Genomic DNA, 576716 nt, shown 5'->3' on the forward strand with positions numbered 1-576716 from the left:
CAAAAAAAGGCACTGACAGAGTCTCTGGGATCAGCGAGGATGGATTTCCTGTGTACAAGAAGGTTATGTAGACAAACTTTAACCATCATAGTCCTTAATGTTTTAGGGATTATTATCCTGATGTCCAGCTATCCTTGTTGCTCATTATCTAGATCCACACTCAGCACTCTATACATGTGTGGGCCTGCAGTGACGGATGCATATAGCTGACGAACTCGTATGCAACTTTGCCGCCTCTCTTTCACTTTAACTATTGTAACTCGGGAGTGGGGGGAGAAAGGTCGAACAGTTGTGCAAAATCAATTCACCTCATCAGTCTTAATGAGACAAGACATCATTAAAAGCTAGTTTCTGTTAATGAAAAGTGGTTGAAATGCACACTCCCCAATGCTTTTACCATTAGCTCAATAGAAAACGGGTCTTCATTGATTTCAGGCGAATGAAGAACATGACTGCCATCAACAATTCCTGATACTATTAGTGATGTTTTTCTTCTATTCCACATAGTGTTGGAACAGAAGAGCTCGAACCGCCATCCTTGTACTTCATTATTCCATTTGCTTAAAGTAAACTTCAACACCGACTATGTTCAGGATGTGTTTGTTTTGATCCACCGATGTGGTTGAGAAGCTGTCCCATTGTTATACATGTTGTTAACTTGGTGAAGCCAAAGAAAGAATATTGCAGTGATAAGCGTGCTGTCTGCATGAGGATGGCTCCACTATAATCTTTTTCATCAAATAATTAAAATGCATTATTTTCTGGATTTAATGTTCTTTCCCGACTATGAACAATGATGTAATATATACTATCTGATACCATTCTCCCATCTGTCTGGATCTTAATGATTTCCTTAATTACAAGACTGAACAATAGCTCAACGTGACTCCACTTCTCACAGAGGTCAGGACAGCACACCCATGCCATCTCCCACAGTTTGCACTTGAGACTAACCTTTCTGTTATTGGCTACCACTTATTCAGCTTTTGCATTCCATTTTGGCAAATGAAGCTTTCAAATTAAGCAGCATCCCTTCCTCTTTGCTTAATAAACAAACCATTAGTTTTGATCACTTTTTCTTTCAGGTCCACCGATTCTTGGGATGAATAAAATCTGTAAAGATTTGTGCACTTTATGACTTGTTATCTTGTTGGAGTGTCTGAATATGTGTTCAGATGAGACTTCTCAGATTAAAAGTACCTTTGAAAAAAATCTTTAAGTAGATATTGAACATACCAAGCTCTCGTTTGTGTAATGAGAATGTTTTCTTTGGTCTGATGTAATATCTTGATCTTAAATGTTGTTTGCATAAGCTGTAAGTGATAAATCATCATAAATAATGGAAATGAAAAGCCCTAAAACATGCCAAATGCTCAATTTTCTTAAAGTTAAACACAAGCTAAACTAAATGTACTTCTGCATGCCAAGTAAAACTCAGGGCTCCAAACAGAGCTTTTCCCTGCTCGTGCTGTTAACTGGTGCTTATCAATAATTAATGTTATTTACGGTGCTTTGGACTTAAAAGAGATGGTTAAAAATAGCAAACAGCTACTTTACGCCACTGTTTTGTGAAGTCCTCCATCTTATCCCAAAACTAATACAAACTGTGATCTCTTTAAGCATGCATATTCATACTGGACTGTGAAATCTCTATATATAATTCTATGGGTTACTTTATGCTTGATAATTTATGTATTTCTGCTTCTGCTATGTGGAAAAATCCACACCATACTCTGGTGCAAACTAATTAAAAATAGTTGAAAACTGTTGCATAGTTTCCAAAATCTTGCTTAAATCTGGTTTCTGAACATTCACAGTTCATAATGAACTTGGACTTACTTTCCTGTATATTTTTTGCTGTTTTACCTTTCAGTGGTTTAGTAGTTTCATCATCCGCTAATCTTCTTCTTGGTGTTTTAGTTGAGTGTTACGAGCTTAGTGAACTTGTTGATTAAAGTATTTAACCAAAACTGAATTATTTTTGCTAATAAACTTGTATATTGGAGAGAAGTTGTTTTGTTTTTTTTTCATACATGCGCAACATTTTGCTTTTCAAAAATGTCAGCGTTGAACTTATCCCTTCATCTGTTGTTATTGTAAAACCTAGACCTTATCAGGCATGTATTTATAGACAATAACTGAGACTGAACTATTTAGCCGTCTTGATAATCAGGTGGTATCCCGACTTGGGAATTTTGATCTAAATTACTAGTTTTATTACTAATTGCCCTAAGATATTACGTATAGATATTCATAGACAAAACCAGGCCTCTTACTGCTCAACAAACGGGTTCAGTGGAGTCGATGACCAGATGGGTCAGCATTGTTTTGGCAGCACAAGAGTGATCAACACTTCAATTGGCAAGCACAATGTTGTAGCTGATTTGTGTACATCAGCGAGATAAGAAATAGAATAAATTACAGTGGCTTCGCAGCTGAAAAATTCTAAATCATCTCAATATATTTTACTACCTGCTTCAACACATAATCCTTTAAATAGATTTCATCTTTTCTACCTAATGGTCTTACATGAACAAAAAAAAAAAAAAGATTATGTTGCTCCAATTTATCAGCAGAAGGTTGCTCTGTGAGATTTTGGTTTAATCAGCAGATATTGTTTCTCATAATTCATAAAAGTCCACTGACCCAAAATGGGAACAGAAGCGTAAACATTGGAAAAGAGCCTCAGAAAATAATGAATGAATAATATGTAAGATTTGAGCTACATCTATCACTTTGGTGCAATAGTCAAGGATACGATTATGAAAAAGTTTGTATTTAGCATGAGCCTCCTTCACCCAAGTTTTAAGTTCACCTCTTGCAGAGAACTTTTTAAGTATTTCAGCTTAAATATAAGGTGATCCAGCTCAGGTTCTTACTTTGTACTCTTTGTGGAGTGTCTGGCTTACTAACCTGTCTCCATTTCTGAATACAAAAAGACATATCTTCACTTGGCCCATGTCAGACACAAAAGAAATAAACCCGGATCATTTTGAGATTATTTGAGGATTTGGGAACAGAACCTAATGAGACCTTATCATTTCTATCTCGGCCATTTGATCTCTGGTTAGAGAGGATTTTAAAGTACTCTGTGTCAAGCAGTTTGTTGGACTGATTGTTCAAGTTACTGAATTTGACACATGATGTTCACCATCTCTTATTAGTCCCTCTGACAAGCATTTTCAAACCTGTTCTGTGATGTGGTTCATTACGTCTCACTAAGCGGCCTTCTTCTTTTATTCCCCTAACACAGCAGTTTTTCTTTGTCACCCCTGCCCACAGTGACCTCTCAAAGTGAAGGAGGAAATATCCACATGGCTGAACACTTGTCAGGATGACTTTCTTGACCCCAGATGTTGTCCAGATGCAGGTCAATGGCAGGGAGCGGAATGCTGTCCAAGTGACTTACAGCATGCTGTAAAACGCTTCTGCGGAAAGAAAGGAGAGAGGGTTAAACTTTATATTACCCCTTACAGAAGTAGGCAATAAGGCATGAAATTCCTTAAAGATAAGGTTTCTTGTTATTGTGCGTTTGATCTGAAGTTGTAGAGGCTTCCCTTTAGTGAAAGGCGAAACTCAGTTCTGAGGGTTGTCATCGGAGGTTCTGTTCTGGATCAGCGGGAAGCATCGGGCAGCAGATTAGCATTTCCAAATGTTGAGTTATTGCTCCCCATCAATGAAGCCCTATAAATATCCCCAAGTTAACACCTCCAGTGTACGTTAGCTTCCACTGTTTTTGTTGCTACTCCACCATCTTGTGGCTCATTAAGTTTTGAACCGGAGTGAGTCACTTTTATGCGGCCCAAAGTCACTTTCATTTATGTTTGAGATACCTCAAGCAGAATTAAATCATTTTTGTTTGGCTGTTTAATGACTGCTGACTCTACTGGAGAAGCCCAATTAGCTCCAGTGAAGTGACCAAATGACGCATGAACAGACCGAGGAGCTAATGCAGGAAAAATCAGCAGGCGCGCACCGTGTACTTTGCTCTGAAACACGTCATGTTCTTATGTTTTCTTTCCTAATTAGCCGGGGCTATTTCAATGGTCCCACAGTGCCCACTGGCTGGACTAATAGAAATAAAGGTTCCCTAATGGACTGAGGGCAGAGTGTATTATTTTGCCCTTCAAACTGGCCCCCCAAAACACCCTTCAGCCATGCTGTGGCCCATTCTTTAAGCCACAGCCATAAAAGTCAATGAACCATAGGAATATGTTTGCCATATGGCCTTTGATTGTTAGGGGTGGGGAAGCATAAAGGGGCCGTGTGGTTTGTGTGTGTTTTCGAGCGATGTCCTTAGAATTCCCAGTGCAGCCTGTGCGAGAGGTGGTAGTGTGAACATTATCCAGACGTGTCTCCCTCTCTAAATATATATGTGTGTGCGTGTGTGTGTGCGTGTGTGTGTGTGCGTGTGTGTGGGTGTGTGTGTGTGTGTGCGTGTGTGTGTGCGTGTGTGTGTGTGCGTGTGTGTGGGTGTGTGTGTGTGTGTGTGTGTGTGTGTGTGTGTGTGTGTGTGTGTGTGTGTGTGTGATTTACAGCCGAGTACTGCGGGTCCACAGCGTTTCTAGGTATGAAGGGTGAGAGAGCTTTTTTTTTTTGCAGGTATTTCCCTTCCAGACTCAGACATTTTAAGAGCAGGTATATATGAGACGGAGCCCCTTCAACTTGTCTCTTTGATAAAAGATTCAACAGTTTTCATATTAAAATTTTACAATTAAAGAAAGAAAAAAATCTAGTGCATGTAGTTACAATGCGAATGATTTTACTGTGATGATGTTTAAGACTTTATTAAGGCTTTATACATACAATTCTTCTCATATTTATTTCTTTTTAAATTCTGCTTTGTTGATCATTTTACTTTCTGTGTAGTTTGTTTCCCACTGTTTTTTTACAAGATCCAATAAAAAAAATACTGTGCAAAAGTTTCAAACCTCTCCTTGTCAATCTCTTGCCAAAGCAGAAAGAAGGGGCATTTTCTCCGCTTTCACTGGCATCTGGACATCTTTACAATTGAAATTGTCCGTCTACCGCCTTACAATAATTATGTGAATAAGGGGCCGAGTCCACATCATATTTGAAAAATATCCGTTAGGACACCCCTACCTTTTGTAATAAAATATTACTTCATTATTAGTAGGATACTCACCACAGCTCACCAGAACACACGCTCTAAGAGCACAACTTGTAAAAGCTCTAAGAAACAACAAAGTGAATCGCTAGATTCAAGCTACCTTAAATCCCAGTGACATCTCTAAATGTCTGGCTTGTGTCGTGAGGTGATATTATTGTTTAGTTTAACTGGTTCAGTAGAAGTAACTGCAATAGAGATGACAGAACTGTAGTCCTATGAAGTTCCTGGAAAGACGTTCAGTGGAGTTAGAAGTTGATATTTATCAAAAGAAAAAAAAAATCAAAGTAAAATATTCTACAAACTGCAATTAAAATGAGAACCATGAAGGACCAGTCAAATACCAAATACAGTCCATTCCTTTCCTTGCCAATGCGTCTCCATCACATTACAAATACTTCTTGTGTCCCTGCTATAAATTCTACATTTTTTTTTTAAATACAGAGGCCATGCCATAAACCAAACACCTATTCTCAATTCTTCTTCGGTGTTTATGTTAGACTGGAGTCCGAATGTCCTTATCCCCTGCATGCCAGTATCCCAGAATTACCTATGACAAACAGCAGTAGTGCTGGATGGTGTGTCATTTTCTGCTATGCTTACTCTGCATTATGCAAACCAAACCTGTCATTTCCTGTGTCATCATCGTGGAGGTGTTTCAGCTGGGCATCAGTCTTAACCTTCCTGTTGTGAGGTGTACTGATGCACAACACAACGATAACGTGCAAGCCGGAAGCATGGTCCCTGCTAAAGGTAGATTGGAGCAAGAACAGTCAATTCACTCTGTGGTAAATGTATTATTTTTTTTTATTTGAAATTTCTTCCTTAAGTAAAAAAAAACAAAAAAAAAAACTTATTGGATTGAATTTCTTATTTATCGGTGTGTTATTTGGGTGTTGTGCACATATGCACTTATATGTTCTAATTGCGCAGCTTCTTTGCATGCAAATGCTGTGGCACTCTCTGTCTTATCTGCCTTATCTCCCTTCAGCCTCCCTCCTTTTGTCCTGGGATTCCACAGCTTCCCAGTTACATGAGCACTTACGGCTTTAAAGACTCTTTGCTATCAGCCCACGCCTGCTATCTCCTGATGGACCATGGCAGACACTCTACTGAGAGAAGATTACGGAATCCATCTTTGTTCCAGTAATCACCCTGTCTCCATTTCATTTACATAAAGGTTTGTTTCAGGACGTCGCAGGCCTCCAAAAGAAGCTGTCTAATTAAGTTCACTAATTGCAGCTCCAATAGACGTTAGTTGGAATCTCTTCTTTATCTATAAACAGAAAGGATTTCTTTCTCACCACTCAGACCCATTTTAGATCGGTTAAATTATTCAAACGGAATGCAATGTCACAATTAGGAGTCGTTTCTCTGTGGCTTTCAGGATGAAGTGTAAATAAATCATTGCGATAATCATCTGGGGATGTCCTCCAAGAATCCGAGGACGTGTTTTGTCTGAGCTGCTGACACAGTTTTGTCACAGTGTCCAGACGACAACAGAGCTCATTAGTGGCCCCAAACATGCTGATCATTTTGTAGAATTCCTTTTTAATGGGATTCACTGAGCATATTGACTGCATAATCGGGTAGCATTACCAATTCACTCCCTGGGACATCATTCCCCTTTAACTTCTTTACTGACCTGTAAGTTTACATATATTAATGTAGCTAAATTCCCGATAAAACAAACAAACAAAAATCTTGTTTCAAGAAAGCAACTAAATTTCACATTGTCTGAAATCAATATTGCGAACTTATTGTTGTTGTAACAATGCTTCTTGGCAATAAATCTCATGGCAAGTTTGGAGAGCCTGTTTTTGGTTTATTGGTGTGATCATCAGAGTTAAGTGGAATTAAATTGTTGTTCATTATCCTAATTAAGTTTTGAACGTTATGCAGATTAGTAACAAACACTTAAGAAGACATGAAAGACCATGTATTTAAATTAAAAATATACTACTACACCATACTACATTAACCAGGCAACATAATATTCTACACCTCCTAAGTATTTTTTTTTTCTTCTTGCGGAAAATTTAACTATTTGTTGGTTGTGTAATATATTCATTTTTCCTGCTCCTCACACTAAATGTTACAAATGTACAAATGTAAAATATTCAAATTCTAACAGGTCCATTGTACAATGGCTGCTCAGCATACTGTGTTGTGTTTCTCAGGTTGCCTAACATTGCTGATATCTTAACGTTTTCATTCTCCAGATTTATGGTTTATGGCCGTGCATGGATAAATGTAAAGTGTCTGCAAAACCAGGACTTAATGACTGGAGCGTAAACTGCTGTCCAACAATGACGAAAAGCTCTAAAGTAAATATGACCCCCTGCTATTACTTTGGGAGTCTATAAGGCTTCACTGACGCAATTAAAGAAGATTTTACTGTCGTCCATCTGAGCAGCCAAAGCTTAACTGGATGTCTCGGAGGCCATTTTTGTTCCTCCGTCTGCAGACTTAAAATACAGCCCTGTTCCCACTAATTTGGGGTTTCTTGGGGTTGTATTTATACACCTTGATTTTTTTTATTTTCACTTTGTCTCAGTATAACCAAAAGGTAGCACACACTTGCGAAATGGAAGCAGAGGGACTCATGGCTTTTATTTTGCAAATGAAAGTCTGAAAGCTTTGACTCGTAGCTCATTTTAAATCTGACTCTTCTGTGAAGGCTGGAGAGGTTTGGTGGTGACATTAACAACCGAAAAGCATCAAGAAAACACAGCAGACGGGTCTGGGAGAAAGTTGAGGAGAAGTCTATAAGAAGGTGGAATTACTATAATGCTAAGCCTTGAATATATCATGACTAAACTTGAGTTTCTTTGTAAACAATGGTTGCAATTGTCAGCCTGTAGGCAATTACAACCATTTGATAGACAAACCCCTGAAGGATATCCATTGTAAATTGGTCCTACAAAGTATTACTCTATTTTTCTCCAGTTTGTCATGTAAAATCGAAGTAGAATATGTTAAAATTTGTATATGTAAATCGAAATAAGACCAATTTGGAAAAGCTAACGCTTTTGCAGCACCTGAAACATTCTAAATATATTCCTGTCTAAATTGGCTAGCCATTTTGCTAACATTTACTTGAATTGCAAGCAAGATACAGTCGAGTTCTAAACTTAGAGTATTGTCATTATTTAAGATTTAAAGCTACGGTCTATGCTCAATCTTTTGCCTATTTTTGTGCAGCATGGGCCATCATGTGGCTTCATGACTTACTTAAGTTGCAACACATATCAGTGCAGCACATTCTCTGCTGTCTAATGCGTTTTAACTTTAAAATCAGACATCTCTGAAATAAATCACACGGATCCAAAGTTGTCGGTGAGCATTTCTAGCCTCACTTCAGCTTCAGGAGCCTGCAGGTTGGGCCTTCTGGTAGTCAGATGGTTTGTAATATATTCCAGCTGCTGAAGGCGCTCTCACTGAAATTATAGTTAGCTTCTGAACATACTTTGCTCCAAGTCCACCTCAGAGCTCCTTTCTATCTGATCGAGTCCTTAGACTCTTTCCCTTCATGCTTTTTATTGTTGATGAAATGATTAGGCCCTCGGCGTCAGTGCAAATCGGCGTAAGTGAAGTTGATTTATGGCAGAGGCTGCATTTGATTTAGTCCCCCGACTCCATCGGCTGCCAATCTTTGCTTTGCATCCGGAGCATGATGGACACCTGCGGGTTCAGGGGTCAGCTGTGTGGGGACGACCTCGACTCGGCGCTGACCCAGCGAAGGAGTTGATGTAGCGAGTTTTAGAAAGCGTGAGGTCCGTCGGCTCAGTTATGGTCGTCCGTTTCCGCGTGACAAATGGCCGGCTGGGCCATTGAGGCAAGAGGAAAAAGAACACACTACGTCCACTTTGACCCCTTCACACAACGCTCAAGGGGGAGAGCGAGGGCCTGAGTCTGTTTTTGAGGTTATCCTGGGGCCTCTGGCGGCTGGAGATCATGTTCCCAAATATCGTTCAGACATCCTCAGGGACTTCTTGTCCCACTCGGCTGAAGATGCATCTTGGATCGGGCTCGACTTTGATGGAGTAAAGATGGAGGCGAGAGAGAGGGACTGCGTTTGCACATGGGACGCATGTATACTCAGGCTTGCATGGAACCTTGCGAGTGTGTTTATGCTTGCCCTGGAATAGAGGTGGACGTACTTCTGTGAGAGCAGACCGGCTAATCTGAACCTTGTGTTGAGCAGCTGCATGTCTGTGTAGCTATCACGGCTTCCTATCCTCCTTTCCTCTCTGTCTGAGGCTGAAATTATTGAAGCTACAAATTACCCGGGCCCTGGGGTTCTTCCACTGGTGGTGATGGCAAGCAGATGGCAGCAGAGCTCAGCGAGCCAGGCCCTCCTCCCCGACCCGAACCCCTGACATTTGCATTTCATGAGCCTTAATTGCGTCTGTTGTCCTCCTCCCAACCGGCCCTGCGATTTCGTGCCTGTCACAGTGCACCCCGGCACCCTTGAAGAAGCCGTGATAGATTAAGGTGGGCCTTCTGTTTGCATCCCCTCCATTGTGTTTGAGAAATTAGAAAATATTATCTCCTCGTCAACTCCAAGTGGAAAACCTGGAGAGGGGGTTGAGGTGTGAAGGCAGGATGTCATAGTGACATTGGGTGTGACAGGACCAGGCGGGGAGAATTTGGAGAAAAATAGGAAAAGTGATTATTTCAAACGCTTGCTATTGACCCTGTGAAAAAGAAACAATGACATGTGAAAACCCCCAGACGCCCAGAATGCACCAGGCTTCCTGGGCTTTTAAACATTGATCAAGGAGTGATTGTCCTCAGAAATGTTTGAACTGTTTTGTTATTGCTGTAACAAAATTAAAAACTAAAAATGTGTCCATGTGGCCTGATTTTCAGTTTTTTCCATCCCACTATTAATTGCTCTTCTGTTTTCTAACTTTTTGAAATGCAGTTCAAAAAGTGAAAATTTATCTGATTATTTACTCAATGTGCAGAGGGTGTTAGGAAAGTGTTTGTATGAAAGCAATAGATTAAAGACTTGACAACGGGAGCAACGGGCAAATTCTTAACCATTTTTGTCTTGTGTCCACATCGGAAAAGCGTTTTAGGAGTTCCAAAACTTGAGCTGCGACAAACGACTCCAAAACCTACTCAACCAATGAATTCAAACGACAGGGTTTGATGACTCTGCAATTATAATAATGCCCTAATCTAGAACATTATTTGCTTTAATTTTCTATTACTTTTTTTTTTTAAATTATACCGTAAAACAGGGGCAAATGTCTTCGGAATAAGAATTAGGAATTTATCTTCTCACGGGAACTTGTGTGATGCAGCATCTTTGATGGAAATTGCATAATAATATATAGGTTTTTACAAACCATATATTCTAACATATTCTTCATCACCAGCAGACCTCGGGTCTGGTATGAGTCACTGCTCGTAAATAAGAGGGACTTTTGATAAACCTCTGTTCCTAACAGATTAAGAGCGCTCTCCATCATCAATTTTTTTTATTTATTTTTTTATTAAGATTTATTTGTGACGCACTGTGCTTATGCTACTTTGTCTGCATCTTTTAACAATTTCTCAAAATCAGGACACTAATTTATCTTCAGCTTTTGCCACTAATGGGGCGTTGTGCCACAAAAGCCTATGTAATGGGTCTGGAGGAGGACCCTTCATTAGACTGACTAATGCAGGCAGACGAGTGAGAGAAATTGTCCGTCTCTGTTGCATGTGTGCATACTAATGGCTGAGAGTCGCACACCAACAAGGATTTAACGATCATATACAGAGTTAATGAGGTTTAACAGACTTGACTAAGAAAAATATAATTCCACACACCCAAGAGAGCTGTTAAGTGTTTCAGCTCACATCTCAAGCAGTGACGATGTTTTACCACACAGTGGCAGCATTTGTTGAAGAAGGGGGTCGTTTATAACGTTTGGTGTTGTTGCCTAAAGCAGCCACTAGATGGTGACATTCTACTGTAAATGGAACACCACAAAAGGACATTCTAGGTTTTAGGAATCAACTAACTGTTACCAAATTATACGTTGTAATAAATAAAACTGTTTTCTCGACGCTGACCTTCTCAGACATTATGCCTGTGGAGCCACAGAGCAAAAAGCAATGTTCTTATTTCCCTCAGGAATTCAGAGCATGGCGTCGTGGGAGGCTGAGACCTTGGTCTTGCAATCCTCTTTCTGAGAGTTATTGTTTTTATTGCTACAGTTGCGGACATGTATTATGATCTCAGTATAGGAAAAGCAGCTCTGAGCTGATGACTAACTATGGGTAACATTCCTTTTTCTAAGAGTTATTGTTTTATTGCTACAGTTGCGGACATGTATTATGATCTCAGTATAGGAAAAGCAGCTCTGAGCTGATGAGTAACTATGACGTGCAAATTAATGTCTGCTGTGTGATAGGGTTTGTTTAGGAAAAACTGTATTAAATAAAATTCACAAAGTGAAACTTCAACTTCAGAAGTTGAAATTCACACTGATTTATTAGCAGCCTTCACCTTATCTGCATTGTTCAATCTGATGTCCCTCATCTTTATCTTTACAACGTGGCACAGATCCAGTGTGGGGTTTGTCAGGACGTCAGTCAAACCCGTTGATACATTGCACTAAAAGCAGGTACATTACTTTTGCCTTTGGCGGCTGTCTAAAGCTTGCCAGCACAGGGTAGGATGAAGTACTCTGAAATTTCCTGGTAGACAGTTGTGCTGATTCTGACCTTGATAAAACACAGTAGACCAATCCCCAAATCGTGACCAACTCTGAGAACTTCCCACTGAACCTCACGCAACATGGACTTTGTAGTTCTCCACTCCTCCTTGAACTCTAAATGAAATGCAAAGTTTACTTTCATTTAAAAAGAGGACTTTGTATCACATAGCAACAGACTAGTTTGTTTTCTCATTAGCCAAAGTAAGACTTTTCTCTGGTTTAGAAGAAGTTTCAGACAAGTATGTAACAGTCCTGAATGTCCTGAATACCCCTGTGTGTTGTGGCTCGTGAGTTTATTTTGGATATTTTGTCTGTTTCTTCTGAACATTTTTTTCACCGCGCTTTTCCTACTAAACATTTTATTAATATGCTTGGATACCACATTGAACTTCAGCCAGCTTCTTTAGCAATAGTCCTTTGGGGCTTTCCCTCCTTGTGACACATTTTCAGTAGATGTAAGCCATAATCATCAAAATAACAGAAATTAATACTTGATGTTGTGATGCTGACACTGTGTGTTGCGAATCTACAAGTGTCACTTTGAAATGAGATTAGTTCTTCAATTTTTAATAAACTTATTTTGACTTTCTGAGATGCACCAGTATATGTATATGATGCCAGTGAAGGAGACAAAAAAAAAACACCACCACCACAGTTTAGGTTTTAATAAACATTCTTTAATGATTAAAATTGTAGTAGCTTGAGAAGCATCTTTAAGTTTGCACGTAAACATAGCATAGACAACTAAAGGCTTTGGCTTTACAGTGATTATGAGGGCAGTTTTCATCAGAGGTACTCTCTTCTAACTGAACCCGTTGCCACAGTCGAACGGCATGAAGCGCTCCGAAGTAAATGCTTGACCCTAACCTAAGAGAAGTGAAGGACTCGTACCATCTTATGGCGGTTAAAGTCCTCTGGTATCTTATGTCACAAGAAACATCCACAGTGAAACATGAGCTGCATGTTCTGAGTAACTGGCATTTTGCTGTGCCTTGGCCCCAGCGTGGGTGACACCGGTCACGTTCAGTATTTGCCAGCCACAAGCATAAGGACACACAAATGTACTGCAAGCTGAACTTGGCCAGAATGTACGCAGGAGTTTTACATGTTTTCAATTCTGCTGTTGATTAAAGCATATAAACATGCACTTACTATCAGCTTTCTGGCGTCCACAGAGTCTCTACAGGTGAGACATGGCTTTACATGCTGGAAGTCTGTCCCTTCAAACAGTGGAATACACAGTACTAGATAATGTCGCTTTATTCAGTGCGCGTTTTAAGCTACAGTGTCCAAGGGAGCTGTTATGCACAACGTATAAACAGTGTTATACAGTAGAGATCAAAGAAACCGCAGCAGTACAATCTTTCAAGTATGTCAAACTAACAGTTGTTTCATCACTGTAGCTCTCTCTGTCATTTCTTCACTTACAGGGATAATACGTCTTAAGTTGCTCTAACCTCTTGTCGTTTTTTGTTTATGGCATCTGCTTGTAGCATATTAAGTTTGGATATATTATTTCCTTAGGCCCTAAAGTGTTATTTTTCTATAAAAGAACTTCCGAGGCCTTTTGGCTTCTTCAAAACCTCAACATAGGTTGTCAAAAACATCCAAATTAAAGCAAATAAAAATTAAAATACAGCCGATTCTCTGTGTGCAGGTTTGCAAGAGTAATACTGACATTCCAAATGACTTTTGCCTTTATTAGTGGACCACCTCAATCTCAATTATTTACCCTTTACAGTAGCTGATGAAGAAAAAAAGGACACCACAAAAAGACATCCCAACACTGCAAAGTGTTCCTCTGTCTCCTTTCGCCTAGAATCATTTCACACTGATTCCAAACAAAATAACAATGTTATCTAATTGCTATAAGTAATAGGAATGATAAACACATAGCACCATATTTTTGGTTTAAAATAAGAAATTTAAAAAATGTGAAAGAAGGAAAAAAGAAACTAAGTTAATCTAAATTAAACAGCTAAGCTAAATTTTGGGACTACATTTAAAGTTGGCTTGCTCATATTTCTAACCATTCTTTTTAGTTAATATGCTGCAAAATCCTTTTTTATTTCTAACTTACCTAAATCTTTGCCAGTTACCCAAAAATGGCTTGAAAACACAAAATAAAACATCTTATTATAACATCATACTTATAAATAAAGACAGAGGCACTTTTTCAGCTAAAACAAAGCTCATAATGTCCACAGAGCAACACAAAGACTATGTACATATATGTAAAAAGTGTTATAAATAGGTTTTAAACCATAGATACTATATACATCGTTTTAACAGACACTATTGGTGTTTTGAGTTGTTTTTTTTTGTTGTTGTTTTTTTTGCCTTTGGTGTTACTTCCTTGATATTGGCTTCACAACTTAATATTCAGAAGGGAACTTCAAAGGTTACTGGGAACACTGGGATGAGGCGCCACTTCATTCTCGCTTCCTCAAGACGGCATAGATGAGTCCGCTGATGAGCGCCAGAGGGAAGGCCACCCACGCCAGGATGTAGGCATACCCAAACGAGTTCCCATCACTGACCCAGTCAGGACTCATGAGCGTATAGATGATGGCTCCGCTCATCACAAACAAACCTGCAGAAAGAGGGATGAGAAGGAGCGGGGGAATAACGCCACCGCCTGTGAGCGCGCCTTCAGTTATCGGATCATGTTTCCCTGCACTGTTGTGCTCTGTGCCTTCTGTCCAGAGCGGATCCCTGCCTGCCTGGCTGCAGAGGCGGATCGGTCAACCCTCCATATTACATCACAGTCACTCATGCCTTCTGAACCCCCATCTGGCCTTTGCCAGCCTTCCCCGCTTTCCGCCCACTACCCCTTGTCAGACATGGGATGATCTGTTTGTCAGACCCCCACACTGACGGACCTCCCTGACATTTTGACTCACCCCGTTGGCTTTTTTCCCCTGTCTCATTCTTGCTTGGTTGAGTTGGGCACCTGGTTGCCTAGCTCTGTACTGGTATGTTATAAAATGGGGTGGGGGGAAACTGGCATTTTGCAAACAGAGCTGCCAAGAGACAACACAACAAAGTGGTGGTGGAGCTGCTTTGTCCAAAGGGCATGGAGTACAAAAGACAAGTGGTGCATGAAAACCATTAGAAACTGGCTCAGGGTCTTAATTTGATTCTCTGAAAATAGATTATGATAAACGGAGTATTCTCTCTCTGTCTCTCTCTCTCTGCGTCTGTAGGTGGATTTTTTTTATAGTCATGCACTTTCTACTGAAGTGCTGCTATGTTTTCCATTTGTATCAAAGAAGTGAAATATTGCATTTTCTTGACTATAATGAAACTTATGCTCTTTTTTTCCACTACAAGACCCCCAACATTAAGAGTGGATTGCAAAAAAGATAAATATCCCTAATCTTTTCGACATTTTGTGACATTACAACCATAAACGTACATTTATTTTACATGTAATACGTAATTTTGAAGTGGAACGAAAGTGACAAATTGTTTTCATGTTTGTTTACAAATAAAGTTCTAAATGTCATTTTCACAGTCGGTGATGTGCTAAACATAAGCATCATTTTAACACATTAACATGCATCAGATTAAATCATTCTATTGTAGCTCTTATTGCATGTTTAATGATCTTTCCGTAATATAAACTATTTTCATAGTTTTTTCATCCAGAGTACTGATGTTAGTGTTGTTATGAAGGGATTTTTTTTTTAAAGGATTATATAGATCCAAACTTACTAGCCAGGATCTGGAAGATTCCAGTGGGGATAAATCGTCCGCCCTTCGGCAAAGTGAAGAGCTGGCAGAAGAAGAGTAACAGAGAGAGGAAGCTGAAGATGATGGAGAGGATCATGAGAGCTTGGACCGCCTGAATCCACACTACAGGAGAGAAAAGAAGAGTTCACTCAACAACACATCATAGCATTCATTGGCCAGAGCATAACATGTACAAAAATGAGCCGGAAGAACGTATGAGAACAGGAAACAAGCATCAATAGGTGCTTTGACTGGCCTTGTCTCAGCTCAGCTGAAGCATCTTTAAAAACAGATCATAATCACCAAGCCCTTGTCATGTTTACTTCGGGGAATGTTGTAATGGATCCAGCACAATGAAGCTCAGGTATCCTGTTTCTAAAAGCTCTCTGCACCCCTCACAGGAGGCCCTTAAACTCAATCTAACAGATCAATCTTTACTGATAGGCCCTCCACTGCAAGAGGCCATTAACCCATTAGACTCCTGCGTTGATGACGAACACAGCATCTGCTGTTTTTGTACCGTCTACCTTAGCATTTAGATTTAAATTGTCTGCTTGTTTCTATTGCCTGTACCAGCCTTCCAGGAATCCAGTCTGTATTTCTGCCTATGCAGATCCCCAGATGCTCATTTCTTCCTTTACTGCTTGTTCCTGTGTTGTCATTAGGTCCAAGTGTTTAGTGTTTTCAAAAGTGACGCTTTCAAAAGCACTAATAGTTTCCATAATGGCATCTACAGTTCTTTGAATCAAATGTCAGAGAAGGTGTAAGAGTAAATTAGATTTTCATCAGCGAGAGATTGGACCAATTTTCCCCTTGATTGGCTCTGATTGATGATTGGCAGGTCAAATACTGAAAAATCTGATTTTAACTTATTCTTGAAATCAGTAGTTACAAACTCTATTCCTCAAGAACCAGGGTCCTGCAGCTTTTAGATGTCTCTCTTCGACACACCTGGCTCCAATATTTGACCACTAGCAGAATTCTGTAAAGCCTGACTTCATGCTAGTGAGGCAGATTAGCCATTTAATTCAAGCGACAAGAGACACATCCAAAAGTTGCAGAACTAAGAGCCCTCGAGGAATGACGTATGTGACCACTGTTTTAAATGCCCCAAAAGGAAACAGCCTTCTTTTTGTCTACATATTTAACTAAATATCATGTATTTGAAACCTTTAGCTTAATAAAAAAGCTACATAAAATATTAGTGACAGAATCTGATGGTTAATTGGAGATAGTTTATTAATTTCTTGATGGATTGAAAACTCAAAGAAAATGCAGCACATTTTTCTCTTTTATGAAATATATGAGTAAAATTTAAATCCAAACTAACAATGAAAACCAGATATTCTTACTTGGAAAAACGGTACTAAAATTACTGGGTGTTATTGTAAGTATCAAAATCATAACAGCAATAAATATAAGGTCTATTATAGCTGTACTGATCAATACGCTACATTTATTTTTGTAGCAGTAGGAATAATTGTTGCTTTTCAGTTTAAATGTAAGCATTTGGATCATGTTAAGTATACTTCCTTAAATCTCAAGGTCATACTGTGAACATCTCGTACGAGCCCATGCCCTATGTCACAAAGTCTTAAAGTCAAATCTTGCTCCAGAATTTCAAATAAAAATTGTTTTCATAAGTGCTCAAATTGTTTGTTTAAAATATCCAGGTGGTCCAAAGATGTTGTTTTTAATGGAGGAGCACTTACAACAATGGAAAAGCACATGATGCATAATACATTGCTGCTCATCAAGAGCAAGTAGGATGGGAAGTGAAATGTAATTCCTGTAACAATCTGTGGTTTTAACATCTGGAGCTCTGTGAGAGCTGAAACCCTGTAAATCTCCGACACCACAGCACCGAATGGATTTCACCGTAATCGTCCTGTTTTCAGATGTGATGTCTGATTTTGTGATAACGCCGCAAGAGTAACAATAATAAAGCGCCGCTTCTGATAAACACACATCTTTGCCTTCCTTGTGTTTCCTTTCCTGGTAGGAAACGGTGACATCGGCCATTTCCTGGCGAGAGGCAAAACTTAGAGTTCACAGAAAAGCAAGGATCGTTGTGCCAAATCTCACTGTGTTCTAAACAGGAAAGTATTTTTCGCTCTTGCTCACTGTTTGTGTTCAGAGGGCACTGGAGGTCCTTTCTCAACAGCTAATTTTAGATCATGTGAACTATATGAAGTAATTTTTTCTGGCTATGCAGATGTGCAACTCACCCTAAGCATGTGATAACTGCATGCATCACACCCTCATGCCATGCCAACACGTTTGTAACCATGGCAACAACAGGAAGGAACGCCAAAGTTTGAGGAAACCCCGCCGAAAACGCGAAGTTGGCCACCGTGATTACGATTAATGTCTGATTTGAATCTGATGGCTCAGCAGAGCGTCAGAAGGCCTATCTCCCATCTCCGCCGAGCTCACTGCAAAGCAAACCCGGGAACAGCACACACTCACTCCTTCCTGAATAAACACTCTGCGTCACCGCACCAATAAAAGCAAGTCAAACAAACACTGTGCGCCATGAAACTACAAGCCAAAGCACCCAGGCGCTGCTCGGCTGACAAAACACACAAGCTGGCCGAGAGGGTTCATTCTAGACGGATGACATCAGTGGACTGCAGCTGCAACACCGTGGGCAAAACTTACAGTAACTTTGCTAACTTTGTGGTGGCAACAGTTATCTTATGACATATTTTAAAGAAGAATCTATTTATCCTTAATCCCCAGATAGAATCTCTGTGCATAAATATCTCCACACTGCAGCTGTTGTTTCAAATTGCCCATATGATCCCTGCAAACCAACACTGGGCACACTAATCTGACACTAGGCAACCCCGTCGCCCCCCCGACACATCAACATGCTATCTCCTGTGGTCCTGCACACACAAACTCAAGCACACAGACATGGACAACTTTGGATACTCTCTGCAGCCCCACCCAGGTCATTCACAGCTCTCTGCACGCTTGTCACTACTCTCCAACATTAGATCTTATTATGGACATCACACTATACGGTGGGAGCCAATCTCCAAAAGGCACTGCCACATTTTCTGCCCTAGATGGCACCAGAGTCCCAGAGGCGCTGTGACACACCCACATATTTAGTAAAGTAGAATTTTATTTATTTATTTTTTACTTTACCACAGAGCTAGACAATCAAAACTCACAGGTACAGAATCTTAGCAGCAAAAGCTGGAAAAATATGCAGATGTCTGACCTCCAGTTGATGCTCCGTCGCAGACTATACTGTCCGTAGAACAGTTTAGCCAAAGGTCTGAGGTTCCCATTGGCCCTGTTGTCCACACCTGCAGCCAAATACAATGATTGGTTATGTTTCAATACCTGCAACTATCAAGAGTGTCGCCACAGACTTTTGAAAAAAGGATAACCAAAACGGTGCCCACTGATTATCTTATATGGTTTTACGAAAACAAACAGCTAAGATGGTTGGATGATTAAAGCTTCATATTTGGATGGGCGACGGGCATTCAAATGTGGCACGTTACAGAGGACCAAACATTATCGGGTGCTGGTCATATCACCTTCAGGAAGTACCAGAATTAGATTATACATTTTTATGACTATCATCATAATTTAGGAAAATATTTGCCTCTTGAAACATTAAAAACGGGTATGAAATGGTGTGTTTCTATGTATAAATGGGTGTACAGTTTGGCAAATGGCAGAACTTACCTGTAGCCAAAAAAGTAAAACAAGAAAAAAAAAACATAAATATATAAATTGTGTGGGTCAAATCACCTGCTCACCAATATTTCAGCGCCCATGACTTCCCAGTTTCGTCTTTTCTTTCTTCCATCTTATACCAACAACATTGTGTACCCATTTAGTTAGCAGTATAGATTATCGTATAGATTATATTGCATATTTTAATTTTAGTTTTGTTTTCGAGTATCATGCGGAAATAACTCAGAAAAAACCCCATCTCAGTCGTGAGGTTCAATTATTCTACTAACAGTGTGTTAATGTATTTCTTCAGCAAATTCACAAAGGTGTCTTAAAAGACTGAACAATACAAGTTTTACTCACACTGACAGTTGTTGACACAAACAGGAGAACAAGAGCAGAAATGTGCAGGAAGATGATTCCGAGCAGAAGGATCAGCATCTTGTCAGATTATCTGAAGATAAAAGAGCAAAGCATTCAGATCTCTCAAGATGGTAAGATCTTGAGAGATGTTTGGAGACGTTTGAGTCTAAGTATATGGGTGCGTGTTTCAGCATAGGGAGAGACTTTAAGGTTGCATCCTTCCTTTTACTTAAATTTCAACAGAAATTTAATCACTGCGCCAAGGTGGACACACTAGTTCCACTTACATCTCACCTTTAGCTATTTAAAAACATTTTAATATTATTACAGTTAAAGCTGTTCTCAACAATTACATTTTGGCTTTAAATAGAATAAGTCTAAAAGCGACTCGTCATTTTTACTACAGTACTTTCTTTTCCTTCCAAAAGAGCGTAATGATTCCATGGATCAAAATTGGAGTATTTCTGTTAACGAGTGTTAATCTAAGAAGGAGGTAGAATTACAATCATATTTGGATATATATATATATATATATATATATATATATATATATATATATAAGTTTCCAACGCTAAAAAGAAAAAGGTTTCTGGGGGATTTTTACCGATGACAGCCCAGTCATATCTACGTGCGCTTCTGTAAAGAGCACCACGCGCTTCCGCCTGAGTCTGAGCGAGTGCATCCGAAATAAAGCGAGTTTAGAGGAAAGCAAAGTGAACTTACCTACAGGCGAAAGGCTTGTATTCCTAAAAAAAGAAGCAGAAGCAAGAAGTGAAGACGAGTCTACCCTTAATAGAGTCCAACAGCGACTCTCCTCCGTCCTTTAAAGTCCTGCTCAGACTAGATTGCTCCCAGCACTGACGTTCTGTTATAAAGTGTCTCATTATGGAAGAACAACGCCCTGCGCGCGCTGCTGCGTCATCGACTGACCTCCTGGACCGTGGTGAGGAATTCCCTAATATTGACTAGTCGCGCATATTTACGCGTCTGGTTGCCTTGGCTACTGAGCTACCGTAAGTGTGGGGACGAGCTCATCATTGTTTGGCTCGCTTGGCAACTAAAGGGAAGTAGCTGTTTTCGAGGATCACTTCCTAGTTTTACTTATGTATTTATTTATTCTTGCTCGTTGGAAATCATAAAGATGCATGTACCGAAGCTGTGTTTGTTGCTCCTTTGCTTCTAAGAATAAAAAGTTTTATTTCATTTATTTTTATTATCATTATCATTATTGCATATATATATATATATATATATATATATATATATATATATATATATATATATACACTGCTCAAAAAAATAAAGGGAACACTCAAATAACACATCCTAGATCTGAATGAATGAAATATTCTCATTGAATACTTTGTTCTGTACAAAGTTGAATGTGCTGACAACAAAATCACACAAAAATCATCAATGGAAATCAAATTTATTAACCAATGGAGGCCTGGATTTGGAGCCACACACAAAATTAATGTGAAATGTTCCCTTTATTTTTTTGAGCAGTACATATAATTTAATGACTGATTTGAAAGATTTTGTCAGGCATTGCACATCCTTGTTGAGCAAACAAATCTGTGTGTCACATGAATATCAAAACTAAAATGCCCACCCAACAGTGCAACCTGCCAATCTGTACACAACTGGCAGCACTTTATAAAATCACACATCCGCTTTACACCAGCAGCCCCTCGGAGGAGATTAGTTCATGTTCAACCTCAGATACCCCGATGTCAACATCCACTTTCTGTTTTACTTCACTTAGCAGATGCCGGTCTTCTTAACACTCTTGTCAGCTTAGAGCCAGCTTTTCTGCTCTCCTGTCTACAAAGAAGTAAAAATGGCAAAAACAAGCAGAGATATCGGTTATCTGTACAGAGGTGTTTGTTTTGCTGCACCTTTACAGCTTCTTAATTATTCATATCCCAAACCTCAGTGTGGGATTTTATATGATTAACACAAAATAGTGCAAAATTGTGCTTAACTAAATCTGAAAGGTGTCTCACATGTTATAAAAGTTTATTAAAGCTCATTTCACTGCAGTAGCAACTGCATGTATTTTGAGATGTGGTCAGTTAGGACAGGTCTGTGTAAAGAGACAAAATGTTAAAAAGACTTGCAAAGTACTGTTACCATAGCGAATTTTGTGTAATAAAACTTCACCTTAATGTTCCGTCTGCTGCATTATCACGCTTGATCTGAGCCTTGCTACAATTTCCAGTGCAGACACTCCCCTCTCCCGTCCCTTATAAGTCAATGTTTGTGAAAGACTGACAATTGGACATTAGTTTTATTCCATCTGTGAAGTTAAGTGGGAGAGCCGCATAGCAAGCATTCAGACATATCTACAGCAGCGACTGAGATTTCATCTCTGTCGTTGGACAGCAGGACTTGTGTCCGTGTTGGCGCTGCAGACTGTTAGGAGGACTTCCAAAGCAGTAGATAGGACCTCAACCAAGGGCCATAAATCTGGCGAGTGGGCTGGATTAGGTTACAGAAACGCCCAGCCACGTACCAAGACAGAAGAGCACTAAAGCAGATGTAATGACCACAAGAGATGCATTTGTCCCATTAAAAACCTTCTAAAATATTAATGTGCTGTCCTCAACACGTGGCTATGTGTGGCCGGATGGCCAGCAAACTAATAAAAAAAGTCTCCATACACGTGTTGTTCTTCTAAAAGTAGGATATTTAATAAATAGACTTTTGTAACTGAAATACAACAGGAGGGAAATTACATTAATAGCTCATGCAGGTGTTAATATTACACTCAAAATGTTTGTAACTGAACAGATAGAAAAATACATTACTAGCTAATACACATTAAAAAAAATGTACACTGCTCTTCAGTTTATCGACCAAAGAAAAGACAACACACGTCTAAGTGTCTTCCAGACACATATGTACTTACAAAGACTATTGTTTTCCAAGTTACAAATCGCATAAAATGTTTCGGAGTGTTTACTTTCTACCAGTTGACTAAACTCTTGTTGACAAGGTCACCGGAGGGAAATACGTCAAAGATAGTTTGCTGCTAAGAGCGCTGACTCGGTCAAGTTTCTGTAAATATAAAATGACAAAGATTGTTTATAATACAGATGCTACACTCTGGTCAAATTTAAACCCAAAAGATTTTAATCAATCTCAGAGTGAATTTAGTCATACAATTTACCAACTAAACTTATTTACCAATTTCTTACTGTAATTTATTTGCACTGTAAAATAACTTACAGCATTTCATATAATGGCATCATTGGTAATATAACCTTTGTTATTTTATAGTATAATATATTTGGTATTATAATCTAATTAAGCATAATAAAGTGACAACCTGTCACAGAGAATTGATATTAAAACAAAGTGAGAGGTTTCTTTCTGCTTTTATTGTATGAGACGCTTAGTTTATTATTCAGGATGGAGAACTACCTCATATTCACTCATATTCACAACAGATAGATTTTTTTTTTCTTTTTAGGTTTTCTGAGGCAGAGGATTCAGCTGATGCTCATCAGGGTCCAGAATGAAGGCTTATCTGTCATTCTTTGACCACTTGAAAATCTGGCCTCTGTCTTGAGTTTCAGCTCACTGGAGTTGTTGGTGATAGGTGGCCCGCCCGGTCTTTGTGTTGTGCAGTCAGTACGTTAGGCATCACATTCTGACGATCCACTTTCTGCTCAACTGTGACATCAACCCTCCTTGCTGTTGCCTAGCTAGAATTGAGCTACCTCATTCTCATCTTACACTGCATTTTTTCTTTGGCTCCAGTCACTGTTTATAGTTAGGCTAGATGATTTGCAAAATTCGCACAAACAGCATTTCAATATACATGACACATCTCTGAGAAATTCTTCACCTATCTACTCTCCTTGGTCAGATTACTGAAGCCCATCACAGAAAAGCTAGGTAAACTTCACACAGTTGAACGCAGTTTTTCTAATAATGTGATGCTTGAAAGCAATATTTTCACCTTTTGTTATTTAGGATATCAGAGGTGAGGGGTTTTCATACAAATGCCCACCACACACAATTTCACTGTAAAAAAAAATCAAAAATCAAATATTTTTTCTTCAGTTTCACAACTTTGCTCTCCTTTACCACTGAAATACTTTGAGATTTGTAGTTAGAATGTGATCAAATTTGATTATTAAGCATGAGATGAGCGCAGATAATTCTAGAAATCTCTTATTGATATAAAATACAGCATGTCATGAAAATCCTAAAGAGATGAACCGGAAGCAGGCTGGCAAAGATAAGACGAGGTAAATAACCATTAGAGACAGACAGTCTGGGCGACTGACGAGATACAGTCCTGTTTGTGTGCCAATAAATGTTAATCCTCTCACAACACCCTGCCCTGTCATCACAATTTAATCAGACTAGGCGTACTGTACAACATTGAAATGACAAAGCAGCAAACCAGACTCTAATGCTTAAAATACTTTGAATGCAAAACAGATCCTGTTAAGGCTGCAGCCGTTCAGCTCAAAATCTAAACTCGCACAGATGTACAAAATATTCACTTTAGGGAAAAAAAAAATCTCCTTTATCGCAGGTATTTTCTTAAAAATGTATTAAAATGTTGTGAAAATGTTACAGATTTAAAAGTTTGTTTGAGCCTGAAAGTATTACAAAGCGTGGCTCATGGTGGTTGCGATTTCTAACTTTGAAATCTCAATTCTGTCTGAAACAATTGTGAATGGATTCATTTATTCAGCATGTCCTTAATCAAAGTAAGGCTTTAAAGCGTAAAATGGAAGAATCTGAATGACTCGTGTCAGCAGACATGCACGAAATCCTTTAGTCACAAGTTACAGCTTATCCTGCATGATTCTGGTTTAAGAAGAAAGGGGGATTTAGGGAATATGTCTTAAGATGCTGTAAAAATGAGAGCTGCTTAGATTATAGAAGGCAGGTCATGTTTTCCCTCTACTCCAGGTAAATAAATGAGCTAAAAACACAACGTCAAGACAGACTAAAAAACACAGGTTTGCTGTTATTTAACAAAAGATCTGAAGATCTCATCTGGTCTGAACAGAGTAAAAAATTAAAAAAGATGTTATCCACAAGTCGATCATGTGGACCTCTAAAGAAATCCAATCAATGGAAAAAATCTATCAGCAGGAGAAAAAGTGCTGACTTTTGGCGTTGACTCCTGAACTTTAAAAAGTGCTTCGGTTCTTCTCTTCCAACTTATCATGAATTCCTCATAGGAGAAGAACCTACGTGCAAAATTTTGTTAAAGACACTAGTTGTGTCAAAACACGGGCACAGAGGCCCATGTGTTTGACAGTTAGGATGGAAAACCCCGCTGTCCATCACATGTCTTATCAGGTTCTCTGCAGCTTCCTGCGACTCGCAACAGTTACTAGACTTATTCTTCAGCCCATTCCTGCTTACAATCTTATGTGTATATTAATAAACCAACATCACAGCCCTGCGATGGAGCGGCTTAGCGGCCTCCTGAGAAAACTGAGGTCTGGAACAGATTCAAAAGCCACAGGATGACTTGGTTCCCATGAATGTTTATTTTTCAGTTTAAAATGGCCCAGTGACTGAGAGACGGATAAACTAACGATGCAGTTGCTCAAACTCCATAGAGAGATTTAATGAGATTTGCAGAAATTCATTAAAAAAGAAAAAAAGCCTTTTCTAATTACTAATTTCTAATTTCTAATTTCAAACCGCAGCATTTCATTTGCTGCTGTGTTTGGAATCAGTCTAAGAAGACTGCTGCTGTTGGGTGTGTGTGTGTGTGTATATATATATATATATATATATATATATATATATATATATATGTATATATATATATATATATATATGTATATATATATATATATATATATGTAAAAATCAAATATGTTTTTTCACAAGTTCCACCTGTCCTGCCAGGAGAACATGAAGCCCTCTGTGACAGACACACGGGCCTAAGCTCAGATCATGTTTTCATCATGCTGTGGAATGCTGGCATGTATGAAACATAAAATAACATGGTGCGCAGGGAATCTATAACAAGAAGCAGAGTTAAAAATAAACTGCCAATATGTTTGGACTGTGGGGAGAATTTCAGAGTACATTCCTAATATGTAGGGGTGGCGGAGGAGGTCAAATTGGAGGCCTTTTTTTGCGCATCATCCAAAGGGTGAACCATCAATCTATAGCAAATAATTGTTGTTAATTTCACTTTTCGTGTGCACCGTCACTTTCATTTTTCACAATAAAAGTAGAAACCAGAATGGGAAAAATATGAGGCGAAAAACAACACATAACGATTTGACATGTTTAGTTGCGGTGCAGTGAGAGCGGGGGCTCTTTTTGATGTGAACCTGAAAAAACAAGGAGAGGCATTTCTTTTACTATAACGGGCCTCAGGAATTTCAGAAGCATGGCCTCTTGCTATTTACTAGCTCTCAGTACTGTAGTCAAACACTGTAGTGTTAGCAGAGCAGATCAACCCCTGCAGCTCACTGAGATTTTAGTACCACTGCAAAACATTGCAGTTAAATCAAACTCCAAGTTGCACAGATTTCCAGGCGGTTAATCTTTACTATCTCCACTCCCTAAGAAAAGAATTTGAACTGGTGAACTTGTGTAGGAGATATTTTATGTTTCATTGGAAATGTGTAGCTGCTAATGGTGTTTCAGTATGAAATATCTAAAAGAAATATCTTGCTTAAGATTTTTGGCTTTATGCCACATTTATGATTTATTTCAAAATGTCTTCCAGTTGTAATTTTAATTCTAATGAACTGATGTAAGAGGAACACTTAAAGTAGAATTTATTGCTGTGTAATAGCAAAAAGTGGATCGAGCTACAACCTTGACTTGATTTTTAGTCAAGGTTGTAGCTTCAAAGTTTTTTGTAAGTTTTTTATGTGATTTAACAAAGTTGTTCAGAACAGTGAAGTGAAACAAAACATGCATAATTTTCAAAGATTTATTTATTTTTTTTATTTTTATTTTTTCAAATAAAACAATTATTCTCTGCCCTATGAATCAATGTATTGCACAACCACCCGTCATTGCAGTTCCAACAGCAAGTCTTTGGACTTGGTCTTAAAAATGTGCCACTTTATATTCTTTTAACACAAAAACATAATTGAAAAGACATTTAAGTTTGCGATCTGGAAAAGTTTAAAAGGGTATGAATGTATTTTTACCTGAGAGACTTGTACTTGTAGATATGCACGTGTGTTCTCTTTTACTTTTAATTGGGTGATACAAGATACAAGGGATTCTTTGTTAAAACCTAAAGTTGAAATGGTTTTGGTGATTGAAGCAATGTTTACATTCTGCAGTAATACCGGAAGTTTTGAAGGGTTGGGTCATAGACTGACAGCGTTGTTTATTGTGTATGTCAGTCCATAGTTTGCTGTGAAAAGGTGAACGAGAAAATGAAAAGTATCAACCAGGTTTAAATGTGGATCAATTTACTGGGGCAGAAAGGCAGAAACTGAGTGAATGATAAAGGCCATGAGAGAAATATGAGACGTTCTGTAGTTTGGGTGTAGGTTTTTATTATTGGTTCGCTGTGCTTGCCGTTTGAGTGAGGTGATGAGTAATCGACCACACAAATTATTAAAGAGGTACTGCTAAGATGTTGCTAGATTTTACACATATCTCTGCTCTGCGTGATCTGACTGTGTAATCAGCCTTAGCCTAGAATTGTTTGATCATAAATCTTGCTACATTGCATTCAGAGGCTGTAACTTTTGGTCATTATTTCTTTGCAAAATAAACTCAGACAGATTGGAGACTGACACCTGGTACATTATTGATGCATGACACTGCTTATTTAGAGAATTGTGCAGTGTTTGTTTTTATACTACATGGCTTTTTGCAAGAAGGCCAGAAAATTAAGATTTTGGTTTACGTTTTACCCGAACATCTTCTTCCACTTGTTTGCTGTGCCCATATATGGCATCTGAAAAACTGTTCCAGTCTGAAATACTTTAGCATGTAATGTTGTTTTGTATCATGACTCTGATTTGAATTCCTCTATAACTTTATGCCTCACCTGCTGCACTCTTTGGCATTCGTGATGCTTTTTATTGGCTGATATTGCATGAGAAATTAAAATACACACAAGGATGAGGTATCACAGTAAAGAAGTCTAAATGCATGCCACACATCTCAGATTTATTTATTTATTTATTTATTTATTCATTTATTTATTTATTTTAAGAAAAAACTTTCCAACTCTAAAATACTTTACTTTGGTCTGTCACACAAAATTTCAGCTCAGTGCAATTAAATTAACAGTTGCAATATTGTCAGCGTATGCAGTGGTGTCCAAACTCACAGTGTCCTGCATGTTTTAGTTTCTCTATGTCACCATGCCAATGTTCTGCAGAGACCTGCTAACGATCCATCATGTGATTCCGGTGTGTTGAACCATGGCGAGAGCCAAAGAATTTAAGATCCCAGCCCTTGAGGACAGACTTTGGACACCCCTGTTGCTACAAGACAATATTTTTCCCCAATTATTTTATTGTATTTTATTTTTTTTACCTTGACTGTGGACTTTCTTCACAATGAATTGAGTTAAATCTTGTGTTCACAACTTTTGGTATGTGATATTATTAATACTTTGACTAATTTCTTTTGAAAAGTAAAGTGTATTTCATTCAGTAGATTTATGTTCTTTGAAATCGGCGTATCAAACACTGTGAAATACATATTTCACATCCATAATTCATCATATCTTAGACTTATTTCACAAACAGGCTCACTATAAGCTGCTCCCCAAGTCAGACTTTTCTTACAGGAGAATTCTATTGGTATTTTGACATTATTTTTATATGTTTGGTTTAAACAGTTTAAAAAAAATACACACAGATATACTTAAAGTAAGATATTTATATATAGATATATAAATAATCTTTAATTAGTATGAATAACTCTTATTTAGATCCATCCTGGTCGTTTTTATGTGTACCCAACCAGGCGCGGCAGGCTGGGAAAGCTCTTTCGCATTCCCATGCACTTCTCCTGGTCTAGGAAGAGAGAGTGGGCCTTGATGGACAGGTCATGCTCCAGAGTCACTTTTGTCTTTACCAGAATCTGCAAAGCGTTTTCTGCCTCCATCAGTCTCTCTTGAAGTTTTTGGATTGTGTCTTCAATCTCTCTCACCTCGCCTACAAGCCTGAAGAGTCAAAGACAGACAGATAGCTTACCGATTACTTTTTTTTCTTTTAGTGAAAACATAGAACTTCACTTCAGGAGTATAGTAGGGATCTATATTTACAGTGTATATTTAGTTGACATGTACAGATCGCATATTTTTGTGACCAATTTCCAAGATAAGATCTTCTAAAGTTCTGACATCTTGATAGAGACTTTTCTCTACTATAATCAAGCAGATACTTTCTGTATAACTACAAAATGATTGATGTTTTTGATCCTTGATTTCTGTTAATTCTGATTATTTTCTGCTCACAGCCAATAAAACACAATATTTCAGTTTAGAATATTACATGTAGCCAGTAAAAATGTTTCTGTAACTAAAGTAGCTGCTCCAGAGTTTGACCAGAATTAGCCCCGACTCTTTACCAGTGGTGTGGGTTGTCTCTGCAGAGCTCTACGTTGGGCCTACGTGTCCTCTCCTCGAGCCGAGTCTGGGCCACCTTGAGTGGGTTCTCCTTGTCTCTTAGGGCTTTCTTCAGCGATTCAATCAGCATCTCGGTCTGAAAGATCTCCTGCAAAGTCTGCTTAAAAGCACAAATAATTACCAAAATAGAGTAATTACAAAAACAATCTCTAAAACAAGCAGTCAAAGATGAGATTGTCCTTTATGCAAGTTTTACTGTCGGATACAAAAATGAAGAAGATGGCTAATTTTCTAAATGTGTAGAATTTGTTCAAAGGAACTATTCATTGTGGTGCTTATAAGTAAATTTACTATGAACAGTGTACCTAATATCACAGCTGCTGTTAGTGTTGAAATGCGTTGAATGAAATCCAAATATAACTTCTCGCTACTCAGAACAGAGGGACTCGGTGTCAAATATGCCACAAATAACCAGCTGTCCCTTAGCATTATTACTGTATGTTCTGAGAGCTGTTCGAGAGTACAAATGTACATGGTCCATTAAAGAAGAAACATTCCCTGCACTTTTGCAGATAATAAAATAAAGATTTACTGTGGTATAATTTCCTGTTTATATTAGAAAATATAGTGAGAATAAAAATCAATAAAACAACAAAATGATGATGATAATAATAATAACTAAAAAAATAAATACAATTTTGGGGGGAAAAATAGTCTTGATAATCGGTTGAATCTTTTGTGACATAAAGCCATGTAGAAACTGTAAGGACCTTAGCTAGGTGTGCCTGCAGGTTGTTCTTGGCATCGGCCGTTTCAGAAATGCGGTTAGTAAAGGCGACATTGGCGTTGTTGAACTGGTTCCACATTTCATTGGACGTCGTGTTTAGCAAGATTTCTATCTCGTCCCTGAGCTTGTGAGAGTTCGCCCGTTCGCTTTGGGAATGCAGGATGTTGTCGTCCGTGAATTTGGACCACGTGTCTGGCAGAGAAACTCTGGCAAGGAGGAAAAGAGATGCATGCATTTATTTTTGGTTTCTATTATGTGTCTTTGAAGGTGAGATTCAAGCATAATGACAATTGCTATGTACAAATAATAACAAGCTGTCCTCAAATGTGATACATAATGTCTTGAAAGAGTTTGGAGCAGTAGTGAAGGAAAAAGGATCTGGCATTCAACCTTAAGACCTGTTTTAAGCGTGCAGAAAACATTGTGCTCTCTCTTCACTGATGGATTTACATCCTTCTTTATCTGCGGTTTAATGATTATGGCCGACAAAAAAGGCAACACAGTCAATATTTCTCTGTCTGTCTAACGCAACATGGTCACATGTCCCAAAGTCCACCTATATGCATTTTAGTAGCCTTCTTAAGTCAGTTAACCCCACGCTAAAGCAGCATAAAAGGCTGTCTTGGAGAAAGTCAGACAAGAGAGCAGTGATCTTAAATGATTGTTTTACGGCTTATAGCTAATAATTGGAGTAACCTTTTATCTTCAAGCCCATACTCACGAATGGTCTATTCTGTCGATTCCTCTGTAATAGCCGATTCCGTCTGATGTGTTCCTCAAATGGTGGCACCTGTCATCAATCCTCTGAGCGGATACCTTGTCGCTCATGTCTTTTTCCAACTCGTGTTGGGCCGCTCGATTTGACCTTTTGAAGGTAGAGATGAATCATAAAATCAGTTGCTATAATTGTTGTTGAATTTCTAAACAGATTCATGGTTTATTTTTATCTTTTTTTTTTTTTTTTTTTTTATAAAAACTTACGCCAGCTGGGCGATGGCTCTGTCCAGATGGCGCCTCATCCTCTCCTGACATGACTTTATGACCTCTACTTCCTTTCAGTAGTACAGGCAGAGTGTAAATTGTAACATTTACATTTAATAAGGTTGGCTTTAGACCTGAGACAGTCACTGCTGCTGTTTTACCTTTATTAGATCTTTTTCTACGTCGTCGCGTACCAGGTCGATGGACATCCGCTTCTCTCTGTGGTATAAACATTCTTGAGAGACCTATTAACAGAAGCATTGTGACTAAAACAAGCTGGGGAGGTATTATTAACTTGTGTTTTTGATCAAACGTGAACACGTCCAACGTCTGGCTTCTCTCGAGCAGGTGAATAACTGCTTGAAAATGCTGGATAAGCACATGAAGTGTCCTTTTGTGAAAGCATAATGCATGCACGAGTGTTGTCCTGTGTTTCAGGTGTGCTCTAGTTTCAGTTGCCTGGAGAAACCTCAAAGAAAACTTTCTGCCACATGATATTAGCTTTGCAAGATATACATGTCATTGGATCTTGAGTTGGATCAAGTTGACTCACTGCGGGTAATGACCAGCACTCTGCCATGGCAATAAGGTGGCCTAATTAAACACTTTATCCCAAGAAAGGCTCTGCAGCATTTTGCAAAAGGTAGAGTAACTACAACATTTTTGTTTCCTCAAAGAAAACTTGTAGTTCTTTGTAAAATACTAAGGATTACATCGACTGACAACACATTTGCCAATTTACTTATATTAAGCTTGAATCACAGAGTGAAACCTTCATAAAACTTTTGCAGCATGGCACTGAACATAAAAGAATCATTAATACATTTAAATTTGTTGTGAACCGGTGTGAATTATTAAAACCCATTCTAACCTTAAGAGGCCCCTCGGTCTCTGCTAAGGCTCTCTCCAACCTTTTTTTCACTTCGCTGAGTGCCGCTATCTCCGTCACCATATTGTCAATCTCATGGCTGAGCTCAGACCTCCAGAAGACAATATCATTGACCCTTTCCGCAATGTTCTTGCTGGTGTTTTCTTGCGTTCTTCTGGTGAGCTGCTCCTTATCCTGCATCAGCCTGATGGTGTCTTTCCTCAGCCGTTCCGCGCTCTTCCGTGAAGACTCGGACTCCCGGTAATTGCTGTGGTTGGACTTGTACCAGTCGTCCGGGGTGTACCGGTTCGTCAGCATGGTCCTGTTGGAGGGGTAGAAAGTGGTGTTGGCTCGGACCAGATCGAAATGATCCCGCTGTGTGGAGGAGGTCAGTGGGAGAGCACTGCTGCTCTTGTAATAGCTGTTTGTTCTCCACATGTTGGCACTGGGACTTCTCAACAAGGCCGGCTGAGTGTTACGATAGCTGGATGCCATGGTGGAGATGGCAGGGAGGAAGTGGCTGGTTTTTGGCCGAGCATAGGTTGTCGTCAGAGTTGATCCGAGCAGCTCCATAACTTCCTCCTCTCTACTTTGAAATTGCAGAAAAAAACGTATGTGAAAGTGTGAAATGTTAATATTATGAAAGTTTAAACATGTCGTGAAATACGTGAATGAAGAAATTTATTAATAAAATTTAAAAGCTAAACGACAAAGAAGCACACAAGGCAAGTCAATGATAAGGCTGTGGAAACTTTTCAATCAGGATTGGGTTACAGAATACTATCCCAAGCTTCAAGCATCTTTAGTAATAGTTGAATATCATCTGCATAGCTATGATTCAATGTTACTAAATGTAGTAGTGATTCGTTTTAAAGGGAATAATTGTTTATTTTTATGCATTTGGAAGAGGCTTGTTTCAAAACAACAAAAAGCAACTTATAAATGAGGATTTAAAAAAATTCATTTAAAATCAAAGTCACAGGGATCTGAAGTCATTGTTATGTCATTGAATATCTATAACAGAGCTACTATTATTTAATAGTCTTTGTTGGGTGTATCCTTTATAAAATGTTACTAAAATATATCAAAAAGGAAGGAAACAGTTACTCATGAACTAAATTCATTCTAAAAGCTTCTAAATAAGCAGAGATATGGGTATATAGTTTCTTTGGAGTTGTATCCAAATTAAGTTTTGCTTGTGGGTTCATCCACTTTATGTTTAAAAAAAAATACCAGAATAACAATGCTTCCTACTCACATTGACTGTTCAAATTAAAATGAATCTTCAGAGCTGTTAACAAAAAAAATCTAGGTTACCAACAAAATCCAAAAGACTCACCGAGATGATTGCTTGTCCTCTGTTCAACAATGAGCGGCTAGCACCCTGCTGTGTATACCTGAGAATGAGTTCAAGAACACAATAAAGGTGAACTGACATGCATAATAGATGAAGACGTTTGCAAGTCATTGATTCAGCCAGCCAATAACGTTGCACAGTCATGGTGTGCAGGAGCTGAACAAGATTTCTGTTGACACAGAAGCAGTTGCCATGGGTTACTGCAACACTGAGCCAAAGGACTGACTAATGTTTGTTTGTTTGTTTGTTTGTTTGTTTGTTTTATAGTTAAAAGTCTTGCTGTCTGAGTCTTAGTAACTTAGTATCCTCGCATTACTTTTTGTTTGTTAGCCTTGAAACATTTATGTTATGCTCAATTCTAGCTATTAATTTAAATTCAGACATACAACTAATTTAGCAACCAGTTTACATTGTTGAAATGGATTTACATACCCAGAATATTTAATACAACCTTAATCTTTTTTTTTTTTTGACCCTACTGATGATTTTTATTGTGTTTGGGTTCTTCTGTCATAAATCTAAGTTTTATCCGTAAAGCACAGGCGTTTACTTATTCTTTGCTGAGCATCAGGTGTCTTAGAGTCATTCTGAGAATCCAATGCTTTGTATGGATTACAGTCACCTGTTTAATCTTTTATGTCACCGGAAGAGTGCACACAAACCCCAGTAGCGCAGAATAGTAATCTGTGTTGTGTTACCTGTCACTGCCACTGGGGTTCATTTACACTAATTGGTCCTGAGGAGGTATATGGCCGGTCAGACAATAGTGTGGATTTCCACTGAAGAGTCAAGTAAAGATGAAGTCAGGATTTTTTCATCTGGCCCAAATGTTTATTACAGATTTGTGAGCAGAATAATGTATATTTGTACGGCTGATTAAAGGGAGCTACAGTGGCTACTCTCTTTGTCTGACTATCCCGGAGTTGTGCATCAAAATTTATTTTTAGGTGGCAAAACATTTAGCCATCACGTTTTCACCTCTTAAAAGTGTTCCTGCGTTCTTCCCCAGTTCTGAGAATATTCACATTAAAAGTTACATTTTTATGAACTGTGTGACAAATGACTACAGTGAAATCATTTCAATTACATAAAATCATTTTTCATCTTAGACTGTAAATATTACTTGCTGTGTAATTGACATGTATCTTGTTATTCAATGATTCAATTAATATCTAAGCAGGAAAAAAAACAAAAAAAAAAAACATTGAGTTTATTTTTTAGTGGCATGGTAAAATTAAGCGTGATTCAATTATGCAACCTTTTCGCATCCACCGATTTCAATTTGCACAATAAATTATGATGCTCAAAATTATTATAGTATTTTTGTTTTTAACCTGGAGTTTTCGATGGATATGTTTAGGTTGTTCCGAATTGAAAGACATATATTTGGCTCCACTCCTGCATCTCAAAGCATCACTTAACATGGAAAGGTTGCAGAAGGCCACAGCACACATACCTCCGATCCTCTGAACTCAACCACTATAAATACGCTTTAGAGGAGCAGAAAAAAAGCAAACACTCGTATGAAATTCCTCCCCCAGATAGAGCTGCAAGTGACCGCCTGAAAAGTGATTCCTGTTCGATCTTCCACTGGCGAAGGAACGCTAGAGACGCCTATATATACTCCAGCCGTGCGATTCGAGACAGTATGTTGTGAATTACTACATAGGGGAAATGTCTGAGGGAGCAAGCGTGCTGTCCGCTCCACTTAGAGCTCGCTGACATGAGGGGATCGGACGTGTAGAAAACAAGCGTTTAAATGACCGTCTGGACTCAAAGATAAAGTTCACACAATGCTTCTCTTAATGTGGTTTTCTAGACTTGTGTAAAGCGTCTCAAACAGGAAAATGAAAATATCCCAATTGGACGTTTAAGCCGTGTGGTTTTTGCAAGCATTGGTTTAGCATGTGTGGCGCTTTCTCTGTTTGGCTTCAATGAAATGTGTGAATCTTCATATTTGGACAGAAGAGACGGGGAAAAGGATGAGCAGTCATGATGGCTAACTTGACTTTGATGAAGTGCAAACTTAGAGATGTACAAGAGAAGTACAGGACTTTTTTTTTGGAGGGGGGGAGTGGGGGGGACACATTTTTTTGATGGTCACATAAGATTGCACCCATTCTCAAAATACCTTTCCCACATTTAGCTGCATTAGAACCACAAAATTCAAAAGTCCTGGGACATTTTACAAATTACTACACCAGCAAAAAAATTGAAAGGAAAGGATACCTAATTATCAAATTAATCTGGTAAGCAATCTGGAGTCAATGTTTTCCAAAATCGTCCTTCACCACCGTTACCGATTAGGTTTTTAAGTATATATTTTTTACAAGCTATGCATATTGTGAAACCGGTCCCTTTTGTAGCTCATCTTTTTTGCAGAATAGCTTAAACTCAGTTAGATTGGATGGAGAACGCCACAGGTGTGTAATTGGATTTCGATCCTTTGAATGTGCTTTGATTTCATCGTAGCTCTGACCGTGTTTAGCATCATTGTCCTGGAGGTGACTGGAGGTGTGACTCAAATGAGAGTATCAAACTTTAGTCGCCATTTTTGTTATTTCAGCTTGTATTTAGGTAACAAATACACACAACTCAAGCCCATCACAAATCGGTCTCCCCCCCCCCCAACTGACCTTCCATTTTTCTGCTAAGAATAGATGCGAGGAGGAGGTCAGAGGTGTTTTTTAAACATTTCCTCTCAGTGAAAAGAAAAGCCCATGTGTTTTCTCCGGGTGTTTTCACTTTCTTACCCACCCATTCACGCACCTCCCTTCACGCTTCCCGCTCGCTCATGTGTGCTGGCTACACTACGACTTCCTCTGTTTGAGCTATTATTAGCAGTACTCGCTCGCTTCTATGACAACACTGTTCCTGCTGCTGAAGCAAACTTGCGGGTTTTATTTTTGGTCTGATTGAGTAAATGACCCACTGGGGCATCGGGTTCCTCTCATGAATTGTAGATGGAGCTGTCGATGAGGAGGGCGGCCACACCTGGAGAGGAATACAGGAGAGGAAGTGAACCGTTTAATCTGATGACGGAGTGAGAGATCTCATGCTGAGATAGTCTCGCATCCACATGGTAAAATCCAAGGAATATCCTGGGCTCCTCCTGAGCTTTCTCTGAAACTCATCATGTTCCTCTCATTGTTATTTTTACCAAGAAAAATGGGGAACAAACCTGAAATTTGTCTCCTTTTGAAGAGAAATCTCAGCCAGAGCAATGCATTTGTGTACTTGTGTGCCCTTCAAGTGCGTCCTGTAGAATAGTTGAGCTGTACTAATTTACATGCATCATTATTTTTTTACACCTTTTCCTTTTCAGTTGTCAGGCTTGAAGCTCAAGTGAAAATGCCAAGCAGAAGATAGTGGAGAAAGCAACGTTGTAATGTTCCCCGAGATAAGAGTAGTCATAGCAAAGTATCCAGATCAAATTTAAATGCTTGGAGTGAACAAGTACATTGTAATTTTTCATGTAAAGAAGAAGAAGTCATTGACAAAGATGGCCCGGTCTTTGATCACCATGAGAGATTTACAAACAATGATGTTATACTAAAGGTAAATGTAATTTTATTTATATAGCTCATGTCCAGCTATATAAAGAGAGGGAGGCCCAGTCACCGCATCATCATCCATAGATGTTAGTGCCTTCTTGTTTTAGTGGGCAACACTCAAACGCCCATGAGTGGTTGATATTTCTTTCCTCCTTTTTTATAAAGCTTTCAGGCTCTAAAATATAAATACAGAATTGTAAGCTGCATATGTAAAAATAAAAAAATAAAAAATGGTGTTCTGTTCCATAGCAGTAGAAACAAAAGGCTCGCAGGTCTTGAGTCAGTTCGTGTGCTGTTGTAAGACAACTATTATATTTCTATTTGTTCCTCAAAGCTACAGCAGTCGTGGCTCCTTAGACTGCAGTGGGCACTGAGGGCTCCATTACATTACCCACACAAAGCAGAAAGAAATGGATGGCATATTAGCCACTCAGCCGGAGGAAGCAGAGACTGGCAGACTGTCAGGCAGCGACTGACGCATGCCAGACCTCTCTGTATCCCAGGACTGTTGTTGATGCACACACTTCTAAAAGCAAGGAAGCGTTCGGATGTAGATTTCCAATGGTTTTCCCCACCTTCTCTTGTTTTAAGCGGTGGCATTCGGCACGATGCATCTGTCTTTTTGTAGGTGTCAAATTAATCGGCAAAGATGAAAAATAAAATCCTCTTTGAACTTGTCAAATTTGCTGACTCACTTCTGATATTTCTTTATTTTGCAACGTTAAAACTGTGCATTCTTACTTTTGATCACAGTCTAATCTGAAGTGTATAGATAATACGGTGGTTCAGAGGGGAAGGCAACACACGTCTGACTAGACAAGCAATAGGACAGACTGGTGAACTTTAGCCTCCCCCCCACTCAGCGATCAAGGCTCACAGTCACAAACTTCCAGAGTAGGATGTTGGGCCTTGAATGCAGGGCTTTGTCCAGCCTATGGTCATCACATTCCATCAGAGCCACTCTGCGGCGTGCAGCAAAGCGGAGGAGAAGAGTATGACAGGACTGGATATGAGAGAGAGAGAGGGAGGGAGGCCCAGAGAGAAAAGAGAGGAGGGCTGAATTTCTGTCAGAGACATCCTTGGGATTGTGTTTAAATTGTAACGTTTCTGTTCTGTCAGTATCAATAAATCTCTTCCCAAATCGTCCAAGGAAATTTGGGTTTGGTTTTTCTTGCAGCCCTCCACGTCACAGCAAGCTTGTCTTTGTTCAAATTGTTCATCTTTGGCAGTCTTTTTTTTTTAATGCACTTTTGCGTATGAGAAGAAAAAGGCTCTTCAGGTTTTTGATGCTTCTCTACTCGAGTCGCAGTGTGCTCAGAGTGAGCTCTAACTGGACTGGCGGTTGTTAATTCAGCTATTTTTGGCCAAACGTTTATAAAGGGGAGAGAGGTCTGATGTTTCCATGCTGAGTCAGGAGTTGAATTATTCACCCTGGACTCGTGTTGTACTCTCACACTCGGGCCTTCTCCTCCCCAAATTAGGGAAAAATGGAGCTTGTTCTTGCAATCAAGACATGACAAATGGGGAACATGAACGAACGATGGGAACCTCAGATGGTTTCACAGTGACTCAAGATCACGCAGAAGAACACCTTGTGCTTTAATAAGGAACAAAAGAGTCAGCGTTCCTCGTGTTTGTGTCATTTCAGAGCGAGGGTGTGAGATGTTCAGCATGTGGCCGGTGTATGTGCAAACTCTATCCAACATCAGTGTTTAGTTGTTTTTTTTTTTTTCTCCACTCATCAAACTACAGAACATATCTGCCATTTTCTTCCCCCAGTCATAATTTACCTTCACTTGTGAAGTCTTCCTGTAATGCAGCTCCCTTTGAGATCTTTTTATAGCCGGTTATAGTCTGCGTCGTCTCCACAAAGAGGTGCTTGTCAGTGTCAGTGGGAGACTGCGCAGCTGGAAACGCGAGTTTTAAGAGTAATCGTGTGCTGGGTTCAGATCTCATATCTGCCAGTTGATTAACGCCTTTAAAACAGGATGTTATCAGTCAAAGAGGAGGCTTCCTGGAAATAAAACTCCTGACACCTCGGGGGGTTTTTTGTTGTTTTTTTTTATGGAAATAGATTAGGAGAAGCTTTTTGTCTGTGAATTTGTTCTAAAACCTTTCACCATGTATAACATCTGTGAAAAGCAGTTTTAAAAAAATAATAATAATAATACATTCTCACCAAATATGTGGCCTGTTTGACTCCATCACACTCAATTTTGGTGGCTGGTGACTTGTATTAATTTGTACTTTTGAGTGATGTTGAATTTTAGATATATCCATATGTTTTTTGTCATTGTGGTTTTCTGTTCTCTTTTTTTCTCTCTTTCTGCAAGTGTAGAAGCAGACTTGTCAGGCATTTTTCTTGTCTTTTCCTCTCCTTCTTACCTCTTGTTCTTTTTTAACTTTTCCCCCTCATCGCTCTACATTTCTTTAATGCTCCAGTTGTGAAAGTAAATCTGTTGGGTTTCTCCTATGCCCTCAGAGAATAATTCTGAATGCCACACTGATGGACAGGACACATTTTTTAAAAAAAGAAAAAAACAAAAAACAGCAGCCCCATACACTGTAATAATCATTTAAAATTTAACTCTAACCTTTCATAAAAAAAATAAATAAATAAAATCACCAAAGTGATTTCATTTTAAACCATTAACAGTGGTTTAAAATGATTTTAAATACCAATAACAGTGGTTATTGGTATTTAAATACCATTAAGAATGGTTTACAGCCAAATTAGGATAGGTTTGCATTTGAAGTTTTATGTGGAAACCTTAAACTCTTCTCAAATAATTCAGGCAGGGCTCTCAAAAATCTTCCTTAGCTAAAAAAAAAAACAAAACAAAACAAAAAAACAAAGATTCAGACATTTCGCTGAAAGGCGGAAAAAACAATGCCTTTCTTGTTCGGAGGCATTTCCAACCTCTGTTCCCTCCCTCAGATTCTGAAATACCAAAGGCTTCTACTCTACAGCTCCACATAAGCTCACAAATTGTTCTCATTTTCCCAAATTAGGACTCGAGCAGAACATGGCTATAGACAATCTGAACATCATTGGAATTCAATTAAGTTTCTTGGCAGCTCAATACTCATAAATCTGTTGCAGTGGGAATGCTGTGTGTTACTGCCATTTATCCACCTTTTTCAGTAGTGGACTGATGGGTGTCTTGTGGATCACAGACGTGGCCTCCTTTCAATAACAATGTGAAGCTTAAACGGATGGGGCAATTGAATGTAACGGCCAACATGGTTCCTGTTTGTGAAAGTACGCAGAGCGCTGAGCTGTAAAAATGTCTCAGTGGAATTTCAGGCAAGTCCTACTTAAACTTCTCGCAAACTGTACGATAAAATTGGCTTCAATTCTACATATTTTAATGATGGGGCGTCCATGTAAATTATATATTGCACACTGACCGTTCAAAAGGCGACATCGATGGATGGCATCGATGAAGATTTCCAATGTCACAACAGAAGTGAATAAAAGCCTCAGATATAAATACAGCACATCACTGATAACATAAGTTTCATATTACTAATGGAACTAAACCAGCCCTTAGAAGACAATCGCTCAGAAATGTCAAAATAAGATATACTCTATAAAATTATGCTTCACATAAAATAATTTCAGCACTGGGCTTAAAACTACTGCTGGGCCTCTACCACAGGGGACTACTTTTGCCTTTTAAAAGGTTTACTGACTTTTCCAAATAGAAGTCTAGGATTTCCATAGATACTGTCACAATTGTTAGCTTTTTGTGTTGTTATTTTTTTTTTGTTTTGTTTTGTTTTGGGTTTTTTTTTTCCCTCAGCATAAAAACAACAACAAAAAAAAAACTTCTACAAAATAAATTTTGCAATTTTCAAGCTGGTGTATGGCAAATATCAAATGATCAAAAAAGACACATCAACAGATGCACCAAATTAGCTCAGACATCTAAAGGGAATAAATAGCAATATTGTGATACGATCATGAAATTGTGTATTTTAAGAATGAAAACTTTATACTCCATAAATTTTCTGAACAAAAAATAACCTAAAAATGTCTTTTGACTTGTTTTACAGTGAATAATCACATCTTATTGACTGATATAAACAGTAAGAGGCTTTGTTGTAGGTGGGAAATCTATCAGCGTCCTGCTCACTGTTCTCTGATGTTACTCATACAAGCACACTTGTGTGTTTACAGTCACCAAGCCTCATTCAACATTTGACTCCTCACAACCGGACTGAGCTCGGTGCATGTACACACTGTAGTAGTCTTGGTATTAGCAACGGGAATATATCACACCGTCTTGTCCTTAGAAGGCCTGAAAACTGTGGGTTTGTTGCCCAAGCATTTGCTCGAATGAAGGCGGAGCTGCTCGAGCTGTTTACTGACTGCAGTTTATTACTCCCAACTCGCTGACCGTCATTGTGAAGTGGGCACAGAGGAGCCAGCATGGCAGCCCAGTGCCCCCTGTCTGCTGCCGCAAACAAAGAACTACTGTGTCCTGAACCGTCTCATCAGTCCAAACTCCCTCTGAGTCTTTGTCTGGCAGGAAAAACTCACCAAGGCACTCCCACGGTGAAAATGAATATCATACCACCATTTATCTGTGGTGGTTATTGTGTAATTAGCACAGCAAAGTGATGCAAAGCCAGCGCAGTACAGACGGACTTCAGCTTGTGAACACGGGGGTCATCACAGTTCAGTGAAGCAGCTGTGATGCATTGCAGATTCACAAGCGTAGCCCCCAGCACCCCCCCGTCTGCAGATCAGGATCCTGGAAGTGCGAAGCTGTAGGACGTTTAGTGCAGATGCTCGCCACAGGAACTGCTTGGCCAAACAAACAACCGGTGACAGCTCATGATTTTATTTATTTATTTTTTTTTGTTTTTGTTTTTTTTAATAACGCGGTAAATAAAGAGTTGACAACAGGTGGGGTAAAGCAAGATGGGCAAACGGAGAAATATGAGAGTGCACAGAAATAACAGACAAAAAAGAAAAAGGTTTCTGCCACATCATTTTTCTCATTTTTATGTCAGTGTAAAAATAATATAGACTGCATTTAATTAGCTGTATTTTATGTTTTTCACAATATGCTTAATGCGTGGACTTGCCTGGCACTGTGCTACATTGACTCAGATCTTACTTGGTCAACCAGAACTGATCCGCGTCATTTGGGTACTATAAGAAGAAAATGTGTAAGAAGTCAAAGTCTTTATGTTTGATCCACATTATGTGGAAAAAATAACGAGAGCCATCCTCTCTTGGGAAAACCGTTGATACTGGGACTCGGAAGCTGACTTAGTTTGAGTTACCTGGCAGTAATAAGGAGCAGATAGGTCAGTAGCTCACATGAACCGAGACAAAGACTCACATTGTTTCAACAGCGATGAGACGATAGTCACATGATGTTGCTCAGCCTTGATGTACCCAATTATAATTCCTCTGTCCCCTAATTATAATGGAATCTAATGGAATAGAAATCAGTTGTAGCAAAGTTCACATTTAAGGTGATGAGGATTTAATACTTTAATTCTGTATTTGAAGGATAATATTTCCTTTCAGGTTGTTGTTGTTGCAGAAGTAATTTACTTTCAACTCAATGATTTTCCTCTTTGGGACTTGATAAGGAGCATTAAATAAAGCTGCAGTAAGTTTCATATTTTTTCCCCCCTATATTTGTTGACCTTGTCACTGTGTCTTGACAGTATATGAGACAGATCATCTGTGAAAAAAACCAAGATCCTCTTCCTTCTCCCTGTGGTAAATAGAAACAGCCAATCAGAGCCAGGAGGAAGGAGTTAGCATTGTCAATCATCCTCCTTGTTGCACTGCTCATCCACTGGTTTTCCTGTAAAAGTGAGTTGTTTCTCCACCATTAGCGCTCCCAAGGATGATTGACAGCCTTCCAATGTTCCTCCTGGCTCTGGTTGTTTTTGGTTGGGAGAGATGAATTTCTTCACTCGGCTGTAGCAGCTCAGGGAGGAGGGAGTTGGAGGAGGTCGAACTTTCACAGATGATCTGTCTCTTGACATACTGTAATGACATTTTACATATTTTAACAAATATGTATGTATGTATGTATATATATATATATATATATATATATTTTTGTTAAAATATTACATATTTTAATATAAATGTAAAATGTCATTTATATTTATATATATATATATATATATATATATATATATATATATATATATATATATATATATGTTTTTTTTTTTTCATAAACGTTACATAGTGCAGTTTTAAGTTTGTTGTTTTGAGAAAAAAACGTTTTTTCACCATTGTCTCTGAATGTGTTCCACCCTGTTATGAACATTTACATAACAGTTAAACATGTAAATTTGAAAAAAATGACTTTTTCTTAAAAAGAGTGATTCTTGAGAATAGGGACAAAACAGGTCCTATGGATAAAGCATGAAATTTGAATAAAATATACACAAAATATATTTTTTTCAAATATCTAACTAAACTAACCTGGGTCATGTGAGCACAACAATGTATATTTTTCTTTTTTTTGCTGAATATTTTTTTATTTTAAACATTGTAGTCGGTGGATGATGCCTGTAAAAGCCCTTGTCCAGGAGCAGAACTCAACACATTCTTATAGTTTAAAACAATTAAAGAAATACTAAAATTATATATTATGACAATTAAGTATAAGTAGTCATATAAATAATTATAAAAGTATCGATAAATTGAATTAAAAATAATTTTTAGATATTTTCCAACTCCGTTGAAATTTGTCCTTAGTTTTTGTCAACACCGTCAGAAATGAAAAGAATGTAAAAAAATCAGGCATTATTGGGGGGCACCAGAACTTCTGAGGACCCCATGACGTTGTCTTTTCTCTTCCTTTGCTAGGAGGGCTAGTTAGCTCCGGTTAGCTTAAGTTATTCTTTAGTTTTTTCTTCTGTTTTATTCCTAAGTTGTTTGTCACAGCCATGATGTGTCAACTCCATAACTGACAATTTACAAAACTTTGATGAAATTTTGCGAAATAAAAGCTTAATTTTGGTATAATGTAAAGATTTCATGGACCTGACGAGCTACAATATGGCCTCCTTCAGAATAACATCATATAAATTGAGGTAGTTTGGCATTTCGTCAACCCCGTCAGATGTCAACTCCGTCAGAGTTTTTCTGACTCTTTCAGTGAAATTGTTGTCAAATCTCACTTAATTGTGCAACTAATTCATTTTAATATATTTTACATGAATTGCATTACTTCACATGTACCAAGTTTTTCATTTTACTCACTAGTTTGTCACCACCTTCTGTTCTGTGTCAACTCCGTCATGCACTGTCAACTCCATCAGATGGACTTTTTCTTGTTTTTTGTTTTAAATAATATTTATTTTATTTCTTGAGAAGCATTTGTCTGTAAATTGAGTAAAAATATCACTAATGGGGTATTTTAAAAATCATTTTAGATTTATTTTTTGTCAGATGGTGATGACAAAGTTTTGGGTCAGGTCCATTAAAAATGTAATTTTTAAAAAAGAATTCGCAACTGGGAGCCTGTACCTTAGCATCTTCATATTTTCTAAACATTATTTGTCATATTTGCATACATAAGGTTGAGAAATAATTAAAAAAAAATATGGGAAAATTAAAACCCATTTTGTCCCTATTCTCAAGAATCACTGTATATAATATGTTTTATTCTTGAAATTGTAACACATCATGTAGTTACGAATCATTTATGACTATATTGTAAAAAAAAAAAAAGTTGTTTTTTTTTTTTTACTCATTATTACTGACAGCATTGAAAATATTGGTAATTTTAAAAACGTATACCAATATTTGCATTTATTGGTCTTCAATTCAGTCCCTGTAGTGGATTTTCCCATGACAGGTACTCATTATTCCCCTCACAGGAGTCAATGGGGGTACCAAGTGAAATGAAAACAGACAAATGGCAAAGACATCTGTTAATACCTCAGACTACTCTGCAACTCTATTTCATCTTCACAATTTTTTTTTTTCTTAAAATGATTACATTTCACCATAATTTCCATCCTGTTTGGTTCCACAGGGTGGAACTTTTCTGACTAATCTTCCTGTAGCTCTTTATGTGGTAAACATTTATCTAGTTAACCTTCAACAGAATAACAAACATTTAATGACTAAATCTAATATAATGTTTTTTAAAACTAGTGAATAAATATTTTTCACAATCTATCCTAACAGGGTGGAACTTTAAGCTTTACTCATACAGGTTTAACATATTTAAGATAAGAAAAATACAGAGGTGGTGACAGTGATAGTTACTTTGTTTTCCATGGTTGAATTCACTTCAAAACCAATTGATGTCACTTCCATTAAATGGTTTCTATGGAATTTTAGACTTTTTGAAGGCATAAAGGAAACATCCGAGCAGGGTGGAAAGTTAGTACTGGGACATGTATGATATGAAGAAAATATCAAATAAGAAAAATAGTTTCAACAGATTCAATTGCATATTAAAATAATGGTTAGTCCAGTCAATCAACTTTTTCAAGAAAAACATTATATATATATATATATATATATATATATATATATATGAATATATAAATTTAAACATATCAATATATGAAATATATCTATATTTTATAGTTTAAACTTCATTAAGAAGTCTATTACACTGCACTGGGGACACGATGAAATTTAACATGTCGGTCACCAAAAAGGTGTGTAAAGAATAAAATAATATTTAAAAGGCATTTCATTTATTTTTGAATAATGGCAAACATCTAAATGTATAATGAAAATACTTTGTTGTAAATATTTGGCAAATATTTACAACAAAAAATGAGCAAAACACGGGGACATGGACTGTTGCCGCAAAAAAGGAATCACCATTCACACAAGTAGAAACAGCCATTATTAACAAATAAAAACTAAACTGGCTTAAATGTTCATTTAAATTAAAAGAAAATATAGTTGTTGTTTTTTTTACATCAAAAACATTCCTTTTTTTTTTTCAAAAAATACTTTCATATTTGAAGACCAACTTGACATTCACTTTTAAATTTGGATTTCCAAACAATTTCCATATGTTACAGCATTTCAGCTCAACTTGTTTTATTCTTATGACTTTCTCTATTTCGGGATCTCTGCAGTTCATCTCGGGTTAAGCAAAGACATGACAGTGAATGAGTGTCTTAAAAATCTAATTTCCTGACTCCAAAGCCTGACCTTACACATTTCCAAAGTGTGCATATAATCTGAGGGGAAGGAAGTGACAGGGCCTTCTGGGCTCTACGGTATATTTACTGTAAATTTAACAAACTGCCCCTCTGTTGCTTACTCTGCTTCATTTGCGGAAGCACAGGTATTTATACAAATATCAACTTTTCTGGGTTGCATCTGAATCTTACGTTTGAATTTCAGTCAGCGCTTTTACCTTTATTTACCTGCCATGTAAAAGACTATTGCAGACTGGAATTAGGACATTATTGACAAAATATTTTTTGCACTACACATCTTCTAATGCGCATTTCTTACATTACAATTCCTTCTAATTCTCTAATAATCGTTGTGTTTTCCAACAGTTCACGTCAAGTTCAAACCTCAGAGTATGAGAAATATTATTAAAATATGCTTCTTCTTGTCTTCAAAAGATTTCAAAGTGACGTTACAGATAAAACAATGCACTGTGAGGAAAAAAAACAAAAACATTTTTGAAAAAAACTTCTGCTCTTGTTTCAGACTCACTTTTAAACCTAAAGCTGGTTGTCTAGCAATAGAAAGTGTCATGAGGCCAAAAATAATTTACTGAATGCTTTATTTAAGCCTACACACAATGGAGTGGAAACTTTGCACTGCCATATCTGGCTAATGTTTGTGTTTGAAATGAGAGATGGAGACCATGAGTGTGCACGTGATGGAGAGAGAAACAGAGAGGGAGAGAGGGATGGGAAGCTATTTTCTGGACATGCTAAAGAGGAAGGTGCTGGCCCCCTTGGCATAACATCTTATTACAACAGGCACACCCAGTTGCTTCAAATTCCTCAAGCGACTCTCTCCTGTAAATAGCAGGCATCACAGCTGTTCATTTAAATAGAGAGAGAGAGAGGAAAATACTCCCACTGATATGAGAGATTTATTGTTGTGAGATCCCAAATTGCTGCCGAGGCTGGTGCTTTTGTATTTGTTTTTTTTTTTTTTTTTTTTATGCATTTCGGAATGCCGCTGCCCTTTACCGGTGCCAGTTCTGGTAACACCCAAAGCATCTGAAGCACGTCAGGCTGGGTGGGCTTTCCGTTTATATACACATCATACACCGGTTTTAACAAGTACAAATTTGGGATGTATGCATTGCGTTTGAATGCAGTGTGTTGCATAATACTATTATTCATTTGACGTTTTTATTTATTTTGTCCAATTTAAAATGTATTTCATTCGGAAATATTGTGAGAGACTACCTATATGTACCACAGGTAGTACATATTGGTGAAGTAGAAGAAAATCTTATACTTTAAAAAAATAGAGAAGTCTACATTTTTTTGTTTAGTTCCCCTTGGGTCAATACTTTATAGTACTGCTTTCACTATAATTAGCGTTTACGGTTATGTCTCTTCTTCATAATGAATCATGTTAAACCCTCTCAAACAGAGAGATTGTGCAAGGATCACTTGAATTCTGAGCTCCCAGCTCCACCCTTCACTTCTTCTTTATCCCTGTCCTGTGAGCCACCTCATGAGGAAGGAAATGGTCCTTCTCCACCCCGGCGTGAGGAAGGGACGGGTGTCGGTCTGCACCCTTCAGCTGACAGCAGGAAACAAAGAAATGGCAAGCTGATTTTCTTTTTCAGCCCCAGCAGGATGTGTTATGTCAGGACATTTGGGAGATGTGGCATGTCAGGACTCTCTGACCTGTGCACCCGCTGATCACTCATGCTTTTGTTGCTGCGAGGGAGGGGGTATTTTTTTTTCCCCCTTTTCTTTTCTATACCTAGTATTTCAATAACTTGTTTATTTGCAATATTTTGTACCAGCAAAAAGTTTACATTCACTCATCACTCTCATGCAGTTATGTTCAATCTTAACTTCTAATGATTCATTTCTCTTTTTCGGGGGTGAATTAATTTAATAAATTTCAAAAGTGGGCACTGGGTGCTTCTTTCCATGGTAAAATAAAAAAATAAAAAAAATCTTGAGTTTAATGTGCTTTTGAGAGGTGCAGAAAAACTGAACATCTTTCATAGTCGCACGCAAGCTTCTGGAACAATTCTGGCTAGATATTTTACCGTTCTTATTACCAGAAATGTCAGAGCTCCTGATAGCTGGTTGGTTTCTAGACACGGCCCGAGCTTTTAAGCATACTCCATAAATTGTTAATGAGTTGAAGCTGGAGCCATTCCAGAAGCCTAATGCTTGACTGGTTCATCCTTTCCAAAAGAAAAAAAAACCATGAGTTTTGATTTGTGTTTGGGATCATTGTTCTGTTGGAACACCCAAATCTATCCAGCTTTCCACCATCTGCTCCAAACTGTCACCCACAGGTGTAAGTAAATTGGTCAGGACGTTTAGGAATAACACATCAATCAACACGGTTCAAGTCTGTTATGCACCGGAACCTGTAGGAACACCAGGATCTGCAGTGAGAAGTTCATTCACGCCATGTGGCGGAGCATCCTGTAATAAAATTTAAGGTAGTCCAACACAATTCACACGCAAGACTCCTTTTCTGGATGCTTTCTTAAGGTGAGCCAGACTGAAGAGGATGGTATCTTGATAAGAATTAAACTCAGTTCAGTTTCTCCAGATCATGGGGCTGCATTGAAGAATGTATAATCAGCACTTTTTGCTCTTAAAAGTATGAATAGATGAAGCTGTCCAGTGAACTATGCCACCTGAACAAACGTTCAGCAAGGCTGGAAATATCCTGGCACTCGCTTCCTTCTGGTTTGAGGGTTCCCAGGGTTTAATAAGCCTCTCTAAAAGAAGCAGGCCTCTACTAACTGTCCGTAATGTGCAACTGTTTCCTGTTCTCCTGAACATGTCTTCCTCAGATCTGAACTCTGTTTGACAAACGAGAAAAGCAAACGCTCACCAGACTTCTGAATAAACATTTATGATCTCCTGACGTCAGACATAGTTTAAGTCTCTTATGCATTGAAGTATTTCAAAAAACATGCCTGTGTCAATAAGAATCTATGAATTCCTAAACTTCTTTCTCGTCTGTAATCGACTGAAAATAATACACAAACACGTTAGAACCACACTTACACAAAATCAGTACCTTTCTTTGACGTTTTCTGCTTTGGTAAATAAAATGGCCTCACTTAGGCTAGCTTCAAACATAGGATTTGCCCACATTTTGAAATTGAATCCCTTTGGAGGCAGATAATGAACCTGGCTATATATACTAAAACTATCCAAACACAAATCTCATGTAGGTAATAATATCCAGGAATAGGTGTTGACCCACACTGTCTCAGTGGACATCCACAGAAACCCATAGTCTGTCCTCGTTTGCTGGGAGTCTGCTCTGGTTTAATCTCTATACTAACTGTACAGGGTTCCACTTTTTACTTTGATTGTGTGTTTTGTTTCTGACTTATTAGAGGGCGAAACAACAGATTACAAGGAATACACATCTGCTTGGTCTAAATAAAGAAGAGAAGATTATTGGGAAATTCAGGAACGGTCGTTACAGTTTGGACAAAGATGCCTTTAAATAGCTGTGAATTGTAGGACTCAGGATTCGAGTCTTTCTAAACTTCACGCAGACTGTAAATCAACCCTACTGCTTCCCAAACATCCAAATTTAGGTTAAAATGAACACATCCAAACACCATGCAGAAAGACCCCAGGCCAGGAGTTGCTTGGAAATATAGGTCTGTGTGATTAATCTGTGTGTTTTATTGTGTAAATTAGCTAATGATGTGAATATTTCATATTCTAAGTTATTGGATATGATTGTATGCAAAACTAATCTTAAAGTGAATGTTTTTCTCCCAGTTATTCAAATAAATAACAAGCATTTTGCTCAAAAAGAAGAGAAAACTTATTATCAGAAGCAATCCAAACAAAGTTAAGACTTGTTGAATAATCTAGTCGTCAAAAATATTTAAAATTAGAATAACTTGGAAAAAGTCAGTCAGCAGGTAAACGTTGATGTTCCAACGCTTTGCTTCACATTAACTTCAAATATGAATCAACAAATAAAAACTTATTAGAAAGAAAAAGCTGCATAAGACATATTCAATGTCAACTCTTGTATCAAAATAAAATGATACTCATTCCATTGGAAAAGATGTGAAATATATATATATATATATATATATATATAAATATATATATATATATATATATATATATATATATATATATATATATATATATATATTTAAAAAAAAAAACACACCACTGCCTTCTGCTGGACATTAGCAGTAAATGCAGACACGCTGCAAAAACACAAAGTTAGACAAATCTGACTGTAGCTTCTTTTACTGTCTCAAGTTACGGCCTTCTCCTCTGTTTAATGTGAAGAGAATATATTGAAATAACACAATTACAATTTTTAACATATTAATATATTAAAAGATTCATTATATCTATCCACTGTGTACTTTTCTGGATTGCTGAGGGACTTGTGCCTGTCCGCAGTAACAGTGAGAGCCTGGTTACACCCTGGATGAGAATACTGTCTAACACAGGGTAGCAAAGAGACACGTCCCCTGAGTGCAAGCTCCACAAATACTCTGGGGCTGCTTGTCATTTCACATTATTGCCTTTTTAGATGCATCCTGTAAGTAAAGAAACATTTGCATCCCCCCATCCCTTCTGTAATATTCTCTTTTTACCAGTTTTACATTAAATTGATGAACATGAGATGAATGTCAAAAGCTTGAGATTAATTCTTTAAAAATAATAATGAAAGTTAATGTGCCTTTTTGTCTTAAGTTGTTCATCTATACCATTTTCAAACCTTACAGTGTCTTAGTGAGCGTTTGAGGGGGGGGGGGTTTGGCGCCCATGGTTACTCAGGAGATTTGATTGTCAGTGTAAAACAAGATGTGACTATGAAACGAGCCCCCTGGAATTCAAATCATCCAACAACTAAAAGTTTGTTTATACCTTCTCACTAAACTTATATAACAAGTGATGACTTTGACATTGTTGTGGCTGGACTGCGATGGTTTGAAATGTCTGCATAAAATAGAAATCTTGAGTAAAACTGGCAAAAATGAGATTATTTACTCTCGTAGGAGTTGTATTGCAGTTCACAAGAAATGACGCTAGGTGGCGGTAGTATCACATCTACGTACGAGCCGCTCAGTAAGGAGTTTTTTTGTCTTGTTTTTCTTAGGTCTGCCCATAAACCGCACTAAATCTGGATTTGTACATCTCAGGTCTGATATCTGATTACTACAGTGATAAAAGGTGTTTAAATAGTTTACTTCAAAATATTCCGTCAATCTTTAATGAGCGAAAACCTCAATATTTTTCAAGGGGAAAAAAAAAAACCTTTTATTGGAAAAGCAAATACAGAAGGATGCAGCTCATTGCAGCAATTAAAGTGATTCAGTTGCATGAACTCAAATAATCAGGAAAAATTAAAAGTTAATTAAATTAATTAAAGGTGCTTGTCAGAAATAACATTGACTGATGGAGTTTATTTCTGTTGTCCCACAGTTGAAGGGTTTTAAATTAAATCTGGTTAAATGTATTTGACATTTTAATAAGATTCCTTTAATATTGACCAACTTCATATGTACCTTCTTGGATCATTTCTATGCCTTGAGGTATGGTGGCCAACTTTCTATCGTTTTTAATTATGATTTTAAGCATTATAAACTATGAGCTCCTAACTTTACACTAAACCTAAGTTTACTGCGCAGAACTACCATGACTATCATGTTATTTTCTGTGAGATTACTCAAAAAAGGTTGTTTGCACGATGTATATGTTGTGTTTTTTTCTTTGTTATCAAGGGAGGTGAAATTCTTTACATTGTGTTACTGTGGGACACATTTGGCTGATAAATGTTGTCCTCAGAGTGGACACACAAGAACAAGGCTTTTCTCTGCTGGCCAGGTACGATGCGTCATCAAGATGGACGACTGCTGCCCCTCCCGTTCCCGACGTAACGTCTTCTCCCTGTCGTAGCAAGATGAATTGCGACGTTCAGAATTGAAGTGACAAACTTGATAAGATGTGACGCCCTTAAACGGCATCTTTAAGGTTTAGTCGCTGGGTGCGTTGCAATGTGATCGGTTTCGTATGAGTTTGTCTGGTGTCCTTCAGCTTAGGATCGTGATGAAACGTCGAGCTCAGCAGTGATTACCACCAGCTGTGAGAAATGTCTTGAGTTTTCTCGACTGTAAATGTGAAACTGTATCAGGCAGCAGGTTCTCCGCAGGTTTGTTGAAAGTAATAGTCGCAAGTTGAAAAGATTCATTTTCAGCTGAAGAATTCCTATGATGGATTTTACCAGTGTTTCTGATAATTGTTGAATATCTGCGTTGCATGGAGTCCGGTACCGGTACCTATAACCATCTGTTTCCATCCAGGACTGTTGGACTGTATTCCCCAGTTCCTCTGCATTTCTTATTTTTGTCGCAGAAACAGTGTTTGATGTCATTTCCACGTGTCCTGTTGGATTTCTCTGGGATGTTCGCTGGTCATTGCGTGAACAACCAAAATGCTGCTTATTTGTGTGTCACTTTCTTATTGAAACATCAATTTCAAGGTCAACAAAATGAATGACCTCGCTGGTTAAACTGCAACATGGCTTTGATGTTGAACATGACCCTTTCAGCTACACAGAATAACCAGAGTGCCGTCATTTCTGTTATTCTCTGGCATCTACTTATAAATCATTTGCCATTTTGAACCGTATACTGCATTGTGCATCGTGGGCAGTTGCTAGCACTGTTTTGCGGCACCAAGGAGGCCCATAACCAGGCCCTTTCTGTATGGAGTTTGTGAATTTGTAGGTTCACTGCTTCCTCAGCAGTGCATAAAGCTGCACGTCAGATTAACTGGTCGTTTAAAATTGCTCTTTGGAATCAGTGTGTGCCTGGTTTTGTTCATCTGTGGTGGACTGGCAACTTGTCCGAACTGTACCCCGCCTAATGCCCAATGGCTACGAGAGATAGGCCCAAGTACCAGTACAACCCTGCAAGGACAAGCCGTAATAGCAAATGGAATAATAAATGTGTTTGTTTTCGTCATTTTATGCACATTTACTGTTGTGTATTTGTGTCATAAAATATTTTTCAAGCAAGTAGAAGTTATCTACCTTAAGTCAGAGAGTGAACTCTCATAACCTCGGCCACAGAAACCTACAATCAAAATCTGAAGTGTCATTTTAAGTATTTATGTCCTTTAATCTTGGTAGTTTTTTTTTTTAATGATTTTTGTGTTTTATTGGAAAGCTCTCCAGCCTTTAATAAGCAGTGCTAGCGTGTAAGGAGGTTCAAGTAGCTCCCCGGACCTGTGTGGCTTATAATATTACATCCCTTTTATATCAGCGTTGTTTGTGTAAAATAGTCCACTTGGACAAGGCTTCTTTCTTTTTCTTTTTTTTTCACTGAGGATTGAGCTGGAGCTCCTTCAGCAGCTCCCTCAGCAGACATTTTTTCAGGCTATTTCAAGGTTAGATTTCAATCAGCTTGCTGCCCATTTTGGAGGCAGAATGCAAATAAACTTGTGAAGGAGAAGGAAAATAAGGCAGCCTGTGGCGAGACTCAAAGTCATGAAATAAAAAAAAAAAACGACTTGGCCTTTGTTGAAGATTACCAGCTTTCTCTTTTATTGAAAAATATAGCTGTTATTTCAAAGAAAGGAAAGTTAGGGAGGTGAATATATTAATATGAAGTAAAATCAGAATTGGGAAGAGGAATAAAAACAGTACATACTTGGCATAACAAAGCTACAGAATAGAGGGGGAAAAAAACAACGCCTTCTAAAGATGAGCTTTGAGCCATTTTGCTGAATTTCTTTTGCTGTCCTTATCTTTTTTCTTAAGCCTCAAAAACACTGTCAGGGAGTGGAGAACTTAAGCAGACCTAGGGCAGGCAGTGTTTGCACATTTTTAACATAATTTTTTCTGGCTTACTTTGGAGTTTCCTCTCAAGAGAGCGACACAACAAATACACAAAAACAAGAAGCATTTTCAGTGCAATTTAGTAAAATTTCATGATTCTGCAATTATTCATAACACCAACAGTTCAAACCTTGCAAGTATAATCTCAACCGCAAACTTTCCATTTAGCCTTAAAGCCGCCAACATTCCTCTGGCTCCCTCGTTACTACCCTAACAGTCGGTCACACTGCTGATTTCAAAGATCGTTCTCTGGAATTATTAATGGCACTAATTACAAATCTTGACAGCAACAACAATGGAGGAGTGTTTCTGCTGCTATTTAAATATAAAAAGTAGGATTCTTAACGATAAAAATCGGGGGGATGGGGAGAAGTACTTTCCTTCATTTCACAAAAGCACAGATTTCACATTTAATCATAAGAAAGAGATTGCAAATAGTCCAAAATTGATACTAATCTGCAAAATCAAAAATAATTAGAAATTTTTGTTCCACTGTTAAGAGGAGAGGCTGTTCAAGCAACACCGGCTTTTCCCATTTTTCTTCAGTGTGCTGATTGTTTGCGAGGCGGTGCTGTGACGGTGTTGATCTCTAATCTGGAAACATAGCATGCTAGTTACCACGGCGACAGACCCAGGTAAGACGTGAACAAGCTTCGTGATACTGAATGTGCCAAAACTGGATCTGAAGTCACCTTCCTAGCACAAACATCATCTGTTTGTCTAAAACTACCTTTATAAACTACACCGGTGAGGATAAGGCAGCAGCTTGAAGAGAACAAGACAAATCAAGCAATTATTTTGGAAGAAAATGGTTCTCTCTGCATCGTGACACCTCTGTGGGAACTTAACACGGGAGAGGGAGGACTGCACATTTTGTGGAGGAGACGTTCTAAGTGACACGTCTCCGACAAAACCAAACGCATCCCTTACAGATTTGATTTACGGAGCCAATTATGAGCCAATCCGGTGGGGAACAAAACTTTTAGTGTCTTTATCAAATTCAAACACCTTGCGGAAGTTGAGCTTTGAGCGCACTTGGAAATTTCCTGCAGATAGCTTTAACGTCGGAGGCTTCTGGAAGCACGCTTGTTCCAACTCTTGAAACAACTTGAGGCGGAATGGCACAGCGTCCCGATCCTCTGTGCGCACACCTGCATCCGTTCCACATCAGAACATTCAAAGCTCCTGTTTGTCAAAGGTGGCAATTAGTTTTCTAACGCAGAATTAGATTAAAAAAAAAAAAAAAAAGGGTCACATTTCTCCCATGTGTATTAAAAAGGAAAGTATGACTTGGTAATTTATGGTTGTAGTGTACAGCAGACCCTGACACAGACATAAAAAGCTCAAGATAAAAAAAAAATGTCCACCTGTCTGTTGCTGGAGCAATTCCAGCTTTTAAAGAGGGCAGACAAATCGGACCGGCTCATGTAATTTGTAGGTTAAACTTCTACCGTATGATTTGACTTCGAGAGAGAAAGTCAGCGTCTTCTATTTGGGTGTGGGGGTCAGTTCAGCAGATATGTTTCCCTCTCAGTGCTTGGAGACCTAGCCAAAGGCTTTCAGCTAACCACCTGTGCTTCAACACTGCACTTACTTTTTTGTCCCCTTTCTGCTTCCACAAACAAGCCACAGGCTGTAGAAATTGCGGCCGCTGACCTCCTAATATTTCAGCTCCTCTCAAAAGCCCCCTCTATCCCACCATTAACATGCCAGGACATGGAATGTAAAACAAGTTCACCTTGACGGACGACTTAAAACTTTTTCCACATATAGCCAAACATTCATCCTGCATCAAAGTAAAAAGTGGAACCCTGTACAGTTAGTATAGAGATTAAACCAGAGCAGACTCCCAGCAAACGAGGACAGATCATAGAGAAAAAGCGTGACAAGGTGCAATAGCCTGGTTCCAAAAATGTGTACAACCTGAAAACTAACACTGTGCTGAAGAAGTTTTTGATTTAGTTTTGACATCCGGTCTTCTTTGGTAGATCACACACCTTGACTGGAAAATATTTGCCAACTCAATGTTGTACAATTTGTCCAAATCCACCAGACTGGGGTGATATCGCTTGACCACAGGTGGTGCCTTCCTGGAGATTGAATTCTGATCTCAAAACCATTTCAAAACGTTATTTTTCTTCTTGTAAAGCCACCATTTTGTTTTTGATGTATGCTTAGACTGTGATGCTGAAAAATGTAATCCCTCCTAATCTCTAGCTTTCTAGCAGGCTTTGGGCCAATACTGGCCATTCATAAATTCATCTACACGGATTAAAAAAATAAATAAAAAATCAGTTCCAAATATGGAAAATATATCTGAGCGAACAATTAGTTTTGTTTAAGTAGAACATTACATGTTTTCCCAGAAAGTTGACTTTTTTTTATATAAAAAAATTAATACTATAACAGTTAAAATGTTTGAACTAAAGCCGTGACTAAATGCAGACATTGAATCAAAAGGTGCTCAAATAGAAATCAAATAAATCCATGCATATTGGGAAATCGGGCAATTTATGACAGGATAAATACATGAATTTTAACCATAAGTTGGTTGGAAATTATAAAGCAAAGCATGTCAATCCATTGGCTATTTCAATTTTTAATGTTTTTTTTGTTTTTGTTTTTTTTTTACAGAGGAAAAATGCCACATTGTATGTGGAAAAAGTTTTGAGATCATCTATCAATATTACAAAAACTTGGCATTGTAAAAAGGGGCGTAGGCTTTTGAGAGCCAATGCACCATCGTCCTTTAACGATGACAAATTATACATTCACGCATCTTCAAAAAAAAAAAAATCCACCACTCCTGCATATTCAAAAGAAAAGAGAATACATACACAAAAACCTCTAAAATTTACAGAAGCCCCAAGTTGCACAGCGATTCTGAGTGTCAGTTTCGTGAGAGTGCACAGAAATTGATGAGGTGTCTTCCTTGTGCTGATAGAGTCCAACTGATGTGCAAGAAGGCATTTTGCTTTCAGAAGTGATGCAGCACACAAAATCCGGTGTCTTGAGTTTAGTACTTGGCATCATTGAGATTGATCACAGTATAGTACCATAAAATAGTCCCCCAACCAAATACATCAAAAACCTTTAAGACTCCGAAGTTCACATTTGCTTCTCAAATCAATCCCTTACAAAAACCATTTAAAAAATATTTTACAGCTGACAGATCAATTTAGGAAGGAGGCAAATATAATAGACCCACCTCAGATGTAAGAAGCTATGTTTAACTGACATCCTTATAGTGTCTGTACACAAAATGATTTAAGAAAAGCAAACTCAGACATGAGCAAAAGTAATAACTCTATCTCTGTAGTGTCTACACCTTCAAACCGCTGGGATTACAAACCTATCAGTTTCATCTCTTATTCTTTACCTCCACATTCACTGGAGCTGACAACACATCCACACAGTCCGCTCTCTAATCTTGCCGCCACCTTTCACTTCCTTTTAAAAATGGGCAATTTTCCCTGCTGATTTATCTTTGCCTTTATCATTTAAAACTTGTGAAAAATAATGTACTCTGAGTTGACATCTGGTAAAAAAATAGCATCAACCAATCCAAACATTAAAAACAAAAAAAATAGCTGTCAGTCTCCTTGCTATGAAGTGAAAAAAGACTTAATGGGTTTTATTTATAGTGTTGATAAAACTGATCTAACATTAGACTGATCTACAGTGAGTAAAAACCTTCTCGACTCTGACTGTAATCCCCTCCTATGGTGGTCTCTTAAGTTCCGGTTTCTTCTGCTTGGCACAGACTTCTTGCTCAATCTAGACTCTAATCTCGTCATCCTCCTGATCCATGAAGTCGAAATCATCATCCCTGTGTGGCGAACTGTACTTCACACTGTTTGTGTTGCCGTCATGGAGGTTGTACTGAGGCTTTTCCGAACCAGAGCTGGACACAGAGCAGCTATCCGTGTGGTGGTTGTTCCTTTCTGATTCGCTGATCTCCGGATCGTAGGGATCCGCCGTGACCTTTTGCTCGAGCTGGAAATTACTGCGAGGTGGTCTCGAAGGTGCCCACTCCTCTGCGTCGTCATCGTCGATGTGAGGAATGTGGGATGGCGATGCATGCTCCTCACTACCTTTGCCTTCCTCAAAGCCAAGGTCGTCCTCATCCCAGTTTTTCTTCTCCATCACGCTGAGGATATCCCCAAGCATTGAAGGGCCCAAGTCGATGTGGAAGGACATTACGGATTCTGCTTTTTTCATCCCACCTCCTTTCGGCATGGACGGAGGCAGGTCTTTAAGTTCACCGAAGTTTCGTTCGTCAAGCTCGGCGTCCATTGTGGCCATAGCCGCCCCTCCGTTCATCGGCTTACTTTCCACCAGCGTCTTCATAGGACTGGAGGAGACACTTTTTGGCAGTTGGTTGCCCATGTTTGAACTCTCAGCGTTCAGGTAAGGCAGAGATGTGGCAGCAGAAGGCAGTGTGGGAGTCTCATACTTGTCTACTCTGTTAACAGATTGGGACCTCTTGCTGCTTCTGAAGGTGCGGGACAGCAGCCCTGGTTTGGGACCTGGTGAGCTCTCCTTTGTGTTGGACTCCCTTGGCGGTTCCCCTGATCGGGAGCTGAGAAATGAAGTGTCTCCAAAGGCGTCCCCGCCTCGACCCACGTGCATGGTGTGACGGAAGTCCCCCAAAGGAGCGCTGATCATTTCAACTGTCAGGTCAGCCCTTGACCTCCTCTTCGACTGGTTGGAGTTCCCCGTTAGCTGCTTGAGAATAGGCATGATGGCAGTCTTTCAGTTGTGATCCAAATCAGTAACTAGGCTTTCGATTCTTTTTAAAGTTCCTTGGGATTTGTGGGAGGTTATCAAAGCAAGTGTAATTCCAGGTGTTTAGAGTTTGAAGCCATCCTGTTCCTTCAGTTCAGCTCAGTTGAAGGAATCTGTAGAATAAAACAAAACAAATGTCAATGTAAGTGTTCCTAGAAAGACCAAGTAAAAACCTGGCAGGCAACGTGGAAATTTTAACAGACACGTCAGCTCTAATAAAAAAATAAAAAAATAAATCTATGAAGTTTAATATAGTCATGCATGTAGTGATAAGCTTTTTAGAGACTAATTTTTAAAGATAAAGCCCCTTTAAGAAGCAAATGAAAATGTTAAACTCCCCATTAATAACTTCTCCAGACAACTTTGTTAACCTATCACGTAACTCATTTGTTTCCTGATGGCTAAACCGAATGGAAACGTTTGCTGCTGTGTCCCGAAAATGAATCCTCACTCGAACTGGAAAACATTTTAAATGCAAAAATCTTCAAGGGCGTTATGTAATGGTGAAGGAGGCTGTCTAACTACAAGCACGTTTACCCAACACCAATCCACTTGAGAGGGAAAAGGGACACCATTGTAGTGGATTTCCATTCAAATTCGTTCTGTTCCTTTGATACATTTTTGTGCCCTATTTCTCAACTGTCTCCTTCTGTTTTTCCATCCACTGCAGTGTCTGCTGTGCTTTAGTTCCCATTTAGGCCCCTGACTGTTACATAACCAGAAGGAGACATTATACTGGGAGCCAGAACAACTCAAGCTTGAAATAATAAAGGAACAGGAGGGAAAAGAAGAGGAGACGGGGTCTGCAGTACTTCTTCGGCGAAGTTCAACTTAAACCACAGACTATTTAGAACAGATCCTCTTCCCTCCATACCAGAAAAAAAGAAAATGCGTCAACTTTGTCGTTGGCTGAAAGGTGCTATATACATAAAGTTGCCTTGACCTAAAGTCAGGGTCTTGGGCAGAAAATATGTTACAGATGCCAAAGTTTGGCAACTTTTGTCAGCATTTTTGGCTGCCTTGTCTTCGCTTTATTTTATTTTTTTTCACGTGGTTTTAAATTTGTTGTCAACATCACTACAGGCAATAGATGTTAGCTGAAGTTAGGCGTAAGCTTGAGCACATTTCAGAAAAAAAATTACAAATTATGACATCCTTCAACTTCAGTTGTTTCTGATTAGCTTAATTTTAATCTCAAAAGAAATGAAATGTGTCTAGTAGCTATGACAACAAAGGTGTTAAATATATTCTCTTGATTTTTTTTTTTACTATCACTGATATGATTTAAACAGAGCGGAACTCAAATTCAACTTTGGCTCGGGCGTTGGGAAAATCGGGTCTCGGCAACCCACTTAATGTGTGAGTCACAAGTCCACAAACTCCATGGATCTCTGTAACAAGGGTGTCAATTGTTCAAACCAGACAGCATGAACCATCATTTACAGTGTTTTCAAACTGAGGCTGAAGCCCACACTCTGAGCTTGCTTTTGAATTGCTCCCATGAATGAATAGCTGCTTTACTGAACAATATTCCTAAAGAACATCATTTGCATTTCTGACAAGAACCCATTCAACTGGAAATGCAACTAACACCAGATGGAACAGAGCCGAGTTTGATAAATGACAGAAGTGAGTCCCTCTATGGTTTTTTTTTTTTTTTTTTTTGCTCCTCTGAGAAAAGACCTGTGGTTTTTATCAACGACTTCATTCAGTATGTCTGTAGTTCTAGCACTAATGGGGAAGACGCACTGCCCTCACAGAGGCTGAACAAAGAGCAAATGAAAATCTTTTCTCTCCACTTTGATTGTGAAAGTTATTCGAGTTCAAGCTTGCGCCACCCCATAAGAGAACTGAAATGAGCTTATTGTTAGGAAAGCTGTTTAGATAACTGGATGCAAAGCTTGTAAGCTTATACTTTAAAGCTGAAAGCACGCCAAACACTCTGAACCGTGGCCCTGCAGTTACATTAAGAAGGTATGATACGTCGGTGTTAAACCTTTGAAAGGTTCATGCGTTCTATGCTAGCTAATTAGTAGATGTTCAACTAGTGGCTTCTGAATGCTTATCAGACCGCCGAGGACAACTCATCCAGCATTATGTTCCTCGCCACTGCGCAGAGATTTGTATTTCTCTATGGCAACATCGGAGCAGTGTGGAGGCCACCAATCGGACTTCCTGTCTCTAAGCCGGCCGGAGACGGCAAGAGAAAAAGATTTCATCCCCTGCATGGAGAGATCAGCTCATTTTGATGGATTAACCCTTCCTGGTGGCCTTATGCAGGGCGATGAGACGATCTCCACAGAAGAGGAATGCTTTTGAAGTGATGCGTAACAAGGAGATATTCAATCTCCACATAAAAAAAAAATAAAAATAAAAAAATGTCAGCGGGTTCTCAAATATCAAAAAGACCCAAAGCGAACATCTTGGGGTCATAACAGGAAATGGCCAGCTTTATTGCCTTTGGGAGATTCTTGATGTTTGTGCTTTAAACCTCCCCGCCCCCCTTGGTTATGTGACCCCGCTATTGTAGCCCGGACAAAAAGACGAAGTATAGCCTACAGTCATGTTCAATCTTAGCCTTTCAGTAAACTATAAAAGAAAAAGGGTAATTTAAGGTAATGGCAGGTCATGGCTTATTTTTTATTTCAAAATAACATTTAAACAAGCTTTAAACAGCCCTTTTGTATGAATGGGGACTTGGGGCTATTAATTTGTTTTAGAAAATGAGTCACCACTACAATTAGGGCTGCACAATATGGAAAAAATGCAATTGTGATATTTCTGTTAAATATTGCAAGGCCAATGCTGTTTGTGATGAACAAATTTTTTCCTCACTCGTCTTCTGTGTTTTCAACTGTTATTCGTCCTTTTTGAGAGGCTAAGAAAGTCGGCCTCCAAAATCTACATTGAGCTGAGGCATCAAGTGCAGAGCACTTATGAATGCAACTTAAATGTAACTGCCAACGTAGTGTTTCATCCAGCATAAGTTATGTGTGCAACTTGCATGTGCAATGTAAGCTGCACACGTTGATACTGCGATCGCAATCGTGATTTGATGTGCAACAATCAAATCTGTTGTACAAAGACACTGGCTGCTTAAACTTGGGAGCGATTTGTATGAGAGAGTTTGACGGGATGATGAAGTTTTAAATGGTGTCTTGCAATAGTGTTCGCGTCCCTCTCAGATTTCAGCACTTTGTTGAATGCAATCCATTTTAATATGGTGGACTGAAACAAAGAAGTGCGTAGTGGTGAAGTGGAAGGAATTCAAAGAATGCATTAATCAAACATTGGCTCCATCGGCTCTATGTTTAAAGGTCTGTGTCTGACGAGAAGGTGAAAATTCACAGCAGTCCAAAGTATTTTGTTATTCTTAGGTGCTACCTGGACACTTTATCTATGTATCCATCAACCTCGATTTAATTCCACCCAGCTTCCCTTCGTCTTCCTTCTTCCCTGGCAGTTTTGATTACAACCAACCTGTAATTGTAGTCTCTTTATCACTACACAGTTTATTCACTGCTGTCAGAGAGCTTCAATATCTCGGCATCTAAAGAAATGGGCGTTAAGGATAGGCTGAGTCAATCCTACAGGCCTAATCTATTGTGGACTTGCACAGTCACAAACTTTTAGTTTTTCTTCCAACTTCTGCCCGTTGTCAGCATGAGTGCATATTTTCTCAAAGATATTGAAAATGAAAATGTTCCGAGCTTCACTCGCTTTCCATTGCATGTGGGCCCGCAAATCCAAACAGAAAGAAAAACAAACGTCTCAGAAATAGCTCACCTAAACCAGAGATTCCAGTTTGACTTCTACAGGCTTTTATTCCTCGCGACTGTAAGTGAAGCGTTGCTGCTGCAGATTCACAAAGCGGACCGTACTGTATTAGTCTGACATGTTTATGTAAAGGGAAAATATTTCAGAAGACGCGATAAAAACCGTACACTTTATCTGCAAACGACTGCCCCAGTTAACGTGCCGCTTGGTGACAAAGCCTTTATATAACAGTGCACTCACTGCTCCGTGTGACTCAGGCTCCAACTGAGACAAGTGGTGACAGGGCCATAAATGATTAAGAGCATCTTATGTTGCCAGCAGCCTCTGATGTGGGTAGAATGACATCACAACAACCAACACGCTCGACAGCGTTCAGGCTCGCACTTGTAATCCCACTGATCACAGACACAACACTGAGCCATCCCCACACCACTTTCTCTCCTTTAGCTGCTCAGCCCAATCACAGCAACGTCGAGTCACATGAAACCAGGAGGCATAAACTGACTGCATCTTACATTTTTAACAGAGAGCGAAAAGTAATATTTTATTTAGGAGGAGGAAGCTCTCAGGAAAAAGCTACAGGGAGTCGGGAAAACAAAAAAAAATAAAAAGTTACATAACAGCACTGAGACTTGCCATTTTCTGGCTGGTGCTGATCAATTTGGCTCTTTTGCTGTAATGTACGTTTGCAGTCTGTGACTCGTTACAGTTATTTAGTATAACTAAGAACAGATGTCTGAGATAACTACTGTCTTTCAGGAGGAAGTTACTTTTCTCCTGTCTGGTTGTCTACATTGGCCCAAACTTAAAAACAGTAACTGTTTTAACATCAAGAAGAACATTTCGACAGAGCCAGAATTTGCTACCCTTTTTTATTAAAAATAATAAAATCCCAGAAATGTTTCAAAGCATGGAAAGTGAGATATGCTTTTTTTTTAAATTAACATATTTTAAAAATTATAAACATCAAAACTCCAACTGATTCAACTTCCTGGTCTCTCATCCCTCCGTCTCATTGTTTGGTGCAATGATATGCAAATGGTCAGACCTGCTGACCAAAGCTAGAAATGACACTCCTAATCGATTAATCAGGAGCAGTGCATAACAATGTGAACTTTGTAACTCCAACAAAGAGCATCAGTAAATTTCTTTTGCAGCAGCTTTGTTGGGCCCCTGACCTTTAACCCAAATATTGGATTCCCACGTGGGGGTTGGGGCAGGTCCTGGAAGCATCACAAGTACTGGGACACTTAACAAAGTTTAATCCCACATAAATAATTGCAGAGAAGACAAAAAACATCTGTTAAGATATACAAAATTGCAATCTACATGCAGGGGAGCGCTTAAACCAGAGCTTCATGTTCTTGGGCACATTTTTGCAGTTAAATCACCACCTTTCCACCTTCAATCACGCTTTCTAAGAATACAAAAAATATTTTCTGTTACACCAGAAAATAGTGAAACAATATTTCATTTTTGTAACTGAAGTTCAAATGACTCATTTGACTTGCTTGATATGCTGGAAAATATTCTGCTGATTTGTTACTGAAAATGTCTATGGCAAGCTATTCTTGTTCCTTGCCTACAACTCAGGTGAGGAAACCAGTTCTGCCTGATTAGCTCCATTTCTTCACTGGAAGGCAAACCCTGTATGACAAATGGCAGAGCTATCTCGAGCCGAAACAGGTGACAATGTTCAGAAAATGGCAGCACTTGTCACGTAACAAACACTCAGGTATAACCCTTTACTATGCTCTTTTATTTCATCCTTCCCTAGAATCAAAGTTACGTCTTAGAACTAAACGAAACTGGAAATAGAGTTGAAACAAATAGAGAACCTAGGTTCCAAATTACAAAAGGTCCGCTGGCAGGAGAACAAAGGGTGCATCATCAAATTTCTAAAATCAGATGCTGTGTACTTTTTCCAATTTCCTACTGCAGCAGTAGGAAATTGTTAAACAGTGTTAAACTACTCTGTGTAGTTTAACATTTAAATTTATTTGTCCAAACATAATATCCATGCAAAACTATTGGTAAGCATATAGTCACTCTCTTTCCCAGATAATCACTGCAGACACTCTGCCTCTCTGCTGGCTAGCAGCTGAACCTATAAACAATTACTGATGTTCACAGAGCAAGCAGCCGGAACTAGCACAAAACTTACTCAACTTTATTAGAGATTGACAGAAAAATCAGCTTTGATTAAGGGACCTTAGTCAAAAACTGTTAGCTTCAAAGGTCCGGATGAGTCGTTTGCAAACTCAAAAATCCAATCCAACAATCCATGAATGCTAGAAGGTTAATAGCAACTTGGCAACAGCACTTTATAGGACACTTTAAATATAAAATCAGAGTATAGACAGCGATGTACAGTGTCATTCAAAAGGAATGTAATTTCTACAACAAATCCAGCAATTCCTGTGGTTTATTCAGACTACAACCAAATGAAAGAGCAAGACTTTCCACACAGGAAGGCACAGAAGAGCAAAGTTAAGTTATTTTAATCTTTATCACCAGATAAAAATAATTCCTGTTCCAAATGATGCTTATAATTCCAATTTGCAGTCCTGCTAGAACAGATCAGAGATCAGTTGGCTGGGAACTTTAAGTGATTAGAAATACAACAAAGATGCTTTTTTTTTTTTTTTTTAGGAAAATGTCAAAAAATAAATACATTAATTAAGCAAACGATGTCAAGCTGTCTTTAGAAAGAAAAATCTTAAAAGAGAACAACATGTACTTTAAGTAATATCTCAGTCATTTAAAATGGACAAATGAAAATCACAATCAGCACAAACATGCAACTTTTATTGCTTAAGAAATCCCAGAAATAATTCTACTTTTAAGCAAACTTAAGAAGGGCAGGCGAGGTTTAACTAAACCTCACCGGATAAGGAAAACATTAAATTACTGTAATGCACACTATTCTAGACAAAAGTGTTTGAAGCAGGTGATAAAATCTGCTCAAGACATCAATTCTAGCAAATATCACAACAATCAGAGGTCGAAAGGCCAGTAGAATAACACCTACGGCAGCGAGCTAGTTCGTCCTCCATCTGACATTTAAATGGTTTCAGTTAAACAGCGGCGGATTCCAACATTTCATAGTAGAGACTTTAACTGCTTTAAAACATTACAGGCAAGGTTGCGAGTGTTTGATTGGTGTGTTAGTGTGCAGTGGATTAGCGCACCATTGCCACCCAGACAAAGAAACAGAACCACAAACGGATTAGCAGTGTTATTTTTAACAGGGCCTGGGCTCTTAACACGTGGAGTAAATGGCCCACCTCTCCTAATTTTAACACAAACAAAAACCCAAACAATCCTAACTGCAATCCTTCAATCCATTTTGGTGTTTGCCAGTGATATTGTTGTTTTAGTCTTTCAAAATTTTATATTCAGGGCTAAAGGACAACCCTCTGAACACTTCCTCTGTGTTGCCAGCCAAGCTGACCTTTTATGAAGCCGTTACTCCTGCGTGGCTGGACAGAGCACTGGGTGGGCTACCACACCGTGCTGGAGACGCAGAGGATTTTCGGCTCCAAAAAACAAACGGATAAAGTTTCTATCGCTGTTTTCCCACAACACATCTAAGAAAGTATCTATGGGTAAAAAAAAATCCCAAATAAGGATTAGAGGGCTGAGAGGCTTTTTTACTTGTGGGCCAGTATTTGGGATTTTTCTGGCACAGATGGAAGCACTGAAAGTACGCAACAGGGCAGCAAAGAGAGGCAAGATTCACTAAATAAAGCCAGCACACTGACAGACGTTCTTTCACTGGGTCCCACATGAAATATATCCAACCCTCATTACAGCTACAGTGGATGGATTGTGCTAAACTCTGTGTGTGCACAGGAGTGTACTTGTGTAATCATCAAAATCCTTCCACTCAGTCGAGGACAATCCGACCAGTTTCACGCTTGGTACCAGGAGCCAGGATAAGAGCCAAGTGGTTAAATAAATCGTCCAATAGCTGTTGGACAATGCAACAAAGCTGAATTTCTGCAGAGGATTGTAGTTTGAAAGAGACAAATTACATAACGCATTGTCGAAGCAAGAATGCCAGAGTCACAGTTGGCTTGTGCTGTAGTACAGTTTGTAGATTTGAATTTAGCTACAACAATGGCTACTGTTTCCCCGGAGACAAAAGTCACCAAGAAAGGGACTTTACAAAAGATAAAATATGACCCAAAAGATAAGTGATGAGAAGAATGGAAAAGAAGAGCACACACAGCAAGTCTGGCGAAGATCTGCAGGAGGCCTTTCAGTGCGACTGGATGATAAGTGACTGGGTCAACCTCTCAACGGCTTCTAGCCTTTTTTTATCAGCAGCCTTCCCACTGAAGTTAAAACACACAACCACAGCTATAAAAGGCCTCAAGCAGAAAGGCTCGACCAAAATCCTGTGTTAATAAACCTCCCTGGTGTTAACTTTAATGACACAGACGGAAACCAACAAACAGTCACTGACAATAAAGAGGCTCTGGTAAAAGGGAGTCAAATTCCCCCTTTACCAATTCATAGCCCTGTATGGTACCTAACCCTACCCTTGTTTCCTTTCTCCCCACTTCCATTTTGTCCCATTAAACAATCCATTACGCACCCATCCACTAAAACCACTGCGTCTCAGTTTATAAACTTCTGAATAGTCAGCCAGTTTATGACTAATACACAAAAATGCTAAAATTCTCTTCACAGTCAACATAATATTATTTTACAACGAACAGAGAGAAAATTCACGTCACATCATTTAGGGAAAAAGTTATATTGATTATGCTTTGAATTACACATGGGAATCTGAAAGTGTATCTTGTTTACAACTTCGGGTTTCATTTCAATGTCAATCCTTGGGGTTAGAAACAATGACATCAACACCTCAGCCAACCAATCAGGGACAATAGAAAGACTCTGAGATGGTTTGCACCTCTGTTTTGTTCCCCACACGTTGCAATTTAATCCCTTCCTACTTGGATTGTGATCCTGCGAATAAAACGTTTCACATTAATGTACTCATACTGTTGTAAAGCAATTTAAATTTCCGTAAAATGAAGAATGTTAAACTATTTGTTGTTTTTTTACTAAGTGACCTCTGGCAGATACTGTTCAGTGACGTCAGATATAATTATCTTACAGTGAACTATCAGCAAATTAAGGGAAATTACTCTTAGGAATGGTTTGTCCACGAGGGTACAGAATGCCTCTAACGAGGCAGTTATGAAGTGAGTCATGGTCAGAACAAAACTTCTGGATTCAGATTGTGCTGTGTATTTGAACTCTGGTGACAAGATATTTGGTCAGTTTGATGGACTTGTATTGTTTTTTGTTTGTCAGCACATTAGATAGATTTCAGTGACCATGAGGCCTCTGGTCAGGGTCGTCATCATGATAGCCTTGCAAGAGAGGGGATTTTGCAAGTTAATTAATATCACCATGGCAATACTCAACAATAATGCCACAATTGCTGAATAGCACCTAATCTTGTGCAGCCCTAACCAGCACTCCAACAGAGAACATTAAAGTTTACAAAGATGGCCACATCTGACAAGTCCCCAGCCTAAAGATGAAGGTCTAAACACCTCCTCTAATTCTGAAAAGCAAATTGTCAGTATAATTGCAATGTTACATCCTTTATTTACATCGCGCGTAGTCCTGTGGACTCGCATGCTGTGAGCAAGCATGTATTTAAGTTGTTCTGAATGCCAATCTTAATGAATGTTCTTCTAAGCAACCAAAGGGAAATCTCATCTCAGATGCTCGGCTCAGTGGGAAGCGGCTGATCGGTGTAATAATTTAATGAGCTACAAATGAACACTGCAGTTAGGTTCATTAAAAGCCAAAATAATCTCTACAAGTGGTGATTTAACCATTTCAGTGAGGAAAAATAAAAAAATAAAAAAACAATAAAACACATCCCTGTATGAACCTCTGACTTTTTAAACCTAATAAAAAAAAGGGCTAATTTATTAAACACTCAAAAAAGGACTTTAGAGAAAAATGCTGTGCTTTCAAACAGCTCCAGGAATCTTTCATTTATTTAAGTCTTAAAAGTTTGTTTTCTATTTCTGCCCAGTAAAGGATTTCCCCCTCTAGCTTAAGAGTGTTCTGGCCTGTTTCATAACTGGCTTTAATTATTTATAATTCAAACGTTTTTTAATTAGTGGCAGGGCTGGGCTACATGAAGGCCAATTTAACCGAGAGCACTTGAAGTCCTGCAGAAAGAGGTTTGGTTTGACCAAAATATTATCTTGATTGACCATATGTCGCTTCAAACCCATTTACACATAAGTGAGCACTATTAGTGCCCTTGCAGATGTGCAAGACAATAATGCCATGCAGAGTCATGCATCCCCAAAGGACCATGAAAGCTGGCGTCTTAGCAGTGCTCAGATAACAAACCAGATGGCTCTTTGAACTTATTTCCTGAAGCCGTGGCGTCTTTAATTTCTATGAATAAAAATGAAAAATTCTCCCGCAGAGCTGACATTAGTTTGCTTTTCTTTTATTTCTAATCATATGTGGTAAACCACCAGACATTTTAAAATACTTCAATGTTCATAACACAACCAATAGCACAGATTATCAAGAGTCAGATTAGCCACAGCACTTGAATGAACCGAGACTTTTATTTTATTTTATTTTTTCGAATCTGAACTACATGGGTTCCTGCTCTGTGGTTTCGCCACCTCACGCCTTCGGTTTTAACGGTAGATGTGTCTGCCCACAGGCCCACACCTTCATAACCAAGTAGGGCTGGCCTCTCATAACTTTGGGACATCCGGAGGGATCTCACTTCAGATTTACAAAGTGTGCACATTCAAAAGAAACTTAGTTTACTAAAGGCTTAAACACACACCTCAGATGAGGGACACAGAAAAACTGCACCTTGCACAGTGAGGAACATCTCCCAAGACCATATCAACCAGGAAGCATCAACCAATCAAAAGAGGTCATTTGCACAAACATTCAGTTCTGGGCATGTTAGAGACCAATTAATTTAACATGCATATTTTCAAACTCTGGGAGGAAGTCAGAGTACTCCGAGTAAAAAACAAGCCTGAAAGTGGCAATTCTCCAAACTCCATGCAGAAAAACATGAGGAGCTTTTTTAATGGATGGCACCAGTGCAATAAACGCCACCATGCCGCTCTTAGAAAATATGTTTTTTTTTTTTTTTAACTAAACACAGTCTGCTGATGTGCTTTGCACATTCAAGGATTTTCACAAACCCATCTTATTTCCCAGGATAAAAGGCAGTTTCGCTCAGAATTATGACACAATAAACATTCATCACTAAACCTTTTGATAATTAATTGTGGATTATTTTAATTAAAAGAGAATAAAGTGATTAACCTTCATGAGCTTGCATTTAGTCTCCTAGAGGAGAGACGCCAATGTGGCTTCATATAAACACATTTATGAAATGACTTGAAATGGCAGAAAAGCATCTTCCTTAGGAATGATGCATGTTTTGAAAAAGATGCTACATTTTGTCTGGACTAAGTTCATTTGGTGGCAGAGTAAAATCTAGCAGGCCATTTAACGTGGCGAGGAGATGAAAAACAAGGGGTAGTTTTTGCTAAAAACTTTGGTAAAATAAATAAATAAATTACCCTAATTTTGCCACATTTTATAGTTCAGCAAGAATCTTGCCAATAATTCAAATATTTTTGGAGACAGACAGATAGCTAGATCCAACCATATCTGTATTTATGAGTTTCAGCACTTCATCCCTGACCTCTGCGCTATTTTCAAAGAAGGAAGTGCATAAACAATGTGCAGATCATTGTGGTCTGTATGTGTGTACATGTGACACAGCAAGTCACTCCTTTGGGAAACCCAGCTGCTAAAGGGAGGAAACGATGTAACATTAAAAAAATTTTGATCTTGACATCATGTTATAATGTTATTTCCTCATTAAAAAGCATACCTGGAATGTCGCCTTGAACATTCCAGGTTCAACATCCATGCGTGTTTGAGAAATCCTTGAATCTCCCTTGGCAAAGTTATTCAGGGATGCCTAAACACTTGCTCCCACAAAGCGCCAAATATTTTCACAAAGCTCCTCCTCAGAGCTGCAGTCTCCATACTGCTTCCACCTGACTAGCGGCAGCAGCAATTAGCAAACACCTGACGGAACTGTGCGACTGTCTGTATGATTAGCGGAGCAAGGGACCAATTTTAAGGTGTTAAACTTTAAAGTCAAATTGCTTTTAAGCCACGTTTGATTGAAACTATAACAGTTACTCAATTGAGCTATAAAATGGCACCATGTGCCTGGAAAATACACAACCTCCCCCTCACCCCCCCACCGTTTAAGAGTCACACAAAAATAAAGCTTTTAAGAAAAAATAAATAAATCACCTCGCGTTTTACTTGCAGTGTAATTAAACCCTTCTTTAAAACTTCAGTATTTGTTGGCCGTAAGAGAAAATTTCCAAATCCTAAGCTTTCCCCTGAATCCCAACTTGATTACGTTCAGCAGCTCTCTGATGTCTCATTAGTTACAGCTTATAATAAAACCATTTTTTTTTCTTGTATTAAAGATATTTGAGATACCACTTTGATCCAACTTTTATTTTCCAGAAAGCTGTGAGCATTCGTTGTAATTAATCTAGCAGACTAAATTCACTGGCTGAGATGAGTGTTTAAAGTCCATCAACAATCACTTGCACTGCCATGAACATGTTCAAAGGTTGGCACAGATAAGTGGAGATACACGCCCTTGTAGTTCCAGTAAAAAAAAAAAAAAAAAAAAAAACTCTTAACAAAAATCACAACTATGTCACAAGGAACAAGAACGAAGAAAAGAAAAAAAAGAACAAACCCTTCTGACACACCCAACACGCACATGTGAACAGGATAATGCACATGCACACACATTCATGAAGGATGAGGGTAAAAGGTGACGCCCCTTGATTCACAGTCATTAAAGCAGAACAACAAAGGCGATCTTTATCTGTTAAGGTATTGTGATTTCACCGCAGTCCATTCACAGAGCAGCGCTGATGACCTGAATATATCCTCCAGAGGCTCAGGAAGGAAGATGTGTGAGCCTTTACTCATATAGACTCAATGTTTCTCACAGGATTATGAAACTGTAATATAATAGTACCTCTTAAAACTGATACTATTGTACCTCCAGAACAAACTTCTGGTATGATTTTGTCACTGAGCTGGCTCAAAGATTATCACAGTTACACAAACAGTCCTCCTTTGTCTTTGAGAAAATAACCACTGAGGTTTTTTTTTTTGTTCACATGATGTCCATAAACAACGTAGGTCCATTGGGGGAAAAGGCGGGGACTGGTTACTGGGATCAAGATGTACCAACAGGTATTGTTTTTAAAACGGCTAAAAACTTTGGTCATGCTGTTCCTACAGCTTAAAGTCCTTTTAATGAGATGCTAAATAAGTGTCAGAGCAAGAGACTAACCCATCATGAAGAAAACGTATAATCCCAATTTATTTTGGTCAATGTTGAAAATGCACTTATTTTGCCTCCATGTTTTTTTTTTAAATAGCATATCATTTATACTTGAAGGATTGAGTTGCTTTAAATAAGAAATACCCCAGAGACATTTTTTCTTTAGGCATTTACTTCAAATTTAATAAAATGACGGAACTTCAAATTATTCGTGGAAAATCAGCCTATTGGTTGAGATTTTCCATGGAGCATATAAAACATTTCAAAGATAATAAAGCAGCCAAACCAAAGAGTAGCATTAATTTTCTCTGAAGCTCATTGGCTGTAACCCCAAGATCAGAGGAAGATGCTATGTGTTACTTTCTGAGGTTGTGGCAGAAACTGTGTGTATTAATGCATATCAAAGTTGGTGTTTGATCTATGAAAGCAGGCAGTTCTAAGCGTTAGATGGGGTCTCACGTATTTGGGGATTTTAGCTATACGCAGACAGTCATGGTCCCTCACCTCTGAGAATACTGAGGTTCTTAAGTATAGTGTAATGTAACAATATTTTTGAAAATAAAATTCAGCTCCTACATATTCAGTTATTTAAGATTATTTGCTTCTGGACAACCATGTTTCAACAAAACAGCAAAGTCTGAAAAATCACGTTTTTGATCCACATCGGTCTTAGAATTCAAAGTGTTCCCAAGTAAATTTAGTGTAAATCCTGTCAAAATAAGATTTATTCTGTTTGTTGCTTTTTTGACTTAAAGTTCTCAGACTTTGAGGCTCTTCTAATCCACCTGTAAACATGCTGCACAGTCAAGTCATCCAGCCAGGAGGAGATGTCTATATGACTGAGTGGATTAAGGAACTTACTACAGGTGTATAATGGTGGCATAAAACGAGATCAGCATTATTAAAGATTATTGCTGATGTCAGTACTTTGACTTTTAGGCTTTCTTTCTGACCTCTGCAGCAACAAATCCAGCACTTATCTTTTCTAACTGATTTTTTAAAGATGATAAATTGCTCAGCTTTTTAAGCATCTGATAAGATGCTTTACATAGAAATCTCACAATTTAGAAAAAGAAAAAAGTCTCCTTTGAGAGTTTTTAGTATGTTTTGTAGCTACGGCAATGTCTCGCAAAAAAAAAAAATGTAGTGCTATAAAGGCTAGATCTGAGAATAAAAATGCAATTGAAGATGTTTTCTTTCAACTTCTCAAAACACTTTTGAGACTTTGAAAAAAAAAAAAAATCTATCCTTGAGTTAGAGCAAAAATAATGTAAAAGTCTCTTGGAAACTCCAGATATTATGGGATGTAGCAGTGGGAGGTTTGTTAAATTGTTTCTCCTCAAAAGGACTTGGTGAGTAACACTTAACTGCAAAATGTTAAAGAATGAGCCCCAACCCACTGACATTTTTCCTTCCCTCCATGCCATTACCACATGACTGAATGCTTCTTACAAAGTCAAAATACCAGAATAAAATAGGTGTTTAAAAGTACGTTTCTGTGATTTTGCAATACTAAGAAGGGCTTTCAGCAAATGAAATGCAGAGAGGTGTGTCTCCAGACGATTGGCACTGTTGTCATCAGTACAGATTTCAAAGCAGCTTGTGCTGGAACAGCCTTTTACATCAGACTAGGCGACCATCCGAACCGGTTCAACCGCATGCCAAAACACTGGAAGCGATGGTGACTGAAGAAAGTGACGCAAACTTCGCATATAATTGTACAATTCAATCAGGTACTTCTATGTACACACCACTGTGAAGGAGGAGCTGGTACAAACAGCCTTGTTGTTTAGCATTATAGCATTCCTGTTTAACAGGTTACTGTCTTCTGTCTTCTACACAGCAGAGATGCAAATGATAGCAACCAAAACAGGCAAAGATTAGAGGATTGGATGTCAAGTTAGGTTCTTACGGAAAGGAAAAATGAACTTGACCCTTGAGAACAGATTTAAAGTAATTATGTGTAATGACAGTATGAAGAAACTCCAAGAAATGGCTCAGGTTGCTCTTTAGCGTGTCCAGGCAAAGCGAGTTTAGGCAGCAACAACCAACATAATAACGCGAGCGAGACACTACAAGGCAATGACTTGTGAGGGTTACCAAGAGAAACATATGTGTTTAGGGAACTTCCAGATTAATCAATGGCAGTTGCTTCCTCTTTTATAGTCACTGACTGGGGGACTTCTGGATTCAGAATTATTTTTTCCCTAAGTCACTCACACATGAAGACATTGTCTATTCAGAGATAATTCAGACATCCTAAGAAGCTTTTGTTTTAGTTGGTGATCTGAATCCTGTAACAGATGGAAAATGAGAGCTCACAACTTTTCTAAATCATACTATAATCTATGCCTGGGCAGAACCGCTGTCACAAAGGGTTTTAGAAAGTTTTGAAACATCTTTTTCACAGTTTCAAGTCCTACTGGGACTCTTTCCGGGAACCAAGTTGGTTTTTCTGAGGCAATTATTACTCTTCTGTATATGCCAGAGTACAGATTGACTAGCTGGGTAGAAATTTACCTCAGAAAAAGGCTGAGAGGAAACACAGGTGGCTGACGATGATGTAAAACGGGAGAGCACATTTGGAAAAACACAGAGCACAACCACCCTATTTCCCACATTGTTAGCCCACCAAAATCACATCAGATAAAGCACTCTGTTTGATGTATGGGTTCACCACTGCTATCAAACAATAACCTTGAAACAACATTGTTAGGATATACGTCTCCCTGGTGTACCGTAAGAAGTTTGATAGTGGTGGCATTTAAAGAGTTCGTAGTTAAAATTAGTTTGAAAACGGTCCCTAGGATGCCGTTTTAAAAGTGGCAGGTAGCAACAAACGCTTGTGTGTGTTTGCCTGCCGCTGGGAGGCAGTTAGACTGCAGACCGGTTACAAGTCTGTGTCTCCTCTGACCTACGCCTAAAATGCAGTGAGAAGTATTCTGCTGCATTTTATAAGATAGATACAATATTAGTACGACACTTGAAACTAAAATAGATTCTTTTCATTTTACCTGTCCAACTGAAAAGCTCATGTTGAAACAACCTGGCTTATTTCCAAATTAGACTGAAACGAATGGAATGAATTGTATCTAGCAAATTAAAGAGGTAAAGGAGAATGGGACTAAAACTTTGAAATGATTTAATAGTTACAAAAAAAAAACATACAATGAAAATTAGTACTTTAAATTTCTAGTGCAATTAGATTTCTTTAGGTCAAGAAATGGTACGAGGAAAAAGATACACATGCTGTTCCATTATTTAGCCCCTTATCAATAAGAAGTAGTATTTCTTTTCATTTACCAGGAAAAGCAAACACCTGAAATAAGTTGATTTTTTTTTTATTCTGTCATCAGTTCAGGTTTATACTGCTTTTTCTTTCACACTTTTGATCATTGAGGGCCGAGGCCTGTTTGCAGCTGTCTGTCGGAAACCATCATTTCAGGCTTTTAAAAATGTTTATTTGCTGACGAACAAATAAAATCAACCACAACCCTGTGGATCCTTAACAGATAGTCTACAAAAGAGACACTGCTGTGTGTGTAAAGTTCATGCTCCTTTCGGTCACTTCTCAATGATTCTCTGATTATTTCCTTTATTGGTCACACACTGTCCACAAGAAGCCATTTAAGTGTGCGTTTAAACAAATTCACGGCGTGCAACTTCGCAGAGCGCATGAGAAACTGCCCGAAGTTACGGTTTCCATGAATCTTCGCATGAGCCCAGTTACTGTCTGTCTCCAACCCCCACTGCAGCACACCTTCTCCTAATATAAAACTGCAGTGACCTCAGTGCAGCACAGTCAGAGTTGGGAAGGTGGCCAACTTGCTCACAGCACCAACATCCTCCCCAAGCAAACTCAAACAGCCTTGGCAGCAAAAAGAAGCTACAGTCAGAGATGACACAGCTCCGTAGTTCCCCCCCCCCATCCCCATCAACCCTCAGTTCTCTCCTATGACACAACAGATTTTATTGGAGAGACATCTGCCTGCCAGCTGAAAAGAGGCCATAATGTAAGGTAGCTGAAAAAGGCCTGGAGTGTGTGCAGTAACGCAGAGACGAGAAGGACGATCCCGGGTTTCTGGTTTTTATGACACAGAGTTGTTATTTCTGGATAATAAATGATTCATCAAACAAAGTGAACACTACTGACTGACCCTGAGGGCCGTTGTTAAGGCGTGGTTAAACATTTGTATGTAAGAGGAAGTCAGAGGAGTTGTGCATGGCCCATTAGTTTATATGTCCAGTTGCCCATGGAGACAATTTAACCATGACTAGAGAGGGGTAGCGACTGGTGAAAAGACAGCAATAATGACACGGAGCGGTGTTAAGTTGTTCTGGACTTTACGGTTAGTCTACACTGCTTTTAACAACAACAACAAGATAGAAGGGGGTACTTTGAGTTTATGTGTACTGTAGTGTTGTCTATAAAACACATTTTGCAGCTCATCAGACAAAACGACCAAAGAGAAAACACAAAGAAACTGGCTAATGGTCCAGGGGTTTTCAAAAAAGGTAGACTCCCAGAGACTTTACAGTGCTTTGCTGTCTTACAAACCGGCCGACGAGTAATAACGTTACGTAACTTTCAGTCAGGGGAAACTGATGCTCAGGGAATCCATCTGTCCCAACTATGATTAAATCATGTCCTGTCCTGGAGCTGGAAATAGTTTTTGGGACAAAAATTCCACGGTCTGTGGCCCAGTTCCAACTATTTGTTAAATAAGATAGTTATTAGTCATATAGAACATATTTATCTACATGCCTGTGGACTTGTCCTTCAAGTAAGGGTTCCGAATGTGAAATACACCACATGTATTATTTAATGTACTTATTCATTCAATCTGCTTGTTGTGTGTCTGGGCTTGGATCAAAATCTGACAATTACTTAACTTCCAGTTTACATTATATTACAATGTATATTATAATGCATACATTATTTCTTTTTGGCAGGTATAAAAATCTCCTGATTTTATAATTTTGAGCAAAAATACATTTGATGTTTATCGCATCAACATTGTCCATACTAAGGTTCAGGCGTTTAGTATGGACAACATTTGACCTTTTTGCTCTCCATAGTTTGGAGAGCTGTAGCAACCCATTTTCAGAGACTTAGTTAGTGGGACTATCTGCCAAGATAGCTAGCCTTGAGCCTGCTGCTTAACAAGTATGGCAAAGACTTCTAATTAGTGCCTTCCTTCAACCAGCTGACCAGCGGTGTGCAGCAGCAGGCTGGGGGTGAGTGGTTAACTTATTTGACAAATTAACTCATGTTTTTTTGTTTGCTTTTTTTAGCCTAGGAAAAGTCCATATTTCACCAGAAGATTTAAATATTTTTAGTCTTGACATCCAAATTTACCAATAATGTATAGATGGAATGTCTTTCTGTTTCAAGGGAAAATACACTGACCTCATGGGCTGAATAAATGGACCATTTACTCTAACCACAAAAAGGCTGCTTCACAGTTAATGCCTTCAGAAATCTGAAATTTTGATGACTTTGGATCAGAAAGCTTCAGAGTATCTTAGTACAATGCTCTAATTGTTTCGAAAGACAACTTAAAAAAAATTGACAACATATTTTGCTTAGTCTACAAAGGTTTGCCGATATCTCAGTCCATCACATGCCTATTTCAACATCCTTATCCCAATTCGAATTGCAATAGAAAAACATGTCCAAATTGGGATTGTCCAGTGTCCAGACTTTTATTCTTATTTGAAGCAAAACGGCTTCGAGTAAAATATGAGCTTTAGATGTTTCACAATTTTGAAACAACTTCCCTTTAAAAAAAAAAAAACTAAAACTCATAATGTCACCAAATACAGAAAATAACCAATTGCTAGCATAAACAAATATTTTACTAACCTGAGCAAAAAATGTTTGACCTACACCATTTCAGCAGTATTAAAAAGTTAATGCTCTTCTAGATTAAATAGCTTATTTCGACATCAAAACCTCCTGAGGGTGTAGCTAGTGCACCACTGGTGTGTTTGGCAATCTGTCCTGTGTGAATTAAAGTTCTCTCAGGTACCTTTGGTCAGGAGGAGCCCAAAAGTTGCTGAAAAGTTTACTTGTACCTTAGAAAAGTTTATTGTCCATTTCCAAGCGAGGCAGTATGCCAAAGCTAATCAGAAAAGCTATGCGACATTTTAGAAGAGATAACCTCTAAGAAACGAAAACTAAAGTTGTTTGGGTGAAGTATGTACACTATTCTGTCCACACATAGAATGAAATACTTGTTAAGTTTCACGCAAAATCAATGAATAACAAATGCCCACAAAAGGGAAATTAAATGTGAGGACGTTTTTTTCAATAGATACCAAAATTTTAACGGCCAGATTGGTGATGAAGGACAGAGAGGACGCCAGAGGGCTCATTGTTTGGTCCTCCATATGGGACAAACATGATCCCGATGAGACTGCCAGGCGCTGATTGTCCACAGGGAACATTTGAGATTCAAATGAGATGCAGATCTCACACCGCTGGGTTTTAGTTCAACCTACGTTCCTAACTTCACGGAAAAGCTTTGCAAAGAGGGCACGAAACCAACAGTGGGCCAACAAACCAAGTCATTACAAAGCAGCACTCTCCCCAAACAAAGCAAAATTAGAAAGGTTAGTGCGCAGTCAGCTTCTAAAACATGGGCTACACATTATGGAAAGTTACCTTTCTCCTTCAGCTTCCAGGCGTACAAAAAGTTCAAGGCAGTATTCCTTTCAACTTTCCGTAAACACGAAGTAAAAACTGCGAGCAGTAAGTTGTCAGAAGTCTCGTTTAGTTTCCTCAGAGGAGAAAAGACAGCAGAGTTGTGTCAGGGTTATGGTCCCCTCTGTGTGTGTCTGTGTGTGTTGGTGTGTGTGTGAGCGTGTATTTGCTCCAACGTCCGTTTACTCCGCATCTGCGAGGCACACAAAGCGGCCTCCTCTCCCCTCAAAGAGCACCACCCCCCCGCTAAGATTTAAAGGCACAGCGTCCTATTTAGCCACAGTACGTAACAATAGACTCAACTTCAACTTGGTGGGTGATGGGACTCCTAATGGGCCTGTCTACTTATCTCAGGGAGAGAATAATACTTCTCTCATTTATATCATGTTAGCATCTTAGGAATGCCACAACACAAACACATATAACCAAATAACTACTACACGCTGTACAAAAGAGCCTGGATCTGGATGGACTAATGTCATATGGCTCTTTGGTGTGTCATACATTGAAAATGTTTCTTCTGCAGCTTAGATATGAGAACAATAACAACTGGTAGTACAGGTTAATACACAAATCTGGTTATCAAGAATGTTTGGCAAAAATAGTCATCATTTTAAAAAAAATCAAGTCCCATTTGTAGTCTTCTGAAAGGAGAGACAGCAAACATATGGAAGAAGATACTCTGCTTTTTTGCCTGAATGCTTTGTGTTACAGAAAACCACGTCACAATAAAATGTGGTGGTGGCAGTATCATGCTGTGGAGAGACGTTTCTCCAGCAGGATCAGAGAAACCAGTCAGATGATATCGCCCTGCTTAAATGCAGGGCGATACCATTAAACCCTTAAAAGGTTTAAGGGTATAAATATGGTTTTAAGCACACTATGCTTCATTAGGTGCATTTTTTTTTGTTATTGTAGCTGTATTAAAAGATGGCTGCCACACTAATTGTGGGAGACATAATGTCATGAACTAGCCAATTATTTCTGATTGTTCACAGATTGTGTTATAGAAATGCCTATTATTGTTTTTGTTTCTTATTCATTTGTTGTTTTTACTTTAAGCAATTATGTACCATCGAGTGTGAAAAAAAATATTAAAACCCTTTTTTTAAAACAGCATGCGTTTAAGTGGTTAAAACAACCATCTGGTCGTCAGGTGTGAACCTCTAACCCGGACATTACTGTTCGCCATCTGTCTCTCAGATTTTTCCCATATGTTAATATTATTATAGATCTTATAAATGATGAGCCAATTAGTGGGACAAAGTTTAATGAGATTCTCTGCATCTTGGAGAACAGTGGTGCATTTCCGCTGGAACAGAACGTTGTCCCTTTCTGTGAAGCAGTCTTTGTTTTTTTTCCTTTATTGCTTCCTTGTGTGGTTTTTGTATCCAGTGCTTTGCTTATTTCCTGGGATTCCACAATAAAAACATACACAAAGTATATTTTTTGTCTACTGGAAACCACTCATATGAGGTCACACTGTAACTAGACAAGAAATTGCTCCATGTAACAGCTTTTGTAATTTATATCACCATTCTTAGCTGCCTCAAATCCCTGAATGACCTTTTTTTGGTGTAAACTGCTTTCAAATTGCAGTGAAAGTGGGCGAGAGGGTTCATTCCAAAAACCTGGAGATAATGCTAGCATAATGCGCATTTATTGCATAAACAATTTAAACTGCTGGCAAACAGTACATTAGAAAGGACAGTGGGAGGGATCTCCTTTCACACAAACTACTATCCTTTCACCGACTACCGGTATATCCACTTCAAATCCCTAACCCACCCTGAGTGAAACTGACAAATGAGGCAATTTAATTCATGGCTTCAAAGTCCTTTGAACTACACCTTCTGTCTGAATGCCTTAATATTCCAACTGTGGGCTCTCAAAGCTCATCATGGCTATTTAGGGCCCTGGACTCCCTTTTAAAGAGGGACCACCAGCTCAGTCATCCATTGCCTAAAAGGGGGTAGGAACAGAGAATAAGGAGACAAATATTTTTTTCTGCAAGCTGAACACCTCTTGAGTACAATTCCACAGTCAGAGAGAAATTTCCCATGTGTTTTCAAAAAAGGGGATTAGCGCTCTGGAAGCTCCCGTTCCAATTCCCTGTCCCATCCTATCCCATCTAATCTCCTCTTTTCTCATGCCTGTGTGTTTAGTGGGTTAGCCCTGGATCAAGTGACTGAGTGTGATCCAATTAGCATCTAGCAGCATCTGACGCTCTGCATGTGTCTTTGATTTAGATGTACTGTACGTGTTTGAGCGCTTCCGAAATGTAGAGTATCCAAGACATTCCTCATGCTTTACAGACAGACAAGAAAATTCCTCATGTTTTAAATTGTTGCATCTAACAATTTCAAATCTTTTATCTTTTTTTTTTTTTTTTTTTGGCTAGAGATTGTATTGAACTAATGAGTCGTGCTTATCTAGGAGCACAGAACAACTTGAGAGGGACATTTGTAAGCAGATAACGGGATTTTGCATCATCTGCACCTGATCCGTTTTAACGGTTCCTTGAGTAACCGTCAACAGTCAGGTTGTATTTGATCAGCTCATTAACTATAGACAGATCAAATGCATTCATAGAAACTGGTCACACAAGTAGTGTGGGGCTTTGAGCACTCTCAGATTTCTACATTTTTCTTTTTGTTTTTGAAATTGAACATTAAAGTGAATGTATCTGCAAAACTACAACAGTTAAACTTCAGGTTTTACCACCATTTGAATACAAAAAGCAAATAGTAAGTGGAAATATTGTTTAGCTTTTTGAATGCATTGTACTCCCCCATTGAACTCGTTCACATTCTGATGAACCACAATTTTCAGTATACTTTATGGGAACTATTAAGCTAGAAGGAGCATTTTTACTCCAACTGGAATTCATGCTATTTCAACTACAATATGCGTGTTTGTGTGCGAGTGAAGATTTGGGTGGAGTTAATCATTTTGCACATCATGACTTTGAAATTTCTGCGTGTATTGATTTGAAACAGCCGGATTTATGCTAAGATGCAGGTACAGACAGAAATCAGGTTAAGTAAGTCTAATTACAAATATACGACAATCATTTCAATAAGAAATGTTGGAAATCATCTTAAATTTTACAGCTACGCAAAGCTTTTTGTTGCTACCTCGTAATATCCCAATAAACTTTGTGGCTTAACATCACAAAAGATAAAAGCGGAATAGGGTGAACACTTTTACAAGGCATTGTATTAACATGATTCTGTTTGGTGACGAGTACATTTAGCAACCTGAATCACAATGTGATGTCTAACAAGCAGCAAAGACAACAGACTGTTTGGTGGATTTCTTGCTGCATTAGGTTTTGATTTAGCTCAGCACACTACATACGCAATTGCAATGTTTGAAATGAGATTAAATATATTCACCACAGTAACCGTGTTTACATCCGTGTTGGCAGTCGCAAAAAAAATAAGATACAAATAAGATACATAAAAAATTGTTACTTTAGTTATATCCTGCCTTACTATTTTGACAATAGTAAGGCATGATATGACTACTGCTGTCACTAAGTTTCTTTTCTTTTTTTTTCTTTTTTTTACCATGTGGAGAAAGAAAATCACATTTTGAGGAATGTGGGCTGCTGAGCCAACAGAGTCTGCTGTAGTGTATACTTTGCAGCAAAAGTTGAAACATGAACAACTTGAAAAATAAATGACTTTTCAGCCAGGACTGCATCATGTCATAGCATTCTAATGTGATTTGTTTGATGACCCAAAATAACTTTTTTTTTTTAAAGCAATTTTTGTAGCACTACTTTCAGTATTTACAGGAATTTGGCAGAGAGATGGGGAAGACATGCAGTAAAAAATGCCAAAGTAAGGAATCAGACCCTGGATTGCTGCGTCGAGAATTATTAGCACAGAAATAAGAAAATCTATGTTCAAAAATGAACACTTATAGGGCAACTAATGAAACGTTTAGGATTCAAATTGTGAAAAAGCTTGTTATTTTTTTTTGCATTTTTTGTAGATCTGTGGAGCTGAAAAAGAAAAGAAAAAAAAAGACGGGATAACATTGAAAAATAATTTATTTCAGAAATGTACTGTGATAATATATTCATTCAGATTCTGCATGATAAGCTTTTGTTGCGTACAATGAAATCACCCCACATTAAAACTTAAAATAAAACCTAAAAGGAAAAAAGTAGATGACAGTCTCTTCTCTTTTTTTTTTTGAACTATGATAACTAGCAACACATCACCGAGTCTTCACTATAGCGTTGTAAGTCGGCCTCGCAGGTGGCCAGACGTCGGCCCGCCCTTCTGCGGCAAAGCTCCAGGCAGGTTTAAAGCTGCAGGACGATCCGTTTATACACAGACTTACAGTGAATGATCTGTAAAGCTTGACGTACACATAGTGTAATCATTCACACACACACCCATGCACACGCGCACACACACACACGCACGCACGCACGCACGCACGCACGCACACACACACACACACACACGCACACACACACACACGCACACACACGCGCTTTAGAGCAAAGTCACACCTGGATATTACAGAATGGCTGATTACACAAAAAAGGGAGAGAAGTGAGGCAATTCAATGACATCATCTGTTGAACAGGCTCAGTGCTGCCCAGCGATAGTGATCAGTGGCAGGAAAGAAAACAGTTTAAGCAACAAGGTGAGGAGATAAAAATATTTCTCCCCCCCTTTTTTTTTTTCCTTTTAACAAAATCACACCTAAGCACTTCCAGCAGATGTGTCCACACAGTTTCAAAACTTCAACTCGGAGGCTGAATATCAAAGCGTTTCAGTAGATTGAGACTGATGTGTTTATACGAGAGCAGGCCAAGGGGGCCAAATGTGAAAAAATGGGTTGTGTATGCGGAGAAGATTCGAAGCCCCCCCCCGGCCTTGCCCATCTGTTGGGAGTAAAAGGAGGCTCTCGTAGCCCACGGAGGAGGGCGCCGAGTGTGGTGTGGTCAACAACTGGTGCCAGATGTCATAAATAAGCCATCAGGACAGTTTTGTTCCACCAGGACACTCTCACAAAAAGACTTGAACCTTTTTCAGTTAAACAGACATACACTCATTTCATAGATCTGGAAGGGTCTCTCAGGCACAGCAGAGCCACCTTTGGCCCAATGTAACAAAATGCTGTTTGACTTTTCTGTGTGTGTGTGTGTGTGTGTGTGTGTGTGCTCTCAGACCAAAGAGTTGGTTCCACAGTAATGCAGATTTGTGTCCTGAATGTCCACTGAAAATGTTCCAGGACAACACGTGAAACGTTGTGTCAGTTTGGTGCTTAGTTCCATTTTTTATCCTTCATATTTTTTCACACGGAGACAAATTGAGTTTTCTCTCTTCATTACGAGTTTCCATCAATGAAGCTGATTTTGTCCACAGACTCAATTTTGTCTTCTCGGTATCTCCACTATATATATGCAGTATATATATTTATATATATATAATTAATATATATATATATATAGTAAATGTTTTTTTGTGTTTTCAAAGACTGATGACTTTGTACAGAGGTTACTGATGAATGTGTTTCAAAAGAGCAAAAAAAAAGAAAGAAAAACAAAACAAAAGAAGTCATGCAAGTTGTTCAGTGATTAAAATAACTGCGGACACGTCTTATGAATTGGTGAAAGCAAAAACTAAGTCTACAATGGCACACTTCCACACGCTAAACAAGAACAAGTGCTTTGGAAAGTCTGCTTATCCAAAAAACAAAAGTAGTAACATGAGAGCAAATGAAAACACTATAAGAGGCGAGAGACGGCTGAGATCGATTTATCAGGCTGATTTTGCATTTTCCGATGCCGTGCTGTTCAACACGTATTTGATGCTTCCAGAAAGTTTGGTCCTTTTCAGCACTTTTCACACAAAGGAGGAGAAGCCAGCAATAGGAGCCCGTGACCCAGGGGCCAGGCTGCTGGGGGGCCTGTAGAGGGTGTTGTGCTGGCTGGAGGTGTTAGAGCTCTGCGGGGAGGGGGTGGGAGTCCGACTTCCTTTGGGCCTAAACAGGTTGCCTTGACCCTGGGGTTGACCCTGGGCCTGTTGAGGCTGAGGGCTGGGTGAACTGAGCTGCGGTGGCAGTGGGGGTAGCGGGGGCAGCGGTGGCGGGGCGTGGTGCTCCGGGTCTCCCGACTCGGACTCGGTGAAGCTGTAGGCCTGCGCTCGGGATATTCCCTTCTGCTGGCGGCGCCAGGAGTTGTAGTAGGTCGGGTCGCTTATGTAGTGGTTGACAAAAGAGTGGGTTTTCTGTCGGTTTGGGTCGACCTCGTACTCACTGTCGCTGCCCTGGAAGACAAATCAGAGACGGTGTCCTGAGTTAACATAATTTTATTCTTCACTGTGGACAATTATGTTGACGCTGTATAAGTAGCTTTCAATAAATCAGAATATCGTCAAAATCATTTTTTTTTCATTTAGTTCAAATAGCAAAACTTGTATTTTATGCTAATTCTTCACATATAGAGTGATATATTTTAAGAATTTCTTTCTGGTAACTTTGATCATTATGGCTTAAAGTTAGGGCAAATTAAATTTCCGTTTCACTGAAAACTATATTTTAGACAGAGTTGTCACCGTACTGTAAAGAATGTCCTATTGACCATGCAGTGCATGCACCGCACGGTCAGCAACTCTGGCAGATGACATTTCTCCCCAAATCATCAATGACTGGAAAATTCACACTGAACCTCAAGGATCTGTATGTGTGTGGTGGCTCTTGAAGAACTGGCTCTGGCTACGATAAACAATTCAGGAATACCCTCAAACTTCCTAAAAAGGCTTTGCTTTACAATCCTCTATAGGTCGTCCCGGTTGCTGGTTCACCTTTCCCGACCACATTATTTTCTTCATTTAAACTTGACGTTGATTTTTTTGGCAACTTTTTGCGACTTCTGCTCCTTGTGGAATAACTGCCTGTACGAAAACTGTAAAGTAATCAGTTGTCCATGTGATTTATATAGGCCATGACATACAACACTGGTCTAATGCGATGTTATAGTTGTAAATATATATCAAAAAATGTTTTGTTCATTAACTTTAGGCCATAATCATCAACCTAAGAGAAATATACCACTCCGTTTACAATAAATCTGTAAAATATAACTTTCCCTTTTTGATCTGAATAACTGAAAAAAAAACCTAAAAAAACCGAGTCTCTTAATTTATTGGGACTTACTTGCACATTACAACAATTTTCCTGTGTGATTCCAAGTCATCCCTTTCTAAACATCAAACACACATGCAGATGTGCTCAGGGAACAACACGACACAAGTACACATGGACAAAATGGTCAACAATAACCAAAAGCATGACTGCAAAAAACAGAAGCGTGCACAGTTAATAGACCATCAGTACAAAATGGAGAAGGTCAGTTTGTCTAAGGGACTAACCAATCAGTTGAGGTTTTAGGACAGAAGCTCTGTGTAGCCACACCTCACCAGAAAGAAACCATGTTTTGCTGTTAAAATGATGTAGAGTGCCACATTAAACCCACAATAAAAATGAGAGTCTGGGGTTAAGGATCGGATGGAGGCCACTTAGGAGCCATTCACCTACACGGCTACAAACATTAAAAGCAGGCAGGTATGGGAACCTCACCAAATGCAGTGGAAGTGTATGTAGGCCACCTGTCCCATATGAAAACACCAGCGCCTCCTATGGGTGAACAAAACAATGGGTTTTACAGTACATCACCGTAACAGAATGGTTATAATGGCCAAGTCATGATGATGATGATATCAAAGCAGAATACAGTATTGTACAAAAGTTACTTTTGTATCCACATGTCTTATTCATCAAAACGGTTCGAGTTGCTAAAACTTTGGTTGCTAAACGATCTGTGCATCCACCGACTTTAGCACCAAAACCTGATGCAATCTTGAATTGCCAGAAGATGTGAAATTAGTGAAAGAGACCAACAACAAATATCCTGAGTCACATGTTTAAATCATTTAAACTATCGGTCCAAATATTTTTAAGATAATGTCAGTTTGAGATCTTCTAAAAGTGCCAGCTATTGTTTGTAAATCTAGTTAGAAGTGATTTGCATAACTCCTGTTTAGGACTATATTTTTTTAAATGCAATGCCAGAGTTATTCAGTTACTAATGCCTTTTTTTTTTTTTTTTTTTTGCTAAGTATGTAAGTGGCTTTTGAAGCTGAGTTTATAAGCACCATTGGGTCTTTTTAATATCACTAACTTGTATTTATATCATACTTAAAGTAGTTAGCGATGGACAAAATACAGACAACTTTCTACTAGCATTTTCAGCTTTATTCACAAATACAATTCAAAGTGAATTCTATAGATACTGGTTTGCATAACTCCAGCCTATTTATGCGTTTATCTGCAAATTATATATCATAAATATTGAACACTGATTGATTTTTAAAACATTTTTATAAATTAAACTGGTAACTGGGACATCTATTTGCATGTAAAGTCAGACTCGGATTACATTTTGATAAAAAAAAAATACCCTAAATCAGAAATGGAGGATTAAAGATCCACTGGATGAATTGTTTTAAATCACTTAACACAATGGCTCCAAGGTGGAAAACAGGCTCTTAACCAGCTCCAACACTTACTCTGATTTAGCTGTCAACCTGTTTTTAGTGGAAATGACTAAACCCTGTAGGAAATGACTAAAAAACGTATTAGCACTAAAACCCTTTGTTACGGTATAGTAGACTGACTGAAAAAGGATATATATCACATCTTTGTGTGATTTCTTTCCTGATTCTAAAGTACATATTGCTGTAGAACTTATTTTCAGCCTTTGCATTTCTTTGATTTCAATACCCATAATTCCTCCAGTATTCTAATGACAAACATGTATAAAACGGTGGGACTTGCCAAAATGTTCTCAAATACCTCTTAGGAAAGCGTTTTCAAAATATTAACTACCAAGAAAAAAACTTGTGCTTTTTTTCCAACAAGTCCCATTATTAAAATAAAGAAAAACTATTTGAAGTGTTTTGGGTTTTTTTTTTTGCCAGTTTGTGTGTTTTGTTAAGACACTGCCCTGTGTCCTTCACTGAAATATACTAAGAATGTGAAGTTTACAAGGACTGAAATGAAAATGAGAGAAAAAAGCAACATATTTCTCATTTAATTTCTGGCAAACGATTTCTCCAGACCAATTTAATCAACTATTTGGAAATGTGGCTTCTTTGGAAGCAAAACCTACGGAAATGAGGGGTGGCCCAAGGTCTTTTCACAGCAACATGCACGCACACACACACACACACACACGCATCAACCATTGGAGCTATTTAGTGTGAATTCTGTGAAAAGCAAACAAAAGGTGAAGACGGATAGTGCATTCAAAAACACTGCCTGATTTTAGGTTTTATTTGTGAGGCTAAAATTTTATTTTGTTATTTTTTGGCTGTAGTCTGCCTTCGTTTCACATAGCAAACACTCCAACGTGCTCAAAGTTGGACTGGAAAAACTACTGAATTCATGTCAAAAACCATTTAATTTCAACAAAAACTGTCATGACTGCCAAATACTTACTGAGGGTTGCTTGCGGTCATCTAAGTACCACAAATGTACTCCACCAGTTGTGCCAGGCGGCATGTAATTAGTCATCTGGCCATAAAGAACGCATAGAAAGTTGACTATGCCAAATTTTTGAACAATTTCCCCAGAGAACCAGCTTCAGGCATGCATTAGATACATTTCAAAAGCAAACCAACAAAGGGTTGTTCTGCTAAGGATGATGCCCTGCAGGGATAAAGTTGATAGCTGTAACCACTTCTGGGGTCCGTTGCTCTCTCAGACTTGCCTTCATGATCTTGTTCCATTCTGTCATGCAGACACAACATGTCTGGCATGCACTTGAAGCTCCGTACCTCTTCCTGAATATTGCAGAACACATATGTGATGCACATGGCCTTGGTCTCAGATATCCCCCAGCATGCTTTGTTCCTCACAGTATGACAGATGATTGTTTTTTTTTTTTTTTTTCTTTTTCCCCCAAGATGTGGGAAAAAGTTTAAAGCTTCAACAGAAATTCTGAATGGTTATTTAAAAGAAAAAAAAAGAGCCTGCTTTAGATTTTGTGTCTCCAAACAAAGGAAAGCATTCATGCTTGTAGTTAATCAAAAGCAGACACTGTGCCACTTTGCTCTGACCATCTTCGACTTTACTTACTTTTTAAGTGTTTTGCATCACAACAAAAAATTTGTTTGATAAAACATGATGGTTTTTGTTTGGGTGTCTTTTGATAATATCATTAAAGCTCAAAGGACACCAGATTTGAAAAAGTGTTTCACTTCAGTTGAGACAACAAAGTAATAAAGTTCTAAAAGTGGACCTGGCGGACCTGCAGTTGTGAATGCTGTTACTATTAAAATGCCCTACGTACAACATAATTGTTGGTTTATCGCATTTATTAATAACTCACTTATCAACTGAGGAACATAAAGAAATGATACTTAGCGATTTGCCTCTGGAGCGTTGCGGCTGGAGACGAGGCTCTTTATCCCAGCTCATTACAAGCCAATTACTGCGGCTGAATGCTGTGCAAGAAGTAGACTATAGGCATGGAATGCAGCATTGCACCTCAGCCTCAGGGGACCAACCATCATATTTAAGCAATGAAATGCCTCAAATAGACACATAGCAGGCCGCTGAAGTTAATTTAAGGTTTGTTTTTTTTTTTGTTTTTTTTTTCTCATCATTTTGATGCTAAATTAGGCAGGGAAAGAGATTAAGAAATCTACATAATTAACTTGTGAAACCGCTTGACAGCAGTTTATTTATGATAAGCATGATAAAGATGCTGTAGGTCCTTGTTTATCAAGGCTAAAATTAGGAACCTAAAGAAAAAAACTGTAGACAAGAATTTTATTGTTTTTTTTTTTTTTTTGCTGGAGAAGATGTGTGTCCTCAGTTTCTCAGTACTGCTTAAAAAGAAATCCCTATCTCAAAGACTTCTTTGACCTTTGATCTTTGACCTCAGCCTGCTGAGGAATTACAACACTTTGCATCAGTGTTTAAACTGAGCAACGACTTGCTGGTAGAAATGGTGTCCCCCTCTAGCAGACACTGGGTGAGAGGCGGGGTACACCTAGTACAGGTCGCCATTCAACACAGGGCAACACAGAGACAAAAAAGGACAAACAACCATGCACACATATACTCAAACTCAATACAGAAAGACCCTGGGCTGGTATTTGAGTCCAGGACTTTCTTGCTGCAAGGCGGCAAAAGAGCTGCCAACTGTACCACTGAGCAACCCCAAGATGACATCTGGCGATCAAAATAAATGCAAAAAAAATCTGAAAAGTACGGAATGCAGTAAGTTCAACAAACCTTTTCACTGCAACGACAGCGGCTAGTCCTGTGTGGTGTCTTTTAAACATCCAGAAGCATCTACATTTTGCCAAAGTTGCCCAAGCTTCTTTGGAGTTGATGAAGTGTTTCTTTAAAGAGCAATTTTAAGCCGTGACACTGATTCTCTTTGGGGATTAGTGTTGGGAGTTAGACTGGGAAATTCTACCACATGGAAATGATCTCAACCATTTTATTCTTGCTCTGGCTGAAGGTTTTGGGTGATTGTCTGAAAGGTGAATCTCTGCTCCAGTCTCAAATCTTTTGCAGGTTATGACAAGATTTCTTCAAGGGTTGTTCTGTCTTTAGCTCCAGCCATCTTCAATCAAATATACCCATAATCCCCCCCCACCCCCATCTCTGGTGCAGAAAACAATCACTCCAGCATGACGCCACCTCCACTGTGCTTCATGGTGGGGATGAAGCGTTTTGGGTGGTGAATAGTGTTAAACGGAACACTTTCGTCCACATTTTTCTTGCGTCGATTTTATTTAGGAATAAAAAAGTAAATGGATATAATGTAAATTCACACTTTTTAGATTAAAAAAATGTGGAAAGACCGTACCTTATGTGGTGTTGGCTTATCACATTAAACCACAATAAAATATGTTTTGTGGGTTTAAAGTGGAAAAAAAGTAAAAGAGTTCAACCCGTGTGAATGTTTCATACCCATTGGTCTAACAAGTTTAAACTGATTAATCACCGATTAAGGTAGAACTCTAAAGGTCTACCCATGATTTATTCCATAAATAGATGTTGTTCATCATCACAGAGTGAACAAAAAAAAAAAAACATACAATAATAATCTCGTGGCTTTCAGGGCCACCATCCCCCTCAAAATTGAAAATGTCTGTCTCTGCATTAAGGAGCCAGTTCTTTGTTCTTTGGTTATAGATTATTAATAAATAGGACAGAAAGGAGGGGAGGGGATAAGCCATCCATAGCCATCTCCTTGATGAAGTGAGCACAGCAGGGACCAAGACCCACAGACAAAGAGAATAACAATATGGACATTGCTGGAAAAGCCCCCAAAACTAGCAATATTTATTTACATCTTCATTTCAAAACAGTTTGTTTTTTAACTACAGAGGAAACAAAGAGAGGTCCACTGTTTGAAAACTAAATTATTTGACTAAATTTATCCTGTTGATAAGCAATAATGAGCCATTTTTGTCTGTCTGGAAGAGGCCACGAGATTATAAAATATTATTGAAATTCAAAAAGGTCATGATGCGGCACTGAAACATGAGTTTCAAAACCACAGCATCACAGATTCTCCACTGAAGTAGGAATGAGAAGTTTTTTTTTTTTTTTTTTTTTCCCCCCCCCACATTTTCATCTTTTGATTAACACCAGAACCTACCTGGAGAGATTATTGCTTAAAAGCACAATCTTGGTTTCATTTGGGTAGACTCCCAGCAGCACTTAGCAAATACATTTATGCTTGTGCTAGAACAGAAAATGTCATTTTCCTGGCATCATCCCTCAACAACTGGCTGGCGTATAGATAATGTCTAATGGCTGAAGCCGTTGTCCAAGCTCATTCATCACACTTTTAGTTGTTAAAAACTAATTATTGCTCTCGTCATGTTTATTTATTATCTGGAAGCCAGTTCCTAATTTAGAGAGATTCAACCCTCACCCGCCTTACTTAATCTTTTCCTTATATCATATTTTTAGCACAGGGAAAAAGGATACTGTGGAGTACAAATGACGTGTTTCTAGACTTTCTGACATAAAAAAAAAATGTCTGCATCAATAAAATATACTTCATTTAACAGTGATTTTTCTCATGTTACCAACATGGCATTTTTTCCACCAACGGAACTGTACTAAAAGATGATTTTATATCAAGACTTGGTTTCACACAACCTTCAGAACCTTGTTTAATTAAATTCCCATGCCCATTTCCAATGAATGCATTCAGTAATTTCTTAATTTGCTTGTTGGTTTATTTGTAGTTTATTTCATTTTGCAAACTACAAATCCCACTACAAGTTGTCCCACTTCGCCACAGGGACAACCTTGGAAAATTATTTTAAAACTGATTTTAACATAATTTTATTTACTCTATGAAATAAATATTTTGGCTTATGTTTCTAATCAAATATGTTTATACATTTTCCAGATTCTTTAATCAATTATTCATTTGTTTGCTTGTTTGTATTTTATCAAGTTAATTTGTGTGTTTTTGCATCTTTATGCATAATTAATTGTGTTTTTAAATCTGACATGTTCAACGTGTTTTTTTTTGTTTGTTTTTTTTACATCTCCCGGACCTATCTTTTAATCCTTGTTAATTTTGTTTTATCTACTTAACTTTACTTAATTTGCATAAGACATAATACCTTGAACTACATTTGGTTGCACATTCCTCAATAAAGCAATGACAAACTTGGCGCCATAATGGATCTAGTCCAAACTATTCATCAGAACAATTAATATCACTGGGATTTGAGACTTCATAGAGCATTAGTGGTGCCCCAGACAGTCTGACTTGCTTTATTAAGTGTAATAGAAGCATGCAGGTTTATTCAGGCTTCTCCATTAAAATTTGATTCATCTGTAATTAAAGCAATGATGGGCAAATATGTCATCCACAAACCCTCTATAAAAACCAGCTGCTTCAAATCCCCTAAAAAAACACTTGTATTGGTTACCTCCTACGGCACAAAACTATTAATAACACAAAGCATAATTTAGGAGGAGTCGTGCTTTTGCTTCGTTTTTGGGCCACAACATTATCCAGGAAACTGTCAAAGCCAAATGGCTGCGAGGATTATTCCCTGCTGAGTCTCCAACCAATAAAGCTGCAGTGTCCGGTGAGACAGAGAGTCATGGTTTGGAGGCAGAGGAGGACAGATGGAGGCAGAAAGGGAAAGAGAGGGTATGAGAGAGAGCAGACACTTACATTTCTCTCCTGTGGAATGCTGCTCAGCAGAGAGCCTAATCTACACTCCATCTCTGACTCACAGATGAGATCATCTGTCTTCGACTGGTTTCAGCTTTAAATGACACACACACACACACACACACACACAAAAAAAAAACACTTCGCCACAGGGACAACCTTGGAAAATGAGAAAGGCTGTACTATAAAAAAAAAAAAGTCAATAGGCCTGTACCTGCAGGCTGGCAGAACAGTAATGGTAGCATTGTTGCCCTGCCAAGTACATGCTGGCTTCCTCCAAATCTCCTTGTGACGAGCAGCACAATAGTCAACTTATGCCTGTTAAGGAAGGCCCTGGGGATTAAAGAGCAGACGCAGCATGGTGTCTCACAGATAGCTCAGCGTTATCTGCTCAATATAACTTCAAAGAGCATTCCTAGACGTCCAAAGCTCTAGCGGCTGCTGATATAGACCCCTGAGAGGGGTACAGCAGCGGAGCCCCCGGGGGTGACAGGAAGGCCTCTGGATGTTTTGGCCTGTCAAAAACAAACATCAGTTTATTCGGCGAGGAGCAAGCCACCATATGGGTCTTGTCATCTTGGGCTGAAGGGAATGCATTTGACGAAAATCAAGTGCAAATCCCGGGTACGTCAGGTGGGTGATGAAATATCTGAAAGACCCGTTTGAGGGAATGTCACAGTGCTGTGAAAGGTCCTGTCTGTAGCAATTCATTGCAAAAGAGATTTTCATTTGATCTGGAAATAGGACTTGGGTCCCGATAAGGGCCGAGCGAGGAGAGACGTCTGGCTGCGGGATTCACATCAGAGACGAGCGAGAGGCGTTCGACGATAATTCGAGTCAAGAATTCTTTCAAAGAAGGTGGAAATGAGTCAGGTTGCTTGTGTCCTTTGCTGAGGCTTGTTACGGGTTTCCAATTTCGTGTTATTTTCTGTTTATTTTTCCATGTTAAAAGCTCAAACCTTAATCTATTTCACTTTGAATTTATGTGACAAAACAACACAAAGCAATATATGATTGAGAGAGCACATTCATGCATGGCTTAAGCATTTTTTGCAAATTAAAAACCTGAAAAAAAGTGATGCGTCTTTGTATTTCGGGCCCCTTTACTCTTGATACCCGTGAATAAAATTCTGTTTAACAAAACGCCTTCAGCAGTCATCTAATTACCCCCTGAGGGACAAGCCAGGTCTCAAGGGGTTTGCTAAAGAACAATAGTGAACAAACCTTAGAGAACAGACTGCTTCATTAGGATCAAGAGACACAGAGGTCAAGGACACCAAGATACGGCAGTCCACCTAAACTGAGTGGCTGGGTAAGGAGGGGAATAATCAGAAAAGCCACCTTGAGGACAGTGGTCATACTGTAAGAGCTGCAGAAATCCATAGCTCAGGTAGAAGAATCTGTCTACATGACGGCTTATTCATGCAGCTCATAAATCTCACCTCGATAGCAAAAAATAAAGTGATTTTTGAGGAAAAAAAAAATCTGTGTGCATTTTTCTTGAGTTATCTAGAAGAAAAAAGAAGTTCTGGTCAATTAAGATCAAAACAGAGGGCTTTGGTCAATGCTATACGAAAACCAAACATAACACACCATCCTGAATAAAAACCTGGACAGTGACACCAGAAAGTGGCAGTATTATGCTGATGGGGGATTGTCTTCAGCAGGAAGGGGAGGATGGTTATAGCCTCTAACAGGGATACACTCTTAGAGGCTGCAAAAGACTTGAAGCTGAGAACAAGAGTTCACCTAACAGCAGGATGACATGTAGTCAGAGCAACAAATGAATTGTTTAGGTCAAAGCAAATTTGTACAATACAGTGGCCCAGTCAAAGTCTACAATGGAATCAAAATGAGAGACAGCTGGAACACTTGAAAATGAATGTTCACAGACGCGCCCCGTCCAATGCGACAGATTTTGAGTGGTTTTGGAAAGAGAAATCGACAATTTAGTTACTGGTGGAGCCGTTACCCATAAAGATTCTTCAGTTGTTAATTGCAACAAACTGCTTTCATAAATATTCAAGGGAATTAGTTACAAATGTATATTAATAATCAATCCAAACTCCATAAACTACAATGAAGATTATAGATGTAATCTGACAAAAATGAAAAAAAAGTTATGTGTTATGAATATTTTTACTTTTTTTTTTTTCCAGATGCTGTAAATATACAGAAAAGCAAAGATGCATAAACATTTCAGGGGGAAAAAAGAAAGAAAAAAAAGTCTTGGTTTAATGAAGGCAAAAAGTAGAAAGTAGCTTGACTGACATTCTGATCAATAGAGAAACAGAGAGAAAAGCAGAGCTTATTGATTTTAATCTCTTACTGGGGAAAAAGGCACTTTGGGTCATGATGAAGCAGAGGCTACAATTCAGACAATCCACCATTAATTGGTAGTGATCCTTCTACCTTGTGGACTTTAAATAAATCGAAAACGGTGGGCGTTTTCCAGTGAGATCACACTGAGCTGACAAAATGAAAAGGAAAGTTGGACGGTTTGTGTGGCTGGAGCTGAAACCTTAAGTACAACTGGAGCGTTTTTTTGGGTTTTTTTTACCCCGATGGCTTATGTAACAGGAGCGGTGCTTGAAAACAGCCCGGATCACAGGTGGACATTTGCTGAGTGACATTGTGTCCACAAAACTAAAAACTGCTGAGCAGCCAGTGAGCAAAGTCATTAATCTCGCATCTCTGTCTGCATTCGGCACAGCTATGACTTATAACTTAGATGAGTGACACAAACACAATAGGGACAGACAGAATATGCAGCACTGCTGACAATGTGAGGCTGAATTCAGGAGGAATTCAGAGAGATGACAGTGTGCACACACACCTATACACACACACACACACGCACACACACGCACACGCGCGCACGCACACGCACGCAGGCAGGCACACAAATGAGACAAATGCTGCTTTATGTAGACAGGATGGAGATCAGAGAAGATGTGGGATAAAGAAAGCAGTGCCACTGCACCTGTGAGTCAGAGATTTCAGAGGGTTTTTCAGTCAGGCTGGTGCTCTCCGCAGGGATCAGGTCATTGTACTTGGTGCTCACATCCTCGTCCGAGTAGTGGAGACTGCCTGGACTGGGCCTGGGCGGAGACCTGAACAAGAGACAAAGAAAATGATTGGGTCAGCTTCTAATGTGGGCTCTACTGAATGTCAATATCTGACGAATTACGAATGACTGCTTACGTTTGGCCACATTTTCCTACTTTTTTTTGTGTCTCAAGCAAGGCAAGTTGAATGTTTCCTAATTTGCTTTGTTTTAGTACATTTTGTCATTTTGTTTGGGTATGCAAGAAGCTGTGCGTGGCATTTCAAACTGTAACTTTTGTTCTGTTTGCAAATCTTTAACTTGGCCTCTATAGTGCTTGTTCTAGTTTCTTGTAAATTGAATCATTTACAGACCCATTGCCCAAGACACTCTTGAAAATGAGAGCTTTAATCTCAATGAATTTTTCATTTCCTAGTTTAAAAAAAAAAAAAAAAAAGGTTGCAAACAAACTAACAGACAGATGTATGGGAACGACAGGGATACTGTACATTCTGATTGTTGTCGACATCTTGATCAATGGCTGAACCCAAAAGGTTAAGGAGCCACGTAAAGCAGCAGGGTGAGTGAACTGTGTAGTTATGGTTTTATGAAAGAGTCCACATTGGTCAATAATTAAACAAAATTTCTTTTTAAATTAATTTTAAAAAACCCAAATAAACTCTAGATTACAAGCAAGCGCAGATCCCTTAAAGTCCCCACCTCCATTCTCATTACTTTCCAGTAGTGTCATTCCCCTCTTTTCTGTTCCCAAGTGTGCCCATCTGTGTGCAAATGCGTACGAGTTGTGCTTGATGAGCGTCATGAGACGGTCATGAGATTCCCGCTTCCAGCCGGACTCTTCTGGAATGAATAAATCCCTGATTCAGCCCCCTCTCTGTGGGCTGTGGAATGTCAAACCACTCGGCTCTTGTGACTAAATTATAAACAGATCTCTTGCTGGGGTCATCGAATGAAGAGCAGTCATAGGCTCTCCCCCAGCAAATGCTATCGCAGCCGACACAAACGACGTCTCGGATTAAAGTGTCAGTGGCACGCTGTGCTGATCAAATGTGTCGCTCGGATCTGAGCTACGTGTGATTGAGCAAAGAGGAGATGTTGAACTAGGCCTGGAAGGACGAGTGGGGGGGAGGATGGGGGTGTGTGGGGAAGATCAGTAGAGAAATATTTAGAGAAATTGCAAAGTCTTGTCAGGGTTTTCTCTTTTTTAAGTAAACTGAAAAGGAAATCTCTTGGTATCAAATCTTCTCCTTACTTTCCCCCTGTCACTGCTGCTGCTAAACAAACAGCCATCTGTTTCTGCTGATTGGTGCTGGTTTGGCTGAGACCGCTGGGACATTCTGACTGCTGTTGACTTTCCAGGCCGCGGGTTCGACCGCCAGTTGCTGCCCCTGGAGCCACGGCAGCGCACACATCCATTTGATGCATCCAGGATGAATTTGCATAAGCGTTTTCCAAATTAATGCATGTGGAAAGTATCTCGAAAATGTGCTGTGGGTAAATTCCAGCAGTCGTTTGACGGTGGTGGCACAAAAACCAGAAAACCAGGACACATACACATACATCCACATGTTCATTACTTTGAATGTCATTCATTTAGCGCCCTCTGTGGTGGCTGGATGTCATGGCACCTCAACTCAGCAGATAGTTCAAACTTTAAAAGGATCTGGACATAATCCTGAGAAAATGCTGTCTTATGTAGACAAGTAAAGACATAGCGGTGCAGGTTTTATAAAAAATAAAATAAAATAAAAAATGACAAAGCTGCAAACTGTATAAAAAGTACCAAATACTGCAGAAGTCTACCAGCTAGTAGCCTGACAGCTAGTTTATAACCAACCAAAAACTAGTTATTTCTTAGTGGAATTTAAAAAAATATGTCAATTAGCATTGCCTGTTATAGAGTGGCCACAGCTGCTAAAACACAATTAGGCTGTGAGGCACAGAAATTTTTAATTTTTGAATTTATTCCATCTGAATGGGGCAACGTGCAACAATGAATGTACAAAACTGCTTTAAATACACTGGATTTAGCTAATCTCTGCAGCACATCAAGAAAAGCTACTAAGAAATATTTTTAATACGCAAACCTTAAGCAACTTCCACTTCCTAGCAAGACTTTAGAGAGCCAAACAAAAAAAAAAAATAAAAAATGGAGCTAGAGTGAAGAAATGCAATTGCGAGCCTCCTGGGACTTTATGATAAACTGCCTGTATAAAAGCACAGAGAGATCGCAGCCCCCTTTCACCTACTCCCATCAAGACTTATACATTGTCGAGTAAAGTGTAAATTATTTATCATGCCTCTTACTCTGATAGAAAAGAGGTCGGCGTAATCCTCTGGCTGCAAACTTCACTTAGCGTTATGTCAGGTAAGGATTGGAAACCCTCAGTATCTGTGTCTCCTCAAGGTAAAAGAACTCATTAACGTCTAAAATGTTCATCAGCTTTGTCAGTCAAGAGTGTTTAATGCCATATTAATCTGGACAGAATTACTTCGCTAAGAGATCCTTATACCTCAACCCAGACTGCCGTCAGGGTTGGCTTCAAACCACTCAATGCCAAATGAAAATAAGTTTTTAATCCATCTGTCTTGTCGATACATACTTTAAACTCTGAAACACATTTTGTGGTTTTATAAAAAAAAAAAACAATACAAAAATTTATTGCACTTTGAGCGTGAAGTACATTTTTGATTAATTCTCTCATTTAGGTCAGCTAGACTTCATTTTCATGTGTGTAACAATGTTTCACTTTTTATTTGAAAGGCTTGTTTGGTTCTAACTGAGCGATTGAGAGGATCATCTGAAGGTGCAATGAAAATGAACTGCGGTGAGGAGTCGTTTGATTTCGCTGCTCCACCGCTAGGAATCAGTGATCGGCCAGGCGGAAGTTAACTGTGAGAGCTGACATGATTTTTTTTTTTTTCTTTTGAGATTTTGTTATATAAGAAAATTGATGAATACTGACCTCTGCAGACAAGGAACAGCCCAGATAAGCTGCAGTTTTGGTGATGCTCTGACCTGGTTGTTATTGGTTCATTTTTCCTGATTCGAACATATCGTCGCCATTGATGGCAAAATGCCCCGTTACTGACAGACAGTTACTACAGTCACAATTAATTTTGCTATAAACCCCAGGGATGGGTAATTAACAAAAAGCTTTACACGGACCCGACAGAAAGCTCTGCATCAAATCTACAATCATGGAGTTCCTGTGCTTAACTCTGACTTCCACGAAGGCATGGAAATAAATCAACATCAGAGTCAGCTGCGGCTGCTGTTTGCTGTCTGACACGGCTCCTGAATTAGACTGGGTACAGTGAGATTAAGAATGTGTGATTTTCTATCTGAGTCGGAGTCTGTTGGTTTCATCCTGTCTTTGGTACTCTGAGACCAGAGATCTCGATGCGGTATTAATCTGTAAGAGGAGGCTCAGGTGTGGGGATTTGGGTTTCTCCGCTATGGGCTGAGTTCAAAGAGAGCTGATTCTCTGAGTACATCTGTGCATTCTTCTACTGCCAGCCTCCTACCCCCACTCTCCTCTCCCTCCCTTCATGTCAGGGAAGCAGTAGTAAAAAGCTGCCTGGAAGCTTCTCAAAGAACCTCAGTCTGCTTTGATCCATCCTTAAGGTCACACATACAAAGCCACAGACCTAAATATGTTTCTCATATTCATCTACACACACACACACACACACACACACACACACACACACAAAAAAAAAAAAAAAAAAACTTTGACTTTATGTATTGAACCTGAATCCTTTAACTCTTCCTCTAAATTATTTCCACATGAAATAACTGTTACTGTTTACAGGCTGTTGCGAGCCTTTTAACAGTTTCAACAATATGAAAGCAGTGGTTTCTGAACTCACACCTGGTGTGAAATGTAAACATGTTTTGATAATTAAATAGTGAGAAAGTAGTCGGGTTTTGCACCTCGGGTGTCAGTAAACGCACATTTTAGAAAGGAACAAAGAGACACGGCAGGAGAAACAAGAATACAATACTTTTATATTTCATAATATTTCAGATTGAAGCCTGAACTTTGGAACTCTTTTCTATTTTAGCCATTCTATTATAGATTTATGGCTGTATTTTGGATTATTCTTCTGAGGCATGACTGAATTTTGGCCAAGGATTGGCCAGAGCGCCAAATGTTCTGATATTTGATCCGAGATGCTTTGTTATGTAAAGAGGTTATAATCGACCCAATGAATACCCAGATCCCGTAGCTTCAAATCAAGCTTAAATCACCAGTCCTCCACCAACATAACTGTTTACATGTGAAGTTTGTGTTTATTTGCTCTATAATAGTGCTGTCCATTAATTACATGCATTTCATCTACCCCCAAAAAATAATTTGTTCCAGAAGTCTCTTAGTTTACCGAGGTACAACTTTACAAATCAAAGTAACACTTTCCCGTTTTTCTGAACACAGACCTGCGTTGAGGCTTCAAACCACTTACAATTTTTGTTATTTAAAGCAAAAAAAGTGGACTGGTTATTGTTTTGTGCTACACAGTGATCACTCTTTAAACATCTAAAGAATGTTTAAAGAAAACAGCAACATTTCTATAACCCTTACTAATTCGCTGTTTAACAGTGGAATTTTGATCACTTCCTTGTCTCCTACCTAAACCGTAGGTAGGTAATTAAAAGGAGTTTATTTTTCCTTTCAAGCCAATATTCTGCATAAGACTTGTTTCAAAATTCTGCAGCAAGAAGCATTGCTCTCTTCCTTTTCACAAACCTTGCCCACTTTACACCACATAGCCGGATTCCGAGGGAAAATATGGACGGTCACACAAACCACCCCATGCACACTATTTATTTATTTATTTATTTTTAGCATTTTCCTATTGGTGACAAAAAGGTCTGTTTTATGTTTAAAGGAATAAATCATAAACTTTGCTGTTCAAAAATGATGCATTTTTGAACAATAATCTCCTCCCACACATGTTGGCACCCCGATAAAGAACTGCAAAGAATGCAAAAACCTTTGTTCAAAACAACTTGAATAGCTTTAATCGCAGAGTGTTTAAAAATGACCTACTTTTAAAAATAAATCACCAGTGACACAATAATTTGCAAGACTGGTTTTTAAAATGAACAAGTGTGTTTACTTTTTTTTTTATATCACTTTTGAGCTCCATGTGGTCTAAATATCAAGAAATGGAGGTTTGTTTCTCTTAGTCACCCTACCTTACAGTGAATGAGAATTTCGACATTACCTTCCCACTATGCACGGAAAGGAGGATGGTAAGCCAGGTGCAACAAATATCTAAAGGTCATTGTTTCAGAACTGCAGCACATACAGACATCTTGAGTCAGCAACAAACACTGCAGATCTTGTCTGGCATGCAACAAAGGGCGATCATGTGAAAAAGCAACCAATGAACACAGTTAAGAAGAGGGGAGGATTTATGATGTTACGGGTCTGCTTCTTTTCCAAAAGACCCTGCAAAACTTGATGGAGTGCATGGCACCATTGCTTTTTTTTTTATTATTTTTTTTATTTTTCTTGGAAATACCAGGAGATTTAGTATGAAAAACCTCTGCCTTTGTCAGAAATCTTTACATGGACCATCATTGGGTCTTTCAGAAGGATAATGACCCAAAACATATGACCAAATCAACACAGAAAATGATCATACAAAATAAAATGTATCTGCTTTTTTATCATCAGTATCTCAGTCCTGAACATAAATCTTACAGAAAACCTGTAAAGAGAAAGGGTTAATGATCCCTCCCTCTATAACCTCCGACATTGTGAAATATGGAGGTCAGGACAGAGCACCTATAAATGTGGAATGAGCGATTTTATGGAAGAAAAAAAAAACTAGTTTTTTTTAAAGAAGTGTTATCACTGCAAGAGGAGAAGAACCTCACCTGGTGTAGACGCCATTCTTCCGACAGAAAGAATTTTTCACTGAAAGCCGTCGGTTGTTGAGCTCCAGAGCGGGGAAGCGGCCTTCATCCAGACTGACCATGTCGCCGTGAGTCAGAGCGTTGCAATTGGAGTTGTTACCTGGACACACGTACAGAGACACTGTGTGACCACAGGCAAGGGGGGAAACAGGGAGGTTAATGTCTGGAAGGCGACATGGAACTGATGAGTGCTTGGTAAAACACAGAGGGTTAAAAGAAAAATCAGCAACAAATGTGTTTGCATTGGAAGTTGCTGAAAAGTACCAAAAACGTCTTGAAATTTCTCAATCTTGAAGAGATTTTTTCAGATTATTTCTGAGTGTTCTGATAAATTCACTGCAGTTTGTTTTGCTTTTTGTTTTTTGTTTTTTGCTTGAAACTACAGAGAAAGTTCACCCTCCAGATATAAAGCTGGTGCCATACCTGCAATGGATCATAAGCAATTAATTTTGTGGGAGTGGTCTAGTCAAAGTCCACAGCAATATTTACAGTTTGGCATCAAAGTGAGAAAACATAAACAAAGATTCAACTTTGCAGGCACTATTTTGTTTACACCATCACTTCAGATAAAAAAAAAAAAAACAAGATCAAGAACAAATTTAGAGTTATGATCTCTTTCACTTTTATTCCATAAGTAGCAGCTCATTATCAATACAACAACAACAAAAAAAATATTGATTCTCATTAATTTGACTGCTGGAGGGAACTGAGTGGACTATCAATTTCTTTCCCCCAAAGAAAGAAGAAGAAAGAAACCGCATTGCTCTCTCTTTCTCCCAGTTTCCAGCTTTACTGTGCTGGTTTAACCACTTTCCGCCTGTAACCTTGTAGCAAACAGACAGCTACAAGAGAGGGATCGATTTTCACATCCAACTCTCAGCTAGAAGGCAGACAAAACTGCCTCCCAAAACATCTCTAGGATCTCCTTTAAATATGAGTCGTTTAAGGTAAGCTTGTAGCCCGGTTAGGATGGGAGATGAGGTTTTGAAAAATAAAATTCGCAGCTTTTTGTGTAAACATAATGAAATAAAAAAATATATAGTAAACACATACCTATTTTCTTAGACTGTTTCCCAGAACTGCACAACTTCCAATGCGATAAACTACGAGTTTCCACATTTTAGTGGTCAATAAATGTTTTATGCGAATGCTGCTTCCCATTTGTTAGGTTAAAAAAAACATTTTCTCAATGTCCCGGCAAAGCCAGGACCCTCATGTCTGGCGGAGGCTACTTAAGGTCAAGTGGTGGCTATGCAAACACGGTGAAAAAGAAAAGTGCACTTGGTAGGTCCAACATAAGCCCAGCCAGATTCTAGACAGAGGCTTTGAGAGTGTCTTTGTGCTGGAGTGAAAATGAGCTTCTTGTGTTTTTTTTTTGTTTTGTTTTTTCCTGTCAGATAGAAAGATGGGCAGTGACCCGCAGGGACCCCTCCCCTCCCCCGCCTGGCAGCCAAATAGGCCCCTGAAAAACTGCTGAGCTTAGGGGAAATACCAACTGATGTCAGAGCTGCTCTGAATGGACAAATAACCCGCTCCCCACCCCCTACCACCGCCACCATTCCAGTTTTCCTCCACCTCTATTTTTTATTTTTTTCCCCCAGAACCACAACTATTAGACTATGTTCAGATAAGTTTAAAATAAAAATACAGCCAAGGGGGAAAAAAAAAGAAAAAAAAAATAGAAAGCACACCTTTTAAAGTTTTAAACATCAGAGCAAGCAAACATAATCCAATCTTTATTAGTATTGATTAAATTTAGCCTGAAAAGTTACAAAAAAAAAACAAAAAAACAATGTTATTAATATTATTAATTAGCAGAACAAACTCTCAATAGTCATTTTCTGCCTGACTTTATCAGTCTTTCGTATTGTTATTATGGAACTTTGAGAGGGAGAAAAAGATCTTATCAACATTGCATACAGGTTTATAGCAACTTGCTACACCTCGCACAGTCTCTTTTTTGGCAATTTCTCTTAGAATAACTTGATCTTTCTTGTGAAAATGTAACAAAATGGAAGGAAAACAGCTTAAGTCTATGACATTTGTACATTTCAAATCAAGTGGCTGCGGAAATTGGTGGCGGTCAAACTTGCTTTTTTTATCTTATGAATAATATTTCAAAAGATTTTAAATGTCATGTGATGTTAAATTTCTCAAACTGGGAATTATTTCTAAAGATGTTTCATAGTTGTAGGTCAGTGAATCACTTTAACAAGGAGTACAACTTTCCGAGGGAAGAAAAAAAAAAAAAAAAAAAAAAAGTAAGAAAATCAGGTCCTATGAAGCAAAATGTTTTTATCACAGATGATTGGTAAATTTATATGCGCTCACCCGATTCGGACTTCTTTGCATATTTTTTGCTCTGTCCTCTAATGATGAGGATGAAAACCAGCAGCAGGATGAAGATGAGCCCCACCAGCGCCACGACGACGAGGAACCACCATTCCTCGTAAAACGGGGCCACTTTCTGACCTGAAAGAAGAGTGGAAAATTGGAATTCACGCTTGTTAGGAACGTACGCGGCGTGTTCCTGTGAAGTCTGGAAGACCTCAGGGAATTTTAATTAAGTTTGAAATGTAATTTAATTCACTTCATTCAGTTCTATTAACTAACTAACAAAAAAAAAAAAAAAAAAACTCACCAGATATAGAGGGAGAAGGTAGGCTTGGAGAGCCGTAGCCATAATCGTTCACTCCGATTATCCGAAAGTCGTAGCTGACGCCTTGTTTAAGTATATCTATGTTGAACGTGTGTGATGTTGCATCCTTCGGGATATCCTTGATTATAATATCCCACAAACCCTCATCTACAAGAGAAATAAAAGTTTACTTTAACACACACACACACACACACACACGCACACACACACACACACACACACAAAAAAACAGACATAAACATTTATTTAATCAGCAAAGCTTTTAAAGCCTGTAACAGCATCACTGACAACATGTTGTTAGTTTATTTTTGATATAGAGCACCTGGCTTGCTCACAGCTCTCAGGGTTAATTGATAATTCCTTCAAATATTACACAATCCATCAATTTTACAGCCCCCGTAAAAATTTACAGCGACCAAATCGGCAACACAAGCAGTGGCACGGCCGTCTTTTCTTGCCAGAGATCGTTCATTACGCCGTCGCCGCTTGTAAATATCAACGTAAACTGTGACTCTTCGAACGAGACACGCAAATAAAGCTGGCGGACTTTGCAGATATCCAGCGCTGGGATCAGTAAGGCCTTCGGATTGCTTTGAGTGCGGCCCGGATATCCGCCACTCGAGGTGTCACACTTAGCCATTCCTTCAACTCTCTAACGCTGTTTCGTCCACGTTCTTTCTTGTGAGACACCAAACATCCATCAAATGGCACGGATGTGTCAGTCACAGTTGAAACAGGATGCCGATTCTCCCAGATGCACCGACCGAATCAATAACGCATTAAAATATCAAGGGCGTCGACACGGAGGCAGCAAATATTGACTTTTCACATGACTTTCTGGATGCTCGGTATCACAGGTGCTAATATAAAGTTGGATTCACTAATTTGCGAGTGTGTTTTTTTTTTTTTTTTTAAGATTAATATATTCCCATCCCATTCTGACCCTTGCCTATGGTTTAGAGATATGGATGATGACTGAAAAAAACAGGCTTTCATATACAAGAAGTTAGAATAATCACCCTAATACATTATACATAACATCCACAGAAATAGTATGAAAGAGAATTTATACACGAAAGCCTTAGCTTGTGATAGTTTGACTTCATAGTTACTTTAAGTTACAGAGAAATGAATGCTTTTGAGAGGCACATTACTGTCATTTTTCTTGTACGACTCACGTTTTCAAACCACTGCTGACATTTAATCCCGATAGAAAAAAAAAAAATCTAAAATTAAATGCAGCTGCAAAACATAAAGCAACAGACTCTCTGTGTTATTAATAGGTTGGAAGAAGCAAAAGCTTCCTCTGCTTTCCAAAAGCGCATTTTGCATGTGGATAAAAGCTGAAAATGTCCGTTTTAGCCGTTTTGAGATTCAGCCCGGATCTGGTCTGAAAAGCCCCACCTGAAGGTCTGGCCTCGATGACGTAGCGTGTTATAGGAGCACGTCCTGGGTCACCGCCTGTCCAGTGAATGGTCAGGCCTGAGCCATAACGTGTTATAAAAGGCTCTCCGGGTGGCCCTGGGGCTCCTAAAGAGGAACGACAAAATTAAAAAGGAAAAACACGTGTTTTTTATTTTTAAAAGAAGTCATCCGGAGTAGCTAAAAAAAAAAAAGCCATTAGCTATCTAAAAAAAAAAAAAAACAAACAAAAAAATTAAATTCAACCCAGAGCTGGGTCATCTCAAAAGAAAATTTTGTAAATCTTAAATGCCTTCAAATTGTGATTCTTTTTTTTCAGAGTTCCCTCCACAAAGGCTGCTCAATGTATCAATCCAACTGTTGTTACTATAGACTCTCATATCTGCATAACTCATGCAGATGAAGAACTGTAGCTCAGAGTGCCAGAACTCACACTGATAAGCAGCAGGATATGCATGAACAGCCACACGGACATCATCTGATTGTAAAACAAATCGTTACAAAGTAAACAACCATCTCATAAATAAGAGAAAGAGATGTAATGGCAATAAACTGCAGACAGTTTTCCAAACAAATGCATTTAGGAGCATTTAGGAGGATTTGTCATTTTATGAATGTCTAACCTAATGGATTACTTTCACCCATGATTGTGCACGATAAAAACTGCTCATGTGACTCAAAACCAAAATTAGGCAGTCATGGTGGATTCACCATAGACATCTGTGTAAAAAGCCAGATGATGCAAAGGTGCTGTGTTAAAAAAAAAACAACAACTTACAGTTAGGCACTAACTTAAGCTGTTTAAGTCGTTTTATGCAACTAAAGTATTTATGGCTCACAGCTACTCCACGCAGTCTCACTTCAAGAGAACCAAACTACCTTTTTATTCCAAAAACAAAGTCCGTGACAACTACCTTCGTCTGGCCCAGTGGTGATGTTGGCCTCCACCTCCGGCCCATAGATAAACGTCTTGGCCCGGATGCGGAAGTTGTATGTGATGCCCTCGGCCAAGTCTCTGAGTTTCAACCAGAGGGGGCCAGTGCCCTTCACGTCCACCGTAACTGTCTTACTGACGCCTGGAGGGGAGGGGGAGTGAAGACAGTCGGCACAGGCCACTGAGGAGTCTGGACAAACAGACCACATTTAGAGCAGGTCTTCCACAGGCGAGGCAAATGGGGGAGAACACTCAGCACAGCCAAATGAACACACACATGTATAATCACGAAGTTTTCAGTTGCAATTTATGCATAAAGTCTTGCGCATTATTTGGAATAATAAACAGCTGCAGTAATGCGCGATGGCTAGAGTGGGACAAGTACAAAACGCTCCGTCCGCAGTCAGTGACCCCAGGACGTTCCGTACAAAAATCCACAATGCAAGTCAAAGGTGATTCAGTTCAAATCAGTAAGAGTAACAGATTACCATCCACAGGCGTTAGAGGCTCATAAACCAGACGGTAGCCTTCAATGATGCCATTAGGGAATGTGGGGTCACCCCAGGACACATTGACCGAGGTGGTGGTCAGCTTACTGAAGTGAATGAAACTCGGCGCGCTCGGAGCTGGAAGGTGAACAGAACAAATATGAAAAAAACGTCACTATGCTAGGGTTTTGAAGGTCTTTAGTAGACAAAACTTTGGATGTAATCAACCACAATGTGTCACAGGGATGTCTGTAAAAAGAAAGATCAATTATGGTGTTGTGATTCTTCTACGAAAGCTTTCATTAGCTTGGTTTGCTCAAGAGAAACCTGAATGCTTGTCAATACATGCTAAAGTATCTCTTCCATGACTGATTTTCTTTAGGTAATTTAGCCCCCCCCCTTTTTTTTTTTATGACAGTGTTGTCAAAAATATATTCCATTGCAATCCTGGTTAAAATTACATTTACACAATAGCGGAGTGAATATGTAAACAAATGACATATTGCAAACACATTTCTGAGGTTCCATAAAAACAGTGATTATTGAGTAAATCTTTCAAATGTAAATGTTGGAGCCATTGAAGATGGATTGTTTTTCATTCTTGGTCTTTCCTTTAGTATAAAGACTGTGATGGAAGAAAAGAAAAGGAGAAGAAACGTGAGTCACGATCAAAGTCTGCCTCTGCTCGGTTGAGTTTTGAGACTCTCTCAGAGGAGAGAGGAACCAGAAAGTTTTGATCACATGGGGTGATGAGGAGAAGCCTGATCTGCCTGTGTGTTCTGCTTTCTTTGTCAATTGTTTGTCAAATTTTGAAATTGATACATTTCACCAAAGCTGAATTCTATATGGCTCAGAGCAAAGTATAAAAAAAAAAAAAAAAAGATGAAAATTGATGATATAAATGAAGACACAGTAGGCGTGCATATTTTAAGAGCTCCGTTTCAATGCGGAAAAATACTGACAAGAACTTCTGTGATCTTAATTCCATAATGGAAAACACTTTATTTGGTCGAATACGCCGAATTGCAGTGATAACGTAGCAAATCAGTAAAACCGACCTGCAGCTTTAAACAATTCAACAGCTGGATTTTCTCTCTACTGTTCGAGAGGAACTGCTGTAAAACTGTTGGCGCCGCAGCTGTGCGACTTCAAGTTAATGGTTTTCAAGAGAGCCACCGTCCTTGTACACAAACTGAACAGCACTGATTGGGGTCAGGTCCACAGTTTTGTTAAAAAATAATAGCAAGTTAGAAGGCTCTGGCTCACACAAAAAAAACATCCGACCCAGGTCACAGTAGCCCTCCAGACCCCATTAAGGTGGGCTGAGCTCGTGGCAGCCTACAGCACTTCCAGCCTATATAAGCCTTGATTGTTTCCGCTGTGTCATAGTACGTTTGATTGGAATTTTATGTAACAGACCAGCAACAAAGGACTGCATAATATTTAACTAGATGAAAAAAATATATGTATAAAATGTTATTTGTGCAATCAAAAATCAAAAGAACATAATGTGCAATTGAACTCAGATAGATCATATTAGACAGCATTCAAGGGGTAATCAAACTTTTGCAAGTCTCCGTATTTGTCCTAAATTTGTCAAGCAGGAGCTAACGCTCTTAGAAGATGCACTTTCTAAAAGGTTGGGATTGTTGCCTCTCCAATGCAACAATTGGAGAGGCAATTCCAGCTTTTTTCCAGAAAAGCTGGAAAAGCTGGAAAAGCTGGAAAGGTCCTTCCCGCCTTTCCAGCTTTTCTCCTGCACAAGCACAAAGCAGAACTTTAAACAACTTCTTTTGCTTTTTGGCATTTACTCTTCAGTCTGACGCATGGTAGCAGGGTTAAATCAAAACAGCTCCCTTGAAGGTGGGGAGATTAGGATTGTTTTGATGCGTTTTTGATTGGGGTACAAGCAGAAAGTCCCCTGAGTCTGAATAAGATGAAAATGCAAAAAAAAAAAAAAAAAAAACTGAAAGAAAAGGGATGGTGAGGTTGTGGAGACACAGTACCTGTAAAGCTACTTTCATACAACCTCCAAACCTGAGATCCCTTTTACAGAATGGGTCAGCTGATTTGAAACTTATGCTCAGCATGTGGCTCTGCTAACACTGTTTGACACGCTGACAGCGGTGATTAGCATCATTGTCATTTCACATTCTTTCCTCACGGCTGATTCTGCTTTGAGGGAACTCTGAGGGCTCTTCAAACCAACAACAGCACAGAACAAGGACTATTGAATAAACACATCCATACAAGCGTTCTAATTTATCTATTATAGTAATGTCATCCTATCAACATTTGTCTCCGGCTCCTTTCACGGTATTTCCAAAAGAGATATATTTGCTCTGTCCTGAACGTACTTATCCTTGGGCTCATTAACACTGATTGAAGAACTTAAGTACCTACTGAAAGACATAGACGCTAGACTTACCGGCTTGCTGAGTACGTCCCCTCGTCGGAGGACTGCGGGGTCCGTCACCGGCAGCGTTGAAGGTGGCCACACTGATCATGTATGTGGTGTAGCCAGTCAGGTTCTTTAGTTTCACCCCCCTCTCTGGCATGAAGAGCGTCCGCAATCGCTCCGTCTCGTTCTTACGCTGGAACTCCCAAAAGTAAATCTAGAAGGAATATTGCAGATGTACTTAGATGTCATATACTGTATATACAGCTGTTTCTGTCAGAAAAAAAAAAAAAAACTATTAATGAAAGAAAAGTATAATGAAGTCCAAACATTCTATAGGTCTCCACAAGCAATTCCAAAAATGTTCTGTTAATAAGAACAGCTTATTTAATGAACTATTTAAAAAGGAAAAGTGACCATCAAACCACATTTAATGTTCTACATTTTGCATTCCTGTCATATTTTCAAGTCTCGCTACCTGATTAGAAGCAGCCAATACATCTCCATAGAAACCTAGTTTCCTTTTCAATAGCTTATTACATAGACAGTGCTTCCTTAGACTGAATTTTGAAGGACCTTCCTGATTCTAAAAACGGCAAACTTTCAGTCGCAACTTCCACAACGAAGGGTGTGATTGTCACAACCATTTCGTTAGAAATAGTGAAATTAATGATCACAAAAAAAGATAGGAATTTTGAGTTTCTGACCAGTTGGTCAAGCATAGCATTTTGGTGATTGTGGCAACCAGCAAATGTCTTAATGGATCTATAATACATAAAAGTGAAAAATTTTGAGCTTTTTCTTTAATACACCGTTATGTAAAACATAGTGGACCACTAAAACATTTAGCACTTCACAGGATGGGAGTCTGACCTTGTAGCCCTGGATGTCACCATTCTGTGCATTCAGTGGTGGAGGGTCCCATGTAATGTCCAACTGAGTAGCTGTGGCTGACTGAATGGCAACATTCTGCGGTGGGGCTGTGGGGACTGTCACAAAAAAAAAAAAAAAAAAAAAAAAAAGAGAGTGACAGTTTTACTGACATACAGATATACAAACAGGAATCAAGAACAAAGTCTCTTGAATGTATTATAACAGCATTTATTGAGGTCTGTGCTTGTAAAATGACAACATGTGTGAAAGGTTGTTCAGACTATCTCCATCTTTTGGCATTTTCTTGAAACGTACACTTATTTCTCATGTAAAATGTGTTGCAGCTTCAAGTACATGCGTTCCAATACTCAACTGTACCCTAAATATACTACTGACACGTCAAAAGGGTTTGTACAATATCACAAACTCACAAAAGTAAACAAAGAAGCACACATACCTGCCTCTCCGACAAATACCTCCTGGGGTGGGCTCCTTGGCCCCTCGCCCACAGCGTTGTACACACTCATGCGTATCTCATAGCGCTTGTGTTTACTCAGCTCTGCAGCAGAGGGAAACAATTTCACATGTAAGGTTAGTAGGTAACAGACATTAGTTTGAGCTGCATGGGCAGCCATTTCTCCTTTTAACAGGAGAAATGATTGCACATTCACTGCAACTGGAAAAACAATTAGCTAAACTCAGTGAATGTCTTTCATTTATTTAAAATGGATCTGTAACATAGCAAAAGGTGGAGCGAGTGAAGAGGTGTGAATATCTGAGTACAGATTCACTTTCTGCCTGATAAAAGGCTTTTGTATTAAGGCAATGCAGCTATCGAATGTGTTCATTTAATTAAACGTTTGAGTTTTTTTTAAACTGGTGGTTACTGGAAGCATAATAAAATTCAATAAAACAAGATTTTGAATTGTATTTATTTGCAAATTTCATCTGTATGTGTGTGTGCGTGACGTTTGTGTGATACAAAAACTTACTGTCCAGCTCATACTGAGTGAGAGTGGGATCACTTAGATTCTGGATGGTGTAGGGGGCTGAGAAAAAAACAAAAAACAGAGGTAATTAAAAAAATAAAAAAATAAATAATAATAAAAACAACAAACATTGGGCTTATCAAGAGGAACCGGCATCAGTTCAAAGTCCAGCACTTTCCCTGTTGATTGGAGCAGTACTGTTTTCATACAACCCACCCTGAACGGTCCCAGAGATCATGGCTGTAAATTAGCCTGGGAATGACTCAACAAGAGTCAAATTACAGGCCATGCTGCACAGAGTGGTGGAAACAGAGTGGCTCCTGAGTAAACCTAATAATAGCCTGTGGCTGATAACCACTGATCACAAGATGAAATGTTTTGCTGTGAAGTGTCAAGACCGTTGGGGATATGTTGGCAACCGAATGGGCCTGTGTGACAGTTTTCCTCTAATGGAAATAATGGTGCTGCTGACATAGGAATAATCAGCCAAGACAGAGTTTTATAATTACGTGTTACCGGAGTAAAGTGTGGAAAGCGCACCTTTCTTTGAATTAATCTGTATTCAGAATTTCTCTCTGCTGCTGGTTCATAATCCTTCTTTATAAAATACATTACAGAGGGTCTTTGTAATGCAAAAGAAAATATCATACAATACAAATCTTAATTCTAGGGTTTTAATGTATCATGGTATAATAACATTAACTTCTTTTATTTTTAGGTCAATTCTTTTTTTTTTTTAATTAAACCAGGTTTTACCACATCATCAATAAATGTTTGAAATAAAGGAAGTAAAATCGAATGGCTGTGTGTAAAACACAGTACATGTTTGCTTAAAAATTTTATAATATTAAACAAATGCAATTGATAAGCTTTTACAGAAGCTTTGACACTTTGCTGATTTGGAATATAAAGGTGTAGAATGAAGGTTGAGACAGCCCATAAAAGGAGCACAATGGTTTGCTTAACAAGAAGATATTCTCTCTTTCACCAATATGCCAGCAAAGCTCAGGTTTGCAAAGTTAAAGCTGAATGAACCACAAGAACTCTGGAACAATGTCCTTTTGTTAATGAGACCAAAGTAAAGATGTTTCGCACATAACGCACACGACCATGTTTGATGGAAACCAAACACAAACAACCACAAACACCTCGTATTAACTGGCGAGTGTGTTTGCGGAGGTGTTATTCTTTTATTCTTGTTTTGCGGAAAAGAATCAACGTGCTGCAATACCTTGGACAAAGTTATGTTTGAAATGCTGGGGTTGGACTTCAAGAGAGTGGTAGAGCAGCAAATCTTTGCAAAGCAGGAATTAAAAGCTCCTAAATACACGGGCGTACTGTGCGTGTTCTGTGATCTGCACGCACACAGCCTGTGGACGGTCGAGTTTTCCTAGTCAAGCCTTTCGATTTCCTACATTTCTTGTGACAAATTCCTTGATTTCCCATAATCCTCATAGATGTTAGAAAATTTGATGAGCTAGTTGGGCACCTAGTCTCGTTTCTTCTCTACGAAGGCAGTGACTGCACACCTGTTAGTGTGGCAGAGTGGTAGTCTAGCTACTGCTAGTAGCCACTAGCCACTAGTGGCTACTAGCTAGCAGTAGCAGTTTGCTGCTACTGCTAGCTAGACAGTCTAGCTACTAGTTACTGCTAGACTGCCACTCTGTTTCCCGACACCGTTTCCTGATAAATTAGCCTTCACTGTTTCCCGAAACCAATTACACAGTCATAAAAATGTACCTTTGCGCAGACATGTCAGAAGCACATTGGTATTGAGTAGAGTACAGGTGGAGTAAAGTACAGCCGATTATGTGGGGACCTTTAGAAACTGGGTGCATCTTTTTTCCCATGACTATGATATGGTGCACACATTAGTCAATCTCTGCTATTGCATGCTGTGTTAATAAATATTTCTCCTCACCGTTCAGCTCAGCCCATGAGGACAGACTGTTGGCTGTGTGAATGTAATTGCGGAGACGGTCATAAAGCAGTTCACGATAGCAAATCCGAAATCCCAGTAAGATTCCATTGATCTTCTCCTCAGCAGGTGGCTAAGGGGAGAAAAATTAGAAGTTGGGGGAAATAAAAACAACAACAACAACAAAAAACGGCATAAACATCTGATTTTACTATGAGTTGTTTCTAAGTAGACGTTACTAAGAGGCTTTTAGAAAAAAAAAAAAAAAAGAAAGATAGAAAAATCTTTGCCTCTAAGACAGAGCACTTTTCCACATGTTAAGTGATGTAGAGAAACCCCCTTTGGCTGAGCATGAGTCAACAGGCCCAGAGGGAAAGGAAGAGAGAAAAACAAGCAACTTTCTATCCTCATAAACTCTACAAGTGTTCATAAAAGTAAAACTGTCTATACGTGCCTCCTGTTTTCCTCTTTATGAGCTGTTAATTCAGGTATGAGTGCAGCGGGAGGGGTGTTTTTATATTACAGAGTGCAGCGTCTTACTGACAAAGTCTGTATTCTGTAAGTACAGGGCTTGGACTCTCCTGGTCTCTTATTAGAGGAAACTTTCTCAGACTTTAATTGATTCTGCAGTCAGTAAAACAAGGGGGGGGAGAAAAAAAAAATCCACTCTGCCGTCTGCTCTTACCTGCCAGCGGATCAGCACCGACGTAGTTGTGTGCGGCGTGACAGAGAGGATTGTCGGTGCTTCGTCTGGCACTGAGGCAATAAAAGCGAGATAGATTAGCTAAATTGACTTGAAAATGCGCACTATTCAGTCAGCTAAATCTGTCCACGGGCTGAGCCATTCAGGGAGCGTAAACACACACGGGAGCCAACACAGGAGAAGCATTGACCGCTGAGTTACAAATAGTAGTGAGAAAAGATCAGGAGCGATACATTTCTTCAGCTGGCTGCAGCACAACACGGCTGGCTTTTGTTTAGCGGAGATTTAACGACAGCTCCCGTGTCTTGAGGAATCGCAGACGGCGCACGCACGAATCAATCTCTGCTACTGCTGCCAGGGTCCACATCACGACAAAAGGACTAATTCATGCAAACATTGAGCAGCTAAAATTGAAGGAGGACTCGCTCGATATTTTCCGACTCGTGTTCTACTTGTCAAAGCTTTATACTTTTAACATTACCAGAATAAATTAAATATAATATAGAACCTTACCATCCTGCAGAGTTGTGATAGCTTCACTCTCCTCACTGTACTCACTGTCCCCAATGTCATTAGTAGCTTTTACTCTGAACTGGTAGGAAGTAAAAGGTTTTAGCCTGAAAAAAGAGAAGCAACATGAAATTCCTCAATATTAGTAAAAAAAAAAAATAATACAACACATGTTGCTGAGAAATAACTGTGTGAGAAACTAACCACACGGCCTAAAATGAAGCCAAAATTGAACAAAAACAACTTCTTTTTTTTTTTTTGTCAATTTCCAGTTTAATTTAAACCATTTTCACAGTGCAGCAGACTTTGATTGAAACTGAAAGAGCTCTGAAGTAACATGAGCACATCGATAGGCGATAAAGTGACATTTCACTTTTGCAATATTTTCCGTGAAAACACGGCCGACCGACAACCAAAATTCAGGGAAAGACTTTACTCGGAAGCTTTCACCGGACTACCTGGACACTTTGTAGGACGTGGCCTCGTGGTTGACGGAGGCGGAGTGCACCGTCCAGTTGTTCTCAGGCAGCTCTTTCTGCTGCACCGTGTAGTAGCGCACTGGGGACAGCCCGTCACTTCCTGGCTCCCAGGAGAGCAGCACGTGACGGGCCTGGACGTCCTTCTGAGGGACAACCGGGCGGCTGGTGGGCTGTGGACGAGCTGGAACAACCGGAGGCAGAAGTAAGGAGAAAGAAACTTGAGTCGGAAAAAAAAAAAATGTTAATCAAGGAAGGGATCCCAGATGGACGACAGAAACGGGATGAATAATCAATAATTTAAATGGGATTCTCTGTTCCAGCTTCTTTATCTGTGGTGCTGAGCCACATTTAATGGTCAGCTTGACTGATCCGTCTTTCACCGGTTTATTTCCAGACCATTTCCGCTCAGTTTTCTTACACAGGAGGCTAAATGTAATTTGACCTTTGTCAACCTTTAACGTCACATCTCCTATGTAGAAAATAAATTAGCCTTCACGCTGGTGGATGCATGGATGATTTCCGTTTAAAATGGCTTTGGAATAAATTCTTCATACAGATGCAGAGATCTTAAACAGGTTTATCTATGGTATTGTTGTTGTTAGGCTATTGATTATACAAATACAATTGTTTCAATTTGGAGTACAACATATTACAATAAAAAAAAGCATGTAATACACACATCTTTCTACTGAAAAGTGTGTGAAATCAGCACAGAGTGCTCTACAATTTCCTGGTAGATGGCTATGCTGACACTGGTCTTGATAAATCACCAACACCAGGAGATACTATGGCTTCTCAAATCATCTAATCATCTATGTAAACTCGATGCTGGACATCAAGTAACTGACTTGTACCTCTCCACTCGTCGTGCATGATCCGTGACCTGGAGTTACTATTGAAATGTCAAATTTATGTTTAGCTAACTGAACAACAGTCCAGTTAGCTCAGGAGTAGCAATATTAGAATTTCACTCAAATACATTAATTTAATGGCATGTTGATTGGAAAACGGTAGACAGGAAATACTAGGTGACTGGTTGATAAATGTGCCAAAGAAACGCTCTCCCTTACACTAAAAACAGGATGGATGCGAGTAGCAAATTTCAGATTTCCTAAATCGTTTTCCAAGTGTAACGGTTCTGACAGAAATTGCAGCGTAAACAATTATCCACATGCCTTGAAGAAAAGAGATAAATGCAGCATCAGAGTGCATCTAATACATACCTGGAGCGCACAGACACTCTTTTTAGTAAACACATCTGCTCAGCGGACTGCTGACTGGAAAATTAATGGCTAGAAGTGGAGGGACGGCTTAGAGCGCCTTCCAACAAGTCGAGACACACACCCACGTCTGGTCGGCATGCACAACCGCTTGAACGTGTCGCATTTAGCACAAATCCTGCTCTTGCTGCTTTAAAATTGGTCTCAATCACTGCAAATTCATCTAACGTGAACCCAGCCTGCAGTTCACGCTCACCTCTTTTCTCTGTGGTCACGACCAGGGCCTCGGCTGCGTCGCCCCAACCTTTCCTGGTTTGGGCTGTGATGCGGAAAACGTAGACAGATTCCGGTTTAAGGCTGGTCACGGTGTACTGACGAGTGCTGGGGTTCAGGACGTCTACTGTGGCTGCGTTGCTGTTAGTGGAGTTCAGGTGGTAAGTGATCTGGTAGGCTGGAGAGGAAAAACGGACAAGTGAAGCTGAAAGTTTCTTCATTTTTCTCCGTCTTCCCTCGCAATGACAACAAGCTAAGTTTTTGTCCCAGATGATGTGATTCCATTTGCATCTGCCCTTGCCTGCTGCTTTGCTTTGTAAGACCCACTGTGGATTTGAAACTGAATTACACACCAGATGTACAACAAATCACAGTTGCACAAGAAAATCCCCAACAAGTTTAGGAGGGAGCTAAACTCCCCTTCCTGCAATGTTGAAACATGGCAAAATTTAATTTCCCCTGTTGGACATTGCCATGTCAGTTTAGTCAACAATAGCATTAGAACAATATGTTGGGAGTCATTCAGAGCTACATCTGTGCTCCTCATTGCTTTCAGGTATATAACCTAAAGCGAGTGCAGTTCTAGATTCAGTTATGGTTTTTATCATCCATCTACATTTAGAAATAAATAAATAAATAAAAAATCTTTCCAAAATAGGAAAGAATTTTGAGTGTTACTAACCAAGAATGATGCCGTTGGGCTGTGCAGGTGACTGCCAAATTAGCCGGACAGAAGTGGTCCGTACCTCAGGAAAGAGGATACCAACAGGAGGCCCTGGTACTGCAGGAAAACAACAGAAAAAAAAAAGCCCAAAAAACATTCGGTTTCAGTTCAAAACTAATGTAAACGTACATATATTTTTTATGCCTCCTAAAGGTATAATTGTTTATAATTCTCTACAGTGCTATCCAAGCATTCTTTGCAGACTTTGGCTGCTCTTCAACCAACAATTAACTGCAAACTTTGCACAAAAAAGTAGAGAAATTTTGGCTGTGCTTAATACTTCCTTGTTGAAACAATTCTTATTAGAAAAAAACAATATCATACCATTGGAAAGCTTGATTATATCCCTTAAATTGTGCCAAATTTGCAAGAAAATGCATTTACTGACTGAGAGGCAGAGTTTAGTTGGTTGCTCCAACATGCTAAACAGTTTAAGGTGGAGGGACTGTGATAATGTGGGGCTCTGGCTCTCTCACACTTGAACAGTCAATTTATCAACAATAAATTACACATATTGTAGTCAGCAGTCAATTTGTTTTCATTTTTTTTCTGTTTTTGCCCTGGAATATCATATCAAACACCAAAGATAATACAGACTGACAGAACAGGGTATTTTCACCAGTAGGCTGATTCCTAAAGATCTTTTAACAGAAAACTTGTCAGCGATGCCCCCTTTCTGTTACATAACGATCCATGTCCCTGTGCAAGGAAATGTGGGGCTGGCGCCGCTCTCCAGTGGTGATTGGGTGAAAATAATGATCCTTGCACACACTTATACCTAAGGGCAATTTAGAGTGAGCTGCTAATCCTTGTTTTTGGACTATGGGGGAGGGATTCAAAACTCAGAGCCCAAACTCACAACCCAATTTTGAATAACTGGCATGTACAATGCGAGTGAATCTGTACCATCATCCAAAGTCCTCTCCAGGATTGGCGGAGAGCTCGGTCGTCCATCTCCAATCCGAGTGAAAGCCAGAACCTGGATCTCGTACAGCACGTATTTCCCCAAACCGGTCAGCTGGACACTGTGGGAGGCATTCCCTTCCACCATCCAGAAACGGACAGCGCCGTCAGAATCCTTCTCCTTATACATCACCTGATCCAGGGAAGGAAAGCAGGAGCACAAGTTCAGAGGGAAGGGAGTTTGCATATTAGTGAAGACAAACTGACACTGTGCTGCTTTTTCATCCCTGCACAGAAAAGATGACATTCCTGCAAGCTAATTAGAGGTCTCTGGTCTTTCGGCAAATAAATGATTGGAGAGGTGCTGTTAAGCATTAAAGCAGAAAAATACCTTATAGCCGAGAATGAGACCGTTCCTGTCGGGCTCAGGAACTTCAATCCAACGCACCAGGATGCTGCTGGAGGTGGTGGCGAAGGCGGATACGTCGGTGGGTCCACATGAAGGCACTGGAAAATAAAGAATGTAGGAGGTCAGAAACACAAGGGCTAATCAGCGTATTTACATTTCTGCAGTTTTATGAAAGAAAAGACATTTAAGTGTTTACATTTCCTTTCCAAAACCTCTTCAGCTAAGTTGCCACTCATCTGCAGAAGACATAACAGCTAATATAAAAATATTTCTTAACAGGTTTGGGGGAAAAAAATGTGCTTTCTATATTTAAAGTCATATGTTTCCCATTATCCACATTCCCTCCGTTCTACTCTACCCAGCATCTGCTACATTACAAGAAAGCAGCAGTGAGGAGTGGAAAGGCATTGTCTGAGCCTAAACTGAGGTGTGGTATATAAAAAGGAGAGTCTGAGTGTGTCTGCTAATGAATTAAACATATGGCACAGTGTGAACCGTTGCTCCATACCTCTAATTTGACTACTAATGAAGATACTCTGAACAGATGCTGAAAATGCAGTTATGCAAAAGTTATAAAGGGGACTTTTTTTTCCCCCTCTAGCAAAGTTGGACCAAACAGGATATCTGTCTTTCTGCACACTGAGGGAATCTTCACACACCTTTTTCTTCCTTTAAAAGACGGCGAGCTCACTCACTCACCAGATTCCCTGGTCCTGCCCCTGACCGGCTGGCTCCATGGTCCAAACCCGATGCCGTTGACGCCCTGGACCCTAACCTCGTACTCCGTCCACTCCTCCAGGTCTTCAATGGTGAATTCCCTCTCCAGACGGTCAGTGATGATGTGGGTCAGACCACGGCCCTGTGAGCCGACGCGGTAGTACTGGACCCTGTAGCCCACTTGCTCTGCGTTCCCATTGTATTCCCACTCAGGGAGAGGCTGCGTTGCATAAATATGAAAAATAAAAGTGACAGCGTTTTCTAGACAGAATTTATCATTTGCACATAGAAGCACCTTCAACAGAACCATTATGAAGACCAAGGATCCCAACGGTACTGACCAGTAAGGTCGGGGACACAAATGTGAAGAGGTTTAAGTTAGGTCGTAAAGAAATATTCCAAGCTATAAACTTTTAAATTTAATATTTATGCAATGAACACTACAACATTATGCTGATATATATATTTTTTAATTTTCACTTTAAGTTATGCTTCTATAAGAAAAGATAAAATGATTTAAGACTTGTTTTAATACATGTTCCCCAGTGGTACTACGTAGAATGTGTTGTCCGTGTCACTTACCATCCACCGCAACCAGAGGCTGGTCTCGCTGGCTGTGCGAAGCGTGACATTGGCGGGGGCCATGTCCGGAGGAGCTGGAAGAGTCTGAATCTTCCTGGACGGCTGGCTTGGAGGACTGCTGCCCACTATGTTTACTTGGCGCATCCGGAATCTAGCGTTTGGAAAGATTGCCGGATCATGGTGGTGCAACTTCCCGAAAAATGCCTGACCAACCATTTCTATGCAGCTCGCATGTTTTAACATGAGATGTCATGCTTCCAAACACAGATCAAAGCCCTGAATTTAAACGCAATATAAATACGGCGAGAGGAAGCTTATCTGCGTTAACGCCTGAATGTGCAACAGAATAATGTGTTGCGTCCACGATGAAATGTAAACTGGCAGTAGTTATTAGGACGAGAAAAGTTGCAGTTCCTATTGATCTTCGGGGACTGGCTCATTCAATTTGGTGAACCGAATGTGATCAGGGAAAACAAACAGACCGGATAAAAATAAACATTATGAGCACAGTGAAAAATAGCCAAACCGATCTTGCGTTCCGTTTAAAGACAAAGAAATTAAGATGAGCTCCAGAGATGAAAGGAAATTAGCTGAGTTCAAGGAGAACACGTACGCTTTAATTAGCGATTTTGTCACAATTTTGCACAATCTTAATTGGAAGGGAGCGTGACGAAGAGATGCTTCATTCCAAACAACTGTTTTGCCTCTATAATAATGCAAACTGCTCAGATAGCAGTAACAACTGAAATAAAGAACAGCAGGGCAGGTAGCAGGGTTCCTACTGGATTATTATGGAAACATGTATATTTTTTTTAATACTCTAAACTACCATCCATTCATCCTCGCACCCAAACATCGCTTTCCATATATAAAACCTGCTATAGATATGTCATAAATCTATCGTGAACTTTTTTTTTTTTTTTTTTTAGTTTATACCTTAAAACGGGTAAGACGGACAGATCGCTCTGAAAATTTGAGACAGCTATGTCGTTTTTTGTTTTTTTTTGGTAAGAATTGTTTTTCAACCCTGTTATAAAGGCAAATACTCACAGAGCACATAGCCTAGCAAGTAGAAACATTCAATACCCATCAGGATTTAAAACAGCAGGGAAAAGAGGAGAGATTCAGCAGATTAGTGGAAAGAAAAAAAAAACATGGAGAAAACTTGTAATGGATAGCAGTGCAGCATCTGTAAAGCATCTGGAGTCTGTCTGATGGTCTGGCCACACACTGTCTCTAATGACAGAGGGGCTTCAGTGTATATTGAATTGGGGCCTGATGATTGTGACAGGGTATAACTTCAGCCAAACAGTTAGAGTTACATTTTTCTTTACAGCACAGATGGACAATTACCCAACAAATGCAGCCACCGGCTTCATGGAGGATGATATGAAGTCTGAGTAATTTTGCGTAATTCCACAACCGGATCTCAACCAAACCGGTGTTTTTGGCTTTGGCGCAGAGTGATGACACATTTTAGACGAAGACAATAGAGCAAATTGAAACTCTCCTTGTGCAGGGGGTGGAAAAATAATGAAATTCATTTTTAGGTGATTTTGATGCCCTCCACATTTTAACAAATCTGTTTCATAGAGCATCCTCCAGAAAGTGGCTGTGTGCAACAGCCTGTTAATTTATTTGAACTTGCCCCAGAACACAGAATAAATTGGACTCGTGTTATCATTTTAAAAGTCCTGTAATTCTACAATTTATTCTATTTTCTATATTCTATTTAAACACTTTGTTTAATTAATGTGCAATAAAGAAAAGCTGCACTTCCACCTCATTCCTTTTCGGCATCAAAAAGAGCTTATGGCATACATTTCCCAAATGTTTGACCATTCTCCTTATCGAAAACGCTACACTTTATTTAAATGTGTTGGTTTCCTGGCACTGACACAGCTTCTAAACACAGTCCATACGTTTTAATAGGGTTGAGGTCGAAGCCATTCCAGAAGCTCAACGTAGACTACCTTATCCATTTCAGCCCCCGAGTTGGACACCTAGAACACACTGTGCCCCAGTTTGAACAATCCAGTAGAAGAAATTGGAGGAATCCATCTTTCTCCATTATTTGATGCGGTGCAACCACCTGCAGTGGAAAAAGTCCAACAGCATGTTGACCGTTGGGTACTGTGTGGGCGTTTTCTGATCTCAGTAAAAGTTGGAAGGTGTCGACTTTTGAGCAGTATAGCTTACAGTTAGCAGCGTCTCAGTTCTTTCAGAGTGAACAGTGACAGTGGTGTTATATACATTTCCGGTTTGGAGCAGGCTTGAACTTTGGTTGCTCTTGGACTGTTCCTCAAAACTGACCGATTTCTGTTTGTCTGGGAGTCACAGTTTGGGCCCAGACTGGTGTCAGCCTGGATTGTGGTCCCAGATATGACTATGTGTGTATGTGTTTATTTTGTTTTTCTGTCCCCTGGCTCATGCCCACTGACCGATAAAAAACTGGCACCAGGTCAAGATTCTAGGACAGCAAAGGAAGTCAAGGTGAAATGTCGCATATTACCTGTAAAGAGTGTATGGGTTGAGACCAGGCACCTCCAAAGAGCGAGCCTCAGGTTCATTTGACACCTGATGAACTGTCACCCAGTCCTCATTTTCTCCTACCATCCCAACCTGCAAGGACGACAGCAGAGGAGGGGTGAGTGATGTCTGAAAGTCTCTGACAGTCCACCAGATCTCCAGTGCCTCGCTAAAGTATTCATAGCACTCACACATTTCCACAAAACTTTGTCATACTACTCAGTCACTGGTTTGTTGAATCATTTTCGATTGTATATGTAGCTGCTCATCTTTTTGGTTATATCTTCACCAGCTGCACACATGTGGATGTTGAAATTGTGGCCTGTTCTTTACAAAATTGCTCAAGCTAAGTCGGAACGGAAAGGGAGCATCTAAGAATGTACGTTTTCAAATTTAGATGAATTTAGGTTCGGACTTTGATTGGTCCATCACTAAGTCATTAACTAAACCATTCCATTGTAGCTCTGGCTGTGCGTTTATATGTCCTATTGGAAGGTAAACCTCAAGCCCAGGCACAATTATTTTGCAGCCCCCAAAAAAAGATTTCTTATATGATTGCCCTACGTTTACATCCAGCCATCTTCCTGCAAACAGTTTCACCACACATAGCATTTTGCATGTAGGTCAAAGTGCTGAGTATTGGTCTGATATGATGAGAAAACCTGCTATATGTTTGCTCTGTCCTTTACGTGGCTTGTACCCAAACTATACACATTTTCTCACGACCCGAATTGTGTGAAGAAAAACCAGGATCGTCAGGATTGATTTGTCCATTTTCAGGTAACAGGACATTTTGTCATAACTCTGCATTAAAGTTACACTTAGAGCTCTGACGCCTTTTATATAACAGCCGTATTGACAGGTCAATGCCAACTTAATTTGTATAGCACATTTAAAACCATTCTAAGCCAGACACAACAACATGTATTAGCAAGATACCAAAGAAAGAAACACAAAACAAAATCTGTTAAAAAAAAAAAAAAATCATAGAAAAGAGCAACAAAAAAAAAAACATATTGCAAGTCCAGTAAAAAAATAGTCAAGAGCTATTAAAAAATTAAATAAAAAAGAAAATCTCTACAACTATTTAGGAGAATGATTCAAAATCAGCTTGTATAAAATCAGCTTTTATACAAGCTGATTTTGAAAGTCCAATAAAGAGTGAATCTTTATTGGACTTTTAAAGAGCTTTCCTGACTGAGCACTGTATATTTGTAGGCTGTTACAAGGAATAGGGGAAGCAACTGTAAATACTCTATTAACTAACTGATACTGCTAAGGAAGTTGTTTGCCCTAGATTTTATTTAGAAAAGTCACACGAGAGCAGTTCAGATTTCCACCAACTTCAAAATTATTAGTAACTATGTAATTGGTCTATCAAATAAATCTCAATAAGATATGCTGAAGACGGTGGCTGTTGCATGAAAATATATAATTAAAAAAAATTGATGCAGAAGGTGAAAATATTTTACCAAGCTCTGCATATATTGGGGAAAAGATAATCATGCATGATGTTTGTCTTTTGGAGGGTTTATTCTTGATTTGCAGCTTTAAGCTTGGCTCACCTGGGCTTCTACCAGCCAACGGGAAATGGATGTTTTTCCGTCATAGCCGGGTTTGAACTGCAGGTTGACTGAGCGCGGACCGATGTTGGTTATTGCAATATTGGTGGGAGGGCCGGGAAGCTCTATGAGAAAGCAAAGACAACAGAAAACAGAGAGAGAGAAAACAAAAAACCCTTTTAATACCTCGTCCTTTGCTGCCTTTCATATAAGGTGGTTCTTATTAGCAAAATTCATCAACCACACTGCCCTCTTGTGGCGGTACAAATACTGAACACAAGTGAATTTTGTCAGCCATTATTCTTACTTTTATTTATTTTACACACCCCCAAATCCAGCAAAGACATTAAAGTCAAATTAGATTCGTAACAGCGTTTTACACACAGCATACGGACAGAGACAAAGCTATAAAAGCCAATTACACAGGAGATGCGTGGAGACTTGATTCAATCTGATACCATGATTGTTTACACTTGAGTTGAATAAACAATACAAATGGATTATCGACGGGTAATCCGGGAACGGAAAACAAATCTGAAAAGATAACTTTTGTGCGCGTCCATGTCTAAAGTTTTCAGTTCTGTCTCTCTCTAGGCAGGTTCGTGTGAAACTCAAACTCTTTCCTCATGCCTCATGTTTTTTTGTTTTTTTTCCTCTAGACAAATAAAAAATTTACCATTCCATATTGAAATTCCAAAGCAGAATATAGCTTCCATGAATCCTAGAGGAAGACATTAACGTCAAACAGTGGCATACAGGAATACCCTCATATTAAAAATAAAAGATATAATCACTCCCCTTGGCATACTTAACATCCCCCCCCCCACAAGATTGCTCAAATGCGAGTATATTTACTCCCGATGAAACGCAGATTATATGTCTTGTGGTAAAATCACCACCTTGAAAATTATTTGCATGACGAATTATTGAGGTTGCTTTTAGCTCAATCGTTATGGTACAGTTGCAGGCACATCGGCGTTTTCTTTATGCACATACAATGGGGGTAATTGCCATTCTGGGGACTATAACTGCTGCACCGAAGTCTGCTCTCAATATAACAGCCTGTCATTTCCCAGATTTCACAGATGTACGGCGTCTGAATGCAGCTCCAGTAATTGCCGCTGGCATTGTACTCCTGTTTCAAGAGTTTGCAAATATGAAGCCATTAAAGACGGTAATTGCCCCTAATCCTCCCATGAGAGCCAATATTTTGTGTATGTGAGCCAGATGTGTGCGTGTGTGTGTGTATTTATATATATATATATATATATATATATATATATATATATATATATATATATATATATATATATATAAATTATTCCATATTCTTTGGTTCTGTCCCAAATGGGGTGACAGAAATGAGAATTTATTGTGTCTGCTAGCAGGCGAAAATGGAGCTCTTTCACCTGGTTCGGTGTGAAGCAGTAAATCTGAAACAAAAGGAAGTGTTGGGGAAACTTTCCAAGCTGTTCGTTGATTACAATGAGCAAGCCTGCAATTCTGTCCTGTGGATTAGTTGAGCTTGGTTGAAATTTGTGATTGGGATTTGGACGGGCAAGAACAAACTGCTCAAGAGCGGAGAAATGGGCAGAAAGGCAGTGTGACGTTACTCAGTTTTATTTTGCAGCGTGGTATTTTTCCCCACCTACAGCTCGCATTTATGAGTGCCAAATAAGTCATGTCCTCGTTTTTATAACAGGTCATTGTCAGTATGGGTACGCCTCGGAGCCTATAAATGCAACCATTCAATCTCCTCTAAAGGACTCTCTCCAAATATCGAAAATTAAAGACTGATGGAAACTGGTTCACTGGAGTCTGTTTTACAAACCAGCAATGAGAGGACACTTTAAAGACAAGTCAGTGAAATGTGCCATAAAGTTCCTGCAAAAAACAACAAGAAAAAACATCTTTTTTTTTTTTACTATTAGAATAACGCGATCCAATAATAAAGCGAGTAGTTAAAGTAAATAAATGTGTGCTGTGGGAAATAGATAAACCGAAACACAGAGTGAGTTGGGTTGTAGGTTTACAAAGCCCAACTTTACTGTAAGAGCTTATATATAAACCACATGTAAGCCAATGAGAAAATGTCCCTGATTAACCGAGCAAGTGCGTTCACCTTCATAAAATTATAAGGTTTCACAGTTCGCTGGTTAACCCCGTTTGCCTGGGTGGAAGACGTTCAGCACTGACCTTAGAGAATCAACGGTCGCTTCCCATCAATCTGGAGATGGCCAAAAAGCCATTTCCAAACTATTCTATCATACTATGGCGACAAAGATCATTTTTTAAGCATTTAGTAGGAGTAAGCATTGATGAAATGTGTTTTTTTTTAGAATAAATTTATTACAGCGTTTACATCTTTGGTCACTGACCTGGTGGGACCCCAGAGGAGATGGTAGAGGAGGACAGCTGGCCTTGGCCCTTGGAGGTCATTCCTGCCACTTCGATAGTGTACGTAGTGAGAGCGGTAAGGCCCGTGACCCTGTACTCCAGGGTGACATTTGGCAGGTAGTGGGTGACTCTCGTGTTCGTCCGGTTGAACTCCTCCCACGAAATGCGGTATCCTGACACAGCAGCAGCAGAGACGGGTTAAGCGGAGCACGAGTCCTCGCTGTGAAAATTCTGCAGTGGTTTTACAACAATGGCAACCCTCAGCTCGCTGCTGTGGGGAAAGCTAACAGAAATATTAAATTAACTTCATCAAAAATTGAATATAGCAAATTTAATCAGCAAGTGATTATACCTCCCCGTACTCACACATCCTCCCGCACAGACTCACGCACACACGCTCAACCTCTCAAAGTTAATGTAATTTGCTCCTTGGCCAGCAGCTCTTTTCATGTGATTGCATAAAGCATTAAAGCAGCATTTCTTGCCAAATCAGTAATCTCACATGGCATGTCGGTGTTTGTCTCCTGGGACTGTGCGGCACATTAAAGTGTCCTGGAAGAAAATGCTCAAATATGTATATTCTTAAGGTATGTACATAATACTATGCGTATATGTTTTATTATTTGTCCTTAAATAAAAGTGCTCCTATCCTGTTTAATTGTCCTACATTTTATCATATTACACCTATAAACTTTAACATATTTTATTAGGATTTTATGTGGAAGATCAATAAAATGTAGTGCATTCCTGTGAAATACAAAAGAAATAATCTTACAAATAAAAGTTGGACAACTTTAGGATGTGTTTGTTTCAGTTACTCCTCCATCCCTGGCTCTATGTTTAGGGCTGTTGTGTATCTGGAAGCAGAACCTTTGCCCCAGTGTCAAGTTCTTCTCAGTCTCTAATTGGTTTTGTCTAAGGGATGCCTTGATTTTAGCTCCATCCATCTTCCCGTTATCTCTCACTATCTTACCGGTCGGATTTTTTCACCTGGCCCGAGGACATCTGCAGCTCTTCCAGTGTGACCACTGGCATCTTTGGTGGTTCTCTAATTAATGCTGTCATTTCCCAGTTTAGATGGAAAGCATGTGTTGGTAAAACTGCAGGTGGTGGAACAATCTTTCCTATTTTCAAATGATGGATTGAACAGTGCTCCATGAGGGTGTTTAATGCTATATAATAACACTGTACTAAATCTTTCCAATGGAAAAAACAAAAAACAAAAAACTTCTAAGGCTTTCACAGAACAGCTGCACCACACCACATTAGATATAGATGAACTCTATGTTGTAGTTGGTACAAATTCTGTACAATTGATTTTATTTAGGTGCATTGGAGTTCGTGGGACTGAATATAAATACGCCATCCACTTTTTGTGTTTTTATTTGCTGAAAAAGAAATCGAAAAGCATCTTCATTTCTCCTATTATTATACACTATTTGTGCTGATTTGTCATATAAAATCTTTAAAAAAATACACTGAGGTTTGTGGTTGTAACATGATAAAAAGTTTCAAAATGCAACTTTTGATGTACATCTGTTGCGTATATGGTGCAAAGTCAGAAATTATTTATCAAAATAGTACTTCACCCAATTTAACCACGGAAGAAAAACAGACGGTTTATTACTTATGTTTGTTGACCAGCAGCATCACTGAATTTCTAAGGATTTTGTGCAATCAAATACTGTAGCAACACATCAGCACTTACATATACATATACCTTTATTTCTTCAGTAAAGATATATACAGATGTATTCTGTATATTACTGCATCTTCCATTATGTTTTATACATAAGGCTGCTATATTGCATTTTTGAAGTCTGGGTCGGTGAACACCTGATATGCCAAGTCAGAATTCTGACTTCAGAAGATGTTTTGGTGGACTCACAAAACTTGGAACTATTTAATTCCAACTATTCCCAGTGAAAATGGTGAAAACCAGTAGACACCACTGTTGCCGTGTGGTCTCATACACCCTGAGAACAGACTGTAAATCTGTAAACACACACATACATAAAACTGGCAATGCAACTATTCCAACAATGTAAGAAGTGCTCACCATTCTTCCACGACTTTGTTTGTGACTTCCTGAAAACACATAACTCATGAGGACTTTCTTTAGTGGTTGCGATGCCTCATAAATTATTCTATCATGCACAACAAAAGGGCTTAATTTTATTTTATTTATTTTTTTTTTCCTCTCAGTGATTGATGCAACCGTCATGTTTACTGCAGCTAACATGTTTGTGGTAGAGTTATTATGACCGAGACGAGGAGACGAGAACACTTTCTGTTTTGCAGAATATGTTTTGAAATATATTTCCGACAATTGTCTCGGAAGAGTAAAAGTATATTTTCAGGCTGGCCAAGGCAGTTGTAGGCGTACAGCTCAAATAGAATAAACAACAAATATTACTGTTGCTCCCATGTGCTTAGCACAATAAATGAGGTCAATCTACCACAGTTCCATCTCAGGGTTGGCTCTTGTTATTGGCCTCATTCCACAAAGCTTTGACAGATATAAAAACAGTATTTTCTTTTTTCCTTTTCTGCTTCATTTCTCGTAAAAAAAAAAAAAAAAAATTGGGAAGTTTACCTGTTAGAACTCCATTCTTCTCATTGGGCTCACTCCAGCTGACTTTGAGAGAGGTATCCAGGATCTCTGTAAAGCTCAGGTGGCCTACAGCACCGGGGGCTTGATTTGAAAAATAAAAATAATGAGCATTGCCAATGGGCAAATAGTTCTGCAAATAATTTACTCCGGCATTTACTTTTGAACACTTCAACATTTGGATTGTAAATCCAGCTCTGCAAAATCAAACTAAGCAACAGCAAGCAGATGGGCTTTTAAAGCTTAGTTATTAAGAGAGTCATATCCCAATTAAGGAGATTCTAGGTGGATGCAGAATACGCTTTTTTCTTTTTTTTTTCTTTTATCAGCATCTCTACAACATGATTCTGCATGAATAATAGATCTTGCCCAAAGGATGTTGTTGCTGTAAGATGCCCGATTTCTTTTGCCAGGATGGCAGAGTGAGACGAAAAGTTACTTACTGTCCTCATGAGTCTTCAGAGCCTTAGGTGGGCTGCGGGGGCCGTCTCCAGGTGTAGTGAAGCACAACGCCGAGGTGAAATACTCGGTGAACTTCTTCAGACCTGTCACGTATCCCACGTGGACGCTGTCCTGGAAGTTTGCTCGTACTGTTACCATAGAAACCTCTTCTTCTTTGCCAGGTTCCCAGGCCAGCAACTAGAAAAAACAAGAGGAGAGACAATGGGAAAGAAAATTACTCTGACAGCCAAAGACTCTAGGGATCATTTGGCATCTTGGTTTAGTCTATTTTTAGAGTAGTGCCCCGGTGATGTTTTGAATGAAGGAGAACGTAGGAACAGCAGTAAAGCTCTATGAGATTTTGCTCAAGAGAGATGGGATATCGTGTCACCATAAATGATAGCTGCACACACTACAGGGACAAATGGGAACTGGATTGACCAATTAGCTATTTCAGTAATCAGTCCCAGTGGTTAATCTTTTGGGCTAATTTACAGTTTTTAGGCCAAGCAAATGTTTATTAAAGAAGTAAGTCAGGGGGGCTTAATGCTCCCAAAACTGTCTTCCCCTGTGCCTGTTTAATCACTCATCCCCTACATATTCAGTTAACCCTTTAAAATCTGATCTAAGAAACAAACTGCAATTTTTTTTCTGTAAAATAAACAAACATTCTGAAAATTGACCTACTTTTTCCAATTCCGTAACAATAAGTTACAATTACTAGTGTTAGACGTTTAAGAACAGACAATGGCTTAAGTTTGTCCAATACATTTATTTTATTTTATTCGTGGTTTTCTTTTAAAAAGCAACTTCACCAAACTCCATACATCTTCACCCACATCAAAAACCGACAAGAAACGGAGAAAATTAAGCGTTAGTTGAATCTGCAATAAAAGAGAAACTTTCTATCGGCACCGGACACTTCAAGATATACACAAAAAGCAGACGGGAAACGAGCAGTAAGTCACAGAGAAATGCTGCTAGAGAAAGAGAACACAACCTTCAACTGGACAAATGGGAAAGAGCAGTCCATTGTTCTCATTGGTGCAGAATATTGTTTGCCTTCTGGCTTTTTTCCTCCTCTTCCTACATGTAATAGAGCATGTTCTGCCCTGACAGCTCTGTCAGTGGACGTGATGGCCCGTTGTGAGGACACTGTCGGCGCCCCACTGACCTTGTAGCCCTGGTTGATGCCGTTGATAAACTGAGGGTTCGGAGCGGTCCAGGTAAAACGGATAGCTGTTGAGTTGACCGCCTCGACCTGCACATTTCCTGGAGCGATGGTTGGGACTGGGATGGATGATGGAGAGAAAGCAGAAGAATTGGGGGGGGAAAAAAGAAAAGGAGAAAGAGGCAGAATCGGAAAGGTATTAGGAAAAAAAAGGGTGTTAGCGTTCCTTTCGACAAATAGTTTAAAGTCTGCGCGCATCGGTTTTGCTGCCAGTATTGATCGCTGCTGCACGGGTCAAGGCAGATACTGCCATCACTCTCCCACTGACACACCTAATACCAGAGCTCTTTGTGGGTGTACTTGTGACTGCTTTAGATGCTTAGGGATTTTTAGGTGTACAGAACACCTGTAGTTAGAAAATAGGCAGCCAGATTCAGCCATATGTACACAAAACCTATTAAAGCTACTACACATGAGAAATTCCAAATTTGTTTTATGTAAAGTTGCATCTCAACAAATTGGAATATCCTTGAAAAGTTAGTCCAGTAGTTCAATAGAATAGAATATTACACAGGACAACAGAAAAGCTTTTCAAGCAAACAAATCTTATGTTTTGGTTATGTTAACGGGTTGCACGATCTTAGGTAAGGCTGCTTAAGTCACAACAGTACAACGACCTCCAAGAAGGTAAGCCACAAAAGGTCAATAGCAAAAAAAAAAAAATAGTAACTGAGTGTTGTATTGAAGCATATCAGTGGAAATTTGAGTGGAAAGAACATGTGTTGTGGGAAAACATCCAACCTCAGCACCTGCCCACACTACTAACAGTACCAGCATAACCGAGGTATCCCTTTGCTTGATTGTTCACTGAGTAGTCCATTTTCTTGAGGTGCAGCCAAAGAGAGGTTTGTGGTAAAACCTATTTACCGAGACATCTAATTTGTGATGAGTCCCTTACCTCCTTGAAGAGTCCACTCTGTGACTTTATGGCTGAAGATACCCAAACCTGCCCCGTTGTAGGCAGCCACCTCGATCTCATAGTTTGTCCAGATGATGAGGTCTTCCAGGAGTAGAGTGGTCACATCCGGGCTGGAGATATTCTTGAGCTGATAGTCCACAGGTAGCCCAGTGAGCCGGTAACTGAAACACAAATTTACAGAGTTCGAACGTAAAGATTCGGAGGTACGTCTGAATGAATAAGAAAATTAAAAAAAGAAAAAAAAAAGTTATTTTCTACGGTAATTCAGTTCAGTAACTGAATTTAATTACACCTATTTACTTAAATGTTTATATTTTCCGAGAAACTACATTTTCCGTTTCTTTGGGTTTTAGCCGTAAGGCATATTTCATTGGGATTAACAGAATCAAACACTTAAAATATAGCAATCTTTGTTGAATGAATATATAAAAGAGCTTTACTTTTTAAATTAAATTCCTGTAATAATTATAATTTGCATAATATTCTAATTTACAGATGTGGCAAAAACGTGGGGCTGTTTTTCCCACGTTTCTTGCTCCACAGACATTACAGTATTCAGCTGCAGTACACCTGTCTTCCTTCTAGAGGGGGACAAAGCACCAGCAAAGCGGCACCTTAAATCCCACAGGCAGCTTTGACTTTGTCTGGAAATCACCTGCGGTTTCATTTGGATGTAATGACTAAAAAAGTCTGACAGAGACCCGAGCTAATTATATGTTTAGAGGATTTACAGTCACTTTGGCTCATTGCATACTCTGTCTATTAGAGTCACAATGCTTGCTCAAGTCAGCCCAGTAATTAAAGGTTGGTTGTGCGTCAGATAAAATATTTTTCAAGTTGCTTTGTTAACAGAGACAAGTGGGTTTCATGGGGAAAGAGTAATCTACTACTGTGACGCGATGTACTATATATAGATTTGAACAGAGTCTGTTTATCAGACTTTGTTAAAGAAGAGTCCCAAGAATGTGGGAAAACAGGCAAAGAAGACAAAGGCATGTATAAGGGTGGTGGTGGGCAGGGGGTGGGGTTTACCGGACGATGTAGCCCCTGAGGATGCCGTTCTGGTGGCTTTCGGGCGGAGGCTGCCACTGGATCATGATGGACTGGTTGGTCCTGCCGCTGGCAATGACATTCTGAGGAGGGGCACTGGGGGGCTCCTCTGGGAGAGACACGCTGAAGATCACATACACACATAAAGAAGAGAAGATGACAGAGAGAAGATTGCCATCAGATCCTTCAAAATCAAGCTGTCAATTATGTAAATTCATTTGCTTAAAGGTGTCTACTGATGCTTCCTAGTATTTGTAATGCCACCAACAAACGCAGAGCCCCCTCCCTCCCCCCCTCACAAAGACTCTGCTGTGCCTGGGATGGAAATAACAGAAAGGAATGAGACAATTAACAGCGGCCAACTGGACGCATGGAGGGCTTTGTGCTGTGCCAACTGTAACGGACGGGAACAGAGCCCTTTCCCCGCCACCTACGGGTTTCCTCTGGGTAGAGAGTTGGCAGTGTGGTGAAGCATGACCGGCAGCGGTAGAGGAATAGCCGGTTATGTGAAGAAACAGAGATGACGATGCTGATGTCGCCTCAGACCCGGATCGTTTCGTAACTGCATGAATGTAACAGTAAGGTTTATTTGGAAGCGCCTCGGTATGAGCAAAACATCGTATCTTAACACAGCAGCCACAAGGCAAAGGGGCTTCAAGATGACGTAGACACGGCGGCCTCCGCAGTTATTGACTCCACTGGTGTAGATTTTTGAAAAGGAAAATCAGCTTTTTCTGTGGCGGCGATATCGCTCAAAGGAAACATCCCTCCATCTGACAGCATGTAAATATCAACGTGTCCAATGTCACAGCGGCAAAAGCACAGCTTGGAAGCAAAATTTGGTGGGATTTATCTTAAGTGGCAACCATGTAAATTTCGTATGCCAGTGTTATTCTTTATGACTATTTTTTTTGTGGTCAAGATGCTGAACCAGATAAATACCAGAAGGAACACTGCAAAGAAGAAAAAGAAAGAATAGATGAAGAAGCTGAGGTAATAAGCAATATGGTCGTCACAATGTTCCACCCGTCCATCTGTGCTTCCCTCCTTCCCTCCATCCGTCCGTCTGTCTGTCCATCCTAACTATCAAAGGTAGCTTGTTTTTGTGTCTCTTTCATTTTCTTGGTGTTTGTTCAAAAGAAGCAAAGTCTTTGGTATGTGTTTGTTTCTGCTAAAACCATGACCCCCAAAAAGGGGAAGCACATACCAAATACCGATTCAGAAGTGCTGTTATGCTTTCACTTGGCACAGCTACCAGGATTGCAGAGACGCTTGAAGACGGGTAATACTTTTGAATTTCTTAACAATAAAGTATCCTTTAAAATGCGTTTAAAAGTACAGCATCGTGATGAGGTCCCCCCCTACCCTATAGAAAAATTGTACTTTATGATTTGTCCAGTGTTTGTTCTAGTAAAAAGGAGAATGCTGATGAACAGATAAAGGTCTGTCCTTCACTCACCGGTCAGTCTCCTTACTGAACTGCCCCTTCCCGACATCATTAACGGCACAGAGGCGGAACTGATAGGAGCGGGCCGGGATCAAGCCATTCACTGTCACCGCTGTGGACTCTGGTTCAATATTGGCCAGCAGGATGGCCCAGGGAGCGTCTAGAGCAGAGAAAATGGAAAAACACAATCCACATGACAGCGCGCAAACACACACATTCATTTCCACTGTGCCAATCAGCTAAAACATTTTCAGTAATTTAAAAAGGAAAAAAAACAAACAATTATGACTAATTGTGTTATATTGGCAGTTTTGAGCTCTACTAAATCTACTTTAAACGACATGGAGCAGCCTCCACACTTGTGTGCATCTTTGCTTAGACGTGCAAAATTAAAATAAATTAATCATTTACTGCAGTAGAATCATATCAACCCTAACGCAAACATTCCCCGTTCGATTGAATATAAGTTGATAAAATAAGCTAAACAGGTGGGTCACATCTGATAAACTTGTTTTATCATCCTCCACTGAAATGCATCTAACTTATATCAAGCTCACAGTGATATCAAATCTTTCTGCTACAGGAATGTCACTCTTTGCCATAGTTCTCCCACAGAGGCCTTCCTAGCCATCCTTCTCACTGTGCCGTTTGGATAAAATTGGGTCTCATTTATTACAATTCCAGTTGTTTTAGACTTTTTAATTACAGCTGTGTAAACTAAAGTGTAGTACCCAGCAGCCATTTTCTTTGAACTGTTTCCTGATTTATGTAGCTCAGCACCAATCTGTGTCATTTGATCGGCATGTTCCACTGTTTTTTCTCCTCATTTTGAAGAGAATTTGGCCATTGTGTTAAGTCATTTTTACACGCTAAAGAAATGGGAAGTTGCAAGATTTTTTTTTTTTTTTGTATTAACTTAAATAACTTGTGAAACAATAAGTGCAGCAATGGTATTCATTCAGTAGTACTCATTGTAATTAATATTTTTTTTCTGTAAGTGGGATGTTTTTCCCACTGCATAACTGCACTCAAATTAGAGGTTGATTTAAAAGAAAAAAGGACAGAGTGAGATTCTACCACTGCTTCCAGTATTAACAGGAGGACAGTGTTAGAAACGTCCAGAATAATCCTAATTAGTTATCCTTCAAATTTTATTTGAGCCACTCATAAAATCCTTCGCAGGATTTATTTTACATTTAAACGTCAAAGCAAAAAAAAAAAAAAAAAAACACCGCGGGAGTCTGTCTCTCCGTGCACGGAAATCCACACGAAACACCCAGACCCAAAAGTGAAACATTTTCTATCTTTTCAAGTCTGCATCAATGATCCCACGTGTCAAGTTCCCTCTTCCCCCAAACCCAAGTCAGAATAAATAATTTAGAGGTAAACTGACACGAGGAGAAGTGAACTTTGAGGAGAGTACAGAAGTGGACCGGTAGAGGCTTACTGTTTTCAGAAACCTCCAGGATATAGCGTATGAGAGGACTGTTCCCATCAAAAGGCTTGGCCCAGGCCAGGTCTATGGCTCTTTTTTCAGACTTGCTCAGCACTGCAGAGGGGTTCTCGGGGGTGTGTGGGAGCTGCCTGCACAGGGGGGAGAGAGATCAGAGGACAACTTTGATAAATAAAAGAAATCTGTCTATCAGAGCAGTTTGCTTCGCTGCCTACATCTCCTGTAGACGCCCGAAGAGAGAGTCAAATCTTTCGCAACAGAGACGTCAGTTCAGAAAGGTGATGAAATGTGACTTGACAAGACGGCAAAGACGATTCCTTGTCAAGATGGACACGCAGGCAAACAAAGCGAGATGGATATTACCGGAGGTCGGGACGGGAAACGGATCGAATGGCATTAGGAGACGGATAGGAGGAAAATGCACAGACAAAGACATGAAAAAATGAAGCTAAAGCCGAGGATCATTAATTCATTCAGGCATAAATTCAGATAAGCGCAGACGGATTCATATATAAACCTTAAAGCGACGGACGGATAGTAACTCAGAGTAAAAGCGGTAAGCCAACAAGGGAGACAGTAGAGCGATGAAGACAGAAACAGTCACATTCATATTCAGTTTAACCTTACTGCAGTGACTCACCGGTGAAATGATGGGGAATAATAAGACTTTACAAAAAGAAAAAAAAAAATAGTACAGTACAGTATAGGGGAAGGGAAAAAAAAAAAAGAAGAAGAAGTGGGGGGGGGGGGGGTGTCCACCAGGGGCTGCAGAGTGTCAGGTGAGAATGAGGACAAGGGAGGTGAGGAAGAGAAGGCGTCATTTAAGTGGAAATGAGTCAGAGGTGTCGATAAGAACAGGCAGGACAGTGGGGTGTCGGGGACATGTTCCTTTCTGCTACTTCACATCAAAGAATTTTGACGACAAGAGTGTAAGGAGGAAAAGATAAGGAGAGATGGGGAAGAGGGAGGGGCTCACCTGACACCGAGGTAAGCGCTGCGGGAGTCGTTGCCTCCGACCGAGGTGACTCTGCACGTGTACGTGCCGATGTCGCCCGACCAGGTCTGGGAGATGTGCAGGGTGCCGTCGGCGTCCAGGCGCATTCGGGGGATGGCTTGCACGTTGATCGGAGAGTTGTCTTTTTCCCAAACGTGCCTGCAGAACAGACTCTGGAACGTTACACTGCTGTGCAGTCAAACAGCACGAACCGAAAAATGTGACATCGTTGAGATTTCTGAGCCTCTGTCATCATTTTTTTTTTTTTTTTTTGCTTGTTTGCTTTTGCTCTGTTGTTACGAGAGATGAATTGATCAGACTTCTACTGCCTGATACGGTTTCCAATTTTCCCTCTGACTATACAGACAGAAGTCCATCTATGTTCGCTCTATTTCAACTCAACCTCCACGTCCAACAAACATACAGATGTATAGGTAAATAACAAAAAATATGTTGCATTTCTTTGATGGAGGCAGAAGTGTGGAGTCAAACAGAAGATAAAAGAATACTATGGTCTTCATGCTGTCCAGCACAGCAAGGATGACCTTATTCTTTATCTGATGTTTACAAACAATAACAATACATTCCAAGAATATGTTTGGCATTATCTGGGTTGAACAAAAGAAAAACAGTTTGATTAGTTAAACCTAAGCAAGAAAAAAACTTTTTTGTAACATTACTACCTAATACCGGTGTTTGAGAAAAACTAATTGGAAAAAAAGGAAAAAAAAAAAAAATCCTAATCATTCCTCACCAATGCCAAAATAAATTTAATTTTATCTAGGTAATCACTGAACATCTTAGCCAAAAAACCTTTTCTGAATTTATCAAAAGTTAAATGACACATTGCACGAATTGTGAATAAAAGAAATATTTCGACAATGACAGCCAAATTGAGTTCATTTCTTTTTCCTTCAAACTAATAAAGTGTCAAAGTTGGAGTGGGTGCATTAAGCACTTTTAGACAATTTCAGGTTTATTGCACAGCCAGAAGTAGATGGCAACAGCTTAATATACTTTTTGTTTATCTTTATTTCCAAGAGTGGCACAAATAAGCTCAAGCAAACCTATCTTATTGCTGTGACTAAAATAGATGAAGCGTTTGATGTGCTTTCCAAGCTTCCGGCACAGTTTTCATATTGAGCCCAGTGTTTCCTGCCTTCGAACTTCTGCAACTATAATTCACCTTTTATTCCAGTAGAAAGTACAAAGTCTGCAAAAGAAGAGCCTATTTGTTCTCCCTTTTTTTTTCTATTTTTTTTTTTTTTTACTTTGGCTGTTTTTAACTAGATATAAAATATTTTTTAAGACTTTGAACATATTAATGCAAATTCCAAACTTTTTAAAGAATATGTACAGTGCACTAAATTTAAGGATTCATGGCCTTTGGAAGATAAATAAAACCACAACATCATAAGTCCTCTATCAGAGGTTACAGGGGGCTCTTTTTTTCAATTAATCCTTTTAATTTAATTACTGCTTTGACTTGAGGTGTTTTGCGGTGGTTTATTACTTAGATTTGCTTTTAAATATAGTGAAATTTGTGTTTTTATCATGCTGCTCAAGCTTGGGCAAGTAGCTATTTTTAAGTAATGTCCAACTTCTGGAGATCAGCGCACATCTGAGCTCCACTTGAATGGCATGTTTTCTTATTTGATCAATTTTTAAGTGGGGCAAAGAGACATGTGCCTCTGTACCGCCTTATATTCATATCCGTATGGAAGAGGAAGTCGTGGAAAAACTGCTTCAGATGAATTTTTTTTTGACAAGAACTGTTATGGGAGCAAAAACGCATGGCAACAGTTTTGCTAAAAACAAATTATCTCTTCACAGAGGTTTCTTTTTCACCAAGTGAGTAAATTCAAAATTGAATTTTGAAGGTTGTATTTTTCTGAGCTTTATCAGTGCTAGATTGCGCCACCCCAATAAAAAGATAATTAATTTGAACATTTTTCGCACATCTTTAGCAAAACTAAATAAATCTGAGTCTTAAGAAGTTGTTCAGCAACATCAACATTTTTCACTGCCTCAGAAAGATGTTATTTAAACTTTGATTTGCAGTCTCATTTAAACAGTCTAAAGTCAGTTGTTGCAAAGCTGATCTCATGTCTTTCTATGAACTAGGAAACCAAGTAGTTACTGTCTTGATTTAAGGTTGTAGTTAAAATGTCTGGGCAGGGTGACTGTTTGAAGAAATTGCACATTTAGGCTGATGTGGTTTAAATATGTGACTTTTAAATATCAAAACAAAATCTCAACTTTGTTTTATGCCCATTTTGGTCTAGTTATGTATGAGACAGTACAATTTTGTAGCCACCTACATGAATGCAAAACCTCGACATCTACATCCCCCATCAGTCATAGAGTACACAGATGACTTTGTCTTCTTCTATTGAGCTGCAATCCAAGCCGACAGTATTATTAGTGAGCCGTTTCATCCTCTTCCCACCGTCTCCTCAAACTTACCACCAGAATTGACCTGAACACTCACTGCAACGCCTAACGGCTGTATATCAAACAGCAGATCCACATTCATCATAACTACACAGCACAGAAGGAGCGTCAGATGTAGCTTTCTCATTTGAGTATAAAAGAGAAAGGAGTCTATTGATCAGGAGTGAAGTTGGGTACAAGGCAGGAGTTCAGTAATCATTCTGCTGAAAGACTCGTGTGTTTCACTGGATCGACAGCAGTGGAGGTATGTGGTAAACACTTTTGCCATACACAACTTTCTGTGGGTTTCTAAATGTGTAAAATTGTATGTCACACCCTTCACAGTGAAACAGTTTTAACAAGATACACTCAAAATAAAAAAATAAAATAAAATAACGCGTTCAGTTTACTTAGTACAGTTATGTCAACAAATTCCACAAAACTGAGTATATAAAAGGAACTTGACAGTATTTAGTAAACCGAATCAAAAATACTTTGTAATATTATTTTGTGGGACAAAAACAGCTAATACCAATAAAACACAGCATCACAGATAAACTGGTAAAAGATTGTAGCACACCATACTGTTGCATCAAAAAACTAGTTTTTGTGACTTTAACAAGTCAGAAAAACATAAGTTAAACTTACTAAAGTGTGTTATGTTTGATATCTCCATTTACTTTGTTCTACAATTCCATGAGCTCATTTTTTGAGTGTAGTTTTAACAACAAATATTGTTATTGTTCAGAAAATATAAGATTTTTTCTGCTCTAATACTACTTAACTTACATTCATTTTTCAGAAAAGTGAAAGTCCTTTTTTTTTTTTTTTTTGGTCATTGGTGGTGAATATATTATAAAACAGACATTCAACACAAATGTAAAAATCGGATGTTTACTTTGTGGCAGTTGGTTACCAGAAAACGTGCTCATCTCTTAGCAACAGATTACAACAAATATTGTTAGTGTTCAAAAAACATAAGATTTTTTTCTGCTCTATTGAAATACTACAGAACTTTCATTACTTAACAAGAATTGTGCAGTTGGTGAATTTTTCAGGAAAGAGTAAAGATGTTTTGTTTTTTTGTCATTGGTAGTAAATATATTATAAAACAGACATTGAATACAAAATTAAAAATCAGATTTATACTTCGTGGCAGTTCGTTACCGGAAAAAAAGAGCTAATTTCTTAACACCGATTTAATTATTGTTTATAAAACATATGCTCTTTTGGAATACTGCTTATCTGCTTAGACACAAGACATTTACAGCTGGTTAGATTTTGCAAAAATAAAAATCAGACGTTTACTTTGTGGCAGTTGGTTACCGGAAAACGCGCTCGTCTCTTAGCAACAGATTAACAGCAAATATTATTGTTGAAAAAACTTGAGATTTCTTCTGCTCTTTTGTATTCTACTTATCTTATATTACTCAAAGTGAAAATGTTTTTTTTTTTTTTTTTTTTGTCATTGGTAGTGAATATACAGTATCATAAAACATACATTCAACACGAAAGTAAAAATCAGATTTATACTTCGTGGCAGTTCGTTACTAGAAAAAAAACACTCATCTCTTAACACCAAACTACCAACACGTAATGTTAGTGTTCATAAAACGTAAGCTATTTTGAAATGCTGCCAATCTGCTTAGACACAAGAAATTTTACATTTGGTAAATTTTGCAATGCTAAATGTCAGACATTTACTCTGCGGCACTTGGTTACCAGAAAAACACGCTGTCGAGAAAAGTCGAGCTCAGCCCACTTCCCCATGCTGGAGATTTTAGTTTAATAATAACAATAAATAAAGTTATCTTTAAAACTGATTACACAGGTGACATCAAGACCCAACAGTATAGTCAGACGGTAATAAAATTAATCTGGTTGTGTGTGTTGTTATTGTGTCCTGCAAACTTTGCTTTAATTCTACTTTTTTCTATTTAATCATAAAAAATCATAATCAGGCAGAAAGAGAGTCATGGAACAGGAAAAGCAGGTTTCCTGGAAAAAGAGGAAGTTTCCAGCCTGCAGTGATTAAAATAGTTCAGACTGCTCATTTTGAGCATTAAAGGTTTAAAGAATAAAATCTAGACATTTTGAGTAATTGGATAAAACCCAGAGTAAAATACTTAAATTAATAATGATAACTTATGATTAAACCAATAATTAATATTGGTTTAAGCAGTGGTTGATGTTGGTTTGATTATAAGAATATTTGCACTTACTCTTAAACTTATGGAAGTACTTACAGGTGAAACAAGTAACTTTAACATGGTGTCAAATAATTAGAATAATGGATTATTCTTGGTTTATTTTCAGAAATGTCTGTAATAACACATCATGATTATAATAAGGGTAACTAATAAGTAATGGTTATTATAAAATGATAAATGAATGCTAAATCAGAGAAACTAAAAGGTTATAAATGTGATTTTGACATTGAACTTGAAATGGTGTAAAATGTGTAACTGTAACTAAAGGTCACTGATGTTGTTTTGGAGGTAGATGGTAGGTGAAGGGTCAAGGAGAGCAGAGGTAACCAAGACATAAGGTCATTAGAACAGACATCATGTCTCCAAGATGGTGATGGATATGAGATCATCTGTCCAAGCAGTCAGTATGGGAAGTAACAGGAAGTGAAACTGTGTAAGATGCACATAGGAAACAGGTGCAGATGGAAGAAGAAGAACTGAGAGTGCAACTCGGAAAGAAAGAGGGTTAACTAAAGGTTTTTGTTAACCAAGGAAAATGTTGACGTGAGGAAAGTTGTGTGGGCCGTGGGTCAGTGACACGTAGGAGATGGAAAAAGCAAAGATAAGGGAAATGAACGGATGCAGAAGGAATAAAAAGTAACAATGCAGAAAGATCGAGGTTCTTTGTTCCGCAGCGTTCGAGTCGAGCAGATGGAGAAGCAGAGTCAGATGAGGCCTGAGTAAAGACACCCCGGGATGACTGCTCGCTGCCAGTGAAAGGGACAAGATCCGTTTACCCACAACCCGGGACTCTGATTCGACTGTGGCCTCACGCTCAACCCAAAGGATTACATCGATGCTGCAGTGGACATGGGGAATATACCAAGATCCTTTTTGGATAACGAACTGAGTTCAGAGAGGATTCTCACCAGTTCAACTTTGGATTTATTCTGAAAGGACTCTGCCAAGACAAAGACAGGACTCCATCCATGGACGTTAAAGTTTCTTCTGCCAAGATCGTCTCTGCATCTGGGTTCGAGTATTACTGCCTCCCCCCAAAGCCTCTATTTAGATTAGGACACAGCGTAGGGATAGAAGTAGGAGTAATTTCAGATGATTCTTAAAAGTTTTAATTTCTTATATTCTTTATTAAAATGCTGTATGTCTTTTTCCCCTGCTAAAGCTTGCTAATAAAATACTAAAGTCTAATTTGAAGTTGTGGACAGTTAAATTAATTGAGTCATCTAGATTTAATTTCTCTGGTCAATGTAAAATTAATGTTTATGGTCCTAGTAACTTATGGTGGCTTCTTACGTTCTTTAGTTCAGATAAATAATGTCCCTGGGACTTATTCCTAGTCACTAAAATTATCCAAGTCGGTTACCAAGTGCACGTTAATTATTAGGAGATGAGCTACCGTGAACAGGTGTGGTTTATGAGTTCGGACATCGGCGGGGCTACTCCGATGTCTGGGCTATGAACTGAAGCGGGGCATAACGTCTGGATGAAGGTAGTTAGAACTTGGACGAGTCATCTCCGCTCCCAGCTTAAATAAAAGTTCTCTAAATTCTTATCTGCGGTAATACCCGAGAATTGGAGTCTTTTCGGACCCGTGAGACGGAGAGCTGGTCAGTAGTCAGTCTGCTGGAGTGGGGAGGAGTTAAGGGCGTGGCTGATTATTGAGAATTAACAATCGCTTCTCACCAGTTCAACATCGCTTAGCAACAGATTCACAACAAATATTGTTATCATTCAAAAAACATAAGATTTTTTTTCTGCTCTTTTGAAATACTACAGAACTTTCTCTACCTATTACTTAACAAAATTTGTGCAGTTGATGAATTTTTCAGACAAGTCAAAATGTTCTTTTTTTCTTTGGTCATTGATGGTAAATATTTTGTAAAACAGACATTGAACACAAAATTAAAAATCAGATTTATACTTCATGGCAGTTCGTTACCTGAAAAAAGGCTAATAATAACAAGCAATATTATTGTTTATAAAGCCTAAGTTATTTTGTAATACCGTTTACGGCAAATGGAAGCAGCAGTTATTTTGAGGTGTATAGTAATAGGTGTCTTCCATGCATTGCGTTGAGCATCGACATACCTTGCAAAGCAAGGCATTTCAATGCCCTCCTTTGTTTTGCTGTGACAGGCCCCAATTAGGTGATGTCTGCTGGATTTTATTTACAGGTATAAAAGTAAAAGGGGTTTAAATACATTTCAGATATATCTTTGAAAAAAAAAAATCTAACTTGTGTGTGATTTTACTTATACTTTAGCATAAAAATCACAATAAAATACCTTGTTAGTGATTATTTTAATATCAGAAAATGTGAAAAATTTGGATGGATATGAATTCTTTTGCGACACACTGCTGAGGCTATTTATATTTCCAGAGAGAAAATTTATGCCATCAGTTCAAGCAACATTCTGGAAAATTGAAGCCATACTGTCTCCGATACAATGCGTCCATGTCTCCACATGTTTGCGAACAGATGCTTACCTGATAATTACACTAGGGTCATGTGTGACTCCACAGGTCATAATGGCTTTGGTCCCTTTGATGACACTCTGATCCTGTGGGGGTGTGGTAATCCGAGTGCGAGCTGCGGAGACAAATCAAAGACGTGAGGGAATAGAGGAAAGATGGCGGAACGTGCTTCCTCAAATGAGCAGGGTGAAGAGAAAAAAGAAAAATCCCCAAGAACTTCAAAATGAATTTCAGAAAGCTCATTTCAGTTAAACTGACAAGTTCCAAATGAAGAAACTAAAATGCGTGTTTCACAAACCATGTTTTATTCATACTTCTTAATAAAATGATTCAGCTTTTGCACCTGTTGCTTTTTTTTTTTTTTTTTTCCCCTCACTGGGGTTTAAAGATTTCCTCTAAAATATTCTGCATTAAATGCGTGTTTGGTAATCATTCCCTAAACACTTACCCCAGACAATGAGGTCAGCGGATGCCTCATCGATGCCCCTCGAATTACTTGCCATACAAGTATAGGTCCCGGCATCGGAAATGTGTGAAGGGGAGATGAGCAAACTGCCCGACTCGAGAAGAGTAAACCTGGGCAGCTGCACAGAACCGCTGGCCAACACACGCTCACCTAAGGTTATTGAAAGGCAGGAAAAAAGAAGAGTGAGGAGGTAGAAGATAAATAAATAGAGAAAAGCAACAGACAGAACAATAAATAAAATATATATATTAAAAAAATGGATTCTGGGAGATAAGGGATACAGGATCAGGTTGCTATTGGGATGCAATACATTTTCCTGGCCAAACTCTGCTGAACTGAACCAATTTAATCTTAAAGTAAGTCACTGAAAAATATGTCACCATATGCAATTGATAAAAGAGTCATGCAAAAATAAATTTTAAAAAATGCAGTATTTCCACTTGTACTTCCTGTACTGACAACAAAAGAGTAGCTTTTATCTTGAACTTTATCTAAATGATTTCCAGAAGTGAGTAGTAGCTACTTATTATTTACTCTTACTTGAATACGTTTTTAAAAAAGGAGTACTTTTTACCTCTACTTGAGTTGGAATTATTTTGAAGTTACTGGAATAAATGAACATTGCAATACATATGCACAGAACAGAGAGGAGCTTTTTGGGTGCGTTCACACTGCAGCCTGAAGTGACACAATTACGATTTTTTGGCAATTACGATTTTTTGCCGGGGCCGTTCAGACTGCCAGTAATTGCGACCTGTATGCATTCTGCAGTGTGAACAGGCAAACGACCTAAAAGTGTCCCGCATGTGCAGTAGAGGGCACAATAGCATCGCGTTCTCAGTGTTCTGGAAACTGCCATAAAAAGAAGAAGTGCTCAGTGTTTGCGGAAGTAAACATGGAGGCTAACGGTGGAGCTTAGCTTACATATTTGAAGTTGTTGTCCAATCGGAGCAACATATTAACAACTTAATTCTCATATAGTCTGTCATGTTTGTTGTTTTTCATCCCGCTTTGCGCGTATCAGGACGCAGAATAGTGAGATTTCTTGAGAATCGGTGACGTTCAGTTCGGATGAATGCGGCCTGGACGTTAGGTCGCATTTGAATCGGATACGTGTCGGATATGGGTCACGTTCGAAAAAGAATCCGACCTGTGCTGTTCACACTGCCATGAAAAGATCGGATACAGGTCGCATTACGTCAAAAAAATCGGAATTGGGTCACTTCAGGCTGCAGTGTGAACGCATCCTTTGTCACTTTGACAATTCTGAAACACAGGGTAGCTTATAGATGTAAGAGTGACATAACATCCATCGTAAACTCTATACTGTGTATAAACTGTATATGTGTGTGCAACATTTGTGTGTAACGGAGACCTTTCTGCCAGGTTATGGCAGGCCTCGGAGCTCCTGAGGTCTCACAGTGCAGGATAATTGACATCCCGTCAATCACTGTACTGTCAGAGGGTCCGGCTGTGATGTTCGGTGCGATGCCTGAGGGTAGACAAAACACATGCACACTTCAGTCGTGTTACTTCCAAGCACCAACCTGCTGCAACAGAATGCTTAATTTGTGCTTTGTCTCACTAATTCGAAAAGGAGCAACACTACCGTGTGCCAACTGTTTGCGTACAGCAAGATAGAAAATATATGGAAAGGAGAGGGAGAAATAACCTGAGCATAAATGGAAAGGGAAGGCATTTCCAAGGCAACTAAAATCCTTGTGTGTGATGTGCAATAAATCAAAGCCCCTTATGGAATGACAGGAAACTGTATCACTCCCTACAGAAAGGATGCACTGGGAGTTTGTCACAGGAGTGGAGTAAATATCCAAGCAGAGACGACGCGGAGACATGGATGTATTGAGAAAGAGGAGAGCGACGAGATGAAATCTGAGCCGAGGTAGGCGAAGGAGAGGTACCAGCACCGCGAGAAAAGAAATAAGGATGAAAGGAGTGATTTAGTGACTTGGAATATTATGCATTCTGATAACAAGACGCATCATGGAGTGAAAGCAGCGGGAAAGGAGATGCAGCGAAGAAAATTAGATGTCAGAAACTTGCAGAAAAGATGCACAGCGAGAGTACAATTACGATTGATTTTCAAATTCCTGCAGTGACACAAGCTCAGACAAAAAAAAAAAAAAAAAAAAAGATGTGGAAGTTATTTCCGAATTAGGAGAGAGGCAGCAAACATGGTTCTCAATGATAGCTTTCTGTACTGTAAGCTTAAAATGTCTGAACAATTGTCAGTCCATCCATCATCCCTCATCCTCTGCTTTTCTGAGATCAGGTTGCAACGTACATTTTCAAACTGCGTCCTTCTCCTTCTGCATTTCAACCTTCAGCATGTTGATGTGATACATCAACATGGTGATGATGCATCACATAACTTCCAGACATATCTATATTCAGCATTTAATTGTTTTTTTGTTGTTGTTGTGATGATTTCATTACAAATTAAATAATTTTCGGCGTTTGTCAATGTGCTTTAAAAGTGTTTAGCATGTTAATGATTTTGCAACATAGAGCAAATGAGCCACAAATGGATGGATGGATGGATGGATGGATGGGTGGGTGGGTGGATGGATGGATGGATGCCATATATTTGTAGAACGTAGCAGAAATGCATATAAAGGATTAATTTAGCCTCACTTTTCTCCTTATTTTAAGACTTGATCATATTTCTATTTTTTGTAACACAATTACACCTCATCATCATCCCTGAATCTGACGAAGGGCTTAAGGGAGCTAGATGGAGATTTAAACTAAAAAAAAGAAATTAAAAATTCTGAGTTTTATAAAACTAGCTTATTATGTCTTTAAGAGCAGTAATTATTCCTGGAAGCAATTTGATGAAGAGCTCCAAGGCCACTCACTGGTAACAGCCAGGTAGGTGTTGGTCTGAACCTCTCCTGCCGAGTTCCTGGCAAAGCACTGAAACATGCCGGTGTCGTCCGGCAGCAGACCGTTGACCTGCAGGCTCCCCCCCACCAGGACTCTGTACCTCGGCGTCTTCACTGGATCGATGGGAAGGGCATCCTTGTACCAGACGATTTCTGGCTGGGGAACTCCTGCAGAGAGTCGACAAGGATTTGGATTACAGACAGCGGGTTACAACCGCCCTTTCAGTATGACTTCATTTAAATTCAGAAACTGTTAAACAGGTCCACCCTGAAAGGATTTGTCAGGTAGAATAAAGCCGTACTCACCCCTTGCTTGACAGGGAATGTCCACCACCTTCTCCATCTCAGCTGTGATGTGTTTCTCTGGTTCTTTGATAAACTGTGGCGGCTCTGAAAGATCAAAAGCAAAAAAAAAAAAAAAGATGTAAAAAAAAAAAAAAAGGAAAAATGAACACACTAAAAAAAAAAAAAAAAAACTAAAAAAATCATCACTACCACAGCCCAGAAAATATGTTACGGATTTATAATTTGATGTGATCATAAAAGAATGAGAAACAGAGAGAGTGAGATGCAATACTACATCAAAGCCGTCCAGCTGTAGGATCATAAAGCTTAAACAGAAGAAAAAACAAATCAACCCCAAATTCAGGCTTCTCCTTAAAAAAGAGCTGCGGAAGCAAGACAAGTGTCAAAGTCAGCAGTATTAAGGTAAAAGTTCACTCCACCTCATAGCTTTAAAACATCAAAGTGTTTCAGTGGGATGGAATCAAAGTGACTCAAGCAATGCTATTAAACCGTTTCTTGAGGGCAACCATTAGCTTCCCTCCTATTTAAATCAATAATGTTTTTCCTGTTACTGCCTCATGAGCTCACAGTCAAGCTGTTCTCCTTGTAACCAAGTGAGACAAGAGAGATTCGCATCACATTTCGGCCACATCCTTTCTTTAAGCCAACGTGCAACGATTATTTCTGTAGCGCCGTTACATGCACGCGGGGTACTTGCAAATATATTCAACACACTTTCAACTTTATTCACATTTTGTCACATCGCAACCATTAAACCAAAATGCTTTTGTTGGGATTTTATGTGGCAGACCAACACAACACAGTGCCTGAGCAAGACTGGCAGCAACACACAAATCAAAACTACAGATATCAAAACCTAATTCAATAAAATATTTAGAGAATATATATATATATATATATATATATATATATATATATATATATATATATATATATATATATATATTCTGATATATTTTACAGTCCACCCAGTGAAATATGAGTATAAGCCAATCTCAGCATGATTCCAGTAGTAAACACTTCAGATGGTAGAGAGCATTAATGAAGAAATTGCAAATTTGCAAGGAAACACTGCAAAATGTCTGTCTGCTTGTTCAGACAATCATATAAGAAAAACATATAAGATAACCCATACAAGTGAAACTGCAAAACATGCAAAAACAAATAAAAAAAGACATAAAATATAAGTTTTAGCCTCCATGCTAAAATAAATGCAAAGCACCAATGGCACAATCTTTTTTGACACTTTTCCTTTTCCCCTTGTTTTAGTCTATCATAAAATTCCAATATAGGCTGATGTTTGCGATTCTCATGTAATAAAACTTCAAACATGTCATAAGCCAATGGAAAACCTGTTTGCAACTCTGTAATTTACACCAAGGAGTATTAGGTTCAGAAACTTGTAATCAAAGGTGTTAATTTTTTCATACGCTTCAAACAATCCTGATCAGGGTGACACAAGTTCCTCTCAGGAAAAACACTGAAAACTTATTTTGCAAAGGCAAACTTGTAATCTTTTTGATTTCGCACTCACAGGTACAATTAGTCACATCATAAATATCTGTATTCGGTGTGCGATGTTTTAATTTTTTTTTATTAACAGTTTCGTCATAAGAAAGAAAGGTGTGAATCAGTGTGGAACCCAGGTGTTAAACAGAAGTAATTAGAAGACACAGAGGCCTGCAAACACGAATGCGTACAGAACTACGACGGCACTTCAGCACACATTACATGGTAACAAGTCAAAGTAAATTGACTGCATGAGTTTCCTTACCAAACACATGAAGGTAGGCACCGGCGCTGACAGACGGCACGCTGCTGCTGCGGAGAACGGTTTCACATTCGTAGAATCCAGCGTCACTCACCGTTGGACTGAGGATGGTGAGCCTGCGGTTGAAGTCACTCAAACCGCTGCTCACCAACACGCCGTTTTTACGCCAGGAGATACTCAGCTTTATAAGAGGCCTACACATGGGAAAAAAAAAAAAAAAAAGACATTAGATCTAATTTCTCTTCGGTACGTGGTAAGCAATATTCAAACCTAGCTTGAGGAGACAAAAGCTAAAGAGATGACCCATGCACGACTCGTGGGGAATGTACAAAATTGAAACAGCAAATGCTCTTTGCATGCCTCAAATGTTGTACTATTCATAACGGAGGCTGTACAATGTGTTAACAGCAAGGGTGACAAGGCAGTGGGGATTTTGTTAAAAACAATAAGATGTCTTTTGTTTTATTTTTTTGTAAAACACTGAATAAACAATGACAAGTTAAAGGTTTGTGGCGAGCGGCGATAGTTGTTGGAAGTTCCTGCAGATTTCCCCCATTTTGGAGGAACAAATCCTTAAAAATGTAGATGAGAGTTTTTACCTGGCATTGGCCACGCACTCCATCGTGACCTCTGATGTGCCCGTGACCACACTGGTGTTCCTGGGCGGGATGATGATAGTGGGGGCGATGGGGTCGGCCGGACCTCCAATGTCTAGATGGACAAACAAAAATTGCATACGAATACATTGATGCTTTCCAAGTAGCTGATTGATTGAAAGAACTGAAAGGAGGAGGAGCAGTGTCGTGAGGCGACTGGAGGATTTTGTATTTAACATCCTATAAATCTCGCCTCCACTCAGCACTCTCTGCGGGTGCCCATTGATGTGAAATATTGAAACTGACCGGCGAACACACCGAGCGTGAGCTATGACTGAGAGACGGGTCGAACAGGATGAGACAGTGCACTGAGTGTGCATAACAAGGTATCTTTTGGAAGACCAAAAACAAAGAAAAATACTGCCAACATAAAACAGAAGGGCTCAATGGATCCTTGCCTATGCGTTCACTTCACCTGAGTTTTTAAAGCCATCTGAAAACACATTTATTCTTTTGTTTGGGTATGTTTGGGGCATTAGACACTGCTGATGGCGTTGTAAAGCCTTGCATGCGTGTGCATGGGTGTGTGTGTGTGTGTGTGTGTGTGTGCCGCTTGAAATATGTCATGTCTGTGATAAACTCATAGCGATCTGTCAGTCCTGTCATGCCCTGGGACTGAGCTCATGGCGGCACATGTCAGACGTAGCTACGGGGGATGTCATGACTCAGGTAATACCAACCTGGGTTTATTTGCAGGCTTTGATGTACGTAAACACGGGTACCTCAGAGCAGGCCAATGACTGACAGCTATTCACCTGAGAGAGACTTAATCCGACAAGGCTTTTGGCTCTTTAAAATGTTTATGTAACAGAAAGCAGGAGCTAAAACGTGTTAATTTTCTTACTTTGGAAGTTTTGAGATATGTGTGAGAGTGCAGTGGGGGAGGAAGAGCTTTAAGACAAATTGCAAGTTGCTAGAATTTCTTTAATCGTTCATATTAGTTAAATAGCAAAATGTTGCACAGCACAGTTTGAGACCTTTTCTTGCGTTCTTTAAATTCAAAAGTGTAAATTATGTTTGGAACAATTTGTGAAAAACCCAAATGATAATCTCATGATAAACTTTGATTAGATAAGATCAAAGTTCATCTTAAAGCATCTGTAATTCCAGCAAAAGGCGGCTGGATGCCAATGGCTGTCACTTTTTTCAGGTTATATTAATTAAGTAAAAAACAAAGAAAAAGCACATGTTTTTTGTCCTTTTACTTCACATTACAGTATCCCAACTTAGTGTCGGGACTGTATGTGATTAAATCCCAGAGAAAGATAGCCGTAGTTTTGATAAGCTTTGAGAAGTAACAAAACCAGGATTTCCGAATTCACTATTCCTTTGTCTTTAGTCATAATTAATTTCAGAAATGTAAGTATACAATTCTCAGTTCAATTCTTAAATTAGAAAGCTTCACTTTCTCACTCTGATTTAAGCTGTCAGACAACCCTCACCAGGGCTTCAGCTTTTCAGGATCACATTTTGTTCTCAGTCATCATTAGTAAAGGTCAGGTGTTCCAAAGCTTTACAAATAATCTTCAAACCTAATCAGCAGGCTTGGGCATGTGCACAGCATCTGTCAAATTCTTTGAAAATTACTGCAACTGAGGCAGACAAAGCAGGTAAAATAAATGATGTCTCGAAAAAAATCTGCATTTTAATGTTTTCTTCGTTAGTTTGTGATGTAATTGGAAATGGCAGCTAGCAGAAAAAGCTGAGGTCAAATTCAAGTTAAAACAAAACAAACATTTCAAGGTAAGATCCTATCGGTACTTCTTCATGCAAGTCACATTCCATCAGTATAATTTGTGAGATTGTTCTATTGATCAGTTTCACCAGTACAACTAAAGAAAAAATAAAAACATCCAAAGAATCTTGTTGCGTCTTGAAGAAACCGTCTGGTGTAATGACAGATCACAAGAAGATTGCTGCTACTACTAAACATCTCTTTTAGAAGAAGTTGTTGCCAAGTTTGACACGTACCAATGGTAGAAATATGAGGGGGTTTTTTTTATCATGCTTTAAGTCAAGTCAAGTTTAAATGTAAAGCACATTTTAGCGACAAGTTAGTTCAAAGTGCCTTGCATCGTAACAGCATCATATATTTATACTTATTTCCATCTCTGAAGTTTTTGTAAACAAACACGCTTTTAGAGTTCTGAGCAGAAACTCGTGGTTGATCTGAGTGCAAGTTGGGCTTTATCAGTTTAGAATTGAGTATGAAGCATCTGGGATGAGAGTCAGCTCACGCAGGTCTGAGGCAATGGCTTTCAACTGGGAAAAAGGGCTACTACTCTCAGCAGGCCAGGGGTCACCCCAGAGAAGGCCAATTGCTGAGATGGTTAAAGCTTCTGACTGGATGCCTCCTGCCACCCATCCTTTGTCTTCGAGTTATGTGAGATCTGGTCAGGGAGGTAACAGGTCAAAGCAAAGCATAATCTCTCTCCAGCAGCATTTTAGGTAAGGTAAGGTAATTTTATTTATATAGCACATTTTCAGCAACAAGGCAATTCAAACTGCTTGACATGAGTTAAAAGGAAATACAAACAAAATAACAAACCAAAGGAAAGACAAAAGAGGAAAGAAAACTGATCTAATGTTCTAAAGTATGTAAACTAAGTGCTCCTGTTCAGGGTTGTTAAGTATCTAATTCCATTTCTAAATAGTGAGTACTCTACAGTTTCTGAGAAAATAAGCTAAAGAGTGACCGATCTAATTCCTTTTCTGGGTAAAAGTGAGTACTCCACAATTCTAAGTTTGTTCTAAATCCTTTGCTTTGCAACTAAGCAGTGACTGTTCCTGTTAAGTATTTGCAGATTCCAAGTTTGTAGTTATTCTAATTCTGATTCCATTTCTGGGCTGTATAATGTTGATCTAAATAGTGCATACTCCACATTTTCTGATGGTACTAATAAACTAAAATAATCCTTTTCTGGGTTAAATAGGGAGTACTCCACCGTTTCTAACAAAAAAGATGAAAGGACACATTAGGGCAGATGGCAACATTCAGACAAAACAATGGGCAAAACAAAGACACGAATGAAGGCGGTGACATCAAAGATCCATGGAACCAGGTGGCCAAGGTTCCTGGTAAAGTCCGATAAAGGTATTGTTATTGAGGAGTGTCCTTGGGAGCGCTCAGCTCCACAGCTCCATGGTTACAGGAGGGCTGAGGAGGGAAGAGCGTTGTGTTTACATATCTTCAAGGAGATTAGAAATATGCATCCCTTCCAAGGCCACACAGGAAAAACCAATTCAGAAACAGAATGTCTTAGGTCAGGAAGATTATAAATTTCAATCTTCCCTAAAGTCTCTCCGATACATCTCAGTTCCCAATCATCCAAATTAGTTTGGTCGTTCCACTGAGCCGAAACTAGCAACTTCTCCAAGATCGATTCCATCCTTTTAGTGAGTTTTAGAGTCCTTGTCTCTGTCCACACCAACAGTCCGAGTGTTCCCTAGTTCGGCCAAGTCCGTCACAAATTTGTCGATAAGCCAGGAATCCACAAGCTCCAAACAGCAGAAATCCTGTTATCATGAATAAATCCAGGGTGAATCCCGCCGGGTGTGTCCCCACAGGACAAGAGGGCTCTCCTGTGTCCAGACTTCTCGTCGAAAATTTGATCGATTGCATTGAGAGATCGGTTGACCAGATCCATAATTTGTAGATTTGGATGATGTGCAAAGAAAGGCTCCAAAAATATAGAAAAAGACAGGACAAAATCAGAGCAAGCAGAGCAGGCATGGGCAGGGAAGGAGCAGAGGAAAGAAGCATCTGCCTTCATCGAGAGCGAGAGAGAAAATCTCTTACCACTCATAGTGGGGGCATTCCAGAATGTTCCACACCAGAAGGTTTTTATAGGCCCTCCAGCAATTTCTCACTGTTACTCCAGAGGTCCTGATCCAATGCCTTAACTACATATGTTTCGTAGTTTTGATGAGGGGGAGCATCAGCTCTGTTTTGAGCTTCATGTAGTTTCTTCACCTATCTCTAAGGCTATACTTCAGTCACTAATTTCAATGTTTTAGTTAAGATCTGTATCTCAGAACTGCAGGTGATGGTTGGAAAACAATCGGGGAAGACATCATTGCATTTGATTAAACTCTTCTTTTTGACTTTGACGGATTGGACCGGGCACCCTTATTTATCCAGACAAACCTCTCTTCTGTTTAGTCATCTCACAATCTTTTTTGCCATCACTTGAACAAGACAAGTTTTCTGAGTCCCTTTGCTTGAGGCAGAGCCACAACCCCTAATTCACAGTCAACCTGGAAGGCTGTTTGTAAAGTGTTGTAGATAATTACTTGTAGGTGCCTCTGATCCCTGGCTGCACTTCCATGTTCATTTTGGTCTGTTAGTTTTCAAGTCTCTTAATAGTTTTATCTGTCTGAATTGCTGCATCGATTCATTTACTCAAATCAGACCAAATGAGACGATCACTGGGATCAAATAATTCGTCTCCTATTTGATCTACTGGTTTCTACTTGTTCTTTTAGGTTCTTCTCACTTGTCATTTATCCTCTGGGCTGCTCTTTTCATGTTCAGTGTTGGTGTAAAACATGTTGGTCACTACTGGTTTCTATTAGACTGGCAGTGGAAAATCACAATGTGTCCAGACTCGTCTGTATTATGCAACAAGCTGCTGAGGTCCTTTCTTCATTTCATATCTCTGTCACACCAACTCTGCTTGAATTGTATGGCTAAACAAGGAACAAGGAGGGAGAGTGGAGGAATCTTGGGGGTGGGGGGTTTTCATGTTTTGATGGATACTTCCCTTGAATTGGTTTCAGCATTCCCGTTATACTCAAACCAAAAAAAAAAAAAAAATCTACAAATCAAATAATCAAATTCATCTCACTATGTCAGTCTCTGTCAGAACCTCAGTTGATTGCAAGGCAATAGTAAAATGTATATTGCTGATTGAATGAATGATTTGAAAGATGCTAAAGCTACAGGGAAGCAGGAGAAATTCAAAAACCACAAAGTTTTTTTTTTATTTTTATTTTGTGCAAAACGTGTACGAAGTCTTTGAAAATATGAATCTGGACACTTCAGATGCTGACAGAAACAGATCCAAGTGTTGTAAAATGCAAGAACTCACAAGCTCCTCCAGCCCCCTGTACATGTGAATGCGTACATATGTGGAGCATATGGTAAATGCTCGAACCAATGCATGTCACGTTTCCATCAGACCTGAAAAGCTGAGCCCACCACCACCCGCTTGCTTTGCCATATAATTCGAGTTGTGCGTGGTTTTGCGTGTGTGTGTTCTAGCTCTTGTATAATCAACTCTGCCACTATTCTCAACGTGAGCCACGGGCTATTTCTGCTCCCTCGTGTTGTCAGCTATATTATCTTACCCTTACCCTCCTCGTTCACTTTCATAATGAACTCCAGTCTACCATGTCATACGATGCCGTCTGTTAGATTCTCTCTTTCATTTCTCTCTGCTCAGCTCAGGCCGGCTGACTGGGTTCGATTTGTGAGTCTTGTTTTTTTTTTTTTTTTTTTTTTTTTTTTTTGTTTTTTTTTGTTGTGGAAGCTGAAAATGTTGCTGAATTTTAACTACTTGGCACTTAGGGAAATAATCTCTTCTGCTTTGTGTGTTTAGTATTTGTGCAATATTGCAACAGTATTTTTTTACTGTGCATGTAGGCAAAACTTGACTACAAATACCGAGCTTTATGATCAGGTATGAAATATTTTGTTGTTTTTTTTTAGTAAGGTCTTATTTTTGACTAATTAAACCATTTCTAACTGGGCTGCATGGTGAACACAGTGGTAAAAACTGTTGGCTTGCATCAAGAAGATCCTGGGTTCAAATCCTGACCTGAATTCGTTCTGATTGGACTTGTCATGTTTCAGAGAAAATAGCAACAAAGTAAACATAAGTTTTATGTAAAAGTGTGTATACAAAAGATTTCAATTTGACTATATTTGATATATTTCTCAAGGGGCAAAATGACTCTTATTAACTGAGAGCCTTGGTGAGCTCCTCTCCAAGTATTCCACTATAGGGACTGCTTTAAATACTCCAAACTACTTCACTTCGTCTAAATCATTCCTATTTGGAGCACAGTATGATGAAATTAAAGTATGTATATAAATGTTACTTACTCTCAACTGTTAGAGTGATAGGTTGGCTGGTCTTGTTTTCTCCGTTTATGTCGTTAACCGCTTGCACATAGTAGCGCCCGGCATCTGGTGCCACCGAAGACAGGATAACCAGTGTGTTGTCCAAAGTAATTGCGCTGAAACGGGGACAAAACAATGTGGATTCAGTACAAACAAAGTCAAATCTAAGACACACATTGTTAAAGTTAAAGCTCAGCCAAGATCTGAGTTCCAGCAAAAGTTGTTTCAAAAGAATATGCAGCTGGCATCATCAGAGGCTGCATTGTCCAATTAAGGCTAAATATGTTTGAAGTTTATTGGGTCCACAGTTGATCCCGTTGCTGAAAGGAACATCAAACATTTTACCATTTAATTACACTGTTCAAGCAGTGTTAAGTCGATTGATTTGCGATGTGTAAACAATGTGTAAGTGCTGAACGAGCATAGGAGAAATATCGACATCCTCTCCTTACTCAAATATGATGTCCTTGCATAATAAGCTGCAGCAATTAATTGGATGTTTGTACCTCGCCGCTTTCTGCGACCTGAACCCTGGCAGCTAGCCACTTTTGGAGACATTAACATCTTCCTGTACCGGGTGCTGAGAGTCTAAATAAATAAACACAGATTCATTTTTAACCAGCGTGTCTTATGGATCCTAACAACTAGTTTGTTTGACTTTTTCATGCGCTGGCTTTGACTCTGTGACTGTACCATCCAGTAACAATGAAATCCTTCTTCCTGTTTCGTGATGTTCTACAGTCACGCAAAGTTTGCCGTCAACACTCTTTTCTTCTGGACTTGTTTTGCACAGTATCAGCTCGTCTCCTTACTTCTTCTCTTCCTCTCCTCTCTTATCTACTGTTCATTTTTGCATTTCTCTTTGCTTCTGCTTATATTTTTACTAATCACTGACTTAACACATACCGAATAATTACAAAATTCTGAAACCCAAAGACTTTGAGAATAAGGAGGCATGAATATGATAATTAGGGGGTCCAAATGCAGTGAAAGGCAGTGGCATTTGGTCCTTTATATTTTGTTGAAAAAAAGAATATGCCACGTATGATCAAAAAGAGGATGCACGTCTTTTCATAGCTGTTTTAAAACTGCTACCAAGGTAAATTAATCACTGAAAGTACAATGTGAAGCTCTACACACTAGAGCTATGAAGAAAAAGCTAATGATAATGGCCTTCTGGAGCTTAAAGACCTCAAACTACTTTAAAAATAACAGAATGTGAAAAAGGATCCCTGTTTCCCTTTCCTGTTCCCTGGTGAGCGAGTGCTGGATGAACTTAACCTTTCCTCTCTGTTTCATATTTTGTTCTGGGCTTAACCACTGATAATAATTCAATGTAATTTAAGTTAAAACTTGAACTTATTTTCAGCAAAATATTTATAGTCTAAAGAAAGACGGTTTATTTATGTGTCTCCAATAAACAATATAATACTGAGAAAAGGTTACATTTGTTTGATCAGGGGTGTAGTTTTTCAAGTTTTCTAAAAATGTATTTCCTCAAACATGGCTTTGAGCTTTAGTTAATTTAAGCTTAAAGTAGAGGGAGATGAATTTATTGAAAAAGAAAAAAAAAAAAAAAAAAAAACTTGATATGTTCTCTTGCGCATATGTAGTCTGTCCTGGAGCTGCTATCAGTACTACACCTAAAACAAACTGTGATAACTATAAATAAGAACAACAAAATACTAGGTGCAATGCTTTTAGTGGTTTTCTAGCTCATTATAAGAATTTATTTAAAAAGTAAAGTCAAAAGTAACTGACTGATGAGGTACAGTTTACCCTTCAACATGTGTACAGTTAAATATCAAGGCTGTGTTTATGGAGTAAACACAGCAGAATATGTATGATCAATGAAGCATGCGCAGAAACACTGCACCCTTTAACACCACAGACTACCTGAGCTGTCAGCGTTTACAGTCTGAGATCCATCTTCAGACCGACCGATTCCCAAATATGTCAGAAGCGACCCCGGCGACTGAGCTCATTTGGGATCCGCTTCACATGCCGAGACTCTAAATACTCTTTCTAAAGGGGCAAGCAAACTTCAATGGCTGCAGCTCATGATATGCGGTAAATATTTCATGCCAGTTCGCTGGAGCGGTGACATCCTGGACACACGTGTATGAATTATGGATCCCTTCAGGGATGAAGGAAACACAGGAAGTCTCCAAAGCAGTGACTGAATTTCGGGTGACATCTCAGGGATGTTCTAAAATAGCTATGCAGTCCAGGCATAACTCCTTATGCTGCACCCAAAAAAACAAAAAACAAAACAAAAACACACACACACAAATATATATACACGCATATATATATATAAATATATATATACTTGTTGGTAGTCATAGCTTAGATGATGAATCTTTTCTCTGTATCTATTAAATTTGCATTTTTTTTAAACAAAGCTCAAGTTTTTAAATAAAGTTGTAACTGAATGCTGAATCCTAGTGACAAGCTGATGCAATGTAATTGCATGTTTAGAAATCCAACTTTTCATTATATTTCCTCAACTGAATCCAAGTGGTGTGTGAAATTAACTACACACAATGGGGTTATAATTTTGAACATGTAGAACGTAGAAGAGAAGAGGAAAGACAACTGTTTGGGAAAAAACTCCTTTGTCAGAAGTGTGACATGAACAGCAATGTGATCACAGCACTGTCCAATTAAATACTGTCTTGTTAGTCTAACTCGACAACTTTGTGGCCTGGAAGGCCAAACATTTTCTTGCAGATGCTGATGGTGTTGGGCTCCAGTCAGCGTCAGTGAGGGTCCTAATTTGAGTGACGGATCTAGCAGACGTTCCACTGGATTCTTCAACTCAACCTCAACGCAGCACAGGTCAGATTTCTATGGGGCTACTAACTGGAGACTTTTGTCCCAACCCTTACAGCTCAACAATCTTGGCACTTCGAAAGACAGAGAGCAGTTTTCCCTTCGTCACCGAGGGTGTCAAGTGTGAATGCCTGACAGAATATTGAAATTAAAGTCAGGCTCATTAGTACCTTTGCCACTTCATAGGGCTATGCTCTGTTTAACTTTAAAGTTTTAAATACACTTCAGATTGTCTTTGTTTTGTTTCTTGCTTATGTTTCTTATTTTGCTAATCCATTGTCGTAATTTGAAGCTCCACCTGCAACCTGCTCCAACAACACAAAAATGTAAATGCGTGTCGGTCTTTACTGGACATTGAGATTTTGACGAAATGTTTTTATGGACAACTGAAAGCTGGACTGAATTAAGTCATAAAGATTAAATACTTATTTTTCACATCTTTACTGATCATGAAAACAAAAAATGGGGTTTCTCATCCCTTCTCATGAGCTGTTTGCATCTTGAGTTGCTGTTGATTGTTTTTGGCAATTAACCAATTAATTTAAAGTCACAATCAGACATTTCTCTAAAACACTGTTTCAAAAAACTGAACAAAGAAATGAAAAAAAAAAAAACAATTTTGAGTTGAAGTAAAATTATTTTTCACTTACATCCATTCTGTGTATCAGACTGCTTGCTGTCTGATACACAGTAACATTCACATTCTGACCTCTGATGCTCCTGTTCTTTGTTTCATAACCCCCCCCCCCAAAGAGCATATAAAATCTAAATAGCTTTTCAAAGTGCTAGCCAAGTTTAGTTTTTACCCATATTATACACAGTAAATTCAGATTTTATCACTTGTTCGAAGCAAGAGGCAATTTTTTCTCCTTGCCGGTTGATTTTAATATGCTCCCCTGCAGAGCATCTCTCCCTCAGCCTGTAATCAGTGCTGGTGCAGTGGGGGTCAAACACAACTTTGTTACGCAGCTTGTTCAGCAGATGTATCTGCTCCCAGAGCTTGCCGGGCCTCGGGGATCAAAGACCACATGATGCTGGAAGAAAATAAAAGTAAGCCAATTATGCTGAATGGCTTTACGAGTGTCTCAAGGAAGCAGGAAGAGGAAGATAAGAGTTCAGTTTCAGAAAAGTAATGAAATTGTTTTTTTTTCCCCTCCACAAGCTTCCTGCGGTTGATGTTGTTCTTCTTTATCTCTCATTCACTGTCTGAATGCATTCCAGTCATCCTTATTCAACTCCCCGTCTCCCAGTGGTGTTGTGAGCAGCTGTCTGAGGCGCGTCTGTAACGTTAGCTTACCACGCATCCGGCACGGTGCAGGGATTTATCAAGCCGCAGAGCAGGGAAATTTGGACAAATCAGTTATGTGCGAACATGCCTCGGTCTCCGTCTATTTTTTTTTTCTATTTCTTGTTTTTTATGTTTGATTTCACAATACTCTTGTTTTCACTCTAACGCAATTTCCTTTTCCATTACTATGCTCCAAAAAGAACTGTGATGCACTTGAGAAGACGCCAAGCTGGACTGCAGCTCAGAAACAACTCTGCCGCTTTAATACAGCAACAAGCACAGTTAAGTCTCGAACGCAATTAATGTCTTGTGGATGAAATTATTTATGTCGAGCATCCAGGGTGATTTTGATTGACTTCTAGCTTTATCTTTCATTGGCACTTTCATCAATAATGATGTGGAGGATGTGCTTTTGATTGAGATGGAGAGACAGGGGCTTAAATGTTTTATTTCTTACAAGCCGCTTCCCGTCTCTAATTTCAATTATTACAAATAAATTGAATCTCCTCGAAATTAAATTAACAATGATCCAGACCGCTCTCTTTAATTAAAAAAAAAACCGAATCAACCATGGACTCTTTTTATCTTCCAATCTGTTTCAACCAGAATTTGTCAGCTGTGTGCCTACCATGTTCTGTTAATCCAGTCTAGAGAGGACCCAGCTCTAGCACACACACACGCGCACACACATGCACGCACGCACTCACACCAAACTGGGGTGTTTTGGCATCTGTCACGGTGTGAGGAGGCCTGACCCCGCTCCCCTTCCCTGGATCACCATGACTCCCCATTGGTTGAGGGTCTCCCCCGAAAGTGAGAGAGCGAGAGAGAGAGAGAGAAAAGGTCAACAGAATCAAGCGGCTCACATCGCTGGCTAAGTTATGAGTCAAACTACGGGTAGTGGACAGATGATAGCGAAAGAAAGGTGTAGCAAGAGCAACAGGCCGCATGCCCCACTGTTCTATAGACAGCTGCTGAACAAAAAAGCCCAGCTCCGGCTCCTGGAGATGTAAAAGAGAGAGGGGAAAACAAGTGGTTCTAATGAAAACAGCCACTCAGTTTTTTTGTGTTTTTTTTTTTTTTTAACCTGAGGCACAAACTACAGATTTGTCTAACGATTTTGTCTTTGCCTCAGTGCTGTTTTGTGTTCGTAGGGTTCCTACACATTTGTCACAACAGAATTACATACGTTTCCACACTCCAGGGCAGATAACTCCAGAAGCGTGTGGAGGGATGAGATGATGTCTTTTTTTTTTTTTTATGTTCATCCAAAGACAAACATGGACAAAATATTTTCTTGTCCAGACTGTGAAGCAGAAACTCACTGACTGAGCTAATTAGAAGTAAAACAAATACTTTGAGCTCTAATATTTCTTGTCATTTACAGCCCACACATGTGCATGAATTCACTTTTGTAGCCTTGATTCATCAAACTTTGGTATTATTCTCTGTAAGATTGTGTGTGCGTTTTTTTTTGTTTTTCTGTAGCACCTGCTGTTTGATATTACTAAAAACAATTACCTTTAATTATATACAGCTGGTTAGCCAATTACCAACAAAACAGCAGAAGGTCAAAATAGAAAATCAACAGATTAATCTATGATGGCAATTAATCTTGTAAATTATTGTTTTAACGCTGCTGTGCCACAGATGAAAATTAAACACGTGGAAATTTGTTTGCCGAGATCCAGTAAATTCAAAATGTTCAGTCTGACTAATCGACTATTAAATATAAGAAGAAATAAAACACCAAAAATATTAAAGGTGACACACATTGGGTTGTTTTTATTTTGTAACCTTGAAGACAATTAAATTGTTAACAATTGTACTTGCAGGGCTTTGCAAAACTATTAATGCCCTGTGATTTTTTATTTTTATTTTGTTGTAGTACAACTGCATTATGCATTGTTAGATTGCACACTGAAATGCCAAAAAGATTTTTTAATTATTATTTTTTTTTTTTTACAGAAAATTCTGAAATGTATGGCATGAATTTGTGATCAGTTGTGTTTATACTTCTAATGAAAGTGAAGCCAGCTACCTTTTGAACTTACCTAATTACCGAAGAGAGTGCTGAAGTATGCAATTATAAATCACATGCATGTATATAAATGATAAATTTAGACGCCGGGGGTTTGGTTTGAAAATATTAGTGGGCAAGCAGCCAGTTTGGACAACCAGTTTGACTGGGAATGAAGCTGTGGAGAAGTTTAAAGCAGAGTTTGGTTGTAAAACACAGTTCGAGTGCTTTCCCACTCTGCAAACCATAATTTTCAGTTAAATGGGCTCACTACAGCTGATGCTTAATTTCGGTGACCACAACTGAGATACTAAACTTCACGTAGAATTATAGGAAAATTATTCAAATTTAAATTCATAAAATACTTATTAATCCCTCTTTAATCTCCGGAGTTTCATTCAAATTTAAGATAAGGCGATTAAATTCACACCATGACACAAAAAGCAGTCCAGCAGCTGCAGCTCTGTGTACGCAGCTTCTTGTCCATCTCTGATACGCCTGACGACTGAATCATCTGTGTATTTCTGCAGACGACAGGACTCTGACTTGTGCTGGTCGTCTGAAGTGTGCAGAGTGAAGATAAATGTTGAAAGAGAGTTCCCTGTGGTTCTTTTGTGGTTAGACACACAGTCTTTCAGTCTCACAAACTCTGCTCCATTTGTCAGGTAGTCGCTGTTCCAGGTGATGGTTAAGGCCTCCAATTGTGTCTACTGGAAGTTTTTTTTTTTTTTGTTGACAAAGTAAATCAGGCTGACTTGTGTGAAATTCACTGGATAAATCAAAGATCATGATCCTCACAGTGCTGCCTGCTTTGTTCAGATGACAGTAGGTTTGTTGAAGCAAGTGTCTTCAACTCCAACTGCACGGTGAAAAGCACTCGGGTGGGCCAACGGCAGACTCTTCAGGACCTTCTTAATGTGAGATGTCAGGGCAGCAAGTGTATGGTCGTCGACGATTGATGGGTGAATTTTATTTCATTTTATTTTATTTTTTTACTTGAACAAGGCAGAATGTGTTCCACAGCTACGAAACCTTCTCTTGGGTTAAGCTAAGGTTGAAAAGGTAATGCGTCATCCCCACAGAGCTTTTCTGCAAAGGCTTTTAGGAGTCCAAGACTGAGATGGAACATAACACATCTGAGGTGTGACAGAGAAGCTGTGAGTCAAATGAGTGTGGGGTGTCTGGTTTGGCTGGGGGCAAGAGAGAAGCGAGCCGAGTTTGTTCCTGCACTGAACCTACTGAAGAATGAATCTGTTCATTGACTCTGATTGTATCTGCTAGTATAATACTCTGATGGAAGAGACTGTTTGAACTTTACAATGACAAAAAATGAAAATGTAAAGTGATCTCACTGGTCATTAAACAGTGTCAAGGGTCTTTCCACTAGTGGAGTGAATCTGTTGACACATTTTGTATCTATGGCATCTTTGAATGTAGTTTTCAGATGGAAAGTTTGAAGCATAAGGTGCCCACTTTCCAACATGTAATTCTTTTTGAGGTGCGCCGATTCAATAATACAAAAAAAATAAATAAATAAATACATATTTAGTCATCTATGCTCATTTTTTTTTGTCCTTCAGATGCTGTAGCAGAAATAAACTGTTTTGAGTCCTGATTTGTAGAATGATAAAAGACTCAAATGCAGAGCAGACTGAGTCGTCGAGTAGATGTTGCATATTAATATTAATTAAAGCTGGTAAATAAAGTACTTTTAAAAACCAAGGAGATCGCAGGAGATTGACACAGGGCAAAAAACTGAGCATAACAGGAGGAACCAGCAAGAGTGAGTAAGATAGAGGAGATTGAAAAAAAAAATTATATATATATATATATATATATATATATATATATATATATATATATATATATATATATATATATATATATATATATTTGGTAGTCCCTGTGACTAATAGGAAATCCATAGCCCACTGACAGGAACCAAGTATCACAAGCAAAGGCCATTAATTGATCAGCAGCTACAGCAGATTACTTGGAAGAACTGTGATCTGTTCATGCCAGAGAAATCCACCAGCCAACTCCTCCAGGTCAGCCGCCTCTTGATTCTTCTACAAGCCTGTTGCAATGCAGTGCAGATAAATCCATGCCAAAGTGCCAATACAAAGTTTCAGCAAGAAAAACAAGAGGCAGTAGACTTAGTGAAGTGTTGTCAGAGGTAAAACAGTCAGACGAAAGGTTCTGCTTCTGCATCCAGTGACAAGCTCACCCTCTTGCCAGCAGCCCCAACATTTCCTGGCAAATGCGTGCACTGACGGATGTTCTGATTATACACCACATTAAGTCTCCAGAATAACACAACAAATCACACCAGCTTAATAGGAAAGACTTTGCCAAATGCATTTCTGTTCAATAAGGGAGGAATAATGACATTTAGTACTAAATAATTATTTTCACGCTTTGTGCCATGTTTTCCCATCACAATACAACAAAGACATGATTGTCTAAGAGGAACGGATTCACGCAGTCTTAATAATCAGCAGAGATATGAGACAAACACGGACACATTTTTAAATATGGAACAGGAAGAAATGGATTGAAGGTTGTGCAAGAATGGCGGCATAGCAGTGGAATCTGCATGTTTTGGGTGTACTGTCAGAGACAGAATGAAAAATCGTTCCTTTCGCCAAGACCAGCAGCTGCAAGGGCCACGTGGCAGAGAGAGAGCAGTCATGGTGCCATAGCAAGACATTGCCAGGGGAAGTCTGGCAGCTTGGAAGCAAAATGTGGAGTATTCATTAAGTTGCTGTAGGTTTTCTTTACACATCTAGGTCCCAGTTAGTGTGTTGTGCTCACATATAATTATATTATGGCCACAGCATTCACCCATACAGTGTGTTTGACTTAGTGCTTTTTCTTAACTACAACAATACACTTATACTACTGCAATGCAGGAGTGAACCCCCAACTGAAATACATAATTTACTCGATTTCTGTTGTCTATAAGTCATTGTAACACATGAAAATGCTTTGGATCTAAACCATTGCCTTTAGCAGTTTGCAGTAGTACTGTATGCAAAATGCATCTTTTCCTTCCACTGTAAAAATGTGCAACAAAAATACTAATCATTACTAAAATTCCAGTAAAATACAGTGAAATTTGTTGTTGTAATGTGATAACATGAAAGTTCAGTGGATAGCTATTCTTTTGCAAGGCGCTGCATTTTTAGTAATATCTGGTCAGAAGTAGGAGTAGCCAAGAATCGAGAGTAGCAATACATTGGTACTCTAGTATTAGTAAAAGGTCATACAAAACAAAATTACTCAGGTAAAAATGTATTTTGGTAAAAAGTCTAATAAAGTAGCATCTTTTAAATAATAATAAGAGCAGAAGAAAATTATTTCCAAATCTAATTTTATTCACATAAACGCTACTGAAACCTTTTCTTGAACTAGATTGTATATATTAGAACAGTGCAAAGTTCTTCCTTTGAAATATCTACCATTTACTAGCATCACTCATCCACCAAAATGCTCATCAGGCTCAAAAGGTAGAAAAGGACAAAGAAACAATGAAGCTTGTGTATAAAAAAAATGTTTACTGTGTGTATTTATCTGGGGAAGATGGGGTACTGAAGTACTTACTTTAAAATAATATTACTCAAGAAGTAAAAAAGCAGAGTAGAATGAATCTCCTCATAGAACTGCATTTTTTTATATAATCAAGTAAGCATAACAGAGTAAATGTATCTATTTCAGTACCCAATGGTAAACAGTGATCCTACGACTGAACACGTTTTTTAAATATATATAAAGATCTTTGCAACACAAGAACATTCTGGTGGAACTGCAAGCTTCCTCCACTTTGGTCTTGGCAAAAAAAAAATCACTTATGAATTTCCTATTTTATGATATGGTTCAGGATGCAGCTAAGGATTTCAGCAGTTGCAGTCTACATGTTAAAAATACACTGAAAAAATAGGAAAAATATCATAGTTTGGACAGATAAAGTTACAGAAAGTCTCCACCATCAGAATACAATTTATTAGAAGTTCGATTGGCTGGAGGTGACTGTCACATACACTTTGGATCCAGCTACGTTTTACACTCTCCTCTTGCTCTGGTGTGATTAGAGACAAGCAGAGAGATGGACCCCCGAAGAGCCTGCAAATTAAAGTTATGACACCTGAAGAGGGGTACCGGGAAAAGGGAAAATAAGGGGAAATCAAAAAGTAGAAAGGTAGGATACAGACTGTGTTACAGTGAAAATGGCATCTGTGGCTGACCCCAACTTTTCTTCCCCCCAGTCTTCTCCTTCCCATCTCCGTTCGTGCTATTCCTCACTGCAACTTGGTCCAATTACAGAACCCTTTCTTACAGCAATATTGTATTACAAAGCTGTGTGTATGACAACTGTCTATACATCTCGATCCGATCCTGAAGAGCACTGTTTTTTGGAGAGTGCCTTCATCAAGGTAAAATTTGTGTTTTGCTGCTAATCTCTGTAGCGCTTCCTCGATCTCCCTCCACCCCACCCCCCACTGGCAAAGCTTTGATGCCTCTATGGAGTAAACGCTACTGGCATGAATCAAATTCAATTAAATGATTTTCAATAAGAAAGGCTGCCAGTTATCAACAGTGCTCATTTGCACACTGTGACCTTGGTAAAGTGTGTGTGTGTGTGTGTGTGTGTGTGCGTGTGTGTGTGTGTGCGTGTGCGTGTGTGTGTGTGGTATTAGCATTTTCTGAGCTGCAGGGTAGGAAGTGAGGATGAAGAGCAGCTAAGAACGCACAGTGGGTGTTACGGCTTCAGATGAAAGGGAGGAAGGGCCCAAATGCATGACAAGGGAGGAAAGAGGGGGGGATGGCTTTATTTAAGCTGATGCACAACTGCAAAAATTAGGCAGGCTAACAAATACACAGGAGGAGGGTGACGCAGGAATTCCAGGAATAACAGAAAGATTTGGAAACTAAATGAGCCACTAACAGCGAATGTTGAATAGTCTTGCATAGGCAGCGTCGGCAGGGAATACAGACAACTGACAGCTGAAAGGGCAAAAATGCTGGACTCCAGACAGCACATGTGGGGGACTAATTGGTAACTGAAACCAGAGGGAGAAAAAAAAAAAAAACTGTCAAAAGGGCACAAAGACATAAGGTGACAACGCAAGAGAAATAAGGAAAACAGTCTTCGAAATAAAACTGTGCAGCATAGAACACCTCAGATCTGACCTTTTTCCCACAAAGGTCACTTTCTTAACATACCTTGAAAAGTTTCATCTTAAGCCACAAACAACAAAAATAATCTCTTACCCTACAACAACAAAGTCTAAGAATCTTTGAAATATTATTGTTTTTATGACGTCAATGCGTTACAGTCCGAAAAACAGTCTGGTGTGAATGTCTGATGGTACTTGTCAGAAAGCGTCTCATGCACTAATGATCATATGTGGCTAATGCATACATTTAACAGGTTTTAAAATAGTTAATGGTTAATCACCTTGACATAATGGCTAGTGTGTTAAACCTATGATTAGGAAACGTCTTTTTATTCATTGGAATAGTTGCGAATTTAATCACACTGAGTGTGAAAACACCTCCAGTCAAGGAATATTTTTATCTATGAGAGCAAATTTTTTTTTTTTTTAGTTTTACATTCATTTTTTACTTGTCTAAAGATTGTGGTTTGAAAATGATAATCCTTGTTCTTTACTAGTTACCTAGCACAACATGGCCTGAATTACTTGCGTCAAACTGGCTGATAAGGCCCCTGTGACAGCTCCTCCCTCTGAAACCGCTTGCTGCTACGAGCGGAGAAGAGTTTTCTTCTGATGCCTTCAAGAGACACGAACAAGGAGCTTCTGACCAGCCGACAAAAACCAGAACTGATCACCCACTGGGTTCAGTTTTGCAAAATGCTATTGACTACATGGGTTCCCACATTAGGCTAAGTTGGTATAACGTTCCTCCAAGGTTTATGCTTCATCGTTCCTTTGAGTCATGCCGTTCTGAATCCAAAGAGGGAATCCAGGGCTTTGGAAAAAAAACACTGAATTTAACAGTCTTCCAGTCTTCATGTGACCTTCTGGCAGAAATGCCTGCTATTCTGGTGAGTTTCCCCAGTCAGCCAAACTAATGAAATGGGAAAGTGCAGTTGCATGATTACAAGTCCAACCCACTTTCAGTCTAACTAATCCTAAAAAGAAGCAAGGCATGGCATTGGAAAATAACAGCGTTATGTTCCAACACCAGCTGTAGTTTACTTTCTTGTATTTTGAGTGATAAAATGAAGAAAAAAAAAAAAAATCTAGCATTTCCACATAGATCACATGAGCTAAGTTCTTACAAATAGTCTGATTTCGTCTTATTTTACATAATGGCATCTAACAAATTATTGAAGTGTGAAAATATCAGACTTCAACATTCTCTAAGAGATACATGAAAGTCTCTATGGAATGTAGAAAATGACTAAATAAACCCTGTACTTTCTTAGGCGTCTCATTAAAACAGTTGAAAACAAAGAACCCGTAACATGGAAATTCTTTGTGGTTTGACGTTAAAACAAATGGGCCGTGACTTTTTGCAGCAAAAACAGAAGCTATCCAAAAAACTGAAACATGCAGCCGTACTTGTATGCTTTTAGACAAGGGTCTAAAATTGATGAGCATTCGTTCAAATTGGGCAAATATAAATGTAAAACGGATGGTGACAAAAAAACTGCAATATGAAACTTGTTTTTAATAAAGAATAATATCCTTCAAGATATATAAAATAGCATCTAAATGGGCCCAGAACCCATTTTCTTTTTTCTTTTTTTTTAATAATCAGATGAACTAAAGAAACCAGCCTCGTCAAGATGTACTGCAGCCAGATATTGCTTAGAATCTCTGGGCACTTGTCTCACAGTGTGATTCAGGGTCAGGGTATGATTACTGATGAAGAGGAGCTGATAAGAAAGATTCACTCTAACTAAGGGCAAGGTCACCTCCCACTGCGGAGAAATGCAGATGTGATGAGACAGGGATTAGAGACTTTCTCCTGCCCACACATGCAGGTACACACAGGAAACTGGGTTCCACATAGGAGCCGTGGTAAAACACATCCATTTACAGTGCCTACCAAAAGTACTCCATCCCTCTTAGTGTGTCAAAGCTTTCTCTCATCACATCAAAAACACTTCGGAGTGGTTAACTGGTACTTTACGTGACAGAACCTGCACAAAGTAGAGCATGCAAAAAGTGTGCTTTTATTTTTTACTCCTACAAATCTGTAAACCAAGTTGTGCGTTTCAGCCCCCTGAGGTCAAGTCATTTCATTTGTTTGTATCCGAAATGTCACTATTTTGCTCATGATCCAAATTTTATGACCATAGATGATGGTAGACATGTGGACCGACTGGTGAAATGAGGGCCTTGCCTTTCAGCTCACCTCCTAGATTAAGTGGATGTCTGAGTTTTGGTAGGTTTGGAGGTGCGCTATACTCAAAGAAACGCTTGTAAAGAACTGTAGCTGATGATGTCATCTCTAAATTTTAGACCAAACTGAAAAAAAAAAGACCAGAAATATCTTTTGCACATCACCAATGATGATGCGCTTGATCACGTGATTATAAATGAGCAACACTCCAGTGACTTTAAGACTAAGATACTCTCTTGATAAGAAAAAAAAAAGAAAAAAAAAAAAGACCAAACTTACATGCGACTGCTAGGCGGAATCTTCCGTCCATCTCTGAACCAGGTAACTTGCGGCTGGGGGAAACTCCGAATCCGTGGTGCTGGAATAACGGCGCCCTCCCCCTGGGAGACGGACTGAGTGCGCTCACCCTCTTCGAAACTGCCCATAACTAGAAGGAGACAAAAAAACCACAAAAACAAAGTCAAGCAGGGCCAGGGGGCATGACAGGTAACACAGGAGTGTTGAAAAGCCACACATATAGGGTCACTGAAACAAATGTCGCTCTCTTTCCTTTGGTGACCTCAGGGCTGCTGCCATTTGCTTTGAGCTCTAAAATGTTACTTTGACAGACAGAGTAGAGCTGTTACTATGGTTTCCACATCAAATCATGAAAGGTTTTTTTTCAGAGGCAACATGTAATGAGTCACAAAGGGACATTAAGGGGAAGCTAAATTGACTTTATGTTGGATCTTATTTTTCTCCCTTTTCCATAGCTTTATTTCTCACATTTGTTTCATATTTTGACTTCTTATGAAAAAAATAAAAAAATAAAAAAAATACTGCAACAATATTCCTGGTGCTTCAAAGACTGGTGTTAAAGGAGATCTTTGTTTTTTTGTTTTTTTCCTTTCCCCTGATCTGATGCAGTCAATAAGACAAAATGACACAAGGGAAGAATCACATCTTTGCTTCTTTAATTTGAGAGGGGGTAATAAAGAAAACTCATCTGAAATGAATGAATCAGTACATCAAAATGTCAATTAAGTCTAGGAAACAGTTTGGATGTATTTATGTCTGAAATGTGCCGAGATCAAGGTGAGAGACTTCAAACCAGCGATGTTGGAGTGCTTGTGTATTGATGAAAATGTTATTCTACCTTCTCCCGCTCTTTTTCAAAGAGAATAACAAAAAGAGGTAATCTGGCTTTGCACCGTAGCCGTGGTGCTTAGCTTAAATGAAAATCTGGGGAGTCTGCAAATCCCCCTGACTTTGATCTGCAGTTTTTGTGATGGGATGTCCTCCTCCCCTTCCTTCCCCAATCTGTAATACCTTTCTGTGTTTCCGTTTCTCTAGGGTGTGTCTTTGCATTCACAGTAGTGCCGCCTCAATGAAGCAGACACCAAAAGGAAATTTCTCTATCTTTTCTTCCACTCTCATCCTTTTCTATCCTATCCATTTTTTCTCTAGGTGTCCCAAATTCTTTTTTTATTTTTTATTTTTTTGTACTTCGCACCTCCGTCGGAACTCTTCATAGTTTGAGCAACAGATACAAGGACAAAAGAGAATTATGGAAATGAGAGAGATGCAGGAATGTAGAGGAACTGAATGACAGTGGGGTGCAAGCCAAGAAATAAATAGAAAGCCGTGGTGGCCAGAAAACAAAGTCAACAGAGGAAGGAAGTGGCAGCACATAGAGCCGGTGAAGGAGGACCCGAAATGCAGCAAATGTGAAAGGAGAAGCAGGAGGAGGGAGTTGCTGACACTAATGTTCTATTTGTCCAGCACTGAAGATGTGGACCAACGGGGTTTGCTCTACCACGTTTCTCCCTCCCACTTCTTTCTCTGTCACACCTGGCTGACCGCATTGTCAGGTAAACACGTTGCGGGAAATACAATCAAAATGTCCGTGCAACCTGAAGAAGCCAGCAACCAACCCCCCCCCCCAAAAAAAAAACGGAGGCAGGAGAATGCGTGTAGTTTTTGCATAAGAGGTTGTGGTTGGTCACAACGCGACAGTCCTCCAGACGCCTCTACTGTGCATCTCTAATAGCTTGTTAACGAGAGGAGGAATCTGAGCAGCCTGGAAGCGGCTAGGGAAAAATTTACAGGAATTCAGTGCAGGGGAGCGGCACTTTCCACTAAGAAACAACAGATGTTGTTGACAAAAGAGGGAGTCTGAAATAAGCTGCGGTCATATTGAAATGAAGCAAAGTTAAAAAGAACCATAGCAACTAAAATCAATCTAATGAGAATGCTGAGTGGAACAGCTGTCTGGGTTGATAGCACGTTGAATGAGATGCAGGTAGATCTTTCACCCCACCAGCATCTGTCCCTCCCTAGTCAGTCCTTGATACAAAGGCAGCCAAAGAGAATGTGGGCATATTGTGTACTCTGCATGCAATTAAGCACATGCACCCTCCGTCTTGCTCCAGATCCATGCGCTCCTCCATTTGTTCCATTAGTCTGTGCGCGCACTTACAGGCCACTTGTACTTCTGTACGTCTCTGCAGAAGGGCTCCCACCCGATTCCTCACGATGCAGCGGTAGAAGCCAGCATGAGAGCGATCCAGGGAGGGGATTAGGTACCTGCAACCCAACAAAAAGACAAACAAACTCTGAAATTGAAAATCACAAATTCAACCGAATAGACAAACAACATCTAACAAGTTTGGGAAAAAGTCTTGGACCCTAAAATGGAGCAGTTAAGCAAATGCAAATATTAATCACAGAAAATTAAAAATCTTTGAAAAAATTAAGGGCACAAAGCACAATGAAACGTAAAGCATTGATTTAAAAAAAGAGGGCTTTTTGTTTACTAAGTGTTTCCTGAAGACTGAAGTATTTAGGAGCATAGGGGTAGAGAAGTCTGAATATTAATTCATGCCACACTTTTCAGATTATCTATTTTTTTTAAAATGAACCACGTATCATTTTCTTTTAACTTCACACGTAAGTGCCTATTAGGATTCCAATCTACATCAGTTGTGGTTAGTTGACAATGTGAAATTGTGCTAGGGTAAGAATAGGTTTGGATACTAATATACACTAGGCCACAAAATGATGATTTGTAGTATGGGACCAATATTGTATGGTGTCGATGCAACATCTGTGAATTTGTATGTCTTTTTTTTATATATATCTTGCCACTTGTCACTATACTATATGCTCTATACATCAAGCCATCAATAAGCCCGTAGTCTTTCAGCCAAACAGTGTATAACCAAGGCTCTGGACATCTTTTATGACAAAATACTATATCCTCTTTTATTCTAGGGTTGTATCCATCATGACAAAATGAAACTGATCTGGTCTTAAGCAGGTTCTAAGATAATGTCCAAGTTACAACTAGACCAAAATGTACAAAACATGTTTTAAACTGCTAGTATTTATTTTAAGAAAATATATGCTGTTAGAATAAAATAAAGCTGTGTCTAAATATACCCTTTCATTTGATTTATAAGGAAACAAAGTAAATGCAATGCACTGATTAACTGTATATCAGCAGCTTTCAGATGTTAGTTGGTTTTTTTTCAGTTTGTGCATGTTGATCCTCATTAATAATAATAATACCAAGAAGGAAAATTGTTTTCCACCTTACTGGGTAGGATTATGAGGCCATTTCCAAACTGGCTTGAATTTATCATTCCATTGGAAGAATAGGACTCTTTAAAATTCAGCCAGCAATATTAATGACAGGACAAAGAAGAAGACAGAACAAACATGACTTATTCTGAAGAGTCATCAGGGGAAAATACTCTGCTTTCCAAAAAGAATATAGCAGAACATGTGAGGTTTACAAAGCTGCTTTGAAATAATCTACAAGACTTTTGGGAACATTGCCCTGTAGCAGGGGTGCAACTACATATTATTCAGGTGGATGCGAAAACATAAATCGGCGCTCCCCCCCCCAAAGGAAGGTACGTAAGGGTGAAGGAGCGTAGAAAACATACGGTCGCTCATGAGCAACCATATGTTTACGCGCCCCCCCCCAGATGAAGACATGTGAAAGGTAAAACTTGCTACATGTACATTTACATGTGCGCAAGATGAAGGAGCGTAAGGGCGCTGTGAGGTGTATGCGAAGGCATCATCGGGGCGCCGCCCCCTCCAGACGGGGTTTTGACGCCCCCTCTGGTGCAGCGCCCCTATGCGTTGCATGCACTGCATACCCACTTTTTGCGCCACTGCCCTTAAGACTATGAAATCAATGTAAAAAATATTAGGCAATAGTGTAATGAGTCAATCAAGTTTATTTGTATAGCACATTTCAGCAACAAGGCAGCTTGAAGTGCTTTCCATCATAAAAACACAAGAAAAGTCATAAAAAAAACCCACCATTCAGTCAGCAATTGAGAAACCAATAAGAACCATTAAACATTGATTATCAACCATTCATCATCAACAGACATTAAATAATTACACATGTTCGGAGACAGCCAAATACATTTAACATATTGCTACAAACACCTCACATCAACTATGGGGTGTCGGGAATTGAACTTGTTTTGCAGTCTTGGAGGGAAATGCTGCACCATATGTATAACAGCTGTAACATGGCCTAAACAATGATTCTAAATACAGCTGCAAACTTGTAACAGCATGACTGGAAAAAAAAAGACAAAATAATCAGAGCGCAGTGGATTGTCAAATCCTGACCACAGTCTGAGAAAATAGCTGTGCAGAACTAAATGTCCACAAACCTCAATGAACTGAAGCAATGTTGGGAAGATAAGTGGGCAAAAATTCCTCAGGAGTGATTTTAGAGAGTGATGAAGTCATACAATTACTGAGAGCTGCTGCTGCTTAATGTGGTGGTACAACAATTTAATTAGGGGGTGTATTTCACCTTTTATCCATTTTTTGTTTCATAAATAATGGCAGTGTCAAATTAGTTCTGTGTTTATGTACCATCAAGAATAGATTCAAATTATTTTAGAATCTGGAAGGGAAATCAGTTTTTTTATTATTATGATTATTATTTCCAGATGTTTTAAGTTTCCTTTCTCTTGTTTTTATCCATGTATGTCTAACAACGACATGTAACATGTGATAGAGAGACATCAATTTCCATAAGGGAACATCTCAAATAAATTGTTAAAGTCTTTCTTTCTTCCCTTCTTTGTTTCACAAAAATCCTGGAACTGACTTGGATGTTGCTGCACCATCAACAGGATAACCAATGCCAAAAAAGTCATTATGTCAACGTAAGGACAACTTGCGAACAGACTGTCCTGAAGAGCTATTAGTTTTTACGATGAAAACATTAAAAAGACAAAGTGTTATTAGAGGTAAACCAAACAGCTGTAACTATTAATTGCATTAAGTTGTCTTTTTATTCACAGATTGCTCATGTCCAAACAACACAATTTAAGCCTGTATCCTTAGTGCTGCTCGACCTCCTACGAAGCCCTCTTTAGGAGATCATGTACACAGACGGGGCACAGCAGCTTCTATCATTTTAACAACCTCCCAATAACTACTAAATGATGCTGCAACGGGAGATCCACAGGGCGGCCAACTATTTCAACAGCTGAGAGTCTCTGGTGGAATCTAAGAGATGGCAGCAAACCAGGCAGAAGCTGTGAATTAGCTCTCACTGAGTTGTACATGCTTAATTTGAAAGTCACTCGAGCACGGAAAGTCTTGTCAAGGAATATCCTTATTGCACGAGGTGAAACATTTTCCTTTAGGAGTCTCCTGACTGCCTTTGCTGTTGCATTCACTCAGTTTTTATCTTGAAGAGTTCTTTTGCAAACAGCATCTGGAAGGTCAGGGCATAATCTTCACTAGTGGGAGGAATCAATGTCTGCCGTAACAACATGTAATTGGTAACGTTAATGACGATGATATTTTGGTCTTGATGATGTAAATGAACCAGATGTGTGTGTGTGTGTGTGTGTGTGTGTGTGTGTGTGTGTGTGTGTGTAGGGGTGTGTGTGCGTGCGTGTGCGTGTGTGTACTAGAGGTCTGGTGTAAATTAGGTTTTGGTTAAGGTTGGGAATATGGACTAATAATGGTTTGGGTTAGGGGAAATGTTTGGGTTAAGCATAAATGCAGTTACTAAAATGAACTGAAGTCAATACAAAGTCCTAATATGGGTAGAAACACAGATTTGTATATGTCTGTGGGTGGATTTAGGTGGGAAGGGGGCGCGGGGTGTTTTGATGTTCCGACGATGTTCCCTGAGGTGGCGGCTCTTCGTGTGCTTTGGCACGTCGATGCATGTTTCCAAGAAAAGTGTGAATGCATCGTCTCTGAAAAGTTTTAGACAAATAAACATTGCATTCACATTTACGCAGTCCACATATCGACTGTGAAGTAATGTTTGATTGTTGCACCACTGTAGTCTTTAGCTGTACACATCTGTAACAGGTTCTAAGCCATCTTAAATATAACCCAAACTATGGAAAGCCAGATTCAATTGTTTTCCAGCTAAACAAAAGTTTGTGTTTTCATGTCGAGGCAGGAAATGAAACATGATGAGCTCCCTGAATCAAAGTGATATTAATACTTCATGATCTACGATCCCCATCTTGCCCACCCTTGACCTGGTTTTTACAAAGTAGTGAAATGGCACTTTGGTAAATGCTAACTTCTGTCTCCATCGGTGCGGTTCTGTCAGCATAGAGAACAAGGAGATGTATATACTTATCTGAAGTCTGACCTTCAGGGATGGTGGCAAAGGTAAGGGCGTGAATGAAAAGAGCTGCATAGGGATTGACCAGAGCAACATTTCTTAGAACTTGAAAGTTTCCCATTGATGAAGGTAAATAGTCCCATATCTTATGACAGAAAAATACAAAGTAAAAACATAAAATAAATTGAACTGTTATCCTGGTTATTTGAGTTAAAAAAAAAAAAGATAATTTCTTGACATTTTGTCTCCAAAGTGGCAATACATTTTTGTAATCTTTAAAGAAATATTGATTAGAAGTCTTGAGACTTCCTGAAGATGTTTCAGAGTTATTATGTTATAGCTGGCACTTTTATAACAGATAAGGTATTGATCATCACTGAGCTTTCTTTTAAGTTTGGAGCTTTTTTTTTTTTATCTCAATCATTTATAGATCAGATTTTGGCTTAATAAACAAGCAAAAATAAATAAATAAAATTGTTCCCCTGAAAATGATGAGGTAATGAAAAGGAATGAAAATGTTTTCAATGTTCGAAAATAAACTTTATAAACCCTTCAAAACATCTGCAGACAAACAATAGAGGCCACTTTTTAAAAGTCTGACCTTCAGGGACGGATTAAAACCAATCAAATTATTGTATAATGTATACAAAAACATTACAATAAACAGGGGTCAAACTTATTGAAGTACACACTTGGTCATATGTGCAGAGGAGCTGAGCAGCATGGGGAACTGCAGGAGCTGCAGATGAAAACTTGCACCACAGCCGTCCCAAAGCTATTGAAACAGATTCCTCATTGGATTTTTTTCCCAATGAGAAAGTTGGCATACATTTTGATAAGTATATAAATTTGAGCATAAGAGGAAATATTTAATTCAAGATTGTGCAAGCAGTTTCTCAACAGTAAATAAACTTCTAAAAGGGAGGGCTAAGCATAAAGTGTAACAGCGCCTTTTCATTTTTGTTTTATGTTTTTACACCCCTACCTAAGAATGAGACATCGGGATTGGATTTGACAAGAAGCTGAATAAATGCACAAAAGTGAATGGGAGAGACGATGCAAATTGTTCAGTCTGAACACATCAGCTTGTCCTGGAAATGGTTTTCTCTAAGTTTAAAAACAGATCAGCTCCTCTCAGCTGAGGTTTCACAGATCCTCTGCGTGTCACACGATTCTCTTGATCCGGAGGCTGTGTAAGCCAGATTTTATTTCTTCATCCTAAAGCAAATCTATGTATAATGATAGATGCCAAAGTTTTCTTCGTTGCTCCTAATGAGCTTGTATTTCAGTTTGTAAAAAAAAAAAAATGTTTCCTTAAAAAACACTGTATAAACACATATCTGGAGTTAATGCTAGTTTACTAAATAAATAAATAAGCAAAAATTAAAAACTGTTACAAGAGCTAGAGATGGACTTTAAGCTTATCATAGCTGATAAATATTTTCTGTTGAGTTTGGCATCTAATCTGCCAATCAAGATTTTGATCAATTAATTTTTTATTTGTTTTCTAAGTACTTCGTCAGAAAAATGAGGAAAAAAAACATGCCTCCAGGTTGTTTGGGATATTTTGGACTTCAACAGCAAAGAAACTTACAAGACATCAAAAGTACATAAAAATACTGCGTCCAGAACCGTTGGCAGAGTTTACAACCCCCAACCCAAAAAAATCATCACTATTGACAGTGGACTGTCAATAGTAAAAGTTCATTGCCCGAGTTCCCAATCAAGAGTCAGAGTAGTAGTCTACAAGTCTCCAATTCAAATTATTAGCTGATTTATGGTGGATCTATATGTGTGATCACAGTGTTCTTTCAAAAAAAAAAGAAAGAAAGAAAGAAAAAAACTGAATTAAATGGTTCCACAAGTTTTGCACATGTTTCCATAGTTGAAAAAAGAATAATCAGAATAAATAGAATAATTTTTACTGTGTTTTTGTGAAATTAACTACATACTCCAGCAATAATTTATTTCCACTATTGTTAGGTAGTTAAATGTTGCACATAAATGTTCATTCAGTATATTACCAATAAACTATTGGTAAAACAAACAAAGCACTGTTGGTGAAAAATGAAAACCTGACAGTTCCCCCCCCCCCACCCCCTTTAGAAGTTATTTGTTTATCTGATTTCCTGATGTGGAATGCTGGGCAGACAGAGATAGTTTTCATTATTTACTCAGTTCACGTACATCTTTTGGCATCAATCTGGACTCATCATTCATGTGTCAAAAAACTAAATCCCCCATTCAAAGCAGCCACCTGTTGGTTAGCTTTTCCACTCACATGTGAAAGTGGCTCACGACGTGCCAACAGCCCAGTTTCAGACCTTGGAAATGCAGATCCAAAGCTCCACTTGAAAACATAATTATGCTAATAAGGCTGACCTCGGTTATGTTAATTGTTTCTACCAAATGTAGAGGGTGATTAGTCAACCTGGATGTGTTCATTCACAGAGTAAAAGTTTGGCAAGAGTAGAAATTATATATAAATTATAAACAGTCTCTGATATTATTTATGTCTCCAAATGTCTGATTTGAGAATCAGTGTTTTATAAACACATGTATTTCTTTACAAAGTTAACAGCATCTGAAAGGCGTCCAAAGGTCTGCGTCAAAATACTAACTTTTTGTTATTCATCTCTTTACCATGAACTCTAGTTACCCATGAGATTCAGTTGCTTTACGTTTTTGAAGCACATCTGAATTTTTCTCTTTTTGATTTAGGTCTGCACTTTGACTTGACGATTCTAACGTAGGACTATTAAATTTGTTGTGACTCTGTCTGTATGTTGTTGTTGTTGTGCTGGAAGGTGAAACCTCTGCTCCGTTTCTTTCGTAACTGAACTCCACCAATCCATCTTCCCATCAAGTCTGACCAATTTCTCTTTACCTGCTGAGGAGAAAATTCTCACAGTATGTTGCCGCCACCGCCTTGGTGATGCTGTGTTCAGGGCAATGTACGGAAATCCTTCTTGCACATGTGAAATCCTTCTCACACATGTTTGCTGCGCTGCCCACCATGAGTTGGTGGAAACTAAACATGATTCCTGAGTGTTAGGCACAAAGCAAGAAGTCTTCTTTTGTTTTATGAAGACATATGCTCTTCTTTGCCGGATCAAGAATCAGCGGTTTATTTACATGACGACAATATTCATATTTTGAACAGGGATGGCAGGTGGATTGAATGAAAAAAAATGAAAGAAGCCATCTATATGTTAAGCTTGAAAAACCAACACTAAACAGAGGAAATGGACTCAAATTTTATCTTCTTAACGCCCACTCTTCAGCCCTGACCTGTCTCCCTGGGCTGTTTTTAAGCAATCCACACCAAGATATATGCCTGTTACTTCCAAACATGTTTAGAACTGAAATAGCCTTTTGGATGAGAGGTGAAACAGTTTCAAGAAACCAGAGAAGAAGTCCAGTTTCCCTCTGCTGAATCACTTAGGATTTTCATGACCTGGATGACTGAGAATGGACGCCACATTCTCCGTAATTTTTTATCTGACCTGTTTGCTGTGTTTCTTTGTTTTCCTGACGGTGTTTGTTTACCGTCTCAATAGGTTAAGATTTTCAAAGAACAGCTGTAGTTATACTGAAGTTAGACCCAGATTCAATGACATGAAGGTACTTTCTATTTAATGTCTAAGTCACTTCTGATGGATTGGACAGGAGGGACTTATGAAGTCACACTATACATTTAGGATTTTAATTTATAAAGAAGAAAAACCTACATTATTCTTAACTGTCCAGCACTTCATGTTGGAAATCACACAAAATCCCAATTAAATACGTTGAAGATTTTGGTTCTACTGCAAGGAAAGATTAGAAAGTTCAATGGTTCTGAATACCAGTAAAACCTGAGGTTTGATCTGCGCAAATAAATTGACCAAAGAATTTAGTAAACGGATAAAAAACAGGTAAGTGTAACACATTTAATTGAATCCATTAAAAACAACAACAACAACAACAACAAAACTACTTCATCCGTGCTTTAAAAGTGGAAGCTATCAAACCAACACAGGGGTGTGGTGACAAATGGCTGGGGGTGTTGAAAAGCTGTTAATATCTCTAACAAAAAAACCCAAAATGAACAGAATCAAAACTCATTACCAGTAACGTCAGTCGGATTCAAGGGTCTAAATGAATCTGTTAGGGCTCAATCAGCTAATCAGAATTTTCTATTAATGATGCGTGACTCCGTTCATATGTTCCATCAGCTAAATTAATACAATTATGTCTATGTGTTCTGGCGAGAAGGAAGAGAGGCAAGTTGAGTGGCTGATGGAGCGCCGTGCGAATGAAACTACAGGACCACATAAAGGTCTTAGTCGGAAAGATTAAGAGGTAAACAGGTGACAGGTGGTGTTGTTGATCCAAGTTTAACCTTACGGTGGCCTACAGAGAATTTACCAACGCGGCAGAACCTTCAGGGTGACTTTAGATAGCGTTCTCACTCATTCTTTGCCTCCCTCTTTCACTCCGTCCCTTATATAATGAATACAATTAACCTTTGCGGAGTTGTGCGCGTTGGCAGCAGGTCAGAGGAGCCGGCGGGGAGGCTCGCTGTGTTGGACAGGGATTGATTGATGTTCCTGTGGTCAGCGCACTCCGTCAGATCCCCTTTAATTAGCCCCACTCAGGAGAAATGATTAGACGGAGGAGTGGCAGGGAGACGGATAGAGGGACATAAGAAAAGAGGGAGGAATGAGCTCAGAGAGGGATGGAGAGGGAGGACGGAATAATGAAAATAGAGAAAGATAGAGATGGCTGGTGATAGGTGGCAAGGCTATGATCTGTCATTAAAGTCTGCTGCCAGTTCTCAAGGTTAGTTCCGATATTTTTTTTTTCAGAGGTAGCTTAAATTTAACATTTTATAAACTTCAATTTTCAAGCATTAGAAGCCACACTGCAATTACAGCAAATGATCAGTAAAAAAAAAAAAAAAAAAAAAGCATCAGGCAATGAGGATGACATATTTGTCCCCACTGGAAATGCAATTGCTGTCACTTGAGATTTTTCCTTTTATCCAGATGTTTCAAAACCTCTCAGCTAAACAGAGCAATTAATTTGAAACCCGATCTAAAAATGTGTAATCATTCTGCAATTGCATCATGGAAAAAAAAAAAAAAAAAATCAGAAACATAGGACAACCTCTGGTCGCTAACTTGTAATTAACTTTTTTTTAATATGTTTTATTTTAATTCTGGAGTTTGGTGCTTTCAGAAAGGCCACTGCCCTCATAAAACAGTTTGATGCTTCTTTACTTCCCCTTAATGAGCTCTCTTACGGCGACGTCACTTTCAACAGCTTGTGTCGCGTAAACAAAAGCAGGTGCAGTGGGAAATTAGCAGTTTTGACAGCCTAATTATTTACTTTATGGATGATGGAAGATGGAAGGCTGCTGGTTTTCTAACAGAATGATTATATGTCTTATGTTGTCTCACGGAGCACTTAAAATATCCACACTGTAGATCAACTAGTTCAACTGAATTGTTGGCACATTGGCAGAAAATCAAACCTACGGGTTTCCAGTAACTCACTGAGGCACAAGCATGTCTGTAAGAACAGATCGATGCCGCGCGCATCGTACATTTAAAAGACGTCTTTCCAAAGCGCATCCAGTCGTGTTCAAAATCTCCTGTAAATTATACAAGTCTTTATTCTGTTCGTTCTTCATAACAACTTACATGCACTAAACATGACAGGTAGAAGAGGTGTTCTGCCTTAGGATACTAGAAATCAATAGTGGTAATTTGTCTAAAAGGCTTTAAGGAGAGCAGCGATTACATTTTCCTTCTGTTATCCTTCTAGGAGGGTAACACACAAAGAGACAACAGTCTGCTGAAGAAAACTTTCATCAACTATTTCTATAGAGTTTTCTTAAATATTCTGTAACGACAAAAGTGGGAAGAAACCCCTGAGAGCAGCTCATAATTAAAATCCGAGTTGAAAATGAAAGTCAATATATACTTCTCGGCCACTATATTAGGCGCATTCTGCTTTCTCTCCTGTGTTAACCCCTTAACTGTCACCCTCACAAAATGCTTACATGTAAGTCGAAGGGTCCATGAGGACACCGGCGTCATCATGAGGTTAATGTCACAGTGACTCGTCTAAGTCGATATGACTTTCATTATGTTGAACTTGACTTTAATTATGAAGTCATACAACTACTGCACTCTGCCAGTGTCGGGTTCCCTTTGGAAGAAGTCCAGAATTTTTCATAGCATAGATTTAAAAGGGTGATAAAAACACCTGGAGCATTATTCTTTTGGAAGTGACTATCAGAAAAAGAAATGGGGAGGGTGACCAGTGGCGCATTTCCATTCAGTTGGAATGGAAATGTACCAAGAAAATAGGTAATTGCTTTATCTGTTAACAAGCAATTTTAATATGTTAAAAATTAATTTAAAAAAAAATTATTTGCTTCTATTAATGCTTGACATATTGTGCAACTTTGCTTCAATTGAGACAGGGAAGATTGTCACTGTTGCTTGAGAGATGGGTGGAGTCTGGAGTTCCAGGATAATCCTGCAAACCTTTATTGTTTTTTAGGAGTTTACAAAAAATGAAGACTGATTTTTATACCAAAATTTTTATCCAAAACCTAAACATTTGTGGTAAGACTCGAACATATCTGTTCACATGGATTTTCCAATCTTCATTGTCTGTACTCTTGAACTTATTTGTGTCTGTTTGTCAAATGAAATCCCCCCAAAATACATTGATGTCTGAACATTTTTAGGGGTATTTGTACATTCATTTCTTAAAAGGCTTTATTGGCTTTTATTTGAGAGTGGTCAGACAGGAAGGTCGGTCATGAGAGAGGAGGAAGACATGCGGCAAAGGTCATCAGGTCAGGACCTGATATATTCTTAAGGAACTAAACCAAATGTTATATATTGATATTTTCTGTTGATATTTCTAATGGTGTGTATTTGTTGTGCTGTGATTTATAATAATAAAAAATAATAATAATGATGCATTGTACTTATTAGCTGCTTTCAAGACACCCAAGGACACTTTACAAGAAAAAAAAAAAAACAATACAAGAATACACTACAAATGAAAAGAGATGTAAAAGAAAAATAAACTAACGGAAAAAATAATAAACACTTTTTATCACCTATGATCTAACTGCAATAGGAGGTTTTTATACCCAAAGGGTATAATGTAAACATGCGAGAAATGTATCTTTATGTTCATAATCAATCTAATATGCAGCAGTTACAACCTTCGCAAAAATAATTAGCTTTTATCTGTGATTCAGAAAGAAACTAACGTTCATAAGAACAGGTTGTTTCACATCTAATTAAATCTAATTCTTTTTAATTGCCGAGAGAGGAGAACAGATTTTTTTTATTTTTCAAAAGGCCATGAACTACAAAAAAAAGTCTCCCAGAACACGAGATCAACAAGCCCACATCAGAACAGAACCCTCAGCACACTAGATGGTGGGCATGGTGTGCACATATTAATCTTCTAGTTATACCTCATATTTAAGCATAAACTGAAAAGTCACGTCAGTTATATGTCATTTCTAAGAGTTTTAAAAGTTGTAAATAATTGTGCCATGTGTGGCTATAGGGTGGTGGAGTTGGTAGCCCTACAGCCCTGCAGCAAAGTTTTACCCATTGTCAGACTTATCCCTTTATCTGTTATTTGCCTCATCAGGCATGTATTTATAAACAATAATTGTTGCTAAACTGCTTGACTAGTTTTACTAATAATTGCCCTAAGAACATATTACTGTTATTCATAATCAAAACCTGACTCCTACCAGCATAACACCTGCCTAAAGCAAAGTGATGCACTGGTAATTGTAGATGCACATAATAAAACCAACAGCCTGTTCATTCTTGGACTTTTGACTCATTCTTCTAAGGTGCAGAAAACAGAGTGATGAAGTGCAAGAGTAAAAAAGAGGAAAGAAAGTTAAAAAGAAAATCTATTGTGTCTGGAGGCTGTAAAGAAGAAAGTAAGGAGACAGAAAATGGGCTTTTTTTTTTTTTTTTTTTAGTTATGGCCAGGAATCCATTAGAGGCATCCAGGGAGAAATGCTGTGTCCAAGCTGTGCCCTGATGTGATGACTTGATGTACTGCGACTGGATGCTGCTCCTGCGCTTCTGTAAAAACTAGACGGATGGTAATAGAGCTACCGTGATGACAAGTTGAAAAACCCTATAAATTCCCAATCAATTGGTCAGATAATGCTTTTTTGTCCTAATATGTTTTTCTGTTGAAATATTTTTATTTTTTTGTTTCACATGAAGCAGGACATCTAAAAGAAAGAAAAAAGTGAACTGTTGTTGGAGTACAAACTAAAGTTTTGTAAATGTGGAGATATTTCAGTTACATGAGCCAAAGCTACCGATCCCAGGAAGATGCTAAAACAAAATATTATTTTTTTATTAGGCAAAGATTTTTGATTTCATTTGATTTATTTATTAGAGCGTCATGCACCATACTGAGGTGCCCAGCCTACACAGACTTACAAGATACACCTTACATACATCTAAAGGATATCAAGAAGGCCACTGAACAAGATTCCCAAACCTTTATAAATCATTTGCAAAAAAAAAAAAAAATTCCACAGCAAAAAAGATGAACTATTGACACTACAAAAGTCTCTGTCTTTGTCACCAAGCTTGTTCATTGAATGTTGCTAACTCAAAAATAGCTTTCATTAAATACCCAACGTAACATATGTGTTGCGGACATCCAAAACAGAGCAGTGCTTTTTTTTTTTTTCTCACAATACAAAAAAACAAAAAAAAAAAAACAAAACTGTGAAATATAGAATGAAATTCATCAGTAGCCACATTGAGTTCAGTATACTCACATAAGCGTTTTTCTTCTGGGAAATACCTTTTTAGCAACATTCTAGTCCAGATGCAATCACATTTTTAAGAGTTTGTAATAAAATTTTAGGTAACACTTTATTTGAAGGGGGCTGAATAAGACTGTCATGACACTGTCATAAACATGACATAACACCTGTCATGAACATGAATAAGTCTTCATGAATATTTATGACTGTTGTCATAAAGTGTCATTCGGTAAATTATGACACTTATGATACAAAGTTGACATTATTGAAAATGTCTTTGTTATGACAACTTGACATTAACCAAGAAATCATTACTGTTTAAATTTTACCTTTAATAACATAACGTTACCTAATTTTTAAAGTGCAATCAGTAATACTTTTAACAAATTTATATCAGTAAAGATTTCTTGGTTAATGTCAAGTTGTCATAACAAAGACATTTTCAATAATGTCAACTTTGTATCAAAAGTGTCATAATTTACCGAATGACGCTTTATGACAAAAGTCATAAATATTCACGAAGGCTTATTCATGTTCATGACAGGTGTTGTCATGTTTATGAAAGTGTCATGTGAGTCTTATTCACCCCCCTTCAAATAAAGTGTTACCAAATGTTATTTAATGGCAGATAAGTAGGGGTTTATTGCTAGTGAAAATGCAGAGTTCCTGAAAATCTATTGTGACTGTCACTTCATCAGATAAAGTAGAAAGGCAAAAAACTAAATAAATAAATAAAAAATACTATGCACACACATGCTGACATCTGCTTCTATTTTCCTCCTGCTCTTCCCTTCATCTTTATCCAGTTAGCAAGCTGGGTCTGTCATTTCGTCCCTTAAGACGTGGAATAATATTGTTTTGAACTTGTGTTAATATGTTCAGTGCTACCATGAAATTATACCTGTTTAGGATGCTTGATGGTAGTTCACATATAAGTGGATTAAACCGAGGCAGAGAGAATGAACAAAGACGGAGGATGAAAGGGAAGTCAAAAGTGCGAAGAGAGGATTGAAGTAGGTCTTTTCAGCAAATGCACGACTTTAAACTAATCTATATATTTGCCTGGAGCACCTACCCGTTCCTTGATTTGGAAATTGTACAAATGTCTCCAATGAATATTTCAGGAGATATCGCCACATTTAATTTCCAGAAACAAGTTATTACCAGAGACACAAAAGTGACACTCGATTACTTTAGCTGTCAAAGTGTTAATCTCATTTTCTGCATTTTTATTTATTTTTTTCATTCATTTCCCTTGATGGTTAAAAGCTCTTCTTTTGTTGCAGTTGTACTGTGTGTGTGTGTGTGGGGGGGATATTCTCTCCTCAAAAACTGACAAGGGAAAAAATCAAAAGTCCATCAGCATGAATTTAGTCTGCTATGGTTTCAAACCTCTTCAAACCGTTTGTGTTTGTTCCATCTCATTCAGTGAGCATCTGTTGATTAAAAGACTGCATGTTATTTTTTTTTTTTCGTTTTCTACAATGAAGTAGAAACAAAGGAAAAAAAAAAAAAAAGCTTCCTTCTCATGCAAGGAGAGTCCTCACAGTTCAACAATCCAGCCAAGAACCAATTGATAAACAAAATCACCTCTTGAGGTTTTATTAATAATTAACTCTCTTAATTAAGGTTGTAGGCTAACTGGCAGAATAAAGACGAGCAAAGTACCAGGACCTATAGTCCCCAGACAGAAAGCTGCAGTGATCTGTAGTTGCACACTTATCGATCAACCAAAGACTCGTGCACAGGCTATTTCTCAAGCGATCATCCCCCTCTGATGTTAATCCCATAATTGTGACAAAGTTGAACAGTTAAATTGGTGCGTAATCTATAAAACTGCTTAAAGTGGGTGGGGTGGAGGAGGTGGCAGAATGCTGGACAAACATTGTGTGCAGGTACTCTTGAGTGACAGCAGTCAATGCTAATCCAGATCTCTCCTGAGAGCAGCGCTCCTTACACTGGAACCACTCGCTTTCCTCCTCCAGAACACTTTCTGTCTCACCCGCCTGCCTACGTGTTGAATAATAATGCCCACGCAGGCCTTGCAGTATCGATCGCTCGCCAGAGGACACAAGGTCAAGTCGCACGGTGTCAATATTTAAAGCAGCACTCAGCACCGGGGACCTTATCCATAACCTCATTAATATGGGGGTCTGTGCTGCTCAAATACTCTCTTGGCACAAACAAAAAGGCAGACTTGAGGAATGAGGAAGAGTATGAAGACGCGGCTGCCCTCAGGCACAGCTGTACACAACGTAATATATCACGAAGTCAATTTATTTAATAAACCAGGACATCGATACACACTGCCGTTTTCGATATTAGCATATTTTCTTTGTCTTTTAAAACAGAGAGACACTACCATTACCTGTGACAGTATCACATAATGGTTACATTGTTTCTGAATTCAGAGAAAAATCTGAGAGGTTAGCCACACATTTATATTCAGACCCCTTTCCTCTGACGCCCATAAATAAAAACCAATACAACTAAGTGCTTCCAGTTACCCATATTGGATATTAAAAGTTGCTTCTTAAAATGGTAGGGGGTTTTGTGCTAAAGGAATGTGGACCAAGGTTAGCTTATAAAGCAATGACCTCTGCTTTAAACATCCCACAGAGCACCATTCAATCCATCACCTGAAATCTGAAAGAGCAATCTACACAGACAAGGCTATCGAAATAATCTGAAAGCCATATCATACGCAGTGCAGGGTAAAAAAAACAAACAAAAAAAAGAAAAAAACATTGCATACCATTTCAAATACATTATTATTATAGTGAGAAATGGTTGTGGGACCATAAGAAAGAGAAGCTGGTCAGAGTTTGTGGAAAGACGAATGGAGGTAAGCCTAGCGGGATTTAGCAAAAAAAACTATCAACTAGGGCAGAGGTTCACCTCGTGGTTTTAATGTATCAAATAGTGATAAAGCTCAAAGGGTATGAGCACTTTTGCTCTCTAATCAAGCTTTGCTTCGTGCCTGTCGAGCGCTTGCTTAAAAACATATTCCACCACTCGGTCGTCCACCCAGAATCCCAGTTGAAGGGGCGCTGAAGCTCCAGCGGATTGTGTTGTTTTTCCAAGTACAGTCCATTCAAGTCAATCGTTCAGGCATACTGTACGTGTGTCACTTCTGCCCTTCCTACCCAGCTGCCGCCTCCGTCCACTCTGGTCTTATCTATCTCCAGAGAAAGGTGCTCCATCGACAAGGCGGATGTTGCTTGTATGTCCAGCCTCTGTTTTATTTATTTATTTTTTTTTCCCCCACATTCATTTGCTCCCTCACATATGAGCGCGGCAGCTCAGCTAAGATCAGCCGTGTGTCGGCAAGCTCTCCTTCGGCCCTCCAGTGCTCCATTTACACTGCAGCGGAAGCTCACGGTGCAGACACACTGTTGCCCAAGATAAGAGCAATGTTTGCCACATGATTAGGATCTTCCAGTTACCATTAAAGGCGGTTTATCTGCTACCCTAACCCCCATTCACGCCTCCTGCTTGTTTGCAGCCTCTCCAGAGACAGTGATGGAGGTCACCGAGCCCGGAGGGGAAGGAGTGAGGCAAAGGCAATAAAAATAGAAAAGCTAAATCGAAAGTCATTATTTATTTGGCAAATGCCTGATAAAACAGTAAAGCTCGCTTTGATAATGTACATGCGCGGTATTGTAATGGTTAGTGGAAATGTAGAAAACTAACTACAAAACTTTTTAAGGTGACACAAGGGTTTAACACATGGTGATGCAATTTCACAGTTTTTTTTTATCACATTAATTTTAGATAAGCTTAATCTTAAAACATGATAGATGTATAGCATCTAAAGGGAGCGTTAATCAGCAGGATCTAAATACAATACATAAAGTTTCAACGTAAAGGGCATGGGTTAGCTGATTGCAGTGTGAAGCTGTGAGACAAATGCACCAATGGGAGTCAGACTAAACTTTCAGTACATTTCAAAATTCAAGGCCCGTGAGGCTGTTGAGTCAGACATGCCTGTGACTTTAAACGAATGGTGAACTATTAAAAGAATGTAACAAGTTTCAGAGCTTAGCAGCACACATCTGCACAAACTCATCAAATGACATTTTGATGAGTTTCTTTATCAGATGTGAGGCAGATAAAAGACAGGTTACCGGTGGGTTTGGACAATGTCACTTGGCCACTGTTAAAGAGGGCTGGGGGGGGGGGCTTATATTTAAGGCTCTTCTTAATTTAATAACAAAAATAAATTTTTGAGAAAAAAAAAAAAAGTATTTTAAAATTACTTCATGAAAAGGTACCTAGATTTTTTTTCTCCTTTTTAAAAATAATGATAAAAAAAAAACTAATCAATGGAAGGATTTATTGTCAGAAAAGTGTTTTGGATGTTTCCATTGGAATTTAAGCTTCTTTGATTATGAACTCCAGTTTTTTTTTGTTTTTTTTTTTGAGATCCCTAATCGTTAGCTCCCTCCAGATTTCAAACAAATCCTCAATCCAAAAAGCCAATTAATACTGTACCCAGGTAGAAAACACATGGTGATAAAATTAAATCATTGTAAATCCAAAGTGAGATGGGATAAGAATGCTTTTAGTATCAACTACGACTTTAGTATTAACTATTTGCATCTCTGTGTAATCACAGAGATTCAAATATGCCACATTTGAACTGCTTGAGAAGTCATAAAATACATAAATTGACTAATTTCATAAAGAGAGCACAGTAAATAAAGTATTACATTCATATTCATAATTTATACATATATATTCTCACAATCACCACAAAAATACTGATTAAAATTTGTAGTCATTGCATTTTAAAAGCGTGTACTGTACTGCTTCCACTTCTTTTTTTATATCTTGTAATGGAATCAACAAAACAACATGTTCTCTTATATTTTGCTTTAATGCATTAAATCAGATAATCTTTTTTTCCCCTTTGGATTCCAAACACATTATCTTATAAAGGACAAACAGCACTTTATTTATCTTCAATGGTTGATGTGTTCTACATTTAATTTGTGGATTAAAACAAAGCTTACACAAACAAGTCTAAAGTGTTGTTTTTTTTTTCTTTAAAGGAAAAGAGGAATCAAGTTAAATTAGAGCAGGAAGAGTGGAAATGAAGGAAAACCAGAAATCAGTATTTGCCAATAGAAGCCTGATTATCTCGAGTAAAAGCTCCCATCTCTATTCTCAATGGATGAAACGGTAAAAATGGTTGGGTAGATAATTCAATTTATGGCAACGTAGACGATGACGATTCCAATCATTTCGAATTGATTTTGTACTCACCTGTATTCCAGTGAGAATCGCGTCAGCTCTGTGGTGTTGTGGATCCATTTAAACTCCAGCGGCCAGCTTCCCTCCGCCATGCAGGTCAGCACCAACCGGTTGCGCTCCAGGTGCAGCTGGCTGCGCACCGGTTCCGTCTTGAAATAGGGAGGCACATCATCTGTGGGAAAATTAGGGGAACAAGAAAATTATGATTACAGGGTAGTTTGTAAAAAGACATTGTGCTTCTAAATAAGGTTGATAAGAATAACACCTGAATGAAGGACACACACTCCTAAATTTGACATTTATTTATTTATTTTTCCTTTGAGGAACAAATTTGCACATGATGATCCAATGTGGGAGATATCCTCAACCAAGAACATTTATTTTTTTTTTTTTTTTCATGATTCTCACGCAAAGCAAGCATATAAGCATTTTCAAAACCTTTTAAATGATCAATTTTACAGTTGATTATTTAACTTATTCAACTATACTCCACAAACAAAGCCTGGGACCTCGTCACGCACACTTTGCAGAAAGAGCCACAGAGATTCACAGCTCAGGTGGGACAATCTGTTGAAACGGCAACTATTAGTGACACGCTCCACAAAATTGGCAAACATAGGAAAGTGAAAAAGAGGAAAGCTATTTTGAAATAAGAAATTCCATGTGACGTTTCCAGTTAGCAATGTAGAGGACATAAAGCAAATGTGCCGAACGTGTTCAGGGGCTGGAATGTAACTTTTTGGCTTTCATGCAGGTGGTGGGAATCTAACACTGCACGTTGTTTTGAGCGCAGTGTCTCCGCCGTGGAACAAGGCGGCAGCAGGACAAGGAACCGTGGATGCTTTTCTTTGGCGGCGTTAGGGAAGATGTGAGATTGACCTGATAAATGGAGACACATCTAAAACACACAGGACGGGGATACTTAAGGTCCAGATTTGGGAACCACTGCTTTAGATCAAAGCATGTTCCTGTGTCAGAATGACCCAGTCAATTTCCAGATCTAAATCCAGCTGAGGCTTGACTTCACAACTGATGTTCACAAAAACTCTCTATCCAGTCTGAGCTTGATTTATTTTACCAAGTAGATGTGTAAAATGTCAAAGTCTCTACATATGGGAAGTGGTTAAGACGTACCCTAGTCGACCTTACATTGCAAGTATTGACTTGAGGTGTTGAATGCAAATTCAAACCACACTTTTTTAGATCTTTGCTTAAGAGTTGTAGAGTTCTGTTTGAGTTTATTGCTGGTCCATCACATAAAACCCCAATAAAATTCATTGCATCTTGCATTAGAAAAGCCTTTCACACTTCAGACGAAAACTCCTTCCTCACCACGTCCCATTTGCGGGTACTTAATCCCCCACGATGCACTGCTGCTCGTGCTGCTTGATTTTTGACTCGCTCACAGAGAGACCGCGACGCCCGGCTAACAGCGGAGAGCGAGCGAGCGAGGCGTGAAGTCATGAAGCGCCGGTTCCTGCGTCTTGGTGCTCCGTGTGTTTCTGTGTCAGTAACTCACTGGCACAGCGCACCACTCACCCTCTGAGCTGCGCCGAAGCAAACACCAGAGGAGAGGCGCCGAGGAGGAGGTGTGAAATCCTTTGATCATCCTTTTGACTCTGCTCCGTTTCGCTCCGTCTTTCCCCTCTTGTTGCGATTCCCCCAACATGCTCTGTTGAGTGTGAAGGCACGGGTGGAGGCAGGCCGGTGGAACTTCTCTGGAGGGCGCGAACGCGGCGACGCCGATTTTTATATCTCAATCAAAGGCGCCTCGGAGGGAAGCTGTCAGCCTCCCTCTTGGTTCCAATAGCTCATCCTTTATAAACGGTGTAAAAATGGAGAGCTTACTTGATCATCATTGTAAATATAGAACACATTAATTGGATGGTTGGATAGTATAATTATCAAATTGACTGATAATCAGGCATTGAAATTAAACTGTCAAAATGATCTATGGTGCTGATATTTGGTTCCTCTATCCCGCCTCGGCAAAATTCACTGGAGGTAGAAGGATAAGAGTGAAGGAAAGAGGATGAATATAAGAGATGAAAGTTAAACAAAGTGAGGGACAAAAGATGATTTATAAGCCTCTCTACCAGTTATAGATTTAGATGTACTACTTGTGGAAGTAATGGCTTAATTCCACCGCTTTCTAAAAGGAAATTAAACGCACAGCCGTCTGTAGGGTACAGTTTTCTTTGAAGGTTGTAAGATATTTTGTATGGCCGTAGTTTGTATCACAGCTCATCCTCCGCTAATGTGGACTGATAAGAGCATGAACTTTATTTTAATGGGTTCCTATAAGATGAAACAGCAGGATATAAGGACCAGTTCACTCTGGATATTTTAATGCGTTTAAGTGTTTCGACGTGCTGTTTTCAGTTTCTGAAATGTAGATCAGAAAACAATGACAATTCTCCATCACGACTTGTATCCCTCTTGTATTTGTTCATCAATTAAAATTCAGAACCTGCTGCTGTGATATGGCTCTGCAAGTTTAAAAATATTTCAGCTGTGTTGCAATTGAAATATTGCTGGTTGTAAATTATTCTCTTCACACAAGTGCATTTCCTCAGGCCCTGACAAGTGAAGGCATCAAAACACTTTTATAGAAGTCTGGATGGCTAAATAAATAGGGCCCCAATTCAAACCATGTTTGGCAACATAAAAGGGGCAATTTATCTCAACATCACATTTAGAACCATGTAGAAAGTGGCAGGACTCTCTGGTGTGGCACATTCATGACGCAAAATGGAGTAAACTAGAACATTGTTCAAGTACTTCCATTCATGTTTTGACGAAGGTTGAAAACCTAAATATATTTCTACAAGTTAAACAGTTGCAGTAACTGTAATTCAATCATTGGCGGACTCTATATTATGTAGATTTTTGCTGTAATTATGATGTCAGACTTTAGCGGATGACTTTAACGCTTTTTTATTCACATTTCTTACATCTTCCTCTGCATATTGCCAGGAGGTGGATACATTTATGGGCTTACCTGGATGTGACAAAGAGGGATAAAACCCAAGAACGTCCATGAGGAAATGTCATGCCCGCTGTTAAGCATGGTGAAGAGTCTATGATACTTTTGTCTGATATTGCTCCAAATGTCCTGGAACAATAGCAATGAGACCTCTCCAAAAAATACCTTTCAAATAAGAATCTGATGGTCTAAGAAACTATTTTACTTCAGACACAAAACAGAACTTCAACTTTATTTTCTTTGGTGGATGAAGAGGCAGAAAAACTTTTTGCACGCGACTGCAGTATATACTCTGTAAACTTAACCTAATTAACAGGATGCTGTTTATGCAAAAAAAGTTATGAACCATCCAGATTTATTTATATGTCATTCTAGAGGAGCTGCAAAGACCGTAATTTTTTTTTTTTTTCTTTGATTGTGAACTCATCTGCTCCTATCAAAATGTAATCGTGGGTCATAAATCAAAGACACACAACAAATATCAAAACGAGAGAAGAAGCATATTTATCTCCATGAATTAATATTGAATATTCATAAACTCCAGCAACCTACTGAAGCATATTCGTTAGACGCTCCTTGGTTTGACTCCTGACTTTTTGCAACCCCGGTGTGATGACAATAAATATTTATAGAAACTACAAGCAGACGGATCAGATTCGATAAAATACCACAACATATTGACCCATCAGATTCAGCTCGCATTGCTACCTTGTGTTCTTTTAGTTCAAAATTGGGCCCTTTGCCATTCTGAAAGTGCTCTGTTCTGTGAAATTCTGATCCCCTGAGCTAGTCAAACACGAAGAAAGCCTCCACACAGCGGAAGTCAAAACGGAAAAAAAAGCCCACCAGTGGAGCGAGGTCTCAGTCAGAGCAAAAGCAAGAGAATGGACAACTGAAGTGCGGCAAAAATGAGCACAAACATAAAATGAAAACAAGAAAAAGAAGCAAATGATGGAAGACAATTAATGCATTGCTTACACGCCCTAGTTAATATGCAAGGTGTTTGTAATGTAACATAATTAGACCATAATCAATCATTTTTAGTTGTTGTATAATTCAATAAAAAAGAGCATTTTATTAAAGGAAAATCTTGTTTCTGTGTGAAAAGTGAATTCATGTGACCATCCAAAATAGACAGCAGGCTTGGAAAAGCTCTATTGAAAAATTATAAAACTTAATAAAATGTTATAGGGTGACGAGTTTGTTTCTGACAAGTTTAAAACAAACTTGTCAGATAATGGCACTTATATTCTAGAATTAGGTATTCGATATAAATATCTTACCAAATGCGTTTATCCACATTCACAATAAGACTTGACATAACTTCATGTAAATATATAGACATATAGAAATACACACAGTCTTTCCTTATATGTATAAGAACAGAATATGATGAATACTACATTCATCATATTAAAGATATTTAATGTTCAAATGTTTTGCAAATATTCACTCCTTTGGAATTTGATGCCTGAAACACGTTCAGGACAGGGGCGACTAAAGACTGGGAAATTTAGGAATGGTCAAAAAACACTTGTTTGGAACATTTCACAGATTACCAGGTCAGTTGGAAACAAGCGAGTGTCCGGGTGGGATATAGAGGGAGCATCCACAAAGAGCTCAGTAATTCACAAGCAAGAACATGGCGAGGTTCACTAGACTGTGAAAAACTGGACAAACAGTCCAACATTTTAAAAGCAATGTTTCCCAACATTACAACTGTAAAAAAAAGTAAATAAATAAATAAAAAAAACAAAAAAAAACAAAAGGGGATTTCTTCATCTACAGTCCGTAATATGATCAAAAGATTCAGAAAACCTGGAGAAATCTCTGCAAGTAAGCGACAAGGCTGAAAACCAATCTTACCACATGGGCTCAGGAACATTTCAGGAAACCGAACACAGTTCATCACTATGTGCAAACGTGCAAGTTAAAAATCCACCGTCAAAAGCGAAAGCCGCATGTCAACAACACCCAGAAACAACGCTGGATTCTCTTGGCCCGATCTCATCTGAGACAGACTGACGAGTCCACATTTCAAATTGTTTTCTTTGGAAATCATAGACATCTCGTCCTTTTGGGGCAAAGAGGGAAAAGACTGTCCAGATTGCCATCAGTGAAAAGTTGAAAAGCTGAACCGAAATTTTAACATTACTGCAGTATACTCCAAGAAAAAAAAAAAAAAAACGTGTAAGGTGTAAAAGAAGGTTAAATTTGTTCATAAAATGACACAAAACAAGCCTGTCAGAAAATGGCACTTAAATTCTAGAATTAGGTATTCGAAATAAATATTTTCCCCAAATGCGTTTATCCACATTCACAATAAGACTTGACATCAAGTATGTCATTATACATTTCCCAATTTGAAAAAGCAAAGCATATTCTAATGCACTTATTTCAAAGTAATCTCCCACTTCTTCCCTGTGTGCTGCCTTCTCAACACATACGCATTAGCTTATGGCAGGGATGGCTCATTTGCATGCCGCTCAGCCTGGAGGATTCTCCCAGCGGTCGTGGCCCAGGTCGACTCATAGCTGGGACATGTTAGTTTGTGCGCCCCATGCACAGGTTAGTGTGTCACCATCACAACCACTTCTGCAGAACACGGTCTATTAAATCAGCTCACTCATTAATGAGAACGCTCTCAGGTACAAATGCATGACCCTGGGTGAGAATTTATAACTTGGAGAGGCACTTTATAAAATAACAAGCTACACACATATACTCGCATACTATATACTATATATATATATATATATATATATATAAATGGAATGTTATAATTAAATACAGTAAATTAAGGCTTGAAAACATAGGTCTGTGTATAATTAATCTGTATAATGTGTTTAGATACCGAACACTGGGGAAGGTTAAATCTAAAATGTCAACTTAAATTCCTTTTAATATCCTGCAGCCGGATGAATCCATAACTTACATTAAATAAATAAACAGATCCGCTATTTAAAGTTAAATCCTTCACAAATAGAGGAATTATGTTTGCTTTATTAACATCCATTTTGGGTGACCTGAACTTGCTCACCAGGAGCCAACGTTTCCTTTTCTCAGACCAAATTCAGAGGTGGTCTGCGCCGTGCCACACTGCGCGAGTAGGTGTACCAAAGATCCTCCAAACATGTCCGAGAAGTTGACCAGCTTTACCGCTGATGGGTTTTCCCCAGGCGGCGCACACTGAGTGCAAAATGCGGTTCGGAAATTTTCACAGAAGAAGTATTTTCCAGTTCCCCGAGGACCGCGGTGCCGCGGTGGCGCCCGTGTGTATCCATCGCCCTCCTCGCTCAGTCCTCCTGGGACCGGCGCCATCGGACGTGGCAAACATATTTCAGGTACAGCCTGGGGGCCCCACAATACATACAGACAAACTGCTGGCAGTCCCAACGAGCTATGCATCGAATACTAATGTGCTCCCTGAATGCATGCCTGGATGTGAGTGGAAAAGTGTATGTATGTGATTTATTTATTTATTTATTTTTTGCGCAATGTGTGTTCCTCTTTGATGGCAGGTGTCAAAATGTGTTTGTGATGCTGATGAGGATGGAAGTTTGCTGGTGGTCTGACTGTGCTGCTAATGGTCCCGCTGGGTGTGAAAATCTGTTCCACTGTCTGTCTTTATTTAGCACACTGGTCTGGCCCTCTCGCCGAGTGTGTGTGTGTGTGTGTGTGTGTGTGTGTGTGCGTGTGTGTTTGAGTGTGAACACTGGATGGGAATGGCTCCAAAGTGTGGCTGAATATGTATGTCAGCACAGAGCTGTAAATTTTCTGTGTGTATCTGCTGCATACTTGAGAGAAGGGTTTGGCAGACGAGCGTGTGGTGAGTGCTGTCTGATATTTTACGGTTCCCTAAGAGACAATCAAATGCAGGCCAGCTGCCGTTCCCCCCCCAACATGCAGATAAACTGTACATATGACTGAAATTATTGTACACTCATCAGTTGACTGCCATTCTGCTTTCATGAACAAATGTTAGCACTTTCTGGTAAACTGATGCTTCAGTAATGACTTCTCCTCCTTGTCTCTGGCTCTGCAGCAGACAGAAAACCGTCCTACGACAAAACTGGTCCGTTTTCTTCAAGATGTTGGTCTTTATCAGTCCAAAGCCACAACATGCTGTGGTCAGAATAATTTGACTCAGCAGCAGACGATCTACATGCAAAAAAAAAAAAAAAAAAAAAAAAAAAAGATTGACAAGTGTACTTTACATTAACCACAATCTTTTGGCAATCTATTTTGTGAAACAAACATTGATCTAAGGGATTAGGTTGACAAATTCAAAATGAGTTTTTGCTAATAAACTCATTGGGGAAAAATTGAAGAATGTAGAAGGAATAGTGTGACTTGGACATAAACTGGTATGCATGAAAACTTACACTGTTACCTACAACTGTTGGCTTTACTGCTGAAAGTAGGAATTCTTAAAAAAAGAAAAAACTGAAGAGAAATTGTACTAGCTCAATGCCGATTTACAGATATTCAAAGAGGTTATTTCAAATTCAACACAATATTACAGTTTGAATGACTAATGAGGGAACACATTTATAAAACCCCTTCATGCCAAGACTCTTCAGTATGTAGATCACCCTTTTGCTGTAGGGATCTGTGGAAAATATGGTTCATAGCCAAATACCAGCTGTTAGCATAATTCCTGTGGAATCTCAGCTCAATCCTGGTGGGCTGAAGGACATCAGAGGAAGCAAGAAATGAGTGCATTAAAGACTGCATGTGTTAAATAAGACATATCTAGGTAGAAACGAAAAAGCCGCAAGTGTTAGGTGATGTGCTGCTGGAACTGTCTTGATCGAGTTAATCACAGGCGTGGGAGGCGGGATACCATCGAGAAAAGAGCAAATTATTTTCAACGTCACATGCAAGTGAATACGATGGCGGGTCTTGGATTAATGGTCAAGCCATAGCAGCAAGAAAGAGCGCAAGGTCTGCCCATTCCCGATTCACTAAACATGCTTGAAAGTAATGTAAAATTTCCTAGGAGCACAATTAACAGCTATGTTTATGTCTTAATGGTGCTTTTGCATCACTTTCTAATCCTACCTTGAGAAACAGCCCGTGACACCTGCATCAAAGTCTGCCACAATGTAAATCAGTTTAATCCTCATGAAATTATTTTATAGCACTGTCAAGCTAAAAAAAATCAAAATTTTATTAACTTCAATAACATATCAACAGCGCCTCTGTATCAGCCAAGTCGAGACATCCCAAAGTACCAGAATGTTGTTTTGCCATTAAAAAACAAAAAACCAACAACAAAAAAACAGTTATATATATATATATATATATATATATATATATATATATATATATATATATATATTCTGTTGTATTTTCGTATGTATTGCTTTATTACTCCTTATTAATTGTATTTTGTAACCTGCTGCAGTTTCAAAACTTGGTTTTGAACCTTAGAAGCAGTTTGATTGATCAATAGTCGTATTACCTCAGAGACAGAGTCGATTGAATTACTGGATTTCACTGGCCTACAGCAGACATGAAATTCACTACAATAACTTCCTATGAATAATAAAATGCTTATTTGCCATGTTTGCACAAAAATGTAAATGTTCTCTCTGTTTTACTGTTTTTCTTACACAATTTATGGGGGAAAAGAACCTGCGTATTGGATAAAAAAAAAATAAAAAATCAATAAATCTAAAATATGAGAAGTCTTTTAGTGGAGTGGTTAGGAGGATAGATGCTGTGATTTTACAAGTTTATTAATAGTAATAGGCTGGCTCTGTCACTTACCTTCCAAAGCTAAACTATTCCAATGTCAGCACAAAAAAGCATGTTTAATTTCAGGGTTTTTTGGGTTTTTTTATTCAGCTCAATTTTAAAAGTATTAAAAGTAATTTCGTGGTTCTATGCAGAATAAACTGGCCAACGATTTTAGAATGTACTGTACAAATGACACCCATCTGACTCAGCTAGCAGGGTTCAAACCAACAGGACCTACAACCAGGGAAAAGGTAAACAAAGAAAAAAACGTATCACCGCAGAGGAAATATGGTAAATATTAGCTGTAAAAATGAAAGTGTATACCTGTTACCGCAGCTAATATAAGCTTTCCAGTCTCGGTTACAAAGACCTGTCTCCTCTGTTGGTGAATTTTTATACAAGTGTGTGTGTGTGTGTGTGTGTGCGCGCGCGCGAGTGTGTGTTGTTGTGATTGCATGCAAAGTCAGGACCAAGCTGGTTTAATTTCCCACAAGATCCAGAAATAAAAATCTCCTTAGCGATGGAGTGTGCGGCACAGTACACTGAGCATATTATGTTATTATGATTATGAAGGCAAATCAATTCCTGTAATGTGGGACACAAAGCTGAGAGGCAGCTCATGTGTCAGGATCATATGACTAAAAGTGCTGCATGACACAAACAAAGATAATATTACGTAGCTTTGCTCTGTTTAGGTGCTTTAATTTAAAAATCTATGTGCTGGAAGTAAGTGGTGCCTTGTTATAACACTTAGACTCCTTAAACGTACATAGCTGGTAGGAAGTGCTGTTAGAAAACTACATAAATGAGACCGGAATGAACGGTAACTAGTTTCATGAAACAAGAAAAACTCCATGTTAATTTTATTCGTATACTGGGTATACCAGTTCAATTTCTTGTTTATTGAAATAGCCACAGACAGCACAGTAACTCCTATTAACAGGGAGAAGACCACTTGATGAAATTAAAACCAAGGAACAGGAAAAGGAAAAAAAGGAAGTGGGAACAACAACCTCAAAGGAATGAAGAGTCAACTAGGAACTTGATACTTCTCCACTCCTCCATTATTTCTGAATTTGAAAAAAAAAATTAAAATAAAATAAAATACTTTGTCTAATATTTAAAAAAAAAAAATCACAAACCTTTATAAAAGGAGGGGATATGATTATTGATTATTACAATTCAAGAAATCAATGTCAAAATGTTGCATTTAAAATTGGAGAAAGATGCAGCAAAAGTTCTGTTTTAAATAATAAGACCCTTTTTAGTTTATGACATGAAGGATGAAGGTGTGTGTGCGTTAGGCTTCATGACTGTAAATATTAGAGAGATACAGCTATTTTGTGAATTACAAGAGGATGCCGTACTAGTGAAAATAAATAAATAAAAACAATTGCCAGATTTGGCGAGTATGAAAATGTTCAGGAATTTTTGGCTCTTAAAGAGCCATGCTCATTCAAGACAATAGTACACGAAGCAGAATGAGTCACATTTGACGGTCAGACCTAATTATGAAACTCTATGTTAAAAATGGGGGTTATCTGCATTTCTTCTCTAGAAATCTGAAAAGTTCCTGCCTTCTCAATAATGTATAGACATGCCACAGCTGGGAACTGACAGACAAACCACAAGAACGTAGGAAAGACTGTATAGAAAGTAAAGCAGCCCACTCTAAGCAGCACACACGCGTACACCTATAGACTAGCGACAATCACACTGATGCAAACTATCAACACCCAGGTGTTGAGAAGTGTTTGCCAAACTCTCTCCAGACCCACGAGGTAGATATCTTTTCAGCTCGATGTGCAAATGAACTAAGCAAAAGAGTTGCTCATGTGATGATGACATGTCACACAAAAAAACGACACATTTCACACTCGTCTCTTCACACTTGTCTCAAGGATCATCGCTGCATCTCAGTCAATCATGTAACGGGATTTATTTTCATCCCACCATCCTCTTACACTGGATGTGCAGCATTCATAGTAATTTAATTGTTCTAAAACGTGCAAACGAGAAGGCAAGAAGCGAATGCAAGTGCCGTTGCCATGGAGTCACCGTCGCATACAAACAATTTTCTGTTGCTCATTTGTGTCTCCTATCCTGTGTAATGTGTGACACGTAGAGACTTTTTTCATACTTAAGATTGAGTTTTGCTAGAATAAACAGCCCAACGGACGTTTGCCACTGAGGCAGACATCTGTCATACTAGAGAGAGATTGATTTGTGTGTGGGTTTTTTTGTGTGTATGTGATAGTGCCATGTGTATTTTATAGCTTTGGTGTAGCAACGATGTGATAATTAATTAAACACGTTAAAATAAAATAGTCTGGGTTTTACAAGAAATCTTTGGACGTGTTCCTCAGATAAATATGAAGCGTTCTCTCAAAATCTTACCACCAATGTGCGACAAGACGGAAATTTCTCAGACTAAACGGGATGCTTGTGAGCAAAGAGTCACAGACTGAATCTCTGCCTCCCAACGTGGATCTGGACACAGAGCCGGAAAACAAAGTGGTTCGAGAAACTACTTACTGTAAAAGAAGAGAAATTTGGGGATAATTGTGCAAATTGCCACTTAGTGAGGATGATTAGAACAACTGATGGCTGAGGTAGTTTGAAGGGGAAGCCATTATCCAGCATCTCACCACTTGTTCACCGCAGAGTGCAGGAGGAAAGCAATTCCACTTCACACTCATGTTAGTGGGCTTTAATTTACAAGGATGGGCTTTTTAATTTGCCTTTCTTAATGCTACATTATGTCTTTCTGTAGTTTTATTTTTGTGTGTGTTTTCTTGGAAATGTAATTACGCGAGGCCTTGGAAAAAAAACACCAACACCTCTTGAGACTTTTGTAGATTGCTGAAAAATACAGCCATAAAGTTTGATAAAGTTCATTGAGACTTTATGCGGCGAGCCAATACAAATTAGAACAGAATTACTGCAATGTGAAGTGAAAGGGATTTTTATTTCTTAGAAATACGAAAATAAAACACTAAAATGGTAGCCCTTTGAGTCCATATGTTCTAGAACATCTTTTCTGCAAATCTGTAAGCGTATTTGCACAGTTTTTACACCTCTTACATGTAGACAGTGGTGTTTTTACATCCACACATTTACACACAACTATGCACGCAATTGTAATTTTTTAAAGTTATCCTCAACTGAATAATTTCTTTGAATTTCATTGAATGAACTATTCAGTATTTTTTTAAACTATACTGGAAATGCAACCTTACAGTATCATCTTTTCTTAGGATTTTCTGTTTTTATATTTTTACCTTTATGTCATTTTGCATCCCTCTATTTGCCTGGCACTTTGCGTCTCATACACTTGAATTTCCCCACTCAAGGCACAATGCATGTTATTTCTGCTCCATTCTATGAACCTCAGTTTTTATGTCTTTCATTTGTCTTTATTTTACATTTCTGTGATCTGGTGGAACAGAAAGCAGATGTTTGTTGCTGTGATGTGACAAAATAAAAATAAAAATAAAAAAATAATAATAATAAAAACATTTGAGTGGTCCCTTGCATACATTTTCACCTTTTGCATTATGTTTCATTATGTACTTTTCTATATTAGTGCTTTTCTTATATTTCCAACAACAAGCAACTGGTTACCATTTCCCAGGATACTGGGCTCTTGTTAATCATGCCATCTTTATAATTCCTGTCTCTGTTGGAAATATTGTCTTTTCCTCTTATACTGTGAGCTGTGTACATATAAATTTTGAGGTCTTCTTCTATCACCTTGCAAAATGTGCACTAATGGTATGACCCCCCTTTTCAATAAACATGATAATTGTCTGTCCCCTGTCTTTACTCACCTAATGAAGGGCGTATCTAATTTAAGCCAAAGGAACAAAGGTCTCTGATTTTTATTGCTCAGCAAGCCAATTACCTCCCTCTTATCTTACTTTACACATTTTTGTTTGACCCGCTGCAACGTTTTCACAGAGCAATCGCCGCTGGTCCATGCCCTCTACTTGCTTCCACTGGCTAACTATGCATGTTTAAGGAGACAGCTGGCACCAGAAGGGAACCTATGATTAGATAATAACTAAACATAAATGCTTTCCGTTATTGAACTCAAACAAACAAACAAACAAAAAACAACAACTTTTCCTACCTCATTATAGGAGAAGTCCGAAAGTCTACTATAATCTCTCATGCTGCTACAGGGGCCTACATTTGGTCTCTCTTTGTGTTTGTTGCTTTTGTCACAGAATGAGACCTCACTTTGGCTATTCAATAAATCTGTAATCTTTCATTAATGACTCTCTGGTTTTCCGCATTATTTATGAGAAGGCCACAGCTTATTGTGTCCACACAGTCAGGTCACTGCAAACTACTGGCGGGTTGGGGAGGTTGGATAATGCATAAAAGGGGAGGATAAAAAGATGAAAGTGGGTTGGAGGAGCATGGTGATTATAAGACCGGAGGGGAAAAAAAAAAAAAAACATTCGCTACACTTCATAATAAAGTCCGAGGATTAGGTTATGGGGGAAAACAAGGGTCTTATTTACATCACTGCACACAGAAACTCTAAGCCATCGGCTTCGGGTGGGTATTAGGATGGGATATTTTCTTGCAATGGACCCTGCAGGCTCTGGACAGACAGTTTACTGTCATATTTTTTTTCCCTGAACTCTGCAAGGCAATCTGCTTTTTGAGAAAGTAGTGGAGAAAAAATGTTGTACTCAGAATATGGGGTTCTTTCACTCTAGGACCGCCAAAATTGGCAAGGCAGAATAAAATTGGACTTAGTGCAGATATAGAACCACAAAGAAAATTGTTCTCTACTCCGTTATGAATGCATTATCTGTTCAGCGTGTGTGTGTGTGGTGGAGGGCGACAATGTGAAGAAGCTGGAAACATTTAAGATAACCATCAATATTCCTATTCATTCAGGAAATTCATCCGAGATCAAGCAAGATCATATTATTCATGAGAAAAGACTCTTTTAGGGCGCTTCCCCAGATAAAACTTCTTTTCTCTAAAGAATATCAAAGAATATGGCAGAACAACTTATATTTGCAAAGTTGCATCTGAATAATTCAGTTATATTCTTGAACAATGTCCTTCAGATAGATGAGACAAAATACATATGTTTGGTCATAACACACAGTGTTATATGTGGTAACAACAAACACAGCATATAAGAACAACTAAGCATGGGGGTGGAGGGAAAATAGAATTCTGGATGTTTTGCAGCCACAGAAAATAGGGAGCCGAGAGTCAAGAAGGTAACATCTGCATAACTTTGTGTTTTCAAGTCGAATGTGACGCCACATCTAGCAGCTAAACTCTGTCATTAATAAAATTATCCCAAGACAAATCTGAAAATTGGTAACAGAATGGCTGAAAAAGAAAAGTATCACAGTGCTGCAAGGAAATGTGGGCTAATATTTCCTCCACCACGATTTGAGAGTATGATTAAAAAAAGGAACTAATCAATGATCCTGCTGTTTTGTTGTTTTTTTTTAAAGCAAATCTTTTTCAATTCAATGGTTGTTCAATAAATAATGACAGAGTGAAATTGTGTTTTGTACTATTGAGGATCAATTTTGATAATTTACAATACGAGACAAATCTGACACTTGTTCTGTATGTAAAACCCTAGAAATAAAGGAGGATGTACTTTCATTTTACTTGCACAGTATAAAAACCAAAGTTTAAATAAACATACAGTACATTACCTAGTTAACTTTTTTTCATCCCTTCTGTATTTCAATCTGATGAAGAACAAACAAAATAAAGAAGAAAAAAGAAGAAAAACTGTCAGCCTGAAATGTAATCATCTGACAGGGCTTGATTCTTGCTAAAACAGAAAATACAACTTCAGAAGTTCAAACCAACCTAGTTTTCCTTACACACTTTAATCTTGGTTTTCTCTTGCAAAGTGCTCGTGCACACTTAGCCACCCATCAGAAAAGTACACCGAGATCTGTCAAATGTTCAGTAGCAGGCTGGGGAAAAATCCACAAAGCATTCTGTACGTGTAGGAGGATCTGTGTAAGGTTGTTTTTTTTTTTTTTTAAGCACGCTCAAGACTCTTGGGATGACGCCAGTGAAGACAGATATGTCTTTCTGTGTGTAACTTATCATCAGCAGATAGGATAAAAGAACAAGATGTGGCTAAGATGGATAGATGCGTCTACAGCTGCTTGCTGCCGAGATTTAGGAGGCTCTGAAGAGGTTATCGAAAATAGTTTTCTTTTTTCTACATCCTTTAAGGAGCCGAGTATTGGCTGCGTTTCAGCCAGAAAGAGAGAGACAGAAAAAAAAAAGTTTTGAAGTTAAAAAACATAGCATTTCTCTTTGGGGTTGTGTTATTTTTCCTCTTTTTGTTCCCTTTTAAATTCAGTTGAGGTTAAGCTGAACGATTTTATTTTTTTTTTTTATTTTTTTTTTTTTCCACAACAGAGCTGCTGAGAGCATACACATAAAAGTGTTTAATGCTCAGGTGAAAAAACCATCCAAAATTGCAGTTTTTCTGGAATATTTGAAAGGAAATCTCTGTCAAATTAACTGAAAAGATTTCAGTAACTCAATAGAAGAAGTGAAACTCGCAATCTTATACGACTGCTTGAAGATCTAAGATTGCTTGACAAATGTCTTGCAGACATTCATCGTCACCGTCCACAAACAGAGAAAACCACACAAGCTTGTGAAAAAGCCACCTTGTTTGGCAATGGATTGTTGTGTCCAAGCATACTGATGTAAAGTTGAGTGGGAAAAAAAATTGAGGTACGAAAAGATGCACAAGCAACAGGTAGAACCACAGCCTATGTATGATCAGCTTCTGTTAAATCAACATCTACTTCTACACATCAAATAAGCATGTGCTGCTGCTGGATGCAGCCCGGGCATTGCAATACTCCAATTTAATTCACACAGAATAAAATCCCATACGGTAAACAAAATTGACTTTGGATCAATTGTTATATCTACTGCCTCAGTATCATTAATCAGTTTTTTTTTTTTTCTAAATATGGTGAACGATGTAGCAATTTTGAAGAAAACAAAGTTAGACGATCTGTTTTTCCAAATGTAGGTTTTTAACTCGCGTCTTCATGCAAAGTTTTAGTTATTAAAATGAATACATGCCAAAGTGACTGCAAACAGGTGCATACACATAATAGTTATTGATATTTGGACAGAATGTGTGTATTGCACAGTAAGTAGAATGGGATCTTGCATCTCAGTGAGATTACTTGTGTAGGAGAGGCTAAATTAAATAGTAACACATAATAATAACTGCTGGATAAAAAAATATATAAGGAAACTATCCTCCTTCTGTATTTTTAAACATGGCCCATGAATCACCCAGCACATCATTTCTAGCTTCTGGTGGTAAATAAAAAATACCAAATTTTACTATTTGTGGTCATTTTTTAAGCAACTATATCAGAAAAGACATATGAAATATTGGGCACATCAGTGCAATGAAGCCCAAATTTGGATTTCATAAAATCGAGTTCCAGGAAACTTAAAATAACGAGGTCAATGATCAATGCTAATCTACATTGCATTGACAACATGAACGATGTGCGGAGCTGTGACCGGAAGAAGGATTGGTGGCAGCCATCAACTCTCTCTGCCTCTTTTTCCTCCAACTTTCTCCTCAGTCTGTTTCTCTGGTGACTTCTGTGCCATTACTGTGAATCTCAGGTGATTGACAGCTTCCTCAAATGGAAGGGTATTGAGAGAGCTGTGAGTGACATACTTTCTCCCCACCTCCACAACCAAGCCAACCATTGTGTGATGGGCGTCTGTCTCCAAAAGTGGATACTCAAAACACATGCTCTACTAAGTCTTTTCTTTTTTTTTTTTTCCTCAAAAAAATAAAAGAGGGAACAGAGTTCATATTCTCTAAAGGGTGTAGAGCTGGGGAGGTTAACAAGACAGAATTAGGCTGTTCTGCTGCTTTGCATTTGAACTGTGCAATGTATGTATGTAAAAGTGTTTTGGGGGAAATCCCCCAAAACATAGGCCCCGGTCACACAGAGTCAGTCAAACAGTAAAGTTTTGTATATGACCAGTGTCCAAACAACAGGATGCAGCACCACAGAAAACGCTTTAGGTATGCCACAAACGACACACACATACACACACACACATGCACACACACAAAAAAAAAAAAACACAGACCACCACCAAAGGGCACCATGGTTGTTATTTGTGAGAGTGAGGAGCATGCAGGTCGCAGCGAGAGATGGATCCATGACGTCATCATTTCAAAAAAGACACAGCTCGCATGTACACTCTGAACCATGAAACCAGCGTTGGGAATTTTTCCACTGTCTGACCTGTTTTTCAAAAAGGGGTCTTTTCTGGTCTCCGAAAATGCCAGATATATGTGGACGCACGTATGTTTACCGATATGCAGATCAATAGTTAACATAGGGTTAATGTGTCTTCCCTGTGGTCACATAAGAGAGACCGGCACAATAACGCACAGCTTTCCTACAGAACCGATAAAAAGCTGTGGACAATTACGAAGTTGAAGAAAATATCACATGGTCATTTGAAGTGCTTACAAGAAATCTGAGTAAGGTGACAGGCAAGTCAATTTGTTTGAGTCAATACTTTGCTTAACCACCTTTTGCTGCAATAACGCCTGCAAGCCGTTGGGAGTATGTCTCTGCAGGCAGAAGCTTAGATTTCTTAACATTTTTTTTTTTTTTTCTGTACAAGTCTGCTGAGTCCCCGACATGACTAGTAGCAAATTGTTAACAATTTGCTCTGGTTTTCTTTCGACAATTTATTTTTTTTAGTCTCTTTCATAAAAGTTGCAGAGTGCATCACCAATAGCTCTCTTCTTGACAGGTCGCAATGCCCTCAACTTTCAAATTTTCATTTGTAAAAAAGAAATAAAAAATCAATTATTTTTTTCTTCCACTTTTCAGACTTATGCACATGTTGGCCTGTCAAATAAAACCCTAATGGAATCCATTGAAGGTCGGCTTTTACCAAAACCGTTCAGTGTGTTTGAACGGTTTTGTAAAGCACTGCAAAAAAATAAATAAATAAATAAATCTTTCCAGTATATATTAAAGAGCACTTTTAGAACATGTGCCATGGTAAAATTATTCACTTACTGTGGAAGCTATGACTTACTGATTGTGCAAAAGCTCCTGCCTACAAACAGTTGGGAAATTCTGGTCTGAGGCATTTTGGGTGACACAGCAGCCTTGTGATGAATGGGCAGATGTACGACAAGCTGCATTCTGACAAGGGCCTCAAATGTCCCCTGCCTAATGACACTGTGAACAGAGCCGCGGCTGGACCATCCATCAAAGGTCCCACACCCAGCCCTGTTTATGATGAGATCACACCACCTTTGAGAAATGCAGAGCCTCACCTGTCCCTTTAGTCATCCTAAGCCCGTTCTCCACTTCCTATTATCAGTGACCTGTTGCCCCCTTCCCACCATTTGTTTCCCTTTGTATTAGCAGCCCTTAGCGCCATCCTTTGAGTAATTTTTCTTTAATGGATTTTCGTCTTTCACATAGGAAATTAAATTGTTGAATTCGATACATGAACTCTGGTACGATCACCATTAATTCTAGGTAAAAAAATAAAAATAAAAATAAAAATTAGCACATTTACTTCCCTCCCCCCTTTGACCACAGTTTCTGTTATAACACAGTACTAATAAGTCATAAAAAATACTTTGCCAAAATGGATTTGCAGTACACGTGGTCAGAAAATTACAGGGGTTGTAAACAAACCAGGAGATCAGGTCCCACTTTAATTAGAGGATAAAATCTAATGGGAGCACCTATTTGCCAGTAATCATCCAGTAAAGCACAGGAAAAAATGGGAAGGCTAGTTGAGTAGCAAACTGTATTATATGTTAGCAGCCAAACAGCTGACTGGTGAAATGCTAGAGCATGAAAGTCCACCTTGTGCAGCTCAAATACTGAACAGTCAGGGTGATTTCATGGGGAATGTTTGAACCGAGTCAAACTAGAAATTGAAATTGCTAGCAAATGTTCTCTAAAAATATTTGCATTAAGGTTGCATTCTTATTCTTCCTAGTGCAGCTTGAGAACGCTAAAATCTTTAAGCATGCATTAGAGTTTGGGGAAAAACGCACAGGTCTTGAGAAACAAAGAGCCTCTTTGGTAGTTTCACAAATAAAATGAGCAAAAGAAGACAAGCCCGCCAAGCTTCTAATAACACTGAATTCGAAAACAACACAAAACTCTTTGAAGAATCTTGAATTAATATAATTTACAACATTTAATTTCCCTCTGAGACCAATAATGCATTTTTGAATTTGAATTTAAAGCAGAAAATGGCTTTGGGCAGGTATGCAAGTTTAATCTTTGTGTCTGAGCTCGATTTGTTCACAAATATATGTCGGCAAATAATAACCAATTATCGATGACTGCGTTTAAGATTAGCCAGTTAAATCAGATTCCACCAAATCTGCACTGAAACGTCATGATGTTCTTAAGGGACGACCTTGCGCTGGGGCTGCATGGGGAGTTAGAGCCTCTGAATTGTTCATTCATGAGGCACCAGCAGGACAAAGTTTTCTGTTTGACAACTGTTAAACACCACAGGCACTAATTGTTAACTTAGGCTGAGCTGTATGGAGCCAGATTTTCTGATCTGTTCACAGGTCCACTCCACAGCCATGCACTGCACAACTTCAGCGGAGAGGTAGAGCAGGAAATTGATGTGGCATTTGAGGCACAGTGGCACTGCAAAACAACAGTCTGCTGCTTGGGGCGAGCGCAACAGTTCGCCCCAGTGGGCCACTAACTTCTCGGCCCAGCAGAGAAACCCCCAGTAGTCCGATCTACCAGTCCGCCCTTACACAGAGTAAGGCGCACAAAACCCTACTTGAAAAATTTTATTTGGGCACAGCAGACCACCTTGGGCCACAATGGCATAGTTAAAAAGGAGAAGCAGTGAAACCCAGTTACATCATTTTCATGGTCAAGCAAAAAATGAGTGGTCAAACATGCAGGTAGAGGCATGATAAAAGCTTGGGAGAAAATTCCCCCTATGTATAGCATCTTATTATTTTTTGAGAGGAGCGCAAGTGTCGTTTCTAACATCAAACAAAACTAAATCAAATTTCTGGCCTAACTTTTTTTTTATTTATTTATTTTTTTATGCATTCCAAAACATTTTGCGTTTTAACAGGGGTGTGTAGACTTTTGTGTAGTAGGTGTTGTATCTGCATTCGGTGAATCTCCCATTTTCTGGTTCTACGTCAATCAACACTTAGCTGCTGGTCACGGCCTGTTGTCTGAAAAGCAACAGTAAGTAGATGGGAAGAGCAGGAGAGGAACAGAAATGTTTGCCTAATTGTCCTGCCTTGCTCCGTCGCTGAAGGTCAGAGCCATCCCTCACTGTCACCAGCAGCACCGCCGCGACAGGTAAGGCACTTTGTGATTGGCATCCTATCAGCTGACTTTTTGCATGCGGTGATTAACCACGTTCGCAAAAAGCATATGCAAATGCAAACACACCGCTGCGCCCCGGCACAGTGTTACAGCAAGCCTGACAGCACTTGCAACTCTTGAGCACCCCTGCCCGTCTTCTCGCACAAGTATACACACAAGCTGCTGCACCGCTTCTGCTTCATATATCAGGTCTGCGCTCGCTGTCACCGTCTCCCCCACAGTGCCCTGAAAAGATACACTGCTTTTTCTTCTTCTTCTTCTTCTTCTTCTTCTTCTTCTTCTTCTTCTTCTTCTTCTCTCGCCTCATACAGAAGATGTTCAGGTGCAAACCGGCATGTGTTCGCCGTCGCATCAAAATAGTGCAGCCTTGTCTGCCTGCCAGGGAGAATAATGCCTCCTTTTAACAGAATACATGAAAATGTCTCTTTGTGTAGTCAACTTACAATTGCTCTGTGTTAGCCTCTTCTTTCTAATGCACTACCAGCAACCACATTACAGTGAGAATGTGGACGGTGTTCATCATACAGAGATGCAAAAATGGATACAGAGTGGGTGCTTGAGGACAAAGTGCCAGTAGACAATCTGAGTCCTTGAGCCTAACAACAGCATTGGTAGCGTCAACATTTTGTACAGACTGCCATAACCTATTGAGTAACAGTCAAAGCACTTTATTGCTTTTTCAGTGGAGATGCTGCGCTCGCGTGGAAATCTTAAGTCAGTCTGATTTTGATAATCCACATTATTGGTTTAATAAAAATTGGTTCAAGAACAGGTTCAGATAGGGAACATAAGATTTAGTCACTTTGTGGGGGTAAAACCACAATGCTGCAGAAAAGAAAAGAAAAAAAAATGAAGCAACTGAAAACTTGGGGGGAAAAAAAAGCTTACACATTAATATGATACATGTTCTTTTAAATCTTCTTTTTTTAAGTTGAACTTTTAATTAAAGCCTGCCCGACTTCGGCACCTTAAGCAACTTCTCTGATACACTGTAGTGCGTAACTGAAGTGTAAAGAACATAATATATATTTTTAATTTGTTTCTAAAAAAAAAAAAAAAAAAAAAAAAAAGAACAGGGTGGCTTGCATTTAAAAGTAGACTCAGTCAATACTTTGTGGAACATTTTGCAGCAGTTGATTAAAAGTTTTAGAGATTTTTATTTTTTTGATCAATTGATTTTTGCAAAAAAAAAAAGAAAAAAGAAAGAAAAAAAACAGGTTAGATTTAGATTAGATTGAGACAGTCTATGAGAAATAGTTAACTTTTTTCTACAACGCTTAATTGAATATAGGTCTGGAATTTGACTAGGCCATTCTAACATATGAAAATGCAGTGATCTGAGCAATTACTTGCAAGCTCTACAAGTTTAAACTCTGAAATGTTTATTGCCATTGTATCCACAATATGCAGTCTCTTAACAGTTTTTCTTGAAGGGCTGCCCTGTATTTAGCTCTCCCTATTTCAATAAAACAACTCGGATCAGTTATCTCTGGTAAAAACCAAACAATAACAACAAAACAAAACAATCCCACAGCATGATGCTGCCATCACTATGTCTCATAATTACGTTGTCAGAACCCCATTACTATATGGGTTGTGCAGATTAAGTTTTCATCTTTTATATGTTGGCTAATTATATATATATTTACGTACATACATATAACTTTACAGAGTAATTAAGAGACTACATCTGCCAATTATTAATAAAATAATCAGAATTTTAAGCATTTCTCCTTGTATTTTTGATCCTCAAAGGCTCACACTGATACCTAGTCACTGAAAAGCAGACCCCCAAAACCAGACAGGTGTCCTTCAGCACAATTAGTTCAGCATGTCTATTCTTTCCAGCTGCACCAGGCTTCTCTCATGATGCAGATCAGAGCCAAAGACAGTCCTATGATCCATTGTCCGGACAAGAGGAGTGCTCTCATTGTGTAAAGCAGCAGAGAGGCCTTTGCCAAGATGGCCAAGTGGGATGAAAAGAAGGGCTCGGGTTCTTTCAAAGCAAATCACCAAAAGGATCTTCCTCCTGCCATTTATCACACAGATGGGGGCAAACGATGAAGGCTCCTCGTCTTCCTTCGCTTTGTGCCCTCCCTCCACCAATTTCCCTACTTTGCTTGTGTTTGCATTAATCACTTTGGTCCTTTTGTGCTCAAATTTCCAGGCCGTCCTTTTCTCTACTCATTTAATTAATTTCCGTAATGATAAAGATGTGTTGTGCAGGAGGAGTAAAAAACATAATTAAACGTTTACCTCACAGTTTGGTACTTCTTAAGTCTTTGTCTATGGGGAGGCAGAGAAAGAGATTTGCACTTCTAGACAGTGATATGTTTGCCAATTATCCTTTTGTAAAATACTTTGGGCTTATTGGACAAAGAGAATCTGTAAACATCTTTTTTCAAGTTTTGCCAAAGACAATTAAATTTACTAGACCAATATAAAACACGAATATGCTTGAATATGGATCAAAACCATGTGGGAGTCAGTTGCTTGTATCGCGACGGATTTGCAGTTGTGTCCTGCTTGCTGATTGGCTCTTTAACCAACCAGGGAAAGCTTCACAGAACAGCTATAAGTTATGTCACTTAGCACACAGGTGCACATCACACAGTACATCGGTGACGTAGGTAATTGATCACATATGAGTGTGAGTGTGAGCACAGAAAACAACAAAAAGGTCAAAGGATACAGTAAGCATTACCGAAACACAAATAAAGAAGCTAAATCCTCGTAGCGTCGATTTTTAGACTGAGGCTCAGTCTAAAACAACCAAAGGGACGTGACTGCTAATTGAATGTTTCTATGTACAATGCAGCGCAACCCCATTTTAATTAATGAAAAATGTTTTCAGGGTAACCTTGGTGTGTGGCATTTAATAATAATACAGCTTATGATAAGGAGGAGAGACTGGTACGGATCTGAGGCCTCTGGTCTCACACTGCTCAAGGTCATTAGTGCTAATGCCACAGTTTTTGCCATCTGCTGAGATTGTTTACACTTGCCTAGATAATTAGCTCCTAATTAGAAGTGGATGGTGGGGAGTATAGGCTGCTCGGTGTGTGCATAAATAAGTCCGTGCATGTTTGTGTGTTTAAGAAATGGCATGTGTGTTCTTCCTTTCAGTTGTTGAAAGGGCAGGTGAATTAAAGAAATTACAAGTTTGATGTTAATACACGGAGAGGGAGTGAATTTGTATTATTGCATTTTCTCATGTTATTAAAGCATAAAAAAAGACACGGGGAAGTACTAATATAACAGAAGATAACATTTCTAAAACCTGCCATGCCAATAACTGAACTACACAGTTAATGACATTTACTGTTGTTTGTTACACGTGACACAGTGGGATGCACGATTATGAAGAAAGTCTTTTTTTCTTAATTATGAAAAAGGGCTTTAGAAGGCAAGTGGTAGCACATGACTTAAAAAGCAAATAAGAATTATAATAATAAGAGAACATAACATTTCATAGTTCTTCTGCTTGGCAAGAGTATTTCTAAAACATAGAGTGACTTGGGAAAACATGTCAGCAGAAAATCATGTCTTTGTAAACCTGGGCCCTACTTTTATATCTAATGGAATGCAAATTATTAGCAGTCAGATAAAGTACAGACCAGACTGATATATATATGTATATATATATACACTTTTTTTTTTTTGTTTACCACAATGCATTAACACAGACTAAATGCAGGATTTCATGACACATTTCCAGAGTCATCAGTCCGGATGAACAGGTATTAGACAAATGGATAACTGAACAGCAGACAGATGGATCAAGAGAAAAGTTGTTGAATGGACAGAAGAACAGATGCATGAAAAGATGGATAGAAAAGGAATAATAGTTCAAAATGACATAATGGAAAAATACTTGGTGGATGGACAGACTAATTAGTAGACAAAAAGAAGATGTGCATGTAGATGGACGACATAACTGAATAAAAAGATGGAAACACGGATAGATGGTAGGCAAATAAGTTGAGGGGTGATTTTATGCAACCTGTCAAGATCCGTGTTTTTGTGTGTTTATATTTGAGTTTTCTGTGTTCAGTCCCGTTTCCCTGTGAGTCTCTGTCCTGTCCTCCCCGTTGATTGCTCCCCAGGTGTGTCTCATTCCCTTAATTACCCCGTGTGTATTTTTACCCACCTGTTGTCTGTGTTCCTGGTCGGGTCCTTGTCTAAGTTTGTCTACTGCCGTCGTATCGTAGTTTGTCACTCGCCAGTTGTACTGTAAAGTCCTGGTTTGTGCTTGCTCCCGTCGAGTCTGATTAATCAGTTGCTACCGGTACTTAGCTGTGTGCTAGTCTCTGCCGTGCTGCCTGTATGGACTGTGGAGCTTTATTTTCACCATTAAATTCATCATCATCACCATAACCTGGGCCTCAGCGTTCTCTCCTCACCACCATCAACTACACCGTTCATGACAGTAGGACCCGACCAGATCGGTGAGGAACGCCAACATGGACCCAGCAACCACTGCCACAGCTCCACCCGTTTACCCGTTCCTCAGATCTCCGGACATCTATAACATCCAGTTCGAGGAGGACTTCAGTACCCTGTCTAACATGTTTCACGCCGACCCGTTCATGCTGGACCTTGTTCAAGAACTTTATGAAGAATTTCTGCACAAGCAAGTATTCACCACACCCGTCAGAGTTCTGTCACCCCCACCGTTCAAGCCTCCTCCGCCAGTTCCAGCATCCGCTCCAGCCACCTCCGTCTGCCCGTCTCCAGCCGCCACCTCCGTCTGCCCGTCTCCAGCCGCCACCTCCGTCTGCCCGTCTCCAGCCGCCACCTCCGTCTGCCCGTCTCCAGCTGCGTTCCAGCTCCCCGAGTCTGCTGCCGGAGCGCAGCCTTCCCCCGAGCCAGAGCTCCCCGAGTCTGCTGCCGGAGCGCAGCCTTCCCCCGAGCCAGAGCTCCCCGAGCCTGCTGCCGGAGCGCAGCCTTCCCCCGAGCCAGAGCTCCCCGAGCCTGCTGCCGGAGCGCAGCCATCCCCCGAGCCTGCTCCGCCCGAGTTTCCTGAGTCTGCTCCGCCCGAGTTTCCTGAGTCTGCTCCGCCCGAGTTTCCTGAGTCTGCTCCGCCCGAGTTTCCTGAGTCTGCTCCGCCCGAGTTTCCTGCCGGCCTTCCTGCCGGCCCGGCGGACCCGCCTCCACGTCTCGGCTTTCTGCGCCGGAGACGCCGCCCGCCGGACCCGCCTCCACGTCTCGGCTTTCTGCGCCGGAGACGCCGCCCGCCGGACCCGCCTCCACGTCTCGGCTTTCTGCGCCGGAGACGCCGCCCGCCGGACCCGCCTCCACGTCTCGGCTTTCTGCGCCGGAGACGCTGCCCGCCGGACCCGCCTCCACGTCTCGGCTTTCTGCGCCGGAGACGCCGCCCGCCGGATCCGCCTCCACGTCTCGGCCTTCTGCGCCGGAGACGCCGCCCGGCGGATCCGCCTCCACGTCTCGGCCTTCTGCGCCGGAGACGCCGCCCGCCGGACCCGCCTCCACGTCTCTGGTTCCTGCGCCGGCGACGCCCGCCGGACCCGCCTCCGGGATTCCGGTTTCTGCGCCGGCGACGCCCGCCGGATTCGCTCCTCCGCCCACCTGTTGGGTTGTTTTTTGTGTTGGACAGTTTCTGGACTCTGGCCCCTTCCGTCGCCCCTCCGCCCACCCCGTTGGGTTGTTTTTTGTTGGACTGTTTTTTCTATGGACTCTTGCCCTCCTTCCGTCGCCCCTCCACCCACCCTGTTGGGTTGTTTTGTGTTTTTGGACTTTTCTGTTTTTGTGGGCGTCTGGTATCCGCCCTTGAGGGGGGGGTACTGTCAAGATCCGTGTTTTTGTGTGTTTATATTTGAGTTTTCTGTGTTCAGTCCCGTTTCCCTGTGAGTCTCTGTCCTGTCCTCCCCGTTGATTGCTCCCCAGGTGTGTCTCATTCCCTTAATTACCCCGTGTGTATTTTTACCCACCTGTTGTCTGTGTTCCTGGTCGGGTCCTTGTCTAAGTTTGTCTACTGCCGTCGTATCGTAGTTTGTCACTCGCCAGTTGTACTGTAAAGTCCTGGTTTGTGCTTGCTCCCGTCGAGTCTGATTAATCAGTTGCTACCGGTACTTAGCTGTGTGCTAGTCTCTGCCGTGCTGCCTGTATGGACTGTGGAGCTTTATTTTCACCATTAAATTCATCATCATCACCATAACCTGGGCCTCAGCGTTCTCTCCTCACCACCATCAACTACACCGTTCATGACACAACCCTCAACAACAGAATGGTAAACGGAGTCTATTTCCCTTAGTCATCATGTTTTCAAAACATCTCTAAAACACAGAAAACAGAAAATGCTCTGACCAAATGTCACACTTTTCCAACCTCTGTGGGAATCTTGAAGTCATTCACACTTACATCCTACTTTTTTTAGAGCCTGCATTACTTGCATGTTTCTATCCAACATCGCAGCAAATCTGACAGTAGTAAATTAACACTGTGCTGAGTCTCTTTGGTTCTTATCAGAGTTTGGTGTTATTATAACTCTTCCTACTATGCACTGTATTCAACCTGTTGCTGAAACAGCTTTGAAAGAGTCAAACTTTTACACCGCTTACCGCGGTAAAATTTTACTGTGCAGGTTTTAAATAAATAAATAATTAATAAATTAATAATAATAATAATAATAATAATAATATAAAAAAAACAGATTCTAATCAGACACTTTTTTTAAAGGTTTGCCTTAGCAAACCTTTAAAAAATGTCCCACAGCTGGAATTTAAGTTCACTTTTTAAACATACAAGTGTGACATTTACAGTTTGTAGCATCCCTTCGTACATAGCAGAAAGTCTCTAGATAAAAAATTACAGGGGACAGAAAGGAGGAGGGGAATAGCAACAGCTAAAGTAAGATGAACTTCGGTGAAGTGCAATTACCACCACTCAGCCCACAGCAGGTCTCTTCACTCCAGGAGAGGCATTTTTCTGCCGGGGTAGGTGGCCTTGTTTTGGTGACCTGCTTGTTTGAAGTTACTGCAGTGCATTCTTAAGCCTTTCCCCTTGTTGCTTTGTACAGCACCTTTCAAAAGTATTCATGCCTATGGAATATTTCAAAACCACAAACTTGAATGCACTTTTCAGAGAAACTTTATGAGATGGGGCAACACATCACAATGACGAAGTGAAAGAAAAATAGACATCTTTTGTGAAAACCAAGAACACCACCGACCCCGGTACACCAAAAAATACGACGCGAATAACTCCAGCTTTTAAGAATGTCGTTTTTCCAAGTCCATCATTTAAACGAGTTAAAAACACAGCTGCTATGAGAAAACCTCAGCATCTTGAAGTCCGCTGGACACAGATGACCGGTCACAAATTAAGAGATGAAGTTAGAAGCAGGGTCAGTCTATAAAACAAGGTCATTTTAGTGCAATTCTAGCAAGACATTAATGTCCACTTGAAGTGACAGGCTGGACAAGTGCACCCATGGTCACACTGGATGAGCTGCTGAGACACACAGCTCAGGTGGGACATCATGTTGAAAGGATGACACCCACATGCGTTGCAAATGTAACAGTAATTGAAGAATTGCAAGAAGAAACATGATGTAAGAAGACTAAAAATAATCACTCTGTTTTCACGAAAAGGCTAATGTGCGTACTGTAAATCAGTGTAAGGACTAAAAATGCTAACCACGCTTTTTAGATTTTTATTGGCAATGGGTTTAAAGAATGCATCATTTCCATCTTCTTTATAGTATCTAAACAGGTAGGTAGATTTAAAAATAAAAGCATAGATGAACTAAAGCTGTAAAAAAAAAAAATGTAAATGTGAAAGTATTTAATTTAAGTTCAATGTGGCCTTAGAACCACAACTCAAATGCTACTATTTTATCACGAGGCAGCTGCAAGTACAAGCGAGCGAATCGCTTGTTTAATTTGGGCTGGGGGTTGAAAGAGTGAATTATTTAGCGCACCCTTAACCCTACGTAGAAGAATAAATAGTACAATAAAAAGTGGTACATGTATGTATCAATGCTTTTATTTCCAGGCTTTTTAATTAAAAGGCCAGAGAGAACAGAAATGGTGCCTCTTCAGCATTTTCATTTAAATAAATTCGCCAGTTTGCCGTTTCTTTGTTCTGCTTTTGTATCAGAAGGAAACACAGATTGTAATCGCTTGATGAGATTACATCTTGCACCCATGTGTTTGTAACAGAGCATGCCGCTCCCCATTTAATCTCCACAAGCCTTTATTCCAAAACAGATGTTAGGGAGCGAGATGGCCCTAATCCTGCGATGAATTGTAATCCACAATTTCTCTGAATGAGATCACAGAAAGTGTTGAGATGCTGGGCTCAGCAGCTGTCGACGCAAATACAAATAAAAGGGAGGCGCGTCATTTTGGAGGTTGGAAGTTCAAGCAATCTGCTTGAAAACTAATTTAGAATGACGTACAATGCCCACTGTTCATTTTCTTTCACAAACTAAACACAGATCTGAGAGATTTCTAAGGAAGCAAGGAAATGTCGGTGCTGTTATGCTTCTAAGCAGCTTCATGTCTTTGTGAATTCAAACAATGTCCTACTTCTACACAGCGCCGGCTAGCTTGCATGACTTTATTTCACAACATAATGACCAAAGAGGTATTAGGAGACCTACAGCTGGTGTTTCAGTATTTACTAGAATAGCTAAAGCTCAGTCTGGGGCTTTTCATAAAAGAAGAATGGTAGCAGGGACAAATAACTCTCCACAACCGACGCATTTCACGATAGAATCACTGCTGAAAATGACTGTTGGAAAAAAAGGAGAATATATATATATATATAATGTGTGTGTGTGTGTGTTATGGCCCCTGGCCTCTTGAGGCTGTGCAGGCTCCCTTTTTTTATGCAGGATCAGCTGTGAGAGCACACCTTCCTGATTGGCTGCCTGAAGGCTGCAGGAGAACAGCTACACCATTGGACCAGCAGAGGATTGTCAAGCCAATCGGACATTGATGAGTCCCACCTGCGCCATATAAAAGGCTCCTGAATCCATTCCTCCGGTGGGGCAGCTAGTTTGAAGAGGTTTTGTGAAGCTGTCCCCCTTGTTTGGTATTTGCAACTACTTTAGGCAGTTTTTCCAACTAGTTTGGTCTTGTTTGTTTCTGCTTGTTCAGTTCAGCAATTTTGACTTTGCTCTAGTTTAACTACACAAGCTAGAAGCTCGTGCTTGGGAGGCTTGGTGCTCCCCTTAGCATACCCTTTGTGTGTTCTATTTTTTCCCCTTTTGGGTTATTTTGAGTTTACTTTGAATTGACTTGTTTGGACATTTTGTAACTTTAATTTGAACTTGACATTCTTGAGTTTGTTAATCCCTTTTGTTTTGCATTAATTGGGTTAAACTGTATTGTTTTGTGAAACTTTCTTTTGTAATAATTTTACACTCCATTTGTTACTCTGGACACATTTTATGTTGCTGCCCTTGGACCCCTAGACCTTGGGGGGGCGTAACATAAGTGGGGGCTCGTCCGGGATTTGAACCCAGGATCTCTCGCACCCCAAGTGAGAATCATAGTCCTAGACAACGTTACGGCCTTGGGCCTTGTAGGCTGGGCTTCACGTGTCTTGTTGTCTGTCTTTGTGTTCCTCCCCTTTACATGTGCTGCTGATTTGCTAATTTGGAGCATAGAGTACTTGAACCTGGCTGTCTCTGTCTTCTGTGTGGCCTTCAGCGTCCACTCTGCCACTCGACGCTTGTGGTGTTTTGTTGCCAGCCCTCAGCTCCCCTCCTTTTTGCACTTTTGAGTTTGTCTTTGTTTTGGCACTTCCGCACTTCCATATGCACTCGTACAACACATCCAAGCATTTGCATTACACCACTGATACTGATATCCACAATCCATTGTTGTTTTTGTTAATATTAAATTTTCTACACTTTAACCCCTGCATGGTCTCCCGTTTTTGTTATGACCTTGAGCCAGTCGTAGCTATATATATATATATATATATATATATATATATATATATATATATATATATAGCTACAAATTATTTTTTGCTATATATAGCAAATAATCTTTACTCATGTACATCAAGTTTCTCCCATCATGACTGCTCTGGTTGGGGTTGGAGTGCTGTTTACTCGGGACCAGATGCAAGACGGATTTATTTCAATAAATCCGCCAAAACGCCACACTGTGTGGCAGTGGTGAGCCACAGAGAGGGCATTGATTCCCCTACTAAACACTCATCTCGGGTAATGGATTTTACTGTCCACAAAGCTTGAATCTGTGGCAGATGGAAAATAATAATTTAGCCTTTTGTATCAGATGGGAAGCTTAAATTTTGAGAACAATGAAACGGGGAGAGAAAAAAAAATCTTGTGTCCACTTTCCATTTAGAAAATTAGAGATTTTTTTTTTTTGTGTGTGTGTGCGCAATTTCAGAGGGTGTATAATTCTCATCAAATTTTTAGATGAAAGTTTGTTCATGAAGTCTTGCCTGGGGCCCTGTAGAGGCACACGGCAGAACTGTTGAGTTCAAACATATTGGCTGCATCATCTCCTCTGTACTGGGACTGTGAAAAAGATTGATAATTTTTGTTTTTGTCAGATCAAAGAGATCACTGTCCACGGCCTCCTCTCCCATCACTTCTTGCTTTACTCCTTGATACTTTTTCTTAAGAACTCATTTTCACACCATTGACAATTGAGTTTCAACTGAGTGAAAACAGAAGGGTGGAGGGGAAAAAAAGCTGACGCCTCTGTTGGTCAAATTTGAGTAAAGAAAAACAAAACAAACAAAAAAACTCAAAACAAAACAAAAACTGGTACCTAAAAATGACAACAGTTACATAGATTAAGAGAAGTTCAGATTAGACATTTGATCAATACAGTTTTTTTTTTTGGCAATCGATATACATTTACCTCTACTTACTAGAATGCTTTATCATTTACTTCTCTGTAGAGACAAAGGTTGCACGTAGAAACACTTTAGTTGAGTCACACGTTCTGATTGAGGTTTATGAGCCAGCATTCTGATGTGGAACGTTTTAATGTGTAGTTCCTAGAACAAGAAAGATGGGGTAAATATATAAATTACTTGTCTCATCCAGTTAGGCAGCTCCAGCTTCGGGGTCTTTGATCATGTGGGAGGACAGACCAGAACAAAGTCAATGAGCGGGGATGAGGAGGTACATTTTCTGATGGCTTAGGTGAGGCTTTTGGGGGGAAAGTAGCATTAACACCAATTTAATGGACTGTGGAAAAGTACCGGCTGACTGCGTGCGGATATGAAGGGTCTGAATTTGTGAGTGGGTTTTCTTTGAGACATTTGAGCCTTAAGGTTTAGAGGTTCAATGGGGACCCATTGTACGTTGACTTAAGCTTCAGAATAACTGCGCTGTGCAGGCAGCGAGATCGGCTCTTACTGTCAGCAAACTTATTACAGCCACACAACAGTGGCGGGATTACGTCTGTGCCATAATTGTGTGTAGTTTAGTAAAAGTGGGTGAGGAATATCAATGAGTAGATTTACAAAAGCGGATGTGACAGAAAATCCTGTGGTGCTTGCATGCCCTGCCAAAGTCTAACGTGTCCATGCATGCGAGCTTGTCTACTTAGATGCATGGAGTAATCCAATAGATGTGCAGCCTCATTGGGAAGAAGGGCTTGGCAGGCTAAGCCAGTCAACCTCTGACCTTTTGTGTGACTGGCTGCAGAAGAACAGCGATAGATATCAAGACCTGGAACCATAGTTTTCCTGTCCTTTTTCCTGTCACATTTTGAAGTAAAATAATCTTCGAAATAAATTCCTCATTCCCATGCTGGTTTTGCATGTATTTTTAAGCATTCAGTTGAATTTATGATGCCGTGATAAAAGCGTGGACACAAATGGCTAAAACAGACATGTAGTGGGACAGTGGGAAAAACACCCTGAACATACAGCTGGACCTAAACTGTAATAGTTTAGATGAAACCGTACTCGTGGGCTAAAATTGCCCAATCAAATTCCAAGTGAGAAAGACTTCACACTCTCCACTCTCTGACCTTGAGGTATATTTTGCAAAGAAAAACCAGCTAAAAGTAAGAAAGGAAAAAAAGTCTGTCGTAATACAAACATAACCAAAAAGCCGTGCTGCTCTAATTGCAGCAAACGGTGGTTCTTTGAACTCTGGGTGACTCAGGGTGCCGACTACAAACTTTGGCAAACTTTCCCAATTTTAGTTTTTAAATCTTGAAAACCATTTGAACAAGATCAAAGAGTCACGTTTCAATGTTTTTTGGTTTTGCCACCTTTGTTAGAGGGAATTCTTGTATGAATGCCAAACACTGAATTGGAGTGACTGCCATGAACTACTATTGATGCAAGGTCAAATCAGCTGCCACGACACAGGGCATGTGGCTTGGATTGCGACACACACAATGGAAGAGTTTGGATTCCTTCTCCAGTATTAATGTTAGTACTAATTCCTAAAGCAAACACTTTAGTTTTTTAGAATCTAGTATTTTTTATTTTTTTAATCAGGAAATATCTCACATTCTTTCAAAATCAGCAGAAAGTTTTGTGCTTTTTGTAGTTTATGATTCAGTACATAAATATATATGTAAATTCTCTCTTTTTATTTCACTGTAGCGAGTGTGCAAACTATGTGGTGTATTTTTCCTAAATGTCTATGCAGGACTGGGCAGAACAGTAAGATAAAAAAAAAGAAAAAAAAAAGAAACCTGCATTTCTTTAATGGCATTTTTGCTGCTTTACCTCCTGACTCAGACTATTTCCTGGCAGTAGGTAGCCACATAAAAGCTCTCCCCTTCTGAGCTTCCAGGTAAAATAGACTCTACTGCCTGCTTGCCATTCCATTTCTCTCCCTCTTTTCATGTCTTTTATCTACAGATGTCTTGTCTCCAGCACGGCCCCTTGCTTTGACTTTCCTTAGAGCTCCTATTTTAAGACCAGAGCTGTTCTGTTCGATCACAGTGTCCGTCTGTAGGTCTTCCGAATGGCAAGGGGAAACAAAAAAAAAAAAAAAAAAACTGTCTCTGTGTACAATATCCCACTGAGTGAACATGCAGGTCGTCGTCTGCCTGTGAATGTGTGTCTGACTGTTCCCCTTTGTGCTATTTGACTATTTACACAAAACGCATATCCCCAGTTAAAGAGGCAGACCAAAACCAAAGTGTTTCCAGATGGAGACACAAAACCGCTGTCAAAAACAATAGACACACACACACACACCTACACTCACATACACACTAGAGGGTGGAATCCTGTCCTGCTGGGGCATACCATTCCTCAAATATGCTGTGTTTATCTTCAGTGACAACTTTCTAGGTCAGGTCTTTGTTTCAGTGTTTATCTGAAGCCCAGGCTCCAAAACCAGCAGTCACACACCGCCCTTTTATAGGCCGCAGCCATCATGGAGTAGCATGAAAAACAGAAAGTGTGGGAGACTGGATACAAAGACTTTATTGTTTCTGTTATTATTTTATTCTTCTTCATAGAGTTATTGTTCATAACTCATTTGAGCCCAACAAGTAATGGGGTAACAAGTATGGAGCAGCGATTAAATGCTTCTCCAGACATTTATCAGCCTTTAAACAAGTGTTATATCTGGCACATGAGGAAGCACAAACAGTGTTATTTAAAATTATTGAGCTTCTTCAAGTTGTAGACTTGCTTTGAGCTATGTTTAGAGTTGTTATCTTGAATCACCTTTTGGTGTTTTAAACACACAGTGGGTATAAAAATACTTCAAACAGCTGATAAAATGCCCGTTTGTGGGGTTTTTTGCGCTGCAAAACTAATTAGACAAAGGTGAGTCATTTTTGTCTCTTTTACACCTTTGTTAGCGAAAAAAAAAGAAATTCTAGGATGATCCTGAAAGCCAAGATCTGAAGTTGATTCAAAGTTCATGGGGCGATCTGAGGAGAACTGTGAAATGGAGATGCTCACAAAATCTGAAATATTTAGATACTCTCTTTTTTGGCAAAAAAGAAAAACATGGCAAAAGTTACTGATCAAGATATGTTGAGGGAGCATGCTGTGTAGTACTGGAGCGGATGCCCCACAGGAGAATGCTATTTGCCCTTGATGCAGCTGTCGGGAGGGTTTAATTCAAGACCTCTGGGTGTTTGCTACAGGTCTTTTTTTTTCTCTCCTCTCTCTGCTTAATTCCTGTCTTAAAAACTTTGAAAAGAGCAACTTGGGCTCAGAAATCTTAAAAATACGATGTATATGCCTAGTAGTTGAAACCCCTGTGAAAATTATTACAAGTCATTACAACCCCATCATTCTTGTCCCTCCTAGATGATTACAGCTTGTTTTTCAACTGAGTTGTAAAAATTTTTTAGGTAACATTAAATGTATTTATATTTATCCATTTTTTTATGTCACAAAAAAACCTCATATTTACTGGGGTGAGCAGAAAGCTTATAGAATTTGCTGTGAAGTATTCCATCTAAATCACTAATCCAAACATAATCGATCCAGCACTGCACTTACAGAAAAAAGAGCCCCGTATTTTTCCTGTGCGTATACTCTGGCTCATTGCAAGTGAGATGTTCTTCTTCAAGTTCTTCTGTCCCTATGACCTGTTTTGAAAAATTCATCAGACCATTTCCAGAGCACAGTTTCTGCCCTTGATTCCTGTGGTTAGGAAATCGAGATAAGTTCTCGCAGAAGTGGCTTTTGAACAGGTACGGCTCAGCGACAGAACAGCGAGTCACATGTTATGTGTCTGCCAAATGATGCTGAAGGTTTTGTGTGGTGAAAGAGGATCTTAATGTTTTTATGGATTCTGAAGGGCAGCTTGTTCTTATCCATCTATCTACCTATCTATCTATCTGAGCGTAACATTCTTTGTTAACAAGGAACCATCGCACTAACAAGGTAACTGACAATGTCAAGTCATGGAACGGTGATAGTCAATACCTAAAAACTGTAAGTTTTCAGTTAAGTCTTGCTTTATGTTCTTTTCCGCTGTCAAAAACAGTCGGCACTTATGGCAGTGCCGATAGTTTTTTGGTGCAACAATCATTTGGTGAGTGGAGTTCTGTAGTGTCAGGAGAGTTTATGTAACTGTACGTTTTTAGTGTGTTATAGTTTTTATTTCATATTTGATGATGATGATGATGATGATGAAAGAAATTTCAGTTCTCCGAGTGCCCCTAAGTGTCCACATAATTATCAGCTCAATTAATCTGGTTGAAGGTCAGGCTGTCAATTTCACTTTTGATTTCAGTTTCAAGACTCCAACATGCCGTGGTGATTGAATCTTCACTAACACAGACAGCACGGCACAGCGCAGCTTGACGCTACTCGGTGTTATTATTGCATTACGATTCTGCAGAAGCGGTAAAGAATTTGGTTGATCAAACTGCATAAACCTCAATGTCAAATGAGAAGTAGGTGACAGAGGATGCAAGATCTATGTTTTCTGACATGGTTTTTTGTCAAAAGCACTATAGACTTTTTCAGCTGTTAGAGGTACAGCGATGGGTCGGACCACACACGCCTGCCTTCGTTTCTCTTCATTATTAAACAGAAAACTTAGCATTTCAAAATTGTTTCTCAAACAACACAACTCTGAGTCACAGAGCAAATAAAACTTGTTTTACAGGCAGGTCCTATAACAGAACAACAAATGTTTTGCCTTACAACAATATTAAGATTTTTATTTATTTTTTTTCACCTTTCAACGATAAGAAGCTAGAAAACGTAACTGGAGTTTTTCTAGCTGTATGGAGCCCAGAGTAAAACCTCGCTGCCCCTCCCCCACATGTTGCTGTGCGTCAGGTGACTGCTTTCAATAAATCCGGGTGCTTTTAAATATTTCTTTCTTTTATGAAAAACACAGAGGTAGGCCGTAAACTCACCAAGCAGAATCCAACACTTTTGTTGAGGTAGCACAATTTTAAATCTGCAAACAGCATGTCAGTCCAGCAGCCAGCTGCAGGCTGTCAACTTGAATAAATAGAGTGACTAATTAAGCAGCTAATATCAGCTTGATACTTTCAGTATTACTCAATAGAAAGCAAATTAGTTATGTGAAAAACTCCTCCAAATTTAATCTGTGTTTATTCCACAGATCCTGTCTAGTTGTAAAGAATGGACCAAAACATATTTAATAAATGTTGAGACAACAATATTACAACTGTGTGAATGGATATGTTATTTCGGCAGCAGCAGGAAAATTAGTTGTTCTGCTTTGAATGAGCAAAATTAAGATCACACTAAACACTTTTGTTCTACATTTGTGTTATTATAATAAAACAGTGAGCTCTTTCTAGAGCGGTACGTCAAAACTTCATTTCGACACATGCCTGTTTGGTTTACATTGGACGCAGCTTCCATCTGTAAACATTTTACGACAACAAAACTAATTCCGTTTTGTTTGCATATTTCATTTCCTTTGTTTCCTCACAAACACATGCTCTCTCTTAAAGAGATCATCACACTTTCATCAGCAAACTCCAAAAGCTTCGCGACGGCTTGAAAACGTCAGCGCTGTTGCACTTCGGATGTGCATCATTCCGCTCCCTCGATCAGGCAGCTTGTTTGATTCACTGCAAACGCTAAAACCCGTCTGTGAGCCGTCTACAGTCTATAGATCAGAATGTGACAAAGTTGCCATTTTCTGTGGCCCAAGGTGACAATTGTTAGTAATGTGAAACCGCAAGTGGTTTGAATAACTGAAGCTCCGACATACAAGTACAAAGAAAAGGGCTGCTACACACAGGACGTCGACACCTGGCAAGATTATTGAGGTTTTTCTTTTGATTATTATTATTTTTTTTAATTTAAATATTAATCCTTTAAAACAAAAAAGAAATTAAATCTTTACTTATGAGCTTAACTGAGGCTAAAGTGAGTTCTCACCTTTAGATAAGCATAAACTGCTGCCGCTATTGAAAATTGTAAAAAGAGAGAAACCCTTTGTTTGGTAAAACAACAATATCCCTGTACATCGCTTTTGTGTGAATTTCTGTGCCTCAGAGGCATTTACATGCAAAATATAACCCTGCTCTCTGCAAAAAAAAAAAAAAATATATATATATATATATATATATATATATATATATATATATATATATATATATATATAAAAACAAAGAAAGGATTTGAGTAGAAGCTGTAATGTAATGCAAGTTTAAATCCTTTTCCCTCTTGGGAGTATGCAAAATTGATAGAGGCACTTTGTGCGAGAAATGGATGGAAATGAAACGTTAGGAGGATTTAAGAAAAACAAAAAGAATTGACCTCTTCTCTGAGTCCTTTTTAAAGAGGGTCAGTAACCTTGCAGCTCCTTCATCCCACGCTACTGGAGCCTTGGCAAGCCCAGAAAGGCAAGCTGGCACCACAGTTGTAACCAGTAACCAACCAAACACCAGTGCTCAACCAGCCATTTAGCCGAATGGTGATGCATGCCAAGAGTACGCTCGCTGCTGTATGTGAGGCCACTCCATCTTTCTGGAGCACTTGGGAAATATCCAGAGGGTTCAGAGACAAATCAAAACATAAGGATGAGAAGATAAAAGCAGAGAAAAACCGCCTGGAGGAGAATTTCTTCTTTTCAGTGATGTATGTAATCAACAACAGGATTTTGGTTCTGGAGTCTGAACCAAACTGGAGTTGAAAAGGTTGAGTCAAGAGGAAGGAGAAAATGTATCCAAGGCTTTGGGGAAAAAAATGACTACCCATGGTTTAATGGCTTTAAAGCTCACCTTGATCAGCAATAACTCTTGGCAACTGTCTTTGTGTGACCTAATCACTCTCTCAAATCATTATATCGAGACTTTGGCCCAACCTTCTTGATACAGCAGTGCTCCAGGTCATTGAGGTTTTTCAACAACCCTCCAAAATCATTAAATCGAGCCCAAATCTGGACTTTGAGATTAGTCAGATAGATGGACTACTTGACAGTAGAATAATTTGGCTACAGACAGGTTTATAGTTTGCTCAATGACAGAAAAAGTTCAAATCAGATCAACCCCTCCACTACAGTAGTTGATCATTTGAATGAAGTGATACCCTGAATAATTTTTATTAAACACGATGTGTTGCAAAACATCACTTCTTTGGTCTTACAAGAACATCACTCAGGACGTTTTGTTGCACGTTCACGTACAACTAATTTGTAATTTCAATTGATTTTTGAATGAGCCATACTTCTTTCTTTTTTTATTGTCTGAACTTTAACATTGAACTGTTAACTAAAACCCTGTGGAATTAGAGATGGGAGGCATCAGGCCAATAACATTTTCTCTGACAATGGAGTGAAGTTGCAGGTACGTCCACAGACCGGCAAAGCTGGCAAACAGTCCTAGCTCAAAGCTCAGAAAGAGCCCAGCAGATGTCACGATCAGACAACCATCAGCCCGTCAGTTCCCGAAAGCACAAAACCCCCCAAAACATCTTGTAAAAGGTTAGGTGGCAGTGCAACCCCTCCGGGACAACCCACGGGGTAGAGAGCTTATGCGGGTTCAGACGGCCGCAGAACTGCTAGGAGGTGAAATGTTCTCCACCTATGACTGACTAACCTGTATACTCAAGTTCTGCTTGTATGGTAGCAGAAGTGCATACTGTAGGGTCCCTGCTTTGATAGAGGCGGTAACCATCCATAAAAATTAATCCAAGTGCATTTGATTTGGAGCAAAGGCAAAGAAGCAAGGGTACTCCTATTTTTTCCCATGAGTGCACAGCTAAAATTTCAAAAATATACACAACCAAACACCCGACTCATTGAGGCATGTCATCACTATTTAATGCAAATGGTCTCCCAGCATCAAACGAATTCCATTTATTCATGCGATGTTTCACACTTCTTGGTAAATGACAAATGCACAGGAGATCACAAAATGCGTTGCCTAAATAGGATGAGGATTTAACTCCAAGCTATGTCATCTCCAATCATCTTTTATTTCCCCACATTTAATATTATCACACCATCTGCAAGACGAAGCCAAGTCTCCTCTGGGCAGGTATCTATTTACATTTCATAAATCTGTGTGTCTCTAATCTTTCCCCCCAATTCTACGAGGCCGAGATGAGAGTTAACTTTCCATGAATCGTTTCCCCATGCATGAGGATGCCAAAGCTGAGGGGTTTCCTGAGCACTTCTTTCTGTAAATGGCCTCTGAGCTTAAACCTTGCCCAAAACACTTAGGACCTTTATTACAGGCACTTAACCACAGGGCCCATCAGTGTTTGCAATGCGCTCTAAGTCACAGATAATGGGCCAATGTGCAGGCGCACACACACACACACACACACACACACACACAAAGGTTGTGATATCGTTACGGTATCATCATCTCAGTCAGAAGCGTAAACTACCAGAATGTTCGACACAGAGTGGGGATTACTCTCCGGATCAAAGGGTTTTCCTGTCTACACACAGGAGTGCGAGTGTGCCGTTTCATTGTGAGAAGGACCATGATGTGTTTATTGGCAATGTCTTTGCAAAGTCCTTGAAGACTGCTTAATAAGACCCGTAATGCTAGCGTAGTGTAATAGTCAGAATCCGAGGAGGGACTGTTTGTGTGTTCTGTTTTGCATGCATGTGTTTGAAGGTTCATTTAATTTCTTATTGTCTTTTCCAGCCATTACACAGGACTATCAGGTTTCTCGTTTGATCTCTTTGGCTTCTTTGATATGTGATATGACACAGAGATGACATATTTTCCCAGGCTTGCAGGAACAAAGTGAGTCGGAACACAAGATGATTTTTTCTTTATGAGGTGGATTGCTACCTTCCACCCTAACACATACTGACAGTATGTGTTGAGTTTTGTATTAAATTGTCTTATTTGGGATTTGCTCATGAGGATGGCAAGATTTAATGATGCGTTGCATAAATATGTTAAGTGAGGCAAGATTAACTTTTTGTTTTTAAATGAAGAGGATTAAGAAATTGCAGGAACAGTATGTTACTTCATACTGTCAGTAACACATACTGGCAGTATGTGTTAGGGTGATAAGTCATTTAAAAAAACAAAAACAAAAAAACAAATATATTCATGCGTGATTTTAATTGTGTTTCTTATTCAATGGAAACACCACTATGTGAAACTATGCTTTCCAACATTAGCAGAATTTCAGCAAAGGTTTGTGCATATTTGCAAATGGAAACCCAGATACCGATGCACTTCACAGGAAATGTTAGAACAGAACTTCAATCAGTGAGCAGAAGGAGAAGTTGTGAACCGTGACATTGATTTGCTGCACTTTAGAAGAGAAGAAAGCTGTTCTCTCCGTGTTGGCCAAGCTTCCAAATATTGCATTAACATTAACGGCCATCTTGTTCAGCTCAACGCTTCTCTTTCCGCAGTGGAACACTGCTGTTTACAGCGCAGGCAGCGTCTGGTAAGCTTTAGGGTCAAACTGGCGTCACAGATAAACATTAGCAATTGAGTAACATTTAAGACTTCAACAGAGTCCACGCCTGCAGAAAACAATCGTTTCTCAATAGCCGAGAGCCCAGAGTATCTGTATGAAGCAAACGCAGTGGAACAAGGAAATATTCTCTTGACCTCAATATTTCAGGTCCAGACCCAATTTTCTAAAGTTTTCCTCGAACTGTGTGATAAGTCTCCTTGTGCTCCTATGTATATGCCCAGACTGCATTCTCTGTCTGGGTTACTGTCTCTAATAAACAAAGCTTACAGAGCATCTGCTTCACTTTCAAACGCTCCCAGCTCCATAAGATTGTCAAAGTTCTCAAAGGTCTAGAGAATGGAAGTATTAAGAATAGTCTTAAGAGGATAACAAACTAGGGGCGTTTGGTTGGTTTCATCGCATTCCCATAGCAACACAAGTGTCATGTATGATGAGCAGCAACACCCAGGCGCTACTGATTACCTGTCAAAAAAGACAGAGCCACTGTATGTATTTTTTTAGCTGCTGAATTCATGCTATCATTTTCCCTTGAAAGCATGTTTTGTCTGGTCAAGTGTAAAATACGAGCTTTGAGAGGCTGATCACATCAAATTTACTTTATCTCATCTTAATCACATCTAACTGTGAAGATGATATTAATATCTATATGAATCAAATAAATAAGACACTCCTCTATATTACATGCCATAATAAATACAAGTAATGTGTTAATAGAAAACGTCACCGTATCCATGCTTTCATAAAAACAGATGGTTCTTCCTTAGGAATTGCAGTCAGAAATATGATTTTATTTTATTATTTTTGTCAAACTGTGTGTAATCTTCCCCTTATGAGTCACCCACTGCAGCGTTCATCAAAATTAGCTAGATAGACACACAGGCAGAACCTGAAAGCAATGCAAGACATAAGAGGCGCAGCACACACACATTTACTGTTGCATTTACCGTCAATTTGCCCCGTAGCTCTCACTGAGTAAGGCGAGTCAATGGGCAGAAGGAGGACGTTAGCGGAGCAGAGGACGAAGGGCTGCTTCGCAGTTTCTCTGCCAGGCAGCTGACTGGCACTCGTGACTCGTTCTTTTTTCTTTTTCTAATGGACTGAGCTGAAATGCGCCAGAATTTGATTATTTCCTCCCAGTCTCCCCCTCATTCACTGGCTCAATTTTCTCTTTTCATCAGCAACTTGCTATTTGTTCCTCATGAGCCATTATTCCATCTCTTTTCACTTATATCGGTCCATCTTAATTCCTCTCTCTCCTTTTTTTTTATCCTCTTCAACTTTATATGCCCTTTCTTTTCTCCATGCTTCCTGTTCCATCTTCCCATATTCTACTAGCTTATCCTCCACTTTCTGATAAAAAAGTAATAAGGCTTGTAATGGCTTCGATTTCCTTCCCACCCCTTTCCTGGCAAATGTGGTGCATTTCATCCCTGAAGATAGCCTTTGTTGTTTCTAAAACAAAGAGTAAGTGTGCATGTGCATTTGCCAGGTGTGTGTGTGCGTGAGTAAAAAGAGTTTCCCTCTAGTGTGCGTCTCTGTGAGATTGTATATTTATTGCTCGCCTCTCCCTTGTGACTCAATCCACCACTTATTCCAGAGGTTTAATTGAATAGTGGAAGTGGTTGCTCCTTCCCTTAGTGGTATATAGCACCCATAGCCTCCCCTGGGCCAATCTAGGGCCTTGCCCAAGTTATAAAATTTTCACAAAATACCCATGTATGCATTCACCACTAAAAATGGTCTGAATAAAAGTCCTCCTAGTGCCTTTTTGTGTTTGAGAGAATAAACAAAAAAAGAGTGAGACACGAATGAGGAAGAAAAATCACTAAAGAGGTCAGTGTCCTCATCTCCTCCTCTCCTTTGAGCACCATAGATTCATTTTTAATCTCTCCATCATCTCCTACTGTTTTGTAAAGCCACTCAGTATGAGCCCACTTTGGTCCACTTTGGTTCTGTCCCACAGGATGAATAGGACCTCATGCTACATCTGGAACAGGTTCCAGCCACAAAATCTAAAGTTATGAAAACGAACCTCAAACCTCAAAGTATTTTCTTTGAGAAACACGGATCTGGTTAGAGGTTAACAGACCCTCATCATGAGGATTATGAGAATGAAGAAGGATGCAGGAATACAAATTCCCCTCCGTCGTCCCCTCAGGAATGTCGACTTGTTCCGTGCACGTGATTGTGTTTGCATGTCATTCGGGGCTTATTACTGTGATTAATCATGCACATTGTCATAAGTCATTGCTGGCAGATTATGCGTGAATAATACAATTCCTTTCTTGGAATGATGAACGACCAGCGAGAATCCATGGGCTCGAGTGAAAGGGATGAGAAATTGGACCAGACAGATTCAAGACACCGGGAGTGTTGCTGATAAAGCTGCTTTTACATTTACATTGAAATACTGTGTAAGCACAAAAGAGATCTGTGATGGGGAGAAAAAAAAAGAAAAAAAAAATCTATCTATTTGCAAGAATGTCATGATTGCAAGGAGAAACTTTTACATAATTCCGTGTCTCATTAAATGACATTCATCTATGACACTTTTGAGGAATGCAACATGACTTCACAATGAAGGGGAACTTTGAAGAAGAAAGCCGTAAGACACATCAGTAGGAAATTGATTGAGTGGTTAATTTATGCAAATATTTGGATTCTGCTTTCAGTTATACCCTCAGTTATGTCCAACAGATTTCCACACTTTTATTCTGACAACCATTGCCCTGTGGGTTCTTTCAACCCTGAAATCAGAACCCTTGATACGATTAATGAAACACTTTTGCACAATATTTCATTGATGAGTTCCATTCTCATTATCTGATACACAAAGCTCTGTAAACTATTATCACAGAAGCCCTTTTAGCCATGCTTTTTAAACACCACCTGACGATAATAAAAGACCCAGCAGTGTTTGAACTGCATTTACAAATTCGTCTAAAGATGGTATGAAGCTATTTCCGGTGAACTGAGACACGACTCTGTGCTGGATTTAAAAAAAAAAAAAAAAAAAAACAGTAGAATGACAGTCAGCCTGAGTTACTCGTGTATTAACCAGACTTTCTTTTCACGTAAAAAATAAATAAATAAATAAAAGTCTGGTTAATACAAATAACACAACCACCACGATGTTTTTATTGTTATGCTAAGCAAAACTAGCAATTAGGCTACGTAAAAAAATGCAATACGTACAACAGTTGAACTGCTCATGTAGACACATGATCCAGCTGCCAATCCCTCAACAAAACTAAGCTCTCCTCTGGAACAAAACGGCACTTTGGAGAGTGGGCGCTTTTAGCCATTAAAACTAAAAATTATAACTGAGGTTGTGCGCTGGTACCGACTGTTAAGTCTGACAAAACGCTGAGCAGTTTTACCAAGTGAACTAAACATTCAACATGAGAAACATGAAGTATATCATTTGAAAATCCTGTTATGCAAAACGTGGATTAAAAGCAGCGTACCGAGTCTGCCAAATCAAAACAAAGTAATTGATTGGGATGCTTTAGGGGGAAAAAAGCCAATAAATGACTAACTGAATCTGACTGTGCTGTACAACACACAATCAGACATAAAAGTATGCTTAATAGTGTGATGCTGTATTATATAGATATACAGTAAACGGTCTTGACCCTTGCACTTTTTATTTTTGCTCAATCAATTGTTTTGTTTTTGTTTGTTTTGTTTTTTTTCCTGCCTGAGCAGACTTTCTGGCGAGGCACCCCTCGAAAATGCTCTGCCTTGATTTACCCCTTTATCTCCCTCCCTCTCTATTCTGTCAACTATACTCTCGAAATGAGCTGAGAATGAGGGGGTGGAGAGGGAAAGAGGCTGCAAGTTAGAAAGAGAGAGATGGAAAGAGAGGAGATATTAATAGTGACAGGCCAGAGATATTGAGAGCCCACCGATGATCCCACAGCGTCTCGCCAAAGGTGTGGGGGTGAGGTAATGGCTTGATGCTGACATCTAGAGATGGAAGTGGAGAGGTAGATGAAGGGCTAATGCCTATAGATTGTGACCTCTGGGGAGCGAGATTTTCTTGAGGCCTCTAAAAGCTTGAATTTTTGGCGGAGATGCAAGTACCGTCTTGGTCAAGGCTAAACTAGCAGGGTTTGTCTGGATAAGTGGACCTGACAGCCCCCTACGATGGAGTCTCCCTGCAGACTCACTACTCTATTGGCATGCTGTTTAGTTTTGTCCATAGACTGTCTGCTGGGATTTGTCTTTCTCCATTTGTTTTCTACCAGTGTTCCCACATTTAAAAATGTCACCATCATGGCACAGGAAACCGGTTTTCTTTGAATAAATAATCCTGTTTATTGTTAGAGAACAAGTATTTAGACTTAATCCATTCCAAAAAAGGAAGGATTATTAGCCACTAATAATACTGCCACATTCTACTATTAGCATAAGGTGAACATTACAGCATGTCATACCCTAAAATACCATGTCTTAGGCTTCGTCAGCTGAAAAAGTGTGTGTAGTTGAGGAGAAATGTACACATTAGATAAATACAAATGTTCTGCTGGCGACTGATTGAACCGCATTTATTAGAACATCCACATGATCCTTGCAGGCACAGCACAAGTAAAAAATGATAGACGAATAAATATGGTGAAGAATAAAAACAACAGAAACTTCTTTTTACTTTCCTTGGTAAATTGTTCCCGTATCTTTTACCTTCCTTAAAGCAGAGTGTACCGCTGACAGATACACAGAGTCAGACGTGAACAAAAACAGAGACAATATAAAGCCTAAATATGTTCGATGAGAGTCAAGTGACAAGTTGGCCTCAGGGAATGGACCACAGCGACTGTCCAGAGGTGCCAAAAATGAAAGATGCACCTCCAGTAAGGGCCAAAACATGTGTACAGACAGAGTTAAGGAATGTCTTGACTTTAAATTTGAAATCATTTCTGGATTGAGCCCCCCTTGTTTTTTTTGTGTGTTTTTTTTGCTTTGTGCTATTATGCATTTCTCTTCTATCTTTAAGGGTTATAAACAAGAAAAGCATAGGAAACCAAACTTCTATATTAAGTACAAAAAGTTAAGAAGGGAATCACTGAGTATGTGTGGTGTGTGGGTGAGGATAAAATCTTTATTGATTTATTCCGAGGAACAGGCGATTAAATAAAGAAAAAAAAAAGAAAAGAAAGAAAGCTGAAGGTTCAATACTGCATATATCTCGTTAAGAATTCCGTAAAAGATGCTGAAGCAGTCCAAACCGGCATATTTGTCAAGCTAGTTATTTCCTTTGTGACATAAACAGAATTTTGACTTTCAACAGTCAATCTTAAGTTGTCTTCACGTCCCTTTTCTCATACAAAATGCATTAAGATAAGCACCTTGTTCTTCGAAATCTGCAGTGGAACCACTACTGACTCGTGCACCTTCTGCAAAATTCATTACTGCTTGACTTGCAGGGGGGGGGGGGGGGGGAGACTGCTAAAGTAGGTCGCACAATGGGGTGTAGAAAGTCTGCAATTGGTCTTAAATACGTAGAATTATACCGAACGCATTCAAAGGTTCTTGGAAACCACCTGAAAGTTGCTCATGCTTAAGAAAATTCAAAATTCATTTCCAAGAGCAAAGAGATGAAATTCCACTGTGACAATCAGACCAAATAGCCCAGTGAGGTAACAAGCTTAAAATAAGCTGTCATTTTTTTTTTTTTTATCCAACCAACTACATTATAACTCAGCTCCAATATCTGGACATACTGAAAAAAAGAAAGGTTTTCACTTGCATTACTCTGAAAGAGACTGTGAATATGTATTCAGATGTACGATTGTGTCATGTATGTGGTTTGTATAGGATCCAAGCGCAGTGACTGACTCTGGTTCAAAAAGCAGGAGTTTTAATAATAAACAAGGAGAACTTGCTAGAAGAATTGGACCTGGAGCAGGGGCAGCATAATGGAAGGAACTAGTAAAAAACAATGAAAACCAGTGAACTTATATAATGGGGGAGGGTGGGAAATGGCATTTGATTCAGGCATGCTTAACCGAGCGAAATTGCAACAGGTGTTGGAGGAAAATGAACAGAGAGACTGATGGAAAAATAAACAGAAAGGAACCTGAACTAGTTTCCTGTGTGTTTGTTATTTTCACAAACTGTAACATTTGCCAATTCTTCTTTGCAAAAGAGTCAAAGCTTAGTTAGAATGAATGGGGGGGGAAAATGAGTTTTAAAGTTTAACCACAGATTCTTAATAGGATTTAGCTCTGGACTTTGACTGGGCCATTCTGACACTTGAAGCACATGTGCTTCCAATACAGAGTTTTATTTCACAACAAGACTGACAGACCTTCAAAGGTTTTAGAAACAGCTAAAATAGATGTTGGAAAAATACATTAAAAGTTGACAATTCAACCTTCTTGTTGTTGACACAAAGTCTTACAATATTACCAGACTCTCTCTGCCAGAGGGGGAGCGGCAATGCATGCAGTCACTTGATCTCAAGGCATGGCTGCTGAAAGCGCAAATGGATCGGTGAATGAATGCATGTATCGGCAGATGCAAGAAAATAAAATTAAAAAAAATCAACCCAAAATATTGGCCAGCCAATGTATCGGTCCACCTCAAGTATATATTTATTTCCATTTAATATATATATTTTTTTAATTGCTTCAGGTGCTTTTTAAATTTTTTAAATAGACTTTTAACCTTTCATGTATTTTTCTCAATAATGTATGTGCTTTGCAAATTAATGGTAACATCTGAAAATAAGAGCTTTTTATTTCTGTGCTAAATTGTCTTATTTGAATATCTGTTCATTTTAGCTTTCACAAAGCAGCTGGATTATTACTGGGATTAAAGTAAAAACTAATCACTCTTTAGGGGATTTCTACTGGTAATTTATTATGCTAGATTTGCAATATCTAGTGCAGTGGGTATTAAAGTAAGGAACGCAAATGAACGTCAATGTTTTCCTGTTTGTATTTGTAGGATATTTTTACTGCCATCCCATTCCTCGACTTTCGTAAGTAAGAGAAAAAGAACTGTGAATAACCGAAAAACTGAATTAATGATAAAAGATTAATGTTTTTATGAATTAAGTTACCTTTCTGTTAAATTAGAGGACTGTTATAATGAAAATGACAAAACTTATTAGTCATCATCATCATCATGCTGTCTATGCAGTTTTTTTTATATAAACTTGCCATCACACCGATATTCCTCATTATCTCTTTTTTTTTTTATTCCACAACTACAACAACAGAAGAGAACCATGTGAAGACACCTCCTCTGGCCACATCCCCCCTCCTCCTCTGACTGACCCCCCTACCTTCAAGCTGATCAATACGGCTGCCACATGGAGAGCCATGGAAGTTCAGATCAATCTAACCACTGCTGGGAACAACTGTGGCAGGAGAGCCAGAGGCACAGCATGACGCAGACGTAAGAAATGGGGAGCGCATAGAGGGTTTCGAGTGGGTATTACAGAGGATTTCAAGTGATATTTGAAAAATATAGTTCCAACTAATACTACATGATACCACATGTGGATAGCAGCAGAGTGAGCATATAAATAGCCCTAAAGTGACTCCTGCTCAGGTGCTGGCTGTGATCATGATGTCAGCAGAGATGTTCATGGAGTAAAAATAAAAATGGTACAAAATGAAACTTAAAAACAATCAGTCCTCTCATTCCATGCTCTGCCTCTGAGGTGATATTGAATTGTTTACAACATCTGAGAATTTCCTGTAAAATTGTACAAGACAGCTTGTACAGTTTTACAGATAAGATGGATGAAAAAACTTTTTTTTTTTTCTTACATTGTTTAAAAATGCAAAAATCTTTCAGGGCACAAAAACACAAAATAAAGTTGAAACTGAACAAACTGAACAAAAAAAAAGAAAGAAAGAAATTAAGAATAAAATAAAAATCAAGACTAAACTTAATGTTGCACATCAACTTGTTTGGCTTGACATCCTGTATGTCAACTTTCCCCAAAACAGAAAAAGCACACTGTGTCTCGAGCATTGACAGGAGTGACTGGGAACTCTGAGCAACAATATCACACCAATGTCAAGATACTGTGATATGTTTATTTTAATTAAATACATTCCGTTGGCAACTAGAGCAATAAAACACAATTATGGGAGAGAAGTACACTGCAAAGATTTGGTAAATCTTATGGATTGTTAGTTGATTTTTTTTTTTTTTTTTTTTTACAATTTCCATGATTTCTCTCTCTTTAAAAGTCACTTTTGCAGTGCATTCTGAATGTAAATACCCAGTAAATTCCTCTGAACTTGCTTTCATTCATTTTCCCCATTACGACAACTTAGTTACCTGAGCTCAAACTATTTTTGCTTTAAAGTTTAATCTTTGAAGTTTTTGTTCTAATTGCCAACATTTCTCTAAAACCTGAACCACCTTTTTAATAAAATAATAATAATAAAAAGATGGTATTAACGCGGACAAACGTTGACGTTGGTTGCCAGAAAAGTTCTGACTACTGCATTCTTACACTATCCACTTTTAATGCAGAATGAATCCAATCTGGCCTGCAGTTCAGGACCACTGGTTCACTGGGTATTTGAGTGCTCAGGATAACTGGGACAATTTAGCTGCATAGAAAATAATCTAGCCTCTTTTTTTTTGAATATGAAAAAAAAAAAAAACAGTTTGTTCACCAATTTCTTCAATTCTACCTCTGATCTCGAGTAACTGCTTTACAAGACACACTACAGAAAGGAAAAACAGCAAATATTAGAACTTTGTTATCCATCTAAAACTTTCTAAGATACGCAGCCAGAGGGGAAAAAAAAAAACACAAAGATCCTTCCTCTCTTATTCCACTGCCAATGTTAAATTTAGCTTCTCTTTAATTTCTTCTGCCTTTAGTTTTACCCCTTTTATCAGCCTTATGACTCAAAGCACACACAGTCAAGGGTAACAGAATCAAACATAAAATCAACATCAGAAACGAGATAAAAACGAACACCCTGAAACAGAAAGAAGAGAGTGAACCATGCCTGCCTCTGAAGGAAAGCCTCCGGAGAGTGAAGCCTGTAGCTGTAAAAGGCAGACAGAACGGATCTATCAAGGATATTAAACAAAAAAAAAATAATCAAAAAGGACATGCAAGTATCCTTTTATATGTTTTTTTTTTTTTTTTTTTTTCCGGAGAACAGACTGGAGAATTGGCTTTGGACAATCCTATCGGAGTCCAAAAAAGAAACAGGAAAATTGCAGTTATTGGTATCATAAAGTAAAACCACAGGAGGCAAATACACACACAAAAAAAGAGAGCGAGAGATGAAAACCTGCTCTGTTCTTGAAGAATAACAATAAGAAGATAATTTTGCATAGAAGAAAAATAGTTTTTGCGTGTCAGAATTTGATGGTGGAAGTTCTTGGTCAACTTTCATCCAGGAAACTGAACTTTATTGGCGGTTTGTTCAACTGAAGTCAATAAGCTCTGCTTGGTGTCCGGATTGTACACACCATTTCCACGCAACACTCCTGCAGATTCTCTAAAAATGCCAATGATCATAAAAATGTGATCATTCTCCAGATATACCGGATGAATAAAAAGAGGGTGGTTCAAATCACGATGACTCCCCCTGGGAAGGCAGCCTAACTCTGAATTTAAAGTTTTAACAAGAATTTGTCAAAATAAATACTGCAAAGTGAAGACGATATGGTTTAAATACAGGTGGGAGTTTGTTTGCCAGCTTTTGCTTAAGACATCTAAAAATAAATCCCAAAAGTTTATCTTATTTTTTTTTTTTTTTCTTTGGTAGCCATTTAGCCAGCTAACCCAGCTTGGTGCCATTTTGTAACACGGAAAAAGTCTAATGGTTGGAGTCAGTGGCTAGCTTTCTTTTTAGGAAAAAGGTTTTCAGTAGCTGTTCACCTAACTATAACCAAAACTAAATGAATCATTATTTTAATCTCACTATATAAACTTTATTTGAGCTTCATTTCTACTTTTGCATTTTCAAGCCCCCACCTTTTACCCTCTCCTACTCCACCTTTCTTGCATTCTCTCTTTCTCTCTCTCTCCAGTTTTCAGGACATGCAGATGATACGGGGATTGACCGGAAAACATGATTCTACATTGCTGAGGTCTGGCAAGGAGAGATAGCCTAAATGCAGCGTCACCGCTGTTAGCTGGAAGCAGACCGCTGGATGAAGGATGACCTGAGCCCGAGTCAGGATATAAAAAGAAATATGGCAAGATGAAAAAAAAAAATAAACTTTTTTTTTTCCTTTAGGACAAAGCCAGTTTCAGACTATAGAGTTACAGAGTGTAGAATTTGCTTAATTGAACAAGACTAACATTTAAATGCACTTTGTTTCATCCCTTTTCCTCAGGGCTTCTGTTAAATCCAACATGAAGTTTGCTGCTTTGGCTGAATGAGATGCATCCCTCACAGAAAATCCATGCTGACCCACTTCCTCAGTATGTCAGTCATCTGGTAGAAGGCAACACACTCACACACACTGTACTCTCCCACCACCCTGAAGGCCTACAAGCACAGCTAAAAATAGATACACACTTGAGCTTGGTTCCAGGAGACTTTGCACTTCTCAGATAACAATACGCTGGTTATATTGTATGAGGGCCCATATCGATCTGAAAAAAAATATATATATATAAAAAAATAAATAAAAATAATGGTTCTTCTCTTCGTACTTCATGCTTCTGACGATTTTTGAAGAAAGGTAAAAAAAAAAAAAAATCCAATATATATGTGGTGTTTAATCTCCAAAGCCAAACAAAACAAAGAAAGGCAAATTGTGCAGCATGGTTGTGTTTCATATGTTGAAGTCCAGCAATAAATAATAATAATAATAATAATAATAATACAAACTTTCTAGTAACAAAAATGAAAGAATATGGAGAATTTATGTAAATTGCATCCATCATCTTGGGTCATGCCAATAATCTGCCAAACCAGAATAGAAATTCAATCCTTTAAAGACTTCTTTCAACTCACTGTTGATGTGGGAAAAGAGCAGATGGACTCAAACCTCTGTCTGGATGACCAAGCCTCTCTCACCCATCTGCTAAGGTTAAAAGTGGCCACCCTGGAGGTACGGTCAAAGTAAAATCCCCTCGGCAGAAAGAAACAATAGCGGTGTTACTTCTGGCAAAGCCTTGGTCGGTTCAAGCTTTTTTTTCTGAATCTTTCCAACTTACGCTTATGCTCCGTCCTGAAAGACCTGAGATACGTAAATCACATCTGAACAAACAATGAAAAGTTCCTGAGATTCCCCGGCAAGATGTCCTCTTTAGATCACTTTGATGAAAACCACAAGAATCCAACAACAAAACCACAACACATGAATCATTACGGCAGGCAGTCCAGGTTGGGTTCAACCTCCACAGGAAAACAACCACAGAAGGAGGACACAGCTCCTGTATCGTTTCCAAATGCAATATTAACATCCCATACTCCTCCAGAAACCCCCAACTAATACCAAAGGAAAATGGCTATAAGCATTCACTAGATGTAGTATCATTTTATAATGTTTAACAATGCATATATATGTAAAAGAAAATCAAGAGGCCAAGACAAAGCAGGTTTGTCACCTACATGTCAAAATGTTCTCTTATTTTTTAGTTTCATATCTTCCATTAGATCCAAGATGACAAGATAAAAAAAAAAAAAACAAATGTAACAGTTATGGGCTAGGCAGCTAACTGCGATATCAGAAACCGGTTCTTTGAGGAGCCTGAGGTGTGAATAAAAACACAAGGAAACTGTTTTAGTTAGTGTTTCGTGCCAATGTATTGAATTTTTTTTTTTTTTGGAACAGGGAAAAACATAAGGGGAGAAAAAAACAAACAAACAAAACAATTACAAATGCACAGTGAGAGACAATTCAAAATAAATGCAAAGATCATAGAGTTCTTTTCCTTTAGCTCGCCATCCTTTGGTTCAGAAGAGGATCTGATCCATCATATAAAAAAACCCCGACCTAAAAGGCCAGAAAACCCATTAAGTATGTTATCAATGTACAAACATACAAATACAATATTAAATGCAATCATTAAATATCTAATAATTAAACATTTCATTTCAATTAGGTTAAATTAACCATAATTTAAATAAAGAATAATAATTTCAAACTAATCAATTAAGGTTAAACTTGAAAAGTTGAAATCAAAGTTAACTTCCAAAATATCAAAGAAAATAAATTAACTCAAATACTCAAGCAGTGTGAGGAAAAGAAATTAAATAAATATACTGCGCAATATCAATTTAAAATGTAAATGTAGCTACATCCTATTTTATACGTTTCATTTCAAAAGTGCCAAAACACGCACAATACCAGCAGTTTAGTTACCTTAAAGTAGGGAGTGGGGCGCACCCAACAGCGATCAGCTGTGACAGCCCAGGTACAACGGCAACTGTTCTAACAAAACAATGCTCCAATGAGCAATCAAGCAGAACTGGATGCTAAACAGATACTGCTATGCCATGAACAAAACTCACCAAGAGTGCAAATCAATAGTTTCAGAGATTTGGGTTGAATTTCCAGGGTGAAATCAGCAGGATGCCAGCAGCCAGCCACAATCACAGTGAACAGGTGATGTTGTTTAACCTGGCTGGAGGCGGGGCTTTAAATAAGTTGAGGAGTTTGGGGAAAACAGGAAGTGGGCCCGCAAAAATAAAAGTCTTAATTGACTAACTGCGGGTTACACAAACAAGAAAAAAAAAACTATTTATCATCGAATGCAAAGGTCACAGAGAGTAAAACGTGAACAAAATGAAAATAAGACCCACAGATTCCCAACTGAGATATTCTCAGTTTTATGAGAACATCCTGGAAAAGTTCCATTTGCATGGAAAACCTGGCTCAGATTGGGGCCAGGAATGGGAACACGGCATTTTGCTCTGATGACTCGGTGATCTCATGTCTTGTAAAAATGACTCCAGCCGCCAAAGGGAACACGATCATATGCATTCTTCAGATTTACGAAAGTGATTTCAATCGGATGCTCAAAGTTTCCACAGCTGCGTCAGGAGAGTAGAGCTTATGACTCGAAGATCCCAAAATGACTTAGTTTCTTCTCTTTTGTTGGATTCCAAACCCAAGTCATCGTAAGGGCAACATATTGGCAATTTGAGATGCCAGTAAAAAAAATATGCCAAAGTTATTTGTCATTTTTAAATAACCCAAAGCAACAGTCTGGTGTGCAGTCACCACTCTGAGTTGCAGGTTTTTTGTTTTTTTTTTGTTTTTTATTCCCATTCTTTCCAGAACTATCAACACTTCTAATATATATATATATATATATATATATATATATATATATATATATATATATATTCAAGATTGACTCTCTGCCTTAGCAAACTTCTACAAGATTAATTCAGTGAGGGTTAAGTCTGCCCACTGATGTAAAAAAAAAAAAAAAAAAAACTGACAAGACTATGCCTATGGGGTTCATTGAGTTGTAGTGCCTTGTTGCTTTGTTGTGTTTCTGTTTTGTAGGTGGGGATGGTAGGTGAAAAAGTCACAACTCACTGGGCTTAGGCACAACAGAACACAATCTTACCATTCCCCTGATGTGTCTGGAGCACTAGTTGAGTTTTTGAGTTTGAACAGCACCACTTTGGAGAGTCTCAGCCATTTTCCCAGACAGACGGGGACACACTACTAACAGGCGTGTTTTGCTTTCTATGGATTTTACCAAACTGCCACTCGTCTGCGATTGCGTCAGTGTCTGTGTGCGATAGTAGCAGGAAGTTGTTTGGAGCCAAAGAGTGGACACGGGGACTTGGAAAAGGCATTGTTGCACATTGCCAACTGGCCCAGTCACTCTAGAGTCATTACCAGATGGATTCACATGTGCACACACACACACACACACACACACACAGGCACACAGGCACTCGGGAGGATCCTTAAACACAGCCGAAATGACAAAGTAAAAACATTAGTGCCATACCTGAAAGCCATCCACTACGGAAGCATGCAATCACTTCCACAGTGGGCTCAGAGTTCACTCGGACAGATCGGATCAGGCATGAATCTTGCGCCCTGTCTGTAATTTACCCAACACACATGCACACACACCATCATGAAGCTGGGGCTTTCTAGCCGGGTGTGATGCCATGTGGTTTTGGTGTCACCTGACAAGCATATCAAAGTCCAACACACAGTCGTTGCAATTTGAGGCAAGTGATGTAATGGAGTGCTAATCCATCTGGAGGGCTGGCAGGAATAGTGGAGCTGTTTCTTTAGGGCACGCTGCCTGCTGTTAAATCCCTCTCTACCTCTACTGCCTGCCTGCTGCAGCGGCACCCTGACCCCTGGCCCAGTTGTTCCGGCACTATTGATGAATGAGGGGGCAGCAAAGTGTGAGTCATGTAGGAAAGAGGATTTTGTTGGTGTGTGTATTTGCACGTGTGTGTAGGTGGCTGAGACAGCTAATGCAATGCATGTTTGCGCAAACGGTCGACTTCATCAGGCTACGGGACCCGGTTGAAAACCTTTGCTGCCTTATCGAAATGCACAATTTGCTTCGGTCTTGCAAAATCTTTTTCACTCTGAAATTTCATTCATTTTCTTTATTCTACTGAGATCACAAAACTCTTGGAAAGAACATTAAAAAAAATGAAGGAAGAAAAACCCATTATCTAAAAAATGTAACAAAAACAAAGTTGTTTTTCTTGGAGTCATTCCACCCATACTTACAGGTGAACATTAAAAGCAAAAAAGTAACAAAACTACTTTGTGTAAGACTTTCCATGTTAAACGAATAAATCTAAAGGTAAAGGCTACATGATGTTGTGAATCTGTCGTCTATTTCAACTTGTGTAAACTCAACCTAGAAATGGCTATTATCACCGTTAAGCTTGAACAATTCTTTCCATAACCCTAAATATACTGTGAACAAATATGAACAGTTTACATTTCTTGGCGCTGGCATTTTGTTCTTTGAACTTTTCCCGTCATCACCACCAGTGTTCTGTGGGCAAATGAAACTTCATTGGTGCCGTTAAAAAGATCCCTCATACCGTATGTATATTTGCCATCAACAGCAAGCAGATGTCATAAATGCATTTGCAATTTAGCTTTTCAGGTGAGAATGTTACCGACTACAGTTCTGTGGGTGGTTGGCTTTGCGTGTCTGCCACAAACTAACCTTTCAAGCGCTCTTGAAAGTGGACTGAGACCCTCTTTGCTTTGTTTGAGCCAAACAAAAGAGAACAGGCATGTAAGCCTTGGCTTAGACATCCAGCAGCTCCTGTTGGATCCGATAGCGCCATTTGTGCCAGATACCTGGATTTCAAGCTCGCTTTGAACTGTTGACCCTGCCATTCATGCAGAAAATCCGCACTTGATATTGCTCCATCACTCTGATTAAGTTCAATGAGCAAGATGGTTGATTTTTTTTTTTTTTTTTTGTATATTTTCTGTATATGTTGAACTTGGTCGATGTGTCAAATGTCTGTCTGACCTTCGAGTGTTCGCAGTCGAACGCCATGGAGTTGTGTCTGGCTGCTCTAAGCAGCTTGATTACTGTACTAAACAACCAGTGACACGAGCATCTGCTTCCTATGGACCCACTGGACAACCGTCATATGTTGTCTGCCAGTGAGTGAATGTGGCTTGGGGCTTGCAAAATGCCAGAAGCTGCTGTTCTCATACCAATTTCCTCTCCCACTCAGACACATCTGCACAGAAATATGTAGTCCACGTCGGCGCTGACATCAGCCGCATTAATACTTTGGTTCAGTCTTTGCTCTAGTCAGCACACCACTGCGGGCTAAGAAACATTTGTCTTCAAAACGAACAACCACTGTGCTGAACTTAATCAAAGACATCTCAGACAATAAAAGAACAATAAAACAGCGGCCCTTTCAGCTTTCAACCGGAGTACATATTGCAGCTACCCAGAGGGTTACAGCAGTCAGCCTCATAAGTCAGACATTTTGTAAAAGTAATATCCTTGGTTTGAGGAATCCCTCACTGGCATCAGGTGATGCTCATAGTTCATTTAACTGTGAAATGATTTCCGTCTATCACTTGTGTTTTAAATTAAAAAGAAAAAAAAAAGGTCCTCACTGGTTTAATGCCAACAGATGAGGGGGTTAAGTGAGAGTATGAGGTGGCTGAGCAGCCGATTCACTGGCTGTCACTAATTAAATGTTGTGACCTCTCACTCTCGTGTGCGTGCACTTTAAAATCGACAGAGTCAAATGAAAAATCACCGCACCTGTAATGTCTGCAAATGAATCAGTATGCGACTAATTTGAATATGCTTCCTTGAAAATAGAAAATGTTGCTTCCCGCCCCCGCCCTCTCTCAGATCTACAAATTTAATTATGATCTATGAGCAAGTAATAGAGGTGCAATAACATCCTCACTAGAAAAAAATAAAATAAAAAAGAAGTTAAAAATCCAAAGTGTATGGTTTGATTTTGGACATACTTTGAATAATGTACAAAATATGTACAGAAGCTGGCAAATGTAGAACTGATGGCAGACGGCACACGTGGGAGTAGGATCAGTCAAGCATTATAGGCAGGGTTCCAGTACAGTTCAAAACTACTGGAAAGTAAGTACTACATAAATGGAGCTATCCTCAGGTGCTGCGTGTGTAAACTTGGGTTTGCATGTCCTAAATCTGAACCTAGACACACTGACACATTAGCTACTAAAAAGGAAGGAAGAAAGAGTGTATTTTTGCTTTAACATACTTTGCTCCACATTTAAATAAGACGGCATGCATACAGTTAAGGGAAACCCTAGGCTTTTTTTTTTTTATTTATACATATTACATGAATAGCATCTCAGAGACCAGAGCCGTTTGTGCTGTCTAGAAAAGATGACTGCAGAAAGCTGGCGGATATTTTTTGAAAAGTTAAAAAGAAGGGTTCTAGTAACGCAGAATTAATACTTTCTTACAGTCTTCAATGGTTTCAAAATGTTGTACTTTTAATAAATATCGTTCCTTTTTTTTTTTTACACTCGAAATTCAGATCATACACCTAGCTTGTCAAGACAGACCCGCTGTCGTTCATCAATAAGCTAATGTGCAACGCTGACACATTTTAATGTCTGCTCCAAGAAACCAGACATTAAAATGGTTATGCACGATTCAGAATCAATACTCCCGGGCAAATATTGTGAATGTGACTGACTAACCTTCACAGATCTTGATAATTTTTGAGGGGACAAATGCAGAGTGGCATAGAAAGAGCTTTGATTAAAAAAATAAAAAAAATAAAAAAAACAGTTTATGAAAATTAAAAGCTTTCTTCTTTTTTTCTCTTGCTCTTTTTTTTTTGATGCCCAGAGACAGAATGGAGACTTAAAAAAAAAAAAAAAAAAAAAAAAAAAATCAATGCACTCAGCATTAGGAACAACAAATGGATTCCTACAGAGAGACCTGGAGGTGTCCGAACTGAAAAAGTGTCTGTACATCAGGAGTTCTCTTTGTCATCGTCTGTTTGCTTCTCCGTCGCATTCGGAACAGGCACACAGAGGCTCGCTGAGGCGCAAGGACACAGAAAGAAGTACGAACATGCACACACGCGCAACCACATCTCCACACCCATATGTGGCTGCTGCCAGTAAGACTTTTGCTTTGTCAGTAAACAGTTGACCGTCCTTGTCAGTGAAATGTTTATGTAGCTGGCCATGGTCCTGGTGAAGCTGGCAGCAGGAGGCTGTCTCTATGGATAAGACCACAGATGAAAGCAGAGCGTGATGATAAACAGTGACACAAAGCCACCGAAGAATAATTACACAGAATAACGGAGAGCGAGTTGGGTGTTTAACATCGCCCACAGCGAGATTAGCAGAGTGTGTGTGTTTTTATGTCTCGCCGATAAAACTGATCCGCATCAGGGCTCAGACTGCTGCTCAAGCAGAGGGCAGATGGACTTGAATTTGTGCTGCAAGGTCACATCTCCTTATGGAAACCGTTTGGATGTCGGTGCTGAAAATACCAATAAACTTGCCACACAAAAAAAAACAAAAAACACTTTTGTCAAGTTTTACTAAATTCTCATTGGTCTCTATATCTCTGTAATAATCTCTTCCTCAGATTTCATCTGAATTCCATTATAAATCTTCAATTTGTTGTATCATATCCACTATACTTCCAAAGGTTGGGGCTGAATGTAGGGTATAATCCAAGAGCCATAAAAAAATAAGTAATCATAGTTTTGGTTATCCATAGAAGTTGAAGTTTCACAGTGCTTCAAATGAATTGTTGTAAATTCACACACTTAATTTAAGAGCAACCTGACAACAATGTTTACCACGTCTTTTCCTTTTAACTGCTTAAGTCCTGCTACGGTCCTGAATGTGCTGTTTTCTTTGTTTTTTTTTAACCTGAAACATTTTGTCTCATCACACAACAGGTAACAGAAACTTTGGCAGAGTAAGGAGATTTCTAGGTGTAAAATTTAGCAAAGGAGATGCTTACTCCACACGGTTTTTTTTTTTGTTGGTTTTTTTTTACCTGAGATTTCAAAAACATTACAAAGCTGAAGAAAAGGAGATTATTTACAAAAACCCTCCGCTTAAGGAAAACTGACGGGGAAACTCGCCTGTTTTTTTTTTTTTTTTTTTAGACATACTGCCTCTCATGTTCCAGTTTTAGCTCTGGCTCAAGTTAAATTAAACACTGATGTTTGCTGTAAACTTGGCATCAACTTATAAAACACACTCAGACCTGATTTTTTTTTTTTGCCATTTAGCTGCTCATATTTTCTGTCTTTTACTGTGATGTTTATATTTGCTAAAGCCAGTTGGCATTCTTCCTGTTTGCCAATGTTTGTACAAATTTTACTTTTCCTATTTATTTTAATTAGCAATCCATGACTTTCAGTTTCAGCCTGAATAAATATAACATTGCACAGAGGCTCAATAATCCCCACAATGGAAAAGACAAGATAACATGTTATTAACAGAGGGGCATCTTGAGATTTGGTACACGTTTGCCAAGCACACCCACCTGCAGCTATTGAACGAGGAGTACTTGGGACTGAAATATGAAATTCTGAATATTTTAAAATGATGACCAGCTCTTCAATCTCTCTGATGATTAATACCGATATGCTTGGACTCCATTAAAGAATCTTGAAAAATTCTGAATTTCTTTTTTTTTTTTTTTACCCCTACTCTATATACTAGACTCACCCATCTCCCCTGGGGGAGAAGCTGGTCTGAGTTTCTGTTCCAGGTTGTGGCTGTTTCAAATCCATTACATCAGATAAAAGAGGAAGCAGAAATCTGATGATGTCTCAGATCCCTGTGGGGTTGTCAGGGAGGGAGGCAGATGAAAAATATGGGATTACTGCACTCTCTCCATATTAAGTCTCCACAGAAGGAGGTCCATTGTGGCCGTATGTCCCTTCATCAACTCTTATTCTGGTCTGATTGAAATGCGGTGGGAGGAGAGATGACTTGTGGTGGCAAAGATCTTCAAAACAGCTCTGCCTGCTCATTGAGGTCTCAGTCTCAACAGCAAGGCAACATAGAAATGACACAAGATATACATTTTTCAAAACACTTCACCCAAAACATTTTTTTTTTTGTTTTTTTTTTTTACTTTTTTAATTCTATCACTCTGCTAGCCTCTCCATTCAGAGAGGTTTTCCTCTTACATATATCTGAGCAAGCTACAACTCTCTCTACATATCCACCCAGTTCAAACTGTGTCTTTTTCTGCCTTCCTGTGGTTTAACCAACTCCTTTGGCCTTGGTCTTCTCCCTCCCCCCTACCCCCCAAGCTCCTCTCCTACCCCCTGAGACAAAATGTACCTCTAAAATGTTCAATAAGAACATTTCTTTAGAGTTCAACTAGAAGTGGACGAACTCTGAGGTTCCCCCAAAAAAAAAAAAAACTGTAGTAGCTACTCAAACTTTTCTTGTCATTAAAATTGATTTGAAAACAATAACCAGCTTTGTGCATTTCTAATTCATGTTTTAAGAAACTAAAACACTAAAACACAGATATGGCAGCAGTTTCACTTTCTGGAAATCAAACGTTTTCTTCCTTGAGGAGAGTTCAGGACTATCAGTGAAAAGTAAAACTAATATTTCACAACAAGAATGAATTAATGCAAACAAGATATTGCCAGTAAAATTGTTTTATAAGGGATGCCTCAACTATTTGAAGTTTGACACCTTTCTACATTTTCACCCATGAAAGTCTATTATTGCTTTTAAACTTGAAATGTACTTTAGAGCAAGAATGTTATTTCTTCTCACAATTTCTGTGCCCATACTTTGGTTTGTAGATTGCTGAAATGGCAACCTCCGCCCCCTAACATCATGCACTGGCTGCTTTTATGCAAATTACTGAATTCGTTTTGCGTGTGAACAAGTCAAAGACAGCTGACTCAGCAAAGGCAAAATGTGGTATGCAATATATTTTACATTTAGATATATGTCCCCTTTCTAAAGCTTGGGGTAAATAAAACAAAGCTCACTTCCCAGGATGCTAATTTAGTCTGAGTAAAATATCTTTATGTCGGAGTGGCAGTTTTTTTTTTTTTTAAAGTGCTGCTAAACCATCAGAGGTCGAGGCAGAGCTGCAGTGGTCAGAGAGCAAATAACAGGGCTGAAGAGAGCTTGATAGAGGGTTGAACGAACATCAAATTGGAAAAGAAAAGTGGGTTGGAAGAGATGAAACCAAAATGAGAGGCAAAGGTCAAAACCGGCTGCTTTCTATGTACCGTTACTCTTACAGTATTGCAAAAGAACTCACAACCCCTCGTCATTGCCACATTTTGTCACACTATAGACAAGATCTTAACACTGTGAAGTGTTAGGATCAGCGACAACTTTCCAGATAAGAAAAAAAATACCAACTGAAGTAAATACATTACCTGTTCGCGTGACAACCAGGGAACAGCAGCACCAAGGAGAGATAAAAAAAAAAAAAGAGAACAAAACACAATTAGATTAGATCATTCAGGAATGACTGGAACTTTATGACTTTGACAAACAAGACAATTTAATTAACCATTTTTTGAGAAATAGTTTTAACTGTCTTGGGAATAGAGAGTGATTTTTGGAGTATTTAGCGTCATTTGAAACAACGTGATGAAAACAAATTGTGCTTTCAAAGCCATGACTTCAATCAAAATATTTTGTCACTTGAGCAGTACTTGAGCACCAGTAGAATAAAGCTCTAAAACTAGAACATTTCTGGATAAATTTAAATGGGGCCTGCCAAAGTGTGCCCAGCATTCTGATGCTACAAATTAGCATGAATGCTAAAGTAAGCTGCAATGTACTTAATAGCAGGTGGAGAGTCACAAGCACGCTGAGTAACATGGACTTATGCCATTCTGTACAAGTTAAAATGAACCAAATTGCTAGCATTAGCCTAAATGCTGTCAATAGCATGCAAAGCTTTGAAACAAATGAGTAGCTAGCTGTACATCATTATAATCATGTTGACTTATCTCACCAGCCAGGGTTGAGCTGAGGTCTTATTAAACTCAGAGGAGAACAGTGTGGAAAAGTTTTAAATTGAAAACATTCGTATTCCAAGAGCCAGCCACAGCATTCTGGGGCTAACAAGGTATACAACAACCCATCACGGCAAAAGCTTCCAGACACTGATTAATAATCTCTGCAACCAAACAACAATATTTCAGAACTGTTTCTCAAAAGTGCCTTTCCCGATTCTCTATGAACACAGTGCAATCTTACACACCGACGGCAATTTTCTTCTATCTTTATCTCGTCACGATTCCTTTTCTCCTCTTCTCTCAATGCAGACCCAATGCCCCGTCTGTCTAGGTGTGTCGGAGGGTACCAAAGAACATCTAAATGGCCACTGATCTCGTCAGCTCCAGAAAGTTCCTCTAACTCCTCCAGAGTGTCACTACCCATCACATTTGTCTTGAGGCTCTGCATTGTGGAAAATGGTTGAACATTGACTTTCCCAGGTCGAATAGTCTCCTTTAGAGATCACTGAGATGTCCTCAAGATAGCCAGCCCATGTCTGCTGGCGAGACAGCACGCTCAAATAACTCTACCTGATAGCTTTCTTTCTCTTCCTACTGTTTTTGGAAGAACTGACTTAATAGAGAAATGTGTTCCTTGAATCTCAGGATAACATAACTAACGTAGAAAGTAAAACAAAAAACAAAAAAACATGCACATGTAAGGCTTAAAGATTGAGCAATGCTAGTTTTAATACATGAAGCTAGTGACTAAGCTTTTCAAATCATGAATTATGGTTAACCAAAGAATTAGAAAGCCAGACTTCAGTTTTGCCAGCCACACCAAGGCCTGATTACTGCCAGAACTTTAGAAACAAGTGAGGTCTGTAAGAGAAACTGTCTGAAAGAATGACGTAGGTTCAAGACTACATTCTTTTTTGAGTGTCTGTGTGACAGGTGCTGCAAAAACAGAAAAACTCTGTTAGTGGACAAAAGCTTTTTCACTGTGTTGAAACTGTATACCTGCATTCATCTGCTGCATTAGGTTTGACAGAAGGACTACAAAAAAAAAAAAAAAAAAAAAAAAGCTGTTTAAAATGGGAGAGTACTGTGTGCCAACATACAACGTGATTCTCTCCATTCTTTGCTGTAACGGGCACCAAAATACACAAACAACACTCTTTTTCAAATCATCATTATATTCCAGTTAAACTGTGTGCAGGTGATGAGCTATTCTGTAATCTCTCTGGCAAGCAGCCAGTTTCTGTGTGTGTGTGTGTTGTTTCTGGTTATGTCCATTGTTGTGTATTTTCGGTGCATGTGTGTATCTGTCTGTCTTGAGCAGCCATGGGTGACGAATGTAACGGCTCTCGACTGATTGTGAGCTAATCTACCGCGATGGACAGACAGAAAAATGCGAAAACAGAGAGAAAAGAACAAACAGAGGACAAGAAAGAAGACTGACAAAAAAACAAGGGAAAAAGAATAACTTGACGTCACTCATATGTGTTGTCTTTTTTCTCTTCTATTCTCTGAAAGTGGAGCAGCTTGATAGGAAAGAAGTCTGGTTCATGTCTATTCCGCTTGTCGGATTCCACTATTTCACTGCTTAGCCATCCATCTCTGTCTAATTTCCCTTCAGCTTTTCTGATTTCTTTTCTGTGTCGCTCCCTCAATCGCTCCTCTGAAGGGCAGCTCAACACGAGAGACTGTGGACGAATCAAACTGTGCTGCACATAAGAGGAAAGGAAAGTGGGGAACATACAAAGGAGCTGAAAGGAGCGTCAAGTGTTAGAGACAGTCCATCTTGATAAGTCATAATGCAAAGCAAATGAATCCTGCTATAATGAGGACTTGGCCTCGTCTGGCAATTTAGCTGAACAGACTTGCACGTGTTGCTAACTGAAACTGTAACACAAAACCAGACAATCATAAACACTGAAACGCTGAAATAATATGCGTGCCTTTAGATGAACCACAGGTAATCTATGAATGCCGATATGCAGAACTGAGAAGAGGGCGAGTGTAATTGACCGGTTCTAGCCTCTCAAAGAGGTTAATTGAGACGTTCCCTTTGATGAAGATGGGGGAGTTTCAATTAATGTTGTGAAGGTTGCTGGGAGAGACAAATCCACAGGACCACAGACTCCATTAAAGGTGTAATTAAGAGCAGCATTCAGGTGCAACACTTGGGTTGGCCTCTAATAGAGATCATTAAGCTGAACAGCTGCATTTGCAAGGTGAAACGCATAGCAAATAAACGCTCTGACATCTATAACTTTGTGAAATTGTTGCGATTTCCGGATAAGTACGATTGACAAAAACCCCAATACAAGTCCGTAAAAGCATCTAAAATTTCAATCTAATATTTGGGATGAATCAGAGGAGAGTCTGATGTGAGAGGATCAACTTTTTGATCCGAATGCATACAGTGCGGTGTAATAGGCACTGCATGACTTTAGATTTTTTTTTTTTAAAGTCGAGGTCAACATGAGAAAAGTCGTGCCTATGTTGCTGTGACGTCATAGAAATGCATGAGAAAGTGCTTCATAGCAAGGCTTCATTCAATTTTGGATGTATGCTAATGTCTGTTTGTCCTTCCAGAGTTCTGATGAACCTCCACCCAAATCTCTAGCTCTTTGCAGACTCTACCAGATTATTGTCCCGCAGTGCTGTTTCCACCATACAGTTCTGGACAGCCATCTCTTGGTAAGGTTTGCAGTTTTACTGGACTCTTTTCCTTTGGTTTATTTGGGTGATGTGTGACTGTGATTTAATCTTGCAAAAATGCACTACTCTGTGCCAAATCAAATACATTGTACAACTTGTTTTCTGTTGTGGAAGTGCTGACCAATTCTTCCTCAAATTATCGCAGCAAAACACATACAATAATATAGATTTTACACAACAAATTTTTTTTTTCAGTAAACTGCAACATGTGTCAAAGTTGCTTCAAGCGAGAGACCAAGTGCATTCAAACTCCTGAAACTGGTAGAAATATGAATAAAAAAAATGAAAGCCTTGAATAAAAAGTTGAAAAGTGAACAAATCATCAACTCGCCTTCATGCTCACCTCAATGTGTATCAGTTTCTGCAAAGTGTAGTGAACAAGATGTGAAAAATTACCTGCAGACCCAAATCATATGCACATTGAAACAGTTTTACTAGAACAACTTTATTCCCAAGAAAAGAGTAATTTTTTTTAACAAACTCAAGTTGAAAATGTAATCACCATTTCATGGAGAGAAAAGGTGGTGGTGGTGCTATTCCCATCATTAGTGCAATGACAAATTGTTGGAAACTCTGAAATAAATGCAAGAATTTTGATATAATGAGGTAAATGTATGTGCAGTTCAGACATTAGAGATGGAATAGTTTACACGTCAGACTGTATTTTATGGGTTCATCTGTTATATAGCTTAAAGGGGAATATCAGAATGTTTTAAGGCATATTGAGTGAATCTGATGCCACTCAGAGATTCCTGACACGAAATAGAAGTGGTTTTATGGTGAGTGAATGGAAAACATGAGAAGAGGTTCAATCCCAACTGCTACAATCCTCTTTTTTAAGTAAATGGTGTGTATCACTGAGTGTGGCGTTACATGGCAACTGGCAGCTTTATCCAGTAAGATCTAAAGTTCATATTTTTTAAAGAAAAAGAAAAAATCGGACTATTTTCTGGTTAGCACAAAATGAGTCCCTTAAAATGTTTCAGTTCTTACCTCTCAAGAAACAGCAATCACAACAAAATGGTTTAACCTTGTGTATTTACTGTCAAGCACTGATTTTGTACTGATGGAGGACAACTATTCTGAAAAAAACAATGGTCATTGTTTCTTGAAGAAGAGTTTATAAAAGCTGCCTTTATGTTGAAGTTCAACAATAACAAGGTATTCATCCTGCTGTCATGTGTGTCGCTAAATATGTGTAAATTGAAAATAGGCACGTGCGAGTTTGAAGGTACATTGTACATAAAAAAAAGGCCACGATTTTAAAACAAAAGTTGTCTGCCATACAGTTCCTGTGACTAAATCCTCTTTATGAAACAACTTATATGGCAAAATTCGTAGGTAGACATAAAGTAAAGTAGGGGTTATATTTGTTGGCAGTACCTAAGGTTTGGCACGTAAACCTTAGTTCATGTGGAACACAAACATAGTTCAAAACATCATACTGTTTCCTATTTGCAAAAGTCTCTTGAAAATGAGAATATCATTTCTCCATGAGATTTATCCTGAATGAATAAAGGTCAAATAATAAAAAAAATAAAAATATGACATGCTAGAGACGGCTTAAAATGTCAACTCTCATCATTTTTGTCTTCTTGTGAAATAGTTGACATCCAGGTTAAACACCAGAGGTGTGTGAGGCAGACTGCTTTCTTGCCTTCTGCTTTTAATTAAATGATAAATCATTGATCACAACAGAAAAGCTGCTTACAGCTAATGCATAGTTACAATAAACAAACTAATCGTTGAAAGTCTTATACCTAAATAAGAGCCGGTGCTCATAACATTTTCAGGCATGGAAGGAAAAACCAAATCCATTTATCTGTTGTATGTCATGTAAAGGAGTAAAAAACAAAAAACAAAAAAACAAAAAACAAACGTGTTAATCTCGTTTCAGTTTTATAGACATAGATGTATGACTTGATGGATATATAGATGGATGCCTAAACAGACAGATCAATCGGTAACGTTGGGTTGTTTAGACAAAAATAAAGTTTTCCTTGTATTTGTGCTCTGATTGAACATGTTCATTACATCATTAAGTCAGAAAATCAACATGTTCTGTTGCTTCAGTTGAATAAAACAGTAAGATATTTATCGAGATTACAAGTCTTGCAAATGATTGCATGTGTTTTACACTACGCATTAAACATGTCAGTTGAATTTGTTATTGACTTGTCAATATACTGTTGAAGTGGGGGGAAAAATGTATCCAGGACAGGGATACCATCACACATTGTTCTATATTCCCAGGCCTTCATTGATCTTTTGCCACTAATATTGTACTTGGTAGCAGAAGCTACAGTAACATAAGCCAGGGGCACGCTCCACCCAGGCTCTGCTCACAATCAGTAATGAGTGCAACAGCATAGTTTTCAAATACTGGCCTGGGGTGAGTATAGTGCAATAAATATGCAATCCTTTATTGATAGACAAAGCTAATGACCATGTCTGTGTAACAGCTAACCCAGTGACAGCTTTGACATCATGGAACTCAACAAATTGACTCAGGCAGTGGAGACTTTATTAAACAGTTTCAGAACTAGATACCAAAGGTGTTTTCTAGCAATAGGTCAACTGTAATTTGACACAAATAAATACGTTTTGCAGGTCCACATTTCTCCTGATATAAGCATTGGGCAATTGGTGTTGATTTTTCTTTTCTTTTTTTTGTTCTTTTTTTAAAATAATGCATCGACAGGAAGCTGTGTACTTAAGATGTTGCCCTAAATACATTCACAGGTGTACTTCTATGATAAATCTTGTAAATTATCCGAGCAGATGGTTGCAAAGTCATAACATCATCGTTTGGGCATACATTAACTGTTTAAAGGAAAATGTAATGCAAGCTTCTGAATTTCGGTGAATCAATTTCAATGAAGCAAAGCGGAAAAAAAAAAAGTCAGTATTACCTTGTCTAAAACAGGAAAAGTTCTGTCTGATTTAGGGTGGAACAGTCAGAAAAAATTTTATGTGACTGTATACAGTGTATTTGACTGTATTTAAATTACAAAACATTGTACGTTATACAACCCAGCCAGTAGATGACACAGTAAATGTTACTATTGTTATTTTTTTTTATACCGTTACTTAATATTTAGTCAATCCAGACTTTAAAGTGAACATCTGATGAATAACAATATTACATCAAGTCATTTTTATAAATTGTTCCCACATAAATGAAGCAGATGGACGTTCAGTCCACTCAGCGTTCTGCCAACAAAAAATCCACACATATTCCTAAACACAGCTACATCTTTAACACTGTCAATTCTTTGCTCAAATGAGCTTGAAATGTCCAGGGATTGTATTATTGTGATTTTAACTAAAGGGCTGAAATCCTCTGTAAACAACTATATTTACTCATAAAGGAAAAATATAGGATTGTTTTATTCTCTGGTGAGTTATGTCTGTGCAGTCTTTAAAAATAAAAATGATAACAAATTACAGACAGCTTGCTGCAACACGTCCAGAATTACAAACAGCACATTTTTTCTTTGAGCAGTTTTCTCTATGTGAAGCTAGAAAAGCATGAGCAAATTTACACCACTGTTTGTGAAAACTGTAAAATTACATAGATCAAAAGATGCCAAGATAAATTAGCATTCTTTAAAACCTTACCTTTCCTATTTTTAGTCAATGCATTAAAAACTATTTCCCAATAAGCTGATTTTTCCTTTGCTCTTTGACCCCAAAAGTTATTGGTGAAAATAATCTTAAGAAAAATCAATATTCTGTCCTTCGGGTGCTCTTATTTGTAATATTCCTCTCCGCACGACGATTTGTACTGTCGAGTGTTTGAGCCCAGCCAAGTTCCAGCAAACCAGTGACCCTTTTAGAGTAAAGCTCTTACTGTGGGGCTGGGAATTTCATGAGCTGTGTATCCGTAAAAAGACAGTTTGTTAACCATGAGTTGTTCTCATTTCTAAAAAGTTGCTATTGCAAATCTACACTGGATGTTGGAGCAGTCAATAAGGCTGGCAGTCTTAGGAGTCGTTTGTCTCTTAACATTTAAAGTATAATCATATTTTCACCAATAATAAAGACAGCCAGCTAAAGAAAGATGTGTGAAAAAAAAACAAAACAAAGTTTTATTGCCTGTGCAAATTTTAAGTCATTTTATTTCACAGCAATGCAATTGGAATTGTCCTTATGTTGCCATGTCCACTCTTCAAACTGCAATGTATTGCAAAGAATTGCATATGTTTGTGCAATGCTTTTTTTCTGAATCATTCTGCCGTGCTGTACATGACAAATTTAAATATCCAAACATTTTTATTTTTTGTCTTTTTCCTAACATGTTGTCTAGGACAGCACTGTGTTTTGTTGCATATCATTGCACTGTGTTGTCAGTAGGCAGGTGCATAAAGGCTTGAAGGATTACGCTCATCCACAGAGGACATTCCAGAAGTGGACGCAGGGCTTTGGACTAATGCTGTTATACCACTATTGTTTGTGTCAGTTGTTAAGTGCTGCAAGCTTGGAAAGGTAATAGCGACATCACCCCTCACTGTCTGGTGTCCATAGAAATGCAACGTGGCATGCTGTTTGAAGTTAGCAAGCTTTGTGTTGTGTAATTGTAATAACATAGCAACGAGGCAAGGGTAAACACTCACACAAGATGCAAATCATCCGAGTATAGATTCCGAGAGTAGAAAGTTACATTAAAACACATACACATGCAAACCCAAAGACGCATAGAAACACACACACAGCTCCAACCAGCAGTAACTCATTAATTGGATGAAAAAGCAGGCGATATTGATTTTCCAATGACACAGACTCGGGCTTTCAAGATCACAGCACAGCCAGAGCTATGAGAAGATGTGTGTGCACTCTGTGCGTTAGCATGTGTGTTTGTGTCCAGCGCTTTTCATGTGGGTTATTTGGGACAACCACCTTTTAATGTCCATGTTTAGGCTCCTGGAAAGCAGCTCCCCTTGATGAGGTCATGTCCATAAAATGTACCACCATCCTCCCCCCACCCCCAGCCTCTTACTCTGCAAGTACAGTAAGGCTTCAGGAATGAGAGCCCATCCCGTTTCCTTCCAGATCTTTCCATTTTGGGATCTGAAGTGGCTTGAAAGAGGGGTGGTGAGGGGGGCGGGTGTCTGGCCAGCGAGGTATGTTAATGACACTGCATGATGTCCATTTTAAGGTCCTTGGTATCATTGTAATGTCAAAGTAAAAACATACAATAATAGTACCAAGCACAAAAAAAACAGTGGACAACCAAAAATTAACTCTGGGATACATTTGTGGACCAGTTTTAAGCAGAGCCAGGTTATAAAACAATATTAAAAACTTTGAACATCTCATAAAGAACTGTTAAATCCATATTTCTGGTAGGCTTCTAACAAACTCTGTTTTTTTTTTGTTTTTTTTGTCTTGGTAAGCATCACCCGTGTCAGGCGTCACCATCTACTGCAGTGAGACTCCACCCGACATGCAAAATATTGCATTGCCATTCATATTGTGAGAGTGATTCTTGAAATTCAATTGTTGTCATTCACATGATTAAAGTAGGATATTAATACACAAACTGATATTGTGCTGATGGGATTTATTTGTGATGTACTGTGCTGCCCTACTGCAAGCCTACCACAACATGGCCGTCCGCCGTAACTAAAAAGCAATGCAAGGAGAGGAAGGGGTAAAATATAAATGTTACATATTTATAAATAATAATAATAATAAACTTTTATAAATAATAATATATTTATTATGTATTATGAATCAAGTATCGGCATTTACTATAAATGACTACTTTGTGTTGGTCTACCACATAAAAATCAAAATGGAGACTATTAAGGTTGTTGTAATAACCAGCATATGAGAAATGTGAAAGGGTGTGCATACTTTTGCAACGCAATTTAGGTGTGGGATTTCTTATTTATTTTCTTTTTAGTTTTTTTATAGAGGGAGGTTAGATTTCAGGATTCAGGTTTATTGAAATGGATGGTTTAAATTTAAAGTTGCATGGTTCAGGTCAAAAGAATGTTTTTATGTAGAAAACCTCAAGATGTAGAAATGCAAGCTTTTTTAGTCCATCTCAAAGGGGTTTTCAATTTAACTGCCCTCACTAAACCACCTCTGTGGTCGGTGTGAATAAACCCTCGGAAGCATAAATGTGTGTTGAGTGCCGTGCATTTTGTATAATTTTTGCCAGTGTAAAAATGAGCTTCCACAGAAGTTGTGATGAATTTAAACTGGGAGGGTAAATTAAGGCAATAGAAGGCAGTGAGAGAAAGAAAGCCTTCTTGTGCTAAGCTGTGAGACACAAAGCCCTTAATTACGCTGTAAAGATATCACAGGAATAGCAGTCCGCCTGCCTGTAATGGGATCCAGATGAGGGAATTATACCATTTCCTGACAAAATGGCTTCAATATGTGGGACAGCACTACCGTACCGACTGCTAATAGAGCATAGATGAGTTGGAGGGAAATGAAAAAAAACTTGAGAGAAGCAGACTTAGTGTGGGATGGCGTGTTCATACATCCATAAAGCATAGTGACAGGACAATATAAAGATTTTTCAAACTCTTTGCTCCAGATTTTATTTTATTTTTTTCAAAATTTCATATTTAATTGATCTGCGTTGTTGAATTCTGAATATAACACGACAATCTACTAATAGTCTTATGATTAATGCATTAAAGGGCTGCAAAGACCACTTATTGTAAATAATAAGATAAAAACTGCTTCTTATACATACTGAGCATTAATTGGGCAAACATGTTTTTTGGGGGCAATTCTGAATAAAATTCAGGTTTAAAAGCCATCATCGTGTCAACTATAGCTCAAATAAACTCTCAAAATTCACATACATTTTTAGGCCTGTTTTTTACAGGCTGAATTTATTTTAGACACTGCCCTTAGACTATTTTATATTTCATTACATTATAACCACAAACTTATATACACTTTGAATACAGTAAATCAAATCATATTCGAGCAGGTGATTCAATCTGTAACGATGCACGAACAGACACTGCAATGATGACTGCCTTCTGGTTTTTAAAAACAGTATTTGTGTCCTACTGTATGTTTCACTACACGTTATCTTTTTGCCATTTATTGTTTATCATATGTGACTTTATTGATTATTTGAATGACCATTTTAGTTTGAAGACCAGCTCTCTTTGTAATGCATCAAATGTCTTCTTTTTTTAATACCTGCGATATTTGCATGTTATTCATGATTATCACTAGATGCTCATCCAGGAGGAATGAAAACTGTACTGCTGGGTTTTTTTAGAAAGGTTTATAGTCTGTTTAAACAGTAGACTGAAGTTGGATGCATTGTTTGGCAACTACGACTAATTTCGAATGTGTACTTCACTTGGAGCCTGTATGATTTGATTGAATTGACAAAGTAATCATTGCAACATGTGTTGTTAATTGTCACAATAGAAACAATCCGAATTGAAACGAGCTTTAATTGAACTGAAATTAAATAGACAGAAGCCTACAAGCATTTCCTCAGAAAGTGGGGACAGGAAGCAGTGCATCACCAATATGTTTCCTGAGTAAAACATGCACTGACAACAAAGCATGTAAAGCATTTTCAGTCAGCGGACCGGTCTGATGTAAAATTTCTCCACTTTCCTATGAAACAGTTGCACTGATTGGAAACCATTAACATTCCATTCATACACAGGATGGCTATTGGTGCACCACCTTCAACAATATTCATATTAATCAACTTCTCTAGCTCAAATATTTATAATATAGAGTTTGCATAGAACAGAAAAAAAAAAACTATTAGAAAAGTTGGCTAAAAAAATCCTCATACCTACAACTAAAAGATAATAAAACGGCAGTGAAAATAGATCTAAAGCCAGAATTTACGTTCCCAGGCAAGTTGACAGAGCCCATAAACTGTAGCATGACTTTATAAACGTGGACATGAGGTTTAGGTTTGAGTCGTAAAAACAGTCTCAGAGAAAACAACACAACACCAGCGTGTGCCTTTGCAATAAAGTGCTGCTCAGGAAGCTCTAACGGCAAGGTTAAAAAACATGACAAAAGCAAATGTAACAACAGAACTGGGAGTAAAACCGGAACAGTGGGAGCGAAAAAGAATGAACGTGGGAGGTGGAGGAGAGTCCAATTCTCTGGGGGTGAGAGTGGGGCGCTGTAACGGTATTAAGTAAGTGATAAATATTCAGCAGAAGGCATGCAGGCACTCAGGAGACACCTTGACAGCCCAAACAAATACTTAGTGAGCACATTCTAGCAATGGTAGCAACATGTACCAGAATCCACAGCAGTCCCCAGTCAATTTACTGACAGCAGACAACAGGGGTGGAATGGGGGAAGGGAAGACACAGGTGAAAAATATGAGTGTGTAGGTCGGCTGGGAAAAGGGGGTAGAGACGGCAAGTGAAACACTGGAAAGGAATTGTTTGCTCAGACTGACAATTTTCAACATTTTCTTCTGCACTTACTTTGCCCATAACACATTTTCCCCCCTTCATCTTTTTCTTCCCTCAAATCTCGGCCAATTTTGTTTCAATTCATCTCTCTATATCACCACGGTAGCCCAGAAAAGTTCCAGACAGGAGAGCTAAACCTTCCTGTAACCTCCTCCTCAGGGGCCATCCATCAGACGCTGGCCCCGGATGGATTGAGGAGACGGAGGAGGAGTGGGGGGCAGAGAAAAAGCTGCAGAGGGAGGGATGGAGGTGGATGGCAAAGAGTTTTGTGGGTCAGTTGGGGAGGTCAGAACAGTAGGACCAGTTGGAACAGGGCATGTCGGCACCCAAGGAAATCATGTAATATGCTGGAGTCAGGTGAAAAATGGCCATGTTGATCCATAGAGACAGATAACCTGCCTTACAACTCTGACCAAAAAGCAAAATGGATTCTTTTCTGTTTTTAGGAAACTAAAATAGAAAAAAATCCTGAAAACTGTTAAAATTTGCAAAATTTTAATATGCAACATTTCACTCACACACATTCAGGATACCATTCACATTTCAGTGATTCTTCAAAGCGTCTAACCAATCACATTCAAAAGGTGTACAAAATATCTAGATAACCATGACAGAAAATGTATTAAAATGATCAAAAGTAAAATTAAAATCAACACATACAAATACCAATCACATTAATTTGCACATATAAACAATGTCAAAATATTGATATTTCGTTATTGTTTACATCAACCGTAGGACAAAGGTTGTCCAGTTCAATACCACACAATTGCAATGAAGAAATGTAATGAGCAGGATTTTTTTTTTCTTTGGTTTCATCAAACCAAATGTCCTTTTAAATTTACACCCTTGTTCTTTTAAATCAAACAATTGCATGCAACATAATTAGCAGGCTGTACTGGTGTTTAAACTTGTATTTTACAAACCTAGTCATAAAAAGAGTCGGTCATTTTATTGTTTCTGGTTTCAAAGATCTGAACAGAGATGTTGAAACAAAAATAAAACCCACATAAAATGTTGGATCTTGTTGATTCTGTTGTGTACGGGCTACACAATAGGAAAATCCCACATGTGGAGTTCAAGACATTAAAAAAGTGACTGCTATGGTTTCACAGAGAGGGAAAAATGTTGTAGGGCATAAGGTGGTGGGTAGTAGAGAGCACACACCATGTCCAATATTTAGAGTTCACTTCATGTCACAAGAAAAAGAAAGAACAAGTCAGCAATTCCCATATAGATCTGTCTACCGCCGAGGCCATTTATTTCTTGCTTTCAATGCGCAGACCTTTACTTTGGTCCTGAAATGGCACATTAACATTTGGAACACATCCACACATCATCCATTAACAGATCCCTTTGCCCACTGTCCCTCCTTCAAACCCTCCCAGCACACTTTTCCCTTTCCCAAATCATTAATAGTATGTAAATCCCATCATCAGCATGGCTCGTCGCGTCTTTCAACAGATGTTGACAGACTCTATATTTTATAGGTCAGCAGCTGAGCGGCCGAGCTGGTTGAAAAGGGGTGAACTCAAAGGATTCCAGGAAGAAAAGAGTGACAGAAAGAGCTGAGACGACATGCGGTGAAGCAGGGTAGTGGTCCCCTTTTTATTGACAGTCCTTTCAAATTTTATGTTAGCAACACTGACGGCAAGCAACACATTCCTCACACTGTTCACAGGCTGCTTTTTAGAAGTCCTATGAGACTGACTTTGCTGGCTATGTAGGTAGAGAAAGAGAAAAGGAACTTGCACTTCAGACTGCCTTGATTCTGAGATGAGATGAAGAGGCAGAAAGTACCTGAAACTCAAGACTTTATAAGGTACATGTTGCTCCTACAGGCTGGCTCCCCTTTGAATTGTGGATCGTCTCAATTCTTCATGGTAGACATTCAAGAAGGTGTAGGAAATCTTCCTGCGGTAGGATCCCGTGCAAAGGGGCTCCAAGTGTGTCAAGAAACAACCACCCACACCGTTGCACCTCCAGCAGCAGCCTTACTTTTGGTCAATGGACCGATGCTGTCATGTTTATACCACATTCTGATCCCAACACCAGAATCCTGCAGCCTACAATTTAACACTGTCCAATTTTGGGGAGCTTGAACAACTACAATATCTGAAAACACAGAAATATATCATCTTGGACACCATTGCGCACCAGATGCTAAATCCAAAAAATGACTACACAAAGAAACAAATGTTGATCAAATGAACAGGACACCATGAAACTTGAACTTGTGAAATTGGAACCTGTTCATATTCGCTGATATAGTGTTGCATTAGAAATGAAAATCTAGTTAGCTGTCAGCCATTCACCACTGCTATGACTCATATTCTTCCAAAGAGCTGATGGCGATTTGGTGTATTTTTTACAACAGGTAAGGGAACAAATGTGAATAACTTAATGAAATCTTAACTAGCCCTTTTAGTAAAGTATCCTGTGGTTAGATTCACAATGAAACCAAGAGCACAAATCAATTGTTTAAAACCTTTTGAGAAAAAAATAAATACATCTGTCCCATGCTATTGGGGTAAAAGTCTTCTATTTTACACACGTCACATTGAAACAGCCTTTTAACTTGAGTTCCTCTGAATGTGGGCCTAGATCCCTTTTGCTTTCAGTGAGTAGACCTTGCAGCAGTCGGTACATACTGTACTAGTTTTAGGCCTGCTGAGAAGGGTGAATAACTAAAAATGCATTCAATAAATGTCTGAACAAGCAAGAGTCACCCATGAACCTATTTACCCTTGAAAAAAGGAACGTCAAAGAAAAAAAAAAAAAAAAAAGTTTATTGAGCCACCCAAGTCTCACATGCTTTACATGTCACTTAGCCTTGCTGTCAGAGTGAGTATGTGAATAAAAATATGACTCATAATTGGAAATTTGCAGGGAAAATCAGTAACTATTCATGACTGTATTTTATACATGCATTCATACCTGTCTTTCTGTTCCCTCTGCTTCACATGTATCACGAAATCCATAAAAGAAGCTCATTGAATTTTAGCAAGCCCTTGGAATAATGGCTTAATTCCATTTAGGTAAATACAGCTGGGTTAAGGGGAAGTGTGTTTTTCAGTAACTAATGGGAAGAAAATATATATCAGGAGTTGACATAGATCTTAAACAAAACGATCTGATGATTTTGACAGGTTCATTCTGACCATCTGAATTCTCAGTCACAGAGAATAGAATGTGGAAGAGTTCTGCCAGGCAATATGATATCATGGCATGTTATAATCTTATTTTTTTATTGCAGTGTGCGTAAACAATGCCCCGTTGACATGGAGAGACATGAAGCAAGCTAGACAGAAAAGGAGGTGTCTCCATTAGGTATAAAATCAATCACTTTCAGGAAGCAATTCAGCATGGCACAGGTAGAGAGGAAATTAGAGGAAAAAAGCTTGCAATCCACATTTAAGCACACGCGCACACACATACACACACATACATCACCACTAATGGACACACACACACACACGAATCAAAGTGAGCTCCCATACACATGCTTCAACTGGTGTTGGTGAGACTCGCAGGAAATTGAACTGCCAGGAAGTAACCCTGACCACCGGGGGGAGATTATTGTGTTGTTGAGGTTCAATACCAATCTGCCACACTCTTTAAATAGCACCAAGTAACTGTTTGATGTATCTACATAATAGCCAACAGTCTGAGATGAGTGACTCAACTCAGTACTGAACTTTTTCATGACGTTCAAAACTTTTTGTGACGTACATTTAGATGCTGAAATGCACCGAGTCACTGTTTACGTAATTAACAACTTAACTATGTCCGTACGGATGTCTGTCTGTGTGTGTGTGTGTGCGTAGAAGTGTGAAATGAATATGTACGAGAAAAAAATACCAGTTTGTTGTAAACGTCTCTCTTAACTGTTTATTCATTTATATAAACAAAGAACCATATAATCTATGTTAAACTACAAACATCTAAATTGGTATGTTTACAACCAATTTAGACAAATTAACTCAGAGCAATCTGATGGAACACAGAGCAGCATAGTCCCTCTGTTTAGCGTCTGCCTCAGGTGTTAACATCAACTACCTAATTGTACCTTTTGTCTAAGAACAAGATCACCCACTGCTTTTACAGTCACCATACTGTAGACGTTGACCTGTATCTTTTATTTATTTTTATTTTTTTCCAACACGATGTAGCTTGGGACTTGTAATACTCCAGAGCCTCACTGTTATATTTTCAGCACGGAGCTTTTTTGCATCAAGTTGTACTGATGGCTTAAACATGCTGTGAGTCAGCCATCTGCAATGAGTCTCAACCTCTCACCTTGAGGGCTCTAAATGCTGACCAATCAGTGCACAGACTGACATCCTGCTGACTGAGCTGATTATGATATAGATTCTGAACTGCAAAGTCAAATCACAAATACGCACTCGCACACACGCAGAGAAAAGTATAGGGTTTATCCCTCTGTCCTGTATGGCAGGTCAGAAAAAAATATCTCTGTAGGTTACAGTAAATTCCTTTGTGTTACAGCAATGAATCTTTGCTTAATCTTAAAGAACTCGGTGATATGAGAGGCACAAACTTCTACTATTAGAAGGGTGTCAGGCGGACACTGAATGTGCTCTTTTATTCCACAATGTTAACTCAGTTAATATGTGTGAAACCACTTTCTTTCTTTTTTTTTTTTTTAAATAGAGATTTAAGATGACATTGCCCTCCCAAACCGTACCAGTGCTGTGCTGCTATCTGGACACATAGCTGTGGGGTGACTTATCTTAACCTTTAGAAATGTGTTTGGTGATGATAGATTGTCAGAGGTCAAATGCAATCTTAAAAGGAATATTTGAAAGCAGAAATGTGGTTAAATAAGGGAATCAAAGAGTGAAGACTGGTGCCTGGTGAGCTTTTTCACAGAGCTTTCCTGGGGTGGAGGCAGCAGGTGGGAAAGTAATAGGTGTGTGGGAAGAACAGAATGGTGCTGAAGCGGGCTGATGTTTCTGGGGGATTTTTCAAGCAAGTGTGACTCAAAGAAGGGGTTAGTGTATTTTGATCCTTCTGTAAAGTAGGCACGCAGTGTGTGTGTGTGTGTGTGTTTTAAATACTTTTTTTCATGCTTTGCTTTCTCGTTTGCTGTTAGGTCACTTATAAATCTTGAGATCCTTTCAAAAGATGCCGACCACTACTAAGGAAAATGGTTCGTTTCGCTCATTGTAAGATCTGGGTCTACCATCTATTTCATAGATTATGCAAGAGCAAAACGATCTGTGTAATTGTAAAAACAGTATGTTAACCTCACATGTACAAAAACAGAAAATCAGATTCCACACGTCATCTTTATCAAACCGAAATGAAGCCCAAAAAGTTTGTGTGAAAAGTTACCTACACCACAAGTTTCAATAGGGAAATTAGCAGCCATGTGCTGCTTTCATACACAAGTATGAAAAAGAAAACATGTGTCTTTTTGATTTAAAGTTTTTCAAAAAGTATTAATAATATGCTGACAGATAAAACCCTAAAATGGAAGGAGGGCAAACTTTTCTTTTCTCATAAATGCTTTAAATCCAAACTGACACGCCGCTCGTTTCAAATTGGCAAGATTTACGCAATTTATTGTTGGGTATTTATGTTTTTAAAATTGCAGAACAAATACAATTTTAAAAACCATTTCACATTTTTTACGTTTTCTTTTTTCATATTAATTATCTGCTTAATTTCATACCTTTCAAGATTGAGCAGAGACTATGGCAGGACTATTGGCATAAGTATTAAAAAGCAATCAGTTTAACCTTTTTCTGCTCTCGGGCACTAACAAGTTCTGTTTCACTCTTTACAATGATCATGAGGAATAAGATAGAAAGTAAAGCATCAAAGTGTTTTTTTTTTTTGTTTTTTTTTTTTGTATCTGACTTCTAATTAAACTCCTGTGAGCATTTTTGTCCGCCTCCTTATGCAGCTGCGAAAGACGTATTAAACCAAAGATGAGAGAAGCACAGAATTAGAATAACAAAATCATTACAGCAGGGTGGATCTTAAAGGAAGAGCTGGGGGCCTATTAATAATTAATCAACCATCCCTTATCTTTTAATCAAGTCGATAAACCTTAGGTAGAAAATGAATTTAAAAAAAAAATAGAGAAAGGGGTGGGCTTTGGTGTAATGAGAATGGTCTTTGTGGTCTGCTAAAAGGAGTGTTTGAATCTCTGGAGGCTGAGGGGAGATTATTCTTCCATGGTTTTGATGATAGATGGCATCCTCTAAACGCTCTTGTTCTACGGCACTGTGGAGGGTCCAGGAAAGATAGCGATAAAGAAGATTAATTTAAGATCTAATTTTCTTGCTGTAATTATTATGTATCTCTACACATTTAGTGCAGATAAACTTAGGGTCCTGCTCGCACCTGAGGTAGTGCAGCCTCTCTGGGGCAATTTGAAATCCATCATCTTATACAACAGTAAATATTCGCAAAGTACATCTTAAGCCAGCTCTGCTGTTGCCTCCGCCTCCTTTTGGTCTCGGTTTGTCTTGGAATCTTGTAAATGTCTGTCATTTGCTTATTTTCTGCTTTTTCACCTAAAGCACTTCTGAAACTTTGAGTTTCTTTTTGAAAGCCTTCTTTAAAAATAAAAGCAGTGAGAGTTCTAAATGTTTTTGGATGTATTTAGAATGTGATCTAACTTTTTTTTTATATATGTACCTAAAGATAAAAAAGTTTTAGTTTTAGTGTTGAAAATATGTGCAAGCCACTACTTTAACACAGATGTAAAACAGTTACAGATAGCCCAAGTTTTAAATGTCCAAAAACCTGTCCAGTATGATGCCAGATGCAATGCTGATTTTTCTTTAAAATCAGCCTCTTTCTTGTTCTGGAACCATGAACAAGTAAAAACAAACAATTGGGATGTCATCTCATGACATCATTTTAGTTCAGAAAGGCTACAACTCGACAACCAGTTTCTTCATATGTTACCTGAAGTGCTAAGTAAATAAACGCTATGCTGGTTTTCCCTAATTCACTTTTTTCCCTAATTGCCATTCTTCTGTCAGGTGACAAACAACTTAGCTTCTGAAGAGCAGAGTGAGCAAGAGGCTTTTTAGGAACATGTACCACTAAGATCAGCTCTGGTTTAAATGAATAGGCTGGTCAGCACTGAACTCAGTTATTTTACACTCACTACTAATATTCTTTGAAAACAAATCCTTCTTCACCCCATCTTTAATTCTGGCCCAATCAATATGCATAAGAAATATTCAGGTCTAAATTTTTTTTTATTTTTTTTATTTATATGTAATTTTTTTAATTTTTTTTTCAGATTGAGATTTTGGACATTACAGCTTGATGGCTTTAATAAAAAACAAAAAAAAAAAAAAAAAAAACAAAACAAAAAGAAACGACAATGATATTACCTCTCATGAATAGAACACGATGAATAAAATGTAAAGTGAAACTCTCATTCAAAGCTTTAGGTAAGAGAGGGAATTGAAGTAACATTTCCATTAGGTTTCTGCTATTTTTGGATGTCAGCATAGTAAATACACACCTGCTGGTGTCTGGCACTTCCGAACAAATCTATGTGGAAGCAATGCAGTTAGTGCAGTTAATATTTATGTGTCTCATTCAGTGTTTTTACAGTTGCGTGATTTTTTTTGTAACCGTTTTATTTATTTATTTATTTTTTTACCAAATGCATTTTCTTGACTGAACAGATTGCCCCTTTTCAAATGTCTATTTGTCAAACTAAAAATGTTTTAAAGCGTCATACAAATGCAAATATTAGACAAAGAAAATGTGAGCAAACACAAAATCCAGGATTCAAATGAAGATTTTATTGGTTAAAAGGAAGAAAATCCAAACCAACCTGGCCCTTTGTCAAAAAGTAATTTTCCACTAAACCCAAGACATTTCTGTGTCACCTTTGATGGCAGCAACAGTCTCTCCACTGTGGGGGAGTTTTGACACAGCATTCTTTGCAGAATTGTTTTATCTTGCCAAAATGAGAGGGTGTTTAAACTTGGAGTGTCTATTTAGAGCCACACCACAGCATCTCAGTAAGATTTATGCTTGGACTTTGACCAGCCCACTCCAAAAACCTTTTTTTTTTTTCTTTTTTTTCCTTTTGAGGCATTCAGGGGTTGACTTGCTGGTGTGGTTCCAATCATTCTGTGCTTGATCTTCAGGTCTAAAATTGGTGGACATACTTCAGAGTTTCCCCTGGGGTTTTGTAGCTAAACCAAAACTAATGTTTCCATTAGTAATGGCAAGTTGTCTCGAAGCAGCCCCAGAACTATGCTACAACCACCGTGTCGGACTGTCGGTACGATGATTTTTGTTGTTGTTTCTTTCTTTGTCATTTTAGTTTTATGCCAGATGTCAATCAAAAAGATTTTTTTGGGGGGGGGAAATGTGATATGGTTCTTTCTGTTTTTGTTTTGATGACCCATGCTTTTAAACTCACATTAAAATCAGTTTTGCCCAGCGTCTTTCCTCTTGTAGAACCATGAACAAAATTGCTCAGTGGGGCAAACGGGGGCCTACGGTATTTTAGATGTTGCTCTGGGCTCCTTTATGTCTTCCCGAATGAGTCATTGATGTACTGGGCCCACCAATTCCCATGAAGGGTTACCAAGGATTCCACGTTTTATCGATTTGTGGCTCTGAAAATACTTTTTCCGCAGTAGTGTATTTGTAGTGGGGATATGGTTTTCTCTGGAAGAGAAACATTGTTAAGGCAATTTGAGAAGTTTGGATATATACTTATCCCCCTTTTTTTCCAGCTATCTTTTGGGGCATTACACTGGTGAGGTTTGTTTGATCCCCATGAAGCCACAGTTTATTTAACAACTCTGTTTGGTCCAGCTTTTCTCTACAGTTTAGCTTGTTTTCATCCTTACGGAGGTAAACAGGACTGAGTGTATGTATGTTATCTTGTTGAGGTGTAACATTGTAAGGTAAAAAAAAAAAAAAAAGGCTCTACTGGAAATGAAAGTTCCAACGTGTGATCTGCAGCTCACCATTGCATTCCAGGTTTGTTTTTGACCTTGGACTGTTGCTAACAACATGTCACCTAAAAAGTCAGAGTGTAGTTCATACACTATGCCCTGGTATAGTGATGTTCATGTTGATACAATTTCAGGGTTCACAAAATAGTTTCTGCTGTTTTTCTTGTAACAAGAAAAATATTCACAAAGTACTATAAAGTACTACAAAGTCAATGTTTACAAAAGTCCTCCCCCGGCCCCCATGAAATGCAGCCAGTATGCAAACTCATTTAAAAAATGTGGACTAACATTAAACCTCAAAGAGAAAAGGTATCTATGCCGTCTTTTCTGTGGAAGGACATTCTCAAAGTCATGTTCTTTAGGGGGATGAAAATACACTAATCCTTTTGTTCAATATGCTTCAGGATGTGTTTCCTAAATCCCCCAGGAACATCAACCTGGTAGAGCATCATTCTTTTCTTCCCACACACCCCCTGCTATTATTCCCCCACCTGCTCCCACCACCCCAGGAACAAGAAATCCATTCGCTTTTTATGTGTCACCACCCCGCCTTCCGTGCCCACGTGGAAATCAGAGCGTGCACTGTGTTAAAGGCAAAATAGAGTTTGTAAAAATGCTCCCCGTAGCAGCTTTAGAGTAAATAGACGTATAATTAACATAAAAGTACTTGTAGAGAGGGTAAAAAAGCACAGATTATGCAGTTTTGCACAAGGGAAAGCAAGTGGCTCTCTTTCATGATAAGACATGCTGGTACAAGGATGACTTAAAAGTATTTGGAAAAAAAAAAAAAGAAAAAGGAACAGCAAAAGCCTTGTGATGTGAGCACATTGCGGAAACCAAAAGCTTCTCATGTTGAACCAAAAAGGAAACGCAGCATTTTTTGTGCCTCTATATCTCTCAATGGCTGATGCCTAAAACTGTACGTCAAGCTTTCCTAGAAAACTATATACAAGTCAGAATGTGCAGCATTGGAAAGCATTTAGCAAAACTGGATAGTTTGCAGTTAAAATGCTGCCTTCTATCTAAACACCAATCCCAGATGCGATTGTACCACCCGCAGCACCATCAGCCTTGTTAGCATGTAATAACTGCAAAACATAAACAAGTTATTGTCTTCCTATGAGAGTTGTTGTTATACATTGGATAAAGTCTAATGTAATGTATTAAATGCTTGGCTGGAAGGTTTAAAGCTAGAATTATCTCACTGATGTAATGTTTGCAAGAAAAGAAGAAACAAAAATATATAAAACTAACCCAATGGAATGCCAGATGTTTCAAAAAGCAAGATCTCACAAAAAGGCAGGGGGAAAAAAAAATCATCTTATTTTTTTCTGTTTATACACCGACTTCCCAGTCCATCCTGAACACCCTGCTTTCCCAACGGAAATAATCTTTGTTGCAAAAAACCTACACAAAACACATATCCACAGAAGCTTCAATGTTTTCAGTTGGGGCCTTTGGACTTTCTGTCAGATGCACACTCTGGGTATTTTGTGCATGCTCTCTTATCTTTTGCACTAAAAAGAATAGTAGGAGGAAACAAACAGGAGAAGGAGAAGGAGAAGGTGAAGGTACGGTGTGCATCAGCTCATGAGTCACTCAGAAAGACTAAAACAGGACAAGAATGCTGACTTCTCTCAGTTTGTTCTTTCTACAAGTGAAGACATTGTTGACGACTGTTTTCTTTCAATAAACTGAAACTAAATCATTAACTCAATTCAAAAAGTGATACTCGTATAGATTCATTATACTGAGATTAGTAAATCTTAACATGTAATATAGATTACCTTTAGGGAAAACTCAAACTTTAGTTTTTCAGAAACCAATAGGACCATTAGAACCAATATACAGAAGGACTTTAAATACAAATGTTACATTATGATGTATATCCAGCATTTCTTCAAATGTTATTGCCAGTCCTCCCCTGGTGAAAACCAGGTTTTCCAAGTAAATGTCTTAACTGACATTTTAAAACAGTACAGGACTTGGAGGTTTTTGTTGGTTGCCAAGTAAAAAATACAGAGAAACTGATTGTTATTAGAGGGGACTGCTAATAACAATAACTGTATTAAAGCATATAAATGAATAAAAATAAAAAAAATCCCCCTACCTGTCAAACTGAGAAATTAAGGATTTCTTGAAGTCGCCCCAGTGCTATGTGTCATTTGAGGCAAAGAAAGTGTTAGTGTCTTAGTTAGTTTACCACCACAGTGTTTAGCATGTTGCCAAACAGGATTTATGCTTATTGTGTCCCCTTCTTGGCTCCATTTTGCAATTTGCTACAAATCCTAACTTTTGGCTGCAACTCAGATTAATGCCGACCTTGCCTGGCCATCTGGTTTCGGTTGACGGTCTGTCTTGGTGGGTTTGCAGAAGTGCCACACTTTTTTCCATGGTCAGAGAGATGGATTGAACAGTTTTCAAAGCTTGCTTTGTAACAAAACCCTGCTTTCAACTTTTACACAGCATTTCCCCTGACATATCAGCTGTGTTCAGGGCTTTCTGGACAGCTTGTTTACTCACTTTCCATTCGGTGCTACAAGACCAAAACTGCATTTTACACAGTAACTGATTTAAGGCACAAAGACTAGAAAGAAAGAGGAGTCATATATTGAAACAACCAATACTTTGTAAAGTTAAAACTAGGTCTAGTTCTTTGAAAGTATTACTTTTTTTTTTTTAAAGCAGTTTGTATTATACAACAGGAGGTATTAATATATGATGCAATTCCTATTTTCTTTTCCACAAATGTCCGACTCCACATGCAACAGCAATTTCATAAACACCTGATGATGTTCCACCCTCTGCTTATGCAGACATATAGGAAGTTCTCAAAGGGTCTGAAATGTTCCAATAGCACTGTAAATGTACAAAAAAAGGATGCAACACATTGAGAGTCATCCCATTACACAATTTAACAGTGTGCATCCTACGCAGCAGACTGGAAAATTAGAGTGCTCTATATTGAGCACCTCAGCCCTAAAGTGGTAAATCGGATGCTGCCACATGCTACTGGGTTTTCTCCACATATCACAGTGCGTGTCATTGAAAGTGAAGGCAGGCCACTGGCAAGAGGCAAAGAATTACAGCACTTTGCCTTTAATAGACTCTGCTGGTGACTATGCTAACAGCTACACCTCTGAGCCGCCCGGCTCCTAAGAGAGCGACTATGACAGGCATGAAATGTCACCACTGGGACAAACAAAGCTACACAGACAGTTAAAGTCAGTTAAGAAGGTGAGAGTGACATAAAGTACACAGTACCTTTGAAAGCGTGGCATTGTGAGGCTGTGATGGCGCTGGGGTTAAGAACTGAAGCATAAGAAGTTCAAGTTGCCTTCAGGCTAAATGTTTTCTAGAGTCATGGGACCAATCTGCCTTACCAATTTTATATAGACAAATGGAAACATTGGTTGATCTTGCTCAAATCATATTTGCAATGTTTTGCCTCTCTTTTGATTTGAACACAATTATTGGATTTACATGAAACAAATTACATCAGCAGAACAATGTGGCCTGATTACTTTTGTTCATTTGGCTTTCTTTCACAAAAAAACATGTTTTCTTTAAAATAAATATTTTTGCTCTATTCTTGCAGAAAAGCAAAAAAATCCATTAATGAATGTCCAACAACCAGTCACAGCCTTTCATATAGACCTATTTATACATCTACCAATATTGGGCATAAACAACTGGACAACTTCAGAGGTTTTACCACCGGCTCAAGACTTTGGTTTACAATTAAAAAAAAAAAAAAAAAATGTCCACTGAAAGGTTATCCGTCAGCTGTGGTTGGAAATTCTGTGTTATGCTGAACACCTCTATTTTACTTCCTTGGATTCAGCTTCAATTGTGATACAAGTAAGAATATTACAGTCATTAATAGTAAGCTTTTTCGAGTCGATATAAAACATAAAAGCAAAATTATCTTCACTTAAAAACATTTTTTAAATCTACCTGAATCAAAGAAAATGAAATGCAGTTATTAAATTTCTTAGTGTTGAATTTCAAACATTTATATTCATATAAATGTGTGGCCGTATCAAGCTTAAGTAAAAATATAATGTTTTATACTCTATTCTGATGCGACTCCCTTTGTATATTATGCTGAGCTTTATAACTATTTAAACTTTAAGGAGATTATTGGTAAAAACTATTTCTTAGATATTAAAATTATACCAACAATTGTGCAAGTCGCTTTTAAATGATAAATTCATGGCATTTGAATGCCTTTATTTTTTATCGTGTCTAGTTTTTCATCTTTCATTCTACTAGAATCTTCAGTCTTTTGTCACTACTTTAGATCATGACCTCTGCTTGCTTTTTTCTGCAGGCCTAAGGGATAAATTGGTGAATTTAGATAAAGTCAATGTAAAAAAAAAAAAAAACAAAAAAAAACTGTTGAGGGTACCTTCTTGATGTCTCCTCCAACGAAAAACGGACGTGACCGTGACTGAAGGGTCTTTAAATGCCTTTCCTGTTTTCTGTTGTGCTGAATGGAGAAGAACAGTAAAATGAAAAGACTACCAAAGCCGAAGGAATAAGGCAGGGGGGGTGGGAAAAAAAAAAAATGATGGCAATGGACAGTATGCTGCTGCTACAGTAGGCTATGTTTTAATAAAAAGTTAAAGAGGTGAGTTAATTATACATGAATATATGGAAAGACATCAGCCAGCACATCCATAAAATTGTCAGCTGTGTATTAACGATTCTCTTTGTCAAAGAACTTTGTCCCAACAGACACCACCCTCCGCTGAAATTGTGCGCACACGTCTTCAAACACGCTTTGTGCAAGACGCTGTCCTTCCCTTTCATTTATCATTCTCCAAATAAGCTCCACAAAGAGGACAGAGCGAAGAAGCAGGCAATGAGAACGGCAGTGGGAGCCGTCTTTGGCACACACACACACTCCACCACTGATATCAATTGTATGAATTCAAATATTTATATGCCTTCTTCTGAGACTAAGGAGTGCACCGTATGTGAGCGAACTATAAATTCCAGGGATACATGCGAGTCTGATCATTAAGCAGGTGATTAATATGTATTCTGCATTGCATGCCATCTCATTTCATGACCTTTCATATATCGTGTTCTGAAAGGAAAGGTGCAAGAAACTAATTGTCCTTTTTTTTTTTTTGTCTTTAAATCTCTTGCGGCTCTCTGCGATGCAGCTTCTCACGTTTTCAAGTTGTTGTGTCTTCTCAACGCTGAACCCACTGTGGTCTCCGTGAGGACACACGGAGTGGACAAGGGAACAGAGGGCATGCTCGGAGCCCCAGGGGATTATGTATGTGTGGAAACAGCAGCCTGGTCTGGGAGGCCGACATCGCCACAGAGGTAATTAGACACTTAGATGTCATGTTCAACAAGCTCCCTCTCTCGCCCGTGCTGGTATTTTGAACTCTTCTCTCCCCACTATAGTAACCCCCCTTATTTCCCTCAGACTGCACATTTTGGACAACGGGGACATTTTTTTTAAAGAAGTTAAATTAGAGGTTCATTTTGCTTTAAGACCTGAACATAAAATTAGCTTATAATTGTAACCTCTTCGACTCGGCCTCAGCGCGCACAAAACTCAAATAAAACTGAATTGGCAAGGGTTGAAGAAAAAAAAAAAAAAAAAATTTCTCAAATTATTAGTATTTTTCCTGGGCTGTGTTTTTAGACTTGCAATTATCCTGGGTGGCATCAAATTAGCATATGCGTCTGTGCAATCTGTTACTGAGGAAATAATTTAAAATACTTTCCCAAAGCAGCCAAAATGAATAGGCTGAATCGGGTGGAAGTATACCTGGAGCTTTTTCGCTTTTTGCTACACTGCAATCACAAACTTGTATTGTGATTCAATGTATTTCATTGGGATTTTGTGTTGTATACCAACACAAAATAGTTCATAAGTGTGGAGTGGAAGCAATTTTCTTTCCCAGAAAATTGTGAAATGTTTGGTGAACATTTGTATTCAGCTCCCCAAAGTCAAAACTTTAACAGAACGACCTTATGTTAAAATTTCAGCAGCAAATTTTTCAAGGGTTGTGTCCACTATTCTTTGCAAAATAGCTCAAGCCTCTGGAGTTAAATTTTACGTCTTGCCACAGATTCTAAACTCGAATAAGTCTGGACTTGAATGTGGCACTCTAGTATAAGACCATTCTGCCATTCTGTTGTATCTGAGGTCACTGTGGTTCTGGAAGGTAAACCTACCATGTATATATTTTACAAAAGGTCACATTTGGGAAAAAAAAAAAAAAAAAAAAAAAAAAAAAACTGTCTTTGTGCTGAGTTACTGTGCTAATGTTACCTGCTTCACTTCATACCATGGCACATAGCCACAAAGGGAAGAAAAGTCCTCAGTTGGAACTAATAATGATACAAGTATGTGTCTGATCTGCCGCGTTTAATCCTTCCGTTGTTGTGACTTGATGGCTGTTCAGGCTCCACTTCTTCTGCTGCAGGGTTTGCTTGGGGGTCAAAGATGTATGGATGTACCACTGTGGATCTTCTTGTAGCCATTTTCACATGCCTAAGGTGCTAATGAGTTGGGAGGGCTTATTTGCATAATCGTGACGTACCCTTAAAGCAGCGCATTCCTAAATGAGCTCAAAATGGGCAGAACTAATGGGATGAAATCTCAATGTCTGAGAATAATGTATGTTATACATCTCCTACTCACTGTATCATTAAAGGGGAAGCATTATGTAAAATCAACTTTTTGAGCTTTTCATCATGTTATTGTGTTATTCCCTCATCAGAAACATACCTGGAGTGTTGCTTTGATTTTTTTTCATGCATGTTTGAGAAATCCTTTAATCTCCCATTTCAGCCATTCGAGTTGCATAAACGGTTGGTCACACTCGGCTCTTTCAGACAAGCGGCGGCAGCAATTAGCAAACACCTGGTAGAATTGTACATCTGCTGAGCTCATCACAAGCGCTACTACTCAATGTTATGCTGGTAATACCATTGTTAAAGGCTTAATAGAGAAATGTTGTGATGACGTGCTATAGGCAGTGTGGGAAAGAACAGGAGTTTCTTAAAGAGACAAGGCGTTAAATTGTGAAGTCAAATTTATTTTAAGTCTAGTTTGACAATACAGCATTTTTATGATTTTTTTATGCTGCCTTCAACTGAAGGCAACATAGTTACTTCATTGTACTATAAATTATCACTGTGTGCAAGGAAAATGCATAGTATTGCTCTCTTAAGAAGAGAAATTCTCTCTTCCATCAGTTCAGGACATTTCATTCATCATGTTTAATTGTCTGATCAGACATATTTGAAATTGAAACAAAAAAAACAAAAAAAAAAGAGAGAGAGAGATCACACTTCACTGTAGCGAATCTGAATGCGCAGAAACCACCAGCCTCCCTGCACAGTCCTTTGCTCATCCCGTGAGTCATTTTCCCAGCCTCAAGGAAAGGTGTAATGCATGCCGGGTAAAAGATAATGTAATTTGGAGTAGATAATAAATAATGAATAGTCAGGGCACAACTAAAGTATATGGGAGGAAATATTATCTGGTGTTTTAACTGTAGGCTGGGTAAGTGATAAAGTGGAATCTATCTCCAGTTAATACTGCTGTCTAGCCTGTGGGCAGGAGGCATTAAAACAAGCCAAAGAGTGAACAGTATAAAACCCCTCAAGCCAAAGGAGGAATAAAACACATGAACCTGCTGCCTTTTTCCTTCAGTTTAAATGTGACTTCAGGGAGTTTAAAAGTCGCCAGCAGAAGAAAAAAAAAAAAAAAAAAAAAGCACGAACAGACAAAACACACCCAGAGTTTTTTTTTTTTTTCCCCCCGCTTCCCCCTTTCTCTCTTGACCCAGATGGCTGAATGTGACATCTTCAAGGAAAGAAAATAATGTCATCTGATAGTCTGGAGTTCCAGACTCCTGTTCTGTCTGATGCGTACCCATCTCTCCCCTATGTCAATCCTCAGTGCAGGCTTATACATCAAAACCTCAGAGTAGTCAGTTAACCACCCAGTCTTTCATCTTGCAGACTGGAAAGATGAGAACCTGCTATAACAATAGCTGAAGGGTTCGGGTCAGGTCAGCAATGACGGACTGCAGGGTTTAGGGTTTGTGACAAGGTTAGACCCTGCTGTCCAACCACAGTGCACCACCAACGTTCTTTGCACTCCTGAACTGTAATCCCTGTGTTCCCTGCTACTTAGGCTGATGGATACAGGAGGGGACTGAGTGGAGCAGCATAGATATCAGCTTCTTTTTGACAGTCATCCCTGTGGGCTGTCACTCAACACAGATCCTCCCATCCTCTACTTCTTGTCTGGCTCCTTTTGCCCTCCTAATCTGCAGTTCTTACTACCTTCATCCTGTGAAGTCTTCTGCCTTCCAGCTTTTGTTTGGGAGATTAGCTCAGCTCTCTGCCCACCAGGAGTTTAGGTTTCTGTTTGAACACTGAGGGGAACACATTACTTGGGAGGCTGGAAATCTGGAAGGAAAATCATTATGCTTCCTGCACTGTTGTGTTTTCTTTAATTGCTCCAAACTGTCATTTTTACGGACTCCTAGTCTAGACGTCTACAGATAAACATTTAATGAATCTATTAAATCCTGTTATTTCCTACAATCTACACTGATTGAGGAAAATACCCTGATTCCCCAGACTTATTGCAGTTTGTTCTGTTGCAGCATGCACATCTAAAAGGTCTACATATTAGTGTATATCAGAGGAAAGACAAGTCTTGACTTGAAACGACCTCAGACAGAGACGGGACAGGGCACACAGATTAGAAAGACAAAATAATACCTGCAGCACTAAATGTTATTAGTAAAATATATTAATATATTTGGCATTTCTCTTAAATGCCTTACTACAGAAAGGCACCTACGCATGTATTTAGAACATGTTGGATGATACCTTTCAGTTAAATCCAATACCTCTAAAAGTCACATTATAAATATAAAGTTCTCTATTTATACTCTAAATAAAGAGAATAAAGCATGATGTGCTTTATTCTCTTTACTTAGAGAATAAAGCACATCATGAGGAATTAAGGAATAAAATGCTTTTCCTCATCAGAGACAGAGGAACTGGCCCAACTGGATAGGAAGCTAAAGTATGGGACAATACTTACAAATGCTAAAAAAAGAGACTTGAGACTGGTGAAATAAACAAAGCACATGTCTATTTATCATCACAATATTAAACGACGATGCCTGCAATATTATGCTGTGGGGGAGAAGCAGGGACTGGAAGACGAGGTCCAAGGATTATGTTCAAACCAAAGGACACAAAGTGAACATGGCACAGAAGTGGCTCAGGTCCAACTCTGCACAAGTCATGGTGGCACAGACAGATTCTGAATTTCAACCTCATTCAACGCAACTGTAGACCAGAGAGTGGTGCTAGTTCGGATTTCTCTACAACTTCAGAGCATTTGCAAAAAGAGTGGCAGAAACAAGTCAAAATTGTTGATGTGCAAAAGTTGCAAACTGCAGTTGCATTTCATGTCAAAATGCTTCTGTTTTTGTAAGGCAGCTTTTTGTTCAAATTGAATGTCACATGCTTTTGGCTGATTTCAACTGTTTTTTGTTTTTGCTGGTTTGAACTGTTTTGTCTGGCTGGGTTTGATCTGGCTGAAGGTCAGGGTCTTGGCTTTGGCTGTAGTTAAGTCCCAGCTTCAGGACTGCTAGGACATGGTTCAGAAGGGCAAGAGGTTTGTTTTCTGTTTCTATTATACTGATTTTAAACCAGTTCCATGTGTTTGCTGATGCCAGTTCGGAAGAGCACCTCACCAGCATTTTATTTACTTCTACCAAATCCATTTACACTTCATTTTAGTTCCTAATTCAATGGGAATTGATAACAGAATCGATATTGATAAATTCTTATCTATTTCCATCCCTATCTGCCACATAGCAAAACTTGAAGACAGTTGCGAGGTCTGTGTACTTCAGCCAGTGCAACCATATGCCAAGATGTTTTGCTAACTAAAGTTCAACCTCAACCCCTGGCCCTAATTACCTCTGGAAAAATAAAAAACAGGACCAGTCCAGATATATTTTTGTCATGGGTAATTTTTTTTTGTATTTCAAGGGCTGGAACCAAACTCTACAGGGCATAGATCCAAACCACAGAGGGATGCTTAACATGGGGAAGAATTTAACTGGGGCATTTATCTGAAGTCAGCGCTGCATAAAGTGAATACCTAAAATAAGCCACGGGCTCAGAAAAAAAAATGTCTTTCTGACCTCACTGCGATTCATCTTCATTCATTACACATACGAGAGAAAATAAACTCAAAGGAAAAGAGTTGTGCATTACTCTAATGGCCCAGAAAACAATTACTGAGAAGTTAATAACTTTCCATAGCAGCTTGGAAAATTTAAAGAAGACGCCAGGGTGCAAAGAGAGCGATATTGCAACAACAAAGTCATTGGAAGCCTAGTGTTTATTACGGTGAGCCCTAACAGAAATAAATCTAAAGCTCAACCAGCCTTGTTCTCTGGAATACAGCCAGTATTTACACCCAAAAACAAAAAGGTTTATTAAGCTTGGAACATTCCATATGAACAATTAAAAAAATTAAACAAAAACTGAATATAAGCTGTAAATGCAGTAATTTAAAAAATAAGCTACTAAAAATTAATAATAATAAAAAAATGCATTTCATTTGTACAATCAAAGTAAGTCCAGTTTCAATACAAGTCAATCATATTGTTAGCTTCATGGTCCAATTGTACACGTATAAATACAATTTAATGTACAATATAATGCAGATATCAAATGCAAATCATTAAAAGGCAGTTTACATAAATAAGCCTGAGTGACTGCATTAAAACAGTCGTGTCGCAGCAATCCTTTATCTTTGGAATGCATGTAATGGCTGTGGAGAGGGAACACTCTATGTTAACAGCAACAAACCATCTACAAAGCCAGGCTAAAAGTAGATCGGCATCTGCAACAACCAGCAGGTCTTTTAGAGCAAACAGAAATAAAACAAAAAGAAATGATCAACCAAAACAAAACAAAAAAAAAAGACACCTACCAGTACTTTCTATGGAAAAGATAAACTCATAATAAGAATTAGTCTCAGTGGTAGCTCTGACAATAACTCAATGCAAAAAAATCAAAACAAAAACAGAAACACCAAACTAGTCAGTTTCTGCAAGAACAGCAAAGACCTACAAAGAGTCAATCGTAGCCATAGCGCCATCGATGACTACACAAAAAAAGAGACCGGGCAGGTCTATCATCAAAGGTGAAAATACCCCCGAAAAAACAATGAGTACACAGAGTTAATGAAAGAAAAAATTAATTCAATGACTTCATCAAGGAAATTGAGATGGTTAGGATACACATAGGAGTACATCATATGGTAAAGAAAAACAAAGCGTGCACAAAATCAAAAGCAGTTAGAGCTCTTTCAATGGCTTCTTCCAGGGGAGAAATACCTAAACAGTAAAGAACTGGGCCGGGGGTACTTTCTATTGGGAAGAAAAGCACAGAATATACAGAATCAATAGGAGAACTCGCTCTGTCAATGGCTTTCTCCAGAGGATATACACTAAACATAGAAGGACCAGGGCAGGTGTACTTTGTATGGGAAATCAAGTCAATGAGTAACCAAGATCAATAGCAGTAATAGTTCCTGTGGCTCTGTCCAGGACAGAAAACAGCTGTACAGAGAAACGGCATCAGGAGCACAAAAAATAATAACAGTTATCAATTGTTAAACCAAATAAACCTGTAGCATATTGTAAGCTATAACTATAAAAATAAAAAATATTAGTATATTTATTGCCAGTTAGAATCTACAGGACTAATTGTCGATGGACGAAATTAATGTCAAGAAATCAGTTTTTACTGATCACACCTCCTCACACTCCCCTACAAGACTGCCATCTATCATCATCAGCATTTAGGAAAGAGCCACTAAAAAACTGTCATCTGCCAACTTCTGTCTGCTGAAAACAATAAATCCAGATTTATTAACATTTTGTTCCCCTACATTGTCAGCTTGTTTACGTCTGTATATTCTTCCTTGTTGTCACCATTTGTACGGCTTTTTTTTTATTTTTTTTTTATCCCCGGCATACACTAGGTTATTTACACACAACCGTGTTCCCTTGCTGATGCCTTTTTGAAAACCACTTAATTAGAAAAGGCTGTAAGACTCAAATGTGCACCTCTGCCACCACAATGAAGCACCACAAAACACCCATACATACAAGTCTGTTTTTTTTTCCTACATTCCTTTTCAGTCACCTTTTATCTTATGTGCTCTATCTGGCTAATTACACAGAGATTAGAGGTGGTGGCGCGTCCCAGTAAACAACACAACAGGTGTAAGGACATTAATATTCATCTAGGTTTTATTTATGGAGTGCAGCACAGGTAAGAAAAAAAAAAGAAAAAAAAAGCAGGGACAAGCTTCTGAATGCAGGAAATTAGAGACAAGAAAAGTGTGTGTAAAAAGGCAGCAGCAACTACATGGGAACTGGGACAGCACACTTTTAATTAAGGGAAACATCTGAAAGAACACACAAAGTTCACTGATTTAGCATACTCGGGGAGAATACACATCCTCATTAGCAACAGGTTTAAAAAAAAATCCATGTGGGAAGGTAGGCGATGTGGGCAGCCACATATCTTTGGTAGTCATCATCAGCAAGATACGGACCCTGATTTTTAGAGGGCACTGTCTGCTTTCTTTTAGAAAAAAAAAAAAAAAAAAAGGTTTCTGCAATTTTCACACCAAGTTACAAAGAAGGAACAGCAGGATAAAACCACAGTTTCGTCTGAGCTGTTTTGCCTCTGATTTAAGTTACACACTGCTGGAAACTTCCAAACTTTAACAGATTGGGACCCCTCTGAACTTTCTAAGTTCACATAAAGGAACTTCTGGAGCATGATTAAAACCACATGCCACGTTTTTCCTTCTGTTTTTTTTTTTTTTTTTTGTCTTTGTGTGGATGTGACCTATACTGTACAGCTGTTAAATCTTTTGGTCACATACACACACAGAGCACATAGACTCAGGTTTTTTTTTTTTTAGATGTGCACACTGACCCACTGGTGGCAGCTTATCCATTTAAGCAGATGAGACGGTGCTTTGTGGCTCCCAAAGGCAAAAAAGTAAAATGATTTGAAGCACCACTTCTCTTTAGTTGACTATATTTCAATTGGACTGATGTTTTCTTTTGTTTTGTCTACTAACGTTTTGACCCAGATTCTGAAACGTGGCCCGCTCATTCTGAATTAGATTTCACATGTCACTGCGTGTTTACGCAAGGCTGGCTGACCGACATTTGGATCAGTCAAGCTTTGGTAGAATCGGGCACTGTAGATCTCAGGACGTTTGGACAATAGCTTCGCTAAGAAGAGGCTCAATCAGCCTCTTCATGCCCCATTAGAAGAAGTATTTAGAAGTTTTACACAAGTAAATCTATTAAAACTAGTGATATGTTTATGTTCTGCTCCAATAGAAAAGCAATGCCACCTCATGGTTTCTGTGTTGAACTGTATCTCTTTGCCTGACAAAACCCATAAACAGAGTTATTACTGCCATTAACTATGTGTCCTTTTCGTTCTTTCTTTCTCATGAAAAGTATTCCAGGCAACTGATTGTCTGTTCAACTGCTTCTACACTTGGAAAAGCCTTTCACAGAGCTAATGCCAGTAGGTTTTTTTGTACTCTTTAAACAAAGTGGTTTCAGTCTATGTGTGTTAGCTGTGTCTCTTAGCTTAACTAACCATTTGATGGACCTTAGGCTGCCAAGGAGTCTGTATTAACTTTATTTTCCCTTTCAATTAAAGATTTCTCCAAACTCTGTGTTTGCTGTGTTTCTTTGTTGGTTGAATCGCTGCAATCAACTCTCTGTATTCCTTTTTTTTTCTTTTTTCTTTCCAATAGTAAGAACTCCTGCAGCAGTGGGTCTTTTTTATTTTCCCTTTTTTGGATTGTTTCCTTCTGTGTTTGATTCTGCTCTTATTGTGCTGAAGTTTTCTTCATGTTTATAGAAGTGGATCGTTTCCAATGTCACCACATGCTTCCTTAGAATGGGTATGTTTACACTACTTTTGAAAGCTACTGCATGTTATACCTCAACATTGAATTTCTAAAAGTAACTTTTGCCCATTTTGTTTCCATGACCAAAAGTGGACAAGACAGGGTACAGAATTCCTCTAAAATGCAAAAAATGTAAGAAAAATCTAAATTAAATCCTTAGAATGTAGTTTCTGTGTTTAGCTCCTAATGAGAAACATTGAGTTGATGCAATCTCTCTTTTATGAAGAACTCCTAATAAAATCTTAGAATACAGTCAGATTTGTATGTTAAAGATCTGGCACCTTTAATCTTCCTCAGAATGACTACTTTATGCTTGAAAATCTCCGCAAACCAACAACTTCCACTGTAACGTACTTGCTACGACAGACAGAAGATGTAGTGCATAAACCAGCTGAAAACGTGAGTTGATATTGATATGCTATTTATAATTTCTATTTGCATAAATTACATTAGCCAAAATGGGAAAGAGCAGGGGGAAAATAAGAGCCAGAGGCAAGCAAGTTGATTCGAATTGCCAAGTAGGACTTATTGCATTTGTTTTGCTCTCTCTCATTTCTCATTAAACCTGGCATCACAGAGTTCAGCTAATGAAGGTGGGGACATTGTGTGCAGCCTCATGTGTTGTCTGTCGGAGTATTCTGTCTACTGACAAATCCTTGTCAGCTGAACACATAGGGCTGACAGGCTCTTGTCAGTGGCAGTAAAAAGGGAGCTCCTGCTAGGTGACCAAACACTTGCAAATCAAGTGTCTATGTAGTCAAGACTTAGACAAGGACTAATAACAGCAGGGACAGTGAACTACTGCTGCCTGCATGCTGCTAATTGGCTTAACATGCAAAGTTGACATGGCTGATTGGGCAGCTAAAGGTGTACACCCCAGGACATTGCGGCTTAGTCACACAGTGCATACTTAAAAGTCAAAAACTATTACTTTTCACACAGATGAAAAAGAGCTTAAAAGCTTTGCATCGGCAGACAAAGCTTTTCTCATTACCTTGTGTGGACCATGTCATCCCATTTTTGAAGAGAGTTCACAATAAACACACTAGGTTTTAGAGATCTGATCTAACCAAGGTGCTTTGCTTCCTTAAGCTTCAACCAAAGCCAACACAATAGCAATGTCATTGTATTTGCTCTGTTAAACTCCAGTGGATTTATATGAAGCAGATATTTAATTTCTGGGTGTGCTTTGTCCCCTAAAGCATTTCTGGAATAAGTACTTTGGTTCTATATGTAAAGTGTAAACAAGCATCGTCTTGGCTAAAGAAACTAAGGCCATGTAATTGCCATGTTAATCAAATGAACATTTTAAAATGCCCTGCCAAACTGGTCTGCAGAATACACCTCTGTCTCCTTTGGGAAACACATCTTTGCTCAACTGATTCACATCAACTAAAATCGGATCATATCAATTGTGTGCCACGCCTTGGAGGGTCCATTATTTGTTAAGCCTTCTGACTGCAATGTCTATGTCTGAGATGATGACATGGCTGATGGATGCACATACTGCTCCAATGTACAGGAAAAATGCATTTGTAATTTTGATAAGAAGCTTAAGAAAATCATATGTTTACTATTCATGGAAGCCTTGGCTCAGGCCACAGTTCAGAAATTCACTATTATGGCCAATTTAGTGCGTATTTTCTGTGCAATGCCTTTTTTGAACCATGTGACAAATTTCTACAACATTGTAGACTTAAAAAATGCCACAACCTTAAGTCCAATGTAGTAACTTGAGTCATAACATTTTTAAACAGAATGTTTTGCTTGCTTATGTTTTCTGATAAAAATAAAAATACTAGTACTTTACTGTGAAGATTCTTGCACTTATTTGTAGAGATGACATTCTCATATTTTCCTGTAATAGCTGCCAAAGAAAACCGTGGGTTTTTTTTTTTGCAAACGTTTATGTTTGTTCACTGAGGCTTTACACCTCACATAACTTTTACAACTCCTGTTTGGCTGCAACGTGGTGGACCGCAATGGCTGGCTGTTTCACCTCTACCTTACAAACATAACTAATATCCACTTATTTCATTCCACATGAACAATACAATTTTGCTTAGGTTTCCATATGGAATTGAACAGATATAGGTCAATGTATTGAATACTGTTATTTAAACTTAATACCTAATTATTACAAAAAAAAGACAGCCACCTACTTTTAGAGTACCAAAACAAAGGCCACTGGATATCTTAAGCAGAAAACCAATTCACTTATCAACTTTCCTCATCAGCCACAGAATTACAGGAAGCATTTGCCAAATGGATCCAATTCGCTATTGTTCTCACTTTGCCAAACCTCACAGCTTTGAATGCTACTCTCTGCCTGAAACAAAATGGATAGAGGGAAGCAAAAAAAAAGGGAAAGAAAAGCAACATCCCCTTTTTGTTTTATGGGTAGGAGTGCTGATTACTGCAATAAAAGGAAACATTTATTGGGATTCAAACTCCCGATCCATTCATGTCAGCTGAGCGACTGAAGGAGACGAGTTAGATAGAAGGTGGCATGTGGTGTAGCTCTCTTCCTTTGTACTGGATAATTTTATTTAAGTCTCTCATTTTGTGAGACTTGCAAACACACAGTCGCAGATGGCCATTATTGCCAGGTTCAATATAGCAATCATTGCTGAAAAATGGCAAACTTTCATTTCATTGTGTACCTCTGAATGGTAATGCCATTGGGGCCACTTTGAAAATGTGAGATTTAATCAAGGAATGGCGAGGCAAGTAGAAGTCTCATCCTAATCAGAGTTGAGAGAGTTATTATAGTCGTGCTGTTTTTGCTCTACAGTTCAACCCAGTGTGTCTCTCTCTCCATAATTTCACATCAAAGCCAACCTCTTCCTGTGTACATTTTTTGCGAGGAAAGACTGGAGTGCTGGTAAAGAGCCCACCTTGGGGTCACCAATCATGTAGAGGACTAGCACATAACTCTGTCATTTCCTGACACCACCACCTTCAAATGGGAGAGGAATGGCAGCCATAAATCGAGCCAGAGGCTGTCCAATCAATGCTACGGCAAGCTGACTGACGTGCCATTTGTCATAAGACGAACGCCTACTTTCCTATACCTACTACAGATAAGACTATTTCAGATGTTTTACTCATTTTATAGGTTTTGCTTTTGTCAATGAAGCCATAGGTTCGTTCAATAGCACTTTGCATTTGCTGAATGTCACAGGATAATTAATGTCACTCAACAATTTCAACACTACTGCTTAAGATGGTTCACTAAATTATTTTTATTTAAATGCTTACAGAACAGAACATGTGAAGCATTGTTCTACTCCAGGATGCTGCCAGGGTTAACTGAAGGACAACTACAGTGTCCTCTTAATGTCTTTTTACAATATTCCTAATACAAATCTATAACAAGCCCTAAAATATTTTATTTTTTTCCCTCATTTCGGTAGTGTGATATATTACTGCACAACAGATAGAAGCATAAAACTGACATTTACTCAGCTACAGAAGCATTTTTTTGTACAGATTTTGCAATAAGTTTTCAGTTATCGTTCTGAAAGATCTAATAACAAAGTATCTTTTCTTTTTCCAGTATTTTGTTTCAACTACAATGACATTTTACAAAATTATGAATTCTTAAAAGTTTTCAAAGGGATACAGAAACGTACAGTCAAAGCACAGCAGATTTTTCACCATACTTTACACCTGGTGCAAGGTCCGTGTCACATAAATCCTTGTTTGTGAGATTATTATACTGCAATAAAAGTTACATTTTAAATATTATATGTTATATAACATTAATGTATGTAGTGAGTCAATGCTGCGCTCAATAACTTCAAACTTCTCGTATGGGAAGGATAAATCACCATAATATTAAGGAAACAGTACCTGCACAATTTTTGCACCAAAGGCAAAACTGTCTGCTCTAAGAGGTTTATCATCGACAGAGTAGTCACAAATATATCCCATGATATGCAAGGACAGAATATAGATACAGATAAAACTGCATAGTCTTATCTGCATAGTTAGAACTATTTCAATGACCCATCTGATATTAATTTCAGTGGACTGCCAGAAACTCACAAAAAGAAGAAAAAAAAATGTATGAAAAATGTAAAAGTGTATGATCGGTAACAGCCCCCTACAAAGCTGCAAAGATTAAGTAGATACAGAAAACAGATGAATGGGTGGATTTTAATACTGAATATCATGCTATGCATAGTGTTGAAGCCCTTATGAAAAAAAGCTTGAACATTTTTTAGTGGTCAGTGAAGGTACTCCATAATTGCTTCCACTTTTCATGGGTTACAGAAGTTAAATGCCCTTCACATTTATCCACATAATCTATTAATGCATCTTAATAATTGATACGACGCCTCTGTGGCCGTGCTCTTGGCCCACAATCAATTAGTAATTTAAATGAGAGGGCAGAGGAGCCAGATGGGATGGTTCACCGAGAAGTTTATAGAACCAGGTGTTCCAGACAATAAATAATAAAAGCTATGCATTTATAGTTCAGACTGATGCAAATGCTGTATCCGCTGTAGCACCAGCAACTGATAGAAAACCTGGGAAAATAAGTCGTTTTCTGGAAATTGCACAATTCTGAAGCTTCACATCACTCCCTCAAACACCCACACTCAGAGGACTCACTCATCCCTCTGTGTTGTAAACCCTTTTAAACATCGATGGTATCCATAAATGACTGATCAATGCACACACGGCACACAAATCTTTGTAACATTGGAGGATTCTTGGGTGAATTTTTTCAGCAAAATAATAATAAAAAAAACAATGGCCAGGGATAGACACCAATAGTCTCATAGTATTAAAACACAAATTTATTTCCCTAATTAAGTGTAAAGTGTAGGAGGATTCTCTCAGCCAACAGAATGTAAGTAAGCCTGAAAATGGTAAGGGAATTGTAACAATTCATTAATTACTCTAAGCTCCAAAGAGCTAGAAAAAAAGGCCCAAGTTCTTTGTAATTGCAAAATAAAGACATTTCAACGACATAAATTTATTTTTTATTTATTTTGTTTAAAAAGCTCTATTTTACTTGATGCCAGTAAATAGCCCCACCCTGCCAATGGTGCACCACCTGCTTGAAGTAGTATCCTATTTTGTAGTGTTAGTGTTAAAAATACAGCAGAATGTTTTACCTTTCCCACTTTGTAGCTTCAAGTTAAGCAGAAGCGAAACAGGGCTAGCAGCGTTCATAGGGGTAATGGGATTTAGCCTTTTGAATCATATATTTAGTTGGACTTTAATTCCTTCAACACGACTAGCAAGAACTATCGGCTGATTCTTTTTGTGGAGGTTAGTGTGACCAAAACAGGCATTAATTACTCAAACACAAATTCTTGCATCATTCTCACTCGCTCATTATTTACCGCGTATCACCAGCTGCCGCCATGTGTAACCGAAAGGTTAATGAAGAGCAAAGCGACATGAGGGCCTCCCAAACCTCCTGCCATTGCTCTGTTACATTGTGCGTTTGTATATGTGGTTGTGCAAGTGCATCTCATCAGACACGTATGCCTGCCATTTCTTAATTATTGATAATGAAGCCCATGGAGACTGCAGTGAAAGATGAAGGGGAAAATGGCAACTGTTGCAGTCAGACATAATAACAATACAAGTCATGATGGCACTGTAATGAGAGCAATTACGCGAGTATACCCTCGACAACCACAACAAAACAAGTCATTCTGCCATTTTCAGAAGTTGGGGCTGTATGATCATCACTCTCTTCATCGAAAACATCTTTCTTTCTTTTTTTAACCGCTTTACCCAAACCCCTTCATTATGACCAAAGTTTCCACATCTAAAACCTATATTCATCCATGTTTTCGTCTACAAAACCCAACTTCCATTGTCGACATAGCAGAAGCCATAAATAATGCTGACAGTCTATGTGGGTTTGATGATTACAACACTCACAAACTCAACACCCTCTGTGCCACATCAACTAGTTCCTGTGACCTTCCCATCCTTGAGAGAGACAGTTTTACATCCCGGCTCTCATTAAATCTCCTGAGGTTTAGGGCCATGGTAAAGCAAACAAATGGCTCGTAATCACAGCGGTAATAAGAACAGAGGTGGTCATTAGAAATGCTGTTTTCCCCATATGGGATTCCTTAAAGAGAGCAGAGGACCCTCTTCTTATTGTGCAAGAGTGACTTACTGTTTCTGGCAGCACAGTGACAGATTGTCCTTGTCTGTATTGGGAGAGATGGGGACTTCTCCTCACTGGCTGACCACCTACTTGACTTGCCCACAAGAAAGCATGAAGAAGTATGAGATTTACTGGGATAACCTTGAGACTTTAGAAAACCCCACAATTTCACTCTGTTATATAAACAAGTAACAAATAATCTTCTCAGCCAATTTGTGAAGTACACTTAGCTACCGCTTTGCCTCCAGGACAGGGTTAATTTTTTAATGGCATAGATTTAGGAAGGTATCAATTTGGTCCATATTGATATAAAATCATTACAAAGTTGCTTCAAATTTGTCAGCTGCATCCATGATGGGATTCTCAACTATCCACCAAAAGCACTTAGTTGTACTAAAATCTGGTAATTACGGAGGCCATGGGAGTTCAGTTAACTCAATGTCAAGTTCAAGAAACCAGTTTAAGATTAACTGAATTTTGTAACTTAGTGCATTATCCGGCTGATAGTAGTCATCAGAAGATGTTTGTAAATCCAAGAGATGGTCGTGTAAGAAAAATTACTAGAATAGACCAGTTCAGTTATTAATTGAAATTGGTCATTTTTTCCATTTGTAAGGGTTTCTGCATATATTTATTTGCAAATTAAATATTCTTTGAAAGTTTGATATTCAAATTACTTTGTCAACTTTCACCCAAATTTAACGACACATGACAATGTCAAGATGTCTGCTTTGAGCTTATTTGAGGTACACAGCAAACCGCCATGACAAACAGTCCCACATGTACTTACCAGGATCTGAGAAGCAATTTCCTAAATAGAGCAATAAGTCAATTAGTCACTCTAATTTTGACTTTTACACATGAGGAATAACTGGAATAATCCAAAATAAAAAAAGTTACGGTGGTATCCTCATGACACAACCAAGATGTAACCCAATCCATCTGTCACTAAACCTAAAACTTTTATCTGCCCAAATGAGCAATATTGTTCTTAGCTTGGATCACTATAGAGTGGTAAGAGATGTACAATGATTGTTGTATAACTGTGCTTCTTTGTTCAAGAAAACTGAATTAAAGGTATGAAATTACATAACTGAATGTGTAAATGATAAATTCTGTGTGCGAAACCAACTCATAATGAGTAAAAGATTCTTAGTTAAGTGCACAAACCTCTTTGGATTTTTGGTCTCGGTCCCAAATTCATATTTTTTGAAAACGTTTTCAAAATAAGGCTTCCCAGGCTTTCAGATAACAGAATGTTACATCAGTTTCACTTAGCATAAAGCATATATTTAAACAGAACGGGGAGAAAAACTCGTTCCTTATCCATATGTTTATTAATCCGAGTGTTTTCAATTTTTATGATGCATGACACGTTCAGTTTATTTACTTTCCAATTTATAGGTTTTTGCAAGAAGCTCACTTAGCATAAATAGCCATAAAGGCCTAAGTGACTACGCAGAGTGACTTGGAAAAATCTGCTCAAGTGACAACACAATAAATGCATGCATACCAATAATAGTCATAAAAGGCTCTTACCTTTATTTGTAATCATTCACAGTGGGCAGCACCAAGGGAACATGAAAGAGAGAAAAACGAAGAGATTAAGAATATGACGATGTTGAAAATTCAGAATTAAATGTATTTCTGCCTAACAATTAGTCCCCCAATTTAAAGTACCATAAAAAAAGGAAATAAGCATCAAAAGACAAAGACAAATTTTGTTTTCAGTCACGTTGAGGTATGGAGATTCAGTTGTAAATCTTGCAATACAAATTCTTAGCACTACAGCTAATGATTATTTTAGTAATGAACTATTTAATCGCTTATTCTGACAATTAATCAGATAACAATAACTCTGCAGATTTTTCATTTAACTACTGAAGTTTTCCAAAGGGGTAATTACTTTTTCTTGTAGGGGCAGGTCAACTTGAATTGCTCAATTTCCTTTTAATAAATGAAATTCTCCTTTGAAAGCCTTAATTTGAATTCACTCAGGTTACCTTTGTCTTGTGCTAACTGATGAAACTAGGAATTTTGCTTTAAACCAGAAGATTCAGAATGATTCAAAATAGTCACTGATCAGTTGCTGACCTGAAGTTAAAAAAAATATATCAGTATATTAGATTTTTCTAATATCCAGCAGGATAATAATTAAAAGCACAACACAAAGTCCACCCTAGAGCAGCTAAAAAAACACAAACGACAAGAAGGTGGTTTTGGAATGGCCTTGTTGAATCCCAAACTCAAGTTAAGATGCTTTTGTTTGAATTAAATTCTTCTAGTTTAAGCAAAAATATTGATAAAGTTAACACTGTGGGCAGCAGTAAAGCTTGATGAGATCTTCCAATGTACAGTTGCAGTAACTAAACAATGAGCAGAGGCAATGATAGGAGCAGTACCAGAAGAAGCAGTAGCAATTGGAGGTGTGCCGATCGATCGGCCACCGATCATAATCGACTGATTTCCGTGAAAAAGTGTATGATCGGTGATCGCCGATCACGGTCTCTTGCCGATCATCACCTGCATCTTATTTCGCAGCCTGTCTGTGCAGCTGGTCTCCTCTTTCCTTCACTTTGCGCAAACGCGCAGCAACAAATCCTAAGCGATGTGGAACTATAACGCACTGAATGAATGGGGAAGTTTGCGTGTTGCGGCGGAAAATTTAAGCACGTGGGGTGAAGCACGTCAAAATGCATCAACACAACGAATCTAATATGGAGCGATCAGATAGCAAGTAAAGCAGCACACAGCTACAAACACTCACCCGGATTATTTACCTTGACGGTTAGAAAGCTATGCAAGTAACTCGCAAAATTATTTAAGTTTTTGAGCTGCGGTGTAAGACGCTGGTTCTGCTCTCGCTGTTGAACCGCTGCTACAGGTAGTAATATTTCACAGACGGAGCTTCGCTTCTGCTCCACCTGGTAGTGACTCTCACACCGAACCTCTGCTTAAAGCTGCAGCATCTAACTTAAAAAATACGTTTTACCTACGTATTAAAACTTTCGCTGTCCTAACATGAGACAGATAATCTCTGAAAAAATAATCCATCTCCTCCCTGATCTGCATAATTACTCCGCTCAGTCAGAAACAGCCAATCAGAGCTAGCAGTAATCAGCTAGCCGCCATGCCATCAGGAAGTTTTCATTCAGTAACTCAGGATGGTTTATTGTAATGGATCCTGTTTTTGCCTTTGAATGTTAAGTTTTATACTTGAATTTTTTGGCAATGTTGAGAGATTTTATTTTGACTTTTTGCATTATTTAGCCTCTTCAGAGCCTTCATATGTTTTCAGTCTGTTAAAGATAGTATTATCAATAGCAGTACAATTTGCACAATGCCTGTTTTGTTTTCTTCTTGGAAAAAGTTATTAAAAAGTTTTTGTATAAATTAAGGTGAATTCATGGTTCCTTTTTCCACATAATGTAACCTGTAGTGCTCATGATTAAAAAAAAATAATTATGTGATCGGTATCGGTGATCGGCCCTCATGGGTGATCGGAATTGGAATCGGCAGGGAAAAACCTGATCGGCACATCTCTAGTAGCAATGATTAATGAACAAAAACATAGGAGCAACTCATGCAGCAGATGTCTTTGCAAAATGGGCGATGCAGCAGCTGTTCTGGAAATAAAGAGAGCAGGTTTATGACAGCTAAAAATAATGTGCTGTATGATAATTTGATGCCTCATATATTCGGCATAAAGCTTCAGTGACAGACGTGAACGAGTTATGTGGTCTTCCGTGTCTTCCAATAGGAAAAATAAATTCAAAAAAGAGACAAGGAATGATGCCATGCATGTCACATGTCTGTTCAGTTCAGTTTTCAGGAGACTTGAACAAGCTTTGATGAGCGAACTCCAGTTAAGACCCCATTAAAGACATATTAGTTAAAAGAAATCAGGAGGACAAACTTTAAAGGAGAGGAACAAAGGGATGAGAAAAATGCAACCTGAAGAAGAGAGAGAAGCCAGGAAGGTTGAGAGGGTGGAGACAACTCTGAAATGATGAGCTGAAGTTGATACTAAAAAAAAAAAAAAAAAAACAGAAAAGATGTTCTTTCATCTTGTAAGCTTTCACAAAAACTCGTGCAACAGCAAGGACTAAGCCCAGGCTGTACTTCGTAGCAGCAGCCATCGATTGTGAAATGAGTGCATGAACAACTGGATGCTAAAAAGTGAGGAAAGGAGGACACTGGAGTGAGATAGGGCTGAGGACTATGAGAAGAATCTAATATATCAATATTTTTTTTTTAGCTATATCACAATACACAGTATCACTAATATTTGTAAATAACATACAATGTTATTTAAAATATATCATATGAAAAATAGCACTGGCAAAACAGCACATATATATTTAAATTGAATACAAAATCAGAATTAATTAAAATATGTCATTGTAACCAACAATTGCACACAGATTTTTACTAATGAAATTATTACCACCGTCTTTTTCTGTGGTCAACGCCAGACTTTTAATAAATAACTTGTTCGACAGACCCGAACAAGTTAGGTATCGTTGCTTCTCTGAATTATTTGCATATGCTGAGAATTTTGAACACGCCATAAAAAAGTGCTAAAATGATCAACTGTGTCAAGTTCAGGCAATGTCTGCAAAACCCCCGCACAAGAACAGTTTTATCACAGGTATTAGAGCATCTCAGAGCCATTTAAACAATCATTGCTCTTTCTGTGCCAGATTTTAAACATAAACCACACAAAGAGGCACAAAAAAGGAACTAATGCTAAGTTGTAATCAGAGTGGCTGAAATTCAAATTGCGACGCTAATACAACTGAATAGGTCTCATCAATGCAAAAGGTTCACACGTTTTCCAAGAGATTCTGTGCCAAAAACACAAGCCTGTGGACGAATTCTCGGTGAAATAAGCGACAGGTTTTACGACACGTTTCGCAAATGACCTCATTTTGTTAGACATTCTCCTTATAAAACTCAAACCACAGCCAGCTTATTTATACTGTGCTGCTTCTCTTTGGAGCTAAGCTACTTCATCTTATTGAAGTCTTATTCAATCACTCACCTGAACTTCCGCTGTCGCCATACTTTTTTGTCTCCGCACAGTGTCACGTGCAGAAAATGTTCAGGTTGGGGTGGGAACTAGCGGTGCATTCATAGGGTGTCGGATAAACAACACTTGCAAAGAATTATATGCCGAAAGATTATTGGAACGACAGTTTCTCCTCGATGGTTGCCACAGACTCTCTAGAGCCACGCTAACCATTGCAAATGCAAAAACTTGTGATACATCTAGTATACTCGATAAATCGCCCAGAAATGAATGTCTTCTCTAAATACAGCGTTTTTATATTTCCTCAGATGGAAATATAAAAGCTGATCAGATAAGGTACAGCCACTGAGCAAGTGAAAATGTTAGTTTTATGGGGATTTATGTCCCAAACTAATCCCAGTGTTAAACTAATACTAGTGCCAATTTTGTTCCAATTTTTTTTTTTTTTTCACCATTGCAAGCCCTCACTCTGGCTCCAAAAAAAATCTGCCACTATTTCAGCATTAACTCTCAACAAGTCAAGAGGAAATAATGCACCTGCATTGGCAATTATGCTCAGAAAAATGGGGTTGGCATTCTCATTAAGAATACTCTAATAATGACTTTGTCCCAGATAAAAATCTGGCATTTATTAGCAAGCATTTGCCAATACCCAGCAACAGCCTGAATTATCTCAGTTGAACCAGTATTATATTTATTACAGAGTCCCATTTTGTAGCTTTAATGACTACACAGTTAATGAAAACCATGCCGAAAATACATAAGACCAGAGCAAAACATAATTTTAACCTGGCCGTATTAGAGTACTAAAAAATATTTTGAACATTTACTCTTACTCTATTTTGCACTAATTAATGCATAGCTAAGGATAAAGGTCAACAACCAGAGACTCTGCTGAGAAGTTAAACAAGCTTGAATGCTGGATTTCAGCTCACTGTCGTCTGTGTCTTGACAACACTATTGGACATTGTTCAGTCTATGGTCAGGCCAATTATCTGGCCAATCGAATGAGTAACTTTTATGGTCAATAAACTAGGTATTGGTGCTTTTGGCACAATAGGCAGGTCTCTAGTACTGCAAGCTTTTGGGGAAAAAAAATACTCAATGGCTAGCCTAAGCTTTGTAAATTTAGTCCCTGTTTTGATATGACTCATTGATATCATTGTTGCTTGTATCATATTTATAATCTCTTTTTAATCATTGTTCAAGACTGTAACCTAATCTACCTCTCCTTTTATTCTACATGTTTTTTTTCCTGCTTGCAGAACTGCTGATGAACACCATTCTGCATGCAGCTGGTCATGACAGCAAGGGGCATTCACACACACTCCCTCTTGTTGAAATAGTGTTACTACGTGTTATGTAATTGTAAAAAAAAAAAAACAATTCAAATATGTGCACCTATAATAATAACGCACCTTATTTTGGAAACAAAAAGAATTTAAGTCTAACTTTTTCTTTTCCCTTAAGCTAATGCCAAACAGCACAAAAGAAGAAGCACACCTTTACTAATACATCATGTTTTTATGGTCAGTTTAAGTGATTACATTATTGCATTATTACCAGCCATGCAGAAAATAAGGAAACAATCCAACCCCAACACATTAAATTACCAGCTATAAACTGCATGCATCTTTCTGCAAAGGATTTATCTCCTTTGCCAAGCTGAAGAGTGTCAGTATTCATCCTCACAGTGTCATCATATCATGTGGTTGCTTCTGGAGCTCCAGTCAATCAGAGAGTAATTGGAACAGCTCAGGCTTTAAGAAAGGCCTATACTCAGTGTCTCTGTCAATTCTGCAGCCACTGAAGCACTTGGCCAATTTCCCTCATGGTTGCAATCTGGCTTTATTGATCCCATTTTTATTATAGCGCTTTATGTCCACCATGTCCCACAAACTCTTAACAGAAGAGGACTTTACTTTCATGAACACAAAGAGAGGGTTTGTGTTTTCTCTGTTTTCCGGGGGAGATGACACAAAAGCCGCTTTTGGCATTTGGAAACTGGAAAAAAAAAAAAAAAAAAAAAAGAGCACCACTGTTCTCATTCAACCCAACTCGCTATTGCTTCATTTTGAAGTCAATGTCTCTGCTTGACATCAGAAGTAGTGGCTTTAGAAGTTCCCTTAGTTGACTATTTTGTGGAAGAAAATATATTCAAGGGAAGAAATGTTTAAAAAAAATATGTTAAGGCAAAAATACAAGACCAGTTGGTGGGTTTATTTTCACAAATAAAATGGCTCAAAATAACCAGTGAACAATTTAATGAATAACGTACAATCCCACTCAACAACAAATGCATGTGGGCTACAGGTGGATTTTGCCCTGGCAGCAGCACACAAGACTGTCAGTATTTAACCTGTTTATGTAAAAGACACTGCAACTATGACAACATATGTTAATGCTAATTTTACTCTCTCTCTCTCTCTCTCTCTCTCTCTCTCTCTCTCTCTCTCTCTCTCTCTCTCTCTCACACAAAGGCCTGGTCATGTCAAATCATCCTGGCTCTGCCAAACAGGAATAAAATGTTCATCTGCTGTGCTAAGATTCGCTTTCTGATGCAGGGTAGGTGGATCATTTAGACCAGGTGTGCTCAAGTTCAGTCCTTGAGACGTACTGTCTTGCAATTTTTAGATGCAATCCTTCTCCAAAACAGCAGTAAAAAATCTGGTAATGAGTCATTCATTTGGTTCAAACATAGAAGGTGCCAGTGCATGGGAGCCTCGCCTCTATCAGACTGCCCCAGGGCAGCTGTGGCTACAATTCAGTAGCTTGCCACCACCAACAAATTAAAAAAAAAAAAAATAAAAATTCTGTTTTCCATTGTTTCTGTCACTGACAAGAAAGACTCCTTCAAATAAAGCTCAGCTTTGGGAACCCAGTTTTGATCTCCTACTTCAATCTCTCTCACAGCATTTCTACAAAGTTGTTGTGCATAATATTATAGGTAAAAGTAGATACTGCCCGTCCAGTGGAAAAAAAAAAAAAAAAAAAGAAAATACAAAAAGAAAAAAAAACATAATTGGGTGGGAATGTAGAAGTCTTTTAAGACAAACTTTCAGGAGATTCTCAGTAAAAGAGACAAGTTTAGAGGGGAATGACAACTGCTGAAGTGCAACTTTTAAAAGTGTTGTATATGGCTGATTCACCATTTGCACAAAAGTTAGCAATCTCCTTAAAAGCACAGTAAGTTGTTGCGGTGGTCTTTATGTTATTGCCAGCTATAATTGTAGAATAGGAAGAGTTATTCTACAGCATCAAATACAAGAAGCCTTCACAGATGTATTGCTACCTTAGCAAATTACATGGTGACTATTGTTACAAAAAACCCTTATTAACAAAGTAAACCTCAGAAAAAATTGCATATGGCTGTGGAGAATCAAATAGCTGTCCTGGGAGTCAGATTTTAACTTCTGTCTGTGCTCAATTTTACTACCTGAAAGAAAGAAGAACAGCATAACTCTACCTCTTCCAGCACAACATTAAATTATAATATCATTGTAGAACATAATTCCCTTTATGTGAAATTGATTTTTATGGTTGATTAAAGAGACTAGATTATGCTCATTTAACAGCTCTTACTACTTATCAAAGTAGACTTTTTTTTTTTGTAAATAAATAAGGTTTATTTATAAAGCGCTTTCCACAGACATAAAATGTTTCAGTGCTAAAAAAAATATTTTATTATATATTAAAAATATTTTTTTTTTAGCACTGAAACATTTTCACCTCTAGTAAAAAAAAAAAATAGTTTTTTTTTTATTAGAGGTGTGCCAAACTGGATTAAGGACAAGCTATTCATATTCAAAGTATGAACAACCTGCCAGTTTTTTTAGTTACGTCTGCAGCAGTTTATGCTAACCTGATGTGGACTTTTTTTTATATATATATCTGTTTCCATAAATTGAAGACAAAGTGAAAAGAAACAACAACAAAGCAGACATTCTATATGATTTCTGTCTTTAGTGTTCTACAAAACAAAGAAATTGACAAACTGCTCCAAATGTGTTTGAGGTAAGAAACAAAAAAGGACAAAAAAAAATAATAATTAAATAAAGTTATATAGACATTCTATTTAGAGCTTTCAAGAACTACTGTATTATAGACACCAAGCATGGACGACAGTGCTCTGGTAAGATGAGACCAACGTTTTGCCCCACGTGCAAAGGAATGCCAGCACAACAGAAAGCAGTGTCCATTGATGGGTTTCAACAAATTTGACTGAGATATTTTCCAAACGAGGACAGAAACATTTATTCTTTATGGTGATCTGAAATGCTGCCAAAGACTTGCAGCAAATTGTAATTGTATTCCTTATTTATTTTGGATAGCTTTGCTTCAAGAAAATATTGTGCGATTTAGAAAAATGTAGAAAACTCGAGGGGTGTGAACGACACTGTATCTATATCCAAGAACACACACACACACACACTCTAGAGCACTGTCACATGCTGCAGAGAAATTTAAGGATTTTCAAACCAGCATCCCCGTCCTGCGTGTCATGCGGTGGATATTGCGCTGTTTGTTTTTGTTCGCTTGTCTTTCTGCGTTAGTAGAGGGAGGAGAGCAGCTCAGCATAAATTCAGCTAAAAGGTGGTGTGCATTTCATGAAGAATTTGCATCTGCATTCATCAGTTCATTTGTAATTATAGAGCGTTTGTCAGCAGGCAAACACACACCTGCACAGACTCCCGCAGTTAACACCAAATGACAGGGCGTTCTGCCACCTCTCTCTATTTTCACCACAAGACTTCTAAAGACTGCGTGCCCCCCCCCACCCGCCCTCCCTGCAACCGAAGCTGAAACGCCAACATAATTCAATAATAAGATCAGTCAACTATAAAAAGACAAGGTGATGCGCTGGAAGACAAGACAAGGAAGGAGAGGAGAGCGTTATACAGGAGAAGGTAAAGAAGGAAACAGGAAAAAAGAGAGAACAAAGCTCTAGAATCGATGTGGCTTCCAAGTATGCAGCCGCAAAGTAATTTCAGTAAAACGATTACACTTCACACAGCCCCAAATGAATCTGACATAATCGATAAAACTGAAATATTGTCCCTTGTTTTATACCAGAACAATACTGTGTTTTTAGCCTTGCCTACTCGTCCTGCAACTTTCAGCACTATCAAACCCACGATCACTTAAGTTGGTTGTGTTGATTTTTTTTTATATACATTTTATTGTGACCTCATTCAAAACTTATTCTTGCTTCACACACAAGAGTTTCAGTGAAAATTTGCCATACAAGACACCCCCCATGTTCTGCTGACAAAATGTCAAACATTTACAGGCCAAATGGAGTCGTAGCGACAGAGATGAAAGTCTGCATCTCTATGGAGTCTTTTTTGATTTTCACAGACACTTTTTATGGACTCTGCGATTTGAAATGAGCCCTCTGTGTGACTGACTGGCTGACTATTCACAGTTCCATACCAAAGTGGGAGTTTAGTTAGAAGGCAAGTGCTAACAATTATCACCAAGATCAATGCAAAATGCAAAACAACCAAATGCCAAGAAGTTGCCAGCAGAGCCAGTTTACATATTAAATAATTTGAGAAATCTCCCATTCTCCATTCTTCTGTTCATCTCTGATATCAAACACTTATGTTTATTCCCAATTAATGGGTGTTGAGACAACTGTAACTTCCCACATCCATGTTTTTGAAAGGTCTTATAGTCATCTATACAGGATTTTTAATTCTGAATACCAAGAGAACACCCACACAAGCACAGGGAAAATATGCAAACTTCCTAAAGAATGAGATCAGTGCAGATTTAAACTGCACATCATATGGCTTTTAAAGAATGGCAGTGAGTCCAGAGTGCAAAGATGTTTTTTTTTTTTTTCCCCAAATTGTATCACCTTCACAATGAGCATACCATTTAAACAGAACACCACTGAAACATACCACAGACATTAAAACAGGTATTGATCCTTTTGGAAGGGCAGGCAGGTGACAAATCCAACTAGAAAATGAAACCAGCATCTCCATTGTTGCAGGTTTGTTAGAAGAGGAAAGCCATAACCTCTAAGTTGCAAAATAATAAAAAAAAAAATACGTATTTTAGTTTGTTTATTTGATTAGGACAGTGCACATTAATCAAAGAGATTACTGAAGGAGGCAACAGCTAGCAGAGATTTACGTAAAATAATGCAAAACTCAATAAATTTACATGCAAATTTAAAAATTTGTACAACCTAATTAACCTGTTTAGACAGCTATTCACAAAAAAAAAGTTGATTTGGGGATTAATTGCCCTTTAAAGATAGAGGCCAATTTCAAGACTTCACCTGCAAAGTCAGAGATGCAAAGCCAGTTTTCTTTTAAATTATTTTATGCAGCATATTTGTAAGAACCGAAGGTAACGGTAGAACTTGATTGCGCAATAAAATGGCACTTTGTTTGGGACAAATTCATAATACCCCACCCCAAATGAAACCATTTAATAAATCTTGCCCTAAAACTTGTTTATTTGTTCATTAGCTCCTTGGTAAAAAAAAAAAAGCACACCGGTGATTTAACGGGACTAGTTAAGAACTGAATGTAGAATAGCTCCGCTTAGGAACTGGGACCTCTTTGGTGGAAAAGCTCTCTATGTGAACAGTCTGCCTCATTGGAGTGATAAAACCTTGGGTGTGTGTTAAGTGATATCCATTCACTGAGTTCCTATTATCTAAGATCAGGTTGTGGTGATAACAGGTCCAAGAGGGGAAACCCAAGTTCATTTCGAGGGAGGGTTCCTAAGATGTTTGATATACAATCCATTCAGTAAATTCTGAATGTACTACAGGGATGTACATGTACATGGCAAAACCCTAAAGAAAGGCGACCAATAACCATCCTAATCAGATGAATTATTTCCATGCAGAGGACAAGTTGCTCTTCCTCAAGCTCCTCCCGATAACATAGCTCTTCGTCTTGTCTCTAAGGCTGTGTAAATGTAATCCATATAAAGTTTCTGGATATAAAGCCTACTTTTCTACGAACATTTCTTCTGCAATCCGGTACGTTCTACCTTGATCTCTCATCAATAGCAATATGGGTAGAAGTTACAAGCCCATTCCTGTCTTCTATACTTTTGGATGCACTTGACATTGAAAAAACAAAAATTGATGATAAAGGATGGCTGTCTAATGGCTATGATATTGTCATTTATTCCGCTCAAGCGTACATGGTTCACACTGCGTCAGAGTCACAGATTCCAAAGTTGGTTCAAGGTTGGCACAAGTATAATAAAGTTTCCATCCATGGTAGAAGTAGCACAAAAACATAAACTGCTTTTCAGATTATAAAGGATTAAAGATCGTGGCCAGAGCGGGTGAGGCCTGAAAAGTTAAATAATCCATGCAACTAACACTCATGCTGCAGTGATAAACAATCCACAGCCAAAGGCCAGTGCTGGAGTACTTTAATTAAGCAGAACGTAAGCACAAAAAAAAACAAAAAAACTTGAGATACCAAGAAAGGAGAAAATACAGATGAAAAGAAAGAACCTGAAATTGGAGATGAGCATAGCTTGTCATCCCGATTAACAGCACAAACCGAACAACTACAAGTCTAATTCCTCCGGTCTCTGTGTGAGCGTGTAAGAAGTTGTCAGCCTCACTATTTCTGCACAGCGCCGAGGAAATGAAACAGAATCCGTCCTAATTGACTGAGCATACAGTTAGCAAATTAAAACAATTACATCTGCAGGCCAGTTGCTCGCTGGACTGTGAACTGCAAAACAACAGTATGGAGGGCGATTTCGGGAAGACAGAACAGCCTCATTAATACAAACCGAGGGAGGGGGGGGGGACAGTGTAATCAAGTTGTAGCTTATTCAGCTGAAAATATCTAAGATTTTTGCCAAAGATATGCAAGTACAGCTGGGAAGTCTACAAGCAACAAGAGACCTAGATTAGCTGTGATCTGGAGTGCGTGTGTGCGTGCATGTGTCTATGCATGTGCTCTCAGTGTTTGTGTGTTAATTTCTGTTTCTGTTTCTTTTGTGCCTGCGTGTTTCTGTATCTGCTCTCCTGAGCACAAATATACGCCGAATCAATTCAAATTAGGTCATCTCTTCACTCAGTCTAATGTTCCATAAAAGATGTAAGAGGCCTCATCTGTATAGCTGTCTGTTTCTGACATTACTTATCTCTAGGTGTCTGCGGCAGCCTCTCAGGCAGTACCGGGCCATTTCTAAGGTAAACCTAATGGACTGTTACATAAGCCACCTAAAGCCCGTCCTGTCGTTCGTGGCACAGAGTGTGTGAGAGAAGTAGTTGTGAGTGGGGAGTTTTAAAAGGATAAAAGCCTGAGGAAATTACAAGCCTTGAAAGGGTCCTAATCTGCAATTCTCCCACCAGTGACAAAAAAAAAAAAAAAAACATGCTATGAGATATCAGTAAATGAATTGCATTTAACCAACTTAGTGTCAGGAAGGTAAGGCGGAAAGGTGGCTGCTAAAATGTGCTTTGCTTTGGAGTTGACAAAGCAAAGTGGTCCTGAACATTTTTTTATGTTAATATTCCAAAGTTTACCATACCTATCCAGACTTTACCACAGGATCCCAGTTGACCACACGGAACAAGTCGAATCCGTAACATTGAAATACGTGATGTAATTTGATGATGTTATTGATGACAGAGTTGACCAAATCTAACGTCTACTGCTTTTTTCGCATATGTTTTTTGATGTGAAGCACTTTGAGCTGCCTTGCTGAGACGTGCTTTACAATAAAACGTGGCGAGACTTAAAAACCTACAGATTAGATAATGTAAACACACACAAAAGGGCACTGACAACCAACGGCAGTCAAAAAACAGAGCTGAGCACACACAAAGGTTTCAAGGTACATTGGATATAAATGATTAGCTTAGCAGCAGCCGCCCAATTCTTCAAAGAAGAGTTAAAGTTTCACGTTAAGCCTGCTATCACTCAAAACCACTCAGCCTCTCTGCTAGTTTTTTTTTTTATATAACTTTCAAAGTAAGGACAACCTGAGTTGAACTTTTTTTCCCCACCTATCCACTCCTATCTCCTCCAGCCACACTGCAGAATCCCAGTGACTACACCAGTGCTAGAATTTGAATAAGATTGGCATAGTGGCTGTGGAAAAATCTCCAGTGGGAGGGATCCAGTCAACAGTGACAGGCACCTTTCCTCCAGGTGTTCACCACATCAAACACAGATGTGGACATCCATGTCATAAAAGCAGACGCAGCACAGCCGTTTGGCTGCACACGGAAGAGAGAAAATTGAGCTAGATTTGATAACCACTCGCACCATTTACATACTCGCACTACTACAAGCAAGGTAGTAGCCTAATAAGAGCTCTCGCTTTAAAGTAGGTCACTTACATCACGCTAATCAACGCTGAAGTGCCCAAATAATTAAGGTTTTGTCATTCAGCGCCAGTATGTGAAGTGTTTTATCCGTGTCATTGCACATTGGTGCCATAAAAGCCACATCTCAGTTTTGCACTTCGGTTCCAAAAATAAACGAGTCGGCAAGCAAGCAGAGAAGAGGGTCACTGTTAACATAAATTGACCAACATAGACCATAAGAATCAATTTCAGGTTAATCATGGACTAAGTCACGGCACTGAAGTGCTTCACGAAAAAAAGTTAGAGGTTATATTAATCAATTAATATCATAGTCAATTGTTTAATACAATCATCTTCTATTGTGCTTGTCGACACAATAAAGCACAAAGCTGTGAAATTTCGAAACATTGTTTTTCAAAAGTGAGATGACCCATTTTTCACAATGCAGAACGTCTACAGCCCAGAAACACCTCAATACAATCTGTTTTATCATCAGTCAACGACGTGATATAAAATTGCTTCCTGCAGTCCTCAAACAAAAGTAAAAGCTTAGAGTTGTAAAGAACTTGCTCAAAATAAACATGAAAATGCATTCAATTCTTATGTGAAAACAGGACTCTAGTTATTTGAACGCTTGTTTACTCTCTGTATGTTTACTGCAAGTAAACATATGGACCATTTATTTAGAAACTGTATGAGATGTAGACAGTTCGCTTTTTTTTTTCAAGGCTGTTTAAAAGGCCTTCAGGTGACATTAAAATTTATATATATATTTTATTTAAACATACAGTGCTCTTGATACTGTGAATTACTATGGAACTGTTGTATGTTGTCTATTTAGTTTCAATCAGTGATCTTTAAGGAAATGATCTTTTCATGACAGTTAAATGTCTGAAAAATAACTAAATCTTATGTCTGCATGTTCTGTAACCACTGGATTGGCGGTTTGAGTCGGTGCTCTGTCTGTCTCAGACACTTCACCCGCCTTGCCTACTGGTGGCGCTTAAATGGGCAAATTACTGAATTTGGTGAAAAGCACTTTTGGGATCACGTAGGCTAGATAAACATTACAAAAGCACAGGCCATGTACCGTTTACCATAAAATGTTCTGAACACGTAACTATCCGCTCGTGATGACGTCACTACGAGGCGACTTCTGTGTGCTTTTAAGTTTGCTCAAAAAGACTAGAAAAGCGATCAACTCACTAAGCCGCACAGAAACATCCTCGGAGGAGTTTGAGCCACTTATTTAAAACGCATTCCATCTGAACGCAATAAAACACAATGAGTCAACACCAGCAGATGACGAGGTTTCCCAAATCATCGCCTAAATGTGGGAACTTCACTCTGGACCTAAAGCTACTTTGATTCTGTGCCTCTCTATTTACCGAGACCTGAGTTTTCAAATGAATTGCAAAATGTACTTTGCTCAAAGAACGACAGCCCAGCAGGGAAGACATTTGTCTCTAGTTCTTGAGTTCCTCACTACAAGAGATGCGATGGTTGCAGTCAGTGGTTTTTGTTGATACTCTGGTATTATTCCTATTGCTTGTGTGTGTGTGTTTTTTTTTTTTTTGCCATAATTTCTCCTTCCACTGAACTCTCTATTGTTATGGTTTGATACAGCTCTCTCTATATATATATACAGAGCACATCCAGTGTTCATCTTATCCTATCATGATCACACTTAACTTGTACAGCATGTCTGACAATTACTTTTTATTGTTTTTCCTGTGTTGGTTCAGACAAGTACAGAGTTTGACCAATTAAATCAAAATCAAGTATCTTAAGTAAATGCAGTCTCGTCCCAGCTGCCAAACTGAGCATCTGTTGGCTGTCCGCTGTGATGGATTTCACATTCATTACGTTTGGAGGTTCTTACAGTGGATCAGGAGCAGCAAAATTAAAATGTTACGTTTCTGTGTTAGTCTTTGTTTTCACATAGGAGCTGGTACCGTTTGTACGGGTTACATGTTGGGGGGGAAAAAAAAACAAAAAAAAAACTGCACATTGAAAAATGTAGTATGTATGTCCATATGTCTTCGAGTGTGATCTATAATCAAGTGATTGTGGAGATGGTGGAAAGGCGTGTTTAATTAAATTTCACACACTTTGAAAAGTGTCAGATTGAGAAGTGTCGTCCTCCCCCCGTCCCACTCTTTTACACAGAAAACCATAACACTGATGAAACGGGGGAAGCAGAAATGTGATTCGAGTGTGTAGGAACAGACCCTCCTCAGAAGCGGGTGGCTTGATTTTAATTGCCAGTCTGTTACACCACCGAGGTAGCATGAGGTCAGCAGTTAAAAAAAAAAAAAAAAAAAAAAGAGGCGTTCATATACAGCACAAAACAGCTAAAAAAAAAAGCTTTCTGCTGTTGTGCAGATGGTCAGTTTTGAGCAGTGTCTTTTGCACAAGGATGAGTAATGGCAGGAGGGACAGAGAGAGGAGAGGGAGATTGATGTCTGGATGGAGAGCAGAGAGAGGGGGAGAGCAGAGAGCGGTCACCGTTTCTGACACGGTGGAGCTTCTGTACGCACAAGGGTGCTCAGATGAAACCATCCACAGCCACCAGAGTCCGGCTTAGAGACTCGCACGTTCAAACGCACACGGATGAAGCTCCATAGACAGTACAAGCCAGTGATGGCCAGGGCTGTAGCATGTGTGACAGGCTGTGATATCATTCTGTCACACTGCAATGCACCAGGATGTGATAGTGAGGAGCAACAATGAGGCACTTCTGCTCAAATCCTATTCCCATGGAGGGATATAAGTTATACTCCTGCGTACTTGGGGAGAACTTGGGTCATTTTTTATTTCTGCTACTAGGAAGTAGGCATGAGTGGGTCTAAGATTTCACAATATAACCTACTAAAAAACGTTCACATTTTCATATTTACTCACACACAAAAAGTTAAAACTGTATCTTGATTGCAATAACCGTAAACTGATTGGTTAAAATATTTTTTTTTTCCACTGTCTGAACACAGTGTACATTTACTGTTGTAGTTATATTTATCCTTTACCTCTGTCTGTTGGAAAAAAAAAATCATTGGACAAAGATTTGGACATCCTGGGAGCCCTTTGGGAAATCTCCAAGTTATGGCAGGGATTTACATTGTTTTGGGATTAAACATAGACACTGAAGTTTTATGAATTATATTGTATCTTTGTTTAAAACCCTGTACAGCAGTGACCCTGTTTTATTTTCTTTTAAAATGTAAAATGTCAAAAAAAATTCAGATTTAGTATTTTCCTAAAAATCTATTCAATATAAACCTTTTTTGTTTTTTCTCCCCCAACCAATAGTCCTTTAAGCGCACTTGTGAAACGAACACACAGAGAAATGTGAATATTGGATTTAGACAGGCTGCTTTTGGCTGTGAAGTTTTCAAAAAAAAAAAAAAAAAGAAAAATTTAACTGCAGCATGCTCGTTTGAGTGCTTTCCCCTAAAGGCAGGCAAGATTTTAAAGTACTGTACATCTCGTAATTTCCATGAACCCAAAAAATAGGCAAAATTGATTTTTCCTTTAAATCAGGTGAAAAAGCAAACCGTTTGAATTTTTTATTTTTTCTTTTGCTAAGAATTACAGCATTATCCTCTCAATTCGTATCTTCTTAAATGATTGACACGCGACTCCAGAGCATCTCAAAGACAGAGCTACAGCTAATAATTGTGCCACGGTGGCGATACGCAATATAAGCAACTGCTGAGATGAGCGTGATCTCTCAGTTGGTTCGAGTTTGTTTTGTTGTGTATGGCTAGGAGACGCTGCAGTTCTTATTACGCATACAACTACGCACACCGGAGACTCCCAAGGCCCGACAGTGCAGGTATTGAACTGTAAGTAAATCATCCGGATTCCCCTGCGAACGTGTTGGTGTGAGATAGTGTCTCTGTGTTTGTCTATTCCTTCATGTGTGCCTTCTGCGCCTCTGTGGCGTCTCCGGAGTAGTCCGTGTTTGCGCGGGGATGTGTGTTCGCGGGAGCTGCTGGAGAGACGGAGAGGGAGAAAAAAAAAATAAAAAATTGGATGTGCGTGTGTGTATGTGTGTGTGTGCACAAGCGTGCCGCCTCATACATGTTTGATTGGAGGATTTGGTCTTCTCTTCATAAACAAGGCTCCTTCAGTCTGAGCAGGGCAACCGTTTGTGGATGCATAGGTAAGCCAGCTTAATCGCCTGTTCAGCATTCAGAGTGCAAACTCTCTGGCCGCTGCCTCTCCACTCCTTTCCTTTTTTTTTTTTTTTTTCTATTCACTTCAGTTAAATTCTGTTTTATTCAAATCAATTCATTTCAGCTGAATCGTTTTATTCGACTCTTCTTCCCCCACTCTCCTCCTCTCCTTTCTTGTTTTTTTTTTATTGTTCTATTGTCATCTTTCATCCTCTTCTTTCCACTCGTCTCCTCTGTTCCGACGTCCACTCTCTAACTCACATCCACTCAATCCTTCTCAATCCGAGTCTTCTCTTTCTCTGCTCCTATTTCCTCTCCCACCTCCTCCTCTCTTTTTTCCCGCCCCGCTCTAATGTAATAGTCGTCCGTCTTATCTCCCCCTCTGTAGTGATCCCTTTCGTCTGCTGCCACACATGTAATATTCATGGAAGGCCATTAAAGAAACACACAGATACACATTTGCAAGTATGCAAAGACAGACCTCGCTCAGACGAGCATGAAATAAAGCAATTCAGAATACAAAACAATAATCCACAGGAAAAAAAAGCATAATTAATCTGCATGTCTTTTCGTGCTGCTTGCCAAGTGACTCCCTGCAGACTCGACTGTCCTGATCACCAACAGCATTTTTTGTTTTGTTTTTCTTAGCTGAGGCTACCAAAAGACAAGGACGCAAAGACACACAGCGTTAGTCAACGTTGCACTCTTGTCCTTTTGGAGAAAAGGGAATATAAATACAAAGAAGAGTAAAAAGAAAAAAAAAGTATAAAGGAAAAAAATATATTCTGAAGAAACCTCTATTTTTCTGCTAATGTTGACTGCATCAATATTAGTGTATTGCTCACATTGCACAGACCTGTTTTAAAGTATGCTCACACAAGTGGCTACAACTATCCTCGAAGGGTGTAACCTGGCCTTGCAATATTAAAATGTGACAATATTTCTGATTGAGCTGATGTCATCCTCATTTAGCGGTTTTGCGGGACCACCTGCAGGGAGTTAGGAATTGAATAAAGACCCCACTAACAGTATTTGTACTAAATGGGACAGCCGACCAGAATTGATGGCCTTTTTCTTCGACTGGGCCCGATTGGTGGATCTGCCAGACAAAAACTTAAAATCCAAACTTTTTTTCTTTTTCTTTTTGTACCAATCGGTAACATATTGCCATGACAACAGCAGTATTCAGCTTAAAAGTTGCTACTGAGGGAGGAACACTCAGCTATTTACAGCATACGGGACGTATTAATTCCCCTTTAGACTTTTGATGCGACTTCACCTCAAACCCCCATACAGCTAAGGTGATACCTTATGCTTGTTAACAGATAATCAATAACTACCAAGCATCATATTGGAAAGTAACCATCTCGTTGTCAAATTCACAGGTAATTTACCAAACTGGCATACAAACTAATTTATTTCTTTTGCATATGACATATTCAAATTAACAGTTTCTTTATGTTGAGCATACGGGTACACCTAAAAAAAAAAAATCTATATTGCGTAAGTGCAATATTTCTTACCTGTCATCTCAGAAAGTGAAACTCCATTATATAAAATTACCGCTTAGTGTATAATATATTATAAGCCTTTGTTTCTTGAAGTTTTGATGATTATGACTTACATGTAATTAAAATCCAAAATGAGCACCTCATAAAGTCAGAATAATAGGAGTAAGGTTATTATTGGAATATTAACTCAAAACACCTGTAAAGGTTTCCCGAGCCTTTAAATGGTCTCTCACTCTGGGTCAGAATACTGCTGACTGGACATATATTTAGAAGATACACTGTTGACAAGGAAGGCAATCCACAAAAGGCCATTACTGAAGAAGCTGCATGTTCACAGTGTTTTGCATCCAAGCATTTTAACAGAAAACTGAAGAAGTAGTGTAGTAGGAAAAGGAACTGGTATATCAGCAACAGGGAGAACAGCTGCCTTGAGAGGATCATCAAGCAGCGGACTGAGGCCTGGAGTCGGTGCATCAAGAGCCACCACACACAGACGAATGCTAGACATGGGCCACAAATGTTGCATTTGCATAAGAGCAAGCAGCTTAATGACAGACAATGATGCCATTGCTGTAACCACAACAGCTATGCAAGGATGTGCTAAAGGCAAAAAAAAACAAAAAAACAAAAAGCATTTAGTAAGCGAGAGAAGACATCAGAAAGAAGTAATTAGGGAAAAACGGTTTAAGGAACATGAAGAAACAGAAGTGAGGAAGAAGGCAAATCCCAGTGGAAGAGATGGACAGTAAGAAGAAGAGGAAGACGTGAAGAGTGAACGAAGGCCGATTAGGGAAATGAATCTCCAGACATGGACACACCAAAGTGAATTGAGAGAGGGAAAAAAGTGGTATGAAGAGTTCAAAGTAAGCTGGTTTAGTACAACTTGAAAGTTTACCGCTATCACTTGCTGATGCTTTACGCTTACTAAAGTAATTGCTTAAGTCTGGAAACTAAAAGAGGACACTGAGGCAACCGTATCACTTTATTTTGAGATAAAACTCAAAGTGAATAAGTACACAGTCTCCACAACAGAACTAAGAGAGAAGAGAAACAGGACTATGTTCTGCTCACTGTGTGATATTCAAAAAGGGCATAAAATGTCTGAGATGTATGTGATGTTTTTTTTTGGGGTTTTTTTGCCACAAAAATAAAACTTTTTAATGAGCAACAAAGTCCAAAGTAGTGAGTTTCATCTCAAAATAAAGCAATAACATGATGTCTAGGTTTTACCAACCTTGGAGAAGTCTGGCATTTGACAACCAAGAATTTACAGTAGTTTCTTATAATATATTCACTCAGATGTAAAGTGGTTGCTGAGAAGATGGCACCGTCAGTTCTATTATAAGGAAATAGTGGATACTTGAATCCTATATAAACCTACCTAAGGGAGGTCATTCTGTTTTCTTTTCTTTTTTATTTGTTTGGATGAATACCCTGTACTTTATCAAGTCAAAAGGATCCCAAAGCGCTTCACAGTACATTCAGTGATTCAGCCATTCATGCACACACTCGCGCTCTGACTGTGTCCAGTTACCACATTGTGTCCACTGCTGTCCTGGGGAAGCAGAAGCAGGCACCAGGGCCTCCGCAATACGCAATGGGTAAAGTTGTCATTGTAGATGTCAAACTTTGAGTAGAAAGCAGTTAGTTTTGCACTCCAAAGTAGGTTGATAAATGCCAACACCTGGAGGTGGCACAATTTAGTTTGTTCTATAGGTACTGGATGACTTATTTATGTGATCAAACCGAAAGTAGGTTGGGAGGAACTGGCAACAGTCACAGCTGGCTTGGAGTTTAAACGGTGGGTATGAAATAGGCTGTGAATGGGCAGGAATGCAGACTGTCGACTGGGAAAGAAATGGCAGTGAATTAGTTTACGATGAGGGCGACATATAGAAAGAGATGACTGTAATCAGTCAAAGCATGCATGCTGAAGACATGACAAAAAGAGCTTCCGTCCTGATACAGATTCAAGATCGTGTCGACCTTAAAGACAATGAACATGTTCATTGTCTCATGTCTCTCATCTCATAGCAATTATCAACAATTCATATCATAAGAAAACATTTTTTCCCCCCTGTTAACATAACCTAGAAACAAAAGACAAAAGAAGCAAAAGACAGTGACATGAAAAGGCGCCTAGCCTTTCTAGTTGGCAGTTAACAAGAAGGTGAAGTGTGAATGATGTGAAGGGCCAACGTTTCTCCGGAGAGCAGCGAGATAGACAAGAGGTCTCATCCCAGAGGCTGGTTTTATGCCAACTTGATGTTGTTTGAGCTTGGAAAGCTGAAGCTAAAATTCTCTGACAGGAAGACAATAGGGGACTCTAAATACAGGGAACGCACCGCATCAGGACGCCCTATCGTCTGAGCCTGTGGGAGTCCCCATCTTGCCTTTCACAGGTCTGCTAACTCATAATGCCATTGTTAGCATATGCCTGTGTGCTAAGTGAGTTGTCTTTTGTCTCATCAAATATTCACGATTACAAACAGGCTGAAACCCTTGCCCTGGTTGGGATTCATGTTTAATTGATGTCTCTCTCTTCTCTCTCTCTTTCTTTGTCTCATCCTGTTCTTCTCTTTTAAGTTTTGCTGCACTTCAGCTGATTAAATACTTTTTTAGTATTATTATTATTATTTTGATGTAAAAGAAAACAACTCATTGCATAAATGCATTTACATATGTTTCACTGGTATGGGCACTGCAGTAATTTTGACCTAATTTAGGCTGTGTTGATTTACCCTCTAAGCAATTTGTGTCGTTATAAGAAAAAAAAAACAAAAAAAAAAAAACAACTAATTTACGTTAATACTGCAATTTTCTATCATCCAAATTCCTACATATTGGTATAACAGCGTTTCAGTATAAAATTGAAGTTTTAAAGTAAACACAAACTAGCAACACATCAATACAAAGCATATCACAAAGAAAAACACCATATCCTCACCATATCGTTTTTAGACTAACATATGGACATGCTCCACCATGAGATTCTTACAGTGTAAGTGCGAGTAAAAGCACCACAGTTGTGTGGTGTAGTTCAAACTTTAAAACATAATTTCTGTTGTCTAGAAATGAATGGAATCCTACAAACATGTTACTGTCTCCAATATAGTTGATCCATAATCTTAAATCATGACCATCTATAATCAGAGTGGCTTGGGATGCGATTAATTTATGACAGTATGATAACCAGAGGTGAAAATATCACAGCTTTGTGGAGCTACAGAATGTCTACAAAGATGAAAATGTTTCATGTAAGCAAGGGAAAAGTGATCAATCCCTCCCTTGGCTGGCAGTATGCACCAGCAGAGAGGGGAGGAATAGTAGTATTTTGCTCTATATACATATGAGTCCTGCTGTTACGGGGAGGCGGATTCCTCTTTAAGTCAGTGAGAGCGGATTTTTTTGTACTGCGGATGAATTATGCGGGAGCCTTAATCTGGGAAGTCTCAAAAGAAACCAAACGACATTGTCTCTGACGTCCCAGTTAGAGCCAGTGTTATCTTCTTAACAATAAGAAAGAGACTGGGCAAAGATGGCCTTCGTAAGAGACTTCCCATGCTAAAACGAATCTTTAATTGGATCGGGCGTACAACTAACAGCATTTCTGAGCATCTAAATGGGACAAAATTCTTTCACAGCAATGTAAAGACTTACTTCCATTATCCCAAATGTTTGTTGGCAGTTGTTGAGGGTGGAACCACTTATTAGATTTTGAGGGTAATTTGTCTTTCAAACAAGACCAGATTTTTCCTAATAAACAAAAGTACCATTTGAAATTTATTTATTTATTTTTTTTTGTATTCAGTCAACTCCTCTTTGTTTGATAATTCATTTTGTTTGGTTATGTGTGACATCAAGGTATCATAAAGAAGGAAAAACAGAATGCATTTTTACCGGGGAAAATCCTTATTCACAGCCAAGTACATCCTGTTTTTGGTAACGGTTGTTCATGAGGAACTTAGCATTACATGTTTCTGAGTAATAACAAGAGGAGAAATGTTGAAATCTAAAAGACCCATTGTTGCCCTCCCTTACCTGAGAAATGTTCTCGTAGTGCACCCTGTTCACTTTTAATACATTTGACGAATGGCAACAATTTTTTGAATGATCGAAAAACTTTTCGAAATTTTTAGCAACAGCAAGTTGTGGACTAAACTATATACCTTTTCCAAAGATGAGTTCCATCCAAAGGATGAAGACTTATTTATCTTTTCTCTTGGAATAAATATCCATTTCAGCACTGGCAGAAATGGATATTTCTGTGTGTCGCACGGTCCCTGCACCCTGCGACACACAGCTGGGTGTCGCACGGTGCAGGGACATGGTTTGTTCTGGCTGAAAACATATTATGGAGTCTGCAACATGCCGGAACTGAATACTATGTGTTTGAGATTGCTAAAAAAAAATATATATTTGTGCCTCCTGCTGCTTTTAATGTTATGATGCATTCTGTGCACAAACTGTTGTGCTGTTATTTATTATTTTGTTGATTTACTGTTAGTAATAGAAGAACAGGTTGATACGGTCGTTTCCGTAGGCTATGCTACGTCTCAGGAGAACATTTTTATATATATATATATATAATTTTTTTGGTTCATTAAGAATTCATGGTTAGATAACCACAGATCATAGGTTTGTTTCTTTACATTCTCTTCCAGTCTGCCTCCCACTTGGATAAAAGCCCCTGGAGAAGACATATGAAGGCCAATCAACCAGTTGCAAACACATAACACTCTCACACACACATTCGAGGTTGGTGCCGAGGTCACTGAAGTCCTTTCATGTGTCTTGTTTTAAAAGAACAAAGTCCAAAATTCGCACAGCGTCTCTGAACTGTTTCATCATTTTGTTTATGCCACTGTCTCATGATAAGGTGAAACAAAGAACAACATATTGCATTAAGATTGAAGCACAGGTGGTTTCGATGTCAATTCTCAGCATGAATGTGCCTATTGTTAGACTGGCAATAAAAGTAAAACACGAACAGTAAAGAAAATGTGTCAGATAAGCCAATTAAATAGGCACAAAGTATAATTTACTGACTAGTAGAAGTCATGAGCTCCTGCTTCTCCTGCAGCTCAGCAGAGGATAAACCCCTACTCTCTGTACATCTGAGATTTTATTTTAATTTTTTTTTGCATGCAAGCAAAAATAAAACACAAATCATATCATATATCATGACATTTGATGTTTTACTATAACATTTTTGCTTCACAGTGCTGGTCCCAAATTAAAAAAAAAAAGACTGAAAAGGTCAATCCATCACAGATTTCAGCTTGGAATTTTTTGTCTGCCTGTTCTATATTAGACGTTACTGGAGAGAGAGAGAGAGAGAGAGAGAAAGCGAAAAACATTTAAAGAGCCTTTCTTTGTCACTTGCTAAACTACTATGTTATGGGATGACATCACATCCCAATTAAACACATTTAGATTTGTGACAGTCGTATAAGAAAGTGTTAAAAAATCCAAACAGCATTTACTTTGTATGGAACTTCACCTTCCTTACTTACTACTTTATTTTCCAGCTCACATACCTCCTCACACAGTGAAACCCTCACGCACATATTGCCTTTGTGGTACACAGCCTGTAATCAGATTTACGCATTAACAGGATTAGACCAGAGCAGAGGTTTACCCTGTGGAGAGATAGGGAATAAAAACTGTCTATTATTTCACAGAGAAGAATATGGCAAACACAGATGTGAGATAGCAGAAGTGACACACTCTCTATCATATCAGATCACAACAAATGATATCAAGCAATCATAGATCAAAATAATGCAACTTCGTTTCCTTTCTGCCATGAAAGAGGAAGAGCTCAACTCGCTGGCAATATTCTCAAACAGCTTCACAACATGTTTGCTCTGCAGCTGTTTCCCTATCTCATCAGACACAGGTCCCGCTGCCCGAGGGGGCTGAAACAAAGGATCTCTGGACATTCATTCAGGCTTTGCGTTGGACAGACAACCGCCAGATGAAGGACCCCAAAGGAAAAAAAGTAATGTACGAGAAAGGAAAGGGGAGGCTGTAAAAATGTTCCTGGAGGGTGAAAGGAGGTTATAAAGTAGTGTGGAACGGTGCCGAGTCAGATGCTAGCACATCAAAAGCAGCCACGGGGGGTGAAACAAGCAAGAAATGACTTTGGTAAAACAAAAGGACACTTATCCAGACCTCCATGCAATGTCAGAAACTGACACATGAGCGGTTCCGTCTCTTTTCTCTGCTCTTCATTTTACACAGAGATAGTAACCTCCATAAATAGAAATGCCCAGTGGTCTACAACAAATCCCCTGACTACCTTCACCAGGCTTCAGATGGAAATCAACTTACCCTGTCCGAATCAACGAGAACAAAACAGCATCCCGATCTGCACAGACAGATCTTCAAGAACACTATTTTTAAGTTCCTCTGTAGAAAACAACGAAGAAAGCACCCATCCGTCCAAAGACAGAGAACGACACAACGTCCAATTTTTTTCCTCTCATCCGAGACAGTAACGAGCAAGTCTCAAAGCATTAAGAATGTGAGGTGGAAGTGCAGCCACTGGGGAATAAGGAATAGTTAAAGAAAGAGTAAGTGTACAGTATTTAATCATCAGGGAGAGGCCCACGGTGGCGGCGGCGCCGGTACATTTGGCAGCTCAGGTCGTTCATTTAGAGTGACGTTCATTAGTCTGCCCTATAATCTACCAGCTACAGGGGTGGATAGGATGAAGAGTAAGGCAGGGAACATGCTTTATGAATCACAAGCTTGGACACTATCATAAGTCGGCCTCCTCCGCTGTTGGCCGGCAGACCAGGAATCTTATCAGGGCCTGTAAAGCTGCTAAATAATGAGGCTGCCAAATCTACAACACGGCTGTTGGCTTCATCACCGAAAAACAACTGATAGAGCAGAAAGAAACTTACAAAATACACATGATGCAAGACGGAAGAAGTTAAAGCGCCAGAGTTTTAATGTGCAAGAATGAGTTTTGTTAAAGTTCTGGGAGTATAAACCATTGATGACTGATTTCACAAGCCCGATTTCAAAGCATCAAATTGCATATTCAAATTTCTTTTAAGTTGTGTTTGATATATCAAGCACTTTTAGAACCAAAGGTAACATAATTAGTCGATTGTGCTATAAAATACATAATGTCATCCCAATAATAAGAGTAACTTAAGTAAAACTGAAATATTTCAAAGGCACAAAATGATATTCCCTGCATATTTTCTCTAAAGAAGTAGACATGGTCTTGTTGGACAGTCAACTTATTTCTTATGTTGTTTGTTAAATGTCTATTTAACAAACTATTACAGCTTGTGTATTGGGGAATGGGCCAAATCAACCTTTTGATTATATGCAGTGTTGTTTTTTTTCCCTCCCTCTCCTCTGCTCAGTGTTGTTTCCAGCACCTTAATTTTCTCCTTTGAACGTTCTATTATCAAAGAAAGAACCAAAAGTAGAAGCAGAGCAATGCAGCTCCTACTATCTTGGCGCAGTGACACACTTTTCTATTATAATTTTTGTCTTTAATTAGGGTTAATTAGGCTCTCAGTGGGTTTGTCCATTCTTCTTTTCTTCATGTGAGGTGATTGAGGACCCGCTCACAGGAAAACGGCACACTGCTGGGAGAAATGGCAAAAAAAAAAAAAAAAAAAAAAAAAAAAGAGGAGAGAAGGTGAATAATTGTATTCTTGGCTACGGCGAGTGCTAAATTTAACAGTTTTCTCCCCTCCCCCTCTGTTTCATTGACATATAGACACACTCTCTCTCAAAACTACACATTAAAGGAAAACAGTTATACACAAATTACCACAGAGCTTTTCTGTCAATAACAAACCACTCAAGGGAGACACAGATGGCTTTAACACCCAACGCTTTTTTCAGTTAATTGGGGCATCATTAGAGTATGTCGAGCTGTTACTGTGACATTTGTAAATACCTGTAAATTTTTAAAGGGGGGGCTATTATGTATTTCCGTGGCACGACGACGTAACAATGTTACCTCCATTTGTTATAGAAATGCTGTATATGTTAAAAAATCATTTAAAACATATTTGACTTCGCTGTTACATGCCTTGAAATTGACCTCTGTCTTGTTAAAAAGCTCCCACGCCATCATGGCTGCGCAACTTTGAAACATAAACATCTCTCCAAAAATCCACCTTTATAAAAGCACGAATTTTCACGATGCCGTTTTGTTTTGTCACAGAAAGTAAAATAGCTCCAACTTCTTATCTATATAGCTGCCATGGCTTTTGTGAAAAACTTGAAGCCGAAAAAGCAAAATAACTTTTTCTGACCCCTTAAATTCTCATAAAGAAAGTCAGATTCCTGCTGTGTCATATTTCACCAAGCATTAAAAGGCCTGCTTTAACTAATTTAGTCTATAAGTAAATGGTAATATTGCTAAATATTCTATGTGTCATGTCGTACTGTTTTAATGTTGGGGTTTAATCGACGACAACAATGAAAAAGACCGAGCAAGTCATTTTCCCTACAAAGAAGAAATATTTTCCTCACATCTAATTGCAGGAAATTAATTAGTGGAAAACTAGTGGCAGACAAAAGCTGCTCATTAACAGCATCATTAATAAAAGATGACACTTTTTGCTTTCAATTAAAACCCTCAAGAGGGAAATGAATGAAAGGGGCCACAAAAAAAGAGGAAACCACAAAGTGAAGACTACATCTTTAATTTCTATGTGCAAATATTTCCTTTCTTTGTAAGTTCTGTAAATGACAAGTTAATCAAGAAAAAATCTAAACGCATTCAAGGTAAAATAGTTTCCTTTCACCTGTCGGACCGTCTTACCTTCTCTTAAAAATATCAACTTGAGGTGCATTTCCTTTAAAAAAAAAAAGTAATCCTATTGAAAACATAGCTGGACAAATTATTAAAACTTTTACAGGATTTCACAAAACAAAAAAAGCTGCTATTTCTGCATAGTGTGCATTCAGGTTGACAACATTGAACAGAGCAGGAACAACTGACTCTAGACACTGAAGTTAAAGGTAATCAATTGGATTTAGTAATATATGGAACAGACAAGCGCCTGATAGATTCAAATGTAGAATCTAGTCACATATGGCTCAGATGTTTTTAAGGCAGCAGTACAAAAAACAAGTGCACAGCACTGAAGGAATACTTTGACACACCCCAAAGTGTTCTTAGGGTATGATTAACTAACAAGATCATAGATACTTATCCAGATATTAAAATGTTTTGTTTCAATAAAAACAGGTTTTATCCTGATTACAAAAAGTCGGAGAAAAGTTGGAAAGACAAAATAATAAAAACACCGCAATTTAGATGATAAATGTTCTGCATTTTTCTAATCAGACACCTTTATGTGTCAGTGTGAGACTTCATTATGCTATTTAAGAAGACTACAAAGGGAGATGTGGATTTGCAGAGAAGACTGATTGTAAATTGATTTTCACTATCCACAGACAAGGGCTGCACAGTGGCGCAGTTGGTAGAGCTGTTGCCTTTCAGCAAGAAAGTTCTGGGTTCGATTCCTGGCCCCGGTCTTTTGCATGTTCTCCCTGTGCATGCGTGGGTTCTCTCCAGATACTCCGGTTTCCTCCTACAGTCCAAAAACATGACTGTTAGGTTAATTGGCCTCTCCAAATTGCCCCCTAGGTGTGAGTGTGTGTGTGCATGGTTGTTTGTCTCTGTGTTGCCCTGCGACAGACTGGCGACCTGTCCAGGGTGTACCCCGCCTCTCGCCCGGAACGTTAGCTGGAGATAGGCACCAGCAACCCTCCTGACCCCACTGAGGGACAAGGGTGTAAATAAAATGGATGGATGGATATCCACAGACAAAACAAGAACACTTCTAATAGTACATAAAATGAGCTCAGTGTCGGTTATATTTTAGTTGTTTTACCGGACATAAATGTGCTTTTTGTCTTCCTTTTTTCCCAGAATTGAACACACATTCTTCAGGCACAAAAAGGTCTAGCAAAAATGAACGTGATTTTGTTGAACCCAAAAAATGCATCATAGTAAAAGACAGAAGGAAATTCATTTCCTCTGATGTTTTTGTTTGGATACATATTATCATTATTGGGGCTTCACCATATTTGCTGCAGTATGTTAGAGAAATATGACATTGTGGATATTGTCAAGTGTAATAAGGCATTTTAATCTTATAACTGATGTTCTGCATAAATGTAGTCCATTTAGTGAAAAAAACCATGACTGTGAATTATGGAAACAAATAAAATAGCATCTGATCACATCACAAAAAAAAAAAAAAATGCACCAAATACATTAGACTTTTTGCAGAGATGTGAATGTGTGTATGCTTTTTTTTCTGAATAATTACGTCGAGGAATGTTGTATGACAAAATAACAAAAATATTCTGAATAAGAAGGAAACCAGTACATTCATGTTCAAGAAATTACAAAGTGGTAGCTACAAAGTAATAAAAACACCGCCTAAAAGCAGACATGCAAGACTGTGTCATTAATTTTCCTCGAGTTTTATTTAACAATGAGTACATTGGGACTAAATACAGTTCTTAACAGACTTTAAGAGTACTTAAGGCAACAAGGAGAATGAGTGAAAGCAAAGGCATCTGGATAATTATAGAAGAAAGAGATTGAACTTCTGTTATTTGTTACCTTTTAACATACCAAGACACTAGCAAAGTCCCCCGTTTCTGTCAAGTTTATACTCCGTGTGAATCTGTGGTGTTACCACTACACTCAAGCAAAATTTGACAAGAAGTTTTACATCTTGTTAGACCTTAGAAAGGGACATGGAGTGTTTTTGAGGATGCATGCGTCCTCACCACACAAAGAAGAACCCGAGTCGTCTGCCTTCAGCTACCAGTAGTGGCAAAAGCAATGTGAGTCCATGTTCAGCAAGATAGTTGCAAACTTCACGGTAGTTTGGTTAGTCCTGTTACAAAGATATTGGACGGCCCAAAAAACAAACAGGACAGACGTAAGATAAAAAAAAAGAGAACAAGACTATGACCATTCTTGCCAACTTCTCAGCAAGCAACGTAGCTACTGGCTTTTCTAAAAGTTGCAAGAAGTTGCTGGAATGCATCATCACTTCTATGAATATTTGATTTTCTGTGATCCGGGCAGTAGAAGAAACAAATAACTTGGGACGGCCGCGTCAAAGTCTGTAGCCTTTGTGTACGGGGCGCCCCCTCTAACCGCTGCGCCACGCAACACCCGTCAAAATGTCAATTTAATAAAAGAAATATTTGGCCTGAACCTACACTACATAAATCACTTTTGCGTAATATCAAATTTAACCAAAAGAAAGCTCTTGGAGGAACACGCATTGGAGAATATGAACCGCTGACTGAGGCTGTGCGGATCAGATGCAAGTGTTTATTATAGTTCCACAAAGTTTGAGTGGGAAAAAAAAAAAAAACAGCCAAAGGAAAAAAATTATATTTACGTTATATTTATATCTATTTTTATTCCAGATGGAGATCACCAGCAGTTTGTGCATGCATGATTCAAGTGCAATGTGGGTCTCCCTCTCCACACCTCTCTGCCTTGACTGCAGGCTGGATTTGCTGCACGATGAGCCTGCTGTCAGACTGACCACCTGCAAGCGCTTCGGAGGAGGGAGGGGCTCATGGCGGCACTCGCTGCTCAGTGCAAAGTAGTACGATTCGTGCTTTCATGTGTTTTCACCAAAGTCTCAAATAAAAAAAAAAGTCACTAAATTTAAATTATATTTTAAAAAGAATAGTAACTGAGGTCCAAAAAGGTGCTAAATATAGCGACAAAGTTGGTAAATTGTCAGCATTGTCATCTGATTCTGAATTTGTTTTTTTTTTCTTCTCCTAAATAAACTGCAAAAAAATTGCAAAATGCAAATGCAATATTCTCTGAAGTTAAAATATCTATGATGATTATTTGATCTTTGTGTCACAATAAGTACTTTTCTGAATTGCTAGTATATAAACAAAACTGATTAAATTAAAGACTGTATGCTAGGTCAAGTTGAGGAGGTCAAAGTGCTAACATTTAATCATTAGCATTATTGCTAACCTTTGCTAGTTATATCACTGTATGATATCCATTTGTGAAATTACCTTTGGAAATAACTTTACAATTTATTTTCTGTGCATTAAACCAATAAAAAGCAGAACTAATAAATGTCTCAATTAGATTTGAAAACATGTGCAGTGTTTGACCATGAAAAGCAGACTGAAGAAGTACCACAACATCATTACAATATTCACATAATAGTCCAAAAAAATATGTTTTACTTGAAGCATAAGAAATTAGGGAGGGTGAATTATGCAAGTATTACTGGAAACCTTAAGAAAGTTGTCAGAAACCATCAGCAGCAAACATTATTTGTTGTTCAAAAGAGATGTGCACCCCTGCACGCTGGAGTGTGAAGTGTATTTTGCGTATTTGTTCTCCTTGGCGAGGGATGCCTGTGCATGTATCCCTCTCTTTGCTCATTCTCCACCAGCTCCATGTTGAGTCTATCAGGGATAAAACTTGTTGACCTTGTGACTTCCTGAGAACAATGAGTGAATGCCTGCTGTATGCTAAACAATCCTGAACTGTGTTCCTCTTTGTGTCGGTGTTTGTAGGTGTGGGTGTATATAAACCTGGGAGTGCATAATCAGCATGGGCTGGGAGCGTGCAGGAGAAGGTCAGGAGGAAAGAAAAAGTGTGTGTGTGTATGGCTCTGCATCAAACATTACAGGAGAAACACAGATAAGACACATAAGGTAACAGTTGACATCACTGCTAGAAGTGGACGGCCTGGCAAATATTCAAAAATGTTCCAAATGTTAAAGTTAATCAAAGTACACTTTGGAAAATATAGAATAAGCATTGCTTGTTAGGAAACCCTGCTAAGATATCGCCTTTTTTCTCTCTCTCTAAAAAAAAAGAAAACTGGAAGATTTAGCTAGATCTAAATCTATTACAGCAATTCAGAAGCTGTCTCTTAGACAGATTACACGAATGTAAAGATGTGTAGATGTGTGGCTTTAATACTCAACACATAACTTGGAGAAATTTGAAAACAGTATTAATTCAAATACTTCATACCAACTGTTTTCCACAGTGGTGAAGTTAGGATTTATGACTCTCAGAATGCAGGTTTAATGGTGGTTCCTGGAGTCTGTTAGTCTGATAAAAAAATAAAATAAAATAAAATAAACTCCTTGTTCTTCGCTTTGCTTCGTACAGACGGTTAATGACCTATTTTCCTCAATTGTTGCATTCAACTTCTACTCTCCAATTTTGCATTATTTGCCGTTATGTCATTTTTTTTTTTTAGCTTTATGTTTTAGTTCTCTTTCATCTAGAACATCTAGGTCTGGTTAGCTGTGACACCTTCCTGGTGTAACACATCTGCTGCCAATAACTGTGCTCTCCTATAGATTATACACTTTACCCTGTCTTTTTCTTTGACCCTCTCTCTCTCTCTTTCTCTCCAAGACAAAGCAATCGATTAAGCTTTTTCTTCGACTAACTGTATGTGCTCACTTTCATCTTTTAAGCATAAAAACTAACTCGGAGCTTATCTCTTCAGCTGTTAAATACCACATAAAGTCACTAAAGAAGCGACTGCCAGTAATTATCTTCTTTAACATATAAAGCACTCCTGAATCCATGTCTCTCTGTGTGTAAGCTGTGTCTTCTCAAACCTCCATTCGGTCATGGCAGATGACTGCTTAGACCAGGGGTCCCCAAACTTTTTCCTGCGAGGGCCACATAGCTGTTCCTTTCTGTGGTCGGGGGCCGGTCTTAGTTTTTGCAGTAAAAAAAACAAAAAAATTCTTGTCGACGGGGGGGGGGGGGGGAGACGACGACACATTCGCGCTTTTGGATAGATTTTTACCCAGAATGCAAATGGAAAAAACCGTGAGTGAAACGGTGACTGACGAGTATATATTCCATTGAGGGAGTAAGTTTCACATTTGCTCAAAAGCCCCCTGGTGGTTGAAGAAAAATCCACATATAAACCGGAAAATACAATATATGAAAAAAAACACTGAACGCTCTCTGGTATGAGCTGGCGGGCCAGATCCGGCATTGTTCAGGGGGCCGGACCAAATGACGTGGCGGGCCGGATCCGGCCCGCGGGCCGTAGTTTGGGGACCCCTGGCTTAGACAGAGCCAGGTTGTACTAGAGGTGTCTTCCTGTCAACAGGGAATTCTCCTTTCCGTTGTCACTACATCCATGCTCATTAAATAGGATTACGACAAGTAAGTGACTTCATGCAAGCTAAAGGATTTCTTTAGATAGAAGAAGCAGTGGACAATAGCTCGCATTGTGCTGTTGACCTTGCTGCAATCCCTCCTATTAAGCATGCATGTAGTGACATCAGAAAGGAGAATTTCATTGCAAACTGCAGCAAAAACTGGCTCAATCTGAGATGCCAGCTTCCTAGGCCAACTTGGGGTTTGAGAGTTCAAGGCAGACACACAAAAAAAAGAAACAGAAGCACCGATAGGAGTAGTAGTAGCTCCATTAGTGGGCTCATTTAGGAGAGAGACGCATATTAAATAATCTGCCAGCCTCTCTGAAGGGTTATTGGATGAAAGAGGGCAAATACAGTCAGTTACAGCAAAAGCTTAGTAGGAGAGAGATGGGGTTAATCGCTGAAAGACAGGGCCAAGTGCATCATCTATAGAAGCAGGACGTTGTTGGCAGCAGTAGCTTAGCCAAAGCTCCCACCCCACGCACGTGTCGCAGCTAAAGAGAACCCAGGATCAGATGTAGCTTTTACAGAGAGTAACAAACAGAGAAAACAAAAGTTAAAATAATAGCAAATAATGCCAAACTGTAGAGAAGGAGGAGAATGTAGAAGAGGAATGAAAAGTGGTCGGTTTGTCCTCCAGCTGCTAATGCCTATAGCAGCACAACTACAGCGGTGAACCTAGAAGTGCTCTGTTAGGAACAAGTGGAACAATGTTGAAACTTGATTATTAAGGGCTTTGCATAAAATAATTAATTCTACGGGACTGTAGTAGAAAGAAAAGACAATATAAAGACTGTAATGCCCTATTCAAAGATCAGACCTCACATATTACTGAACCTCAAGAGAGCTCTGCAGAAATGAATGTCTGCAAACTTCAATTAAGCAATGTACTGTGTAAAGAACAGCTGAGCAGTCTTCCTTCGTAAAATCTGAAACTAATAAACCAATGTAGAAAGCGGTAACTTGTGCTAAGCATGACACTGGAAGCTATTGAATCGTGAGGTACCCTGTTTTTGGATTATATCAATTGTATCTCTATGTGCTCATTATAAATTGCTTTTGCTTTAGTTCAGTATGAACGTATGTCTTGCCGTCATCCTGCCCCTCTGATCATCCAAAGATTTAAAAAAAGCAGTTGTCTTGGTTATGATTGCTTGGGTAATTCTCTTTTCCCTAACGCTTTGCAATATATTTAGAAAGGCTCTAAATACAGCAATAAAAAGCATACAACCTGGAAAGTGGTTATGCATCCCCAGTGGTTATATTTCAGTTTTCCTTTTTTTTTTTTTTTTGAAGCAGAAACAAAGATGACTGAGGTAGAGGCAATTAGAGGTGGGTAGTCGGCTTTACATGTCTGTCAGAGAGATCAGGAGAAATCCAAAATTCTATTTCTTTTTTACATGACAATATTGTTTCAGCACACACCAGACACAGACACAACTGCTGTTCAAGCCATTACAGTAACTGAGACGTGCCTGTGAGAAACTGCATAAGTCACGTTCTAGCAGAGCTTCTGTTCGTCTATGTCAAGTCTCCCGATTTATCAGTTCTATTAAGAAAACAAAACAATAATGAATGAGTTTTAATGTTTTGAACATATTTTGTAGATAAAAGTCAATGAGATAATCCATATTGGAAATTAATCCACCCTGATCATTTTAATTAGTTTGTTTTTTGAAGCCTCAATTCATAATTTTGGTTGTTGTAGTTTGTCGTCTTTGTCAACAGAAGGTAATAGGAAGAGATTATCTTCGTCATTGCAGACCGTGCAGTAAATATCAGTTTCACCATATTGAGAGAATAATGAAAAAAAAAATTGTGACATGCAAATCAGTAACTTCCGCACATGTTCAATGAAAAAAGTACCACACATCCAAAAGCAAATAAAATCACAAATAAAGCTGTTCCAACGTGTAAATAGCCCTCAAATCAAGCTTTTTTGTGTGTGCTGATAAGCTGTCTAAATGTAAATGTGTAAATTTGTAAAGTTCTGCAATATTTAGCCAAAAACCATCTCAGAGGTTTCTTTGGTTAAATATCCTAAGTGCCAGGATCCTAAGGTTGGATGGTGACTAGTGCAGCTGAATTCTCCAGATGTTTACAGCGGAACAGCTTTATGTAACACAGTACCTCAACTGGGTATAAAAGAATCTCAGTCAGACACACACACCCTTGTTAGCGAGTCAAGTGTTAGAATAGTGAGTGTGACGAGCCCTGATTGACGGAATAGCATTTTTTTTTTTAAGCTTTGCACACGTGTGATTTATTTGCAATGTGAACACGCTGCCAGTAGAAGACTGACTCCATTGCTTAGGAAATGGGAGGGACTCACTGCAGGACTCAGTTCTTGTACCCTCAATGTCTCTTGGCTCTGCCACTTTGGTGGAATTTTTCAAAACGTTATTATGGGTGGGGTTACGCTTTCACAGGATTTTACTTTAAGTATTTTCACCCACTTTCACTTTGCGGTGGTGGTCAGAGGGCCCGGTGGCGTGGGTGCATGGCGGCCTCGCCTCTCTCAGTCTGCCCTGGGGGAGATGCGGCTACCATGCGGTTGCTTACCACCATCAGTGTGTGAATTTGTGCATGAATGACTGAACGTAGTGTGAAGCACTTTGGGGTCCTCTGGATTTGATAAGTCACCACACAAGCACCATTTAATGGAAGCTATTCGAGAGAAATCTAACGAGAAATCTCAGCGATTTGTTCAGAACGCGAGAAACTTTCAGCAGACAAAGGAAAGACTTTACAGAGTACACCCAACCTTCACTCTTTCTAGAATGTTGAGTCTTGAGTGCATTGCTATAAGCTTCACTGTGAGTAAGGTTTGCAAAATGAAGATTGAGCACTTCAGGAAGAGCACAAATACATGGAACCAAGCTACAACTGAGCCAAGGTAAAGTGGAGCTTCCCATACAGAGCTCTGTGCGATGTGATTGCTCAGAAGTTTGTGGCTGTGTTTTATGTAGAAATTTGACTTCAACTTTCCACTACTCAGTTTTTTGTATACGCATGAGCCGTGAATACTTTCCAGGAACATTCATGAATGACATAATGAGGAATTATGTGTATATTTTTTATCTTCACCAATTAAACTACAAAACACTGTTAAGTGGCTAAAAATTCCTGGATGGAAATTGCAACATTGCTGACGACTGGGGAGGACGTTTGCAAGAAAGTGTGGGACTCTCAATGTGACCTTTTTAGGAAAGCAAAACTGGGCATGCAGGGAGGGAGTGGGCTCTCCGGCAAGTTGGATCTTGAAATATACTGAAGCGGGAGAGGTGTCACCCAGGTGGTCATGTGAGGTGTGTGCGAATACAAACATCCCGTGATCATGTGACGACTGTTTGGATTCGGAGGAAGTCCAAGAAAACCTATCCCACTGAGACAGCTGTGGGGCCTCGCTGATTGATGATAAACTGCTTTAACTGCATCTGTGTTTCACGTTAGGCTTTTTTTTTTGGTTTGTCGTTGTCTCGTTTAATTAATTAATTCTGAAGTTATTTTTCAATATTCCCTTACAATTTATTATGGTTTGTTCATTAATTTGATTTGATCCTCCATTTGTCATTCAAGATAATTATAATTATTAGCAATTATTGCCCTTCCACAGTCTGCAACAAAAAAAATGTTTTAACCTGTGGCACTCTTTGCCACTCTTTCCTGTTTTAATTTTATTGCCTTCTGCTAGTATCTGGAGTCAACCTTCTGGTTTTAAAGGCAATTTCATTGTTATTGGTAATACAAACTCTTGGGTAATGTCATTGTGGTAATCACTAAAATTGGAAATGCTTCATCCCCAAAACAGAACCGTCCAACTCACTGTTAGAGGAACTTATATTTACATAATAAAGATCAGCCAGCATTAGAGAACACCTAAAAGTAGCTGTCAGAAGAAATAGGCAGAAATAAATTCAAGTTTTTAATAGGCTTTTTACTGAAGTTGGGCCCTATTGGGCCTTTGACAGACTGCAGATTTAAATAACCTCTGAATTACCTTCATGGCTTAGAAAGCCAACAACATCCATCTTTATTTAAGGTCTAAGGGAACATCAGAGGAGAACAGTGGTTTTCTGGGTCATCATTATTGTAACAGTTGATCCATGGCAATGTACATCTGTGCACAGAGTGTGTTCCCCACACACAACCCATGTAAAACGCTCGCACAATGAACTGTTGTGTGCAGAAAGATGAATGCTATGTATCATAATTAGGATGAGCAGGTTAAACAATAAACCGCTGAAATATCCTGTACGCCACAGTGCGCCATTCTTTCAGCTAAATAACGCAGCCAAAGGCCTCCATTGGTAAATGAGCCAGCAGACTCTTTCATTGTCAGCCTCTGTCTTCTTTTCTCATTCTGCCTTCCCTTTCTTTGAACGACAGTGGGTGCAAAGTAATTACTCCCAATGACTTTCTGCTCATGTTAATGCCACCCTTATTTTGTAGTCCAGCAGGGCTTTGCACCCCCTCCCTAAATTAACATATCAAAAAAAGGGGGAGTTCCAAATTCCTCCAGGGTCCCCCTGTAATAAAATGTGTTCCTTTGTGAAGGAGAATTAGGAAGCAAAGAATTGTTCTGGGTTGTCTCCGGCACAACTCTAAATCATCGTGTTGAGCCAAGAAGTTTAAGTTGGAGTGCAAGCACAAAGGAAAAAAAATAAATAAAAAAATTCTCACATCATGGATGACTCGCTAACAAAAATGATCTACAAGCTCGGTTGATAGGATGATGATAACTTAAGACATTTACACTCTGACAATCTTTCTGGTGTCTGTGAACATACGTAGGTTATATTCTCCCATTTATCAATTCGATCTCCTCTTTTTCTGGTCTTTTGACTCAACTCTTTTCACTCTGGTTAATAAATTCACACCTGTCGTTTGTGTCACCCCTCCTTGGTGTATGTAACCGTTTGGATATTTCAGTCATCGTTGTTAAATTCTGATGTCCATTGTCTGTCGGTGTGCACTTCATCCCGTGTGTTTCTGCCCCTTGGTTTCCCGTTTCTGGATTTTGAATTTTTTAGACTGTGACTTTGCTATTTATCAAATATTTACTTCTGCATCCACTTCTACCTCTGATCTGTCTGCCTTTGGCCCTATACACATCAATGTGCTAAGTTAAGCTGCAAGTTGTTTAAAGCTGCAGTATGTAAGGTTTATTAAACAAACAAAAAAAAAGCTTTTTATGCATAGATAATGTCTCATACCACATTGTCAAACTTATGGTGACATTTTTAAAAATATGTAAGAAATTTTTTTTTTTAAATAAAAGTTACATACTGCAGCTGTAAGGTAACTCACACCCAGTTTGCATGTCTACAGATTGATTTTTTCTTCATTTCATTAGACCTTGTCAGAATGAACTCAGTTTATCTGAAAATATTTTTCTGGTCTTTCCAAAGATTCTTTCTCTGATTTAGCTCTTCATTTTGAATAGGCTATTTTAATAGCTATACTTTGAAAAGGCATTCAGACACCGCATGTCTGCCTGTTCCCTGCTACATATTTGTACTTTTGGATTTTTTTTTTAATCCAACACTGATTTAAATTTCTCTCCATGTCTTCCGCTTCCTCGTTATGACCCATTTAGTGTGGTCTGTTGCATAAAGCGCATGCACTGAAGTTCACACAAACTCCTGCAGATTGTTGGCACGTTTCTGAAGTCACTGTGTTCCAAATAGGCAGCCTGTTTCAACTTCTTTTGTGTCTGCCTAGATTTTGCCACCATGTTCAACTGTTAGCTGCCTTCCCAGGGTGCTAAGGGATCTTAAATCACAGCCCCTGACAATTTACTGCCTGCTGTGGGGTATTGATAAACCAGTAGCCACAACAATGAGGGTGCCAAAATCATTAGTGTGGCAGAAACACCTAGGGGAACAAGCAGATTAAAGGGAAAAGTGTTGTAGAGCACAAAACCCGGCTTAGAATTTTGTTTTTCTGCCGACATGCAAAGGTTGCAGACAGATGGACACCATTTCTCATGGCTTTTATCAGTCAAGTCTAAGATTAAACAAATATATGCAGAGCCGAGCATCTGAGAAACGGCAACCGTTCCAACGGCGAGGTGTGGAGGTGGGTGAGAAAAATCAGGGATCACAAGTGTTGGGAAAAGAAAGGACAAGGATGTCTTTCTGCTGGAGCCGCACGGGCACATAAAGAACCTCGACGCAAGTGCATCCCCAACGTCTGCAAACAAGAGGCTTGAGAATTGATCATAATGCACTAATGATGCAGCAGCTGTCTCAGACTTCTCTCTTCTCACTCTCCGATGCTCTTTGCAGGGCGGCACGCCGACACATGCCCTCACGCTGCTTTGATCTCTCTCCGCAGACCTTCCTTCCCTGCTTCAGCTTTACCATCGCTTTCTCATTTATTTTGACACAATCCACTCTGTGTTTCCTTCCTGTTCGCTTGCCTCATCCAGGTAAAGATGTGCTTTGGTTTTTTTTGTTGTTTTTTTTTTTTTTTTCCTCTGGAAGAGGCGAGAACCTTGACTTTATGTTAAGTCTTTGGGGGGCTTAGCTTTTGTTTTTCTTCCCCTCCTTCAACAACTGCCACTGCAACATTATCTACCACTAAGAATCATCCCTCCTCTATCTCCCTGAACTTCCGCCTGGAAACTTTTCTAAGCTTGTTGCTCGCAGCGAAGGTGCAGCAGACTCCTCCAAGGTCCAATTGTTTCCCACCAAAGTGTTCCACCTTCTTCCCAGGGTCCAATTTATCTGGAGCTGCCTGCAGCCTCAGAGCTGTTGTCAACTTGAACCTTGTGATAAAAAAAACTCAAGAAGGCAGCTTAAGACAAGCCATGAATGGCATTTTTTTTGTACCAAGGTGTTCTCACTTTGATTCTCTCTGGTAGATACAGAGTGTCACATTTCGGAGTAAAAGTCAGTGGGAAAAAAAAAATAAAAATCCCGCTGTGCCGAGTCACATCAAGGGCGACTGGCAGTGACAAAATGTGATGCCTCTCTTATGATCTTCATAACAGAAGTTTGTGTCTGCGTCTCTTTTGTGTGTGTGTGTGTGTGTGTGCGTGTGTGTGCGTGCGTGCGTGTGTGTGTGTGTGCGCGTGCGTGTGCATGTGTGTGTCTGGATTGCTTCCTGATTCAGGAGATTTACTGAACCCACAGCATCGATGTAGGGAAAAAAAAAAGAAAAAATGTCAACAAATTTCATCATGCTGTAATTAGTGAAGGCAATTTAAGGCAGAATTTGGATTAAATTAATGGTGGCACTAAAATTATCACTGATATAACAGACTATCATGACAAATTATTGATTAAATATGAATAATGGGTTTAATTAGAGGCATGTCGTAAAAGTCAGAGCTAATCAGTTTCTGCGTGAAAAGTTCACAGTGAATGCATTTTCCCTTTCTAAAAAATATGTAGCAGAGCTTTACTTGCTTTTGATCATCTTTTTTTTTTTTTTCCCCATTTCAGCTCGTTGTGGAGTTTTTGAAGTGCGGTTGGGTTCAGTGCCTATTTTTTTCAAAACAGGTCTTTAAAATCTATCAATCACAGAAACAGTGTTTCCAGGTATTTAAAAAAAAAAAAAAAAATCAGTGACCAGGAGAGTTCTGCGAATCAAGTCCAATAAATGTTTTGCTAAGAGTAGATCTGTAACAGACCAACACAGAACAGCATTTAACTGTAAAGTAGAAGAAAACCAGTCCATGGCTTCCAAATATTTACAAATAAATACAGGAAAAGTGTGGTCTGCTCTTGAATGAATCAATGTTTTGTAAAATCAACATTTGCCCACAGTTACAGACACACATTGGTGGCCTGACTCTCCACCGTGTTTGAAAATCTACAGAGATTTTTGGACAGTCTTCTTTGCAAAATAACTCAAGCCCAGTTAGACCTGGTGAGGTTTTACCACATATTATCGGTGTGTTAAAGGTCAGAACTTTGACTGGGACATTTAAGCACACATAAGCAAAACTTTTTTTTAATTGTTGCTCTAGCTTTATTTTTGGGGGCATTCTGCTGCTTTAAGTAGAACTTCTGTCCCAGCCTCAAATCCAATCCAGCCTCTGACGAGTTTCCTTCCAGGACTGCACTGTACTTGACTCCATCCATCCATTTTATTTATTTATTTTTTCCAATTTTCCAGGCTGACATCTGGTCCCGGCAGACGAAAAGCATTCCCACAGTATGATGTTGCTACTACCATATTTCATTACAGAGAAGGTGTGTTCGTACAGCATTTTAAATCAAAGTTGTTGTTTGTTTATATGCTTTATGGACTATTTCACATCATTTTGACTTATTCTTTTGTTATTTTAGCTCTGCATATAAAACGGGTAGTAAGACAAATACTTTGTTCTCAATTTGTTTTCCAAGTCACCTTCAAGTGACCCCAATATTTGGATGTAAATAAAGTGACTTCCAACAGGTTGTTATTCATTTATATTTTTCTGGAAAAAATATATATGTATATATATATACAATATCTACATTTTTAAATTTGTAGATATTATAAAACAAGACAAAATTAAGCTTGAGACCACACCTTCAAAAAAGGCAGTCAAGAAATGTCCTCTTCTCACTCGCATGATTTTATTGCCATATGGTCAATGTCCCAGCAGCATTGCTTTGTTATGATCTAAGAACATCTAAGATCTAAGAACATTGCTGCAGCAATCAACACGCATCAATCTGTGTTCGTTTTTCCTTAATTAAAGAGTCCAGTGTCGATATCACAATACGGGGGAGGGATTAACTATGAAACTCAACTTAATCAAAATCATCTCGACACAAACACTTGACATTATTTGCCCTGGATAGACAACACAGAGCCACAGCAGATCAGTCACTTTATGAAACAAGGGAATTGGCTCAAAGCAGCAGTTTATTAAATAGGACTTGACAAAGACATTCCCTTCAATCAAACAGCCACCCAGAGGGACGCAGCTATGGATGTAACGACAGATTATTTCAGCATTTTGCAGAAGTACTTGAAATAATAAGAAGCTACATGCAACTGCGAGACACATGCATCCTTTCCAATGAGCAGTGAATGTGAGCAAAATTCATACACTCACTCAAGCTCCTCCATCAGAACAAAAGCGATAAGACTGTGGTCCTGAAAAATGTCTAACTGTGTCCTCCAGGACAATTTAACGACGCTGCCAAGGTTTCTCATATTTGTCGCCCCGGCTTTGAATGTCAGAGAATTAAATACTAGAAAGAAAAAAAAAAAAAAAAAAGAAGAAAAAAGTGGAGCATTCAAATGGCCTACAGCAGAGCTTAGTTGAATAACAAGTTAATGTGAAATCCCACACACAAGGACTAATTACGACCCTCCACTTCATTTGTGTGGACTTACAGTACGCAGTAAAGCATTCTAAGACACGTTTCAACCAATGAGAAGATTTATGGTTGTTGGAGGTAAGTGGAGTTTTCCCTTGGCAGTCTTGGAGAAGGCGGGGGAAAAAAAAAAAAAAAAAGTGGCAATCACCTCTGCCATAATCAGACATATCAGGCGCTGCAGCAGGCTGGGCCTGGGCTCACAACTCCCAGTCAATTTGATATATTAAACAATTATTCAATATGCCACCAAACAAAACTCAGTGACACAAAGAGCTGTGTAAATCTCTGGCTGCTTCTCTTAAATTATGTATGACCCCATGAATTATTTATTAGGAGGAAGTAGAAGAGGAAGGAGACAGCGGCAAATAACAAAAAAAGGAGGGGAAAAAGAAAAGAGGAGCAGGAATAAAATAATGGACCATAAGTGGGACAAAGAGAGTGCTAGAAATATAACGTCTAAAAGACCAAGTTGAGTCTGTTTGGTGGGAGCTCATGAGCCTGGCAAATCAGAACAAGACTGTCAATTTTAACTGAGTTGGCTGTCACTCACGGATGAACGGAGGCTTTTTGTACAGATAACATGGCTTTCGTGTTTGACAAATGAACTGTCGTTACAGTTTTGGTAGGTGATTGTGTGACCAGAAAAGAACCAGAGGCCTCAAGGGTTGAGGTTCAAGATGACGGCGTATTCTGCCACCAAAAAAAAACAAAAAAAAAAAAAAAAAACTGCATGTGGGAACAAATCCAGATGCATGAAAAAGATGGATGCACACACACACACATTATTACCGTGTGTACGATTCCTTGAACGAAGAGGAAAAAAAAGTAAAATGAGTGGCAGACGCTCCTGAATGTGTGTTTTATTTACAAAACTGCTCCGCACACACACACACACACACACACACACACACACACACACACATGCTTTAAAGTCCTACGTGGAATTCCTGACTCTGCAATTTAAGCAGCAAAAAAACAGGAAGTCACTCATCTCGACCACAGACCAGCAGCGGTGCTGTGAGCACGATACTTTTCACCAGATGTGCTTCCAAACTGTGTGCCTCCATTTGAATTTGCTCATCTAATACGACTTGCAGTTTGACCGAAAGTTCTTCCCCAACTGCAGACGTTAAATTCTGACTCTGTTGTCATAGTAACGTCTGTCACGCAGATTGTTGTGGCTAAATGTTCAGTTTTTCAGCTGCACTAGGCGGGAAGTTTGTAGCCCTTCGGCGAGGTCCCAACCCAATCAGCCTGCAGGAATGTGTGGCGAGTGTGGTCAACAGCTGCATAGGTACAAACAAGGACTGACGCCTCACCATGTTGTGCTATGAAAGTGACCACAGCTTCCTGGACTTTCCCAGCATACACCTAAAGTTGCTGATAAACTAGCTGCCATTTTAGGCCACCTCTGCATTTGTGAAACATGTTTTTTTTTTTTTTTGCTCTCTTCTTACTTTGCAACATCCCATAATAGCAATGACAAAGTATCGCAGAGGCTATTTTGTCAGCAATAATGCCAATATTACTTTGAGCATGCTTTCATTCTTATTAACATCCTGCAATCTCTGTACATAAGCCTAAAAATATTTCTGTAAAAAACAAAGAGAAAAAAAAAAAAAAAACTGTGGGAATTTGATCTGAACACTTAGGAATATTTCATGGGCAGTGGGGAGTTGTCAGATTATCAAACAGATTATCAAGTCGATTAGTTTAATTCCAGTTTTAATTACCTGCTTCAGAAGATGGACTATGTATCAGATTACACAGGCAAAAACAGTTCAGTAACCAATCAATTTCCAAGAACACATGGTCATCCATGTTCCAAAATGCCAGTTAGGAGTAGAGATAAACACCACAAGTCTATGGAGTTTCAATCTGTCAAAGCATGGCCTTTAATTCCAAAGTGCGCCTCTGAACCGAGCCCAATCACAGGCTATAATTATGACAAGACAGGTGCTCTGGGCAGCGTGGGTTAGTCGAATTGTCATCGGCCCCCCTGTCTCACTACCAAGTGTTTTACATATAGATTGAATTACCTGGAACAGTCCTGCCCTATGTAAATGACCATTATGCTAATACTATGCAAGGCACACATCATTTCATGCAGCTAAAGTGCAGCAGGTGTGTGTATGTGTGCTTTTAGCACCTCTCACCCCGAAAGGTCCATTTTTCCCAACAAATAATACGTTGTGAGGACCCACTGCTCTTTATGGGGCCCGAAGTCCGGGCTCCATAAGAACGAATGCTGTTTTGGGGTTTAGGGTCAGGGTTAGGCTGTGGAAACGAATACAAATGAAAGCAAGTCAGCGCAAAGTCCTTGTGACAGTAGAGATACAGACTTTGTGCACATGTGCGTTGTCGAATGTAAAAATGTTTCCCTTATTTTTATACAGAAGACATTAAGCTCATCCGATGAGCTTGTGATGCTAATGTAGGCAGCAATTCTCAGCAGCGAACGCTATTTGAACAGCAGTTCACAGAGGCGTCATATCCTGACACTGTTAACAAAGGTTGATGGAGTTAAAGCATCATCTAGACTTTTAAAGACACTTAAAAACCTTTTTTTTTTTGTTATTTTTATCTTGCACACAAGAGAGCTCCAATAAGCTCTGACAAACGTTACGCGGGGAAATTTTTTTTGTTTTAAAACCTCGCAGCCAGAAACATGCCCGTATCTAATTGCAAGACAGTAAAGAGGGACTTTATATCTGATAGGGCTGCTTAGATTTACAGATGAGACAGAGTCCAGACATGTAGAGTAACCACAGTTTGGCTTTCAACACAAACCTTCAGGGAGATGAGATCACAACGGCAAGACAACGGGACGCCCTCCTGGGACAAAACAGGTGCAAAATTCAAGGACAGAGGACAGCTGCATGACTGTAGCTAATGAAGAATGCAGTTTATGTGAAGGATGAAGATGGGGAAAAAATGTTTGGGCAGCATGAATAGAATATGATATGTTCAAGTGGTACACGGAAAATAGTATAAAAGGTGGGAAAATATGTCAAAAGGTCAAAAAGGTTTAAGTGTGTGAAAGAAAAAAAAATGGTGCATCTCTGACGTGTATTTAAAATCATGATCATTCTGCAGAAAAAGAAATACTTGGAGGATAAAATATATATATATATATATATATATAACTGCTGAAGTGGAAGGAGAAGAAGAACAGTGATCATTACCTGAATGCCAGGAAAAGGCTAATGAAGGGAGAGCACTGGGGAGCTGAGCTGGCTTTTACAGAGCCTTTCGGGGAACAAGAGCTGACTATTCTAGCTATTCTGATCTGATTGGAGACGCTAAAGCCCTGGCGCAAGTCACTGGGAGGTTGTTTAACCAAGAGGGCTGAGAGGCCTGGAGACCACAAAAAAAGATTTTTGAGCCACAGGGTATCGGGTTACGAGGGAGCGGGGTCATCATCCCTTGTCTCCTTCACGCTCTGAAGTCTTTTGGTTCCCGATAATTTAAAACACATTTGGGTGATTCTCACGAACATGGTACAACTTACAACAAAAATAAAAATGCATTGTATGCACACAAAAACACACCTTCTTTATAAAATAGAATCTAATTTTATCTTTCAATGTAAAATTATAACCTCTATGCATATTTTTAAAGGTATTTTTAGACATTTTAGTCTGACTTTGAAGAAATAAATTCATTACCGTAACACAATTTTGATGAAGAAATATGAAACCACAAAAACATTTTTCCACTTTTTTTGGACACCATGGACTTCAGTGTCCACAAAGGAGAAGGTACCAACAAAGAATAGTCATTAATAACAAAATTTATTATTTTAATGTAAACAATTATTTCATTACCGTAACATGAATACAATTTTAAAATCTATTTTTGTTCTAATTTTGTGTTAAATCATTAAATTGAAAAAACAACACAACCATAATATAAAAGAGTCTGACCATTTCATTGAGGAATTAAAAAGTTCATGTAATTCTTTTATCTAATCTAAATAAATTATCATAAAATGAGCATAGCGGTAATGAAAAAACGTATGTCAGTAATGAATAAGAATGTTTCGGTAATGAACACTTTATAATTACACTAACATTTAACTACACATAAATAATAAAATGGCATGTAACAAAACATACATCTGCAAATTAAACATTTTACCAACGTTGAGCCATGGAAACAAACCCACAACTGACTTTTTTTCATCTCTGCTTATTGCTTGGAATGTAAGGTTGGGCAATTGGACGAATTCATCAATCCTCAGGAATAGTAGGGCTGTAGTGATTCAATAATCTCACGATACAATACAATACACGATATTCTGCTCACGATACCATATATATTGCGATATTCAGCAAACAATACAATTCAATACACTTTTGCAATTTTCTGAAAGATTTTAGAGGGACAGAGTGATTTTGGTGACATTTTGTGACTTAGAGTTGGATTGAATTAATTTAACTGAAAACTGATTAAAAGCACCAACTACACAACACCTGGCTCTAGTTGGACATGGACACAGACTTAAAGTCAACAGCTGGACAAAATGAATCAAAGAAGTGTTGAGAAGACATGTTTCTTTTAATTGAAACAGTACAAACTGTAGCTTACATGCATTTGTGAAGTAAATAAAGTGCACCAAGTACCCTGCTCTGAATAGTTTGATACCTTTTTAACCTTGACACTTAACATCTGAAGGAATCACTCTAAGCCTGATGACCTAATCACTCTCCTGGCGAAGCAAGCAGTGAGTGAACAAGATGACAGTTGGATGTTACAATACTTGCATTACTATATCGATTTTTTTCTAGGAAAGAAAATATTGATATATATCGCAAAAATCGATATTACACAGACCTGGATAATAGGCTATGTCCTTCACTGGGTGTTTTTTTAATTTTTATTCATTTATTTTTATGTAAGGGTGATTTATTTATTGAGGTGGCTCGGGCATCCTCACCAGATGCCCAAGCCACCTCAACTGGCTCCTCTCAATGTGGAGGAGCAGTGGCTCTACTCTGAGTCCCTCCCAGATGACCGAGCTTCTCACCTTGTCTCTACAGGAGAGCTCAGAGAAAAAACATTTTAGCCTCTTGTAGCTGTGATCTTGTTCTTTTGGTGATGACCCAAATCTCATGCCCATAAATGAGGGAAGGGTTGTAGATTGGCCAGTAAATTGAGAGCTTTGTCTTTTGACTCAGCTCTCTCTTCACCAGGGCAGACCAGTGCAACTGAGAAAATGTTGCATATTGCTGAACCATAATGGAAAGCCATTACTGCTTACAATGAAAAGCAGTATATGCTTCACTGTGGACGCTGCACCAATCCACCTGTCAATTTCTCACTCCATTTTCCCATCCATGACTACAGATATACTGGGAACTAAACCTGTAGATCATGACCTGATGAAGCCAACAGGACCACATCATCTGCAAAAAGCAGAGATGCGATCCTAAGGCCACCAAAACGGACCCTCTCCACATCTTGGCTGCGTTTAGAAATTCTGTCCATGAAAGTAATGAACAGAATCGATGACAAAGGGCAGCCTTGGCGGAGTCCAACTCTCACCGGAAACCAGCCCGACTTACTGTCAGTCCCTACAGGGCTCCCTGAAGGACACGGTCGAACACCTTTTCCAAGTTCACAATACGCATGTAGATTGATTGGGCGAACTTCCACGGACCCTCCAGGACCTGCTGAGGGTGTAGAGCTGGTCTAGTGTTCCACGACCAAGACAAAACCCACACTGCTCTTCCTGAAGCTTAGATTCGACTAATCCAGATAATCCAGAACCACAGAATAGACATTACCAGGGAGGCCTAAGAACCCTCTGTAGTTGGAGCATACTCTGTAGGTGGACCACCCCCCCGGGCTGCCAGTCCAGGAGAACTGCCCCCAGTATACATCTTCTTTCACTCATTCACCTTCCAAGTAAAATTTTGATAGCGGAATATCCTTAACTGAATCGAAAAACCATCAAATTGGATCATGAGTTGAAATGGGTCCCTCCGAATCTAAGCATTTTTGGAAATTTTAATTGATATCCAGCACTACTTCCTTTTGCCCTTCACATTAGGTAATTAATATTTGTTGCCATAAAATAGTATAACCATTTTTCATAAGTAGGAAGTAAATAAAAAACTGCTGTAATTGTGTAAAAAAAACAATAAGAAGGAGCATTAAAGTTTAAATGCACTATGTATTTATCTATGTTTTCATTTCAAAAAGACACTGTTCATCACCGTAATCTTGTTTTTCATTACCGCAACAGGTCTAAAATTACGCGGTAATGAAAGTTGTGCATTACGGTAATGAGTGAAATTCGCATGAGATAGCTTAAAATGGTAGCATGCCATGGTGAGTCAGCTAAAATTTTTTCACCTACAATACAAATTCCCTGATATCTTCTCTACAGAAAAATATCTAATCATTTACTTTTTAAGCACATGAGGTAATGCACATTACGGTAATGATCGGCTGTGGTGTGCGAATAGGCGTATGCAAGGAGAAACATAACAATTATCATAATCAAAATATGTCAAACAATCTTATTTTTTAGCCATATTTTGTCTTCTCTTCTTTGTGGTACATTATGGGTCAAAATAACTCAATTTTAAAAAATTCTATAAATTTAACAGGACTTCGAACAAGGTGCTACGGTAATGAGTTTTGCACCTCTGGACACTCACTTTTATTAAAATATATTTTATTATTTAATAGGAAATCATTAGATATCACAATATTGAGCTAGTTTACATTATTTTACACAAGTTGGTAGTATTTTTTTATAAACCAGCTTGAATAATTACAATGATAAATTGAGGTGAAAGCATTTTCTTTTACTGTGGACGCATTACGGTAATGAATTTCTGACTCTAAAATTAGTTAAAAAACATTTAAAAAAATATTTTGGTAACTAACAATTAACTGTGCCAAATATTAGAAATGATGATTGTTCAAATAAAAGTGAATTATTTTTAATTTTCATGAGTATGACTTTAAAATCTTCTTAGACATTCAAATGACTGGGTTCGTGAGAATCACCCATTTGTTGGTCTTGCTCTAACCAGTTGACTCGTCTTTTAATGCTTCCCCGTGCACACTGCTTAAACCGCAGTCACTCTGAGGTTTGGGTCAATCTCTGCCCATTCCCCCATATTTCTCTCATCCTTTTTCTTAGACGACTTTCTGTAATCCAAGAAAACAGAAAATCGGTGCTGAACAAGAACAGCTTAGTAAGTGAATCTATCTCGCTTTATATGCAATATATATATGGACATTCATACATTAAGAGAAGAAGCTACTGTTTTTCCTCATTCTACATCAAGCGGGGGCACAATCATAGCAAAATCAGCTTTAATCCCCTTCCTGTGTTCATGTTTAATTTAACAGATTATTAAGCCTTGTTGGTGGACAACTGAAGCTTTCTTAATTCTGTTTCCTATTTTTTTTCTTTTTGCATCTTGCCAAGCAGATTTATTAAGGATGCCAAAAAAAAAAATAACATTGCCCGCTGTTAGTAAAGCATCATGCCAGTTACTTGTATTTGCTTGCCAAAAAATGACCAAACAAAGCAGATGTTGACTTTTGTGAGTTTTTATTTTTTTTTTGTCTGTTTGTATGTTTTTATTCTACTACAATTACTGATACAGATTTTCTGGTGGTTCTGCTACATACATATACACGATCTATTTGTCGGAAATACACATTTATTGCATTTTGCATAAATTAATATTCAGCACCCTAAACAGAGAACTGAGACAGCCATGTTCAAAGCTGTCTGTACTGATTAGCATGCCACAGTTCTTCTTATGTATCCTTGGTGTCTAATTACTGTAATGTCTCTAATTGAACACTTGGTAATTAAAACCGCATCTTCTGTCATGGTGACCGTGAGTCCAGGTGACCAGCATGTGCTTTCTTTTTCTTTTTTCTTTTTTTTTTTTTTACTTCTTAACTATTTTATATATAGTCACTGGTATCAGCTAAAAACCAATAATATTAAATTCAAGCTCACATGTTATGTGGATCTTTTTTTTCCCCCCACATTGTTTAAAGCAGAGTACATGACTGGTCTTCGATTTATTTTCAAATATGGTAATGTTACTGTGAGCACATCTGCAGCACAGTGAGCATCTGTCTGCACATGGCTGAAAGTTAAAGACAACATTTCTATTAGGAAAGTGTGTTGCACAACATCTGGGGAATCTAGCTCCATGTGCTGCAGGTAATGGGAAATTACAAATAAAATTGTCGGAAATCATGTTAATCAGAGACATGTTTTAAATGCAAAAACATAAACCCATTCGAAAATCATCCCGGATTCTTAAGTCAAAGCCCGAGTTAGGTCTGGTCTCTAAAAGCACTGGTCTAGGGCAAGGTTAAGCAGAATGTACAGAGACTGTCAAATGCAATTATAATTCGATTAAACAAGAGAGCCGTAGGACATAAGTAAATATCTTACTTGCTTATTTCGATATGATTGGACTGATCAGAAAATTTGAGATGTAAAGACGGGGCCAAAACTAACACCCCTAATGTGGAACTTATGCACATAGTGAAAAAAACACCACCAAACAAAAAAAAAAACTGTTTTCTGCTTTGAATCTGTGGACACACGTTCTCAATTTACTTTATGTTGACATACTTATATTGCTTTTCTACAGACAAGATGCAATATACAAACAAATAGGCAAATATACTGCCAAAGAAAACAAAACCTGATTCACACATTGAAAGTCAGAAATTATTATTTTTAGAGAAACTGGTTGTTCAGCTTGATTGGCTCTGATGGATCACAGCTGAAACCTGCAAAATGCTTTTTTTTCCCCCCTCAGATCAAAAAGACTTCAATCTTTATTTAAATGGGAACAATTTTCAGCATTTTGGTGAGACGTGCATGCAGCTCATTTGGGCTATAAGACGGCAAAAGAGTGTAAAACTTTTGTCTGTGCTCTGTTCGATCGTTTTGTGATTTCACATTCATGTTTTCATAGGTGATGGTGTTAATCTTGGAAATGTTAGACTTAAGGTAATTGTTTCAAAGATATACGCACAGAGCCTTCCATTTTCACAAACTCTTTGGAAACCATTTTACAATTTCTTCTCTTTCACATATATGGTTAAATGTCGCCTAAGCTCCTCTTTTAAATAATCAATCGCTCTGAGCAGAACAGTTAGACAAAGCGTTTTTTTTTTTTCATGTTTTTACTCGTATCTTCCTATATTCTAATTCTTACTGAAAAATTGGAATTGGTTTGAACTCCCAGATCCGTACTTTCTGAAACCCAGAGATGGAAAAATCAGCCATTAAATTCAGATCGATAATTTGTAATCAGAAATTCTACGGTGTCTGTATTGAGCTCATGCTTTTGACTCGTTGCTGCAACGATACACCGACAGGAATCTACACACGTGAAATCTGGATCGTCCTAAACACAGCGCGAGCATTTTAAACCAATAAAACAAATGGGAGTGAGACGTTCTCAAGTAATCGCTCAATGTCAAAATGAACTGTGCAGGACCCCCAGCTGGAGGTCAAAGAGCTGCGCAGATTGGCCGAGCTCAGCTGGTAATTGATGGACTTGAGGCCACAAAAGCTGCCTTTTTGCCCCCACTCGTTGCTGTAGTAAGAAAAACAGTAAAAGTTCTGGATTAAACCACTGAAAGCTGACCGCATGAAACCTACCCAGCAAGTATAGGCTGTGATGAGTAATCACTGAAAGATTAAAAAGAAAAGAAAAAAAAGACATAAAACGTGTTGTTTTTTTTTGGGGTTTTTTTTTTTTTTTTTTTTAAGAAGATTCCCCTTCAAATTGTAATGATGCAACAATTGAAGGGGAACATGCAACAGTTTAAGTGGTTCGGTATTTCTAAAGCATGATGCTCTTTAAAAAAATAAAAATAAATAAAAATAAAAAAAAAACAGTGAACCTTCGCTGCAGAATGGTGTTGTAGTCGTATTTGCGTTCCAAAAAGCTTCTTTTTACCAACTGCATTATGTAGAAATTAGCCAAATGGATCAAAAATGTGTTTCCAAACCCTCTCCATGGATGAGAGTCTTTTCTTTGAAGTGGATAACGAAGTCTTTAAACTGCTGTGCAAACACTCAAACAGTCCCCAAGACATTCTTTTTCCCTTTTTTGTTGTTGATTGACTTTTCATTTGTCCCAGATATTTCATTTCACTTCTCTGAGTCTTTAAATGATTAAAGACTGTTATTTTTTTTTCTTCTTTTGCTCTGTATTCTTTGCTTCCTCATTTTAAATTGCATTTTAAAAAAGAGCGTAAGCAAAGAGAAAGCACGTGACAGCGCACAAGGAAAACAATGTTCCAGTTTTTGTTTTTTTGGGGTTTTTTTGTCTGATAATACAATTTAATTTAACTTCACTCATTATATGAGCACAGGGTACTACAAGTGGCTTTCTTCCAGCAAGAGTGAGTTCCATTAGGATATTAATAGATTACTTGTCCAGAGTTTATATGATTTTTTGTTTTGCTGGAAATGTTGAAGAATAACAATTACTTCCACGTCTTAAAAGGGTATACGGAGGCTGTGCCCCGCATTTGCCAAAATAGACCATAATATGTAAGCCAATAGAGACAACTAACAATAAGTTGTTTACTTTTGCAGTTTTTCATTAGTATTATCAGACCTTTAGAAAATAATCCAGAGCAGCCTGAGCTCATCACCGCTAGCATGCTATCACCCATTGCTAACAATTGACACTTTTTTTTTTTTTTTTAGTTTTAAAGTGATTAGGCTCTTTATTTTATTTGCTTTATCTTCTAAAACTTTGTCTGGTACCACAGCTTAAACAGACTTCTCAGAAAAAAAAAAAAAAAACAAAAAAAAAAGACAATAATCACAATTTTTTTTTGTTTGATATTCTGATTTAATTAAATTTCACTCATTAGAAGACCATCAGGGTGATGAATATATGTGACTTGCTCAACACAAGAGTAATTTACATGAGGATATTAATAGATTCATCATTCAGGCTTAAGCACATCAATTATGGAAGGCCTGTAACCTGAGAAAATCTAAAAAAAAGTGAGCACCATTGAAATGTTGATGAGAAATGTAATTACCGCAAATGCGGCAGCGGCAAAACAAACACATTAACAATGTGCCATAAACACTGAAGAATGAAATCAAACTTTGTATAAATAAATATGCTTATTTATGGGCATAAACTTTCATAAGTACTTAGGCGTAATTAGTAGATGCTTTCTAGTGTTCACATTAATCATGCCGTGCACATCAGGGAATTCATATTTTATAAGTGACATGTTGTGTTTGCACAAGTGCCTCGGTGACTGCAATTGATGTTTCAGGGTTTTATTGTTGTCACACTAGAGTAACTACCACAGAAAGCCACGAGAGGCTTCAATTGAGGGAAAGAAAGATGTCTTAATATCTCCAAAACTCAATTGTGCCGCTCTTGCTCTCACGGAAACTCAGAAGGATTTTCTGTCCAATGGAAATGCAGTTTGTGAGTTTAATGAAACAATTAAGGCAGCCAGCCAGAGAGTCAGTTGATTACTATCTCCACTCGAGACAACCAAGACTTGAGATCGCCGCTTTTCCCGTCAGGTGAGAATTTGTGCTTCAAAGACTCATGTTTTTCCATTTATTAAAGATTTCAGCTGCGTTCTCATCAAACTAAGAGGGCAAGCATTTGAAAAACAACACAACATTGCCTGAGGAGAAGTTGTTTTAAGAGTGTTGTGCCATTTGGAAAGGGAAACAAGAATACCAAAAGGAAAGATCTGTGTCGGCGCATTCGACCACCCCTGCTTAACGTTATGAGCTCCAGCTCAGCAGTGCAGCCAAGCTTTTCAGGTTTTCCTCCAGCCCCTGAGAACAAGAGTGTGGCCTTGGAGCTAAGATGGGAGTGTGTGGGGGGGTAAACTCTGTCAAGGGTATCAGGTGACTGAAGTGTGAGGGAATGAAGGCGGGAAGAGAAGAACAAGGAGGGAAGCCACAGAGGAATGGATGATTGGGTTTTGCTGGAATATGGGTTGTGGGTATGAGGGAATGACACGCATCCCGCAGATGATGACTATGAGTCTGGAATTTTGAGCCTGTGAAAGAACTCAGGCAGGCTGCAAGTCAAATGAGAGGGCCTCTGAGAATGCGATTATAGGATTGCGTGAGGGGCAGCACATCAGACACACAGGAGTCACAATAATGCCCCAGCTGTTGCGACAGGAATAGGCTGCGGATGACAAGCGCAGGCTGCTCGATATGGCCCTGAAAACATGCCAGGGACGCATCGAGGTGAATCTCTACGGTGTCTCTAACTGAATGCCATCACATACACGCAGTCCGTCCGTCCCGTTTCAATACCCAGATGGAACTAAACACCACATGAGGCCCGATGTTGACTCCCATGAAGTAGGCCAGCAGGGTCCCAAGAGATCCAGTGTTCAAGCTGATTTACGCGTCCTGGACACCTTTTCCTCTGAATGCCGTCTTTTGAAGTGCGGTCACTGGTATTTAAATAGAGAGCTCTTACAGCTCGCTTGTCACTTTGTTAGCCAAGTGACCTACCTAGGAAAAGGGCAGCATGGGAACAGTGAATCCTCAACAAATTGGGGCTACAGTGAAACCGCTCAAATGTGTGATCAAAATATGTGTCCAAGGGAGAAAATTACACCGGCGGGAGAGGTTGGGGGGGGAGTTGGGTGGCGTTGAAGACCAAAAATTGTCAGCATATCAGAAGAGTATAACACAAATATAGCTCACTGACAATAAGTGACTTTGGTCTTGTGTAAATTCCTGTTGATGGAAGCTAATTTGGTTCCCTGAAGCGAATAAATTCATACTGTACCTCGTGTGTGCCTCCAAATTTTAAACAGAGTGAGGGAAAAAATAACTTAGCAGATAAAGGAGGGTTGCTGAAGTGAAGTTTTAACAACAAATATTTAACTTCTGACATTTCAGTGTATTTGTACAGCAAATCTGGGTACCTAACAAACTTGCAGTGGACTCAAAGTGAGGGACTAAGTCAAGACTCTGACAGAAATTGTCCATCTTTGCACATCACAGAGACACATAATAGGACTTTTCTGCAAATCCTTATTCCCTATTCCTTCTGCTGCAGAGCTCTAGAAGACAGCATTTTTTTAAAATCTGTTTTTAGACCATGATGGCATGTAAGTACAGTTATGCGACTTATCAGTGCCAGCACACATAAACCTGACACTCCAATCCAAAGTGGTTCAGAAAATCCTTCTTTCCTGTCGGGTGCTGTATGCATGACTGTCGTCATACAGCTTTCATTGCCAAGCACTAACCCTACACACTAACAAAAACACTGGGAGAGATCCTACATAACTCTTTATGAATCATCAATCTCTGTGGCTTCTTTCTTATGCGACAGTTTTTCCTTGCATCTGTCAATTCACACTCTTTGTATTTTATTGTCATCTGTCTTCATCCAGTGTTCCCACAAGAATAGGGCTTACTTAACATCAGAATGCATTTTTTTAAGTATCTACATATACATGCCCACAGTAAACATTTTAGAACATCTAGCTTGCCTGAGAGATTTTAGTAAATCTATGACATATCCTCTCTCTTTTTGCAAAGTAGGTACATGTGTAAAGGTAGAAGCCTGTGAAAGGGTTTCTACACCTGGAAAACATAGTTTTCACACCAACTCCACTTTAAAAAAAATAATTTCCAATTTTCTTTGATTAAATTCCCCATATTTAACAATTTTGACTGAACAGCCAGTCTCGATTAAGGCAAGTGGAAGTTAATGTGAGGTAGTGAAAGACTACCTCACATTAAGTAGATGTCTATATTGACAATAAGTTAACATTAAATTGTATACTAACTATATCTTTAAAAAGTGGGAAAACACATTTTATAAATTTTGGGGTTAATATTCGGTGGGAAGCTTCCAATATTCACGTCCCATATAATGTGGATCATGAACACTTTTAAAGGAAATAAACTGCAGAGTTTTGTGATGGTGTCCTTAAAACTTATTGGAAAAACATTTCATCTATGATGAATAAGTTTGTGATATTACATTCAGGGAGACATCAGTAACCAGAAACACATTAGAATCACTTTGAGCAGAACAATTAAAGCATTAATTAATTAGAAAAAAATAATCAGAGAAAAGAAGAGTTATGCATCTATGGAAGCCCGTTTTCGCCACTCTTAAAGAAGTAAAAAAATCTCATTATAATGAGATACTATCTCCATATAGTCAGATAGTATCTCAATACAATGACACAGTATACGATACTTTATCTTTTTTTTTTTTCTTAAACATTGGTGGAAACAGGCTTCCATAGTTATGAGCAAGGTGCCCTACAAAACAAAATCAGTTCTTTCATGGAAAGACTATTCTAGAGAACAACTCTGAGAGTTTGTGGAAGCAACATAGGAATCAATTCATAAAATGTAAAGATGAATCAACCAGGATGTATGTAAAATTCAGAATATAAAGAAATGTAACAAAAATGATCTCCTTTAATATTTTTGTAAAGTGAGGAACTTGATTACAAGACAAAGAACAGGTGGCTATTTGGAATCAGAGTTCATCTGAGAGGAGAGACAAGGCAGGCAGCCTGAGGAAAGCAGGTAAGTGAACATGAAGGAAGCAATGGGAGAAATAAACAGTAACCTGGGGAAAAGCACAGAGTTAAAGGAAAGGCAAGGATAAAAACATGAACAAGGAAAAGATCAAACGTGGAAACACAGGCCCAAACCCAAACACTCAAACATCCCAAGATGATGACACATTTTGCAAAATTGGATCATCTCAACTGACCTAAAACATAAAAAAGGGTTAGCCTGACTTATAAGGTCATCATTTATCTTTTCATACACCGCATCTAAAGTTCTGGTTTTAACTGCATTTAAAAAAAAAAAAAAAAAAAAACGCAGCAGGAAGAGTTCAGTAAAGCTCGGGAGGTTTTGACATCACTTTCTCTGCCCAAAGCAGGCCAGCAGAAAGGGCCACACCCCAGTCCAGAGCCAGACAGGCAGTCTGCCCCAACGTTGTGGTGGAGCTGTTTGGCTATATAAGGAGATGAAAATTGCAGAGTTCAGCCTTCAACCCCTTGTAAGGCCATAAGGGGCAGAGGCCTCAAAACCAGTCGAAACCTTATAACAGCTTGTAAAAAGCCACTTCCTCACAGTTGAGATTATTATAGTCCAGAACAATGCAACAATGCAAGAAGAATGAAAACCGAGGAATGAGGGAGGGATGTTTCTGCCGCTTTTAGCCGCTGACACATTTCTCCTATAATTTACAGCGCATATTAGACATGTTTTCTCTTTGAAAACGTGAATTCCAATTTAATACCTTAAAAGTTATATCTACAAAGGTTGTTTTTTTTTTGTTTTTTTTGTGAAGGGGCTTCAGCAATGCTGTGTATTATTAAGCCAATCAGTGTGGATCAGCAGAGTCAGCATATACATTCAATTCCTTAAATCACTTTACAATGATGAATGGGCCTCATTTAGCCACACAGCTGGTCTTATTGCTGAGTGCTGTCCCAGTGTTTTTGTTTGTTTCGGTCTCTGCAGTTGGGGTTAAAGTTGTGGGGAAAACTGGAGCTAAATAGTAAAATAAAAAAAATAAAAAAATTTAAAAAAAAACCTAAGTTGTCAAAAGTTTCAGGTCAAAGATTGGAAGATGACTCAGAGATAGTAGTTAGTCATGGTGAAAAGGAGATGTTAAAAAAAATAAAAATAAGTAAACAAACATTTAACCAAATCGGGATTTGGCAACAAAAGACACAAGAACAGGAAGACTCTGAAGAATCCACCACCAAATAGAACTTAACTGCCCTCAAAGCAGTTTCAATCAAAAGGTCGCCTTCATTAGACAAAGAAATCTGGTGAATGAAAACAGCTCTACAGCAGTTAAGAATAGGCTTCCTATGCAAATAACAGCCAATCAACCTCACTGAACCCCTGGCTCGTCTTGCAGATTTTAAAGCGGGGTTTCGGATACTTATCAACCGGCATTTTGTTCTAACCGTGCTGCAGTCAGCTGTTTGTCTGCGCTGTTTATCTGTCGGTAATGAGGGGCTCCGCAGCTGCAATCACACTGCCTCTTATTGTGTTTGTGCAGAGCACGAGATCTTTGTTGGCTGGATCAGTTTGAATCACATCGGGGATTTTCATAAAAGCCTTTGACATCTGGACCAGTGGCAGTGGGGCTTTGTCTGTGCCTCCAATTTGAGTAATGGGCTCTCATGTCGCTCTACAAAAGCATGCTGGCACGGTGAGATGGAGGATCTGTTGTCAGCACCAAACCTACAAGCTCATTCAGTTTAATATGCAACTGGAAACAAATGGCTCAACATATTCATAAACTATTGGACTTCGGCTGGGGAGAGGGAACATTAATTTGGTACCGCTATGCATGCTGCAATTGTGCTCACATGAATCACAATATTGTTTGGAGTCTCATATTGATTCTGACTCCTTGGAGACTAATTTGAGTGATAAAAAGCCAGTAAATTGAGTGAGATTTTTTCGAATTTCTTTCTGACTTGTTTTATATAACATGTCTCGGCTTTGAGTCTCCGGAACGTCGCTGGCGGCATTGCAGCAGTTAGAAATATTGGCCAAGACTGTATGCACAAGCAAGACATTTGATTTTAGCTTTTTACGTTCTCGCAGAGTACAGATGTTAGGCATAAATATTATAAACGTTAAAGAAAATACAAGGATTAAAAGGAACAGTATGTATAAGTATATACATAATATTTGTACATACTGAAAATAAAAGAAAAGCGATAAGAGAGGAAAATAAATTTCCTTTTTGTTTAACACCACAGTAGCTGACTACTCAGGCTACAAGGTGGTTGCGTTCAAAGAGGTAAGATTGGAGAATAAATCTTTTATGTTTTTGCAAACAGTGCTGCCAACCAGAAGGTAAAAGCACAAGCAGTTTGTGTTCAGGATGTGTGGGGTCTGCAGGGAAGTTAGCTGCTTTTTTCCTGATCCTATACCCGGACGGGTCGGGAAGGTCAACCCTGATCATCCTCTCTGTAAAACTCGGTTGTTCATTGCAGTTGGGACTTGTCCCGTCCTGCTTTGTGGATGAGCTAAACCACGCAGTGACAAATAAGAACAGGACAGGTTGGCAGTGCAGTGCAGATGTCAAGGAGACCGCCTTGCAGCCATCCAACTTCTGAAACTTTTTTTCTACATTTTGATACCGTACAATAGTAAATTTCTGTTGTTTTGTTTGGAATGTTACAAAGTAGTCCATAATTGTAATGTGGAAAGAAGAAATGTTTTTTTAAACATTTTCCTAAAAAAGAATAAATAAAAATCTGAAAAAATGTGTCATGCATTTTTTCCCCCACTCTTTGTATTCTGACCCCTGAAATTAAAATAATATGCAATCAATTGCCTTCAGAACTCACCTGTTTAGCAGCTGTGTATAATTTAATGTCAGTTGTTCTTTGAGAGCCTCAGAGGTTTGGTAAAATGAATGAAAAAAGCAGAACCGTGTGGGCTAGACCAAGCAGGGTAAAGAAAACCTTTTATTTCTTGCATTAAGAAAAAAGGGACACCTACAAAATCCCACCCATATTTCTCTCAAATCCATCTGCAGGCACGTCTCCACTCGTTATTCCAGCACACATGCTAACCGTCCCTCCTTGCAAATCAGACCATTTACAAACCCATCACTTCATGTGTACTTATCTACTTCACACCATTCCATTTAGGCCTTTAACTTGGATCCAAAGTCCAGTTTTCAGTGAGTACATTAAAGTTTGAAATTTTGAGCTGCAACAAAAAGTTATACAATTAAGGGAATATTCATGCTTTGCTTAAGTTTTTTTTTTTTTTTTTTAGCTTGACACTTGCTCTGAACCGATCCCACAGTAAAGGCGAAACAGCAGCACATTCTTCAGAGACGCACTATGCCCTAGGTTTTTACTTTTATGTCGAGGAAACCACTCTGGAGCAAGATAATGAGCCACAACCCATCTCAAAGCTATGTGGGAACTGCATGCAGAGCAACAAAGGCCAAGATGTGCCAATGTAATGGACTGTCCTGCTCACTCCTCTGCTCTTTCACCCTTGATTAACTAAAAACTGGTTATCTGGTACATAAAACCACAACTGAGAAGCTTTTAAAATATTGATCAAACCATTGTTGGTTAATGTCCATCGCATGCGTTTTTTATTTTATTTTTTTGCAGATCTCTTATTTTTTCTTAGAAGTGTAACAGATATTTTTCGACTGAAAGACTTGCTGACTTTAAGATGTTTTTAGAAAAACTAAAAGTTACATTCTTTATGCAAATTGTTTTCTTTGTCTGTTTCAGTGTAATATTTTTCCAATAAAAAGGCGTTTCATTGTTTTAACTATTTTGTATAAGACTGAATTTATTGTATTGCAACTGCAGCTTAATTTAACAAATACTTTCAATTGACACATATTGAAAGTATGAGTCAATACCCATACTTATAATATATTTATTTTAGTCAGCATGTAGGACATATTGAAGCAATTAGTCATTACAAATTGTAACCAAACCCACTTTGTCTCCTTGGTAGCAAACGTCATAAACAGAAATGTTTGGGAGATTTTCTATTGGATTTATGCCTGTACTTTGACTGGACCATCAGTATAGCTTTGTTGAATTTGTAATCAACTCTGACTAGCTTCCTTGAATGGTGGTATGGTGTGGGTTCAGCTTTGACCAGGTTACTTTCTGCCACATATTTGCAGTCTGTGCCAGAGTGCAAACAGGATTTTTTTTTTCTTCCAACAGATTTATTCTAGTCACTTTTTCCAAAAAGCCGAGGATTGTAATGTACACGAGAAATCTACACAAACCTCTGAGGCCTTTACAGATCAGTTGTATTTAGGCTATGTTAAAGATCCCAACAATTTATTTAGGGGTATGAGAGTGAAGGAACCTGAACACAGATGTATGCCACATTTTACAGTTCTATTATTATTATCTATTATTATTTTCATTCGACTTCACAACTATGCCCTGCTTCATGTCAGTATGTAACATAACATTTGTAACTTGAAAATATGTAACATGTTCAATAGGTATGAATACTTTTACAAGACACTGTAGTCGTATCTTTTCCACCTCTAATAGAAACAAAAAACACATAATAAACACTCATAAAGGACAGGTTTTACTGCAAAGTTTGTTTGGCCTTTAAATGTAGCTTTTAAGAGGGATTACTACTGATGCGTGTGGAGGGATCCAGAGGAAAAAAGGACTCCTCTTTCCTCCTGCGACTCAATAAAACCAACTTGATGAAGATCTATGATCAATAGAGCCACTTAGCATGTGATTGAGTAAGACACACTTGGTCTCGCTCCATTTCTCCCTCGACCTCTCGCTTTTTTGTTCTTCAACTGACCGTCCCTCCCACGCCACAGAAAGACACCACCGCCCACACAGCTGAACGCAGAATGATAAACATTTCACACCTTCTACATGGTACAGAGTATCTGTGTAGTAAGGTCTGTGGTTGAGCTCCCATCATTGTAGCTGCTGATCTATGAAGCAGCCCCTACTATATTAGATGTGCGACAGAGTTACAAATTTAAAGTTAGTGCCTAACGCTGCCCGGTTTGACACTCGGGGGGGATGCATACCTCCTCTGCACAATTTGTTACTCTAAATACAAACTGAAATGAAGCCTCAATACTGTTATGATTATGAAGACAATTATTTAAAACAAGTTCAAAGACAGACAATTAGGTGTGTAGCTAATTTGAAATGAAGCTATAGGATTAAAAGAAAATCGTCATCTTCCCCAGGATTTTTGTTAATAATCTCAGTTTGAAAACGCATTTATTCAAGCACGTGCGTAATCAAAAATCAGGTGGTTCAATGTAGTAGCACTGAAGGCCAAAAACAAGGAATGCTAATTTAAATTAATAAATTAATTGCTGTCAGTAGGCCTGCCATGAGAAATGTTGCTGGCCGAATAATAGTCCCAGAAATGATTGTGATGAACAATAATATTGTCATTTAGAGACCAATGTTAACTGCTAGTTAGCTGCTAGTTAACACTGGTCATAAAAATGGCATAACAATGCAAATACACCCTCTACAAGATAAATAAACTAATTTCTAAAAAAAAAAAAAAAAACACATTTAATACTGGAATTGGAAAACATTTTAAACATCCAAAATACATAAACAAGGCATAAATAAATTATTCATCAATGGGCTCAAACAGGCAATAAAACCAGCTAAGAATTTTGCGAGTAAAAAAAAAAAAAAAAAAAAAAGTAAAAGTGTAAACGTACCGTGTACTGGGTGTCAAATATTTTTCAAAATGCTGGCTTTTCAATTGGACTAAAGGGCAGCATGTCTTCTGTGATTAAGCAAACAGTCTTAGTGCAAAGTATTTTGCAGTAGCCTTTTGTGTTTTGTTGACAAAACACCTCAGTGATTGTGGACTGTCAGTAGTTCAGAAACAGTCCATGTGGTGTATATAATATATATAATGAGTAAGGCCAAAAAAGACTCTCTCACTTCCAAGCCCTTCAAGCTTTAAGCTTTTGTCAAATGTCTCAATTGGAACCATTTGGACTGCTTTTGTCTTGAATTTCTTCTATGTTTCACGCGTTACGATATCTATCAGTCATTTCCTCAAACAACAGAACAGACACAGCTATTCTAACCAAAAATAACAGCGCTACAAGAGAAAAACTTGCACCGTGTGATGATAACAAGAACTACCATACAGTTTTCCAACTGGGTAACAGGATGCTCTATGAAAGTCAGAGCGCCCCACTTATCCTTAAACAAATACACACTGCAATTTAAGATACTTCTTTGCTTTGAGAAGAAGAACTTCATGAGCCCAAAGCACCAGTGGAGGAGATCAACAGCTTGGTACTAAGATAATCTCCAGAGAGCGGTGCCTTTCATATCTCACAGTTTCTACTTCTAAGTGCTGTTCCCAAGTGAAGTTAAAATGTAGCCTCGTGTACTTAAAATGCTGAATTGAATTTAATGCAGCATTCCAAGCAAGCATCTCTACGCCAGACTATATGCTTGAAACAGTCTAAAAATCCACCAGCACATTTTTGTATCTTTGCCAGGTGTAGCGCTGTTACCTTTTACACAACAGACAGACAATCTGTCAGACGAATCGACACTTTTTTCAATCTTTAAAATGCTCTACTGAGCAACAGTGGCGGCTTTTTACAGTCATCCACAAGACTTTTCAGCATTTCATGTAAAGTTAACACTACTTCCAATGTGTCCCAAAAAGCAAATATTTGTCAGGGCGAATAATTGAATTTTAGTCAACTGTGACGTCCAGTTGAGGGGAGGCCGAAATGATAGGGGGGCAGTGCTGAGCTCCTTCGGAACAACATGCAACAAGTGCGTCATGCACAAATTTAATTTAAAAACAAACATCTAATCTGACCTTTTATTATTGTTATTATTATTATTATTATTATTTTTATTTTATTTTATTTTTTTTGCTGTTATAATGTTGAAAAGAATGGGATTGATTAAGGTACAATGAAAAGGTTCTAAAACAACAGCTTAAAATCAAAATTTAAACATAAACATCTATTTTGGGTTCATATATCTGTACATCTGACTCCAGAGAAGTCAGCGCCTCACCAGTCTTAAACCTCACAGTGCTCAATGTTATGTTATATCAAAAGCCTTCGCAGCCCGATGATGGAACTGACAGCTGTTATGAAGTCTACTTTCTGATGTTGAAAAATCAAGATTCTCAATTTCCTTTTGTGTTGACTTCAAAGAGAGTTTAGGGGTTATTGCTATGCCATTCATCTCACATTTTACAATCTCCCAGGTTATAACATTTTCCTTTTGAGGAACAACTAAAAGAAGCTTTATAGTTTCATTATTTGCATAGCAGACCTATTTTTTTCTGTTAATGCCCATTTTGCAATGTACCGCTGCCTTTTATGTTTTGAGGTCTCGTTCCTAAAAGGTTCATTCTTGTCAGACAGGATAAAAAAAATTGCACCACAGCTTCTCATTTTGTGTTGTGATATGTGTAGCTGCCTAAAAGGAACGCAAAGGGACAATGTGATTTATTCCAGTGTCAATAACTAATGTAAGTTATTGCATTTCAGATAGCAGTGTAGTGGGTGTTTCTTTTCTTTTCCTCCTTTCAGAAGATGGGTGAGGAGGACTCAGTGTTTAAACCTTTGTTGAAGAACATCTCTGCACAATATAGTGTCAAACATTTTCTAATAATTTCAAAACAATTCATGTTTGATCCAACAGTTTTGCAGATTTTATTAAAATGGTTCTTAAAATTTAACCGAACCTCCAAAATTATTCCTAAATCATTTTCTTGTGATGCTTGTTCAATATTATTCCTGTTAATACGGATATGCAAGTACCATTATTGAATAGTAAACGCACTTAGCTTTCTTTGTATTAAAGGTTAAGTTGCAGTTGTTTGGCCATGCTGACATTTTTAGTAAGCTGTTGTTCAATTTTCCACTGACTACAACACTGCTTTTAGCTGACACGTGAATGCGAGTGTCATCAGTATATACGTGCAGAAAAGCTTAAGATCAAATTTCAGGACGATTATTAATGTCAAGGCTAAAAAGGATGAGACTTACAATAGTTTCTGGAGAGATCGGCTGTTTAGATTTTGAGAAAATAAGAACTACTCTGACTGATGACGACAGTCTTTTGAATGTGACTGACTCCAAGACAGTAATCGTTCTGAAAATCAAAGCATGAAAGTTTTGAGATTAGTAAATTATGCCCTTTTTTTTAGGTTAGTCCTTTGTCAAGTGATTGTTTAATCTGTTCAAACAACAAACATATGGTGGCCTTCATTGCCACATGAATTTCCCATTCGTAACTATAAGTACAGGAGTGATATTTGGATTTGGTCACATTTCTGTAACATCTAAGATGTAAGCACATTATAAAAGAAACAGAATTACCAAAAACAAAAAAACAACAAAAAAAAAAAACTAACCAACAAGCTACACCTGCATTTCTACCCTTCAGAGTTATGTAAAATGTGCAAAGAATTCTTCGGAACATATATATGCAAGATTTGCAGCTATCACTAACAAGCAAACCACAACCTTTTTTTTTTTTTTTTTAACCAGTCAGCTCTTTTCACAGCTCTGCTGACAGCACTGCCCTGATTCATCTCTATTCTCTTTAAGTCAAGTCCTTTCTACAAGTTATCAAGTTACAAAAAAAAAAAAAAAAAAACAGAGCCGAAGCACCTCTGACCTCTTGCAATGCATACTTAGACCTCGGGGTGCAGGACTCTGTGTAAACTCTTTTTCCAAGTGAAGGTCTCACGCATGCTGGACTCTAACGCAGAGAGCAGCAGCTGAGTTCATTTTTAGCTCATCCTCATCTGCATCCTAATTCTGCTTTTAATGCGGAAAAGCGAGTGAGCAGAGCTGGAGAAGATTTATTTATTCCCATATTACTTGGTTAAACAGATCATGGCACTGGCAGCTGCCACCTCAGCGGAGCAGTGATCTGGGTGAGGAGGAAAGAAGTCTAATAAACTCTGCACAGTGAGCTCCCCAAGTTGTAAAATGAGAACAAAGGAGAACTCTCAGCAGGGTGTTTGGTTGGAGAGTGATATGAAGAAAGAGGAGGGGAAAAAATGGAGAGAAGAGAGAGGCCTGTAGACTTGGAGAGACCCTCAGGGTTGACTGTGGGCCCATCTTTAATTGGCAGGCCAGTGTGCGCCTGGATGACCACCAAGTGGGACTAGCAGAGATGACCAGAGGGCAGAGTATGCATACCACCACATGGCACTCACTTCCTCCCAAACCACCATCCCTTCCTTTCCCGAGTCTTCCCTCAATCCCACAGGCAATTCCATCTGTTTCTGTTGTTCCTCGGCTCTCAATAAGACGGGCCGACTAGGGCGGCTGCGGTGCCAAGCAAATTCAGACAGGACAGGTGCCAAGCCCTGCAAATATAGAATACTTGGAAGAGGATCCGATTGACCCAGTGGGGTAATATCCAACTTCAATTAAGCCTCAGGTTACATTTGCCATCATTATGAGCTTGATGGGTCAACAAATGAAGTCTTAATATGTGGAAAACTTCAAGGCTAGCTTGTATCACTACGGGTTACACTGCATCACACATTTATGGCTTTACAATTAAAACCTAAACAACACAAGCAGTATTCTCTTATCAGAAGTTAGAGGCTCTTGAATGGATCATACTGGCCTCATTCAAACGAAGCAGCAAAAAAAAAAAAAAAAGAAAAAAAAAAGGACACTGCAGTACTTTCCAACTTCCCTCCCCATCTGGAGGAACGGGTGTGTGTATTTCCCGGCTGCAAACAACGTTCACTGTCCAAGGGCATGGTGACCGTCTATTATTGAGTGTTTATTCAACTCCAGAGGAGCAGACAAAACAGGGTGTCAGAAGAATTGTTTTGAAAAGTCTGTTTGGATTCTAAAGACAAACAATGCCGGATGGCTACGTGACCTACAAAAGTGAAGATCCTTCACATTTGTGTCTCAGATGATTAATACAGTCATGTAAGAGCTAACAATTATTATAAAGGAACCAAGACAGGTGTTTAGTGACCTCAGTATGATGTCCCTACATACCTTTGTTTGCTTGTTTTTAAGGAAATTTTTATATTGATTTTGAAATATCTAATTTATATCATTTCTGCCCATTGGGAGGAATGATTGTTACTCATGTGGCTTTGTTTACAAGGTATAGTTCACTGGCAAAAAAAAGTACAATGCGAAAGCAAACTGCACCAAATGACATAAATAAAGTTCACCGGGGTACTGTGATGGCACAGGGATTAAGCGCAATCCACATATGGAGGAGGCCTTGTCGCAGGTTCGATTGCCGGCCTGGCAACCTTTGCAGCATGTCTTTTTCCTTCTCTCATTACCCACTTTCCTGTCAATTCACTATCAAATGAAGGTCACTAACCTTTAAACCTTTAAAAAATAAAAAAATAAAATAAAGTTCACTTTTGGTTTGTACCAAGAAAGTGGACCACAGGACATTCTCTGTGCGAATAAAAAACATAATTGTAATCTTGCACTGCATGTATTAAATAGTATCCTCTTAGAAGCTGAATAAATAAAACATACTGGTAGAAAAGAAGTACATGCATCTTATTTTCTTCACTTGGTATCTCTAAGTAACACTACAAAAATGCATTTTGGCTAATTGACCCTTTATTTAACATGATACAGTATGGTCAATAGTTCCTCAACCGTGGGCGAACAGTTGAGAAATAAAATCAACAATTAGCTGATCTTACCTCCAGAGTACCAAAGGATTAATTTGTCTCAATTAATGCCACGCTCAGACAGAACCATCAAATCGTCAATTCCAAGGTGAACTGGGAAACAAAAGGATTTGCAAAGGTTTTCTTTAAAGAATGGTAGTGAGAAAAAAAGCTTAAATTGTATTGAAGGGGGAAAAACAATGAAATACCACAGCAGATTTTCATCTTTAGTCATCCTATACACATCAGATCTTTCATTTAAATTGGCAGGATCCAAGTAAGCAACAAGGTATCTGTAATAAGTTCTTCTATGATTCAATTGTCGCGAGAGCAGCAATGAATTGCCCATATTTATGTCTGACATTAACTTGTAATTTTTAAAAACATACCATTTTGCTTTAGTTGTGAAAACCGACTTAGTCCGTGGTTAAAACGGCAGTCTCATGGCCAAATGACAGCAGATGGACCTTGTCCCAGACAAGCAAATCAATACAGAAGCACATTTGTCTTAAAGGGCTAGCAAGCAGCTAGGCATCATGACAATCTTGCCATTGGAGGATGATCTTTATAAATGTTGATACAGCTTGAAACTGAGCATGATTTTTCATTTCTCCTTCTTGTCAATGCATATAACTTTCATGATCATGTTTAATATGCATTGCTTTGTGAACAACATCATGGGGGTTTTCCGTTTTGGGGGGTCCACCCCAGCTGAATGGAGAACAAGGACTGAACTGCACACAGTGAACAAAGGAGACTGGTAAAAACTTTTGACTCTCAGAATGCACAGTATTCACCCCATTTTCTGACAGCTCCCAGGAAGCAGGGAGTTCCTCACAGCTGACATCCCTGCTACGTCAGAGAGCTCCAAAACCGGATAGGAAGCATTGTTCTCTTTGCCTGCTGCTCTAACCAGGGTGCATTGGGGAGGGCATGATGAAAGTCTTGATCTTGCTGGCCAAGTGAGACTGCATCTTCAAAGGAAATCTTGATTCCAAAGCAAAGTACAGCTTTCTATCTCCAAAAACGACAGAGTCTCCACAAAGTAGTTTACCTTCCACTGCCCTGAGCGAAGATGGAATTGAAACCACGACTCTACGTGCTGAGTGAGTGCACATGTACTTGGCAACACACCCCACTGCAACCACTAGACCAAGAGCGGCCGCTGCGGAACTCATTGGTTCATCTGACTGGCTCCATCGTTAATCAGACAGGGTCACATTAGGAGGTTGTGTCTGTGCAGAGAAGATTTGTTTGAGATCCGTCTTATACCTTTTTGGAGCCATGAGATATGCTGGCAAACTTTTAGGCCAAGAAATATACTAACTGACTTGTGCAGTGATACGCCTTTAAGCATAGGGTTAGGGTTATATGGATAATTGTCCTTTTATTGACAAACCAGCAAATGTTGCTTCGATGTGCTGTTAAAGACAAGGCCTTCACACTTTTCCATTTCATAGAAAAAAAAAACAGTCTGTTTTGAAATACTTCCAGTTGAAAACATAAACAATAAAACAATATCAACCCATGACTCCCACTAAACAGCAATAGATGAATGTACACTTATATGGCATTAATATACCATGTTACGGCAGCTCTGGGGATAATTGCTGCTTCTCTTGTTTATATAACAAAATTATATGCCATTAAATTTTGCGTATGCCATTAACTTTAGCCTACTGTTCCATAGGAACGTCTCACTATCACTACTACCATGCACTGAGATGAGTGTACGTGAACCATGGTCATTTTATTTTAAAAATGGGACACGTTAAGTCATACATCTATCCGACCTTGGAGTCAAAATTAAAAAAAAAAAAATCTGGAGAACATGTCCATTCAGTTTAGTCATGCATTTTTTTTTGTCTCTCCTTGGTAGAAAGAACGTTATTACTGTAACGCATTTATTAAGATATAGGTAGAATGGTTATTGCCGTTAGTAATGCATGTTTCCCTCTTTACCGGCTAATTTCAGAGAGTGAAAGAATGCTTCTAATTTAAACATTCCACCATAGTGCCTTGGGTGATTCTGTCTATGTCTAGCCTGAGGGCAATACATGAGCTCATGCATTTTTCACACCTGGAAGACAGATGAGGACCACATGGGCAGAGTGCGAGCAATTTCTCCAAACAGCGCAGGTAGCGCAGTGTGCTGGATTCATACCTTTACTGCCAGAAGAGAATTAAAGTTCCTTCGACTGTAAAAAAAAAACAAACAAAAAAAATCATAAAAGAAAGCAGGAGAGCTCTTGTGGAGGGTTTGGGGGGGAGAAGAAGCACCGAGAGGATATAACAAGATATTAGATGAGAAAGGGGGATGCAAGGGGATGACGGAGATGGAAGGAAAAGCATGCCTGTAGCGGAAAAAAAAGGAACCAAACCAGCTCATTACTGACCCAAGCAACGGGAGAAGAAGATGGAGAGAAATAAAAAACTTGCAGAGATTATTTAAGAAAGGAAAGAAGAGATGGACACAGCGGATGAAGAGAAATGTCTTTTGGATTTGGTATTCTTGTATGGTAGCATGTCATTGTTAGGGCAATTTCGTCAACACTGTGACAGCAGCATATTTTGCATTGCATTGTCATACATACTGTTCCCAGGTCAGGTCAGCGTGCCCTGTTAGAGGATACTGTAGGATTCTCTAATGAGTGGCAGACCTTCCGAATCCAAAACAGGCTCCTCACTTATATAGGGAAACAGATGAAAGAAGAATCTTACCGTCATCCAACGACGGTAAGATTCTTACCGTCGTTGGTAAGACGATGTGGCGATGTTTTGACGAGACAAAACATCGCCACAAACAAATGTTACATTTCTGTCTCTCTCTTTGACAAAAAGTACATTTCTTTTTTTTTTTTCTCTTTCTTTCAAAAACCTGGTTTCTCAGTCTTTTTTTACCCTCTCATATTTCCCATCTTTGCTAGAACATAACAAGCTCACTGACTCCCACTCCATCTGCACCAGTGCTGTCCTGTTTTTTTTATGGGGTGACAAATTAGCCCGACAGAGAGCCGCAGAGTCACTGCTGCGTAGTAAACAAGACGCTCGCCTGAGTGGAAAAATACACTGTAAGGAGCTGCCACCGCTCTCTGTGCTACTTCCTGTATGCCCTCCGCTCTCAAACTCCCCTTCTGGCCAGAGGAGCGCACCCATTGCTTCCACATGGCTCGAGCCCAGCAGGAACAGCTATGGTGCAATGAGCCACAGCTTAACACCATCTCAAATACTGACAGTGTGATTGCCGCTTAGGATATGAAGCAGAATGGTGACTAGTGGAGCCAAAATGACAAGTCAACAGGCCCGAGAGTGGGCGATTGCTGCATAATGAAACAAATATTTTCTGTCAGTTTTGAAGTTTAACAGGAAATAGAGTTTAACTTGCTCTCAGAAAAAAAAAAAAAAAAAAAAAACAGGCATAGTAGAACATCATTTGAAGTGGATTCTTCTTTAAGGCTGAATTTGTAGCGGTCCTCGCATTTTTTATTGAATCGGTTACTGATACACACTTTCGCAGGAGCAGTGTGCATACAATTTATTTCACTGCCGCACATGTTTAGACGTTTAAGGGGTCACCGATACAATTTATGCCTTCAAAATCAGAAAACTAATCGTGAGCTTCAGTAGACCGTAGCTGAAGCAGGTGTGTCATGCATTTTCTTGGGATATTTTATGAGACTAACCGACAATAATGCCTCGGTATACCTTGGTGAAGGGGAACTGGCATGTCCAAGTCACACCATCTTACTTAGACAATAATTACTTAGTATTTTCCTCATTAAAATATTGAGTGTATTTCCCTGTTGCCTGAACGCTTATCATAATGCAATTTTCTTTAAGGTTTGAGAACATACTCAGAATTTCCCACACAATGTCACACGAGAAGCTTTTGCCTTGTGCGTCCTAGTTGGAGAAACAAATTACAGCTCAGTTAAAAAAAACAAACAAAAAAAACAACAACAAATGATAAGTAAACAAAAAGCCATTTATTGGTGTCCTAATGAAAAACAGCCTTCAGGGAAGCAGTAATATGTTACAGTTAAATATGAGTCACACCAATCCTTCTTTTGGTAAAATCCTAATTAGTCTGGGTTAAAGATGGTGTGTATAATATATATATATATATATATATATATATATATATATATATATATATATATATATATAACATTGCTTTTACACTGTTACACTGGAATTGGATCAAACATAAAAATAAATTCAGTGGTTCATCCCACATGGCGTGGCTACAGGAAGGATTAATTAAACCCAGGAGCTATTAGTTATGTGTGACCCAGCCAAGAATAATCGGAGCCTATTCAACAGAGATCCAACCGCAGAGGCTAAATGATGGTCTTCATTAATCATTACAGCATCAGCTACAACACCAGGCTATGGCTTTAGTCTTTATTAATGGTAGACCTCTTAGACTCCCTCTGTTTCCGGTCAGGTTGCAGTGCTGCAGGAGGCATAGATCAAAACCTAGAATGCCATTGAGAGCAACAAAGTGATCCCCAGGAATAAGATGAAAAATACTAATTAAAACCATGGAACTAATGTATCCAACAAGAGTAATTAAGTTTTGAAACAGCTTCATAATGAAATAAAAAAAAAAGTAGTAATTTATACAGGCATTGAGATTTTATTTGTTAATTTCCAGGCCACGATTCAGAGCGTAGAATACATCCCTGTCAGCAAATTGGGATCTTTTATACATTGTTTTGTCCTTTAATCACGTTTCGCTTGGGAACTGGAAAGTATTCCCGTGATTAAAAATTGTGTTTGGTTATGAGTTAATTAATTTAGGGATAACAGAAATGGCTGACATTTAAAGCATTCTTAAAAGTCGCTTTTGCTTCTGAAAAGTGAAAGGAATCAGTTTTTTGTAAAACACACGGGATGGTTATTTTCCCCCAGGCGCCATATTCGTCTTCTTACGGTGAAGATTACAGCATATTTCTTTGTTCAAGTTGAAACATTTCAAACCAGCCCCGATAGGTCTTTGCCTCGGAGGGCGATTGTGCACCTGCTCACCTTCATTCATGCCTGCAAGTCAACTTTCTGTTCCATCAAACCACTCCTAAATGGTGCTTTGTGTTGTATAATTCAACAAAAGGGCAGCATTTATCACATTTTGCAATAGAGTCAACTCGGGCAGGTTTCTATGAGCGGAGAACAATTGGAAGGTGGAAAATAGAAAAGCCAGACTGGCCTAAAGCAGAGTGATTACAGAGTGATTTCAGTGTAGAGCAGAAATTGCTTGTGTAGAGCAGAAATTGCATGTGTGCATGCGTGTGTGTGCGTGTGTTTAGAAGCAGCACATACAAAAATACAACAAAAAAAAACTTAATTTCTTACCTAAAAGTTTTAGATTCATTTTCCTTAAAGTTTGGGAACAAGCAGGGTTCTTGACATGTATATCGTTTTCTTCTTTCCTGATCTGCTAATAAAAATACCTCAAAATTTATTCAGATTTTTTTGGCTGTGAAAAAAGCTAAATCTATGCTAAAGATGAAAATAGGACCTTTAACAACCATTAGAATGTTAGAGTTGCTGTTCCTATTTTGCCCACGACACCGAAGCAAAGTTCCAATCCTACGTCTAAATCCTAATTAGTATCTTCAGTTTGGAAATACTGGATGTGAATCTGTCCAACTCTGAACTGGTGAACATTCCATGCCAAGAAAAGGCTGCGACGTTGGCGCTAACGTTAACCTCACTCTCAAAATTGCCAACAAGTAGTTTGCAAAGCAGACGTCCGTGTTTGCGTTCACACTTTACTGTTACAACTAAAAGATGTACATTTCAATTACAAACATACGTAAGTGAACTGAAGGCTTTATTATCTTCTTTAAAGAAGTCTAACACTGATTTAAACTGAGGTGTAAGGCCTGCAATCTGTGGTGAGGCATCACAGATCAATGGGGCCACTTCCTCAAGGAAACACACAGAGTGACATGTGAGGAAGATGGGGATCAGTCTAAAGGGCCTTAGGGTGACGAAAAAGAAAATAAATTCTCAACCAGTCTCAACTATGAGAGTTCTCCCTTTAACCATTCCTTTGATAACATCAGCAGAAAAAAAAACAAAAAAACTCCTCACCTTTCGCTACTAGAGACATTGACTTCCATATATTTTCTTTCTCTCAGTTTGGTTTCTAAAACGAATTTCATTTTCTACTCTGTTTTTCTATCATCCGTCTCATCTACTCATTCATTGTTTTCTCCTTATTTCGGGTCGTTTTATGGCATCGCTATGTCTCTTCGCACCAAAAAGCAAATTCAGTCCCACAATACGTCCTAATTTCAGTCATTTTATCCAAGATCTGATTCTTTTGGTCATCATCCAGATCTAATCACTGCAGGGGGGTCAGAATGCCAATGACTGACTGATACCAAGATTAATACCTTGCTTTTGATCTCAACACTTTCTTCACCAATAATGATCGGAGCAGCACCCACCTTACTGCAAATGAGCCCCCAAGACATCTAACCTTCTCCTTCTCAATCCTACAATCATCTGTGCACGAAACACTAATGCACTTCGACTTCTTCTCTGGTAGAGACTCTCTGGTATACAATTGAATGGAGTAGCATACCTTTTTTTTTTCCATTTAAGAAACACGCACCTCTAGCGTCAGAAGCTGACACCCGTCCAAGGCCACTTTACACTCTCCTTCAAAACGCGTCATTATGCCCATGAATTGAGGGCACCAACAGAATCGCATCGTCTGGAAAAGGAACTGTGCCACTGTTTCATGGCCAGGATGAAAACCAAGTTTTTTCCTTTCTGTTTAGGAAAATAGCTTAAATAGTGGGTGTTTCCTTCTTCCATTGTTATTAGGCATATCATCAAAAGACAGCTTTTTTTTTTTTAATAGAAAAAGAAAAAAAAAAAACTCCCATACAAATCAAAATTAGTCTAACCACATTATTAAGCCAGGCACATTCTCACTTTGTTCATTTTAGTTTCTGCCCAGCCAAGTAAATGTTGAGTGTAAAACATTTAGGTCGATAATTCCTGCCATATAGAAGCAAATGTCAGGGGAGTAAAAAGGAAGACGTCAATTGCTTCCTTGGTTTGGTTCTAGTCAATCCACAATAATATATATATATTTTTTTTTATTATTATGTTCCGTAAATATTGTCAGACTTTAAGCGACTTTTTTTCTTGAAGTTCTTAAGAGTTCAGAATGCGGATTTATCCAACGATTGTGGTTTGGAAGAAGTTCTAAAAATAAACGTGGTGTTTACAGGTAAAATTCTGCTCAAATATTGGAAGTAGGGCACATTCTTTTGCAATCCCATCGCTCTAATCCCAGTGTTTTTCACTGTACCCTACAGCCACTAAAACTTCTACTTGCAGTTTTGATCTACGGCTGTAAAACAGGTGTACCAGCAGAGAACAACAGAAACCCCTGTACTTTACAAAAAATAAAAAAATAAATAAATAAAAACACATTTTCTTAATCTTGCTGGGAAAAAAAAAAAAAAACTCATGTAGCTACCAGCTAATCTGTGCATGGATTTCATCCAGTGAATACCGAAGCTGCGAGGGAGATGTAATTTTATGCAAGGTACGCTCCTTCTCCTCGTCTTGTCTCGTCGTTCATCCCTGACTAAATAAAAAGACACACAGGGCTCCTTCACAGCAGGTGCTTTCCCCTCTCACCTCCCCAGCACCCACCCACACACTCTAGCCTCATCACTCCACCCACATCACAGCGAGCACACAGGAGGCCTGTGCTCCCCCTCAGTGTTAAGACGCAACACTTTGTTACAGCTCTATTAGCTAACTAATCTGAAAGAACTTTACTCTATTAGCCCCTTAAGACTCCTGCCAAGGCCCTTTTCATCCTTTATGGATTCAGTAGCTGTGCAGACTCCCACTCCTTCTGCCTCCTTTCCTCCTCCTCCTCCTGCTTGTGCCTGTCTGAATCCCTCAATCCCTCCATCTTGCATGCTTGCTTGCACCTCCTCGTTCACTGAAGCCTGGCGGCACTTGCAGGGCGCCAGCAGAGACGAGCGAACGCACACGTAAACAGGAGGAATTGCACACAGCTCACACGAGTCTCCGCTCAGCCGAGGTCCACTGCGGGCCAAATGAGCAACAGAACAGGCCATGTATGAAGAACTGAATGGCAAGGAAACACACAGTAGGGACCTTGGGGTTGCAGGGAAAGGCTCCTCTGACAGATACTCAAACGTACAGGTGTGAACTAATAGCCCCGCTGACACATACTGTTTGCTTGCCTTGCAAGGTTTCCACTCAATTTTTTTTTTTTTTTTTCAATTCTTCCTCCTAACGCTTAACCCTCCACAACCTGGAGACAACACACTCTGAGGTGCGTAGGTCTGAAAGGTCTCTGCGTGATACTGGCTGGAAGTTGTAATAAAGATAGACCGTGTCATGACATGATCTTTTGAAAAATAACTATCATGCATTCCAAAGGTCATACTTCTTTTGGACAAGTCAATCAACACACTGTTTCACATGCAGCCATGTCAGAGTTACATCTCTGGCAGGAAGGTGTTTGGAATCGGGCATAAAAAATGTAAAGAAATACAATTTGGTGGGAGCCTTTAAAGGTCATGCACCATCATTTTTACAACTTCTTTCTCAGGCTTTTCCATCACTATATGTAATTCCCATGTCCAAAATTGAGACCTATATAAAAAAAAACAGTGTGAAAGACAAAAAAGAGAGCACAAGGTAGCCAAGAACATCAGCAAGTAAATGCTACTATTGGAACGGTGTTACTTTTGGAATTCTGAACTTGGACATTGATGCGTAATACAACTTCCATCCAGAGAAAAAGTAGGGATTGCCAAGTCCCCAGTTCCCATTTCAGTTCAGAAAGTCAACCTATGTATCATTTACATAATTTATCCAATGACCAGGATTCTGGTTCTGATGCGCAGTGGTACTCTGAATCCCAGGAATGTCAGCATTCCCGTTCCTTCTACCAAATATGTCACCAGGACACTTTGTGTTGGGGGACATGCAAAGATTGTGTGTCTCTTTTCTTCACATCTTCAGCCTGTGTTTCACCTGTGAGGGTTTTGTTATGCAGCTGTCAAACTACTCCTGACACAAACTGCCAGGTCACATAACCTCTGTTAGTTTGTTTTCTTACAAAATCTGTTGTTTGGTCCTAAGAAGACACACACACACACACACATCTTCAGCCAAATGTTCTCTCCTTCGTTTGGCTCAGACACAGACATTGTTGCAGTTAATTATCTTTAAGCATGCTTAGAAAAACAGTGGTAGGAGGCTTTTTCTTTTAATAAAGGAATCAACAGACATTTTTTTTTCTTATTCACAAATGTTATGTACACAAAGAAAAACCACAGTGACCTTGATGGTCTGACTGTTGACTCACCATTGTAGCTATTCATCATAACTGTGTTGTGTCCTTGTCTGTCAGCTAAGGGTTGTCGTTTCCCTTGAAGCCAGGTTTCCAATTGTTACATGGAGCCTTGGGCAACCTGTGTTTCCAACAGAGATTCCTTTAGGTGGGTTAGGTAAGTCACTTCTGCTTCTCTACTACAACTACTTCTATATCCGTTTAGTTTCTACAGAGTTCACTCATCTGCCTAGATCATCTTTGAAGAAAGGAAGTTTTCACTCCATACTTTTGTTTTTTGTTGACTCTTTTGTTAGAAATTCAGTTGTCATGAGAGAGAAGTTTTTTTGTTTGTTTTTTTTTATTCCAAGATGTTAGAGATGTTTCAAATGTTAGAAATGTACATTTGAAACTAACTTATTTCCTCTTAAAAATAATGGAAAGGCTGGATGTGATTTATTTTTTGTACTGTTTGAAAAGCTCAATGCATAGTCACTTGATGAAGAAGTAACAAAAAGGAGAGAGCTAGAAGAAGTGCAAATATTACCAGTTTCCACTAAAAACAATAAAAACAGGCAACTTGAGGCCAAAAGAAAATAAAACCTTTTTTCTTTTTTTTTTCTTGACTGTACACCACAGAGGAGGTAATGGACAACTGACAGCCGGCCTCACTTAGAGCTATCCCTGAAGTCCTGAGTGAACAACCGGGCTGGCTGACACTGCTGAGGTCCGACAGATTCTCTTTCATAGCAGCCAAAGACAAACACGGCATGTCTGTCTGCTCTATCAGTCCAGCTGAACACTGACAGTATTAGTCAGGCACCTCCTGCTCAGCGCCTCCTCCCATAACTTACTGTGTGGGGTAGTTTCTGATCATGGCTGTCAATCACATCCTACAGCCTCTTGTCTCACTGATAACAGAGGAAAAGTGTCAGTCAGTCAGTCTAAGAGAGCATGGAGGGATCCCATCGGAGTTCTGTCAGTATAAGATTAAAAAGGCTCATTTGTGGCTGTTAGTTGAAACGTTATATTAATGGACTAGATTTTCCTGTTAGCTGAGGGTGTGTTGTGGTCTTATAAGCACCTGTGACTGGAGGATCACGGGCACAGACAGTGACAGATGTGATAGAGATAGACCGGATAGATCTGAAAGTGAATTTTGGTTAAAAAGAATAAAACCAGTGGGTTTCAGAGTGGGTTGGACAATAAATCAATAACAATTCATATTGCGACATGTGATCAATATCAATAGATAATACATCTGAAAGACTTTTCAATAATGTTATTGACCGCCGATCTAGAACCAAAAGATAATTCGGGGGAGATGAAGGCACATGAAAATGCCTTAGCCGCTCAACTTCTCATGGCCAGCTAATCAAGCTAGGTGGTGTGAGCTAACTCACTAACTCTTTGGTTACCTAGCAACAATCTGATGAGCAACTTGAATGGTTTAAGGTTTCTGCACCGTGCCTCATAACTGTTTAAAGATGAAGAAAAAAAAATGTCGTGGAGTGAAAGGAGAAAACAAGAATAACAGCTCCAGAGGAAATTGTGGATAAAAGTTTGGCAGTATTTAAGATATTTAAAACAGAAAACTAAGAGTTTCCTCCAGTGTATTATAAGCCTGGCGAGCCACCAGGCTTTACTTGCCACCCCACCAGGCGAAGCATCTTTTGTTTATTTTATTTTTTTTATACACTAGTAACAATGACAGTAAAGATGGATGAAGCCAGATTTATAGTTAACACATTGATGACACCAAGACCGTTGGGGTTAGCAGGTTTTCTGGGGTTAATAATTGACTGACATGAAACACTCACATCATTAAATGTTTTTCAATGTTTTTCAATTATGTTAAAAGTTCTGCTAACTTGGAACCAAGAGGGGTTTCAGGAGAAATCAGGGAAGCTAAATCAATTACTTATTTATGCTTTTTTTTATTTATGTATTTTTTAGCTTTTTACCTTTATCAGTTATTTAACATCCCAAATTTGTAAATGTTTGCAGATTATTGGAAAAGATTTATTTATTTATTTATTTTAAATCAAACCTCAAACAGAACTAGAAACTAAAGCCATGTAAAAACCTGATCAGGTGTTTATAGTCTATTATAAATTAAATGCAGTATTTATTTTTTTCCAATAAATTAGCCATTAGAGCTTAATAGAAATTGCAACCCCCATTACCTTGTTGTATGGCTTGGACAAAAAACATAAAAAATAAAAAAAGAAGCAAATAAAAGGAACAAGTTTACTTTCCACTATTAAACCTGCAAAATAGAATAACTTCTAGCTCTGAATCCGTTTTACGCCGTTATTCTCTAAAGCTGTAGAAGCTGTTTTAACACAATCAAACCTAGCAATCTGGTGTCAACTACAGAAGCAATTATTCCAGACACTGGGGTAATTTCTTTGCAGCTGAGATAAAACTGCCAAAACATGTCTTCTTTGAGTGGTTATAGCAAGAGTTTTATATGTTGTGGGTGTGAGCATAAAGAGACAACCAGACGGTCAAGAACGTCAGTTAACAGAATGTCATACTATTTGGAAGTGAAACCGTCATGGAGGGAGCATTTAAGAGTTCCATTAGTAAAACAGGAAAAGTCGCAACAGATATTTTGTTAAGAATGAACCACATGTTGATCGATTTAGGATTTCCAGTTATACATAGAAAGGCAGAAGCCTTCCAGACCGAGGTGTCGGCATGACAATTCGGCCATGAGCAGAGCTTTGAGAAAGTATCTGTGTCTTTCAATCATCGCAAACTAGAATATATACAAACGCCATTTTCAGTCTCTGCGTGTGCGTAACTGGTGGAGGTATGCTCTAAAACAATTTTCACACTTGTTTGTAAAAAGGTTTGTTAACCGTGAATCATTTTACTTTCACATCACAACTACCTTTCCAAATCGTACAATAGAATATATTAAAGGTTTTTGTTGTAACATAAAAAGAAATTGTGAAAAAAGACAAGAGGCATGACAGCTTTTTGCGAGCGTCTTTAAATGGAAAAAAATTTAAATATGAAAGGACCTATGCAATAAATTAGAATATTATTCAAGAGCTAATTTCTTTCACTAACTCAATTCACTAAGTGAAACACATTATATAGATTACACGAAGGCCATTCCTTAAATATGATTATTTTCATAAAGTTAATGAATATATGACATTTAGATCAATGACAGAAACATTTTCTATGCAAAAGTGTGGGTTCTGTTTAAAGGTTATGAAAGATACTTTTAATCTGAGAAATAAGCTTCATCAGAATGCATCCTCTAGTTTATTAAGCATGACTGCATATCTTTAATATTATCTGTAATATTTACTTTTCCTTTGACGGAACTTTTAGCTGCAGTGAATGAAATAATCACTAAATGTCAGGTGCACAAGATAGTTGCAGCTTTTATCAGCTGTCATTAGCCACACATTACTCCTGTGAATTCCTCAGTGTACTAAACCCAATTAGGAGAATGACCTTTTTTCACAGAATGAAAATATGTTTTACCTTACACTGCAATTTTATGAAGACACTGGGTAAATACTTAAAAAGTTGTACTTAATATAAATGTTATTGAATTTGTAAAAAGCTCCAGAGCTAGCTAGAAAAACAACAAAAAAGCAACATATCGCAGTTAAAAAAATAAAAGGGATCATTATTTTTTTTAAAGGCATAGCAGCTGTTAAAACACATATTCCGACTTCTGCAACCAGCTGAAAGTAATAGGTTTTCATGTGTTTCAAATTTTAAGGGTGCAACTTTTTACATGGTCTGCCGAGACCGCTAAATCTTTATTCATCCGTTTTCTGTATCCATCAGTGATGCTTGCTCAGTTCCACAGGGAGGTCATGTGTGTGTGGGCCCTCAGGTCTGCACTGCTGTGCGTGGTCCCCTTTTTTGTTTTTTACCTTAACTTCTTTTTTTTTTTTTATGTTTGTCTCATGAATATGAATGTGCATGTGTGTGTGAGTAAGAACCACATGGGGGTGAGAAACAGACAACCTTCTGCATGGTTGTTAATGTGGATCTGCAAGTTTCCAAAGGGAAGACTGAGCCAGAAATCCCCTGTCACAAAGCATTTTTAGCTAAATAATTTCTGTTACTTCTCATAAATATCTGGCCTGACGACCGTGTCATTTATAGGATGTTATTGCCATTCAAAAGTATCCATACACTTTTTTTCTAATTTTGTCATTTTGTTACAGATTACTATTTTCTTGTCATTCATAATTATTTTGGTGATATTATATTGCATTTACTCAATGTTGTGTATGACTGTGGTTTTGCTACATTTTTACACATTTTCTATTTTTTTTATTATTAATTTCTATGTGTATTTTTGTTCCTTTGTTTTGCTTGTTGGTAAACAAAGATACATACATATATATATATATATATATATATAATTTTTTTTTTTTTTTTTTTTACAATAAGACCAATAATGTTCTACGTAATTCTATTGTATTCTATATGGATAGAGACCTTATCTCTATGTGTCAATCCCTAAAAAAATTGGTGTGGGTGTGAGGGTCTCATTTTTACCAAGGGTTCTTATTTGCATCATAAACTGATTTTTTGTGTCAATTGAGTCAACATAAATTGCACAAATGGTTCAATATACAAAACTGAACAAAAAAACTGAAAACATACAAAGAATCACAATTTAAAATGGCTATATCTTTTGGAACAATTTTTGTATTAATGCGTGGAGAATTGAACTTTGAGAAGCAAAAAGTTTCTACAGAAGACTAAGTACACTTGAACACACTTCTCTGAGATTCTGTTTTCAGCAACCCATGCTGAGATTGCAGGCAGGGAGGCAACCTGCAAACCAACGCAAAAACCGGTGGGAGTCAGCCAATTAGGTTTACTTCAAACAAATATAAGCAATCAAGCTCAGACTTTCCAGAAACTGAATATTCAGTCGGAGCCCAGTGACTTAGCTATAAAAGTGTGAACGCCGTTTTGTCTTTGCTTGTCGTCTTTCTCAGGTGCCAAAGAACCTTTGCTACGGATTAGGCGCAGTTAGCATCTGGTGTTTCCACTCTGTCTCAGTTTTTCCATTTGTCATTCTGCTGTAAAAGCCCCTAACCGTCTCCCCCACAAGACAAAAAAACACAAACAACAGACCACTCTTTCTCTCTTTTGTTTAAATATAGCCCCCACACTGAGCATAAATATTTGAAAGCCCCGAACGTGGAATTCGCAAATGACCACAAGAACACCGCAAGATTATTTGAAGTCATTGGAGAGAACATCTTTTCACAAGCTTCGAAATCGGCAAGTTTTAAATCATTCACAAACTGGATTTTCCTCCTTTACGGTCAGTGAGAACAACAACAGAGTATGATTGCATTTAATGGTTAGAAGCCCATTTGAGTAGACTCCAGCTGGGGGAGTTTGGCAGTCTGCTTGGCTGTGATACACGGCCGCTCTACAGTCCTGTCAATTTATGAGAGTCTTTAAGACCAGAAGGTAAGGTAAATTTACAGATGATAGTGGCATTAGCCACACTTCTGGTCCACCCTACTTTGATCACCAGCAAGAAGTGTCTTCTGAAAATGACAACGGCTGAGCACTGTGAAAAATGCCACATATATTTATTTATTTTTTCTCTCTCTCTCTCTAAATGGTCCTGGCAGCTGTGCCTCCAAATCTTTTGCCTACTTTAACTGTCACGCAATAGCTGCAGTGATGTACTGCAATGCCTGCCCTACATTCACGTGTTGTCTATTGTTGAGCACTAACAAGTAGGGCCCTCCTCCTTAATATGCCACTCAGACGAATGTAAAAATATGTCCGGCCCTCTTCATAAGCACCTTGCTTTACTTCACACGGTGCTCCTGCAAACGCGATAAACCAGGAGAGAAAATGAAGAGAATGGAAAACTAAAGAAATAGAGTAAGAGGGAGAAGAAAAAAAAACTGTGCCTCTTGAACACAGCAATTAATCTATTAGTCGCAGTGAATCAATACTCTTCGCCCAGCTTGGCAGGCTGACAGCTCTCAGGTGTAATTAAAATTGTAGCTATTGACAAATCAAGATGGATGGAGCACTTCTTGGCCGCTCTGCTCGGCTTTGTGGGAGTGATTCACGTGCGAGTGGGCACATATTTGTGTCTAGGTGTGCTACCTAAAGCAGAAGTGTCCTTGAGTTGAAGTCAAGCACAAGTGATGCCACGGGTCATAGCCCAGCATCCGGACCGCCATCTCACGGCGTCACCTTCCATTATCTCCGGGTTATTCCCATTAAATCAACTGCTAAGAGTGTTAAGTGATTTGGTCATGTGTGAAGTGCATCCATGCAAATGATAATCAAGATGTTAATGCAACTAATCTACATGTGGGGATCTGTTTGAATGTTATAGGTGTGAGGAAGGTTGCGAAAATCCTACCGAGGAAGGAAATGAGAGACGGAAGTGTCGGACCAAATCCTTTGATTAGCCTGCAGTTAATTGGCAATGCTGATATATCGCCTTTCCTTTGTTTCTCCTGCATGACTCCGTATGTCTTTTCTCTGACATTTGTGAAGCGCATCATCTGACAAGATCATCTCGCAGAGGTTGGTGTTTACATGAAGCTTGACAGGAGTCAGAAGGAGCTCTTCAGAAGCACTATCATGCATGTTCGTGATCAATCCACGGATATCAGTTAAGAACATTCCTCTTAGAAATGTAAGACGCCTTTCTTCTGGCGAAGGAATGATGCCTTAAATCTCCTGAGAGTTGGCTTCAAAGACAGAGGGAAACGTGGAAGGATGGAACAATATTTTCTCAATTTAGGAACCATTTTCAAAACAGGGTCAGAGTCCTATTAAACAGAAGATAAAATATGAATTTTATATAACACAAGACATAAGTCAACGTTTGCCCCTGATGTTCCACGGAAGTTCAACTTTTATCCTTTAAATCATTCTGTAGTCACTAATTATCACTTGGGAAAACAAGTCATACAGTATTATTATTTCCAAAACTATTTCAAAGTTTTCCGGCTTTTAAGATGAGGTCTTCATCACCAGTTATGGTAAATGTTTCTAGAAATTAGACGCGCCTCTCTCTCTGTCATGTCACGACCTTTTCTGGTCGTGACATGACAAGAAAAGGTGAAAGGCTATGAAAACTGTACATGTCACTATATCTATCTCAATAATTGCTGCGTGACATTTCCAAGTCGGACTGGCTACTTGCAGTGAGGAATGGGACATTTGACATGCTCATCCTACGAACGCAAACCTTCCCCGTAGATTTCCTTCCTTCGAATGGCAAATCTCCCCTTCACGTGGTCTGACACCTTAAACTTTGGACAGCTGGTTCATTTTTCTCATTAACTGTTGGCATTAAAGTGAGTAAACAAGGAGGTTAGCAGATTAAAAAATATGGCTGGCGCTTTGAAAAGAAATTCAGCTGAGATTACTTTAGATGCAGCTGTCTTATGTGGGGGGATTAGGGAACCTCCTGAATCAAAATGTGAAAGCGCTAGAAGGCATGAACATATTCCGATCTCGGCAAACGACTGGGTCTGAGACATCGCGCCTGAAAATAGAAAACAATTTCAAACCCAAATGAATAAACATAGCAATTTCTTCCATAATGTCTGAGTAATAGCTCATAGCATCAAGGGTATCCACCGAATGCATATGGATGCTGGAAGCAGGAAAAGTCTCACAGTTTTCTTCATTCTGTTATTGTTATGCAGAGCAAAAAAGAATTTAAAAAAAATGTGTTCTCTCATCAAACCAAAGCATCACACAAATCAAAGTTAAAGCAATTACAATCTTATTCCACCCTTTCAAATGGCAACAGCTGTTTCCTTTGGTCAGAATTGCAGCATAATTGCACATGGTAGCATATGGTTATGGCTGATTAATCCTACTGGGGGTGAAGGCCCCATTATTCCTAGATGGGATGGGTAAATAGGCAGCAGAACCAAGTGTTGGATAGAAGTGTAATGGGATGGCAAGAAAGGGAATGGGCCTTTGATGAGATGTCTGTTAAAGATCGTCAGAATCGATCAGGCTCTCTACCATCCCTTTATAAGCCATTAAAACCGATCTGGTTGTCATCCAGGTTCTCCAAGATGGAATCATGACAATCTATTGCCAAACTGCGCAGAAAATACTGCAAGTTTATCATGAATTTCTCTTCAGGCACAAAGCTAATGGTTCTGGAAATGTAGAAATTCACGTTCCTTTGCGATTTGAGTTGACATTTTCTGCTCACGTCACTCCAGACCAACTTAAAGCTCCAGTAAAGCCCACTGTGTCGTAATATGTTGGAGGTGTGAGTGTTGAGACTGCTTACTGCTCTGTTGGCTTAAACTGACCAGCATTTCTCTACACAGCTACAATTATACAGCACTCTGTCACACTAAAAACCTCCCAAAAGGGACAATTATAGAGTTCAGAGGTGGTTCTCAAAGCCACCAGTCATTCTCGGCACAAAATGCCTGGCAATCTAAGGCTTACTCTCATTTCCATCTCGCCAAATGAGGGATCATGACGGTAAACAACCCTTGAGTGATGCTTCCCATTTGCGTGCTTTAGTATGCTTAATATTCCACCTAAAGGGCTGAAGTATGCACTTGCATTCCGAGTAATGGAGAGGTCGGTGTGGAGACACAACTGCACAGTAGATTTGGAGTAACGATGTTACAAACTGGCCACTGGATACCAGTGGTCAATTTGTTCCTCAGGTTGAAATTCATCTAAAAAAAAACAAAAAAAACACTGACAGATACCTTATAGTTGTAGCAAAATGTATCGCCCTTCATGTGTGTTGTCAGTCAGCTGTCTATCATGGGAGAAAATTGCACTAACTGAATTTTTCCCCGGCTTTAAATATACAAATTCAGCTCTTACGGACTCTTTCTGAAACAAAACACAACACTTGATACTAGTGTGAGACCTTTGAGCCATCTTTCATTCCTTTTTAGGTCACCCAGACACACATTTGGCTACAACCTACAAAATGACTATATCCGTTATTAAAATAAATAGACTTCTTATTCTTGAAGGCGACAAACTGGGTGACTTTATAGGTAATATCAATTTAAAGGCTTTGTCTTAGTTTAAAGACAGGTCAATACTGAGCAGAAAGGTTAATACCGACAACAATAAATATTGTTTTTGCATTTGAACTACAATTAGCAACGTATTTTCGTCATGTATTTGCTGAGGTCTTCTATGATTTTCTGCGTCTGCGGGGAAAAATATATATTTTAAACTGTGCTCATTATTGTACAGTTGAAGAACTTTGTAAGTCAAAACTTCAAAATCTAAACTCAATTGATAATCTGGGAGTTGTGTGGCTCAGTTATGGGAAGTTGGTGAACCAAGTCCAAGAGCTATAATGTCCAATAATTGTTCAATTAAAAACACCAGTGCCAAATAAATAAATAAAACATTTATGGCAAGACATGCAATTACATGTGCTTTAACAGTTATCAATTCTGCCTGAGTTTCATCTATATTTTCCCAAAAAATTGAAGTATTTTAGTCTGCATATGTGCACAGTCAGTTTGGCACAGTGTAGAGGGAGAGAGTTGGATACAAATGCACACCACGCTTACAAAAATAAAAAAATAATAATACTTAAAAATTATGGACTGTAGAATGTCTAATGCCTAATGAAAATGCTGACAATTAAACACTGCAGTAGACAAGCTGGCTTCAATATATTACCTGCCAAATGCAACCAATTATCATGGTTGTGTCCTTAGTTGACTCAGTGCTGCTGATATTCTCTGTAAAAAAGGATTCAGAAAGGCTCCATATGTATTACATTAAGATCTGGTAGCATGAAGGACATTGGTTTGGCTTACCTCAGCAGCATATATAGCCACAGTAATGTGACAGTAAAAGTGAAATGTTCCATTAGAAATACTCAGCTCACCTTTCATAAAAAAAAAAAAAAAAAATATATATATATATATATATATATATATATATATATATATATATATATATATATATATATCAGACCTAGTTAGCATAATGCAAATGGCATCGCCTTTCTACTGATGAAAGGCTAACAATAAAAATGTGGGATTCTCCTAACAAAACTGAGAATAAATGTACACAGAGAACGAAGCTTCGTCTTCAGAAGAGCATTCTTCAAAAGGAAAAAGATCCCTTTCTGACCCAAAAGAAAACTGTAATGGATGTACACAGATGCAAGCCGCAAATGGCACCGTAATTGCAGAGCAGGTGATCCAGCTTGTCCAAGTAAATGAAGCAATGCGCCCACAAATGATCAAACAGGCTGTTTAAGCGCGTGACGGGGAAAAGGAAAAGAATCAGCAATCCGATCTATTTGGGTCAGGGTCCTAATTAGGATGTATGGCAGAGCAGCGAAATCTGCTTTCACCACAAAAGTCCAAAGAGAACCAAGGGGGACGACATGTTTATTTTTATTGTTGTTTTCTTGTTTTTGAATGCACTGACATGAAGTCCAGATTGTTTTGAGTCCAGCAGGTCATTCGCTAACTCTGACCCTGGTCGATTTTAGAGCACAGTGACAATTCCCAGGAAGCCGTACTGACCTCTTTTCTCAGCCTCAGAGACCACATTAATATCCATGCAAAGACAAACAGGACAGCTCTGGCAAACACTAACCAGACCTCTTTGTGTCATGTTCCAGGCAGCCGAGCATAAAAATGAGTGGAGTTTAAAAGGGACTGTTCATGGCCAAGTTTGCCTAAGTACTTAAGTTCTTACTCTGGTCAAACCCCCCGGGCTGCGGAACTTTTAGGGGAGAAAAATTAACGATAAAATGGAGCAGTTTTAAATCTGCTTCCTTTCAGATCAGACTGCCCGTTTTGAAGTTATGGAAGCTTGTGGCACTTCTGCGAGCTGGACTGGTTGAAAATGTTCAAATCAAAGTTTACAAAATGTACCATGGGCTGAATGAAAAAAGAAAGAAAAAAAAAAAAAAACTGGCTGGCAAGGCAATAAGTGTGGAAGCAAATGAAGTCATCGAGCAGATACAGATGGAATGGTGATGACTATGTCTCATCATTGTTACCTTGCTGTAACCTTCTCGTGGCACCAATTGTATTTTATGACTAAGTTAAAGTGACCTCATCTTAATTTGTTGCAGTAAAGTATTTGAGACATACAAAAGTTACAAATTATACAAAAAAAAAGCCTTAATACCCCCAAAAAGCAGCTACTTTACATGAGGTAAATCTTGCTTTTTAACACACTTTTTTGCAGTTCATATCACGAACATAATATGTTATTTTTATTCTAGCTTGTTTGGGTCCTAAGTCATACCCATAATCAGCTTGTCAATGCACTAAACAGAAATCCCACCGGCAGACTGTTTTGGGCAGGGTGATGGAGCAGCTGCTGAGATTGAGATCAGCTTGGCATTGATTGGTGGTTGGTGGGGGTTATGCAGAACATGCTGCTTCAGGTCCCAGTGAAACATGCAATACAATACAATTAGTTCACCCACAGAGGCATGTATTTAAAAGGATGTCAGATGTGACAGGATTTCTTTTGTCACCATGCTCAAAACCAAAATACACAAAATAAAATGTAAACGTGGGAAAACGATGCTGTTACTAAATAACTAGTAATACGAACAGCTAAAACGGACCAAATTATCGCAGTAAAATTAGAATGCTGTAATCCGAATTGGAGTACTGAAGCCGTCCTGCCTTTTTCTGCAAGTTTAGCTCTAGGTTTAGTTGTTCTAGTTAGGAGACTGGACTAGTCTCCTAAATACCAAGGCTCCGCAGGTATTTAAAAAGTCGGTTTCAAAAATCACTGAATTGTAGAGCACATCTTCTCCTGCCTGCTTTTGTGAAATGCTACTCAGCTGTGTGTCGTCTACAGTGAAGGAGATGTTGTGTTGTAATTTCATTGGAGAGCTCATTTCTAAAATGTTTCACGCCTGCCATGCGAGTCCATCCAGGTGTTTTGTGGCAAACATGAGAAGGTCCTTTCAGACTGCTTTAGGTTTTCTCCAGTTTTTGGCCATTTTTGCTCACTGTTCTGGGATCCTTTGTGACCTCCTGGATGAGTTGTTGATTCACTCCTGGAGTAACTTTGGTAGGTCGGCTTTTTCTGGGAAGGTTTCTTTCAAGGGTATCAAAATCTCATAGTACCCTAGTCTATGTCTATGTGATTTGCTGCTTACATTTGCAGACAGCCATATTCAGAGATCAAACTCAACAAGCGGCTAGATGAGACGTTATTATATTTCACCTTAAACACAAAGTGGACTATCATCTGAATTAGGCAATGCAAAATGGCATAACAAATTACATAAGCTCCTATTTGGGAGTGTGTTTTGGCATAGATTAAACGTTAATTAGGTTTAAGACAGAGACGCTTTACACAAATTCACACACTTCTATTCGTGCATCTGTTCTCATCTTAGACATTTACACAGCTGACGTAACATCTTCACACAGGAAAAAAAAAACGGAGAAAAACAGAGGAAATCAGAGGCAAGATGAGCTTAACACCCTTTTGCCACATGCATTCGAATAATTGATAAGAACCAGGTTTATGCACATACACAATGAGGCACATATTTAAATGACCCTTTTTGCAGCCACATGAATAGCAGCGGGGCATACATGTAGTACTAAAAGAGCAGGTTGATTATGAACCGTTTCTTTCATATCGGAGAATGTGAAAGAGGATTTGAAGAGTGTTAACAGCAATCAGTAGTTGGAAGTTTACTCATGTGGTCTTCAGATTCTTTCATCCTGGGGCTTTGCCTCTGGCCTGTGCCAAACTAAGCAGGGAACACACACCAGTCAAGTGATTAGAGAACAAACGTAGGGAATGTGTCAGATCAAAAGCATGTATATTTTTAACACCAAGATGAGGATGTCGCTGAGAATCTGTCAATATGTTGACACCTTCCACCTCCTGCTCTTCCTTCACTCTGTCACATAATCGCACTTTGGTAAGTGGCATTTCCTACTCTGGCACATCTGTAGTTAAAATCAATCTTTCACATAAGTGTTCACCTTTTTTTCTGTTGGATTTCTTGTAATTAATCTTCATTTCAACGGCAAAAGTACACCACATTTTCTCCATACACGGGGCACATTGTGTGCGTCCCATCAATTCCCGTGTGTCAGCTGGCACCGATAACACGCACCGAACACATCCTGTTGAAGTGCAACAAAACAGAACAGATCACCAGACTTCAGCTGAGAATAGTTTTATCACAAGTTTACGTGCTTCTGAACAGAGCAGGTTTTAAAAGGTAATTCCATCCACTAACCAGATGCAGACAGAGTTGTTTTTTTTTGTTTTTTTTTTTCATTTTCAAAGTAAATATTAGGTGTATTTCTTGACGCATTTTTGACAACACTGGCGTGCCAAGAAATAGGCTGTTCATTTTTAGGATGCCTTCACAGAGGATAAACAACCACTCTTTTCAACATCCTACAAAATCTATCAGCTCTAGCTTGAACGTATCCAACCCTGCTTCAAATTCTAAACAACAAAGCCGAGCCACTTCACAAGTCCCAGGTCATTGATTCACCGGTAAGAGCTAAATATGCTGCCACAATAACAAAAAGCAACACGATGCACTCTACAAAGACCTTCTAGTTCATTTTATGTCTCAGCAGGACGTGCTTCCAGTTTGAAGGCATTTCTTAGTCAAAACCCCATTCCATAAGTGTCTTTGCATTTCTGTCACGTGTTATGAAAACAGATAAATTGATCAGAAATTTGTGAGCGATTTTTTTTTTTTGAGTTGGCCATACAGATTTTAGACAGTTCTAATCTCTTTATGACGTTTGCTACGGTCATTTTGTGTGCATTCAATAAATATTTGCAGCACTGTAAAAATCCCTGCACTGTTATCTCTGATTTTAGTTTGAATATTTATGTGTTTGAGAAAAATTTGAATAATTTATTGATAAAAGCAGTTCTCACAAATTCAAAACAGAAATTGACATATGTTCAACAGTAAGAAACCGTTTTCAGACTTCAAATTATACAAAAAAAATCATGTTTTTTTTTTGTTTTTTTTTCTCTTTTGAACAGCAATCGTGTTTTAACGTAGGAAGAGGTCAGAAATCAGAACTTGGTGGGATAACCCTGAATTCACCCTACATTTCAAACAGAGAAGTGTCCTCGAGCACAAATTGAACAGACATAGGAATGCAATGGCTATTATGCATGCAGAGACTTTTGAGTTCAGCAAGGAAAATGCAGTATAATATTTTTTATGTAAAAATAATTGTAAAAATATTTTTTACGTGCTTGCTGAAACTGTCACTATGTCGTGACAATTGGATAGAAGAAAATAATCAAGCTCCTCCGCCTTCTCCCAGTGCTCCCAGTTCTAAATAGAAACAACCAGCCAGAGCAGGAGGTGGGTCTTAGTGCTGTCAATCACCCTTTACGTGGCACTTCATGTGGTCTTAACACACTACAACAACATGGTGACAGGTTTAGCCGATTTTTAAAATATGTAACATATTCTTTTTAGAAAAGTTACACACCGCAACTTTAATTTTGCAGGTAGCAAATGTGTGATTCAAGTTGACTGTGTGAAAAAACCCCAAAGCTTTACTCATGAAGAAAGAAATAATGATTACAGCTACCAAGATGCCTATAGCATCTTATACTGTTGACTAGCATTAAAGCACTTTTTGTAGATCTGCACTTACAATATTTTCAAAATTGAACATATGTTGAACAGGCAGAAGGCTGAGGGGAGCATCCAGAGCATCAGGCTGAGAAACAGTTTCCTCCCTTCCCTTCACCCGTCAGACTGCTGAACTCAAGCTGCACCTAATTCAGTTTCATCTCATACATTATTTAGACACACACACATATATATATATACATATATATATATATATCACAAATTTCTTAATCTTGGACCTTAGTCTGAATTTCATACCACGATAAGCAAAGGCGGTATGACAATAAAACGTCCTTGAATCCTTCAACATTTTCAAATACAGCATGATCCACAATGGAGAAACACAAAAATATGAAAAACAGCAGCTCTGCTCTGTCTGCTCAGCCTTCCTGTTATCCTCTTTGAGTTTCACACATCCTCTTCCAGCCTGAATGATTTGTAGCACAAATAGTTTCTTCACAGACAACATTACATCTGCATGGTTCAGTTGAGTTTTTTAACAACCTTACTGATAGACAGAATAGTTAACTTTAAGTCTTCTTAACTCAATGAAAGCTTTTACGCCACCGAGTGTTGTTGTCAGCATGACTTTGTGGCCCTTGCATATTGAACCCTCACTAATTGGAAAAAATAAAAAATAAAAAAATCAGATTTTTTTTTTTTCTTTTCCTCAACCAGCCAGTCAGTGGTCAGGGCCAGTTAAGCAGAAAATTGACAGCCAATATTATTGAGCCTTTCTGGTTTTGTATGCAATTTCAAAGCATGGACTGCAATTTCAATTTAGCTCAGAGCATGCATAAAAAAGGTACGAACAGCGACAAGGTCTCAAACTGGAAGTACTCATAGCTACCTTCACTCAATCTTATTGGGAACTGAGGACAATATAAAATCAGAACCACTTCAAAGAGCTGTTGAATTGCTTTCCAGTGACAAAAAAAATAATAAAGATATTTCTTTGGATTTACTGCTATACAGGCTTTGGGTGGAAAGATTTCTCCCACTGAATGCAGAACAGTGAAACTGTGGACAACCCTCTGAGAAATCTATCACTGGACTTTGACCATGAGTTTTCCTGCCAGCCCTGAATACTAAAAACGATACGATGTGACCTTTTGCCAAAGCGCTGGCTGTAAGGATCTAGGACAGACCCAAACCACCCCCCACACTCTCTCTTTCTCTTATTTCTAAAAATCATTCCGGTAGCAGACAGCTGCTACAAGGAAACGAGATCCCAAGTCTGTCAATTAGAATGAGTGACAAATCAGGAGATTTGTAGTCTAGAGACATCCACTCACTCCTCTGACTTCACAAATCATTCATCGTCTAACATCAATGGAATCTTTTTTAGAGGCTTCTCTTATTTTTACTTTGCCCATTTCCACTCGTATAACAAATCAATAATTTGTGTTTAGCATTCCACAGCAAGCAAACAAAGTAGTTCAGATGTAACCTAAGTGAATTTAGAGACTGGCTTTAACAACTTCTGTATACAGCCAATCAATCAATACTCAACATCAGTGGTTGAGACCATGATATCACAATGATTTATAATTTATTTATTGTCATCATGTACTGAATGTTGCAGTTTAGAGTGGGTGAGATGAGTAAGTTGGTGGTCTTTCTAAGGACCACCCGGACATATAGCTGGAAGTGATAAAGAGGAGCAATGCAAGAGTTTATGCTTTAAATAAAGGTGAAAAGTGGCTGCCAACAGTCGGAAGTGTGATCTAAATAGGGAAGGACCTGTCAGAGTAGTACTGGTTGAAAAGATGAGGAGAGTTTATGTTCTCCTGCTTAGATTGTCTGAGACCGCCATCTAGCCAACACGATTTCTTGATGCGTAGCTACTGTAGATAAACATTTGTGATATTTTTTATGCAATATCAACTTCAAGTTCTCCATCAGGTCTAACCTGCCAATCCCATGAATCACTATGTACACATGCAAAAAAAAAAAAAAAAAAAAAATGAGGCAAGTTTTTTCAATAGATGGAATAGTTTTGAATACAACACAATGAAGGAATTACATTATTATTATTATTTTTTTTTTTATTAAACTCAAAAACTCAAGTGTGCCAAAGTACAGATCTGTAGGTTGTTGTGTTTATACGGGGAAACTGGTAGGAGTTTTTAGTTTGGATTACATTCTTGAATAGGAAGAAGATAAAAAACTTTATCGGTATCTGGCCAGCCGATGACCGATCACAGATAATTAAGAAAATTTTGTTTTTTTCTCCAGTTAATTGGTTTGTTTTTCGTTTTATCCAACCAATTTAGTGACAGAAATTGGAAAATGGCTTGACCTACAATTATTACCGATATGTATGACATTTGATAATACTGAACAACTGTCCTGATACAAAAAATAAATTAATATTAATAAAATTACATTTCAGGTCAGGCTATGACTCCAGCTTTATGATATAACTAAGATTAAGATTTCTAGGAGTGAGAAACAAACACTGTAGCATTGAGCCACCATACAGTGAGGAAGTGACACCAGAACCTCCTCCACAATGAAGGGACTCAATATTTTTGCACCCAGCATAAAAATGTGCTTTTTTGCTGCTTTAAGTTCATCCTGAAAATCAAATATAGCTGAAATATACAATTGAAACCAATATGACTGTGGAATAGAACGCTTTAATGTGTTAACTCCATCTGTAGAGATTTAAATTCATTGTTATTTTTCTAAAAACATGGTCAGACATCAGAATAAGCTAAAGTTCTTTGAGCCGTTCTCTTTAATTGACTATACTCTGTTTGATGAATCACATCATGAAAGGACAAAATGTCACAAAGATTGCTCCTCTTGGAAATCTGTTTCTCTGAAAGTGCCACACAGGAAATGGCCTCAAATATCTTTGATTGTGTGCCTTACGTTTTTTGTGATAAAAATGCATTCAGTTTTGCATTCTTCTAGTCAAGCGCTTCACCCAGACCACATGTATTCCATTCCTGCAAAGCATTTTCAAACCAATCTCCAAAGAGATTCAAATTTGAGATGTCATTCTTGACTCTTGACTTCTAGTTTTTTTTAATCAGTTTTTTTTTTTTAATGCAAAAGCTAAAAACAGACCATTTATTTGAACATTTGGCCAACCTCCCAAGATGAAAGGGACTTATTCTGAGTGTCACACATCTGACAGAAATGAAGTTCGAACAAAAGTTAAGGTTGAGCTACAACATCTCCATCTAGATCGGTGAGCTTCGAGTGATATAAATGTCAAAGAACAATCGCATGCTATGCTACGTGTTCATGTGTGCCAAAAGCACACAACAGAATCCTCACTGTGATGATTCACTGGAAAAGAGAGGAGGCCAAAACGTAAACGCTGTGTGAAAAACTAAGTACACCATGCGGCTTCCAGCAATTTGTGGACTGGTGATAAATGCTGATAACCACCTCCATTAAAAGCCAAAGTTTTGGCTTTTTTCTGCACTGGCCACAATGTCAAAGGGACAACTACCAGCAATAATCTTAGAAAACTATTTGTTGCTGCACAGACTCAGACGGGTTCTGAGGTACTTATACCTATTTTGGCTAATGCCAGTTTCTCTTTAGGAATTATGACCAACATAATAAAACAATTTAAACCATTTCTGTTTGCCTTCCAGCAATGAGTGACTTAATTATTTACATTAGGAGCAGCGGTGCTGTTACATGCACTACGTGAGTTTAAGAGCAGCTGTGAAGCAAGGTTATCCTGACAATGTAAAGAAAAGACAACTTGATTATGTAACTTAGCATCTGTTTTAGTATGGAAGCCTCTGCTTAGATTTCTGCCAAGGTATCAACATGTAATGGAAAATACAATTGCCGGTGCTTTGTGACTTTCTTTTGAAACACCATGCTGATACTCAAGATAGCAAAGTCGGAGTCATCTTCATTTAATAACTGAATTTAAACAAAAGATGTTGTCCCCAGCACGACTTGACAGTGCTACTTAGCAGTCGGAGCCGATCAAGCTGAAAATATGCCACTACCTGGCGCCGAAATACGTCTCTTATTCTCATGATTTTTAACTATTTTAAAGCTATTTAAAATACACCAGTTCTGCAGGAAAAGAGAAAGATTATTCGAAAATAAGAAAAAATTATTTAGTCAACCATTTCTCTGATTAGAACACAAGCAATTCAGGGTCAAACGTGAGCTCGTTTGGGAAAAACTGGGACATGCAAGCGGTTAAGAAATTTTGTAAAGAACTGCTCAGAATTACTGTAGCTAAATCATTGTAGCTGGTAAAGGTGCATTTACAAGCATGTAATGATGTGTTTTTTTTTTTTGTTTCAGGTGTTTTTAGCCCGTAATTGTGTGTTATAAATCAATATCGTTTGGATTTTTATGTTCTTGTACACTTGTAGAATTAAATAGCTGCATAACCTGCTAAAGACCACTGCATTGTCTTTTTATATTATGTACTAGAACTGAGAGAGGGTGTACTTTATTTTTAATATGACTGTGTTTTCCCCAACTTGACAGTTTAATATGGACCTCCTCTGCTGCTGCTCTAAGCTCTAAAATAGATTTGTTAGTAAAAAACAAAACCAGCCGGCAAGCCCAGCATTGTCTTGGCTTCAGCTCATCAAAAGAACAGACATTAAACAGATCTATAGTTATCACTTTAAACAACACATCTGGAGTAAATTTAGACGACGCACAATTTAAGGAAAGCTAAAGGTCGCACTTGTGTCAAAATTCAGACAGAGAGTTTAGGTAAGTGTCTTTGTTTGAAGCACAAAATGCTTTACGGATGTTGATTTGAACATCAAAACCGCTGACAGTTTCAACTGTACATTTTCCAGCCACGAGACAGGTTCTGAAACATATTTATCAGAGCAAAGACTTTTTTCCTCTTCCCTGCTGCGCACAATTATGATGAGTGACAAGATCCAACATCCAACGTTAAGGCACAGAGGTTCATCTCTCTCTGCTCAACAAGCCCTAAAGGAAGTCTTCATAGCCCTTTGGTCTGATGAAGGCCATTCTCCCGTTGTAAAAAAAAAGAAAAGCTGTTTCAGTGGACCGGTCATTAAAATGTGGCGGGCAGCAGCCGACACGTCTGTCCAGAGGCATGCTACTCGCCTCATCATGTTCTTTAATCATAGCGGAAAGAGAGCAGCCCACACCGGGGTCACTTTCAACGAGCCACACTCTGAACGGTCTGAAGAGAGTCCAATTAAATCCAACATTTTCTGACCCAGGAGCGACTATGTAATGGGATCTGAGGGCCACGGCTCGATGGTCCAAGCAGAAGGAAAGTGAGAGTGATTGGCAGCACTTCATCCCTGACGCGATCGGTCACGTGTGTCTTTCCACGCCCCTGCCCAGCCAAAAAAGAAAAGAAAAGAAAAAAAAAAAAAGCATACAGTAAAAGCCTTCTACAAAGGCTGAAGTTGTGCATAGCATGTTCTTGCTCAGGCTACTTGGTTAAACAAGCATTCATAGGGAACGAGGGCAGGCAGAAGATATCCATCCAGGAGAGAGGCAGCAAGTAGAGATATAGTTACAGAGTGAGAAAAAAACAATAATGTCAGGACTCTTAATCCCTGGGACACCACTAGTTATCAATCTCCTGTAAATGTCAGGCACCGGGATATGGCCTCATGAATGATGGATATCTTCTGTGTCATTTTTTCCTCATCTTTTTCTACACTGTATTATTGAGTGAACCGCAGCCAGAGCCCAAAGTCTATCTTGAAAGGTAATACTCTCGCTTTGCAGTCGAAGCAGCACTTGAATTCCAACTAACCAAGAAGAGGACACTTGGAAGCACAGAAAACCAAAAAATAAAAAAAAATAATAATAATAATTTTAATCTCAATGGTGACATGTCAGTGTCACCCAAAAATGTAAAAAAAAAATTAGGGTTCACAACATCTGCAAAAAAAAAAAAATGCAACACAGATGTGAAACGACGATATGAAAGAGGTTTCATCTCACACCTCACACTCTTCTCTTCAATCATCATGACCTGACCAATCTTCCTCAATTTTACCTTACTGGTCATAGATCAAGGTTGGGCATGAAAAGTAGAGAAAGACCTTCAAGGTGACAAAACATTGGTTTGTAGTCGTATGCATGGCACATGCAATATTTTCCCCTATCAAAACGTTGCCATTAAAGCAGTCCTTTGCAATTGTGATACTGCATACATTGAATGTGGGTTTTATGTTCATTTACTGATGCATTTATTGATCAGTTTATTGATTTATTGATGTATTTATTAACATTGGCTCGTATATGTACTACTCATTTGGTTAAAATTACTGATCTAATGGGAATTTTATCCACTCTGACGTTTACAGAGAAAGATTAGAAAATGAAAAAAATATTGAATTGCACTTATGTGATTGGAAATTTTTGATGGGCAGACCTGTTTACGATAACAGGAGTGCAACAGTCGCTACTCATTACGTCCAGGGTATGCAGAATACCATATTTGAATGAGCGACATGTTGAACCACACCATGTACCACTCATGCCACCTTTAAACAGGAAACTGAGGCCACGATCCAAACTACAACAGACTGGAAAAACTTTTCCTGGTCCGGCGGAAAAGTTTTTCCACCGTACCAGGTGGAAAAACACCTGCAACATTTAATATTGACTAAATGTTGCAGCCAATCACTAAGCATTGTTTAAGCACCTCAATTTACCGGACTATTATTGCTGACCATATGTTGATTCCTTTGTGGCCAGTGGACCGATCTACTGATGGCTATACTTCCAGCAGTAAAATGCACCATGTCATAAACTTAAAGTTTATATTCTGTTATTAAAGTGTACTCCGAAGTCAGCAGATTGTAATCAAACACAGCAGTTTTGGGACGTGGTGGAACGGAAGATTTCCGACACAGATGTGTGGCTGACCAATTATCAGCGACTGCGCGATCCCATCATTTCCATATGGATCAAGATGTCCGACAAAAGTTCCAGGCACTCAAGATACTCATCCATCCCTGATTTAGAATCTACATGACTATAGAAATTGGCAAGGTGGGACAATTGATAGAACTTTTGTCTTGGAGCAAGAACATCCTGGTTTTGAATTTCACCATAGGGTCCCTCTGCGTGGAATTCTGCACATGTAAGTTCTCTCTGGGTACTCGGGGCTTCCTCATGCAATCCAAAAACATTACGGTTATTTCAGTTGGCTTCTCTAAATTTTCATAATGTATGGGTGTGTCTCTGTGTTGTCCTGTGGTGGACCAGCAACCTGTCCAAGGTGTACCTCTCCTCTTGCCCAATGACCCCGAGATAGACACCACCTACAGGCCATGCCATGGTATCCAGGTAAAGAAAGTGGCGTAGCCACAAGAGAGCAACCACAGAACAAATTAATGTGTTTAAGATATTCTCTATATTAAACTTCTAACCTTACAACCCATATATCAACAAAAACAAGTTTTTTCTCGTCATACGCAAAAAAAAAAGCTGTGGATAAAATAAATACATAAATCCTAGAAACTAATACCTTGCAGGGATGTGACAGCTGCTTTAGAGAAAATGTTGGCAGAGGACTCTCGTCTTGCCCTGTATTCCTGTATTCCCAGTCTCTCCACTGGAATATTACAAGGATTTTAGGCGGGATTTTGATCCAACTCTGTCATTGTACAAAAAGTATTGTTAATATCAAGAACTTGAGAAAATCATTTACAATTTACACTTAGCAGCTGAATCTTTCTCTGACTTTTCTTTCTTATTTCAAGCGTTTAAGCCCAAATCGCTGTTCATCAGTTGACAGAGCCCGTTCGTAAAGTTTAGAATCCAGCGCACAGGAGTGATTAATTACTTAGCACTCATTAATCCGCCTGGTCTTTTAACAAGACGTATTATTAAAACTATTTAAAACTGAGAAAAGTTGATGATTCTTGGAAAAGTGTGTAGAATAAACCTCTCAGAAGGTATGATTTGACCTCAATGAAGTTTGGATATATTTGAAGTCCAGGTTATGAATGACACGGGGGAAAAAAGGCAGATTTTTATTTTAAAGAGAAGGAGTGCGTGTATGTGGCAAGGGAATTACAGCGCGAGTACAACAACCACAGAACAATGACAGCGTCGGAGCAACTGCGTCTCCACAACGGAAAAGCTTCCACATAGACATCCAGCAGAGCAGCAGGGCTGCACCACACCGGGCCTGATCGGCGCCGCTTCTTACCTTGAGCTGGCGTGGAGTGGATGAGAAAAGGAAGAAATAAAATCCATGTGGCGCGCCACATCGATCCGCTCCAGCGCTCCGCCAACATTGTTCCGAGCCGGCCGGAGCGACCAACAAGTGCCAGGCGGACTGGACTCTGATCCCCCCACCCCCGGTGCTGGAAACCCCGGCGCGGCTCTCCTGCTGCAGCTCTGTGGGTCTCTCTCTGTCTCGCTGTCCGTCGGAGCGCACCAAGCAGAGCGCACAAAACGCGGACACTAGCTGCTGTTCAAATTCGGTCAGACAGTCTGTTTTTTTTTGTTTTTTTTTTTCCTTCTTCTTCTTTTGGACAGTTCGAGTTCGCTCCACTTCCACAGACTAGGTGTGAGACTCGGGATGACGTTTCCTACTGAGCATCCTCTGAGGGTCCAAGTTTGAATCTCTCTCTCTCTCTCCCTCTCTCTCTGCACCTGTAATGACTGATGGATCGCACACTTTCCCCCTCTCTTTACATCTTCCAGCTCCCTCCTTCCCTTTTCCTGTGCACGCCAAACTTCGCCGGCTCACAGTAACTCCAGAGCAAAGAGCAGACTTTTTCTTTTTCCCTTCCAGTGCCTCTCTCGTCTTCTCTGAGAAGCTGCGGAGAGGAAGCCAAGGGACACACTCCTGCAAAGTTCCTCTTCACGGCTCGCTGTCAAGGTCGCCAGTTCAGTTTGACAACGCTGACGAGAAGTTCCGCAGCTCTAGGAGTGGAGGACGAGGGCGGCTGCTGCTGGAGGTGGAAGAGGGAAGCGGGGGGGCACTTCCGCGCAGTCACAGTAATGTGGTCTGTGCCCGGCTGCCGGTTCGTCTCTCTCTGTGTGTGTGTGTGTGTGTGTGTGTGTGTGTGTGTGTGTGTCGGAGACCGAGGAGGACGAGTCCTGGGTTCTTCATGAGGTAACAGTTGGATCCAACGAATTGGCATCGCAGCGCATGATGCCACCATGCGGTCAAGCGCAAAAGCACACCCCACCGGACAACTCAAACATGTGCAAGGACATTTTGAGGCTTTCCGCAGACACAGACAAGGTGGAACAAAGAAAAAAAAAAAAATGTTTAAAGAATTTGTTTCCCGTTGGTGTTGCTATGATCACAGCTGGTGGATTTAGAATGCAAATGGTATAGTGTAGCAAACCCGACAGTCATGACTTACTCCACGATGATTCTGTGTGTAGCTGGATCATTAATTGGAAGGGAAATGTTTAAAAACAGTAATTCACTCATTGGTTATCAGAAAAAAACAACAACAAGAAACAGCTGCTTTTCAGTCTGACTGGATGCAGAGCATCATCAATCTTTAGGCCACATATTTTCCATTGAATTTTGGTTTGCACTTTGACTAGGCCATTCTAACATACATATAAGTATGATTCATATTTTATATCTGACCACATGAATGTTCTTTAATTTAAATTAAGATGCCCATTCGTAAGAGCCAGTGGCCCACATGTATTAGGTGCTGGCTTGGTTTACTTAAATCAAATGAATGGTTCATTACCTACTAACAGGATATTCATCCATTCATTTTGTTATGTTGGAGCAGGGAGACATAAAGCACTGGATACTGTTGAGGGTAGCCAAGTTGGGGCAGTACCTTAAAGGGCACCAAGCGCTATTGGAACTTTAATGTAGAAAACATGATTAAATATTGGTGGTTGGTGTCTTTGTTCTATATAAAACCTGTACATATCAGCATTTTTCACAACTTTTAGCATGACACCACGGAAGTTTGACATTTTTTCAAACTTTTTTTTAAGTTATACATTGTGGTTGGTTCTCTAAATTAATGTAATTTGGTGAAGTTCAAAACTGTGACAAAATTATATTTAAAAAAATATGCAAATTATATGGAAGTTATTGTTTTACCATTTTATCGGCACAGTAAAGATTGATTTTACTGTCTCATGACAAGTTCAATGCCATCAATCAAAAGAAAAAGAAAAAAAATCGACTTGCTCAGTGTCGATTACATATATCGTTTTATAATTTCAACATTTCTACGATCACAATTTCTGAATTTTCGCTTTGCCTGTTTAAAATAAATGTGGGGGGAGGGAGAGGTGAGGTGGTGATGAACCGAGTCTCACCTTTTATGGTGAACAAAAACAGTAAGAGTTGCTCTGTTCTTCAGCAGCAGCAAAAAAGAAAAAAGAAAAAAGAAAAGAAAAAAAAAAAAGACATGGTCAAATAATTTAATCCACCAAATGTTTTCCAAGAAATATTTAAGTGAGTGGGGTGGGAACAGTAGGAGAGTCTAGGGGGATTGAACTGAACTGGCGCAGACGTGGGTTGGGGGAGAGGGGGTAAGGTTAGGGTTCATTTTTGTTAGGATTTGATTCAAAGCTTCTTCTATTCCGACAACTTGACAAACAGATTTTTTTGTGTGAAACATACAGGAAACCAACAGATGTGGGAGAATGCTAAAAGCTTGATCTGAAGCCTCTAATCCTTTCCAGTCATTTAAAACAGGAGTGCTATGTTCCCATTTTTTTCCCCTGGCACTTATTTCTTGGCAGGAGAAGCGAATAAAGAAAATTAACTGTCAGAAAATCTAAGAAAAGACTCTTATTCTGTTCAAATGTTGCAAATTCACATGAGTTAAAAGTAAAATCGTAAAACTTTTGGCTTTTTGGCCAACAATATGAACTAAACTATAAACAACAATGGGCCTGAGATTATGTTTTTTTTTTTTTTTTTTTTTTAGCTTTTTTAAACAATCTTTAATGTATTTTCAATCTAGTATTAACTATATCCACCTGATTACTTTATTTAGATGAACTGTAACTTAAAGAACTTGTTAGTCACTCCCAAACACTGCAAGTCAGCAGAAAACAACTAATTTAAATAGTTCTTTACCTAAATATGCTGGGGGAGCCGATTGTGGCTCATTGGTAGGAATGTTTTCAGTATTCATATCCCATCACCTCTGATGAACGGCTGGAGGTCCATTAGAAACATAAACAACAGAACACAGGTGGCAAAGACACTGGGTACATTTACTGTAATATTTTTTCGATACAGAGCACAAGAAAAAAAAAATACACCAGCCGAGGTGCATATTGTTGGTATTATTTACTTTTTTTGTCTATTATTTTTTTTGTCCCAGCAGCACCTTCTGAAGCTGTTGCCCTAGGCAACCGCCTCTGTTGCCTATGCTACGAGCCAACTCCTCCCGTATGTCCATCAACTCTGACTAGCTTTCCTGTCCCTGCTAAAGAAAAGGATTGCTGCAGCATGATGTTGCCACCACCATTTCTCACAGTAGGCATTGCTGTGTCAGATTTATGTATAGTACATGTTTTCCACACAACACTTTGTGTGAAGGTGACATGGTAACTTCTCTAACCAGAGCACACTCTTTCATATGTATATAATGCTGTTTGCAGATTGTAAATATAACATTCTTTCGACAATAGTTTTCTTAACGGCACACTATATTTTAATCCAGACCACTTGTTGTCTTTTCAACAGATTGTCCAACCAGGCTGTGAACCTCTGCAGCTCCTCTTGAACTAACATGGGCCTCTTGGCTGCTTCATGTGAAAGGTTTTTTTTTTTTTTTTTTTTTTTTAGGGAGGCTCATCGTGCCACGCTTCTTCCATTTCTTAATTCTGGATTGAACACAGTGGTCTGTGAGAAGTTCAAAAGCGCAAGATTTTGCTTCCAATCCCGCTGTAAGCGTCGCCACAGTTGTATCTGACCTGTCTGCTGTGCCTATTGTGTCTATTTGGTCTATTCATGTTCTCAGTCTTAAAAAATAAAACATAAAAAACACAATCACAGCCCGTACTGACCTGAATACACTGATGCAATAAAAGAACTGTCTGTGAGTGCTGCAATAACAATCAGCTGTACAAACGGATTCAGAAACACTCCATGCCAACATTGTTAAAATGAAATATTGATAATCACTTTAATCTGCATTTTTCTTGAGTTAGATTCACTATTTTAAAATGGCTTTGTTGACATACTGACTAGACAGACTATATTTCCGATACAAAGATTTAGCTTATTAGGTGCAACGTGGTGCAGGCCCTGGGTTGGAGCACAATGGCACAGTTGTTAGCACTGTTGCCTTTGCAGCACTTGCAGTTATTGCATGACTTGTGCCATGGGTAAGGCCCTCCTTCTGTCAACCCAGTCCAATCAAAATGCAAGAAAACTAAATTTTGGGGTGGGATAAAATGCAGTGTTAACAACAAACTGCTCAAAGACAGTTTGTTGACTCTTATGTCAATTATAGATTACGTAACTGCCGAGTTTGACGTCTTCGCATTAGCCCTTATGACCCAGTTCCACCCCACTCTCCGGAACCTCAAGGGCTCTGGTTCCATTTGGGAGGGTCAGTTTGACCAATTTTGAAGTAAGAAATTTATTGATTGTCGCCACACGGATAGCCAATTCTTCACGCTGGTCAGTTGCTAGTTTTTGCTAAGAGAGCTCATGTTTTTAAGTCCCCAGTGGATTCCTACGGAAGCTTTTTGTCTGTTGTGACACAAAGTAAATCCCGTCACATGCAAAATTTGCGTGTTTTTGATATGATGATCCCTGCCCACTTTCAAGGCGTCACTCTGCTCAATGCAAACACAACAATGGCCAGGGTACAACACGGCCAGGCCGGATCCTGCAGTGCAAGTAGACCTGCTGAAGAACAAGCCAACGTCATGGGTGTGAAGCTGACAAAACTTGCAGCCACTATGTGATCCTAGCATATTAACCTTCACAAAGGAATGTTTCAAAACCTTTACCGATTTAAGTCACAAAGTAAGAAGGCAAATTGGTGTCAAAATGGGTACTACTGGCAAGTGATTGTATGTAGCATATCTCTATCTCAAAGCTATGACCAAACAGCTCGAACTCTTCATTAAGGCTAACAAAGCAGCCCCGACGCTTTCAGCATGCAGTATTTTAAAGTTTGGCTGCAGTTTGATGCCTGCTGTACCTGTGATGTTGGATGCCTTTGTGGTAATTTTCTAGCCAAGCTTGTAATGCCCCTTTCCTTTTTAGTGGAAGCTATGAAATGCAATGTAATTCCCCAGAATATATGAGGCACATGACATGAATAGAAAAAGTCACAAATGGGCTGCGCTGTAAGTACTACCACGGGCTGGAATCAGAAGGGCTGCGTGTTATCTTTTCTTCTTTCAGGAATATAGGTTGGAGGAGAGGGTGAGAAAAATATATGAGTGGAGGACAGAAGGTGGAAATGAGAAGATAGAGAGTGACTGAGCAAATGCTGTTTCCAGGATAACAGTGGGAGCAAAGTGGAGACAAAGGAAAAGTAGAAGAAAGCATGGCTAAGGAAGGCATGGCAAGACTTTTTTGGCAAAAGAAAGCATGTTTTTGATGTTCCTACAAACCTAGAAGCCCATCGCAGCTACCATGGGCAGTTAGAAAATAATGCACCACGTTAATGCCATCTGTTTCTCCACAGCAGGATTTTTTAAAACTACTTCCATCCATCCCCCTCCTTTTTTTTTTTTTGTTTTTTTTTTTTTGTTAAAGAAAGTAATACCTTGCACAAAAGTTAATAATGGGAGGGTTAACATCAGGAGAACCATGATGGAGTGTCTCGTCTACCACCCTCAGGGCTGCCCAGGGACCCGATTATGATTTTTCAAAGTAACCTTTCTGCTGTGACCGAAGTCAGCAAGAAAGAAATCTTAGAAGAAACCTTGGTCAGATTATTTTAAGCCACAGCCCTGTGCAAATGAAGCAGAGCTGTTCGGGTTGCCTTCCCTGCTCTCATGCAGATGCAGACACCACCAGCCAGGTGTTAGCTCCTGGTGCTGTAGAGCATTAACCGACTGCGATCACAGGTGCTAAAACAGATTACTGCACGCTGTAGTTGTTTATTGTTTTTCTTTTTTTTTTCCTTTTTCTTTACAAGTTCCCAAAAGTAATATCAGTGATGATGGTTTAAAATCATTGGGTTATAATTAATTTCAGTAATCCTGGCTTTGATCCGTGGCATCCATATTTAACACCTCATTAAAGCAAAAACAATTGGCTACTTATTTTTGTGCACCAAAGAAGTTAGCAGGGAGAAGTTTGAATTTCAGCAGAATATACATACTGGTAGTTTCTTTTCATGCTAATTGTAAACTTACTACAAAATATGATGACATTTTTGACTGGTTAGGTTTCCTTCATTGTTGTAGCAATGCGTCTTGACAATTTACTTTCTACGACACCTGTATTTGCATTTTTTTAACACTCATTTTGTATTTTAACCTTCACAGAATTAAATGTAAAAGGTGGATTTCAAATGTTTCACCATTCATTGTGAGAGTCAATTGTCATTTATTGCTGGAAAAAATATATTGCCAACATCCAATTGTGGAAATCCTACATTGGATGTATGCTGAAATTAGAATTCCCATCATCTGGAAGTTGAAAGACGTAGGACAGCTAACTGTGCTCCTATCAATGACTTTTTATTCTCTCAGTCTAATTTGCAGGTGTAGTTTAGTCTAGTATGCCTTCCCAATTTAAAGTTTTCAACTATATTTTATTCAGTTATACTTTGGACATCCAAATACCTCAACACATTGGTAGAAAATCTTTAATGAATTTTACGAAGCACTTAACTGCAACGGCATAATTTGTCATAAACCAAGTAAAATAAAAAGCCTTCCAAATGGAAAGACAAAAATATCCTCATACTTAGCAGAGGCACAAACAAACAATATAAGATCTTGTTTTACTGAATCTTCAACTGTGCAGGACTTACACTGCAAAAACATGAGTCAAAGCTAACATTCCCCAATGCTTTGATGCCTTAAGAAAAGAAACATACAGCAAGGAAGAAAAGAGGAAGGAGAGTGGGTGTCTTTGATCAATCAGATGCAGTTGTATTTTAAACATGAAATGTGCTCAGGCCAAAACCCCGAACAGGAGCTCAGACTTTTGCCCGAATTTGGTAAGGATTTTGCTCCAGTTAGAATGAAATAGCAAGCACACATACAAGTCTAAAAACATAGCACTCCCTCCCCCCACCCCCCCGAAAAATAAATAAAACATAAGACTATGTCCATCGAGAAAAAAAACAGAGGTCAGAGTTGTGTAAAGAAGACAGGCCAGAGGGAGTACTTCAAAGAGACCTTTAGAGAAGTGTGTTAAGTCCACCTTCTTGGCTCCATCTATGGCTTGGGGTCACCAAGCGCAGTACTCAAAAATACAATCCTGCAACTTATAGCTGCATACCATCTCCAACACAGATGGATCCAATGAACGGTTCTCGCTACCAGGTTCCTGGAGATCTGAATCACATGATCACGTTTCCTCACATTTATCCTGATTCTTAGATGTTTGAGTAGAAGAAATTTTAAAGTTTGGCAAATCTCAAAGGTTTGTCAAATATCAAGTAAACAGAACTTAAGGAAACAGTCTGGGTGTAAAGAGATGTGCTTCTAGAAACGGTGTAGGTTCAGAGATAACATTATGTAAGACAACCCTCCTGTGCTGACCATAATATGCTATGAACACAGTTGCTGAGCAAAACATATCTTGAGGTTATACTTCACTCTTTTCAGGAAACTTTAAACCACATGCTCACCTAAAAACGATACTGTTTTCCCCTCTGTTCAGTAGTCGGAATGTGTGGATTTTAAAGTAAAGAGAGTTGGGGTGGACATTCTGGTTGCAAGTGGACAACCTAACGCAAATTATTTATTTGTTCTCATATGTTTTGCACCCCACAGTATGCTTGGTATTCATGTTTGTGTAGAAATCTGGAGGGTGGGGCCAGTATTTTTTTTTTTTTCATGGGGCTGGGGGAACAAGACAAAAGAATGAAGCAGAAAGCAACTGAACTGAATTTGTGAAACATAAAGACTGTGACATTTGAGGAAGAAAAGTGATCGACAGTGTAATTTGTTGAAGATCTTTAATCATACGCATCTTCACAGATGGAGACGAGTAAAAGAAAAATCGAGTCGTAGTCATTAGTCAGAGAGACGGTGAGAAATCATGGGAAAAGCAGAGAGATGGGAGTGGAACTGTTTTTTTTTTTTTTTTTTTTTTTCCAGAGACAGATGGCCAAAATGGAAAATAAATATGCTAAAGAGAGCCATGACAACCTTTGCAGAAAAAGAAAGGTGGGTGTAGATTTTACGGATAAAGAAAAAGAGGAAACTGTGTCAGACAGCATGACAGAACATAGAAGTGAAGAAATGCACAAAATAAACAAAAATAACAAAGAAACATCATCCAGATATGCTTCTTTTGTCACTTTAAATTCTGATATCCAGCTGGCTCAGCTCAACATCGTCCCACATCTTTTAAAATTCCCAAGATGTTTTTAGTTGAGTTGTTTTTTGTTTGTTTTTCTTTTAATCAATTTACATTCAGCACCTAAGAGGAAACTGCTGCTGGTGGCATTTGTCATGGATTCACACAAACTGATTTCTCTCTTTTTTTTGTCTTCCTTCTTTCTCTCTTTTTTAAATCTTGTACTGGTTTTAATTACACAAATTTCCTGTAAGGTTATTGCTCATAATTTCTGATCAGACACTGTCACCTGTGTTTTTTTTTTGTTTTTTTTTAAGAATTCTGCAACCTCTTAAAAATAAACACTGTGGTGAAAACTAAAGAAGTAGAGTGAAGAATTTTTATTTTTTTCTATCGAAACGTTTGGAGACACAATACTTCATCATATGTTTATAGAGAGTACTTGGAGAAAAATAATGAACCACTTTTTACATTGAGATTGAGTCCAAAGTAAAAATGCTTGATGAAAATGCTCATCATGATCACAAACACTTTGAACTGACTGTAAAATATGGTGGTGGAGGAACGTTAGCTTGTTTTGCAGGAGTGGCTATGGATACATTACAGTTACTGTTTGGACTATGAACTCCTCCAAGTATTGTAATCAAGAGTCAAATATGATATTGTCACAAAAAAAAAAAAAAAAAAAGGTTGGTTGAAATTGGTCAAGCAACAACGTAATGTTTTAAAGAACACTGAGCTGAAATGTGTTCACAACAATGTGCTATACTAACACAGTCATACAGAAAGATGACGTTTCACATCATTGCTGCTAAATGTGCTTCACTAACCTACTGAAGCGTTGGTGAGCCCAGTTTCTCACTCTTTTCATTTTGTCTTAATTTAAAAAAAAAAAAAAAAAAAAGTGAGGAACTGAATGAAACCTTTTGAGTTTTATCATGTCTTATGTCAAAAGTTAATGAACGATTGAGAACTGTCTTAGTATAATGACTGGCTTTACATAATGAGTCATGCAACACAAGCTGGTTTAAAGAATAACCTCTTTAAAACAGTTTTGAAATGTTCTTTAGGTCAATCATTTTCTCCCTTTTATTAATATTGAAAAGCCTAATTAGTCACATTTGCCACAAAGTAAAATTGGCAAGGATTATGCATATATTAGAATTTAGCACCATTCTGAAGCGCTCATGATAATAAGGTCAGTGGTCCATGTGCTAACCAAAATTGGAGGGGTTTTTTTTATTTTATTTATTTACTTCATACATTTCTCCCTACAACTTATGTTTTAAGTTATAAATATAACTAAAACATACAAGTGAACCCTGGTTATGGATCCATACTGCTGCTTATTTAACCAAGCGAGGTTTGATTCAAATACATTTAAAGGATGACCCAGCATGAGCATGCACACATTACAAAGGTCTGCACAGAAATAGTCAAATAAAACCGGCACTGCATCTGAGAGATTACCAGATCCATAGAGGCACACCGGATATACAGCTTGTGCATGTTTTCTTAAAAATGACAATACGTCTTCACTTGTATAGGCCGTCATTTTACGGTTTACGTAAAATATCTTGGTGATGCATCTCTACTGTCGCTCTGCATCATCCAGATAACCGGCCCGGGAAGCGGCTCTTTGTTGAAAAGATGTCAAATTCTATCCGAATGCTTAATGCTGCGCCCATAAAAGATAAACCTTTATATGATATGAAACTATGAACTGGCTGTATATGAAAACGCCCGAGGCCATACAAAGAAGCAGACTATTTGCAACATAACAAGTATAAGTAACATCAGCACTAAATTCAGCCTCCTATGAGCTTATTTCCTTGCAACTCTCCAGATCAAACATCAATCAATACAAAGTTGTAATTGGTGCAACCAGGAGACCCTGGGCACCTACATTAGATGAGACATTGATGTTCCTCCACCCACTGATATGTGTTCAGGTCAGAGCTTGTGTCTCCGAGCCTGAAGCTCTGAGAAAAGGCATTCAGTGCTTAGCTCGGAGCAAACAGTAGCCGTTCGCCGTGCTCATCTTTCTGATGGACTCTGAACCAACAAACCCCCACAGTGCTTCCTCCTCCATGCTTGCATTGTTTAGCGGTACTGTCCTTTATTTATTAATTTACCTGTGAAGTTTTCAGTAAAGACTCCCTTAATTCAAGCTTCCGTCGTTTGTGCAAATACCTCTGGTCGAAGCTACCTTTTAGGCATTTCGTATTTTGTGAAATGCATGTCAATTTTTGAAAAAAAAGTAACTTCACACAAGAACTTCGTGGTGCATTTGAAAATTGAGTGCACTTCTTTGAGAAGCAGCGCAGCAGGGTCAAAAAGCCGTATGCAATCCAACTTGTGTTGACCTTTCTGTTTACTCTCTACAGTGGAGGGGAGAACATCAAGACATAAACGAGCAAGGGCACATGACAGACTCTGTATTGGACCTCTTTTGTACCTGCCATAGTGTACAGCGTCCTTGCATCAAATATGTTTTTCTTTCTAATCCATTCCATAACACATTCAGTCTTGAACTCTATTAATGCCCTAAACTGAGACATGTCATTCCATTTAATTTCTCATCTGAAAAGCACTGTTTTCACTGTAAACATAAGTAAATGTCAATTAACCTGCATACTGTATTCCAATAAGAACTTTGATTACTGAAAATTGAACAAAACATCTTGCTCTAAGGCAGTGACATTAGCCTGACCACTGCCTTCCCACGCAATTCGGCTGAGGGTCCAGACTCTTTTGTTCGACGCAAAACATAGAAAAAGAGATGGATTATACCAGGCAAGTGAAGTATGCTTTTGTGGTGAAAAACAAAATCTTAACTCATTTAACCACAGATTGCAATAGAATGGAGTGGGTTCACCCACAAGTCTTAGCTTAAAGTTTAGCTTACACTTGTTAAAAACAAGGGTGCAACAGCACACCAGAGTGTCGGGGTTTTGCGACCTTCTGGTTGAGTCATCCACATGGCCTTCAAATGGTTTTTGTAGGCTGCCTACACTCTGAAAGTTTTACCTGTCCCTTTTTTTCACCGTTTATTGACAATAGCTCTCACTACAGTTAACTGGAGTCGTGGAGTCTTACAAATGGCTTTGCAGCCATCTCCAGACTTATGCGTTTCTTTGGATCTGGTCATTTAGAACTCTTTACAACAACTTTCTGTCAGACATTTATATAAAAGTTATTTACATATTGTACAGTTGTTGCACTGACTATAAATTAGCCCTGGGGGTGACCGATAAAACGTTACCCTAAAAAAAATGTGGTTTAGGATTATAAAAGGGACGCAAGGCTGGTTGGAATTATGCTTTCCCGTAGTAAATGAAATTACTGGAATGTATTTCAAGGTATTTTCCCAGGTTGTTGACAGAGATAAACAAAATTGTTTCACGATCTGACACATTTAAAGGAGTCTTTAAGGGAGTATTATTTTAAACCACATTAAGTATTAAACTCAATATTTTCTTCCTCAGATAATGCATTTCTAAATAGGCTAATGGAATTCATACAGAATGTGTGACAACCCAAGTAATCCATATGTACTAATGATTTTTAATGAGATCAGTCCATTTCCATGACAGCACCCAGGAAGGAGGAGTTAATTACAAATGCAATTCAAGCAATGTTGCAGAGGTATAAAAGTATGAGTCAGAGGATATGGTTTTGCAAAGAAATAGTTTTATGCATTATTTGGTTTTTATGGAAAATTTGGGCAACTCTCTGGAGCTCTTGCACAAGTCTTTGCATTGTTTATATATATAAGTGACGTGCGGTGAGGTTCATTGCTGGTGAGGCACTGGCTTATGACTTAGACACCACACATGTTATTGGACCTACGGAAATTTCGCGCAAGCATACAACGCTGGAGGGCAAAAAGACTAATCGTTCACATGTCATCCATAGCCGCGTTAACTCAGTGAAACTTAGAAATGTAGGTATTGATTTCGTATATGATCCACAGCACGTTAAACTACGCAGATTCGTTGCCATAGCAACTGACAACAATGCCACTTCATGTTTTAGGATTTAACACCAAAAAACATTCAAGAATTTTGCACACAGAACAGAACATTCAGTATTTTGTTGTAGTATGTTTTAGGCTTAATGTTTAATTAATAAATAATTGTTGTGGTAGATTACCCACCGCTTCTACTTTACTGACTTATTTAGACATACAAACTGTAGCCCAACAACGCACATTTTATTAAAAAAAAGATCTTATTGCTGTCTTACCTTCATCTATCAATGAAATCCATGCACCGCTAATTCTGCACAAAAATATCCGTTCATCCAAAGCCAAGTCTGTCCTTGGGATAGACTTGGCTTTTCTACTCCGTTTGAGAATCATCAAACTGTCTCGAAGCAAAACCTTCAGCTCCGGTGTTGGTCTTCCTTTAGTTATTATCTCCTGCTTCAAATGAAAATCCACTTTAGAAAACCGTTTAAGTGTAGAAATGTAGTATTTCATGTTGACGTCGGAAGAGAGGAGAAAACAAATATATCGCTGTACTTTATTTACTGTAGCTCACTGTGTCTTACTCTGCAGTTGTGCAGTCACAATATCTGGGATCATGAGCGCCCCCTGCCATGAGGCAAGAGAACTGCCTGCCTCCCCTGGAATCTGTTCTCTGCCGTTTCTGATCGCTCCTCCGCACAAAACACGATACACACACAGTTGGTGACAAACAAAAAAAACACTGTACATTATATACATAAGCGAAATTATGGAAAATCAGTCCATATATTAAATGTTTTTTAGCCATTTTATTACCGGCGTACAGACAGGAGGAGCATGCTCTCAGAATGGCAGCCAGTGCAGTTAGCGAGAGGTTGCGCAATCCCAGGTGAGGCTCAGCTTCCTGCTGCCTCACCGGCTTCGCTTCTGAGCATTTGAATGGAAAATGCGAAAATCCAGCGATTTTGAAGAAAAAAATAATCAGAATTGGTTAAGCTAAGTAAAAAATAGGTACTTTATAGTACAAACAACAGGGTGTATATATATATATATATATATATATATATATATATATATATATATATATATAAAATTTTGACAGATTTTAGCTAGTTCCTTGATTTTCTTTGTGTTTTTGAAGCTTCTTTTCTTCATGTGATCAGTTCTTGATCAGTGCTATGCTAATTCCTTACTCATCTCATTTCTTCATATGCGTGATTCTTGGGCTGTTACCAAAATGTGATGTGAATTTTATGTCAATAGTCTCACAAGAAGTACATTTACAGCAAAAAAAAAAAAACATGCTCTCAATACTTTTCACCTATAACTGGATCATAGTCCAACCACCCCATGTCGATTCACGACACAGCCTATGAAAAACGCATTTAGATTTTATCAAAAGAGACAACTAATTATCTCCAGTCTCTGTGATCTGATACCAATTACTAGTGGCACAGGAAGTACGTGTGATAGATGAGCAATCATTTCTTTCAGAGCTCCATGTCAGACTTTCCTTTAGCTTTATTTCTGCTCCTTTACTCACTGTGAAGTGATAGTTTGTTCTAGTTAGAGAGCTCACTGTGCATTCTCATTTCATTTCCATTTCAGAGAAACATCAGAGGCTTAGAGAGCTACTTCCTAATGTATCCAAACTTTCTTGTTTGAGAATGATTACAGAAACGAATGAGCAAGAAACCTTGTGGCTCAAAGGCAATCTTGTGACAGTGGGAGGTCTAATATTTTCCTCACAATCATTGCACCTGTCAACCATTATCACATCTAAATGTCAACTTTGACAAATAAAAGGTGAAATTTTTTTAAAGGTGTCAACTTGAATGTCTCATTTTATGACACATTAAACATGCGTTCCCTCCTCTACCTACAGTTTTATTACTTACTGATGTCGGTAACAACATCAACATTTGTGAAATTAAAAGGCAGTCTCAGAGGAAACAAACAAAAAGAAAAAAAACTCTTTGTGGGTTGCGTCCCATTTGAAGTTAAAAGCTGCACTTAAATCTAAATTTACGCTTTACTGCTGCAGTCTGTGACAATGTGTGCGTGCGTGTGTATTCCCATTTGCAACACTGTTGACGAAATCTTAAGCCATTTATCTAATGTTTCTAAAGTTTGAATCTGACAGTCAACTTGATTTTAGACAACTTAATTGATCAGCTCCAATGTTTTGCCCATGAGATCCAAATATATACTTTTTTGTTTCGCAAAAGAGACAACGGTGGGAACATTTTAAAATATATTCAAATAAAAATGTCTTAAGTCATTCACTGCAAATATCACCACCATACATTTTGTCAACCAGATAATCAAATTTGTGCAAAGTGCATCTACCCACCCTGATACGTTGTGATATAAGGCAAGTTTTTGCATCTGCAACTTGCCAAGGCACATCTTATTCTAACATTTAAAGTATACTGACGAGCAATGGCAAGTGACATACAGTTTCATCTGTTTTCCCAAGTCTAGGTGGACTTGGAAGTCCTGGTCCACCCATTTTCCACATGTCCAGGATGGAAGAAAACCCAGACATGACTCAAGAGAGCACAAGAGAGCACCACTCACTCTGTCTTCATGGAGGCTACTGTCCATGAAGAACTGTGAACTGTGTTTAAAGGGCCAGTCCTCAGTCTGCATCAGGGTGTCTTCCAAGCAGAATTAGCTTGGCGAAACCTCCAAAAGTAGGAGTCCAGGATGCATACTAATCAGATATCTGAACTGCCTCCCCTGACTTCTTTTCGATGCAAAATAGCTGCAGATCTACGTCAGGCTTTCCACGGATTTAGGTAGTTCATTACCTTATCTCTGAGGCTGAAATCCCAATAAGTATGCAAAGGTTTATGGTTGTAATATTTAGAAATGGGAAAATGTACTTTGAACCATATAACTTGACCATATGCGAGAGCCAGATTGTAGATGGATTTGTAAATGGAAATATTTGCCTTTGAACCAGTCCTCTTTTAAAAAACAAAACAAAAAAAAACAAAAACAACAGACCCACCACAGACAAAGCCTCAATCAATCTTTTTATCTCCTTTTCCATCTTGCCATCACTCCTCTTGAACAAAAATCTGTCCAATCGAACTCTTTAAAGTTCAGACTCAACCTTCACCTCAAAGAGGGCATTTTATATTTGTTCTCATTGAGAATCATAGACTCTCATTCCAACTCCTTTACAGTCATCTGCAAAGTTTACTATTAAGTCCTGAAGCACAGGGCTTTAAAATACCAACAGGACAAATTCTCCAGGATAAACGTTAAAAGAACAAAAATACCTTTAGTTGTGAGATTTAGGAAATAATGGGCAACAGGTACCTGGTTTCCACTTAAGAAAACCTGAGAGAAAACATGTGAGAAAAAAACAGAGCACCGGCTGTTTGATTAAATGTGAAGTAGGAGCACCATACCATAAAAATTTGGAGGCATTTCATACCATAATTATACAGGGCACAGGCACAATTTTTAAAGCTGTGCAATGTTTACCGATTCAATGAACAGATTGCAAACCACTGTGGATTTATAAACCTAAGAAAATGATTCCAAAAACTCTAGAAACGCTGCATACTGACGCGAAAATGTGTCGGGGAATGCACTGACTGCAAAAAACAGGGACTGATGCACTAACTGCTCTCTAATATACAGACTTTAGACGTCACCTGACCGGGCTTTGTTTGATCTGTTTTGTCTTACCTTATGTAAATGGCATATTGTTCTTTGTTTCTTTCAGTATATCACATTCTGTACAACAGTTTCTACCTGACTGCTCTTGGACGGTAGCTTTGCATTTTAGGCATGCCTGTAATGACCATACTAAAATTCACTTAAATCCCCTTTTATCCCTCAATCAGATGCTTGATTTGAATGTCAGTAACTCATATTTATTAGATCTTTATGCATACATTCATTAGATTGCTGCCATTTGATTGGTTTATTTAGTGTTTTGTTTGATAGATAAAAAAAAAAGTGGACAGAACCAAGTGCTGGAGAATTCATAACTGATGAAGGGAAAATGTTTGTCTCATCAAATTCTGTGTCTAACAACTCTCATCTTGGATTTCAGGACACAGACCATTTACTTGCTTTTAGAACCTATTTAAAACCACTAGATGTGTTTATGCTTGTCCTGATGGTTCAAGGCTTTTTTTTTTGTTAGCTAATGGGATACTCAATGATCTCCTTACTGATTTGGTGATGTGTTGCACTTTCGTTGCTTATCCAGTCTCATGTTTCAGACATTTTGAGGATTTCTGATCAGACATTGTGGAAGATAAATACGGATCGAAATGTCTGAGTCCTCATCCTTGTGCAAAAAATGGCTGCTAAGTTATATTTATAAAAATACTTACTTTTTTCTGTGATGCATTTTCACCTACATACGTCATGAAATATTCATGATGAAAATGTATAAATAAAGAAACGGCCTCTTTACCCTTTCACTACGACAGATTATACATTCATTGGGGATTATGGTCCATTCTAAACCCTCACATTTGAAAATTCAACAACCCCATACTGAAATGTCTTCCTATCAATGTTACATAAGGATGATTCACAAATAAATAAGGACTCTGAGGCGTAACGAGCCAGAAACAAAAGCAGGATTCCTTGATCTCTCCAGGACTGCCTAAACCTAATTGCCATGTATACACCCGGCTCTTTTTTTTTTTTATTCGCACAAAGCCCCTCATTAAGAACTGGTTGGACAGCAGGCCTGGTGCCAAGGTGAACGCTGGTCAGCAGAGCTGGCCTGGCATACACATGCAGGTGCAGTTCTGCCTGTTTTAATTGACAACAGGAGAAGAAAGCCTCCGTGCCATGCATGACAGAACTGCACACTTTCCCTCCCTCTTACTTTGTCTCTTTTCCTGCTCTCCATTCTGATCTTAACCAGGTCGTGAGTCCATCTGACAACACATCAGCTTTGTTTCTCAATTTAAGCTAACTGTGCTCTCTTATTTTCTTACTCAACTCTCTCGCTTTGATGAGACAGGCCCATAAAATCAGTGGTATGTCTGTTCTGTACTTAAATTCTTCTAAGAGGTAGAGCAAGCATTGTGCAAGCTATGCATGGATTCAGTTGTGTTAAAATCACGTTCTTTATAATCAAGTAATCCTGGAGGGCAATAGAAAATGAATGTCGGCTAAAATGTCAATGTTGGTCTCATCTGACCAGAGTGTCATGTCTTTTCTGTGTGCATCGCATGACAAGCCACAAACTGAACTTCCTATACCGTTCGCTTACTATTAGCGCTCTTCTTCCAGCTCTTACACAAAGAGAAGAGGTATGAGGTGTCCTACTAATAGCTTTGTCAAGATTTTCACCCACAGGAGTGATGGAGCTCTGAAGTGATACATTATTCTCTGGTTAGCACCTTGTCCAAGTTTAGGTAGACGATCATGTCTTAGTTTGATTGCTTTGTCGTACAAGTTTAATTTTTGGATGATGGGTGAATGTTGTTTCATGAGACTTTCAAAGCTTGAGATGTTTTTAGCTTTCACTGAGCAGTTGTATTCATTCATCTATCAGGTGGTCTCTGTTTACTTGTTTTCTTTCACTACTTTGTGTTGGTCTATCTCATAGAAGTCCAGAATAAAACGCACTGAAATTTGTGGTTGTACTGCTGCAAAACATAGAAGAGCTTAAGCTGTATGAATAACAAAACAAAGTAAATTGAACTTACCTTTTGCATTCATTCCTTTAGCTTGGTATGGCGACCAGTAGAGTGTAACCCTTTTCTCGTCCAATGACCACTGGAGACACGAACCTCCTTAAAGCTCTGCAAGGACAAACAAATATAGGAAATGGATGGATGAGTGAACCTAAATCTGTATGCTGTTCAGTATCTGAAGAGTTAGTGAATTCTCACCAACACAGAACCTTTTGTATGGTGTGCACAGGCTGTGAACTGAAATGTTGCCCACAGGACAGAGTAAAGACAAATCGCACTTTATAACTGTAGAATTCTTCTTTTACATTTGTTTTGAAGGACCTATTCAGGTGATGAAGCTAGAGGTTAAAAGTGTTCCATCTGAACCATCAGGATGAAATTAAAAAGATGTAATAGGAAGAAGCATTTTATGAAACACAACTCCCTGACCCTTCAAAAGAACCCATCTCAGCACATTGAATCTTTTCTTTGGTCTCAGTGGCAGACAAATTTGATTAGAATCTTTAGAAAGGCTTTCCGTTCGTCTCACATTTGGTCCTATTAATTAAAAACGGTATTTTGACACTTCTCAATAGTACAAAATGAGGAAAGCATTTAGATAAAATGTGCTGCAAAGTGTTTTTTTTTCCCCCTCTCTTCTTTGTTAGCATCAAAGATCCAACATGATGACCCGCCCCAATCCCCTATCCTTTCAGTCTTTTCAATAATTCATGAATTTTGCTGAAATCATTTCAGGGAAACAGCTTCTCAATTAAAGAAGGAGTGCCAAGCAGTTATTGACAGCAAAGTGCACCTTCTGGAAACAAGTGTCAACAAAACGTCTCTGTTTCATCTTGAAACAGACATTAATTAGAGACTCAGTCTGCAATTTTGCAGATGTCATGTGGTAAAAAAAAAGAGAGAGAAAGGGGAGGAGATGCTGAGAACCCCATTAAAAGATAAAGAAATGCACATCATGTGAGAAATTGAAAGTTGTGTGACAGAAAGGTGCAGTATATTCTAAGGCAGTCTAGGATTCAAGTCAAAATTGTCTTTCAGTTTCAGTTCTTTTGTTTTGGTTTTTTACCAATAATATATCACAACACATACATATTCAAGTAACATAAGAAGACAAACAGACTTAATTTATATCTATAAACATATATTTACTGGCCAGTTTATCAACTGAATCTCTTCAAATGCATTTTTACACAATTAGCAAAGCAAGCAATCCAACTGCATCAGCTCACTGAATCCAGCTCTCTGCTTGACAGCAACAAAACAATTGAATTGGTGACTAAAAAACGAATAGAAAATCAACAATTAAAAACGTACTTGTTATAACCAAGGCTTTCCAAATACCATATCTGAATTATCAGTATGACAAACCTTAAGGTAGACAGGCTACAGTAGTAAAACATACAGGGTAGCACCCTTAACATGACATTCTGTTGTTCTCAGTGGTAATTTTGCAGGATTACTTTGCCATACACATTGTTGCTGTAAATGTCCCCTTCTGGTCTTCAGTGACATTGTATTCTGATCTGATGCCCAAGTAAGTAAAATTTCACAAGTTTTATGAATATGAAATGAGTTCACTGTATTTCTAGACCTCCACAATGATCTCAATCCAATAAACCACTTCGGGACGTGACAGATTAGGACATCTGAATCATAGATGCACAGCTGACAAACAGTTTGTGACAATGCCCTGATCACGATGGAGGGTTAGGTCAGTGACTCATGAGATCTTAATGCCCCTATTTGTGGAATCACTATATACGACCACAATTTATCAGACTGATACTACGGTAATATTAATCCATTATCCGAACCAGAGAAGCCTTTTGGACTAGAGGTGAAACATCTTCAAAAAAACACAAGAAGTCTAGAGGCTTTCTAATCCAACACTTAACATTTTCTGGAAAATGTTTTATGCAAGTTGTTAAATCTATGACATTAAGAATTAAGGCACTTGCAAAGGCTGAATGGAATTCAACTTTGCACTAGAAGGGCATACAAAGTGGGTGGTTATGTGGTTATGCAGTCGTTTAACAAAAACCTAAAAGTAAAGTCAGAAATTGCTAGGAACAGTATAAGTCGTAAAATATTTAGGTCTTAAATGTTTATATATGTTTTTTTTGTTTGTTTTTTTTCAGAAAAAAGAACAAAACAAAACAAAACTGCAAAAGTTTTACCTCCAAATAAATCATTTTGAAAATCTGAGTTTAATATTCTAGCCATTTCATTTAAAGAAATGGTGACTATATAAATAACTGGTCCTTTGAGTTGACTTTCTCAATTAAAATTACTGTACTTAACATTTGCACAAAAAAACTGAAAAACAAACCTCATTAACCTCATTAATAAGCTGTTTCTTTAGAGTTCTATCTTATATAATAGTTAACATCAAGTACTGTAAATTAGATATTTATATTTTTCAGCCATTAGACTGACAAAGAACAGTTTGCATGGCAGAGGTACAAGTACAAAGTTGAAAAAAAAAAACCTGTCCATTAATGGTTTACTTAAGATAACAGAACTAAAGTAGAAAGCTGCTGGATATTCCCAGTGCATTACTTTTGCATGGAATAATTAGAATATGATATGAAATATACACAGAAAATCTGTTCTGAAAATGGTACTTTAAAATGCCACTAAAATGAAAACAATCTTGGAGCAAAACCCATGACAAGTCACCGCTGTTTATGAACATTTTAATTCCCCTTAAATCATATTTCTTCATCTAGCCCATTGTGCATTCGTTGCTTAAGCCGAAGTAAATTGTTCAGATTAATTTTCTTCTGTCAATAAAGCTTCAATTAACTTTAATAATAAAACTGTTTTCATGTGGATCAAAAATCCTTGAACAAGTTTGATCATTTTTGCATCGTGTGTGGGTGTGAGGCCTTTTTTTTTTTTTTTTCCCTTCCCAGATTGTCAGGTGTATGCGTGTGGGAGGATGACAGCATTCAGAGTAAATACCAAATGTTTTTGTTTTTAATAACAGTGACGGATCTCCTTCACCCGCAGTTCACTCATATTTTATTTCCAGTTATTTGGCATCGGCAGACACAAGCTGCACATACCCGAGCAGTTTCACTGTCAGCTATTTTTCACCTTTATTCGAGACAAAATTGTCTGCAGAAAGCTCAGTTATGATATACCATGTAACACATTTTATAAATCACCACTGACGGGGAAAAACCTCTCCTCTCCGTATTGATCATGCTTCACATCTGGCCATGGCTTCACCGAAAAGTATTCATACTTTTAACAGGATTAACATTTTGAAGAAAAACTTTTTTTTTTTTTTCCATCTTCTGAAAATTTTAATTTTTGGAGATGCAAGGTTTTTGTGTGACAGCAAAAATAAAAAAAATCTATGAAATGCAATGAGATGAATAATATTCAGAGTAACCAATCTCTTTAATAAGCAACTAAAATCTACTCTGATAGTAAACCTTCGAATTACTAATCCATCTGCTCCACCTCAGCTGCCTCTTTAAAACACTAAAAATACCCAGATTTGGTTTGGATTGAGATCAGGCTCAAGTTTTCTGAAAAAGATAACTTTACAGGCACAAATATTGGTCTGGTTATTCCTGCAAATAGATGTCTTGAAATACTCAGCTTAATTTAGAAGTGCTATTTTAAACAGTAAGGTGTGCTACGGGTTACACAAACGTCTCACTCATACTGTGTAATTATTTGCTCTACCTTGTCGAGAACTCAGTGAGACAAAAGTGTTTGATCATTCAATTCTGGGCAAGCAATAGCCTTTGGTGTGTACACTTACCTCTCACAGACTTTCAATCAGTCTGAGAGAGCAATGGTGGCTCAATCTGCAACCTTGGCATGCTCAAATCTCACACGTTTGCTCAACCTCAGACAGGCTCTCTTAACATTAACTGTGAATGATCTTCCAATTTGTGATATTCAGGAACAAACGAAAACCACTGAATGGCCCTTTATTCCAAAACGTGGGAACAAAGTCACTACTGTGGGCAGTTCTTTTGCTGTGAACCAACACACTCCTTTGCATCTTGACTGACTAAGACAGATGGTATAAACTATCACAAGGCAACATCTCAGTTGTCCACAGAGCTTTCATGTGAGTGTCCAGTACACGACGATCATGCGTTTTTTTTTGTTGTTTTTTTGTTTTTTAAAGAAGAGGGTAGAGACTCAAATGAATACAATGACTACTTCGAGTTAAAGAACATTTAGTGTAATCTGGATCCACTGGCCTGATACCAAAAACAGTAAAGCCAAAAAAGTGTCTCAGTCAAGTCCAAGTCTGTTTTCTTGGCTGATGTCTGGAGATGTTACTTCAATATTTTTAATAACGGTTTTAATAACTTAGAAAGATCACCACCAGGAGGTGGCAGAGCAACCTGCTCATGTCACTCCACACATGAATTTAGTTCCGAATTTTTAAGTCGTCAAAAATAAATATGAATTAAATAACCTTACTTGTGTGAGGCAACTGTGGAACTTGCATTTTGGGGGGAACCAATGTCAAGCCGTTATTTAATTTTTGTTAAGTCTTTCCCCTACAGATCAAAAAAACTATTAGCATTAATAACTGCATAGAGCCTTGCTCCAGAATTTCTGAGCTAAGCCTTTAAGACTTTTATTGATTTAGGCTGAAGATTAGATTTTTTTGCACAATGTAATCATGATTACAGCCCTTAGAGAACACCATCCAGTCACTGTGCATCGATTTCACCTGGCGTGTGTTTCAAATTCAGAATACCGGAAATGTTGAAGTAGCTTTGATTGCCTTATTAGCCGTGTTTCTTTGACTTTCCAGCACAGCTTCAATGCTCGCATTTTGTGGTTCCCTGTTTCACACGATCACACTAATCCAACTGACACTCACAGTTCAGCTTGAGGCAGTGAAGTTGTGGCATCAAACAAAAATGACAGCAGATTGTCTTAATTGTAAATATGATGAAAGAAATGTTCCTGTCAGACCCTTTAATGTACACCTCAGTGTTCAGCAGTAATTTTTAGATAGCTCACTTTAACAACATTAAGGGCTCTTAAGAGATGTGACAAACCTAAAGTTAGAGGATGCTGTGCATATGCGATGCGTGAGTGCCAATAACATCTTAGCACGGGGGGTTGCTTTGCCATCTGCAGCTTGCTCATAAGTCATGTTTGGAAAAAAAGCTTGAGTAAAGCCAAGTTGAAATTTCTCAAAATAACATATAAAAAAAGCAGACTGTGCATTTCAAAGGTCAGAGGAACATATGGATTTTTCATCTGCTTTCTCCATCGATAGCTCTAATTACACATCGCAGAGAAAATCAACAACCAATTTGAGTCGGTTTGTAAGGTTTTGTTCTAGTGGCAGAGAATGTTGAGATGGGCTCATAAAATCGCCAGGAAGTGAATTAATTAACATCCCCGAAGGAGGTTTGAACTGAAGTTTAAGTGAAAAATACACACCTACACGGAGGTTGTCATCTGGACACTGGCAGATGTTGATTTAAACACATATTTCTTGTAACTTTTTTGTATAATTAAAGCAAAAAATAAAAAAATACTTTCACAAAGATTTTCCCTAACTAAATTATCTTGTCGCTCTTTCTTGTTGGTTGGCGCTTTATAAGTAGTTATACACCAGTGCAAATTTCTTCTGATGAAAATAAGAATTTAAGATACAGAAAGCTTTCTGAAACATAGCAGATCTAAATGTAGCTGTGCCTCTGATGCTGGTTGAAAGTTGAGTCTCCGAGTCACCTCATTTCCTTTCAAGGATATTGCAGGACGTAAAGGAGTACTGAAATGCATCTGAATATATTTAGTGTCTATGCACATATTTCTGATTTTGGTTATTTAGGCTTATTGAACAATATTTTGAATACAACTTATTCTTAAAGAGTCTGGTTTTGAAATCAATGAGCTCCATAAAACTAGACAGCACATTAAAAAAAAGCTAGAAGGGGAAGGAAGGCGGGGCAGCGGGGGGAATTGCTTAGTTTCACCAAATTGATGGTCTAACTAATGGGCTTCAAGTCTTTTTCAGTACAACATAATGTTTTTGTAAAATCATTTTCCTCTTCAGGATTGAAATGGATATGGTTGCTAACAAATAACTTCCAGATATTGATATTTCTGTTTATAGTAAATTTTTGTATCAAACATATCCAACTTCATAGTCTTTCTATATTAGACATACATCTTCCTCCAAATTTTCAGACCATCCTTTAAGCATATCAAATTGGGTTATTAATGCTCCACATGAACTGGACCAGCTGACCACCATCTTTGCTCCTCTGTATTTACTCCTGGATTGACTAAAACTCCCATTTTCAGAGACCGGACAAAAGTCCAGATCTGAACCAAAAGTAGTGTCCGGACTCTGCTGGTGTGAAAAAAAGCGACAGAATTGCAAAATTATTTAATTATTCATGAAACTAGTCTGCTGTTTTTCCAACAATCTAAGAGTCACTGCAGTGCAAAGATCTTCAGCAGGACAAGATGTGCATTCACTGAAGAATATTTAACTTCATGTGCTGAGCTTGTTCCGAAACAAATGATGAAGCTCTGTGAGAATACTGTAAATTGTTACAACAGACTTTGGATCCTCATTTAACACCTATGTTGCAGCAGAAAAGTCTGTCCATTAACTCTGGAGAACAAATAATTGACTGCTATTAAAACAAATAAACATTATTGGATAGAGCTACAATATACTCACAATTATTATAGATGTGCATTCAATTCAGTGTTTTGTTTTAGATTCAAATGTGAAAAAGGAATGCTCCATAACTTGTATGTTACTACACCACACATATTTTTTTATTTTTTATAAAGTGGCGTCTTTCTTGATTGTTAGCACATTTAAATAAAACCATTTTTTATTTATTCTTTTTTTTTTTTTTTTTTACTTTTGGCCTAAAATCGAAATCAGTTTTGGGCCTTTAAACATGACAGTTGAGACTCCCTGGGCTAAAAGGAAAAGGAGAGAATTGTAGCAGAGAAACCGAGAATGAGCACGCTAGGTAATGAGATAAGAGGTCTGTGTCCCTCTCTGTGTCAACTTTAATATCTGTCATACCTCTTCACCTGCTCCCAGTTCCCCAATCAGATCACCTGCTTCAACTTTTTCTCTCAGGCATTTCCTTTTTATACATATCTAGCTCTCCATCATTCAGTTGTCAGATGGTGCATGTTAGTTTTAGACATTCCTGCCTTCTGGATCTCATATTTAACCTTGTTTTCTTTCTTTTTTCCTGATTGATTCTGCTTTTGAGGCGTACACCAAAAGACCTGCAGCTGTAATTACAGTAAAACGCGGTTCTACCAGGGTTTACCTCTGGGCTAGAATACAGGTTGTGCTTTTTAGATGTTTCTTTGGAGATTAAGAAAAAACAAACAAACAAACAAACAAACAAACATCTTGTTTTCTTCTGCTTCACAGTTATCTGTGTTGGCCAAACACACAAAGACCTCAAGAAAATACATGGTTTTACTGTGACAAAATGTAAAAAGTTTACACAGTATGAATACTTTTTCATGGCAGTATAAGACATTAGTGTGACAAATTTCTAGTTTTTAGAATTTTTTTTTTTTTTTTCAAGCTGTCAAGTTTTAAAAAGTTGTATTATGCTTGGGAAAATCATACTGTGAGCTAATGAGAAAGAGTCTGGGAGAAGGCCTGGGGGCAACTTTGAAATAGACAGTTACCTCAATGGCATAACCAGTGAAACCAAGAAAGAAGAGAATTGTCATATCTTCAAAAATTGCTCAGCAGTAAATGAAAATTTGATTGGGGCTAAGCATCAGACTTGAGGGACCTGAAGTATAGCTGAGCCATTTTGAAAATTGGGATAGATGATAGACACATTTGAGAGATGACTCCAGAAGTCTTTTTTTTTTTTTTTTTTTCCCCACTGCGATTATTATTCCTGGAAGAAAATAAAGAACCACACAAAGAGAGAGCCTCACACTGATACAAAACATAAGGAAGATGTTACATGTTATGATCAACTTTTGGAGTTGTTGTGTTATTTTGTAGCCCCTTTCTGCAATCGTGGCAAGTGTTTTTTTTAGGTCATGAAACAGCAAAGCACCCCCAGAAATTATTGCCACAATAATGTTTGCATGCGAGTATATATATTTTTGTCTTAAATTGTTTAATTTTACATAGAAATCAGTTTGAATTGAAAATTTAAAATACTTTTGTTGGTCCAGAGGGACGTTAAATGTTGCAACTTATATTTTTAAAATATATTGGTTTAGTTATTTCATATATAAAAAATAAATTCACGCAAACATCAAGCACTGCCCACCCCCCATAAACACTCATGGTATATAGTAAGATTCAGCTAAAAAAAATAATAATAATATTGCATATTTAATACAGCAGGATTGTTTTTTTGTTTGTTTGTTTTTTTTTACTTGATTTGTGTAAAAAAAAAAAGAACAGTATATCAATATTTTTTTGTGATAAAGTTGGACCTATGTGCACACAAAAGAAGGAAAGCATTCTGATTATGATTATTTAGTAAAGAAGTGCTGCAGGAATGAACATCCTGGTAACGCATAATAAAGTGAGGCAAACGGACGTGGCTGATAAGAGAAAAATCTGACTGAAAATGAAAGAAATCTAGAGATGCTGTTTAATAGCTGATGAGGAAATGATTACTGATACAGGAACCAGGAGAGTCATCAGCAAAATGTATTATGACTGTGCAAGGGCATGATTTGAGGAGCTGAAGAAAAAATATCACAAAGAATGACACAAAAGCTGATACACAGGAGTCCATTTAAGATACGAAAGCACCTACTAAATCAAAGGCAAAAGACAAACACCGCAATAAGATTATAAACCAATACATGAAGAATCAAACAGAACTAAAAAAAATCTTAAAGTACACAGCACAGTAAGTGACAAAAACAGACAAATATTCACATTCCAAGATAATCAAAATAGAGCCATGTTTTTCTTTTGTGTACATTATTCAAGAGACTAGCCAGAAGTGACATGTCAACTGAGAAAATATAGCAAATTCTGATGCAGATATGAGGGATTTTCACATGGACTTAAGTATAAATTAAGAAAGAGTGCCAGACAAAAATAGTTCATCTTTATCTTTTTTAATTCAGTGATTGACTCGGGTGATCCCAAGCAATTATAAATGCTGCAGCAGACAGCAAAACTTAAACTAGCATGAATTGATTTTTTTTCCCCCTGTTTGAACGTTTACATGTAATTTGTTTATGTGGATGCTCAAAAATCACAGATGCCTAATCTCATGTTTTCAAATCAACAACGATTAACGTTTCTATCGCCAAATGACCCCCCCCACCCCCCCAAAAAAAATGGCATAATAAAAATCTTGAAAAAGTTTCAGAACAATTACATTGCAAGACTGAAAAGACAAAAAAAAAATAAAAATAAATAATAAAATAAAATAAAACAAAAACTTTAGGTGTATCTGTAATGTAACGGGATGCAGCGATCATGTGACTTAGTGGTTATATATGTATGCATTTACAAACTATGCTTATAACATTATATGATATTAATTGAAAGCAGAATTGATGAAAGCTCTGAGTTGTTAGGCCCGATGAGCTCAAAACCAAGGATAGTGTTTCTTACTAAAATAATTTATTATCTTCTGGCAGCAGAGTAATGTAATTTTTTTTTCTACTTCCCTTTTTAAGGGATTTAAATGTTGGCAATGACAGACTACATCGCAGGGCCAATCACAGTAGGAGTAATGTTTAGGGCTGGGATCATTAAAACTGTCTGCCTGGCAATCACTGTTGCCCGATAATGGAGGGTGATGCAGTGGTTTTTACAAGTCTGTGCAAGATATTGTTTGGCGAGAAAAATCATCATTCAGCTTCACGATATTACTGGAAAGAATTACCCAAGCCAAATGGTTGTTAGAAATGTATTGTTTGGCATAGGTATTTGTTTAAAAAAAAAATCTACCCTGCCAAGTGGGTCCTGCATTTCTTCATGAACCCGTCTGTCATGTTTCTCATTGCAAATTAACCACAAAATAACATTCAGTCTTCGCAAACTGATCTCAGACTGTCTGAATTTATAATTGGGACACTAATTGACACAAATTTGATTTACATGAACGCAAAGAGGGAAAGAACAGGCAGTACTTGCTTGGAAGTATGGTTTTAGAGGATACAGAAAAGCACATCATATTTTAGAGGAAAAAAAAACCCCAAATATGGCTTGAAAGTTCAACCAAATTGCTTTTTCTCAGCTTTGCATGAATTCATCTTCTTGCAGTTGCATGCAAATAAATGTGAACCACTGCTGCCTATTCACGCTTTTTCCATGAGGAAAAACAAAAACGCCACAAAATTTTGATGGAGTTCTCCAACAGGAAAGGCAATATGTCCTGGAGGGTCTACAAGAGGAGACCCACAGGAAGAAACGCTGGAGGGACTATGTTTCTTGGCTGACCTGGAAACGCCTGGGGATTCCCCCAGAGGAGCTGACCCAAACGGCTGGGGAGATGGAAATCTGGGTCTCCCTGCTTAGGCGGCTGCACCTCACAACTTGACAAGTTATAAGCAGAGGAAAATGAATGGATGGATGGATGGAGAGGCAACAAGTCCAAAAGCAAATTGAAACATTTCCAGCCCCATTTTTCCATTTTATCATTTATCTTATAATCCCAAAGGTCATGAATTGAATTTTTAATAACGCCATGGGGGTAAAAATCCCGTAACAGAGTCTACATGTGGCTCCATTAATCTCAGAATAAATCCAAGTATTCTGGGAAGGTTGGTAGTTTTTTTTTTTAAGAGAATTTTAGCAAGTAAAAGAAGCCCCATGAAGACCAATTGTTAAATATTTTCCTCTAATAATAAATTAGGTGCAGCATTTAAGAATTACATTTTTAAATATGACTTTAACCTCAATTACTAGAAGCGATCACTTCAGATCCAAAGTCTCCTTTAAAACAATTTATTGAGTCAGTTTTCATTTTCCTCCTCCAATGCCGTTTCCCTTCTGCTCTTTGTCCACTGCCTGTCCGGTTTCACTCTACTTTTCCCCTTTTTCTCAGTCGTCTGTGTGTCTCTCTCATCTCCACTGTCTGGTCCCTGCGATGCGGTCATAGTTGGCACCCACTTGGTAGGCTTTTCTCCACCTCCGCCGAATGAGAGAGGATGCATTATACATGAAATACAGGCTGGCAGACAGCACAGCACATGGCACCCATTTCACTGTGATGAGCCGGGGAGACTCCTATTAATTCTACCAAAGCAAGCCCAGTGCAGACAGAGCAAAGAGGAGAAATGAGACGCTGCTCAGGAGCCTTGGGGAGAGGGGGGAAGGGTCGGGGTTGTAAAGCCTTCAAGGAATCGGGGGAGAGGTCAGGCAGGCGGAAGACGTGTTGGTTAAAATATTCAGGTAGATAAAACGTCTCCTGAGATTAAGTACATTGCTTTTGTGGCACCTGTATTTGTGTGTGCATTTTCACTTTGTCCTCGACGCATTTAAAAATCTTGCCCTCATCTTTATATTTCCTTGCATCCCCACTCCAGTGTTATGCTCGGTCGTGCTTCACGTGCACGCGACCGCATTTGTATAAGTTTCCATTTTTGAAGAAATGAAAGGCAGTTGGATTTCAGAGTCCAAGCAAATGCCGCATAATGAGAGCCTAAAGTGCTCAACTGAGCTTCAAGTCACGTCTTGCCTTGCATCACTGACACACATTTACACACAAACACACACACACACACCGACGCAGGACATTTTCACAAGTCACACATTGAGATGCAAATGCGAATACACAAACACCGAATTTACAGCTCGAGATCATATATTAAGCATTCAGGCCCTGAAGGTCATCGTGCTAAAAGACATATCTGCAGGTTTATTTTGGCCCTGAAAGCTTATTTATCCCCCCAAATGGGTTCAATTGACTATGATGACAGGACTGTGGTGTTTAGTACACAGAAATGTCTTGGCTATCTGTGTGTGATGCGAGACAGACACGTAATATGTATAATATCTTGCTAACAGAATGGAATGTCTCATCCCTTTGTGATTTTGATACATGAAAGAGGCCTAAACAAACTCCAACAGACCGACTCTCATTTTGTCTTCGGTTTACCTCTGATGGAATGCTTGACTGGGCCCAAAAACTATTGATCTAAAGCATTTCCTGATATCTTTTCAATCGCCACAGTCACAGAGTCTCCATGCTGCCCACGCACAGTAAAACTAACAGCCATCGATTCTCTTCCTCCTATCACCGAGACATTTCATTTACTGGAACGAAGCAACTTGTTGGTTTGTCGTTTCATTTCCTAGGCAGAATGACAAGAAGAAACACCCGGAGGTGATGCTATGACTGGAGAGACGAAGTGGGAAAAATGTGTTTAACTTTAAGGGAAACTATGTCAAAGCCCCTAATGAATTTCTTAACAGGTGCTGAAACTTTTTTTTTTTCTATGTATGCAACTTTCGAACTGTTGTCATTCATTTCACTCTAGAAAACACCTATACATTTTGAATAGAATTTTTCTTTTTTTTTTTGAGTGTGAAATGATGCCAAGCACCTGCAGCTTGTCACTTATTTGTAAACAAAAAAAATTGGGTGAGCAGAGTATATAGATACAACCCTATCAACTGAAAAAAAATCCACAAAATTTTCAATAGGAATGAAGGAGGGGCTTTAGAAAAATATTTAGTGTTTGCTTGCTTTTTACAGCTAAAACCAGTTTTGTTGTATATTTCGGGCCATTGTGCTGCTGAACACTTGACTGTGTCCCAAGATTCAGCTATGTAGTCAGTGACTTAAGATTCAATTGAAAAACTTGATCGTTCTATTCATTTTCCTGTATGCACTACGATCACCGACAGCTAAATAAACACTTAAAATGATGCTTCCACCATTATTCAGTTGCAGAGCTCTTTTGAAAACCTCAACGTTCTGGACAAGCAGCTCGGTATTGGTCTGATCAGTGATCACTGCTAAATGGCCCAATTACGAACTCTGACACAAGCTGTGCACTTGTCAAAAACGCTGAAAGAATCAAAAATAACGTTAAGAATGAGGTCCTCGACTGAAACTCGAACATACCACAAAATGTGATCAATTGGCATATCGGCATCTGCTGTTTATTTGTAGGCAGAACAGAAGCAAAAGACGCTGCAGTACTGGCTTTATAAAAAAAAAGATACATTTAGAAATGCTCAGGCACATTAAGCAACAAGGAGCATTTTCATTGACAGACTAAAAGGTCAATAAGGGGACATGGAGAGGATCCAAAGTGCCTCCCACTCTTTTGCCATGGCGATCACAGACGAAGACAAACTGTGGTGCCAGCTATCAGTGCACACCCACCACAGAGATCAGTTGCAACAGATCAATGTGAACTACTCCTACTCGCTCCATGAAAAGTCCATAAAGGTGACGAGCTGCTGGTGGTTGCCAGCTCTTTAGAAATCAAATGATGAAATTAATAAAACAAAAAGACACAGAGGACACAGTAGGAATATTGTTTTCATAATCTGCTCACACTCTCTCCTCTCTGGCTCAGAAAAGTCAGTAAAAGCCATTTTGTAGATGTTTGAAGCCATTTTCTGCTCTTGCAAAAAACAGGGTAAAAGTTGTACTCTTGTGTTGCTTTAATTTGTCTTTTATAACTAGCTGTTTCACAATTTGGCATAAAACCTGAAGCGCTTTGCATCCAATCAACTAGAAACCTCTAGGCATACGCAGTTAAAAAAAGCATTGTTGTAATTGATATAATATATATATATATATATCGATTGCATTCTAATTTACTCAAAAACCTGTAGGTTTATCAGCATCTATTAAACTTTTGTGTTCTAAGTTCTGCTTGTACAGCATTGCATCAAACAAATAAAAACAACAAGAAAATTGCATAAAAATTTAATCTTTACAAGAGAGCTTCTGAAGTGGAGTCAGAATAATTGATTAGAGAAAACTAAACTGTCCCAATCTTAGATGAAAAATATTTAATTTGAATTCATTTACATCTGGTCTGTTGGTTTTGTTCACACTGTCGGCTTGGTAGCTGATGGGAAACGTAAGCATGTTTTGGTAACCTACAACTGTCTTGTGTCATGCTGCTGATGATGTGTGTAAGTATCCATGTTCAGTATACTCCATATGCATACCTCAATGTGCATCTTTTCGTCTGTTATTTTTCTTCATTTTCTGTGAACGCAGTTCACTCTTGGTTTAGAGGTAAGAACGACACTGTGAAAGAATCCGAGGCGCAAATGACGAAACATTAACAGTGAGAAAAATCCATCAGGCTTGTGAAAATGATTGTTTAAGCACCAATAAACTACCCCTGACAGGTAATTTGGCAGCACGGCACAGCAAAACGTACGTGTAAATCAGGCCGTTTGAAAGGTAAACTGCAGCCTCTGGTAGTGATTATATACACACACGTGCATGGGCACAAACGCGCTCATTCTTCAAAGGCTTTACATTTAAATATCTAATTATGCAAACAAATGAAAGTTGCCTATTTTCAGACATCGCACATCGACGAAAATAAAATGTGCACATGCAGAGATAAAATTCATCTACACTTCTTGTGAGAGCTCACATATCTAAACACTATGCCTGATCTGTGTGTCAAATTCACTAAAAGAACTATAAAAAAAAAAAAAAGCATTTGCCCTTTTACAGATCTGCCATTTGTCACACTTAAATGTCTTCGGTTAAACAACATCTAACAAACCAGAACATAAGGGAACACAGAAAGTGGTTTTGAAATGTTTTAATCAAGGGAAGATAAACCTATCCAAACTGACTTCGCCCTGTTTGAAAATGTAATTGCCTTTACACCTAATTACTGATGGTCACTGAGCTACAGCCAGAGGTCACAAATCTTTGCAGTAACTGGCAATTAATCTGACTCCTCATTGTGGAGCAGCTTTGACAAACTCTTCTTTCAAAAATTGTTTTTCATACCGTTTATGGTCATACCGTAGCATCTCAACCAGATTAAAATGCTAGCCTTGGGCTAGGCTAAGCTTGGTTTTTTTTAAAGAGTGGGAGTTCCCAGTGTGCTTTAGATAATTACTCGATTGCATAACCCAGGTGCCTTAGAACTAAGTTTATAAACTGATGACTAGACATTTTCCTTTAGGATTTCAGAACAAAGTTCATTTTTCCATCAATAATGACAAGTGGTCCATTTCCTTAGCCGTAGATTACCCATCACTATCACCATCATGTTTTAATCCAGAAGCATGGGTATTCAATCATTTTAGAAAGTTCCACTTCTTCGTCCTGTCATGTTTAGTTTTCTGGGCCATATGATTTGTTTTAGAATTTTGTTTACAATAAATGCAGGGAGGTTCACATTTTGTGTGGGGAAAGGATGGATATACTGCTCAGAAAACGAAAATACGATTGGTGGCAATGATGTTTAGAAACGACTTTGAGGAGTTGTCCTTCTGTCTCTTTAGGAGAAAGTTGCTTTAAGGGAGAAGTGGTTCAGTCCGGCTTGGAGATGTGCTCGGCGAAATCCAGAGGGTATCCATAGTACAGGTATAGTCTGTAGAATACAGGGCAGGCAGAAGATTTGAGGTGCATGGAGCTGTGTCTGACAACCGTGGAGACAAATGTAGGAATGAGAGATGGGCTCAAAGAAGGACGAGTGCTAGACTGGGAGCAATGGGTAAGGGAATCAACTGGAAGAGCTTGGTCATGCAAGTGTTAACTCTGTTCCGTTCTGTAGGAGGACAAAACATTAGTAAAACAGCAAGCTTTCATAAAAATGTCAAAAGAAGGTCAAAAGGTTGGCTTGACTGCCACAAGTACTAGTTGACCATCAGGCAACAAATGATCGTTGGGGAGCTCCGTCAGTACTCAGATGTAAATTAGTTGATGGCAGTCAGGTGTAAATGCAGCACTGAGGTACAAAACTATGACGCTGCTGACTTTCTCCTTGTCAATCCACAGAATATTTACCCCAAATTCTTGGGGATTATCAAGATCATCTTTGACTAATGGCTAATTATTTAAGTGGTTATTCACACTAATTGTAATTGTTTATAAAGGGTTGTCCCTTTATAAATGTTTTCATTCAAGATTTTATTTATGCTGTCATTTTTTCCCCCCACTAATAACTTACACAATAATTTGTCACCCACATTTTATGATAATTTAGGTAATTCAGCTAACCTTTTCACATTTTTGCATATAGTCCTGCCATTAGAAAAAGGTTAAACTGAGACAAAATGTACCACCTCTAAAAAAAAAAATAAAAAAAAAGTGGGAATATTCTGGAAATACTCCCACTTCCAGAAGCTTTCTCACACCACAAACAGCATTATACAGTCTGAACTCCCTGTTTTACTTATTGAATAAGTGCTGATCAGGTCTCAGTATGTGGCTATCAGGTGGAATATTGCAAAATAGTAAGAAAATGGAACGCAAAAAATCTTTGATTTTCAGGCTGAAGAAGAAAAACACTATATTAACAGAGATTTTTGTTTTAGTTTCCCATTTATTATTTGTTGGTTTTCAATAACAATTCCTTGTACCAACCTCTTCACGGGTACCAATTTAATTGCACCCTGGAGATCGGTGCTTTGTAGTGTCTCTGCAGCTGTGTGTGCAGAAACTCGTCTGTTCAATTTTACATTAAAGAGAATCATAAACCATTTATCAGGTTTTAAATACACTTTGTAAATAGAAAATATGTGCTCTGCCTGCTTTCGCACATACTTGCACATACAAATTCATGCTGTAGATAAACACATATATATCCTCCAGGCATTCTCGTTCCCTCCCCATCACATTAATCACCGCCGCTGGTATTATGACAGCTGGGCACCAAGGGGTCTATGATAGAGGCTCACCTTCTCTGTAGCAAGACTAAAAGTAACTCTTCAGTCAATTTCGCTGGAAAACTGCCCTGTGCTTAATGGGAAATATAAACAATTTTAAGACATTTCTATCATTGGAGTAAATATTTTCACATATTGCATATTTATCCTGTAGGAAAAACATTTTTTTGTGTGTGTGTGTGTGAAATGTATAATAAATGTGCTTCTCACGTCTTGGAAGTGATTGAAATATTCACAACATGAAAGTAAGATTTTGTAACATATTTTTAAATCAAAATTTCCAGGCTTTATAAATGTCTTCAGAATATACAGTGACAGAGAACAAAACGTTCACAGAAAATAATGTGTATATCTTGATAGGCAGCATCTGCAAACTTTTTTGCGAATATAAGCTACAGTGGTTTGCAAAAGTAAGAATTTTCCTTGGCCTTTTTTTACATTTCAACTTTACAAGGACAAACTTAATAGATTTCTGTGTATTTTAGACTTGGATTTACAGAATCTGAATAGCAACTTTAAAGAGAACATAGATTCGTGATTGTGTGCTTAGGTTGTTGATGTGCAGTGTTAGTTTTCAAATTCAGTTCTGGTTTCATCTGACCATCGCAACTTCTTCCAAGTCTTCGCTGTGTCTCCTGAATACCAAACGGCAAACATGCCTTTTTATTGATTTCACTCAACAATGACTTTTTTTTCCCACAATTCTTTCAGTGAATTCTTCCACCAGCGGAATGAACAAGATACCAGGAAATAATTCTTAAATTTAATCTTTAGGTTCACAGAAGCCAACTAACATAAGAAACCTCACAAATTCAAGGTCAATTAAGAACTATAAAAGAAAACAAACAGGAAAAAGACAGAACGACTATTAAGTTCTTTTTTTTTCCTGCCACCATCATCACAGAGTGACTTCCCAGCAACTACAATGCAGAAGCCTCAGGAGGCTGCGGCAACGAACTCACAGGCTCTGCCGGCAACCCGCTACACTGGAGCAGAACCCCAAACCCTGAGGGTAAACCACCCCCCGACAAAGGCCCAACAGAGCCAGGGCACCTGGGCACATACCCAAGCACTCACAGAGAGTTACCAATGCACAGGTGGGCAGATGCACAGATTTAGTTGGGGCCCCAAGATGATCCAGGAGGCAGAGTCCAAAACCTGACTGATAAACAGGCACACAGACACAATGACATGTTCCCACCCTCATGCTCACTCACAGGCATTCACAACCATTCACCCACCGTAAACACACAAAAAAATGGACATCATACAACAACTTGCTCACCCTATGCACAATTTATGCTCCCAGGTCCAGGTAAAGTGCCTCCAGCAGGGCAACCCTTTCACAAAGGAAATGGTTTCCTTCATTTTGATGTGGAGAAGAGCAGACCGCCCCAACCTCTGCAGTAGCAGAGCAGCTCATCACCTCATACAAGGGCCGGGCACCACCTGAATGACCTGCGCTATAGTTGCCGGCCCCGACCCCATCCGGAGACTGGGTCCGAAAGAGTCCACATAGTCTAAATGAGGCAGCCAACCAGAGCAGTCCCAAGGCGAAACACCCCTAACCCCCAAGGAGCCCTGATCTCAACTCTGCAAATCCCTTCCCACCTCCCGCCAGCTCTGACATGAGTTCCCCCACAGAGCCATCTCCAAAGAGCACACAAACAAATCTGCGCTTACAATATAAAACACAACAGCATAAACCACACTGTTCAATAAACAAGCATCGTGCTAATTAGCTGCTAATGTACTAATGCTGTATTCCAGTTACCTCAGACATCAGGCTCGAGCTAACTGCATTCTAGCTCAGAAGTCAGAATTTCAACATGGTGAGGCCCATTGGCCATTGTTTGAAGTACTTCTTGCAAACATCATTTTAAGCTTCAATTTCGATAAGCTTAAACTGAGCACTTAATTTGTTAAGTTTATTGTTGCAGTCGCTACATGCAACATTGATTTTAGATGTGTTGGTGAAGAAGGGTGGGCTGTCAAGGAGTCACCTGTGCTGCTTTGTAAAGTGGCCATCTTGTCAGTTTATTGTCATCCCAGGGTTATCGTGTGGGAAGAGTGGTTTTCTGTTAATTAGTAGGTTGTAATGTGATTTTAGCTTTCCTCAGCACACTGAACCCTGAGTTACCTAATGAGGTGCATGTTGGTGAATGAATGTGAATAAAACTAGTATTCCTGAAGTGCTCTGAGTGATTGGTATGAAATTATTCTGTACTGATTTAGTCTGTTTTACCATTTCACATGAGCATTACATGCACACATATTATCCAAAGGGAATTAGGAGTAATGATGAAAAAAAAAACGATGTGTCTTTATGTATGCTTTTGCTGCATTTTCCATAACCTCTTTAAAATTGGAAAATGTGAATCACCATATTCAGTGTCTGGTACTTATCTACCTCACTTACTGTAACTGTAGATTTGAAATGTGAAAATAGTATACAGTGTTGTCTTGAACATTTTCAGGTATTTTCACCAAGATCACGCTTTTCTGAATTATAAAACACAGAGGTCATTATGATGAATGAGCTCATCATAATAAAAAACATGACAGTTATTTGACTATTTGGTGTCATTTAGTGTGAAAACGTTTCATTTTAATGAAATTGAAAAGAGTTTGCGCTTTTGAGAAATTGATTATCACACCCACCTTTTAGTTCTTGTGCACTGCTTCCAGCTCCAATATAGACGATAATAATTAACAAAAAAACCTGGTTTGTTTTACAAATACAGAAGCTTTACCAAAAGGTTGCAGCAACCCTGTAGTAACTTTTCACACGTGTATAGTCACAGTTATTCTGGCCAAGAAGCTTTCATTCTGAGGTGGTTTTCTTCCGTAAGATCCTTGTGAGTGTATGACACTCATCATCACAACAAAAAGTGGTGGTTTCTCTTTATCTTGTTTTGTCTCCACTCAGAAGATCTGAATCTTAATATTACTCCCTCCGATTTGCAGCGCTCTGCCATGTTTCCATTATGAGCCTTCGGGAACTTTAATTACACACTTTGGGAGGGAAGCCGCCAGTCTTGCCAAGTGTTTGAAGATGCTTTTCGTCTCATACGACACATTTTTAATGATCAACAACCCAATACCACCCTCCAGCATTGTTGTGCTGTTGATCAGCACAACAATAAAATGTCTCAATTAAATACAAAAACAATAACCTAATCATAGGAACTACGGAATTATGTTTAGGATTCACATGTACCTTATTCTGAGTTGAATGTGAGAGTATAAATTGGTTTTGTCAATAGTTTTAGAAATGAAGCGTAGGCTGTATCTAGGTTTGGAGACGTCTACAGCAAAGCTTTGGTATTCAGTAAAAGGAGGTGAAATTTGGAATCCAGATTCATTAAACGTCATGCAAATTAGGACAACCGAAAGATAAGAAACTGCTTAGGATTAGCTTTTGTGGAAAGAAAAAAAAAAAAAAAAAAGCCACAATAGATGAACAGACAAATTACAATGTTTTGGACTTGGTGGATTAAATTCGATTTATAAAAAAATTAACTAAATTATAAACTGAACAGAAAGAGAAAGAAATTTGTGTTAGCATCTTGCTTCTATACGCCACACAATCTTAAAAGCGTGCTTTGTATTATTTTACAGAGTAGATGCTCTACAGTCTGGATCCCTTCAGATGACCTTCACTTTCCTCAGTAATTACAGCAACACTGGAGCTTTAACTGACTTTTTTTTTTTTTTTGCCCCGAGGAGACCATTAAAACACTTTTCTATGCTCTGTGCTAGTCAAACACTACGTAGGTGCATTCCTAAATTAGGCGCAAATGCCAGTGAAATAGAAAACAACCCAAGTGTTTCAAAGCATACGCTGAGATGTATGAGCTACTGGTAGCATGACTGCAGGCCACAGAAGTCATTGAGATAATTAGCCGGGGAGTTGTGATCTCAGTTGAGGCAACTCACTGCTACTGCCTGGTAACCAAGTGTCTCGTGGAATTAGAGGTGGGCAGAATTTTTTGGAGCCAAACTTTAAGGTTTAGTTTTCAATTCATAATGTTTTTGAAAGATGTTTATCTGTACACAAGTGAAGAAGAAAATAAGTAATAAACAAGAGAATGCATTTGACATGCTAAGAATACTTGAGATCGTTTTTGTAACTTTACCGGCATGGACTTCACTCTCGGGACATTTTTTATTTTTATTTTTTTCCTGATAGTTGCTTCAAATAATATGTTAATGGATTATTCAGTGACAAATTAAAAGTTTTATCTGGGACCAAGACATAATTTACTTGATAGATTCCTTGAGGCAATTCAAAACATGCCACTTTAAAGTGTTTCTTGATGACTGTTGGAAGTGCTTAGTCTTAATGCATTCAATGAATAGGCTGATAAATCCAGGATTCTTTGACACACTAAACACCAATCACAGCCAGGAAAGGGGAAATTATCCAATTCCAGTTCCTGACTCATTGTTTAGTTCTCTATTAAAACTTTTACCATTGGTATCATACAACATGGTTTTAACCCCTAACTGCCAGTACTTACTAAGACTATATAAAAAATATGAATCAGTTGAGGTTTTCGTTGTACTTTAGACTCTAAATTATGCAGATATTGTTATTTTGAGAAAAACATATTCAATTTTAGGCATTTATTTTACATATTTGAGAAATCAGGCAATGTAACTGACTGCTTCCAATAACACCCAGAGGTGCATGCAGAATAAACACATAAATGGTAATACTGAGTATACCTACACCATCCTGGCTGCGAGGTGGTTTTAGACAACCACTCGACAAAGGTCTTCAAAGGGTTACATTGAATTGGACACGATTTTGTCACTTGCAGAAATATTTTCTGTCAATGCCAATCCATCCAGCATGCATTTTTTTGTTCCCTTTGAGCATATTTAGAGTTTATAATGACTTCAAAACAACTAAAAAAAAAAAAACATGCTCCATCCACTTAGGTACAGAGAGTGTTCCATTTACTATCATATGCCACCTGCTAAGAGCACGTACCATGCCACAATTTTCAGTGACTGCTTGTAAACACCCACTCAGCCCATTCCCCCAGACTGCAAGAACAGGCGATGTATTTAAAGCTTATTTCCCTGTTTGAGTGACATCGACTGTGTTTTACATCACCTAACATCTCATCCACGTCTCTGCACACCTCCACACAATCTCATTCCTGTGTTAACAGCTCCACCAAGCAGATTTGTGACTTCAGTCAGTATCAGTGTGTGGCTGTCTTCAAACAGATACGCATCTCAGTGACAGGTGAATGGAAAGTAAAGGCGGAAAAATACAGTGTTATAACGGCAGAAAATTTGTTGATATCCGTCTAAACTTCTGATAGGATTTGTTTTGACCTGGAGTGGCAAGAGAATAAATTGAAACACATTTGAATGCGTATCTTTAGGTACTATAGGTTAATGCCTGACATTTAATTTTAACTTCAACTTATTTCAATACTCTGAAAACCTGAAATTAAACATGCTGTTGAAAATTTGGGGAAATAATGTCATTAGTTATGAGGCTTGTTTCTGACGTCATAGTACTCATCGTAAATTGGTTTAGGTGTACTTTAAACCAAGGACAACAGGCAAGAATGAATAATGTTCATTCGTTATAAGTTTATGCTGGTTTGTGCAGCAAACATTCTTGTATGTGTCTACAATTTTAAAGGATTAATAAAAGTTTAGGGTGAGTCATTAAATGATAAACAGGTTTATCAAACCAAGCAAATATGGTGTCAGTGGTTTGTAGGGCAAAAATTCTTTGTGTTGCCATAATTTTAAAGATATTAAAGATTAAAAGTCAGAGTGGTAAAAAATAATGCTAACAAATAGTACTCAAAACAAGAATCTCTCCTAAATTTCTTGGATTATTAGTAAAATGGGTTTCACTATTTTGTTTAGTTCTTCCTTTTTTTAGCAACTAAACATCCTAAATGTCAAGGGTTAGCCTTTTTATTTGCACATATTCTGTCTTCTTTGTTGTTCCTTCAAATTAAAGTTTTAAAAGTGGCTTAAAAGTAAAAGCCTCGATATTTAATAGAGTAAGGCCCACTTGACCACTGAAACTTAACCAGTTAAAGAATAATGTTGACCTTTCAAAATACAATTTTAAAGGTCAAAATGTATTTTGAGGTTCCCCAAGGGAAATTAAACAGTGTTGTTCCTCACATTACACGTTTCTTCAGAGTTGTTAGACGTGTATGGCTGTGAGTGGAAAGGATCTCATGTAGCTATCAGTATTACAGTGGTTCTGGAAAACCCTCTGACTGAAAACACTCTGCTTAACTGTTGTTTCTCCAGTTTAGTCTGTTGTCCAGATCAACACCAAAGCATTTATCTTCTTCCACGACCTTCACATCTTCTGTAATAATGAACAGTGTTTGACCTTTTCCCGTTTCTTTTGAAATTGTATAATCATCTCCTTCGATAGATAAGAAGATAATTTCAAAGACTAACTTATGACTGTGATAAATACAAATCAAATACACTAGGACAAGATCATAAACATGTTGATAATTTCAGTGAATTACAAATATTAATTTCATGCCTTCATATGTATCTGGAATCTGACTCTTCTATTTATGCCGTTCTTATGTCAAGTCCTTTTTGCCTGTATTTAGTAAGAAATAATATGAATGTGCCAAGTCATTTTACCAACGTCTTTTTTTATTTGTTCTGTGAGAGCTCTCTTACGCCACTGCCAGATCTGATCCAGTGTCTCAGGACATGGTTTCTACTACCCACTTGTCTGCTGGACTGTGAGAAAGAGTAAGAGGTGAGAAAGCGCAGTGTATAGAGAGTATATGTGCGTGTGCCACTCTGTGTGTGCGCTGTACAGATGTAAGATGGAGCTAGGGAGGTAAACGAGTGCCCGAGGGAGACCACCTGGGAAGAAGAGGAGGTGGTATGAAGACAGGTGGGGGGAAAGTAAGATTAATGGTGCCTGGGAAAATGAGTGCCCCTGCTGGTCCGAACTTTAAAACCAGCGGGAGTTAGTTACTGGCTGCTGGTCCGGCAGAGATGTGTTTCTGACATCTTAGCATTAAAAAACACTCACAGAGCTTGGTTAGATCTCGGGGAGAGAAGAGATACTTTCTTCACCCGCAGATAAATACAGTACAAGATCAGAGTCAGCAAAATTGTTTCAGGTGAGAGACTGAATCCTGAGGCATATATCTTCCACTGTCTGCTGCACTTCAACGGATTGCCAGATTTGAAAACATCTTTTTTTTCCCCCCCTCATTGCCAACTGTAAAACTCACTAAATGTTTGACCATAAAGCATCCATTTATCCAGCACAATGTTCTGTCATGCTTGCAAGAGCTAAATCAACAGTTGCTCATCAAACCTAAATTGCAATAAGTGGACGTGGTCAACCTGCTACAAACTTCAGAAGCTAAGAGTTTTGTTGCGTTTGTAGTGTGCATTTACACGAAACCACCGAATGTTTTCTCTGACAACGGCACAGATTGAAAACGGGTTCCAGAGTGCGATGTTTCTGAAACGTACCGTTTTCTGTTGTCGTGTAAACAGAGAATTAGAATTGTATAAGCAATTGTTGCTTATTATAGTATTTGGTTCTCATGGTAACCAAATACTATAAGATCCTGACCTTTGGATCTTTTTCAAAGGTCCAAAGGTCAGGAAATGAACCCCAACAGCCGCATAGGGGACAACCATATGCAGCAGTGCATTTACACCACACACTGCCCAATAATAAGACACTGCTGAAGTCATAGCTAATTACTAAATACTTTTACTTGAGACAGAAAAATAAATATTCTCATTATGCCAAAAATGTATATATTGTGTAGAATTTTGACTTTGATGCATAAACTTTCATAAAAACACAATGCTGTTTCTTTGTGGCACTTCCCTCCATGGAGTTGCCACATAACATCTACAGAAAGTTTGTCTTTTTACCATTTAGATGTTTGAATGAAAAGCCAATATTAGCTGATTATTTAGACTTTCCATCTACTCACATTGCCAGCCTGTAGTCAACCAACATCCAGCTGCTTATAAGACACGTTGCTCATAGTTGCCAACTTCAGTTTGATATATAGTGATATATAGTGCTGCTTTGGTTTCCACACTAATACTTTCCGTGATTTTCCAGGACCACATTTATTCCCAAAGCTGCATCTTTGTCATGTAAGGAAAAGAAAAGTGAAGCAACCTTCTTCCATCAGCTTACCAGCAATCAACACAAACAGGTGGAAGAAGGGAAAAGCAGCAATACTTTAAAAGCTTCTAGTAACTAAAAAAAAAAAAAAAAAAAAAACTCCAGTCAGTCTGGAACTTTTTGGCAACTTTATTTAATGAATTTGTCACCATGGAAACATTATGACATAAAATTTCTGCCACATTAAATCTATTTAAAACCTGGTAATCACTGGTTCACACCCTCCCCCTATGATTGCCTCACTGTGTTTAAAATTCTGTGGCTGAATCATAACAAGATGAAACAACTTTTATGTGTGATGACTAAAATTTTGAAACTTTTTCTAATCTTTATTTTTTTGATACGTAGTTTTAAAAAATTCAGACAAAAACAAGCGATAGTTAACGAACAAACGCCTCTGATGTAGGGCGTCACTGCTAAAAATACAGAAGTACGTTTTAACATGCAAGACATATTCCTGATGTTTATTACTTTAGGCTTCACTAACATTTCTGCAACAAAGCTTAATGGCCAAGGGTAGACAAATACTTTTTTCAGATAACTTTAACACATTGCACAGTAAGCGGTACAACAAAAGGAGGGTTACCATGGTGGCATGAACAGATAGAGTATGATAAAAAGATTACATTTTGCAGATATGTAAACAGCTTCTTCGGTGTACATATGGTCTTTTTTTAGTTTTATTTTAAAATCTCAGATTATAAAATACAGAATCAAACTGTGTAGCTTTGATTTTTTTTTTTCTCAGCTGCTATGTTTGACCTGAAAGTTTAGTCCTATGAAGGTACAGCTAAACAGCCATTGTTGTACTGTTCTGCAAACAAAATGTCTACCACCAGTAAACTTATTATAAAGTTAATTAAAGTACGGTATTCTGTGACCAACTGACTAACGGAAAAAACATACTGACTGATTTGTTGAGTCAACTACAAAAATAAGTTGCCCTACAATAGCGTTTGTCTATGATTATATTTGTCCACAGCAACATCAGAGAGAACAACACTATCCAAGGGAACATATAGAATAATAATACCAAACAAAGAAGAATGTGTGCTAATGGTGTCAAAGTGTAAACATAACGTGTAGATGATACAGAGCAAGTTGAACATCCCACCCTGACCCTGAAAAATATGCAAACAGAGAGATGTGATGGTATCGCAATTGCACTCCCACATGTCCAATTCACTCGCAGCAGTGTGTCCACAGTAAATTCTCTCTCATTCTGCGGGGACAGCACACCAGTCAGACAGACAGAGGAATGGGAATGATAATGAGAGCCGACAGTCAGCCAATAGAAAAACGGTTTGACAAAACAAGCGGATAAATGCTTATTGTATTACTAAAAAAGGGAATTTAATGAAGTCGCAGACGTAGCATACCATCAGGGTCTTCTCTTTTGAAAAGACTATTTAAATGTTGAACTTCCTTCGAACAGGATTGAGCATCGTCCACAGAATAAGTTTAGCCATATATAATTTTCCTTCATTTTTAGGCTAAAGCATGGTTTATCGATTATCCAGTGATTCAACAAGAAAGGATGAACGACGGAGTGCAGACAACGGCCAATCTCTGAAGAAAAACATGGATTATATTTTAAAGAGAGAAGTTGCACAAAAGACAAATCCACACTGTCACAATTACTGCCCAAACAATGAAATTATGAAGTCTTATTGCTCGCCAAAATTACTTCAATTAAGTGGTTAGTTCTTTTTCATTTTGTTTTTCTAAAAAAACAAAAGAGTAATTTTCAAAAACTAAACAGCAGTCTCAAAAGTTGCCATGTTTGTATACAGAATCAAGGTGAAGATTAGAGGACAATTGGAGTTGCAGAGCCTCAAAGGCTAATTTTATTACGGGGGGAAGTAACTGAGAACATTCACGCAGAGCTCCCTGTCTGAGCCTAAGAATCTGCTCTTGTGTGGTGGTGTGGTAGAGGAGTAATGAGTGCCAGGCAGAAACACAGGGCACTTAATGGGATTACACAAGGAGACGTTAATCTAGGGAGAGCAGGTGGGGAATTAGACATGATCTGAGGGCTGCAGCGAGAAGGATGCAATAAGGGGCTCAGGGGGAGAGAGAGAGAGAGAGAGAGAGAGAGAGAATCACAGAATGTCATAGGGATAAAACACTGCTGAAGCAGAATCATTTTTATCATCATTTATGCTTGACTTAAGTCATCTTGTTATTTTTTATAAAATATCTAATTAATTAGTATTTAATAATAATAATAATAATACTTCTCAGTAATTATCCCCACTTTAATTGACAGAACACCACGTGTACAGGTTAAGCAGTTTTGCTGTTGCAAGATATATAAGATACATTACCGAAGCACAAATAATGTCTTGCTGAAGTGAAAGCCCATTAGTCCGACTCGCACAGCTAAAAGAGCGAACGTACCCTTTGATAATCAGCCAGACCCAAAGGACAGCAAGTGCTTCATTTGAATGAAACAACAATTAAATTACTTGCTGCAGTTTGTGCGGGGCTTATTAAATCCTTTACTGCGAATAGACAATTTCCATTTCATGATGCAGCTCGCAAAGTCGCAAATTGATATAGAAATCATTCATTGTCTCCAAAAGCTTTGACCTTGCGTGTTAAGTGCGTGACACACAAACTAGTTGGGAGTCCCAGCTGTATTAAGGGCAACTATATTTCAGGATCTCTGTTCAGGTATAATGACATTTAGTGCGGAATACAACTTTGTGTGGTGCTCATCAAAACATAGTGGACTAACTTAACATTTTATGCAGGAAAGTATTTCAATGAACTATGGCTTTTGCTTTATCTCAGACTTCAGTTTCAGTAGCCATTTATTACAATTAACATGCTTTGGATATTCTATGCTAATTAATGTTTACACACGTTGGAATGGTTTGGTTATACTGAATTTAAACTGCTGATATATTCCAAAGACAAATGTTATTCCTGCATCAATTATTAGTGTCCTGAGGCCATGCTTGGTCTATAATGAATGACAGACTTGATTAAAGAATGAACAGGGCAAGCTTTTGTTGTGTTGTTGTATGCCAAATTAATATTTTACAATGGGAAACAAAAAGTGTCTAAAAATCTATTCCATCCACCATGCAGTGGGAGAAGAAGTATTTGGTAGACTGTTTCCCTAAAGAACCTGACACCAAAAACCATATGTGCCATTAATGTATTTATTATATTTTAACATATTCATTTTTACACAGGTATTCTGACCAATAATGGTCAGACCCTCTCTTCATCCAATAAGCATAATAGCTATGAAATTATACAAAGATGCTGAACACATTAAAAGTTAAATCTACATGAAGATGTCAATGTAGGTCAAATCAATGTTTCTCAAACCCTTTAAAAGGCCGCAAAAGTATTCAAAGAACAACTATATGACTGTAGTAATCGAGAGTGAATGAAAAAGTGCCATTTTGAGCTGAGCTACAGTTCAAAGTAACAAAAGGAAAACGGGAAATAAACCAAAGCAAAGAGACGGTTTACACATGGCCATGTTATGCGGGCAATGAGGAGGCCGATATAAAGTTCCACAGCTAACTCACAAAGAGAACACATTTAATTTGTCAGCATGTGACTAAGAGCTGTGTGCTCTGAGCCTGATTACAGAACAAACAGCAGGTGGGTAGACAAGTGTTTAAGGATTACCGTTTGCAACACTAATAGGCACAGAGCAAGATATTTATTAGTGATAATTAAGGATAAGGATTTTCAATTACAGCCAACTGCTGGTCTTTAACAGATACAAATTTGAGACAAAGGATAAATCAGTGCATTTTGTATTTGTTCTCTTTTTTTTAATCATCAAATGAGCAGTCGTAAGAAGTTAGGTTTCTGGTCAGAGAAAGAGAAGGAAAAAAAAAAATAAACCAAGCGGTTTCAACTTTACCGGCTCCCAAACCACTAAAAATTGCAACAAGCACATAAACGGTTGGAAATTGCCAACAGCTCTGCTATTAAACAAGCTTCCAGTCCAGTCACAGAGCAGCCTGTGAATTATGGGCTGTTCCTCAGCCTTTGGGGCGCCGCTCAACTCTCAGGTTGGTGTGCTGGAGAAGAAAATGCTGCCCTACATATTTTTGTGTGCATGCACCTGTGTGGGTGTGTAGCCTTTTATTTTATAGTGTATCAAATACAAGACTGTTTTTCCAAAAAGAATACGAAACTACACTGAGAGGACTGATGGCTCCTTATGGGTCCCAAACCTGGGCCCCGTAAAAAGAGGTGCCGTTTTTGGGTTAGAGATTAGTATTAGGACTATGAATTGAGTTTTAAGTTTTGGTTTGGGAAAATGTCTGGGTTAGGCATAAATGCAATTACTAAAATAAATGGAAGTCAACAGAAAGTCATCAGTTTGCAGAGAAGTACAAAGGTAAAGGTAATTGCACTGCATTTATATAACACATTTTCAGCAACAAGGCAATACAAAGTGCAAGGACGTGAGTGTGTTTTTGTGCATACCCTGGTGACTGGGAGACATTTCTCCTCTAAGAAACAAATGTGTTTCTATAGTAAAAAGCAAGCTATAGAACACATTTGAGTCCTTTCTTGAAATTTTCTCATCCTGAACTCAACATTTTTAAAGCTATATGCCACAAACAGAAATAGACATCTGAAATATATCACTTCTGATTTCATCTAAAATACATAACATACATGTTTCACTTGAATTACCAACATAAACAAACAACTTTTTGACCATCCAAATTACTAAGATCCATCTATCGAGCACAAACAAGAAGAAAAATTTATATCTATATACAAGTAATTATGCAAGTTTAAAGACAGCACTTTTTAAAGACTTAATGTCATATTTGCTGAATGTATATAATTATAGCTCAAATCTGCCTCACAATTGTAAAACTAATTGGTTTGTGTTAACTTCTAAGCAGAGGTTAAAACATGAAGAAATACAGACGGGGCAAAGCAAGCGCAAGGAAAAGGCTGGTCAGAATGTCATATGTGTAAATTAAACCCCAGTTTAAAAAGAAACAAGATAGACCCAGGATATATGGGAATGTAAGCAGATGTAAACAGCTTTCAAAAGAACATCAACAGTTCAAGTTTGCAGGATTTGTTAAGACCACACAATCCGCATATCTGGCTACAAAAAATAAGGTCATTGGCCGTAATAATCAAGCCACCTGCTTCAAGACTTTATTGAATTCTAACACTTTGGCTGTGCCGTTGTTTATTTTATTTTATTTTTTTTTCAAAACTTGTTCTAGATTATTACTTAGGCTAGAATGGGATAAATTTGCATGGGAGTCCTGTGAAAATAATTTATCAAAGTAAATAACTTACATAAAGGTCAGATAAAAGTAGCAGAATCAGTCATTATATCACATCAACTACGGTTGCTTTTGATTTCATGAAGAGACACACTGCTAACTTTATTTCTGTAAAGCTGAGTTGGTTTAAAAGGTGTTTGAACAAATGTCACTGAGTATAATGATAAAACAACTACTTTTTTTTAATTAGTACTGCTAATATAGCTATTACTACAACTGGTACTACTACTACTTCTGGCTCCACTGCGATGATTTATATTTTAAGAACACTTTTTGATTATTTCCAACAAATTTTAATGAAACTGCTGAAATATCAATGACTGCTATGAATTTGAACACACCTCGATACAAAACTGCATCTTACATCTTTAGCATCATGGTACTACAAAAGGTTTCTCTCTGAGCTTCATAAAAACCTTGATTGGATGGAGTTAGATTTACTAGCTGTGTCTGTTGGTAGTGAGTTTGTTGCTCTACCGGCTCACATAGAATAGGTTTGCATACGAAAGATGATGAACAGACAGATAGTTCATCCACACAACTGGTAAGTTTTCTTGAGAATGTGTTGATTCTCAAAGGGTTTACTTTCAGATGAAGAGGAACCTGGACCCTCACAAGTGTTGTAAGTGATAAAGACAAATACTGTTCTCATCATGTGCAGCTCCTGAGTGCACATCAAAGCTCTGCTCCAGGGGTTTAACTGCTTTAAAGTCGAGTTCTCCAAACTTTAGAACAATAAAAGGCCATGGACACCTGGATTGAGAGGAAATTAGCACTATGTGTGAGGACAAAGCCTCTTATTTGGCTGTTTCTGAGGAATCTCTGTGGCACAACTGCGGCCCACTGTCAAAGGCTTTCAGAGCAAACAGATCAGTAGCATCCAGGCAGCTGAAGCTGGGATTAGCCCGTGATTCTTTGGAGGCAGTGAAATGAAGCAAACACACACTAATCTCCTTTTCCCTGTTTCTCACTAGACCTCTGCTCCATAGGGAAAGAGAAGGAAAGAGAGTGAGAAATAGAGACTGAGATAGGGAGAAGACCTAAATGAGCCGGAACAGAAGAGAAAGGGCTATATTAGCTAAATGTGTTAAGTATGGTTGCAGGTGCAGCGGCATCAGCACAATTAATGCATCCAGGCACTTGGATGTTCTTGCATTTCATGTCGAAAGCAAAACGGGAGGAATGGCGGAGGATAAGAAACAAGTGGGGTAATTCAATTTTTTGATCAAAGTAGGTTAAAAAGTGATTCTGAAGAGTTAGAAAGTTTAGTGACAACACGACGTAATGCCATGGCAGATCAATTTCTATGAAGTTTTATAAAAAGTAAGATACATCCAACCATCCATTGTTCAAATCTACTCTACTTGCAGTGTCAACGAAGGGTTGATGTCTATCTCCAATGGTCACTGGGTGAGTGCCTGAGTACATCTTGGATTGTTCATCAGTCCATTACAGGAATGCACAGGGCAAACAATGATTCACACAAACTCAGACAAGCAATTTAGAGCAGTTAACAAGCCAAATAATCATGTGAGAAAATCCATACATGCATAGAGAGAATATGCAATTTTGATGTAGAAAGACCCCAAGCCAGGATTTAAACCAGAACCTTCTTGTTCCAAAGCAACAGTGCTACAATTAAGGAATATCTATTTGATGTTGAAATTTAAATATGTGGCACACAAACACTAAATTCTGTGCAAAATGCAGCAACTGGAAATGTTGGGTTAACTGCGGAAAAAGGCATGTTGCCATTAAATATGATAAAAAACCGCAATGTATGTTCTTTAATGCCAGGCTCTCACTGCATTAATCAAACATGATTCTGGAATAAGTGCAGGACCAAGAGGCAGTAGGTTACAGGTTTTGAGAAGATCAATTAAACCCCACAATGTTTTCATTTGTGCCATTCACATTTCTCCAAGTCAATAAATTGGTCTTGAAATATGAAATCCCAATATATATTTGAAAGGTTTGCTATACATCCAAACATTCTCCATATGAGAATTCTCCATTTGCTCATGGTTAATTCTGGGTGTAAGAAGAATCTGGTCAGACTTTTCCCACCAAAAATGTGTTCACAGTCTGGAGTTTGTTGTTTTACTCTCATTCAGAATTAGAACCAGATTCAGAATGAGGTTTGTAGGCCAGGTCACGAAAACAAAGACTGTGACACTCACTATGCAGACAAGCTGAATATAAAGATAGAAATTTGGTAGGAAATAAACAATTGTTCTTTTAGATATATGTGTCTATATGCATGTATTCACGTTTTGAAATTCTTCCGATTACAGTCTAGTTCAACAAGTTAAGTTTCTTTTGCCCCAAGTGGTTTGTGCATTTAAATTGTCAAGAGTTCCTATCCATAATCATTAGCTTTTAATACATTGTAGACCCACCTTTTGCAGCCATGACGGGTTCAATAGTTCGACTAGTATGTTCACTTCTATGCATTCAATATTCTGTTAAGACCCCATGCCTCCATCCAGTGTGGCATAGATGCGATCAGCCAGTGCCACTGATGAGGTGTAATAGAAGCCCAGTTTGCTGTGATAGCAGCCTTCAGGTCAGCTACATTGTTGGATCTGTTAATTCTCAATCTGCTCTTGACAATAACAATATGTTGTCAAAGGGTTCTGCTCAGTGAGTTTCCCCAACAAGCTCAGTAACACCATAGTCTCTGAACCTGTTTTTGATACCTATGAGACTGTGACGAGATGGTAAGTCCTGCTGGGAAAATGAAGTCAGCATCTCCACAATGCTTATCAGCAGAAGGAAGCATGAACTGCATCTAAAGATTCCTGGCAGATTGCTGCATTGACTGGGGATTTCAGAAAACCCAAGTCATCACTGCATGCGGGAACGTCCCACTGGACTTCAACCAACATGGGTTTAATGTCGTCTTCCTCCAGAATGTGGAACCTTGATTTCTAAATGAAGTGCAAACTTTACTTTCATCTGCAACAAAGACTTTGGATCACTGACCAACAGCTCTTAACTCAGGTAATATGTGTAGCGCATGTGTCAGACTCATCTATGCACAGTGACTATTATTGCACTGACTCCAGACTCAACCCACTAATTGTAAGCTCTCCCAAATTGACAAGCCTCTCAAAGCTGTGGTTATCCTTGTTGCTGAAGCACATTTTCCTACCACGCTTTTTCTTCTACTCAACTGTTTACAAATGTGCTTGGATGCACCACTTTGAACAACCAGCTTATTTAGCAACGACTGTTTGTGCCTTACGCCCTTGTGGTGTCGATGACTGTCATCTGGACATCTCTGAGGTGGTCAGCAGGCTTCATCTTGATGGTGTAGTCTACTGACTCAAACTAAGCAAGTATTTAAAGGCTCATCTTTGCAGGGTTGTTTTTCTAGTTGATTCAGTTTTTAAAATAGTATCCATAGGTCATCAGAGCTGTCAGCTGTGACATGTAAATCATGCTGATTGCTGTTAAGAACTGAAGAGTTTTACCTCCTACTGTGAACTTTCCGACTTGTGCAATATTATCATGTATATATAGTACTGTAATTGTTGATTTTACATTGTTTACATTGTGATTTCATTATTTGTCATAAATTGAAAATGAAGTTGTTCTAGTTTATTCCACGAGGCTTTAATGTTTGCTGTAAGCCATAGTCATCAAAATTCTAGGAGAAAAATGCTTTAAATATTTCACTCCATATATAGTGAACCTACACAATGAGTTTCACCTTCTGAAATGAACCACAAAAACTCTTTCACAATATTCTAAATTCAAAGAACAAAAAAAAAGCACAATATGAACTCTATACAGAATAAATAGCATTATTTAAAATCTCATGTTATGTTAAGTGAGCATTTTATCATCAGTCTAAAAGAATGCAAATAATAAACAGGCCCACAATAAACCAATATTAAAAATGATATTAAGAAAGCATGCATGGAAATAAATTCCACCCTTTCACTCCGGGAGCTTTGGAGTTTAAACATTCTCCCATGCATAGACAGACTTCCTCTCATAGCCATGTGCACCGTTTTCCCTTCAGGGCATAAGCTGTTATAATTTTATCCACAGTGCTTCCAAATCTTTTTTGTCCCCCCCCCAATCACCATCTTCCAGTATCCTGCCTTTCCTCTGTCTCATGTCACATTGTGAGCTTGTCACTGCTTTATAGCTACTTTATTGCTTTCACACTGGGCTCAGCATAATTTCCCCTACTGGAAAATGGGGGACCACAGCAGTTGGTTCAACAAGAGTAAATAACAGGAAATGAGCCTTATTTAAAGCAGACACAAAACAAGGTCTGACAAATACTTGATCCACATGTCTGTGCAGGAATAAAGAGCCAGTGTTTTATTTTAGTGTTGAAATCCTTCATCATTACATGGAGACAGTGAATTTAAACTGACTGCACCACCGGCATGCTCTTTTCTCTTCCACGCCGACTTAAACAAATGTGTATTGACTTATGATACAGGTTTTCTTTTATGAGTCAGGTGCATCTCTCTCAAATTTAATGTGACCCTGTGTCTGATTTATGGAGGAGATGAAAGATATAGAGGTGTAACATACAAAATGACTTCATGATGGCTTGTTTCGCTGACAAGGCGAATGGCACTCCCCTCATACTGTTTGTTTGAACAATTGATTTACTGATCTCTTCCCTTCTCAGGCACCCTGTCATTTGTTCCATTTGCTTTTCTATGCATTTGGGAGATCTTTGTTTTTACTCCGTTTTTGCACTGCATTGTCATTTCAGTTTTTCATTTCACCCTTATCTTAAGGTGATAATTCAGTGACTTACAAGGAACAGAAGAAAAAACAAAAAACAAAAAAAAAATATATATATATATAGGACTAGGAATAACAACAAAAGGCTTTCAAAAACATACTTAATGAAATAGTAAAGTATTCTAAGAGTCAATAACTTGGGGTCAATTGAAATTAGGAAGATCTTGAAACTCTAGCTAGATTTGCTTAACTTAATTAAAGGCTAAAAAAGAAACATTAAACGTGAAGGCAGGTTCTTCACCACTAAAAAAAAAAAACCGTATCATCTTCGATACACCTATATTTGAACATGATTGCATAAATAAAATATCCACATTGATCCATCTCAATTGGAATGTCATTGTATAACTAATTCATTTTAAAATAGTTTAATGGTGAGTATGACTGATGTTTACTGAAAAACTAAAATTCTGTCTTAAAAAACTGAAAATTACATTAGGCCAATATATATACACATATAGTTTCTTATTAAATAGATTTATTTTATTTATCATTTCCATCAGATACTAACTGAAACCCTCCAAGACCAGGCAGACACAAAAGACCATTTCTAAAATAGATGGTTGTTTCCACCAATTTAAAACAAACTGGTGGAAAGCTTAGCGGAAAGAAAATGCCTGGTCAAAAACAGCTGCACGGGTAATCGGGGTATCTGCACTCTTGAGAAAATTGTGAATCTAAGGACATGGACTGTTAACATTCCTTGTGCGAAGCATCAGCAGCATTCCATTTAGACATCAGAGGCATTCTATTCGCAATAAGAAAAGACTTGCACTGCTGCTCAGTATTTCATATACCTCTTTTCAGATGAAAGAAAGTTGGAAATCAAGGCTCCAGAATCTGAAGAAATGGCAGTGGCACCGAATCCAAGTTGCTTGAGGTCTGTGAAGTTTCCACGCTCAGTGAGGATTTGGAGAGCCATGTGAGCAGCGAGTGTTGGCCTCTGGTGCTTATCAAGTCAAAAGACAGAACAGCAATCTATCAAAACATTTTTGAGCACTTCATACTTCCATGACGAGCTTTCTGAAAATGTTGATTTCTGTGCCACCAGTATTTGGCACAGGCCTATAATGCTAAAAATACCAGTATCTGCTTTAATGATCACGGTTTTATGTACTTTAATAGCCAGTGGACTTGTTTAACCAGAGCCTCTTAGAATTTATGGAGTATTGTCAAAAGGAGTACAGAAACAAGACCAAACAATACAGATAAACTGAGAGCCGCTATTAGAGCAACCTGAGCTTCCTTCAAATCTCAGCAGAGTCCAGGCTGATCACTTCCATGCCATGCAGAATTAATGCAGTAATTCATGTAAAATGAGCCCTGACCAGTTGAGTTCATGTACTTCACAATCCATGGGATTTATAATCGGCTGACATTTTTGTACTATTCTTTTAAACTGGTCTCATGTCATTCTCTAATTTTCTGACACTGATTTTTTTTTTTTTTAACTGCTTTAAAAATAAGAAAATGCTTGAAGTACATTACTATATCAAATGAGTTTCATATTTTGAATTGCTTTACTAACGCATATTACATTTTGAAAGATTTTTCGATTTTTCTTTACAGTCCACCTGCACCTAAATAACATTTATATAGCTACAAGTGGATAATTAAAAAAAAAAAAAAAAAAAACTCTAAACCTTACTTCTCAAAGTAAATCTCGCTATAACCCTCACTGGCCATAAGTAAAAAATATTCATCTTTCTAAATATTTGTTTTAACTTTGTTAAAGATCATTTGCACCAAATAGCTAAAAACAAAACGAAACAATATTACTCAGACTAAATAAATTATAAAAATGTTGTTAATGACAGTTTAAAATTATAAATACAAAGTCCAGAAATTTGAGTGGACGCACGGTTCAGCGAGTTGATCCCATAAAAGGGGAGAAAAGGGCATAAGGCGTCGCCAGCACAATAACAATACAAACAGAACTTGAAGTGTCTGACAGTCAGTTTAAACTGTGACTGAAGATGGTGTAGGTCCATTACACAGCATTATTAGCAAGCTGTCATGTCTTTATTTGCCTGTGGAAAGAAGACTACATTTTTAACTCAAATTGTAGCCTTAATTCAGCTAATATGCAACGTCCCACATGCAGGTTGAGAACTAAAGAGAAACAATGTCAAAGAAAGAGGGATCTGAAAGCACAGGAGGGGAAAAGGGCTCAAGCATTTAATAGGCTAAAAGGCTTTCTGGCAGGAACTATGTAGTGTTTAGATTGGACCTATGGTACAACCAGTGTTCAAGGACAAGACAGGGTTTTCGGTGCTAAAACGTGTCACTGGTAGTCACTATAAGATATACTGATTCCAACAAATTCGAGCGAGAAAAAAATAAATAAATAAAATTATATATATATATATAGGGAAGAGTGTGTGACACAGAGTTGAGCTAAATTGCACAAACCAGACCTCTGCATTGAAAATAATGAGCACTTATAGCCAAGAGTAAAACTTAACAACATATGATAAATGCATTTTCTTCTTTGTTAAACGATTCTTGAAAGGGACACTTTATGTTTTTATTTATTTACTCTGATAGGGTTTGGTTGGTCATAGTGAAGTAGTTTCAGATGATAATCTTTGGAGACAGTAACAGTTTACAAAATAATTTAAGTATTCGTGTGTTTTGGTAGCCGAGTTTAGCTTTCGCAATCAATTTGTTAGTAACATACAGTGAAATGTGGTTTTTGGAGTCATACATTGTTGAATAAGTTCATTGAAAAGCAGTGGCAAGTGTGTTACAACCAGTGCTTCAAGTAGAAAAAAAAAAAAGTGTTGGTACTCCGTTTAATGTTGTACAAGGAACATGGTATTTTTTCTTTATACATAGATCCAATACTTTTATTAGACAAAAATCACAAGGAATGAAAGAACAAAGGAAGTTCCAAAGCAAATCCTCATGAGTCAAACAGATTTGCCCTGACAATCACACCAGCCCCTTAACAGAAACTGAATAAAATCAAAGATATTCTTTTTCCATTGCTCTCAGCAAAGACAGAATATATCTTCATAAATATCTCAAGTTATGCTGTCAATACATGATAGTTTTAACATTTTTGCAAAAGAACATATTTTTTTAAATAAATGTTACACACTGGCATTTTAAGTAAATCTTCCTAAGTTACCAGAAAATAGATCAGGAGGAAAAAGTTACCATTTTCCCTTCCAGTTTCCGACATCTCATCAACTGAGTTAGCATCCACACAACTTCATTCTCTTAAGTCTCCACACTCTACATTTTGTTAAGCCTACAAAATGTTTGTTTTTGCAATCAGCCAATCTAATCTTAAAAGTACAATGACTTTTATATACATGTCTCATCTTCATTTTGCACTAGCCTGAATTAACATTTTTCACACACATTGTATAGTTTCCTCTGTTGCACCGCAAGTTGACGTTGCAGTAAACCTGCATGCACCAGCTGAGATCTGATGTAGATATGCTACACTTTCCTCCAACTGATTATGAAATACATAGAGCTATTTGGAATCTCTCTTAAGCCTATGTTTTTTTTTTCTGACAGCCCTACTTATAAGGTCAGATTTAATGCTTTTCATTTGCCTGCTTTCCTATGTCGCAATTTTAATTCCCCATTCCCTTGGTGCTTACATCGCTGGCATTTTCACAATATTATTCTTTGGAGAAGTAGTGTGCGACTTCCTACCTGAAGAATTTCAACTGCTGCTGCACAAAGAGTGATTAGGATAGAAGAAAATTGGCCACAAAGAAATCTGAGTCATTTGGAAAATTAGTGTAAATTTGCAAAATAAGGAATCAGAATGTAGACAACAGCAACAACTTAGAGTGAGGAATGTGTATGTCCATGATCTACTATAGACATTATTAGGGTCAGAATTTTGATGATGATTGTATTTGTCTCAATGAAGTCTCTAACAAGGCCTCTCTTCTTGTCGTACATTCTGCTGAGCACATTTGACCCCCCAACTCTAACAGTTGCTCTAAAACCCTTCGTGTTTTTCCCCCGTCTGTTTGTTCAAGCTCCCCTTCCTGTCAATCAAGCACCAAGGGTTATTTTCCTGTTAGGTCCTCTCTGTCCTCTGCAGTGTTCACTAAGCAACTAGAGTGTGTCACACCCCATCTGAAGCGATCTAATAACACCGACCGCTCTACCTCACCTCGCTTGTTTCTTTGCATCAGGGTCAGATATGATCCCTGGCCTCTGCACCCCCTCCCCCCCCTCAAAGCCCACAAAGTGGGTCTTATACGGTATGTATAAAATACAGTCACAGTCAGAAGCAGTCAGGAATGAACCATGAGGTCCATTGCAATTTAAGTTTCTTAGAGTCACTTGTCCAATTACAATTTGGCTTTATAAAAAAAGACCAGATCATTCAAAATGGTCTGATGTTAAAGACTTCTTTCAGCTGTAGTTAGCCATAACGTCAAAATCAAAAGGAAGTACCAACATTTTAATTTGTTGTGAAACGGTGTTTTTTCTCTCTCTCTTATCCATTCATCACAACAAGATAGATAGAAAAACATGCCGTTTTCCTATCCAAGTGTGAAAAGTGTGACTTGTCACACTTTTGTGTGGAAAATGGCTGCAAGGTAACATTTAAGCACCTAAAGTCCAAACAACCATGGCTTCAATTTTAAAGTCATGATTAAAGATTTAGCAAAGTACATTCAGACATGGACCAATTGTGGAGTACTGCTTTTGGGAAAGCAATGGAAAAATGGCTCTGCCCTGGAGCACCTTTTTGAATCCTGTTGTGTATGCCTGAGAAATTGTGTGACATCAGTTTGTCCTGTGCAGTTCTGCACAATATTGTTGAGTTCCATTTGGAATTCAGTGGCTAGATAAGGAGCTATGGACAAAGCCTGACAGATGGAGACAGAACCTTATAAAGGCATTTCTCACACGTGACTTAGATACTTTTCTCATTTTATAATCTAAAAAAAAGTACATCTTTATTATCTCTTGTTGATTCTGGTCATAAATTATTTAGTATATCTTTCCCCCCCGCCCCTGCTCTGAATAAATGTTCTCAACTGAAAGGTAGTATTGTTCAATGCTGCTGCTGAGAAAGAGTGTCACAGGAAGGTTGGCTCACCAGGTGCTCTCTCAACATGGCTTGGTGTAATGTCTTCCTAAATGAGATGAAGGGAGGGTTACCTCCCTCTGACTTGGCAGTCTGTCAGGCCCAGATATCGCAGTGGGAGGAAGCTTAGTGCCGTTGATTCTTGCTTCTTCTTCCTGACCTTGGTTTCTTCTGCATCACTCAACTCACCATGGGTCTTGTCAGAGGCTGCATACGACATCAGCAGGACCAGACAGCCAAACATCTGAGAAACAATGATGACAATGTTTCTCAGATGTCAAAGAGTTGAGAGTAATTGATGGTTTGGGGGGATTTTTGGACAACAGCATTTGATTATTAGAAACTCAGACAATATATTTTGCTAATAATGCTAAATGTAATATTCTACTCACTATAAAATTGGATATTATGAAATTGTTTGCTCTTTTTTTTCTTTTCTTTTTTTTTTACTTAAAGTAGGAAAAAGGCAGATATTAAAGTTTATTTTTTGCTGTTTCAGTTTGCCTTTAAATCGTTCACAGTCCTGTAAAAGAAGTATTTATCTCCTTGACAGTTTTTTGTCAGTTTATTCTTTTTGTCATAGCATTTGTTTCAAATGTGTTGAATATTTTAAAAGATGAATTAAGAAAACAGCTTTCAATTTTTCATTACAGATTGCATTTATTTCCTTCCATTTTTAAGTTAAAAATAAAAATCAGAATCATACCAACCTGATGCCGTGGCTAAAAGTAATGGTGCCTTCTCAATCACAGTGATTAACCATCTCAGGAGTGTCTGGCCTGTCAAAATTAATCCTGGAGTGCATTGGCAACTCTTTCAGGCATTCACAAAATAACTTTGTGACAGGGGAGCAGCCATGAGCTGGGACGTAGTCCCTCAGTAAAGGCCGTGCCGACATGCAAGCACACGCACGCACACGCGTACATAACTTACTCTTTGTTACTTACTCACCAAAGTGACGTAGTTCGTAGTGGGTGCACACACGGTGTTCCTGTCTCAGTTGTCATATCTATCCTAGCTTGTAATTTTCAGTGTCAAACATTTCACCGGTTCAGATATTCAAACGAAGCTATTTCCGGGTTAAACGTCACGTGGTGACGCAGTGCAGCAATCATGACGTATTAATTGCGCGTTGTTGTTTTTTTTTATTGAGCATTGTATTTTTTGTCACAGGTTTGTCTTTATTTTTTAAGTGTTATAAATATTGTTTTTATTGTGCATAACTACTTGTATAATTGTTTATTTTTTGTTGTTGCCTTTTTTTGGGGGAGGGCAGGGGGGGCTGTGTTGTCTTCTTTTGGCGGAGCCTGTGACCATAAAAACTGACTGGATCGGAGTCAGTTTGTATTGACTTCCAACAAGTCATGCTGAAGGTGATGGGCTTTTGAGTCGCTATGTAGGTACAGCTGTTTCTTTTTGTCTGTGTTTTTTTTTTTTTTTAGCATGCCATTGTAAATATGTCACAGAGCTTCTCCAACTTTTTTCACCTGAAGTTGAGCACAAAAAAGACCATCTGAAGTGAACTACGGAATCAGCCTATCATATTTGTCCAAGTCATAACAAAGCCTGCTACAGACTCCCCGCCAAAAACCATCTAAAGCAGTGTTTCACAACCCTGGTCCTCAGCGCCCCCCCTGTCCTGCATGTTTTAGGTATTTCCCTTCTGCCACACACCTGAATTGTATCTCTGGGTGATTAACAGGCTTCTGCAGTATTTGATGGTCATGCAATCATTTGAATCAGCTGTTCTGAAAGAGAGGCACATCTAAAACATGCAGAGCAGTGGGGCGCGGAGGACCAGGGTTGAGAAACTCTGACCTAAAGCATGCTTAGTATTGCAGGTCTCTCTCACCTAGTCATTGTTTACAATTTTGGTTTGGTGGATGCTAATGAAACAAACCTAAGCTCACCCACACATTACAGCGTACCAGGAAAGTATGTTTTTATAACTCCCCATATTATTACATTTCCCATAAATATGTTAAGATACAGCACTGTGGCAAGCTAAAACCAAGCAATAAAATGTTTTACCCTCCATGTGGAGGAAGTCAGTGACTGTCAGCCTGACAAAGCTATAAACATTTGCATCAACAGAAATAAACCCTTGAAATATGTTGCTTTATGGGAGCATACGGGAGGCATGAGTTTGAATTTTTAACTGAAATAAACACACCAAGGTAAAAGCCTGCATTTACTACAAAGGTCTTGTATTGTTCAACAACAGGTGTTGATGGTATGGTACAACCCAACTTGTGAGTGTGTCAGCCGTGGTTTTACATTACAGTTTATTTTGCAATATTGCAGCTTTCTTATAAAAACTCCTTCCCTCATGACTTTCCAGAATCATGCTGTCAAGGACACTTTAGAAGCGCCTTCTTTACTTTTCCATATGCCAGTACAATGTAAATATTCATATTTGCCTCCATATCCACCACTGTTTTTCTCTTTCAAAATAGTTTTGTTTAAAACATTTATAACTGAAATTCCCAATAAACTACGTAAAACAGCGTTCAGATCATAATTCAAATAGGACATATTGTATTTTAGTTTGTTTCTTAGCATTTTAATGTTGAACCTTATATTTTTGTTGTTTGGGTAATATAAAAGATTTCCAAGGTAAAATGACCCAAATGAGGTTTAAGAGCAAATCTACATAACTGGATTCAAATTAAAACAAAACCAACCCGAAGTCCTGACAGTTGGTAAAAATTTCACATTGCAATTTTAATTAAAGAAAAAAAAAAACACTAATACCATCAGCAGTGGCGCAACTACACATTATTCAGGTGGATGCGAAAATATAAATCCCCCCACCCCCGGGAAGTAACGTCAGGGTGAAGGAGCGACGCTCACCCCCCCTTCACGACACGTGAAGTGTAAAAATCGCTACATTTACCTCGTTATGTGCGAGAGGTGAAGGAGCGTGAGGCGCGCTGAAGTGTATGGGAAAACATAATCGGCGCGTCGCCCCCTCCAGACGGGGTTTTGGCGCCCCCTCTGGTGCTGCGCCCCTATGCGTTGCATACGCTGCATACCCACTTTTTGCGCCTCTGACCATCAGGGATGTAAACTGAATAGACATGTTACTAGGAAATGTAAAAAGTAAAACTTTACAAAACAGTGAATGAAGTAGTTCATTCTTTGGATTTTTATCAAAAATGTCAAATCATTTTTTAGTTGCATTGCTTGATCAGTCATGCTGTGTGACTCTCAGCTGCATTTGTCTCCTTAAAAAGGAAATCCTCACTATTAGCATAATCTACTTACAGCATCGTGAAGTTACTGAAAGGCTGCATGGAGCTGGTGGCAATCAATAATTATACATGTACATTTTTTTTTATTTTTGAGCAGCCTCCTATTTTTAAAAAATCTAATAAATTTATTCACACATCTCCTAATATATTGATTAAAGAAAGCAGTTTTTCCTCTCTGTTTAGAACAGACTAAATGCTGACGTGGCATCTGCCTCAGGGAGTCTGCTCCTTTTTGTTTTCCTTCTAATTAATCATGATGAGCTGCAGCTGAGGGGATACACCCTGCAAGGAAAAGGTGAGTTGAAACACCCATGCAAACACCAACCTGAACACAACTTCATGGATATGATTCTTACTGACTGAGAAGAAATGAAAGCTGTTCAGATTTACTGGCTTTCAAAATCGGAGGGTAGAATTAGTACTTACATGCCACTGGGTATGTCTTGCACTCCACAAAGTATCGAATCAATGCTTGGTGCCGTTATACTTTTTAAGTACCAGGTGGTGAATATTAAATGTCGCCCAACTATTTATTTAGCTTTTTTTTTTTTTTTGGTATATATGAACAGCCGCAGCATATATTAGATGACAGGTGGCACTAGAAAATGTGCAATTAATTTCCAAAACAGCTTGCCATAGATTTTTACTGGTTTGTTTCTGAACTTCTTCCAATGATTTTTTTTAATTATTACAAATTATGCGCCTAACTTTACAGAGTCCATTAGGATCAATCTATACACAAACAACAAGAACCCAAATACGTCAAGCTTCAACTTCATTCTTTATGCATAAAGTATGGGGAAAAAAAATTGTCCCTTCCTAAAATATTGCAGTTTAAATATTTTATTTACTTCTGAATTGAGCACTGTTTGAAGATGCAGAGATGGGCTTCCTCTCACCTCATGTTTTTGATGTGAAAAGCAGCACTGATCAGTTCAAAGTTCTCAAAAAAAATAAAAATAAAATAAAAATTTAGTTCAGCCATGGACAACACTAGATAAAGCCATTAATCCACTGATCAATGTGAGAGTGCCCAGCTCAGATCTCACTGCTGATCAGTGGTTGCAATTGCTTGTTAAAGATTCAGAAGGGGGGCCTGGAAGCAGCAGAAGGTTAATATGGTGCATTGTGCTAAGCAGGTGCTTAGGAAGTTGTTATGCCTGGGCATCATGAGTCCACACATTAATTAAGGACTTTTTAAGTCTGCCTGTTTCCCCAGTGACTACTAATTAGTCTTAATTAGATGCTCAGCTGATGAAGCTGGTGAAAAAGATCCACTGCAAGAAATTTCAATCGGTCTATTTTACTTGATGCCTTTACTTGTTTTTTTGTCCTCCTGCGTCATGTTGTGGTGCTAAATCCAAATGTATTGAAGGTGGTGTGGGAAGCATTCTAGAAAAACTTCAATTTGTTTAGTGCACTCCGAGTGCGTGATGACATTTACTAGTGCGTGGGTGTCCATATTGTTGATGAGTCCAACCGTGTGAAAAAGTCGAGTTATTCTTCTCTCGCAGACAGCTTTAACTGCAGACTGCAGTGACCCACAAAGAACAGCTGCAGAGATAATCGCCTAATGTGCCTTTGCAGATAATGACCCTGCGTGATATGACCTCCATTTTAGGCCATTACCACTTCAAGCAGACGAGTGCTGAGCCACCAAAGTTGAAAGATGACGGGTCACACTGAAGCGTGGAAGCTTTGGTGTTTATAACGGCCCGAGGATTGAAGATTGCTTCCCACAGTCCTCCCTCATTCCAGTAGCTCATGATTGAATATCCACAAGAGTTTAACAACAACAGTATCAGCAACGCTCAAAGGGCTCAAGGCTGAAAGAGTTCAGTAAGCAGAACTGTGCTTATTTCAAAATCAAGTAAACAGGATCCAACTGGTTTAAGCCATGCTCATAAAATTTATTTGTAATGTGATTTGTCTCAAGATGCAGGTGTCTGTCCTGTATGTGGAAGGTTTATGACCACACAACCAGCATTTATCACAGCGGAATATATGAAGTTCAGGCATCTGGTAGAGACACAGTTGATAGAGATGACCAGAATCATGATTATCTCCTAATGAAAAAAAAAGGACCTGCAATTAGAGCTCACTAACTGTGGCATGCACGATTACAACAGCTGATCCTGTTGTGGTGTTCTTGATCAGGAACTTAAGGCATAATCAAGGAGGGAAGAGTGTGGGAACTTTGGGGTTGGTTCTTTGCTTTTTGTAGAATATATGGATTTGGGTCAGGGCTGCTTTAATGAAGGTGCTCCTGTGGTTTGTCAGGGTAAAGCCAAATCTCTCAATTTATCAGTCCATCTGTATTATCACCGTCACCTGTGGTCATTAGATATTAATGATTATTAAAAGAAACAAGTGGGTGTCATTGGCTTCCCTTGTGGAGTGGTTAGACTCATTGCTAGAGATATGGGGAGAAGGATATTCAGACATGGGGAAAGCCGAAAATAATGAGTCCGTTCAGGCATTTGTGGAGGATGCCTCTCTGGCTTTTGGAAAGCACTGGGGTCCTCCAAAACACACCAAATATTTTGCTGGGGAGGAATGTCTGGGTTTTGGTCCTGGATTCTTGAAACCCATATTTTTCCTTTTTTTAACTGGAAGACAATTGACAGAGGACTGCATGGGTGAACAGACTCTAGAATACCATATTTTAAACTCCACTATGGCAAAGTAAAGGTGCCATAACTTCCAAGCTTCCAGAACACTGACAATGAAAAGAGCCTCACTGAGCATTTAAAGCTCTAAATAAAAGGAATTAATATCTGTCTCCAGATGTGCAATAACAACTGGCACTCGTCAGAGCAAAACTAGCTGTTCCTTGGCAGCTGCTGTCTGAGTAAAGACAGACTCTGTAATGTGTTTAAAGCATAAGGGAGGAGTAAATCACTTTGCCCTCACTCCTTGACACAAAATGCACAAATGCACACATATAAAAACGCAAAGTGGTGATTTCTGTCAGCACGCATGCAGCACAGTTTGAACTATTGGCTGTGAAGCTATGCCATAACTTTGGCACCTAAAAGGACAGGTTCTCCAAAAACAAACCAGCACACTCATACAGGAGCACTGTCACTTCCCTCAGGACTTCTGACAAAAAAAAACAACATACACACAAACAAGAAAATCCTCTTCCCCTGGGTCACAGTGTTAACCTAGCTGCTGCAACTCTGCACTATAAAACAGACAAAAAAAAAGGGATACAAACAGAAAAGAGCAAAGAAACAACAGCGAGTTCTGACTGTGGGTTAAAAGTTCAGTGTTTACTTCAGCATCACAGCAGAGAGTTGTCTGTGTCCTGCAGTTTCTTTGTTTCTGTTGCTTGGTTAGAGCTTGCCATTTGCTCTCGGATGCTTTATTGGTTTTTTTCTCCAGCACCAGTGGGACCAGTCAAGTGTGCATGTAGTTTGTTGTCGAATCAAACTTCCTGATTATGGTTTCTTGAGCGCCATGCAGTTTTCAACAAGAAGGGCACAAGGGCAGGGTGAACCGGAGGAATGTGGCAAACAGTCAAGCCAGCGTCTATTTTATCCCATCTAAACCTCAGCGTGAGCGAGACGCATGTGCATGCGTAGACTATCTGTTATTCTTCCTATCGGTGTAAAAATGATTCATTTATATAATAAGAAGTGGCGTTAGGAGATGTGCTGGCACACATAAATACTTTTGGTGCAGGCTAATTCCTTAGTCTGTTTTTTTCTATTTATGTATTTTATTTTTCTCTGGTTCAGTTGGGGTCATTACATTTTACCACTCCGCTGAAGCTGCAAATTACAATTTCTTGGCAGCAAATATGCTTCAATCCATTGATTTCTCACGAGGCAGCAATTGGCAGTTTTAGGATTTCTCCTTCATTGTTAGATTGCCAGTTTTCTACAGTCTGCAGGTGTCTTTTGTGTCCCAGCCATCGCTTTTATGTTGAATCCTTGTTGTTGCTGCCCGTTTGATGTGAAGAAAGAAATGATAAAAAACAGTGATAGTAAAAATAACAGCTTTATTTTTTTATTTATTTATTTTTTTTTAATAAAAAAAAACAGCATCTTTCATAACTGGTATTGATAAGACCAAAAGAGACAATGATGAACAATTTGCCTTTTTATTTAAGTCTCTGAGTAGAACAGTAATTTTTGTGAATCCAAAGGAGTTAAAGCTACTAATAAAAACTTTGAAACTGTTAGAGCTGACTGATGCTCCAATGTTATTATTATCTGAGCAATATCACAATATGAAAGAGATACTTAATCACAAACATGATTAAGTATCATGTCTGAATTCCCACCAGTCTGAATTTTATTCATTTATTTCAGACTGGTGTTATCCTTGAACTATACATCTTAATTTATAATGAATAATGTCCATTATGTAAATTTAAAATACATATTATAGGTGGTACTACATGTAGCTCAAATGCTGTCAAGTAAGCCATTGCATAATAAACAGCATTTCCCCAAATTATGCAAATACATAATCTTAGTGTACATGTAAATTTCAAAATTTGAAAAAAATAAAAAATAAAATAAAATAATAAAACATATTTAAAAAGTTGTCTGTTTAATTATTCTGGCATTTATCAAATAGAAATATATTTGGATTCAGCCTGACCTGAAACAGGAGAAGTTTATTCTGATTTAAATGATCTTAACTTATATGGCACTTTTCCAGTCATTTTGACCATTAAAAATGCTTTTTAGTCTGTTCTCTTCCCTACAGGGGGTACTACTTTTTCATTTTTTTAGACAATCAATACAAAATCTCCTCTTATCCTGTTTCTGCTGTTTGGTGACTTTAAAATGGACTTTGTGTTGAGTATTGTGAGCTTATTAAATGTAAATGTTCAACTATGAGATTTAGCAAATGAGAAATCTTTTTCTTTTCTTTTTTTTTTTTTAACAAAACAGTTCTCATAAGCATTTTTGTGAAACCACTGCTTTACACCTTGCTGGATGACTGTATTTTATAATGAAATCAAATTGCTACAAAGTCAGAAGAGATGGGTTTGAATGTGTTGATGAAATTAGAGCAGCAAAAGCATAATAATGTAAGCCTCTCAGATCTTTTCAGAGCCATGAAAGTGCATAAAGAAGCTGTCGAACAGTGTATCGATTTTGGAGGAATCATCCGCCTCAAAGAATTAAAACAGGAGCCTGTGGCCTGATATAAACCAGGCTCGACCTTGTCAAATCAATATCCAGTCGAGAAACAATAAACATTGTGAAATAATCTCAGTGTGTGCAGGACAACTGCTTAGGAGTATGTTTTATAGGAAAATAATACGCCCGTGTGTGGTTGGATATTTTATGATTATCTGGCAGTGTAATCATCCTCGTTGCCCATCCCTTGTCCTCCTACAGCTCAACTTTCGCAGCCTCCCTCTTTATTTATTTACCCTGGTCTCATCCAATCGAGTGACAGATCAGTCTGGGGAAAGGGCAGCTTGCCAAGGCAGCCCTTTGTGACAGAGCAATGCATTAGGACATTAAGACACCAGCTCCTGTGCAAAAAAATCAATCACGCACCCTGGATGTATTAGAAGCAGAGAAGGGCACCTCGTACACCTTTCTGGCTGTACTGCTATGTTTCCGTCTTAGTGGCTCCAGATTTGTGCACACCTGGCCATGCTTGTTGGGGCCTGCCACAGCAATGCATAGGGAGAGCAGTTTATAGCAGTTTATTGCTTAGCAAGTCAGTCACTCCCTCCATGCATTGCATGGCAGGCACCTATTGTTCTACACCCAATTGAATGTCTGGATATTATTTATTTTTCTTCTGTCACCGTTAATGCGGCTCATACCGCTGCGTGCCCACCCACAAAAGTGGTATCAAAACGTCCAGCTTGATCCCGAGAAGGGAGCTATTACTTTTAGTTGGATTCTGAGTTAAAATGATGACATAAATTGAGAAAAACGAGAAAAATCGAGGCTGAGTGTGACAGAAAATGAACCTCTAAATGTTACAGCACTGACAGACAGCGGAGTATATATATTCCCAACTGTGGCTAAAGCTGCTGCTAGCTGGTTTATTCTCCGATCGGAGGCTGTTTATTATATACACAGTTAGAGACTGGTGGATTGACAATGAGTAATAACGGCTAACACTTAAATGCTGTTGTAATTAACCTTACCTTTTAGTATATCCTTAAGATAATGAGTATCCGTAAATTTTTCAGTCAGGTTTCCCGAGGCAAAATCACACCAGAAGTAAAGATACATCTCTTCGAGTTACGGCGCCCATTGTCTGACATCACTGTGAAAAGGCTCTCCAGAAAAACTTCAGGTTCAGAAGTAAAACGAGCTGTAGTCCAATCAGCGATTTCTTAGGTCTCCCACTGGGACCTACCTCTTCCGTTTTGTTAATGTCGTTGTGTTTTTGTTAATGTTGTTGTGTTTTTGTTAATGTTGTTGTGTTTTTGTTAATGTTGTAGTGATTTTGTAATTTGTAATTGTGCTTCGTTAATGTTGTAGTGTTTTGCACCTCAGGGCTACCGTAAGAACCACATGTGCGAAGCTTATAGTCGTCAGTCTCAGACTGAATTCCACTGTACTTGGGGTTTATCCATTGTATTTTTGTGGTGAACTAGGTCAGCCATAGCACTATGATGATGGACCTGACAAAAGCTTCAGTCATTGCACTCTAGTGGTGGATCACGCATGTTAGACCTGCATGGATTTATTCCTCAGGGCAAATCTAAAATGCTTAAATGCTGGGTCTAAAGTGATGGACACACTTCTGCACACTTTCTTCAGAAATTTTTGAGTTTGTGTCATAGTTTTGCATTTAAGAAGAAGGATCTCCCTTCTCCATAAATTGTTAACCTTTTGAAAGAGGGAAGTTTTTTTCTTTACATCTTAATAAGACAAAACCTTCAATAATCACTAATAATTTTCCCACAATGGCCTTTTCATAAATATGTCAAGGGTCACAATCATAGACCCTAAAAAGCCTACGACACAATGACCTCTATTTCCGGATGGTTTTTTTTCTTTTCTCCAATGAAGAAAATTTAAAACTATCCAACATCCTAAAAATGTATAAAATCTTCAGAGGACTCGCAGATCTATGTTTTAGTTGCAGGTAAATCTGAGTCATCTGTATAACAGTGAAATGAGATGCTATGTTTTTATTTATTTATTTTAAAGATGTAGACCATAGGGAGCATATAGATTAAGAAAAGGATTGGGGCAAGAACGGAACTGTGTGGCACCCCTTCTGTGCCCAGACTGAAGACTGCTATTGATAACGGACAGCACACTCACACACACAGTATCTGCACGATATCCAGAGTAAATCTTGTGGGTTTCAACTCACTGACTATTTCTTTTTAGTAGTGAAAAAGTAAAAAATAAAAGCCATGTACCAATTTACTTATACTTTAGATTCTCTGCTTCGTCTTGGTGTATCACATAAAATCCCATTAGCACAGTTTATGGAAGCAATGCAACAAAATGCAGAAAATGTTCAAAGGGCATCATGTTTTGCCAGGTGCTGCATAGTGTCTGGCAGATCCTATTATTTTTATTATTCTAGTTCAGGTTTCTTTTATCTTAACCATTGCATCTTTCATTTTAAAAATCTTACTTTCAGCAGACACAAGTGTGTTGTAAGAGATGAAGTGAAAGAGGTCGTAGAAGCAGAGATCAAAACCAAGCATGAATAAAACACAAACAAAAACTTCAAAACTCTGGGAAAAAAAAGTCATACAAACAATAAAGGCAGATCAAAAAGAAATGGGGGAAGTGAATCAAAGGCAGAACCAAAGTAAAAAGCTCTGAGTGGCTACATTAACTATGTATGGCTTACCTGCTCGATGAACTTAGCATTTGGTTTTGCATGCACTTCTGAGATGGACATTTGTCTTTTTCTGTCATTTGTCTTATTAAGATTTAAAATCATAATAATAGTAATAATAAAAATACAAAAGCTTGAAATTTTACTTGTTAAAAAGTAAAATCAGTTTAAGCCCATAATGCAAAATGCTGAGCTTGAGCAAGATTTGTTTTGAGAAATAAGTTCCATGTTTTGCACTCCTGGAACACTTTGTTTGATGAGAAATCCAGATGAGAAGGAAAATGATGCTCAGGACATTATCTTCAAAAGAAAGCAGCATAAGAAATGAATAATACATTTTTATTTCCTCTTTCTTCAACCCTAGCATAAGATACTGTCTGAATAAATAAATAAATAAATAAATAAAGGCTGTAAATAACCGTTGCCTCAGTCATTTCTCCATTACTTTGGCCAGTGAAGTGGGACCAACTTCTTATTTCTTGCTCTGAGAGGCAACTCACATTTTCAATGATGGAAGAAAGCAATGAGGAGTCGAGTGAAAAGGAAAGAAGGAACGGTGGGGAAATAAGTGTGGGGATGTGGTTACACGGAATTTACTTAATTAATTTTGCAAATGTACATTTGAACATGTCGTCATGCCGACAAATGAGATCCATCTTTTCTTGCAATGTCTATTTTTTAAGACATGATACGTTCGTCTATTAATCATGTAGATGTCTCACTTCTTAAACTCAGACAGTAAAAAAAGAGAGGTTAAGTCAATTTCAAATGATCAAATTTCTTTTATTACTTTCATGGTACCTACATTTGCTGTATCCAGTCATAAAAAAAAAACAAAAAAAAAAAACATATAAAGTGGCTTAAATGCCTTTTTAACAAAGACCCTCCGGCAATGCTTGAAACGGTGGCTTCTTAATGTCCACATAATGACTCTATAATCAGCCTTTTGATCAGGATGTGGTGTGTAAAAGCACTGTACTAGTTAGGGTGTTTGAATAACTGCAGACGAAAACAGATGTGAGGAGCAGTTCTGTGTCTTTAAGCGCACGCAGTGATGTCACCCCACTATACATGATCAGACTCGAATACTAAATTAATTGACATGCTATGCTTGTCTCAACAACACAGAGAGGGAAAGTGAAGTTACTTTTGTTGGGAACATGTCAACTGCTTTATCAGTCATGATGCTGCACTGGAAGCCTGCATCTGTCACAAGTCATGCTGCCTTTTATGACAGAAAATGCTAATGACGGTATCTCGGGTGTGTGGCACAGTTTGCTTCAGCAGCTTTAACACTTTTTGATAAATTAGCAGCAGTCCTGTGAGAAAGACGAAAAAAAGAACTGGTTGGTTTAAGAGTCTATTTTTTTTAAAATATGCTTGTGGGTATTCATTTATTTTAACTTAGAAGACACTCTTGATCTATTCTGTTTAGTTTATTTTTTTTCTTTAGTATCAATTCCCAGCAAATGTCGCCAATTTACCAGATAAAAAGACCCAGCTTATCTGCCGAAATAAATCAGATGAATCAGATCATGTAGACATTTAATTTGTTGCAATTTAATCAGGGCAATAATACGATTCAGCCAAGTTCAGTTTATTACTGCACTTCGTAAAAAGCTACGTATCCAGAAAGGTCCAGCAGATTACAATGTCTCGGTCCTTCCTCTGAAAAAAAGTGTCAACAGCCGAGTTAAATTTTCAGAAATCTCTCCTATAGTGAACAAGGATTGGAAGGAGGTGTCGTGTTTAAAAAAAGAGGACACATCCTCTAGAGTGAAGCTCATCTGCCATGAACAGCTGGACGTTAAAGACGCAGAAAAAAGTAGACGCTCTGGTGTGTGTGGACACACTGGAAGATGTGTAGGATGCATAGGCAGTAGCAACAGTAGCTCCTTCAGTTGCCTAGTCCAAACATGGTTTCGCGGTCAGACGCAGAGCAGAAATGCAAAGTGTATGATTTAGAAGTTGAACTGAAACCTGAGTGAAAGTGTTCAAACAGGTCATCACAGTGTCAGTGGACAAAAAATTTGAATTGTAGCCTTAAGCAAGATAATGCCTTTTAAGTTTACATTTGGGATTCTTAATCAAGAGTGGCTGACTTAGAGGTTTAATCACTGCCTCCTAAAAATTATTTTGCATAAAATGAGGATGGTTATGAAAAGAAAAACTTAAATAGATTGGTTAGGGCAACATCTAAGATCCAAGGTGGAGGTTTAGATGAAACTAAATGGACTTTACAGAGCAGGTTTGGCTTTCGGGCAACCTATTCACCATGTTTAGTAGGGCCCCAGAAACTATATTCTGAATAGGATTTTATTTATTTATTTATTTTAATTAATACAATGAAGTTATCACTACTGAGAGACAATGAAAAGGATGGCTCAAATTTTCCTATATGCCTTTTCTACTATGTTCTTTTCTCTTGATCAAGTTAAAAGTCTAATGTGAATTTTCTTCAAATATATAGAAATTTCACCACTCTTCATTAAAAATAGGAGCCAATCTTGTAATGGTCCTCCCCCTTTTTGATGGGGCAGGAACATTGGTGCTAGTTGCTTTGAAGTGGTTAGTTGTAACAAGACAATCAATTTGAGAGGAAGTAGCATTTCTTGAAATTAACAAAAGATACAGTTTTTTTCTTAAGTTGTTAGAACATTACTTGATAAAAATCTACTATAACAAAACATACTTATTTTTGAAGCTAAATCACTCACCTACACATATGTCTGTCAAAAAAAAATCACATTTACCAGACAAAGCTAGCTGCAGCAAGTGAATAGCGCTTTGTGAGACAGACAATATTGCAGCATTTCAATGCTGCGACACATCAGAACTCTGAGTGCGAGAACGGCATCTGACTGGCAGATTATTGGTAGCACATCTGTGCATGGATCTTGCAACTTTGTTGACACTGTGTACTCTTCAAGTATGAACATGCTACATTTGTCCCTTCAGACTAAGGCCTGTGGCATAGGTTAACTGGGAGCTGGTATTCTGGGATGCAGACAAGACAGGATTATGTCTTGTCAGCCCTGGTACCATTTTCAAGCTGTGCACCGAGTTTGCCGTTACTGGCAACAGCAGAGACAAATTGCAAGTGGGAATTCACAACACTCTTAGAAGGGCACTTCCTCACCCTTGGTGTTGGAACTGCAGGATTTCTTCTAGAAATGTTAAGGCTTGCATATCATTTATCATAAACAGGTCCTTAACCGGACGCTGAGGACAGCATTTGCATGATCCAGCTTTTATTGACCTGCCTGGCAGTTCAGAGGACTGTCTAGCATCGAGTGGACTTCAGTCCCATTGATAGATAATTGCTACGGGCTTGTGCTAATGACACGTTTGAGGAAGAATAGTCCAACAACCAATTAATTGGCTTTCGCAGTCAAACTCCTCCTCAGACACTGTTGGGGGAAAAAAATATATACATATATATTTGACTCCGTTATCCGAAGGCACAGATAACCATTTTCAAACTAAGTCACCATCAATGTTATACCATAAACAGCCTTATTATCAGAAAGTATAATACATACCACTGACTTTTAAAAGTCTATCAAAGCATAGTCAGTCAATCAGCTTTGTCAGACACTTTTGTAGACACAAAACACTCCAAAATGTTCAACAGAGAGAAAGACTTCTCCCTTTATTGTGACAAACATGTAAAAGAGTAATAAAATAATAATAAAAAAGAATGAGGCAGATATGGCATGTTGTGACATAATCAAAACACAAGAGTCTCATATTAAGTGGTGTCCATTTTGAGTGTTGTCAGACTCTCCAGTTTGAGACAGATCTTTGTGGCTCCTCAAGTTACCAGGAGAGTCTGTGACGCTTCCTTCATTAATAGCCTCCCCTCTGGTCGTCCACTTCAGATGGACAGCTGTGCCTTGGTACGTTTAGAGGTGTGTTATGTGCATTTTTTTTAGATGATGACCTTTGGATGATGTTCAAAGCAAAAAAAAAAAAAAAAAAAAAATGGGATTATGTGATGATATCCAGAAGTTACATGAGAGTAAAAACATGAGGATTTGAATTCAGTCATTAAAACTTTAGTAAACGTTTTCACGTTGCGTAGTGTAAATTTGGAGTCCACAACTCCTGAAAGAAAAATCTATTTTCAATTTGTGTAAATGTGAAGATTTGTGAAGTGTGTTATTTGTGGATTTCTTTGTTTTTTTTTTGTTTTTTTTTACTAAAAAAATGCTGCTGTATTACTGGACATAATATGAAAAATTGTCAAGTTTTGATTGAAACCTTGAAGGCATTATTTAATGTATTATCTTTACAACCCTGCAAACAAATAAACTGACACCTCCGTAGCCGTGGAAACTTTTTACCCTTAAAACATCCTATCAAGATGTGTTGTACTGAACATCAGTAGAAGAATTATATAACTGGAAGCACCTGAGGAAATTTGAAATGACTTGGCATTCGGGTCCTTTTACTAGAGATCTCTGAGCCGCTGATGACAACAGTGACATTCGGTAGGAGACGGGACCAGCTAAGCATGACTTCAATCTAATTCGCTGACAGATTCTGTGAAATTGACGCAGCCAAAATGATTCTGCCCAGTGGCCAAAGGGAAGACAGGGGAAATACCGAGGCACCGTTGAGTACTTAGGGGGAATTCAGCAATTTTCCTGCCACACTGCAATTAACTTGAGAAATTATTTGAAGAAGGGGGGAAAAAAAAGCAATCGCATACCAAGTGTTGTTCCTGGTATGCAAATGTTCCAAGAAGTTCCTTAACTTGCAGAGATGCTCAACTGAATCTCAAATCCAGATAGATGCACAACATAAACACAACATCCTAGCTCCGTTGAAGTGTAGCAGCACACTAGGGCCTTTGGCTGGCTGTGGTCTTTTATAGTGGCTCTAAATGCCATAGTATTCCTAAGATTAAAGTTTAGTCCCAGTGGGGAAGCCTAAATCTTCATTGTAGTTAATATCAGAGTGACCAATTTCAACTCTATTAGCTCTATTGTTTTTAAAATCTTGTGTTAAGATACAAAATCTGTCACTTAGAACAGTAACTGATTGCGTCTTAAGGATTAATTCTGTCTTTCCAGTAAATTGACAACTGTACTTAAAGATAAGCATTGGATATTTAATATAATAGCCTTATATTAAATATGAATTTAATATAAGAATTAGATATCTAATTCTTAGATATTAGATATCTAACATCTCAGAATCATTAGATACTAATGATTCTTTCGTTAATATCTAATGAAAGAATCAACATGAAAAATATAGCAGGTCGGTAAATATTGCTGAGGAAAAAACACATTCAATAATAGTGATGAAGAATTGTTGATTTAAAAAAAAGCCCTTTTATATAACAAGTTAAAATAATTAAAGATTTTAAAGTTATCAACAATCTGACTCCAAAATATTTTAGTCACATTACTAAAGACTACCATTCTAACAATAGCAGCCATTAACACATTTTTGTTTTAAATTATTTTTAGAAAGATGCTTTTGTTTGGCTGAACTATCATAATCCCAGTGACTGGTTTAAGCGGGCAGGAGGAAAAAATAATGTGTCTGTAAATAAAAGATTAAAACTGAAAGGCTGGTTTATGCTACATCATTTTATTAGATTGTTTGTGTAAAACTAAAGTAACATATTTCTAGCAACTGTCAAAAATGTTCACCTGCAGGAAATAAAGATAATGCACCAAATAAAAATGGCTGAGGGTGGATACTTTCATGGCGAGGCCCTGACCTTCAGTCGTAGAAGTACCATCTTTGAGTTCATGAGAAAGATTAAAAAACTAAAGCATCAGAAAAATGTCTCTGACAAGCTTCCCACCTGTGCGCTCTTTAAAAATTACTTAAAGGTCACTGGATTTCCTCAGGATATTTGATATTTGGCTGTAACACATGCAGACAGACAGACGGAGAATGAAGACAGGTAGTTTTACCTCTGCTTCAGTTCCACTCATTTTAAGGTATATTCACTATTGATTTTTTATTTTTTCCACTTAAAAGCAGAAATCTAAAATCGTAGCACCGGATTGCATTGTGAAACGTTTAATCCTCTCAGAGGAAAAGATTTTCTGATTTTCTGCTGAGAATCAGAAAAGACAGGTTCATTTTGGATAGATTACGATATGTTAAATCCTAACTACAAAAAAAATAAAAGTATAGTTTTGTTTACTTCAAGTGTTGCTGCAGATTTGTTCCTATAAAAATGGCTATCATTTCACATTAAATATTTGTGTTAATATATGTCGAATTCCACCATCCATCAGCGGTGGCCTATCCATCTTCAGCCTTCGCTAGTCATGTGAAACTTTTTAATGAAATCGGCAGAAAGAGACTCGCTGTGCATACAAGGTTGCGCTGGATTGGTTCGCAAAGTGATATTTGATTGAGCAGCTCCTGTGAAGCTCTGCTTTTGTTGGCAATTATTTGCCTATTAATTTTTAACTTCCTCCCAACAGCTCAATAAATAAACAAGCACATTTAATGAAACAAACTGCTTGCATATGGAAATAATTGTCAATATATCTTTCTGAACAAGTGCATAGATTTCTCCATTCTTCAGAAGATGATTTCTGTTAAAAAGATGGGGCTGGCTAACAGTTGCTTGGGGGTCCAATTGTATCTGTTGTTATGTTGATGCCTTCGGTTTGCATACATGAGGGGAAAAGACACTGTGTACAGATTAGATGTGGGTTTGTGAGTTGATATTCCAGCGAGTGGATACTAAATAAAAGTTGTTCATAATGGCTTTCTGGTATATTTCAAGTGAACCTGAGTGCAGTGAAACAAACCATTTGGTGATTAAGTGGTAGAGGTGGGAATGTGGAAATTAGTTCCTATTATGAAGGTCGTGGGACAAACCCACCAGAACTGTCTGCTGAGCTTCATGCCGCTGACAACTCCAGCCGAAGCCAGAAGAGATGACTTCAGCTCGCGTCTTTCATGTGAACACATGGTGAGATGTACTTTTCATCATTAGGACGTCGCCTCGCCTTTGAAATGTACATCATTACGAGTATGACGCTGCGGGGTTTCGAGGGTACCAGTCATTTGCTCTAAATTATCTGGCCTTTTTTGAGTGTCCGTAAGACATTTTTTTTATTTTTTTTGACGTCCTCTGAATCCTTTTCATGGATTCAAGACGTACCAACACCATGGTAGGTGTTTTTCATTAGCTGTCGTTGTTCAATACAATTGGTTTTCTGAATATAAGTTCCCTGAGGTGTGCAGTGAATGACGGAGGGTTTCTGTGATGTGTCATTGTGCCCCCCTTTAATGTACAAAAAGGTAGCATGCTCACTAAGTGAAAACATGATACTTTATCACACTTATCATCGAAGTGATGACAGAGTCTTGGTTATCACTGTCGTGGGCCCAAAAAGACACCGAAATGTTGCAAATTGTAGTTTGGAATGAATGCCTCCCAGCTCAGGAGGTCAGTGGTTCGAAACCCGACTAAGCTTTTATGTTCTCACTGCAGATGCAACGGGCTTGCATGAGGGTTCTCGTGTTTCCTCACACTCACAAAAGCTGATGAATAACTGAGTGAGTGTGAGTGGATGACTGTGTTTTTCTTATGAAAAGACACAGTTCCTATTATGTTCTGAATGTACCCAAATCTTGTATCAGCCTCCCTATTTTAAAAAAAAAAGAAAGCTTTTTATACTCTGCTAAACTACTCTTCAAAACAGAATAGTGAGCATAGTAATATTTGCATATTTAATTTTTAATAGATTCACTATCTATACAAACTTTAAAATGAGAAATTGTAGATAATCTTTTCCATTTTTAACAACTGTTTTCTCAAAATGAAACTTCTGCATCCTTGAAGGACTGAATTAGGGATGTTTTACTCTTTTTATCTGTGGATTCTTAGCTTCCAGAGAAGCCAACTAATATTGTCCTTGGGCACTCAAAAGCCCATCCTTGTGACTCTCACGACACATGTCAGCAACTGTGATGCGTCTTTGAGCTGCTGTAGCCGCCTGCCAACAGAAACACAACACGGCTACATCCTGCTTGAAGGGTTCAGATGGCAGAGTGAGTCTCAAAGGAAATCTCATACTCTTCTAAAATGATGAGCAGATAAATGCAGGACGGAGTCTCTGCTGATCCCAAAGGACTCCATGGTATTACAACAGTCTGGTGGGGTGGTAGTGCCCTAAGCATCACCTATGCTGTGGAAAAAGTTGCAAAGCGTTTTGAGATACTGTACCTGGAGGTGACTGCTTTGTCAAGCCTCAGTTATGTGTCGCATATGGGCAGGGGGTTAACAGATTTTATGTTTTCCTCCAGGTCAGAGGGTGTATTGCCCCAGCAGATGGCTTGGAAACCCCTCGTTGAGCTACAATGTGGCATAATGTTTGAGAAGAAGAAGGGGGGGGGGGGGAATTACAAGCAGTGTAGCCAAGAGGGTAGATCGGTAAGAAACCCCAAAAGCTGTTAAACTACCTGGCAGAATGTGGTCTACAGCACTCCATGCAATCATAAAGCTTTATTTCAAGTGGCAGCATCCTTCCCACCTCTCGTATGATTAATGAGAGCAGAGCAGATGCCATGGATATGGAGCAAAGGGAGTTAAAAAAAAGAAAAGGGTGGGGGGAGGTGTGAGAGGGGCACCTTTATCTTCCCTTCACATAGTAACAGCTTTCGTTTCTACACTTTTGCATCAGCAATGTCTGGCTGTGTTTGTGGGAGTGGGAGCATCTGTGTACACTGTCTGCATGAATATTTACTGGCATGCTTGTGTTGCAGTTTGCCATCTACAGTGTGTGCATGTTTCGGTGGTCCGGTGTAAAAGACACAACATGTAGAAGCAGTGCTTGGAAAGTAGCTGCTATTGGTCCGTGCATAATTAGACTATGACGAGTTAAAAACATTCTAACTTTGAAAAATAGATTTTGACTCTCTTTAGTTATTGTTGGCCTACTGTATAGGCCAGTTGACGTTCTGAAAGAAACAAAGCAGTTTTCCCACTTATGTTTCTTATCAAGTCTTATTGGTATGATTTTATTCAAAGTACAGTTTCAAGCTGCTCATCGGTGCATCTAAAAACATATGCACATGAGTGGGATAATATTTCATTTTTTGCATTTAATTTTGTTTAAGAAGAGCAGATCCATAAGGAAATGTGGTGAAACCTTCAGTCTCCTGCGTTCTCATTTCATGATCGCAGGAATGTTCCTGACTGACAGGCTATTGAAGCATTTACTTCTTTTCGGCAAGTTATAAATCAGCCTGGATTTATATCCATTCACGGCTCGCACCTCGTCTTGCAATTTCTTGCCCGGGGCCACTCCTTGCCTTTATTTTATGTATTTTTTATCACCAGGCATATTTTAGCCCCTGCTTAAATCAGGAGACAGACTTGTCTCTCTGTAAAGCTAAGATGACTGTCCTCCTCACCACTTGTACGAATGCAGAATTGCCTCATTGAGGAAAGGCATCTGAAATAAGAAGTCGTACATTAATGATGTGCTAGAAGGCAAAACAGCCATAATATTTTGTGATAGAAGGTAAACTCTCCAAGAACGTGAAAAGCATGTATTGTCCTGTGTTTTTTATTACAAAACTCCGTTAGCTATTAAATACTTCACTTAAGGTCGTTTATATGTGCTTCATTTGAACGGGGCGGTTTATAATTGTTTCATCAAATTAAAGACTGAAGCAGTACACAATATAACAAGTGTCAAAGGATGATGGATTAAAACAATTCCTCCCTCCAGGGCAGTGGTTCCTACCTCAGGCTCATTGCATCCTTCCCGGACTGATCCGATTTTCACGTGTCAAGCTACTGTTTGGATGCCTGCTTAAAAAGGTCAGGTCTAAATTGAGAGCAGGGAACACGACTTTCCAGGTTTAAGGATCAAATCTCAAAAGGCACTTTAGCAGCCTATATGAAGGAGAGCGAGAGAGGACGAGAGGTTCTCTTTCAAAAGTGGCTGACACAAGAGTTGATCTTGCAAGTTGAGAGTTGTTTTTGATGACTCTTGGGGTTTCCCATTAATCTTTTTTTTCACATTTCCACACACTGAAAAACTAATGATGCCAGCCATCTCTCTGCTGTACAGAAACTAACACAACCCATTCTTCATGTTAACTACTGTTTTCCGCCCCCTGTTTTCCTCCAATATGAGACTCTTATGTCTTTGGATGTTTACTTTATCAAGCATTGCCTCACATTCACCACCAACTTTCTTAGGTACACCTTGTTAGTACAATGCTTGAACCCTCTTTTGCTTTCAGAACTCTTGTGATTCTTCCTGGCAGAGAATAAACAACGTTTCTGAAACAATAGTAGCTTCACATGGCTGACGGGTGGAGATTTGTCGACTCAGTGTCGTGAATCAAATATCTGTTATGCATGCAATGCTTGTTATGAACTTCAGCAAGTATCTAAACCCCGAAATTGAGTGAAAATTTGGATCAAATATATGTAATAAAGTGGCCCGCCGGTGTGTATGCATCATTGTATTTACTTCATTTTCGGTAATGTATTCAGAGAAAAATTAGTAACCAGGTAGGAAAATTACATCTAAAGTCTACATATATATTTTTTTATTAGTCATTCTCATCTGAACTTAAAATATAGAGCAAGGAATGTAGTAAGGTGGTGGTGGTGGGGGGGAAGCGGCACATATTCATTCATCTTCTATTCTTGTTCCTTCATTTAATTGAATTTTCTACTATAGTACTGCATGGTCCGTGGATATAAATCACAGCTCTCAATCGGTCAAGACAGCCCGAAGACGTCTCTGGCTACAGATGTACAAGAAGGGCGGGCAGAGGGGCAAAAGGAGGCCAAGATTTATGTGCCCAAGGAAAAACATGACCCTGGGTCTCTGCTGCCTGTCAGCAGAGCATCTTTTCCATTACCTTGAGGATTCATAAGCACTATATTTCAGGCAAAGGGTCCTTGAACAAATCCAAAACAGGCACAAAAGACTGAATGATTCCCATGAGCTCAACTATGCTTATTTATTTTTTTAATTAAATACAGCAATAAAAAAAAAAAAAATCTTGTTTCCAGTATTATAATGCAATACAAATGAAGCTGACATCACGTCTGAAAGCAGTGCTTTATAAAATGGAAGATCCTTGACCCGTCCTCTCCAATCCTGACCTCTGCTTCTTTTGAACGCTATAGCCAAGCAATCCCATGTTAAACTGGAGAGCCAAAAAAAGGTTAATTATCCATTACAATTTCTGGTTTTGACATTCATTAAAATGGTTCATTGAACATATTTCAACACAGGTTTACTATAGACATTCAACCTATGTGCAAAACTCGGAACGTGGGAAGGCTGTTCAATGGGAAACATCATCTGTATTAGTTAAGCCTGTTAGATAATGGACATTTTCAAGTGTACTACTGTACTGCGGAGACGTAATTGCACAAATGAATGAAAACAGAAATGAGAGGGAAAAGAAGAAAACACTTAACATGAAGAAAATATTGGCACTTCTGTTACCGAGTCACAATGTAGAAAAAAAAGTTATGCGAGTTGGAGCAAGGACGTGACCTGAGAGGCTCAGAAGACAGTGTTCGAGTAAATATGTTTCACGTCTAAGCTTTCAACAAAGAGGCGGTTATGAAAGCCTTGCTATTTGTCGGCTCTGAAGACTTCAATCAATCAATCAATCAATCAAATTTTTGTTGTATAGCACATTTCAGCAACAAGGCATTTCAAGGTGCTTTACATAATTAAAATAAAAAACTAAAAAATAAAAACAAAAACAGCATGTGACATTGAATAAACAGTAAGAAAGAGAAAGAGATTAAAAAAAAAAAGATTTAAAAAACATACTTTTGTTACGGAATTTAAGCGCCTGTCGTCGCCGGACTCCGCCGTCCGTTTAACACGGGTATTATCCAGGCCCCGTCGCCTAAGAGGACAAGGTCTCCAACCTTGCAGCACCAGGCTCCGTCCACCTGTCACGCGAATTTTTGCGCTAGGACTTTGCCGTCCTACACGGATTTCTGTTCACTATTTTTACCTGTTAGAGTCTAGAATTTACAGGGTTTTTCTGTGCGCGCAATGACCCTCAGTCACTTGACCTGACCCTAATCAGCACAGGGCAGCTCTTTACAAACCTTTTTTTAAAGTAATTGATTTGAATTCTTTAGCCAACTGAGGACATGTTTTGTAGAACCCAAAAGAGAAGACCTTTTCAAATTAAGCCCAACCATCCCACCAATGCTACCTAACCATAAGCATCACCCTTTTTACTCCATACAAGAGTTCTCCTGGCATCCAATCTGGTTTCAGTGTTCCTCAATAAAATTTCCCCTGACAAGCATGATGGAGAGCCTCTCTGCTTCAGAGCTGGATACTCAGAAAACGACTTGAAGGAAAAAATACTGCCATCCCAGCCGATGACTTGCCAATCCAAATTAAAAAAAGTTAGAGTGGCCAGGTTTATGCTGCACCCTACATTGCCACTATATTTCACTCTTATGTGACTGCTCTGCAATCACATTCTCACACATTCATCCGGCGTTGCTCCCCTCTCCCTCTGATCAGGTTACTTGTAAAGTTTAGTTTAATATTCACCATCTCTATGCTTATATGGACTATTACATTGACAGATTTTCTTCTATAATCCCACAAAAGTTGTTTGAAGGAGTCTATTTACGTCTGCCAAACTGACATCGGTTTGACATTACAGAACATTTTCTGCAACAAAGCTTTCCAGTAACACTCAAGTTTCTGTTTGAAAGAGTCATGATCTTTTTGACTATGTGTTTTGCTTTATTCTGGTATTTATTCATACTTGCTCTCTTGTTCGCTCCGTTTTAGTCGCCATTTCTCCAGCTTCCTCAGTTTAGCTTCAGCTACTCGGCTTCCCGCACAGCTGCACCTAGTTTCTAATCAGCCACCTGCTTCTTGTTCAATATTTCTTCGACTTAAATAACTCTCAGTCAGATTGTTCTATTACTTACACCAGCATGCTTCCTGGCTTTCTGCTTGTGATGTATTATTTTGGATTCCCCCTTGAATTTTGAGTTTCTGAATTCCTTTTTTTTTTTTTTTTCTTTAAGTGAAACTGTTTATTTCCTCCTCTCTGCTCTTGGGTCCTTCTCTACATCATTACATGACATTCTGACAAGTACTTTGCCGTTTTTATGTTGTTTTCTTGTCATGCCACCTGAGGCCCTTTGTGTTCTAATGCTATTTGAAATGCTGCAGAGCATCCAAGTGCGAGTGTGACCTCATATTTAATCAGTTTTTTTCTTTAATAACCGACTTCAGTGTTCATTAAATATGGATCATAAACCTTTTCAAACTCGTGCAGTTTATGGGTTACTGTTCATGGTGGTGGGCGACGGGTACGTGGGGAACTGCGCGATTTCATTTCTTCCACACTGTGCAACTCTGCATATACAGTTACAGAAATTTTAAAGGATACAACTTCCATTTGTGAGAATGAATGTTGAGAAAAGATTGTTGACGGGGTCACCAGTGCAGAAAGTTTGAGAGCAAACGGAGTTGCAGCTCTTGTCTTTTGATTTCAAGAGAACTGAGTTGCTCAACATGAGATGTAAAAAAAAACCCATATACTTCAAACATTAAGCAGCAGAAGGAACTGTATAACATACTGGTTAGGAAGCACTTTATTCAGCTCCATCACTTTTCATTTAGTTTTGCTTGTTTCCAAACAAGCAAAACGTGTAATTCTCATGATATTTTAAGATGCACAAAAATGCACTGTCTAAAGTAATTTTTTAATACAGACTGTGAACTTGCCTTGCAGTCTTTGGAGATGAAATTCTGTCAAGTTCTTGTTCTGTAGAGTCGTGCCTTCATAACACACGTGTGTGTGTGGGGGGGTGTGTGTGCGTGTGTGTGTGTGTGTGTGTGTGTGTGTGTGTGCAGATAGAAGCCTCAAGTGATGGCTTCGGGGCAGCGGTGTCTCAGGGGGAGAACGTTCAGAGAAGTTTGTCCTGTCCTTTGATCAAAGAAAAACAAAAACAACCGAGTAGGAGGGGAAACACTAAAAGGAAACATGATGAATTAAGTAGTGAAGTTCATTCAGTACAAGTCTTAGAAGTAAAATTGACTGGAGGTATTTCAAGTAGGTCATTTTTCATTAAGGTCAGGATAGTGACGTTAGCACTGCAAGATGTGCACTAAAGTATTTTTAGGGAAAGCAGTACTGCTTTCTCACCTTGTCACAATCAATGCATATTTGTGCTGTGTTTTTTTTTTTTTTTTTTTTTTTTTGAAACCACAGCACAAATATTGTGGTTAGTTAGCTCTTGCATATTCTGTACATTCTCCAGCTTATCATTACCATTGGTTTTTTTTAACTTTAATTTGTGTTGAGTTTCTTGTTATTCTTGTTCATCTGTTCTGTGCATTTGAGTTCTCACACATTTTACTGCAAGTCTTTTTACCCGCAGTTTGTAGTCCCTCTACTGTTTTGGTTCGCCCTCCTTTGTATTCTGCTCTGTGCTGTAGCTCAGCTGTTTTGAATTCCTCTGTTTAATCACACCTGCTTTTATTGTCGTTTTATTGTCACTCCTCACTATTTAGGCTCCTTGGTTCTCAATATTTCTGCCCATTTGTTCACACTGCTTCCATGTCCCATTCTCCTTGTGCTTACCTGTAAGTTGTTTCTGATTTTGTTTTTATTTATTTGTCATTTTATCAAAATTACTGTAATGCTCTTAAGTTCCTGTATGCACTATGTGTTTTCCCATCTATCCACCATGACACACGGCCTCTGACAATCACTAACCTTTGTGTACCTTGCTTTGTAAGTGTGTGAGTAAAATCGCTTCCTGTTTTGTTCTTTAAATCCATAAATGAATTTAATTTATTTAACTCTTTTCTGGCCACAGTGTTTTATACTTTAGCCACCTTTACTCAGTCAAACTCAACACATGCATGTTTATGCATGGATACATAGATCTGCAGGCAACCTGGGGTTAAGTGATTTGCCCAGGGGAACATCAACATGTGACAAGAGGAAGCTAGAGCCCACAACCTTTTGATTGTAAGGTAACTACTCTACCCACTGAGTCACATTAGCCCACAGTAAAAACGGTTAATTATTTCATCAATCAAAGGAACACAAATAAGCATAAGTTGTGAAGCTAAATATTAACAGTGGAGCAAGAAAAAAAAAGTCTGATCTCAGTCTTCTTCTATGAAGTCTGTAGATTTTAAATGAGAATTTTTTATTTTTTTTTTAATATTACAAATAGAAGAGGTTAAATGTCATATTCAAAAGTCATGGTAGGATTAAAGGAAAACCTGCCTGGATTGTAAAATGTGAACACTTGAATGAGAGTTTGCTGATGTACTGCTACATTTTTTGAAAAAAATAAATCTGACTTTTGGAAGGCAACATTTAACATTTAAGGGCAAAGCAAGAAGACGGAATGATACACATTGAGAGGAAAGGTAAAGTGGGAGATTTGGGGCAGTTCGGGGTAAGTGTGGCAGACCGATGACTGAAAGCAGAATGAAGGCATTAAAGGGCTTTGAAGGGGTAATGCAGGGGTTGGTTTAACAGTTCCATAACATTTTCATTTCCCTAAGCACTCCTTTACTTGACAGAGAGACCACCTGAGGACATGGAAACTTAGAAAGAAGGATTTTCTGTCAGAAAATCAACTGAACCAAAGCTTCACTGTGAAGTGGGCACTGCAGTTTATTACATTATGTGATGGCAATTGTTTTGCAAAAATCTTGATATTCATACTCATGAAGTTTTTTTCTAATTTTTCATGCTGAACCAAAAACCACAAATGCCAGCGTCTTTTTAGTTTGCCTTCCATGTAGCAGTCCAGTATCTGTCCTCCTCTCGCCCTCTTGCTGATCAGCTCTAATAAAAGCCAATATCCATATTTGTTTGTTTTTTTTTTGTTTTTTTTCCCCATGGTTTCCGGGGGTTTAGTCTTTGCCTGTTTGCATACACTTGTGCTCCTGAGCTCAACCTCAAGTCTCCTCCATTGACCCTCTGAACTACTTTGAGAAACTCCAAGACAAAGTCACAGATCCTATCTCTCCTCTGGTCAGCATTAAATCCTTATCTCTGCCTGCCTGCTGCCTGTCTCGCAGCACAGCGATATATCGAAATAAATACAATCTCACATTGCTCAAATCAACATCAACTGCAGTCATCCAAAATTAATAAGGACCTCTTTTTTTTTTTTTTTTTTTCCCAGCTAATATTTCAAGAACAACAAGTAAGGTGAAATACAGGCCTCACATTTTGTTTGTAACATCAGGGCTCCACTAACTTTCCTCTCTGTGGTGCTAGAAATATCCTTGGACTGGTAGCTTCCCCTGAAGCCCTTGGAAGAAGAAATTGTGACTTTCTGTTTCATAAACTTAATTTAACTTTTTACAATGGCTTGTCGTTGCCCTCCTGGATTTGGGTCTTCACAAAACTTGAAATCATGACAGCCCATGGCAACTGGAGGATTTGCACAGATTCACAACTCAAGAAGGATAAACTATTGACTGGACAACATTGGATTGTGCAGCCTACAAATCTGGCCTTTAAGGAACCCTGACAAGAAAAAGGTTGAACAAAATCATCAATTTTGAGACAAAATGTAAAAACCGTGGGCCCATTACCATCCTGACGGTGAAACATTGCAAATGCAGATTATGGTTATAATATATAAGGGTTAATGATACTTTTGTAAGTCTTTTACAAATGTTTTTACAATGTGTTAACTTAGAGGAATTAATTTAATAATAATAATAATAATAATAATAATAATAATAATAATAATAATAATAATAATAATAATAATAATAATAATAATAATAGCTATTTATGAAGCATTTTCAAACAAATGCTGAATGAATACAAAGATATATTAATACCAAATTAAAGCAATACAGTTTAAAAGCAGACAAAATACCAAAAATTGGTTCTCTTCATAGTGAAGAGTAGTATAGTGATTTATGAATTATGCTAGAAAAAAGCTACCCTTCCACTTCTAAAAAAAACAAAAAACAAAAGGTAATCTGGCAAAAGGTTTAGTTCAGTATGTCCACTCTACCCCTTAAAACTGGTTTAGTGGTTCTTTACTGCATGTATTTGGTTTGTGAGGCCATGCAATGGTGTGGCCCAGAGTGAAAAGCTGTGACTTTTCACTGATATTTTATATTCAATTATTTTCTTGCTGAATAGATTGAGCATTGCAGCCATGGAATAAATAGAGCGTTTTACACATGGTCAGATCTGTCTCTACTCTGTGCCGATGCTGAGTTGGCCTCTTGTTGTCTTGAATTTTCAGACTTAAAATTAAACGATAAAAAATGTTATATATTCTGTAGCTTTTTTGAAAATATGAGGGGCCATTTTTTGACAAATATCAGTCGATATTTGATATAACGGTGCCATGATTGAAAGCAATACCAGCAAGTCCACCGAAACATGGCTGAGAAAAGGGAGTTGGGGAAACCACAGATTGAATTTCCACACCTTCAGGTGCTGTGGAGTAAACTTTTAAACAATACATTTCGTTTTCATTCAGCTGTATTTTATAAGGCTCTTGTTTTTATTCTCTATACTGTTTTTATTGAATGTAGCAGTTTGAGATTTCCTTAAATGTAAAGTGCATTCTAAATGAAACCATTACTTTTGTTATAACTCAAAGATATCACTTATGCTCAGAAACTCTCCTGTGGCAGAAGAGTGTGTGGAAATTTCTCTGACAATGTTAGAACAGTCATTGCCAGTTACTGGAAATGCCTGATGAGTGCTGTTGCATGCTACTTGTTCACATAATAGGCTCAGAATGGTTTGAATAGTTGTCTCCTCTTAATAAATATTTGAAAAAAAAAAACCACTGCTCTTTGTATTTACTTTATATCATGTTAATATTTGTTGGATGATCTGAGAGGTCTGAGTGTGAGAGAAAAGCAAAAAACAGAAGAAACCTCCCAAGGGAATTTTTTTTTTATAGCACTAAAGTCATTTTGAACAGAACACTTGTTCAAAATGTATCATTCATTTCATATGGGTTCTAAACATAACACTCTATTCCCAGTATCCTGCTTTACATATAACCTGTTGTACATAAACTAGAATCAGACTTTTAAATCATCCACTACATATATGTTGCACTTATGAAATCCGTTAACTGATGGCCTGATCAAAATAAACGAATAAAATATGTAAGCACATGTGGAAATAAGAAGAAAAAGGCACGGCTGTAATTATACATTAGAAAAATGCTTCCTTTTTGTTTATATTAAAATGGATATAAACAAACTAGATCTCTCTCTGGTCTCAAGGCAAAACTCTCTTAATGAAAACTTAGCAGATTTATTTTCCTCTGGTTAATTTCTCTGTGATTTTCAGTTCATTAAAGCATGAGGAACTGTAGCAAGATGACAAGTACATTAGTATGCACGAAAGGAAATAACCTGGGAAAATAAACAATTATTGAGCTGAGGTTTAGGATTTGTGCTTGTACTCTTCTGAATCATTACAAGAATGCCAATAAACTGAAAAGGAAAGACATTTTGCAATAAAAAGCACATTTGATTGTTCTGTAATTGTACACTTGAAGCTCATAGTAATTACAGAAGTTCAGTATTTTAAAGGGCATGGCATTTTTTTTTTTTTTTTCACAAAATGTTATGAAAATCAAACGATTTATGCCTAGAGTATTAAGACTAAGAATCCCTGGCGGTTTCTGGGAAAATCTGTTTTTCTTGTTGGAGTGAAATGTAAAGATGTTAATTGTTTGTTCTTTTCACGTCTTATTTTTCATTAGATTATTGAGCTGCAACAACTTATATATATATATATATATATATATATATATATATATATATATATATATATATATATATATATATATTTTTTTTTTTTTTTTTTTTTTAAATTCCCCTCTCACCCTCCGCGGGTGGTCTCTTTCATCCTCTGAGCTCGGGTCCTCTACCAGAGGCCTGGGAGCTTGAGGGTTCTGCGCAGTATCTTGGCTGTGCCTAGAACTGCACATTTCTGGACTGAGATGTCTGATGTTGTTCCTGGGATCTGTTTGAGCCACTGCTCCAGTTTGGGGGTGACTGCCCCGAGGGCCCCGATGACCACAGGCACCACTGTGGTCTTCACCTTCCAGGCCTTCTCCAGTTCCTCTCTGAGGCCCTGGTATTTCTCCAGTTTCTCATGCTCCTTTTTCCTGATGTTGCGGTCACTTGGTATTGCTACATCCACCACAACGGCTTTCCTCTGTTCTTTATCCACCACCACAATGTCCGGTTGGTTCGCCATTACCATCTTGTCTGTCTGGATCTGGAAGTCCCACAGGATCTTAGCTCGGTCATTCTCCACCACCTTTGGGGGTGTTCCCCACTTCGATCTCGGGGCTTGCAGTCCATATTCGGCACAGATGTTTCTGTACACTATGCCCACCACTTGGTTATGTCGTTCCATGTACATATATATATATATATATATATATATATATATATATATATATATATATATATATATATATATATATATATATATATATATATATATATAAAGTTAAGCAAGATGAAAGTTAAGCATAAGCAGAAGTGATTAGAGGAAATGAACCTTGCTTGTTTTTCATTGTCTACCAGCAGGAGGCAGTGGTGCTGAATAATCCTAGCTGACTGCGGCTGAATGAGTCGAGGGAGGATTGTTCCAGGTTTTTGCTTTAATGTCCGATGCATCCATCAAAGGGTGTATGTTTACAGGAGTAATGATCTGACTGACCAGAGACAAAGACAATGACAATGACAGAGCGATGAGAATTTCAGGTGAGTTTTAAAAAACTCTCTGTGACATTCCCTCAAAAATATAAAAGCTGCCTGTTCTGACCCGTTCTATTGTATCTCTAGCCACATGTTTGGGTTTGTTTTCCTACTGGAAGTCAAACTTCTGACCCGGTCTCAAATCCTTTTCAGCCTTTAACACTCGGTGTAATAAGATTCTCTTGTATTTAGCTTCACCCATCTTCCCAGGAAAAAAAAATGATACTGCCACCACCATGTTTCACTCTGAGGACACTAGTATCTCTTCAGGATAATGCTGGTATAGCAGTAGAACAAAACCCTTCTCCCCTACTTTAACAAGCATGTTCTATCCCTGTCTGTATTTACTCTATAACTATCTCTGTTTTAACACTTATTAATTCAGCATGTTATGGGTACACAGGAAAAATGATTATCTTTTGTAACTAAGTGCTGTTTTTTGAAATTTGCCACAAGGTTAATAACTTGTCTATCAAGCATGAGTGTTGCTGGCACACTCTAAAGATAGTTTGTACTGTACGGCTAATTAAAACGGACATAAGTTTTTTTTTTGTTGTTTTTTTTTTTTCAATTGCTAGCAAACAATATTCAATTGCAGTTCTTAAAATGTGTAAGAAATGTGCTTAACAAGTGAATTACATTTCCCACGACACCGACCTAATGAAGTGCAACAGAAAAATCTGCAAATCTGCAAATGTATTTTAAGACACACCACATGGATGGGCTGCTGTCAGAAGTGTGAGTATTTCCAAAACTATCTGCGATGAGTGCTTCCCCAATAACAGCTGGGAGGAAGCATCATGGGACTGTGATGGATGCATGAGCCTGTGATTGGATAGGATGGGCCGCTTGTCATGTTTCTGCCAGATAGTGGAAGACACGGCCTGTCTGGGTACTACAGCCACCAGAGGGAAAAAAAAAAAGAGAAGTGTTAAAGCAAATTTGGCATCATGAATTGCAGCCACAAAAACCACCATGAAAATACAAAGAAGGGTTACTTTGTATTAATCTGCTGTGGTGTTTATTGGTATTTTACGTAAATTTAGGTAAGCACATAACCATTAGCAACCGTGTTCATTTGCCAGTCTGTTTAGGCTGAAATATCAACACTAGATTTATAAAATGCAAGACTAATGATGTTTATATTTATGGCAGCTTTAATTTTGTTTGAAATGATTGCAGCATGGTGTGTATTTTAAGCTTATTTTCTAACTCAATGAGACTTGGTAAGAGAATCGGAAAGGAAGCGAATCAATAAGTGAGATCGATAATAATGGAGTCAAAATGACTAAATTCTTATCAATTCCCATCCATGCACTGGATTTTATTTAGGAATATCAGAATAGAGTAGCTGAATTCAATTGCGCACCACTGTGTACAACTTTTATTTTCTGAAAATTGTGAAAACTATGTACTATTTTTCTTTCCCAATTAAAATTCTGAAAGAAAACACACTTGGTTCAAACATGAGAGAAAATGTAAGAAGTTCAAGAGACACTGCTTTCGAAGGGCTTTTTATTTCTGTTTACCTGGCAAACAGGTAGAAAAACTCATGAAATAAATATCCATTCATCCATTCATCCATTCACTGTCTACACTCAATTATCCTCGCAGGGTACTATAGGTGATGGTGCCTCTCTGCAAGCAGAGATTATTTTACAATGAAAAATCCAGCAAAAATAAAATGAACTTTCTCTTTTAGTTTGTTAGTGTGCTTCAAAAGTCACAGAATGGATACATCATTTTATACTATAGTGAAGAACCATTTAGACCCAATCTTCCCCTGTCGGTGTGACTCTAGCTTTTCAATGTGTTAGCTGCTTGCCTTTACCCATGGTTTGGCATGGTCTGTCACAGCAGTACAAAGAAAAGAAATGCAGTGTTTTGCAAAGATCACAAAAGGGTGAAAGTAAATTGGACTAAGCCATGTAATCCTCTTGTTTTGGCTCCCTCCTTTGTGTTTTCCTTTGACAGTCAGTTCTGTTGATCATCATCCAGATTTTTTTTTTTTTTTTTTTTTATGGTTCCTCTGATATTGTTGGGAAAAGGCTCAACAAGTCTTTGTAACTTTGACTAAACTGTGGGTGTTTAGATTTAAAAATGAGATGTTATTGTTTTTGTTTGCTTCCTGAGAAGTTATGGTTTTGGACGTATAACAGGAATGCTACATTTGATACATTTACATCAGTTTGTAAGTCACAAGTCATCAGTTATCAGTCATGCTACGTACCTTATTTGGTTCAGGTGTTTTTCATTCAAATCTTTAAAACATAATTCATTACATTTTAGGCGGATAATAATTTTGAGTTATATAATATTTATTGCTGATAAAACAAATGAATTTGACGCCGTTCTTGGTGAATCGTGACATGCATTTTTGCTCCGATAGAAGCAAACCAACACTATTTCTCAAGGGGGGACATGGATTATGTATATATTTATAAATTAAATAATTTTAAGCAAACGAATAAGGTACTGGGAGGAAATATCCTGAAGGTGATTCTTGTATTCGCCATTAACTGACACATGCTAGCAGATAAAAGAAAAGCAAAAACAGAGTAAATAAAACAAGACTAAGACGTTTATTATGGCCATTGTGTTGACACTAAAGCTATAAAACTTAGAATCCACTTGTAACTCCTTAGATATTTATACTATTGCACTCTTTCCAAACCTTTGCTATTCTTTAAAAAAGAGGGATGGCACGATTTCTTGTTCCTTGGAGACATGTTCTCTCTCTTTCAAAAGCCCTCTGCAGTACTTATGTTTTGAGAGTTGATGGCCTATAAGCTGTTATTAGAAATGTTGCTAACCAGTCGGTGTCCCGTCCCTCCATCGTGAGCCTAGGGTGTTGTCACTTTGTGGAATGTTTCCTGACTAGTCCAACATGTGAGATGTGTTGGTTATCTAGGGGAGGAAGAGATAAGAAGAGCGCAACAGGTGTTTAGAAAAGCATGCTGGTAGTTGTGCTTTTACTTTGCTAGAGCACTGGTGACTATGTCCGCTGAGCACACTCTCTTATGGTTTATTAATTTACTCCGGTATCGTCAGATGTGTTCTTTATTTTCTTCTTGGTTGCCATTGGATGTCAACAACGTCAAATTTTACCTGAGCCTCCTTTTTGTCCTCTAAGCACCCTGTTGGTAGATAAATATTGTTTCTGGGTTTATTTTGCCTGCTCCTGCCTCTCTTTTCATGTTTATTTGTTGCCCCGATTGTGGTTGTCTTGGAGGTTCTCACCTTTGACGTGTGAACAGAAACTAAAAGTTACTCGGCAACAACTCAGTGGACTGGCAGATACGAAGTCTGCTATCAGAGAGCTGCTCACTGTGGAGGAACACCATCACGAGTTTTATCTTTCCCAGCCTCTAAATGTTTGCATGCATAGCAAACTAATCAGCTGACCTGAATTATTTCCATTATGTTTGGGCCAGCAATGAATTTCCATAAGACAAAGATGTAAGACAAATATTTGGGTTTAAAAGCTCTACCTTGAGGTTCTCCGTTGCTAAACGTTGCTGCAAACATCATTGGAGCAACAACCAAAACTCCTGCCTGCTCACAGGCTGCCCACGTTCCTGCCCCATGTCCACGCCCTACAATAGTAAGGAACAGACGCCAATGGACACACATAACTTGGGTAGGACTGAACCAGACATTTAAAGGGTTAGAGTCATACTTGACAGTGGAGAAGGAGCTCATGTGAGCCGTGGCAGACATCAAGATCCTATTCATACCTGTAAGTGTCTGTTCAGGGGAAAGTAGCTGTCCACTGTTCACTTCTGAGGAAAAACTGCCCTGTGAAAAGCTAAAACTCAACCTGACAAGAGAGACCCCTCTAAAAGCAAAAAAGGCAAAATCATTACTCTTTTTCCCTGCTCTTAATGGCTTTTCTTTTACTCTCTTTCCAACTCACTGTCATGAGAGAGGTCAAGCAGCAGGCACTCTAACAGTGGAGCTCTTGTAGAAGGTGGACATTATATGACAAGGTGTATGACATGATTTACTTAAATTATGTACTCATAAGATATACAAATGCATTGTCAATTTTGACCCCAGCAACAGCTCTTTCCGTGATTACAAAACTGAAACTGAAGATGTTTTTTGTTGTTGTTTTTTTTATGTAAATGTGTCAAATCTTAAGTTCTTAATCTCTCTAAATAACTAAAGAAGCTGTTTCATGAGTGCCAAAATATCTATATTGCAATGTCATTGTAATGACACAACTCTAAAGGTTTAATACAGTACACACAATGACTTTGTTTAAACACTTTTCTTGCTATAAAGATGCTGGATGCACAAAATTAAAATTAAAATACACAAATGACAGATTTTAAATGGGATTTTATTTTTGTTTAGAAACACGTATATTTGCTAAAACTGTCGCTGTGTTCTCACAATAAGTATGAGAGAGATAATCTATGAAAAAAAACCAAAAAAAAAAAAAACCTTGTTCCTGTGGTCCTTCTGTTATCTGCCGGAATATGTCACTCCTGGGAAGAAACAACCAATCAGACCCAGGAGGAATAGTACTGTCAATCAGGCTCATGTACGTGCCACTCACACATTTCCCCTGATCCTCAGCTGTGCTACACTTCCTCCCCCACAGGAGAGCCTGCCATGCAGAAAGCATATGAGCTATTGATACCGGCCACTGATGATGGCCAATAAACAGGTTTTGAGCAGATGTACGGCAAACCCTAAATAGAAATAATACATTATTGGCATTGTGGAATCAGTCCATGACACAAATAAAATGTGAGGTTAATACCAAAGCGCTTGTTCCTTTAACAACTTGCCTCTTTTTTTTTTTTTTTAAGACTGCATATACGTCATAGATGTGTGTCACTTTAGGAGTGACATGGGAACAGTCCTGAATGCCTCAACAATGAGTCATTACAAAGTTATGTCACAACTACAGTTGTTTTTAGTTGAAGCTAAAACACAAGTCATGTAACTAAAATACTGATTAAACCATATTTGAACCAACTAAAGAATATGATCATGAATGTTGACAGGTGATAAGGTCAATAAGCTCTAGTTTTAGCCTAGTTTTAGACATGTTTGTGTCAGAATCAGTGAGGGATTTCTGATCTCCATTTTTTTTTTCTTCATGAAGTTTTGACAAACTGATGTTGATTTTGGCTGGTCTGATAAGATTTTTATTTCAGCCTGATGTACCTGCATCACTGTCACATCATTAAAGCATCAGTAAATGATTCATCTTCATTGTGGTCAATAGATGAATTGGCTGCAAATGCTACACGTTGCTGTAGGGAATGCTTTAATCAGATTTTCTTTTCTTTTTTATGGTGAATGAAGAGTGTCAAAAATGATTATGTCAAGTGAGTCAGTCCAAATCACTGACATCCAGGTTCTAAAGTAAAACATATTTCGGTTTTATGTCTTTCCAGTCTTGCTTCTTTTTTTTTTTTTTTTTTTATCACAATTATAGAGGCCTGTTTCAGAAAATAAACTAAAACTAGTCCATAAATTTTTTCTTACATGTAGAGTTGAATATTGTGATTAATAATTATCAAGCATATCAAACATTTATTTAAAAGCCTGCAGCTGATTGAAAACGCTGCAGCGCTGATTAAAATTAAACGAAAAATACAAATAAGGTTCTGAATGACAAAACACGATTCTCTCTTTAATGAGTTACAGTCCTATTCCCCACAAAGGTCTTCCTTGTAGACTGCAGGGCTAGTTTCTGGAGTCCAGTCCAGAGCTGGCTGATTCAGATAAAAGTAAGTCTAATTTTGCACAATCATTTACACTTTTGCGCTAAAACCTGTCCTACGTGATCAGATCTCAGCTGGATGTAGGGACGTCAGATGTCCATTAATATGGACATCTGACTGCAAAATCTTGTTTTGCTTTTTTAACAGTGATTTGAGAGAAGGACAGCAGAACACGCAAACACCAGATGACAAAGCTTATCACCAGCTCACATGCAAAATGGAAAATAAAGCTTAACCCCTTAACTGTCATGACGACACCGGTGGACTCATTAACTTATTTGTAAGCACTTTAAGAGTGACAGTTGAGGTTTAAAGAGCCATGCAGCTCTGACTTCCTGCTTTTAGCAGAAGGTCACCGATCAGAGGTCAGAACAAACATGCGCATTCTGTACATCATTTTTAAAACGACCCTACTCACCTCCACATTTCTTTTAATCTGAATATGCTATTTTCATTAAGGTACATATATATATATATATATATATATATATATATATAGATTTTTTTTGTTTGTTTTTATATTGTTACCTTTGTGTAAATCTCTTCTGTTTGACTGTTACTTTGCTGCTAATACAATTTAATTTACCCACTGAAGGACAATTGAGGATTCTATTGTAATATTTTTTAAAAGTAAATCTATGCTGTCATGTAGGTACATGGGAATGAAATGGTTTGTTTATTATAAAAGTGACAGTAATAAGGGACTAACTGTGTAGTAAACCAGCAATTAATTGAGCACTTAATCAATAATATTACACAAAACCAATAACAAATAAATAAAAAAAATCTGTGGATCTTGATGAGAAAACCAGTAAAAGTGCTCAAAAATCCCAAACAGGTTGGTCAGGTTATATCAGCACAGGCAACTCGTACACACCTGTTAGACCAAAAGACACACCCTCTTTTGTCATGTGAGCCATGAGACGTCAAGTATCTATTGTTCATACCGGCAGCGTCTGCGAAGGGAAAAGTATCTTTTCACGGCTCACCTTTAAGGAAAACCTTCTCCACGGAAAGGCAAAATTTAAACTGACAACAGAAAAACCTCTAAAAGCTAAAGGGTAAGACCATTACTCTTTTTTTTCCTCCCACTTAATGGCTTTTCTTTCACTTCCTTTCCAGCTCACTTTCATTGCTGAGGAGGGTTATGGAATTTCATTACTTATGATTGAAATCCGGTGAAGTTTTGAAAGCAAAAAAGGTGCATTGAAAATGCCAGGATCCCCTCCGGATGCCAGCAATCTAATTTACTGTCAGCCTTAATAAATGAGGAGCCCACCGGATGGCATCGAACAAGTTGTTATTCCACCATCAGGGTTATCACTTAATATCTGATAATGTCTGTGGGGAGCAATTGCACCTGACAGTTAAAACAGAAGGCCTCAACCTCTGGCAGCAGGAGTGGTCGTGAGTGTGGCGGGATTGTTAATATGTCAAATCAATGTGACTTCACTCAATAAAGAGTTCATAAAAGAAATGGAGATGAGATTGGAGAGCTAACCGCTCGCTGCAATGGGAAAACATTATTCTGTAATGAAACTGAAAAAAAAAATATATATATATTTTTACGCGTCTAGGTGGAAACACAAAGTTGAGGACGAATTTTGAAATTTTCCGCAGGTGTCAAACACATCAAGAGTAAGTTCAGATTGTGTCATCTGTTTTTTTTTTTTTTTTTTGGAGCAATTACATTTAATAGCAAGAGGAATGTTTGTGACTTTTTATGACTTTTTATTGTTTTCAACCCCAATCCTCATGGGGTTGTTTACATACAATTTAAACAACCACATTACGTAGCGCATTATATATGCCACAGCCCAATGTTAGCGATTGGGTAGCATCAGATCCATTTGTTTAAGACTACAACAGAGTCCATGCCTCCAACAAGCTATTGTTTATTCCAGGCCCTTTGAATGAAGCAAAGCGAGAAGAAGCGACTGCTTTTTACTTAGTAAGCACCATCTAGTTTTCAAAGTGTGCTGATGTGTAAAACGTTTTCTTTTTTTTTTTTTTTTTTTTTTTTTATTAATTGGATAATCTATAATTAGAATGTGTAAGATCATCTATATCATACTGGTTATAGGTCAATGGTAATTTTAAAAAGATTTTGCAGAAAAACACAGAAAGTTACAAAATTAAATATAAAGGCCAGAACAAATTGTTGTTGCCCAAAACTATAATCTGTAGTTTGACAGAAACAGATCCTGTAAAAGTAAGAGATAATCTCCTCTATCTGCTGATAATTATACACTCAATAGTTCAGCAAACCCAAAATAGTCCCAAAAGTACCTGTTATCAGGCAACATGGATAGTGAAATAAAATAGCAGCTGCAATGTGGGACGCGGGCAGCTGTGTGCTGGTGTGAATGCACTGATAGGGGATTTTAAGGGACAATTTTGATGAGTGAATAACTGAATGGGAACATCTGCAGAACTGCAGCTATTACCAGATGACAGCTGTGGGTCAGGATCCAAGGAAGAAATGTGATCCAAGGAAGAAATGTGGCAAACCAGGGTCAGGGTTAAAGTGCATGGTTGGATCTACCTGATGTGCTTCTGTAAAATTTAAAACTGTAAAAAAATAAAAATAATAATATGTGAGACTGGACAGCTGGAGACCAGACAGGTACACACGCTCACCCCTCGTCCATATTTGAAAGCCTCCAAAATTTACCCTGAAATGTCAGAACTGGGTAAATGGAACAATAAAAGAACACTTCATGGTCTGATGAGCCTCTTTCGTAAAAGCCCCTTACTCGGGGAACCTATTTCACCAAGACGCATGATAGAAAGAAGACCATGTACCATTTCATGGAAGCAGCAGTCCCTCATTGCTGTGGCCACTTTCAGCAGCATAATGTACCTTGCCACAAAGGCAAAAATGGTTCAGGAAAAATTTGGGAAGTACAACAATGAGTTTGAGATGTTGTCTTGGCCTTCAAATTCCTCTGACTCAGTGATAACCTGTGATCTGCTAAACCAGAGGTCAGCAACCTTTACAACAGCTGGTGGCCCAGTTTGTGCAAGGTGCTTTGGAGGCCTCTGGACTAGATAAAGCACAGGCCATTTACATGTAAACACCAGAGAGGTCCATGTTTTGCCTTCTGTTCTGCTAAACAAATGTCCTCTTCAGAACAAAATCACCTCTTATTAAACATCGGCAATAGGAGATTTTAGATTTTTTTTTAAAATTAAGAGCAACGGATGTACTGCACTTTATTTTTGCTTTTCAGATGTATAATTTTTCTTAAGCGAGACATTCAATTTTTATACAGAATAACATCAAAAATGTTATGCTGTCAAGCGGTGGTTTGGTGGCGGTGAAACAAGGACGCAGGCAGACCCAGGATGTAGATGAAAATGATGAATTCAATGATAGAATCCAAGGTACAGAACAACGGGGAACAGGACAAGGAACATACGAAGCACAACGAACACACAATGAGGATCCGACCACAGACGTGAACTTAAATACACACAGGGTAATTAAGGGAACAAGACACACCTGGGAACAATCAACTGGGAAGACAGAGACAGAGACTCACAGGACAGAAACTGAACACAGAAAACCCTAAAAATAAATACACAGAAAGACGGATCATGACATATGCATATAATCTATGATAATTCTTCAGGGAAAAACAAACAAACTGCTAAAGCGAAAGCATTCTTAATTTGCCTTTTCATTTAAATTTCATTTTAATTTGTGACTGCTGTTACCTGTGATATGACGTGTTGTCAGCCTGTCCTGCTTATTGCTCATGTGTGACTTTGCTGCATGTTTATTTGCATGTGATGCGGTTAAATGCCCTGCACTCCGCCTCAACCTGTCACCTGTCACTGCAAAATGTGGACCGTCACAAACCTAAGCAGATTGTCTTAATTTAAAGGTCATAAAATAATTATAAAATAAAAATATAATTAGAAAAAACTGTTGGACGGCTATTAACTATAAACTATTAAGCTTAAAGTGAAATGCCTTGTGTAAAAATGACTGTGTTTCATGAACAAAATTTTGCAACAACATTCACTCTGTCTAGTAGTTTAATCCTCATGGGACTCCTGAATGATATATCAAAGTAAAAAGCTCAAAAATCAGGTACAGTATGCTCATGTTATTCTACTGCCAGCCATTGTTTTTATGGAATTTAAGTGGATTTATCTTAAATAAAGCTGAATAAAAGTGAAGGCAACTCTACAGACTTGAACATGGCTCTTTGTTTGGACTAACACTCCAGCCCCTCATGAAGAAATATCTTTTAAATCTTGGTGATGAGATTATTTCTGCTTTGTTCCACCTGAGTTAGTGTTTCCAGCGGCAGAAACTGAAAAGACAAAAAAAACAAAACAAAACAAAACTGGTGTCAAGCAAATACCAGAACTGGTTCAGCAGGAAAAACACACCCAGAGCACAGAGGGAGAGGTGTTAATGGATTCGGTTTAGATTTTAATACACTGTTATAAACAAAGCCTGTTTCACATGCGTGTTCAAATCAGAACAGTAACTCACTCTGTTTTACAACAGGGAAATTTACCGTTTCCTTCATTTGATTTTTTTTTCCCTTCTTTTTAAACAGATATTGTATCAAACTAAACGAGCATCATGGGACGAGGTGAGAGTGAGGGGTGGGAGGAAGAGCCAAAGACAACTCAGCCCAAGAGTCAAGCGGACAACAAGGAAAAAAGGTCGGAGGGTGGAGGCTGTCCAAAGTGCTGCTTGAAGACCAGGAACTGTCTGATGAGCCCAGAATGTGGCAGAGCACTGCAGATCTCCAGTGTTGTCGCCTTCTGCGGAATGTGCATCCGTGCATGGACGTGTAAGTCTGAACCTGAGAAATCCGAACAGCAATGGGCTGTTGCGATGAATTCAACATGAATAACGATAGAGCAGGAATTTTGGTTATTTTGTGCTCTGATAATTCTCAAAATGGAAATTAATTTCTTTCTCTGGAGGTCTTAAAACGCGTAACCATGACATTTAATCACTGTGACTGTCTTTCAATTAATCTTTTCATCATTTTTTTTTTTTTTTCACTCTCTATTTCAACTTTTTGGAAGCTTATTTAATTACTAATTTTTCATTGTTTTTTTTTTTTTTTTATTACAGAATCATCAAGGCCTTCAGGAATTCCATGAACTATGAAGAATCCTTCAATCTCCTGATTGAAATATTTTACCGTATTCTAAAATGAAAAATGTTGAACTTTACTCTTTACTTAGCTTTTCTTAACTGCAGCAAATATTTAATATAAAGAAAAATAAGTTAGCAGTATTTTTAAATAGATATGCCAGTTTTTAAAAATGTCATACTTTGCCAAAATATTTGATTTATGTAGAAAGAGGGACGTGTATTTGTATGTATGCAGTAAATAATGTCATAATGTAGAAAGCTGAAATCAAGCTTGTTTGTATTTATTGTCATTTAGAGAATTAAACGGCACAAGTTCAAATGTATATAATAACTAAGTAAGTGTCACTTATTTTTTGTGTTAAAGTAATTTTTTTTTTTGGGTGTGCTGTGGTCACATGTAAGAGATAAATAAGGTTTCATCATATTCATATTCAAAAGCTGTTCCTACAATTTGATCAGAAAAAAAAAATCTGACATTCAACAAGGCCTTAAAGATGAAAGCTTTGGTTCAGTTTGCCCATTTTTAGAGCCTTGTTAACTTTATGAAACAAAAAACAAATTTCCTTCCACTGGACCGTAAGTGAATAATAAAAAAATGTAAATCACTAGTTGTTAAAGCAGATAAAATGTAAAGATGGTTGATATATATGTGTATATATATATATATATATATATATATATATATATATATATATATATATATATATATATATATATATATATAAAAAGTTCTGTGGCAGATTGTTCAATTTTGTATACAAAAAAAGTCAGCTGTGAAAAAATAAAAGGCAGGAAAATGGAAATTTTGAAGTTGGTTTACATGGTTGCATGTGTGGGTCAGGGTTACATCCTGTACAAAAAAGAACTCCAACAATTATGAAGTACAGGGGTGGCCTCATGTTGTGTGTGTGTGTGTGTGTGTGTGTGTGTGTTTTGCTGCAGGAGGAACTGGTGCAGTTCACAAAACAGATTACATCATCAGAAAAAGAGCACTGCGTGCAAATGTTGACTGCAGACTTTTTATACACAAAATTCTTAAAATTATATGCAGCTCACCAAAAGCATGCTAGTTTTCAGTGTGTGTTATTGGTGTATTTGGTAGATTCATTTGTCCTTACATAGCTGCCTTCCTGTGTCCCACTGTGTCAGCGAAGGCATCACAATACAGGGGTGACATTTAAGGCGGACAGATTAAGGCCTCTCTCCAATTAATTTCGCTTTCCTCTCCCTGCTAAATACACAATCAACCAAAGGCAAAATGTCACTAAAACAAACGAGGAGCCGCCGTGTGGCTGACAATTACCACCAAGCACCTCAGAAATGCCAATATGTTAAACTGGGAGCGGTGTGTGAGATGAATGGGTACAAACGGCGATCCAGAGGCCTGGTGTTGCAGCCTTGCTAAAACGGGAAGGCGTGCGGTCCTTGGCATTTTTTATTTGGTAATGACAGCCGACAAGTCGACGCATAGGTCAAACGTTTCAAAGGTGTTGAACGTAACATATCTGATAAATAGGATCACATAATTAGTAATACAAGAAAAATGCACCGTTCTGCACGGCATAATAAGCTAGTTTTGATTAAGTGGTATTAAATCAATATTGAAGTCAATGGTATATTTTTATTATATGAATTATTAAGACCGCAACGCAGTTTTTATGCTGCGTCATTTCCATACATAAGCCCAGACAAGTCTAAAATCCCAGCTATAACTACTAATACCCAGGAAAAAGCGAGCTGGAAATGATGAGGCGCTATGACGAGTGAGAGGAAACAATCTTATAATGGATTGAGGAAACCAGGAATAATACAGAGGTATATGACAGCAATATTATGATCCGCTGGTTTTCCAGATAATTTAAGTTTGATATTCATTTAAGATTTAATCTGGGGATATTTAGTTATGCCGGCGAGACAAGAACTCTCCCTATTCACCACAGGGAGATTTTTAAATAAGGAATGGTTGCAGCTAAAAAGATTAGATTGATTAGTCATCCTAATTATTGTCATTTTTCACAATGTCACTAATTCGGATTCTCACAGTTTCAAAAATGGAACAGATTTCCCAAATCAAAAGAAAACGTTTTTATTCCTTTCAGTGACTGTGGAGGCCACTCGCAGCATTAATGCATGTCACCTGGCTGGACCGGAAAGACTTTGATTTTGTGTTGCATTTCTTCTTAATAGATTTTACACACAATATGGCACAACCAAACAGACAGTGGCTTAATTAATCTACTCAGTCTCTTAGAATTTATTTAGAGCGATTCTCTCTATTCACTTGTTTTGCCAGAACATCTGAGCAGAAGACAGCACTGGACTCATTCCAGATGTCCTGACCCATCAAATATATTGTTGCTTTCTTCATATAACATTGAAAATATTATAAAGACCCGAACCTGAGCAAGACTTTTTCATAATCAAAATGAGCAAATAACTGCAAAAAAGACAAAACTTGAAACTGAGTTCTTGAAATAAAATAACTTTGCGATGATACTTTAGGTTGTTGAAACACAGCTATATTTACTGGGAGGGAGGAATGACGTGTGAACATCATATGTACAGACCTGCAAAAGTATTAACTCTTATGATGTAATCACAAAGTCAGTTTATTTTACTGAGTTTGTTTTATTTATGTTTGAGTTGTTCACTTGCTTAAGCAGAGCATCCAGCTCTTTTCTGCTTTTTAATATTTACACGTTTGTTATTTTTTATTGCATTTGCGACAACCTTCTCTTACAAAAAGGTTTAACTTTCAAGAGCTTTTCCTGAGTAAATCAGTTGTTGCATAAAAAAAAAAAGTTTTTTTTTTTATATACAATGATGTTGACTCAGTGTGGACAGCACTGAAATAGGACCAAATCTACTTTAGTTAATGGAAACCCCCATCGAGGCTGACCAGGATTTCAAGCTGCTCCTGTTGGACAGAGACTCACTTGGAACGCAGCAAGCCCATCTGTTGCGCTCAGACTGAGCCGTCTCAAAGGGCTGAAATGTTCCAGTGTTGGGTGATCAGCACCCACCTGCCCTCTTACAGTTTAGAGTAAAGAAAACCCAATCCCTATCCGGGGACTACACTGTGCTTGTCACTGTGTTTGTCCCATGCTCAAATGATGGGTGGAGTTTTCTGGCCAGAGTCAAGGTTTAGGTGGAATCTCTTTTTGGGGACTACGAGAACCGGAAAATCTGAAAAAAAAATAAATAAATATATATATATATATATATATATATATATATAAGAATTTGTTTTAATATTCCCTTATGTATCTGAGACAAACACTGCTTTGTCTGCTTAACACCAGCAGGAAATACAAGTGACAATGGAGACGTTTCACTTCTTTTTTTTCTTTTTCTGGTTACCTTTGTCCTTTCTTCTGTCAATACTACACTTTTATCTTATGATGAAACAGGTGAATATTGAGAGGAAATAGTAAACAATGTCAGACTAAAAAAAAAAAGGATATCCTTCTACTGTCACAGGCATATCAACTTTCTTTTGGAAATGTGTTGTCTGGATGACAAGATTTTTTTTGTGTTTGTTTGTTGGTTTTTCAGCCTTATTCTCAGTTTTGTCAGTTCTTTTTTATCTTGATGTCTTCATAGTTAGCATGACCTCTGTCATTGTAAGGTTAGTTTTTTTTTTTTCTACATATGTAATGTAAGAAACAAAACAAAAAAAAGAAGAGAAAAAAAATAGTGCAAAACACTTCTATCATTAGATCTAACTCTATCATTGGAGTTGCCTGACTCACTGGGAAGAGTAGTTGTTCGCAATCCGAAAGTTGTGGGTTAGTGTCTCTATCCCTGGTCGGGCACTAAAACATTCTTTCTTAGTTCTTTAAAATTGTCAGTGATGAAACGAAATCAAAGTTAGGATGCATACAGGCTCTGAAAGAATAATTTATAGCTAACATGAACTAACACTAGCAAAGCACTGTCTCCTTAACAGATTACTCTGACGGGAGAGGAGGAAAGCTATGTGTGAGATTCGTATTACGAGATTTTTTTTTTCTTCTTTAACCTTGATTTTCTTTTTTTTTTTTCGTCTAACTTTTCTAATCACACGGTTTTTCATTCATACTCTACGCTTGGCACATTTGTTACTTTAAAATCACACTTAGATGAGAACAACAGGGCTTTGACATAGGCTTCCGTTTTCTGCTCAAGGACACCTACTGGGTACCAAACCACTGATCGACAAAATGATAACTCTTTCCACCAGGGAACGACTGCCTCCCCCTCCAAAAAAAAAAAAAAAAAATGTTTGACTAGTCTGTGTTACAGCGTTTTTTTTTTTCTTTTGTGTAGATCAGATAAAAGTGGATATGAGAGAAACTCACAGTGACTGAGGCAGAGAGAAGAGAAAGAGGCAGTGAAAAAGATGAGATTTGCGATCTCATCTGTTCACCCAAGGGCCTCTCTCCAGAACAGCTTCTCACTGTCGTCAATCATCTCCATGGAGACACCTTAAAACTGACATGATTGAAGGCGCATTGGATGCATCCTGGAAATGCCTGTTGTACACACTGAGAGACGAAAAGACTGCTAACCTGATGGTGGATCTGACCTCAACACAGAAGGTGTGTATAATAATTTAACTTGATATTAATGAGAGGAAAAATACTGAATAAAGCCTTTTCTCTGCTGTTCTTATTTTTAACATACACTCCCAATACAGTAAAAAAAAAAATCAACTGCATGATGAAATGAATTAAGTCTAATTGTTTTTTTTACAAACTTGCTAAGAAAGCTCTCATATTTTAAATTCTTCAGTTTGCATGTGTGATGTGAAATGCAAATGACTTTTGAGAATATATATAAAAAGAAACATGTTTGTGTATCTCTTGCAAACTGCTGTTTTAAATGGATTTTCATTTGGAAATAAAAATCGGCTAAATGAATTTAACAGGTGGTTCTGCTGCTAGTTCTGCGACCTGCGAAGGGAATAAGCACTGCTTTCAAACCTTTCAATTATGTTTCAACAGCAGGAGAGGAGACTGGCATTTAAAAAGAAAAGCTGTTCATGATTTGCTTCATCAGATTTTTTGTACCACTTGAGACATGTTCCTTGTCACTTTTTTTTGGTAATTTTCAGCAGATGTGGTTGTTTCTAGTTTTTAGAAGTGTGGGTGATTTGTTGAGTCACGTGGAAGTGTTTGTTTCTTTGTTTCTATTTGTAACCCTGTTCCCGATTTGTGCATGCTTAGCTTCGACGCTGCTCATTTCATGCTAATTTTACGCACCACTCTCAACATCTTTGGTTCTCTGGAGCAGCACCTCAGATAATGTTAACCAAGGGGAAGCCGCAGTGCTTGCAGACATCTTTGAGGCTTTGCTCTCAAATGTACAATTTTCCTGAAATTGGGGCTTTGTGATATTCACACAAAAAACGTTAACTCTGTTGTCTGTCAGCCACTTTGTAGCTAGATTGGCAATATGTTTGGGGTCATTTTCTATTTGTCCAACCCATTGGTGCCCACACTTTTGGATCCTGACTGATGGCTTAAGATGTTGATGTAATACTTTTTACAATTTTTGCAGGAATTGTGCCCATGGTTAGGCCTCCACCTACCCAGATTAAATCCATGAAATCAGCTAGATCCTGGGGTGGGATAAAAATCAGTGCAGCCCCCACACAAAGCACATGAACTAGTCTTCCTATTCTCATTGGGCATTAGACAGTGATGACAAATCAAAAGTAACCACTGCTTCTTCCTCGCTCTCTTTAAATGTAAAGACCTCTATCATACTTCAGTTCTATTTTCCAGTAGTCTCCAATAATAATACTATAATTTGTTCCTGAGTGCAGTTGCCAATGGGAATCTAGTTGCTTATATTGCCTTTGGACTAATGGCTTCTTCTTTTCAGAATGGACTTTAAACATATATCACTCCGGAACTAATCTCCCTGCAGATAATTAGTGTCTCACCAGCTGCATCAACCTTTATGAGATTTTTCTTTTTTTTTCTTTTTGCTTTTGCTCCGTGGTAGATATGTACATTTCACACCAAATCATATTAATATAATTTCAGCCATTGAGTAAAAGAGACAACTCATTTTGTTTGGTGTTTGTACGTTTCAGTTGCGTTTCCATAGCTGATGAAAAATACTGAATCGCAAAGACAAAGAAACTCAGAAACTAGTGTTCAGTTTTGTTCCTGTGATGGTTACAAACAAACAAGTTTTCCACAAATAAACTTCACGCTATTTTTTTTTATTTATTTATTTTTTTTCAAACCATCAAGAGTATGGGTTTATAACATGTTCAGAAAACAAACAAAAACACTTTAAAACCAAAACTAAATTATTAAAATGTCTGTGTAATCAGATTTTTGATGCTGAGGAAGGAGTTTTACAATTGTTATATTTTCCTCTTTTTATTTAACTTTCTTTTTTGAAGGTACCATGAAAGTGAATGGAAGCGTCCCTAAGGAGATAATCAATAAGTTTATTGTGACAATTTTATGGGAACATGCCTAAACCCTAACCCTACCCTAAGCCTTTTATTATTTATTTTTGAACACATGTGGAATATAAGAACTCAATTCAGTTTGCACATGGCTGAATAATTGTTTTTTTTTTTCTTTAACAATTTCAGCTGCACAATATTATTTTAAATTGAAAAAGGTTCTTATGCCAAACTCATTATAGTACTTGCCAGCAAACTGCAGTTTACTTCAGTGCTCATCAGCTATAAATAAACCTACTTGCAAAATACTAAATACTTTACAGCCTGCTCAGTTGTGTGCATTCCAGCACCTTTCCTGCGATGCTCATTCATATTTTATTGACAAGCTTTGCCATTAATAAGCTTTAATCACAATTTTCAGCAAGACTGAGCTCCTGTTGCCGTAATAATGACCCTTTTTCAATCTGATGTCAATTAAATATTACTGAACCTTTACAACATAATTATTTATGGCTTATAATTACTCTCAAGACAGGCAATCATATAAGAAAATCAAACGGATTTTACGGCATAGCCTTTTCTACTCATTTATCATCATTTGCTTGAGGAACCATATGGATCAAAGCTGCTGTTGAGGATTTCTGCTATGAAACATTACAATTAAGAAGTTTGATTTATTGTGTCGAAAGAGTGCCAAAGTTTTCAGGGTTCTGTTTGTAAAATTTCAAAATCATGTGTTATTTTTCTTTTGTTTTTTTTTCCAGTTGAGGAATATGCATGATTTTGTACTATCAATATGACAATTTGTGGAAAATAACAGATTCTTTAGGGAGGCACTGAAGCGCTAACAGTTATTGAAACTCTAAAAAAAAAAGTTTCCTTTGTTTTTGAAAGCATGTAACAGTGAGTTGGGTTCTTTAGGCTCTGTGGACTGAAGGATTGAAAAAAAAAAGAAGAAAAAGAAAGACAATATCCAGAGACGGCCAAAGCTGTTTACCCAGCTACCATCTGGGAAACAGGATGAACAGGCTGCGGCGGAGATACAGTAGTAACCGCGGCCATACAAGCAGACTCAGGAGCAGATTTATTCTCCATGCTGTCAAAGTATTGAATTCTTCCTTTTCACTCTGCTGAAGGAAAAAAAAAATGGTTGTCTTTTTTTTGTGGCTTGTTTGCTCATTCGTTTGTGACTTTGCTTTTCATTCTGTGTGTCGAAGAGAAGGACAATATCTGTCATTTTTCTGACACAGTCTTGTTTCAGTTATCAGAACATCAATGTAAAAAAAAAAACGTCCAAACAAAGACATTTATTAGGTACAAGAACAGAGTCGAGAATAATTTTGTAAATTAGACCTTTATATGTACGAGATTTAAAAAAAAACAACATATATGTAGCTCTCCTTAATTTTATGAATACAGTCCTTTTGTGTCTGAATCTGTTAACATATATAAAAAAATCTCTTTTTATTAGTAACTCATTGCACACGCTCTTAAGGAACACTAGCTAGTACAATATTTTTGTCGCGTTTATAGTTAACTTTTAGATTCATGCATCATTTTCATTCAACTTCACAATTATGCACCAAATTGTGATGTTTTGTTACCCATAGCAAATACTGTATCTAAGCTCGTAACAAAAACAAATACAAAATTAAGCCACCTCATACAATATTAACCTTACAGCAAGGTGTTGCTTAAGGGCACATGCACTGAAAATACTGACAATTGATGCAGTATTTATATTTTATGGGAAGAAGCGAGTAAAAAGTTTTCTGTTGTGCTGAAAGGATTTGAAGATGCCCTTGTAAGTCTCTCGTGCAGCTTCGTTTATTCTCACCTTCCAGCAAACAAACAGATCCGAAGCAACGCTCTGTTTTCTCGCGGCTTGATCAGAGCAATTCAGGGTCAGTGGGACAGGATGGAAGCAATACACCAGGTGTATCATTAGCGTCGAAATGGTTCTCCAGAAGATGAAACGCTGTGCTTTTTCTGCATTTTTTTCCCCCCCTTTTCCAAGACCGGTTCTCTTCGTCACCCACGGGATTTCTAAAGGAGTAAGATCTGTTCTTCTAAAATAAGTGGGAAGGCAAAGTTCCGTCTTTTGGCTGAAGGCCTTTGCAGCACTTACTTTGTCAGCATAATTCACTGTCATTTTAACAGGCACTTTAATGGTGCTTCCGAGGCCAATTCTCAGCGATCGCTTTCCTTCAGCCGACAAGAACGACACAAAAAGTAGCCATGTAGCGCCAAGGAACAATATGCTAAAGGCATTTATCCGTTTGAAGAAGAAAAATCCCTTTCTCTCCCTTCATTGGCTGTCTTTGTTCTCAAAAATAACCGGGTGTCATCAATGACATTTTTGAAAGAGCATAATAAAAATCGGATTGCACAGAAAGCTGCAATTTTCTCATGCTAATGCTTTGTGCCTTGCGAAAATAAGAATTTGCAGTTTATTTATTTATTTTTTTATTATTTGTTGTAAATCTACTAGGACCCTTGAATATTGTGATGCTCGGTTATGTTTCTTTTTCACAAACAAAATTATAATCCTCTTAAAAACACTTTATTATGTACACTTTGTTTGTGCGAGGAAGGACTCTGTTTGCATCCAGCGCAGCATTAAATGTTTGTGGCCTAGATTCAACAAGGTGGTTGACATAGCATTACGTAGTTGCTGCCATTTTGTTAGCTGCACATCCACCACATCCACCACATCATTAGATTTACTTCTAATGACTGTGATGGCTATTTAAGTACAGTGAACTCATGATTTGAGCTTTGTGAGATTGTGTGTTATGAAATGTTATGAAATTGAGTTGCCTAAATGCATAGAGTTGATGCCTCATGTTAAATTAGCTGTCAATAAGGTGTATAAAATAAAGTGTGTGGTGGTTTTATAATATCAGTATGAAGTTGTTTCACAGAGCAAGACGCATGGCAAAAAAAAAAAAAAAATCAACAAATGAGACAAAAACAAAACAGAAATGCAAATCCTGTTGAAATGTGTTAACATTAAAGATCGACTTAATTTGGGCCTGCATCCTCATTTCACCCCACCAAGAATGCTTGTTCTTAAATTTATTGTAAAATAGCTTGTGCCCTGATTGAAATGACCAGATTAAATAAGATAAATTCCCCAAAGAAACTTGTTTACAACTCTCATCTGAAGACGGATTTCACTTCAGATTAAATAAAGCATGAGTAGCTCAGGGCTGAAACCTTTTTTTTTTTTTCCTTGTCCTTTTTCTAACTAGAGCTTGTATATATCTTGTTGCTAATTCAAAGCTGACATGAGAGCAAGACTGTTTATTTGATATTTAATTAAAGCAGCAAAATCTTCTGAGAGGTGAGTTTTCTGAAGGGGTGAAAGGAGTTTGACCTCTTCCCTGTGTTGTATCCTACAAGTGGTTCCATTCTAGTTAATATGTGGCAGGACTGGTGGAACGCCACCTTCAGTCTGAGACACACTTGCAGGGATTTCTTCATTATTTTTCCAGGGTGATCTGTAGCCTCTTTTGTGAAGCAGTTCTGTTAAAAAGTCCCCAAAACTAGCCCCTCGCTAGGCCATCTGGTGATGGCAGCCATGTGCATACCGATCCTGCACAGGTGAGCTTTCAAAAGTTATGGTTTTTGTAACAGAGCCAAATAAGACATGGACCAGGTCACCGGTGGTCACCTGGGGTCACCATTTCAAGGGGTATGCACACCGGGAGCGCCGTGTTGCGTCACATCAAATGCCGTCTGTCAGATGCTCGACATGCGTCTGTGGTCAAAGTGCACTTGACTTCGACCTCGGATGGATTTATCATAAGCACAACCCTGTGTGAACACCACAGGTGTGAAAAGGACTGGATGTAGCCTGTGTGGTTGAAAATAACAAAGGCCATATTTTCTTTGATTTGGGCCAGATTCCCTAAATTGCATCAGATGGACCCTGAAAATCTCTCTTATGAAAAGTGAAACACACTGTGAGCAATTTTCTGTTTTTTTGTGTAAAAGGCCTGACATGTGAAAGTGTAGGAGTAAAAGTGAGCAGGTCAAGAATAGCTTGTAGTTACAAAAATGTATATATAATGACAGAAATCAAACCTTTTCCTTCAGTGAAATTATTATTTCTTTGCCGAAGCTCGACCAGGTGTGGCAAACCAACAGGAGATGTTTGACAACTCCTCTCGGTTTGTTTTTTTTTTTTTTTTTTTTTTTTGCTTTCTGTGCTTTATCATGACAGATGCACACACACACAAAAAAAGAAATAAGTCTCCACAGTCTTCTGTTGTTTGCCATGCCCTTATGGGTTTAGGCAAACAAGTAACTTGACAGTTGATAACCACGTGTACGGCCTGGACTGGGGGTAAAACGGCCTTGTGAGTTCAGAAAAGAACTGTAGACTAAAAAGAAAATAGCAGCAAAAGCCTAAGGTAAAAAGAACAAAAGTAGCCTTGGAGAAGGCTGTTATAAAACTGAAGAAGGAGATCAATGTCATTACTCATTTGAAAGCTGCACATAGAAAAAGTCCAAAGTCTTTTAGGAGATTCCAGCAAACTGAAAAAGGTATTACAAAACGGCAGATTGAAATCTGTTCATATAGAGCAAACGACACACAAAGGAGGAGAATGTTGCTGTGAGAAAAGTGGTTTGGCTGGTTGATGAAACTGAAAAGCTGAGCTGAGCAGCAAGTCTAGGTTGGGAGAATTTTGACAAGAAAGGCATTGTGAGGAGTGCAACTTTCAAGGCATTTTCGATGTCTTGAAACTTGGCTTTTATGTCCCAAACTCTCCAAAATTCTCAACTTTAACAGCCCTGCTACAATCTTTGTGAATATCCCATTAAATTATTAAACCAATATTTTCTTCAAAAACCTTTTCGGCACTTTCTGCATTGCGTCTTCCTGGATGCACACTGCCATCAACGTCAGACAATCCAGCGTCTTCATAATACAACTTGTATACAAATGCTATTTATTGCCAAAGGTTTTGGATCACTTGGCCATATTCAAATATGAATTTGAGTGACTTATTATTTTTAATATTTCAGCTTTAATGTTGTTGGCACACCCTTTGTAGCTGTAACACCTCCAACTCTTTTGTGAAGGTTATCCACAAGGGTAAAGAGTATGCTTATTGGATTTTTTTGGACAAGAAATGTCATTCTGAAGTCACCCAGTTATGTTGTAGAGGAATGGCTGGCTTGCAATTTCTGCTCTGATTCATCCCAAATAAGTTCAAACAGGTGATGGTTGAACTATGTGAAGAGCAGTTCTTCCACACCAAGCTCATTTATTCATTTATTTCTGCTTCCTTTAGCTGAAACTAAGGGGTACGGTCCATCCCCTGAAAACCCACGCAATGTTTCCGCCTGTACTAAACTTTACACGTCACACGTTAAAGTCAATGTGAAGTCCAAAGGCGACGTGCTTTTACACCATCTGGTGCTTAGCATTGCACTTAGTGATTAAAGAATTGGACATATTATTGTTCTATCACTAATCTGAAGGCCACACAAAGATTACAGGGACGTAGTTATAAACTCTGCAGAAAGTTGACAAACTCTGCACACTACGCACCTCGGGATCTTTGATTTCAAATTGCCTGCCGCTGACTCAACCTATCATGCAAACAGATAAGTTCAGGTCAAAATGCTTACATAAGTTTTCTTACAAAAATAAAGTAGGTATAACTGTTGTGTTGACGTTTATGCATAAGGGGTGCAAACTGTTGACGGTAACTTTGCTTCTTAAGCACTTTATGAGGCCACACTACAATGTTTTAAACATGGAACAGCATCTCCGGGCGCTGTGCGTTGTCACAAAAGTAAATCCGGCCAAACCCTTTTGTTATGCTATTAATTTTTAATAAAGGCAGCAAGTCAATCGAAACTTACCCGTTTGTGGGTGTCTTGAATTCTTTCTCATCAGTGATTGTTGATTCTATTATTCTGCTTGAGTTTCCATTCGGACTGCATGACTTGTGAGGTTGTTCACGCAGCAGTCTGGTTTGTGATTTGGTTAAGCGGAGCTGTGGAAAGTGACCTCCGCAGTATTTTTTTTTTTTACACAAACCCCCCTGCGGCTCGAAGCCCTCTGTTCCAGCTGGAACTCAGCACTATGCGACAGATGCCACATTAAAGAAAAAAAAAAAAAAGAAGCCCTTCCTCTGCCATCATTGTGCTTCCAAAATCCCCTCACTGTCACTTCGCTTCAGTCTCTCAGCAGAACATGCACTGGATTGTATGTGTAGCCATTAGTACCCATTAGCCACTCAGGTCAGGGTCTCAAAGACCTGGGTTGTTTGAGTCATGCTAGATATGTATTTGTGTTTAAACAAATTCTCCCCCAAAGTGTCTCTCTGAAGTGCTGATGTTTTCCCTCATCTCATCTGGGCTGAAATGAACCATGCCTCTCATGGATGTAATGGGGGTATAATTTTGTTTCAGTGCTGTTATGTTTCATCTGAGATCTGCTTCACATTATACAATTAGATTGTATTACAAAACAATAACACTATGCTTTGGTAACATTATAGAAAGCTTTAGAAAGCATGTGTTTTTTTCCCCCTCCCCAGCTAACCCAAACTACTTTCCAGTGAAATATCCTCAACAAAAATACCTTTTTCTCTTAAAATGATAAAATACCATGTGTTTATCTAGCAGATTTCCTCCAGCTCGAGTGTAGCCATGACACTTGACCAAATATTTTGAAAACATCCAATCTTAAACCTTTTGTAGGTGGCTGAAGCTGCAGAATGTCCTGTAGTCAAGCTTTATGGGTATGGAAAGCTTTTGAAAACTGAAAGCAGTCTTTTCTCCAAGGATATTTATACTTTTAAGTCATACTGGCCGACAGCAGCAAAAGACCAGGGAACAAAATCTAGCTGGGGAAACGGATAGAATTTTCTGCATTTAGCAAGAAAGTGACACATCAAAACAAGAGTAAAAACTCGTTTCACGAATATTGAGCACATGCAAAAATATTTTCTTTGTTGGAAACATTTTTTATTACATAAAATACATTGGATACATGTTATAAACTTGGCTGTATGTGCAAAACTAACTTTTGCAAAAACTCAAAATACAATTTATGTGGTTCATCAGGCCTCAGTGCAACTTTTTTATATAGACAACTTTCCAAAATAATATTAGGAAATTGTTATATTTGCAATATATTGAAAAAAATTATGAACCGAATGATGTTTTTGTGATTTTTCTTTGCAGTTTTTAGCATTTTATTTTGTTGTTATGGATTAATAACATATAAATTATGAAAGACCTGGATTTAAGGATTGTATTGATGTATTGGTTATTGAAATGCTCCAAATAATGGCTGTGCAGCATCCAAAAATGTAAAAGTAAGCTCATGCGAACCTTTATAATTGTAGTCCTAACACATCTAGTGATTAACCTCTTTCACATTTCTGACGATTTATTTTTGTTACATTTTTCAGTTATTTCAAAGGGTTTCAAATGCCATTCACTCTATCAAGCCTCAGATCCTGCACCATCCTAGATACTGGTTTGTGACCTTTCCTTTTGTCTTACAAGTTTTCAGTAGCTACAGAATGTACTTTTGTTGTGCATTCTATAATGTCAAAAAGAAATAAAATCTGACCGACCACACATTTCCAACCATTCTAGATGGTGATAGGAGGACAGAAAGGGCTTTTCCCCAAAGAGTTGTTTTGCTTTATTCCTACAAATCTGCAAAGTAAGACTAAACAACTCACAGCCATCAAGGTTTGAGGTATGAATTCCTCTCCAGCAGTTGCCTGACTGTATATTGTGATGATTGTAATCTAGTCTACAGGTTTCTTTATTTTAAATATTGCTCTTCTAGCAAGTCCCCCCAAATTGCCTCGTCATTTCTTGGAGTGTTTCCAGACCGACAATACTTTCCCAGAGAACCTACCTTCGTTGAGAGTTGCACAAGTCTCCACCAAAAAGCCTATCCAAAAGACAAAAACCCAATATCTATAATACAATATAACATAATATCACTAAACCTCTTATAAAACAAATCAAACATCACCTTCTCAGTCTCATTAGCCACCAGCGTCAGTCACTGCAAAAGCTCCTGAATTTAACAACTCACAATTAAGTCTTAATTTGGCTCCACTAATCAATTCAGTCCCTGCTCTGTCTCCAGGAAATCATTGGCTGCTGTGTTAATCACTGGAATCCAAAATCAGTTAACTACATTGTAACTTTTCCCTGTTATGAGCTGATTTATGAGTTTAGCGCTCAGCAACCAAACTGAAATGGTCACAATTGCAGTTTAATGACTGCTCTGACTGTTGAAAGTGCAGGCAAGTAGCTGCTTTTGCAGCAGATTTGTTGTGACTCGCCTGACACAACAAATCTGCCTCACTTGAATTACATTTTCTTTTATTATGTTCTATCTTGACCATTCCGTCAGGAGAACATGTCCTCAGTGTGACTACAGAGGACAGGGAGTCATGGATTGTTATATTAAATGTTCCTAAAACTACATTTTACACTTACATTTCCCCCTCCCCCCCAATAGTTTTGGCCAAATTAAAATGTCTAAAATTAAGGTTATTTTTTCCTCATTTGTTTTGTGTGAAGTTCAGTTAAAGTTGATTTTATAGGCCTTTTCCACATCTTCACCAGGCGTGCCCAAAAACCTGCAGGATGCTGCAGGTGACCAGGAATAACCTCCTAAAAGTCCAAGTAAAAGTAAGCAACAGCAAAAGTCAACTTTAAGCACTCCTGCTGTTTCTGATTCTTCGTGTCATAGGCAGTGTTTTCAGTAAGAGTTATTTGTCAGTAACAGTCAGTCATATCCTATTACTAGCCAACAAACCAGACTAATGCCCAGAGAAGCCATGCAGCCTGATTACGCATGCCCCTGCAGTTCAAAACAGATGCTCTTCACTAGCTCTGGCAGCATGGAAGAGCCTTAGGCAGGCAGCTATTTTGGGTAAATTAGTAAAGACAACAGTTGCTCCCCAGGTTGATGCTGCCATGCTGAGGTGCAGTGCAAGGCGACAGAGTGGAAAACATAGACTCAGCCTGGGCAGCACAGCCCTGCAGGCGTTTGTCATTTGGAAGCTCTCCAGCTGACAGGTGGCGACTGTGGCCGACTGCTCCCCGTGTACCTTATACAGGTAATTAGCCATTCAGCTCAGACATGCAGGATAAGAGTATACAGTCATTGAAAGATATGTGTATAATCAAGACAAGCATACAGAGGACATGCTTTTTTGTTGTGTACAATAGAATCTTGATCGAAAGTCATTAGGGTGCAATTATTATACAACAAAATTGACAAAGAATGAAAAAGAATGAAAAAATATATATTTTTTTCATTCTTATCTTGTTTAAACTTTCACCTTGACGTTTCTCTCATTATTGTCATGTTAAGCTAGTATAAGAATGTGTTTAACATGCAGAGCACACACGATAAACAGTGTGAGGTAAAGTGTTGCAGTAAAATATATATATATATATATATATAAACAACAGTGCAGATTTATAGGCAGAGCAGACAGACAGCACTGCTTTGATTAGAAATTATTAATTAAGTAAGTATTAATTTTGGTCACTAAAAACTTGAGATGTGGACGAATTCAGAAGGATTGTGAACATTTCTGGAACTCAAAACATGAATCATGTCTTCTTTTAGTTTTTAGCTTTGAGGTATTGTTTCGCTCCTCTTCTCCTAAATTTGACTACATACAAAAACAGATGAACCACATCAAAAACTTATGAGTAGAATAATTATCTAGGGAGAAGTAAGAGCATATAGAGTACTCTCCTTTAATGAGAAACCATAGGTTTTTTTTTTTATTATTATTATTTAATCACCACAAGCGTGACAAACTGTCTGAAAGCAAGAGGTTGGGCTATTTGCTAGGCTGGAACATTGAGATATATGTGAACAAAAGTTAAATGGTTGATATGGGGGTGCACTTTTCTGTTGATTACAAAAGGAAAGTATCTCCTCATCAAAATGAATTTGTCTTTAAAGGGGACATTGAGGAAAAATTTACTAAAAAAAAAAAATAAATAAATCCCAATTAATTGGTTTGAATTGTTGATTTAGCACCAATCCATTATCCTTAGCAAACATGTGGCCAAAGTACAAAAGAGTCACCCATATGCCCACATGTTAGACCACTGTCCAGATCCCAACCCAAATGCTCTCATGCAGACATCAAATGAGGTTGAATACTGACGCACGTCCCATCAAATGTATATATATATAAAAAAAAATGTCCTCACCCTTCAAAATTATAGTTTCCAAAATATGCAGTCATATTAATGTAAATTTAAAATTGATTTCTTTCTCAAATGTCTTTGCTTGTAGGACTACAACCATTATACCGTTTGCATTTTGAACTGGAGAACTTATTCTCAGAGGACTAACATTCTTTTCTCAGTCACAAAAGAAGCATCAGTCCACTCCAATTCATCATAAGCTTTATTCCTTATTATCCAATTGTACTCAAGCTTGGTATTAAATATTAATTATATCTAATTGGCTTCTCAACCCCATGTAACCCCTCCAGTGCTACTTGAAACCAATGACCTCTACCGACAAACTTTTAGAACCAGTAGTGCTAATGAGCTTCCACAGGATTATTTTAATAATGACTTTTCAATACCCTTATTTAGCTGTCTCAAATTTGGTGAATGGGCCATTTTTGATGTAAAGTGGGTAGTCCACTATTTGACTGTATCACAGTGCGAGTTAAAAGTTTTATAAATGGTCCAAGGGATAGTTGAGGTTGAGTCAGTCAGCGTTGATGGGCAGTAAATGAGGAAAACGGACCTATGTAAATGGAAACCTGGCTCATGCTGCTCTGCTGGGAAATCAGGTGGCCATTTGAATATTCAACCCCAGGGCCAGCGCTCTAATTCCTCTCCCCTCAACATGCCACACAAGGAGAAAAGAAGTGACAAAATGGCAAAGAGCGCACAGACATGAATTTGCATTTTAATGCGCCTGTCGGAATCACTTTGGATAAGAGCTGCGGGCATGAGGGACCATATAACCCCAAGCGCCCCCGCCAAACAACCTATAATAGCCACCATCCAAAAGAACAACATCCTGGGAAGGAGGAAGTTGTTACTAATAGAAAATAAGAAGCATGGTGGAAGTAGAAACTGGCAGGTTTTAGATCTTAGAATAAGTTTGGACTACTGAAATGTTTAGGTGGCAGGATTTTTAGTCCCCAGAAAAAAATCTAACAAACAAAAAAACAATATAAACACGCACTTGATAGAACTTTTCCTGCGATTCCTGTCATTCATTGACATTGATTGCAATGACACTTTAATTACGACGGAGGACAATTGAATTTTTCACGCCTTGCAACAAAAACAAAACAACATCGGGATGTTTATAGAGCTTCAACTATTTAACGTCTTATCATTATTCTTTCCTTTTTTCATATTTTTATTCGTCTCCCTTTGGATCAATACCCACAGAAACATATGGTTTCTTTTATCTCTGAAAAAAAAAAAAAACAGCTGAAAAAAAAAAAACAGCCAAGGAGTAAATCATCTCACTCTGACGCTCCGTCTTTGCTATTTAAAGTCTTCAATCACGTTGTCATTTGGTGAAAGGTGGAGGCAGTCAGCTCTGTTTAATCAGTTCGGTTTTATCTCCTGTTCTTACAGAGTGTATCTTTCCAGGTATTGATAGGCATCATGTCCCGACTGACACAAGGACACAAAGTGACTGTCAGGGAGCTGTACTTTTACTCTCCAAGAGCTAGACATCCAGGCAGCCAGGCTGCTGAGACACTGGAGTCGTCCTACAGAGACATCATTGAGCCCGTGTCCCCTCTTTGTCAAAGGTATCTCAAGGTCTTCTCAACAAAGAAGATTAATTAGACTTCGGTCTCCTTGGATTACATGCAACTGTCTCTGATGTTTCAGCCTGAGAATTCAGTTAAATGTATTTATATAGCGCTAATTCCCACCAAATGACATCTCAAGGCAATTTACAGAACAGTCGGATCCAAATATCTGGAGAGACATGATGGCAATGCTTTGCTTCTAACAAAAAGAAACCTCTTGCAGGACAGGTTTAGCATGAGCCTTTGCAGTTGGATCTCCTTGCTATTGGAGAAACCATTAGGTCTGTCTGAGATCAATTGATTTTGGCCTTTTTTTTCCCACCACAGCATCTTGCATTTGGTATTCCCTGCAAAGTCCGATTGAGAAAGTGGTGTTGGAAGAGTTGTGGAGTTTTTACTCTTTGCCGGTAAAGGTTTTAATTTGGATGAAGAATTAGCCTGTGCCTTCCATGTCTGTGATTAAAACAGCATCTCACAGAAAGACTGACTGAAGGAAATATTTGATTTAGTGTATTTACTTTTTTTTTTTTTTTTTTTTAGCCAGAAAACTTGATTGATTCAGGCTGTATCTTGTGTAGCACCCCGAGATTACCTTTATTGAGAATAGGCACTCATAGCATAAATAGACACAACTGAAAACTGCCTTGAATTGAAATGCTAATTCAATCAGGAGAACCACTTCAATAAAACAAAACAGCCTTCCTGTCAAGAAGGACAGATTATTTGCACCGCGGCCCCGTCAAGGGAAACACAGGAACCCGGTAGATAGGAACTGTAGTTCGGTCGGCAGTTTATGAATTAACCGGTGAATAGCAATCAGCTGTGAAATTGGTACCAACTAGGTTTGAGGCTCCTGTTCAGATTACTGCGTGGCTCTGCATTGCTCCATGCCCCAACTTTCGAATGAATGCCATGTCTGATGAAGTTAACTCTGGTATACGTCAAATACTTCTAAGTTAATGTGTACATGGAGACGTCTCCACTGAATGCGTCATGGTTTATTGACATTTTATTATCAAGGACAAGAGCAGCCATTGAAAGGTTTTGTCATGCACTCATATATCTATATAATACGTACCTGAACATAGACAACAACATCGGTAGCCTACAGACTACTTGTTAGGCTTAAGGTGATGTATTGATATTAGCTAGTCGTCTTTTAGCTAACATTACCTGCATCCAACAGCTTTACTCAACTCAGTTGGTTAGTTTTTGGGGAAAAACTGTGAAAAGTTCTTTGCGTTTTGCTGGTTTGCTGCCATGATTCTAACACACTTGCGTAGCTCTGCACAGCAGCAGCAAGTCTTCTGCAGCACAGGTGTAAACCCAGCGTTGTAGCGCTCACGTTGCGTTCAAAGGTGGCTCGGAAAAACAGGTTACCACATGTCAACAACTGATTAAACAGTTTTAACTGCTGATAAAAGTGACAGAGGACACAGAAATGGGAAGTGCGGAAGCCCCTACTGTATCAAATTGACAGAGGAATAACAGAGAGTTGGCCATTCTAAGGTAAAAACCCAGCACATACGGCGTTCATGTTTTTGTTGTTGTTGTTTTTTTCATCCAGACGGCTTCCAGCGCCCTAAGGGGCGTGCCCTACAGTTTGGGAACCTCTGCCTTAAGTGAAGTTAATCTATGCAACTTCAATTTCTTTGTACTTTTCATACCACAAACTTTAAAGCACTTTGCATGTTTATTTTTATTCTATTTTTTTTTTTTTTTGTAATATATATCTTTGCTAAATGTGCATATATAGAGAGACATTTTGGCTTATTCTTTGCCAAACACGTCAGGTTCAGTCAGATTGTTGGAAGAGCCTTGTCATAAAATGTCCAACTTAATTTGACCTGGACATTGTACATGAGAATATGGCTTGGTTTGTATCAAACCGGGCATTGCTGCAAAATGCCTTTTAATGTTTGCCTGTTCTCCAACATTTTGTGGAAATCTGATGTATTTCCACTCGTCATGTTAACATGGCATCCGGGACAATACGCATTATTGTGCTCAACTCTGGCTGCAATATCTCTGATCTATGGATAATGTTAAGAGAATAAAATCATTAACTTCTGGCTCGTTATACTCTCTTATGCTCCCGCATTCAATGATTCCATGTGTGAGATGTCATCACACAGAGATGACAGTCGATGCTCCACGTCATACATTTTCAGAGTTTATTCTAACATTTTAAAGTATAACATGACATCAATAACACAGACACTTCATACAGACTAAAACCGACACCTATAACCGGGTCAGTCTCTCCAATACGAAACCCAATTCAGCACATGATCCAAGAGAAATGTTCTGTGGATTCCAAATCAGTTTATAAGTCAATCATCACCTCAGGCCAGAAGATCTTAGCGATCCCTGACAATGCGCTCCCTCCTATTTATGTGTTTTTCAGCTGTGCCGACGCATCCGTCATGCAGCATGTGAAGATGTTCACAGCAATCACTGTGAGTGCTTCACAACTTGGGCTATATTCACACATTAATCTGCTGTATGTTTCACCCTGGTGATCATCAGGGAGAGGAATGTGGTGGTGAGAAAAGGTTTAAATATTTTTGCAAACTTTGGTTTAAGATTACGGCCTTGTAGTTTATATATAATTTTTTTTTCTTTATTTGAAAGAAAGGTTCGAAATAGTGAAATAGCACAAACATATTTCAAATTGCATTGTTGAATACTTATAATAAAGTCTAATTTAAACCTAAAGAAATGGAACAGAATTGGAAAGCTTAGCCTGCAATCAGACATGGTCAATAGTACAGATAAACCTTTTACACATTTAGTCTATCCGATCCTTAACATTTTGGATTTCTTCAGAAAAGGTTGGTCAAATTCCAGAAGAAAGATTTTATGGAATGAAATCTTTTATTTTTTGTTTGCAATTACTGAGATAATTATCTCAAGCATCTACCTTGCATCTGCTTTTCGTGTAACCTTGTCCTAGCTTTTCTCTCTTGCCTTGTTTCACCCTCCATTTCCAATGCACTCCATTTTCAACACATCCAATATCTTTCATAACTGTTATTTAGCCTCAGTCAGTCTGCGACCGTCTCCGAAGGCTTTCCTCGTCCACTAAACCCTTTACTACTCCGTTGTAATTTGACCCAACCCTCTGCACCATTATTGCGCCAGCTCTCCCAGATCCAGTTCTAATGCGATTGCATGAGCTTTTTCACTCACTGTTTCCCCATTTTACTTAATAAGCCCCATCTTGTTGTTGTCGGGCCACAAACAGAATTTTGCCTCAATTGAATTTATGCCACTGCAGTGGACTTTGAAGAAACAACCTTGTTTTTGTTGTACCACTTTTTGTTTGAGTAGTTTGTTAAAAGAAGTTGACTGGTAGAAGAGGCTGAGAGAAAACTGTGTTCTTGTGAGAAATTTGACTCATATTTTACAGGGCTGTCAAAGATTCAAATATATACCTGTTCTGACTATCTGTGCAAGCCTGGATGGATCGTGGGGTACCATAGAAAGTCAGAACACGGCTTTTTCAGACAAGCAGATTTTATGGAGCAATTGTCTGAAGCCATGAGGAAGTACTTACCGAAATTTGAAACTCCCCCTGCTCAGTTCTAGTCGGATGCGGCAAGAGAACGGCCCATTCATTAGATTTTTTCCACAGGTGAAAAATAAAATAAAATAAAAAAAAATTCAGCCTGTCAATCATTATTTCCATGTCCTCTTAACCTTAATATTGTTTTCTTTAGCTTGCACAAATGCAAAATACTGACAGTATCTCCAGGTCATCTGCATTCTGATGCTGGCTGCTTGGTGTGTTTCCACATGGATTGTTCTTAAGCTGAAAATGTGACTTGTCGCAGCGTAAGAAGATCGCAAATATGTCATTAAATTACAATGGAAGATGACAAAAATAGTAACACACGGTGACTTTAAATAAGCAACTCTAATCTGACTTCTGGTTTGGAAACTGAAAGTGGTCATATTGGAGTAACACATCACTAAGGATCATGTGACATCACTGATTCAGGATATCTGGAATTAGCATGATGCAAATTCAATATAAATTAAGTAGGAAAACAGTTTCATTTTCATCAGGATTTCAATTGCATTTCTAACAGGCATAATTCAATAAATCAGAGGTGGACATGCTGGTGTTTTTTAGGGTTTACATTTGACTTAGAAAGGTGCGACGGTGTACCTTAGTTGTGCAGTGCACTTCATTGTCTCTCTCTACCTGGCCAAGGCGGGGCCAGGATGGGAGGCAGAATATGGTTTGAGAGATCCAAGTCAGTATCACGTCTGATGAGAGCTAGAGAAGGTGGGCCTTCTTGAGTACAGTGTATGTAGATTATAAACAAGGGGTCCGCCAGTAGATTACATAGTAGACTGCCCCAGTCATTATTGACTCCTGGTTGCTAAAAGCTTTACAAGACCCTCTGATTTTAGTGACATAGTGGGTGTAAAATATTGAATAAAATGTTGTGCTACATGACTGGCTTTATTTTAATTCTTACATTTAACTTTATGACTCACCCACCATCCACAACGTCACCATCAGTCAGATACTTAGGAAGTCTGATGGACTCAACCTGGCTCTCAATGGTGCCGAAGCTTGTAAGCCCCGCTGTTGCGGGCATAACTTTATTTTATAAAATTATGTTTTTATGAGCTTTGTTAATTTGGGTACAAAGGGCCCGGTCATTAACCCTGCCCACCGCCCTGACGCCGACTTGTTCCGCCACTGCCCAACCTAACCATGAAAGCATATAATTTTGACCCAATCCAACCCAGATAGGGTTCAGGTCAGGCTATAGATTTAAACTCTAGTGTGCCTTAGATTATTTTCCTGCTTTGTACGAAATGTACTTAAAGGTCAAATGAAGGTAAAAACCAGTGACGTGCGGTCAGGGGAGGCAGGTGAGGCTCTGCCTCTGATCTTTCCCACATAGCTGGCTTCCTCCTCGTTTGACCCTATTGATTTACGCCAAGCCAAGCTTCTCCTCACGCTGTTTTGTCCTATTTAATTGCACAATTTTATCTGCAGCACAGCTTTGAAGCGATGTTCTAAACAAGCTGCAGTGGCTGAATGGAAAATGCCCGTTAGTTGCTGAGGAAAGCAACCGTGTTACAAGGTTAGCTAAGCAAGATAGTTTTAGACTTCAAGCCAGCGCAGTTACTTCTATGTATTTACAGTTATTGTGGTTTGGTAATACAGAGTAATCTTCGGAAACAGGATGAAAAATGGTTGGGGACATAAGTGCTCCGCCGTGCAAAATAAATTCAAAAGCTATATATATGTTCTGTTTAGATAAAATACACAAATGTGTGTTTTATTTGTCTCTTGTGGCTCATTGGCTATGCTACGAGCAAGTTATGAGAGCAGTAAGGGGAAACTTGTGGGAGGTTGTGCCTTGGGCATGACGGAAATTTATTGAAAGCCTGTGTCACAGCAATTAAATGATTGAGCATTTTCCGTTTTTAATTCCAAAGGTATGTTAAAAAAAAACAAACAACTTCACCAAAAGTTCACCTTTCTGCAAGGCAATGGTTTGCTTTAAAGGTTATTCTTCTGTTAGAACATGAAAGTTTGATTTGTGATGTAGAAATCGGCACAATCAACAGAATCTGGTTGGTGGAGTGGGGAGCAAGGCTTTGGAGCTCAGGAGATTGGACAGAGCTCTTTAGCCAAAAATGATCAAGTGGATCTGATTTACAAGGGGGATGTAGAGCAAAAACAGCCCTAAAATCATTCACACTGCATCACTGGGGTAAATAACTGTGTTTCGGCAAATTGGACAAGTGTTACACATGTCTGAGGTTTTACTGATTAATGCTTTCCTTCTAACAAATAAACACTAATTATTTGTCTGTTTATGTATGTGTTTTGGTGCTTCACAGTGTTTTGCATCCTTGGACGTTCACCACTCTTTTTCTGTTTTACAGAACGGGACAGAGGGAGGTGATATTTGATGGTCAGACCCATCATTTACCAGAAGCTGTTTTATTCTGATTCTCATCATCATAAATAATTTTGAACATGCTGGACCAATTAATGCAATAATTAGTTGTTCTTGGCAAACAAATGTCCACTTGGCTGCAGCCGGCCCTCATTTGTGACTTTGGCAGTTGGATTGTTTGCCTCCATGCGAGTCCAACCTTTACATCTGGACGGCTCCCAGTTTGGAACGTGGACTTGAAAACACAAGGGCTTTGTTCTATCTTAAATCAGATGCACTGACAATATCCAGGATTAAAATGTTGGCTCCGATGTGCACTTTGAGGAGCAATGTTTTCAGAGAAAGTCTGGAAATGTAGATTTTTATTTTTTTCCTACCTGAGTCTGGCTATAAATTTTAATCCCAATGTAATTAATATTTTAAGACATCATTACCCATAAAAGTCCGGCAGCATTTCAATATTGCCTGAAGCTCATGTGGAAAAGAAAATAACTCAATACTTCAAGACATGATTGCGGAGATTTGCTTTTCTTTGCATTCTTGCCGGTTTTACACCTCACGATATGGTACTGGCCAGATATTTAATATCTAACTGAAAAAAATGTAATTAAAAAGCAAGAAAGCGTTAAAGTTAAGACCTGAAAACTCTCACATCATTTGGGATAAAATCAGTTTGGTCAGCTCAGATCAAGTTTTTGGATTTTTTTTTTCTATTTATTTAGCAGAGCCAAATATAAGATGCAGTGTTTGCTGTGCATATGGCTCTTGATTCACTGACTCTTGCCTTGCCTTACGTGAGCCGGATAATCCTGCAATTATCCCTGTTAGTGAAACACGTTTTTCTACCACAATTTTTCCGTCCATTCAACTTTCTGTGGTTATCCTGGGATATATCAATCTGTGAACCACCGACTTTAACAGTGCCTTTAATATGGCTTACCCTGATCATCAAGACTGATAATGACTGTCTTCTGAACAATTTTGCAGCTGCTAATTGATTAGGGTTTGATCCCATGTGATTCCAATGATTAACTTGGTCAGAATTAAAACGTTTTCTGAAACTCTGATCTTTAGGTTTCCACTATCTCTCTGAGCCTTTTTATGCCATTCACATTTTGTGGATGTACCTGTATACTTAAAATATGGATTTTGAAAACAAAATCCATATTTTGATACATCATGCTATATAATGTGGTAGTAATCAGTTAAAAATTCATAATCCATCAGCTTCTTCATGAGGTGTCCCATTTCTTGTCACCATATTTTAACCACCATCTTGATTAGGTGCTAATAAATATAGGTTAAGGTTAACCCTGTCAAGTGGGATTCAGCCTAAGACGTTAAGGTTTGTCAAATATAGATCACGCCGACAGTAAGCAAAACTTGGTGTTGGAGTGATTAACTTAAAAAGTAATAGTTTTTATTTTCTAAAGAGGCTTTAGTTTTCCTCTTTTTTTTTTCCTCTTTTTTTTTTTTACAAATTGAGTCTATGTTTGTGGCTTAAAGAAGTTTTGTTCAAAAGATTTTAGCAACAAATAAATATACTCATTAATGTTTTTTATCAAGATAATTTACTGTGAGGTTATGCCACTTCTAACATTTTTTTTTTCTGTTTTAGCGTGTTTGATGCAAGCTTTCCAATGGAAGCAATTAGAGTGGCATTTTCCACGACTAATTGGAAAAACAGTCATTATCCATTAGGCGAGAGGCTGGGAATAACCTGGACAATTCACTAGTCGATTGCTGGGAAACACGGAAACACTCAGGACAAACAAGGATGCACACACATCTAAGGTAGATTTAGAAAGACCCGTTAGCCTAGCGTGGAGAAAGCAGGAGTACTCAGAGAGAACCCATGCATGGACTGGAAAAATATGCAAACTCCACCCAGAAAGACCGCAGACCAGAATTCAAACCCAGGGTCTTCTCACTGCAAGGCAACAGTACTAAGTGCAACACATGCACAGGAAATAGTCAAATTTTTGTACGTATTTTAGTTATACTGTTAATAAAAAGCGATAATCTCTATTTTACTTTTAAAACTTCTTAATATTTAGTTTTACTCAAGAAATCATGGCCCATTTATAGTTATAGTTGGGTAGCAACATTTTTTATACCCCAGACAGGTGAGTCAGATTCCCTCTGGTTAAAAGGCTTCCTGTTGGGATAAAGAAACACTGGCCAGCTCTGCTTGCCTAAGAATAAATGTTCGCTGTGTGTCATGGCAGCTGTAGCTTTGCACCGTGCTGTGCACTAATGATCATAATTATATCTCGAAAAGCAAGTAAATCCCTGTGGAGTTCAGTAGAGTTTCAGTCTAGTAAGTTCATAACGTTTGCATAAAGCAACATTTCTTGATGGTATACTTGGTTGTCTGTGACATGGAAAATATTAGACAATTTTCAAAAGTCCTGTCTCAGAGGTCTGTCCTCACTCAAAGGCAGGTCCTAACTCTGAGGCAGGTCCGGACTCGGAAGCAGGTCCTGTCTCGGAGGCAGGTCCTGTCTCAGTGGTCTGTCCTGAGTCAGAGCCAAGAGACCCTTGGTAACTGTGGAGGAGCTACAGCCACAGCTCAAGTTGAGTCTGCAGAGCTCACACACAGAATCTCTGTCCCAGAGAGGAGCACAGCAGACAGAAGCCATGTCCCTTTATGCACTGAAAAAGAGAACATAGTAGACAGTTCCAGCAGTGGCTCTAAAATTGTTTTGTCCAAAAAGGGGCACCTCCCTAACACTGGCAACACAGGAGTTTTTTTTTTGTTGTTGTTTTGTTTTCACCTTTTGAAAGGTTAACAGCAAATCTATAAGAACAAAATGAAATTCAAGTCATTTGCTAAGTATCTGGTCATCCTGGACTGGTTATGAATGTCCTCATTTATTTCCACCATTACCCATTAGACGAGCTGGTTGATTCTAAATTATTCAAAAAGGACAAGGCCTGTGGTAGACCTGAGTGGTGGTCCCAATTAAGAAAAGGAGATCAAAGAACGCAGACTGCATAGTGGTGCAATTTGGAGTCGAGGTTAGGGTGTTTCTGTGTAGAGTTTGCAAAACTCATCGGTTTTCATCGGTACTAGAGTTTCCTCACATAGTCACAGAACATTCGTGTTAGGATAGTTGTGGAGAGGAGGCTGTCAAGTTGGGAAACCTCTCATATTTGATTTTTTTTTTTTTTTTTAAATTCTGTTGACATTTTCAAGCCATGACACCCTGCACTCTCTGTAGCAATCAGCATCATTGGGGAGAAGGATATCTGAGTTTCCCCCATTTCCCTCCTGGACTTTAGTTCACAAATTTCTCACCAGTCATATTTCATTGGGCCTTTTGGAACAGGCATTCTAAATGGTCACAGTCCAAACTAAATGGTCAGGATGGATGATAAAACATCACTGCAGCATTGTGCATTAGGAAAACAATGTTTTGTGAACATTCAAGGCTGCTAAACCTTCAAACCCAATGGAGCGGTAAAATTGAAAAGCTGTAATTTAAAGCAAAGTTGGCTCTTAAAACGTCAGCGCACGTGCAGCTTACTGCTGTAAAGACATCTTTTTTGGGATCGTAATGATTGTGTTGCATTAAAGAAAATCTTAAAACCTAAAATACTAAATGGCAAGCTGAAATGACTGACCACCCTTTAGTTTCTAAAGGCAGCTACTTTTCTAAAAATGATTTCACTTTGAAAAAGACCAGATGATCAGGTAGTTCTTTTTGTTTCCACCTTTCCAGGAGGAAATGGGCCTGTGCTAATAATAATAATAATAATAATAATAATAATAATAATAATAATAATAATAAATGAACATAGCTGATTAAAAAATAAACACAACTGTTTTTGCTTAGAAAGCAGATAAAGAAGACAATTATTTTTTTTAATCACGGCTCATTAGGTCACTTTAACAACACTTTTATTTACCTGATAACGGTGTGGAATTTGCAAGTGAATACTAGTTTCTATAACACACATTTGTAAATAATCCAATGTATATTTTAGCATTGCTTTGCTGAAAGTGCTTGATCATAAATTTGGTCATTTGAGAATGAGTAGATTGCGCAGAACTACTGTAACTTGTCGTTTGTGGTGGCTATAAATCGAGACGTGAAGAAATGGTAAGCAGTAGATTGTTGTTATTGTTAAAACTCAGATTTCATATTTGAGTCTGCGGAGTTTGTAGAAATGGCCTGACCCCTACCGTATTCCTATATCCACTTTTTTTTAATTTCCTCTAATCAAGTATGACCTCTATATTATTCACGACTGACACTTGTCTCTTTTCTTATTCTTTCATCTTTTGCAATCTTGTTCTGACAATCAGAGAGAAAGTCTTTGTAGGACATCATGCTGCGTCTCCAGCTGACATCTGACACAGGCACGGAGCGTAGTCAATAAACTCCTCTAATTGAGTGCCACTGGCTGCTGTTTATTGACAATATAAGACCTGGGAATTAGGTGTGTCTCCGTCGGGTGCACGCCACCCCGTCATTCTCCAACCTGTCGGCGGCTGTCCGCTTCCTATCCATCACCGGTTCGGCTCGTTCTGCCGTCTGTGTCAAAGAATGGGCACGTCACTTGAAAAACTATTACCTTCACCTTCCCTTGTGTGCACAGCTGGGACTGGGCGCACAAGCCAGGAAGGGAGAACGTGAACATGAAGGAAGAAACAGACCGTAAAAAATGGAAATGAGAGGTTTGGTTATTGGTATATGTTGGTATTTGCTAAGTGTATGTGTGTGTAGCTTTAGTCTCTATCTGTATCTGTAATGCCCATTAGGAAAGGCACCAACACAGAGACTTTTATGGACTAAGGCACACTCTTAATAAGTGTTTTTGCTGCTGGACAGTCTCTGTAGCTCGACAGAGAAGCAGAAAAGATTTTTATTTCTAAAGCCCTCTCCTAATTAGAGGTTAGCCTGAGCTTTAGGCTGAGAAAGAAACAAATTTCCATGATCTGTCATTTAATTGTTAAAGACTCCTTTCCTCCGTGTGTTTGGTGGCCCTAATTTAACTTTAGCTGTTTGGTAGTGGTTTCGTGGATAACCCATAGCCCTCTTATGGTATTAATCGGTCTGGCCATTAAAGTAGGGATATAATAAATCCTTGGATATGTCAGTTTCAGTAATTCCTGCCAGGAGGCAAACTGAGCTCAAGCTCTGGCAAAAGTCTCAGCTGCTCTCCCTCAGGTATTGTGTATCATACTCTAGTCTCTCTCTCTCTCTCTCTCTCTTTTCCCCCTTTTGTAAATCTCCAGGACCAGGTGGAGGTGATAAGGCCGAAATGGTGCCACAACTGGCTGGTGGACTGGAAACGCCACACCAGCGCCACAGGACTGACAGTGATGAATGAACCATCTAGGTCCCTGATAATTCGTCACTCACCACTGCAGAGGGGTACATTTATCAAAACAAGTGTGTCAGAAACCTTCTTTTCTAATATGAACCTCCTTACTCCCACTTCTTTGATTTTTAGTTTCTCTGCTTTAACCTGACTTCACTAACAGTGAGGGTTTCGGGGAGGGAGCAACAAAGTGCCCGTTCTGTTAGCGGCTCACATAACCGGTGCTTGAGGTGAACAGGCATGCCCGGGCATTAGAGAATCAGAGCGCCGGGCTTGAGGAATCACTGTCCTGGCAGGCAGTGAGTGCAGAGATGGGGAAGCGGGGAGTGGGGCAGATTGATTGATCCATTGCAGCTGTAATGCATCAGGAGCTTCCCGGCGGAGGGAGATGGTGTGCAAAATGCTCAAATCTGGATAGCCGAGGACAAATCAGCAGCGCCAGAATCTCCAGAGAGGTTCCCATTACAGCTGCTATATATAACAGTAATCTTGTTAAGCTTTCGTTCTGTCTGGGCCCTGCCAAGGGATTTGATTCAGTCGATAAGTGACCCCTCAGACTGTAAATGATTCGTCCATTTTCTCTCAAACAGCCAAACACAGGCAACGACGTCTGCGTTGATTAAAAAAAGTTCACATGCATTGTATTGCATAAGTATTCACACGCCTCGAAGTTTTTCCTATTTTTGCCATCACAAATTTCAGTCTATTATATTGAAATGTATTGGGATGGAACGACATAAAATAAAGCACTAATAAGTGGAAATAAAATACAAGTTTTGGAAAATGTTTTACCAAAAAAAAAAAAAAACCTTTCGTTTTCAACCACTTTCACTTTTATATAGATATAAATAAAATCGAAAGCAAACAACTTCCAAAATTTGTAAATAAAGTCCATATTTGTGAAGACCAATGTAAACCTAAAGACAACTGTTTTGCATTTATGTAAAGGCCTCACGAGTGTATTAAAGAACACGAGTGAGCAAAAAGTTCACCAAGAAACAGAGGAGACATGGAGAGCGTCCAGACTTTTGAACATCTCAGAGACAACTGTTCAATCAATCATCTGAAGCTGGACAGAGCGAGGCGTACCTGCAACGGATCAAAGATGTGACTGTCCAACTTAACTGACGGATTGTCCAAAGAGAAGCGAAGCAGCAGCACGACTTCCATTGTAGAAGCTCTGGGGAAACACGGCTATGTCTACAAAGAAACAGCAAAGCCTTCGACCTCTGAAGGTCCAGAACCAATGGAAATATCGCACGTAACAATGTTACATTCATATTTCAAATATATGTTGATGTTAGTGAAAACACAAAAGTACAGAAGAGTTAAATACAGATACAAAAAACTGGGTTTTCACATGACTTATTTTGTTTACTGGGAATGTGAGTGTGTATGTGTGTGTCTTCCACTAAATCCGCAGGCCTCATTTTGGTTATTCCCTCTGTAAAAGATAAATAGATAATAATTGTTAACTTGAAATTCATCAGTATTTCAATAGATGTTTTTTTTTTTTTTTAACTGCAATAACATCAGTGCTTCTGTATGCTTCCTCAGATTTGTGTCCCTGTCTCAGAGATCTACAGAAAATCCCTTTGGTTTGGTTTGGTTTCCCTTTGGTTTCATGCTTTGTGTTTCACCTCTGTCCTGCATCTGTGGAACCTTAAAGATAAGTCTCTGCCTTACCAAATTAAGTCCAGTCAACTGAATTTAGCACAGTTGAACTCAATTTAAGTCGTAGAAACATCTCAAGGATGAACAATGGAAACAGCTCATTTTATAACTGCAGAGTAAAGACCGAAACTACATGCATGAATGTGTTTTCTATACTTTTCATAAATTTTCAAAAATCTCAAAAACTTTTTCCACATTGCCATCCATAATGGGTTATTTATTTGTGAAGCAAATACCGTTGATACAATTTGTAATAAGGCTGTAACATAAGAAAACACAACAAACTGCGGAATAAAGTGAAGCGCTGTGAACACTTTCTGGACGGACTGTATTTGGACCTTTCTTTGCTTACTAGCTCATTTGGAAACCACGCTTAATTAGATATGGCAAGTTCTCTAAGTGGAGCAACTCAGACTGTCATCCGGAAACTCTCCAAAGAACTTCAAGTTGTTTGGAGAACAACTGTTAAACTTTTGAAAAAGGAAAGCGATGCACGTTGATGGAGCTTTAGTCTTCATTTTGCCTTCTGGTTAGCAATAATAGCCGCCACATCTATCCTTTAATCAAGCAGAAACGGATGCATGTTCTCTGCCAGAAACATGGAAAGATATAATTTATCCTCAGTTAGATCCAACGTTAAAGAAAGAAGTAAAGAGATGGCAAGAGATAACAAAATCATATGGCAGAGCAGACATCTTGGCTCACATTAATATGATGCGCAGCAGAAGTCGCATTCTCAGGCTGTCTTGTGCTTTCACCCCTTTACCATACAGCATGATTTACCCCCCCAGAAAAGCAGTGAAATTTTCCCTCAGAACCCATCTGAGTGACTCCATCAGTCTGCCTGCCTATCTGCAACTGCCAGCTCATTTCTCAAGCTAGGCCCCCCAGTTGGACTCCGAACGCTGCTAAATGCTCATTCTTATGCATCCCTTCTGCCAAATAGCACATCAACTGGGATGAGGAAAAAGCCTGAAGTGTCCCTGGACCATACATTTTGGTACTGGGAGATATCAGAGAAAACTAGTCAATGTAGTTTGAGAGGAGGTTTCAGGGATGGGTTTTTGAAGAAACCTGAATAAGATGAGGAAAGAGAAAAAAGAGAGGAGGCGTTTGAATGAAGCCTCTGTGTGAGCTCGAAAGGAATGATAAGTTTCGCTTCAAATAAGTGACGCACGCTGCAGCTTGTTGCCCACTTGTGTGCATGGAGAGGTAAACTTTGAGACCTTTGTCTATTGTTTTCCATCTGACTTCTTTCCATGTCAAGCTAAATCTTAGGGTTGGGTCCCAGACACATCTCTGTGGCCCCTCTGTATGTCCCTTAGACACAGCTGCTTTCCTCTGCCATCTGTCCATTTGATTCTGGCAAATCCCAGTGAACAGGGCCACGCCAAGCTACACATGTAGAACCCCATCAGCTATTCAGCTTAGACATTAATGAGCTGAGTTCCGTCATAGCAGTTCTGGGACTTCTGAGTGTGTCGGTTCCGCACCTCAGAAAATGTGAGAGGTGTGTTAATGAGGGCTGCTGAAATAAAATAAAACAAGGCAAACATTGGCAATATTTCAGATTTATTGGTTTCTTTTTTTAACCCGCCCCGGGTTTATTTGTTTATCAACTGAACCGGGGAAAACTTAGCTTTTACCATCTCCTGCCATGATAAGTAATTCCCCACTAATTACAACACAATATCATTACTAATACAATAGTTAGGTTATTGTAGTACTAATTAGTATTGTATTTTATTGCTTCATGTGTGGATATCTATTTCTAATTCATCAAATCTTTCAGAAAAAACTTATGTGATAAAAACTAAAATGAATTCTTGATTGTATTAGTTACCAATTCTCTTACATTTTTTTAATATATATTCCTCAAATAAAGGGTGATTTTTTTTTATTGGTACAAAAGAAATCTAAATCTGAGAAATAAACACAAATCTGCTAGTCTACTTAAGTACATGATGGGAATTAATTTAACAGGAAGGAAGAGATTCATCCTTCAGGCTTAAATTTTACTCATGAGGCTCACAAAGAAAATTATTTATGTGATATTGACGTAAAATGTTCACTGACGTATTTCATTGTTAGGAAGTGAATCACTTGTGATGAGAGTTAAAGACATGTCCGCTTTCCTCAAGCAGAAACAACCACATTATCATGTTCTCCATAAACCAAAAAGCTTTAAAAGTTTTCAGAGAAATCATTTCTTTCATTTTTGCCGTGACTCCATTTTGGCAAATAGTTTTTGGAATGGTTGTGATCAGTACTTTTTTTTTTAAGAATGAGAATTCAACACCAGCTATTCAAAACTTGTTGGCACTTGGTGTGGGGATGACAAGGCTGTGAAAAGTTTTTTTGTTTTTTAAATGTAATCCTTAAAATATACACACAGGACGTATTTTTGGCAACACAACTATGTGAATAATTAGATTCTGCAGAAGTAAGTTGGTGGAGTCAAAAGCTGTCATAAAATCACAATTTTTATTATCTACTGTAGGCAGCTTATAACTGGTACAATAAACCAACCACCTTAAAAAAATTTAAAAAAAATGGAGCTGAGGAGGGACTCTGGTTTGACTGGTGTTAATTTGTATCTGCACTGTTATGCAAGTCAGTAAATTATGAAGAAGTCAGCACGGAGCTAAAGGCAAGATGATAAACGAAAACAAGGACTAACAAATGTTCTTGCCTCACGTAGCACTTTTTTTTTTCTTCCAAGCATAACTGCAGTAATCATTCTGTCGACCACCCACTCACTGCAATAGCTGTCAACTCTGTGAACAATGACTGGTTTTTTTTAGTGGACAAGCAGAAAGTACTACAACAGCTGTTGACAGCTTCTGACAATGTCCCCTGGGAAAGCGGTTTCACTGCAACTCATTTAAAAGAGCGGGGCTGGGTTATACGCACACACATACGATGAAGTAAATCAGATGGTCTGTTAATCACGAACTCCGCTCCTCGGCACGTGTTAATGAAGCTGTCATCTCATTAATTACAGTTCTCGGTTTAAGCAGCTGCTTAATATACTCCTAAGAAAACTTTAACCTCACCTTCAATTAGCTCGCGGATGGAGCAACAAATCCATTTCATTCTCAGTTTTAAATGCTTGAAGACCTTAAAAAAAATAAATAAATAAATGTAACACGTATTTGTACTGCGTGCCACTTCTGCAAAAACTCGCACACTTATCAGGCAGAGCAGCTCCAAAAAGCTGTCCTCATTTTAGCATGCTAAATAAACTCAGCTGACAGAGGAAATGCATATTTATTGCAGACTCCACTAGCACTGACGCTTTCTTCCAAAACTCTGTTCTTACAACAAGGGGACTTTCATTAACAGCACTTTCCTCTGTGCCAGTCAGGAACTATTTGGCCTTTCATCTGTCATTGCAGCTTAATTTGTTCTGTCAGGAACGAGGAGTGCTCAGAGTTGAGCTACGCTCCGTCGCCAGCACTGCTACGATATCAAAAAGGAGGAGGAAGAAAAAATAAATAAATAAATAAATAAAACGAAAACAAGACACGGCAGGCTGGACAGAGGACCACTGAGTATTCAAAGTTCACGTCCATATCAAGCGAGTTCTGCGTCTCCGCTGATTGGTCACAGTGGCAATGCTTTTGAATAGGTAATCAAACCATGCTGCTTATATTCAGCTTGCACAATGGTGATTGGAAGTGATGTAGTGCGAGTGTGAGCTAAATTCCCACCAGTTTCTCGGTGCGTTGCTTAATAACGTATGACGGGATGTCGGTGTTCTGGCCGATAGCTGGACGAAAACTCTTTATAAGTCCACATTATGTTCCCGTACAGCAGTAATTCCTGAATGTTTTAGGTAAGAACCACACCTTGGCAGTACACAGAAAAATACCCCCGAAAAACTAAGAATTTACCATGTTCGTTTTAACTATTTTGTTTGTTTTATTTGTGTCAGTTATTCGGACGTTTGTTTGTTTGTTTGTTTTAAAAGAGCAATCAAATTGGATTAGCATTTGCTAGAATAATTCTCATTAGGCATTTGCTTGTCCAAAAACAAATTAAAATAGAATAAATATTGCTGACTACAAGAAAAAAAAAAAAAAAAGTTATTTAGTGTTTGTTTGTGGCTGACACAAACAAACACTAAACACTAAAGAACAAGTATGCAAAAGTATACAATTAAAATCCAAAATAAGAAAATGCAAATAAGAAAAATCAAGTCCCCTTAATTAAATCTTGCTTCATTTCAAAATGTTTGTGGGTTGTACGTTTTCTTTGTTCACTTAGTGCTTTTAGGTGATTATCCTCCTGGGGGTAATCATGAAGTAACATGTCTACGGTTTGGTGTTTAATGTTGCTTTTTCCTGACTACATGTCAGCTGGCAGAGTTTTTAGACACAGAATAAACTGACCAGATGTTACAACATCTAAGTACTTATTATGGACAGATAGGGCATTTTTTTTCTTTTTTTTTTTTTTTTTTTCATATTTTGATGATTTGATGGCATTTGGTTTTTCATCCATACCACACATTTCTCCAATTAATGGTTAAACAAAACATTGACGCTTGCCACCACAATGATGCCCTGACTAAACAGAGTTTACATACAATTTCAAACCCTGTGTCATCAAGGTAAGGCATATGCAGGTTGACTGGATGCAGTAGTAAGAATTAAGGCTTCCACATTAGTTCATGCAAACTATGTGGAAGTCATGCATCTAGATTGTGTCATTTTATCCGTAGAAAGGCCCCTGCCTGCTCTTCTCCACACCAGGCCTGGATCAAACTATTTTGATGGAGCTCTGTGAATTTTTTTGCCATGTTTTTTTTTCTTTTTTTGGTGATAATTCGCTTGAACTAGTCTGCTTCCACTATCCGTTTCTTGTATCCACAGAAGTCATGGATTTTTTCTTTTTTTTTCTTTTTTTTTTTTTGAGGAATGTTCATCAGACGTGGTGAGAAATTATGCTCGCTCGTATGGTTCTTCAGTTAGTAGCTACAAAAACAAATGACTGAAAACTCCTGGATGGAAATCGCAACGCCATTATGCACGGAGGAGGACGTTTTGCAGAAAGACGTGGGTTTATCTCTGTGACTGTTTCATAAAAGCAAAACAGAGCGCAGGCAGAGACTGAACGTTCTGTACCCGTGTGACCTGATCGCGTTGATTGTTTGGCTTTGAATGCATGTGGGAGTCACTACGGACTGCCTCGCTGAAATCAAGTCTCTTTGTCGTCGTTGCGTGACAAAAATCGCATTGTTTTGTTTTTAGCCTCTTAGCGTCCACTCCTTCTTGCCGGACATTTTGCCTTCCCTTCTGCATGCAAAACTACTCAGCCATTGGTCAGAATTTTTGTGGAAATGTTTTTTGGGTTTTTTTTAAAGTGCAGAAGCCCACAGACAGCAATGTTATCTGTCATCCATTTGTCACATCGGTTGGACCACAACACTGAACTCCCCCTCCGATGCAGCAGGCAGACATCTCACTGACAAGCTGGGGAAAAAATTTGATTTTCCCGCTTGTCAATCATTATCTCCTCCTCTGAACTTGTGAACTCATAATAGTTGTTCCTTTCTGCTATGATCACTGTGTTTACTACACTGTTGTAAATCACACTGTATTCCAAAACACCATGGTGTAAACTGCAGGGGGTTTCCTGACACCCTTTGCCAGGAAAGAACCATTCCTGGCAAAGGGTGTCTTAAAGGTTGTGTCCCAAAACACTGACATGCAAAATTAAAATGATTTGAAAATGCTTATGAAAATTACTTAGGTAGCACTGAATAAGATATTTGTAGCAATTGATAAACATATGTATTCCTTTTGGAGTTATTACTAGATAGAGTATGCGACTTCACTGGAATGCACCACGGAGTAAAAACTGACATAAAAATCTGTTTATGGTACCGGTAGTGAAGAAATTAGTCTTCACAAAAACCTTGACTCAACTCAACACAGTGAGTAACTGATGGCCTTTCTTTGAGGCTAGAGGTCATTGTTCCATTGAAGAAGAATTTTGAACTGACTGTACTGAATGCTGGGGTGTCGTGTGCGTGTGTGTGTGCGTGTGTGTGTTTTAGCACATTTCTGGAGTCAGAATAAGTCAGGTATTCTGACTTATTTTTTATTCTTGAATCTATGAAAATGAAAAATGCCTACATCTAAAAGAAAGTTGTGTCACACATGTTTAAGAAGCCAGAACCTTCATCACATTCAAACTTTGCTATTATTATTGTTACTTATGTTGTATATTGTGTTGGCCTTGACTTTGGAAAGCTTTGAAATACTTTTAATTACTCGACCAACGGATTTATTTTCTCCGCTGGTTTCTAGCCTAATCATAGTTTGGAGAAACAGCTTCTTTCTCGCTCTCACTGGAATTAGCAGCAGACACAGATGGGAGACGTGAGCCGGAGGGGCGCCTGTTACACTGAGACTGTAGGAATTTCTGAACTGTGCTCTCGTCAATCCACCTGGCAAGTGTCAGCGGACTGAACAACAAGACGGATGAGCTGTGGCTTCTGAGCTGAGCAAACACTGACTTTTCTCTCCAGATCTGGCTTGGTGAACACATCCTGAACACTTTACTCCATCTGCTGGGATCTCTTATTCTCAGGGCACACTGCGAGAGGCAGAGTGGACCGAGGAATCTGCTTCTACATTAGCATAGGTGGGTGCACAGCTGTTGTTACGTCAAATGGAATATGCAGTTCTTACTCAGAGCCCATTTTATATTTGTAGACCACTATGTTCAATGCTAGAGTTTCACTTTCCTAATCTGATTTTTGTCCCCAAGTCCAAGACACGGCTGACCGGAACGCCACTCTGGTGTATTGAAACTACTGAGTCACAACAGCACAATATTTATAAAATGTACTAGCTCTCTCAGAAAGAAGGATGAAGAAAACATGGAAAGGTTACACTCCAAAAATTAAAGATTAGTAAATAGAAAGAGGGCAGGCACAGCAGAGCAGGCCAAATAAAAAAGGGCCTTTGACAAACAGGGGGAAAAAAACAGGAAAAAAAACATCCAAATCCAATAAAGTCTTTAAACATTGTGAGAAAAGGAAATTAAAGTGACAAAAGAAGAGAGAAAGAAGAACAAACAAATCACAGCAGAAGACAATCAACTGATTGAGAGCAGAAAGGAAAACAAAATGCTGGCAGGAAAAAACAAAATGAAAACCAAAGGAACAAATGTTTTTTTTTTTTTTTTTTTTTTTTTTTTCCAATAAAATAAGTAGTGATAACCAAGAAAAACAAAACAAAACAAAAAAAAACCAAGTAAACAAAAATTTCTCCTCAATGAGATTACATTCTTCTGGGTTTTTTTCTGAATTTGAGAAGTTCTGACAAACAAGCAACTCATAGCAAATGGCAAAACACTCTGGTACAACAACAAACAGAGGTTCCAATGCTGTTTTGAGACCCTAATTTTAATTTATTTCTTTGGGTTTTGAGACAAGTTTAAGGCTAAACCTACAAATGGACATGTAGAAATTATGGCATTGGTTTAACTGCATTGTTTTTTTCTGAAAATCTTACACCTTCTTTTAATTCATAGTTTTTTTTTCTTTTCTTTTTTTTTTGCATCCTTTCAACACATTTAAAAGCAATCTGGTACGTGGCAGATTGTGGAGTCATTAAAATCTAACAACGAGGATGAAGTTAGACCCAAAGCGGATTCCATTTTACATAAAATCTACAGATGTCATAAGACAATGCTGAGCTGGAAAGACATCAGTAACAACGTTATAACCTCCCTCACACAGGAAGTGAAATAATAAACTGGTACACAACAGCTACAAACATAAAAACTGTTTCATAAGTCCAGTTGGGGGGGAATGCACACCAGCTGTGAAGCAAAACCCCTCCTCCGCCCCCAAAAACATGAGATGCTGACAAATGTAACTAATAAGTTATTTTTGCTTGACTACCAGAAAAAAAAAATATTGTCCAATCACCATTTTTTTTAAATTCCACAATCTTTGTAAGGTAATTAGAATACTGAAAACATTTTTTTTTTTGAAAAAAAAAAAAGTTTTTATTTTTGAAATATCATGTGTCCACTACAGTGGTCATCGGAATGCCATGCATCTGAAATTGAACCTTGATGGGAACCAGCTTGTCCCGAAGACAATATCCAAACATCAACATAAGAATGAATTTCACATTGACAAAACTGAGCACTGTTGCCTAACAAGAAGGTCCTGGGTTCGATTCCCGGCCCCGGTCTTTCTGGATGGAGTTTTCATGTTCTCCCTGTGCATGGTGGGTTCTCTCTGGGTACTCCGGCTTCCTTTCACAGTCCAAAAACACGACTGTCAGGTTAATTGGGCTCTCCAAATTCTCCCTAAGTGTGAGTGGAGTGTGTGCGAGCGTGGTTGTTTGTCCTGTCTGTCTCTGTGTTACCCTGCGACAGACTGACAACCTGTCCAGGGTGTAACCGGCCTCTCGCCCAGAACGTTAGCTGGAGATTGGCAATAGCACCTCCCAACCCCATTAAGGGACAAGGGTGTACAGAAAATGGATGGATGGATGGATGGATGGATGGATGGATGGATGGATGGATGGATGGATGGATGGATGGATGGATGGATGGATGGATGGATGGATGGATGGATGGATGGAGAACAAAACAGAAAAATAATTACAAATGTCCACTACAGAGAACAAATTTTCAACTTTTAAATGCTATGATAAAATACAATCAAAATAATTCATAAAATGTTTTAATATGCTACAAAGAGACTTATTTAGAATATGCCAACAAAATGTTAAACCAAAATTTGCACAATCAAAAGTTTTATGCACTTACTTTTTCTTTTCCCATAAAATGTGCTTGTACTGATGTACGCCATTTTTTTCTGAATGAAGAAAAGGAAGTTACAAAAGTTCCACCCCTTCATCTTTGGTGTCATTGAAAAGCCCTAAATGTCCTCCGTAGACACCAAAAGGAATTAATTCAGTAGTATACAGTGGGTGAGAAATGTCCTCTACAGAGGACAAATTTGAACTACTGGTAGTCAGGAGGTTAAAGGCAGTCTTACGAGCTATATAATTACAAAGTGTATTCATGACTTTGTTTTGATTGCATTTAATGAATAAAAACAGTGTAGAATCTGTCGCGCTAATTTGTTGAAGCTCATGAGTAAAAGATCATTTTTTTATTAACATGTCGTGAAACTGAAAGTCGGCACACTTTCCTTTTCCAGCGACTGCACTTACCTGAGCAGTTATGATCGTGTGATATTTTACATAATTTTTATGGGAACAAAAACATTTGACCTCAATTACACGAAGGCTCATCCATTCAGATCTTCTCTAACGAACAAAAGTAACATCTTTTTTTGTACTGCTTTGCAGATACTTTTATTAAAACAATATGCCTCAGTGTATTCATTTACAAAACCTAATTTATTTTTTATGCTCTGACGCCTGTGTGAAAATTAATTCATGCCCTCTTGCAAACACATATTTTGCCATGTCAGTGTCATAAAACACAGATGCTTTTACTTCTGACTTCAGTGAACGAGCCGCTGGACTGTGTTATCTTCTTTCTTTTTTTTGGACTATTCTAAATTTTCTCAGGTTAGATTAACATTGTTTCAGAGTCAGATGTAGCTGGTACTGATGTATGTTTATGTATTGGTTTTAGGCAACACAGTCTGCTCTTTGTACCAATCTTAGGTCCCTGTCCAAAGCTGTGCTGAGGTTTTTCCTCCCACTCTTTGCCCTCCGCAGAGCGGGTCCGACCTGTCATCGCCTATCCGGAAAACTCTGCCATAATTGCACAAATCAGAACCTGCTGTTTCTGGCAAGTTAACAGTGAAACACTTGGCGTATCACATCATTCTGTCAGTCCACATCTCAGCCTGTCCCATTTCACTCCAGCTTCCCACTCCTTATTCCCTCCACCCCTCCCTTCCTGTGTCATTATCACTGCCTCTGCTATAACACTGCAGGGTCTGTGGCGCGCCTTTAATATCCAAGTATAGTTTTGGAGGCGGATGGGGTGGCGGGGATAGTCACAAAGCTGTACAGAAAAAAAAAAAAAAAAAGAATTCATTATTTAGACCCCTCTGCTGCCTGCTTCCAGCTTACCGGCTTGCTCATTCCATTTCTGAGGCTTTGGAGCAGAGACCCCGTCTGTCCTGCACATCCACTGTGACCCCATTACACTGCCACAAATATACAACCCTCTGATGAGAGCCGCTTCTCTTGCTATCCCATTCCAAACAGAGTCGGAAAAAATAAAAATAAAAAAATAAAACTCATGTTGCAATTTACCACACACCCACACTATGATTCATACACATACAGAACAAAGCCACCTGGTTACCTATCTATTCTTTGTCTGAGACCTCATTACTCATGTTGTCCCCCCCACCCCCTCCCCAAAACACACACACACACGCTCCTCTGTTGGAAAACTCTACACTCAAGTGGACACAGAAAAGTAGTAGAAAGTGCAAAGAATGAGATCTTTACTCCGTATGGATGCATTTACAGTTCAGGCAGATTACACTCTTAGGTCCCCAAACTGCATATAAAACCAGAGTAAAGGACAAAGTTAGATTGGTGATATGTCATGTATTTTCCACAAAGACTGGGAGCTCAACGTGTGGGGACAGCAGCTTACAGTTTTATCTTCTCTACTGACAGCAGGAGCTAAATCGATAAAGAACTCCACCTAGGACAGCCCTTTTCTCTGTTTTCTCATCCAAAACGAACAAACGAAAATGACAAAAACCTGCCAGGAAAACAACAACAACAAAAAAAAAAAAAACACATCTCAGTACAGTGCATAGATTCCCAATATTGTTTTGCACCCACTAACAAGCTTATTGGATCATTTTTGCTTGAATATTTTAACACTTGGATCCGATAATAGTGAAGTTCTTGGAAAAACTGTGTGGTTTCCTGAAAGAGACTCAACTTAATCCACACATTTTGAAAAGGGTTTAGATCAGCACCATTACAAAAGTCTAAAACGTTTTCTGCTTTATTCATTCCAAGAACTAGCTTTGGTTGCATCTCAGACATTATCATGCTGCTAAAACATTCAGCTATACCCCAGTATCACTTGTTTAGCGGTTAACGTAAGGCAACGATTTTGCTTTGCCAATTTTTATGCAATATTTTGCGAAGTGAAAGCAGTGAAATAAAACCTCAGCATAATCATGTCACTACCATGCGTTAGCTGTGATTTTAGGTTTTAAAAGTTTTTTTGGAAACATTTGGAGTGTCAACGTTTGTCTACAGATTTAATTGATAATATGAGTGCATATAATCTTCTGATTTTTTTTTTTTTTTGTCTGATGATGAAATGTCAAGTAGTTGTGCAAGTTAATACCAGATTGCTTAATTGCTGTCGAATTTGAGTATGGCAGATTCCCAATATTGTTTACTTTGTGGACTATGTTTTTTTTTACTGGGGCAGTGAGTCCAAAAAGAAATAAAATAAGGTCCTGAAAGAGGCACAATGCCCTGATGAACTCAAGCTGTGGGAGCTGGAATTTGATAAATGAGCAAGCTGGCGTTCTGGATAGGGTTCAGTGAAGCAAAGCCAGCACAGGTAAGATTTTCTTAACCCTCAACTCCATTTTTTTTTTTTTATTCCTTTATACCTTGTTTGAAAAAGAAGATTTTTGGGAATTACACATCTAAAAGATGCCTCTTGGACAATCATTTGAGAAGAGCTTTACTGCCCTGTGTCCCAGGGGGCATAAACATGTTATTCAGCCGGTGTCCGCTCTTTTTTCCACTGCTTTGCTGTGCGATCTGCTTCGGTTTTGTTATTTAGGCCCGCAAATAAGATGGTGTCTGTGACTGCAATGAAGGAGAGGGGATAGGTGATAAATGTACTCAAGTTGTTTGGGAGCCTACACAGTAAAGGGTGTTGGGTCTTCACCAAGACACATACACAGCTAGTGCTCAAATCTGATGTTTGCAAAGTGGAAATATTAAGAGCTTTCAGAACTTTTGTAAGGTTGTTTTGGTGTCTCACTGACCCCAGAAGCGAGAATGTTTTCAGAAAATTCAGTGTGGGTGCTCTGAAGATTAATGTTTGAAAAGAGCCATTTGTATTTCAGAAAACCAAATGAGCTTGTTTCTAAAACATATGTCAAACTAACATGAGATTACCCGTTATTCCCGTGATGAAGATTCTAGCTTAGCAGTTAAAGAGTATCACCTTCATATTTTGTCTAAATATATTTGAGCACAAAACAATGTTGCATTTAAAACTTTATTCATGTTCATAGGCTCTGTAGTCAAAGGAATGTTTGCAGAACCTAATTAGTGTTTAAAATTAATAATACAAAGAGACATCTAACACTAACTGTACGACAAGAGTTCAATGCAATCTGCAGTAGAGTACATTCTTGCTGCTTATTTTATATGCAAATATCATTTGATATTATCTGAATTGTCCACACTATTTTTAAATCCTTTGGCCTTTGACCAGGATCTGCTGGTTGTGGCATGTTTAAGACAAAAAAAAAATAAAAAAATAAGTAAAAAGTAAAGATGAAAGAGCTTTTTAACTCAACCCCAGAAGTCTGGAACAATTTCCTACTCACTTTGAGAACTGAGGACTTTGGGTTTTTTTTTACAGCTTTTTCACTCTGTACACCTTGAAATAATGTTTACTTACTCACATACTTAAATCTTGGCCTTATCCCTTCGATGATTTGCTTTAATCAGTATTTTTTTTTTTTTTTTAATTATCAGGAAACCGTGGCAGTGTTCTCAACTGCAACTCTGGGGTTTTGCTGCAGTCTTACAGAATATAAGAGGACAGATGAAAAAAATGATCATCGCTCTAGTAGATCACTCGCAATAATCTTCTGATTTCTTCAGATAAAATCAGAAGAAGTTAAAAGCAAGAAAAATCGACCATGCAGTTAGCGTTACTGATAACAAATACAAAAAACAAAACAAAAAACAAAAATTGAAGAATTAAAAGCATGCACTGCAGTTTTGTTCCAGGTGCCACTAAGAAAATTAAAATACCCATTGTAGCAAACTTAATTTTTAAGTGGAAATTATGTTTTTTGTAATAGTATACTACTGCCACATGAGCATGATTGATTCTAAAGCAAGTGAAATGCAATAAGTTTATGTATCATAAGACACTGTTGGGTTTAGTTGTGAAGTTCAGCCACCACAGGCATTTCTAGTGTCATGGAAGCCACCCAGGAAGTTGAACATCCCCCAATCTGGACTCTTAGATACATAAGAGCTCACTAGTGGTTAGTGAGCAGAGACTTTTCCCGCATTTTGATGCCAACACCTTTGATCTCTCCTCATTTGGTGTGTTCCAACCAGTGCAGATGGTATGTGTAAAACCAAACGACACTGTTTGCTTCCCGTGGCTTAATCTGTTGAGCTGTCAAAATGAAGGAGTGCAGAGAAAATTGAAGTCACACATATAATCACATCAGCGCATCTTACTGTTGCCACACACACACACACACACACGCACACGCACACACGTTTAGAAACTACTCTTGTACAAGTGTCCTGGTAAGCAGGCACTGAGGAATGGCAAGAGGAAGTAGTCCATATTTGTACTCCCTTACTCATTTCTAAGTTGTGCAGCAGGAATACTAAGAAGGATATTGCCAAGAAACATGCAGTACGTTGGTTTTAACAAAGCAACCATAAAGCACTATGGTAGAGTAAAACTTTGAAACAATACACAATGCCAGAAAGACTGGCGTACTTGCTTGTTAAAGTAAGTCAACACACAAAAACAAAAAAAAAACTAACTAAGTTAGTAATAAACAACTAACAGCTTCTTCTATGTATTGCCAAAGGGTTGAATCAACAGTTGTAGTTGTTTTGATGAGTGTTTTTTCCCCTTTGTTTAGTTTTGTCAATGTTTTTTTTTTTTTTTTTTTTTTTTCTGAAAATCACTCAACTAACGTGATTCACAGATGGATCCTTACACAGGCTGGATAGTCTAATGCACTGTTGTCTCATGTTTTTTTTTTTTTTTTTTTTTTTTTCAGCTTAGCCAGTGCACATTATTGCATTTTTTTCCCCCAGGCAGACCAGTAAGTTTCGCTACAGAAAATACTTGAAAAAGGAAACCACATACAGCAGAGCACAGCCGCTGTCATTCATGTTCTTTGATTTAATTTGACAACACTGGAAAAATGTATTGAAAAATGATGGAAATAAAACAAAAACGCAAAGGCTTACAACACACCCCACAAACGCAAACACACAGACTTTGACAGAACTGTGAAATCTGGAGTTAAATTAAACTGCTACAGGGTCTCATAAAACTATCCCCACTTCTTGAACTTTTCACAACTGGGAGTAGCTTGTAGAAGGCAGAGTGCAATTCAAATTTATAGTTGTAATTTTATTTTTTACAGCTCACTTCTTGAGGAGGAGAGCAGAGTGTCATTTCTGACACAATTTGTTTGAAATGTGAACAACAAATAATGTTCTGTGATTTTATTTCTGTGTTTTCTCTACACAATAATTTTGTTTCCTGTGTTTTTTGTTCTGTTAAAAATGATCTTTGGTTGGTTAGCTTTTCCTTCTCCTTACTTTGATTTATATTATTACGCATTTTCTTCTATGATTTCTGCTTTTCCCTGACAGTCGGTCCTGGTGTGGTCCAAACCGCCTGGGTCCGGTCAGTCGATTTCATCCCCCATGATAAAAACTTCAGGTTTTTCTTTGTTCTCTGCTGCTTCTAACATGCCTATTTTAAGCTCCTATTTGGTTTTGTGGAGTTTTGATACCTGGTTTTAACTTGCTTGGAACACAGTGCACTCATTTTAAATTTTTGAGCAGAAGTTTGTCCATTTGCATTCGGATCGCCTCTAGACATCTAACCTGCATTTAACATCACACCTGTCACACATTCACCTCCCCTTAACAAAATCGTTCGTGTTCTCTGCAGTAATCGTTATTTTTTGCCCTGATATCAATACAAGATGCCGAGAATTTGCACCCACATGTTCCTGAACTCGCATCCTGTGTAGAAGTGCTCTTTAAGCCAGCAGCAGTTTGTGGATGGAGCCAAACAAATACAGATTTTCGCCTGTGGATTGTAAACACAAACTATCAACTTAATAAGAGCACTTTCTGCTTACAGTTGTATCATTTTATTAAGAAACTTTTTTTTTTTTAAATTGGCACATAAACTGATCAAGTTGCTGTACAATAAAACCAAATGTGAGGAAAAATACAGGCAAATACACACATGAGTTATTAGCTAATATGAAAGGGGATTGCAAGCCATGACTTTTTGATTTGGTAGTCCCAGCTACGTGATCTAAAAACACTCACACACTGTCTGGTTTCAACAGGTGGACTGGATTGATGTGAAAAGACGAAATGATTTGTTAAAGTTTGACCTGAAAGGGGTTGCAGACATAAATTCAGCTTGCACTTTAAAACTCCTTTCAGAAGACATTTTGACTTGAATTATGTAAAGATGTTAGAATCTTTGTGGTGCTATCATTCTTACATATTTAATATTACTTTATATTATTGATCTTACCTTAGCAGTCTTATCTTACTATGGTTTATTGTGATTTTCATTTAAAAGTGTAAGACTCTTTACTGTCTGTGTTAAAATGTTTGACTGTTGTGTTGAAAACTTTTGGCACCAAGTATCTCTGCTGCAAGATAACTGATTGTTCCCTCCACCCTTGAGAGAAATCGCACTCAAGGGAAAGGGCTAGATGGCCTGCATGTAGGACTTGTAGACACAACTTGCCTTCTGTCACTCTTCTGCTTATCTCTTCCCTTTCTGAAAATAAAAGATCAGCTCTAACTGAAGGAGAGCAGAACGCTCAGTGAACGGCTTGGAGGAGCAGTTTGGTGAGTTTTTGCAAAAGCTTGATCAGAAAACTGATGAACGTTGTCTGTGGTTCTTTTATGTAGGTACAAAAATATCTATCATCTTGGTGCTATGACCCGGATTGTTTGGACTTGGTGAAAACTCTATATAAGAATCACTCCCACAGCAGATGGTTTAACTTTTGAAATAATTCATGCGAGAGAACAGATTTGCCTCTGTTCTCTCCAGATTTACAGATAGCAGATGAAGGACAAACATTAGCAGATTATATGATCAGGACTCTTAAAGAGACGGAAGCGTCCAGTGCAAATTCACTGTCTTCTGATTCTCTTCCTTCGCAGGAGACCACTCCCATCGAGCCAGGTGACTGGGTCTACATTAAAGTAATCCAACGACAGAACTGGGCTAGTCCACGGTGGGAAGGACCGTTCCAAGTGCTGATGACACCAACCACAGTAAAGATTGCTGAAAGACCCAGCTGGATACATCTCAATCACTACAAGCTGCATAGAGTGTTGGACCTCTAATAATAATAGGCCTGGCTGCAAAGGGGTTCCATTTGTTTAGGGTGGTTCGTCTCAACGCCAGTGAAGAAACCGATAGATCCTCACGCCCTTAGTTTGGGGGTTCTGACATCTTTGTACGCCGAGCAGTAATGGGGCGTCCATATGCCAGGTGGAGCCTCTAATGTGCTGTGACTGCAGCATGCCTACTCTTTGGAAGGGGAAGTGACCACACCTTCAGCAGGACAAAGAAGGAAGCAGACGTGTCCCCTCTTCGGAGACACCCACACGATTACAGCACCAATCTATGGTGGCAACAGATGAACAGGACCGCTTATGAGGGGAATGAAGTCAACTGCTACGTCTGTGCACAGCTGTCGTATGCAACACACAACTCAGGACTTAGACCAGGGAACATCACTGATGAGAAGCAGATGTGTCTCTATGGCCTGAGTACACACCCATGGTGCAGCTTCTCAGCAGCAAGGAACAACAAGCGGAGTAAAAGGAATTATTCTATTCCACTCCGGACGGGAGCAGTCACACAGAGAGTTTTGGGAGCTGTGAACTGTTCACCTGTCGCTGACGTACTTCCTTTTCCCCAAACATTGTTGAAATTGCCAGAGATCATTTCCTTGGCAGGAGCCAAACCAGGATCTCATCAGTTGCACCGACTGCAAAGGTCAGAGGTCGACTCAAGACTGCAGTGCCTGGAAGGATAACCCTGACTGCCACGACTTGCTTCAAGAGAGGAGATTCAACATCACTCAGCAGACAAGAGGATGACAGGAGATGACTCGTTGCAGTGCCATAGTGCCAGGAGACGACGGATCACGCACAATGGCTGACTGGTACTTCCTGTGTGGAAATGTGGCTTATGTAGCCTTGCCAAGAAATTGGGGAGGATTGTGTGCTTTGGTCCCCCTAATCAGCCCGGTTGCATTCATCAGGAAAGCACAACATGCTCCATTCTCTCGCTCAAAATGGGCAGTTATGCCAGAGGTCAAAAGATGGGGAGGCCTTACCACAAGCATTGGAGTTCCTTGGGAATTCAGGATTTGGGTTGCCGGGGAAAAGTTTATGCAAAGCCTGTTTCCATGGGTTGGATTAGCTGAGATTCGGGACCACATTGAAAGCAACAGGTACGCTCTACTTCGACTTCTCAACAGCATCCACCAACTAGCCAATGGCACCGTGAGAGAGCTGACTGAACTGAGAAACGTGGTTCTGCAAAACCGTGTTGTACTGGATTTCCTCATAGCCTCTCATGGGGGTTTTTGCAAAATCATTGGCTCAACGTGCTGTACGTTTGTTCCTGACGAAACAGAAACTGGTGGAACTATTTCTGACGCTCTACGTGAGCTGGAGGAACTTAAAAATTACGCGGACAGTGGGACGCATGGATCGTATTCTTTCAACTTTCTTACCTGGCTCACTTCTGGAACCTGGTGGAACCTGCTGTTGAGAATTGGAACGCCTATTCTGGGTGTTCTGATCCTTTTTTGCCTGTTCACAAGTTGCATTATTCCATGCCTTCGTAGCATGGTGCTAAAGACATTTAGCACCATGTGATCAGCTATCAGCTGGTGAAGACAACCTCTGACACACATGAGGACGACTTGTTCCATATGGATGAAGATGTGCTGAAAAGTGGATTCTTTGACGATGTTCTGTAATCAATAAACAGATTAAATCATCTGCTGAATGATTCCTACACTGAAAATGTGAAAACAAGTGGTGTTGGTGATGGAAAAAAAAACTGCATTTGATATTCTGCTGTTTCCTTTGTATATTATATATTTTTTATGGTGTTTTTGTATGTCTTAGACTAGAGAAAAGAAAAAAAAAAACGTTTGCATGTTTATTGTTTCTTTGTCTTTTCTTTTCTTTCCTTAGATTTTGACTAGTTCACACACACATGTAAAAATGATAAAAAAATAAGGGAGAATGTTAGAATTTTTGTGGTGTCATTCTTACATTGCTAATATAACTTTAGATTATTGATCTAACCTTAGCAGCCTTATATTACTATAGTTTATTGTGATTTTCATTCAGAAGTGTTAGACTCTTTACTGTCTGTGTTAAAACTTTTGACTGCTGTGCTGAAAACTTTTGGCACCAAGTGTCTCTGCTGCAAGATAACTGATTGTTTCCTCCACCCTTGACAGAAATCGCTCTCAAGGGAAAGTGGTAGATGACCTGCGTGTAGAACTTGTAGACAAAACTTGCCTTCTGTTTATCTCTTCCCTTTCTGAAAATAAAAGATCAGCTCTGACTGAAGGAGGGCAGAACGCTCAGTGAATGGCTTGGAGGAGCAAGCAGTTTGCTGAGTCTTCTCCTTTTGCAAAAGCTTGATCAGAAAACTGATGTACGTTGTCTGTGGTTCTTTTATGTAGGTTCAAAAATAACTATCAAAAGACGCATGGGAAGGACTTTTAATCGTATACGTTGAAATCCTCCAAGAGAGGCACTCATCCTACTCTTGAGTCCAAGGCTCATATTAACACTGCTGAGTTGTACACAACGCCCCCTTTGGAGCCACTACGTCAACTGCGTGTTGAGTGAGCACAGCAGGGCACACACCTCTGCAGGGTGTCCACTGTTTGATAATTGAGGAACTATAAAAAGGGTTTGTATTTCTGAAAGGGGCCATAAGAAGGAATAAAGTAGACAACCCATCAGAGATAGAAAACAAACACAAGCGTACGGCTTCTTAGTGTGATCTAAATGCAACTGTAAGTCTGTGCGTCTGAGCTCAAAACAAAACAAAACACGAAAGAAATATTTTAATTTCTTCTCGCTCTCAGCTGTTGTTCGCAGTAGGCTTCTTTGCAGTCAGGAGTGGATTTCAGGACGCCGTCATTAGCTATGATTTTATGCAGAAGGTAAACTCTGTAAATAAACAGGCTAATTTCAGTATCATTTTACATTCAGAACTCATCCTGCATTTCGGCAGTGTTTGTGTGTTTAGAATATCATTCCTTATGTCCCTAGGAGAAAAGAATTGGACAATGAATATAGGCATGAAAAGATAGTTTTAAAAAGATGCACATACTAAAAAGAATTATCTTATTCTCGTCTAAGTATAATGAGGAAACCGGCAGTTCACAAAAAAAAAAAAATGTAATCAGCTTCCTGTTCCTTTAAAGACTTTCAGAGCTCAAATTGGAGGTCATGAAAGAGCAGTGAACAATTTGAATATCAGTAAATTAAACTGGCATTTCGGAAGATGGTAATAATCCCAACATGAGTGAGGTTTGGAAGGTTTAATGTGCAAGCAGCCAAGCACCTTAATTACAAGACCCCAGTGCATCAGATCAGTCTCCCCACAAAATGCCAAGTATGTCTGGTAATTTGTAATAAATCTGGTGGGTTAGATTTGCTGGGTTCTGCAGAACTTTAGTAATTTTTTCTTTTATTTATTTTTTATTTTTTTTTGAAAGATTCTCTTTTTACTTTTTCTAATGTATATCACATTAATTATTCTTCCTGCTTTTGTTTTTGTTCCATCTGTGTTTTCATTCTTCTTTTTCCACATTTTAAACACAAATGAGGTCAGTGTAACGACCAGCCACTTTATTAGGTAGACCTGTATAATTGCTTGTAAACACTAAAAGAACTGAAAAGGGAAGGGGGGAAGGAGAAAATGACTTCAAGCTAAGCATCAGATTGGGGAAGTTACATTTCCACTGGCTCCAGCAGCACAGCTCAATTCTACAAAGTTTGAGTGGTACTCCTTTACAATTTAGCGACAGCTCTAGTCCGAGGGATCTCAGAGACCCAAAAGTAGCGTATGATAAAACAATAATGCGGACCTGGAGACTATGTTGAACCGTCTGCTTAGTCCACGTCGTTTTGTCTGATACTAAAATGAAGAGAGACAGAAAAAGTAGTGGGTGGAGCTTTTTCAGTTAAGTTTTGCAGAATAAATGTCACATATGTTGAACAATGCTTTGAAGTACTTTATTTTAGACCCATTTAAAATAGCAAAAAATAAAAAAATAAAAATAATAATAATAATAAAATAATAATAAAAAAAATATGGTCTTGTGCAGTGTTAGTTTTCCTGCATACATATAGTCTCTCTTTCTAATGCTTGCTGTGACCCTTATGTGACTTGTGGAAAAATACAAACAGGATTTATGTGACACTTTTTAAAGTTATACCTCATACAATCCTATGATTGCAATTTTTTCTTTGCAACAGCAATTTTTGGTGGGGGTTATGATTCCATAAAATGTGAAAAAGTTAACCCTATATTAATACTTTCACTATTAATACTTTCACAAATGACTGTATAGGGAAGAAGGTTTACCTTTCCTCAGTGGAGTGACAGCACACAATGATTTCATGTTGGCAGAACCTGCCTCACTCTGGCTGTACATCCGGCGGGACACCCCATGGGAGCCGCATCGCTTTCATTATGACTTAGTAGCAGGAAAAGATTCTGTAAATTAAATCTAAACTCTCAGGAATCTCCGCTGAGTTTATCTTACGGAAGAGCGTTCCCTGTTGATTGGATCAATTAAGCAAACATACAGTATATTGCCAGAAAAATCAAAGCTAGAATGCACAATAAAATCTTTCAGGGAGGCAGTATATGCCACCTCAACAGCTCCTCTGTTACACCTTAGAGACATGAATAAAGATTGTCATAAAATCAAATTGCTGGTTAATGACTTTTGTATTTCAAAACTCACTGCTATAAAGTGGATTTATTGTATTATTTTATTCATGCTGCAGTAACATCTATGAGGGAGACCTACACCTTCTTGTATTATTTAGTTTTCCTTAAACACACACACACGCACGCACACACACACAGAAAACTGCAGGTACATTTCTGAAGTTATTTTAGTTCTCAAATCTCCTAACCCAGCATGTGGCAGTTAGTTCATGCAGGTATGTAACAGCTCTTTCTTCAGGGCTAAAAGCTGGTGTTTGTAAGTTTTGGTGCAACTCAAATCCCTTTTGAAGAGTGAGTCATTATAATACTGTGTGCCTGTATGTATGATATTCACCAGCAATAGAAAGTCTTTCAGCCTTCCAGCATTTTCAGTCCAACGTCTTGTTTTCACCTTTTCCAGCCAGTGCTCGACCTTTTCCCAAATCTGAGTAATGATCAGAGTTATGATCTCACGTGCGTCGATGAACTGATAACTTAGCTGCAAGAACAATGGGCAGCTAACAATGAAATCCTATTCATTGTAGTTGCAATTTATTTTATTTTTTCCATAAGGATTTCGTTCTTGGCCAGCAGGTTACTCGCCTTCTTTCTACTGCAGGCCCCCATGTTGATTCCCAGGCACTCTGAAAACCAAGTAATCCCTAGAGCCATCATTGCTTTACATTCATCCAAAATTGGGTTTCAGCAGAGTGAATCTTAGTCAAATCTCTTTCCGGTCACACTCTCAGGCTTTGCATGGTGATTCCCACGATGACCTGGAGAAAAAGGTATTCCGTCCAGTGAGTTCTAAGTCTCCTATAGGGTCTCTTTGCATTTCCTGGAAAACCAGGAGAGTACTTAAGGAGGGCTAACATAGTATCCAATGTCAGCCCTCATAGGGCTTGCAAGACATGAATGGTTTACTAGCAGGCCTTCAATTAGCCTCTAAAACTTGTAGCACATGTCCTTCTTGAGGACTGGAGTTGCCCCACCTCAGCTAATTGGTTTAATTTGGAGAAGCAGCAGCTCTACTCTAGACTCCTCATGGTTGAAGAAGCTAATTTTCTCATCTCTAAAGGAGAGCCCAAGCAGTATATACGGGAAGCTTACTGATGCTCCTTGAATCCAGGATCATGTTCTTTTCGTCATGACCTATACAGCACACCCATATTTAAATTGAGGAAGAAACTTGAACTTTTTGGTTAGAGTAACCCCTATTCCTGCCTGATCTGATAAAATGACAGCAATAAAGAAGTGTTAAATTCAGGGCGTTGCTTTGAAAATGAATCCCAAGGCCTGACAGATGAAGACATTTTTCCTTTTGTTTGTTAGTTTTTTTTATCTCCGTACAAAGCATCTCTCCCTTTGTCTACATCACTTTCACTCCTTCGTCACACTGGACCCACAGCCGTTGTTCCCTTTTTTCCTCATCTCCTTAAGAGTTGACCAGGCTCCACAGGTAGAAGGCCCACCTTAATGAGCAGCCCTGTCGTCTCTCTGAAAAGGTGAAGGCTGATTTAATGAGCCCTTACCTTCGCTTCCACCCATAAAAAAAAGTCTCATGCTGACACATTTTACCTGAATACGTATTGGTCTCCAGACTGTATGCAAGAGGTCTTTTATTTGGAACAGAATTCTGTTAAAAACACTTGTTTGATCAATACCACTCCAGTTACTTTACTGTAACGTGCTGTGGATTGGTGCATTGTATTCTGTACAGTGGTTTCTGTATTCCAGTTTGAACGTTGTGAAATGCAACCTGTTCGGCCATTTTTGTAGTTCGATAGCAGTTAATGCTGATATCACAACGCGAAGGTGCTCATGTAATAATTACTATTCAAAACACAGTATGGTTATGTCGTCCAGGAGCTGAAAGTGAGCACGGAGTTGCATAACATAAGTAAAAGTCATGATGCTACTACTATCAAAAAAAATATTTAAAAATATATATTTCATATTTCATTGTAGTTTTGAAATGGCTGAAAAGAACCAAAACATGTATTTTTTTGTGTGTGTGTTTTTTTTTTTTTAATTGCTGTGTTTCAATTAAGCAAATGTATTTTTCGTAATTTCGATTTGCGCGATTTTATGGTCAATAAAAACATGGCTAGTTAGATATAAGCAGAGCTAAGATGGGTGGACTGAGCAGGAGAGGAACATGTGGCAACGACCTGCTGGAAGAGTGTGTAGTGATGTCATGTTGATGTTCGTAAATCTATGAGTTCCATAATCTACCAAAAAGCAAATGTAATAATGTATGTTTTAAATGTGACATTTCAGTCTCATCTGACCAGAGTACCTCATGTCAAACTGCAACTGAGACTTTTTATGGGTTTCTGGAAATGGTTTCTTTCTACCACTTTCCTTTAAAGTCCGAATTTGTGGTGTGTATCAGTAATACTTTTCCTGTTAACAGATTCCCCCACCGGACCCGTGGTTCTCAGTAGCAACTCTGAGGTTAGCATGGGATTTTTGGCTGCATCTCTGATTACAGTTCAAATTGTCTGACCTGTCAGGTAATTGATTGTTTTCATAGGTGTGTTGATGTAGCCTGCCCGCCCTGGTTTTTAATCCACAAAACAATGCATTCAACCATTTATAAGAGATAAACAAAACCTTACAAGAAGAGAAATATCACTGTAATGGATAACAATCTTAGATGATAGAGTGAATTATGACAAATAATTACAAAAGAAGTTAGACTTTTATTTTTATTTTTTTTGTATCTTCAATCTCTTGCTTCTTGTTTATTTCCCAGACCGCAGCTTTTAAATCAGATAATGCAGGCAGCCAGAAGCCAATCCTATTACAGAAAAATATAGAGATTACTCACAGGCAAACACAAATTGAGGCAATTACCATTGCAAGAAGCTCACAGAAGGTCACTTAAACAGTTGTTGAAAGATCGGTCTGTGTAGAGAGTAGCCTTGTTAATTACCCGCAGCATTGCATATTTTGGTTGAATTCATTTTTGAGTGCAAAGAACAAAGGTTTCACGTTGCCTCTAAATATACACAGGATGACACAGAACAGCTGGTTTGCTTGCTGTAATTTTGACAAGTTTGTTATTGCTTCTCTCCGTCCTCTGCTTGTATTCCCTAAACCCATGAAGCAAAGAGAAGACAGGCATGTGAGTTATGCATGGTCTTAACCCTAAAACAAACAACTTTTCAGAAAAAAAAATAAATAAAATGTCTTCAGAATTAGGTCTATGCTATAAGAGGAAATTGGGTCTGGTTTATTTTTCAAAATGAAAACATTATCAGTCACGCTCCACTCGTTATTCCAACTCTTGACTCGCCACCCAGCGGGCGGTGCTGTGCGTCTGAGCCAGACGGTTTTGTACTCAGCTGTGACAAAGTTGTACCAAGCTTTACTGCTGCAACCAATAGGGGAATTCAACTGCTTAGGCACAGTTCAACCGAAGGAGGCCAGCGATGGTTTCAGGTAAAATATTGCGGAGGTAAACAAATTTACATTAAAAATGACCTCATTTGCACAGAAACATAAAGATAGAACCCTAGATAACATATTTAGACAGTTTATCAGCAAAAAAAAAAAAAAAAAAAGAAAAAAAGTTGATTTGGGGCTTAGTTACACTTTAATAAGTAACTATCAGCCTTTCATCTGTGTTCCTTCACCTTCTATGTGTATTTGTACATGAAAATAGTAACTCAGACTGAACAATGAAATTATCATAGACCACCAGAAACCAGCACATCCTCCAATCCTAGTCCTTGAGATCTACTGTCCTGCAGGTTTTAGATGCATCCCTGCTCCAACACAGCTGAATAAAATCATTGAATTATATCTTACGCACGCCATCAAATTTGGCAAAGACCTGGTAAAGAGCCAGAACATTAGATCTTGAGGACTAGGGTTGAAGACGGTTCAAAAGCTTGGAGTTTGAAGTCGGCTCAAGAATCTAAATGGAGGCACACTGCACGCTAAGAAATGTACAGGCATCCAATTAAATTTATTATATATTTTATGTAGTATAACCCTTGTGCGTGCGAGGACTGAGGCAAATGATACAAGTTTTACGTGTGGGGGGGTCGGTTGGATCCCATTTCTAAACACAAGGGTTAAGGTGGTGTGTCGGAAAAGGTAGGAGCTTCTTAAAGAGACAGAGGCTCAATTTTAAGACGTTAAATTCTTTATTAAATACAGGATTTTTATAACTGAAAGTAACGCAGTTGCTTGTCTGTGCTATGAAATGATGTTAAGTGTTTGTAAAACACATACCGCCTCATTAAAATATTACTGAAAAGTTCATTTATTTCAGAAATTCGTAAATTAAGAATCCAGATTGACATTTTCAAGCCTTTATTTCTAATAATTATGACAATTTTCTTCTTACAGATAATGAAAACACAGCATGTAGGATGAGAATATTACACCAAACAAAACAAAAAAACACTTTAAAGCATAAATATAGGCTTAATGAAAATTATGTGCTATCTGGTTGTTACTTTCAAAATTTATTTTTCAGCTGACAAACAAGCTTCATCGCAACATATATTCCAATTTCTTCCTGTATATGGCCACAAATCTGCAAACAATACTTCATAAAAATATATTTTTATAATGATTTTGTTCTACAGAATCACTTCTTTAGTTTCCCTCAATGTCTTCATCCCACTATCTCCTCATTCCCATTTATAATTTAATCTTAATCAACCTTGAGCTCTTGTATCAATTCAAATCTTCAACAGAAAGGAATCATAAATAGGAAGGTTGTGGAAAACATAAGAATAAACCAGGTAATCATATGATTTGGCATGTAGCAATTATTGTTCATGGTACAGTGAAAACTATAGAGCCATTAGAGGCAGTTGTGAGGATGTTTGAATTTAAGCCTGGGGTTAATCTTGTTGCCACAGTGGGCTGTTATGTGAGAGGAAGATGTAGGTGGAAGTGTCTCAATGAGAGCAAAGCCAGTGTCATACATACTGTAATTCCAAATAAGGGTTAAACTCAACCATATAGTCCCCAGTTTTCCGCATTTCCCGAGGCTATAACTCCACAGAGAGGTACAATTAGGGGAATAGCTTCGACTAAGGGGCAGAGTAGCAGCTCCACCTCAAACGGCCCAGCATGAACTCAATTACCACACATCTGCACCCCTGCAACCAGCCTCAGCAATCCCAAGAGGCGCTAAGGCAGAGGGCCAAAAAAAGAGAAACAAAAAAAAAAAAAAAAAAGAAAGGGGAAGCTTTATCTTAGTCTGCTCAAGTGGCAGAACACCTAAGGGTGCGAGTCAGAGCACAGGGACCGAGGACTGCAAATGAGGTCTGTCACATCAGCATTTGCAGCTTTTCATGGCTCTAACATGTCCGAAATCCGGGGAGAACGGAGGATACGCAAGCCTGATTTGAAAGGGAGATCCAGAATAAGCCTGGAAACATGAACCCAGCAGGGCACTGAAGGGCTACGATATTCCCTCAACATTCAGGCTTGGAAATAGAAAGTGGAGTACTCCATAAAATGAGAACACTGTTTTGTTTCACTGAAAGACCTGACCTTTCTTCTCACTACAAAGGGAATCTACAGGCACTGTTAAGAATCTGCGATATTAATTTAAAAAATAAAATAAAACACTCCCTTGTCAAATGAATATAAACCCCGTACACCGAGGGAGACGTCTCCTATTAAAATCACGATTGCTTTCCAGCATCTTTTGAATTAATATGAATGAAGAAGCACTAATTGGGTTTCCTTTTCATGGAGTGGCATTTGTGTCAATATTCCTTTAGTAATACAGTCAACAAGTGTTTGGGCACAGAGCGTCCCAGTGCCTCCCATGAAAGTTGTAGCATTATGGAGGCGGCCATGCCATTGTTTAATTACCTCCTCTCTTTCTGCTCCATCGATTTACATTGTGAACCCTTTAATTATACAATTCATCACCTTTCAAACATGAAAAACGGTCCAAATGAATGCCAATTAAACCTTATCGAAAGGGTTTTCTGTAGCGGCTCAGTGACTCTCGCAAATGGCCGCGTGAACAGCATGTATTTACGTTGCTGCGGCGTTCTCTTTTTCTTCCCCTCTTTCATGCATTGCAATCAATTCTACTGAATCCTGATGGAGGCTCTGCGTCTTTGGCAGCAGGTGTTGGCGAATTAATTTATGGCCTCTGTCTTTTTGTTCTTCTTGGGTGTCATAATGAGGGGAACCCAAAAAGAAGAGAGCTCCACTAGTTCAGCGCTGATGAAAAACAACGATTTATGGCTGCAGCAAAGGCTTGATTTTGGCCCCTTTCTTTCACTACTTCATAGGATGAAGAACATCAACCAAAAGAAATCTTCTCTACTTTTGTCATTAGTTTATTTCTTTTTATGCCATTCTATCAACTGTTTCGAAAATAAGCAATAAACTCAAACTCCATTCGACATATTACAGTGTACAGACTCAAAATCCATGCAGATTAGGTTTTACTTCTTAAACTTTTTGAAAAGAATCACTTTTTTCATGTGACTGTGGGAAACCCCTTGTTGCTGCACAATGTTCATCTGCTAGGTAGCAAAAGGTCACTACCTTCTTCTTGTACTTAAAAGTAAAAAATACATCTGTTTAAAATAATTAAAAAAAAAAAACTCTATTCGCAGAAACCCACAGGTAGCCATTAGTAAGAGTTTTAGGAGACTCTGAATTGTGGACACCGTGGCAAACTGAATGTATCAAATACAGACAAGTGAACCAAGGAACTGGCCTCTTTATCTTTTCTTTCTAATTTGTTTCCCCTGCCATACACTATTTTAAAGAATAGGACAACATCCAAATATGTATGCATGCTCAACAACTTTCCAAGCTAACACTATAGATGTGTTACTCCATAAAGAGAAGGAATGGCAAAAAAAAAAATGCTATTGGTAAATTCATATTTTGACCTGAAGGTATAAAACTCTCTCTCTCCATGTCAACTATCGACATAGAAAACTTTGCATCATTGCCCATCATTTTGTCTGGAGAGCGGAAGATGAACTACTCTGTCCAATTCACCTTCTTTTCATGGCTTCAAACCTTAATCAGCTTGTTAGGAGAATGGCTTATTCATAGTCGTCATTTGGAAAGGCCAGGTGATGCAAATTTCAAGGCTTTATTAATATTCTGACTCCTTAAACCTTGTCCCATCAATCAGCAACCAACGGCCACCTCTATGCAGCTCGGTGGCAAGGTGAACATTCAAATGAGATATGCCCAACAAGCAGGAGGAAGCGATGCCGAGGTAGGAAATCATTTTCAGGAAGATTTAACTTTTCATAGTTCAGCATGAAACCAGAGAGGGAGATTTCAGCTTAGGGAAGCTGTGGGGAATTTAGAAAACATAAATCTTTTTGCAACCATTATGCGCATTAACTTTTATGCTTTTTTTTGTTGTTTTACCAGTGTACAATTATTATTTTATTTTTTTTACGTGTTCTGGGGAATGTTCACGTCAACAAAAAGACAACTCATCTGGCACTGAAAATTTCTATCTTAGAAGTTATCAGTATTTTTCAACTTAAATAGTTGCAACACATTTTTTTTTTAAATATTTGTAATTGTTCGTACATGACTCATTGTCTACAGCAGCGGTCTAAGACTCCCCTTTAGACAGTCACTGTTCTGCAAATTGTGGATGCAAACCTGACTCAGACAGCTGAAGTTCTGCAGAGTCATGGTAATGAGCTGAAACAGTTTTTAGATACTTTTAGCAGAATGACTACTCAAGTTGCAGAAGTCACCTGCTCAGAAAAAAAATAAAAAAAATTGACAGTATAACTTAGAAAAAACAAACTCTGACAGGGAACAAACAATAGCCAATGGCTAAAAGTTCATCTTATTTTGCCAATACTTTTATTTTATTTTATTTTTTTACATGAGACTGTAGCTTGTGTGTGTGCACGTGAGAACCGAAGCTCCTCTCCGTTTTGACATTGAGATACAGAGGTCAGCAGTTCATCTGAGAGCATGTCCCCTATGTAATGGCCATTTTCATATTCATTCTTTCTCTGGTGGTTGAGAATTGATTCCATAATGTCTTTGCTGTGACTGAATACACCATTTAATGTAGGTGAGAGGTCTGAGCTCAGTGTACAGAGAATGCCAATCAAGTTGCAGAGCCATTCCACAAGGACATTTACATTCACACCCTCGGATACTGCGCTATTATTTTAAAGTCATTAGCAAAAGAAGGACAAGAGCAGCCAATTTTGCCTTTGCTTAACCTTGCCCGGTGAATAATTCCATGGAATTAGCTACATTGTTTTGTTGTACAGCTTGTTTCCAAAGGCAAATCATCAGTGAGTTCATTTGAGCAACTGGCAAAATATTTGGTGCCGACGGAGAACCGGGGGCTTTTTAAATGTCACCTTCTCAATATTCCGGGGATGCCGAGGCTTTTTAAATGGCACCGCATTAATGATCTCAGATTAAATGCTCGGTATCAAATAGAGACAGCTCCAATTACAGTTTGTTCAGTTTGACTGTGGTGTGGCCTTCAGCCTCCCTCCATGACAAGCAGCTCATAAGAGTCACGATGGGGTGGCATGTGTCGACTTCTGCGAAAGTTTCCCAAGATAATAGTCGCCATTTCCAACGAGCTCCTTGCTGGCACAAAGACTTCCTTTGTGCCTTTCTGCTCTTGATCCAACATCAGTGACCAAATTGAAATCCTCTCCTCTGCAGTGACCTGCAAATATCTGGGGACACGAGATAGGAGCGCTCACTGCCTCAAACAATGCCACAGAGTTGGGATGTGATTCATGCTGGAAACGGATTAATTTCTCCACAAATTAACTGCTAATTCTTCTCTTATCTTTGCCCCAGACTCTCATTGAGTGAGCCGCTTTGTCTCCTCTGTGCTCTGATTTTTTTTTCTGACTTTGCTGGGCATGGCTACAGGCGGTGACTGGTGCTATCCGTCTACGGTTTTTCCCATGAGTCTGCTCCACAGAGCTCTAAAACATCTCCCTTCTGTCCTGATTTCCCCCTCTGAAAGACTTTTGCCAGCTAAATTGCCCCCTTTGGCTGCCTGACTATTTAACAACACCATCTAATTCAATTAGATACGGGAGGTTCATTCCCGTTATTCCCAAAATACTGGTACAGTAAATCAAGATAAAGAAATCTTCAGACAATAACAAAGCAATTTAAAACAAAATGTAAAAAAAAAAAAGACTGACCTTTTTTGTGGTAAGTCAACATCATCCCTGATTATCAGAATATTTTACCAAGTGTGGGGGGAAACATTCAATATAGGCTAAGCAACCAAAGATTAAGAAGAAACTGGACTTCAAGGATACAAAATTGGAAATTTGTTAAAAAGTTAATTTATTTCAGGAATTCAATTTAAGGAGAATCCAAAGTGATTCTCATAAAAACACAACACAAAACACACTACTGTGTGAAGACACTGTTACAGTAATCAATTCAACTGAAGATAAGCTCATAGATTCATTTCTCTAGATCTAATTGGGACTTCAGTCCTAGAAATGTTCCTCAGGTGACAGAAGGCTGATTTAGTAACTGTCTTTATGTGTCTCTGAAAGTTTAGGTCCGAGTCCATGACTACACCCAGATTTCAGGCTGGATCAGTAGCTTCTAGCTGAAGCTTGGTCCTGACTCTTATTCGTACATGTTAAATATATAATTATTCCAGTTTTGTTTCTTTTCAGCTGACGAAAGCTGTGCCTTTTTCCATGCATCGATTTGTTCTATGCGTCTTCTCAGTGTTTAAATGTGCTCATACTCACCTGGTGTAGATCTGTGTATTACACAGATACAGTTACTAATCTTATTTGTCTGGCAGCTTCCTCTACAATGCGCTGTCACATGTACGACCAACTTGATGAATATCCTCATTTGCAGAAATGACAGGTGGCAAATCTTTTATCTCAAAACTTTGTTCTTCAGAACTTTTCAGTGTCTGTAAATCCTCAGACTATAAGTTATGTCATCAAAGTGTGCACAGATACAAATTACATCATAATTGCAAAAACGTACAAAAATGATTATGCAAGGAGTTTTGAAGCTGAAAGAACAAGTTCGTTTTGCTGAGCTAAGTCAAGTACTCTGAATCCTAGAGAGGAGCTGTACATTTCTAACAAGGTCGTGCAGTGAAGAACTTGCCCAGATAAACTTTCCACCTTCAACTTCACACTACCTGTACGGTGATGTACTGCTGTGTCTGCCATTTAGCAAACTTTTGAAAGGACACCTAAAAAGGACATGAATTCATTCAAACGAGGCTTATCATTTATTCATGAAACGTGTGCAGGGAATTCAAAGGTTTTTCTTTTCTTCGCAACAGAATGGTATATCTCTGTTGAACCAATCCGTCTTCATCTAGCTACTGCACCTCATTTCACAGTAATGAGCTAACAAGTGAGCGCCCATACAGAGTCGTATTTATGTTTGTAGTCTTGAGCCATTCATACACACGTTCCCCCACACACAGGGGCAAAATGTTAGCAGATTCAAGTCCGAGCGTCAGCAACGAGCATCAGTGTCCGCTCACACACACTGATCTGAACTGAGAGTAAATGGGTTCATTAAGTGCGGCAGGTCTTGAGGTTTCAAAGCACATCGACCAAATTCTCGAGAAAAAAAAAATCTCTGCCCGTCTCACATGATGATCCCTTCGGGACTCCGGTGTCTCTATAAATACAAAGGCAAGACATGGGTGAAATCTTCTTTGAAGTCAAAAGTGACTCATGGCGAGATTGACGGCGACATTTGGCTTCACTTGGCAGTTTCTCACCCCTTTCATACCTTTATTAATAAGCCAAACTTATTATTCGCTCAAACTCCCTTAATATTGAGATAATGTGTCACATCAAGTTTTTTCAGGAGTCATTTTTCATAATCATTATGATAGCCCGTCTTGAAAGGGGTGGCAGGGTGCACGGAGAGCGAGGGTCGGCGAGGCAGAAGCCAGGGACAGCTGCAGAACTCTATAAATGAGTATGCTAATGCTGACTGACATTTCCTTAAATGATAGTGGAGAAAAAAAAACTTGCTCCTTGGTCCAAAAATAGAGGATAGGTGTAAAGTAGAAGTGCAAATCCACGTGGGGACAAATAGTACAAACAAAATTCTGTACACGAATTTTGCAAAAGGTTCAGAAATATTCAATTGGCTTGCTAGAAAATTACATTGGTGAGCTAAAGTACTGATACTACTACGTGTATATATATAGTATATAAATCACAGCGCATTACTATTTTACTCGTTTCCATTTGTTGAAAAGATACATTTGCAACAAGCCACGTTTGACGTTACTGTTAGTGACATGACATTCACGACCAATTTGATTCTTTTGAACGGCTCTTAACTATGGGGCTCAAGTCAGTGTGAGCCGTTATATGTAGCCATTGTTCAAGGTTACCAGTGCCAGTGTCAAGCAGATCTACATCACACCACCCTTGTTTAAATGCTCATTAAATTATTGCTTCTCGCTTTTCAATTTGCGTTTTTTTTTATTTTTTATTATTATTATTAATCAAGTGCAATTTAACTTTTGATGGAGCAGAAGTATTACATCACAATAATTTAATTGATTTTAAGTTAATTCAAATAGCTGGCCAAACTTGTCACAATGTACTCAATGGCTTTTGAGCAAAGGAATACAGCTGGGTTAATTTGAACATGGAGGCGTCATTCTTTCACATTCTGAGCTGCTGTTGAGCTATGATCTTACAGAGAATGGAGGTAAATCAGTAAATCAAATTATGTGACTGACACTATCAATACCTTTTGCATGTATTTTATTCAGTTTGTGTGAGGAGGCAATTAGCTTCTTCAAGACTGACCTTCAGTGATTGAATTTTTGCAGATGTATTTTCTTTGAGTGGAATTGCTTTGGCTGGAGAAAAAAAAAAAAAAAAACAGCTGTGCATTGTGCTATCTACTCTCGTGTATGCTGTTGGAAATGGGCAGAGAGTGTTTAGAAGTTTTGATGGGAGCAAACCACTTTCCTATACACTGTTCTTTATAAAGCGCTTTAAATCACCAACAGCACCAAATGTTGTGCAACCCACATATTCACCTCTGATGCCTAACCAACAAATGTGTTTTCTTTACAAGCGTGGCACCATATAAAGTGAAGTAAACAAGCAACGTAAAGGACTTCTCACAGAGAAACATTGTCGCAATCGAGAAATAATCAAACACAAATTTTACTAACTACTAACAGATTTATCAACCCTGAATGCTGGTGTCTTAAAAATATAATTATATGTCGATGAGACATGCAAAATGTTGACTAATATAACACATTAACCGTAAACACAAAGTTGGACCTTTTTGTCCACTGGGCAACTGAAAAAAAAGGCTTTTTTTTTTTTGTCCTCCATCACCCCTAATGATTAAAAAGCTTCTCACATATTCTTTCATTTGGCTGACAAAATGCTGTGCATATTCCACATAAGGCAAGATATTAATCCTCATGTCATGTTTTTAGATTAGGGTCTGCGTTTGGCAAGTGAAACAAGAAACGGAGAAACTGTGAGACCTGCAGGAAAAGATTAAATCTTCCGTGGCCACATATCTTGGAACACTCACATCCACACATAAATTCACAAAGATGCCGTCTCGCATATAGGAATATATCCTCTACGGCCATTATTCCCTACATAGAATGCAAATTATTGCTCAGATCCATGTTAAACCAATCTATGGCTCTCAAAGGCAAAAAGTTAATGGACAATTCGTTGTAGTGAATGTATATTTGGTGTACTGAGGGGAATTATTCATTTTACTTTTTTACATTGCCTTTTCTTTAAATATTTGAAAATACGTATGTCATATCGTGTTCGGCAGAGCTCGCTTTCCTTCGCGTGTAGAGGTTTCCGAAGAAGACAGTTTTAAATGTGAAAATAATCTGAATCCAGTTTCAGCAGCTTAGCAGCAGATCCCCTCTGTTCGCCGACAGTAAAGAGGTTAAGTGAGATCTAGAAGGGAAGCGATGTGATCCTGTTGCTCTTTACCTACAAGAAAGACTGTAAGACAGAGCAGACTTCACACCTGATTAAACAAGACAAGAGGAGTTAACTCCCTGATGTGACAAAAAAAAAAGAAAAAAGAAAAAAAAAGCTGCAGCCCTGCAGTGTTTGCTTCCTTCTGGTGTATCTTTGCTCTAATGTAAGTAAGTAAGCTGTGAGAGAAGGTCATTAGATCATTTTGTGTCCCATTGCTTCCAACAGCAAGGAAAAAAGTTATGTTAAAAGTGTTAACCTTGCTTCAGTTGTTTTATTATTATTATTATTATTAATATAATGCCCTTCAGCAGTGTGGTCAACCTGTTATACGGATTCTTATTTAACAATGTTTTACTTCAATTTATTCTTTTTAAATGGACAAAAAATAAATAAATAAAGGAATTAAAATAAATATAACAAAACACTCCACAGTGGGTTGTTAGTGATATAAAAAAAAAAAAAAAAGCTGAAGCATTTAGGAGCGACATCGATTTAGCAATGAAGTGATTCACCTTCAATTTAAAGAGCAGGGACAGTGCATGCATGGAAAAGGAATAAAATGTTCCTAATGTTCATATGTGGGTAAAGGAACAATTTACCTCAACAATTTCAACAAGTTCAACAATGCACAGAGAGTGCATTATGTCAGCTCAAGGATGTTTCCAAATGGTTCTTTATTTTTGAGAGTTCTGACCCTGAGCCATGACTGGCAGCCTTATTGTGGAAAAGGACATGGTATTAGCTTCAGGTGAAGGTGCTGACCATGCAGAGTGCTGGGCGCCACGCAACGCCCTTTTCTACACAACGATTTCTTTCGTGGCGCTGTGCCATGAGAGGATATCCTGGAGGCTGCCATCAGAAGGAGTGGTAAGCATAACTGAATCTCTTTTTGTTTTACCGAATCATCCGAGAAAGGTACAAAGAGGATGAAAAGCTTCAACGGGATTTTCATGAGTGTCACAGACGATTTTAAAATAATGTTATAAAAAAAACCCGTAAGCACTTTCCATGCCAGGGATTTTGTTCTGTTTAGTGGCAGATACATTCTTGCCTTCAAACTACAAAAAAAAAAAAAAAAAAAAAAACCCTCCAGCACGCCTTTCCTCGGGCCACTCCCTACTCTACCATGGAGCCCAACGCCTACCGTTTGTGTATGCAGCAGGCCTGAGGGTGTACCATTTATTTATTGACATGAAGATCATGGATCTTCTGCTTCAGATGCAGCGTTCTGGTTGAACCAAGAGCAGCCGGAAAACATTGTATTGCTTCTGACGACCACCAGATTCAATTCGCAATACCAACAGGCCTATTCTAAATGACCTGAACTGCAGCCGTCTATTTAGGTGGGGTTGTGATCAGGTTGTAGCTCTTGCACAAAGCTAATTTGGCCAGTCCCGCTATAAGAACAATACTGGATTAAAAAAAAACTATTTGTTTTTCTTTAGTCTGATTTAACTGTGAGCCCTCTGACATCATAATATTCACCACGAGACATCCTCGGGACCTCACAAGACCGTCGATATTCTGTCTGATGTTAATCCAGTGTAGAGTAGCCATAAATGGGGATAAAGTATAAGAGTTTTGGGTTTCATAAGCAATCAATACAGTGTATCAAGACACCATACATGCAACCTTGATTCAAGATAAGTGGATGTTTGCTTGAGACGATTAAATTACAGAAATAAACACAGGTCTGCTGTTCACTGCCCACTCTATTGAACCCCTTCAATTCAACAGAATACAAATATCAGAGGGGTCAAACAGAAAATGAGAAAATATGAGACATATCTGTTTGCAAATGATGCAATATGTTTTCTTCGCCAACAAAATCAACTTCTCTCAACTCCGATGAACTTATTTTCAAACACAAGTGTAAGGCATAGACATCAAATAAAACATTTTGATAAGAGATTACATCACAGTTGAGTTATTTGGTGGTTACATTCCAAAAATATTACTTTTAATATAATCTGTTAAGTTGATTTTTCTTTTTTTTTTTCTTTTATTCGCAGGTGATTGTCTGAGGTAGCAAAGCCAACAGTCTGCAATTTGGGAATGCAAAACAGCAAAGAGGAATGATCAAGAAACACGTTTTTCCACCTTTGCTCAAATGTGTGTATTTGACGGAGCGGAGGAAGGAGGAGATGTGTGAAGCAGAGCGGCCTGGGCCAGCAGACGGGTTTTAAGGGAGAGACAAATGGGGATGAGGAATGGGCCGTCGAGCACTGGGCTCAGCTAATGGATCATACGGCTTTCCCTGGAGTGGTCTGCTCGCCTTTTACTGACCGCTGCTGCACCGTAATTACCTGCAGTAAGGGGATAGGGATGAAAAAGGGAGTACATATTAGTTGCAGCAAAAGCTCCTTCAATTGTTTTGTATAAAAGACCTACAGGGTTGAACCCAGAAAGACAGTATAAGGTATATCAACTACAGAGAAAGAGAGAGAGCTTGGAGTTATTGGCTGCAGTAGATCTGTCCCCTCCAGGAAGGCATCACAGCTGATCAGAAGCACTGGATCACATTTATAGCTTCTATGAGAATAAAAAAACAAAAAACAAACTGAAATTACTTTAAAACACTGGAGATAGAGAAGCATCATTTGCCTATGGAGAGTACTTGAAGTTAAATGCTGTTTTCATGGAGTCTCCCACCTATTATCTTCTGCTTGAACGAAATATAAACCATTTCAATCAGACAACTCACATATAAAAGTTTGATCTTCTCCAATGTTCATTATAAAACCTTCACACAACTGACACAGTTTAGGATTTTAGTTCTTCAATCTATATATGTATACATATATATTTTGCAATTCTCACATGTTTAATAGTTTTTATTTGTAGACCTGAACTGCATGGATTCAGGCCGCATGCATGGAGAAATCATTTTAATGCCAATTCGTCACTCTGTTGCTGCACTTTGATTGATTACATTTATGTTGGAAAAGGCAGATTCAGACAGACATGTCCCCCCCCAAAAAAAGCTGTTATTTTCTGAGCAACCTTGTGAAAATGTTTAGAACTGTCCAGCTCTACCAAACCCCAGAAAATGGGAATAGCGGCTGGGACTTTAGCTGGACATCATTTTGGAGGTTCATGACCTCCATTACCACAGTATCAACACAGAAAACTTCTGACAACTCACTGTCCACACCCAGGAAGGGATTACCCAGAAATGTCACGCAGGGTTCCAGTTTCTTAAAGTCCCATAATCTGTTTGACATCTCCTCTCCCGACTGACTGGCTTTCCACCATCTTTCCAACTACAGGGAAGTGCTGAAAATCCGGGCTGTTAATTTTTTCATACACGTCTCCCAGGATGGCTACATTCAACAGCTGCTCAGCATAACTCTGTAGCGTTGTATCCTCACCTTCATTTCCATGAAAATCCTAATGTCGCCGAGCAGAGAAAGAAACCTTTGCATCTTTCCCTTCACTCAGCCGTCTTACTTCAGTGAGAAAGGGGAAATAACCATACTCTGGGGAATATTCTTAAAGGAAAAACTAACAGCTCCAGTATTTCTTTGCTTTTGCTTGATGACATTAACTTTTATGACATGATGAAATTCCACAACCAGGTCTGCAGTGAGCAATAAATCCCAGTGATGTCCTTTCATAGCTGATAACATTTTTCCTATTCAAAAATTTCCCCTCAACAGCTTCGTAGATATAAACTCCCTTCATGGCTGAATTCAGTGGATAACAATTCTGCCACTGTGATCATGGCCACTCTTGCCATCAGCGACGGCCGGTTTTGTTTCACCTGAATGTGAACTTCATTATTCCTCTGCTGATGGGCAAGACTGGTTTTTTTTTTTTTAAATATCCTTTTTGCTTGGTGAACATAAAATGTTGTTTTTGGATTGCAGATCTTCGCTCGGTGACGTTCCCTTTGAGGAGGGTGGAGGAGTTTTGCTCTGAACTATGATAAATGCTGCCCCACATATTTTCCACTGACTACCAGGTTTCAGACACTCAACACTTCAAATTCACATTTGCGAAACAGAAGTCTGTTTTGCCTTCCGGTAACTGTTTGATTGGATCCTGTAGATCTCAGGTCTGCTAATAAAGTTACGAACAGATTTGACTGACTTGAACCAACAAAACCTATTATTGGATATGCAATCTCCAAATAATTACACGAAACATTATTTTTAAACATAGCAGCCACTCAAAAGTTTCTTGATATCACGTAAGATCCGTTCCTTCAAGTAAGAATCTCCATCACTGTACAATTAAATTGCCAATCAGTTTTAAAGCACGGAGAGGGTGGGGGGGGGGGGTCATCAATAAAATTTTGACAAATTACGATGAAGAGAGAAATGGCTGATGGGTGATCACATTATGTAGAGAATCACGCATCAATCTAACAGTGGCAGTTTTTCAAAATAACAGCAATCAAAATGTCTAAAGGAAAGTTGAGTTTACTTTTTTTTTTGTACAAGCAGACTTTTCATTGTACAATTAAACAGAGAATTGAATAGCATGAAGTTCAGTGGCAGCGGAGGTACTGCAGCAGGCTCGAGCGGTGTGTGGGTGAGTGCCGAGCTGATCAGGCTGTCGTTCTGGGGCCACAACCTCAAGACCAGCAGTGATGAATAGCCTGACCACATTTTTCCAAGTGTGGCCAGAAAGTTAGAGCAGCGTTTGTTGTCCGACGCAGCAAAGTGCGGAGCAGGGAAAAAAAAAAAAACAGTGGAGCGAGTAATCAAGAAATATGAATCAGCTTAATATTTTTGACATTTGAATGCCTAGGCATTGTGTTGTGTTTGTGCGTCCAGTGTCGGTGTTGACCCCAGCTAACCCTTTGTGTTCTGGTATCGTTTGATTTACAAATCAAGCACCGGTGGTGAGGTATTATGTAGCTGATCCCTTAAATCAGGGGTCTTCAAATCCAGGCCACCAGGGTCTGTGTCTTGCAGCTTTTAGATGCGTTTCTGCTTTAATGCACCCGAGTCAAATAATGAGGTCATTAGCAGGACTCTGGAGGACTTGGCTGCAAACCGAGCAGGTGATTCAGCCATTTGAGAAAACTATGCATTTAGCAAAAAGAAAAAAAAGAAAAACACTTGGCAAAACAAAGCAGCTAAACTAGGAGTGCAGCTGATTTTTAAAGTTGCTTAATCAAGAAACTCCTAAGATTTTTAAAGAATAATATCTATAGCATGAACTTGAGTTTGCCAGCGAGTTTAATGAAATGGCCAACTTGGAGTGACAAGTGAGGACGGCTCCTGGGTAATTAGCACGAGGAAAATAAATCTACATCGTTTTCCACTGAAGCGGAAAATCCCACTAATTTTCATTGATTTGTAAAAGAGAAACAGATATTTATTTCACTCGCTGGCCCTCACGCGTCCACGCCATCTGTGCCGTGTAGCCAGTAAACAAGGGGTTTGATCTGCGACGTGCCGTGAAAGGGGACAAAATTCATATTAGCCGTACTTCTGCTCTTGGCGAGTTTTTCTGTCACGTCTACAGTTCAAGTTTCACTGTTGCATTTTTCAGCATTAGTGAAGTAATTAGCTAATTAGACAGCACTGGGTCTGGGGCTGATTCGGAGTCAGTGGTAAAGTTCGCTGCACAACTCGGTTTCGAAAACACTGAAGTGTACTCATTTGTCAAAGCTAGGATGCCGTTCACTTCCAAACACATGTTTTGCTTGTCACAATATAATTAGCAATAAATTACATGTGCTTGAGAGACTCCTGTTTGGGGGACAGCAGTTGTAAACAGATCAGCGCCAGCCAAATATATATTTTGCGCAAATAAAAAAAATTAAAAAAAAAGGAAGGCAGATTTAGATGTCAATTAGACATCTCATGCACGCAAAGTGTTTAGAGACAAATAGTTAAGTTGCAGAAATTTGCTAAAAACGTGACCTCTGAAGGAAAAAGAAATCTGGTATTAAAAAAAAAAAACATGTGGGCATGTGCACAAGGCCATTGCGACTGTATTTACAGAACTAATGAACTGCTCTACCCACCAAATGTAACGTCGTGCACTTCAGGTGATTTTTCTGCTGTGGCCTTGGCTGTGCTTTATTCACATTCCTATAGTTTCTTCTGGTCTCTCTTCCCATGTGCATTCTCGTTCTAGGTCCCCTGCTTGAACCCTTGCATTCAAGCAGGAAATCTTGTTTGTGTGTTTGTGTGCGTCTCTGGAGGGAAAAAAAAAAAAAAAAAAAAAAAAACTCAGTTGCCGTCTCTGCGACAAATTGATTTGCACAAGCAAAAGGCGTGCATTGGTTAAGTCTGCCGTTTATAAACCCCAACTCTGCTCTCTTTCCTTTGTGAAAGATTGTTCAATTCAGCTACTTTGTAGAAATGCCATCTAACCTTAGTTAAATCTGTCCTTGTGTTCTTGACCTCCAGAGTAATTCCTTGTCTCCTCGAGCTTCTGGTTTAATGCCTTCCTGAGTCTGCAACCTCTCCGGCTTGCCCAGATCCAACCTTTTGTTCCCGCTCAGCTCTGGCTCCCGTTCTCACCTCCCCAACACTCTTGTGCAAACTGCTCTCCGACTTGCAACAGAGCTGCACTCACTGCTGACTTACGCATGCAATCCTCTCAGACAGCCACAGCCAGCCTGCTAAATGCTCTCCAGCCACTCTCATTACCTGCCAGGCGCAATTAGTAGAAGCCAAGGTAACCCCTGTAGCAACTCTCACTTTTTAGTTTGCAAAACTGCAATAAGAAAACTATTCCTGTCTCGGTAAGCTCAAGAAAGCTCCTGTTTTTGCTCACTGTGTGTTACGGCTAACTAACGGATGTGTAGCTTGAACAAATAGAACAGTTTGTATGGAAGTAAATATGTGCCATCAGAATTTGAATAAAAAATGCATCTGAATTCAATTTTTAAAAATATTGAATTCAGACGTATTTTTTATTCAAATTCTGATGGCACATATTTACTTCCATAAGTTTGGTTCAAATGTCTGTTATATATGTCTGTGTGAATTGCTTTATGAATGTTTCATATTGACTAGAACATGATTTGTTGTTTCTTGGATTTTTTCTTGGCTTACCTTTTTACCTAAATTATTCATTTTCAAATCACATTTAATTCATGATTTAAGAATAATAATTACTTTTTCACATGGAGTTTGCTGATTTAGTTGGGGGGTTGTTTTCCCTCTTGTTGACTGAAGAAAAAAACAGCTTTTTTATAGCTATTTTAGTCTGAAATTTAATTTTTCTCACATGTACTTGTGACAAAAAGGTAAAAACTGAAGAAAAAAATATTGTGAGGGTTCAAATACCTTTTCATAGCATTAAATAATTGAGGGCAATGCTGTAAAACTATTCTGTTTAACATACATGCATAAGAGCTAAGGGTGGCTGCCGGTGTGGTTGAAACAGTTTATCTGCTCACGGCATTATTAGAGCATGCATGATCAGCTTTTTTGAGTTTGGATGTCTTTTAATTTTTTTGCTCCTCTGTGAGCAACAGTTTAAATTGTTAATAATGCAGTAAGGTGATATCAGTTTGCTGAACCTTAAGGTTTCCTAATACTGACAAGCGAGAGCAATTCAATTCCTCCTGCGCAAGCCTTTAGTATATGGGAACAATTTGACCTTGTAGGCAGCACTATGTCTAAAAGGAAGAAAATTGGATTCTGAATGATGATTTGCTATTTTCTTTTCCTTTTTTGTATGAATAGCTGTGAACTGTAGGTCATCCATTCTGTCGAAAAAAAGGTCAAAGAGATGATGCTTTGACCCAGCCACCTTTTTTTTTTTGCTCTTTATAACCTCTTCACTGTACACTGTTTTTCTTCAGGGCATGGAGTTGATCCTTGTCTCTTGCTCTAAAATATCCAACAATCTGATAAGCTCTGAAAGTGGGAATCATTCTATTTTTTTTTTTCCACAGGTGAATTACAAATACAACTGTCTCTTATTATGTTCATTGATGACTTTTTTTTCCAATAAGTACAACAAAAAAAGCACAAATAAATATTAAGCATCTAACCATTACAACTTCCCCTCTATCAATTTCCTCCATCTTTTAATGAGGTTAAGACGGCTTCTTGGTCATTGAAGAAGAAGAATGGCTTAAGGTTAGTGCAATTAAACAGCTGTCTCATTGGATTATTGTGAGGATTGCCTGGTCACAGTTAATGGCAGCGTGTCCATTTGCACTGCCTGATTTTTCCCAGTTCTCCCCACACAGGGACCTAGTTGACTGAGTGTCCAGGGTTGCAGCAGGGAGGGCAGGAAGAGAAGAGCAAGGGATGGAGAGCTGTGAGACAAAAGCAGGAAAGCCTCTTGCATCCACTGCTTTTTGCTCTAAATAACAAGATCATCTTCAGTGGCTGTTAAATCTTAAAATGATTTAAAATAAAATAAGATTTTGTCACATTTTGAGTTCAGAGATATGATGTCTTATCCTCGGTTAAGGGCCCAAATCTCGCCTGCAAATCCAGCAGATTCTTGACAAAAGACTAAAATGCTGCTTAGCTGAAGATAAACACAGGAGCAGGAAACACAGATGTGAAACTGGGATGAAGTTCCTCCCAAGAAACAGGGAAAGAACTAACATGATATCTGCTAAGCAGGCAAGCTGCTCACAGATGCATTCAGTCACAAAAAATCACAACGAATCAAACTGAAAACTAAATCCATGACAGACTGAAGCAAAAACATGGACTCAGAATTCACGATTGCCTTTACGAAACCAGTCTCAAATAAAACAGCCTCTGGCAATTTTCTTTCTGTTCATGGTTGAGGAAAATCACCCAAACCAGGTGCTGCAGTTAGTTCATTCTTAGGAAGAAAATAGAAGCCGGAAGATACAACGTCTCTGATTGTATTGAAAAATATATATTCCTTTCAAGATTTAACCCCACTAAGAAGGAGTAGTAAAGAAAATTGAAGGAAAATAAAGAAACTGACTTCACCGACAATTGTCTCCACCTATTATCCTAGCAGGGTTACAGGGAGCTGTGTTTACCTGCAGCGGCCATTGGGTGAGAGGAAGGGCTACATCCAGGACAGATCACCGGCATTTTTAGACATTTTTTGTTGTTGTTGTTCTTGTTGTTGTTGCAGGAGGAACTTCTGCACTTAAAAAAAATGTCTGCTTGTTACTACCTAAACATCTACTTATTTTTTTTTAATACAATGCACTATTTTTTTAATTCCATCAGAAACAAAACTGCATACCACAACAAACTGAACACCAATGATTCTACTTCCCAAGTAATTACTTCTGGCATATATATAAAAAGTAAGCAATATTGTTGTAGAATTGATTAAGGGTACATAAACAACAGTGACATATGACCAAAATAAAACTGATTTTATGGCGGTGTCTATCTGTGTGAATTCTCATGCAGTGTTATTGGCATTTCAAAGACCAAATCTGTCCTACTTCATTCTCTCTGTAGTACAGTTGAAGGACTAAGGCTCTACACATAAGTATTTTTTTTCTCTTCCTTTTTTAGCTTAACGAACGTCAATCTTTTTGGTTTTTCTATAAAAACTGAACAATATCTAATATGTTCCCATTAGAGGTAAAAGATGGTGATTCACATCTGATTTCACTCGTCATGTATTTTTGCTCAAACAGATATTTACGTTGGTTTGCCGAGGCTCTCATATGGAATGCATGTGGGCCTTTCCTAAGAGAATAAGTGAAAGCTTCAACAAAGCTTGACAGCGTAAATTATTAAGTTTGTTCTCTCCGCTTGGCAACATAGTCCAACATAACAGACATAAACTTCTTGATGATTAATTTTCCCATTTTGATGGAAAGCCTGCATGATGAAACTCTGATACATTTTTCATGGGCTTTTCTGTGTTTTCTCTCACTTTTGATGTCTTCAGAGACTCATTATTGGCTCTGAATTTGTTCTTAGCTCACATTCCATTTCCACAGACTCGCTGAATTTTTTACAAGGGCAGCAGATCTTCAGGTTGAACCAATATCTGTAAATCCGGCGAGTATGCATCACCCCATATCTCTGGTTTAATAAGTCGAACCAGACAAAGAGTGGCATGTGCTGCAGCAGTGTTGATAGTAGTGCAGTAAAAATAAGCATTTTGTTAATGATTAAAAAAAAAAAAACACATCGAATGATGGGTTTATTCTATTAAAAAATGCCAGCTAGAGAGCTACAATTATTTTAGTGAAAGATTAAAATACTCAAATTGAAATTTACATATATATATTTTATATATTATATATGAGTATATTTTCTTCAGAAATAGTGCTGTAGTATATATTAATAATGGTTTGTAGAAATCAAACCCCCATAGGTCTAACATGAGAATTTTATTTTATTTTTTTTTCCAAGTGTCTGTCAGAAAAACTTCTCTCTCCTCTGTGTGTTTACACTCTTAAAGCTCAGGCAGAAAGCCATCAAGCCACGGAGGACTCACGTTCAAGGACTGGAAAGGCCACTGCAGGAGTGGTGCTGTGGTCAGACTCTGCCCCCATTAGACATGAGCTCTAACACCTCTCTGTTTACTCCTCGAGTTTAGTATCTAACAAGCCATGAAATTATATTTCCACTGTGTGAAAAAGAGGTCTCCCTCTTCAGAGCTTCGCTCAAAGACATCAACCCGATACGGAGTCAAACTGTCATTTTAATTAGTGTCTACTACTTCTTACTAGAATGTCTACCTTGATCCCCTCGCTGGCTAGCTTAAGAAGAGATGGGAGTTGAAACAACTTACAAAAAGTGAAAGGAGGAAGACTGGCAAATAATTGGGGGGCATAACTATAGAGTGTTGCAAAACTTTTGGATCCCTTTAAACACTTTCAGATCGAATGCATTTCAGAATAAGTCAGAGATAAGACGGGAAAATACAAAATTGCCAATTGTTCTATATTAGCGTTTTGTAATGGAATGAGAAGATCCTGAGTTAAATTCAGGTCTGGAGATTTGCGTTAAGGAGTTTGCCTTTTTCCCTGGGGATTCATATGTTCTCTCCATGTGGTCCAATTTGCTCCCATCCAAAACATGCCTGGTGGAATAATTAGTCGCTGAAAACTGCCCTTAGGTATAAGTATTGTTTCTCCCATGTGTCGCTGTGTAGACCTGTGAGGGCCTGTGCAGAGGTTACACTGCCTGTCGACAAGCGACAGCTGGAGACGGGCAACCAGCCCCCCCCCTTGCGTTGGTAACATTCCAGCTCTACGTGACGTGCACTGACAGTAAGACATCAGCTCAGCATCATCAGAGATAAAGTTCAGTTTGTTTGTTTTTTAAAGAGAAATGTCAGCAAGAATTTGAATTTCTAATGAGAAAGCAGCAAGAACATACAGCTGACAGAATGTCGTGGAGGCAGCGAGGAGAAACATGTTGGTAAAATTAAACGCTTTTTTAAAAACCCAATTCTGTCTGGGGTACAAACAATTTGACTATAAATGAAACAACCCAGTGAAATCAGTTTTTGCCAAAATATGCATCTTCATTAAATATTGATTCTCAGTCCTCCAGTTCTTGTTTTTCCAACATCCATTTACAGTGTGTGTGTGTGTGTGTGTGTGTTTTTCTCACTACTACTGTGCTGCAACAAATGCAGTAAAAATGAAACCAATAAATGTCACAAGAAGAAATACCTCTACCTGTTTTGCTGTTTCAAACTTTGAACTATATAATTCAGATACATACCAGTGACAGAATAAAGTATGTTTTATTTGCAGATTTTCAGATTACAATTTTTTTTATTTATTTTTTTTTTACTGCACTTGTCAAACACAGCGCTTTCTCGTAAGCCCTGCACGTCTTTTCAAAGACACTGTTTTTGCACTAAGACAAGTATTTACAATGGTAAGATAAGAAGAACAGTGCGATTTCATTGCTCAGAACAACAATGTCAACAAAAATATGTGTTCTGGAAGATGAAAACAAAAATGCCTATGCAAGAGACCAAAGTACATATTCTGTATATTGCTCTAGGCAGAGATGAAACTGGGAGCAGCCTGCGCAGGAGCCTCATTTCTGAAACTACTCTAACAAGATGTGTTCAGAAAGTGCGAAGCGGGTTAGCGCTTGAACTGAAAGTCAAAGAAAAGATCAATACCCACCCTAATGAGCACAGTCAGTAGTCTCATATGAGTTTTGTTTCAGACTATTTTTTTTTTCACCAAACCGTATGTTCTAATAGATATATGGAGATGTTATTTATTCAGTGAAGCTGTCATGTAATCATTACATATCCATCATATTGATTTTTTTTTTCTCATTCAACATTTGAGTACAAGTAACTTCTCCTTTCTTTCCGCTGCTAGTGCCACTTTTTATCTAATAAAAACCTTTGTTCTTTTTGTCACCCTCAGCGTTGCTTAATTAAGAACGCTGCTAGACAAGTTTTTCATGCAATTGCTCTCGATGACCGAAATTAAGAAAAGATTCTTAGCAACAACAATGTTAATAATTTGGTGAAGCCCAGATGATGACTCTATTAAGGAAAATATAAATAAATCAGTCAAGGATGGGAAGGATGGACCTCCACAGGTTTGGTTAATTCTTGGGGGAACAAAGTCCTAAATGTCTAAAGGTGCCATCTTTGCTGAATCTGTTTAAAAACTAAACTACAATGTGAAATCTGCATACGAGTCTCAGAACAAAATCCAAAGATCTTGTGAAGATGCTGGCTGAAGCTGGTAAAAAAAAAAAAAAACATTGGTTAAAATGGCCCAAGGTTAGAGCAGGAACCCATTACTCCAAATGCAACATAAAATCCCCGATTGCAGATTTCAAATGCACTCAATGACAAACATCAGTCTTAATACTTAGAGACATCTCCTGTATTACTGGCAAGCTGAATGCATGCTCTGTGGTCTGATGAAACTAACATTGAAGTCTTAACAATGTGACCGTTGTTGCATTTGGAGGACAGCTTGCAAAGCCTGAAAACTCCATCCTAAAGCAAAGCTAAAAAAATTAATAAATTAATAAAAAATGTGTGCAAGCCAGGCAACTCATAAACCTAACTTAGTTAAACCAATTTTCTCAGAAGGAAAGAACCAAAATTCCAGCTTGTGTAAGGATATCCAAAACTGTTTGGCTTAAATTATACAATATATACAGGAATTCTAGCAAATGATGAGGAAACATCTGTTCATTTCTAGATTATTTATTTATACAGTGGTTGTGCATTGACATATTTCTGAGTGAAGGTCTATGCCATTTCTGCACATTTTTCTTTTGTTGCACCTTCCTCTGACTTCAAGTTTCAACAGAGAAACAACAGCCTTTCTGTGTTAGACAACTGAGCTGTTCATCAGTTGCTGAAATTCTGCTGAATGTACTTATAAAAAAAAAAACTACTTTTGCATAAAAATTTAAGACGTCGGACTCATGCATAATACATTCTCTCTCCTTATATTTGCTGGGCCTTTTTGGGTCAATTTTTTTTCGTCACTTCTTTTGAAAACTAGCAAAAGAAAAGTCTGATCTCTGCTAATAATGTTCTCGGGTATTTGTGTGAAATATTCATCGATTGGTTTCACACTCGTACGGACGTGTTATGTCCATTTTCTTATGTGTACAATCTGTTCCCGACCCAAGTTGCCTTTGCTATTCAGAACGAGGTGCAGAGACCGGTGCTGCTTAAATATTTTTCGTCAACATCCTTCAAACTGCCAGATGCTAATAGAATGCACATACTGTAATATTCAACACCTGTGTTTCAACTCCCCCGGTGGGTCTCACATTCTTCTTTCATATTCAAGTTTTTGGGAAAATGGCAATATTCACCTCCGAAGATTAGAGAAGGTCATTTTGAGTTGAGGTGAAATAAGATGGAATAAAAATAAGGAGAGGCACCTCTTAAAAATTCACACTGTGTTTATCCCCAACGTGATTGTGCCCTATCACAATGGAAGACAAGACAATGCACAGGCGATATGATCTGTTGAGTTTATTTTCGCTGCCTCGAACTTATCCAATCTCCTGCGTGCCGTCAGTCACGACCTTCTCATAACTTGCACCAAAGCTTTTCACCCTACTTGTTATTTTTTGTTTTGTTTTGTTTTTTTTATTTAATATTTGCATAATATTATATCTTGTGTGAGTATAGGAACACAACACATAACCACCAAATTTCCACTGTGGTGCAAAATGCAACTGAATTCAAGTCATAAGTCATAAGCTTTATGATCTTGTCACTTTGCAAAGCGATCAAGGCGGGGCAATTAGAGAAGCTCCAAACGTGTGCTTCCAAAGACAAATTAGATGCATGCTGGGAAATTCCGTAATTTTCAGAAAAGCGTCAGCTATGCATTTCCTCATATTCTTTTAGGCAAAGATCTTCGTTTCAGTAAGACCGAGTTGCGTCTCAGCACATGCATTTCCGCAATTAATTGAAAGTGTAGCCAAGTGAAACTTCAGCCACCATTAGAACTGCAGTTTCAAACCCAGGGAATAATTACCATCCTGAAATATCACGGCTGCTCTCATGTTGTCTGTCTGCTGAAACTGCGAGCAAAAAAACCCTTTCCTTGGGTGTTTGACTGAACACATGGTTTTAAATTTGGGAGTCAGACAAATTGAGACTTTATGTTCTATCATTTAAGCTCTTAAATATATGTGCAACTACTGTAACTCAGTGAGACCAAACAGGAAATACTTGTTCAGGCAAGAAACAATCAAATATTAGCCAAGTGGGTTTTCAGATAATTTATATATGTGGATTACAAGGTATTATCATATTTGCAGCAACTAAAGACAGTTGCTTTTTGTCCCAGGATACATTTTGCAGCTGATATTTAGCTTACAGGATAAATTATAATATTTCTAAAGTCTGAGCTGTGAATAAGTTTTGACTTTGACATAATTTCTACTCGTGGTTGGGCCCCATCAGCTGTACCATGGTGTAACAAGGTTTTTAAAAGTTACAGTTTCAAAATGTATAAAACTTTCACTCATACCTCTCCAAGAGTTGAAAGTCTTTCTTTAAAAGGTGCCAAAGTGCTCTGGAGACTGGAAACGGTGCCACCCCTTCCACATTCATTGTTTGGTGCTGCTGGTCAGCCGCCTATAAGAAGGCTTCTGCACTTATCTGTCTTCTGCTCCACTTAAACATCTGCTAACATCTATTTCTGTGGCAAGGTAAAAAAAAACATTGCAAAATAGGTTTCTGTAATGTAAAAATGATTTGCAAACAGTAAGTCAATGCAAACTTCCAACACAAAAACCGAAGCGGTAAAGAGTACGTCTCAAAAATATGTGGCCGGGATCGTTCGGTGTTTCCTTTTCCACTTTCCACTTTGAACTGTATAACATTTACTGCAGTGTAAGCACTTCAGCAAAACTGTTTCCCCTGTCAGCACCACTTTAACCTTCCGGTGTTGTTCCTTATGCAAATTACTGGTCATTATCACATTTTCAGTTAGGTTTTCATGCCCAATGTTATGTACTGAGTGCACACTCGGTGTAAAACAGAGACCTGCTTCTAATTAACAGTTCTGCAGTAAAAGCTCCCGACTAGAGCTTTTTTCACTCCTGTTAGCGAGACATGTTTCTGTTTTTTTTTTTTTTTTTTTTTTTTTGTTTCAGTCAGCTGTCTGTCCAAACTAATCTAAATTTCATATTTTCTGTTTACTTTCAATTATAACAGGAGTAAATGAAATTGACATTCAGACCCAATTTTTCTCATGATGATTTTCAGGACACAACTTCCATTTAAGTGCAATATTAAAATACACTAATTAAATGCATTTAAAAGGATTACACCGCTGCCTGTGTCCCTGGGCAAAGTCTGTCTATTTACCGATGAACCACTTATGTTAGAAGGTTTTACTGCGTTTATGATCAAAGGTCTTAATTAAGCACTCGCAACTCTTTTTGGATTTGATGTTTGAAGTAAAGGAGACGCACAACATCTGTGTATGTGGTTATTGCTCTTTTCAGACATGTCGCCCACCATTTAATCTTTATAAATTACGGTAATGAATATTCCAAATTTCTTCACGTTTTGACACATCATTATCAACACGTTCTTGCAGAAATGCTGGTACTTATGGGAAGATTTCAGAATATAAGTGCAAACACCACTGAGTTTGCTCATGCTGAGCCCCTGTTCACTCCTGAAAATTTTATAAAATGGGTATATACAGAATCCGAATTGAACCATGGAGGAAGTCGGCCTGGTCATGTTTTTTTCTTTTTTTTTTTACTACTCATGGATGTACTGTGTGTGTGTGTGTGTGGGGGGCGGGGGGGGGGTGCGTGTGTGTGTGTACATCATTTACCTGAAGAACACCACAAACCAGAATAACGTGTGACAGAGGCAATGTGAGGCTCTGGGCAAAGTTCTGCTAAGAAACCTTGGGTCATGCTATGTATATCTAAGCCAGTGTGACACCTATTACCAATTTCCAAGCATCGTAACTATGTAATCCCTTTCATGGAAACCAAACCACATTCCCTGGTGGTTGTGGGCTCTTTCAGAAGGATAATGCATTTTGCCACGATGCCAAAGTGGTCCAGGAAAGGTCTTAGGAGCAGAACAAAGAAAGAGTTTAAGGAGTTGAGGTGGATTGAGGTCCTCATACTGAAATTAGTAGCTCAAATGTGAGATGAAATGAAAAAAAGAAATTTGATCCACAGAAACTCAAGTTTGCAACTTACAGGACTTACCAGAGTAGCTCCTAATATCTTGGCATCAGATACCACTGCACACCTTTACAGGTCTAGTAGAACCAACATGTCATTAAGGGGGCAATCAAAAGATATTTGATTTCTAAGGGCCCCTGAGTTGTCTCTCTTTAAAATACGGTTTAATTCTGTGGAGAAAGAAAAAAAAAACACCTTCAGCTTATGATTATTTTGTATTTATTTTTTCCCCCCCAATATTTCCAGTTATTCCTCAAATGTCTGCCTTCTAAAAACCGTTACATTGGTTGATCATTTCTGGGCTATGCAGTGCAGTGGAAAGGTTTTTGTTATACCTGCACCAGATGTAAGGGAGGGAGTGAAGCTTTAACTTTAACCTATATACTTTCAAAAAATTATATAATACCTTTTCAAATGAAAAAGATAGAACAAGTGAGTTTTAATGCTTCATGGGTTTCCACACTTAGAGCTGGTCAGTGCTGATTGCTTGATAAATGCAAAGTAGTTCAGACAAAGATACTGAAGCAAAGGATCAATGAAGCTTAAGTAAATGTGTGAACTCTCATTGAGTTCCTAAACTACAGATCACGACTCATTAAGTTTTCATTTTCTATAGAAAACTTTTAACTGCCAACTATTTAGAGATGCAATTAACGAGTTGGGCTGGTTGCAGTTCATTGGGCTTTAATGGACAGATTTAAGAAGCTCCAAAAATTAGAAAGAAAAATTTGAATTTCACTTTTCAAAATATGGCCTTACATATTGATGGTTTTTACAAGAGATTTAAAGTGAGGGAAGCAAATTAAGCTTGGACTGGATTGTTATCTTGCAGTTTCAATATTTTAGGGTTTTAATTTAATTTAAAGTAAAACTGTAAAAAACAAAAAGTATTAAGTATGATAAATATTTCCAGCCTTAATTTGGCAGCAGAATAATATAAACAAACTCAGCCTGCTGATGAAGCTCTGTTCAGTGTCTTACACTTTGTGTGTGCTTCCTGCTATCAGAAGGACCACATGCAAATTATTTTTGACATGTTTCTTATTGCAGTAGTAATCCACTCCTTCCTGTTATTTCCAAGCCGACTTCAAGACCAAAGCAGAGCGAATTGAAGAGGAAAACAACGCACCAAGTTCAAGCAAAACAATAAAAAAATAAAATTAAAAATCATATATTGTCCTACATTATAAGATATAAACATTTTACCACTCTTTCTTTTGTAATTTGGCTCATTTACTTAAAACTTAAAAGAGCCAAGTTGTTTGCTTGCCCTAACACAGGTAGCTCTTATCTACATCCAAGGTTTATTTTCAAGAAACAATAAAGATTTTTCCACAAAACATCAAGTTGCATTTTTACTGCAGTTCCTTTTTTCCTTTCTTTTTCTTCCTCCTTTTTAATAACATTGGGGTATTGGCTGACATCTTGTCTCCCTGCCACTAATAAAATAAAACGGCAATGATGAATAAGGATAGTCCATTTCTTTGTACCAGAGCACACTAACGAAATAAACAGGAGTTCAATTCATTGTTTCTCCCTTTTTATATGTAAAGTGGAAATATGCAGAAATAAACAGCATACCATAGCTGTTAACTACGTTCAAAGGGCTTGAGAAGTGTTAACAGGTTCCACGAGTATGAAGTGTTCTTGTTGGAGTTGGGGATTGGAATAAATTTGGTTTTGAGGAAACATTTAAGGATATGAGCTGAAACTGTTGCCAGCGTGAACCGCTCTCTGAACAAAAATGACTAATTTTGGGCCATAAGAGATAGCACCAGAGCGATTCCCTCTAGACTCGAAGGCTTTATTAAACATCACACTGCAGGATTTCTCTAAGGGATGCATGACCGAAGACAAGCCCCCACTTTCATCTTCCACTTAAATGAGAATAGGCCAGATAACCGTTGAGCCCCTCCAGGTCTCATCAGAGATGAGATTTCTTTTTCTTCCTCCTTTTTAATAACATTGGGGTATTGGCTGACATCTTGTCTCCCTGCCACTAATAAAATAAAACGGCAATGATGAATA

At 38.5% G+C, this 576716-nt stretch overlaps 4 protein-coding genes and 3 long non-coding RNA genes across 7 annotated transcripts; 1 reads left to right on the forward strand and 6 right to left on the reverse strand.

Moving 5' to 3' along the window:
* Positions 1–12502: 12502 nt before the first annotated feature.
* On the reverse strand, positions 12503–20571 carry pmp22b (peripheral myelin protein 22b). Its single transcript, XM_088016564.1, has 5 exons — positions 20368–20571; positions 19645–19735; positions 18815–18902; positions 15565–15705; positions 12503–14440 (listed from the first exon to the last, which is right to left on the reverse strand). Exons 2-5 carry the CDS (start codon positions 19720–19722, stop codon positions 14280–14282), a joined length of 468 nt encoding a protein of 155 aa, XP_087872690.1. The 5' UTR covers positions 19723–19735; positions 20368–20571; the 3' UTR covers positions 12503–14279.
* A 7988-nt stretch (positions 20572–28559) lies between these two features.
* On the reverse strand, positions 28560–32403 carry tekt3 (tektin 3). The gene is made up of 7 exons (XM_014989863.2): positions 31834–32403; positions 31124–31207; positions 30963–31033; positions 30703–30846; positions 29965–30187; positions 29197–29351; positions 28560–28789 (listed from the first exon to the last, which is right to left on the reverse strand). Exons 1-7 carry the CDS (start codon positions 32401–32403, stop codon positions 28573–28575), a joined length of 1464 nt encoding a protein of 487 aa, XP_014845349.2. The 3' UTR covers positions 28560–28572.
* Positions 32404–56362: 23959 nt separating this feature from the next.
* cdc42ep4b (CDC42 effector protein (Rho GTPase binding) 4b) lies at positions 56363–78686 on the reverse strand. The gene is made up of 2 exons (XM_014989862.2): positions 78436–78686; positions 56363–58680 (listed from the first exon to the last, which is right to left on the reverse strand). The coding sequence occupies exon 2, from the start codon at positions 58520–58522 to the stop codon at positions 57557–57559; it is 966 nt and encodes a 321-aa protein (XP_014845348.1). The 5' UTR covers positions 58523–58680; positions 78436–78686; the 3' UTR covers positions 56363–57556.
* Positions 78687–82516: 3830 nt separating this feature from the next.
* Positions 82517–394463, reverse strand: sdk2b (sidekick cell adhesion molecule 2b). The gene is made up of 46 exons (XM_088000977.1): positions 393270–394463; positions 190141–190300; positions 171885–171991; positions 169706–169853; positions 155892–156025; positions 149729–149840; positions 149133–149323; positions 147359–147442; positions 147026–147220; positions 145525–145641; positions 144132–144299; positions 143696–143798; positions 136548–136724; positions 135566–135702; positions 134131–134278; positions 132654–132794; positions 131601–131782; positions 130646–130761; positions 129474–129669; positions 129016–129114; positions 126401–126592; positions 124026–124147; positions 122444–122553; positions 119932–120082; positions 119332–119569; positions 118615–118730; positions 118227–118416; positions 117279–117377; positions 116580–116774; positions 115083–115284; positions 114628–114731; positions 114097–114167; positions 113415–113544; positions 111497–111553; positions 110962–111063; positions 110505–110620; positions 109662–109848; positions 107234–107371; positions 106726–106935; positions 105794–105919; positions 104372–104536; positions 104062–104202; positions 101692–101830; positions 95718–95847; positions 86083–86139; positions 82517–84770 (listed from the first exon to the last, which is right to left on the reverse strand). Exons 1-46 carry the CDS (start codon positions 393355–393357, stop codon positions 84348–84350), a joined length of 6714 nt encoding a protein of 2237 aa, XP_087857103.1. The 5' UTR covers positions 393358–394463; the 3' UTR covers positions 82517–84347.
* LOC148153672 (uncharacterized) lies at positions 237824–243899 on the reverse strand. The gene is made up of 2 exons (XR_015766400.1): positions 243099–243899; positions 237824–243018 (listed from the first exon to the last, which is right to left on the reverse strand). It is a non-coding gene; the product is annotated as an uncharacterized LOC148153672 (long non-coding RNA).
* Positions 394464–411191: 16728 nt separating the features above from the next.
* LOC148153673 (uncharacterized) lies at positions 411192–453430 on the reverse strand. Its single transcript, XR_015766387.1, has 3 exons — positions 452270–453430; positions 451331–451562; positions 411192–411281 (listed from the first exon to the last, which is right to left on the reverse strand). It is a non-coding gene; the product is annotated as an uncharacterized LOC148153673 (long non-coding RNA).
* Positions 453431–488775: 35345 nt separating this feature from the next.
* Positions 488776–493335, forward strand: LOC106921490 (uncharacterized). Its single transcript, XR_001418998.2, has 3 exons — positions 488776–488934; positions 492451–492690; positions 492981–493335. It is a non-coding gene; the product is annotated as an uncharacterized LOC106921490 (long non-coding RNA).
* The last annotated feature ends 83381 nt before the right edge of the window (positions 493336–576716 follow it).

The sequence above is a fragment of the Poecilia mexicana genome, unplaced genomic scaffold (assembly GCF_051168715.1).
Source record: "Poecilia mexicana isolate PSO_F unplaced genomic scaffold, ASM5116871v1 scaffold_19, whole genome shotgun sequence".
Classification (NCBI taxonomy): Eukaryota; Metazoa; Chordata; class Actinopteri; order Cyprinodontiformes; family Poeciliidae; genus Poecilia; species Poecilia mexicana.

Bases quoted from the DNA above. Each gene is read 5' to 3' on its own strand.
- pmp22b (XM_088016564.1), bottom strand. From the start codon at position 19,722: ATGCTGATCCTTCTGCTCGGAATCATCTTCCTGCACATTTCTGCTCTT. The intron at 18,903-19,644 runs GTGAGTAAAACT...ATTTGGCTGCAG, and splicing joins TTGTGTCAACAACTGTCAGT to GTGTGGACAACAGGGCCAAT. The intron at 14,441-15,564 runs GTAAGTTTGGAT...CTCTTTCTGCAG, and splicing joins AATCTTCCAGATCCTGGCTA to GTTTGTTTGTGATGAGCGGA.
- tekt3 (XM_014989863.2), bottom strand. From the start codon at position 32,403: ATGGAGCTGCTCGGATCAACTCTGACGACAACCTATGCTCGGCCAAAA. The intron at 31,034-31,123 runs GTAAAACAGCAG...TACTACTGAAAG, and splicing joins TAGAAAAAGATCTAATAAAG to GAAGTAGAGGTCATAAAGTC. The intron at 30,188-30,702 runs GTGAGTATGGGC...CCTCCTTGCCAG, and splicing joins ATCGACAGAATAGACCATTC to AGTTTCTCTGCCAGACACGT.
- cdc42ep4b (XM_014989862.2), bottom strand. From the start codon at position 58,522: ATGCCTATTCTCAAGCAGCTAACGGGGAACTCCAACCAGTCGAAGAGG.
- sdk2b (XM_088000977.1), bottom strand. From the start codon at position 393,357: ATGTTGGCGGAGCGCTGGAGCGGATCGATGTGGCGCGCCACATGGATT. The intron at 171,992-190,140 runs GTGAGTACAAAA...GTTGGGTTGCAG, and splicing joins CGATTCTCACTGGAATACAG to GTACCTAATCCCCTCCCTGG. The intron at 143,799-144,131 runs GTAAGTGTTTAG...TTGTCTCCGCAG, and splicing joins CGCTGACCTCATTGTCTGGG to CTCGCACTCGGATTACCACA.